This window comes from Accipiter gentilis, chromosome 5, assembly GCF_929443795.1.
Source record: "Accipiter gentilis chromosome 5, bAccGen1.1, whole genome shotgun sequence".
In the NCBI taxonomy this organism is placed as follows: domain Eukaryota; kingdom Metazoa; phylum Chordata; class Aves; order Accipitriformes; family Accipitridae; genus Astur; species Astur gentilis.
Window position 1 is genome coordinate 43035000 of NC_064884.1, and position 567990 is coordinate 43602989.

Consider the following 567990-nt stretch of genomic DNA (forward strand, 5'->3'; position numbering starts at 1 on the left):
TGAAGAAGGGATTCTACACGTGAGTAGAGGATAGGTCTGTCAGTTACTACTGAATAATACAATGATCTTAACGTAATGTGCAACTCAGGGAAACCCGTTAACTGGTTGTTGCTGCCAGAAGCAAGAACGGCAGATGGGTGAGAGATCATTGTGCGCTGTAGGATCTCTGCTTTTTGTAACTGTTGGTAGCTTTTGCTACTGGACATAAACAGGACAGTGGGATAGGCGTATGTGCAGAAGCCTGCCACAAAAACTGAAGTTGTCCTAAAGAGCCTTTATTTGTCAGCTATGTGTCCCTTAATGTGATAAAGGTCATTTGACTAAGTTTGATAATAACAACTCTAGTATTGCAGGATTGAAGCAATGAAGGCTTTGGGGTTTTGCTAATTAAAGCCAAAAAACTTATATGCTTCAATTTAAATGAGTGACACTTGGCAGGTCTGACTTATGCAGCTGGAGGAGCTCCAACACCATCGGACTCCTAGATATAGGCTAGTAATTGCCTCTGGTCTGAAACTATTTTCCACCAGGCAAAACACATAATTTGGTGATGTTTGTTATAAGCTATATTTTACTTTGAAAACCACAACAATCCTTTGTCCTCAGAGGAATGTGGACTTGCATTTGTGCCCTTTTTGATGGGGTTTTCTGTTTTAGCCTTTGTTCTTGGATTTGCTGTGCAGGTTAATGTCTACTTTGTAAGGATGGGTGCATCGTGGGTTGGCCCCAAGCACCAGACAGCCCATATTTGTGTAAGCCCTGTAGCAGATGAGGAATCCAGTTCAGACCTTCAGTCTGTCCTCTGGTTAAAGAAAAAATAGCCATGGTCAGTCCTCTGTAAAGTAGCTATTATGACTGGAAAACTGAAATGCAGAACCATGTCTACTTCTTACACCCTCGCTTGCCCTTGTAGGGGTCAGAAGTGAAGTAGAACTTCTTCAAAGGCTGTTTTCATCTCTTCACCATTTCCTATGGTGAAAATCATCAATGCAAAGAAATGCTGCTGCATAAGTCAGGACTTTATTACCTGGTGGCTATAGCGAGACTGCATTATAAATGTTGATGGTGCAAGCCCAAAGTGAACTTTCCCCCCACCCAAGTTCTCATGTTACAAATTACATATTCACAATGTATATTTGAATGGCCTTGTTACCCTGTTCTGATTGCTGGCAGATGCTGTACAGATAATGGTGTCATTTCTGTTACTACATCAGTTGTTAAGTGGGCCAGAAAACAGCCTTTAAGATTAAAGTTTAATCAATCCAAGTATTTTGAGAGTGAGCAAGTATAGACTTTATTCTTCTTGAGAATTACAGTGTACTTTTTGAAATCCCTGGCAGAGATAGAATGTTCTGTCAGAAAATGTCTCCAGTGAGAAATAGCAAGCAAAGAATATTTTCTGTGGGATGGCATGAGCAACCTTGTACTTTAAAGCTTGTATATTAATTGCTTGTTAATGGGCAGCTCTTGGCAGAATTTCTTTTTGGTATGGCCTCAAGAATTTTAATGGAGCATCAGTCAGTGAGGGGAGAAAATATACTTTAAGAACAATAAACAGAATATTCAGTGGTTGTGTCTGTGACATTGGCTGAATCAGTCATGTTCTAGTTTTGGTCAATTATAAACTCTGCATTAACTTCATTAAGAGCAGAAAGATGCATTACATTCCTCTAACCCCATTGCAATATGTTTTTCTGGATATTTTTTTTTCCCCACCTGACGTAAGTGTTTTCAGAAAGGTTATAAGGAGAGGCAAACAGAAACATTAAAACCCCTGTGGACACTAAGGAGTTCATTTTCTGTGTCTTGCTTACAGACCTCTAAAAGTGATTCCCAAAATGTTTTCAAGCTCACTTGGATGTTTTGTATGCAGTGTTTTCACAAGCAGAGGGGCTATTAAAAGCTTGAGTCTTATAGGTACACTAGTGCATATATGTAAATATACACAAAACATCCTTTTCTTTGGGGAAAAACCTCAAGTCTGTTTATCCTGTACTCATGGAAAAAACCCAGTGCTGCTGAGGGGATTGAGCCTCTCTGTTTTGATTCCTATGCTTTCCCTTCTTTTAGTGGTCATTGGTTGAAATTTCCCCAAAGTAGGGTATTCTTCCCAGAAGAGAAGGGAAGGATAGCTCTGTTTAACAACATGCCTTAAAACAAACAAAGGTAATGTGGAAAAAAAACCACAAAAACAACCCAAACAAAAACCAGGGGATACTGTAAAGTGCAGGAAAAGCCTTCAGCTTACATTGAGCATAGTCTGTCTCTTCAAAAAAAAGGAGTCCTCAGCACAAAAAGGCTTTTCTGTACCCAACCCTTTGCTGCATCACCTCTCTCTTGCGTTCTGGCCTCCTTGCTTGAGAGGAGGAAGGGGAATTCTGAATTGCCATGGCTTGAATGAGCTTTAAATTCTATCTGACAAATTGATGCATGTTTTGGCAATCTGATAACTCAAAGGCAAGAGCGTAGAGCAAGTTCTCCTTTCCCCTGATCTGGCACGTTCCCATTCCAGCTTGCTGAGCATCATTCCCACAAAAATGTCAGGAGTAACTCCCCCTGTAGAACAAAGGAGGACTGGTTCTTCATTTTCCTCACCTCTTGTAGCTTTGCACCTCATTCTGTTTCCAAGAAGTAGGTGCAGTAATAGCAATTCTGTGGGACACATGTTGTAACATAGGGACTGGCAGACTTTCCTGGGGGAAAGGAAGGGCTTGAGACTATCCCCCCCGGCCCCCCCCCCCCCCCCCCCCCCACCTCCCGATTAGATACTAAATGTGTTGGGAGAAATTTAGAGACCTCATCCTTCCGCGAGGGAAGATGGTACCAGTCACTGTACTGGTGATGTCTTGCTTTTTGTGAAAAGCAGGGTGTCCCTGTTGCTGTTATACTTAGAATTTGATGGCAGTCAGAAAACAGGAGCTATTGCCCTTCACAGATGCTTCTCTTGGGATGCTGCAGGTCTTGGGTCCGGGTCCTGGTCCTGCACTGGCTTTACTGTCTGCCATTCAGGGTCTATCTTTTGTGTTAATGCCAACAATTGCCAATCCTTTTTTCCCCATTAGTGCACATAGTTCCATAGTGTGTGATTAGTAGAAAAATATTGTGGAGCCTTTAGGACTGCTGTATACCTAACACAAAGTGATACCAGCAAGAAACCGGAGAGTTAAACTCCTTAACAGATCCTGCTTGTCACCTTTAAATACACACCTTATTGTATAAACTTAAGTACTGTACACACAGCATGCGCTGCAACCTTAATTCTGCTGTGTCTTTGTCCTTCTGTACCCACTGTTACTGCTAGATTGTATTTTCTTTAATGCCAGAAGCTCTGCGTGCTTAGCGCAAAAACTAGCTCTTGGAAGATCACAGTTTAACAAAGGTTTTTATGCAGAGTGGAGATAAGAGAAGGTTAACATCTTCAGGCAGCAAAGATAATGCTGTAGTCAAGGTCTTAATCTGTTGTAGGGATATCGTTCCCCATGAAGAGGATTTTAGGTATGGTCATCAATTGTGCATGTATCCCACTCACTCTGGGGGAGGGGCACCACCAGGTTAGTGAAGGTACCAAATTAATCATGCTTTTGCACAAGGAGGCCTCTGTTAACCAAGTCTGTCTATATAGCACAGAAGGTTTTATCCGGAATGTGGAAAAATACTTGAAAAAAACCCTTAGCATCTAGCTTTGCAGAATAAATCTACTTGATGCATTGTACCTGTTGAGGATCTTCCTCTCTATCTAGTTTTAATGCTTGGGAGATGTTCTTAAATAGTGAAGATTATGACAGCTGAGGCTAAATTTTAGCTTGAACCTAATCCCAACAGTTCCTTCAGAAACTACACAGAGAGCAGACAAAACCACATGGAAAATATGAAAGTTTGAAACTAATCCTGTAGGACTAGATGCATAAATTAAAATGTCTGTGCCACTGTTTTTATTTTGGAATACCATTTTATAGCACAGCTTTAAACTCTAGATTCCCTTAATTCAAAATTAAAAGCAAAGCATCTATCAAACGTGCCAGGGTTCACTTCACTTGGGCATGTTCTTTGTTTAAAATACCTTGTGTTGCTTTGTTCATCAGGTTCAGATTCTTGATCCATTCCAACTTCACTGAGGCGCTACTGAGCACTGTCTCCCTATGCATCTTCATAGCTCCTTTAGCTTCCTAAGTCAGAGCTCTATGTCCTGTACAGTTCATGATCCTTCTCTTCCTCTCTTTCTTTCTCCCTCCCTTCTCACTGTTGCTGGCTTTGTGTTTTTTCCTTTGTTCTAAGCCTTTCCATGTGCTTGGAATAGCTGTCCAAGCAGACTTCACAAAGACCCAGTTTTTCTAAAAATGGTTCCTAAGACTGAACCTATTTCTAGCCACTTTCCAACTCAAAACGCCATACATCATCCTGTGTATGTTTTGTGTTGATTTGTGTGCTCCTTTGGTGCTGTTAGACTAAATTTTTGGAGCTGACTCCTGTTTGTGCAGTACATTTTACCTAGTGCACATTGCTCTGCTCATCTAAAGCTTTATATAAATAATGAAAATGTACAGGGCTTGCTGGCACAAGTCGGTAGAGCGCTGCATTTCCTGAGGCTCTGCTTCAGAGCTCTCTGCTTTGTTTCCGGGAGCTCTGCTTTGTTTTTGAGACTGTTGTGCAAGTATTTTACATAAAGCTTCATGTGAGCTTCAGTTCGAGGCTCATCTGTTTTGCGCGTTATGTAAAGTACACACAGACCCCTGTTGCACCAGAGTATGCAGAATGCAAAAAAGGCTCAGGCAGCTTCCTTTCTACTCCCATCTCTTCCTCAAATGCAGAAATAAAATAACTGAGAACCCTGCCTAGAGCATGGGAGTGAATATTATTGTCCCGAAAGCATGCAGAGCTGTGTGAGGAAGCTGTGTCACCAACCCACAGAACAGCTGGTTTTGGCCAACAGGCAAGCTGTGTGAATGAGCTCTCAGGAAATACCTGCTTAGAGTCACTGTAGTTGTAACTTCAGGATATAAAGCAAATTTGGGTAAAAAAAGCGTGCATTGATTAAGGAACCCATTTGCCATACAGACGGTGTCTTAAGGCATGGTCAACAGCAGCAACCCTCCTGGAAGTTTGCCAAGTTGAGTTATTTTTGCATTGTAAAGTGCCTTCAGATAATTTTTCTGAAGGGTGCTATATAAATAAAACAACTGCCTGATTGATTTAAAGTGAATCTCTTGAATTTTGGCTCCCCCTTCTCCAAATTACATGTGTCTAAATTTCCCTGCTTCAAAAATTAAACTAGATATATCATGGGTGGAATGAGATTAATTTTATTACACACAATAGTTCATTAGTGAAGTAGGAGCAATTTCATGTATTTATGCATAGCCTGCCCAGAATTTTTTACTGCAGCTCTTTCAGATGTAAATAAAAATATAATGCTCACTGAATTGCTTATTAGACAGCATACAGTAATAGAAAGTGTTTATGGTATTGTGCTGTAGGTTACATTTCAAAATTCCGAGGGAACGTCAGGCTGAAATTGGCACTGGGGACCAAACCCACGATTGAGGGTTGACATTTTGGCCAGCAGTGTGGGCTGACCAGAATAACTACAGAGGCAAAAGGTTGAATCATTGCATCCTAGATCCAGGCTCTGCACTGTGCTGACAAATGGCTTGCACATGTCCTGTGGAAAGCAGAAGCTTGAGCTCGGGTCTAGAAGCCCAGGAATTCAAATAGGGGCTGAGCCTTTGCAGCCGCCGTCCTGACCGAGTCCTGTGAGGACTTCCAGAGCAAAAACCCAGGAGTCTCTATCTTTATCTTGTGCTAAGGAGGCAACATTTGTCACCGAGAGCTGCAGCAGACTGTGCACTGGATGCAGAGGAGAATGTGTTAGTGTTGCATAAATTCACGTGGAGTGGTAGCCATACATTTGTGGCTGCTCACCGAAGGTTCTCCCTATGTAAACTGCACGATGTTTATGTGCCTGCATCTGTTTTTGTTGAGTAGGTACCATATGTGAATCTGCTTTTTTTTTTTTTTTTTTTTTGACGCCACAAGTATCTTTGTAGCCCAGTTTATTCCTACGTACATAAGAGCAGCTGGCAGCTGGGTGAGACTAGCAGACCTGTTAATGTCAATCCTGAGTCAGTCAGCAGGATCAATGTTTTGAGGCAGTTCTTTTTCCCAAGTGGCTGATCACAGGAGCTGCACAGAGATTTCTGCTTCTGGAACTGAATTCTTTTTCATTATGCGGTAACATCATGTTGCAACACAATTAGAGGAGCTATTCCTAATCCTGCCTCCCTTTGCTATTATTTTCAGATCTCTATCTACTTGGTAATAGATATGCGTCCTCTTGAAAGACACACAAACGGTGACGATGAAATTGTATATTTTCAGCTAATTACAGAATAAACCTGTGCAGCTTTGTCTGGTGTAGTGCAGTTCTCATTCTTTTCTGCTCAGAACTGTTAAGGCTATGCAAGGTGACCTTCTGATATGAACCATTATGCTGAGGCCATCAGACTCACCTCATGTTGGGCGACAGAAGAAATTAATCTGTATCTTCAGATGTCATTCCTGGTCCTGCTAAACCCTTTGGACTCACTTGAGCACTTCTATAAAGCTTTTATAAATTTGGTTATTTCCCTTAAAAAAGATTTGTGTATTTTTACTTAAGCAATAAAGTGGACATTATCTTCCTAAAAGATACAGCTAGGGAATGGTTAAGTCTTTTAATATCCCTAGGTGGGAATTAGGGAACAAGAATGGATGCTTTGTAAGGAATTACTGGTTATTATTACAGACTTCTGAAAAACAGACATGAAATTAACAGTTGTGTGTCATTTCATTACTGCTTTGGCAGTCAGCTTTCTTTAAGGGTAAGATGGTTGCTAGGGCTTTGTAGTGAATAACCTTTTTGTGTTCAGCTCAAGGCAGAGTATAATTATTTTATAATTTTGGTTCATGGGGCCCTTTTAGACATTTTCAGGAAAAAAAGAACTCGGCTTCTGTTAACCCCCCTCATACTCAGTTGCCGGTGATGGGCATGTCACAGCAACAGGAGAAGCTCTGTGTCTGTCCTCATCATCTGCACTGGATATTTGCCTGAGGATCTGGCTATCACAGTGAGATGAAGGCAGACTTGACATTGTTACAAGCTGGCACTGATTGACTTTGAAAAGTGAAGTTCCCTGTCAAGGTATGTGTCTGGTTTAGCGGTACCATCACTGTGCAGAGGTGAGGTGGTGGACGGCAGCTGCTAGGAGTGAAGGAATTGCACATTGGGTTAAAGCTGATATCCTGCAAATCCACATAACTCTTTGGCTTCAAGGGGAAAACTTATTTCTAGGAGTCAACAAACTTACCCTTCCACGTGGTCGTAGTAAACTTCCCTCCATCAGACTGTTTTTTTTTTTAGGACGCAACAGGTTTTTAGTCAGATAGTCTGAATTAGCTGCGTTAGAACTGCGTACGGTGGGGCAGTGAGATAGCGTAAGGGTAGGATCTATCAGATCAAAAGCGGGTGTCGAACACGGGTATCTCCATCCGAGCTGCTTATCCTGGGCCACTCAGTAGTCCTGGAGAGCAAGTTCATGGTCGATCACCCAAAGGTGTGATTTACCCCACCTGACTGCAAGTCTTCCCTGCTTGGTCAGCTAAATCGTGCTTTAAACTCCAGACTAGGTGGGCTATCCTTCTGTGGGCTGAAATGGCGGCAGGGTAGGACGCCTGCGGGCAGACAGATCCCACGCTCTGCCCGGCCTGCAGTGGCACAGGTGAGCCCACACCTACCAGATAGAGCACCCTCCTCTTTCTGTCCTTTAACGCACTGTAGGAACGCGGCTACACGTCTGCTGTGCGTTGTACCTTATTGTTTGATGAACTGCTTGCAATCCAGTGCTGCAGACGTTATGTTTTGGGTTTTTTTTTCATTGCTAATTGCTTTGCTACATGTGCAAAGTCTCAAATGATGTGAATGCCAATAAAAAAACCCCGTAAGTTAGCCTTGCTGGGAGTTATTTAGAATTGCAGACTCTATGTATTTATGGGTTGGAAAGTGTTTAAAATGAGAGGAAACATATTCTTGCTTAAGGTGTGGCTTTAACTTGGGATCCATCACTTCTGCACGTTGCTGTAGCAACGCTGCAATGGCATGGGAGTTCCTTTTATGGCTGATTTCCGAGCGGAGCGTGGCTGGAGCTGGCAGGCTGTGTTACCAAGCAACCCGGTCCTGTGCTCCCGTAACTAGGAAATGCAGCCGGTGCTTTTTAATATTGCCCATGATTTTGATCATATGTTCCTTCTGTCAACATTTGTCTTTTTGGTGTGAAATAATTCCTATGGAGTACTACAGAAAGATCCCTGGTTTATGGGGATTTCCCTGCCCCCCCCGCCACCTTCCCTCACTTGAATGTTCAATGTGGGAACATTCATAGGAAGGCAAAGACAGCAGTCCATTTATTTAAAAAAAAAAAAAAAAAAGTTCTATTCAACACGTGATGCTGAAGAGTAATTAAAGTGATGCCATCTGCACCGTGTGAAAAGAGAGGCATCCTTAGCTTCCCAGGTTTGCAACTGATCAGATGTCATGTTTCAAGACAAGCCTCCCGAAACACAGGTGTTGAAATGCATTTTGAAAGTTTCTTCCAGTTCCTGCTCTGATACTGGTTCCTTTTGTGGTTTTATCTTCCCTGTATACTTCAGAGGGCTTTTGATAATAACCTGCTTTGTGGAGGAGGATGTGAATTAGTAAAGCTTAGGAGATCATGACGAAGATGGATGATGAAATTAAAATGTAAAGTTGTGTTAAATATTTATATTGTAGTCATAGCCTACCCCAGGTTGCCTGTCAGGTCCCCCCTGAGAGTCAAACAGATGCAACGGCACAGGCTCTATTGCCAAGAACAGTCAGTCACCTTGATTTGAACAAGAGGAAAGTTTATGCAAGGATTAACTTGAAGCACACAACCCCTCCTATTTAAGCTGATAGAACTACACATATGTTTAAAGTTAACTTCAACGACTGTTGTATTGGAGACCTCCCAAGGGTAGGTATGACAGACTGTCGATGGTGAGTGTCAAAGTAGGTGTTTCTTTCGAGACCGCCGACGTGTGTGTGGCAGAGGTGGGATCCTGGCGAGGTGTGGAGTTGCACACCCACGGATCGACGCGTGCAACATAGCGCCCATGTTCAAAGCGGCAGAATAGAGCTGAGATGAAATCACAGGCGAACACATTGATTTGCTGGTTTTGAACTGTGTTGTGGATTTCCTTGTATTTTATGGATCTTCTTAACACTGGCAGCTGGAGAGGAGGAAAGAACGTGGCATGTTATCCCCAGTGGCTGCAACCTGCCAGTGTCTTGTTTTGAGCCACCTCCTAAACATCCGCTTGCATGTTGATTGCATTGCTTTTTATGACCTTCTTTCACATGGAGTAACCCTTTTCTTCTAATTTCATGTGCAACCTGTAAGTGCATAGGACCTTGAAAACTGCAGGGGCCTATATGTCAGCCTCTCAGGTTATTAAGCATGTGATGTTCCAAGATGGTTGTTAATGACCTATTGTGGTGGCAATTCTTTCTGTCCTCTGAACAAGGAAAACTAGCAATGAGGACTTATTTGATACATTTGGTGTTGCAGAGAAATTGTGACTTTTTGTCTCTAGTAGTCTTCCTGTAGTGTGTTTCACAAGACAGCATGGACAAACATACAGAGGATATACTGCAGTTTGGATTGGTAGGTGCTGTTTGTCAAGGAGGTCAAAGGTAGTCTGGGAAGTACTGGGTTTGACATTCTGTCCATCATTTCTGGTTTGCTCTGGCACTGATCAGTGCTTTTAACTGGGGTAAAAAAAAAAAAAAAAAAAAAAGGAAAAGCAAACCAAACCTAAGGCATCTGTTTAATTTTTCAAGGGCAAACCACTAAACTTGGCTGTAGAATTCATATATCCCAAAGCCTGAGATTAATTTGTGCACATACTTCTTGAAACAGATGCAAACATTATTTTTGGTTGCACAGTGTTTATTGGGTTTGGTGGGTTTTTTAACAGCATGTAAGAATTCATTTGGATACAGCAAGACAGGTTCCTAGATTTAATTTGGTATCGCTCCACTGTCCTGAAATGGGCAGTACTAACTTGTTACACCAAGGGTAGACGTGGCCCTTCATATCTTGTATCAGTTTTCTTCTAAGTAACAATCATACCTGCCCACAGTGATATTTAACATTACTCAATCCTTGTAAAAATGACAAACTTAACATCAATGCTAAATTGACTGTGATTAGTCACATATGTCAGCATTAACAAATGATGACACCTAAAAATGCCCTGTGTGCTTTTATTTCAAATTTTCTGTTACATTGCGCTGTGCATTTACTGTTCCCCCAAGAATGCTCATTGTCAGGGGAAGGAACTTCACATCCCACCTATTTAGCAAATAGATTGTGAAAGTTGATCTTTGTTGTTTTGAGAGAATAATTTTTATTACCTTCAAAATAACTGACCGTCCTTATTTTAATCAGGTGCATGCGTCCCAGCCTTCACTGAAGCAGACCAAATTCTAAATCTTCATACCTTGTACAATTTCAATCCAGTCTGTTGTCAGCTGTAACTGGTTCTTTTAATCTTTTGTAGTAAATGTCAGGTAAGGAACTGACAGTTCTGAAGGTAACAATTTCCCATTTATCCACAGTCTGTGTAATACATGAGTGGATACTTACTGCCCGTGAATGACCATTGCTGTCAATCCAATTTAAAATCTGTTCTTTTCTATACTTCTGGAAGGATTCTGCCTGTATAATTTATCTGTAGGTTATGGAGTGGTAGTGAATTAAAGTCTACATTCAATTTATTAGTTGTATTTTAAATATTTGATCACAGTGAGGCTAAAGATTCAATACCAATGTGATAAGTTATGAATATGCATTACAAATGACCATAGTATTTGAAATGGATCAGACGACAAAAAATCCTTACATTTGTGAGAAAATTAGGTGTCTCTTCCTTCCCGGTGTGGTGTGTACTATAGGATGAGATGGCACATAACAAAGCTACTGTAGTACTGAAGATACAACTTTGGATTGCTCTTGTCATGTTTTTAACTCTTAAGCTGCCTTCAGCTCTCGTTCATAGAATGAAGCTTTTAATACTTGATTCCCTTTCTTGCACTCTGTTCTGTACATGCATGAAGAAACAAAGCTGAAATAAGGGTGTGAAAAGGCGTCCTGTATAAAGCAGGCACTCTGTTTATGCAATGAGCTTAATGCTGCTTCAGGTGGAATAAGGCCTTATATTTGTATGTACACATCTGCAGTGCTGTGTTGTCGTTCTTCTGCCTGTACTCCCATTGAATAGTAAGAACCAGATTCCAAAAAATAGGCCAAATATCTGGTAAAATTGGAACTCTACAAATTTATTTTGAAGTATTTGCTCATGAGTGTCACAGATTTGCTAGGTGGTGATCACTGTTGAAAACCTGTCGCTAATTTATTATGCAAATTATGCCATTAGGTTAAGTGGATCGACTTGCAAGTTAGCATGCTATCCAACGTGAGTTATGCTGGTAGAATCCATCCTGGTAAGACACACACATTTGAGTAAATTATATTTACATTCTCTGCTCTCTTTATGTGATGGTCACCCCCCATGTCTGTCACTTGAATGCGTTCTAGGTTATGTGGGAATGTCTTAGTGGCAAAATGTTAATTTCATTAATTTTCAGCAAGAGAAACACATCAAAAGCCAAGACACACAGGGAATAAGTGACTGGAAATGACAGTGCTTCATCTAAGGAAAAGGGAAAAAACCCAGGACAAATATTTATCTACTGTTTTGTTGAGGGATTCCTTTTCTTCTCAGACATGAAGAAATCGGTGCAAGACAAACATGCTAGCAGCTACCATCCGTGTTAGCTCTTTTTTGTGCTTGGTATGTCAAGAAAAGAAAAAAAATTATGACTCATTGTTTTCCAAGGATGCTGCTTCCTCTGCAGATATTTACAGGTTGTTTTTTAGGAAAACTTACAGTTTGCAAACTGCCCACTGAATTTCCATTTTTATTGCAGGGTCATATTATTACTGCATAATTCCTCATGTTATCACATAGGTTATGCATTTAATGCTTGATTAAGGAAAAAAAATGCATTAGCCACTCTTATAGTATTATGTCTTTTACCGTAGGTCTTTAAGATAACGTAGTGATACAACCTGTATCTCTGGGTAAGGCTGGTGTTCTTCAACCCCACTGCTCAGTTGAGACTGGAAGGTGTTGCCGTCCCCTCGTGTAAGCAGTCTTCTCTTTTCCATTCTAGAAACATGGCTGTTGGTCTGGAAGAGCTCTAGCTTCTTTGGAGCAGGAACCTGACATTTTGTACTGAAACAGCCTAAAAACAGCCTCAGGGTCATACTGTCACTTTAAAAATTAACGCATCCAACATTTAACACCTGGTAAGTACTGCAAGTGTTACTTTCAAAACTGAAAGTTATTTTCGTTTGGAAAGCGTTCCAAAGCTTGACAATGTTTCCCACATATTCGTACTGTCTTCCAACTGGAAAAATTTGGAAAATAGTAGTGAAGTATGTGCATATGTCAGGAGGGAAAGCTCACTCTACAAAAGCCTGCAAACATGCTTGGAAGCAATCTTTTTCCAAGTACAGCTGAAATTAAGTTAAATCTTATTTTTCTAATAAAAATATTTTTGTCAAAATTTTCTGACCTCTTCAAATTCTCCTACTGATGATGAAGCATGGAGGAGAGAATAAGAATTTGCTTTTCCTGTTTCTTCTAAACAACAAACCAAAGACTACAGAAAATGACATTAAACCAATGAAAATGGTGTGAGAATTGCAAAGCCAAGGATTTAAGCAATAGGAGATGAGGGAATTGAGGCTCCCATTTGATTTCATTCATCACTTATGCCTGAGCTGTCTTTGCCATGGGCCTCATTTTATTTTGCATCACCTATTGGGTTGTTATTAACACCAAGGCAAAGTATGCATAAAACACATAAACATTACTTCCTTAGAAATACTGTAAGTTGACTGCACAAGAATAAATAACTGCATAAAGCAGAGGGAACAATGAGCTGGACTTATGTCTTCCAGCTCTTATCTTTTCATTATACTTTTAGCTTGTTTGCCTGCAGTTGTTTGTTTACACTGTGCCGTCAAAAGCCCCAGCAGTGGAGCTGTGGTATTTTCAATGGAGCCGTGGCAGACGTAGCTAAATTACTGGTGTAAAGAACCTTTGGCTTTTTTACAGTACCGAATAGATTTGTCATGAACACTTAGCAAAAATAGCATCTGGAAGGCCAGTTGGAAGCAAGGAAAAAGGGGAGGACCTTTACTGCATATGAATAGTTAGCTGAAAGGCAAAAATCTCTTTAGATTGGCAGCTCCTACCCTCAACAACTGTCCGGACAGCTCAGCAACACTCATCTGCTCAGCTTCCTGTTCCAGAAACCAGGATTTTTAGTCCTGTTGTTGCTGATGAGGTTAATGTATGGCTTACAGTAATGGCAAGTGAGCAATTGAATATTCCCCAGAAGGCTCAGCATTTGTTTTCTAAATAGAGAAAAGAAACAAAAGGGAATCCTGCTAAAATTATCCCTGGTATTATAAACAAATGCAAATGGCTGTGGGAGCTCTGGCTGGTTTTGATGGCTGGTTGTAGCTTCAAAAGGGGGTTAATTTGCCCCACTCTCACCTATAGGTGTCACTGCCATGAATTAAACAAACTAGAAAATTTCAACAGCAACTGAATAAACAAGCTGCGTTGAAATAGTGTTGGCTGAATAAATGACTAGTTTAATGGCATCCACTGGAGAATGGTTTTGTCAATACCGCTAATACTCCAGTATCGTAAATAAGGAGGTTTGGGACTGTAGTATCAGCATTTGTCAGATTATGGATTTCTCCTATATTGAAAGGGAATATAAAAGAGCCAGAATCAATGTAGGACAGTTAAAGCATGGTTTGCATGGCTGGGGGGCACGAGATGAGGAGCGGGTTGCATGGTGTTGCCTTTATTGTGTGGCAAAGGCAAGGCCTATGTTGGGGAGACCTAGTGCCTAATCTCAGCCCGCATAATCTCTCTCCCTTCTCTGGGAAAACTACCTCTGGGTTTTTATGGCCAGTTGGAAATGCGTGTCTGAGAACTTACTTTGGAGAAATGTCCCTAATTTTTGAAGCTTGCCTGTAGGGAAAGAAATTAGCGTTTATTTTATTTAGCCACTATTAAGCCTATTTATAGGATGGCCATTCAATTATCCCTACCTGGTATACAGTAGATGCTCTGAAAGCTAATTAACTAAGTAACTGGAGCAAATCTGCTATTAGGTATGCAGGGAAGGTAATGCTGACAGAAACCAACAACAGGGGTGAACAATTAAGCAGATGGACACTTCTGCAAATGACTGTGGAATTTACAGTGGGAAATGTCTTTCGAAGGCAAGGGAGTTTTGCTATTTATTTGAATGGAGCCAGGATTTCACCTTGAGCTTTTGAGGCCAACAGGGACCATGGACATAGGTAGTGTGACCTCCTGAAAAGCCTGCGTACTACAGCGTAGAACGGCTTACCTGGGATGCAAAACCCCTGGAGAAAAGAGTTCATAGGATTCAAAAGCAAAAAAGATGGGGCTAAGGTGGTGTCAGATCAGGATCATCCAACCCTTGTTGTTGTGTGTTTTTTCTTGTTCCTGTCTGAGGGTGAGTAAAAGGTTATGCTGTGCCCTCAGTCCTAACATGGGCGAAGCTACATAAGCTGTGAGAAAGGTTAATTTGAACATAATCATTATTTTCTGCACTCTGTGATACAAATGGTTTTTAAAGCTTAAGTGCTTATTTTTGGGATTGACAATACGCAGCTCTCTATATTGGCCCACAAAAAAAGTAAAAATAGATCGATGGGGATTGTGCAGATGTATGTGAATAATTCTTGGCAAAACCTGTTATATATTCCTCAGATGCTAAATCTTAAGACATTTCACTCTTTCTCTCATTTCCAGTTACATGTTTTGCTGCATTTAATCTTTTTTTATATGAGATCATTCTCAAATATTGCAGTTTGTGAATGGTTTTCCTGGTGCTGGGCTTTTTTTTTTCTCTTTTTTTTTTTGCCTTCTCTTAAAGCTTCTTGAGTGTCATAAATACTATTTCTATAATTGAACATCAGATGGATTACTGGAATTAACAATGTCTGTGTCCTCAGTCATTTGCTGCTGTTGTGCTATGTCCTTACTGGTAGATTGTGCAAAGTGTGTTTGAAGAATGTTTTCCTCTTTAACTTGCTCAGATATTTTTCTGTTCATACACACAGGTTTCATAGCTGAAACTTTCAGCAAGTTTTGAAGGCAGCCAAGAAGGAACTTTAATGGCTCTCCTGGAAGTCGTTCAAAAACCGCTCCCATTGACTGCATCGGATATTGTATAAGGCCCCAAAAGCAATTTCCAGGGATGTATAAGGTAAGAGATGATAATTTGAATACTGAAGGCCTGTATTAAGAATGCTTTTGGAAGGTGACATTGAAACTTCTAAGGGTATCTTTTTGCCGTACAAAAAAATGTATCTAAATCTTTAAACTTCCTGGGTCAGTTCTTTTCTGTGTTAATTTGGGTCCAGCACATACTGTACCCTGCTCTGTGGCTTTCCAGAAATTCTGGTACCCAGCCATTAGTTTAGATAGTCCCTTTTCCCAGGGTGTAAGAATTATCTGCCTTATGCTCGAAAAAGTAATCATAGAAAAACTATTTCAAACTCCAGCACTCCCCAGCACTGCTTCTTAGTGAACCTCCTCTCCCCCATGAATCCAGCTTGGGCTCCCTGTAACTCCTGCCAGGGTCTCACTGTCCTCAACAAAAAAAATATCGTCTGCTGCCTCGTCAAATGACTGTTTCCCATCAGAGTCACTCAGACTCTGAGGTGTTTTTTCATGTGCTTGCTTTTCCTGTTCTAATAAATCCAGCCTTGATCAAATCATCTCACCAAGCTACAAGGAGTCTCTATTACCCATACGTAAGGAGCAAAGCAGAGATAATGCTCCACCAGGACACATGGAAATCACAGCTTATTCTCTATAGGAACATTCTAGTTCCTGCTCAAATCTGAGTTCTTAAGCACTATTTCAGGCTGCTTCTTTTTGGGACTACCTTAACTTTAAGCTCTTGAATGCTTTGATTTCAGGAATTGTTTGGGTTTTTTTTTGTTTGGTTTTTTTTTTCCCTCTCAAGTTAATTGTTCTCACCTCTGATTTAACTTTTCATCTTCTGCACCCAGACTTTTTCAGGACACAAGTCCTGAAGCTATTGTTCCAAAAGCTGGACTACAAGGTTACTTTTGCCTCCAAGGTCACACTCTTTTTGCAGGTCTATTAACAACATGACCTCAGGAACACTTGAAGAGTCAATCATTAACTCAATATTAGAATGTGAGCCACCTCTGCTAGAAATTACTGTCTGAGGGTAGACAGCCCAAGAGGTAGGATGGAGACAAACTTCAAGCACTGTCCATAGAAGAGCATTAGTGTTACAGTGGGCTTATACTCTCAGATCTCTAGATGTAAGGACTCATTGTGACCAATTCAGGGTGACCTTTGTCAGCCACCAGTCCAGTACACCTGCTGCTCTGGAGTAACAGGAGTCCTCAGCATTTCCCAGACATGGGTAGTTTATAAATTTCCTGTTTGACTTTGCCTTGGTCTTGCCTTTCCCCTTGTTCCAGACTCCACCTTTGAGGTGACTATATTATCGTAGTGTTCTTTGTTTTGGTACAGTCAACATTCCCCGTGCATCCTAATCATGAGTGCTTGTAGTAAAAAATCAGACAGATCGCCTCTCCTTCATACCAGTGGCCTGGCTGCTGTTTTTCATTCAGCAAAAGAGCGTGAATGATCTCCATCTCTTATAAAAGTGAGCATAATTTGGAGTGTGGGGAAAGTGAATCTTTCCCTAGGCTGGGTTTTTTACTGTCTTTCTTGTGATTCTGACTGCAACAAACTAGTCAGGCGTGTTTCTTGTCTGTTTGAGCTCCAGATGAAGAAATGACATTTATTTTCTCCTCGCACATCGCCTAGTCAAGGGAAGTGTCTTTATTCTGCAAGTGGCAAAGAAAAGATATTATCTTTTCATTTTGCATACAAGGAGGTTGCTTGGTGGAAGAATTGTTCCCTTGGATTTTTTTCATCTCTGCGTGCTTAAAACTCACTTTTACCATGTCTCATGCTCTGCCCAACTTTGTTGCCTCTGTGCTATACACTGTTGTTGCCTCACGTCCCTCACTGTGACTCTCAGTATTCAAGTCCAATTTGAAAGATACCTCCTAAATTTGAGAGACCAGAATCCTGTTGGACGAGCATTTTTGCACCTCTGGGAGAAGTGTCCTAGTGTCACACTGGCTTTAAAATCAAAGCAAACTCTTGATAATACTTTGTGCATGCAGTCTGTCTTTATAAACCTGTAGAACGTATGTGTGTTAGCCCTATCTTACAGATCTCTGTACCCTCCTGGTCTTCTGTCTACATTCTCAAGACTCGTTCTTACCTCTGGGGAAAAAAACCCAACTACATACTGTATTGACATTAGCTGAAAAGGTAAATACTGAGTACTTCTGAAAATGTTGGCTTCTCCTCTGCATCCGTGTGGTTCCTTATCCTTTGGGCTGTATTGCCTCCACTAGCTAATTCTTTCTTTCTTAAGTCTTTCTTCTTAGAAGATTTAAGCTGTCTCCCTAAATTTGCTCTTAAACTCTTTCTTAAATAGGAAGAATTATTCAACAGTACAAATTTATAAAAGAAACAAATGAATTCAGGCACGAAGTTGACCGATGTTTCTTGTGAGGGGCTGTTGTTGTTGAGCGTGGTATTTGCACCAAAAGAAGAAGTGGAAAAAATATGACCTTTTGCTATGGTCACTGAGTATAGAAACATTCTTAATTCCAAATTGAAGTGGATACAAACAGCAACTCCACTTGCAGAGCCTCCTCGAGGGAAGCAGTTTGCAGTATGCCCTTTCACAGGAGAGGAGGAAACCTGGCTGGCATTAATTCACGCTTTCTAGACACAGCAGCCAGTCTCTTTCCTTTCGCTTATGATGATATCTTTGGGCAAAGTCACTTACGCCACAGTGCATTAAAGGCCTTGTATAAAGGGTATTACATTACCATATTGTCATGAGTTTAGAGTGTTTTATTGCAGCAGAGAGATTATTAGGAAGTTCCTAGGGAAAAAACCAGCTTCAGCTGCATCAGGTCCAACTGATATAATAGCAGGTGTCCCCACGGCTAAGGCTATGGCTGTGGTGAGAGCTATTGAATCGTGTTGTCATTGTTTATGGTGTTTTAGGGTTTTTTCGCCACCTTTTTTTTTCTTTTGCCATCTTTTTTTTTTTTCTTCTTTCCTTTTTTCCCTTCATACTACCATCCTGGCTGTGCCAGAGTACTTGCTTTCAAATGCCTTCAGAACATCCAGTGTAGCAACGCTTGTCATAGGTACAGTGATCATCCTTGATCACAGCACTGTGTTGGAGCTATGTGGTTTTTTGTTGGGTTTTTACATGCTTGAAAATGGCATGCAGATTACCGGTGAATCACTCATGTTTTTATAACACGAATAAAGTAGTCACTTCAGTTCCTCACAGCACACAAGCATTATTGATGCTTAAGTTTCCTGAAGACCTTATTTCATTAGACAGAGTCTCCTCACACTCTATACCCATTCTGATTAGAACAGTGATTTTTGTACTCTTTATAAAGACTTCGGGAATGTTCCAGTGGTGATGCTGGTCCCTTGAGAAACACCATGGAAGTAGACTGCTGCATGGACTTGTCTGGTGCCTGTTATGGGCTTGCCAAATCCACTAGCTCGATAGTTGAGGCTGCTGCAGCTCCCTTTTCCCAGGTGCAGCCTGTAGCGCTGGGAGGAGCAGGTCTGGGTGCCCTCTTTCTCTGATTAGCTCCCAGGGAGGGGGGAGTAGATATGCAGAGCTTCTCTATGTAAAAGAAAACCACTCGCTTAGTTTATCTGCTGCAACACCTAGACGTCTGTGGTCACGATGGTGACGGTAAATGGTTGTAGGTTGAAAACACCAGACTGAGTTGCCAGAAAGAGTTACTAACCACCGGCCTTTCTCAGCTGTAGAAGTCATGCTATAACCTCCAATGGTTCTTGCTGCCTCTCTGGAGTTACTTGATTACTTTTAAAAGACTTTGTGGAAGAATAGTCAGGAGCTATATGTATATTTGCATATATACCTAAATATTTCAGTGTAAGAGTGCTGTGGAGGTTAGAGTACTGATAGCAGCACCCAGTGCCCAAAGCTGACCAAATGTTTTCTGTACTTTTCTTGCTGTGCTTTGCTTGAGTAATCAGGACAATTCTCTGTTAGGCATAAAATGAAAGTAAATGATTAGAATAAAGATGTGCTGAGCTACTTGACAAGACTTGAGTACAGGGTACGGAATCTGTGGGTGTTTGGCACAGCCCCAGCACTGCAGATATTTTAGCTCTTGCTTATTTTTGATTCTGTTCAAATATGACTTACCTTAAAAAAAAAAAAATTAACTGCAAAGCATCTGATGTTACACAACAGATATTCATAATGGAAAAAACGGTATGACAAAGCTATAGGCATGAGTTGTAGGGCTCAAGTAGTGTTCTGAATTACCCAGGCTTCAACTCATTCTGGAGCACTCAGGCAATAATTGGTTGCATACAGAGTGGTTTGTTCTATCAAATCACCCTCTTTCAGAGAAGAAACCCCCAGAAATGCTTCAGAGGCACAAGCCACAGAGCCACGCTGTCATTGATTCTGGTCACTTACAATCCTTTGTGGATTTCAGAAGCAACTAGGATGGGATGCTGAGGAAAGCAATAATACTCCCAGAGGGATTGACACATGGAAATCCTTCCTAGGGACAAAGCAGCAGACCACCTCTAGTACATCTCTTCCAGTTCAGTACCCAGCCTCCGAATTCCCTTTTCTCAGGATCCCTGTGAGACGACATGGTGATTTAGAAACTGTATTCCATATTTTTTTTTGCGTCCTAAGGGATACATTTACTTTAGGTGAACATTTCACTCACTCTGCTTCTGGCTAAAATAGTAGTGAAAGGGACTGAAAGTTGTGGCAGAGAGCCCTTCCCATCCTGCCCATCCCGGGGTGCATTTTAATGCAGATAACTTGGGGATATCCTGGGACCCTTTGCCAGGAGCCTGCACACAGCGAGTCCGGTGGTAGCAGAAGCAATCTGTAGCTCTCCAGGGTTGTCTAGTTAAGTTGTCAGTCCATTATCAAACTTTGTTTCTCAGGCTGCAGGCATCACATCTGGACCAAGAGGAAGAAATGAGTCTCTCATGTGTGGGCTGCTGTTAAATATCAGTGCAAAAACAAGAGATGAGAAAGACGCAAGGGTTTACGATAGTAACTGCTAGCAGACAGCTGGGATCAGCTGAAGTAAGGAAACCGTTAAAAAGGAATTGCAGCATCAAAGCATCATTTTTCACTTTGTAAATTCAGCTCCAGTATTCTACAGTGTCATTTGTCCTGAAGATTTGGATTCCTGTGCCACATCACAGAGTGCTAACGTCTCTAGCAGAGGGATCTGTCACTGAACTGCAGGCGTCTCTAGGGTGTAAAACAACAACAGCTTGACGGCACACAACAGCAGTTCAGGAAAAGTGTAAGAAAAAAGTTGCAGTAAAATAAGAGAGCAGTTGGGAAGGACCGTAGGAAGGGTGTACAAACAGAACACAGCATAATAGGCCAAGCAAGGTGCATCTTGGTCATGTTCTTACCTTTAACATATAGGATTCTAAAAAAAATTGCCGTAAGTACTGCACTGGGGTGAACACACAAGCTTTGCAGATCTTTATAGCTATCACCTGGTGACAGGAAGCTGTCAAATGAGAAATGCAGTAATAGTTACAGTAGACACTGAAGAGGAACAGTGAAAATGATGAACATTTTCATGAAAGGAAAGACCCACACCCCCTTTCATAATAAGAAAATCTTTTGAGTATAGCCCACACATGGTTTGGAGGCGGCTGCTTTGCTGATTATTGCAAGCCAAAATGTTATATCAGTACACACCTACTTAACAATACCAGTTGGGTTAATTAAGGGAAGGTTACTTTTTGGTTCATATGCCTTTTCAAAAGTGGAATAAACAACAATCTTTATTCCCTTGGGAGAAAAAAAAGTGCAAATTCTGCCAGCTGGTTTGTAATATGAGAGTGCTTTACATGGTGTATTTTCACAGCTGTCTTATCAGTTTCCTAAAATGAATCAGGGTGGAGCAAACAGTTTAGGAATGTCATGAAAAAAGGATTTGGAGCTTTGCTGTGGTTCATGATAATGATGCCCTCTTGGGATAGTGCATCAGAGATGGAAGATCCTACTGGAGATAGGAATAATGCTTTTAAAAACATTCTCACACAGAATTCAGTAGCTATTGTGCCTAAAGTCTGGATGGAGACATCCTCTTCACTCTTTATGGTGGCTTGACTTGGAGCAGTTTTCAGACGGGAGGCATTTCTACATCTCCTGCTGTGGGATTCACTTCTGCAAAGTGTGGCAGTTTCTGCCACTGTAACTTGTTTCAGTGGGAGCTGAGGAATCTCCAAACTTTCTGGACCTGGGTCCTTGCTAGATCTTAGTTGAGATAATCAGCTCCATCTAAACCAACCACTAAAGGTCAGGTCTTTCCCCCACTGAAGATGGTGGGAGAACCCTGACTCATTTCAGTAGGTTCAGTATTGTAAATTAAACCCCAGAAATACAGGGAAGGAAGCATTTCAGTGCTGTTATGTCCAGAAAAAGTTAATGTGCTGTTTCCCTTTCATCAGTGTTGCTGTTCAGTTAACAAAATAACCGCTCAGACTAGCGCTCGCACAGCGCTTTGGATTTTGGTGTAGGCAAGCAATATAAAAAAATCTATACTGATTTATTGTGTGAGTTGCACAGGAGACGTGCTCTGCTGGAAAAGAATCTGACATGTTCTGTTAGCACTGCTAGGGGTTAATGCAATACATGGGACTATTTTAGCAGTTTCACTAAATAGCATTTATTCCATCACCGCTAAGAGTTACAGTGTATTTGACAGAAACAAATTGAGTGAACCAAAGCTTTTTCCTTTCATAAAAATGATTATGACTAAAACTGTACTCTTTAAAATACAGCATATTAAATCAACTTATCAAACTTCTGACAGTTTTACTTTAAGTAGCCTTACTTATTTTGTTGGCTTATAAAATACTTATCACTGCTTTAGTACTGGTATTTTTCTGAAGATTTCCCAAGTCTGATTGTGAAGGTGAGCAATGTTATCTTCCTTACAGATACCTGAGGTGTCTGCTGCAAATTGTTTCAATGACCTACCAACACGTGCGCAAAAGAACATGTATGACTTACATCAACTTTATAGTGTCCTGAGTTAAATGTTTTAATGGTAAGATTCATGATCATCCGGGAGAAATTTTTAGAGTTAATAATTTTCCATGTACCTGAAAAGCTTAAGACATGGTAATCTAGAAAACAGTAATTTGCAGCAGGCCTTGTGTCTTACTTCATCCTGTGTGCAAAATACTGCTGCTCCAATTTGTAAGTTGCATCTATTTTCACAGGCCTGCTATGAATTTCACAAGGAATCTCCAAGTCATTAGCCCAGTGCCCAAAATCGGGCCCAACTGTATCTATTTTATTTATGACAAATGCTTACTGTTCTTATGGGTCTCCGTGGATGGTGGTATCACAGTCTTCACAGGCAGCCTATTTCAATGCTTAATCATCCTTGCAATTAGAAAATTGGTCCTAATTTCTAGTCAGAATTATCCTTGTTGCATTTTAAGCCTTTGTCCTCTGTGCTGCAGCCATGGAGAACAAACATTTTTTTTTTTTACGTATCCTGTTGACCTTATGCATGCATGAAGGTTGTTGTAGTCTTTTCTTTTAGGCTAAACATGCTAATTTGTTCATTCTCTCAGGGCATAAGAGGATAGGCGGGATAGGGAGAAAATAACACAGAAACTGGTCATCTTTTTCTGGTACTTCAGTTTGGACAAGATTTATTAGTAGAAGTAATGTCTTCTGATTGGAGTAATTAGAACTGTGAGGCAAGTTTTTGGGGTGCACAACCCCTTTAACAGCAAACTTTGAACTCTGCAGAAGTAGCGAAAATTTAAAAAAAAACAAACAAAAAAAAACCAAACAAAAAACCCCCAAACCCCACAACCCCCCACCCCCCAGAAATCTTTTCTAATTTTTCCAACTATACTAGTTGGTCTGCCAAGGAGTCTTGTCCTGCCTGTGTCTTGAGACCATCACAGCAAAGTACCAGTCCGTATATAGTATCCTTCCAGAATGCTGGAACATACATTACAAAGGATAATGTGCTGGAATTTTAATGAATGGACAGAGACAAACTGGAAATGTAGTTTTAGCTGCTCTCAGTCTATCTTTATCTTTATTCAGGACCATAAACATCACAAGTAATCCAAAATTGTTACAGTAGCCACTGAACACAGCCCATAAATAGCTGTGCCAAAGCCGTAGAAAATGGTGTGAAGCTTTTCCTACCCCAAATGAACATTAGTCTGATTGCCACCTGCAGTCATTAACAGTGATCTTGTGAACTCTTAAAAACTGAGTTAAGTTGGTCCTGGCATAATTCAATGGGGAAATACCAAAAGCTGGTATTCTAGTTTGGTCTAGCGTATATACAAATGCTGGTGTCTTTTGTCTACAAAGAGGATACTAATTCTGTAACATTAACAAAGCAGAAGGTACAATTGTGAAGATTTTTCTTTGTTTACAACTGAGTGCTCTCTGATAGGTGTACCCCAGTGTGCCAGAGGTGCATTATTTCAGTCAAGATGTTATCTTGATCACATGCAATCATGAAAGCTCCTGTAGTGCCTCTCAAGAGGAAAATGGTGAGATTGGTATTGTTGCCCAAATTATGAGCTGCATAAATACATCCTCTCTTTCAAAATTGCAATTATAGTTTGACATACAATGTTCTTCTTCTAATAATGGGTGTTTTCTGTTGAACGGACACAGAATTCTGGACTAAGGCATGTGCATTTGGTTGGTGGATTAAGGAATCTCACTCAGCTACCTATTTTCAAAAAGAAAACCTGAGAAAGCATCAAGCAGCGTTTGAAAAGTTTTAGGGTGGGAGGAAACACTGGCTAGAGAGGGGACTTGATCATCCTACTTAAAAGCAGTCTTTGCTTGCTGCTACCAAAACAACGCTCTAACATCTTGTCTAACGCTCTTCTTTCACAATGTCATTTGTTGCGCTATTGTTCTTGTTGAAAATTTCTTAAGGACAGTGGGCAAGACCTGCCGTGAAGGGTCTCTGATCACAGAGAGTAAAATCCTTCTGGAGGTCAGTAGTCTCCTGTTCTGACTGACTTTTGGTGCACAGCGCAAGCCTCATCATCTCTTGGACAAACACCTTTTCACTTCTTCTAAGACTCTGGCTTTTTTTCTGTGCTTCCATCTGCTGCAGGAGGGAAACGGGAACGGCTGGGAGTTGCTTTCTGTTACAGGCAGGACTGTTTGATGTAGGTTTGGTATGCTGTGGCATATGTCACCAGCTCTTTGTTTCCACGTAGCCTTTAACATTCCTTTTCTCAGTGTCAAAAGGAGTTTTGGGGTTTGGTTATACATATTTCTGAGGAGACAGAGCTCTGCAAGCAGAAAAAGTTTTGTCTGTGTTGGCTTCTATTAGTGAAAGAACTAGAACCTGGGTATTAATTCTGAGATTCCCAAAACGCAGTTCCTTTCATGTTGCCTGGTCATCTCACTCCAAAACAGGTGTATACAGGAAAGTAAAACTATTTTTACTCATCCTATTATTCTTTTTTTCTTCTCTGAAGCTCTGCTAGCAAGCCCCGATTTCAGCCATTACTCAAAGGGTAATGTTGGTGTTAAAATGCAACCCTGGTGGTGGAAGGGTCATAAAGCGCACATTTATTTAGCTTTAGACAAACCAGAGACAGTTATCCACAGCTCAAGGTGCTCTTGCCAAAAATTGCAAAAATTAAAATTAAACAGCCAGCAAAATGGAAATCTCCCTTTCCTTCTGCAAAAAACCAAAGCTATTTCAAAACTCCCCAGGCTGCACAAATAGATATGCCTTTTGTTAGTTACTGAAGGGATGGCAGACCCTGTGTTCTTTTAGTCTGCTGAAGTGTGAAGAAAAGCAGTGTCTCACATTTATGGGATTATACTAGAATATTTTCTCCACAGGCATATATTTCTTAGATAACAAATATTGTAAGCAGTATTTATTTTTATATGGTCACACTTAATAGAATGCATCTAGGAGATGGTCTGATGGTATATATGATTTAAAAGACTGGGTGTTTTTGTATCTTCCTGTAGGGATTCTGGCTATTTAAGAAACAACATCTTGTTTATTACAGCCAAATTTTTTCTTTGCTGTTGTGCAAACTTCATGGCAGCTTGCAGTACAAACACACAAAACATAAAGAGTTGATTGAGGTTTTATGTGAATTTCTTGGCTCCCTAGTTCACCAAAGAGATGTTTGAACAAGTGGTTCTAACGCTAAGGGGCTAGATGTAATAAGGTGTGGATGTGACCAAAATGGAACTTGGACTGGATTTCTGGACCAAAGTCAGGAATGGTGATCCTGAAAACTCTGCCCTCACCCCTTAGCTAATCCTTGAAGACTTTACATGCTATAGGTGATTTGTGTTGATATTCTTGAAATACCTATAGTTGTGTGTCTGCATAGGCACAGACCAATCCAGTCTTATAGGTCTGGGCAGTGTGGTGCTTTATTTATACCGAAGCCTGAACAGCCGAGATCCAGCAACTAAGCGTGCTTATGTGTCCCAGAAGGCATTTTCAGAGCAAACTCCCTACGTTCCAGCAGGATCTGGCTCCTTGCAAAATGCAGGGGAGGCTGTCATCGGTGGAAAACAAGGGTGCTTTCTTTTCAGTCCTCTCCTCTGCCTCAGGGACTTCAAACCCAAGTATTGACCTGAAGAAGTTGCTTGCCTACCTGGGTTCTCACTCAGAAGGCACCCAGCTTACGCTGGTACGCTGCACACACAGCCTGTGTAGTGTAAATACTTTGGAGTCACGTGTGCCTCAGGAGGTCCCAAAGCCACCAACGTTGTGGGCTGCCACAGGACTTGGGGGAACCTTTCTGTGTGCCCGCCCGTGCTGAAGCATCTGCTTTTGGCCATGGCCAAACAGGGTAGTGTGGGAAACGGACCCTGCGCTATGGCTCTGGTGTTCTCACACATGACTAACACAAGTGCTGGATTGGATGCAAATAACTAAATATTTAGTCACTGTGGCTCCTCTCTTCCCATTTGGAAGCTGGTCTTTTGCCGTTATCTCATTGCCTTTGACTTCTCAGCTCTGTATTGGAAGTGTCAGATCCTCCCTCTCTTTCACAAACCTGTGTCTTGAAATCTGTTTTCTTAGGAATGATATGGGTACATACAGAAAGCAGTTGACATCAGTTCTGAGAATATTTTCTTGTAGGTGGAACTATTATTCCTCCGTGGTACTGTAGCTGTGCACAGAGTCAGTGACTTGCTATGCTAATAAGTTGCTGAAGGAAAAATGGGAATTTTTCTGGCTATGTGTTCCCCTGTAGTATATGTGGTTTAAAAAGGCTAAAGGGCAACAGAAGATAAGCAATTACAGAAAGCACTTCTGCTGGAAGTGATGAAAGAGACAGGAGGCTACAGATTTAGATGAAAGTATTTCTGGAAGATTTCCTTACTGTTGTGGTTTTTGGTTTTTTTTTAAAGTGCTTGTTGCACTGTTTTATGTGATGCCACTCTCCTATGAAAGCAAACCCCAAGGACTGAAGTTGCAGATGATGTAGATGACACACAGTCACTCATTCTGATCCAAGCTTAATTCCAGAAACTGGGCATCTTGTTTATCAGCTCTGCTAACAAATACACATAAAAACCAATCGAGAGCGACCTCCGATTTTTATTAACACTTCTAGGTAGGATTCTTTCTATTGCAATTTATTTTTTGTACAAGTAATTTTCCTGACTCACAACCGAAGATTGCCCTGTTGCTTAATTTATTTGGTCACTAATTTGGCACTGTGGGCAGATGTGATGTAAAGCTCTTAACCATTCTGGGGTTAGACGAAGGCAAGTAATCTGCACCCAGAAGGTTTAACAAGGCATCCATCCCAAGGGAGTGTAGATACTTTTAATTAATTTAATTGAGGGGAACATTCTGTACTGGACTAAAAAGATTATTTTGTTGACTAAGACCTAAGTATTAGTTTTCTTAAAGGGAAATAACTAGATAAAACCCGAAATTGTTTACCGTGTACTTTTTTTGTGCAGAAATAATGTTGATTTTTAGTTTGATGAGAAAACCAAATTTCTGTCACTGCTATATTTCATTCAGAGCGGACCATTAAGCAATGCTGATATGTTGATTGGATCGCTAGTTGCAATGTGTATCTGGAGCTATTTAGGTAATTTAAATAAATGTTTATATTAACTTTAACAGGTAACGCAGCTTTTCTCTTCCTGCGTGTTCCTTTTGCCCCTGGTCTTCAGCTGTCTGTCCGATCTCTTGCAGGGGGAGCATGAGTGAAAGGTTTCAGTTTTCGGGTATCGTTCCCAGAAGTCTCCTTTTTTAAAGAAAAAAATTAGTGGAAGGCCGCGGGGGTGTTTTCACGGCACCGAGATGTGCCTGCACCCACGGCGGAGACCTGGAGCCGCTCCGCCTCGGCGGGGGGCGCAGGGGCCGGGCGCGGTGCTCGCGTTCCCATCGCCGGGTTTACGTCTCATCGCCTCCCCCCCCCCCCCCCCCCCAAAAAAAAATCCCTTCGCTCGGCCGCGGTCCCTTCCGAGCGGTACCTGCAGGAACAGGTTCAGCACTCGAACGCGGTTTTAACGCCTCGGCCCTGCTGGAGGCGCTGACAGATGCCGGAGCCGCTTGAGGTCTCGTTTCCCCGCAGCGCAGCTCCGGCCCACGGAGCCGCCTGCGCTCGGCTCCCTCCTTCTCGGCAGACCCTTCCCGCACCATCCGTCGCCCCGCAGCCTTCCGGGCCCTCAGCGAGGGGGCCCGGGCTCCCTCACAGCGAACGGTTCCCTCACGGCAGGAGCCCGCGCCCACCGCCTCCCCCTCACAGGGCAGCTCCGCGCCCACCCCCACCGCCTCCCCTCACGGAAGGAGCCCGCGCCGCCTCCGCCGCCTTCCCCCTCTTCCCTCACGGGGGGCGGTCGCGCCGCCACAAGCGCTCCCCCCTCAGCGGGACGAGACCCCCCCGCCCCGCCCCACACACACACACACACGGGCCCGGCGGCGGCGCCACAGCGCTCTCCCGCCCGCCTCCCGCTAAAGTTTCTCCCGCTCGCCGGGCGCGGGCGCTGCTCTGGCCAACGCCGGAGCCCTGCCGGCGCCCTCCCGCTCCGCTCTTATCACAGGCGGCGATCACGGATGTGATTAAGGCGCATCCCGCCGCCGCTCCTTCCCCCCCCCTCCCCCCCCGCCGCCTTCCCACCGCCGCCTTCCGCAGCGACCGCGCCAGGTACGAGCGGCGGGAGGGCGAGGAACGAGCCGCCCGGCCCCGTCCCGCCCTTCCCGGGGAGACCGCCCCCGGCGCAGGTTGCGCTCGGGCGGAGAGGAGGGGGTGGGGTGGGGCGCGCGTTTTGCATAACCACACCCCCCATACCTCATGAATAACCAAAGCAGCCCCGCCTCTCCCGCCTGCCTCACCTCCGAGCGCGGAGGGAGGGAGCCCGGGGGCGCGCGCGCGCCCGCTCGCCCAGCCCGCCGTTTCCCTTCCCCCTCCTTCCCTCCCGCCCCGCCCGCTCTCCTCCTTCTCCCCCCCTCTCCCCCCCCCGCGCGCGGCCGTCAGCTCGGTCGGCGGCGCGCGCGCCGGAGCTGAGCTGAGCGGGGGGCGAGAGGCTCGGGGGGGGCCGCCGCTCCCCGGGGGAGGGAGGCCGCGGCGGGCGGAGAGGAAGAGGGAGGGGAGCGCCGTGGCAGTTGGGCGGTGAGGGAGCCAGCGGAGCCGCCGCCGCCGCTGAGGAGGGGCGAGACCGGCCCTCCCCCCCCCCCCCCGGTCCCCTCCCCTTCGGGAGCGCGCTCACCCCGGCGGCGGCGGCGGCGGCGGCGGCTCCCGGCGCCGCGGCGATGTGGTGAGAGGGAGGCGCCCCGCGCTCGTCAGCCGCGGCCGCGGGCGGTGCGTCTGTGAGAGGGGGGGGGTCGCGCGGCCCGCCGGGGAGCCCCGCCACGCCGTCTCGTCAGGTAAGGGGCCAGCGGCCGCGGGGCGCCGTGTCCGTGTGTCTGTCCGTGGCCGCGTGTCTGTCCGTGGCCGCGTCCACCGCCCCCTGTGGCCACGGATTAAAGGGGGGGGGGGTGGCGGCCGTGAGGGGGGGGCGACGCCCGGCGACATGTCGGCGTGAGGCGGGGAAGGGGACGGGGGGTGGCGGGTAGCGGTGTCTGGGTGGAAATCGCGGCGAGACACCCCCCCCCCGCCACGCCCCTCCCCCCCTCCCTCCCCGCGCGGTGCCGCACACGGGTGGGGGCCGGGCTGAGCCCCGCACCGCGGCGGGGAGAGGGGGGGGGGGAGGTACAAACCCCCGCGACCGTGACAGCGGGGTGGGGGGTCGCCGGGCGTTGCTCCCCTCGGGCGGGCTGGGCGAGCCGGGTTCGGGGCTGAGCGGGTCACGGTGGGTTTGTTCTTCCTTAATAAAAGTTGGGGCAGCAGCGGGGAGCGTTGGGAGAGGCAGCGGCTGTGAAGGTGGGGTCGGTGGGAGCTTGGGCGCAGGTAGAGTTTGAGAAATTGCCATCTCTTCGATTAGAAATCGCCTGTTTGTAAGAGAGCGGCGCGCAGTCTTGAAAGGTAAGTGGTGAGTATTTGGTGGGCGCATCACGTGCTGCAGAATTCAGCTCCATCCCTTTAAACGTTAAGGGAGGGTATAAGAAGGGATTTTTTCCTGCAGAATGGCCCCTTATTTACAGGGGCTGTGCTGCAGGTAGCATGCACGTGAGACAAGCACACACCGCCCGCCGCTCCCTGCCTGCTGCTTCTGTAGGGCTGGAGAAAAACAAGGGTTAAACATCCTCCCTCTTATTCCTGCCATAGGGTGAGTAAGGAGTGTGGAGTCTAATGACACACAGTATCTTTCTATTACAGGCGTGGGTTGATTGTTGGGGGCTAAAATGTAAAAAAGAAATGAGAGATGATGAGGCAGGCAGCTTCTCCCAGATGTATGTTTTGCAAGGAAAGGACAGATTCTCATCCCCGTTTGTGTTGGTAAGTTCAGGAGCATATGTTAGACGGTAGGCTGGTTTAGAGAATGATGCATCGGTGTGGATTTTGGGCTTTTATACAGGTGAAAATAGCATAAGGAAAAATGAGATATCTGGAGAAATTAAATAAATTATGAAGGTTAATTAGCGCTGCTGGGGATTGTAGCATAGCTACAGTATACTGAATGAAGGCAAGTTAATGTTGAATTGGGAGAAGAACAAGAAGAAATACAGCAAACGTGCCATAGAGAACAACAGCATGGCCATGAAACCCTGCTTGCAGCATTTCTCAGGTTGGAGATTAGAATGATTTCTTGAAAATGCTAAAGGTTGGGTGTTGTCTATTTTTCTTACTTAATCCTCAAAACTTAAATACCAAACCTGCAGCAGAAAACATCCATTCCTAATAATGTGAATTAGAAAAAAGAAAAGAAGCTAATGAAATAAGTGCCTTTTGGCAAGAACATATTGAAGAGAATTTGCTAGCTACAGTCACATGAGGCGTTCTTATTGGAGAGGCACCTTAGATCGTGGATACTTTGTGTAGTGGTATGTTTATCTAGAAAATGTATGATGGACATGCAGTTGAATTATGCAAGTACAATGTATTGCAACTTGGCATAATCAAAATGCCATTTTTTGATTCTGCAAACAAACTATCCGGGGCGGGGGGAGGAGCAGTAGTGCTTAGGGAAAAAGACTATCTTAAACTGGTTGAAGTCTGTGGCCATTATGACTCTGGGGCTTCTAAAAAAATAAACTACTTAAGGAGTTGTGCTTATTTTTTGTAGGAACTCTTGCTAAGTGCATGATAAATGCAAAAGATTGTGCATACTCCGAACTTAGCAGCAATTTCATGTGAATGGAGGGGAGTGGTAGGGCTGTATCCTGTTTGAATCTAGACTGTGGTTATAGAATGTTGAAGCATACTTGCATGTAGATTTAGACTTGTAATTACAATGTGAATTACTGGTTACATATTCAGTGTAACTGGATGACTAATATAATTTTATAAAATAAACCCCTTATCAATATTGATTGCGTTGTAGCAATTCCTGTCTTGTTCTCATCTTTCTGTCTTTTCCATTGGTTTTCCCATGGTCCTGCGTGGGCTTGTGTTTTTTTTAAACTGAAATACGTATTCTGGACAAAAATATGTCTTCCGAGATACCTAACAATTACCTTTTAATATTTCAGGTTACATACCCTAAATTTAGTTTCAATTAAACCTTTAGAATACAAGTGATACATATGTTGATGTTGAGAAATCCATGAGCATACCTGTTGTGTTCAGTGAATTTTTGAAAGATTAATTTTTTTATGTAACGTTACAGACAAGGATGCCTAACTTTGTGCTTGTAAATTCTTATTTATTAATATTAATGCAAACTGTATAAGGCCCAGATGTGCGTCACATACAGTGTTACGCACTCTGTACACTAAGTTCTGCAGGTTTTGGGACATACATATATATATATATATATATATATTTCTCTCTCTCCAGAAGAACACTTGATCTGCAAGGCCTTCTTTGGTTTGCCCGTGACGCATTTGAGTTTCATTAGCATAGAATATTTGATTTTCTTCAATTTCGGGATGCTCGTTAAAATTGGTAATAGTATATCTTACTTTTTTATTAGGTAGCAAAAGGAAAACAATAAGAAGGCAGCCAGAAATCTCTAAAACAACCCCTTAGTACATTAAGAAAGAAAAAAGCAATCTGCAACCCTCCCAACTTTGTGCATGGTTTTTCTTGTTAAAAAAAAAAAAAAAAAAAAAAAGATTATATTCCTCCTTATGTTTTATCTAAGTTTACCTTTTCTAGAGGTGGTTAAACTTGTGATCAACTGAGGGGCTAGTAACACCTGTAATTCCACATTGTGAAATGCTAAAAAAACCCTTTTGCTTTAAAATTTTTTTCAAAAAGCCTGATTTTGTGGTTTTTTCATGTATAAAGCTGTGAGCATACATGTTGATTCTTTTTCTTCAAACTTTTGAGTATGAATTTTCTTTAGAGCAAGATGATATGGCGAGATGATTTCTTTTGACATCGAGAAAAGCAAATGGCTCTAAGGGTAGTTTCTTGATGAGATTAAGCTGATTTTTAAGCATTGGTGCAAAATCAGTGACCTCTTGTCCCTCCCTATTCTCCCACCCACAGTGGCGAGGCGTTGTAGCCCTCTCACTTGTACGAAGTTAAATGCTTGAGCAGCTGCTGGGGAATGACAACTATTTATTTTTGCAGAGTTCATTTCTAGCTGGATCAATAAACTGAACCTGCTCTGTTGAACGTGAGGGTGACAGGAGGAGGATGCAGGAGTGTGAAACAGAGTGGCTGGATCTGTCTGTCATGGCAGCTGTGAGCTCTTTGAATGGTTGATGCCAGTTGTGAACTCATGCCTGGGGTACTTGCATGAAGCCTTAAAATGGTACCTTTCGATGTACAGTGAGTGCCTTTTCCCGAGTGTGTGTTTTGCTTCTGCTTAGTAGTACACAAAGAATACTCACAGCCTTATTTACGCCATTGATTATAATCCTTGTGGTAGCTTGATCAGTAATTTCAGGTTGTCTTGCACTTTGCTTCCAACATAATAAACATGTGCCAACCTCCAGGAACATTTTTCAGCATCCGTAGAATGTGGAAAAGCTGCGTGCTCATACAGGACCTAGTGACGTTACCAGTAAGGTCCGTGGGAGGTTGCCACGGTCTTCAGTGAGAGCAGAACTGAGCCCAGTGGTTGTTTCTGACTCTTATAATTTGAAATCTTCATCTTGGAATAATGCGTTCATTTTAACTTCGAGGTAGAGAGTATGCCTGTTGCATTCACTGGAGATAAATTAGTGTTTAAAGCTCACTGCATCTGCAAATATTTGCAGCAGTGGAGTGAACTAGATCATTCATCTCTGGTTTATTTGCCAACTGGGTTTTATGAGCTTTAAAAAACAAATTCTAGTTAATGTTAGAATTATTTCAGACCCATTATTTTATGGGGCTAAAATGCAGTTGTTTGTTTTACGTTCATTTAAAAAGTAATTACTTTAAATACAAACCCTACATTAATTAGAGAAGATAGTGGCTTATTTTGTGTACTTATATTAAGAAGGGAGAAACTGGGAATTTAGAGCCCAGTCTTGAAATTGTCCCTTGTGAAGCTGCCCCATCTGATAGAGTTTCTTGAGGTTCTGCTTAAGTGGCCTGTGTTGAAAGGATCTAGTTTTGTGATGAGGATGATGGACATATTGGAGAGGAATTTAACTGGTTGTCCTAGCATGGAATTGGCTGTGGGATTCTGGTGGGAGAGCAGAAGTTACTATACTGGATTTTGAATAAAAATGCTGTATGTTTTGGGAGTTGTGGTAATGGGATGACGGTGCTTCAAATCTTCAGGAAGAGAAATCTTGAATAATACGTAGAGTTCCCTGAATAGTCTGGTCTTCTTCCAGGGCAGCATTTAGTACCGATCTTTCCAAAATGTGTCAAGTAAGTGAATTTATACTGTAGTGTGAGAAACTCCATCTTGAAAAATACTCTGTAAGAGAACATAAATTAGTAACGTTATAACGTAAAAAGTATAGTATGCTTATTTGACTCAAGTTTGGGTTTGTGCCACATTGCATTTTGATTTCAAAGGGGTCATTACTTATTCATGGTGTTTACAAAATACATGTAATAGATGGTTTTGTATGTATTCTGCATAAAGCAAAACTTGATGTAAACTTTGCTTCCTCAGTCACTTTTAAATTTTTTTGGTAAAGCTTTTTCTTGCTCTGAGTGGAGGGCTTATTTGCTAAAAATGCTGCTTTTTTTGAATTTAAAATTTGAGAGTGGTTGTTTGTTTGTTGGTTTTTTTTTTTTTTTCCCTCCCACCAACCCTGTTGCTTCGTAAAGATGAGAATTGTTGAGCTTTAACGAAGAAGTAACGTTAGGTAGTAATCCTTAAGAGCCAATTTGGCAAAGGCACACGTAGATACTTCAGGAACATGAAGAATCCTGGTGAGTTCATGTTACTATTCCTATGCAGGCAAGTCTCCACATGCTGCCGCCTTCTTGAGCTGGGGCCCTCATGCTGATGAGGAATGATGTTGTATGAGCTAATGGGTAGGGAAGTAATCTGTTAGAGTGGTGTTCTCTTTTGAACTGGCATAACTAATGAAGAGAGTGATGAATCATGTATGTTGACATTTCAGCTATTACCAGTATTTGTTATTTATTTGTCCTTTATGAAAAGAACATATTGGTGACTGAAGGAGTATCTTCCAGAGCAGACTGATAGCTCTGTGGTATGAAGGCTGGAGTTACTGCTAATTTTTCTGTTTGGCTGGGGAGTGATTTGTTGTTAGAGATCTTTCATACTCATAATCTCGAAGTCTTAGAGCAACTTGCAGCTCATTAGTTGTTCACTTGTAGTTAACGAGAAAGAATAAAGTGGTGTATGTCCAAAGTGGAGATCCTGGTTTGTATGAATTATCCTTTCTTGCACCACAAGCAGTTCCATTCATGTTGCTCCATTTCACGTAGGTTATTGAAAAGTCATCTGATGAGCCTTTCTGACCTTATTACCCTGATCAAAGCAGAGAAAGCTCAAAGCTTGGTTTGTTCCTGTTCTGAGCTGTAAGTAAGTGTACGCAAATAGCAAATGTGTATCTTCCATTATCCAAGCCTTTCCAAATCTTGCAAAGATGGAGACAAGCTTTCTTGCTTTTCTTTTCTCACATTTTTTAATCTGGAAGTTTGTGATCATTTCTTTTAGAGTAGGTTGCATGTAAGGCAGTGGAGGTTTGGTTGTCATGATGAGTTGTCTCTACATCCTGTTTTCTGTATCTTCTGTTTTTTGCCATTGAAATAGATGACTTGGTTTTCAGAGATCAATGACACTTTGTAGATTTCTGTTGTGCAATACTTAAAACCTGAAGCTTGTATAAATACATCACTAACGAAATTCAGCGGAATAGTTGAACAGCATCTTTTACCCTAATCTGTAGGGGATATTTTTAAGATTACGATATGGAATAGCTTGACAGAGCAGTTGAGGTAGAATTCCTAAATAACAGTGGATAGGGTAAATGTGTGTGTTTTTTCCAAATCCCTCACTTTAATGCTGAATATTCAACTGTCAAATTTTTACTTATGTCAGCTTTAATTGCTAATTATGGTTGAATTGTAGTGATCTGAAATTTGAGATTTGTAATGATCTCATTAATGAAAAAAGTATTTTGGATAGGTGATTTCTTATTTGCAATACAGGTCACACTGGGAATTTGTTATTAATTAGTCAGGGTGAGAAAAGAGATGGTTAATTTGTATTTTATGATAGGGGATCTTCCTGTTTACTTACTTTTAGATATTTTGGGTGTTGATTTCATTTTTCCCTTCACGCTTGTATGATTTCCAGGGCAGGTAGAATAATATTTTGGCAGATTGCTGCTATTTTTCTGTATTGAGATTATTTAAGTAAAATGTTTTTATAAAGCAGTCACTAGGAAACATCACTGCTGCAATTTATATTTTTTTAAGTGCCTTAACGAGGTGTGAATGGTTCCCCCTTTTTTATGTGTTCTTTTCAGCTGGCTGTCTTAAAATTTTGGGTTTCCTTCTTAACTTTGGTTGAGAGACCTGATGAATGTATTTAAAAAAGAGAAACAATCAGTACATATGAAAAGTATCAAAATTAAAGACTATGTAAAATATCTCTTCAGAATGGGAGTATGAATATTTATAGTGTTTTGTGTTCCCGAAAGCAGTTGTGCATTGATTTCAATTGCTGAAAAGTATTAACTGATACTCTTGAAAGAGTCTTCATATCCTTAACCTGGAAACAATTATGGTCTTTTCTGTTGACTGCCCGGCACCTTGATGGTAGTCTGAAGTTCCTCGCAGGTGAATTTTCCATCCTTGATTTGCAGAATATTAAGCTGATTGAGCTAGATCCTGTGGTCACCGTTTTAACGGTTGGCTTAAATATTGGTAAGCCGTATTTATGGGCTGTTATGTCATGCTTAGCATTTTCAGCGGGCTGCTTCTGTCTGAGTTTGTGAAATATTATTTCCAATGAAGTCGAAAAAAAATACAAGGAAAACCGGGAGAAGACTGCAAGGAGAAACAAATGTGAGTTGAGTAGCTTCCTGGTCATGTATCTAGAGGTATAAAAGTTAGAGCATTTAGATTCTTTCTGCAGTTGTTAAATGGAAACTGGTTTATTGGCTTTATTGTTTTAGGGAAACAAACAAACAAAGAAGGCTTATCTTTTATTGCTCTTTGAAGTTTACCTGTCTGTGCCGTCACCCAGCTGTTGATTTCTGCTATCTTCATCCCCCTGCTGAAAGCTGTCGGTCTCATAGCTGTGCTGAACCAGATGTCTGGGTGTAAGATAAAAAGAATAATCCCATTTTACTGCCTTCCTCCTGGCGTTCCTTCCCTGAAATTACTTGCTGGTCGTACTGATCAGGTCGAGTTAACAGTCCTGTTTTGTCCCACCAGTCTGGCACAGCAGATTCTGGGGATGTCTCTTTTCCATCAATAAAAAAGAGCTTCTGCCATCTTGTCTTCTTGGGTTGTGATCCCATAAAGTTAGTATTTTTAATGAAGAAGTATTATTGGAAAGTAAAGGAACAATATGCAACCAGAGTGCAATGAACAATGAAGTGTGCGTATTTCCTGTTGTTGGTCCTTTTATTTACCTCTTCAATAACAGATGATTTTCCCTTTTGCCTTTTCTCCCATTCTGTCCTGTGGGATTATTCTGTGTCGAGAAACTATTTTTGATAGTAGGGTGCTCTTAATGTTCCAGGTAACGGTTTGAAGAGGCCTAGTAACTAGAAGATAAAGGTACACAGCATTTTTGTAGAAATGAGGTACGTGTTTTTAATGTTGAGAGATGTCAATGGGAAAGCCTATGTGTTCTCTAGTTCACCAGGACTCGGGGAGTCACTAGGAGGATGGCAGCATGGTGCTTGTAACCTGAAAGAAGTTGGTCAAAATAATTACATCCTTTCAGGCCTAACTCCCTGTGTCCACTCCTCTTTCTCTAGGCTCCCTTAATAGTATGTAGATTTCTAGTTTCATGTCTTGGCTCTCTTCTCAGTAGTTAGTGTCTATCTGTGGACATAAGGGGTCAGTTGCTGAGTAGATAATTGGGATAGGCTTAGGCAGGCTGTTTCTTGTAAGTGCTGCAGAAGAAAGTCTTCAGCAAAGAGGAGATTAGTGGACAAACAGATAAACAACTCTCCATCCTTCAGAGATTTTATGGAATTAGAATATGGAACGGTTCTGAGAGAGGGAAAACCAAGTAAAATGCTGTGAGGATGGATTTTGGAAATATGTGATGCTTGGAGAAGGGAGCCAAAAGTAAGTGTGTGTGTCAAAGTTTTATGAGAGTTGTTAAACTGAGCCTGTGGAAGGGTGCAAATGTAAATGGGTATAGCGATTTGAATGATCCAAATAAGCGTTTGTGCTTGTGGATTTTGCTGGCTTGCCCCAAGCTTGCAGGCCACACTGTTCTTCATGTGACTTTATTTTTAAGGGTACTTGCAAAATAATATGGGTTCAGGCAGTTATTCTGTGCATATCGCTGTATGTTGCTTAATCTGTTACCTTCTGTAGTTGCTTAATTTGGGGTCTAATACTATCTTTTCTAGCAGCTTTTGCATTTCTAAATAATCTTAGTTTAATAGCTAATTTATATTTTATGAAGCAAGAAATCTCCCATTTGCTAATTTAATGGGGATTTCCCCCCCTTATTCAAGTAATTCTTTCCTATTTAATTTTCAATGTAAGATTTGGTTAGAGGACCCCAACTCAATTTTCTGCTGTTTCACACAGTTTTTAGTATGAGATACTCAGCTTCACATTTAGAACATTAGCATTTGCTTGAAATCTTTGTGAGCAGCTTTCCATTGGCACCAACCTTTGGTCAATACTTGGGCATGTGTCAAGGCATCCCTTGCCTTTTTTTTTGTCTTCAGGAGTGGGGATTTAGTGTAACAGGCACCATTAAAGAAAGGAATATTGTTCTTTGAAGGCTTAAGCTGTAATGGAGCTACATATGCCTGCCCGCTTTCTCTTTAGACTGGTAATATTATCTATGTCTCGATTTAAAAAAAAAAAAATAAAGAAAATGCAATGCTGACAGCAGGCAGTGCTCCTACACCTCCTCAGCAGAGGTGGAATATACCATCTGGCACTATGTGGGTAGTAGTTATCCCAAAAAGTAATAACAGTGGGAGTTCTTGCCAGTTACAAGTTGTGATCACAAGCCAAATGGTGTAGTTCTAAATTAACGTACGTTTCCAAAGAGAAGGAGATGCAAGTATTTATTTTTGCTAACTTGAGAAGTATTTTCAGTCACGGGGGTCTATGCTGAGGTTTTAGTTGCTAGCATTTGAAAGAAAGTGTGAGGGGAGTAAGTCAGGGGAATATGGGCTGTGGGGCCTGCTAGACCACCCTCTAGGCACTAAAAATGTTGGCTTTTTTTTTTTTTGTGTTATGTAAGCCTCAACTTGGTTAGTACATTCAAGGTTGAAACTGAGGAATTATTTTAGAAGAGTGAATAATGGAGTGGTCTATTGATTTGATTTTGACTTCGCTGAATGGGAATGGAAAAAGATCTTGGTTCTTCATCCTTTGGCACTACTGACTAGTCTTGAACAAATTGCTGCTACCAGCTGTAAGAAGATGAGAAAAACTTTGTAACTAGGTGAAAAATTACCTTTCTTGCTTTTAGTAACACTTTTGGTACGGTGGCCTGTGATATTTTTGTCTGAAAAGTTAGACATAGCATAATCAGGACTGCTGTAAAGTAGATGCGAAACTGGTTAGCAAGTTGCTTAGTAACCTGGAGGATAGAATTGAGAGTGTACTAATAAAACCTGTGGATGACATCAGCTTTCAAGGGGTTGTAGGGACAGGAAGAAAGGATTAGATTCAAAAGGATCTTGAAAAATTGGAAACTTAAAATATGAACAAATTAAATTCTCAGAGCTTATTCTGAATAAAAAGAATGGTCAATAGTATAAATACAGGAAAACAGGAACAGAGCAAAGGTCTGTAAAACATCCAAGATGAAAATTAAAAAAACCTCAATGTCATTTTTGTGCATGCTTGCATACGCACAGAGCAAGGGAAATTGAGGGAATTGTGAATTTGTGACTTTCTTCAGATCTGGGTTCTTACTGCAGACTTGTTCAGACCCTGAAAATACTGTGTATCAGTGTGGACAAAATTAATGAACAGACACAGATAGGTTTTCAAAGAGGGCTTTTGTTGTTCTTAAGTTATTTGGGTAGATGATGTAGCTGCTTTTATGTCAGCATACATTGTCTCTCTGCTAGGGGACTTTGCCAGTATCTTCCACCCCCACCCGGCCCTGGGCATAGCTATAACTACAGGCGTCCTTATGAAAGTACTTAAGCTTTGCATCAGATTCTTACTTCTTTGTGAATTTTTTTTACTGCTTCTGCTTCTTGTAAATGTCCATAAGACTACCTAACAAATCTAGTCAATAAAGACTTTGTCTAAGTCTACTGAACGCATTCATAGTCCTTGCACTGAATTAGTTTTCCATGTTGTGTTACTGTAGTTTTGATCTTTGGGAACGGAGGTCAGCAGTGAAGTTGGTGGATACATGCACAAATTTAATTTAAAGGGAGTTAGTGAATATTATTTAGTAAGCACCTGAATAATGGTTGTTTAATCTGTTTACCAAGCTGTTTCTATTCAGAAATATAGTTTGTCAGATAGATATGAAGTCACCGTAGATATGAAGTCACCGTATTTGAAATAGTTGCCTTGGTTAGGTATTGTTTGTGAGAAATTTCAGCATTCATGTAAACCAAATCCATTATATGGTTTTTATGTACCTGGTGTAACTGTATACTGTGTATTGTCTTATGTGTCTTGGTTACAATTAAAATTTTGCATTAAAGACAGCTGTTATGATTTAACTTCAAAGTCTTGCATTGCATTTGTCCTCATAGACAAACAGTTTTGCAGTCAGGAAAGCAGATAATGCTACAGGCTGCATTTACTGCTTTGCATGTGCTACGCTTTTTTTGTGTAGTCAAGATTTTTCACTCTAGCGTAAACACTGAAAATTATAGATGCAAATTAATGTTCTTCATAAATGGAGGCGAATGAAAAATCTCTCCAAGTTTGGATAAAACCGTCTTTAAAGAAAGATTAGATCATATGACATAAGATTATTTAGCTATTCATCATTATCCGGAAACTGAGCAACTGTAAAAATCTTCCAAGTGAGGAGTCTGTCTTTACAATACTGTGTTTTACATGAGTATGTTTTGGATTGGTTTTATTCAGTTAAAGAGTAATAGTATATGCAGAGTAAATCTTGTTGTATTAATTATTACCCATTTAGCTATGGATAGAGTAGAGCTGACTCTGGCATATGTAGGGGATTTACCCTACTCAGATGTCACATGCTACCACCTGTGTTCCTGCATCTGATGCATGTGAGTGCTTACTGAAATCTCCAGTTTTGGAATTTGGGCAGCTTAAATCTATACTTGTCAAGTGTCTGTACTATAAATCCCCAGATTTATATCTGGTGGCAGTTTGCTCATAGTCTAGACACTCGTGCTGAACTTCTGCGTGAAGCTAGTCCTGACTGCTTACATTCAAGAAGTTGTCTTTCTGTATTGTATTAAGAGCTTATCCATATGCTACAAGCTCTGAGTGCAGGAAGTCTGCTGGCAGCAGTCCCGCTATTCCATATTCCGATTTCAGGCTCTTTGTGGATCGTCAGGAAAAAAAAATATGGAAAAAACCCCTGCATAAAGCGTGATAAGTTGTTGGCTGACTGATTTCTAGATAAGTTTTGCAAGAGAATTTGAATAAATTAATGTTATGTGTAAGAAATGATGCTGCATGGCTGGTTCTGGTGTGAACTGCAGGATGTGATTAAAAATAAGATTGAGTGGTGCGTGGGGGTCAGTTTGGTGAAGAACAGTTTCCACGTTGAGCCTCTGTATCACTGCATTTTAGGAGCAGAAATAGTGGCTGTTAGTTGGAGCGGGTCAGAATGCTGTGAGAAACTATATGTATATTTCCTTTTGACAATAGAAGTACTTTGTCATTTGTCATTTATCGTCATAAGAAGGAACATCTGATTTTGCAATTAGTTGGGATCAAGCAATATTTTTGATACGTTGTCCTATTTTAGAACTTTGTAGGAACAATACATAAAGTAACATTTTTTAATAAAGATTCTAACATTTTTTTCTCCCAGACATCTCTCAGAGAAAACAATCATTTTGGTTTCACGTCAGTTGTATGAAGTGACTCTTGAGTTCTCTATGAGAAGCAAACCCCAAATCTCCTTGAAACTATGGCTGACAAAACTATGGCTGCAACGAAGTATTTGTTTCCTGACTGTCAAGGCTGGTTTTGTTTGCAGAATTTCCGAAACCTGGGCTAAATTTTCAAAGGTTTTTTTTTTTTCTGAAAATTTTTATTATGTTGTGACGCCAGCTTAAAATGGAAAACTGAGCTGAAATTTGTTCACTTGCGTTCATTTTCTTCTTCCTAATGTAACTGTTTTACAATGGTTTATTTGGGCACTTTGACACATAAAAATGCTTATAAATGCTAAAGCTATAACTTACCAATATTAAGCATTGATTAAAGTAATCCAAAGGAATATCCCCTATTTCATAAACAACAACAGAGAGAATAAATTCTGGAGCCTTTTCTAACTCAGTGCAAGGGCACAGAGTCTGGCTCCAGTGCTTCAGTGTATGGAATAATAGATGTGGCTAGACCAAGCTTAGAACGGTTCTAAAAAATAAGCCCATAGTAACATATATAATGTTATATGTAAAATAATCCTGGACGCATCTTCATTGTGTTTGGGGAGAAATAGCTTTTAGTTTGATGTAGTACGTGCTTGTATACATTAAGGCGAATAATATCATTTTCAAGTTTCTGGAGTACCTGTGTAGGAAGGGAAGTTCAGTCTCAGTCTGGAATTATTTCAAATAATTCAAAGGAACTATGCAATTGTTATGTAGGAGGATTTTTTTGTATTTTTAAGATGCTCTGTAACACATCATTAAAGTACAACTAAAAAGAGCCCAGTAGAAAGCACTTTGTGTCGGTGCTCTCTCTTGTAAAAGACTGAGTTTACATTCCTTCATGTTTATTCCTGGTGTCAGAGTTGTGGCATCTGAAATGCTTGTGCTAATGGGAGTTGATCTGGTTTTCTTTTTTTTGATAAAACACAAATAGGAAATGATTATTGAATTTATAAACACTTTGTAAAATTTAATTTTATGGTCTTCTTCCAAATAAGAAACGCTTGAAATATTAATCACTTTGTTTACATATTTGATGTGCCTAGTTTAATTGAAAGATTCAATATTTGTAGATGGTTGTTTTTGGGATAAAGGAAAGAAGTCTCCAGGTTTCTTATTGTGTTATTTGTATACCTCTGTGAATTCAGTGTTTTCCTTTAGGAAATTGCTTTTATCTGTCTGCAGCTTGCTAGCAGGGTTTTACTAAATAAATGTTTAGAAATACTGTAGGCAAAAACGTGAAGTACTCTGGAAATACTGTAGGAAAGCTAGAGAGAGAACCTGGTATTTTTTCAAATGTGTTTTGTTTGTTTTTCTACTTAGGGTTGTGTTTACCTCTGGTATAGATATCAGATGGTGAGCTTTTGCATATTACTCATTATAGGAACATCAGGTTGGTTTTCCTTCCTTTATTTGTGCTCTTCCTCTTCCTTCTCCCTCCCCCTTCTCATCCTGCTGTTGTTTTATCTTTGCAGCATTGTTGAATTTGAGTAGCAGGGCCAGGAATTGATCTCTTGTCCCTTGAATGTAGCATGAACTGTGTGCTGGTTTTCAGCAAAGGTTTGGGTAGGATCTGGTTCACAAACACCATTGATTTCTTTTCTGTTCACATGTGGTGAAATCTTCTGGAATGAAACCTTTTGTATGAAGTTAAGTCCCCCACCTTCCCATGCTTAGGTGATTTTTATGATACTTCCCATTAGTAATGGGAAGGATTTAAGTGTATGATCACACGTACAAACACACCTTCCCCGCTTCTCTTTTCCATTGATGTGGAAAGCTTGCTGGAAGCTTTTAAATCATTAACAAATGGGCAAAAGCAGCCATGAAAAAGTGTTTCTACCTGGTCTTGAGACAATTAGTAAGTGTATGGGAAGTTGTTCTTCTTCCAGAGAGGCACCAGTCTTTGCTGGTGTACAGGACTGGGAGGCCTTGAGCAGTGTGTTTGCTATTCTCAGTATGGTGTTGGAAAACAAATTTGGCCTCAACAAATCTGCGCTGATTGTCCTTTTTACTGTTAGCTGGAACAGTCATGGTCTCCCACAAAGATGTCTGGTTGGCATCCCCATTCCAAGGGGGGGATCTGTTTTCTGGGAGCTCTGACTTCTGCTCTGTGTGTTTCAGTTGGCTGAAAGGAAATCTTTCTCTAGGATGGCAATCTCTGTCTTTTTCCAGTGTCCATTGATAACCTTGCCTTATGAGATAGAGTGCGTGTCCTGATGAACCTGGATCTGCGTGTGTGCTGAGTGGTCAGCGTGTTGCCGGTATCTAAGAGCAATGTTACTTGCTTCTCCCTTGCTGTGAGTTACTGATGTAGGTGTAGATCATTAAATACAATTTTTGTGTTTCTCAGAACTGTCTTGTGAATTCTGAGGATGAAGGAAGATGTAAAAAGAAATTATTGGAGGAGAAACTAAATTAGTGAAGATGAAATTGAGAAACAAAACAGCAACAAGATGTTTCTGAATTTGTAAGTGTGCTTCCTGAATAGATAATTGCATGTAAGTAAATATGCAGATAAGCTGGTGGGAAGGTGATTGGAAAGGGGTGAACTTTGTAGCAATGTATTTTGAAAAGCTTGTATGAAAAAGGCTACCAATCTCATAATGAAGAGGTTAGAGATAACAAAGCTTATCTGAGGATTAAGACTGACTTGGTTGAGTGGTTTAAAAGTCAAACAGGATTTTGACACATTTGTACCTGTGCTACTACAAATGGCAGTCAACATCCTTTTGAATAGAATACAGTGACTGGTTGTCCAAAGATGGATGAGTGTGCAGCTGCTTTTTCTCCCTGGGTGCATATATATTACCCTTTCATGACAGCTTGGATTAAAAATTTTAATTTTTTTAATATTCAAGGAAATGTGAGGAAAAAATTTGAATATTATTTTAGTAAGCATTATGTATGTGGGGCAGTGGGTAAGGGGAGTAGGTATGTTAGTATGCTGCTAGGACTGAGTATGTCAGAGTTGTAAGGAATGTTTGTGTGTTTGTTTCAGATGAATATCAGCTGATAATACAGATGCATTTCTTTTATCTGTGAGGCAGACAAACTTGAGATTGAACTGGAATACGAAGCAGTGTTATTTCTCTAGGCATCCTGGTACTAAAGATTCTGTATGCCACATTTTGCTCTAAGCAATGTCTTTTCAGTGGATTTTCAGTGGTTTTTCACATATGTAATTATTAGCTCAGTATTTAGAACCTGGTAAATCTTCATGACTATCTTTCTTCGAGTTGTTTTGAATTTACCATATTGTTTGTGTATATCTGTGTTAAGATCTTTGGGACTCAGTGACTAGGTTGATTGCAAACTTTAATACAGAATTTTACATAATTTCCTTTTTCTAGCAAATTGATCTACTCTCTTTGTTTAAAATTTTGTTTATGTATATCTGTGTATGTATTTATAGCCATAATTTATATTTCACTGTAGACTTGGAAACAATGTAGCAAGGGCACTTGTAGAGAGGACTAAATAGCACTTCTTAGATGGCAGCATGGAATGTAGTAAATTGCTCTTCAATATTAGATATTAATCTGTCTAATTGCTGCCTGAGTTTTCTACAGATGTTTTGGAGCAAACTAATAAAATGTACCCTGACACAAATATTTTTATAAAAAGCAAATAAGAATTAGAAGGAAGGGGTATTGCTAATAGTATTGAGATTAGTTCCTTATCTTCCTTTGTTTTAATTACTTCAGTGGAGTAGTTATTTTAATTTTGCTTACATAAATGAAGTTAAGTGTTCAACTTTACTGCCAAGTATAGTATGAGTGCTTTAAACATGTGGAGTTTGTAGCAAAAACAACCTGTGAAGAAATATTTTCTGAACCTGCTGACAGATATTTGTTAGTTGATGCAATAGAGTCATATAATAGTAATTTTGTAGTAGTAATCACTTTCTAGAAGGGTTTCAAGTTATGGATCTAATTCTCTACTGTCAAATGACATAGAACTAACACTGAACCTGTTTTACTTTTTTGCATATTGATACATTATTCAAAACTGTGTAGGGAAGGTACACTTCTAGGTATGGTATATAGTAGTAGCTTGTGAACCCAGTCTACACAAATTTGATGTGAGCAGAAATAATTCAAAGGTTGTTTTTTTCTATTGGTTTTGATGCTATGGTCAGAGCTGTTGTATAAAAGAATCACTTCTTTGTTTTTTAGCCAGAGAGATAAAATGCACCTCCTCTATAGAAGTTTCGTTGTCTCCATCCCTGTACCGTTCCAAGTAATCTAATGTACTGTGCTATGCTGCTAATGAAACTTTTGCATCTTCTTGTGCACAAAGCTGGGCTGTTTCCAAGCTTATCTTATGCATGTCTGAAACCTCAAGCGTCTTGTATTACTCTTTTAAAGATGATACTCAACATTAAGAATGTGTATTCTAGGATTTGGTTAGGATTCACGTACTAATGTGATGACAAACTTCAGCTGCAGATGGATGGAAATGGTTTCATACAGATAGTTATGCCAGCTAACAGTTCACATTATATGTAAAGAGAAAGTGGCAACATTTAATTGCACCTTTAAAAACAGAGAGTGGGAAGAAGTTGTTATATTTTCTGGCAGTAACATTTCTGAAACAAGCAAGCCGGTTGAATCTGAAGAAAAGATATTCTTGACATGAAAGACATTTTTTTTTTTAAAACTCTCAGTGCATTCCATGAGAGCCTTTTAAAGCTGTTTTAAATGTTACTTTTCTTACACAGATGATGTCTGTGGGGATGGTTTTCAAGGGAGGGTCATCTAAGTGGACAGAATGGTATTGTGCTGTTGTATTTTAACCAGATAAAGTTTCATGGAAACCTAACCAATTTCACGTACTACAAGTCTCAGGAAGTACCTCATTTGCATGTCTCTATTAATCTTCAGCATCAGAAAGGGAAGATGTGCTCAGAAGTGGAAGTTAGAGAAACCATTGTAATTTTACATCTGAAATACTATTTGTTATGGTATTTCACTGTCATTTTAAAGGGCTGACTTCTAGGGTGTAGGAAATCAGAATGGTGGTGTTTGACATCATTATGTGTCTTTGAACCAGTTTTATTTTGGTTTGGCCATGATTTCATACTTGTCCTGTTAAATATTGCATTGGCCTTGCTATGGGCTTCCCAAAGAAAGGCTTAGATATGCTCTGAAAAAATTTAGAACTTGTTGAAAACATTTAGCCTCTTTGATAGCTTGAATAGTCCTGATACAGGCTCCAAAGGGAACAACTTTTACTACCTGTGGTGGAGGATTAAAGCAGAGACTTGGAGAGGAAGAGCAGTTGAAGAGAGAAATAGGGACCATAATGAAGCAGATAGAGGTGCTGTTGTTGAGGAAGGTTATTTAAATCACCCTCCCATATTACTTGTGTTTTCTCTTAAAACAAAAAAAGTTCACCTAAGAGTATGTTACCAGTGATAGTTAAACAATTGAATTGCAGAGGGAAAAAACCCAAAATGCTAGGATATTGTTCCAAAAGAAGATTAAGCTTAAAATTTATTTTTGTTGGTATGTACCATCATTTAAAAATGGAATACCAACTACCAATTCTGAATTTTTAATACCTTTTTTCTCAGATAGCCCATAGTTACAGAGATGAATGCTCAGTTACAACTTCAAATTCTAGCTTTTAGAATAATTCTGCTTTTTCAAATAATCACTTACCTGGTGTATTAATATATATTGTGCGTTTTTCTTTGCTAAGGATAGCTCTGGTACAATGGTGGTAGTTTTTACTTCTAATAAGAAAGTAGCTTCTTTACTGAATTTAAATCAAAACCAAACCCCTTCAACGAGTCAACTGGAATGACTCTGAACTTCCAGGGGAATTGGATATTTGCGTAAGAACTGACTGTCCTAAATTGGTATTTAGGAATATCTTCTGGCCTGTGCCTTAGCAACATTTTGGACTGTGGAAATGCTGATGTTTCAGCCATTTCATCTTTCACCTTGAAATAGGAAGTATATTTCAGGAAGCCTCTTAGTCTGATGCAAGCGAAATGATCCATATTTTTCTTGAAAGCTGAGCACAGAGGCTACCATGAAATCTTACTATTTGTGCCTATATGTATTAGTGTATTTGAAGTAATTATTGTACAAAAAGTCACTCATGAGTGGAGTAACCTTTTAACAGGAGGGACCTCAGCTTGAAACTTGAAAGAGTAATATTAGGTTCAGTGTTGACCCATTTGAGATTTTCTTTTTTTTTTTCTTTCTGTTTTTATTGCTGCTGTGTGAATATCTCCTGTGAGGAGTTGTGAAAACATCTGAGGAAATGGACTGACTATACCCGGAAAACCAAAAGCAAACACGGTGCAATCAGCTCTGTGAAATAAGCTAACTGCAAGAAGGAAGATTCTTCTTTCTGCAAGCTTTATTTCTGATAATCTTAACTACCTGGACTTTACAGAGCAGAGAAATGATTTCTTAGTTGGCAGTTTTCCTGTGTTTTCCCACCTTATTTTAATGGTTTCACCTTAAAGAAATTTTTAAGATATGTATCAGTTATTATGGAAGTATATTGTAGTAGCTCAGTGGTTTGGTTAATCTAAAATGACTTGATCTTATAAATAAATTAAAGCAAGAAATTTTCCTAAGAGTTACTTTTATGCCTTTTCAGTTATTTTGCGGGACTTTGTGACATGTTTACTTGATTTAGAAATATTCTGCATTTGTATTGTAAGTGAAACTTGGTGTGAAAGAGTTATATTTTTGTTGGTTTTCCTTTTGGAAAAAAAAAATCTCTCGCACACCCATCTGTGACACGTAAGAACCTTATTTCCATGTAGCACTGACTGCTACAAGCAGTATGTTGTCCCTCAAGGCATGGCAGACACCACCAAGGCTACACACTGTGTAAGCAAGGAGTAGCTTGCTTGTTTTAGATCTAAAGGAGAGAATATAATGCATTTACCAGGGTGGAGTAATGTTGTTGATGAAGATAAGTGAAGGAGCTCAATGTGAATACCTGAATGTCTCCTGATGGAGTTAAGGTTTTAAACTTCTTAATTGTTTTTTTTTTAATGAAGACCTAAATTACTGTAATCATAACAGGTGCTGAAATACCAGTTAAAATTGGCTTAAGTCATAATAATTCCATTGCTTTAACTTGACTCAGCATTGAAAATGGGAAGTTGGTTGAATTCTGCAAGTGTAATTGTTGTGAGCAGCCATTAGGACAGTGGATTCTGTGGACAGGATGTTGGGAAGATAACAGTTTTTTGGGCTCTTCATAGTCAGGTGTTAAACACCTTAAATTCGTTTGGATTTATTGGTTTCTTAACGGGGAAATGGCAAGTTATCTCAGCACATGCAAGCTGTTCGTCTGGCTTGTTGGCTTAGAAAGATGGAGGTTGCATTGTACTACCTTCACGTTTGTGTGTTGCTTCATCCTGCATGGAGTCATGCTTCATGCTACCTAGATGACAGCTGGATAAATTCAGGAAGAGTCACCATGGCTTTTGTAGAAGGAATTCCTGCTTTACGGACTGCGTGAAGTTCTGCTGAAAGGGCCAGCAGATCATGGAGGAGAGGATCCAGTTGATATAATCCACTTGGATTTTCAGAAGAGTTTTGTCAAAATTTTTCACCAAAGGCATTTTAGAAAACTGAGTTGGCACAGCATGAGAAAGAGTCCTTTCATGGAGAATAATGAGTTAAGAATAAAAATGGGGGTAGAAGTAAATGGTCAGCTGCCATAGCAGAGGCCTGTCACCTGTAGAATTCTGCATTAAGCATTATGGTGAGGATCATGCTAATTAATGGACTCAAACACAAAGTGGGCTGGACATAATCAGTCTCGCCACTGATACAGATTTAGTGCAGTAAAAGCAAGAGATGACTGAAGGGCCTTAAGTCTTTAATTACTGTTTAATAACAGCAGATGAAATGCAATGTAGGTAAATGCAAGTGTTGCATGTGCAGGAAAAACATATCCAAGTTATCATAGAAAATTATGGTTCTAAACTGACTGTTATTGCTCAGTAGAGAAACCTTGGGATTATGACTAGTAGAGCCATGAAAACATCAGCTCAGTGCTTGGCAGCTTTAAAATCAAGACAACAAAAAATCTTAATGCAAAATGTTAGGGATTAATAGGAAAGAAATAGTGAATAAAGCAAAGGCGGCATCATGGAGCCACTTTAGAGATTTGTGGAATGGCCGTGTCTTAAAGACTGAGGTTTGGTCTGCTCATTTTCTAGAAGAGCTGCAGGTGACTCTGAGCAGGGCAACAAAGATGATCAAAGATATGGAAGGACTTCTGCAGGAGAGGAGTGCTTGAGTAGACAGGAACTATCTAGTAGGGGAAAGAGATGCCTTTTAGGAACAGTTACTTGGAAAAGAGTAAATTAAGTGCAAAAATCAAGTGAAGTGTAGGCAAATGCCGTGTACATCTCAGAACACTTCTGCAGACACTCTTAAATCCTTGTTGGCAATACACCCTTTAAGTCATTGCTGAAAGTACAGTCTTGCCAGTTTTCTTCAATTGTTTATTATACCTGTCCATCTTCCTGATGTGACTACATTCCTGGGAGGTGTTATTGAGCCAGTGAGTTGCTTCACTCATGGGTTAATCAGGGATTTGTTCATGGGTCTTGTGATCTTTAAAGGCTAACATGTTAAGTGAACATATCGCATAACTGGGAAACTGGGATTATGAATATTGCTTTAATAGCAAGGTTCCAAAAGCCAACAGCAGCGTTCTTCCTCCTTTACTTTCCTTGTATGTGTTTATACAACATAAAAGAGCTTTCTGTGGTAGCTGAGGAAATATGCCTTTTTTTGGACTTGTGGTAAGAATGTTCTTAAGTAGTTTCTGCAGTATTGTTTGTATTATTTTGCTTTAAAAGCAGTAGACTTTAGAAAATGTGATATCCATACCCAATTTAGATTTAAGATAATCCAATCTAGCTACAACACCGTGAATGTTAAACTATTTTTCCTTTTCAGACTCATTCTTGTTAAAGAAAAAAGGCTTCCTGATATGGATGGTAAAACAACAGTAGAGATCACTGTATTTTCTGTAACGCATCTTGATGTCAGAAATGTTTTCCTGCAGAACTTGCCTGAGGAAATTTCAGACCATTGTTTCTTAATAGACATTGTTCCAGAATGTAATAAAGGTGAATCAGAGACGTTGGCTTTGTTGCGCTGCAGTGAGGGTGAGGATATGCTGCTTTTTAAGCCTAACATAAAAGAAGTGAGAGTGTATACCAAAAGGGAGGGGGTTCCTCAAGCCCTAAATTGTCCCAACTCTGGAATAACTGGGTGGAAGTGGAGTGTATGTATGAGAGGTGTATGTGTATATATGGATATAGTATGCAAGTACTGCTGTGGAATTTATCCCCATACAGAAATTTCTCTACGAAGAGAAGCTTTGGACCCCTGGTAACACTTCTCTTCTAATCCTCTTTCCAGGTACTTACTGCGAGGGTAGCATTGTGAGTAGTGATGGTGCTACAGCAGAAAGATGTAAGGGTAAGGCTTAGGTCTCCCTGCTCTCACCAGCAAATTGACCTAATGGCTGTAGAGAGAAAACAAGTTTGAGTAGGTATGTATTATTTCTTGACTGATCTTTTCAGTTCTTCAAGAAATATTCAGATGTGGATAGGCTTCAGAAGGAGAGCAAACCAGTTATTTTTGTTGTTTCTTCCTGTTTTCCTTAGTTGTGCACACTCTCCTCTGTAATGACAAGAGTTTTCATGTAGAAATGGATAGGATTTGGGATTTGCCTCAATGAATGATGACATAAATTGTTCTAGATCATACATGGTGATTGCAACCATTTACGTTCCAAACATAGGGAAAAACATACATCCTGTCTCTCTCTGTCTCCAGAAGGCATTTAGATTTCCTCCATGTGACAGACTATAGATAGTAGTTAAAAAAATCGAATTGTTTTTATAGTTATGCAACTTTATGAGGAAATCTCACTCTTCAGTGCTGAAGTTTTATTACAGCTAAATGGTGGAGGGGGTGGATACCTTGTCTAAAAATGAAACCAAACCAATACTGCTGTATTCAGCTCTGCTGCATTATCTTTAAGCTTTGATGCACAATTTTGATACTCTTGACTTTATCCATGAGTCATGGACAGAGCATTTCCTTTCCCAAAATGAAAGCAGTGTCCCCAAGCATTCCAGTACTAGAGGGACTCAGAAAAGCACCCGTACCGTAGCATTGTTACCACTCATCTTTACTTGGCTCGCTGTGAAACAGAATGAATGGACCAAGCAGAAAAGAAGGTAGAAGGGGTATATGATACACTCTGAGCAGACCGAAACAAATTTCAGGTCAGGTTTTTCAAATGCTTCTATACCAGTCTTCTGAAGTGACTTAAGTACACCTGAGCCAAATGCAATTGCTTCTGTGAGCTAACATGTTTTGTTTTGCAGTTGGGATAAGTTAAGAGGATAGTCAATATTCTCAGCTGACTTTTTAAGCCATGGTAATGTAGTAGATTTCAAGAGTCACACTGAAAGTAACTAAGTTGCGGGTTTGGGAAGTGCCCAGCTCACTTTGGTACTCTCATTATGACCATTTTCTGCCTGCTGCTGTTTAGTTCCTTGTGGCTTGCATTCTTTATGGACCCGTAACAGTTTGCTTTAGGTTAGCTGTTTTCTCCAGTTAAAAAAAAAAATTAAAAAAAATAATCTCACTGGGTTTTCAGCTCCCACTTGCATAAAGCTAAGGAGCCACAGTTCTTCATACCGGAACTGTAAGTCTTCATATCTACATTTTTGCTGCCCATTGCAGGATAAAATCAGAAACCTCTGTGTTGTTAGCTAACAAGAACAGTATGAAGCAGAGCTTGTATATACAACATTGAATTCTTTTGAAGCGTGCTATATGCTGTAATTTCAAGTGTGCTTATACAATGGCTTCATTTATAACTGCTTGTAGTTTAAACACATTGTTTTAAGTAGTCAGGCCTATTTTAAATATCACTTTTAAACTTCATAGAAGATAAAAGGTATATAAATATGCCCTTTTCTTCAAGTACTTACTCATATATTTGTTCCCTTGTTGGAAGGTTTGAAGTAGTGACTTAAAGTGGAATATCCACTTCTGCTAAGTCACAGTTTTCTTGCATGGAATATATTTAGCCAGCTACCAAAAAAATGAAAGCCAAGTGAAACAAACTATTACTTAAATCCCCTTTTCATTGCTATATTTCACTCAATCTAAAATACCATCTGTAGTGTTAGCAGATAAGAGCACAAAAAATGCTGTTCTTTTTAATGTAAGTATGGTTTCACGCATGAGACATCCTTTGTAATTTGTAAGGTATGTTTTTTCTTTCTTTCCATCTTTTCTCTTTTGTTTTAACTCAAAGCCCAAGTTTGTGTATGTTAAGCCTTAGTATTATTGATTATAACAAGTACAAGAAATGTTTGAAAAAGAAATGTGACTATACAATATGTTTGAATAATTGACTTTTTATAGGGACACGTACTTTTCACTAAGAAAACTGTCAGTAGGATATTACTTTTGTTTCATTTACCTGTAGGTGATTCTGTCCTCTGGCAATATAAAAACAAATGAATTCAAATATTCAAGCTACTTACTTGTAAAACTTTTGTTAAAAAAACAAGACTCAAATGCCTCATTCAGTGGTTTTATTGCTCTGTTTTCCCCCCCCACCCGCAGTTATCTGTGTTTCCTGACTGTCATGTTTCATGTCACTTGCTTACAGCTCATGAGGTTACAGACATTTTGTTAGTGCAGTCATGTACGTGCATTATGGTGAAAGCATCATCATGTTCCTTCTCTCAGTAGCTTTGTGTACTGAATTCAGGGCTCTAATTAGGTCAGCCGGCGCCGGTACCAACCGAGTCTGCTAGGTGTGATGCAGAAGTAGGTCTTAGTATCACCCGTGGTCACTGGCATGTGCAAATGCACATTTGTGTAGTGACTTCCCTTTTATTCTTGCAAGTTTTTACCTAGATTCTCTTATGAGAAGCTTTTTCTGGTCATGGTTATTTGTATTTTTTTGTCTTTTATCCTTCACTTTCACTTCTACCACTTACCTGTTTTTTTCCGTCTTATATTCTGTGACACATTTACCCTGTCTCTCCTTTAGAGATTCCATTCTCTTGTCCCCTACCCCCTGTTTAATTTTTCCAGTTTCTTCCCCCATCTGCACTTGCTGCTTTCTCCTTCTGGTAATTGTTTTCATCTTCACATTTTTACGCACCCATTTCCACATGGGTGTATGTACAAAAGGGGAAGCAGACTTGGAAGAAGAGTTGTGTTTCTGAGTACTTGAGTTCTGGTTGCATGCTTCTGAAGGAGCAGAGAAAATATTTTGACTTGCTTTCTTTGAAATTTGTTCTGTAGGACCTAGTTAAGGAAGTTTGGAGTGGTTATTTTATAGCCTCGATATCCAGGAGTCTTCTGAGATAAGGCAGCACAGCAGCAGGAGCTATTTAGGTGCCTTCTTAAGTTAAGAGCAACAGAAGAAGTTCCCCTGCTAGAGCAGGTCCTGTGCATGTGTCCTTTTCATGCTCCAGACAAAAGTGAAACAAGACAAAGCTGTGAAAATTGAGCACAGTTCTACCAGGAATTAAAATAAAACACAAAGAGAGCAGGAGGAGGAAGGAATCTTTAGAAGTACATTCTAGCAGCCATCTCCAAAAGGCACTGGCTGGTCCTTGTTGGTTCTCAGGCTGCTTTCTTACCAATAGTGTCTGAAGCAGCATTAGCAATGGTGGTGGTGGTGGGGTATGGACACAGGAATGTAAACGTGATCCTTGGGATAAAGCTATGCTGTAAATAAACACTCTTGGCATTTTAGTAATTTGATCCTTAAATTTGTTAGCAAAACAGACTTGAGCAGTGTTGTCAGAATTTTTTGTTAGGTTCTTATTGAAATCCCTGGCAAAACTTTCAGCAGCACTGAAAAGGTTGGAATAGGTTTGAGATGGTCAAAATGACTGCTGTGTTAGATGTCTTGTCAGTGTCATGATATCCATGGGCCATTAAGTCTCCTCTTCTGGTTATTTGCTGACATCCATTAAAATGTCAGATAATTACAATAAGTCTCCTAACCTTGGATTACTCTGGAAGGAAAATATTTTTCTTGATGCATACTTAACAATGACCCATCATTTTATGGTCTCATTGGCATGTGTATTACGAGTGCAGTACTTGAAACAACTAGTTAATAAGTAACGACCAATCTGGAGATAGAGCAGAGAGGGTGAACAAACAGGTTGTATTTAACATTATTAAACATGTTATGGTAATTAGCATCTGAAGGCATTAGAAAGATGAGGGCTTTGTAGCGCTAGTCCTTGTAACAACAGAACAGTGAGAGCTTCTGCCCCCAAAATACTGTGCTAGTAGATAAGTTTGTAAATTTAGACAAACATTATTAAGATGCTGAAAAGTGGGATACTCCATCAATAGCTTGGAACTATTTGTTTGTTAAGTAGGAAATAAAATGGAAGCTCTTTATAATTTTCATATAAACCCAGGAGTCTGAGGAGTTAAAATGGCAGAATGTAAATGTCATCTGTATTTAACACAGAGTGGTGTGGGGGTTTTTTATTGTTTGGTTGGGTTTTTTTGGTGTGTGGGTTTTTTTGTTTTGTTTTGTGTTGTTTTGGTGGTCTGGGTTTTTTTTTGGTTTGGTTTTGTGGGGTTTGGTTTTGTGTTGTTTTGTTGTTTTTTTTTTTTCTTTTTTAGGCACATGGGGTGAGCAGAAAAATCTTAATTTAAAGCATGAACAATTTTCTGAATTTTTTTTTCTCCATAATTCCATTGATATCTGGATGCTTTCCCATACTTATTTAGAGTGATAATCATGAAGAAACTGTTGCCAACTTAGAATATGGTAGAGTGGATGCTTGCTTAATACTGTTGAAAATCAGCCAAGACCTATCTAATTAGGGACTGAAGTGTTACGTTGTATGGTTTTATTTGTGGAATTCTTGATTTATCAATGATATATGTTCCTATGTAATGAACTTTGCAAGTACAGTAATTATGTATGGTAACGGATGATTCAAATCTTACTTTTAATTAGAGAATAAGAAGTTGAGAAGACAAAGTGTTTATCAAGATGGAAACATGAGACTTGTTTTCCAGATTAGTCCCTAATACAGTTAGGTCACCCATATTTACATTACTGTAATTTAAAGAGTATTGCCATTTTCCCAATCTTTGATTTGTTAGATGACAGCCATCATTAAAACACACATTTTGCTTAAACATGAATTGAGCTAGAACTGGAATCAAGACTATTTTTCTGTTTCCAACATGTATGTATATGCAAAGAATTTAAACTGTTATTTATTTATTTATTTGATTTTTAGAATACCATCCAAGCTTACTGAATTTATCAGATGAATACCAGCTGGTGCAACTGACAGCCAAAACTAGAAAAATAACCTCATTTAAAGATGGAAATCCCTATTCATGAGACCATTTCAGAGTTGTTTCTTTCTGGCAGGACTGGTTGAGCAACCCGTGCTGATCATTGGTGTAGTGTATGGTTTTCAAAGACAGATGGTCATTGTGTTTAATGTCTGTGTATTAATGTTCTGTTGATAAAAGTGTGAGTAAGTTGTTAATTTCTCTTGGGAAATAGAACTAAACTGTTGAGATCAGGGTACATGTGACCTATACTATGTTTGGTTTAGAGGCTTCAAATTCAATTAGCTTTGCAAAATTGCTGTGAATCTTTACCTGCTCAAACGCAACGTCTGCTTGCTTAGATTATGGGAAAAAAGATTTCTTTGTTTGCTCTAGGATGAATAGAAAACTGGTCTTATATTTTGTCCTGTTAAATGGAAGTTTGCTCAATACTGATGTCAAATACTTTCAAATACAGAATGGATGGTATTCCTCTCCAGATAGCTCAACAGACTTCTCAAGCTTGTTACTGTGAAATCAAACCTTGTAGTATCATTTCATACTATACTTCTTTACAGCTGTAGTCAAGTTGCTATGGAAGGCAGATTTTCTGTCTTTGTTTCTTAAATCTTAAAGCTTTTAAGTCTTCTTTCTGTTGTGGATTTTAGCTTGTCAGGAAAGCATTGCAGCTGGAATGTGCAGTGCTGTACCTGAAAGTATTCGTTCCTTTTGTAGGTACTTGTCTTCTGGGTTAGAACAATGGGAGGGTACTTAATTCTGTCAGCTAAAAGTGTTGACAATAGTGTGATTTTTTTTTTTTTTTTTTTCCATAAACTGTTCTTACCCATTTCAATAATTCTTAGCTTAACTAGTAGCCCTTCTTTAGGGTAGTCAATTTAGCAGCTAGCTTTTATTTTATGCCTTTTTTTGGTGCACTCATGCACTAGGGTGCATGTATTTAGAAATTGAGTTTAACTTGTGACCATATACTTATGTGTTTAACAGAAGATGAGAAAAGCTCATTTTAAGAAATCATCTGAAGCTAGATGTGAAGGATGTTAGAGGTATGGTGAATGTGTGTCTTTTTGCTGTTTTACACAGGCTGTTTTTAATGCATTCTTCTGCAGAAGAATTCAGTACAGTTATTACCTACACAGGTATAACGAAGAAATTATTTGGGACTGTAAAGCTGCAGATTGACTGCTTTGTGTCTGAATTGATTATCTCATCTACTGAGCATGCTAAACCTTAATTCTTGTATTTCCTAGCTTTTTGTTTACTTGGTGTTATGACATTATTACTAACTTGTAATTTTTAATAGCATTTCTTTGTTTTCTTATTTTGGAAATTGCATAATGTCCTTTCATTCACTAGTGTTTGAGCAGCTTTGTCTGCAATGTGTTCATTCAAAAATTGTCTGAATCGGTGAGAAGTTCCCATATGCAGAGAATTATCAAGAACTATTTAAAGGGGTTGATTTCTGTTACACCAGATGAAGTTGAATAAAGTGATGGATATACTGGAACAGTAAACATAGTATAGGAAGTGTATAGTTGAATTGATACTGCTCTGGGCTGATGGTTGTTCAAAGAAAAGAAATCAACAGTTGGATGCGGTGTTAGCAAATGCTGTTTTGTATCACAGAATGGCCTTCTGAGATTCTCAGTATTTCTTGTTTCTGTTTGTGTTGCTCCTGACAAATTACCTGATTCTGTTGACAAAAAGCGTTCCTTAGATTTTTTTTTTTTTTGGCACTGTGGAACTTAGGAACTTCCTATTCCCAGATCATGTTTTAAATTTGCAAACTTGGATGGCAGTTGCGAGTCGTTAGCTGGCTATTCCTAGTTGGCTTTTACGGGCAAAAATCCCAGTTGGCAGTAATTGGCTGCTTCAGTGATGGCCAAAGGCAGAATGAATGTGGAGATTGAACCACTTTTTGCAGTTGGTAGGACAGTGCTGGACAGTTGTTCTGTGACTGTGCCTGTGTTACCAATACCCCACCTTGTGCTTGTGGGGAGCAAACAATAGTCAATTATTTGTATTGGTTTGTGGAGATAAGTAAGGGTTAAGGAGTAGGACTATTACCTTCTCTCTGCCAAGTCCAAGAGAACTGTCTTGGAAAAACTATACTGATATATTTTTAAAAAATTACTCTTTTTTTTTTTTTTAATTATATTATTACTTGCAGCCATACCACAGGACAAAGGTTTTAAAACCCCAAACTCCTAGAATATCTGGAGAAATCCTGACTATGTGTTGCTTCTGATTTGAAACACAGCATAGTTGTGATTTATGTGTTCAATCAAGAGGGAATAATTCTAAAATTGACACCCCCCAAACTGTTTGTATATTAGTCTCTAATATATTTGTTATGATACAACATGTCAGAATTTATAACTTTTATACAGTTAAATAGTGGAATTTACAAATGTAATTAGAGGGTTAAAGGCATTTAAAGAATAAAAGCACTTTAATGACATTCAGTTTTTATTGACAACCCACTAATATCTGCTGGATTCACATAAAGATTTCTAATGTAATAATATGAGCAGATGAAAGCTCTGCTATTTAAAAGCTCAATGCAGAGCATATTCATCAAGTATGCTCTCTGAATACAGATGGAAAGTTATTGAGCAAATTATGGGTAGTCAGCACTCATCTACAGCTTACACCGCATAAGCCATATTCTATTCTTTGTTTTGCAGGGTATCATATTAAGAGAGATGTATTAAGAAGATAGATGGCAGCAAACTGAAATATTTATATGGAGTTATTTTTAGTTATTCTAAAACTCCCTGCATGTTTTCAGGTTTCAAAAAAATTGTAAGATTGCTGCTTTTGAAAGAAAAAAAGTCTCTTCACTCAGTCACCTACTGGAGGTGTTTGCAAGTACCTAGTTTTTGACCAGTTAAAAGAATTGTAGAGAATGCTAAATAAGTGTTTTAAGATCCTTTCTTCTTCTCTTTCTTTAGGATCTGAGGAGTATAGGGGTTTTTGTGAACTAATGCCCAATAAAAATCTTCCTTGATCTGAACATATTTGGGTTTGGTCTCCATATGGGCTCAGTTAAGTTTCGTAACTGTGGTCGGTTGCTGTATGTGGTTGGACGCTCATTCAGAAATTTTTAGCTGGGTCTTTGTAACAGTATAGTTTCTACAGCATGCAAATACTCAGGCAGTTGGATGATGTAGAGTGCAAGCAGAAGTTTGCAGAACCCAGCAAGGGAGTTTGAAGAAGGAAAAGTCATCTTGCAGAGTGGTGCGAGGCAGCCTGAGGTGCAGAGTCCAGGTTACGGCTATGCATGAGCTGAAGGAGACTCCAGCACAGGTCCTGTAGCCAGGGCGACATCGACCAAACAGACCCTTCCTCCGTGCTCTATCAAGAATCGCTTTTAGTGCTGTGGGATTAGAGCTGCGTTTGCATGTTTTCCTTGCTTGAATGGTGGAAACAGCCACGATCCTGGTGAGCGTCGTATGCTGGTTACTAGCTCTTTAGTTATTTTTCCACAGAGGTGAAAAATTGAAAGCAGGGAGGTAATTGGCAACCCTGAGAAATAAGATAGGATTGCTTCATGAATTTATGGAATGTCTTACAGTTTTATATACAAAATTATTCATATAAGACCATCTGAGAAGTTCCTGTTAAGGTTCTGGAGAGTAGTGTGAATTACAAGTTAAGCTGTCCGTTACTTTTCAGTATCCTCTTGCAGTAGAATAAAAAAACCCTCTACCGAAGTGGTTGAACATTATTCTACTTTGCTTTAAACTTGCAAATGGAAGGTGGTTTCAATTTACTTTTTGTTTGTTTGTTTGTTTGACAAATGAGATGTGTCTGTATTTCCTTCTGTTTGCTGTTTCTCAAATGAGACTTCTAAAAGAATAGATTGGTAAAGCCTGTAACACAATTATCGTCACCACAGACAAACACACATGCTGGTGCTAAAATAGGTGCTCTGGTCTTTTTCAATAAGTAGCAAGATACATTTCTTGTGGCTCTTTGTTGATGAACTTAGTGTAAGTATGTGATGACAGAGCAAAGGGCCAGGTACTGAACTCTTGATTTAGTTTTGAATTCCTTATGGGAGTTGCGTTTATGTAAGGATTGAGTTTTTAAAAAAACACTGAGGGGAGATTGCAGGCTTTTAACAGGAAAGCTTGCTGGGTTGAAGGAAAACACGTGGAAATAACATATTACTTTGTAAATAGTGTACTATATGATGTGTATCAAAGGGAATTGTTAACCTGCTTTTCTCCTCCTCCCATTTGAAAAGTGGTGAGAGGGAAGAGTCAAGTGACTGAAATTAGTATTGATTAACAGAGATGTAAAAACATGAGCATTAACTTTTTAATCATGATGTTAAAGGGTGGGGGCTGTCTGATAGCTTATACAGTATACTCTGGAAAAGTTGTGAGTTTATTCCTGGGATGAGATTACTTACAGTTCATGCGCGCAGCTAGACAAACGTGGGACACGGTAGTGTGTTGAGAAGATGCTACTAAATTCTGTTGTGTTGTTTTTTTTATGTCTTCCAGGACTTTCAGTGAATGGAAGAAGACACTTTTTACTAGAGATTTAACTTGTCTAAAGATATCAAGGTAGGAGAACTTTTTTCCCCACAGTCCCACATTCTCTTTGCAGTAGTTATTGTTTAAATAGAATTGAAGTTATCCTCTGTTTCTTTGTTAATCTGTGATTACCTAGAGTTGGAGCATGGGCACTGTCTTCCTATATCAGTTTTACCAATTTTTAACCTGATTATTTCTGTATTTAGAGAAAAAGGTGTAATAGCTTTCACGTATTAGTGTTTGATCATACTCTGTCTTTTCGTACTGGAGGTGATGAACAGACACTGATGTAAATAATACTTCTTTATGTAGAGTTCTACACTAGTTAATGAGTTCATTCTAACTGCTAATTAAAATATTTATACTTTTTTGTAAACAGAACGTGTAAGAGTGACATAGCATTCTATATAAATGTACTTTGGTGTTTTAACTTTTCCAGTTGTTTTTTGTAAAATCCAAAATCTTCTGTGTTCTGAGAAGATCTCCAGTGCTTGCCAATGGATTGAACTTCAGTTCCATATTGAATATTCTTGAGAGTTGAGTAGGTTTGCAGAACAGGCTTATAGCAGCTCCTTAATTAGGTCTGCATTTTAATATGTGGTTTTGATCAGTTAAAAAATAAAGAAAATAATTCCATGTTTCTTTTAATTTCTTAATGTAGTCAAGTGCTGTAAAATTTCCTGCCACTTCATACATTGCCTAGCCTTTTGTTTCCATTTTCTGTCATAACACTGGATCTTCAAAATTAACTTAAGATTGATAGGAGCCTCAAATAGAACATGCAGTATGTAGCTGGTGTTTTTTTGAGTGACGGATTTTTGGCTGCTCTATGTCATAGCTAAAAGTTGAAATGCAAGCAGTTTCTGATGGAGAAACTTGCTGCGCTTCAATCTTTTGGTGGTTTGGGGCAGAATGAGGATTGTTGATCCTGGCAGAAAGAGGCTTGTTGATTCCAGCTATAGAAAGTGCGCTAAAATTTCTTTCTAAGGCAGACAGTTTAACTAGACTCAACTTCTGCAGAACAGTGCCATGTTTTATTTCAAGCTTAAGTACTTAGTTCAAATGGTTGTTGATGGTGGCAGCTATTAATAATATTTAAAACCAAAGCAGTAATTTTTACTAAGGGCGACACAGAAGACACTAAAAGCACTGAAGAGGAGTTGATGAAAGTGAGGTGGTTGTATTCCTAACTTTTCTTCAGTTATCATTTTTCTCAGAGGCAGTATAATTGACTTTGTATATGGAGAAAGTAAGTGTCCCTCATGAATTCAGCCTGTATCATTAATCTAGAATTAGAAACCAGGTTATGCAAAATAATAAAGCCTTGTTCAAAATTAAATTTCCTTAATTTCAAGGTCACCACGTTTTCATATTCAAGAGAGAACTGGTTCTGACTTTTGACTTTCTTCAAGTGAGTGATTACATTCTTTCAGTAGTGTTTCTGATCTCATTTTAAATAGCTATTTAGTTTTTTTGGTGGTAAATCACCACACTTAAATAAAAAGTATTGTTGGAGAAATTTTTTTCCCAGGAGAATAAATTCAAACCTCGAGCCACAAGTTATGGTTGCAAAGTATATCTGTTAGTATTCTGTGATGAGCAAGCTTATCCTACCAGAATTGCTGCTGTTTGAGAATGGTAAGGTTATCTAGATTCAGAGTGATCATAAGCTGCCCATCAGTGGCATCTCTCTCTTCTAGCAGCTGTGCTTTTTATTCTTCATCTCTCTTAGTAGAAGTATGACTCTGTTCTAGACAAAATGAAAAACAAATGTCTCCTGTTAATGGAGGAGAGGGAACTCAAGCCTACACAGAGTACATCTGTGCTGAGTGATGAAGAATGGCACCTTTCTGGTGGTGTCCTCCTGCTGCTGCCTTACAGCTCCAGAAGCAAATAGCTGCTTCAGCCTGGCACTGTTGCCCAGCTAATTAGTCCTCTGGAAATGCTGTGTTCCAAACACAGTACAAAAATGAGCTGTTCCTCAGAGTAAGTTATATGGGTTTTCATGATAATACAGTACCCGTCTTATTCTTCTCAGGCTCTAACTGTATAAAAGTTACCTCTGAACATAAACACCGCAGACTTTAAGTGAACATAATCACCACAGACTCATCAAGAAATACGTTTGGCCATGTTTACCTTAGGGCTGTTGTTGGGAACTCCACGTACATGGGAATATTACCACGTTATGCTCTCAGAATTACTTTTCAACTGCAGCATTAAAGGCTGCTTTATTTTGCTAAAATAAAAGCAGAGATTGAAGCTGAGTTCCTGCTTCCTTGTGAAACATTGTCATGTTGACCTGCTGCGCGCTTGTGTGGTGTGAATGCTGTTATATGTTTTGCCATCAAGCGTACTTGGAAAAGCAAAGACGGTAGGGGCACATCTAGCTGCTTACAGGAGGAAAGGAGAGAGAACAAATGCAGGGGCTCTTGAGTTATGGGGCTTAGTGGCAGGATCTGTAGGAAAGGCAGTCAAGAGATCTCTAAAGTATTTTGATGAGGAGGGGCCAGAAGGGATGGACAGATAGACCTTCATGTCAGGCATCCTCCATCATAATGATTAGTGTTCAGGCTTTCATGAGGGAAATAATTTTTGTTCATACGCAGTTGATCTAAAGCCTATTAGAGAACTTTGTCTAATAAACCCTTAATTGCTTAAAAACCTGTAATTGGTAGGGTTTAGTCCTTTTAATTCCGTTTTTGTTTTCCTTTTTCCAAATAAGCCTAGAAGTTCTTGGCATTTTTGCTAGATTACAACAATGCTTTTTTCATCCCTAAAGTTCCTGGAAATACTTAATGTCTAATTTCTGCTACTGTGTTTTTAAATCTGCATCGACCAAGCTTATAAAGATACGTTTCCTTTGACTTCAGAGTTGTTGTAATCAGTTATTCACACTCATGTTGTGAGTCAGAGCTGTTATGTGAGGCAGAGAGTTTAATGAATTTGATAGTCATGAAGTTTGTGGAGCTTCTGACATATACTGACAATTACCAGTTACGACGTGTGACAGTCTAGTCTTCCTGTGAATGTCGGGAGTGCTGCTTAAATGTGCTCTTCTGGGCTACTAGTCCTCGTCATTAGGTTGTCTCTCAAAACATCCTCTTGAATTTCAGGGCAATTTAAAATTGGAGTGTAGGTTAGACTCTGAATAATTTATTTGAGGAGCATGAGAAGTTTCAGTCTAGCAGCTGTTACAAGCGAATGTGGAAGAGATTTCTGTGTACGATGTATGTTATACATGGAGTAAATGCTTGAAAGCCTAACTCGGTTTGTGTTGTGTGTCTTCCTTTCATTTTTCAATTTCTTTAATCTTGTGATAATTAGCTTTATGAATCTGTCAATTCTTTTAAAAAAAATCCTTGTTACCGATTCCTTTCTGAAGTTTGAATGCTCTTTGAAAACAGTTCATTAATTTCTGAAAGGTTAGAATTTTTGTTCAGAAAATGTTAATTTAGTCTTTACATGCTGTTAAATCCTGAAAACTAATATTCAGAAAGGTACCTTTTTTTGGCATCTTAATATGCACTACTTATTATACATAAATCTTAATTTCTAATGTAGTGAGTTCAGCTTCCTTCATGAAGAGAGATGATCTGGTGCTACCAGGAACTTTTAAAATAGAATATTTTATGAGTAACAAGCTTTTTTGTTATTTTGCATAACTGAGTGTGTATTTTCTGCCAGAGGACTTTTTTCTTTTTCAGTAAAACACATAAGGAATTCCCCTTTTAAAAAAATCTTCTTTCCATCATGCCTGTTGGGAATTAATGGAATATGTATTAAAGAAGTGTGATGGCTCAGGATCTTCTGAGATAGGCAGAAGCAAATAAATAAGGGAATAAGCAGCGAGATACGGACTAAGCATTTTTCCGATTGTCAGTACAGAATATTGTCATGGTTTTTTTCAGCAGTAAAAGTACAGAAATTAAGGCTTGTCTAATGAGTTTGTTTTTAAAACTTTATTTGTCGTATTCTTCTGTGTATACTCCATTGACTTGGTGCTGCCATGTCCTGATTCCGATTTACAAAGTTTTGTTTCATCTTCAGTGATAAAGTCTGATAGAAATGAAGTAGGAATGCCTGCCTGCCTTCTGCACTCAGTAATCAAAAGGGGTTTGTCACAGTGGGCTTTCAACGTTCCCGTTTGGGTAGGACTATGCCACTAAGCCGTATTATAATGCTCCCATCTACAGCTTGGCAAAACATTGCATGGAGGTAGGATGCTGCAAGATTTACACTTTTTAAGCTCTTCTGAATTTTGGAAGTGGTTTGTCACTGATGGATGTAGTGATTTCTCATTGAAAAATGTGTTATGGTGGAAGGTAGCAAATACTTCCTATTTGTATCTATGTATTTATAGATATAATGTTATAAGATTTTTTGACTAGATAGTGTTCATAAACTTCTGAATATTAGGAAGGTTCTGGGAGTAAATTCAGTCTTAATTTGCTACAGTGTGAGCTGCTGCCTGAACTGGGATCTCATGGTCTGGCACAGACGTGTTCTTATTTACAGGCTTTTATTTCACTTACTTTTAAACCACAAACTAATATACGAAGAGGTAGCTGACAGAATTGTTGAACCACCTCCAATTTGGAAGTATGGGCTTTTTTTTTTTTAGTTGTCCATTTCGCACATTCAGTTAAAGCTCTGTCATGGCTGTGCCCTGACTGTACTCATTAGTCTGCCGCTCTGAACTACTAAAATCTGTGAACATCACCGTCATGCACAGGCAGCCTAATTGGGCTTTCTCCTAACTGAGAATTCAAGGAGAATTGTGAATGTGTATAAGGAAATCTGTTTCTTTTAAAATGTTTGGAAGACCAAAATGTTGACAGTTATTTTACTTTCTAGAAACAACTTTAGAAATGTCTGTCCTTTTACATAGCTATTTTCACTATGGAGGCAAGGCAGAAATAAAATTCGTGAGAACTGTGCATTGCAGATACGACTTAGATTGTATTCCCTTAATACTGTTGTGGTTAGAAGCTTTTCATTATTGGAAAAACCATAGATTATAGTTCTACTCTGGAAAGTATGTCTTTAATAACATCTAATGCTAATTTGCACAAAACTTAACAGCAGTGGCCGAGTAATGTTTGTACGTCTCATTGGACATCAAACACTTTTTTTGAAAAAGAGCTTAGCTTTACTAATCAGCTTTATATAAAAAATAATTTTATTTTTAGTGAGGTGATCACAGAAGAGGAAAATACTGGGATCTAGCTGTTTTAGTGGTGGTATATGGGGCAAAAATAATTTGCTTTGATTTTGAAATTCTGTGTCTAACAGACAATGTCTTTCCCTAGGAAATCTCTAAAAAGAAGCAAAAATTACTTCTGTGGGCTCTAATAATGTGTAGCCACCCAAAACGTGAAGTAGTTTTCACAGCCTGTCTACAAATTCTGTCTTAAAATTAAGAAAACAAAGAAATAGGCCTTAGTCATCCAGGAGGATTTAATGAGATATTGCAGACTTGTTTAAGCTTAGCATTTGGTGTAAAGTTGCAGCTTGTAGCGTTCAGTCTGTCTCTACTCCCTTGGCTTTTTTTTTCCTTATTGTATTTGTACTACTGCTTTCTCATGCTCCAGAAACTGTTTTTGTTTGTGTATTTCATTGAAATCTAGCTTTGTTAAAAGGTAACATGTGACAGAGTCTGTCTATATCTAAACCAGAAAATACTTGAGCTGTTTTTTAAAAAAGCTACTTTTGTGAAGTGCCACTGATACTATGCAACAGAGTTCATCGAGATAGTGCCTTTTTATTGATCTGCTGATACTGTTTGGAGACTTTTGCTCGCATAATAACTTCATTAGATTTGGTAAAGTTACAAATGACAAGCTAAATGACAAAGTGTAGTAGCTCTTGGTTGCTGTATTTGATGATAGCAGTATCCCATGGCAGTGGGAGTGTAAAGGATCCCCATCAGCATACTGTGTTTTTAACTTCTGCCGACACAGCTGCTTGCGAGACTGGAGAATTAACCTGGACTGTAAGATGTATTGAGGAGTTCATTGGGAGTAAGAAAAAATGTCTGATCCGGCTCCTTCTAATACTGTAATACCATTTGCTATTTAATCCTTCTAATTCCATGAACTAATATGACCAACAGAATTCTTAATTTAGAGTACCTATTCTTAAATATTATTTCTGGCTTATTAGCTAAACAGAGGAGGACCTGTGACCACATTTGCTCAAAGCCACAAAATAAGGTGGCTGTGCATGTAAAAGAAAAACAGCAGTTGATTTTGGTGACCTGCTGATTCTGCTACTCTATATTGTGAAAACCTTAACTAATCAGGACATAAATTTACTGAATACTTACATTTGGAGTACTACAACATTGTAAGACACAGTGAGAAACTACGTCATGAGTTGATGCTAAACTAGGTCTATTACTAAAAGGCCTTTCTTTCCACCTCTCTCCTGTGCCGGTCACTAAAGATCTAGCAGTCCTCTGAGGCTTCTAGGTGAGCTCTGAGAATGTGGAATTAGTCCTTGAGACATCCCATAGCTGGTAACTCAGGGTCTTAATGCAAGACATCAGTTCTTTCTCTACTCCATGGTTCTTTGGAGCAAATTCATGGAGGCCCCATATATGGCCTATGCAGAGACTTAATTAAATCCCGGTAGCAGCACAGCAACTTCTGGCACAGTTTGCCACGTGAAGGCTAGAGGTAGGCATCATTAGCCAGTCATCCTCACCTTTGGCACTGTTCAGGCTCAGTCCAGTTGGCTCCTTCAGCATAATTAGTATTAATGAGGTTATACCTCAGCACTGATGGCACAGCTCCGCTTGGTTCTCTTCTCAGTGGAAGCTGATGAGGGGATCATCCCTAAACCTCCTTCTTAATTTGTAGGAACTTTGAAGTTTTGGGCTGTCCACTGACTACCATGAGAGTTTGATTGTGAGGAAGATGCCATTATAAAGATTGATTGTCCTTCCAGACTTAGATGGGACTCAAAATGGATACCTGAGAGCTGCTTTTTTAAAACAAACAAGAAAAGAAAAAGGAAAAATCCTATGCTTTTCTGTAGTGTTTTTTAGCAGGAGCTTTCTCCTCTACCCTAGTCTCACCAAATGCTGGAAGATTGTTACTTATTTACCTGTTTTTTTACCTAACTCTGAAATAGCAAGCTGAGTACTTTACAATCCCCTTTTGCCTTTCCACCTGCATTGGCTAACTAGTACACAATGCCACAGGTAAAAGATGAAAAATAGGACGTTATTCGTGGCTGGTGATAGTCAAAGTCTGATGTTACTCTGTCATCAGCAGTGGAGTTGATTCTGATTTACTTTAGCGTGAATAGAGAATCAAACTTAAAGTCTGCAGGTTACAAATGGTACCATTGCTTAACGCACCGGAGTTGCACGCTCCGAGTATGACTTCCCTGGGAACGCTTTCAAGGTCTTACTCAGACATGTGGCACTATAGTCACTGTGCTAGGTTAGTTAGGGCAGGAAAGTTAGGTTTGGGTAGAGGAGCTCAGTGCAGGCTGCATTTTCTGCCTACAGAGGGGATAAATTCTTAAATCAGTTAGCCACCCCTTTGCTCCGTGCTTCACCATTCCAGCTGCACTTCCAGAAGTACCTCTGCTTGTTGCAACACAGTTGTGTATTCTTGCAAGCACGATGCGTTAGTGTGAATTATTATTAACCCTGCTAGCTGGTGAAACTTTTTCTCCTTATTTTTACGTATTACTGTCACAGAGCAGAAAGAAACTACCTCTTCTTGTTTTGCCTGTCTTGGAAAAATGTTGCTAGGGGATAGTTATTTAAACTTTTAGGGAGAAATTAACTTCATTGTGGCTATGACACTTGGCTTAATATAAGAACCACTTGAGTCTGCTTTTTCTTAAATAAATAACTAGATCAATCAAATGTACACATTATGTTATCAGCATAGTGCTCAGTACCGTAGAGGAGGAAAAGATAAGTCACATTCAGACTCAAGCAGTTCTCCAAAGAGTAGCAGGAGGTGTTTACTGCCTTCTTGTTTTCTTGCTCAAAGCCTAGATAAATACATTTGGATTAGTGGGATGTTGGAGGGATTATAATATTACCATGCTCTAGAATAAATTACACTTTGAGTTTCGTTGCCTCCTCTTGCGTTTAATGTCTACTTCATATTTTCTCCTTCTGATGTTGCAAACGGTGTTGTATATGAAGAAGTTTATTAATAACAGATTGTAAGAGAGGAAGGATATGTAAACCCAGAAGTTTTCTTTCTATGCTGCAAGCTGGAACACAGCAGCCATCTAAAGAAACTAAATAAACAATTCAAATTTAAGACAATTGTGTTTGTGCCCAGATGGAAATTTTTTTGTAGTCATGTAACAGTAGGATGCTTCGAAGAGGGGTCTAAGCTTTGTTTAGGAGCCCTGGGAATAAACCTAAATACTAGCTCGTTGTGCTTTGATGCCATTATGCCAGGCCTCAGAAAGATGCCAGATGATACTCAAGCGATTCATAGATGCAAAGGAAATACTGGTACTGTATTTCTTGTTTAATATTCATGGATGCATGCATACATGCATGGAGACAAACATAGCCCCAAATCTGTTTGTGGAATCTAAGAAGTGAATGGGAACTCCTGAAAGTCAGGAAAGGCTAAAGTTAATGTCATTCGTGCATGCTTACTGGTGTTCGTTATGTGTGGGCTCTGAGTTACTGCCTTGGAATATTAGTATCTCTCAGTGAGTGAGTAAGTCACATTAAAAGGAGTTTCAGTGGCTTTAAATATGCATATAAAGCTCTTTGAACTAGGTATTATTGTATGAATGTACTTGAAAATATTAGATAAATGTGAAGAAACTCAAGATAGCATTTATTGAGCATCCTCCAAGAAGAACCTAATATTGTTGCAGGAAAAAATTTCATGATGTATTTGTATAAGATGAATGTGTTACCTTGTAACTATGGAATATTATGTGTACAATATAAGGAAAGTTGTGATTTATTATATGTCCTGATCAAAGACTCTTCACTATTCTTTTGGTCTAGTTAGGAGCTGCTTTTGTGGTTGCTGTTTTGATGGTTTACCTACTTTAGTAAGAGGATGTTCCACCAGAACAAGCTGTCAGTGTGTCTGGTGAACCCAGAAGCTCATTCTTTTATCTTCAACAGCACAGAGACAACTTTTTTTTTCCCCGGAGACATATAGAGCAAGGAAAATATATGGATAATGTTTCTGTTTGATTTTTGTGTCTGTTAACTCTGGGTTTGAGTGGCTTTCCTGCTCACGACAGTTTATTCAACTCACAGAAGAATTTGACAGTCAACTAGCCCAGGAGCTAAAGACAACAGCTTTTGTAGTCTGCGGGTTGTTGTCAGCAAGATTGACTTTTTCTGAGCAATGTGAAGGGTGGCAACTCTTTCTGATAGGTTTGGCTGTAATAGTAATGGGAAATGGAAGCAGAGTTTGCTAAATGCTGTGTCTTTCTCAGTTTAATGTGATAATAATTTGGTCAAATCATTTGACAAAATAGGTAGGTCATGCTAGCAGTGCTGGAATTGTGTTGTCCTGGAAATAGACTGGATGAATGAAAGCGAACAGAATGGTAGGCTTTATGTGGATGTTGATTTCTATTGTTAGGAAATGTATTGGCAAAATAGTTTTTCATCATTCTAAGCTTTTAATCTTGTTTTTAGCACTTTCTCACTGCTTCTCTGCAATGGTTTCCTGTTGACCAAATTGGAGTGTTGATTTTTTTACATCTGTTACTCTTTTGCTTTACACAGTTTTTGGGATACACAAAGTGGAACAGGATCGCCATGTTTCGAAACAGTCTCAAGATGCTTCTTACAGGAGGGAAGTCAAACCGCAAAAACAGGTCCAGTGGTAAGTAAATGTCAACTCCTCATGCATGTGTTTTATTTACAGTTTTTGAAAGTACTCCTTTTATGTGTGTTTCGGTCTTACTGGGTCTTTTTTCTTTTTAATGAATAGATGTACTCAGCTGATGATCTTGTAGACTCAAAACATCATCATAGGTCATTTTAATATTGTGCTGTGATTTAATATTTAAAAATATATGTATATTTATTTAAAAATGTATGTAAACCACAGTCTGTTTTTATTGGGGAAATAAGATGTAGGGACCAAATAATATTTATACATAATCCTGTAGTAAACTAACATTAAGGTTCATGTTTCAATTATGGAAATTAAGAAAATAAAAATTTTTCCTTGAAAATGACTGTGAGAACTTATGGTGGTAAAATCTTCATTACAGACAATACTTGTGATAGCAGTAGCAATTGTTTTTATTTTTTTACTTTTAAACAGGAGGGAGGGGAATGGGAAGAGATGGAATTAAGGAGAAATTGCCCAAATTTAGTCACCAGTTCTGTTAGTCTCCTCTTTCCGCCATCCCAGGAAAGTTTACAGTTAGCACTGGTTCATATGGCTTGGCCCGTTTGATCCATGAAGGAGGTTAGCAGAGATTGTAATTGTGAAGCAAAACATTATAAAAATATTGATATGCTTTAAAAACCTTCTTATTTAACTTCTGTTTTTATTTCCAAAATTGGAGTGCTGGCAGTGTAAGAGCTCTTAATTAGATCTTTCATTTTTCTTTTTAAAGCCATCTGGCAGCACATTTTGAATATTTTGGGATACAGTGTTTATTTGTGCTTGTGTGTCTGTGTAAATAGTGCATATGTATATTCCATGGGAAACCACAAGTGAAGATGCAGAAGTACAATGGTGATAAATGCAATGGAAAAATCAGGCTGTTTTCCCTTGGTTGAAACAAGTTAACTTGTTATTTCTCACAGTGCCAGAATTTCCCTCCTCCCCCACTTTTAATATCTTAGTACCCCGAGTTTTACGTGGGGTAGGGGAATTGTGTTTTTCAGCAGTACAGCTTCGCTGTGTCCTGAAGTTGCCTGCTAGCGGTGCTGACTTTGCTTTGGTCCTTAGACATCAGTAATCTGTTAGAGTCTGCTCTCTGATGAGAGTCCCAGTTTGTGTTGGTTGATCCTGAAGATATTTGTCATGAAAAGTTTAAGCGGTGTGTCATGGTGTTGACTTCCTTGAGTTAGTTATTGTAATTGGCATGAATCTCATATAGTGGGAAAAATGTCTATTTTGCAAAGACGCCCTAAGTAATTCCAGCCTGAGGTCGTGGTTGTCATTCACTGTTTTTATGAAGGAGATTTTCTTTTCTTATGAACTCCTTAGTCTTTTGTTGCAGGAGTGGTTAATCTGAGGGAGGTATCTGCATAAAAAGGCAGGTTTGGGAAAGACACGCGAGTAGATGGCTCTGTCTTCTTGTGATTTTGTATTTCTGTGAAGTATCACATTTATGACTGAAAGCTCAGGAAAGTACAGGTCCTCTGATGATACTCACAGTCTTTGGGAAAAATGGTAAATAGACAAATATCTTAAATTGTGGTTTCTGTATGAAGCCGTATCTTTGTCAGATGTTCTGTTATCAGTCCCTAGTATTCCTTTTGGCTTATCTCCCAAAGAAATATTAAGGATCTTGTATGTGCAGAGCTTTGCAAATACGTGTTTCTTATTTTATGAATGAAAAATGTAAGTTCTGAAATAATAAGATTTGATATGCTTGTACTTCTGTCTTTAAGCAAAATGGAAAAAGAGATGGGTCTTCTTAAAAACCAATATGGGAGCCTTTAATAGATGAGGTTTTCTCTAATGCCTAATGACCATACTGTATGTTTAATTTATTGCATTTCTGCCTTTGAAATAAGTTGCTTTATTGAGAAGTTCTGTTGGCATTCTTCAGGGGAGGAGAGGGAATAGAAAAAGGAGATGATAAAGTTTGTTATATTAACAGTGTCCAAATGGAAAACATCCCTCCACTGGAAAGTAATTTTTCCGATAAGTGTTAGTCTATCAAACTATAACATGGCATTAGATGAATTCATTGCTGCTTAGATTTCTTTTTTTTTAAATAAATATATTTAATTCTGTATTTCTTTGCAACACAGTAAGTAAAAAAAATCAGTAGCTCTTCCAGGTACATTTCTGTGTAGCCTACAGTATTATAAGCCCGAAATTTGCTTTATTTATTTGCTTTGCAATTCTGGCGAACTACAAATTTCATGCTTTAAAAGTCAATAAAAAAGGAGAGTGCTTATCTAATAATATACAAAAGGACTTTGTCACCCTGTCACTGCAGTGACAGAGCAGTCCTGCGCTGGTCTGAACAACCCAACTTGATACTCGTTATCGTACTTGTCTGCTTTGCTTACCCTAAACCTCCGTGCTCCCTTTTTCTTTGTCCTCCCTTCCTTCCTGGACTCTTGGTATGCGAAGGAAAGGATCTTGAGGAATCCTCCCACCCCTTTGGATAAATGCACATGTATAACTACAAGTCCAAGCATTCCATTCTCTAGAACGTTTTCACATGGTGAGCGTGTACCTTCAGGTCACCTACATCACTGTTGCCTTCACTGTTAAGATTTTGTGGGGGCATAGGTGGGACACTGGGGGTTCTGGATATTTTTCAGCCAAGTGCTTTAACAAGGTTAGGTATTTAATGCGTTTAAAAAAACGTATTTATCATTAATCATGATTTAGATTGCTAATTAGAGGTTGGAAATGAAGCTTCCCTGCTGGTTTTGGTGTTCTGACGTGCCTTGTGGCCGCAGAAGCTGTTACCTCATGGGGCAGTGTGGTCTGGAGGGTAGAGCCAGGGGAGAGGGAGGGTGAGCTGCCCTGGCAGCAGAGGCAGATGTTTCCAGAACAGCCCGTGTTCACAGGGAAACTGCAATGCAGAGCTACACCCATCTCTGGGAATTGGGAGCAAACTCAAAATCATAAGTTCTGTGTTGTGAAAGTAATCTATTAGAGGTTTCAGCTCTGCTGTTGATTCACCTTCCATGTAATGATTTTAAATTACATAGGTAGGTGACAGCCCACTCAGGTGTCTCTGGTGCGTGTGGGTTTGAATGAATTGCAGAGTGTGTATCTTAATTTCCTACACTCCAGTCATTTTGCATTCCAGTGCGGGAGTAAACCTTTGAAGGAGGGTTAAAGGTATTGTGGTTTTTTTTCTTGGGGAATCCAAGTGAGCACACTGGCCTTTGAAATTACTGCTCTTTGCAGTTTCTTTCATTTGCAGTAAAATAGTTAGCAAACGGGGTCAGTGAAGTCAAGCTAACAATCCCTAGATGTTGTGATGTGGTTTTGATAATTCTTCATGATTAAAAGAACACTGGTAGTGGTAACAGTAAAATGCCTTCTTATTATTCCTCCTTCAGAAACTGCTGAGCAACTTCTCTGAAGAACTGTGGTTAAAATTTATTTTGACTCAGCTGGGGTGTTGTTTTTTTTTTTTTTTGTAGGTACTCTTTATGGTATTGTGGTTCAGGAACACACAAAATATTTATAAAAGAAGAATACCAATTACATCTGTATGAATGTATAGTTACATGCAGTAATGCCAATTAAAACAAATGAATTTCTACTGCAACATCAGATTGTGTAATCTCCTGTGGTTAATTTTGTGTGTATGTACTTTCAAAACTCTACTGATAGGACTTTGTAGCAGCATACTGTATGCAGTATAACTCTGTGCATGTGTATTTGTGCACATATTTAATCTCTTGTCTTAACAAAAATTCTCTTGTGACTCAAGGGCGCTCAAGATATTTTACAGTAATGCCTTGAGGACGCATTATGACTGCAATAGTATTTTGATTAGGCTGTATTTTCATCTGTCATAAATGGATATTCCACAAAGCTACCAGACAACAGTGTCTGTGAAGCTGAAACGTGATCTGAATGTAGTTAAATATTACCTTTATTTTTCTATTCTAAATTAATTTACAGAGATATGCAGACATGTAAGTTTTCTGACTGCAGTGTGTATCCAGGATAAAATTTACTTAGGATATGTTTGTTTTAAAGTGTAAAAGGACTGCGCTTTGCTCCATCCTTTTATCCCATCTGGCTGAAGACCCGACCCGGCATGATTATTGTGGCCAGAAGCCCTATGGCTAGGGCAAGCAATTGCATTAAAACATGCAGGTAGGCACTCCTGCATGCTGCTGCTTGTCAGAAATTTTTGTGAGGCTTCTCTCCCTCTAATTCAGCCCTTCCAGGGCAATTCTGTTCTAGTCTCTGAGTCCAGAGACTATAAGGTATTCTATTGTTTTTATCTGTTTGTCAAGGACCTGTTTCATATTTATCTGCAGTTTGCTTGCTTATACTAAACATTCATTGGTCTGGGTGTGTATTTAATTAGTTTACATCAAATCAGTCTGCTAATACATTCATTCCAGTATCGCGTTAGTGAAATAAGTCTGTGTAACGGATCCAATCTTTCTACTTATTATAATTATCCTTGTTTCTTTTCCAAGCAGGTGGACTATTTCCTTCTTACATTATCGTGTCAAATTAATACTACTGTAAGAGTTCAGATTCCCTTTAGAACCTAGTAGAACTCAGCTGCAAAACTGCGCATTTTATTTGGTTTTGTATTTCTCCTCATTTTGTGAGGTGTAAGTCCAGGATTTGTGCCTTTTATTTCTGGCAGAGGCCGAGGTAGATTCTTAAAGTACTCTTGTCTTTTTTTGCATGTTAAATTTATCTGAGGCATGTAATCCTTTATAAACTAGCCCAAAGGCTCTGCTTTTTTCTTCTGAGTTGGCTAGGAATTGTATCTTACTTGTTCTTAACTGATCTAATGCACACCATTTTTATCTTGAGCTTACCAGCTAGGAGCCTGCCTGTCATTCATAATATTTTTGGTGTAGGGTTTTTAAAACCTGTTCTTCCCTTGTTCACAGGAGAGCCAATTACTTCTAACTTCCAATGTATTTATAGGGTCTTTTGGAACCTGCCACTTTATATTTTAATTCCAGGACTAAAAGAGCTCCTGTCAAATGTTCTTCTCTTTTGATTCTTGCCTTTCTAAGATAAAAGGCATTTTTGTGAAGGTCTCATCACTGCTTTGCCAGAACTCCATGCAGTTTCTTATCTATCTGATCTCTTTTGGAAGTCTAAGCATAATTTGTACCCCAAAAGAGTTTTAGAAGGTCACAATTGCTTTTTGGATTTCATTTCTGAAAGAAATTGCTGAGTGATGAGATCCAGCTGGTGGGTCCTATAGATATCGGGATAACTTAATTTAAGAAGGTATTAGAAGCGAGATATTAAAAACCTCTCAGACTTACAGAATGTGTTGTGGTACTGAATACCAAATGTATCCACATGTTCAAGGTACTCCATCCAAATAATAATTCAGACCATTTTCTTCCAAAATTTTGCTAGTTTTTCATAAATCCATTTTTTAAACAAATCTTGAGTATGTTGACAAATCCATAGCTCCTCTGACTGTGCTGAAGTCTTGTCCTTGAGTTTATTAAGAATGAACAGACCCTTCCTGAAAGTTTGTTTTTCATTTATGTAATTTAGTGTATTTCTTCTTAAGAAGGAATTGTATTGGCAAGTTATATGTGTAGACATGCACCCATTTTTCTTCTTAGTAAGGCCTGTTTACTTGGTCAGACTATGTCTTGTTAATATACCAGTCTCTCTTCCCAGACAAATAAAAGATGCATGGACAATAAAGCTTCTGCTTCTCTCCTGCACAGCTATCGTAGAGATAATTTTAGCAGCTCGTGCCCATATTATTCTAATACGTATTTCTTTACTTCTGATGATTTTTAATAACAGCACAGATGTTAACCTAACTTGCTTTATAGCTCATAAATAATTCTTTTTTGACAGGTCTGTTCAGTCCTTTACTGTGTTTATAATTTTTTATTAACTGACTCAACTGTTCCACTAGAGTTTATCAACCTGTATTGTTTTATGCTTCTGTGTGTGAGCATGTGGGGGGAGTGGGGGATAATCCAGCTCTGTCAGCCTAAGCCTTGCCAATATTTTCACAAATCTGACCATCACCAGCTGTAACAACAAGTGTGTTGACTAAGGCTGCCTCCATCCTGTTATGAGTAACAAGCAATGGATATCCTCACCCCACCTCTTGTGTTTCCAGAGCCCTAAAAGTGACTTTATTACCTGAAACACTGTTCAGTGAGTTTTGTTCCCACACCCTCTTTGTGGCTTTTTCCACCCTCTTGAGATTTAATTTATTGTTTTATTCTTTATGTTTTTTGCTTTCATCAAATACAGATGTAGATATATTAATCTTCTGGAAAGGGATTTTTTTAGTCCTGTCTCGGCGTTTCCTGATTGTCATCTCATGGTGCTATATGGTATTCTTAAATGAATTGATGTGCAAAGTTTTTTAGAGCCATATTTTAAGCCTTCCTCCTTGCTTCGACTCTCCTCTTCTAACTTCCCTTATTGTGGTACAGTTATAAAACTCCTTTTTTCTTTGCCCCTCTTTTCAAGCCTTGCAATATGACTTTCCTCCATTTTTCTCAACATTTCAGCTCACCAGATAACTGCATTTTGAGTGCATTATTTCTGGAATCTGGAATATTTCAACTTGTTATGTTTTCTTTCAGTTAAATGTTATTGAATACTCATAATCTTGTGGATCTTCTCAGTATTCCCAATTTTTAGGCTTTATTTTTTGTGGGGGAATTGAAAGAATGCCGTGTTTCTTAATGTCTGATTTTTATGATAGAGCAGAATCTCCCTGTCTTTGAAATGCTGTTATTTTGGGCTCTTTACTATGAGGCTTAAGTTTTGGCGACTTCTAAATCCTTTTTCCACACTTATGTTGACCTGTTCAATATGTTACATTGTTTGAAAGGCAGGCTCTGTGTATCAGCTGTATTTACGGTTTTGATACAGGTGCAGTTTTTATTTAGTTCCTCCCTTTTCATTAAAGTAGCCTGTATCAGAAATACTCCTCTTTTTCCTCTCCCAGGACAAAATGAATGAAAGAACCTTCAGATTCTGTCCCATTTGTTCAAAAATGTTAAACTGTAAAATTAGGTACATGGGTTTGGGGAAGCGAGAGAAAAATGTTTGATGTATTTCTTCTATGCTGGTTGCTCTATTTGTTTCAGATAGTTAAAAAAGAGAGGACAGCATGCCCTGGGTATTTGACAGGATTGCCTCCTTTGCGGCTGCTGGGAGCTAGTTCTTTTTCTTTGGCTTTTTTACCAATTTTTCATTTCTATCAGTGCATCTACAAGCACTCCTTTTTCCTCAGTCATCCACATTTTATTTTTCAGACGTATTCCTACTTGCTGGTTTTTATCCAAGATTTATCTCTAGGTCAGTGAGCCCATTCTCAAGTTCTTCCATATCAGCTTTAATCCCTCTCAAACCTTTCCCTTCATTAGCGATTCTACAGATCTGATTGCTGAGATTAATTCACCGAAGTCCCTTCTAATAGCGGGGGCTGATTTGTCCTCCTGCTCTGCTCTGAATGCTGCTTCCATTACGGCAGCCATCTCCCCTTCTGCTGTCCTCATGCGTTGTTCTGAGCTCTTTAACCTCCAGAGAGTTTCTTCTAGGGAAAAGAAAAAGGCTTTTTAAACCGGTCCTTTATGTGGGCAACCATTCTGCAAACAAGGGAATCGATTTTTGAAATTAAAGGGGTCAGGAGTGGTGATGTTTGCAGGTTGTGCCATTTCCCCTTCAGAGCTCTGCCCTTAGGCAGTGGTCGGCTCCACTGACACTGTGCCATCTACCACCTTTTCTCATTCTAGACTTATCTGAAAGCCTTCACTGTGCATGCTTGGGTTTGAGCTGTCAGAAACTACAGTAACAATCATTTGCCTTTGTGGGTTATATGTAATACTTTCCATTGAGTGTTGTACTGGCAGAATGCTGTATTTGACCAGAGCTCATGGAGTTCACTGGTCTTCTATATAAGCTTTGGTTTCATGCAGGAATGAGCAAGACAAGAAAGCAAGGGGTGCTGGTGATGGATGTCTGGGGCTGTGAGTACAGCTGTGGAAGCTGCTCTTGTTTCTTGCTGGAGAAGGAAGGTAGGAGGCTTGGAAGAAAAGAGGGAAACATGATGTTGGGAGTATCTGTCTTCCTCATTTTACATGGTATTTGTTTCTACTGCATTTGCCAACAGTTTAATGAGGCTGCATAGTGAATATTGTAACAGGTTTTAGAAATAATTTTTAAATTTCCTTGTAGCTACCCCCCCTTTTTTTTTTCAGAAGGGTATTTTTATAAACAGAACTGTTCAGTTGTGCAACATAGCTGCTTTAATCCCTGTTGAGTAACCGCTGAATGCTGCTTGAAGAACACAACTGGCTTTTTACTGTACTGATAACTGCTAATAAACCTTGAAAGAGCTTTGAACAGCCTCTTCACACAAAGAATATCAGTGTAGATAGTGTAGTATGAAATAAAGTTGTTATGAGTTGGAGCTCCCCAGTTATTCTCCAGGAAGGTGGAAGGTACGTGCCAAGAAGCCTGAGAAGGTCCCTGAAGACTAGGAAAAGGCAAGCGTTATACCCTTCTACGGGAAATAAGAGGGTCTGGGGAAATACAGGGTTGACAGCCCTAGCTTAGTCATGGGAAGATTATGAAGACTTCTTCAAAGCCATTTCCAGGCATGAAAGACATCAAGGTCTTTGGGAGAAGCCAACACAGAAAGATTCATCAAGTTCTTAATTGTGCTTGAGCAGCCTGATTGCCTTCAGAGATGAAGTGACTGGCTCTGCAGTTGGGAATGAGGTGGTAGAGACAGCTTGCCTTGACTGTAGCAAGGCTTTCAACACAGCCTAAGACCCTTGTGGCCAGCTGGAGGGTATGTGGATGGACTGCAGCCTGAGAGGAAAGTGTCAGGCTTGAAGGAGGGTGATCAAAAGTTCAAAGTCATAACTGGTGGTCAGTTATGAGGAACATTCCTTAGGGATTGATGCTGGCATCAGTAGTACATAGCATCTTTAGCAACAACCTGGACAAGGGATGGAAAGCATCCTCACCAGATCGGTGGATAAGACTGTCTTGGAGGCAGCAGCTGATACATTGGAGGGTGGGGAGTCCGAAGGATCCCGATAGACTGGAGGAACCTTACGGAGTTCAACAAGGACAAATGCGAAGTCATGCTCATGGGACAGGCACTTGTGTGCAGGGGGTGGATAATACTATGATCTTTTGGTTGGGTGCTCACAAAGAGGTGTGGTATCAGGGTTCCAGACCTTCTCCTGACAGGTATTTAGGTACTTAGTTGTTATGTGCACAGAAGTGGAAGCATATTGGTAAGTAAAGAAAGAGAGGAAGCAATTGCTGAATGTATGAAGAAGCAATGAATGGTCAGTGCTGTCAAATAGTGCTTCTTTAATGATTGAAGTAGAGTGCTAAAAATTAGCAATATTGTCCATAATCTGTGTGCCTTAGATTTATATTTGTAAAATGGGGACAATACCTCATCCCTTACCCTTGCATATGAGCAGTCCATTTTTGTATAACACTTGGGTATTTTGATGACAAGTACTGAAAAAGAGCTCACAGCTGGTACTGATTTTGTCAAAATCTTCTTACTGTGTACTAGGCGAGTCAATGTTGTTGAGCTTTATAATGCAATACTGCATAGGTGTTAAGCAAATCAGAAGCATCAATTCTATTATTAAATCTAGTAGAATTTTGGGGGCTGAGGAAAGAAATATATCAGTATACTATTACAGTCAGACTTTAGTGACACAGGGGTGGAAGGGGACAGAATAGAATACGTATATTCTGTGAAATTTTGGATACATCTGGGATTTCGTGGTGTTACTCACATAGCCACTAGTGGGTATATACTAGCCACCTATAGCTGCCTTACTCTTGCTGAACCAGTAGAGGGAGTAGAAGTTTTCTGACAAATCATGTCTCAAAAGCTGTGCTGAAATGCACCATGCTGACACGCAAAGGGGATAAAGTTACATTTTTCCATGTCAAATGACCTTGCCTTCTCTTACTTCTCAAAGAAAAAAGTTTTCTCATACACAATTCAAAAAGAATATGTACACTTGCTTCAAAAGAAAATACCATAATCAACTTGAGGGATTTGCGAAGCCAAACTGTTGGGAAAGTGGAATGTCCTTTCCAGGATCTCTGAGGAAACCTTAATAATTACTGTATCTATAATAGTTTTAAAAATACAAACAAGTCGATTAAGAACAAAGGTTTATATCTGTGAATTCAACTATTTCATCTGTAAAATCAGTAATGTCTAATGACTGATCTTTGTCTTTCTCTACTGGAACAAGACTAGCCCCAGTTCTTAGGTAAGCAACAGACTTGGATTCCTTAACTTAAAGGACTATTTAAATAACATGAATAATCTAATCTGTAAAAGTGGATTTCTTTTTTTTATACACGCAAACTAAAAGTAATGATATTCACAATTCTGGAAGGTTATTAAATATCAAATGTTGCTAAGTAAAGAAATTGTTTTAGAAATATCCAACACCTGCATGTTGATTTTTGTCATTTTACCTTAGTGTGTTGAATATATAATGTCTATTTTCTTGTAATCAGAACTTGATGTGGCACAAAAATAAGCAAACATCTTCATGTGCAGGAAAAATAATTAAAATGGAGAAAAGTTGAAGCTAAGTATCAGGCTTTGTATTTTTGGTCTTTTTGAACGTTGCAACTGTAATTTCTGTTTGCAGCGAAATTCTGCCTGCAAGGATTTCAAATTAATCGATGTTGATCATAGAAAGCCATAGGAAATCTCCTTTACTAATTAGCTTGTGAGTTTTCACATCACGTGACTTGGCACAATTTCAGTAAGATTTTCCAAGCAATAAATGGCATCGATAGATGAACCTGGTTGATCTCTTTCTCACTGTATAATGTGCAAGTGTGCAGTACTACAGCAGGAGCCTGTGACTCATGGAGGCAGGTGAGTTGAACTCATCTCTCAAGAGTAAATTCAGCTCTTTGGAAAACATTCTTTCAAGGTGGCTTTTCACAACTTCTGGTACTAAATTTAGCTTTTTTGGAGTCTGCGTTATGAAGAGATTTGTGAAAGGCTTATACTTCAATGTCTTTTCTCTGATTAACTTGTAGGAATGTGTTCGGTGGGACCATAAGAGAATAATCTTTTAACAACAATATATATTTTTTTTCTGCAGTGTAGGTAATACAAAGAATATAAAGCAGAAACTTTGAGTGGCAGAGCATGTGGCACAGATGCTACAATGCAAAAGTAATGTTTTTATATTAGTTTGGGGAGAGGGAAGGAAGGTTCTTCTAAGTATCCTTTGAATATTATAAAATACTGTGGAAGGAAGAAATATTAACTGCTGTGTGGGATAGAGGGAGTCTGTATTCCCAGTTCTATTGTAAAATATCAGAATGCAAAATAAGCCTCTCGTCTCATAATTTCATTTTGTGTTTAAGCTTCTAAATGTGGTGATAAAAGTCAAGATGAGACTGTAACTGGGTGGTGGAAGTCATTATTAGGTTGTTACTTTATTAAATTTCATTTTCAATGTGTTTGATTTTTCAACTGTCCAGTTATAAAATAAGCAGCAAAGAATATAGAAAAAGATGGATGAGGTGTGATGACAGTCAGCAGAAGTTGTAGTTACTGCTCTGAAAGAAGCATTAGAGTACCTCTGTATGTCAGAGACAGCTTTGGGTGGAGAGATTAATGTACTCTTTGGCTATAAGGCAAGCCAAAGTTATGTCCCAAGGTGGTTCTAGCTTGATAGGATCTGAAATGCTAACCTTGAAGAGTTGCTGTTGTGATAGGAGTTGAAGCAGCTTTAAGCAAAGGTATGACAGATGATCGCGAGGAAGTTTCTGGGATGTCAGAGTACTGCTGATTTTGGGGATGTTTGTTTTTTTTATTTTAATTTAATTTTGGTATTTAATCACAGTTAAGAAACAATCTGCAGTTTCATCACCTTTTGCAAGAAAGAAGGAGACTCATGGAACACGATTAGAGACTGCATGCTGATTCTGTGCTCCATGTGCAAAACATTTTTTGCATATCAGACACTTCTGTACTGGCTGGAAATGTTCTCTCTTACAGCGTGGTAGGAATATTCCTGAACAAAATGAAACAAAGCCTACTTCATGAATTATTTTTTATTTATTTGATGAATGAAAGGTGTATTGGACTCACATGGCAAGGTTTTGGTAGTGGGGGCTACAAGGGTGGCTTCTGTGAGAAGCTGCTAGAAGCTTCTCTTAAGTCTGGCAGAGCCAATGCCAGCTGGCTCCGAGACGGACCTGCTGCTGGCCAAAGCTGAGCCCGTCAGTGATGGTGGTAGTGCCTCTGGAATAACAGATTTAAGAAGGGGAAAAAGTTGCTGGGGCACAGAAACTGCAGCTGGAGGGAGGAGTGAGAACATGTGAGAAAAACAACTCTGCAAACACCCAGGTCAGTGAAGAAGGAGGGGAAGGAGATGCTCCAGGTGCCGGAGCAGAAGTTCCCCTGCAGCCCGTGGTGAAGACCATGGTGAGGCAGGCTGTCCCCCTGCAGCCCAGGGAGGTCCACAGTGGAGCAGATATCTGCCTGCAGCCCATGGAGGACCCCACGCCGGAGCAGGTTGGATGCCTGAAGGAGGCTGTGACCCCCTGGGAAGCCCACGCTGGAGCAGGCTCCTGGCAGGACCTGCAGATCCCTGGAGAGAGGAGCCCAGGCTGGAGCAGGTTTTCTGGCAGGACTTGTGACCCCGTGGGGGACCCACGCTGGAGCAGTCCGTGCCTGAAGGACTGCAGCCCGTGGAAGGGACCCACGCTGGAGCAGTTCGTGAAGAACTGCAGCCCATGGGAAGGACTCACATTGGAGAAGTTTGTGAAGGACTGTCTACCTTGGGAGGGACCCCACGCTGGAGCAGGGGAAGAGTGAGGAGTCCTGCCGCTGAGGAGGAAGGAGTGACAGAGACAAAGTGTGATGAACTGACCCCAACCCCCAGTCCCCGTCCCCCTCCAGCGCTGGGGGGGAGGAGGGAGAGAAAAAAGGGAGTGGAGTTGAACCTGGGAAGAAAGGAGGGGTGGGGGGAAGCTGTTTCAATATTTAGTTTTTATTTTCTCATTATCCTACTCTGATTTGATTGGTAATAAATTAAATTAGTTTCCTCAAGTCATCTATTTTGCCCATGATGGTAATTGGCAAGTGATCTCTCTCTGTCCTTATCTCTACCCACGAGCCTTTTGTTATATTTTCTCTCCCCTGTCCAGCTGAGGAGGGGAGTGATAGAGTGGCTTTGGGGGGCATCTGGTGTCCAGCCAGGGTCAGTCAACCCACCCCAAAGGTCGTGTCGCTAGATGCCGCAGGAGGTGCACGGAGGGCGGTGACTTATGGCTCACTGCTTCTGTTTGCCCAGGCTGTACTGTTACAAAGATGACTGAGCCACTTTGCTTGAACCACTGGTGGTTTTCTGTGTGCATACCCAGTTGCTGGATCCCTGGTGTCCTTTAGCTCTTTGGAGCATGACTAGAGGGCGAACTTTGCCTGTTCTTCTGGTCTGTGGTGGTTGTATTCTGAAGAGGTTGGTTTGTCTTCAGTGCTGTCTCCAGAGAGCTGAACCCTCTGGCCTTATGTGTCTGTTAACCAGATCCATTTTCATCACACTCTCCTCAGTATTATTAATCCTTATCAGTCAAAGCATGCCTTTACTTAAATTTCCACCAAAGATGTGGAATTTTTCCTTTTTTTTTTTTTTTTTCAGTTCCTTAAGGTAAATATTATTCAGTGTGACTTATCCATGGGAAGTGTTGATACAGATTCTTGCATTTGTTTATTATATTGACAGATGTTGAAACCATATTGCTCCATCCTAGATTTATATTCCAGGTATGATTGGCATTTTTATTTTTGAGAGATTTTTGTGCACTAAATATTGGCCAGCTTACATAAACCTACTATCTATAGTGAAGTGTTCTAACGTGTGACCATAGGGTGGTTTAGGTTGGAAGGGACCTTAAAGATCATCCAGTTCCAACCCCCCTGCCATGGGCAGGGTCACCTTCCGCTAGACCAGGTTGCTCAAAGCCCCGTCCAACCTGGCCTTGAACACTTCCAGGGATGGGGCTTTGGTGATGCATACAAATATGATCAAACACAATTCAGTGAAGGTTAAAATTGGCTCCCTTCTTCTGTATCCTCTTCCCAGCCTCCAGGGTTTTTCTATGGCTTTTCTAGGTGGCTTTTTTCATGTGGCTTTTGCAGCTCCCAGTTCAGCACTATGTATGTAAAGTGACTGGTTTTGCAAAGGCATATGCTTAACTTCATTCATATAAGCATCTCTTTGATGCATGAAGTACCTGTACTAAGTGTTGGCAAATCAATGTCTGTAATGTCATTATTAGATTCTATTATTGGAGTTGCACTTGCTCTTCCTTTTTTCTTTTTTCCTTAAGGAAGAGTAAGTATTTAGTACTTAATATTTTTAATGTAAAAATTCTCTTTTATTTATAAGAGAATTGATTTTTAAGTTATCACCTCTTTAGAATTTTCTCCGCTTTAGACTGTTTCTATTGCATGCGCAGAAACTTTTAGCCTCTCAACATTTGTATGAGGACTTTTTTTTAAAATATTGGATATATTTTTAGGTAACTCATGGATAATTTTTGCTAAAGCTTCCATTTTTAAATGACCTATTTGAGGGAATTGTGGAACTTTTTGCTACAATATCTTTCTGATGTGGAAGGATTTATTTTTCCTTTTATATCATCATTTCCTTTTTGAGGATGTGATAGGTATAGAAACCGACCCATACTCTCCTAGCGTACAAAAACCCCCCCAAAATATAAGCAAGTTAGGGACATGATTTTACAAGAAGCTTTGACAAGGTGTCCAGATCTTAGTAGAAGGTGTTCTGGGTCATTTAAGCAGGTTTGAAAATCAGCATCTTCTATTAGGTAAATTATGATAACGTGGTGCATGAAACCTTTTGTTATACTTCAGAATAGTTATCAACCACCAACTCTCCTCTAAGACCTCTGTTACTAATTGCTGATAGACAAAAAATAATCTGATGATCTGGACCTTTGGTCCGTTCTTAGAGTGAGAAATGAAGATCACAGACTACCTCATGATTGCAATATACTGATTTAAAAAAGAAGAATTTAATTTATATTTGAATTTTCTTTTGTTAAAATTTCAAGTGAAGTGTTAATTTATGGATTTACTTTTATACAGACTACAAATCAGTCTACTTTTAACTTACATTAAAACACTTTATTTCACTGATACCACAAGAATCAATAGTGCATTTTGATGATTTATTAGCTGTGTTGTTTTTGTCCAATTTAAACAATTGAGTCGTACACTTACACTTCTTTTTTTTAAAGTATTCCCTGAGGTTTTTCACAGTGAAATGTCTTACTCTGATCACTGAGTCTCGAACACTTTTTTATTAAAAGGAATAAAAAGCTATGGAAAGCATTCTTGGTGGTGTTTCTGCGTTTTTTTGTTTGTTTAGAAATTCAAGTTCAAAAATGTGTCTGTATTCTTAATTAGCACGTTACATGAAGAGAACTTGTTGGAAAGTTTACAACAATGCTGTGTTATTAAATACAGACATCTAGAAAGACTTCAGTAGATCAAGTTCTAAAGTAGAAGAAAAATTTGAATTCTAGGTGTCTAAACATCACAGCTGCCTTTTAGTACTGTCTGCTGATCCAAATAGCTGATAAATGATCCTTAACTGGGAAATGTTGCCCTGAAAGCTGAACTGCAAGATAAAAGCCCACTATAGAGCTTATAAAGTTTATAAGCTGAATATCCAGCTATTCTTTATCTTCCCTTTATTGACAACTAAACAAAGCAAGAACTTTTTGCTCACTGCATATGCGTGAGACATCCTTGCTTTTAAATGGAGACATTTGTCTGCTGGTTGTTCTTTGTACAACCAACAAAGTTTACCTCTTCTCTTGACATGCTCCGGAGAGAAGATCACCACTTTAAAATAGATGTGAAGTCATGAAAATAAAACTTCTTTGTTTATTTTCTGAAGCAGCTCAGGAGGGAGTGTACTGTTTGTTCCTACCTGTTCAGCATCGCACTTGGGAAAGGCTGAGACAGGGTAACTGCAGGAGCTGCACCTGAAAGCACTTCAGTAAAATTAGGGCACAGTGAGACAAATATCAAATGAAACAGAGGCTACTTCGTAAGTACATAATGACAGTGAAGCAGGCCTTGTCATAATAATTTGCTTATTAATTCAAGTCAGTTTTCTTAATTTTCTTCCTGTTTTCCTAAGTATTTCCCACACTGCATGTTGTAGCACTTCTAGTGTTACAGTTGCAAAAAAGTATTGTGTACTGACTTTGAGCTTTTTAGATTCTGTATTTTGTAAACCCATATTTTAACAAAATGGGGATGGCTGGTTTATTTACAGTGTGATGAGCTTAAACTGAAAGAGTAATTTTCATTTTACTAAACAAATTGATCCAATTTTTAATTGGGATAAATAAAGTCTTGGGACGTGTGGGCCATTTTAAAAAAAGTATTTATAACTTTACTTTGTCTGATTTTCCAGGAGTTCTTAAATATCGAATGAGGAGGAGTATGTAGGCTTCTCAGCCACTTGTGAAAATCCTGTTATGTGATTACCTGCATTTTTAAGTGACTAGATCAGATTAATTTGAAATCTGGTCTCCTACCTAGTCCCTTTTAAATTCAATAGGATAACAAAAAGGAAAAGCGTATTCCAGAAAACTAAAGAAACGTCTTTTTTCAGATTTATGCAAATTTAATGCATTCGTGTTGTAATATACTTGTTCCGTGTTTGTTTCTTGGTGGTTTTGTCAGTGGGTAAGTGCTTTGCCTACAGGTTCTTAGGCATGATGGTGCACAAGAGGTTAATGTCAACTTTGGATTTTTTCTTTCTTTTCAAGACAGAAAGTCTGTTAGTATTTCGTAACTGTAGTTGGCAACAGTAATGATTTATCACAGGGTGCATTTTCCAAATGTGTCTCTTCAGGACACTGTGCATGAAAGAAATCCGGGCGGCTGGCCTTCCTCCAGCTTCTCCAGCAGAGAGAATGAATAACGTAGCAGCTCAGGGCCAGGGAGCCCGATTAATCTCCTGTGAAAGGAAGAGGTCTTTCGGGCTTCGGAGGGGAGAAGCCAGGGAGAAAGGAGACTGGTAGATTCGCCTTGGCTATGTGCAAGGTTTCCTTCTGGCTTGTGCTGCTGCTGGCACCGTTGCCTTTGCCATGTGCTGTGGATAAAACAGTGTTGACAACGGAGAGGGTAGCTTGGCCATTAGTCTTGGCCAGTATAGCAAGAAGAGAACATTGTGAAAGAGCTCCTGCCTTCTACTTCCTTAATTGTAAAAGCCCCTTTCAGTGAGTGCAGATAAGCTTCCTTGAGTAAATACTGTGTACTGTCAAAGATGTCCATAGATCTTGGCTGCGGGTTTGATCAAGGATTAAAGAACTTCTTCACAGAGCACGGTTTCTTTGTGCTGATGCTTTACTTCCCCCGTATTTGCAGGTAAGTTGGGGAGTATCTTCTGAAGTCTGTCGGCTGAATCCTAGAGATGAGTGTCTTTGTAATAGGAGAATGGCTCCCTGTTTTCTCTGAACTGGAGGTATCTGAAGAAATCTGATTTTTTTAACTTTACAGGCAGCTGGTTTGCAAGCAGTTCTATGTAAGAATTGTAATTAAGATGACTGCGGACCTAAGTTAACTTGTTCTTCTATTGTGCATGTGAATTTCTTGTTAGGTATGAACAAAAAATTTCATAATTGTCAAGCAACCAGTACATTCTTGACGTAAAAGTTCCTTTTTACCTTGCCACCTTCTTTTCTTCTCCTTATGATGTAACTAGTGTGGATTCCTTGTTCACATAGTATTTAGCATATTTGTGAAGTTCCAACCAACTTAAAGTAGAATTGCAGAGTTCTCCAAAGTCTTTAACATTTAAAATGAATTTTAATGAATTTATCAGTATTCTGAGTTGAAGTTAAAACTAATTTTCAATTTTCAATGCATTTTCCAGCATTAGAAGTCAGTAATAATTTCATTATGTTACACATTTGTTTGTGCTCATCATGTGTTCTATTTGTAGTATAAATGCTCAGTCACATGAGCAGTTTTTTCAGGCTGGGAAGTGTTTTTCTAATCAGTGAGTGCTTTGTGCTGTGATACTTGGCTTTGGTTGGGCAGTAATGTAAAAATACATGTAAAATAATGACAACAAAGAGGTAAACACATAAAAATGATCCATTTTCATGACACAGATGATATCAATTCACCAAACATCCTCTCTGAAAATAAAATCAAAACCTCATCTCTTAATTCAGCCTGTACATTCCAGAAAACATTGGGATTTTCAGATACCGATGTGAGCTGTAAGACAGGAGTGAAGCCAAGAAACCTTTGCCAAGAGTGGTTTGCTGCCAGCTTGGTTGTACTCAAAGACCCCTTTTATTTAATGTCATGTAATACTGATGTTAAAATTGCAGCAGTTGCTTATGTGCATCAGTGATACTGGGAGTGTTCATAAATTGTAGAAGGGGACTTTTGCGGTAATTTAATGGAGTCTAAGTAAAGTGCAAGCTAAGATGCCTCTGCTGCTTTCTTCATACAGTGCCGCAGACCTCTGCAACTGTTGGGCAACTCTATAGCCTGTAGTTTGGGGAGTTCTGCTCAGCAAAACCGATAGAAAGAGAAGGTGGATAACTACTGTAAAAGTGAGATTTGAAAAAGTCCCTGAGCTTCCAGTGTGTGAAGTGCTTAATAATTGAGTATATGAGGAGCCATACCACTATGTTTATTTTTAAGTAGTAATTAAATCTCTGTAAATCTGCCTTATATGTAAAAATCTTAACTCAGTTATCTAGTTTTCTGTTGAATTTTGAAAATAAATGTTTCAAGTTAAAAATTACATATGCAAACTTACATTACAAACTTTAAAAGGGGTGGTTAAGATTAAACTTACTTTCTGAATTGGATGTGTAGGCTTCAGCAATAGGCATGGGTCTACGTGCTGCTGTTGTGGCAGTGCCACATACCAAACCAGAATACTGCTGAGGTGGTCACCAAGAAGTCCCCGAGCCTCCTCCTAGCACAGCGAGTGGTGATCCCCAGCTGTCTTACAGATGGGAGGAAGGGGGAAAGGATCTTTAAAAAGTGCATCGAACTGGATGCGTAGGTGTGAGAAGGATGTATAAGAGTCCTGATGCTGTTTAAAATGCTGTGTTGTCATCTTTGTTGTTTACAGTAAGCTATAAAAAGGAAAAATGTGGATAATAAAAAGGTACTTAAGATTAGCCACTCAGAATTTGTTCAAAATGTTTTTCTGTACAGAGAAACCTGTTCAGAAGTTTTCAGTGTCATTTTTCTAGACTTGGGGCAGTTTTAAACAGCAGTTACAGTGAAACCTGGTCATAAAATTTTTAGTATTGAGCCGTAGCTGAGGTGTATGGTGGGACAGCATAGTGATTAACCCACAAAGTAAATAATTGAGTTGAGTGATGATCAAAACTTAATTGTATATTACTAAACTCCAGTACAATACCTAGATACAATTTGTTTTAAATGGGGGTAATCACAATCAATAGGAAAGCTGATACCCACTTCAGTAAACAGATCTGTAACAGCTTTGTGATAATGTGCTGGCAAAGTGAGTGCCTGTCCCCGTTAGCTCGAACCTTGGCTAATTATTACATTGAATTGGTACAAAAGGTAACAGAACTCTACAAATTATTTTTCAGTCTGAAAAAGGTCAGGATAACTTCGTGTTTCATTCTCTTTAGTGCTATCTGTGACTTTCTTTTTGGCTTGAAACCAAAGGGGCGATACGTAATGAATGCAGAGTTAAAAGGAAATCAGAGCTTCAAAAAAGAAAGATCCTCTGTTGGGTGGTAATAAATGACTGGTGAGAACCTGAGTGACGGGAGACATCTAAGCAGGAAAGTCGGTGTTGCTCTGAAGGAAGAAAATTGCTTTTATCTTTCATGTGGAGACTTGTATGTAATAGGGGACAAAGGATTTTACCAAATGGCGTTTGTATGACGAACATATGTCAACTATATGTTGACATAAGTGACAATGCTTCTAACGAGCAAAAGCTGATTGGCAGATGGGCATGAAGTGAATGTCCTGCACCATCTCGCTCTCTCATAGCAGGTCCATAGATCATTGAGTTCAGAGGAGGCCAGCTCCTAAATTTCAGCATCAGGTGATCACTGGTACAGATACAGCCCCCAAAACATCATCAGACTGTGCTCCAGAGAGACCGGGCACCCTTGCTGAGCTGAGCTGTGGTGAAATAGATGACTGCTCTCAAAGCTGACGGCTGTTGCCCAGGTCCCAACACCTGCATCCCACTCCTGAAACCTCGACGGGCTGGGGGCGAGCAGAGGCGAGAAGGTTCTGAGCATCGCAGGTGTCGCTTACGGCTCATGGAAACACTGTTTAATGTTTCAGAAGTATGGAAGCCAGAGATTTTTATAACTTGGAAATGTTTTTAGTGGGAAATCAATAACAAAAGCTAAACTGTGCATTCGCTGTTACGAGTTCTTCAGCTAAGAAAAGCAGACAGAGGTGCCCACTGCTTAGTTTGGAGGGGATCGCTGAGTAGGAAGCACCCAGTGATAATGTTAATATCCTTGTTTGCAGAAACCTACAGGCTTGTTGATGGCACTTACTTTTCTCTAATGTGACGTGGGAAGCTCCTGTATGCCTCAGTTCCTGCATCCAGCTGTATAATCACTATAAATTTTAACTACATAGGTACGGTGTTTTTAAAATTCATGAATAAAATATGTTGTATAATTTCCAAATATTATTAGCAACATAATTTTTTACTCCAGGTATTCATCTTGTCATACAGTCACTTTCTCCCATTAAAAAAAAAAAAAGGGGGGGGGCAGGCAAAGAGTATAGTTTCTGATTAACATACACTTTATGCAGTACAGTTGTCTCTAGACAAAATAGTGATTTGTTATCGATAGAGAGAAATATGGGTGCCACTTCTTCCACATGAAATAGCCAAGATGAATTGTATCTCAAATTACATGTACCTGTTTCCTTCCGGTGACAGTGAAAGGGTTGAGATGATTAAGGTATAGATATCTCTGTCACTGATGCGTAAACTTATTTAGGATTCCTTCCGCTCCAAAGTAACCCAAATGTTGGTTTATATGATTTCTTAAGTGTAGGTACCTGTACATGCCAGGAAAGAAACCCCCACTTGTCCTTGTGTCTAAAATTCATGGGAAGTAATGCTGACAGTGTATCTGTAAGGAGTAGGACTTCAGCTAATAAATTTATTATGACAAGGGTTTTTTCTTACTGTGTTTTTGCACAAGCTGCCAACACAGTAGGACCCTAATTTCAATTCAGGCTTCCAAGCACTGCAGTAATAAAAATAAACACAAACATACTTGCACAGGAAAAGGGTTCTTTTTTAATTCTGCAGTTGCTCTTAGTAGCCTTGTGGCCCCTGGCTGTGTGGGTAGGGTTTTTTGTGGTTTTCTTCATAAACGATAAGCAATATGGATAGTTAATCTAGGTTATCTAACAAGCAGGCAATGTACCTTTACATTTTGAGGTACATTTGTGAAGTGCCTGTACTATCATTCACAGTTCCAGCAAGAGTCCATTCTGTGCTCCTAAAGAGATGAAGTTATTGCCATTAAAATGTAGTGGGGGGAAGAGGGAACCCAACTTTTCAAAAAGTGCTGAGGCATTTTAGCAGCACGGGCACTTGCTGGGTGATGCTTTGCTGGATCCGTGTTGCAGCTCCCTCAATAAACAAAACAAAGCCATAATTCATACTCTGCTTGAATGACCTTCCTTGACGAGAGAGGAACTTGTATGATAAATGGATGGACTTAAGTATGTTTATGAATTGCCAAAGCCTCTTAAGCCAAATTGCTATTTTTACTTCATTAATTAGAATGTTTCCATATTGCAAACAATGATGGTTTTACCCCAAAACAGATGGCTTGCTCTATAGGAAATCTAACATCGTGAAAATACCAAATGTGCTATTCGCTGATTGAAGTTTTACTTACGTTTTTACATTGAATGAGTTTGCATCTCTTTTCCATTATAAAACATGAAAAATTAGACCTTACATTTTAAATAATTTAGCGGCTAAGGCAAAGCACAAAAAGTAAAACATGTAATAAACTGCCTGAAATTATTTTGTATGGCAAGGTTTCCTAGCTGTATTTTGGGGGTTGGGGTTGTTTTTTGCTTTATTTTGGGGTTAGGGGTTGTTTTTTTGTGTTTAGTTGGTGGTGGTGGTGGTGGGTTTTGTTGTTGTTGTTTTTTTTTTTGTTTTTAAGTCATTTTCCACGTTGTTAACTGAAGAATTGCAAGTTGCTAGGGATGCAGGGATGGGAAGGTGGCACGTGTACAGCCTGTTGTGCCCGAGCGATGTGTTCTGTGGCAGAACCCAGATCTGTTCGAGGAGGGTCCCGGTGCCGACTGCGGCTGTGGGATTTGTGGCAGCGCCCAGGGCTGGCTGCGCTGGAGCTGCGGGTTGTGGTGCCCACCTGGCATCAGCTCCGGCATCTCCTGCTCTGCTGGCTGGAAGATGGTCAAAATGGTGCGGGAGGTTTTGAGTTCAGAAAGGAGTAACCTTCAGCGTAATTCAGAGGTGGGTTTGCATCACTGCGTGAGGGAGGAAACAACGAGGAGAGCTTAAGGGGTTAGTATTGCTTCGGGGAGCTTTTGTTTCCCTGCTTGCTTCAGGATGCAGTCAGAGGTGTTGGAACACAGATGTTTAAAATTTTTAAAAGCTATGTGGCCTTTTTCTGAGTTTAAAAGTACATGAAAATGTGCCTGCCTCTTGTGTTTGAATGTTTACAAAACGTCTTGTGGAAATGTTGATTTGCATGTAGAAAAGAGTTATCTTTTAAATGATTAGTTACGGCAATCAAATGTAAGAATCCCCCCCCCCCCCCCCCCCCCCCCTTAAAATGAAACATGCCCTGTATGTCTTTTCATCCTTTTTCCTCCTCCTCTTCTCCACCTTTTTAGTTTGTTAATTTGGTTTTGTGTGTATAATAATGCCAGAGAGTATTAACAGGGGAGTCTCAGATGTGGAGAATGATGGGAATGAACACTTCATATTTTATTGATAAGCATAGTACACTGTTTAGTTTGCACGGTGAATAACAAGGCTTTAAATTATTACCGGCTTTCTTTTTCAAATAAAATGCTTCGAAAAATATGTCACTGTGGACTGAGGAAGGAAGTAGGGATTGGGGTGGGGGATCATGCGACCCCAAGGCTTAGATGAAGCTGACTTTTTACATTACGGTGTGCTTACGTATGTATGTATTTTTAACTTTGTATTATTTAGATCATTAAGCAGTGGTAGTAATCATGTTGCTGTGAAACTTGATAACAACAAGTAAAAGTGTAATTCTGTTTTACAGCCTCTGTAGGTCTGTTCTTGTGTTGTATCATTACTAGCGAGAGCGTTGTTTGTTACGAATACACGTATTTCAAAGAAGATTTGGTATGTGGGGTGCTTGGACTAGTACCGTGCTGCTTCACGGGCTTCGGTCATGGGGTGCACTGAGCTGGTGGGGTATGGAGAAGGGGCTGAATTCCCTGGTACAGCTGGGATTGCCTTCAAAAGCTGAAATATGTCACTAGTGCAGTCAAAATCTACCTAGCTGTCACTTTAACCTGTAGTGCACTATCATTAGGGAAGAGAAGTTGCTGGATTTGACTTGTAAACTTTTTAGGCTTCTGATAAGGTGGCTTATCATCTTAAAACATATGAAAGTGCAATACCTACATAGCCAAAATGTAGGGGGAAATATGTATTTATTGTGAAAGTGCTCTTCTATTTAGGCTGTTAAACCTTGACTCTGGAGAGGGAAAGGAAGGAGGGCAGAGGGATTAATGTCATGAGAGTTTGTGTGAGTTCATGAACTTGAATAAATAGAAGGGTGTTTTGTGATGACAATGTTGACTTTTTAAGTTTGGCTAATGCTTGGACAGTTTTAATATGGTATTTAAGGAGGTTTTTTTATTTATAAATGGGTGATCACATGTTTCAATTTTTTTTTTTACTTACATTATTGAAGTATGATCGTCCATTTATTCAGTTTGTTCTGTTTGGTTCATTTATCGTGCATACCTGTTCCCCATCTCTTAGTTATTGCAGTGTAAACTATAGTTCAAGGAAGAAAGCCCTAGTTTGAATTTAATAATGCTCTGTAGTGCATATTTCTTGGTTCAATTAAATATTCTGAATAAAAAGAAAGGCATTCCTGCTTCCTCTTTTTTTTTGAGAATACACTTACTAGTAGCTCTGGCATAAAATTAGAGTGATGGGTCAGATCTATAGGTGCTAAAATAGTTTACAGTAACAGCAAGAGTACATCTGAAGGTATATTCTACGTATTTTTAGAAATCTGCTTTCCCTTATTCTTAGCCATTCCACGTCTCTTAGTTGTTATAAAACTGAGATTTGCAGATGAAACAAAAGAAGGTGAATTATCTCTATCACAAAGTATAGCAATAACAAGTTTATCTGTGTTCTCTTACAGCACTGTGAAGGAATAGTAACAGCAAGGCTATGATTTTACTAGTTATATTTAAGAACTAAAACGAAGTTTAATAGTAATAATGGCTTCAATTAGACATTTCCTTCAGACTGTTAAATCTTCTAGTTTCTTCTTATCTGAAATTATCCTGAAAATTTTCATCTTTGTCCTTAATGGTATCACTGCACAACCCTAGCATGCTCCGCAAGAACAGATTATACCAGACATATTCTCTGGGTTATATGGACAAAACAAAGATAATGGCTTGAAATATAGGAAAAAAAAAAAAAAAAAAGGTTTCAAGTTAATCTATTAAATGTGAAACAATCACAACTCCTTGAGATTTTTTTAAGTGTGGGCTGATGAAAAGCCTTGCAGCAAAGGCAGAGGCTCCTGAAAACAATTTTCACCATTAGTCTCAAACGTGTTTAAATTTGGCTTTAGAAATTTGTCATTTTGGACTTCAGTGACACTTCCTATGAGAACACTTGGTAATTGGCATTTGGACAGCAGGATGTTTCAGTCAAAACAGGTGATGGATTGTTCTCTGTCTGCTCCCTGTTGTGGACACCCTTGAAAAGAGGAGAATAGTGCCTGTTAGCCTTTACATCTTTATTATTCATGGTTAGATGGTCCAGTGAAATACAGCTGTAATGACTTGATCAAATGAGTGCCCTCTTTCCTTTCATTGAAAATATAAAAAGTACTAGCTGTACAGTGCAACTGCTTTATTCTGTTTGAAATCACGGTTGTTACAGCCCTCTTTTTAATAGTTAACTACTCGGGAAGTGTGAAAATAGCATAGGTACGTTAGTGATGGTGATTTAATAAGGGAAGAGAAATCATCTTGCTGAATCAAAGCCAGCAGTAGTGAATCGGAAGAATCGGGTAACGGTCCTATCTGTGCAAGTATATTTCCCATGGTACAAACCAGCCATTACTGCTATGTTCTGCTCCTTAGCTGATTTTTCTGAATTATCTGATATGCTAATAGAGAAGTAGGCTGGAGACAGCTGTTTCTTGGTGTTACACGCTGAAAACAAAATGGCTGGTATATATTAGCACTGCAAAATTGCAGATGAAGAGCTAGCTGCAATTAAGTTATTTTTATTGAATAGAAATTAAGTAAAATACAATGATTTTGACTGGTTGTTGGGCAGCTGTTATTGGGCTGGAAGAAAGGGAAACAGACTTAATTTAGTAAATTTGCAAACAAGTCTGCAGTTACTACTGAAAAATAAAAGTTTGTCTATTCAGAAATAGATCCTAGATGTGTTTTCAGCTACGCAATTATGGAATGTTATTTGTGTTCTTAAACTCATGTTCACTGAGGCTCAGAGCCTGGTGCTCTTGCAAAAAAAGATAGTGTATATGGTATGTGTAAGAAATGCTTCAATGTTGTCTGGTTTGTTTGTTTGTTGTTTAAAGTAGCTCTCCCTTCCAAAGTGAAGAACTGATTTCTCATCCATTGAAACTGAATGATTATCACTGGGTTGCAGTACTGAGAGTTGGGTGATTTGGGATTAATAATTTCACAGCAGCTTTAATTTTAGGCCCTGGTCTGGGTCCATCTCAGATGAATTTGATTTAAAATAAGTTTTAAAATAAACCATCTTGTTTGATAGCCATATATTGAGTGCTCAGCCAAAGTGGACTTTTTTGCAAACGCTACGTTTGTTGAGTATATAAATGCATTAGTATTTGCCCATGCTTTTATCCACAACCTGGTGACAAATGTCTTTTGATCTTGGTCTAAGGAAACATATATAGTTTCCTAAAGGAGAAATAGAAAAAGGTAAAAAAAAAAATCACAGGTATCGCCACTGTGAATTACTAACAGGTGGATGCTGTAGCTTTAAGGCTGAAGTGTTTCAAAACATGAATTGTGGTAAAATATTTTTCTTTCAAGTTTGTTTTGTGCAAAACTATGGGCAAAAAATTTATGGGACTGTGAAGTCCACAAGACTGATCGAGACTTTTGTAATAACATTTCCTATAATGGGCCCCGTAATGTAAACTGCGGAGGTTCTCACGGTGCCTTTGATATTTATCCCTTTTGATCTAAAAACTACAGGCTATATAAAGACTTTTAAATTTTAAATGTTTTAATATGGTATGCTCATAATACTGTAAACCTTAATTTATTTCAAAATACTCTTGAGGGCTGTGCATGTTTACAGGAGAAGCAGAGCCTGTTAGCAATAAGGTGTGCTGTAATTTTAGGTGAAATAATTTCTTAGGTGTGATTCTCACTGAATTGTGAGAACTATATGATATTTAGGGAAGTGAGGTACAGCTCCTAGTATTTACTGTGTACTATTTCCATACAGACTATCAGAACAGGGATTATGTCTTTACCATTGCTTTGAGGAGTTTATTTGCTGCTTTCCGCTGGTCCAATAATCACATTTTATATGGGCAATATTTTTTAATTGTAAGTAATAAAATAAAAACTAGAGACTTTTGAAAGACTTGTAACAGGCAGGGAAAAATTCCAACAGCTAGACTGCTTAGAAGGATGTTGTTACTTAATTTAAAAACACAATCCATGTATGTGTCATTGTAATGCTAGGTAAATATCCAATATGTTAAATAATTTTTAAGGTCTAGTAATAAAAGCCATTCTATAGGATCATTTTCTCTGGGAAATGTCAATTTAGTGGGATGTGAGGCAAGAAACTCAACTTTTAGGTTATAATAATGCAGTTGTAGGTATAAATCAAGCATGTGTGATTGAAAAATATTGCTGGATATACCCCAGTAAACATATTGTAAATAACAAGACGCCGGTGTTAGCTATTATATGTTTAAGTTTTTATTTAGTTAGATTCTGTCAGAATAGTGTAGAATATATTAATTTTAGAAATTAGTATTTTCAAGACTTCAGATTTACTTGAGAGAGAGAGAGAGAGAATGGGTATGTCTGCTTTCTTAGAAGTGCAAAGACTTTGATAACAGAAAAACTAAAAAGTTCAGGTATCTTTTCTGGAAGTTCTTCAACAGCTCTCTGGTCAGCAGTCTCTCTAATATTTATTATTTGATGTAAAGTTGGCAACATGTGGAATTAATCTCTGAAATGAAAAATGTAGCACATAATGTCACTATAATATGCCGAAATGTTATTGGGTAGCACGTGTTCTGTGGGAGCAAGGCTTTAACATTTTTTAAGTGTACAAGTTATGGATTAACCTTTAGCTGATTATTTCTTCATAATGGACAGTTAGTACTTACAATGACCTCAGCTCTTTTTCCTGTTTGGAAAAGTTCCTTCTTGTCTTGGTAGTGCCCACGTAGCCCTGACCTTTGGTGACACGAAGGTGTCTTCACCATGTGCTCCGACTTCTGCTATGAGAATACTTGCTGGAAGGACAGCTCGCCCACACTGCCGTAGTGCACGCAGACAAGGGATGGGCTGGATTTATTATGGAAATGTTCATTATTTGGTGTTTCTGTGATTATTACGATTTTATGGAAATGGCATCAAAGGATATGTTCATTAGACTGGATGCTTCTTTCTTAGCAATTAAAATGTGTTTTTAAAAAAAGCTTCTTTTGCATGCTTCCATTGTCTTCGTGACAATATCGTTTGGAGAGTTTTGTGGATGGCCAACATAACGTGCTGGGGTGGGAGGTGGGAATGTTTTGATAAAAATAAAACTTAATTTGCCCAGTGGCTAGTCAAGGATTGTAATTAGGATCAGCTGGGATTAAGAATAGTTTGGCATGTAACCCTTGTCACTCTGCCAGCTAACTCAGCAGGAGATTAGACCTCCTCATCCTTCCCTGAGATGTGGTGTGAGGGGCTGGGGGCAGAGACACGGAGGTACCGTCAGGGAAACCCAAGCAGAGCTCCCCTTGGAGATCTTTTGCAGAAGCTGCCCTGATTCCGTTTGGATCATCCAATACCAGTCAGTAAGACAGAAATCCAAAAGCCTTTCTTGGAAGGGCTGTCAAGGGACAAAGTATTACCTCTGATCAAAATGGGATCAGTGCATGTTTATGAGCATTACTGGAGAAGTGTATTTTTTATGTCTTGTGTTTCCTGGTTGTGAATTAATCGTCCAGATCAGAATCACAGGTTTTGCATGGCGCTGGTGGTGTGACTGTTCTCCCTTTCCTCATTTAGAGAGTTGTGCCTCAGCTTTGTGCCACAAACAGCTCCAGATTTTAGTGTGATTGCCCAAAAGCGTCCTTCAGATCATCTGCCTGACCAGTGCTAGCTATGAACTTTGCTTTGGGATCTTACTTTCTAGGGAGCTTATCCAGCGTGATGGTCTGTTACAGGTTTCAGGGCATGTGTGTGAGCTACGACTGCGTTTTTCTGATCTGATAAAGCTTTAGCTGAGGGATTTCCATCCCTGTCTTTCATTTTCTCTTTCCATATGGTCAATTTATGTATTTCAGCTGTTAGGGCTTCATGGCCGACCAAGACAACAGCCCATTTGCACTGCAGTACAGACTCTTGTCTGAACTGTACAGGTGTAGGGGTTTTCTCTCTCAGGAATGTTTTGGGAGTTGATATTTTGTTTCTCTGGTAGGATGATTGAATCTTTGCTGAGAACTCATTTTTATAGCAAATCTTAATGTATGATTTCATTTGATAACTCTGTGATCTTAGAAAAAAGCGCCTCAAACCCTGAAATCCAATATAGACAAAGGCTTTCTTTAAAAAAAAGTTGCTGAAATAAAGGAATGCCCCTCTGTTGTTCCCTAGTGGCTGCTATAAGCAAGAGGGCAGGCTTCTGCTACAGTAATAAACAAGCCTTTGGTTTAACCTTATGCAGTAAAAGTTCATATTTTCAGGGTATCGCAGTCCTAAATTACTGTTATCCTACATAGGGAGATCCTGTGTTTATTGCTAACTGTACATCGCCGAGATAACCAGCTACCCAGAAGGATGCCTTATCCCACCTACTTGTGCCCGTGGTGGTAAAGTTGGTGGTGTTATCCTAGCCCAGGTAATGCCTGTAGATAATTTTGAAGATCATGTTCTGTAACAGTTCATGGTCTCAGACTTCCACGTGTACCATGAGGATTGCGTTCAGGATGACCTGGGTCAGAAGAAAACGCACCTGAAGGACACGAGTGCGGCTTCCTTCCGCAAGGAGCCCAGCAATGCCACGTGCTGATAAGGTGATACTGTTGGTGAAGAGCTCAAAGGGAACTCTGGTCAAAGTCTAGACAAGAAATGCCCGAATAATCTGTCTCTGTTTTCCTTCGTTGGACTAGATAAACCACACTGATTTCTGGGAGGTTGTTGTGGAAGACGAGTAGGGACTCAGCATGGGTTTGCAGCAGAGCTGCACAACTAAACCACACTCCGTGGCAGAAAATAATACCCAGAAAAAACCTTCGCCACTGCAGCTTTTTTGCGTCGGGTGGTGTTGTTGCAGGGTTTTGCCTTTTACTATCTTTTGCTGAAAAGTTGATTTTCTTGGTTGAGTGGTAAAAAAATAATGGGGGCCCAAGGAACAGGTTTAGCTCATAAACTTACTCACAGGTTCCCATTTGGCTAGAAGATCCAGAAGCATGAGTATGCAGACTTTATTTTTAATATTGGAAGAGGAGGAAAAAAAAAAGAGGTGATTAGAAACATTTACACTTTATTAGGTGGGCGTGTGGAACAGCAATCCAGCTGGGAGAAGGTCAGTGGATGGAGGAGAATATGAAGGGGTAGTTTGGAGAAGCAGTGCTTCCTTCAGAAGAGATGTGAGGAAATACAGACAGAGTATGGGCAGTTATACTGGGGCCAGAAGGACAGTTTATTTTGCAAAGAAACAGACCAAACAAAAATGTGGTGAGTTGATAATGACAAAAAAATAAAAATCAACAACTCAGTAGAACTTATACATATTTTATCTGCCCTCCAGCGTAAGACTTCTTGCGTCAGTTGAATTTTTTTTCCCCAATAGCTTCAAGTCTTGCAACCATCTCTTTTCCCTTCAGAACACCAGCCATCCTAAATGATAAAAATCATAAAAAAGAAACAAAACCCAATCCATACCATGGCATTCTAATACTTAAGTTCTTAAAATTCACGTACATATTCTAGCAGGCAAGTCTGGGTCTTTCCTGCTGCGGAGCATTTCTCGCAGTGCAGATTTCTGTGCATACTATCATTACGATATATGATGGTCAATTATTCTTCTTTAAAAGAAACTCCCTGAAAGTAATTTTTTTCAGAAAAGCTGTCTGAGCACATAGTTTTGCTGCTACTTATGTAGATTCTCTTGCATGTACTCTGGGAAGTATAAATAGCATTTTTCTGGGGTGGTTGGGAGGGTGTGTGTGCAAAGGCACAACCACTGAAAAGCAGTAAATGGAAGTTTTGCTGTATTGCCTCTGCTTTTTCACATGTTCATAGCTCTCACCTTTTCAAGACTGATCAAATTTCAAAATCCATTTTTGGGGTGGGGGGAAAATATCCCCTTCATCTGTTGTGAAGTATTGTACTTCACTAAATGCCATGAGGTAATTAAAGTAATAAAACATTGCTGGTTTAACTAGAACATTGTATGTTTACATGGCACTATATAAACACACATGTGGTAGATACACAAACCAATTTTGCAGAATGCCAACATAACTTTTATATAGAAGTTACAGCACATATATTCAGTGTGCGCAGTGCTTCATGTGTATATAGCACTGAGTTAGTGAACTTGTATTTTGAATAAACCCCGGTATGTGCAATGTTTTGCAGTGGTTGTGCGGACAAATATAGCAGTGTGCATACAACTATTTTTTTTTCCTTTTCTTCTTGTGTGAGGTTCAGCTTAAGCATCTGGTAGCAACTTGAGGCTTTAATTTCTTCATTCTGGGATCATCCGGTGTTTCTCTCTTGGAGTGCTGTTGGTAACTCCACAGTTGTCTTTGGCACTATGTGCAGTTACCCTCTTTCTGTTGGGGGGAAAAAAAAAGTGATTCCTTGCTGAAAATGAAACTATTCGGGGGGATTCTTGGGGTTCTTACAAAGTAAATCCATTCTTTCTTCATTTTAATGTGGAGTTAATTTGAAAGGTCATGCTCTAGTGGGCATAGTGTGTATGCAGGACTTGCCTTTGACCTGTAAAGGTTTAAGAATAAACTAATTGAAGTACACGCTCTTGGGTTTTGCCACATTAAAACGAGTTACTAATTTGAATATAGACATTAAAAAAATTAATTGTAATTAGGCTATTTTATTGACAACGATTTACTCTAGTTGCTTACCTAGCCTGGACAAGTTGGAGGGGCTCAGACGTGACAGCCCAGGTCACTGAAGTGGGACCACTGCAATCCCTTGCCATGTCAACTGCTGCGTAAAAGGGTGCCTGCAGTAAGTTCTTCTGGCTCAGAAGCAATTTTAAAGCAAACAAAAGGACTAGTTAGGCATCTCCTTACTGAAGAACATGCTTTATTATGTTTTGTTCAGAATATTATATACATGAAGAAATCAGTTCAAAGATGATTCTCTGCCGATTAGCCCTTTAAAGTTCTAAAAAGATTTTTGTCTTTTCGAAAGGTAATCAAAATGTAGCTCAAGCTTTGAAACTTTTTTACAGCAAAACTGGTTCTCTCTTTTTTTTTTACAGGTGTAGCATGTGTTGGAGTGGGGCTGACACCTAGATTATGTCTGCTGACAGGCTGAAAGGTGTATTATTACCCTTTAAACTTGAGGCTGGTTATTGATGTGTGCTCCATTTACAATTAACAAGTATACTTGTCTGTATTCCTGCTGTTAGTCATTATGGGTGACACGTAGTTACATCATGGGAACCCAAACATTTCCTTTGAAATAAGAAGTTTTCTTAGAATATAGATGAGTCGTTTTTGGTGGAATGCAGCTCAGTTGCCTGAGGCTAACACACTTGGTAACTCGGGCACATTGCAGACTGTTTTCTTGCTATTGCTTCGATGCATTTGTGAAAGCCTTTATGTTTCTTTCTGCGGTATAGATTTACTTTTGGTATGTGTTTCCTTATTGACTTGATCCATAAAAAGATAAGGGGGAATGGCAGGTGCCTGAGAAACTCCATGGCTCTGTCTGGTTTAGTGCCTCTTAAGTTGATTTTGTTGCAGCCTCAGACATAGTTTGAAGCTTTCCTTTCAGCTTTGGATAAAAAGGAAGAAGGTGAGTCATGCAGGTAACTGTGCTTGCTCTGTGCAGTTTCTCATAAACATGTTACAGAAGGATCAAAATTATGAAGAGTAAAGCCCTAAGTGATCTGATCTAAATTGGTGTTGCTTTGAGTAGGAGGTGCTGGACCTGCTGAATGCCAGAGGTCCTGGCGTAGATTGCTCTGTGAGCCTCAGTTTCTGAGGCTGAGGACGCACAGTTCCAAAGCACTTTACTTAAAAGTAAAGACAAATAAAAAAACTTTAAGGTGAAAAAAACCGATGACATGCATTTCTAAATTCTCCTATGTGGGAGTCAAGAGAAGGTAAATGGAAATCTGTTCAAATAAAACTTTTTTTTTCTTTTTTTTTGCACCCTAAGTGTTTTATACTGTTTAAAGACTTAATTGGAGTTCTAGAAAAGGTTTCACATTGATTTGTTCTTGTTGTACTACCAGGAGTAGTAAGGAATCTGTAGACTGCACTATGCAGCCAGTCAGTATCCCTCTGTCCTTTAATGGAGATGAATAAATATAATTACTGGGCTGGTAATGCCTGATGTCAATTAAGAAGAAAGGATTGAGTTTGGTTGTGTAACATATTTGAGTGTTCTAGCTAACCTAAATACAAGATGTAGCTATTGGAAAGACTTAATTTTCATTAATTGCTCAAGCAGCTGTGTGACTTAAATGCAAGAAGAGTTAGGTATAAAGACGATGCTATTTTTATGTAAAAGCAGATCATACTAAAACTGAATGTGCACAAATTATTATTTTTCCCTGTTATCTCCTCCCCTGCAACCCCCCAAGGAACTGAACACATAGTAATATTATACTATGTGTAGAATTTAGGAATCGGATGGATTTTCTTAAACCACAGGGAAGGGATTCTTTTGTCCTGTGAAAGAAAAATATATTTTGAAGTGTGCTTTTAGCTGGATAGGGCAATTTGCATAGAGCTTAGATTGCTAAAAATATTCAGTTCCTATTGGATTGTGAATCGAACGTGTAGGACAGACATTTCTGGAGCCCTTTGGGTGGAAGTCCAGCAAAGCCCACTGCAAGAGCAGACTTCTGCACCTCGATGGGTATTTACAAAATCGGACTGTAATCTCCAAGAGCAAGAGTATGTCGGAAGAGAAGCAGTTGCCCAAATGCTGAGCCCGGGGTGATGCTGCACAGAGCGGTTATGGATGCAGCCAGTGGTGGTGGTCCTGTAGTCCACTGCCTTTAAACTTGAATCACGTGTCTCGACAGGATCTCAACCCTTGTACTGATAGTTCAGAAGACTGCCAAAATCGCTTTGATTCTTTGTTCGTAGCTAGCTTTAAGGGTAGTGGGTAATTTGCTTTAAAAGGCTGCGGCTGGTACCGTCTGCAACCGTGTTTCCTGCGTAGCAAGCAGTGATGCAAAGGAGGCAGGTATGTGTTCTGTGAAGTGCATGAGGTAATGGGTGTTATGCAAATAGCTCTACTTGCCAGACAACCCAGGGCTGCTGTTTTGTCCATAAATGTCGATGTAGGGATTAAGTGTGGGAGGTCTTATCTCCACAGAATTGAATTCTCCCAGGCAAGCAGTTGGACCATATCAGTACAGTGATGCAGTTGGATTACAGGGTATATTTACTGTATAAGCAGTTTAGTTCCATTAAAAGGATTGGGGTTTTTCTGTTGATCCTGGGAGAACAGCAACTGTATCGTTATTTGGGGCTATATTATTTACTTGAGATTTTGCCCAGCTTTTTGCCACTAACGTCCACAAAGATCATGGAGTGGGTGAGTTGACGTTTTAAGGACCGAAAGTGGCAGCATGCTCATGTTTTATAGTATGAACTACTTTAGTTTTGATTGTTCAATGCTATTTAAGTTCAGAAACGCCATTTCATGGCTATGAAAAAGGAAGGGGTTTATTTGTCAGCATCTGTGTTTAAAGCTTGTGTAAACAGATTAAATATGTGTATACTCTGTTAGAGTAAGACAGCACAGAGATACATAGATAACTCATTCTGCCCACCTCACACAGCTAATTGTGGCTAGTTGGGTGCTCACAAGCATTTACCAAGTCTCCCCCATTTGTTTTCCTTACGTACGGTTTTCCATTCAGCCTGTGTGCTGATTGAATATATGTGTTTACCTGCAAAGCAGCATGCGTGATGAGGGAAATGGGGGATGATGCTCTGCCTGCCTGCTTTTATTCATGTATACAGTTGCATTCAAATGATCAATGTAGTGCAAGTTGTTAACAGTTTACAGCTAAATTCTTTCACTTTTCTCCACTTCTAACTTTTGCACATTCCTTGTAAGTGCCAGACTCTGTCCTTAACGTGCTGCGATATGGGGTGCTGGGAGCCATAAGAAAAGTCAGTTCTGTAGCAGCCTCTGCCAGTTGCATAAAGCACCTGGACATAAAATGCCTCCGAAAGCAGATGGGTGCGTAGTTCTCCATAAATGCATGGGCTGTGGGTGTTTTGTCAGTGGCAGAGTCTTGGGCTTTAAGTTTTATTTAAAGAGATATTTCAAATTATCTTAGGTGAGCTGCAGTCTGAATTTAAACGGATCTGGAAGTCAGAATTAATGCAAAACCTGACTGATGGTCACATACAGTGTTTTTGCGGGGGTTGTGTACGGATTTGATTTTGATAAAACTCACAGTTCTGAAAGACTCGGAGCGCTGAGTGCAAGGGAGAGCGAGTTAGGTGCAGGAGGGGTGCAAACTATTTGATCATGCTGTCAGTGGGATAATTAATACTAGCTAATCAGATTTGAGGCTGTATACACAGGCACGCATGCACATACTTGCAAATGAGAAAATAATCTCTTGGACAGCAGTGGCGGCAAAAAGGTGGCGTTTCCAGTTTGATACTGTGACAGAAAGGGCTAATGAAGTATAGGAATACGTGTGCAAGCCATTCTTAAGTAGGATGAGAGAGAAGGTGATTTTTTTATGCAAGACATCGGTGAGGTCAGTACGCTGTGCTACAGTCAGTGCTGATGTCAGCATTTCAGAAAAGGAGTTGCAAAATTAGGGAAAATACAGAAAGCCACAGCAGGCTGCAGGGTGTAGGGAATGAAATGTCACACCCTGGAAGATGAGGAGTTCTGGATGTGAAGGTTATCAGGAAGGTGGGGAGCTGACTTAACTGTGCTGTACAATACTTTGATGAAAATAGGGGCACCATAAGGCCACTCTATCTACTACAGGGATGTATAACATGCAGCATATAGCACAAACCAAAATGAGAATTGGAAATGATGAAGAAAGTCACAGTGCTTTAACAGGATGAATAATCATTGACACTAACTGAATGGAAGTGATTTTTTGGCAGCAGAGGAGCAGATAGCTTCAGTCAAACATAAATGAATGAAAATATGTGGCTTCTGCTCTGCAGGAAGTCAGGCTGGGTCATCTAATGGGCTTTCCTGGATTTTAACATTAATCTTTTTTAAGAGAGAAATAATTCTCAAGTAGAAAACCAGCAATATGTGTCTATGCATATACATACACACACACACACACACAAAAATATCACTCAGTTGCCTATGAGGAAAATGTCTTGCCTGTTCTTAAAATGCTAGTTGCATGGGCTGGCTTCTTGCTGAAGACTCTTGTGTCCTCTGCTTCTGAGATGCTTGCAAATTGCCTCTTGGAAAACAAATATTTATTTGCATTAGCTTTGCAGTCCTCTATAGATCTGGGAAAATAAGGTGCAGTGTTTCCTAATGTTTCTATTAAAATGCGCAAAGCAGTTGAGTTGTTATGTGTTCTTTTTTTTTTAAAGAAGCTGGATCTGGGAAAGCCTGAAAAGAATTAGATAATCAGATGAATTTGTACCTGCCCATAAAGCTGAAATACTTTGACATATGATTTGGTCATTATGTATTCAGGTTAAGTTTCCCTTCTTTTGATTTCTGCTCCATCTTTGCTGGAAACCTTTTGAGTTTATTACTGCTGTATCAAATCTTGTTTCATCTTTATGACTAAGCCAAGCTTAAATGTGCATCAGCCCATCTTGAGGCATTTACATTTTTTTCTCTTGACCTTACAGCGTTGGCTGACAGCTTATAGCTCTGTGCTAATGGGTGATAATGCCCACAGCCCAGGGAGAAGCTGATACTGTCCTGCATTCAACACTGCCACCATGTATGGAGCTTTGCTTGGAGCATGAGAAATAAATCAGGACAGTTGGGTTTTTGTTGGGGTGGTTTTGGGGTTTGGTTGGTTTTTTTTTTTTCTTCTCCACTTGTGACCTACTGTGGATTTGGGAGTGGGGTACAAAAGTGAAAAACTACTCATTTCATCAAGGATGGTTTTTTGTGCGTTCCAAATTCACTTGCTCATTTAAATTTTCTGATAAGTCAAGCTCAAATATCATTAAATGTTCTCTTAGCTGAAATCTCTAGGTTACTTTAAGACAGGTCATAGTGTTAGGAATTCTGCAGAATTTTTCATCTGCATCTCCAAAGAAATAGTAATCTTTTTTTTTTTTTAAAGTCTGAATGCCACTTAAAATAATGGATGGTTTGAATTCTGCTTATAATTTCATGTTTGTGTAATATGCTGCACATCTTTCTGCATTTCTGGAGTTTTATACAATTAGTCTGTCTAGTTTTTTAATAGCTGCCTGCTCAAGGAAGCTAACATGAAAACTTAGTCATAATTTATTTAATCAGCAGAACAGCTGTTTCACTGCAAACTTTCATTAATAAACTTCAAAGTTTGTCTACATAAACAGAATAATTTTAGCACTAACAGGTTTCTCCATATCTTCTGTATAGCAGTAATTTTTAAAGTGTAATTATTTTACATAATGTAATGCTATGCAAAACTTGGCCTCATTAAATTAAATGCTCAACAGTCTCAGTTTTAAATTGCCAAGCAAAATAAAGATAAGTATAAACAATTTTTTTAGCAGATAATTTACACCTCATCCAGGTAGTGGGGCAGCATGAGGGAAACATAACAGCTAATTAAGTAGTGATAGCAAAGGCAGATGAAGTGAATGTAAAGGCAGCGCTGAGCCTGGTCACAGTCAAGATTACAAAACGTTTTTAACAATATGAATCAACGCACAAGTGAAATATACCTGCGCACGTGGTCTTGATTTAGTTTAAATCCTAAACTATTGATTCGGGTTATGTCGATACATTTTCAGGTGAAAACAGCTTGGTTTCACAGCAGTAAATGGAACGGTGCTGGCAAGCACCTCCGTACCTACTGAAGGGGAATATCTTCAGTAGGTTATCAGCAAAAATTACTCTGGTGAAAAATTACACCCTATAACCGATATAGTCATACTGAAAGAAAAGCTGGCGGGGCCTAGGGTGAAGACGAAAAAAAGTTAGGTAAAAAGTAAGATGGGGTTAAATGGTCCACGTGCAGCAGAGCAAGGCGAGAGGAGGGCGCGGGGGTCCTGTCTGCAGAGGGACCGCACTCCGGTGGGCTTCTGCTTCAAGGTTCAATCTCACTTCTGGCATTGGAAGTGCATTTTCTTGGCCAGGCTCAATCCTGTTTTGAAGTTGTTCTTGTGGCGTCACGCCGTGCCCGAGAGGTGCCCGGTTTGGTGGAGGGGGTGTTGGGGCTGTGCTGGGTCTTCGGAGGAGTCCCAGCTCTGCTTGTGGGCTGCAAGGGTTTTCCTCCAAGTCCCTCCCTGTACGTAAACGTATGGAGATCGCTTGGAGGAGAAAATGGAAATTACTCAGCCTAACAGAGTTCTCCCAGATGAAATCCTCGGGTTAACGCTCCTTTCCTTGCCGAGTCCTGCCTGTAACTGCGAACCCGGGTGTGAAGGAGCAGGAGGAGTTTCTGCAGCAGCCGCTGAGACACCCGGGCAGTTTTACCCACAGAAATGCATCTCCGGTTATGCGTGATGATCTTCTGTTATCAATGGGAATGTGAAGTCCCAGCTAACTTTAACTTTACTGTATGAAAGCAACAGTGTTATCAAGATTGAGGCCCGTGGAGGAAAATTTGTACGTTGCTGAAATGCTGTCGAGTGAGCCTCAGAGGACCCACCAGCCCCCGGGTGTTCAGGACCCACCAGCCCCCGGGTGTTCAGGCACTGGCTGGTAGATCATAACTTCACCTAAAAGACTCCTGTATGTCTGCCAGTTTTCTCTGTAGAAGCGTAGTGCTGTTCTCCAGAGCTTTCTGCATGCAGAGCTGTGGGAAGTTATTGGGGCGGCATTGTCTGCCTTTCTCCAGGGAGGGAGTAGGACATTTGTCTGGAAAAGAAGCAAACGCAGCAAAACGCCCCGTGGCTGATGGTTCTGGGTTGTCCTGTGCTAAGCCTTGTTTCTCATGTGAAAGATCAGGCTGTGTTTTGGCAATTTGATGGTTCTTCGCCATGTTCTTTAACAGGGTTAAGTAAGTTTTCCTCCTAAGTTTTCTGCAGAAGAAGGTTGTTCGTGATTCCTTACCCCGTTGCCTGCTGGAGTGGCAGCCCAGCTATGTGATTGCTTGCTCCTCCTGTCTTCTCCTTGCAAAGTTGCCTGACGTTGTGAGGTTTTAGCTAAGCTCTGACGAGGATTCTGGGTTTGAATTTTGTGCCATCTGCTCTCGTCAGATGCTTGCTTCCGTGGTGGTAAGATATAGGCAGAGCATGTGAAAACAAAGCATCAGACTTTTTTTTGCAATTTTTGTACCAATTTTTTAATGACTACCCACCCCCCCCCCCCCCCGGAAAAGTTCAGGGGTTTTGCCATAAGGCGATTATTTTTTGCTTTCAGTAATTCTAAAACAATTTGCAATTCCGCTGTTGATTATTTACCATATAAATAACTTCTTAATTGTTTCTGATTACATTTTCTATCTCTGTAAGAATCTTTTTGTAGTTTTTTTATCTTCTCTCTAATTAAAAAGGGATATATTTTTTTTGTTGCTATACACATCAATAGCATTATATGATCAGGGTAAACCTCCATTTCTGTTAGATGACAGGTTGGTTATTGATCGGTGGTCTATGACTTGCATTTCTTTGAGGAGTGGGTTTCTCACTCACAAAACGCTCTTTCAAATGGTTAGCTTGCATAGCAGAACTTACTGGAATATTGATGCAAGATAAGTTCTTTGTTTCTAAAATTGTTTTCTTTCACTCTAGCAGCTTTTTGCCCATGTCTGTGAATATTTCATCCTCCTTTCAAAATGATGGAGGAGAAGGGAATGTATTCTTACTTTGTAGGATGTGAGTAATCCACAACATCTTTTTAATTGGCAAAAAATGTTTATAAGCCATCACGCATAATGTGCTAGTACTAGATTGATTGTACCTCCTGGTTGATAAATCAAAAAAAAAACCCAAAAACCTATAAAGAGCTTCTGTAATTGTATTAATTAGAGAGATTTATGTCTGGTCTCTGCAAAGCAGTTTATGATACTGCGTACAACCCAGGAGCAGCTTGCTTAGGCTGGTGCTGCAGTGACAGACTGACATGGCATCCCTTGGCATCCGTAAACTCGTTCCTGGACAATCAGAGATGATGTACTAATGCTTTGCTATTCCTCCATTTCCTTTTTGTAGACCCTTTTGTATTGTTCCCAACTAAATTCAGCATTGTGCAATATTTGCGATGAGCCTTTCTTAGGGGTGCAGGGATTGCTATGCAACTTTAGACTCTGCGATGTTGTGAAGTGCCATCTAAAATTAATGTAGGAGTATCTAGAAATAGTTCAATGGATAGGCAATCTGGTACTGGTACAAAGTGATACTACATATCCAGGCATTGCTTTGCCTTATGTGTTTTATCTTTTGGGCAGAATTTCTTGAATACTTAATTTCTTTAAAGCCCTGTCTGTGTGTATTTGTAAATGTGTATGTATATGTATTACTACTACTGCTTGCGTAGTATCTGGAAAATAATTTTTAGAAATAATTACTCATTCTTCTAACTAAATAGAACTGTTAACCTCTCTTTATATTTTACTGTGTAATTGCTTTAAGTAGGAGATCGAGTGGTATTTATGATCAAAGGCCATAAATTGCGACTGCATACATCTGTGACGTTTTTTCTGTTGCAGTGTAGAGCCACAGGAGCTGTAAGAAAGACGATTCCTGAGGGTGTTTGGGTTGCATTATTCCTGCTTTAGTGTTTAAGCCTAACTTTAAAATTTAGTTATTTGGATTCCAGGAGGTAACAGACTGGAAGAACGATTTTGGTTGCTTTTGGTGGAAGTACCTTTGATAAAAAGTTGTAATGTATTTCTAAAAACATTGGCAGTGCATTCACTGGAAATGGAATGGAAGAATTAATTCAGCTGCAGTATGAGAGTGCAGAATACAACAAGAGCTGATGATGGAAAATAATACTCAGTGTTACATCTGTTTGAGAAAAAAATGTAATGCTAAGAAATGCATGGTTTTCAGATGAGATTTTTTGTTTTCTTTTCCCTTTTGTTTTTCCTTCGTTATCTTACTGTCATTTCACTAGCACATTCAGACTCAGACAGTATTTAAATGCCTTTCTTTGGTACTAAAAACCACTTCATTGTTTGGAGAGTGATAACAGTTTTCATACCAGCCTGTCCAAGTATGTTTAATTGTGACAATACCGCGGTGATTATCACATGCACACTTAAAGCTGGAAGACCTCCATTTCAAACTGCATGTTAATTGTGACAAATCCTAATACAACAGTGCTGGTACGCTCTGCCAAAAATCAATTTCCTGTAGTAAGTCATGGATGAATCAATACAGTTGACCAAGGTAATTAAATTAAGTACATCTGGGTAGGCAAAGCGTTGTAGTCCGCAGGTGAAAGCACGGACTCGCAGTCTGAACACCACCGCTGACTGTCATTGATTTACTTTGTGATCTTGGGAAGATCACTTCGAGGAGCATTAGCAACAGTGCCTCTTCATGCTTGTGTGGCAAAATTAAGATTTTGTTAGCTATGAAACTAATTAAAGGTGCAGGAAGGACGCATTGGCCACAGCAGCTCTCCCTACAAAATACGGTGTACTGCTGTTACACAAGGAAAAAAAGTTTTGAATTCTAAAACCAAGGTTAACTTAAGCTGTTGCAAGTACTTGAAGTATTTTGCTTGGGGTTTCGGAAGGCTGTGCTTGTGCTTTCCTAGGGAGGTAGGACAGCCGCTGAGCAGAGCATCTCGGAGGCAAGAGCAGGAGCTCAGCCTTGTCGTGTGAAGCATTGCCATGCCTGTGCCCCGGCATTTCGATTTCCATGGGTTTGGCCAAGGCCAAAATGATATTTTCAGTGTGTCAGTTATGGGTTTGGGGGATTTTGGAGCCTTTTTTGAATGTGATAGGGCTTTGAATCCGTAATAAGTCCCCTTCACTGTTCTCTTTCTGTCATCGTTCAGGGATCGCTGAGTGCTAGCAGCAGACTGCCTGTCATCAGAATAGCCTATTTTGAGCTTCAGTCACTTGCACCAATTTCTCAACTAATTTTAGGACAGATGACCACTAAGCTGTTCTAAAAACACGGATTGAACTTTTAATTAGAGGAACGCGCACAAATGCAAAGACAAAATTTGCCCTACAAAATAGGTAACTCTTGCTGTAGCTGTTAAGAAAAGCATATGTTGTGTATAGTGTTAATTGTTTTTAGTTAATTACATTTTAACATATTCAGTCAATTGGAATAATTAGTATATCTGTCATGCTTTTTATTTGAAGCCGAAAATGCTTGTGGTTGCTAAAGGTCCCAGACAGCCTTATTAGAGTATACAAGTATTTTATAATTTACAGATGGGGAGCGAAAGCGTGTTGAGCCAGTGATGACAAGGAGGGAATTTGGAAGTCAGTCATCGCTGATCCTCCTTCGCTCTTGTCCCCTTCCCTCCTCGCCAACATGCGTACGCTTCCCCACCAGATACCAAACGCTCTCACATACAGAACAAAGGGTTCTTCCACCTTGTAACGAGTTTTAAAAAAAAATGAATGTACTGTCTGTAGAGTTGTTCTTTGATCGCCTTTTGAAATACTCTGGTTATTGTTACGTTTTCCTGCACCCCCCCCCCCCCCCCCCCCAACACATTATTATTACGTCTATTCAGATTGGAAGTTGTAACAGTTCATAACTCGTTCTGCTTGTGTATGCTAACACCAGATTTAATTTTGTGGTACTTCAGCTTGAGAGTAAGACCTCCTTATCCCAAAATAGAGGAGACCACATCTTTCAAACGGCTAGAACGATATTTTGTTCTGCTGCAAGAAAAGAAACAATTTGTGCTCCGATGTAAATCAAAACATGTTTGTTTTCGTATTCTTCTGTTTAACTTTTAGCTCTAGATTATGCCTCACAGGAGCTGCTGGGCTACTGAATAAGGATAATTGAAGCTGTTTCCCCGCCGTGGGAGCTCCTCTGGGCGTTGTGTCTGAGGCACATTTTTGATGAGTCAGAGGAAGCCTGAGGCGTGTTTGGGCAGAGTGGGAGAGAGCCCACGTGCGTGTCGGAGCAGCTGGTGAGGTCCATGGGAGGTGGCAAGGCTTGGGGAGAAACTGCTGCTGGGAGGGTGAGAGCAGGGTGCCTGGGAGGGGTGTGCTTTCTGCTCCTCCAAGCAGTTATGAAGATGGGTTTCCATTTCACCGTGGTCGAAATAACATAGGGTCGTCACAGCAGTAAGTTTGAAGCTGTACTTTGGAGAGGGGAAGGGCAAAGGGATGGTCCTTATCTCTCATCTCTCTGCGCCAGAGCGGGGTGTTAGCTACTTCAGAGTGACTTCTCCAGCTGGCTGGTTCTTCCCAAATACTTAATTATGGGCATCTATAACAAAGGTTCTTGTAAGATAACGTTCAGTTACTCCAAGCTGCAAATTCTAGAATGTTAGTTCAAAAATGCCCTGCTATGGATCAAACAGCCTACTCCGTCAGTAGCAGCAGCAAGGAACAAGGCATGAGTGTTGACATCTTGGTTGAAACGGTTTCTTTCTGTACCAGTTTTCTAGCATGAGCTGTCTGTGCTGCAGATGTTGGAAATTTGGATTCCAAGGTGTGTTCCTCAGGTTGGAGTTACATTTCTGTTGTATGATATGAAGCTGATTTGCTAATGAAGAGCCCGTCATTTGTGAAAGAGAAATGCTTGGGAAAGCCCCCTTGGGTTCAGAGAAATTGCCCGGGTGGTGGTGGTGGTGGTGCAGTTTGCTTTTAAGAAAGAAAAATTCAGGGGAGAGAAGGTCCAGGCTAACAGTCTGTGGAGGCAACATACCTCATTTACCTGTTGACTTCATTCATCTTCTGGGTGTCACATGGTTTGTTAACAAAAGGTCTTCATCTGCTTGTCAGAACAAAAATAAAAGAAGCAAAACGCAAAATGATGCGGTAATAATATGTTGCTAGATGGTGCTCAGAGTGAGTTATCAGGTCTTCTGATTTAGATAGCGAAGCAGATACTTTGTCTGAAATAAATGTCTTATCATTGACCATGTTTTCCATCTCCTATGTATAAGGATAAATTTTAAATTTCTTCCAAAACAATTATCAAAATACTATTTTGAGTATTTGCTCACAAATTCTGAGAAAAACGTATTTTCTATCACGAAATCAATATTATGTCCAATTATTAAACCTATTTATTGTCTTGTCTTGTAAAATAGATAATGCTTACATTTAATCCCACATCAGTGAATTTACTTCTCACTCTGGTGGTTTGATCAGCTTTCTCCAAGCCATCCGTTGCGGTTCCTCAGATTTTATTGAGTGGGTGGATAAAATTCCATCTCTTGTATCTCTGTTTGTGTTTCCTTACAATGACTTCTGAAGAGGCAAGCGCTTCTTATTTTTCTCCTCTCTGAAAGTTGTAACCGTGGCTCTTTTATCTGCTCATCCTGGGTGATTCTGTATTGCCCCCATAGGAGCTTGAAACATAATTTCAGAAAAATAATTATAAGTTGATGCACGTAGATTGCTGCAAATTAGTACCTTTCTGATTCAGTGACAGTAAACATTACATTCAGCTGATTACTTCCTACACTGCCCCATTAACTTTTATGTAGTTTCCAAAAAGACCAGCTTTACATTTATTTAAATGATTAAAATAGTGAGCAAGTGAGGGTACTTCTCTCTCTTTTAGTAACTAGATTGAAAGATTGTTCATCAAAGCAGTTTGAGGGGCAAGTACGGAAAATGCGAACAGTAAATCTAAACAAAATTACTCAGCTAAAATGCAGTGAACTTAAATGGCTTATTTGGCTGAATTTTTAGAAGCACTGATACGACTTAACCCAAATCTCACTGACAGTGAATGGAACTTAAGGAGTCTGAACAAGTCCAATTCTTTTGAAAATTTACTTCGCTAATTTAATTTTATATGGAGTTTGCATGCTGTCATTTTTTCTTGGTCCTCTTTTTAAATGAATATGCTTTTTTTAAGGAGAATAACAACAGTATATACTTGATATAGGGATGACTACGTAAGAGAAATTAAGAGTCCTGGTGAATTTTAAGTTTCATTCTGTCGAAAAGATCATGGACGTTTCAGACTTTTTTTAATACAAAGGTTATGAATAAACATAAAAAGCATCAGCTGGAATCTTCAATGTGAAAATGCATGCTTCCAGTATACATTCTTGAGCAACAAATCCTGAGATTATGAATTGAGTGGAGGTAGACTGACTTCTGGGTGATGTTTTGTGTTCACCTTGGCTATTCCGAATCCCCATACGTCTGCTTTTGCTCTTTCTCACAGCCGTTTGGACAAATTAAAGAATGATGTTTTCCCTACAGATTGCTTTCTCCTCTTGAGATTGCTCCTTAATGAGCTCGGATACAACATAGGTACTGAGCGTAGCTGGTCTTTGTTTATAAATTTAGATAATGTACTTATTAATGCCATTTTAAAGTGTGCACATATTTTTATAGTTATGAATAAAATCTGTAATGTAATTTCATAAGCTTTAATGGAATAACCAAGCCAGCATGCGTACTTGTATTCTGGTCTTTAGGTGTATTAACAAAGTGGCAATAATACTAGGTTTCTGCATTCCATTGTGCCCTGTTACAGCCATGATTCCAGAAATAATTTGTTCATAATGTTGAACATTTTATGATAGTTAAGGTTATTTTCAAACCACGGACTGAGTGGTTTGCATGGAGTCAGTGCATACTTTATGTCAGTACTGACTCCTCATTTACTTACTGCTCCTGTGTCCAGTGGGACTATATTTAACATACAAGGAGGTAAAACCCCATATCTGTATTAAGTGTATATTCTTTTTCCACCTTAGCTAAAGTATTTCAAAACACAGCCTGGAATTTCAATTTTCTTAAATACTACTAGCATTTTGTTTGCAAAAAAGGAAGAAAGTCTTTTGATGGCCCATGGATTAACAATTACCAAGTGCATTATTATATTTATGAAAACATTGCTGTGACCTCCATCTCCCATTGCTTTGCATAATAAACTGCACACAGCTGAAAAGCTTTTATTGTTTTGTTTTGGTTTGTTTTTTTGTTTTTTTTAATCCCAGCAGTGATAAAATTGAGGTGGGCTTTTTCCTTTTTGACATTTTGAAATTTCACTGCTCGGCTTACCTCTGAAAAATACCTGCTTTTGGTGTGTGCTCTCAGTCACTGAATGAAGATCTGTTCATCTGGTGTGTGTAAAAGTCTAGGAATTAGGATTAGTTTAAATAACATTATCTTTAATATTTATTGCAGGAAAATAATTCTACATGGAAACAGTATGCCTTGTATGTCTTTTGTGATTTCTGTGAATTATCAGAGTTTTTTATAGAGAAGCAACATGTTGGAAAACGGTTGGAGCGCTTTTTTAATGATGTGACAACGAATAACCCAGGTCTGTCCTATAGTTCCATCAATAAAAATCTTCTACCCTCAACCCCCCCCTACCCCAGCACTCCCACTGGGGAGTTGTTTAGGTGGGGGTGGATGCTTTATTCTGCTAGTAAATCAATGCAGTTCTTAATAATTTTAATCACCATCATTTTTATAATAATACTAATTTTAGCACAGTAATAACTTTCACACTTGTTTTCTGAAGCAGAAGACCCCCTCACAAACTAAATAATCACGAGGAATTTTTGATTAAAATGACTCCGAAGTACCAGACTCCGTCCGCTCTCCCCGCGTGCTCCGTTTGGGTACGTTTCGCCTCTCTCCAGGCACAGATTTCCGCCCCCCCCCGCCTCCCCAGGAGAGCAGCAGGCGGTTGCGTTTGGCACATGTCCTTCCTCAGCCTGGCTGGAATCCATCGGGATTGCTGAGAGCAAAGATTTGCGACTGCCTCTCCTACGCCGGGCTGAGCCGCTGCGGGCTCCAGGGATGGGACCCAGAGCTCCCACCACCCGCGGCAGCCGTGCCGTGAGGTCCTGGGACCGCTCACGCTGCCGTCACCGCAGCCTTTGAGCCCGTGTGCTTTCGCTCCCTGTGGCAGTGTGATTTTTTCTTTCTTTTTTTTTTGCCTTTTTTTTTTTTTTTTGCCCGTGTCTGTGTTTTGGGAGAACGATGGCAGTTGGGAGCCACATCGCCTTACGTTATGCCGTGCACAAGGCAGACCTTTCCTTCCGCAGGGATGCCAGGCTGGGCTGGAATCGGATCGGTTTCTAACTGCTGGACTGGCTTTGTGTGAGTCTCCTGTGTTTTCCAAATACGATTTTGATACGGTGCAGATTTAAGCTATTGATTTATAAGCTATTATAGCGGAGTGCGCTCTGTCAGTTGCTATTAGAGCAACGGCACATCTAATGCAGTCGGTTCTTGCAGCAGATTTCCCAGCATGCGTAAAGCAGGCTGACCCACCCTTTTATTTTTCTGCGTTAAAAACTGCTTTGTCAGATAAAAGAACTCGGAAGATGTTTAGTCACGTTGTGCGTTTTAGACGCCGTTTTAATTAAACGGGGGGAACAGGCATATTGGGTTGCTGGCACTTTATTTAAAATGCTTTTTCTTTGCCTTGAACGTGAACACCTGGCAGCGAGGTGATGCTGAAGGTGCTGTGCTATTTGCTGACACCAGGTCGTGTTGTTGCAGATGCATCTTGCTCGTATTTGCAGACCCGTCTTGACTAACTGCGATGCGGTGCTTTGTGCAGTGGATTTATTTCGTAGGACTGCTGAAACCCGTGGGATTTTCTTTTCCCTTCAGGAGCGGTCCGTTCAAAGAACACAGTCATTCTGCATATTGGAGAGGATTTGTTGTGTCATTGGTTTTAAATGGGGAACTGGTAGAATGGGGGGTGAGGGGGGAGACAAGCAGGCGAGGAAGAATGGGCAGCAGGCGTTTCTCAGACCCATTTATAGTAGGAGAGACTGCTTTTCTGAAGCTGTTACTGAACATGATTATTGAGATTACTTAATCTCTTTGTAATTGAGAGAAAGAATTAATAGCTATTTGCTGTATGCTTGCCACATAATCAGCCACTCGGACGGCCCTCTTTGGATTTCTGACCCCTGTTTCTGTCCAGCATCCCAGTTGGAGGGATATTAGATGCTGAGGAGACAGCATCTTTCTGAAATTAAAATAACGTGTAAATCTTAATGGACTTTCTTAACACTGAGATAAAAACCAAAAAATCGCAAAAGTTTTCTTCCCTCTCATTGCTACTAGATACTGAGAAAATATGGATTACCGAGTCAATATTTCACGATATCATTTTCTTCCTTGTGGCATTTGCTAAAAATACCTATTTTCTGTTTCTCATGGCAACTTCTGTAGAAGCTACTTAACCAGGTTTATCTTCGTCTGTTCTGATCTTTATTTTAAATTAACACAGATAATCTATGTTTTCTAGCAATGATTTCACAACCGATTTACTTTTGGTGACCTCTTTTAGATGTTGCATCTGAGGCTTTGTCAATAACTGTGGTGTTTCACCATGTTGACAATCGTTAGAGCAACTGAGTTGATTGTGCTTCCACGAGTGATACTGTCTGCAAACTATTGTCCAGATAGTAGGTCATGCCTATAAATAATAGGTATTGCTAAAGCAAACACTAACAACTACCTAAGATCATGCATAAATAAAATAACTAACAGTATTGTTGGAATGACAGAGTCCTGATACGTACACAGAGGTGAACGCTATCAAGACTGTAAACTTGAGCACTCGGAAGTTGGAAAACGTGAGAATTAATGTTCCCTTAGCAACAGTAATTTGCCCCTTTTTTTGCACGTATATTAAGATAACTCTTTAATTATGTATGGTATTGTTCCCTAGTAACCTTGCTCCTCCACTGTGGGGAATGGAGTGTGCTCAAAATTTTGATTTGTAGCAAAGAGAGGAAAAAAAATAAACAGTTCAATCGTTCAACTCTTAACTGCGGGCTGTTGTTATCTTCCTGCAGTCCTCTGCCTTTTCACCATACCTTTTAAATTCTGCAGGTTCCAGCCCTCTCCACTACCTCACGTTGATTTATTTGTATTTTTTTATATTTTATTGTAAGTATTCATTTCGCAATTCCTGCTTGGGAAGGAGAAGGTGCCTGCTCTGCCCTGGAGGATCCATCCTGCCTGGATCTGCCTGCGGGAGACTCCGTGTTTCCTGCTACTTTTACTTGAATATACAGGGCACAGCAGATGGGAAGGGTCAGTGGTCCACAGGGTGGAGGGTAAAGGGCTTCCCAAAACAGCCCCTAGCCTGTCAGGCTGCCTTATGTTAATACAGTGAACCTGTAGATTTATTTATGCACATTAAGTGTGCACACACGTGCACTTCTGTACGTTCGTGAGAGGGACAGCTTTACGCCAGCTACGCTTGTTCTCAAAATACTCCTCGTTAAAAGCCACTGAATGGTTTTGAGAATGCCCGTTGGATTATGCTGTGTTTCAGGCAAGCTACAGCCTTTGCTGCAACTGCACCAAATGCAGCAGCAACGGGTGAGTGCAATTGCATGCCGACTAAAGACATAATATATGCTGACTCATCAGATTTCTTTTTTTCCTTTCCCACCCTCCTAAATTGCTTCGGGAAGTTAATTTACAGTGATCTTTTCTATCCCCCTTAATATATTGTGTAACTTGCAAACTACCTGAGAAATCTATACCGGACTCTGAATCCCGTGCAGCAGTTCCCGTGCTCAAACCTAATGACTTTGGCAATGAGTTGTCACCCTTCGGCATTGCGCTGTTGAGTGTTAAAAAGCATTAGAGAGCAGGACCGCCGGGTCTGCAGGCCATCGGCTCTGCTGCCTTGGTTAATGCTTCTTCTCAAAGCACGAGTACTGGTTTTCTTATGTCCAAGTGACTGTAGAGGAGAGGTCTTGTCCTTCCAAGTGATCTTAAATAAATTAATTCCTACTTAGGCATGAAGAATCCAACAGTCCTGGTGTTGGGGGGTTGGTATTGTATCTCTTTAAGCTCCCATCATTGTATTTCGTAAATGTACCACGCTCAGAAAATAGCTGCTTTGCTTAGATAGGGAAGCTGACTTCCCAGAGACCCAAACCTACTCATTTTGGGCTAAAAGCTAACGGGTTTTTTTCTGTCAAAAATAAAGAACGTGCTTGTCCCTTAGATTTATTCCATTGTAGAAAATCCAAGTAGGATTTAGGGTCCTGGTAAAGCTATTGGGTAAAAGTCTGTGTCTTCCAAACAGCAGCTTGCTTTTCCTCCGTACCAGAAATGGTGTCAAGGAAAAACCTTGTTGCTCCCGTTAATGGGGGAACCACATTTTGGAAGAGCTGCAAACCAGTTGTGATAAAATACAGGTTGATGCTTTGGTACTCTGGTTTCCCTGTCGAAGCTCATGCCACTAAAGCAAGAGACGCTTCCCTGTTCTCCATCTCCAGTCCAACACCGCGTGGTGGTGGCTGTTGTTGCTGAGAGCAGTTACAGGTCCCCAGAGAAAAATGTCTTATTTTTCACTAATCTTTTGAATGTGGGGGGTAGGGGAATGGTGCTGGATCGAGGTTGTCTGAAGCAGGTGGGAACGTAAGCCCAGCTGGCTGAGGAGGGAGGACCTCAGGAGATCTGCAGAAGCGGGAATGGGGCTGACCTAAAGCAAAACCATGCGGAGGATATGAGGGCAATGTGTTTTTAAAAGAGCCCAGTTACGTGGGGGGGGGGGGGGGGGAAAGTGGGATGAGCATGGGTTCGTACTTGGGCTGTTCCTTCATCTCCAGAATTCATCCCACCCAGCAACATTGACTGGAGAGGTCAGGTATCCCTTACTACGCTGTTAAGTTTTAAGCCCAATTTAGTCCTTAATGTCATGTCCGTCCGTCATGTCATGTTCCCCACACCCTCCCCAACTTCCAAAACTCTTCCATCCCTGTCAGGCATATATTAGAGTTTTGGGGTATTATGTAGCTCTTTGAGATGAATTAGAATAAGGACATTTTAAAGTTAATTTGGCACATCTGTTTATGATAGTGAAACTGTATTATTAACATAAAATATCAGCTCCCTTCGGTGTTCAAAGTATTTAACTGAAATGAGAGTTAAGCTGTTGTCTAAATCTTATTGCAAAGCACTATGGAAAAAGTTACTCTTTGAATTCAAGAAGAACTTGCAAACCAGGTTTGGGTCACCAAACATTTCTTCGTTTTCCTGCAGTTTTAAAAACAAAAATTGCATTAGATTTTGAAGTCTTATTTCAGAGGTTTTTTTAAATGTTATTTAACCCAACTGTGTTGTATCTTCCTGTCCACGGGGACCTCCTGGGTTATTCTCATGGCAGGACGGGGCCGTGTGGTCCGTCTCTGCCACGTAACTGGATCTTTGCACGTGCGATCTCCTGCGAGGTTGCGTCCTGCAGCATCTCCTCCATTAAGAGTCCATGTCCATCAAAACCAATCCATCCTCTTGCCAGCTCCATACTAGTGGAGAAAGGTTTGCCAGGACCCACCTGTAGATGAGTTGGATTGTCCTGGCAAGGTGTTCGTTTAGTGTCACTCACAATAACTATGCCAAAAAAACCCCAACTGAGTTTGTCTTTGATGATTATGTGGCTTTTGATAAATACAGGGGTTTACTCCTGATTTTAATACTTTGATTTTCTGTTTATAGCCCTCGTCTTTTGAAACTTTGAATCCTTATAATTATCTTGCATTGTGTATTTATGTTTTAAACTCAAAGGATTTTGTTTTCTTTGTAACTTAGGGGTTGTCCATGTGGACTCCTAGCCGGGGACCTTTAGCGGTGATGATTATATCTGTATGCAAAGCAGTGTTCAAAACCAATGTTGTGTATTACAAGTGAAAATACAGAGATAGTGATCTATTGATACTCTTTTATGCCAGCTGGACTGTAGGAAGGCTCAGTGCAACTAATCCCAAGAAGGCTAATACAAGCTCCTATGAATATGTCAAAATTGTAGTCATATTTGCAATGTCATATCCTTCTTGCAACCAGAATAGAAAAGTGAGGAGGAAAAATGTCATGGTCTTGACACCTGGCAGTTGTGACGGCTTATCGGGGCATGAGCAGTTGATTTAAAATAAGGGATTTCCAGGTTGCTTTAGCTGGCGTTAGGAGGCTGACCTTGATGTGCAGCTGTTGTATGAGCAGGGAAAAATGCAAAGGTGACAGAAAATTGCGTTGCTGGCACCCGTTCAAGTTGCCTGAACATGGCTTCAGGGAAACTGAGGACTGGAAAGTTTTACCAAGGGAAGAGGAAACAGAAAACCTCTCCGTGGCCGGGCTGTGGTCCTGCTTTTTGGGGGCTCGGGTAGACTTAAATTTTCGGTCACCTTACCAGTTCTGCTGTTGGGCTCCAATACACAACTTACCTTTCAAGCCAGACTAACAAATGGAACTCACACATAATAGGACTTTATCAAGTTGAGTTACTTAATGGCATAACAGGCCTGTCCAACAAATAACTGTGGGGATATATAGAGATATATATAGATAGATATAAACATAGCAGAGTGCAGCTGCTTTTAGTATAATCAAAAAGTATAAATGCTAAAATTGACTACTGGGGTTTTTAAACAGCTATTTAAGAATTCAGTTATTTCAAAACTATTTTTAAAGATTCTAAAAGCTTCCCCTTCCCCTGCCATAAGGTGTAGTAACTGCTGAAGTACATCCTGCATTTTAAATGCCTGTTTTTGCTTTTTCACAATCTGCACAGCTAGACTTCTTTTTGCTTTCAGCTGGCATAAACCCTGTGTACTCAAGCATCTATATTGATGTGCCTATCTATTGTTTCTAATCTGGTCAGTTGATCAATGAAGACCAGCATGTAATTAATTGTGTAATATTGTACACAATGTCCCACTCTACATTTATCCAGATGGATTTGTTTCTCGTTAACTACAGCTGCTTTCCTAAACAGTTTCAAGAGGATATAATGGTTTTGTTCTTCCCAGCCTTCCTGTTTTTTAGCTGACAAATAATTTTAAAGGGAAACAATTTCATAGAATATTCTTTTTTTTTCTGGATCTCTTTCTTCAAACACTTAGTATTTCTTATATTTTGATAAAACGGTCCAAAGTGAAGGAACTGACTGAAGATGCACAATTTGGTTACTGTTTCATTCAAATGTCTGTGGGGTCACTAGGAGAAATTAAAATCCTACTTCTATCCTGAGGACCTCACAGATTTCATTTGCAGTGAGCTGGGGAGAAACTGGAAGGAACAGCAAAGGAGTCAGTCAGCAGTTTGCCCCGTTTTCAGTCTGCAACAGGGACTTTTTGTTCTGCTGTGCCTACAAGATAGGTGATGGTACTCAAGGAAAAGTTGCATCTGCCTGACCTGTCCACTATGATGTTCTACTTCTGCTGTTTTGGTTCTCATGCAGATGGAGGGAACGAGGAGCCACCAGACCGAAGACAGGCAAGTGTAGACTCCCGTCAGAGCCGATCTGGGCAAGGTAAACATTAGTGTTGTTCTGCCTCAGTGACTCGTTTCTCATTTGTTCACCTTTTATATATACACATTTTGTGTTTTTCATAAGACTATGTAATCTGACGGAGTTTTGTAACCGTTGTTGTTATCCGCATAGCTACAAATTTACTAATATTCACAAAACAGCCTATCTTTGCGTAGTTTGAAGGAGTTGAGACTAACTCATGGCGCAGCACGGGCGTACCTGTAGAGCGTCTGGCATCTCCATTTTGCAGACGGAGGGACGGAGCTTTACGCAAGGGCGGTTGTTGGAGCTGGTGGTGTAAGAAGGCTTCAGCGTATACCAGCCCAAATCAACAGGCCATTCGGTGACCGCTTGCCTTCTCCCCCTGGTTGCAAAGGGGAGAACCCAGCAGGTTCTCAATAACCAGGTTATCCTTCCCCTCCCAAGCCCCATGATGTGATGGAGGGGGCACCTGTGTGTTCCTGACCTGGGGGCCGGAGAGCCGTGTGTTACGTCTTTTGCTTCGTTGTGTTTCATCCTACAGGAACGGGGCAAGAGGTCCCAGGAAAACCTAGTAAAAATAGGTTTTATATATTATTTAAATAATGATTCTACAACCTCTTTTGTTCAGGATCCATCATTCACAATAGGCTTGGTGGTTAAAACCACCGCTAGAGTTGTGTAATGGGGATTTCTGTCACTGACAGCAGCAGCTCTTAGATCTGTGCTGGCTTACGTGTCCTTTGAAGTAGCTTACTTAAAGTTTTAAGCATTTGCTCATTTGTGAGGGTTGTGAAAACGCTGGTATTTTCACACAGCTCTTGAGACTAAGAAGCATTTTTTGGAAGCATGGCTCTTGTAGGTGCTATGTGGATTGACTTATTTTCTCTTTGGGATTGCAGCAATAATTTTCCTTTCATTTAGGTTCACGTCTCTTGTTGTCATGGTGTCCTAATGACTTATTACGGAGACATTTTCTACGGAGCATTGTTCTTTTTTGGCAGTATTCCAGTGTTGCCCGGGCAAAATTATTGCAAGTGATTGAAGCCCGTGATCAGAATTAGGGGGATCGGAATTTAGAGTTAAAACCCTTGAAGCCCTGTGAAATGTCAACAGCTGAAACTGCTCTGTTAACATAGGGTCATTTTATTAGTATTTTAAAATTTACTGTTTAAAATTTTCTTATTTTAAAATAGAAGAGTTAAAATACAATTAGGAGGGAAGAAGGGAATGTATAACTGCACATACTCCGTGATAGCTCGCATACAAGTAGCCTTTCTGTGCTTCGAGAATACAGAATGAATGGTTGCTCTTTTCCAGACAGTGTTAGCTCAGATAAAGTTGCTGTTGTGTTACTTCTGCAGGCTGAGCCTTGGCCGCTCTCTCTGCCGTTAGTCCCTGCGATGTCCTTTCATTTGTGTGGGTTTTGTCCGTTGGTTTGTTGTTACAAGATACAGCAGCTCAGATGCAGCTGCTGATGGGAGTTGCCTGCTGGGTTTCCGTACGCTTGTTTCAGACATTCTGTTCGCTCAGGTTACGTTTCAGCCTATTTATTCAGCATCACGGCTGCTGTGGAAAAGTACCGGTTTTGGGCAGAGGACATGGGGCTTTTTTTTTGCAAATACTTACTTGCCAAAGAATGACCAATCTCTGTCTGTTTGCCTCAATGGGTATGACTCTAGGAATTGCAGTTAGCTAGCAAGAAGTTGCAGCATGAGAGGGAATAGACGGAGAAACAGGTAAAAAAAAATACTTCCAACTGCTTGGAGAAACAAGCTTCTGTGCTAAATATTCCCATTTGGATCAATGGATGCAATTGTAGACACAGGCTTTCTACAGTGTAGAAGAAGTCTCTTTGCTCTTTAGAAGTATTATATTTAACTTTGCCCTGGTCTGTGTCCGTAAGTTGCTATCTGCACGTGTTAACACGTATTTTTCATAATGATGGGTTAAGGGGTTTTATGATGCTCAGATAAACCAGCCAACTGAAATGAGGCAGTCGTCCTACTTGTGTTTAAAATTCCATGTTGCCGGGTGTGATGCCCAAGTATTGTAGCTGTCTGTAAAGCTTTATTATCTTGGAAAACTTGAAGAAATAGTTCATTAGTTCAAATATGCACTTTTCAGTAGCATTTTATTTAAATATACTTTATAGACAAACTGTCAAAGTTCCAGTTCAGCTGTGAATGGTCCCTAATTTGAGGGTTTGATAAACCCAATATTCTTTCTGACTGGAACAAATTTAAAACTGTTTCAATTACCTTGCTTGTGTTTTGTTTTTTTTTACTCCAGCAAGGATGAGAGAAATTTTGACATCTGTGGAATGAAAATAGTACCTTGTGGATATTTTGGGAGTTCACTGATTTTGTTCTGAAGCATTTGAATTTTAAGAGGGAAAACACTCCTGAAAACTTTGCAAAGATATAGTAACTTTTACTTCTATATAAGGTATTGCCCCCAATTGCCCTTAGTTTTAGGTAAAGATCGGCCAAAGATACTGGGAACTTACACCATGATAACCAGTGAAATGCACACAGACTTTACGTCTCACCCAGACCTCAAGTCCCAGACCTCACAGTTCCCTCAAACCCCAAAATCTGGCCTGAGGAAATCTGAACTTTGTTTTTAAGAATCAAAATCAATGATGGCAAATCTCTTTTTTTTGTGTCTGGCGCCAAATGTTTTTTGAAAAAACGCCGTAGCTTGTTTCTGTCGAAGCCAATGCCGATTTTGGCACTGATGCCGGTTTGCCTTTCCTGGCACTCGCAGGTGATTATGAATAGGCTTGCAGAGTCAGCAGAGGTGTTCAGCTTGCAGTAACCCTGGAAAAAGCAAGGCCCTCGATCAGCTTACGTCAAGTTAGCTATATATGGAGCCAATAATTGCAATTGGTGATGCACAGCTGGAAGAAGTCAATTTTTTTTTGCTGTATTAGCAGCATACTATCATATTATGCCCTCTTGGAAAAAATATGCCCAACTGCACTAACAGAGCCACTGCATCTTTTGGATGAGTAGTAGGAAAAACGTAGAAACAAGATCATCAAACTTGAGATTTTGAGCTCTGCTGAGCAGTAGCACTGTGCTGTGTGGGGGGGGTGGGTGTGTGTGTGTGTGCAAGACTTGGGCTTGCTCTTGAGAGCACGTGCGTTTCTCCAACATACCTTGTTTGTCCTGTCTGCCTGATGTGCTGCCTAATGTCCAATGGAAGGAGACCTGAGAAGTGGCAGTGTTCCTACCTCTGAAGCTGTGGTCGTTGTGTGTAGCTCAGACGTGTGTCAAGTGGGAGACCCCAGGATGGTGCTCGGCTGGCTGAACGCGGGTGGGTGCGGTGGAGCTGCCTGTTGCCCTCAACTGCCTTTGTAGCCCATGGAGAGGTCATGGATGGAGTCAGTGGAGTGTCCAGGCTGGGATTCTTCTCGTCCTGAACCAGAACCCTAAACCATGTCATTAGGTGAATCTTGTCCTAAACTCCCAGCCTTCTGGAAGCTCTTCTAAACAGCTTGCTTCGATGTAGACACCTCTTTTGTGGACACCAAAATTAGATGAGAGGAACGCGTTTTCAGCACACCGAAGTACTGCTGGTGTGCGTGATTGAAGAGGACTGATGACATGCTTTGGAGATGGGCATAAGCACGGACTTGATGTCTGTAACGAAGCGGTGCTGATGGTAGGTGGGTCACAGCGGCACATGGCAGCTTCACTTGGACGGGTCTTGGGTTGAGAAGCAAGACTGAGCTGCTGCTCACGTAGAAATGGTAGTAACTGCAGGGAAAAGGTGGTAAGGCAGTAATTCTAGTTTTCTCTGACTATAGCCAAATATTTTTTTTATATACACACACATATATATATTTACATGTGCATATCTATATAAAAGGCATGATATTGTCAGCAACAGCATCTTTCAATAAAAAAAAAATAGAATACAATGAACTGTTCCCCCTTAAAGGGAGGTACACCATTAGAGCATTTCTGTGCACACTTAATTAAAGCAGCGTGAAGTGAATAGAAAAACATCAGTGTCTGGCTCATAGTTTGTGGCAATAATGACATTCTCAGATGAATAAAACATATCGAACTGTAGCATACTTACTAGAGCATACTGAAGTTAAAAAAAATAATCACCTTTGTAAGGATTAGGTTTTGAATATGTGTTCAGTAAACTACTGCGAATGTGGCAAGTGTTCAGGAAGCAAGTGAGTAAAAGTTGTACCTTGAACTGTCAAAAATACTGTATGTGTAAAGTGTGTTAGTGTTTGGTTTCTTGTAAAGAATGATACAAAAATGCTGAGATATTCCTGAAAGTTGGCATCAGTAATAGATGGATTTTAGCCACAAATGATGCTGCTACTTAGCACGCTTCAGGAACTTGTCCAACATTTTTGACAGTTATTTCAATCTGGGTTTTTCCCCTGATCATAAACAATACGTTGGGTTGTTCCCATTGTTCTTTGGATGCCTGGAATAAAGTTAGTCCGTCGTCACCTCTGGACACTACAATATTTGAGCCATTTACCCTTTTGTCTTCTCCCCGCTTCTGTTTGTCTACCCTTCTGTCTAGCAGTTAAATTTGCTCTTTTAAACATGTTCTCACAAGCCATTGAGAGCAGCACAGCTATCCAAAGGAAATCAAATAATGAATGCCTCTATGGGGGAAAAACATCAGTAGGCACTAAAAACTAAAATCCATCTCTTAAAGGTGTGTCAAGTGTAGTCTTACATTATCTGTAATGAAATATTAATGCTAACGGTTTTAAGTTGGTTTTGCAGAAGAATTATTAGTTGTCTGTGTTAGGTTGTTAATCTTATTGACTAGAGGTGGAGAACCACGTGTTCTTGACCCAGAGGTTTTCATATTCTGCAGCTAATAGGAGGAACCTTATGGCTCCCAACTCTCATTAATATTTATTGCAACAATTAGCAATATGTGCCTTTATTGTTCTATCTCCACTTGTTGTCATGTTATTTGGTGTCTTCCATATGGATCTGCAGTGATGTGACCCCCATACAGGTTTTGTGCGTCTCTGGGTGCTTCTGTACCTTTTGTCGGGGGAGAGTTGAAAGTGGTGGCTGCTTTTGGAGGCTTTTGTTGTTCGGGTTTTTTGGGTGGTTTTTTTTAGGCTAAAGGTCATCGTGTTAAAATTTAATTCAACTGGCAGGTTTTTTATTAGAAATCTGCAAGCAAAACGCACAAGAAACTATCAGTAAAAGGATGATTGCTTTGTTTGAATTATATTTAAAACTGGTGACTCTAGGACTCTGAAAGTCAAATTAAAAAAAATGAAAATAAATTCCTCATGGTTATGCTGTTCATAATCTAAAGACGTGTGCTGAGATGCTGTTCCAGAAATACAGTTTCTCCAAGGGAAGTGTCAAGACCGTGCGAGATGAACAGGAGAAAGCAGCCGTCCCTGCTCCCTGCAGGGCTGAGAGCGGCGTGCAGCGAGGTGGCTCTGCGGCTGGGCTCACCCGAGCCAGACCGTTCTCTGTCTAGGAATGATAAAAGCAGGAGACTCCCTTGTATTCTAACCAGTTCCTTTTTATTTTTATATCCCCATCAGGCACCTCCACAGAGAACGACTGTGCTTTTGAACCAGACTACGCTATTCCGCCACTCCCAGTGACCGAAGGTATGCAGCACATTCGGATTATGGAGGGCATGTCCCGCTCCCTTCCATCCTCCCCCTTACTCACACATCAGTCTATCAGTGTTCGGCTCCAACCTGTGAAGAAGTTAACTGGTAAGGACTTTAAATAAAGTTCAGTGGGGCTTTTAAGGTCCGTTGGTGCAAAAATCTGTAAGAAAACGCTTTGAACAAGCTTCTGTGTACAAGTCATCATTTGTTTATTATAGCAGCCACTTTAGTGAACACCAGGAATGGATTGGATTTCATGCTGACAGAGAAATCTTTCTATTCTGAAAACGATGTTTCTGTTTTACAAATATTCTCTAGTTTTCTGAGAAAAGTCTAGCAGAGTGTATTTCGTTTCCACTTTGTATTGTGGTTTATGCACAGTGGAAGTGTTACAGTAATTTTAAAGAACTTTATGCTAAAATTTTGAATGCCGAGAGAATACATCAGAAAAATGATAAACTTATACAGCAAAGTGATTTTTTTCATAGTTCATGCATATTTTTAAACTGTTTTATCTAATCTGCTGGGATTGTGGTTTGAACACCTAGAGATTTTAAAGTAGTTGGATTTTCAAAAGCACTTGGAGTCTAACATCCATGTAAAAGCCTGACGACATATTTCTACTGGTAACAGTTTTGAGAAACTTGCTTCTTGCCTAAAATCTGACATCCCTCTGTGCCCATCTTTACAAATGATCAGCCAGCGTACTGCCTTTGTACTGAGAGAAACCTCCAAAGATAATTTTCACCTGATATTATCTGATCTATTGTAACAAAAGGGAGCTCTGATACACTTTGTACCTTTTGTTTTCCCTGCCCTCTGGTGAAATGAGAAATTGAAAAGGACAGGAGGAAGATTGCTGAATCGTGACAGAGTCACTTTGCAGGATCTCATGGTGGTCTGAGCCTGTCAGTAGCACTGGAGCTCAAGAGGTGCAAGAGAATCAGGTGGACGGAGTTTTAAAAGGACATGAAAATAGTTTAAAAGGGAAGTTTCAGTGCCTTACTCAGCTGTCTTCAACATGAGTTTCCCGTCACTAAGAACTTCTCAGCGTGGCTGACGTTCTGCCTTAAAATGTGAAGGCCTAAACCAACTTCTTAGTGGAAATGAGCACGGCTGTGTACTTCAGAGGCTGCTTCTTCAGGAGGGCCAATGCTGTGACACTTGGAGGATCTGTGGGGTTTTATGGTTTTGGGGGTTTTTTTGAAACGCTTTCCTTTTTAAGAGTATCCTTCAGTTTGCAGTCCTGAGTCAGGGCTGTGCAGCTGGATGTTCAGCGCTCCTTTCTGTTTGTCCTTCAGCATTTCCTTCTTTTTTGCAGAACAGCTAAGAATGGTACTTTACCAGAGTAGCTGCTAACACTAGATTTTTAAAAGTTCAGTTTCAACTTCTAGAATAATAAAATTCAGTAGTGGATCACAAAAGTAGTTTCAAAATGCAATCCATTTCAGCTTAGTCTCTCTAAAACCTTGTTATTCTTTTATTGTAGTTATCGGTACTTTCCTCCGGTACGAATACGTTGCTTGCAGCAGTTCGCGGGGTGGAAATTGTGTGTGTGCTTGGTTTGTTTTCTGGGTTTTGTTTTTCTTTTTTCTTGTCATGCCACACGATAATGGGTAGGTGTGGAATCCACAACCTTCCTGCCACAAAACGCATAGGTTATGAAAAATGACAAAGATAATGCAAGGCTATTTTTAATTCTCACAGTATGTCTGTACTTGTTTAATTTATTGAGTAATGTATAGCTAGTTTGTTCGTGCTTTTCCTGAGTTTTCTCCCATGATCCTCACATTCATCCAGTTTCCTCTTCCTTTAAATTTTTTATTTACGTGTAGTTTTCTTCTTTGTTTTGTGTGGCTTCCTTAGTAGAGGCAGGTAATATTAGCCAGTTCCATAGACCTGTTTTCAGTTAGGAAAGGATGAAAAGCATTGTATTTTACAAATAGTTTAGGCCTTTGTAGTATCTTTATCTTGTTCATTATCCTTCTGTCCCCTTCTTTTGACTATAATCCTTTGTGTTTATATGATCTGCTGTTGGAGCTCTGAGTAACGTTATATTCATGTATTTACTTGAACAGTTCATTACTCTTCTCTGAAATACTTGCAGAGGGTTTTTGCTGTACCCCATGGAAAGACCAATTTTTCTTATATCGCTGCAGCTCCATTTCTCTAACAACTTCCAGCTTGCTCAGCAAGCTGCCTTGGTGTAGATCTGCTGGATTTCTGGCTTGTCAACAGACATTAACCTCCTCCCACTTCTCAAATCACAACAGTTCATCCTAGCAGATTAAGCTCCATGTAGTCATAATTATCTTTTTCTGGGTGGAAACAGCTCAGACTCCCTTCAGCTCCAAACTTGGAAAGCTTTTGCTGGAGTTGGTGGGACTGCTGTTCGGAGTGTCCCACTTGTTCCTCCAAAGACCAGATATTGAAATCCCAGCAGTGGCTTTTGCAGGTAGTAATGCAAAGAAAAGGATCGTGATTCATACAGACTTCGGGGGTTTAGGCAGTTTGCTGACACATGTGCTCAAACACCAGTGAGGTGGTCTTGTAGAGCTGTGCTGTGGACATTCAGCTGGTGAAAATGCATACGCCTCTGTCGGTCTGGTCTGCAAACTATATGCGATGAAATCTAGACCTGAACAAGATGTGTACAAACCAGGAAGACATCAATAAAATGCTGATAATTGTTATTACACAAAAGTAAGAGAAGAAAAGCATAGGCTCCTGGTTTTGTTTGGAGGTCCATTTTGGGGCCACACACAAGAATCTGTTGGAAATTGATTGGGAAGATGACTACGTCTGTCTTCTACTTGCATTCTTTTCCTTTTCCATCTGTTTTAAATATCCTGTTCCGGCTAGGCTGAATCTGGTATAGCATGAAAACACATGATAATATTTTGCACGTACATGTCTTGATGACTCCAGTGCAGCTCCTGATGTACTTTGAATTCAAAGTGTGTTTCAGTGCGCTGGTGGATTAGCATGATTTTTAAAATTATTAGTTTAATTTACTGTAGATATTGTAAAAGGAAGGTGTTTATTTTACGTCCTCATGCAGTCATTGTAGGAATCTGTTTGCTTTCATTAAGGTAACCTGTAAAGGAACTGGGAAAGTAATGCTTTCCGCTCTTTGTTATTCACAGTACTTACCACGTTTCTTCAACTATTCCTTATCATCTGTCTCTCTCATTTACTACTGATCTGAGAGATGTAAAAGGCAAAAAAATCCCTCGGCAGCAGGAAGAGATGGCTGTTGAATGACTGACCGTTTACTGTATCGGCAAATAAAAAGTTGGCCGTTTTTAAAGACCCTCTTCATTTTTATTCATTAGTAAAACAGCATGATCTGTAAAATAAAGAAATTTTGGTTTTAATATTAGATTTGTGAAGACAAGTTCACAGCCTTACGCTATTTTTGGATGTGTTCCTTCCCAATTTTGACCAATATCCCCCTCCGATTTTACAAAAGTCTTGTAAGTGCCATCGTAGCATACTCAAAATCTGGTAGAATTGATAAGCAGCTTGGTTTAAAAAATCTTCGTGTGACTGTGGGAGCTTTCAGATAAAAATAAGCAGCCAGCAGTTTGACAGTAAATGCATGGAGACATTTCACAAAGTCTCACTGGCTGTGATGGTTTCCTCTTCTGCTTTGTCTCCTTGTGCTGTCCAGTTGTTAATCCTACACAATAACAGCAGTGATTCCTTTTGGAAAAGGGATGAGGGTGATTCTGGGAAACTGAAGTATTACAAAAAGAGGCTTTTGTCCGTCTGACAGTTGCCACATGGATTTTTCAAAGCGACCTTCAGAGCATAGAAAATTGTTGAGAAATTATCCAATTGTAGGGGCTTTTTCATGCTGTTAGCTTCTTACATACATTTGTGTGTGACTAACCCATTCATGTCATAATTTCCATATCTGCGGAGTAGTTGGATAGCGGAATAGTACTATCTGTTACATAAAAAACCTTTGTTGTCTTGTATGTTTTTTTTCCTTTTTACTAAAGATTTAATTCCTAAAACCATTTGCAACAAAACATGACTCCACCAACTTCGGCATTTATGCTTTCTGGAATTCTGCAGAGATGAAAATTTGAATACAAAAGACTTTTTAGGCTCTTCACAAGATGATTTTTCTCACGTTCGAGGGCTAAAGTATCTTGGGTCATTCTGGATCTGCATGCATCCATTCCAGTGTAGTAGGGTAGGTCTGTCAGCTCTGATAGGGAAAGCAGCTATTGAGATGGCCCTTTTTTATGGGCATCACGGTGCATCACGCTAATTTGGGGTTTATTTAACTTAGTCCTTGAGAAAGGAAAAGAAACCTGTATGGTGCAGAGAAACTTGCCCAGTAGAAACTGCGATGCTATCTATCTATTTATTTATTAATCTATTTATAATATAATCTTTTCAAGTTCTTAACCTGGCTGATTTGTAAACAAGTCAGCTTTTCATCCACAGAAAAGTTCAAATGTCCACTTTTGCTAAAAAGCAATAGGAACATGTTACACAGCACATTAAGTTTCTTTCCAGAGGAACTGAGGTCACTTGCTAGCCTGTTGATATCTGGGTTTTCTATGTATGGAGACTGGGCTGGATTCAGAGGTTGATAAATATTCAGTATGGTTGCAATTTTCACTCTGCTGAATAGTCTGGTGATTAAGAAAAACTAAGGTCATTGTGGCTCTAAAGGGTGAAGTAATAGTAAGCATAAGTAATCAGCTCTCCCTTTCCTGCCTGTATAACCTATTATTTAGCAGTGGCTAAGAACGTGTTTTAGATTAGCATGTTCAACCTCCATTTATGCTGTTTAATAATTTTTCTTTTAATAACAACAGTGGCTTTATTAGCAAGTGTAATGTGAAAAATACATAATAAAAAGAAAAAAAACAAAACAACCTATACCAGCCCAGGATAAGTACGTGCAGGACACCATTTTGATTTTTGTCTGGAATAAAATCAGCACTTGAAAGTTATCATGCTTACTGCACAAAGAGAACAACCGTTTTCAAAACCATTGGGTTAAATATTCTACTACACATCAAAAGTGTATCATTGATGACTCAAAGCCATGGCTGCAATGAAAATAATGATATAGCATTGTATACCTTCATTCAGGAAAGCACTGCTTTTCAGGAGGGTGCTTATAGAGATGAATGTATCTAAGTGCTTTCCTGAATCGATGCCAAAAATAGTAACCCAGCGTTGTATTAGGTTAAAAGATGAGATATTGGGCTGAAAGAGTCAGCTACCGATGCTTTATTCTATTACTGTGGAACCTACCATGTGCAAAGGGTTTGCACAAAGCCCAGTGCCGCACCTACCTCCTCCTCGGGAAAGATTTTTAATTTACATGCTGTAAATTCATATGCGCAGGGATAATTTTATTCATCACTGTACTTGGCTATTTCTATTTTTTTCTATCCAGTGACAGATTGCAAGCTTTAGGATTCTTTTAGAAAGAGCATGTGTGTGTGAATGCCCATACATAGAGGAAGAAGGGGAGAATATTGTCAAGAAATTTAGGAAGTAAATCATGTTTTTCTAAGAGTGGCCTAGATGTTTAGGTTTGGATTCTCAAAGGCCCCGTTCCTCCTGCATCCCGTGTGAATTAGATGCTTCAGCGTCTTTGAAGACACGGACCTGAGGAACTGGTTTCATTGCAAATCACCTGCTTTGAGAACATTCCTCCCCTCCGCTTTCAGAATCTGGGAACTTTCCCTAAGATTAAACTTCATAGAAACAAGTAGGAATGTTCCTAGGTGTGTTCAGGCATCTACTAGCATCCTCTTTCCCAGAGAAAACGTGTACTCTTCAACTAGGTCCTTCGAAGGTGGTGAGAGCAGAGCTAAGCAGGCTGGAGACTCGCTCTTCCCTGTGACACCAGTGGGGACCCACCACTGTGGTTCTCGACACTCTCCAGATCCAGCCGAGCTGGGGACACCCACGAGCAACGTCCCCTGTGCCACCATCACCCATGTCATTTGTAGTGCTGGGGTCTCGTCACCACCCCATCCTTCTGCAACCTCCTTTGTATTTCTTGGGAATAGCCACGGGGACTGTAATTTCTTCCTTCTCTGTATCTTCAGCAAATGGTTGAATATTCTTGATGCTAATTGTAATTGTGGGACTAAGCAAGCTGAGATCTCTTTACTTGAAAATGAATTGTTTCTTGTATAACGGTGACAAACCCAGATTAATAATCGCAGCCTTCTGGGACTACTTACTCTCTGGAAACCGTTGTACTAACTCAGCTGGGTGTGAACGTGAGAGATGGTGAGGCAGCTGCTTTAGGTGTGCGAGCGTTGGGCAGAAGCTGGCTGTGCGGTACATGTTCAAATAAAATAGAGTAATCAATGGAAAGGATTTCTAAAAGTTTCAATTTCGATCGCTGAGCAGAGACTTCAGAACTACAGTGGTGTATCGGCTTTTGGGGAAATAGTTGCAGTTCTCTTGGTCACGGTGTATTGTTTATTTGAGCAGGAGCTTTAGGTGAAAAGCATCTGATGATGAGTGTGTAAAATGATGTGGTTTTCCCCCTCTGTGTTACAGCATGGAATATAAACCCTGCTCTTATTTACAGCTCGCTATGGCAACTGTATATGAACTGGCTTTCACTGCGCTGCTTTACGTGGAGATGCTTTAGGGACACCGCCAGCCTCCGTTGCACAACAGCGACTGGCTCACAGGTTAATTTGGGGGATATTTTCCTGTCTCTTGGAGGAGTGGCTGGATCTCTGGTTGGTGGCAGTGCCGCTCAGGCAGTCAGCCGCCTGATGGTGCTGCAGTTTGGTTCATCTCAGGCTTGCTCCCATAAAGACAGAGCTTCTCACCTGCATGGAGCTACAGGATATCGGTGGGTCTCATTGGTACCCTTGTTTTTCACAGACGTTAGTTTGGATCATCGTTAGCAGCCTGCCATTTTCCTTACTTAATAATTTCAGTTATTGGAAAACGCTGCAAAATCATGTTGTTCTGTTGTGTTTTGGTCCAATGCTCCCAACGCAAACGCGTCTCGGATTGATGCAATTGTGCGTGTGATGATTTGTGCCGACTGCTTCAGTCTGAACAATGAAACCTGTCTCCAACCGAGAAGGGGATGCTGCAGCTTTAAAGCATCCAAGGGCTTACAGCCTTTTAGTATAAATTGTTCCCAGAATCCATGTCACAACTCCTTATATGGTGCTGCTTTTTTTCTCTTAGTTGCCTAGACAACAGCAGCACTGCACCATTCATCAGCTCTGGTCCTGGGCTGCATTGCTAGCCCTTCGGCTTACTCCAAAATGTTCAGGAGAGCATCAGTGAATCATTCACTCCGGTATACTGCGCCATTATTTACCTATTCTTCCAGCAGTTTGCTCTAACAAAAGAGCAAATTAAACTGCGCCATAGAAAGAAACTGTAAAAATACTTCATTTTTCCCCCCAAGGGAGGCGTATAGTCTACATTTGCTGCAGCATTCTGGAAGGAGAGGCTCTGTAATGCCGAGAGACTTAACGAGGAGAGAAAGCTCTGTGTCTGTAAGCTTCTCCGAAATCATCTTCGAGCCTGCTCCCTGGGGACAGAGAAGATGCAGAAGTGATGCTTGTTAGGGGCAGTAGGCACCGCAGGGAGGTGGTGGTTGTGCTTTTGGGAACGGAGCTTGACATCAGCAGCGGGAGGTGTCACCTGTAACATCATCCTGACGTTGTGAGCAGCAATATGGAGCTAGCGCTAGGGAGAGGTGTGGACCAGAGGAGGATCTTTGCTGAAGTGCTGCTCTCAAGGCATCGGCTCCCGTGAATTAACAGGCTTGCCGAGTTCCTGCTGCAAGATCGCACGCTCTCAGGTGATGGGGAGAGAAAACAAAGCCTTGTGAGTATTCGGACAATTTGTCTTGCGTGGACTTTGATTTAAATTGTGTTAGGCGTTCCTCGGCCTCCTTTAACTCTGCAGAAAATCCATGTAGAATAAGGGATTCTGATGCTCCTAGTTTACAAGGAAGCCATTATTAGAAGGTGTTTAGTATCGGTAAGGGTTATGCTGCTTGGGTTGTTTTTCTTTTAGTTGTTGTTGCAATACTTTTACATAATCTGAGTTTGTCACCTGCTTGCTAGGATGCGCGGAATTTCAAGTACAAAATACAAAATGAATGTGCAGTGAAAAAATTCCACTTTTCAGCACTGCTAAAATAGAACTACTGCGGGGTGAGTTGAAAAATAGTACAGATACCAAGAGTGTTTTGGTTTTAAAATTTTAGAACAATGGAGTTGAGATAAGGTTTTCCTTTTGTATTGCAAAATGACCACAAATTAGATTTCAGTGGATTATAAAACCCCTGTGTGCTGAGGGAGAGATGTACTTCCTTCTCACTAAAAGAGTGAGATTTTTAATTCAATGGTACTAGAAGAAATACAAATATATAAACAACCGGTTTTGAGGTATAATTTGAGGAAGGAGTATTCAAGTGCCTAGTGCTCATGTTGCAGCTAATTTTTGAGGGGTGTTGTGCTTAAAATTGTTGGTGTCAAGACAGACTTTCATCCTTTTTAGGGATTTTTATATCGCACTGTTTGCAGTATGCTTACATTTCTTTTTATTGCTTTCTTTAAGTGTCATACTGTCAGCATGACATTGATCTGAAATTCGTGTTTTTCATGTAGGAGTGGAGGCTGGATTGGAGGCCCACTCTTGCATTTCTGAACTGCACAGGAATGACAAGGACTGAGTTATCTGTAAAGTGCCATTAGACTGAGGGGTTTTTCAAGATGCGTGATGTATTTTTTTTTTCTGGGCATAATTAATATTCCATTTAATTTTCCCTGATGCATTGCAATCTGTGGCTATTCAGAGGTTTAACAAGTAGAAAACTTGAATTTTTCCAGAACTATTGAGTCGTCCCTTTTACAAAAATGATGTAAAACACATGCACGCACAAAAAAGCAACGTTTCATGGTGGTTTTGGCACCTGTGTTTATAGTCCTGCCTTGTACTCTTGTGTGGCAAACCCTAACATCTCCAGCAACGAAACCTGCTGGAGAAGGAGGATTCTCTTTCATCTGCAAAGATGTATGCTGAATATTTTTTTTTCTTCTTGTGTCAGTTCTTACTATTCGTTTTTGGGATGCTTCATCCATTATTTTTGGACTTGTGATTTGTTTTGACAGGCGTATACTTAAATGGAAACCAACTGGGCTTGCAGAAATAAAACAGGTGGATGAATGTGTCTCTGCGCGTACCCACATGTGTGTATTTATCTTTATTAAACAAACATAACTATTTATGTGAAATGGGTAAACTTCCCACTGAAGTTTTTTGGGGCTCCAAAACTGTCCCTGAAATTTGTAGAAATAAATAGTGCCTCTATTTATGACTTTTTGAATTAAACCAAATCCTGCGTTGAAGGCTTTTCTTTTGTTGGATACCTGTCAAACTCGTGACATTTCTGCCTTAGTTTCAGGATGGTTTGGATGTAACTTTTACTTTTTTAAATGGAGGGAAGGAAAAAACTGGCCTGTCGTATTTATTGGCTTTTAAAAGTCACTAACCAGTTTTAGCATGGATTTTCCTGAATGCTGCTTACAAGACGAACCCTATTTTGTCTTGTTTTGACACACAACTGCCTTCCATATTGACAGAAATCATAATAGAGATATGCAGAAAATCCCACATGCTTTCCCTTGATGTTTGTGTGTGAGATTGCCTGCCTGCCTACCAGGCCTGCAGAACCTTTATAATTTGCTCTTCCCCAGGATTTTTTTTTGCATTGAGGCTGTTGAGCTGCTCAGACTTGCAGATTCTGGGGTAAACATGTCATCACAGCATTATAGCTGGGAAAAGGTGATAATAGCTTTTCATTTCAGATATTTGTATAGATGCTTAAACAAAGGGAGGACCCCAAAGGTTTATGTTTAGTGCAGATAACATTAAAACGGCGAGCAGAATAGCCTTGAACCTCCATGGCTTTTCAGAAGCTCAGAGCTAGAAGTGTGTCCTTATTTCACACTGGTGCTGCACAAAATGGAGCATCTGTCACGATTACACTTCTGGTGTGTGAGAATTTTAATTTTTAGACGTAGCTAGGAGGTTTCTATAGCAAGAGAAGGTGGTGTAGGAAGCCTCCTGTGGAGTGAAATCAGGCCATTGCTCTTCCCTTCGCTACATCTTTCCTCCTGCTCCTAGAGAATGCCCTTAAAGGTGTTCTGTGCACTTGATCGTGCTGCTCCTTGTGAGCAGAGGGGTCTTCACAGGACACGCTTTTTTGGAATAAGGCCTTATCTCCAGTTGGGCTGCTTGCTTTCTAAGAAAAAGCCCTCATCTCCAACTGGGCTGCTTGTTTGCTAATCCTTTCCTTCTATACCAACGAGACAACCCGTTTTGGAAAGTCTTTTTCCTGTGTCCTGCGTGATGACACCGGGTTGTTGGGTTGGATTACTCGTCTGAAGAACCGACCATTACTTTTGCAAAAGTTAATTTCTGATGTGATCTGTAACTGCTTGCCGCTAATCATGTAGGAAGCTTTGGTTGGGCTCATCAAGACTCATGGTACTGCCAAGTTTGGAGTGATGCCACATATTAAAAGTTCCTGCGGCACGTGTACAGCATTATGGTGGGGTCACATATTGCAGAGCTTCATGCTGGGTTTTCGTCACAGATCCCTGACCAACGCCCAAACCAGCAAGCTGAGAATTGAGATGGGTCATTGGCTCTGGACCATTGCTTTGGCACGTGCTATCTCTTTCCTTGCTCCGTGGTGACCTGCCTTGAGTAGCTGTTGGTGCTGTGTAATTCCATTCCTGGATAGATTGCTGACTTAACAACATGCATATGATTTGGAGTCGTATCAAAGATGTCTTCGGCCCAACATTCAAGCTGTGTTCCCATATACCTGCATGCCTTCTGTTGCCAGAAACCTTTACCAGTGATTCTTACCCCAAAATATGTAATAGTGTAATCCGTCCCTTTTCCGTGCACTTCATTAAGAAATAACATATTGTTTGTTACCAAGATATGATTCTTGATTTACTTCCAAGTACATATTGTGCGTATACATTTCTGAATGAACTGCTTTCTTATGCCAGCATCAGCTTTTTTAATAGTTTAAATAATAGTCCTCCAAGTACCGAGTTTCTTGAACAACAGCTATAGCTGATAGGCCTGAGATTTTTATACTGCATGTGGAGATGGGCATTTTTTCTGTCAACAAAGAAGAAACATCCTACAGCTAAATGAAATGAGAAAACAAATTAACCCTAACTGTTTTGAAATGATAGTTTGGCCAAAGAAAAAAAATAATCCTCACTTCCAATATTTATTTGGTTCAGTACCTTTGTATTTATTAAAACAGATATCCAGGGTCCTGACATGTTGTCGTGGTTTAACCCCAGCTGGCAACTAAGCACCACGTAGCCACTTACTCACTCCCCCCACCCAGTGGGATGGGCGAGAGAATTAGAAAAAAATAGCAAAACTCGTGGGTTGAGGTAAAGATGGTTTAACAGGACAGAAAAGGAAGAAGACAAGAAAAAAAAAAAAAAGGGAATTGGAATGTACAAAACAAGTGATCTACAATACAGTTACCACTCGCCGACCGATGCCCAGTTAGTTCCCGAGCAGCGATCCACGCACCCCCCTAGCCCCCAGCCAGCTCCCCCCCAGTTTATATACTGGGCATGACGTCCCATGGTATGGAATACCCCTTTGGCCGGTTTGGGTCAGCTGTCCTGGCTGTGTCCCCTCCCAACTTCTTGTGCCCCTCCGGCCTTCTTGGTGGCTGGGCATGAGAAGCTGAAAAATCCTTGACTTTAGAATAAACACTACTTGCAACAACTGAAAACATCAGTGTTATCAGCATTATTCTCATACCGACCCCAAAACATAACACTCTACCAGCTACTGGAAAGAAAATTAACTCTATCCCAGCTGCAACCAGGACACATGTGCCATGTTGTAACTGAGTGCCACTTCTTTCATAGGACCCACAGGTCTTCGCGGTCCGAAACTGGCTGGAGCTTGTGGTGTGTGTCCGAGTGCCTCTTCCCTCAGGACTTTGTCCCATGCAGATGCTGAGACTTCTGATGAGTCGTGGGGAGCATCTTGGCTGAAGATTGCAACATAAATGCCTGGTTTCACAAGTGATTTTGAAAGGGTTCCTGTTGGCTTGTTTGAAGGAGCTCTGCGTGTAACAGCAATTGCAAATTGCTGTTCACCAGGTGCTGCTTTAGGTCTTGATAGTTGACTGTTCTTCAGGATTTTTTAGACACGTGATTATAATTTCTTTATCCTCTCCTTCCATCCCCCCGGTTAGAAAAGATGCTTTTGGAATCATGTTCTCAAATCAGCCTGGTTATACAGGCAAGAGGCAAGGCAATGGGAAATGAAAATTTTCTGAAATATTAGAGCATTTCTAAAAGCTTTTCTGTTTGTGTTTTGCACAACAGAAATGAATGATGTGGATCTGTACCTGTTGCTGGTACTGCTCTGGAAAATAGACAGATTCTGGCTGCCTACTTAATCTGAGGGCAGGTTGCATAAGTGGATAAGAATGAATAACTTCACATTGTCTTCTAGTAAAGGAATCACTGCTGCAGAACATATGGGCTTAGTTTTATCTTGTACCGTATTTGTTAAAAGTTTATTTTTGGGCAGAAGGCATTTATGCATGTATAAATACATTGGTGTGCTGAAACGTTCTTTTGGATTGCCAAATACCCAGCACTGCTATGCAATAACCATCTAAACATTGCACATTTGATTTGTTTATACACACAAGATTAAATTTCTGCTTTCATGTTTGCATCAAAGTAGTACTTAGTATATAGCATTGTGTTATAGTTTGATTTCAGAAATAAGGGATTTTGCACTATAAATACTTCATTATGTGATAATAACGCAGTTATAACTTAGCTTTGTGTCAGGCTTGTTCTAAAGCTGTAGTGCCCTTTGTTCTACAATGTCAGATACCATGAAATTTAAGCAGAGGAAGTGTATTGGTCAGCTATTGTAAATCTGGATTGGCAGATGCTAATTTAAACCTAACATTGTTCTCTCCCAGTGTTTTAAAATTTCGCCTCTTAAGAAAACAAAGACTTGTTTATGTACCTTTGTTTTCAGCAGGATATATTTGAGTATCACGTTAGTTCATGCAGAGGTGAAAGATGTGGACTGTTGCTTGCTCCTCTACATTCTTCTGGGTTTGCCTGTTATTCTTTTACAGTGTTTCTGTGATTTTTCTCCATAAATGTAACAGACAAATTTTTTGTATACGGATTCCTGTCTACCCTATTTCTTTAGGAAGCAAGACTTACTCTTTTCTTTCTGTTCAGTGGTAGAATCTTTCAGATCAAGATCTATTTAGACAAGTTGGTGGTTTAAGTTCTTTGTGTGGGGTTTTTTTTCCTATTAGAATGTCCAGTTTTCTATTTAATGAGTACATGGCTACAGAGAACGATTTCTCAGTTAATTTAAACAGCCCCTTAAACTTTAGCTTTTGTTGAAGGTTTGCATCTTCATTTCATTTAACAGCAACAACAAAAAAGACTAAGCACTTTGCTTTCTGCATTTTTTCCTAGGGCATCCTAGAAACAGTTTGAACAGGTGAATAAGCTTGTCCAGCACTTTGCTCATAAGAGCAACAGTAATATGAATCATGTAAATCCGAATGACTTATACCAAAATCCAGCCTCTTGCCAAGCTGAGCTTCTACTATAACCACATATTTACGAACAAACCAGGTACTTTTTAAAAAGAACTAAATGCAAAGAAAAATTAGCTTCAACAAAACCAATCAACTGTCCCCCTCCAAAAAAAAACCCCAACACGACCTTTAAATAAATTATGATGAGCACTGTAATTTTGTGTGTTCTAACTGTTAAATCATTATTATTGGCGATGGTGGGGAAGCTTTCACACTGTAATACCCAACCTGAAGACTTTTCCAGTGACAAATACAAAAACCACTGGGGAATTGCTGTAGATGTGCACCAGAACATTGCACCAGGTAGCGTTGATGTAGAGGAGGTTGGTACTGCAAGAGCTAAGGGCCAAGGCAGTGAAGCTGTCGGACTTAGTGGGATTTTTCCTGTTGTCTCAGCGGCATTCTTAGAGCTTTTGTATTGAATTTCTGTCTCTCTTTGTGTTTTCTGATTCCGCAAAGTATCAAACCTGTTTAGAGGGTTTGAAAGAGGGCTGTAAAGGCAGCTTGCCTGGCTTGCTTCTCCTGATCTGCTTTGGAGCCCTCGAAACGGGCAATAGGAGAGTGCGAGGTGAAGGCATCAGCGCTGCGAGGAGATGGGACAGCTATCAGATACTGTGAAAGCTGGACAAGGAGCAAGTGTAGATGGAAAAAATGATGCTTCAATTCAGAGGGGGAGAAAGAACACTCAATTTGACAAAAGATAAAGCGGAGAAGGGAAGATAAGGCGCTGAAGATGCAGCGAAAGAACCGAGGCAGGTGTGAGTTGGGATCCGGCAGCACTTCTGAGGCAGGCGACAAAACAAGTGTTTGTTCGGGGAGTTGCCTTTGTGGAAAATAGCACGCTCGGGAGCTTGCAGAGGAGCAAGGGTATCTTTCATCCTTTCATCGTGATGCCTGACTTTAGAATTTCTGGTACAGGTAGGAAGATCCTCAGCAGAGGAAGGAGGAGCAGCAGCCGTGCCCGCTGTTGCCAGTTCCTCAGCTGTCGGAGCTGGACCAGGCATCGCTCTTGCGCTACTGGATGATGTTTAATTTCTTCTTTCCCCCCACTGCTTTAACAAATCTGTACCTAACGGAGCTTGGTTCTTATCTCAGGCACAGATATGGCACCTATGGCTGTATTTTGTCAAATCAGCCAGCCACCATGGGTGTTTAGACCCAAGGATGGATGGTGTGTTGTGGAGGGAGTTGTGGTCCTGCGTGTCTGGGACGAAGAGTGCAGCTCCTTGGTTTGGTACCGTTTGCAGGTTGTGGAAAGGTGAAAATTGGAATTTCTACAAGGTTTTTCTCTGCAAAGGTGAAGCCAGACTTAGGAGAATGCAGGGTTTTGGGTTCCCCCCCCCCCCCCCCCCCCGTTATACTTTTCTTTTCCTTTTACCTTCTCAGTAATGGAAGTGAATAGGTGTAAGTGAGAAAATGTTTCTTGAAGGAAAGCCACCAGATTGGTGCGTTTCTTTCAAGAAATGGTGAGTGCTATGACTGTCACTTCTTCAGCTTAGAAATGGGCACTGAGAGCACTGCCTTCCCAGCAAAGTTAACATTATTTTTACTTAAAGGACTAGGCAGGACCCGGTCCTTTGTGGGACATCTTGCTGCTGTGGCGGGATGCACTTGCCACCAAAGCCTCGTAGAGATGGCTGGGTCTTAAATCCCATTACACTGAAAAACATTGCTCGCCTGTGTCTGCCTGTGTCATTGACAGAGGCAGGTCCAGTTGGTCTGCTTCTAACTGCCTGTGGTCACACAAATAATCACGTGTTCGTTAGATAATGTAGTTGAATCATTTAGGCATGCCATGTCTCCTTGTCCCTGTTCCTCTGTGGAAGGAAAGGCTGATGAGCAGTCATCGCTTCTTAAAACAGAACGTTCTAACAGCTCATTTACTTCTACAAGTAAATAAAGAATTTTAAAAGCAAAGAATAAACTACTGAAAACTAAAGGTGGCTGAATAGCAGCAATTTCCGTAGGTAAAAAAACACCTTGCAAACACAGCATAATACAGTTTGTCAAGCGTTAACAAACAAGTTCAGCTAATTCAGGCTTGTGTCTTGCAAGATAAGCAGCTTCTTTTTAAGGATATAATATTCTGTGAAGCTCCTACCAGCAAAGAAATATGGATCCTAAATACAGTTTCATATCAATTGAACAATTACGCATATGTGCCAGTGTAATTACAGGTCTGCCTTTATCAGCTAAACCAACTAAATTAGTTTTAGCATAGCAAAATTTGAAAGGCTGACACATAAATAGAGTCACCTTATCTATTCACATCTTTTGCCTTAATTTTAAATGCTGTTACCAGGTATTGAATTTATATTAGCTTGTACGCTATGTAGTCCTGGTCATAAACAATGGTCTTGTATGGTGAACAGGATCTAGTCTCATATGTGCTTTAACATGGGATTACGTGGGCTTTGAGTGGTAGGGTATTTTACAATTTAGCCTTCTCTTTTTTTCATGGTTACAGTATCTTGGCATGATCTTAAGGATACGGTGGGAGAATAAATAAGGTTTTGTTTACGTGCAACTTAGGCTTACTCCTGGCTTTGGCCACTGCCACTTCTGTTCAAATTTAATTTGACTATATAATTTGATGCCTACCTTTGATCGTTCTTGGCTGCTTGTAAAATACTTAAACAGCTTTCTTGCAGCAGTGTCTAGAGTGAATAATTCCTTTTAGTTGTTCTTTTTTCCAGATCCCTTCCAAGCCTAGTGCAGTTTTTAATTCTTTACTGCTATAATAACAGGGGAGCACTAGAATTCAGAACAGCCCAAGCTGACACGCAGCCGTAGCGGAGGCAGCGGGTACCAACCTCGTCGGTACAGACGCTGCAAAGAAAGAATGACAGAGAGGTGTGTCTGTCTCCGATGGCAGCAATGGTAGAGCAGGTTGTAAAAACAAACTGTGACAAAGCACGAGGAGGAGAAGGTGTTCAAGGATGCTGAATTACCGTCTTTGGTGGGTAACCCTCTCATTTATAACTTTCTTAACACCATGCGGCTGAAAGGTGGTTATTATGGCATCAAGTACCAAAAAGGGCTCTGAGGGAGCTCTGGGAAACTACAGACCTGTTGGCCTGAAGTCTGTATGGAGCAAGTTAATAGAAAGCCATCTGAAGGGCAGAGTTAGTGCTCACCTGAATAAACAGAATAGATTAGGAAAAAGTTAACATGAGTGTTGCCTAACCGTGTTAGGCTCCACCAGTCTGTCGGGATGTCTTTGGAAGAGTCATCGCCCGTGCGGAGGGGAATCCAAGTTTCCCCTGAGCTTTCAGAAATGAGGTCAGCAGTGCAAAACCGGGAAGTGGTTTTTCAAACTGTGTAGTTAATTTGCAGGAAGCCGTGCTGCAAGGTGTTGTAAATGCTGAAAATCTATCTCAAAAAGTGTCTGGTTATATTAAGGGAAGATGAATTTGTTGCGGGCTTTGGGGGATAACACCTCTGGCTCAAAGTCCCTGCGTTGCAATGTGAGAGAGACTGTACGGGGCTTTCATCATCCCCCTTTTCCATGCTCTTTCCTAGGTGTCTGGTGTTCTTGCTGAGCTCAATGAACCCGATACTCCCATTCTTACGGGAAGGACAGCAGTTCACAAAGGCAGACCATTTCCTGACTCTCCTGTAGCATCACAAGCAGTAGAAAAAATGTTGGTGTAATGGGGTAGGAGAACAGTGATTCTGAACACTTCCTAGTTTAATGCGGCTTCACAGCTACATGTTGCGATTCAGATTTTATTAGTCAAATCTTAGTGTAAACAAGAACAGAGAGAAGAGCTGTGCAAAAGAGGAAAACATAACGCTACCAGGAAGATCAGCCTGATTTTGGAAGTGGTTATATTACACTTGCTCTTTTCTTCTGTGGGAAGAATCTTCAGTTAAATTTATTTTCTTTTTTTCTGGTGGCTTGAGATAAATTAAGCTGTGTTAAAAGTTCAGACAGGTTTCTACAGCCTGACTTGTTCAACATGTACAATTTCAAAAAGCCCCATAAAACAAAAGCCGCTTGTTGGGACACTGCAGCAACCAGGCATTTTTTCTCCAAGGTTTGTCTTACAATCAGCTTCATATTGGGGAGGAAAATGTGCTTGCTTCAGTAGTTGTTTAATTAGTTTCTGATTTATCTCATGAATGTTTATCTTGAAATCAGAGCATTGTGTTTTAATGAGTCGGGCTTTATGTTTAGAAAACAGTGAATTGGTTTCTTTCTAAGCAGTGAATTAACAGGGTTACCTATAGTTGAATAAAGTGACAAAGCTCTTGGCTGCTTTCTTTGGAATAAATGCCGTGTATGGTATATCCAGGTCTTTTTTCGACAGTTTTTCTCATTTTTAGTGCCAGTGCAATATTTGAGTTACTGAATTGCTGAAAAAAGAACTCCAGGATAGCAGGAGATTGAATGAGAGTAACGCGATTCAACATTCATGTTTTGTTGCATTCTCCTCTCATCTGTTTCAAATTTAGCATTAATGAAATAAAACTGTTGGGAAAAGGGATGTGAGGGGTTGAGGAATGCTTTCCCCTCCAGCTCTGCCTTGTCCCGTTTCTGCCATTTGGGAAGATTCTTTGAGTATTTGAGCAGATCTTACGTAGGCTTAAAATTTGATGACATGATTTCATCCTGTAGTCCCAAGTCTTCATTTGCTCTATTTTTTTTAGTGTAACCAAAGTCTGAAACTTGAAAAGGAAAACTGACTGCATCAGAAATCTATGAAAAAAGTCAGTGGGTGAATTGCTTATTTTTGTAACATGATGACTTAGAAGGCTGGAGCAAGTGATGCTGACTTCCTTTCTCTTCTTTCATCCTCCTCCTCTTATACACAAGTTTCTACCTTGAGTCACACATGAAGAATTTCTACTAAGAGAAGCAATTTTAAAAGACTTTAGAAGATGCTGAAAAGAAGAATTTTAGATGGGAAATGACGTGGAGAAGTCTACTACTGTGACACAGCTCCGAGGAGTCAAAAACAATCTGACAAGTTTGAACGGAAAGATGAAAGTACCATATCCTCCTCCTGCCATGTCTATATGTTAATTAAATAACTTGCTTCTCCTCAAAGCTGTCTTCCCTACGGGGATAAAGACTCTTTGGCAGCCCACGTTGGAAATAAACTTATCTACAGGGAAAGAGAGAGCAGGGTTTTTTTCTTTCTGGGATCGTTAATAGGAGCAACTTTCTTCCTAAAGGCTTGCCAGAGTATTCCAGGCAACAGCTGCTCAACAGATTCATGCTGGGATGCTCCGACTGGTCTAACCTGAAACTAAAACATTTGGGCTGACCGAGAATAGGGCTGGTGTGCTGTCTGTTGTCTCCAGCAGTGATAAGTTTGATAACAAATTGTTATTCCATTTGCTCTAAATGACAGAAAATAGTTGCATAGTAATAAGCAAAAAGCAAATAGAGCTAAAATTCTTTCTGGAAGTGCAGATTGCATATGGGTTAGTATTTTAAGGCGAAATTATTTTCTTTCTGAATACGCAAATTTATTGCAAACGTCATTGTACTAGCCATTATTGAACGCTTCACACAGAAATCTGTATTATTTTATTCTGTATATATTTAAAATACATGCCAGCCTTTCAAAACCAAGTTATTTTCTCTCTTGAAAATTGGTTAGGAGTGCCTGTTCATACAGAATGCGATTTTGACCAATTGTTTGTTTGTATTTGGGAGAAGTTGTAATAACTTAAATAAGATGAGTTATAATTTGATTTAGCTAAAATATTTTGCAGAAGACTCATTCCTTTCTGATGTCACTGAACATCTTTTTGTAACATTAGTGCTACTGCTTGCTGTTATTTTCTGTGCCTTGAACAGAACTGTTCATCTGGAGAGAGACAGAGGGTGAAATAATTTTCCCGCAGGTCTCTGTGGTCCCACAGGATTGCAGAATCCACTGCTCTGGAGAAGGTTATTCCTCTTTTTTACAGAAAGCATTTTCAGAAGCAGTAATAGGCAGAACCTTCATGTTACAGACTTCTTATAGTTTAAAGATAAATTTTTTAATTAAGACAGGTTTTGATAGTTGCTTATTTTAACTCTCCCTTTCCCTTGCTGTTCTTCTATTACCAGCTCGCTGGACTCCCTTCCTCTTGGTTTGTTGTTTTTTTTTTTTTTCTTCTCTTTTCCTCTTTCCACTTTCATTTCCTTCAATTTTCTTGTTTCGGGACCTTATCTCCTAAACTAAATACATTTTCTGAAAGTTTTGGAACAAGTATGATGTTTCCAGACAACACATTGTTCTCACTACTTGTACGTTCTGCCCTGCCCATGATGCTGCGATAACCGGGTGATGAAAGGAGAGAGGCTTTAAAATGTAATTAAAAAAGCTTTTATACTCTCAAATGAAGGGAAAAAACTGTTACTGTTACACATTGGTTTCTGTAAAATAATGCTGGATTATCTAAAAAAGGATGTCAGCCTGTGATTTCACTAATTTTTTTTTTTTTTTTTTTAAATTTATACCTGGAAATCTTAATTACACATAGCTGGTATATTAGTGCCACAGCAAAAATAAACATGTGGTCTGTAATTTCGTCTTTTTACGACTCTTACCTCAGCAAAATAAAGAGTCATTTGGGATCAGAGGCAGCACTGAAAGCTACATCTCTCGTGTTTTGGGTGTAGTCCAGCTGTGTTGAATCTGACAGTTATTTGTTCCAGGAGCTCTGTGGATCAATAGCACTGCAGCACTTAAAACATTTTAGTACAAGGGAGACTTCAATAAAATCTACTTTCCGCAGCATTACGTAGCCATTGGGCAGCTTCCAGCACGTGAATCAGCCTTTGGCACGGCAGCCGTCATTATTAACTAAAGATGGGGAACGGATGATGCGCAAAGCGCCCACTTTTACTCTCTTTAAATACAAGTTTTCTGAAGTTTGCTCTTGAAACTGGTGCTCTGGCTCTTCCAATCGCAGCCTGACTTGGGCAGGTTTTTGTAAAACCTTGTACATTTGGGGATTGCATTCTCTCCATACAGAATTTATGTTATAATATTGTGCTTACAATATTTAAAAATACAATGTTTAAGTGCAAAAGTCAGCTTTTCTTCAGCCGAAGCAGTCACAAGAGATGAGCACGCAGTCAACACGGAGCGGTTCGCTCGTTTTCATCGTTGGTGGCACTCTTTCACCTCATTCTCTAGCCTGTGATAAAACCAGTATTCTTACACAAAGACAGCAAATTTCTTTAGTTCATCTTCTTCTGGCAGAGGCAGGCTCAAAGCATAGTTAAAATTCAGCTGTACTTGTGCATAAGGCAGGGAGAGGACAAAACTGGGGAGAAAAGCTGGTTTTGAGCTGATCTCCTTGGCCGGACCCTGCCCAGGACCTGCCCTGTTGGAGCGAGTTGAGAGAATTCAGGGATGCGGCCGCGCCGTGTTTGTATTTATAATGATGAAGCGTGCAAGTCTGTGTGATAGAAGGCTGTAGGCGTTTGCATTAACGCAGCTCAGGACACCATAATGTGCATTTCCATCATGCTTATAAGGAGCAGATAGAAGGAGAGGCTCCCAGGTGTCCTGGGATGGTCAGTCCATCGTTCGTGCTGTGGGAAGAGTCGCTGTTTCTTCCAGCATCTTCCTTGTCCGTAGATAGATTGGTTTCTTGTGTATCTTTGTGGTGTACGCACAAAGGTATGGGTCTATATATATTGTAGTCAAACCATGGAATGAATTCAAATCTACTGAAATAACTGCCTGAAAAAACCGCTTTGTTCAATCAGGTCATTAGATGTTAATAAACCTTTTTTAGTGAAACATTCCTTTCAGAGCTGAAACTGAATTTAGTAGATGAAGCCTTTTGCTAATCCATGGTAATTTCCTTTTATCAATGCCTTTTAATCTAAAGCAAACCTTTTTTTTAATTAAAATACTAACTCATCTATAAATTATGTGACAATGAAATGGTAACAGAAAATGCAATAGTAGTAGGAAGCTCAGTAGGCTGAACTAGAGCACAATGCTAATAGAGATAAAATGATTATTCACACGATAAACACATCCTGGTTTTTCTCTGGTTTATTTTTAATTGGTAGTAGATTAGATGCTTGGCGTTGATCACAAACAGCACCAGGATTGACCCCAATGCTCCATCAGCTCCTGATATTGGAAGTGTTTTCTGTGTCGGATGGGCTGTGCAGCTCTCCTGTACCGCTCGTTCAAGCCTCTGGAATGAGATCTTCAGGAATAAGTAGTGTGGGCGTACAAGTTTGAGGAATATTATGGATTGGGCTGATGGGTCCTGTTCCTCAGGTGGGCATACTTTCCAAATACTCCGAATCTCTGTTTTTAAAGAGGTGCTTAAGAAGCCAGTCTGCAGACTGCTTGACATCGTAGCTTCTAATAAAATACTTTCCGTAGTGTTAGTTCAAGGGGGCTTTATTGCAGTCTTGTCCATCTATTCTAAATACATGTTTGCTTATGTATGCTTTTTAATTCACACCTAGCTGTAGTGTTAGGTGACAAGGTTATTTCTCTTCTGTCATCAGAGGAAAGAAAACGGAGCGTCTCCCATCTCCGCTGATGAAGAAGCGTTGTTGGGGCTCAGCCGGTCTTTGGATTTTATTGATTGTATTTTCCACTGTATGGCGCTTCTAGTGTAAGAAGCTGCCTACGGGTTAATAATCAACAAGCAATTCTGAATCCCAGATAACAGAATTCTTCCTTTCTAGAAAGGCAGTTTCTCTCAAACATATACTTCTTCCAAAAAATATATTTTGTAGTTTTTAAACGGTTTTATATTCCTGTCTGTTATTAGTGATGGTATAGTACTTACAGTGTTCGTGTGGATATTAAGAATAATTAGCATGAAAACCAAGAAAGAAATAAATTACATCTTTGTCCCCACTGGAAGATAGACCACCTGCTGCAGAAAGTGTCATAAATGAGCCATCTAATTAAACTTTCTGAATGCCTGCCCTGGTAATTGTTTTGCATTATGTGGCTAATTCCTACCCTAGAATTAGCATCGCTTTCCTTGTGCAGGAAAAGTTGCTGTCAAAGTCAAATGAGAATTTTATTTGGACTGAAAACTGATTTTCAGTTTTGCTCTACTGGTTTGGATACCGATGGGGATTAATATTGCCAAGAACTGCAGGATCCAGCCCCAAAAATGTGCAGTATTTGTTTTAAATAACTTCTCTAGCTATTTAAATTGAAGTTCCTACATTAGTAGTAACAAGTCGGTTCTTGTATGACGCCAGTGTTGTGTTTGTCATCGAGCCCTTGGGAGCAGGACTGGCCGGGGGAGCGTACGTTGAGCGCGGGCTGCTGCCATCGGCTCTTGGGCCATCGTCCGTGAGCGGGCGGTGGGACCCAAGTGAAGGGGTCGTGACTTCAGGCTACCTGTAATCAGTACGTTTTTCTGAATTAAACGTGCATTTTGCAGTTCTAGAAAGATGGCGTTACTAACTACTGACCACTTAATTTGTGGTATAACAGCTTACAGAGCTCTTTTTTAGCTTACAGAGTTGTAACAAATGGATCAGTATAGAAGAAATACTGTTCTCTGCTCAAAAAATTGCAGTTGTGTAACAGGAGAGGCTATTTTGATGCTGTTTAATGCCTAGAGTCGGTCTGTTTCGTACAGAAGATCTTACAGAAATAAGAGGCCTAATGGACAGAGGCAGGTATAGAATACTTCAAATAATTTCTTCATGCTTTTGTTAGTTTTTATAGTACGTGCCAAATGCTTATCCTGTGACTTTGATCATAGGATTTGCCTGTGCTCATGGGAGGATGTTCAGGACCTAGGCAAACCGTTGTGCATGGAAAGTCACTTTTATAAAAAGATCAATATTATCCTTTAACATTTGGCTAAAAAATGGCAAAACAGATTTCTGAAGTCATGGCATTTCCATTTGTTATTTATTCCAGTAGAAGACTAATGCCCGAATATGAATCTGTCAGGATAATCTTCATTTGGACAGGAGTCAGGAGCGCTTAATTCTTTTACGTGAAAATCCTCCTTTCGTGTAATCGGGTTACATATGAGTTAGGAGAGCTTTTTGTCTTTTTCAGGTTCAGAATATCTGAAATAAAAGAAACTATTGCTCTGTGGCTTTTTCCCGATCTGCAGTTACGCTGAGAAGATTGTATTGACTTGAGCCATTTAAAATAAACTGTTGTCTTTAAGTCATGTTGACATAGCGTATCTTGTCTGGTGGTAACATGTGTTTTTAAGACTTAAGTCATGCTTTTTAGGGAACAAAAACATAACAGCCGTAAAATGATGCGTATGACTAAACTTGCAGTACGTTGAGAATTCACCACCTTGTTAATAAGAAGTTCTTAGTTGTCCTCAAAAAAAAAATTACTGGATCGGCTTGTTGAATCCACAACCTGATCACTTCTGCTGTTGTAGGTCAGTTGTTTGGAGAAGGCAGGAATTGATCGGGCGATGGGTCAGCTCCTCAGTGAGGAGTAAAGACAACCCAGAAGAGATGCAGAAATAAAACCCGTGCTGAAATGGGAGATTCCCGTATTCGTTCCTTAAGGCCGGGAGCTGACGTGTTAGGTGCTGATCTATCGAAATGTGCAGGTTCTGCATCTTCTGCAGACTTCTGACTCCGCACAGAAAGCGGCGTAGTCGGTATTGTCAGCCCTCTCTTTGTTTTCTGAATTTCTTCCTCTTTGGGTTAGTAAGTCAAATAATCTTTAGTGCATTATCTTCTGGTGACAATCCCATTGCAGTCGTTAACTTCTCTTGAACTATGAAAACCCTGTTTGTTCTGTATTTCAGAACAAAATGAGCATTGCCCAGTGTCGCGTTGGATGATTTCTGGTTCTAGTGTTAGCCAGAAATGATAAAGAAAGAAAAGATGAGCTATCTCTAATATATATTGTAAAAATGACCGTTACTGGGGCCATGGTAAAACATTTGAAATAAACATATTTGTTAAAACTGCAATTACAAATGAAATATTAGTAGATTGGCCTGTGCAGAATTATTATTCTACACGGTTTTCATGTCATAATAATAATAATCTTTTCAATATTTACGTGCTTTCTTTACATCTGGCACGAGATCATTGCTGCGAATAATTTTTTCACTGGTGTCGGCCAGTTTGCAAACTGATAGGGTGTGTGCACGTATGGGGTTTTGGGGGATTTTCTGTACAATTGACTACTGGCTTGCGGTGTTCAGCATCAGGTTGTACGTCCGAGCGGGGCGGCACATCCCTGAGCTTCCCGGTGCTACCCGGTGGGACGGCAGCGGGTCCGGGGGGAGAAGGGGGCTTCAGGCTGCCCTTATCTCCCGTCAGTCTCGCGCACATTCCTTTTGCCCGGCATGGCTCATGTTACACCGGCCCCTATAGACTCCGGAGGGGAATGTGCTGTAAATATATCTAATGTTCATCTAGGATTTTCTCGTGCAAAATGGTAGCGTGGTGCCTTTTTTTCCTCATCAGATCAGATCTCCTGGGATGGATCATGAGGAGAGACAGAGAGTCAGGAGGGTGTTTAACACCTATTTTATCCAGAAAGGGGGGTCTGATTCCTTGCCTATATTCAGCCTCACAAGGACTTTGTGTTGAAAAAACATACCCTAACCTTTATCTCAGTTTTTCCCCACCCCCCTTTTAAAAATTCCTGTGCTCGTTTATGCACCAGCTCAGCTAGCAAGAGCCAGCTAGTTGTGTGGAGTCTTTGTGGTTCCTCATCGTCGGAATTGCTAAGCCTTTTCCAACTGCAGGGCCAACCGTGTTGGCTGCGTGCAGGCTCCTTAAAAGCAAGAGATTTATTGCTGCCTCAGAGGTCATCATTTGACCTGTTGAGCTTTTGTTACAGGAGATGCATGAGAACAAACGTCCCCCCCATCTTTAGTTTCAGATCCCAAATTTAATTTGCAGGACAGAGAACTATAAATATAAATTATGTAAATTGAGGCTATTATGCTGGGAATCAGAGAGGCATGAAGCATGCCGACCCATGATACTGTCTGTAGAGTGGATTTTCAAATTAGTCTTTCACTTTAATGGGCATGTGAGTTTAACTTTGAAATGCAATACAATAATCTCTGCGTATAACTTACTCGCTAGTTCTATTTCTCTGGTCTGGCAGGAATATCTGTTTAAAAACTTATTAATAAAAGTGGTTTAGTAATTATTTTGTTACAGACAAATGTTGCATAGAACTTCATGTCCTTTAGAGTTCAGACTGTTAAAACTTGCAGAAAAATCCCATTTCTCTAGCACTAGTCGTCAATACTGCTTTGTTACAGACAGTTTTACCTTTTCCCTGTTCTTTATTTAAGTCTCTCGTATCTTTTCTGGATTTGCAAGGATAAAAGTGGAGTGCTTGTTTTTTTGTCTTGGACAGCATTAGCTTTACTCTGATCTTTTGTGTTGAACACCAGATCTGTTTGGTCAGACATTCAGAATGTTTTGGAATTGAAATTTTATGTCCAAAGGAAACAATTACTGAACACAGAATTTGTATATTCATTTTAGATATTTATAGTTAAATATCTTAAACCCTGATGGCCTCTGTGTACCTCTCTATGATCTTAGCTTTTGTACAGTTGCTGAATCCAGGCCGATTTGCTTCCTATAAAAAAAATAAAGTAGGAAAAAAGGAAGTGTTTAAGAGTATCAAGAATGTGCCTCAGTACTTGCACACTTTCAAGTAAGACTGTACAGTTTGAAAGCTTTAACAAGAGCCATCTCCTTGTAAAGAATGCAGATAATTTTTTTTTCTGGCGAAAAAAAAAAAAAGGGTAACCTGATATGAGTCTGACAGTGTCGTTTAGTTAAGTGCTTCCATCTGTTGCTTGCTATTTCCCTTACTCATGACCTCTCTTTCTCTCTCCCCCTCCTTCTCCTTAGCCCCTTTGAGGAAAGCAAAGTTTGTTGAGAGCCCTCGAATCCCAGAGTCTGAGCTTGGCTCACCAACACTTTCTTCAGCACAGAAACTGGACGTTGATGCATACTGCCCTGGTAAGCTGCATGCAAAGGCTCTGCGCTAAAAGAGGGAGAACAGGCAATTCCAGCCCAGACGTATTTTTAAATGTAGTACGGCTCCTTTTTATAGATGGTTGATTGGACCTTCCCTAGCCAAGTTTCATTGACTTGAAAGCTTGAATAAGTGTGAGTTTCTAATTGATACCCATTTATGTTTGTTACTTGCAATTTTGTGTGTGGCCGCTTTCCCCTCAGAATAATTTAGAAGATCTAGAGAGTTGCTTTTGAGAAGATAAAAATGATCCAATAAACATACTACTTTAAATTTAATTTGTAATGCTGGTCTTCAGAGAGGCTGGAATAAAACCACATTTCAGAAATATTAAATCAACTAATGCAAAACCATGGGATCTCGTTTACCTGCATCCAAGAATATTGCTTTATTGAATTTTTTTTTTATTTTTTTTTTAAGAAATAGCTTCTAATTTATGTATCCTGTACTAATTGATCTTAAAAGTATACATCTTGCTAGAGGCCTCTGGTTGAAACATAAATAGAAGTGGGTCGTGTCCCTCCCTGGCTTAACCCCGTATGTGTCTGACGGTTCGGGCAGGCAGTTGCATAAATACCTTCAAGCCCAGACAGACCTCATGCAGATGTGTGAGTGCTGTTAAATCTTTATATAGCTGCATCTTGCTGCCAGCTCGGTATCATTGCCCAGATTCTTCCTAACTTGGAAGTGGCAACCTGGGGAGGGCTGGATGCTGTGGTGGAGGTGCTGCCCTTGGAGGAGGCTGGGACCGGCGCCGTCTTAAAGCAGCAGCAAGTGTTTCAGTGGATTTTTTTGCCAAATTCTGCAGTTTTCTCCCCTGGCTTTCCCTAGTTTATGAACCAAAGGGACCCATATTCAGTGTAGGCTTTGGATGGGGTAAAAGGATGTCGAGTGTTTTGAAATGGCATGCAAATATGTGAGATCTGCCTCTTAAATCTATAGCTACAGTAGAAAAGGTCATATTAATAAATGATTCTGTGAAATCAGAGTATCGTTTATTTCTGTGGATGGTGAGCTTATGGAGTATTCACAATTGGAGGAATTAATTGAAAGCTGTCCAGAGTCCTCGTGCTTGGAAGTGCCTCCTTTGAGGCCATAGTTGCTGTGAAAAGTGCTCCTTCTTTTTCGATCACAATGAATTACAATTAAAATTTTGCTGTTGCAGCCCTTTCTTCTTCTAACTAAATAGCTTCTACTGTCATGTTTATAATTGTTAATAATTACAAACTTATTATGATTGCATCCACAGAGAATTATAATTGAATTGTAAATTTGGCTTAAAAAGCATAAATTCCACATTCCCGTGTCTTGCGTTACGTCCTGCAGGCATGCGTGCACGTGCGTCTCTTCCCCCCTGCCCCAGCTTTGCTTGCCAGGGTGTTTGGAAGGGCAGGACTCCTGCCAAGCCCAGGAGTGGGCTCTGACAATGGGATCTGTGATTTTTTTTTTATTTTTTATTTTCTTTTTGATCTCCTTCTCTTGCTGATAGTGTAGCGATCTGAAAGGAAAAGTGGAGTTTCCGACTGCCTTGAAGTCTTATTAAAGTAACATGAAGCATCATTAAGGAAGAGAAGAAAGTGAGAGCAAGAGAGTTGTCAGAGTACGTGCTAGTGAACAGCACTAACTTGGAGTAAAGGTAGAAACTTCAGATTAGGGGTCGCAGATTGCTTCAGACTGCCAAAATGCGCGTGCCAAGAGAGCTGCTGCTGGGGAGCCCCTCTCTCCACCGTGCCCCTGCATCCTTGGTGCCCAGGACCTCGTCTCGCTGGGAAGCCTGCGTTTGCCCAGGTCCAGGGACTGCAGCTCCTGAAGAGCCCGGCCAGGTTTTTGTTAGACAGGCAGGCGAAGAGGGGACGGAGGAATGGGTTGGGGAAGGGTTTCTGAAGCTGTTGGTAGCAGGAATTTTGTGGCGTGCGGTTTTCTTCTCGCAATGCTGCAGCTCCTCGCTTCTTCCCCCACGCCGAGAGGTACGTTGAGGCGCTGGCGAGCAGTCGCCCCGTGGGTCTTCACTCATTTTCTACGGTACAAATGGATCATGCTTTACTTGCCTGGATTTATGGTTCCTGCTGTGAAGATAGTGGTAATGTGAGGGCTGGAGATTTTGCTGGGCGAGAAGGCTGGATTCAAGGACCTCAAGAGATGAGACCTTGGAAAGAAGAAGGTGGCTGGGGAAGGATCCTTCTGTAAAGAAGAGAAGAAAGAACAAAGATCTGGACAACTCATAGGGATGAAAGGACTTTGGGTCTGGGCTCAGAGTCCAGCTCCTGATGGGAAGGTGGAGGAAGAGGGGCCGAGTCCTACTCTGGACTGCGGCACTGCCTGTAGTCAGCGTTCCAAGGAAATACAGCTAGTTTCTTCCGTGTTAAGCTTGTTTTAACCCTCTTCTGAAACGTATGCGTCCTGTGAAGGGTGTTAGCACACAGTGTTAAATCCCGAGTGTCTCCAGGAACGATGTTATGAGTTGAAAAAAGGAAAAAAATAAGGCCGAAGATATGCTAGAGCGTAGCAATTGAGTGGAGGTGGAGTGGTTTGTAAAGTGATCCCTGACAAGTAATGTAATTAATTATACACTTAAAGGCAGTTTAAAACACTAAATAGCAATGAGGAGAGAACATTATCTACTCTGCGTTTAGAAATGATTATTTCAATTTGAGATGCCTAGAGATGAAATTTTGCTCAATGCTAAAATGTTTATTTTAAGGCTTCAGGCAAATTTCAGCACATTCCAGGGAGGTGGTTTCCTGAGCAACCACCGTGCCACCGCTTGGCCTCTCGTGCTGCTGCGGGGAATTATTGCTTTTGACATCTTGCAGTGTGAATCAGTGTATGAGATGATGCGCTCTAGACGTTTTAACATTGAGGAAGGAAAAAGAAGAATATCAGGTGGCTAGTCTCTTTTGAGGGAAGTTTTAATAGGAAGGTTATAGTAAAGCTTTCAGCTTGATACGGTTTTTTTAATTATATTCTTTGCTTTGCCAGTGAAGGCCATTAAATTCTCTGAGATCAATTTAATGTATTTAAGTGAAAGCGGAAATTGGATCACATTTTATAGTTGTTGCATTTAAGATGATGACAAAAAAAAAGCTGTTCCGTGGCTTTGAGAAACCCATTTCTATCAGAATTACATTTCTGTAAAAGTTTTTGTGATTGCAGTGGTCATTTCGAGTTCAATCAAGCCCTTTTTGACTTGGAGTGTCTATGGCGGAGAAGTTGTTCTTGTTTCTTAAGCAGTGACTTTACAAGGAGGGTCTGAAAGGAGTTTAATCCATCCTCCCTCCCTGTCTCTGCTCCGATCCTACAGGCACTGTTTGGCAGAAGCGTTTGCATTTTCCTTCTTGTCAGACTTCCTAAGACAGTGGGACAGCTCGGGGGTGACACCTTGCACAGCCATTATCGCTCTTTAAGGGGAATAACATGGAAGACCAGGAGTTGACTTTCAAACCTCTGTTGTTCAACTGTTAAACCTTTTCTGTAATGGTCTGGTGATTCGCAATTTAATGTGTAATATTCCTCCCCCCAAATTTATCACACCTCACTCCTGCCTAGTGGCACTGCTTCTGTAGTGGATGGCGTCCTGGCTTCTTGATGCTGCTTAGTTGTGTATCATGAGGGCATCTTTCTTTGAACTGCTTTTTGTTTTTAGCATGGTAGCTAAAACAAGTTTTGACTTGTAAGTGCTCAGGAAACCTATTTGAAACAGGCTGAGATGGATAGTGCCTTCAGGTAATTGTCTTTTGTCTTAGATCAGTGTTTACAGTTGCATTTTGCGTGATTTATTACCTTGTCATTACGTTTCAAAGGCTAAGTATGTTATGACATTATCTTTTAATTTGATTAAATTCTTCTTCTGAAATTTTGGGACACAAATCTTAAATGTCTGGTCAGGGGATGTTTGCTTGTTCCACGTTATGCTGGCAGGCATCTGTTTCCATCCTTAATTAAGTTAGGTGCTGCAGCGGTGCCGCCGCCACGGACAGTGAAGGGTGATTTACCATCACAGCATCGTTTATGTTCATCTCATCACTCCTTTTTCTCTTTCTTCGGTTAAAGAATCGTTGAGGTTGACATCTGCTTGCTGCTGCTTCTTTCTTTTCATCATGTAAAATGCGTATTTTTCAATTTACACAAACCACACACTTCTCTTGAACACAACAAAACATTTCTCAGGTGTTAGAAAAAGGCCTTTAACAGGGAATGCATGAAACAGTGTTGTACTCTGATTTTTTCTTGGTGAAAATACAGGCAATGAGCCACAAAAACCCCCACAAAACCCCAGACGACTTCAGCCAGCAGGATCCTTGTCCAACCTCTGTCATACCGGACAGTGATGGATTGGGAGGAAGGCAAGGGAATAATCAAACCAACCATGGCTTGACAAATGGTTTTACTGTTGAATCTTGTGGTTGTCCCAGCATTATCAAGCCCACTGACCTGAAGGCAATGGGAAATCGTTGTGATCAGCCCTAATTGCAGAAGAGAGTCATGGCAATTCGGTGCGTCGGTTGCTATGGAAGCGATTGACTTATCTCGCGCTTCTCTTGGGAGGACAGTGCTGTTTTCTTCCGATGTATTGAGAGATGGAAACAGTTTCAGAATAAATTCCTGGATTAACCATCCAAAACTTAACCCCCTCCAACTAAAACAAAACAAATCGACCCCCACCCTCGTCTGAAATTCTGATTCTGAGCAAGGAATAACGAAGGCTGTTTTAGAGTTTCAGCTGTGCATCTGTTTGGGATTAGCCATAAGCAACTTGCTGTTGGGTACATACAGTTGGGTTTGCTGCAAACTGGAAGTTGCAGCTTGGAGAACAGCGGCTGGGTTTACAATTTAGAGTTTATCGAACCTTCTTGTCAAAGGGGAGATGCTCAAGAGAAGAACTGAAAATAATACGAATTCCATATACTATTGCCGTATGTTTTAACTGTTAAATAATTTCAGATAACATGGTATTCTTGAAGCTTCCTGATGTGATCTATTAACAACCAACTTCCCTTTACAACCTAGGTTTTGGTTTCATCTATCTGGGGGAAAAACAAAAAGGGGAAAAGGGGAGGAAAAAGGTGGGAAAAAGGCTGTAAGTGATCCAAATTCTGTTTAGGTAAAGAACTGTCCAACTTTGAAGTGTTGCGGCTACTGCCAAAACGTATAACCTCGATGGCCCCTGACGTGTATTTCACATCAGGTACTTTAGCAGCAGAATCTCTTGCAGCCTAGCACCTTTGGCTGCCCATCCGGATGGATCCCAGGGAGTCTAACAAGTTGTTTTGCCTTGTCAAACAGGAATACTTGCTTTCAGTTGGCCTGTTGGGAAACAGTAATTTTTTTGTGCTAATACTTCGGCTTATTGAATATTTATAGCTTTCTGTCTTGCCAGTGAGTAAATATGTACACAAGCAATCCAACCATGTTGATTTTGAAACTGTCGGTCGTGGGCCTGCAAGGATCAGTGTAAAGCCTCCTTTTCTTCCACATCTGAGCAGGTGGGACCAGGGACTTGATATGAGACTTTCTTGAATGGATGGAGCATTGGAGACCTTCCCTGTACTGTCTGCTTACCCTTTTCATTGCTGATGGACAACATCAGACAGGGTCAGTCTTCTCATTGAATGGGAGACACCCGGCACAGGAGTTTCCTCTTCTAGTATATTCTTTTTAAAAACAAAGGCAGCCTGCGCTGATGCTCCCAAATATCACGGCTCGGGCAGTATGGCTGCAAAAGCATGATGGTCTTTGAGGCAAGGTACTCTGAGTTTCGTGGATTAGTCAGGAATCGGTCACGTTGGGAAGCTGATTGGTAGGGTTTGTCTTCGTTACTGGCATAGGTTGCTGTTTTGCTCCAGGATTTTATTCCGATGATGACCATCCATGCAACTCAGCTGTCTTTGGGTGTAGAACATCGTGCTTTGGCTGCAGGCAAAACTGAGGATTAGGTAAGTTCAGGGGCTGTTCCAGTAGGCACTGTAATGCAGGTCTTGGAATGATTGCAGGTCTTGGACCCTCAGCCCAATGCAGACCTCCAACACTGTCCCAGTAGTCCTTGCGCGCTCAAATGCCCTCTTATCACCTCGTCTGCAGATGGCTTCATCTTCAACTTCTTGGTTGTCCTAACGCATCCGTCTGTAAAACAAAATCAACTATTAGGGATGGGACAAAGACGTGGCTAATAATGAAACATGTCGCTGTATCTTTCACCAGAGCCATTGGACCTTCTAATGACAGATAACTCACCTAGAATTTCAGTCTGAAGCAACTTCAGTTCTGACTTAGATGATAGGACATTGATGTATCTCTAACCTAAGGTATTTAGCAAAGGTACAAAGTATCCTGTCTCAGACCAAGAAATCATTCATATTGAAAAGTTGGAATGGATTTAGTAGGTAACAGGTAACAAATCTGTCTCTGTGCTTGTCTTCTGCTTAATTTCTTTTGGACTTATTTATTGTGCTTAGTCATCAAAGGCATCTACTGCTAGTATCATCCTATTGAAATCTTCAGCTGTTTCTCCACCTTCAGGATCTCAATTTATTGCTGACAGAATTGGTAAAATGTGCCTTTTGAACTCTCAGCAGTGTTGGTCACTTGTTGCTAGAGACTCTGGTGTTTCTCAGTGCCTTCATGAAGTGTCACAGGAGCACTAGTCTGCAGTCACGTTTTATAATTATAAATTCTAGCCAAATCTAAATCATCATTCCCAGATTTTCCTTTGGGAGAAAAGACTCTTCAATACTTCCAATTTGGCGAAGATACTACCTGTCAAATGATATTTGGGAAATCATTTCAACTTTGTTGATCTTGTGGTAATTCTGTTTCTACTCAGCATCTGTCAGGCTGAATTAGCCGTGCATCAGCACGTGTTCGGTGTTAGCTGCACAGGCAGCGTCGGAGGGTCCCAGGGCGATGGCAGCCCTGACCTGTCTGCGACAGCGCTGTCCTAGTTGTCTTTGGGCTCCTGCTTGCAATGCTGTTGATGTCTTTGCACAAACCTAATCTTCCATCTTAGCTCCTGCAGCTATTGATTTCTTTAGGCTGAGTTCAATCTGAAGTTAGCCTTCACCTTGCATTTATGCCTGTCATAAGTGGAAATACTGGGATGCTAAGCAAGGCAAAAAAGGAGGAGATGATGGTTGCTGGAGTTTTTCATCATGGTTGTGCCAGTTAGTCTTCCCTTTTTCCTTCTGGCTCAGATATTTTTTCCCAAATACTTTACAGTCTAGAGGAAGCGGTCAATAATTCTACTTCTTTTTTTCCTACAATGTTTTGAGATACTATTATTTTGTTGCAACACTTTATGGAGGCGAAACCCTCCATATTCATTTTGCCAGCTCTAACAATAGAAGGAGGGGTGGTTGCATTTGTAGAAAACCGCTCAATTCTTTTGTAAGCCTGGTTCCCATGTCTTAATGCGTACGTGAGGCCAATAGATGTCCTTTTTTTTTTTTTTTTTTTTTTGTGTCCTATGCAAAAAGTACTTTAACTTCAGTGATGCTATGGAGAGCTTCTCATAAACGAAAATATGCAGCGCTCTGAAAGCCACACCATTACTTCTGCACTCTTACCAGTTGCCTTGACTTCCTAACCCTCCTCAGGACTGCAGAACAAGTACTTCTTTATTCTTATCCAGCATGAATATCGTTCCCCTTGCTGTAATTTGTTTTGATCATCGTATTCCCCCCGTCCTGTCTGTTCCTTTTCTCTTGGGCAGCACAGCCGCACTTGTACACTGAAGAAAGGAGATCAATTTGCTCATAACCTCCTGCACCACAGTAGACTGTCTGCTTTATTAAGCAGAATTTTTGACATTTTATGTCACTAATTATTTGACTCCTAATCACTTGAAAAATAATTGCTTTGAATCCAAACATGAAAATTTTGGCCAGCTGCCAGTTTGAAAGTACAGCCTCGCGGGGAAGCATTGATTATACCACTGTATCTTCAAATTCCTCCAGTGGTTTGTAACTTACTGCGGGGTCCAAAATTGTTGTGTTTGGTCTGAGACTGTAGCAGCCTTCCTCTCAGACTCCTCTACTTGCTGTCTTCAGTTTTCTCTGAGTCAAGTCCCCGATGGCTCTTCTGTATGTTCCCGTGGGGAGTCCCCATTCCTCCGGGGAAGCGTTGTCCCACCACACGAGTTGGCGTCTGGACCAAGTCTCTTGTGCTGCTCTTCACTGCTGGCGGCCAGGAGAGCCTGCCTGGAGAAGCGTGTTGGGCACCGTGGCGTTCCTGGGCTCCCTGCTGTATTCCCGTCTCTTCTTGGCATCTGTTTTGCTTGCCCGGCAAGAGGAGATGTGATGATGTTTGTGGTTACCTGCATGGCTGTCACCTGCGCCTTCCCCCCTTCGGTAACTTCAGTGTTGTATTCCCACCCAAATTATATGGGTGAGGTTGCAGATCATATGCTGTGTAACTTAAACACACCGTGAAGACAGTGTGGTTGATTTTATTTTTGAGTGGTGTAAGATTTTCATTAGTAGTGTTTACGCTTTAGAGAAACAACATGTTTTAAATGGATTTCATCCAAATGGATAGTAGGGTTTTCCCCCTCTAATCATCGGAGGGATGCTAGTTAGCAACAGCCCTAGATATCGGCTCTGTTTGAAAACAGTACTGAAAGCATGGGAAATACTCTGTTACGTTTATGGTGGCTACTAGAATTGCCTATAGCAGTTTTAAAAAAGTCCGTGCGAGTACTGGAAGTGATGGAGTTACTGCATCTTAGCCCACTACTGGATTACCCAAGAATATTTCAGTTTGCAGTTGTACCACGTAACAGCGTGGCCAGTCCTTCAACTTCTGATGGTGTGAACATACCGTGTCTCAGCTTTGTGGGATTTTTTTTATATATATGAATTAATGTATAACATATAAAGTAAGAATCAACGAATAATCTTTTATGCTTGATATTCTAGTAAGTGGTAGCAGTAGCTTATTACATCTATGTAGTAGCTTTTATATCTGAACAGTACTTTTGAAATCTTATTTAGGTGTATAATGGCAGCAGGCTTTAGAGATTGTTGTCCGTGTTGTATATGCAAAGGTCATAATTTAGTCTGATTTGCTTTTAATAAAATTTATTCTGGGAATGTGCTAATATATCATGTATAGGAAAGACAAGGCTTTTATACTGTCGTGGTCTCTTCTTGCTCTGTTAAGCCTGCAACCTCCCATTTAACAGTGGTTAAAGGCTGAAGTGTCATAATTTGCCTTACTACAGTTATATCTCGTTACAAGCTAGTTGTGTTTTGACCTGGCAAAGCTATCTTGGGAGAAGAAAAGGTATTTGTAAAAATTTGTAAAAAATCCCCTTCTGCATATTTTTCTCCCACGAAGCTCAAATGCTGAAATTGTGGCTGGATACTACCTTGGGGGTATGATAAAAGGATTCACAGCAGCCTCTGCCACTGTTGTAGCTGCTGGGGATGGAAATGAGTAGGGTCTTTGCAGATGAAAACCTAAATTGATTTTGTACAATGATGGAAACATTACATACATACCTATATATAGAGATGTATATATTTCTGAAGGTCTCCTGCAACTTTATTTTTGCCACTGTTGGTTGAGCAGGGTTGGCTTGACCAGGAGCGAGGAGGGAGCAGGCTGCCCGCCGGGCAGGTTCGGTTGGACACCCCCTCTGCGGAGGGCTGCATGCCTTGCACAATTCCCACTGCAGCTAGCCTCGTCCCAAAACGGTCAGGAGGAGAGAGTTTTTCCAAGCTTCTGTTGAAGCTGTGCCGCCGTCTGGTTGACTGCGTTTGCACTGTGAGCTTAATTGTACACCATCACAAAAGTAAAACTTGGTACTAAAGTTGCCTCGTAGCAGAGATAAGCCAGCTGCTGCTTTTCATTTTCATCGCGGTTCGTAAGAGTCCTGATGCGTAACGTGTGTTTGTGAGATTGGTATCAGGTTTATGATGTGAAAAATGGTAAGAGGAGGGAATATGAGGGGTCTTGAAAAACTATTGCTGGTTTTTATTATTATTGAAAAAAATGGTTTGGGTGGATGCTATGCGACATGCCTAATACAGCAAAATGAATACTTAAACAGTATTTTGCACAGATTTTAGCAAACAAATAGTATTTGAAGGGAGTATTTGTTCTTTTTTTGGTTGTGAATCATATTAAAAAACCACTGCTAAGATACCATCCTCAAACCTGTCTGGAATAAAAGGTCAGTTCAAAGAGCTAAAAAATAAATACCAAACAACTTTATTTAAGAGTCAAGGCCTTTGATCAGTCAGTGTTTGCTGAGAGGTTGTATGTTTAAAGCCAGGAGCACAGACCTATTTTTATGATCAGGTGATGGTTTAGAGATAAAATGCCAAAACTGTAAAGAAAGAAATAATTGCATCCCTGCTTTCCGTCACTGGGGGACTTGCAGCCTTGGTCACGTTGTCCTTGATATGTTAAAGAGCTCAGGAACCTTTTCAGGGGTCTTAAGTGTAATCCCGCTTTTAGGAAATGTTCCGCATACCCAGGCTCATATTTATGATAACTGTGGCTTTTTTCTTTTTTTTTATGTATATATATGTTCAGTGATCAGTGCACTGAATGTCTCTCGTTTCCCCCATTCCCTTTTCTTTGGTACTTAAATGGGAGCTGAAATCCAGGAAAATTCATCCCCAAATGTGCATGCAGAGTGTTTGTTTTTTTTAAAATCTAGAACATGAAATGCGTTGAATTAGATTTTATGATAGCGTTGAAATTACATTTACTGCCTATCTCTGGCTCAGTATGGTTTCTGATTAAAAATAACTGTCTTTCTGACAATCTACTTGAAGGAATATCAGAGGACATCACCGGCAAAGGCAGGGGGAAGGACTGGTTAGGAAGCAGTATTTATGTGCAGTGCAGAGGAGAATTTCTTTTGTCTGAATTTCTTCTTAGATGAAATGTCTGTGAAACTCATGCAAGAGACTGACTTAGTGGAATTAGTGATGGGAATTTTTGCAGTTTCTTACAGAAATTGTTGGATAGAGCAGGAACAGCCCCTAAAGCCAGCAGAGCTGGAGCAGGACACAGTGGGCACAGATTGAGTCAGAGCCGCAATCTGAATACCTTCATAGTTCAGTGTTATTTTTTTGGCTAGCTAGAGGGCCTTGGTATCAGTAAACAAGGAGAATATATTTCCTTTGCCACTTGTCTGTGGTGTAATTGAAGTTGGTGGGGACTGTTTTCCATTCCTCTCACAGAACTATTAAGTACCTGAAGAGCAGCAGTACAAAAATAGACATTTAAAGCAATGTGTATGGGGTAGCCCTTCGTCTCTTACTGGTTAAATGAAAATAAAGGTCTTCTTGATGTAAACAAGACAAATGAAAAACCTTGCATTAATTCTGAGATTAGGGGGATATGCAGAAATGGTCAAGGGCGTTTTCCAAATATAGCTCAAGTGTATCCAGAATAATTTAAAGCAGATGTATATTATAACGGGACAGATTCAGGGCACATGGAGAGAGGGAAGTCGTTAGAGAAAACTCTACAGTTATGTAATTGAAGATCAAAATCATAAGTGGTATCATTTATTTCTGGCATTCCATAGGTGCTCACTCTCTGCATATAACTATGCTATTTTTTTCTTTGCTAATACAAGAATTTTTTATTTTTAAGACAAATCGGTTTCATATTCAGGTAAATTCTGTGATGGGTGCCACTAAGTGAACTGTTACCCAGTTCTTCTTGTTAGACACTCACTGAAATAGATTTCAGATGTAACTTAAATTATATTTGGAGTCTGGTTTTGGAAGTAAAAGTATAACCATTAAACCAAAAATATTCTCTGGAGTAAAGACGCATTGTTAGTGTCTCCCAGGGGCACTACCCTACATCATTTATCTGAAAGATTAGACAATGGTAGCTATCAAACAAGTCACAGAATTACAAAATAAATCATAAAGAAATTTCATTTGCTTGTAAGCAATTGTAGCTGAAATACGTGGCAGATTTCATTATAGGAACTGAAAGGACAGCATAGAAACAGTATTTTAAAATGATAACGTTCAAAAACATTGTACGTTTTGAATGCTTTCTTGAAAAGAGCAAACCTAATAACTGTGCTTATAAAATGATATATTTGATTCTCAAGGAAACGCTGTGAACATTTATGAGCACTTATGAACTCCCCCTGGGGAAAAAAAAGAAACACCAACCCAACAAACCCGCAACCAAACCACCCCCCCAGCCCACCGCTTTTCCCAGAAAGGCTTCCCCAGGTCATTTCTGGTCTGGTTAGCAGCAGGACCAGTTCTAAACGAAAATTTCAGTGTGGGAACAGTTGTTGTAAGGTTTGGGCCGTGCTTGCTCCCTGGGGGAGGCTGGGGAATGGCTCCGAGCTCAGTGATCTGTCTTTGCACCCTTCTCCGGAATACAGTGAAAGCTGCTGATTTTGGTAGGTATGATTTTTCTTATGCAACCAAGAGACCACCCTACTGCATATGACATTAACAGAGGTGCTCGAATTGACCCTTCAAAAATACTAAGGGTGTATGTAGGTAAGATATCTGAGAGCTGCCAGGATCCATCAAATTGCTCCTAAAGGGCCTAAATCAGGTAAATTCCAGGGTGAATTGCAGAGGCCTTCTGACGTATTTAAAGTGGGTTGAATTTTTTGAAGGGAGGAAGGATTAGAGGTTATTAGATTGCTTGACAAGCTCAGGTTATAATGTTTCCAATTTGCATTTTTGCAGTTCAGTAAAAAAAAATTGTCATTATCTTAAAAAGATGGCAAAAGTAGCTCGAAGTGCGGAGGTGTGCACTGCTGTGATCTGGTGCAACTCTGGAAGCTAAATTATTAAAAAAAAATCTGTATGCGTGTGCCTTATGTATCTACACGCTTTTGGAAGCGTCTAACTCATTGAGTGCTGGATTTAATTATTTATTATTACTAATTACTTAGGTGTAATGTTTGAAAATTGTTCTTGTGCTATCAGGTGGGTGAAGAGCTCTCTGGCAGGTTTGTGGCAGGGAAATGCTCGGTCTTCTCCTGCATCCTCCGCGTCTCTCCCCTTCACCCCCCACGGAGCCCCGGTGACCTTATTGCTCAGCTGCCGATCAGTCCCCGCTCTGCCCCGCTCCCCACCCCTCCTCCCAGTCGATTGATCGATCAATCGATCTCCTAACCCAGCACTTCAGCCTCTGCCTCAACAGGCTTTTCTATCCCACAGACCGCCCTGCCTTTGGCCACACAAGCTCTCCTAGGCAAAATGACCTCCTAGCTTTCCAGACCCCTGATCGAATTAACCTTCTGTTTGTCTCCCTGTCCATCCAATCCTCTTGTGGCATATATTCCAGTATAATTCAATCCAGAAGCAAAATAAATAAGTAAAAAATCACAGCGTGCTCCTCAAGGACTAGAGATGGAGAAATCACGTATTCTCGTTTTCTTGTTTCTTTTACTTTGTCTTCTGGTTTCACAGTAACTAAGTCACACTTATGTTGGATTTTTTTTTTTTTTTTTTTTTTTTCCCCATTACCATGAAGATTGGACTTCTCATAAAGGAGCAGTGGGTACAGGTACAGAAGTCTGAGTGGCCGGTGCTGGTTTGGGATTTCCTTTCTTCCCTGTGGCTCCATGCTGGGGAATGGGAAGCTCTTGCCCTGCTGATTTTTGCTTCTGTTTGTTCTGCTTCTGGATCGCTCTGTGCACGCAGCAGAGTTAAGACTGCAGGCTCTGATTTACTGTTCCCAGCATTCTTCTGCTCTGATAGATAAAAATGCCAGATAGCCTAAAAACCTGTAGTATTTTAATCTGAAAGGACAACCTGTTTCACATCTTCGTAGGAGCTTTTATTTATTTCTGTCATATAATGCTGCAGTTACCTGTCTCATCTGAAGATTAAGGATTCAAAGAAAGAAGTATCCTTTAGTATGGCTTTTTGGTGACTCTACCTAAAATTCAATTGCATATTTCATGTAGTCTTTTGAATATTATTCTTTTTCTTTCACTTTTTAGAAGATAACTTTAATTTATGTATAGCTCACTACAAAAGAATCTGAATGTCTTATTTTCAAGTTCATTTGTTTTTGCAAAATAAGGCTCGTTGCTTACATTTTTCTTACAGAAAAAAAAAAAAAATCTGTGTACTGCTTGGACAAATTACCTCTCCTTCCAACCAGGCTACAACTTTTGAGACTAATCTATCTTGGAGCTGTTCATGGATTTTTATTGATGTTATTAGAAATAAGCAATTCACTGCAATGTGTTTGTAGTCTGTGGGCTGTATCTGTGATGAAAGTCCTTGGACTAGTGGCAAACATCTAGTAAATCTCTTTTGGTTTTGACTCGGACTTCAGTACCTGAAATGCCATCTCCAGGTTTGGAGCACTTGCCTTGAAATTAAACACAACAAATTCCAAGTGGGGAAAAGTTTCTCTATTAAATTCTTTGGAAGTAATTTTTCCTAAGATTCGGAAAACGCATTTATCATGTGGGGATCAGTAAATGCCACGGTATGTGGAAAGACAATGTGATCAGAAGTAATTTCATCTCTGGCTAAAGCTGAATATAGGAGAGGTGAGCCTGGGCTCTGTTGGGGTATCCCATCAGTGCCAGGCAGGCTGGGTCACGCCGCGGTGGGTCTGGTATTCCCTCCATGGCCATTTCACTGCAACGGAGTTTATCATTAAAAAGCTCTCACTTAAAACCGAACAAGACATAAACAACTGAACCAGCTAACTAAAAATGTCGGCTGGCAAGTGAGTACAAGTTACGTGGCTGAGGGCCGCTGGGAAACGAGGAGGAGACCCGAGTGGGTGGGTGGGTGGGTAGGTATGGTTTATCTACCCAGCCCAGCAGCGCGCCAGCTCGCGAGAACCCTTTCCCTGCTATTGTTTTATGTGCCTATATATAAAAATACAAGCTTTCTGCTGAACGTAAAGGAACATGAAGTTACACAGTCTCTAGAACTCCTTGAAATACTCATCACGTGCAATGAGTCGGGGAGTTAAGTGGTGGGTTTTTTTTATTCTTGTTTAAAATTCCTGGCACTGAGCATTTTGATACGGCTTTTAATATTACTGAATGTTTATGCAGAAGCATATGAGCTGATCTAGCAAGAGCAGCAGCTTCAGACCGCAAACCGCGTTGGGATCTCTCCAATCCGCTGATTGACTTCAGGTTTGCATGTGCCTAGCTGGACAGTTTGTTACAGTTTATTGATATACTAGAGGTTGCTTATTTGAGTTGACTGTAGTATGTGTGTTTGAGCTGCCGTAGTTCGTTATAGCAGTAGTGTCAGAATACCTAAAAATATCTCAGGCCAGTTCTGTTATCAACTGTGCACTCAAATTTCCCTGGTGAGACTGGGGGAACCGAGTGTGCTGAAGTGTATGTAAAATTTGGCTGCAGCATCAACTGGATAGCACACGTGGCAAGGGAGAAAAAAACCAGTTATGCCCTTTCACTGAACTTAGAAAGAGAGTATTAGGTCTTACTGTCAACCTTGAAAGGCATGTTACAGCTTCTTTCTGTAATACCCATTCACAGGCATCTTGGAGCTGTTACGTCTCTTCTTTGACACTCAATTAAATGACTGCACTTATTTTTAAAGACCTAAAACCAAAAGAGGGAATAATCCAGTACAGTAGTGCTTTGCTTAAGTTCAAATTATCTGTACTTTGTAAGCCACGTTATAACAAAATAATTGATAGTTCTACGCTAAATGTGATGCTCTCGGAGCTCAGCTGCTTCAGTTGCAGCTGTTGGTACCTCGTGCCATAACCAGCGTCTTGCAGGTGAATTAGGGCTGTTAGCAAGGCAGACAATTATTATCCTCTGTATCGTCTGTGTTGTTAAGGAGCGACCTGGGATAAGCTTGTAATTTTCTTTACTCTACAGGTGAAAACAGCTTTGTGCTCCTTAGAGATATTGTAGGGGTAGTATAAAAGAGGGGAGGTCTAAGAACAAGGTTAAATCCAGCCTCCAGGGAGCAAGTTGTTCTGTTTGGTTTGGGAGCGGTTCTTAACACTGAGCCGAAGGAAACTTGCTCTGCCCAGCGCCCTGCAGCCTGCCCAGCGTAGTCTGGGCACTCTCCCTAAATCCAACCCTGCGTGGGCAATGCGGAGAGATCCGGCTTTGCCTTTCTGCTGAGATGTGTAAGTCAGCACGGTTGGAGTATTATTAATGTCACGTGTTCTGAAGACAGAATGGGGAATGCATAATAAACTTCTAATAATTGTGAACGGAGCCATATCCTAGATACAGATATCTAGGATAAATTCTAAAAGTCTGCTTTTTTAAAGAAAAAAATAACCTTGGAAATAAGTCTCTCTAATTTTCATTTTACGTAAATGTATCTGTTCTGGATTTGACTCCCAGAGATAGTAAATGCCCACAGATTGAATGTGGGTGGTCAGCAGTTCAGAAAATTGGGCCATCCATCTAAATTTGTCTCTCTCTTTAAATCTATCCCATTCACGTCAGTGTTGTTTAAAGCAGTACAATAGGGATTCAATAACTTAAAGACAGCTTCTATTATCATAGTACATAATCCATTTTCATAACAGCGAAGTCACCGTGTGCGGACTGCTCCAGATGCTCATTTCCCAAAGTTGACAGTGCTTATGAATGCAGACGCAGTTGCATGTGAGATGCTCCAGGGTTTTTAATTCGCAGTAGTGCAGGTGAGACACCGAAAAATTGCTCTAAGCTTCCGTGAGATGTACATTAAATGGGAATTTCTGGACGCAGCTGGCTTAAATTTTTTGAGGTCTCATACGTATCCCAGGTTCTGTGATTTGTGGTTTTCAGTTACAGTTATCAAAAAGCAATATTTAAAGTAACATCTTTTTACTGTAGCTTCAGGCAGAGTGCTGGTGCACCCCCGAGCCAGGATGGAGCTGGGAAATGGAGATGGGCTCTTCTCCAAATTGTACATTATCAGATGAATAATTAACTGTAGACTAATTGCAGATCCTAATTAGTCTCGTACAACTGCACTAAACACAGTATTGCTTCAGTGTAATGTGGAAAGAACTTGACCTTCAAGCTTTAATACTGCTGCTTGTGTGAGCAGGAGAGAACTTAACTTTCAGAACCCAACTTACCTTTGTGATACTACAAGTCAAAAACCTCCACGAATTTTTGTTGTAAAAATTAAAAAGATACAGAAATGCTAATATACGTGCCTGGCCTTTTTCCCAGTGTGCATTGCTAGCCAGAACCTTGTCTGTGCTGTTCTTCCTAGAGGTGGCAGAAAAAAAAAAATCAGGAAAAATTATCTGGAATGTTGGTTTTGGCCTATTTTATAGACTTGGCAGGAATTGGCAGGTGGACTTTGCTTTGTATCGTGGCCTATACTGTGACGGTACAAGGGGGTTTGGTGTCTGGAGGGCAGTGCTTTCTACGTAACCGTGAGCGTGTCGGAAACAGCAGATGACAGTGGAAGACGCACACGGGTTTTCTGTCCTGTTCTTTGCCCTTAACACTTGGTAGCGCAGGTTGGCTGCTCTACATCTCGTGGAATGCTTTCAAAATGGCCTGCGTAGCCTTGGTTTCTCTGTGAGTCACTTGGAGGTATTTTCTACGTGAGAGAGGAGAGAGAAGGCTCCCCCTTCTCCATCGTTGGTCCGGGAAATCTCGTTCCCCGGTGGCTTTGGTACTTCTGGTGCGGGGAAAGCAAGGTGGCTGTGTTTGCTTCCATGGGAGGTGCTGAGAATATAATGAGCAACGAGAGGAGAAATAACAGCTAACGTTAGAAAAAACATGTATTGACAGCTGGAGCAATGCATAACTTAAAATTAATGACCAGCATATAATGTTAAAACAGACCTGACTAACGTGAATAACCTGAAAACCCGGATACTGACGTTGCAGCATGAGAAGTTAGCGGTGTTTTGCTGGAAAAACACTGAGCAGTATCCAAGGTAAACAATTCCTTTCTGAATCTGTTTTTCTTCCTGTTTAGGTGATACTGAGCAGGAGCTGGGACCCCCTCCATCCGTAGATGAGGCAGCAAATACACTCATGACTCGCCTGGGCTTCCTCCTCGGAGAGAAAGTCACGGAGGTACAGCCAGGGCCCCAGTACAGCATGGAGGTGCAGGATGAGAACCAGGTACGACCCCTCCAAAATCCTTCCCGCTTGTACAGCAGTAGCTGCACGGGTTAGGATCCAAATACAGCATGTGAGAGAGTGGTTATTTTCTAATTATATGGCAGCTGAGTGTCTCATAACGGTGAAATAATTGTTACGAGGTAAAAGGTTGTATCTCCTCGTTAAACGGTGAATCATCGTTACAGTGCAGCAGTACGTGTTTCGGGGATCAGCTGCTACCATGTGGAACAGCTTCTGTTGTTTTTCTGTTTTTGCAAATGTTGTAGGAGTGGGTAGCATTTCTAATCAGATTATAGTGACCAAAATAATCTGTACTTCCATGGCATCTTACATGCAATATTTCAAAGGTACTTTAGCAATGTTACATAAAGGCTCACAGTTTCTCCAGGAAAGAGAGGTAAGTAGTAATAGCTTGATTTTACAGATGGTCACAGTTTTTGCTCACGTTTGCTGAACAAGGTGATTTCATGCTTGAAAATAGGTACAGAAAGCAAATCATAAAATCTTCATCGTGATGGAGTTTGTTACTTCCCCTCTGGCTGGCTGAAAAGCAAAATAGCAAAAAGCTCAGGGCTACAATGTAGGTTTTGTGGAAACTGCCTGAGTTTCTTCCTCCTCCTCAAGCCTGGACAATACACCCACTCCCAGCAGTGTTGGTGAGATGAGAATGAAACTAGTAGACAGTTTTGTTGTGGTTTTTTTTTAATGGGCAGACGGATAGTCCAGTAAGTAGCAGAAGAGCATGAAACTCGGAAGCCCGGTTCTAATTCTCTCTCCTTTTAACAAGGTCGTTGCATGACTCTCCAGAAGTCACTTAGATATTTAACGTAGGCACTATTCAGAGGACCTGACTTAAGGTCCTGAATTCCTTAAAAAAAAAAAAAAAAAAAAAAAAAAAGTCAATGAAAAGTGGCAGCCAAGAAGATGGTTTCTGTACATTCGAGCTGAATGCCCATCGTGGCCCTGGTGGCACATTTGAATCTTTCTCCCAACCTATTCCACTTGGAAGGAAACTTGGAAGGAGACAAGTTGCTCCACCAAGCCCAGGACCCCTCCTAGCCCAAAGCAGGGAGAGCAGGGTGGAGGGCAGCGTCCCGGGCTCTATCGGTCCCACACTGTAGACTGAACCAAAAGGTTTTTGATCGTCTGCACGGGCTAAAGTATGCTTGAGAGCCAGGCAATGTATTTTTGTAAAGTTTTTGCCTTTAACACATTCATTAAGCTTTTAACGCTTTCATTCAATATTTTACGCAAGTTGTGGTGGATTTGAAATGTACTTTACTATACATTGTGCTAGAAAATGTACTTTTAACAGGCACCTATTTGAACTGAATACTTCAAAGCCAAGCAGAGCTTTCTACTATAAATGGTTCCTTTTGTTGTTGCCTTTTGACAAAAATTAAAATCCCATCTTTTCTCTAAAGCAGAAGATGTCTTTGGAGAATAAATAAAAGAAAAATCTAAAGAGAAACAGCAGAGAGTTGTCCTCTAAAATAGATTGATATCTTGGGCTGTGTGCTAATTTTTGCATTAAAAAGTTTTACGGGGCCTTTGAATGCTATTCATGTGCTGGTGAAGATAAAGAGAGGCTGGTTCCTCAATTACCAAGTTAATTTTTTTTTTCTTTGTGAGCATCTCCTGCTGTCAGCACTTGCCTAGAATTGCAGCATGCTCGAGGTTGGCGATGACCTCTGGAGGTCATCTCATCTAGCGGGGCTAGCTTCAAAGTTGGACCAGGGCTTGTCCAGGCGAGTTTTGAAGATCTCCACGGATGGAGAATCAACAGTCTCTCTGGGCAGCCTGTTCGGGGCTTCACGACTCCCGTTGTGAGGGACTTTTTTCTTTTACCTGACAGAAAATGTCCTCGATACAACCTGTGACTGTAGTGTCTTGGCCTTTCCCTTTGCACTTTTGAGAAGAGCACGGTTGTTGTGTCTTCTCTACAATCCCCTGCAGACAGCGGAAGGCTGCAGCTATCCTGAGATGCAGTTTAGCTGTCTCTTCTCCAGGCTGAAGGAACCCTCTCCGTCAGCTTCTCATTCCACATCATAAGCTCCAGCCATCTAACAGTCTTCGTGGCCCTTCTCTGACTTTTGCTATCTGGCTGTCTCGGGACCGGAGCCGTGCACGAATCCTGTCCAAGCTGAAGTTGCTTCTGAATTGCAGCAAATCTTCTAAAAACCTCTCTAACTCTCCTTCCCAAATTGAATTTCTTCAGCTATCCTACTTAAAGCAGTGTTGAAAATCATGCAGTGAGACATTTGTGGGATTTGCAAAGATTAATTCTTCCATTAATCATTGATTAATTAAAATCTGATTGAGACTTTGACTACTAGTTTGCACTTGAATTTAAAAATGAGAACAATTTTCTAGGTTTTAATGCGTTAATTTACATGGCCTGGGCAAAGAAAAGGTTCTTTGTATCAAAAGCTGGGACTAGGCTGCTGCTTGTTATTCTAACCATGCTTTGCCTTCTCAAGCGAGAAAATAATTATTTGCAATCTCGCCAATGCTTGAGCTAAAGTGAAGATAAGGCATAGAGGTGTTTTCACTAAAACTGCCCCAATCTGTAAATCGGCACACTGCATTTTCATTCAATTGCCTTATTTTGAATATGTCAAAGGATGTATTCTCTAATCCAGATTGCTATGAAATTGCATGTTTTATGTGCTGTCTCTTTCTTAATCATGCTTTCCTTAATGAGACATCACAAATGCTGAAGAATAAATCCTCTTTCTCCTACTTTTTGGGAAACTATTTTTTAACTGCACTGGCTGCCAGAGAAGCACAAAGGACAATGAGACTATGACAGTACAGTGTAATTTTTCAAAGCTTAGTGAAAATGTGACAGATGAAACAGCAGCAATAATAATACAGAATGTTCTGTTAATGGAAATTTATATTTAAAACTTGCACGGAGGAACATTTTTCTATATCAATACAAAAATAAAACATGTCAATCAATGCCAAGTGATATACCGTGTTATTTAGTAATTTCCAGTTGCAAGTGGCTTGTTCTTAAGGAGCTGCATTGATAACACTACAAATAAAAGAACTTACAAGAATATCACTTTTGGCATTTTATGAAACAATAGTGTTATCAGCTGGAAGGAAGATGAGCGTACCATTCTTGCACTGAATTTTAATTTGCTTTAAAGTGTAATTTTTTTGGTGTGTTTTAAGGTTAGCAGGTATTATTTTGTTAGTACTGAAATTTCAGCAGGGATTTGTTTAAAATAACAGTTGAAACAAGGGCACAGAAAAACCTCACCGTAAAGAATTTATAATAGTAATAATGCTTCGCATTCTGAAAGATCCCACATGTGAGCTGATTAAATTTTTAGATGCTGCAGTATGAGGTTGGAAGGCGTCTCTGGAGATTGTTCAATCTAACCCGCCCGCTCGAAGCAGGGTCAGCTCAGAGCAGGTTGCTCAGGACCATCTCCCGTTGGGTTTTGAATATCTCCTTATCTCCTATGTCAGATGCTCCAGTCCTTCAGTCATCTCCATGGTCCTTAGCTGGACTCACTCCAGTGTCCTCGTCTGTGCTCCAGGTGTGCTCCCACCAGAGCTTAGCAGAGGAGAAGCATCACCTCCTTCACCCGCTGGCATCGCTCTTCCTCATGCAGCCCAGGATGCCCTTGGCCTTCTTTGTCCAAACCTCAAAAGTTGTATTACCTCAAACTTGGTGCAGTTCGTTGTACTGTCAGTGGGTTAAAGAAAATGAATATTGGAAAAAGCTAATTTGACAGCTCAGGTGTGCTGATGGAGTCTGTGATAAATCAGAAGAGACGGCCCCACTGTAGTGGGTGGCTCAGTGAAAACATCTGCTTGATACATAGCAGCAATGCAAAAAGAGCCCCGTGTTAGGTTATATTAAGATGAATAATAATAAACCCCAGCAATTTTAAGAGGAAAAAATAACGGAATATTTTCTTTGAATACTGACACACAAATAGTTTTTAATTTGGCCACTAGAATTAATGAGTTAGAAATAATTTTGCAAAATTAAAAACATTTCCAAAAATCGGTACAGGATTTGGACATCTGAAAACATTGCGGTATGAGAAGATGAAGAAGGTTCTTTGAGAGAGAAGCCGCATGAAAGGTGATGTAACAAATGTGTGAAACCAGAATATACAGGGAGCCAGAATTTATAGAGCAGTCAACTTGTCTGCAATTCCTAGAAGGCTACTGGGGAAAAAAAGAGAAGTATTTGTAAGTTCCTAGAACATAAAAGAATGGAAAATAACAATAGCAGTGATCCACTAGTGGCACCACAAATTAGATGGGGAGAGGAAAGCGTTGGTTTGCTTCTCCTGAGTGCTTCAAAAGACAAGGATGTGGTGGCAGGCGTCTCATTCACTGGTGGATATTTTATATGGATACCAGAGGGAGATCATAAATTATCATGGAAATATTCACACGGTTCATTTTCTGCTGTGTTGCAATCTCTCTGTTTAATATAAAAAACATGCCCGCGGAGCTGTCGCATTAGCACTCTGTCCCTGGTTTGTTGATGTGCTAATCCACGTTCGGGGTACTCTGTAATTAAGTTAAGATCGATGCAGTCGTGATGGCGTGAAAGCAAAGGCGTGGGGCGGTGGAGGGGGATGCCGGCCTCGGCACTGCCCCGTCCCACTGCTGCGGGGATGCTCTGTTTCGCCTCGGACACCGGGGTGGTTACATTCTGAGTAAGGATTTTTACAAGCCCCGTCGGGATACCTTGGACAAATTAGATCGCTTCCTGGTAGCTACGCACGGTATCTGCCTTCTAATTTAAAACCCAGTAAATCTTCCGCATGTTCTACTTACAAAAGTCTGTCCCCGGCGTTTTTTCAGCTTCAAGTATGAAATAGTGAGGAAGAAGAAAAACTAGATGTCAGACCTGTTTTGCAGTTTGTAAGCATGATGCTCTCCATGGTTACCTTGGGTTCAAATGACATGGAAAAGGGAATATAAATCCATGCAATTATTAGGGAAGTATGCACACAGAATAAAAGAAATCTCATTTAAATGAATTCCAAATGGGGACTTAACCTCTGCTGTTCTTTCCTTGGGACCAGTATAATTTTGCAATGACAAACCAAATACGATCCGCAGGAGTTAGCTACAGAAAACGGCAGCAGTGCAAGAGAGAGGTGACGGTGTTCTGCAGTGTGCCCTGAGCAAGGGGGAGATGGAGTCACCTCCCCTCTGCAGAGGCAGAAAGATAAATTTAAGGGAGAATCACCTGCTCAAAAGCCCGTTGTTTTTTTTTTTAATGCTTACTTTATGCATCCTCATCTACTCGAGGGGAGATAGACTGCTGGCCTGACCCACGGTGAGGGTGCCTGCTCCTCCGACACCCACACTGTGACTCGGACGCCTGGTCTGGGGCACGGCGGTCAGGTTTGTGGAAGGGAAGGGTTGAGGTAGCCCATTTTCAAGTTATTTCTCGATGATTGCTCTGAAGTCCAGTGGAAGGGTGATTAAGAGGCTGTGTTGGGTCAATAAAAGCATCTTCCCAGCGGTCGGTGAGGCATCTCCTGCCCTTGCTGTCCTCCGGGGACTCTGCACAGCAGTTTTTGTGGGCTGCAGATGCTCTAGGACGTATCTCCAGAGAGGAGGACCTCTTGCCAGGGAAGGCTGTGTATCCAGTAGCCTGTGGTTGAAACGAGGGCTCTGTCTTGTATTGCAGCTTGTCTCGAATTGAATTCAAGAATGATTTTGTTTTCTTAATAAACTAATCTCCGTGCACAGCTTCAGATGTATCAACTCTGGCAGGTTGCTTGCACACAGTATCTTATAGGGGCTTTCCAAAATAACTTTTAAAACACCATCTTTTTTGTGCTGCTGTATTTTTTTGTTTTATTTTGCCTTCGGAGAGCAACATTTTCCCTAGTACCTTTTTTTTTTTTTTTTTAAAGTTTATCTAGTGGGGAAAGCATGTCTGGGCAGGGAAGGGCTGTCTCGTATCTAGATAAGGGATTTCGAGCTTCCTCTTTGCGAGGGTGTAGAACCACTGTTGTTTTTCTTGAATGGAGGAAACATTTACAGACCAAAATAAAAATTGCAGCCCCATGGAGGTTTCTGAGCAGACGGAAATGGCCCAGAGGTCTTTGTAGGATTTCCTGTATGTGATGTTTCTTGCTGTAAGTAAAGGTGAGATCATGCTGTATACTTACCACCCTGGAGATCTCCACTTAAACAGAGGCACAGAATTTACCTCACTGTATCATAATCTTTGTTTATTTGTGCCCGTTGGGGTTTTTTTGTTTGCTTTTTTTACTTTCAGTTCAGTACTAACAAAACGATCAAAATTCCTGATCAAGTATGGAATCAGGCTTTTGGTAAATACCATTTTATTTATGTTTCCTGTGTTTCCTACTGAACGTGGAAGCTGTAATCTCTAAGGCGCAAAGTAGAAAGCAAGCCCGCTGCCTCTGCGTTTTCCACAGATGTGGGGTGGCACAGCGGACGTTCTCATTTTAACCAGTAAACCACTTTTCACCTTCACCGTACAACGCAAATCCTCAAGCGGGAGCTACAGAAAGACTTCCCCCCCCACCCCCACCCCACCCCACCCCTCGGTGACCGCCTGCGGTGAGTGATGTGTTCCCGGTTCCCGTTTTTCAGAGCTCGGCGGTGACGCAGCGCATCAGCCCCTGCTCCACGCTGACCAGCAGCACGGCCTCACCGCCCGCCAGCAGCCCCTGCTCCACCTTGCCGCCCGTCAGCACCAGCGTCACCGCCAAGGACTGCACCTACGGCGCCGTCACCAGCCCTACCTCCACGCTGGAGAGCAGAGACAGCGGCATCATCGGTGAGTGCCGGCACCCTTCGCCTTCACGCTCTACCGCTGAGCCATCGCAGTCATCGGCTGCGTTGGCTTAACAAGAGTTATTTTAGATAATACACCCGCGTTCGCTCGTTAACGGGATGGTTTTGCGTTACTCAAGTTAATACTGCAGTGACCAAGGTGAAGTGCACCCCCTCCGTCTTCCATTCGTCATGGGTGCAACTATATAAAGTTGGTGAAACTTGGGATGGATGAGGTTGATAAGTACGTTAATTGATGCAAAGTTTTGGAACTTGTTTAAATGGTGAAGGAGGAAGAATTTTATCTCCCTTCTTCTATTTTTGCGTCCCATCTTCACCTTTTTGCTTCTTGCAGTCTTTCTTCCCAACACGTTTTTGCCTCCTTTAATTCTAGAAACTTGGGACAGATGAGATTGATAAGTACATTAATTGATGCAAAGTTTTGGAACTTGTTTAAATGGTGAAAGAGGAAGAATTTTATCTCCCTTCTTCTATTTTTGCGTCCCATCTTCACCTTTTTGCTTCTTGCAGTCTTTCTTCCCAACATGTTTTTGCCTCCTTTAATTCTAGTGAGCTGGTTGGTTTTTTTCCTACCAAGTTTTTCTTTTGTTCTGTATCCTCTCCTTCAGCTGCTGTCCATGCCCATTTATGAATGTGGAGATGTTAATTTAGAGCGCCACACGCTTTTTGGTCCAATAAGGAAGATGGGATGGTCTCGGTGCCAGGCAATGGCTGTTATTCGGGGCTGCCATCCGCTCCTATTACCTCCAGTATAGAGGCATCTATTTTTCCAGAATTTTCCTTCCCTTAATGCCATTTAGTCCATAGCCACTGTTCTTTGATGTCAGAGGAAAGAGAATGGATGACGGCATCACGTTCATATTTCAAATACTGTGGGATTCTATTATTATAAATATAAGAGACTGATTACCTTCCGTGCCCCACGACTGTCACTGCCACCTTCTCGGTGACTCTGCCTTAAAAATGACTGCTTCTCTTAAGCTCAGCCTTGGGCAGGAAACAGATTGAATTAACACAAATTCCAGTGAATTTCTGTAGCTGCTGTAGCAGGTTTTTCATTTGAGTGATCTGTAGGTTGCAAGTGTAAAGGATCTTGAGAAAATAACATACACAGATTAATTTCTTTACGATAACTGTAAAGGCGCAGTGGGAGAAGAGTATTGTCTATGTAACATCAGGCAGGATGGTCCTCACTTGGTTGTCCTTGCACTGTGTTTTATGTTGAGTATTTCTCCAGCTAAGAAGATTTTACTTTGCCAACAGTGTATGTAGTGCTTTAAAAAAAAAAAAAAGGCTTGATAATTTAGGCAGGTTAGTTGTACTAGTGATTAATATTTTGCTTGGCTGATCAGGAAATCTGGGCTTAGTTCTGCTCCTGTATGCCACAGCAACCTCTGTAGCACTTCTGCCTGCATGATCTTAAAATGCAAATACGTAAGCTATTCTGAGCTGCATACCAAAGTAGGTTAATAAATTCTGGGAAAAGTCATTGCAGTATGACACACCCTTCGTTCTCTGCTCACACTGTCCCACGATCAGAGCTTCACCCTGTCCAACAGCAGCCCCTTGAAGCCTGGCTGGGCTGGAGGATCATGGTGAGTAAAAGTGGACGCTCGATTCCAGCTGGGTCTTGCCTCTGGCAGAGCTGTGAATCGGGTCTAAGACTTGATCGAAGCCTGAAGTGGAGCAGCAGAATAGGTAAAAAAGTGTGTGCTCCGCTTTTATGAGCTGCTTTTACTAATGACATCTGTCGGTGCGTGCTGCGCTATCGTGTTGGGCTCGTCTGGTCCTCGTGGTTCGTTGGCAGGTGACCGTCTGAAGGTGACGAAATTGTAAGTTGCTGCAGTTTGGTTTCATCTGGAGTTTCTTACCCACCTGAAAGCCAGAGGAGGTCTGGGTGGCCTTTGTGGTACACCTGTGTGTCAGAGAAGCATCAGTGTGATCCCGATTCCTGACGTGATAAGGTGTTGAATCTTTTTGCTCAGATTTTATACCCTGTCCTTTTTTCACTAGGTCTATAGTAATTAATTTTTAAGTCTGAAACAGGTTTTTTTGCCCCTCACAAGGAATATTCTTTCTTAGAGGTTCTTCTGTCAGGAATTTAGATTTTCCCATGGAAACTTTGGAAATAATAGAAGGTGGCTTATCCCAAGGCTATGTTAATTTATCCCAGATGGAAAAGTTGTGTAAAAATACGTTCGTGTGGAGTAGGGGAAGCACTTTCCAAGGCTTTCAAAAAGCAAGCCTTTCCTCTGCTAGTGTTCACACTCAAAGGAAGACAAGAGCCTCTTTCTCCCCTTATTTCCTCCCCCCCTTTATTTTTGACAATAACATTTTCAACACCACCTTATTCTGGCATTTGACAGAAGCTGAACAGCTGTAACAAATTGTGGGGAAAACAGTCTTCTCCAGTCCTACTTTCCAGCAGCGAAAAAAAATTGGGAGGTTTTCTTCTAAGTCTTTTTCTATACATCTTCTGCAAGTGTAAGGTCAGTTCAAGCAGGGGGGGGGATGTTTGCCCGCAGAGATGGATGCACAGTTTGGTCATTACCCTCCCGTTGGGATGGGAATTGGGTGTGCAACAATTTTGAAAGGTGCTCTCTGCATGACGGCAATTCGCTAGAATTATTTTCACTACAGAACAGAGCGGACAAATTGTCCACGTGTAGGAAGCAAAGCCCACCTCGTGCTTTGCTCTCCCCTTACGGAACACATCAGCTCCTTTGTTTCTGGAGGGTCAGGGATCGGGTTTCCCTTTTGGTTGCATTCCTCGATTATTGGATACAGATCTTCTTGTATGCATATCCCTTGCTTGTGTTTGTTCTCTGCAAGGATGACTGTAATGACATGGCTTTTGGTCTGAGCAGTTTCACGTGGTACCTCAAAAGTGTAAATGTGTCAGAGATTTTCTTGTCAAAACTACTTACGTTTTTGTGCCATTTTTATGTGTAGAAAAAGAGTAAACATTTCCCTAGGTATTTTATGTTTCCTGAGTCATGGTCCCTCCTGCTCCTCCCCAAGTAAGTGATTTAAAGTATTAGCTCATTAGCTCCAAGAAGGCATATTTTTAGAATAGGCTGTCCAATATATTTCTTATTCATCTTGATAAACATTATGGTTTTAGGAAGACCTCTTGATCTTTGCCACCTATCAGTCCTGAGCTGCAATGAGCATCACCTCCAAATCTCGCGATCGTGAATCGCCACCGAATGTTGTATTTTAAAAACGCAAAGGCTTTATTTAATCTGCGTCCCAGAAAGTTAACATGCTATTTGTAAGATATATGAGAATTAGCAAAGAACAGAAAACAGTTAATTGAGGTTGGAAGTCAGTCCTTACACCATTATGCATAATTGCTTCTCTCTATGTGATTTTGCTTAGCATAAAATGGTTTTTTACACGTTAAGCTGATTTTACATATCTGTATTGCTAGACACAGCGTTAATTTGTCAAAGTTAAATCAGAGTGTGGCTCTTTAGACTTCGAATTAACTGCATTAAGAGCATAACTGTCCACTAAGATGGGCATTTTGGTGTCCTAATCTGTATGTAAAGCCCAAATTTTAACCAGTCAGGTTTTCTCTGATGACTTGTCCTCTTGGAGTTATTCCTGTCCATTTGCATGTCACCTCTTATATAATTTCAATTATTAGAGAGCAAGCGTGTCGTATCTCTAATCTGCACAGCACAGGGACTATTTCATGGTTACCGATGACTTTAATAATGCATCACTTGGGTTAGAACAGACTTATTTTGAAATTTTAGATCCTCTACAGTAAAGGGAAGTTCAGTCTACGTATGTTGAAAGGGTAACAAAAAAATGTTACAAGGTCCAGATCTTCAAATTCAGACACTCTTATTTGTAAAAGAAAAGCAACGGGGAAGGGGGAGGAGGAGAGAGGAGGTGAGCCAAGAGGAGAGATAGGAGCGAGTCAGCCCTTTCTCCTGGAAGCCACTAAATCCTTTTTGTGTAAAACAGAATGGCTGGTGAAAATGCTGACCTGACTTTAACCTCTGAATAGCTTCCAGGATTTTTTTGGCTCTCACTATGTAAAAGCAGCCAACTGTTAATGTTCAAAATCTGCTACTGAAAAGAAAACTGGTCAAAGAATCACGTGCTGCTACGGGGAAACTTTGCACTTCACGTCCCCGCAGAAGTGGACTCTAAAGTTTTGCTGCTTGAATGCAGGAGAATGTAAGAAAATCTCCAGCAATCTTAGCAAGCCTGCAAAATAAAACAGAAAACATTTCTTGCTGGTATGTAAAGCTTACCCATGTGCTTGTGATGTTCAAGCAGCATTTTATGTCATTTAGCAGCAGTCTCCCAGGGGTATTAAAAGAACGGCTGTTTTCTGTGTTGAATCTTCCTGTAGAAGTGCTGTAATTTATTCCGATAGGAAATGGGGCCATGCTTTTTCTTCATGTAGAGTCCTGTGATGATCTACGCTGTGTTCCCCGCTTAACTGTTAGGGGGATCATCTTGAGCAGGGAAATAGGTACGATGTTAAAGCAGCTTAAAGGGAAAAACCAGTGAGCTGCATAAATCCTCTTGCACTGCTGCCGCAGTGATGTAGATAGGACTAATACCATGTGGACCAGTTGCCTTCACTTAGATTTTGTGGATTTTTACAATGAAGAACGACATGTAGAGGACCCCCATTCCCTCCTGGAGGTCCCTGGCATATAGCTTTTTTCAAGTTCTTTTTGTTTTGCTGTTTTTTCCTCTGACTCCTGGGCTTTTATCAAGTTGCTGCTTTCTACAGATTTATGTGTTTGTGGGTTAAAAATAGGTTTGTTAATAAATTCGTCTAGAGTGCGTGCTAAGCAGAATAGATGCTGCTGACAATAAAACAAGATAGATTTGTTTGCAAGTTTAACTGCTTGGAGAAGGGAACAAAGAGCAGCTCAAAAGGCACATCAAGATAAATTTAATTCAGGTTAAATATTTTTGTGATCTTACAGCTAAAGCATTTGAATTCTGACATTCTCATCAGTATTATGAAATGCTTTGTTAATAATGAATAAGATTCATAAGAATTACAGATCTTTTTTTAAATCTAGCCAGCTTCCATTTGGGCTTATTCCCCGAAGGAGGAGCTCCTTGAAAAATGTCTAATACTGATGAATAATTGTCTTTTGTTCACTAATGCATCTACATTTTGCAGGTGACGGGGATGACAGTTAGGAGGTGAAAAGGGAGGCTGTTTATCAGGCGTCTCATCAGCTCTTGAGCAAAATTAGTGGGGTCACAGAATCCCAACCACACAAAGTACAAAAGGACACCGTCTCTGAATCCTGGTTCAATTCTTTCTCCATTTCATTAAGAGGACAAATTAAGCAGAAAGCAAACGCGTGCGTGCACATTTGACATGATTCATGGTTGATGTCAGGGGTGAGAAACCATTAAGTCATGAAACAACAGTTCTGCCTTCCCCCAGTAAAGCCACTGAGGCATCAAGGGTTGGGTTTGACACCAAAATCTGGCCCTTAAATACTGGATAGGTAATGGGTCAGCTACAGGTGTTTGTTATGTTACTGGGGAAAAAAAAAGGAGAAGGAAGAGTGTTTAAAGCTGAAGGAAGTGGCACAGAACAGATGTTATACTCGAACTGTGAAATTTGCTTTGGTTTATGGTCCAGCCCAGTAGATGGAAAAAAAATTGAGTGAAAAATTGAAAGAAAGAATAAACTCAAAAGGCGGATCAGAAGACAGCTAGAGGAAAATTCAGTGTTGTCAGCTCCCACGGTGTTATTTTGGATACTGTGATAAATGACTTTTCTTTAATGTTTTAGCTGTTGATGGTGTGAGATTAGATGGGACTCTCAGCTTTTATTTTAAGAGCAGCAAGATTTTAACCTTCAGGGTTATATGAAAAGCTTCATAATCATCCAAGCTTGCCCAAAAAGTTAATGCCAAGTATACAAATAACTTCCCTCCCCTTGTGTGCACACTCCCACACATGCCTCCTTTCTGCTTTCTTGTTTAAGTCTTATAATTTTAAAACCAGTTTCAAGACTGTGGTGGGCTCAAAAGAAGAAAAATTGTCCTCGCTGATGCTAAAGTAGGAAAAAAAGTTGAACTGATGTTGACGAGACAGGCAAAGATAAAGAAGGATCCAAAATGGTAAAAGGTGGAAAATACAGAGAGGGCGCTGAATCAAGAAGGTGATTGGAGTTGATGTGGAGTTAAAGCGATGTGTACGTGCATTTTTTCTTCCGAAATTTTAACAGTCCCGCTGTTAAAATCCAGTGGCTACCTGTAGCTGACACATGCGGCGAGGTATAGGTTTGTGGAGGGGAAGCGCACAGCATATGGGGGCAAGGAAAAGAGCGTGCAGCTTCTGGCTGCTTCTGCAGTTCGGTAAGCCCTTGTCCATAATTCTAGTGCATCACTGTCGCAGAGATGTTACTCCAGATGTGCCTGTGTGGTTTTGTAAGAGGTCTGTGTTTAAATAATAGTACTTAGGAGCATGTTGGGGGGGGGGGGGGGGGGGTATGATGCTTTGGTAAATCAGCCATCAGCATTGTTACCTCTGTATTAGATTTGGAACCTTTTTAACAGATTTCTTTAATGTTTACAATAGGGGGCTGTGCTTAAAAACATTCATTACCTTGTTTCTGCAAGTGATAAACTGAAGTTTATAAACTAAAGCTTTGCTGATCTGTTCTGTCTCCCAAGCAGGGTATTTGCAGTGAGTTGTGCTCTGATGGTGGGAGTGTCTCGCTCTGTTGAAATGCTGTTTTACCCAGGCCTTACATTTCTAGTCTGAGTAGCAGACAGGTACGAGCCCTTCGAGGCATTCATACCATTCTTCATCCCGCTTGTCAGCCGGTGCATCAGGGAATTCAGATTTAGAACAGAAAGAATATAGGGTCAGCATGATGCTACTGCCAAGGTATTTTTCATTATGTTTCAGGACCTTTTGTGTGCTTACCGTGATTTATAATACCTTGAGGCTTGAAACAGAAATGGGTTTACCTGTTTAATCTCTGTCTTTTTACAGGATTGTTTATATGAATTAAGCCAGTGATTCCCCCCGCCCCCGCATTTGAGACCAGTGTTGTAAGAGAAGTTAAACATACGAAGAGCGATGTGGATTTTGACCTCAAGCCTTGAGCAGGGCACACTTAAAGGGTTTTGGGTTTTTTTTGCATGGAGAAGCCTTAAACTTACTGGCTGATGGTGTCCAGCAGAGAATAATGTTCTTCTAAAAGCACCGAGTGCTCCAGGGGTTTTGGGGCATGAGTTGCATGTGACCGCCCGAGGCTGCCGCCCTCCCTCGGGAAAGGTTTGGGCTTATGCTTTCTGCCTGCCAAACTTTTCTGTTTGGCAGCCAAGCTCCCTGGAGCGGTCTGGGGCGACACGGCTATATTTAGGTGTATCCTTCTGTGGCTGAGTTTATGAAGGCTTATGTAGATTAGGGTAAAAAATTTATTCTGCTCCTTGCCAAGTCGTACATGTTAGCTAGGACATCTCTAATGCGATAAGGCAAGTCATGTTGTACTATGTTACTGGAGACGAGTGAAATGAGGTTAACTTGCAGAGTTAACTTGCATGAGTGTTTTCAGTACCTAATTTCATATTTCAACATATGAAGCTTGCTACTTTGCTGCAGTTTTTTCTTTAAGGCAACAAAATCCTTATTTCCTCCCTGAGACATTATAAGTCTTTACATATAATTAATGTTGGTCATCATGGAGTGGTAACTGTAGAAAACTGCTTTCTCCTGCAGTTCTATCTGAAAGGTGAATATAAAGGTTGACGTTTTCCAGGCATGATCTGTGCCTCAAGGAGAATTGGATGGGATAGTAAAAATCCCTTCGCGTGCCTGACTCGAGACAAGTACAGTTGAAAGCCTCGTGCTCCAGGGCATAGGCCAGCTCGCAACTAAACGAGAAATAATATTTGCTGTCCTGTAAATACATGAAACTCTCGGAGAAGTGTAGTACTGGCTGCAGTGACATCTTCGGTGCTGTCTTGGATGAACTGCTGCTTTGATACGATTCTGTTTTTTTCCCAAAGAAACAAAATATTTTAAACCATGTTATTTGAAAAAAGTTCTAATCAAAATGTTTCACCAAGGGAAACGAGCCAAGTTTGAAAATGAAAGCTTGACATAGGCAAGTCCTCTGCCAAGGAAAAGGCAGGCATAAATCTTGAATACTAAAAGCAAGATAGGATTGTAAAATGAGTCCAGCATCTGGAGCATATCCCCTTCTGGCATCAAAGTCCACGTGTCTAAAAAGACACCCAGGCTGTGCTGCTCAAAGCTGATGCAGGTAGTGCTTTTACAGAGGGTGGTGTTGAAATCTTGTGGAAAGAGATGGGGCAAAGCCTCAGAGAAGGCCACGGAGGGGACTGCAAAGGGGCACCGCGCTGCCTGCATCGCATTTGAGGGTCTTTCTGTGTTATTATTCATTAATGTGTTTAACAGCACTCAGATGTTTTAGATGCCTCAAATTCTGTCTGTGTTCATATTAAATAGTGTGAGACTGCATGCCAGCTGAGACTGGAGATACATATATATATAAAAAATATATATATATACATATTTATACACACACATGTCTATATTTATATACATGTGGTATTACTTCAGTGCTATAGAGAACCTCAGATGTTTCTGCATGGCTGTCAGGTTTCGCATGTTCGGTGTGTGGCTCTCATGGCTTCCCCCGTCTTACTCTGTCCCCTGCAATAATCCTCCACGAGGCAGCGACGTCTCTTCTTGCTACCGACGACCGCCGGCACGCGCCGTGGTCTCTGTGATCGCAGCCCGCTGGCTCTCCCGTAGAGCAGGGCCCAGGCACTCCAACGTTCTGGGTTTTTTTCACCAGGGTTGTGCTTTCTGGCTGGATTCAGCAGCGAAAAGAGCCTCATGTAAATGCACGTTCTCTCGCGGCATCTCTGCAGCCCTTCTCGCACCCCGGCAGGTTCCTCTTGTGGAACCCCCAGCTGAACATGTCCCATCACGTAACCTGATGGACTGGGTAGGGACTCAGGGTTGAAAGATCTGCCTCTCAGCAGATGGCTTAAGGCAAAAATTCCTGCTCTTTGATGGATTTGAGGTCATCGGTTTATCTTTCCCAAATTTAGAGCATGCGATGTCTTAAGAGATTGCATTTTTTTGAGCTTTTGGTTAATTGGGTTTCCTTGGGTTTAAAAATCATAGAATCACAGAGTGGTTTGGGTTGGAAGGGTCCTTTAAAGATCATCTAGTTCCAACCCCCCTGCCATGGGCAGGGACACCTTCCACTAGACCAGGTTTGCTCAAAGCCCCATCCAACCTGGCCTTGGACACTTCCAGGGATGGGGCATCCACAGCCTCTCTGGGCAACCTGTTCCAGTGTCCCACCACCCTCATCATAAAAAAATTCATGGGACCCATAAGAAATTTTCTAGCAATGTCTGAAGAACCATTTGTTTCTTTTCTAAACCTTGCATTAAGAAAGTGTGTTAATTCTGGTATCTCCATCAGTGGGACAATTCCATTGCTGTTTTCCAGCTTCCAGTGGCAGGGATGCTGTGAGCCCCCTCGGGGACAGGGGTTGGGACACCTCTCCTCCCGCAAACCCCTAAATGTTCCTGCAAACTGAGAAGTGACAGTGGTGAAAACCTCAGATACCGGGTTTCTGGTGTGTGGGTTAAGCTGAGCCCGTGAGTGTTCCTGCAGCCCCTTTTAGCACTGACACAGTTCAAACAATGTAACGTATAATTGGGGTCTGTGGGGACTTTTCATCACTGGGACCTCCTTTCCGCAGGCCATCGGCTGGATTAGCCAGAGTCATGGTTATGAATTACAGAGCAAAGAGATGTCCAAGGATGAGCACAAAATATTTGTTTTGTGGTTTAGATGTTCAGTCTAACCAGAGTACTAATATCAGAAGCAATCTCAAATTGAGAGTCAATTTTTAGTATAATCTGGTATTCTGATGCTCTCCTTCTGTATTCTATGTATACAAAAATCTGCTTAACGATAGAAGCATGGACAGCAATGTCGTCATGTTAGTTTGTAGCTGCCGTTGCCTGTTTCAAACGGCTTCTCTGCATCTGGATTAAGGCCCAGAATATTTTTAACATGTAGGTATGGTTTAGGTACATTAATGATGCAACAGGAGTCCTGCTGTGACTGTGAGTAGGATTCATCCCGAGGGTGGGTCTTTGTTCCCCCTGCAACCCTCGAAAGAGATTATTGCTGTAAAGCACAGTTAATCCCCCGCAGGGGCCACCGCAGGAGATGATGGGGAGATGTACTCACACCCCCAAACCACAGGAGCACAGACCCTGGCTTAGAATACCCCCTGCAGTTCTGGAAAGTTTAGGGTATGGATATGGTAAACTTGCAGAAATCATGTTATTTTGAAGATTTCCATCTGGTTGCGGGGGTTCATGGGCTTGATCCTGTTGGGGACTGACATATGAAGTTCTTTCTGCCCAAGAAATGAAATGAAATGCAATAGGATACAGTAGAATTTTTTCAGTGGGAAGGGACCTCCAATGATCATCTAGTCCAGCTGCCTGACCACTTTGGGGCTGACGAAACCTTTGCACTTTGTATTTACCAACTTTTTACCCCTGAGTATCACCCTGCATCAACCTTAGTAGTTGCAGATAATGTGAATTTTTCTGAAATTAGACGTTGCTTTCTCAAATTTTGATTGTGAAGTTGTAATTTCTGAGCAGCTCTCTGGGTCGCGCCATTGGTAAGCTTTAGTTCCCCCGGGAGACGTGCTCTGCATGTCAGTTCATGTTGCTGGCTCATAGCTAACCTCACGCTTTTGCCTTTTAAATAAAGTCAAAATTGGTTTGGTTTAAAATAGCTCATAGAAGAGATTAAGTCCATAGAGCAATCGCTTCCAGCTTGTGTAGCAGTACTTATATCATCCAGGGCTGTTCACAAGGTAAATTAATCCACAGGGAACGATCCTAAATACCTGATTCAATGAAGAGTTTGCACATAAAACAGCTTTAGTGTAAAACAGTGAAAATTATGTTTAAAATGAACACAAATTGACAATTAGAAAAGGGGCCAGTAGGATTTATTAGCTCTTTACTTTTTTTGTTGCTTCATTTAGAGAAAACTTATTTTGACACATAGTTATTTTGTTTTTCCTCAGTTTGATGTATTGGAAGATGACTGATTTCAGGTGCTGATGTGTTTCTGCAAAGATTAATTAGGCTTATACGAGATAGGTTTTTAAAATGAATGGATTTTAATGGATCAATGGACTTTTTTTTTCTGTAAATAGACAACGTAGTATGCCTAGCGCTGCAGACCCAGACTTTGAAATGGAGATTTTCTAGAAAACCATTTCAAACCTATTTCTCAATATTAAACAGTTTGAGGCAGCAAGAAAATCTGTGAACATCTGTTTCTTGTTTTTATCTTATTTTCCTATGCTAAAGTATAAATGTGTTTACCTGACAGCAGACCTATGTTTAAATGCCAACAAACAAATACCGGTTCTTAGCAGTTGCATGTGTTGGTTTTAAATTTCAAAATATGTTACAAACAACTAAATGCTGGAACACTTGATGAGACATGAAGGTCTTGATCCCACTGCATTGACAAGAAACCCAATACTGAGAAATAAAATGATAGAAATAGGAGTAAAGGTTGAGGCTGCATGGAGTTTGTTGGGATGGATAAAGAGCAGGCACAGTAAGAATGACAGGGGTCATCTTTTTTTTTTATTAATGATGATTTTGTGACTTTAGATGTGAGCAGTTAATTCTGGTTCCTATTATAATGTCATTTAACGTGTATAATTAAGCCAGATTAGTCCTTGGTCATTGAAGTTCATGGTTTTGCATTGGGGATAGAGTCCAGCAGTCGGCTTGGCACCTCGGTAGGGAGAGCTGTCCAGAGCCCCTGGCTTGAAGTGTCATCACTTTTGTATTTTGACAGGTCTGTATGGGTATTTCTGAGAATTTAAATCAGATGCCTAACGTTAGGCAGCGAAATTATTCCTGTACTCAACATGTAAACAACTGGCTTAAATGTGTAGTTCTCTGCTTCTGGGTGCATATAGAAAAACAAACGAAATAACCCTTACCCATCTGCAGTTAAACTGCATCTTCCTGTAGGTGCTCTTTGGGTGGAACTTCTTTTCTAGGCTGCTTACTCTTTAAACTTGGCCTAGAAAAAGCTTTAGCCTAAAAGCATGGAGTAATTTAAGCATTTGGAGTAATTTACTGTTTGTGTTTATCGATATAAAAATTAATGTGGTGCTGTTTGTTAATGAGGCAGCATCTCCCTTGGTTCAGGAATGGGCTTTTGTGAAGGCAAGCAGGCTGCCCCTGAGGAGACATTACAGTGTGATTTGTGTTGCAGACAAGAAGCCATAGATCCATGCTGTTGTGTCCAGGGACAGATGGCACAGAAATTAGCAGAGAATTTGGACTGGGAAAGGTATTTACCACTGCTAAGTGAAAATGACGGATTTCAGTGGATTTAGCAAGTAGATCTACAAGCACAGGGCACGTCGGGGCTTCAGAAAACTCGGGGTCGAGTTGAATTTCAGGGGTTTGAATAGCAGTGGAAACGTGGGTGATTGGGATGATGAGAGGATAGTGAGCTCTGGGTTGTGAGCTCTTTTTATTTTTATTTTTTATTTATTTATTCTTTTGTTCCCCCCACCCCACCCCCCAAGTTAAGGAGCAGGCAAGTTTGACGCACTCAGAGAAGCTGGGACCTTCTCTCAATGACTAAAAGGTCTGATGATGACCTTGAACGAGTATATGGGAGGCTAAAGATGAAAGGATAGTCAACAGCCCGAAGGGAGTTACAGCCAGGGGATAACTGCATCAGAATCCAGAGGAGGAAATCCCAACGGGGAGAAGATGTTAGTGGTGTGGATCAGTATAGTATTGTCACTTCCCAATGTGAAAGTCAACGTAGCAACAATCCTGATCCGTAAAATGAAATAATATAAGGGGAAATGTGTGGATTACAGTTAAAGCTTCATAAAAACCTGCTGTCAGTCAAATGAGATATTGGGTTCAGTTTCTGAACCAAACTAATCCATAAGAGCTGGTTGTTCATGCAAGTCAGGTGGGGGCTTTCTGTGCCTACGGCTTTTCAGTGTCAGACAAGGTTATAAACTTCTGCAAACGTTTCCTGAAAAGGTGGTAACTATGATACAGTTTAAAAGATATGAGGATCGCTGATAATGTTCTTTCCTTAGTGATTTCTGCTGTTTTTGGAACTGTGTATTCAAATACAATGCTGCACATAATTTTTAATACTCTTTGTAATTACTAATGGCTTTTAATAGTATGAGCCAAAACATTACAGCCTAAATGTTCTTTTAGAAGTAGTAAGCAGAAACAGTATCGTTAAACTAAATTCCATAATCTCTGATTTATGTGAATGTGGAAAATATGATGAACATCATTTTTGGCTCTTGCATTGCACAACTCGGCATAGAGCAGTGTGTGTGCAAGCCATTCTTTCTTTGTTACTCATTTTGTTTATAATTTCTTCCTTCAAGCTACTTTGACAAGCTACTCAGAAAATGTGGAACGCACTAAATATGGAGGGGAAAGCAGTAAAGAACTTGGATCCGGAGGAAACCTGAAACCTTGGCAGTCCCAGAAATCCAGCATGGACTCCTGCTTATACCGTGTGGATGAGAACATGACGGCCTCCACCTACAGCCTGAATAAAATCCCAGAGAGGAACCTGGAGACGGTCTTGTCCCAGTCAGTCCAGTCTATTCCTCTTTACCTTATGCCACGGCCAAATTCAGTAGCAGGTAAGAAAGAAACATTTTTGCCTTTAGGTTAGAGCGAGACGCACACACAGTACATGCATGTCACAGCCTTTTTCGTGTTCTCGTTATCCAAAGAGAAATCTCCTTTCTGTAGTCATCATCATTAAGCGTGACAAAAATTGTCTTTTCGTTTGACTTACTGCTCCTAAATGGACAATTCCTGTGGGGAAAACTGGTTCTGATGATGTTGAATGGTTATTTCAGCAGTCTGTTGTCCTTTTTTTACAAAATTGTACAACTGTAAGATTATTGGAGAGCATGTTTACCAAAAAAAAGATTCTTTGCTGTCATTACGATGCAAATAATCTTGGCTTTAAAGTACCACATAATTCCAAGACATCATAGCCATTTCTGCTATTTCAAAGGATTCATTGCAAGTAAAATCAGGTGTCTGATCTTCTCTGAAGATCTTAAGAACTCGGGAGTTAAGAGAATTATGATACTTTCTGTCTACAGCCAAGTTGCTGTGGATCCCATCTCTCTTGGTGGACTTTGCCCTGAATGTCATAGCCCACACGTGCACGCACTGGTTTGGGTTTCGCGTTACCTGGGATTTGCTAATGACTGAATTTTTTTTGTCTTGGCATTATTTCGACGTTTTCTTCATTTAATTGCATGTCTGCTGTTTAAAAGATTCCTAAATGATGCTGTGAGATATCTTATTGATGTTTTTTAGCAACCTGCTAAGTTTCCCCCTCAAGTTGGTAACAGCAGGACGGAAACAAGAGATAGGATTAAAAATATTAAAGCTTTACTGAAAAGCTGCTTGCCTGGAATTATTATTCTCCTTTGCTGCTCCATATTTTTTTCTTGCTGGGTACCTTCTCTGGGGTTAAACATTCTGTTGAGGTGGTCTGTATGTCTGTCTGTATAGACTCATGGAGAAATACGGTCTTGGTTTGTAGAGTCCCTGCAGGATTCTCCCACTGGCCGGCAGCGTGAATGTTGCTCCAGAAAGTCCGGACTGCACAGAGCCTGGGATATTGTCTGTTAAAACAGCATCTCTTGGCAACCCAGGCTGCATTGCATAACTAGATTAGGTTTCCTTTTTAATCCCACTTTGGACAGTCACAGGCCTAAAAGCAATGTAGAAATGAGATTTTTATAGATGCTAAAATATGGGCACCCTAAGCATGGTGGTACAGCACCACGTGCTACTTAACGTCTGAAAGACTAAAAGCCTGGGATTTCAGAACGGAAAAAGGGGACAGGAAAAAAGTGGGAAACTCTGCTTGCGTAGCCTTGTTATTACTTTAGGGTCATTTCTTATAAATGACACCGCGTAAACACCTTCAAAAGAAAACAGGGTAGACGAGGTACCGTAAATTTAAATATGCATGTGTATTGGTTTAATTGACTTTGGAAGTCGGTGGCTTGTTTGAGGCATTTAGAGGCAGATACTGTTTCAAGAGAAAACTATCTAGCAAGGTTCAGGAGCACTTTTTCTTTCCGGATGGTTTTGTTTTGTGGGTTTTTTGCCGCTTTTAAGTAGTACGTCAGCTAACACAGTACATGTCCCGGGATAAATCATTGTGGTAGTAACTATGGACAAGAATACAAGATTTGGCTTAACCTTTTATCATCAAATGATCACATGTTATGTCCTGTAAGTTTGTGGCACCAGAAAATTATGTGTTCTAAGTAATAGATTTTTATGGGATTTTTCCCCAGACCGGTTAAACTCGTTATCTGTGTACTTGAATGATGGGAGAGGGAAACCAGATGTAGTTTCATGGTTGACTTAAGCCTATCTGCAAAATGTGCTATTGCCCAAAGAGTTAATCCCGCACTGTCTGCCAACTCCACATCCTTGCACCAGCACTACACATTGGGTAGTCATTTGATAAACCAGATTAGTAGACCAATCCAACTGAAAATTAACCCTCCAGAAAAAATGCATATTAATTTTGAGCCACAAGTTCATTAGGGTGGAGGCAAAGCATGGCTGGGAGTGGGGCAGAAAGCTGCCTTTCTTTTAGTGGTATTCCACATTTTAAGGTAATCGTGAAACCACAGCTTTGCTAAAACAGGCTGTTCTTGTCTTTTTTTTTTCTCCAAATGCAGCTGAATTTAGATACAAACAGTCTATTCTTGGGAACCAAAGCATGGCAGCACTTACACCTTGTGGCTCTTTTTTTCTTTTCTTTTTTTTTTTTTAAGGTTCTCCCTGAATATCTTCCAAAATGGCACAAAGGTGTTCTTTCTTACAGCTGGCTTACAAACAGCAATCACTGCCGTGTAATGCATCCCTTTATTCACCAAACAGCTTACAACTCTCCCCAACACGTATTGATTTCATCTTGCACTTCGCTGCGTAATATTTCTTCAGAAACAGTTAAAAGCATTTTTTTTTTTTTGGTAAATACTTTCTCTTGGAAGAAAAAACCAAAACAATGCAGGCTCTTGTGTACTGTGAAATGCCAAAGTGGGATGTTAGATTTGGTAGAGCGTGTCTGGGTCTTGGTAAATTGCTGAGATTCACGGGTTACCATATATGTGATAACGAGTTTTTTAAAAGCCCAGTTGTGAAAGCAGTGAGAGCACATCTTTCACATCAGCTCACTGGGAGCACGTATGGTGAGCAATACTGAGTGAGTTACTGCACGGAGTATAGAAGTTGTTAGGCAATTTTATGGTATTAAGTCAGAAGCAGCTGTGAAGGGCACTGCTGTTTGCCCAGGCAGCGAGCGTCGCAAAATCCTGACTTGGAAGAGAAAGGGGAACTGTGCTGCAGAAGGGTCGGAGCAAATTATCCCTCTTGCAGTGGCAGGAGAACTTAAAGGTCTCCGGGTCACACGTAACTTACGGACAGCAAATTGCTCACAGCTTGGCTGCAAGGTAAAGTACTGCTAATAAATTAGAAGAAAATTAAGCAAAATGTGAGCACAGTCTCTATGCACTAGTACCGTGTTTGAAGGGAAAAAAACTTAAGGAAATTCAGGGACCAGACCTGCTGTTTCTTTTCTCCTAATAGCCCACATTAACAGCTCTCATATTGAAATTAGTGCCACCCCACTTCAGAGCCAGCACCCCTTCAAAGTCAGTGGGGCAGCTGAGGCACTGAGTCCATTCCACCTTCAAATTTAATCAAGCCTTTTCAAAGCTAAAAATGCAGTTCAGCTCCTGAAATTGGTTTCGTGCACCATTCGCACTGTCTTTATAAATGCGGAGAGGAGCCCAGCCTGGCTCCTTATTGTCTTTTTTTTGTCTTTTGATATAGAAAAGGTATTTTTGATCTCCGTAGGGAATCTTTTAAAGATCTTATTGAGTTAGCATTTCTCTTGCACTTTTTTTCTCGCAGGTTGGTTGAGCTAAATATTCTTTCAGGGTTTTTTAGTTATGTCTCTCTGGAATTCCAAGGTTTTTTTACAATCTGAAGATTTTTTTTTATATCTTCTAGATTATACTATTTCTGCCATTTTACTTGTAAAATCCCTATCAATTCAAAAAGAGAAGTGGTTCCCTCAATGTATTCCTCTTATCTTTGGAGAGAATGCTTGTTTTCACAGCGCAGCCTGAGAAATTTAGCTTTTCATCAGCTAAATTGCATAAAACCAGCTGGAATGAAATGGTTGTATAGCTTTCATCTTGGAAACTGAAACGTATCCTGCTCCAGCTAGATGCAAGGAACAGTGGCCCTTCATGGATATTGGCATCGGTTTCTCATAATCTCTTGGAGTTGGAGAAGATTTACCTGGATTTACCAAAGATTTTTAATATCGTGCATTTAGTAGCTTATAATTTTAGCAAAGTTACACTGCTTGAATTCAGACTTTTAAGGTCAGAGGGCTGAATTTTCTGAAAAGCTTTAGAGTAACAGTTCAGCGACGTTGGACATGAAAAGGAAGGGGAAAACGCAGTGTTTTGCTGGAGGTAAATACCTGTACTCGCTGCAATTGAGAGGTCCCTCCAGCTTTCTCACTTGGGCACAGCTGGATTTCCTTGGTGTTAAACTGCTTTTGTTAAACCGCTCTTGAGGCTCTAAATTGGAGCAATTCTTGTGATGGTACTGACTTCAGTGGTCTGAGACAACTTCATTTACATGATGGTCATATTATTGGGGAAATTGTTGTAAAAATAAACTTTAGTCCTGGTAGCCATATACTTAACTTGAAAATTCACCGTATTTTGGTGAACTCCAGCCCTAACTACGTAAAATGTAAAGTATTATCGTGTTAGAACCAGCACTGGTTATAGATGAGAAAAAGTCACATTAGCATTTCAGTATTTTAAACTAGTATTTTAAATCGTTTGTGCACAGGGAAGTGATTATATTTTCTGTTAACCTCAAGTTATAACTCAAATCCTTTTTTCTTTTGTTTAGCCAATGCTACATTATACTGTATTAGCTTAATGTATGTGGGGAAACCCACAAAAAAGCAAATTAAAAATGTTCTTAGTTCTAATTAAGGAAATTCCCTTCCCTGCCTACGTAGTCAAGATGAGGAGTGTTGGGAGGTCTGTTACCTCTCCTGAACATGGTCTTTGCAGTACAAAGAAACGTTGCTTCATTCTTCCAGTGTTAGCAGCAATTTTTCTTGCTGTGTGGCATTCAGAAAGCATAACCCGGTAATCACCAGTTCTAACTGAAACCCTGAATCTCAAAGCTTTAAATAAAAAAAAAAGAAAAAAGAAAAGGCATTTGGGTGACAGTTTCAGAAAGACAGTCAGGAGTTGCTAGCAAAATTCTTTCCAAAAAAAACCCAAAAGTAAAAAAAGAAAAAAATGGTCTTTACTTCTGTGTGGTGCAGAACTTTTTACCTGTCAGGAGAGATAGTTCGTGCGCCAAAGTGAGAGGGGGCTGCAGTTTCGAGAGGTTATGATCCAAGAAGAAAAACCTGTAAAAGTAATCCCGGGTCTTCCAATAATTCTTTAAAACTCAGTTTTACAGTTCAGCCCCATATGAATCCATTTGCTTTGCTGTTTTATTGTTCCCAGAAACTGAAAGCTTCAACTGCATTTTCTTCCTACCCCATCCCAAGCAAATACGCACAATAATTAATTTTATATACTTCAACATTTTTCACACTAATCATCAGAAGACGCTTGGCATTGGAGCTGGGCATTGAGATTTTTGAATGAACACAAATTTCCTAGGAAGGTTTGCATTTTGTGTACACAATGAACGTCTCGTTCTATTCCCATTACCCATGAAATGAAACATGAAATCTTGTGTTATTTAGACCACATGCATGGTTTATGAGGTCTGTTTAAATGTTAATAGAGAATTTAAATGCCCTTATATAATACTAGCTCCTCTCTTTCCTCTTGGAGAATATAAAATAGCAGCAAATAGATTATTAGTTATCAACTTTAAATTCTTTATCCATTAGAAAAGTGTGTTGTTGAAGGTGAGAGCGCGGTTTGCATAAACGCCTATACATTATGTCTTTTTGAGAACACGGTGCGCGGTGGTTATCTCAGGGAGCAACCTGTATCCCGGTGTCTGGGAGCTGGTCCTCTAAGGATGTTTCTGGCAGAGATCTGAGCGTCTGGCAGCCCTGCCTACCTCTGCCTGCACCTCACCAGGCAAAAGCACAAGCTAATAGTAAAAGAAAGGTTATAAAAAGTGACTTGAAAAGTGTGACTTTCAGAAAAGCAAATGCGTCTCACTCTCAAGGTCAGAAAAATAGGAGGTCAGGCAGCGGTATTTAAGCAGGTGATGAAAGTGATTGGAAGAAACTCATCATAAAAATGGGTTTCTTACTGTTGAGTTATGTTCGTATTTTTCTCCATCCCGTGGTTTCCCTGGAGGAGTCCGGGAAAGGTCACGTAAACCGGGCGAGAGCGGTGATCCCGTCTGGAGTGACCAACCTGTGAGATGTGAAACCGCAGTAAGACCCGCTGAAGACCACAGGGGAGGAAGCAGAGCAGAAGCTTTTTAAGAATACCTTTAACTCTGCCCGAGGGAAAGCGAATTGATAGAAAAATAGCACAGAGAGAAATGTGGTGTTAAATGAAATGCACTGCAACAGGGGGAAAGGAAGCTCTAATTAGATCGGCCGTAGAGCACATGCTTTTTCGCAAGCCCTGGAATGGCAGCTGTGTTGCACTGTAACAAAAATTTGCACCTTTTTTTCTTTTTGTTACGGGGTATGGTTAAACTCTGAATTAGATGCAACTCTTCGTATGAATTATTCCAAGCAGAGAGAGGAAATGAAGATGCTTTGGGTAAACCCCAAAAACTTAGCATTGTCCTATTAGTGTTTGACCGTTTCTTGATAACTTCGACCAGATATCCAGCCAAAAATTGAGTCATTAAATCTGAAGCATATTTCTTAACACAGCTGTAAGGAATCTGAATTTGGGGTACATGGAGAATACCCTGTAATAACACAATCTGATCCGCGCATCAGTCATGGCAAGCTGAATCCATTGACTCAGATGAGAAGAGCAGCGACCCCCCCCCCCCGCCGCTTTTCCCCATCTCCCCCAGTCCCCAAAGTGCACCCCCTCCCTGGGCTGCCAAATACCAATTTCAGGTCAGGTTGGTTTGTGTTTGTTGTTCAAATAGTACATTGAAACTGAATTATCTTCCACTATTTGTTTGCTGTTTCTTTGGGAGAATTGCATCTGCAGTATGCAAATATTATTTTTGAGGAGGTACTTTTTTTCTCCCTTGTGTTTTATCTGCAGTCACTGTGTCTTATTAAATAGGATAAGGTTCAGAATTGAGGGGAAACTTTCAACAGTTTAATATTATATTTTCTAAGATAAATTTATCTTGCATAATTTTTGAAGTACTGAAGCATATTCTCAGGAAGAATTACTTCTAGTTCCTCTGGCCTTAGATCTCTTTAATTATTCCTCCGTTCTAAATCAGGAAGATAAATCTCATTTCATCAGCCTGAGAAATGGCAGGGTAGTTGTACTGACAATTGCAAAAATAACCCGTGGCAAAATGTGAAATGGATCTGGCAGCTCACGCTGACTGCAGTTCATCGAGTACAAGTCTCCTCGGTTGCGGCTGTAGAAGGTGATGACGATGGTGATGATGAAGGTGGGAAGAAAGCCTGACTTTGGGCTGCTAAGGAATAACTCCTCACCTCTTGTAGGACCAATAACAGATCAGGCCACTGGCCATTGTTGTGCTCTTCTCTGGCAGCGCGCAAAGTCCACCTCTACAAAACATCTGGGATTGCAGCTGGCTTCTCCCATCACAGACAGGACAAAGGTTGAAATGCAGGCTCTTTAAATAAATAAAATAAAAAATACTGGCAGGATTGCAGTTCTTACCAGGAAATGAAACAATTCTTCTTCCAGGAGGCTGCACGTGTATTGTAGGTACTCAAAAAACACTCAGTCGTTGTTTGCTGCAGAAATTCCTTTCTGCCTGTTGTGCAGCAATTAGTGCAATCGAGCCGCTGCCAGAACAGCTGGATCGTCGTGCCTTTGCCGTTTGCTGTTTTGGAGCAAGCAGAGTTGACGTTCTTTTCTTGATTTGTAATAAAAGACTGACTGCTGTCTTTCTGTAGACCTCAGTTATTGGGGGAGTGTGAAGAACAGCTCTCAGGCTTCGTTCCCTTGCTCACCAAAAGTCTTGATCGCCAAAATCCACATCCTAGAAGACGAATGCAATTTTGAGATTGTTGAGCCCTTTGCATTAGAAAAGCTTTTTAATCACACAGCTCAACAAGTGCTGTCAAAATTATGCTCCTCAGAAATCACAAAAGCCCCAACATTGCTAACCCTCCTTCTAGCTGCTAGCCGATGTGGACACAGTCTCGAAACCACTTTGTGAGGATGTCTCCAAAGTCTGGCTCTGCATTAACGGCCGTGGTGACCGATTGTCCATCATTAACACTCCAGAAATCTTGGCTTCATGTTGAAAACCTTTCCCTGTATCGTTAAGTAGGAAAATCCTGCAGCCCGTAAGTAGGCGGTAAGGAGAAGACAGGAATGATGTGTTAGAGGCACTCGGCTCTTTATCTGTTAACTGTGGCTTTTATGTAAGAGATGAAATATCACAGGATTCCATTCATCTTAAGCTATTCTAAAAGACAGTTTTGAAGACTTAAATGGGGGGGGGAAGGGAGGGGGGGTAGAAAAAAGACCACCAACCCTTTAAAAAGACCCCTTAAAAGCAGCCTTCTGGGAAGAAAAAAGTACAACTGCCAATATTGCAAAGTAAAGAATATACCCATGCTGGTTTTTAGCCTTTATTTTAAAGAAGGAGGTGTGCTGAGCAGGGAGATGCCATGCTTGATCAGACCAGCTGATAGAGTTTGAAAAACTGGGCTTCAAAACCTGGGGATACTCTCACAGCGAGTCTCTTCATCAGGTTTTCTCGCACAAAGTTTTAAAGCAGCACGATTAGTACTGATTTAAGAAAACTACAGACTAGTTGTGGAGCTGCCACTAGTTGATGCTTCTGAAATAATCAACTAAAACAAGTCACATCTGTTTTGAGAGGCAAATACGGTTTGGGCAGTAGAGGTCGTGTATGGCATATGATCAGTGCCTCTTAAGAATAACAGTTTGGCATTTTAAATCCTTTACAGTTAATGGGAGGCTCTGTACTGCCCTAGAGTATTGCAGGTCTTGCTTCTTGGCCGTGCAGTTTATAGTGCAGTATTTTCGTGGTGTGCACAGGATTGGCTTGTATGAGGGTGTTTTCCTGGAGACTGCAAGTCAAAAAAAATTTCCTAATAATCATATCGTAAAACTGATTCTCTATTCAAGGACTAATGTGAATTTTTGTTAAGAAAAGTTAATTTAATTTTCTGTTGATGAGTAATTAGGGAGGAAATATTTTTTTATTTTAACTGTTGTCACATAAATTGGAAAAATGAGCTTTTATCAGTTTGTTGCTACATTGACTGGTTGTGTATAAAGAAATTAAATTACCAGCGAGATTAAGGTTTCTGGTCATCCATGATGACTCTGTATGTTCTTGATAGAATTAAAATGGGACTGGAGCAGGACCAAATATAGAATTTAGAGGGAGGAAATGTTGTCCTTCAGCAGCTGATAGATATATATAGATAGATATATATACACACACTGTCTCATATATATATATATATACACACACACACATACATATATATTTAGCAGCAAGTCCGATATGGGGAGTTTTGTTTTCTTTCCTCTTTTTCAGAGAAGCAGAAGCAGCTTCAACAGGGTAACTTGAACTGAAGTCATGAGGGTATTTAACAGAATTCAGTAAAGAAAAAGCGTAGTGTCTTCACAAAGAAACAGTAGTTCTTTCAGCCGGCAAGTTTGTTTATTGTATGTGACGAAGCCTTGGCGCAGCAAAACTGCTGAGCTCTGTGTGTAACGCATTAATAACTCCCATTCAAGGGTAGAAGATATGCCTGGAAAGGATGATGATGCTTATCCTAATGTAATGGTCTGCATAAGCTTACTGCAGTGTCATTTACAAATATAAAAGAAAAGCATTCAGACTTTGATTTTTTTTTTTAATTATTTTTTTTTAAAGGCGGTCTCCTTTGCCTGAATATATTCCCTTTCTAAACTCTCCCAGGATCAATTAGGGCTGTTTCTGGTGTGGATTTTCAGCACATCCTAAATGCACTAGCCAGTGCTAGGCAGTCCTGTCTGGCTGCTTTTTATCTTGTTGCCTGACAATCAGCTGGGGTGAAGAGGGATTTTTATTTAACAAGAAATGATTATCTGTTAAGGTCCTACTTTTCATGAGAAAGTCGGCAGCCACGTGTGGGACTGTATCAAATGTATAGGCATGGTCCAGCTGACGCTGGCGTGGATGGTGGGACGGAGGCTGAAGTGGGAAGGACGGACCTGCCTGACATGGTACCAGGCTCCTGGGCAAGTTTTTGGTTTGTGTCCCTGGATAGATACCCCCGGGATGCTCTGGGTCTGCCTGCGATTGCTGCAGTAACATCTGCTCTGCCACTGGAGATCCTCCAACTGGGGTTACACAGCAAAAAGCGGACAGAAATTGCCCATGTTTTATGGAAAAGGCACATTTCATTGGCCTGTGCCACCATAGTATAAGTAAAACCTGAAGCTGAATGCTGGAGATGCTGGGAGCAGGCTGCGGTGGGTTTAGTGCGTACAGAAAATAACTTGCATCCACGCTAAAACCACATTTTTCTAATTGCAGCATTTCAGCTCTAATCTGCTCCTTCACAGTGAACATCTAATCAACTTTACAAGAGTAGAAGAGCATGAAGGACTTCTAAAAACAGACTTTGATGGTTTTATCTCCTCTCTTTTTTTCGTGCTGCTGTTGCTTACCTTTTGTCCTCTCTCTGTCTCTCTCTTTTTCTGAAAACTTATATAGAGAATTCAGGCAATGTGAAGAACAGCATTAAAAATCACTGCCGAATTTAAGCCTTGTCTCCCCACCCCTTGTTAGAGTCTCTCAATCTTGCTTAGTTTATGACTGCGACACAATCTGGTAAAGATTATTACGTGGCCGTTAGGCATTGTATGAAAAAGATGTTTCTCTTAGTTTTGAAATGTTCTGCCTTTCAGTTTTGTTGAATTGTTACATCTTGTGTTGGGTGGTAAGGAGGAAGGATTCAAAGTCCAGTGCTGTGAGCTACTCTGGAGAGCTATATCCAAATATTTACCCATTTCACAGTGAAGAATTAATGTCAGCTTCACAGGCAGTCTTTGAAGAAGTCATTTAATGAATTAGTTCAATTTAAAATAATAATCTTGTTATGGTAATTGACCAAAAACTAAAGAAAAAAAGCAGTTTTGGATACAGAGTACTGAGCAGCCCAATACTGAGCAGCATGATTTCCATTGGTAAATGTTTAATGTGAATTTTGGAAATGGTTATCAGAACAAGAACAGAGCTGGTGATCTGCAAAGGCTATTTTTAAGTTTTCTGTTTATAATTGGAAAGATTATTTCATGCAGTGGAGTTTTCATAACTTTGTTTTATAATATTCTGTAAATTACTTGGCTGAAAAGGGTTCTGACATGGCAGAATAGTGGGTAAATTCAGATGCAAGTGATCCAAATTTATTTTGTTTAAACCACATTTTCTCCTATGTTCTAATCATCACCAATAAGAAAAATAAATAATTGATTGCTGCAGCTTTGTGGCCAGTGTTAACTCTAGTCATTCCCCTCTGATATGTTCCGGAGGCATTTCCCACCTATCTGTGCAGCACCCATTATGAAATTCAATTTTAAAAATATTTGTAATCGTCAGGCAGCTGTGGAAAAAGCGTTGCTTAAAAACCGATTGCTGAAACGGTCGCTGTAAATGGCACATCTTGGTAGGAAATGCTCCGTGTGAGGTGATGCTTGAAGCCATGGGGTTTGGAGAGAAATACCTTCAAAATCAGGTGGTTGTACCCTTTGTGCTTCTTACCGATTTGCTGGTTTTTTCCTGTAATGCCGTGGGGATCACTGCTCGTAGCTTTGCCCCACAGAAGTAGCCCGGTCTTCTGCAGGTGTGCGCTCGGCGAGTGGTGGGATGGTCCATGTGCTTCAGTTGAAAAATGGAATAAAAAATAACTTGCACTGTATTATCTGCCAGCTTCCGAGAGAGAGATAAAGTTTCTAGCTGCAGTTTCCGCTCCAACCGTGCTTATTCGTGTAGTGATGGCACCTTCAGCAGAAACCGATAAATTATTCCTATTTGATCTAGCGTTGTAAAGAAAACTAAATTCTCCCATGAGCAAGTAACACTGGAATAGTAAAGTTATCTTCTTTCGTTCAGATAACATTTTTCTCATTTATTCATGTATTTTTGCTGGTCTGTTGAAAGTTTTAATTTTTCTGCCACAAATTCTGGCTCTATGAACAGATAAATGTTAATATCCAAACTAAGTAGCTCTAAAATAATTGAAGGGGAGATTGTGGGCTTCAGCATAAAATGCGGTATTGAGTTGTCTTACATAGTAGGAAATGTCAACTGCATCTGTCAAGCTTTGCACACACGCAATTGAGTGAGTTTTGTGATGGGGAGAACTTAGATCAGGTACAAGAGGCCCCATGCATCCATTTGCCGTGTGTTTTTTTATTTGTGAAAATTAACAGGATACCAAACTGACCAAATACCGATGGGTCATGAGAAGAAGTTACCCAACGCTTCTTTACTCCACGCTAGGGGAAATTAGACTTGGATCGTCTTAGCCGTGTTGACTCAACGTAGTTACAACTCTGCGTATTTTGTTTAAAAAAACCAAACCAACACCCCAATAACCAGAGTATTAGATCCAAAAAGCCAGGTTGTGATGTCGTCGTTTGCTTTCTCATGACAGCCACCAGCTCAGCCCACTTAGAAGATCTCGCTTACCTGGACGAGCAGCGACACACTCCCCTGCGGACATCCCTCCGAATGCCGCGGCAGAGCATGGCCGGAGCCCGCACGCAGCAGGACCTGCGAGGTAGGAACGTGCCGGGGGCTTCGGGGCTCGCGTTTCACGGGGCTCTCGGGGCTGGGAGCTCGTACTTTAGCCGCTTACGTCTACATCCTTATGAAAATCCTGGAGCAGGACTGTTTTACGGACAGGTATTAAGCGCTGCCTCTCCGTGAGGATGTGAACCGGTCTCCTTTATTTGCAGTGTCTGTGGTGGCATGGCCAGATGGGAGGGGAAAGAAAATAAATGAAGTGATGAAGTATTCCTGCCTTCTGCCTGGTGGTAGTTATCTGGATGGTGCCCCACTGCTCCGTGGTCGGTGAAGTGCCGTCAGTTTAACGTTTTGGGGTTGCTTTTCTGGGCTGACTTAAACGTCTGGTTTGCCAGAAGCGCACTGTACGTAGCCATGGTATAAAAATGGTTGTAGAGGAATTGTATTACCGAATTGGCCCAAAGTCTGAGCAGCCTCATTTTTCAGGAACGCAGATAGAAATCGGCAAATTGTACGTTAAAACCAGCGTGCGGCTTTGCAGCCCCCGCGCTGGCTTCCAGAGCCGCCCTGCGCCCCGAGGCGGGGTGATGGCCATCTCCTCCGTGTTCAGCTTGCCGAGGGTGCTGCCTTCCCTGAGCCCGGCAGCCACGTCCAGGGTGATGGGATGGGCTGTGTTTGCCTACGGACGGCCTGGGACTGAACCTGTACATCCACCCCTATATCACATAAGGGTATTCCTGCAAAAGATCCCCAAATTCCTCTCCCTGACTGCTCCCCTACCAGCCCTCTGTCAGTCTCTGAGCACTGCAGGGCTAATACTTTGATAGTTTCTAAAAAAAATGAGAAATTTTGATAAGCTACTCTTTTTTCTTCTTCTTTTTTGAAACAAAACCAAAGGATTACAGCCCCAGCTTTGCAGTTTGCAGCGTACCGGGAGGGAAGGAGCCAAGCACAGTGTGCGGGGCCACCATCCTGGCGCATCCCTCTTACAGGCACTCATAATGCCAGTATTCAGGCAGCCCTTTTTCTTCTGAAAGGCCTTTTGAGAGGGGAAATTTTTGTGGTTCGTCCTGGCAAATTGCACAAAAAAAGACGTTAGCAATGAGAAGAGGAGCCAGGGCTGACATTTTAGTGTTTCGTTTATTTCCAGGCAACTCCAGCTACAGTCACCTCACCTCCTTGGGGTTTCAGCCCACCCTACAAATTCCATCCCCCTTTTAATCTGGGCACGGTCTTTGGCTGCATCCACAAGTAATCACCGTGACAGCCCTGCATCTCAGCAGGTCGCCAAGTTAACGCTTCATCCCCATCGTTTGCCATTGCACAAATGAGTAAATGGCTGAGAAAGCTTGTTTGGGACTTTTTCTGGTCATTGCTGTGCCACAAGACTAGTTTGTTCTCCCCTGTACATAGGGAGAGGGGTTTCTGTTGGTGGTACATTAAACTTTTGTCTTATCTGGGGTTTTTTTTTTTGAGCTAGTGCCCACCGTCCTCAGGTAAGGAAATCAGGAGCCGGAGAGTGGCAGGTTGGGTTTTTGCTCAGCCCCGCAAGCACGACCTGTTACAGCCTGGTTGGGATTTCTACCAAATACATGAGCCCTCAACTGGAAGAAAAAAAGTGGGTTTGTGTCGCTTTGGATTGCAGTCTGTAATGAAATCATATTGGCTGGTGAGGCAGTTATAAAAATGTATTAGCAGGCAGTAAGTGAAGAAAGCAAAGTTTGACAGACAAAATTTCCATATGTTCGAACAGAGTAGCTTGCCAAGGCTTCGTAATTTGCAGTGATTGCATCCAAAACATTAAACTTTATTGTAGGAACAGAATCAAATTGTTTTCCAGACACACTTTTAAAAACCATGTAGCACTACATATTTTCTTTCTTCTTTTTGTTCTTTTTTTTTTTTTCCCCCCTTTTTTGTGAAGGTTGCATGAGAAAAGCAGTAGTGTTTCAATTTTTTGGAATTTGCTTCTGATCCTAATTGAGGTGCCATGCTATTTTTAAAAAGAGAGGGAGAAGATGATGTGAAAAAACCAAACCACCACTATTTGGAAATATCATTTCATTGAATACGTGAGGGGTTTTTTCCCCCCAAATACATACATGTTCCAGATATTACTGTGAAATTGCATTGATCTGGGCTGTTATAATCACCAACTCTTTGTTCCAACTGGAAATCCTAAACTCGGGTTTAACTTTAAATCTAGTCTTGGCACTGGGCTGAAATAGCAAAGCAATTCCTGGCCCTGTATCAGGGCGACACGTTACAGCCCACTGTTTTGTTCCCAGTGTTCAAGAATCCCAGTGCAGAGAAACTAAATGGGAGACTGTCCCTGCTATTTTTTATTAAATCAGTTATTTTAACCAGGGGAGTAATTCAGCAATCCCAACGGCTAAGAGCATGACAAGTATTCGTACCAACGGCAGGTTTTTAATAGGATGGCGAATGCAATTTTTGCTTTTACTATTTTCAGCCAGCGGGATTTGAAGCTGTTCAGGGTTGCTCTAACCCAAAGTACAAGATGATGGCTGTGATGTACCGTGGAGCAGGAGCCAGATGGCAACCAAATTATATGGTATTAGAACACCCCGACTGTTGCCATCATGACTTTTTTTTTTTTGCTCCAAAAAGCAAATGTCAGCGTTGATGCAGGGTGTGAAGAACCCTGGTGTTTAGGTGAGGTTTGGAGTGAAGAAGAGGATAGTTCAGACTCCATCAATATATTGTTTACCAATATAAGCAATATGGCAGTAGCATGTTTTCCTTAAACTGTCTTCTGTAATTTTCTAGGGTGTTTTTCCTCATGGTATGTGTTTAATACTGTCACGTTTTGGGTATGAGAGTTTCACGCACTTCTTAAAAATGCTGCAAAATAGTTTAGACTTTTTAGGCACACGGTCTATGAAAAATAGGCACTGGTTTCATCCTGATGGATGTATAGATTTAAGGTGACACTTGAAAGAAGTTGCAGTCTAAAGCTAGAAAAGGAAATAAACTCAGACGTTTGGCTAATTTATAGGTTCTTATTTAACAAAGGACACAGCAGATGGTGATTGATACTGTGTTATTCAGAACTGCATTTCATTGTAATAAATATTAAAGCGCTTCTCACCTGGGCTTCCTCTCAACATATTGGCAATATGCAGGCTATGCAGCTTAGCCCTGTAAGGGCTTTCTTTGGGCAGCAAGATGTATCTTCCACCAGGGGATACTAAAATGGCAACAAAACACATCTAGAACAAAATGTAAACCAACTAATGAGCTGTGGATGCTGATTGCCAGCGTAGCTGAGCAAAAAATTCCTGTTTGAAGAGAGGGGACTCTGTAAAGAAATGATTTCTGAACAGCCATTTTTAGAGTCTTTCAACAACTAAAATAACTAAAAATTCGCTTTATATGGCAGAGGGTGACCTATGTGGTAGAGCAGGACGGGCCTTTCTCTGACTTTGCTCCTGCTTGTTTTCAGTCCAATGGCTTTTTTGCAGTTGTGCACCTAATACAACCAGCTTTTGTTTGATTTAATTGAAGTTTTCAGCCACAAAGAAGAGCTAGGATGGGTATGGCAGGCAGTGTTTCAGCTTGGGATTTGAATTTATTGCTTGCGCTCTACAGAAGTTTGCACAGTATTTCATCAACTCTCATGAAAATTTTACGCTACCAGACCTCATTCTGTTCCACTCCACACACTGATTTCCAGGAAAAGTATGGGTTTAATTTATGTTAAGATATTATCAGAAGTTTGGGGTATTTCTGTGGTACTCTGGCTTAAGTTCTATAAAATGCTTCATTAAAAAGGAATATAAAACCCAGCAAGTGTTTGACAAAGTTTCAAGGATGGGAAGGCAGCTTAATCACATACTTTGATTTTCACAAGTACTAAAGTCAAGTGGCTAACAGGGTTCATCCAAAACGTGTGCACACATCCTCACCCGATACTTCTGAACCTTCTCATCCTCTTTTTCAGCGCCCTTTCCATTAGCTTATCCTTTAATTAATTTCTGCCCCAAACGTTGAAGCTCCGGTGCAGCCTTCCTTCTCTCTGGTTCTCTTTTTCCCTGAGGTGTGGGGTATTTTTTCAGCTCTTTGAGAAGAGTTGAAGAATCCCCCCAGGGCTTCGGGGTCTTCCCCTGGGTTTGTGCCTTGCCTGCCTGTGCGTGGGGACCAGTGGCTGCTGAGGGTTGTAAAATAAATAGTAACAGGGGAGGATTTTGGCGTGGTTCAGCAGACAGTATTGGGAATTAATGAGGATCTGGCACATGGCTTGCAATTAGTCAATGGCAGGCTTAAATTATTCATAAATGTTTTTGACAGTCCAGCTAGGAAAACGTTGATGCTGCATTTCTCTTCCAAAGACGGCGTGGTGAAATAAAATGTCTTCTGCCGACACATGGAGGTGATTTTGGTGGCTGGTGGGACAACAAGCGTGTTCTCAGCACTCGTGTCCGAAGCAATGCGGCACTGAGTGTTTTCTTAATGGCGAGATGCTTACCAGCATCCTCCGCCCGCTGGGAGCCCTGACGTTACAAAGCCTGAAGGCATTAAATGTCCCACCAGGCTGGCAGGAGAGGAGCTTTGCTTTGCTGTTGGCAGTGACTGGTGGTGTTGGGAGGTCTGGAGGGGCAGGAAGGTTGGATATAGGTAGGTAAGTGGGTATGTCTCTTCTCAGGGTTTTGTTAAGCCTTTTTTAGGACAGGGTATGCTGTTCCCAGGTTACAGCCAAGCTGCGTATATTCATGATTCATTCTTTAGCACTTGGATAAAGACCGACATTTAGGATATCCTTTTTCTGTTAGGGGTGTTGTGGTCAAAGGTGTAGGTGTCACACAGCCTCAAAGCTATCTGCACCTCTAAAAAGAAACCAAGATTTGAGTCCAGGTCTCCACTGTGTAAAGCAGGACCTTATTGGATCCCATAGCTTTTATATTCAATCAGTCTCGTCTCCGCATTAGCCCCCGAGACCATTTGGTACCTGTTAGACTTCTGGCTTTCAGAAGAGTGTTATTGTACATTTTCACTCACTAACACAACGTATCACGTATATACACGCACGCACAAGTAAAGCAAAGCTGTAGCTTATCAAGCACAAATCGTAGCTTGATGTTTTCCAAATGGAGTCTTTTGATTTTTAAAAAAATTCTTTTCATTTAATTTCCTATATATAGTATTGGCGGCATAACGCAAACAAAAATTTTCCCTCGTCAAACGCACTGCTGGAACGCTTAATTCGCATGCAGTCCAACCGCTCCAGCTGGTTATCTCTGCCACGTCCGTGTGCTATTGCTCCCGCAACATGCCATCGGCTGGTGGGAAGCCCATCGGTCCCACTGACGCCGGGAGCCAGACTGGTGCTGCCGCAGCCAGGAGCTGCGATGGAGACGTGGGGACGCGCGGCCCCCGGGGCTGCCTCGGCACCGCTGGCGGCGGCAGCAGCCTCGCTGCCTCGTCCCTTCCCACCGCCAGCGATTTTTGCTTCTCCAGCATCTTCCTGTGCCAGCGCATCCCGCTGCGCTCGCGTGACAGACCCCAGCAAGGGGAATCAAACGAGCTGCTTGTGAGCTCATGCAATTCAAAAGGCATCTCCACCCTAGGATAAATTTAAAGCACATTCATCATTTTCAAGTGGGAATAAAAATACAGCTTCTGTCTGCAGCATTTTCTGTATCAGTTTAAAAAAAAAAAAAAAAAAAAGGAAATTCAAAATACCTAACATTTTTAAATACAAGCTCTTTTCCTGAGGCATATCTGATGTAACATTAAATCCCAACCCCTTTAGTAGCTCTGGTTTAATGGATCGGCTCCCTGGTCACGTCTGCCAAGGATTTCAAGGTGATTTGAGCCACGGGCGTCAGTTCAGCGGTTCCCCGGGGAGGGTCCCAGTGCAGCGCTGGAGTCGGGGCACAGGGTGTACTGGGGCAGGGGGAGCAGGTCTGCTGCTGCTGGACTGGTTCAGAGGGAGGGAGGGTGGTTGGGGGGGACTGGGAGGGAGCGGGCACTGGTGGGGTTCGTCGCTTCCAGAGGGATTCACTGCACAGCCTGGGAGCGGAGCTCATCCCGGAGCGCAGAGCTTGACGCGGCACGCTGGTCCGTTCAAAAACCGCGTGTTTCTATTTACAGTGAGATCTTCAGGTTGGTAGCACGTCTATAACTTCTTCCCACGTAGATAAAGCATCCCCCTGTCGTTATTAGATAAACTATTTTCGATGAGTTCAGTGGTGCAGTAGCACGGTCCGTACCCCTCGGGCCGGGCCAGGCCAGGCCAGGAGTTGCTGAATGATGTTTGTACTTTTTTAAATGTCTGAGGGCTTTCAAAACTTCAAAGAAACCAAACCGTCTCCACTGGAAGCGGCTAATGTAAATGGTGGGAGTGTGATCGTGCCAAGAGATAACGCTGAGCAAACTGATAGGTTTTTTTTACTTAAATCCTTCTGCAGTCCCACTCGGGGAACTCCTCCTCTGCAGCTTCATGGGATTTTCTTTTAAAATACACCATTTTAAAATGGAGACATCTAGATTTTGTATGGTTGGTTTTGTCTGCAGCATGCCGTGTGATCTCAAAACAAATTGAACTCAACTTCTGTGATCCACAGCTCAAATTTTCCACATCTTACCACGTCAGCTTAAGTATCTGTGTTGAATGTGAAGTACAGTGCGTGTGTTGCAGTTGGAAGGTGTGTTCAGAGCTGCCAGGTCCAGGTCTGAAATCGTGTCCCGTGGATGTAGTTCTATCCACGTCACTTAGCCCTGACTGGAAGGAATTATGTTCTAAAACTCAAAGTTCGCAGCTAAAACGCACGGTGTGATGACTAACCTCCCCCTGAGTGGGAATCACCTGCTGTCTTTGCGGCCACCTTCTGAAAGTTTTTAATTAAGAAACCAATTTGGTGGTAAAGTGGGAAGATCCAGCAACTGTCTCTGTCAGTGCTTCCATCACTTTTAAAATTTTTTTTTATAGATTTATGCGTGTCATCTCCCAATTACAGATCTCATAGGCAGAATGCACCATATGACTTGATCTTTCTAATGGCATCTGTGCACCGGCTCTGGGCATAATTGTTACTCTTTTTAGGTGTGTGTTCCCTAGACAGCTTGTGCCAAATGGAAAGAATGGCAAATACCCTCTCCCTCCACCCCCAAACGTTCTTGAAAAGGTTTCAGCTGGTTTGGGTTTAGTTGTATGTTTTATTATAATCTAACGCATAAAGAAATGGGAAAAGTAACAGGATCAATATCCATGTTTTTAGGTGTTAGCGCTGCACCAGCATATGTGATCTGTTGGGGAGGTATTTCTTGCACTCTTTGTTAACTTTATGTTGCTTGCCACACCGCTTTTCCTTGTGAAAAGAGAAAATGTTTTGATTGCCATACAGGAAAATCCTATCAGCAATCTGGTTTTATTTATATACTTTGGAAGAGTTGAAATAACTTTGCTTAGATTGATTTAACACTTCTAAGTGCTAAGATTTTTTTTTTTTTGTGCTCAACAGACATATTATATATCTGTATATTGAACAGACATACAGTACTTTGTCACAGGGGTAGCTGCCTTGGAAAGCGTACCGTTCTGTCTGTGGCAGGGCCTTTGATTATGGTGACTTTAAGCAAGAAATTTCATTTCTCCAGCTACACTTTCCCTAGCTGTAAACTACTTCTTCCTGTAAAATTCTCTGAACTCCTTTGGTGGAAAATGCTATGGTGGAAAATAAGCCAGACCCTTTTGACAACAAACCTGTGGGTAATAAGTAAGCTTGTATTTTTTTTCACTTTTTGCAATGAAAAGGTTTCTAAGGAAGATTAAACAGCAATTTCCAAACTATAGTTTTACTGTTAGCATTGATGTTCATGTTCTTTCCCTGTGTTTCTTGTATATAGTACGCTTCGCTCCTTATAGACCTCCCGACATCTCTCTGAAACCGCTGCTTTTTGAGGTGCCCAGCATCACCACCGAGTCCGTCTTCGTTGGCCGGGACTGGGTGTTCCACGAGATAGATGCGCAGCTGCAGAGTTCAAACGCCAGCGTCAACCGAGGTGTAGTGATTGTTGGGAACATTGGGTTTGGAAAAACTGCCATCATCTCCAGACTGGTTGCGCTCAGCTGCCATGGCACACGTATGAGACAGATTGCTTCTGATAGCCCGCATGCCTCTCCGAAACGTAAGTACGACAGTACACAGATCTTAAAAAAACGGAGACTTTTTCCATCAGCTTTTGTAATGGTTTTGGCTGAAAAGATCCCATTCCTTTTCAGGCTCAAGAAATCAGCTTAGTCTTTGTTGCCAAGCAAAGGAAGCACCTGTCAGCAATATTTATACTGCTCCTATTCCAAGTCTACCTTTTGGAGAGTCAAAATAGTCTGTCTTTTATTTCTCTGATTCAGAAAAATCACAGATTTTCTCTGATTGGGAAGGCTCCAATTTTAATTGCCAGTATTTTGTTATTACAAATACATGCCAGTGCATTCTCATTTCTCTGAGATAAACTGTTTATCTCAGTTTATCATGGTATAAATGTTCAGGGTGGGTTGCAAGCCCATGTAGGCTCGGCACGCAGCATTGCTCTACCTCTTGCGGTCCCATCCAATTCACATCACTCTGTGCTGACATGTTTGCAGGTGGGGATGACAACATTTTAAAATCATTCAGCTCTCAGTTGAGTGAGTAAGACAGGACTAAAAATACTGGGTTAGGTACCTAAAGGTATCTTTAAGGATCTAGGTCACTGTATCTCAGTGAAACTGTAGTTAAATCTGTTTACTGGAACGCAGTACTGTTAGCCATGGCGAAATATCTGAAATGTCACCGAATGTTGGCATGTTGAATAGTGTCACTTGTCAGAGCTAAATGAACAATGCATAGTGAAAGGCAGGGCTTGTTTCTATATTTTAACTGCAGTGCACTAACTGTATGTCTCCCCAGTCTGCTTAGAGGGATTGTGGAGATTAAAGAGACTACTGTACTTAACTGTTTCTGGACTAAAAGCTTGGATATTTCAAATGAGAAGGTGCCCTGCATCTTTCATGCACAGAGGATGAAGATCCTTGGTCACACCTAACATGCTGTTGTTTAGTTCGCGCTCTGGTTTGTTCATGAAGTTGAAAGCTGAATGATTTCTTAGTGTTCGTTACTGGGATGGAGACCTTCAGAATCAATCAACTAATTTGACTTTATTTCCTAAAGAGATCACAAGTCCTAGTCTGACTATAGAAGATAATTATTATTCTGCAAGTTTCTTTGATTTATTTTTTTTAACATGCTGAAAAAGTATTATGCTTAGTAAAATCTATGTTTAATAATAAATGCTAATCAGGTCACCTGACTATACTACAGCAGTTGTGCTATCAGCATAAGTAAACTGGCATAAATAGAGCCTCATACTCTTAATTCCTGTCTCAGAAAAATAATACAGGTGGAGGTGTTGCTGCATGCTCAAAATCAAAATGTGCATCACTGCTAACACATTCAGGGTTTAATTATGTAGGCAGTAGTCATCCTCCCTTGTTGTTTGCCATTAAATGGGTCATTGTTTGCATTATGATTTCAAGTCAAGCTCAAGAATGCATTGCAGCAATCCATTCAGGAAAATCCTCTGCTAGTACAGACTGCACTTAAGAGGACTGTTGCTTTTAAAATGTTCCTAAAATAAAGAAATCAGTAATTGGGCATCATCAAATACAGCAAGTTTTAGCATCATTGAAAAATACTCTGTATGAGTACTGATGAGCAAAAATAAGAGTTGCTTGAAAATGTTACCCACAAAGGCCAGGTGAATGGACAGTTGTAACAATTCTGCCAGTAAAGCCAATTTCTGCTTTGCCGGGCAAAAGAAATGGCTAAAACGCAATAGAAAGCAGTTAAACTTGACAGAGATGACTCCAGTATTATTCATTATTTGCTTGCAAGCCTTTTCCAGATCCTGGTGCTCCTCCTGCTTCGTTCCCTCTGATTACATTAATGGGCTTCAGATGAATATGTTAGCTGTGGCTCTCCATTTATTTATGTTATAAAATCGGTACGTAATTCAGAAAAATTGGCTGTCTCCACTGAAGGACTCGGAACCAAATTAGCCAGCAGTAGTTCATAACGAGGGAAGATCTATTGGCGGAACTGCAGAGTAGGAGAGCACTGCACTAAAATGTACCAAACTCGAAGATAGAGCATAACTTTGAGAGCACACAATTCGCTCAATTATTGTGATTATTTTAAAGTCAATGAAATTACAGTGAAGAAGATGAATAAGACAAGCACAATGCTGTATCTTAGCGGTCCTTCCCAAAAGTGCTACTTCCAAAAGAAGTTTCTTGGGGAGCCTCTGGCCTGGCTGGACGGTGTCCCAATCCCCTGCCGCCTGAAATCCTAACCAGAGTATTTGTGGAAAGTATTTTAGCTGCCATGCATGACCTGCTAGAAAACAGCAGCTGCCTAGGCTGTAATAATAATGTCGGTCGTGCTTGTCCTGTAGCAATTCATAACCTCTTTCCTTGGGACAGATGTGGATGCGAACCGAGAGCTGCCCTTAACCCAGCCGCCTTCTGCTCACTCGTCAATCACCAGCGGGAGCTGCCCGGGGACTCCCGAAATGCGCCGGCGCCAGGAAGAGGCCATGCGGAGACTTGCTTCACAGGTACGGAAACATTTGTCTTGGGATTTTTTTTTGGTCCTTGGGAAGAATGTCAGTTTTAGTGGCACCGGTTGGAAGGTCTCCTGCCTTACATCACTTGGTGCACTGGAAAATGTGTGCATTCAAATGATTACTGGGAGAGAGTCTAGAGAAGAACTTCTGGAACAAGTTTTATTAGCTGACGAAAGTTATTTCTGTAAAATGAAATTCCCATTACATCAAATACACTCCCCTTCTACTCTGAGAGTTTACCTTTCCCAGCCATCGTACTTTATCCTTACAAATGTTATGATATGACATAGTTACGGGAATAGTTGTTAATTTTTCTTCAACAGTGAAAACAAAATTGCCAAGTGTTTGACCACTGTTTCATTTTGAAAAGAGCAGGTATCATACGGAGAGTAAAGGCACAGATTGTGAGTGTTACTGCGGCGTGTGTGCTTAGGTGTTTTTTGGAAAAGTCTACAAAACAGATCATAGCCTTTTGAGCAATACACAAATTGTTAATGGCAAGAGCGGATTGTATATAACATGGTCACTTACTCTAGGGGAGATTTACAGCTTGAATTTTATTGTATTACTGAGATTTAGCCCTACTTTTGTGGTGGTGGGAAGGTGCCATTATATTGCTTTGAAATCCGAGGAGCTTGCTCCTCCTACACCTTTTGAGAGGATGTGAGCAGTTAATGCTTTCCTGTTGCCTGCTCCCACTTTGGAGAGGAAGATGTCAAGCAAAGTCTTTGTTCTAAATTATTACCAGGACGTGTTTTGCTTGGCTTTTTGTGCCAGATACTGTCTTGTTCTATCTGCTTTTCTGCTGGACCCAGATGGCAAGGCAGAGAGCGTGCGGTATCAGTGTAAATAAATATAAAGACTTGTTATTCTCCTCTTCCGCGTGGAGTTCTTGAAAGGAATGCAGTGGCCAGGTCTGTTTTTGTTCAGGATACATGAGTCATCGTATTCCTTGCAAATCTTAAGCATTACAGACTACCAGAAAGCCAGTAAAGTGTGTACTATCTCTGCTTAAAATACCTCATCTATCTTGACTTTCTTCCCCTGGGTGCTTAAGTAATCCTGCTGGATACGTAACTGATAAATGGATACAGTTTTAGCTTCAGTTTCCTCCTGAAAAAGGTAAGGGATATGACTTTTTCAAACAGCGTGTCACATCCACTGCATAGATCATGCACTGAAGCTTTTTTTGCATCTCTGCTCACTGGAGAAAAGAGCAAGAAACAATCTTTATAGCCAAAAATAAGGTAAAAATAGGTTGTTATACCTTGGCTGCAGCCTCCTTTAGGACAGGGTTTTAAAGCTCTGCTCATCCCCTCGCCAAAGTTTTTTTGCAAAACAAATCCTGTGTTTTGCTCTTAGAACATTACAAATGAGTTAGGAAGATGTACTACCTCTTGTGCTACCAGCAGGATTACAGACTTTTAGTATGATTATTAATCTCCCAGTAAATCTCAACTACTGTAAATGTAGGCAGATTCCAGAAATAACCACCACCAGCTTCCAAACATTAGGCCTTCATGAAAAGATCAATGCCAAGGCTGATGAGTTGACCTTAGAGTACTTGGAATCGCTGCTTCTACCCGAATAGCTGACACAGCATGCAGAACTTCGGAAAAGCTTCATGGTGTTTAGCAAACAGTTCCTGGGATGAGTCAGAGCAGCAGCGGCACGGCTTGATTCAGCATTCGGAGACCTTGGGTCTATTCCCAGCTTTGCCGTTAGCCTTGTTGGGATCCTTGGAGACCGGCATCTCATCTGCCTGCCTCCATTTCCCTGCCTATTAAAAGAAAAGTGATCCATGCAGCTAATGGTCCTTTGATATCTGATGCTGGAAGGAATACGTAACTAGGTGTTACTTGGTTTTCTCAATTCGGAAGAGCAGTTGTCTTGCAGGTAGTGCTGCTGTGCGTGGCTGGATGAAGGCATGTGTTGAAATAAAGCACAAGCTTATATCCTGATTCAGAGCTTCATTTCCTAGCACAGAGGGAAATTTTTCTGAAAGTATAGGAGGTTTTTTGGTTGGGTTTTTTTTTTTAGCTCCATATTCCTGCTGATGATTCTCGATCATAAACAACAATTCTGGTTTTATTGCATCAGAGCCTTTTCCAGCACTGCTGCGCAGCATGCTACAAACAGTAAGTTTGATGGATTATCAAGCCTCAGGAAGGGAAATAAAGGCAAATAAAATGGTTTAGGATGTTTGTCAAATTGATAGCTGGAAGTCGTGTGCCTAGTGCACTCTTAGTAACCTCCTGAGTAGTACAACTCGGCCTCACCACTGATGAATACTTGCTGTCAACAGCAGATAAATTGATTTGCTTAGAAAGAACCATGCCGTATGATGTCCTCCTAGATAAAACAAACACTGACTATTCCACCCCAGCTGTGGTTTTTGAAGTCTCTGAGTGACACTGGGAGAAAAAGGATTACTGACCTGGCAACAGAATTGAAAATCCATTAAAATAACAGTGTTGAGCTCTTTGTTCTGTGTGCGATCGCCTCATTCAGAAACTCAATCACACACATCTAACTTGCCTTTGAGAGGTTGTGAGAATTTGTTGTTCATAAGAGGCTTTGAAGATGCTGAACTCCTAAAGAGAGCAAATACGCTGAATGTCTTGGTAGACAATAGTAAAAATAGCTGTTTAAAATAATTTAGCTGCCTATCTGAATGTCTGATGCCACGTTCTCCAACAGTCTTTCTTGGGGACAGTTTAGGAAAACTCTTCATACAGATAAGCTAAAGGCTCTCCAAACTCTAATCTAAAAAAGATAATAAGGAGAAAAAAAAAGCGGAATGTCCTTTGGTGCAGGAGGAAGGGAGAGAAGAGCAGCATATTCCTGTATCAGTAGTTGTGGAATAAAAAAAGGATTGCTGATGGCCTACTTAAAACAGTTTTTGTTCAACTGGCTGAAGAAAAAAGAGCCTGAGGAAGTGAAGGGAAGACTGACCCATCCGTAGGTTAGTCTGGTTGGAGAAGTATTTCCTGGACACGTGTGTTCTATAGTTGCATTCAGACTAGAGTCAGAATTGAAGTAGGGAAGAAAGTGTTGACAGTGATGGACAGCCACAATTGTCAGGGGTATTTTAGGAGATACATGAAATCTGTGTAAGGAGCTAGATAAATCTATGTGCAGATGTTCCACCTCTGCTTGCACAAAGCAGAGCAGGATGGTCTCAGGTTGTACTGTGGTCATTGTAGTAGAGAAATGCAGATCGTTATGAAAGCAATTAATAATATACTAACAGGCTTAACTAATGGTTGGCGCGGGCTCCAGAATGCTAGTGGGAAGCACGCCGTCCCTCTCACCCACTCCGTTCCTTCTGAAAATGTCACTTATCCCGAAACTCAGAAGTTGTGTGTTTATGATGACAGAAATGAAAGGTGAACAGTTGCTTTTCCTCCTCTGGATTATTCAGGGTTGTACTTTTCTGCTTGTTTTTCACGCACTAAGTTCTTGGGGGCAAGGGTTGCTTTTAGCTCTTGTTGTCAGAGATGAACAAATCATTAATTTTAAAAATAAGTAACCAAAGACTGCCTAGCAGGAGCTCCACTCAGTCTTGCCATGCTGGAAAAGAGCATTATTTTGTTGTATTCTTAGGGAGCAGTTTGAAGTCATCCATGATTTCTAGTTCAGTGTTCATCAGCAAATTAATGGAGAAGAAAAATGCTTAGAAATGAGGCAGTTCAGAAAACCAGTATAAGGTGTGATTTTTGTCCTCAAAAGCTGTGCCAGGAAAACTGTATCCAACTGATGCAGGAGTTATCTGAAGTTATCCTCACTGGTGGGTCCTAGGAGGAGAAAACCATCAAAAACAGAGGGCAAAATTCCCTTCCTCCCAAACCCTGGTGGGCAGCTGTTGAGGTTTCTCATGTCTCAGTCCATCTCTTTTGGTCAGAAATGGAGTCTTTTGCCATACGAGCACCGATCGTGGCAGGAAGGGTTGGATACTTTTCAGGGTTTGCAGTAGCTTCTCCTGAAAGAACGAGAGAAAACAAGGAGCTTAAAATGGACATTGCTCTGTTCGTTTTGTCATTTCTCTTCCCAACAGCTCATCTTACTCAGATTTTGGAAGTGGAAGCAGAGTGATTCTGCCTTGAGAGATTAGGGGAGAAAATACTGGAAGTATAATAATGCCCTTGTATAATTTACCCGGAGCATCACCCCAGTCTGCTCTGGCTGGCCTGTTCCAGCTCCTAGTGATCATTTTGGATATGTCAAGGGAGAATATTTTTAAAAGGGAAAGTTCAAAGTCTTGCTGTCACACCAGGGCTGTGTTCAAGGTTGTGGTTGGCATTGTGTAGACAGGGATGAAGCAGCATGCCAGGAAACTTGAGGTATCAAAAGGTAAATGCCTCGCCTTCCATTTCCTTGCAAGGAAAATATTAAGTATATGGCAACGTTAATAGCTTCTTAGCAGAGGTTTCTGTGAATCAATTTCCTAATTTTAAAGGTAACATTAATCCTTGCTGGGAACTGAGCTGGCACAATCCCCTTTTTTCCCTTTCACTCACGGGCTTCTCCTGCCTCCAAGGAGGAGCCGAGGCAGTGGCTCCTGCTGGACTTCCCGGTGGTCGTGGTGAGGAGCGTGGGGATGTGTGTCAGACCCCAGCTCTCAGCAGCGGACTTTGGAGCCGTCCTTGTTGGGGAGGTTTCTCTGCAACTTTTCCTCCGTCCCGTCTCGGTGGGGGTTTGTACCATGGCATGGAGTAGGGAGACTTGCAGGGAAGGAGGACAAGAGCGGTCGTCTTGCCAGATCTGGCAAACCCTCAGAAGTCATGAATAAAACTACTCACATTGCAACACCATTCTTGACACTTGCAAATAAAACATAAGCATTTCTGGCAAAACTGCTTGGTTAGTCTTTTGTTTTAATATATATGCATGTATTATGGAAATAAGTTTGTAGGATTGCTGAATTTATTTCAAGTCTGCCCTCCGACAATGAGCAGGCTGCCAGTTTTTCTGCAATGCCAACAAGTCAAGCTAGACTTGGCTCCTTCGCTGCGATAGATGCATACCAGCTTTCCTGGTGAGCTAGGCATGTATAGCTGAATACGTAGCTTCGTGTAACTGTAAACCCATCTACTGCGGTTTAGTGCTTATAAACATATTGCCTGATATCACGGAACGACTCTAAGGTGAAACTGGAAAGAAAAAAGTTGTGAATATAAACAGTAAGGTTTTTAAACCTAAGATCCATAAAAAGGCAGCACTGCACACCTCTCCCATGTTGCTTTTCCTGCCTTTTTACTGTTTAATCTTTTATCCACTAAAATATTTCTCGACTTCACTTCCTCTGGTCAGTGACCATCGCTACGTCACCACGTGGCTGTCCTTGCAGCGCTGCCTTTCTGGCTCCAAAGGATGCTAGGCAATGTATAACTTGGGCTGATGCAGCTCAGCTGGAGCATGACCTTAGAATCAGAGAATCATTTAGGTTGGGAAAGACCCTTAAGATCATTGAGTCCAACTGTAAACCTAACACTGCGAAGTCCACCACTAAACCGTGTACCCAAGCGCCATGTCTACACGTCTTTCAAATAACTTCAGGGATGGTGACTCAACCTGGCTTGTCTGGAGCTGGTCCTTCACCTCAGAGAAATGAAATGAGAAGCTTTCCCACCAGCCCTAGCCTGTGTTGAAAAATACTGACCCACAAATACGTGTCCTAGGTGACCTTTGCCTTTCAGCAAGGGGCACCGGCGATGTTCAGAGGAACGACAGCCCAAGGTGAGATCAGTTCAGCTCAAAGGAAGAAGCCTGAACTGTGTCCCCTCTGGTTAGGGTCACCTTCCCCCCTTTTTCCCTGAAGGTTTTATCCCTTACTCACAGAGGATTTTTAATGGATCGGCTACACGGTTTTAAATAACCCATTGAACAGCTATATTCTTTGGGTTTCTGGATGCTGTGTGGTTGCTTGTGGTAGCAGCACTTAAACAAATGGACCTGAAAGCCAGCTCTGCTGCGCTAATGGGTCGTACCCTATGTCGAGCAGCTGTACGTCCATTGCATTAGCGCACTCAGCTGATGCTGAGCACGGCTGGTGGCTTCAGAGGCTCTTCTCCCCATCCTCCAAGCCATAAGCCAAAGTGTCATTATCGTTGCTGCAGGCGTATAGAAAGAAAGGGAGTACTCCTACCTTACATAGAGGTGGAGGGATTCATTACTCCTGAGCCTTGATGCCCTGCGACACTAATGAGTTTCAGAGGGCATTTGCTGGCATTTTCGGCTATGTAAAAGTAATGAATGTTCCCAACAAACTGGGTCACCACATACATGCACAGTCATGTGCAATGGATAAAATACAGCAGTGCTGGTTTCCATTTGCATTATTACAGCCAACGTTACGCTTGGCAAATGGCATTTTGGCAGGTAAAAGCATTAAACTGAATTTATTTGAAGCTATTTTGTATGGGTCAAAAAAAGATAAATCTTATTAGGCGCAGAAATGCGGTTAAAATACAGTGTTGAAGCCCCTTAAAAGCACTGGAGGAACTGGGGTGTTGCTGTGAGCTCAGGTGTCTGTGAGGTTGGTCCTTTTAGGGGGGCTTGGAGAGTGGCCTCCTTGCATGACATGCTTACAGAAGGAAGCAGAGACAAATCACACCAGAGGCGTGATGCCAAAGGAATGCTGCTTAAATGGAGGATATTCTTTTTTGCAAATAGTGCCAGAGAACTGCTTAAAATTGGCCTGTCCTATTAAGTAAAAATAACTTATTTCCCTTGAGCCATCTTCAGCCCCTCTTTTCCCTTTGATGTTCACACTGTCCTTCCAGCCTTTCTCGTATTACTGTTATCTTTCGCCTCTCCTGACATGTCATTTTCTCCCCTTTCTCTCTTTTCTTTTCCCCCTTCACAGTTCAGTCTCTTCTTTCCCTCTGTACTTTATAGGTGATACACAATCTCTTTTGTGCCTCCTCTTTTTCCGCTCTCTGTGCCCTCTCCAGCCTCTCCTCCTCCTGCATTCATGCAACTTTTCCCCTCCTCTTCCACTGGCGTTTCCCGTTATCCTTGGAATAGCTGCTTTGCTTTTAACACACGAGTGTCTTCCTCCTTCTTCCAGCACCTGTTTTCCTAGGTCCTGACCTATATGAGGAAATCTCCCTTTTTTTTTTCCCCTGTTTTCATGGAATTCTTCCGTATCTGCTCCGCTGAGCCCAAGCCAGGTGAAATCAGTAGCTTGGCCTTGGCGATCTGGAGCGCAGTTTGCACGGCCGTGATTCAGAAAAGCATTTTGGTGTGGGGAGGAGAGCTGCAGGAAAGATGTACGGCGTCTGCATGTCAGGATGGGACACCGTTGGCGAGTCCTGCATCCAAGAAAGGGGTGGGTGAAGGAGTGAACCCGAGCAGAAGGACAGCAGAAGGGGTGGTAGGAAGGTGAAGGTTACGTGAGGCTGGATGAAGGGAGGAATGGGAAGTGGTTGTGGCAGAAAGGAGAGAGTAGGGTGGCTGGTATTGGAAGGGTTGGGAGAAGAGACTCCTGAAGACCTACTGGATTTGATACCTAAAGAGAATATGAATAGTATCTTTTCATAATTCTGCTGTAGCAGTTAGGAAGATGATGTTTGTGTCATTTCTGAGTAAATGAGAGTTTTGGTGCTCCCCGACCCCACTTCAGGAGAGAATGGGGTTGTGTTGAACGTTGGCCATGGTTTGTTAGAGGCAGCGCTCTGCCTTTGCTGTGTCTGGTGTTTCTCAAGCCTTATAACACATCATTAATGTTTAAAATTGGCTAGCAAAAAGCTCACGATAAATGCACTTCTTTGGTGTGTAGCCAGCTAGACTCTCCAAATCATTTTAGGAGAGGAGATAATCATTGGAAGTAAAATATGCATCATACAAGTGTGAATTACTTTGAAGCTCCCTTTCAAGCAAGAAAGGAAATTATACAAGTTTGTAACTTTTGGCATTTGATATTTAATGTAAACAACATAATGCCTTGGTTTCTCAGCGTGGAGTCACTCGACTTGTCGAAACTGCATTCTCAGCCCTTACAAAAATGACATAAACAGATATTTTAGAACAGTTCTCTTGATCTAGCTGTTGCTTTTCTCATCCTTCGATGTAATCCACTTCTCTTGCATTAGGGTTGCTTATAATACCTATAGGCATTGTATACTGAATGTTTGAAATCCAGTGATTTAAATTTAATCAAACTTTAGAGCAAGGAATTTTTCCGCTTCCAACTTTGTAAACTTCATTTAACAAACCTGATAGCTGAAATAAAAGTTTAAAAGTTTTGGAAGTCCAATTTAGAGTTTATAGTGTTTAGTGCTATGTGATGACAAAGTTCAAATTGAAATGATTAGAAAAATTATGCCTTAAATTGTATCAGACAAAAATAAATGTTTACCGGTCGCAACATCCAGTCATGCCCATACCTTTGGAAGAGTGATTTCATTTATTGTAAAACAGTTTCTAGTTAAAATTAAATGTTTAATTCAGGGATTTTGTTTATGATGAGAGATGGTTGGAACTTTTTCAAGAAGGTTTTTAAAGCAAAGTATTTCCGTTTATGGAAAATGAAGCTTTTATTGAGAGCACACCTTTTTCAATGAAAAGTTCATTTCCAGGCTGTACAAGTTGGTGGGTTTGTTTGGTGTTGTTTTTTTCCTTGGATGTATTTCTTGGCTTGTCCAGTCAAGCAAAAGGAGGAGAGACTAACAACACCTCAGAATTACAACTAGCTTATGGAGTGGTCGTTTCAGGTGCAGAACAAGGTCTAGACAGGGTCTCCCATGTCTTAGAAGAGAATCCTAAGCAGTGGAGATGGTAATCCAGCCCTCTTGCTGGATCCTTGAGCAGTTAATAAAGTATATAAAGTGAAATAATTGGAAAGAGACCTTCCCCAGAGCATTAGTGGCTGGGTGTTAAAGGCGTTCACCTAATTCAGGGGAGAAAGAACAGGGTTTGAACGTGTTTGGGGATGAGCCCCATCAACACCAACCCATTGCTTGTCCTGAAGTTTCTTTCATTCACTTTTCACATTAACCCTGGTCTCATTCCCAAGGGTGGAACAGGGAAATGCTTTGAAACCTTGAAAAGTTTTATAGGATGTGAAAACTGTTTCCCACCCAACTCTGGTTCTGCAAGTGAGGAGCCTGATTTCTAGCACCAGGCTCAGCTTGCAGCACTGGCTTTTGGCAGTCTCTCTTTGATTTGAAGACAGAGAAAATGTCACGGGGAATAAATAACATCAAGATGAAATTTTGGCGCAGTTGCATTTCTGAGAACATCATAATGCCTTTCCTGTAGTTGCCTTTCCAAAATCTTCATTGCTTACTGGTTTAGCTTCAGATACACCTATTAAACATTGCATTTATTCTACTGTTTAAGGCTTAATCAATACACTAGCAAATCCAGCACAAGGATCGAGAGTGTATGTGAAGGGGCTTAAATTAATTGAGTTGTAACTGTATGTAAGTCCACATATCTAGCAGTGACCACTCTCTTCATGGGTACTAGGTGGCTCCCCTTTTCCACAACGTGGCTTTTCAGATTCCTGGAAGAAGTTAATTGGCCACTCGTAAAAAGGAGACTTTATTTTTGTGTCTGCACACCTATTGTGTAGGAAATAAGAGCTCTGCATACAGTGATTTGGTTTCTGTTACTGGAAACCTGATATCAAGGGATGGCTGCCTAAGAACTTTGTACTGTGGAATCCACAAGTTATAATCCCGAAATAAATAGGATTGTTAAAAAGAAATCACTACCTTTATTATTGCTTTACCCAGTGCTGTTCTCTAAGGGAATACATTATATTTTAACTGGCTGGTAGGAAAACTTCTGTTAGGAATTTGGAGGTATCCATTAAAGCTTAAGCACATGTATTAGGTCTCGATGCTTGAAATAACAACCTGGCTTTATCATCACTGTATGCATCACACCTCGTTTTGACTGTGAAAGGAAATGATTGCATTATACCCCATTGGTAATTTCATAGATTACTATTTAAAATTAAAAGCCAGTGCTGAACCAGCAATGTGCGAGGACCCCACAGCCTCATGTTTTTATTTCTCGGTACCATCCTTGGCAGTGGCAGAGCTCAGAGCCTGGATGCACCACCCCGTCGGCCTTGGAGCCTGCTGCGAACCGAGCGCTGGTTATTGCAGGTGGAAAGCCAGAAAGCCTTAATCACGGCCAACAGCCGCAGGCCACGTTTCATCCGAGCTCACACGGCCTCCAGAGAGGCCACAGAAATCTCGTGTGCGCAGTGTCCTCAGTTATATTGTCCTTCCCACGTTCAGAAATGTGCTTTATTTTGCGATGTTTGTATTCTGTGCTACAGTGCTCCAGGGCAATGGTGGGTTTGGTGCAAAAGTGATCCTTCCTGCCTTGCTGGGATATTTTTGGATATGAACAGTGACATTTGAAAAGAAAACCCAGTGAATGGGAGCTGGAGAAAAGCTTTTTGACCTGGCAGAGGCTCACACCAAATGGCCAGGCGGTGCCACGAGGAGGCTGGTGCCAGTAAGGGAGCAGGAGGAGCTGGGCACTGGAGCGGTACTGGAGCAGCCTGCTGAGTGTTTTACAAGCAGAGAGAGATTTTTGTGGGCCTTTTTTATATTGCAAAAGAAAACAGGAAAGTTGGCAGATTGGACTGAGAAGATATCACTGGTTTTCTGCTTATTTTAATAAGTGGTCAGAATTTAGTGAGTTCTAGCAGAGTTTCAAGAGCTGGGAAGATCAGGTGACTTGGGAAAAGATGAAGTTTTTGGGGGTTTTGGTTTTGGTTTTGGTTTTTTTTTTAATTGAATTGATTTTCTGAATGAAGGGTGGGATCACAGTGAATGAGTAATGTATAGTAAGTCTGACATTCCCCCCCCCGTTCACGGGAATCTGTCGTTTGCAGATGCTACCTTGCTGTAAGGTACTCAGCCTGTGCTCTCTGCCTGCTTCTACAGAGCCTGACATTTGAAAATAGCAAATAAAAAATAAGTTCAAGAAAACAATCACAAGTTATTACTGACACCAAGTCCTTAAACAGAGCTTGGAGCACAATCCTATCACTCCCTGCTCAGCGCAGCACTTCAAATATGTCAGTTACTGTCACTGTCCATCTCTGTGAGCAGCTACAGCTTAATTTCATTTATTCCTCAAGTGGCAGGTCCAGTCATTTTTCAGGATCAGTGCCTGTTTTTACCAACTGATTTGTCTGGATTCTTGTCACAGGTAGTTAACACTCGGTACTCTTAAAGACTTCACCTGCCAGAATACATCAAACTCACCAAACGAAAAATGCTGCTTTTAACAACTCGCCCGACTCGCGTCTGACGAAGATGCGGTTTTTGTTCCTTTTCTCTTTGCTAGGTTGTCGCTTATCACTACTGCCAAGCTGATAATGCCTACACCTGCCTGGTGCCAGAGTTCGTGCACAACGTGGCCGCCCTGCTCTGCCGCTCGCCGCAGTTCGTTGCCTACAGGGAGCAGCTCCTGCGAGAGCCCCACCTGCAAAGCATGCTCAGCCTGAGGTCCTGCGTGCAAGACCCCATGGCCTCCTTCCGAAGGGGAGTCCTGGAGCCCTTGGAAAATCTGCACAAAGGTATTGTAACGGCGGTCCCTATGCTTTCCCTGAGCAACCACACCCTTTTTTTTTATTATTATTATTTTAAACGTGCTGCTCGGTTGCATCTGGGCGTTGAAACAAAGCCGTAGATTAATCCTTCTGCTTCGCGTCTCAAGAGCTGAAGGGAAGGGGAGAGATCTGGAGAAGCTGAGAATATGCCATTGCGCTTGTTTGGAAGTGAGGGGTTAACCACCCCTCTCCTCCTGGTGTGCGTTTCAGGGCCATCCATGAAATGCTAATGACAGCGTGCGTTTGGCTTTCTCTTTTCTTGCTTTCTTTCACATCCCAAATCTGGCCTCGCAGTTCTGATGGTGAAAACAAGCAACAATTTCCATGCACGGCTCTGCTTAGGGCAATGTATTCTGATTTAACGATTTAGGGGGTGAACGTTTTTCCCTTTCCCTGACGTTATTTAGTGGACTTCTGAGAATTTGAAGCTTTGACCAAAAGACCTGTTACCATAAAAAACTAGAGGTACTCTGTATAAAGCTTCAAGGGGAACTGGTAACAAGCCTTATCCTGATAATGGATTTCGGAGCTTTTTCTAATGCAGCATTGGTTTTGTCTCCTTTTCTTTCTTTCCCCTGCTAGATATAACCAATTCGTTGTGACAGTCGCTAGATTGAAGATCTTTGCTCGTTGCCATGAAAACTGTGAGAGCGTTGCAGAGTTCAGGACTCTGTTGTCCTGCAAAACGGTGTTTATTAAAATGGTGTGCTGCAAAAATAATTCAGATAATTTTCTGTTGCCACCCTACATAAGACAGTGCAGGAGCCAACGTGAAATAGATGCAGGTTCTACCAGATTCAAAGCCCTGTTGATCAAATCAGCAATTCAAAACGCAGTGTCCAAACTCTGAGCAGCAGCATCTGGGTCCAACATGCGTGGTTCCACCAGGCACAAAGCGCACGTAGAGCCAGCACAGCTCGACAGCAGTTGATTTTCCTGGCATGGAGAAATGTCACTGTAGGAGTAGCATGGCTAGTCTTTCTTACCAACACTCCTGGCAAAAAAAAAAAAAAAGATACATTTAGGAACTGCTGCTCTAAAGGAAAATAATATGTGGTTATTACAGTAACTCCTTGGGAGGTATTCCAGCTCTTGAATTCAGAGCATTTCGGAGGATGCTTATTTTTCTTGCCAAGCAGGTTGACCCCCATCTGGTCCTAAATTCTGGGGGATGGAAAAATTTAAATAAAAGATATTTTTTTTCTTCTTGGGCTCTGGACTTAACAGAGCTCCAATGGAGCCAATGATTAGGACTCCGATCTTTCAACCTTGCTGATCGAGAGCGCTGGCAAGCTAGTTTGCACCAAGTGTTTTGTAACAAAATGAACAGTGTCTGGAAATTGGTTTTAAAATATATAACATTTAAGACTCTGTAAATATATCAGCAGGTCTTTTACAAGGTGCTGTTAAAGCGCTAATGCTACTGGGACAAAATTATTGCGCAGCCGTTAATGGTGAATGTCACTGAGAAAGTTAGATTCATGTTTCTCAAATATATTTTTTTTACTCTGAAGGAATCTAAATAATATATAGGAGAACAAAGTTCTTATTCTTCCCCTACTCCCTGCTTTCTCCTCTCTCCCTCAGGCTTTATGAGAAACATGAGATGTGGGTATAAAACTCAGGCACTATATTCCCTCCAAGATTTCAGAGAGTCATAAAGTATATTTTCTAGTGTACCAAATAATCTTACCGAGAAGTTAACTGAAAAAGGATCGATGGTAATTTTAATGCAAAATATGTGGTTTTCATATGTATATTAACAGTATGTTAGGAAATAAATGCAACTTGGTAATGTAAGACAAGAACAAGATGGGATTTTGATGCTCAGCAGTACTGAATGCAAGGTGTTTACGCGTTTCTGTTCTCCCTGCAACACCACAGAGACGGCTCATGTCATCGATGAACATCTTGTGCTGGGTTTTTACAGAAGATTTCCTGATACAATTTAAAGTCAAAGAGAAAAGCTCACCTGCTATTGGGAATACTGAGCTTTTTGATAGCAGGATTTATCCATAGTACTTTACAAAGGAGACCAAACTTTATACAGATCAGAATCTGTAGTACATGTTACAAGCATATGCCAACAATAGACTCAGATGTCCCATTTCCCACCCGTTTTTGAGTTTATTAGGCAAGATTACCTTTGAGAAGATACCACTTGTACTTAAGATGCCAGTCCAGAAGAATCTATATTATTACTTATAAAGCTATACTCAGCTTTCAGCATCTGACATAGAAACACCGACTTCATTGTCTGCATCAGTTTAGTTACTGTATTCACCAGCAGCGGAAAAAAACAGTTTTGTGATTTGCTTTTTTTAGGATCTTTTTTATTCCCCCCGACTCGTTTATAAAAGAGGCTTTGGCTGCAGACTTGTGATCAAACTCCTTTACATTACTGGAAGTTCAGAGTCGTTTTGGACAGTCTGTGCTGAACAGAGGATGTAAACTCCAGAATGTTGAATGACCTTCCCCACACATGCAGACTGATGGTTTACTCTCGTCAGATAATTTTTCTTGCCTGTCAGTCAGGCTTGCTTTTGTTTCAAAACGCTTGCCTAAACATTAGTTGATCAAGAAGCCAGTGCCCAAAGTGCAGATGCCAGAATTGGAAGGATCTAGAGGTGTTGGGGAAGTGAATTTTTTGGTGACCCTTCATTTAGCAGTTTCAGAAATTAAGACAGGCTGACATCAGGGTGAGAGTTTAATACCAAAACTCTAAAGAACTGCTAATAATGTGTTTATTAAAACTTAGCAGAAAGATACTGATTCCCATCAAGTAACATTGGACTTTGTGGAAGAGGTAATATTTAAGAAGATGATTAGCTATTTTACCTGTGGGATATCACAGTTCTGTGTGTCTTAACTAAAATATGTATTTTAGAAGAATTGAGATTGCGTATGTGCGAGACTACCTCTGTGTATATGTGCAATTAATGTATCGCAAGAATGGTGCTGCTACTGTGTCTTTTTTGTTCTTTAGCAATATCTGATGATGCTTTAAAACACTGTAGTGACTTTGCAGTACATTATAGTCAGGTGTCTAGCCTTTCAAATAAATGCTTTTTCTCTTTCTCTCAGAGAGGAAGATCCCCGATGAAGATTTCATTATATTAATTGATGGTTTAAATGAGGCTGAATTTCACAAGCCAGATTATGGAGACACCATAGTATCATTCCTGAGCAAAATGATTGGAAAATTCCCTTCCTGGCTGAAGCTGGTAGTGACAGTCAGGACAAGTCTACAGGTATGTTGAGACCAAGAATTGTGATAAACTGTGTCATTGTCACAATGGTCTTTGATACAGAAGATCTTAGTGGCTATCTGGATTTGCTTAAGACCCTTTATTTCAGGTTATCCTTTTGGCTTTTTTGTACTTGGATTTACATTCATGTCCCCAAACTCACTCTACAGCTTTGAATGGATCTACTCCAGCATCGCTTATTCATGTCAATAAATGTTCATCAGCAAATAGTTTAGTTCATTTGAGTGAGACAGCTCACATGCCAACAGGCTACTTACTCACCAAGCATATCAGGAGGGTAGGACCTGACGTCTGTCAGCCTGTGCTGCTCAAGAGCATCCTCTCCTCCATGTGGAAGGGAAAGGAATTTGTATCTTCGCACCCCTTCTGCGTGACCCAGAGAGCGAGGCTGGGCTTGTTTCAGTCTGGAGGAGTCAATGTCAGGCCAAGACATTATTCAGCTCAGAGACAACTATCTCGAGTGCCGAAGCTCTAAGCTGAGTGTTGTTTGGGTTATTCTCAAGTATTTTTATTTTAGTTTGCAGCTGGGCAGGTTTTTACCTTCAGCCTGTCCTTAGCTACTCATCATCACTCTCTTGGCAGGAGGATTAAGCTGACCTTAGTTTGTTGGCTCAACTGCTCATCCGAATGAGCAAGCTGGGAAGCAAACACAATGACCCAGTTAGGGCAGATCTGCTCTTTCAACTATTTCACAGCAGAGCTGCTTGATTTGCAGCATCACTTGTGGGAACATTCACAGTGAGCGTCGGAGCCAGGAGCCCAGCGGAGACAGACATCAGGGGGACGGGACACGCGTTTGGGAGCCAGCTCCGAGCCGCTCTTCGCCTGGCCCAGCTGCTCCGGGCAGAAAGGCGTGTCTGCAGCTCCACGTTTCTCTTTTTTTCATTATTAGCCATTTTTTCATTAGCACAGAGCTGTGGAGTTCGTTTTTACCGAGCTCCATTAAGCAGTTTTACTGAGATTGGCTAATGTTTACTGAGATCCACAGGTTGATTTACTGTGGTCCTCCTGGCAGGGAGCTGAGTGCTGGTTCCAGCTCCATCAAGGCAGCCAGCTGCTGCACACTGCTTTTGGAGCTGGGAACGGCAGCTGCTCCCCGAGACACCAGGAGAGCACAGGCTATCTGCTGGTTTGTGCTGGAGTTCTTTTTTTGCTCAGTAACGGAGTAGATTAGACATCATTTGGAAGAAATCTTTTTGTAATTGTAGGTAAATTGCATCCCTATGACTTGAATTCCTCATGTAATTAGGGCTTTTGCAGCTTCACTGCAAGCTTTCGTTTTGCACTGTGCTCACCCTCTTTATTTTATTGGAGAGTTGATGGCTTCTCCTGAATCTGCCTTGTCCAGCTCCATTGCGTCATTCCTCCTCTCTTCGCAGTGACTGAGAGCCCGTGACGCACGAATTCCTTCGGAAGGGCCTTTCGTGATCATTCATTTATGTTGCATAAGCATCATCAGTGAGTTCAGCAGATGAGAGAATCTCTGGCCACAGTATCCTGCAGCAGATAGACCTATTTACTTTACACTGGAAAATACTTGCTATTATCTGTCCTGACGTTTCCATGCATTTCCCTGTTGATAGCAGCTGTGTTATACAGGAGCACGCTCCTGGGGAGATACTTAGGCTCAGCTTCAGCAAAATTTCTTCTGGCCTCAGATCTGTCATCTGGTTGTCTGTTCCCTCAGACATGGTAGCAGAAGGGATGGCGTGTTGATGCGTGGTTGGGATGGGGTAGGAATAACAAGGGCACTGCTCTTTGTGAGTTTTCTAGTCCTTTCCATGGATGCGGTATTAGGAACAGTGTCCTTCATTTCGATTTCAGTCATGTTTCACATGCAACCTACTTGATTATAGATGAGGTTCTGGGGTCCTGAGGGCACAAACTGCCATCTCGTGTGCTTGCCCTGATGGAAGAGGTCTTAAAGGAGTCTCAAAGGTGCTATTGTAACATGAATTGAGTTTACTTAATGAATAATAAACACTGCCAGCATGAGTACCTTTTTTTTTTCTTTCTTTCTCCTTTCTTTGTAGGAAATAATTAAGCTGTTGCCCTTCCACAGAATATTTTTGGATAGACTGGAAGAGAACGAAGCCATAGACCAGGACCTGCAGGCATATATCCTTCATCGGATACACAGCAGCTCGGAGATCCAGAACAACATCTCGCTTAACGGCAAAATGGACAACACTACGTTTGGGAAACTCAGTTCTCACCTCAAGACCTTGAGCCAAGGGTCCTATCTGTACCTAAAACTCACTTTTGATCTCATAGAGAAAGGATACCTAGTACTAAAAAGCTCCAGCTACAAAGTAGTCCCAGTGTCTCTGTCAGAAGTTTACCTGTTGCAGTGCAATATGAAGTTCCCAACGCAGTCTTCCTTTGATCGGGTTATGCCTCTCTTGAATGTGGCAGTGGCATCTCTGCACCCATTAACAGATGAACATATTTTTCAGGCCATTAATGCAGGTAACATTGAGGGCACTTTGGAGTGGGATGACTTTCAGCAGAGGATGGAGAACCTTTCTATGTTTCTTATCAAACGTAGAGATATGACGCGAATGTTTGTTCATCCCTCTTTCCGAGAATGGCTTATTTGGAGAGAAGAAGGTGAAAAGACCAAGTTTCTTTGTGATCCTAGGTAAGCAAACGCTCTGAGAAATCAGAGTTTACAAATGCGTTCATCTCGTACTGTTAATCTGAATCACTTCATTTTACAAGGCTGCACATGGATGCTGTTACCTGACTTTGGTCTGTCTACGTTGTAGGTCTCTACATCTGTACTAGTCACCTTAGGTCTTTATGTTATTCATGGAAAGAAATAATCCCCCCCTGGGTACACAACGGACCTGGAAAACCTAGTAATCCTCTTCAGAATGAGATCAGCTGTTCCTCAGAAGGCCCCAAGTTGACTAGCTCCCATACAGGCATCACCAGGGGTGTCTGCATTTTGGCAGATTACTCCTGCCAACTCAGTCTGGAGAAGGGGAATCATCCTTCCTTTCTCCAAAGGTATCGAAACCATGTGAAATAGAGGATAAGGACATGAAAGATGAAGAGTGTGGATGCTTCTTTTGCAATTGGCTTCTCTTTGACGTTGTTCCTCATAGTCCTACTAAATGTCTTTCTGCAAGCAAAATAAGGAAGAGACTCAGGCTCTAGCAATTTTGGACTGTAAATGCATACATAATCTCTGTCCTGACAGCAGCTGAGTTCCTGGCTTAGCTCACAGGGAACAGAATTTAATCATGGTTAGATTTATACTCTCTAAACCCAATGATCACTATTAACAACGTTATCTTTGGTTCTACTGAAGAGTGGAAACAGACACTCTGACTATAATTCTAGTAGTTTATCCCCATAAGCTTTGCTCCATTTGGCCTGCCCATTTCTTGAAATATGATTATAAAAACTGGGGAAACACTCGGATTCAAGGCCATGTCAGTGCATCTCCCAGACCCTATGGTCAGTCTGAAGAAAATATGATGCTATCTGCTGGAACCGAATAGCCACCCAGCTGATTAAAGCAGCTGTAGCTGTTAGCAGTGTCAGAGTAATTTACCATTTTAAATTTTGTGGTAAGCAGGCTGCAGCAGAAAAATACTATATAGCTCCTCCCAATGGACATCTTCCCTGTTTGAGTAGGTTCTGCACAACAGTCCTATCAAACGAACCCTTTGTAAAGCATCTCACAGCAGCAGGTGTCTTTATATCAATCAATGTTAGTTATTTAATAGCCTTCCTCGGAGTCATTAAGTGCTTGTCACTGCGTAATGCTTTTTCACACTGTTTGCAATGCCTGTGTGGTGCTTACACCTATGGAGCCGAGAGCTTTCTCCCTCCCAGTCACTGCCACCCAGCGCTACTGGTTCTGTCTGGCCCCTGTGGTTTTGGCTGGCCTGGCTGTAAGAGAGCTTGTTGTCAGCCGGGCAAGGGGACGGCAACCAGCATGCCCGGCAATTACCACTAATCACACAGCACTTGCCATAATGAACCATAACGAGAGCAACTCGGAAAAATCCCTACTTTCCTTATTTACCATGAAAATAAATTTAAGGTGCAGGATGCTTACCTGCTGGGTAAGGCACCTGCGTGTGTTGGGTGCTGCGTGTGGTAGCAAGGCATATACGGCCGGGTAACGTGGGAGCTTTGGTTCTCTGGGTCCAGAAATTTTCCTCTTCATTCTCACAGTAAGGATGCTCTCAGAATACCAAATTCAGAATGAAACTGAAACGGGCTGCATTTTAGGTGGTTTTTCACTGAAACCAGGCGTGGAGCCGTGTGTGATTTTTAGCACAAAGCACAAATCAGCCTGTATTCGCTCGACGAGTCACCAGCAATGTGATAAATCTCTGCGCAGGGTTCGGGTTTGGTGCCGTCTTTCATGAACCTCACAAACATGTTGCGCTGCCCTCAGGACCGTTCGGGAGACTTTCAGGTGTTACTTTCCGTTCCATATGTGCCGTTTCACGTGATAAATTAATGGTGACTTTAAAGTGTACGGGGAACGCTCATGCTCTTTGCAAGTAGGGAGTCCCTGCAGAGCTAACCCGACTCAGCTCCTTGCTGCTGGTGAAAAAGAAGTTACAGTGCATATAACGGGCTCCCACTGCCTTGAGTGTGAGTCCATACGTAGTGGAGGACTAATAAATATCTCTAATGTATAATGCGCACTAATTACATTATGCTCTGATGGTAGATAATGAAACAGGATACATTCCAGTGATTAATTGAGAGGAGCCCCTGAGATTCAGCTATTGTGCTCCTCAAAATCCTCCTGTCCAGCTCTTGGGGAAGAGCTAATATTAAGATGTTGAGCTCAGAGCATGGTAAACCCTTAGCGACAATTAAGATAAGTAATGATTTTTCATTTTATTTCTTCTAAAAGAAGCACAGCTTGCCACTGACGGAGCTCATAGGAGTAGCCTATGAAAATTTGCCTGCGTCGGGGTTGTTCACAGCCAGTTTGATTTCTTTCTGCGTGCTTGGGAATTGAGAAGACATGGCAACTGTATAGACCGCTCCTCGAGTTCATCGTCCAGCACTGCAGAAATGTGCCATTAATGTGAAGCTTTTTGACCTTGCCATGTCGATACGTAAAGAGTCGGGTTGCTGAGGCTGATTTTTCCCCAGGAGAAGAGCTTTGAAGTGAAATGTGGTTTTGTGAAGCTGCTCTTAATTGACTTACCCTGACAGAGTGTCCAGGTGTGAGGATGTTACGAAGGAAATTGGGATAATGGGCCTTGTGTCCGTGGCACTGCAGCTGGGGTAATCTTCCTCGTTTCATTAATGAGTGAGTTCCCATGTTCTCAGAAGTACGGAAAAGAGAGGAGAGGAGGAAGACAATGTCCAGAAATTATCGCATTTTTCTACACTTCTAAGATAAACAACAGATCTTCATCCTCCAGGTTTTTGTGTTAGCCTGTTGAGATGCTAACCCTCTTCTTTGAACGCTCACCGTGCATTTGCTGTCCAAAGCAAAGGCTAATTGGTATTGAAGGGGAACGCTATCGCTGCAGGCTCACCCGCAGGGGAACCCCCCCAGCATACACCGTTGTTTAATAACAGGGAACCAAAAAAGCTTTTGTCAGAGCGTTTAACCAGCATTGCAGTAATGACTTCTCCAGCCTGTCAGCGTAGCACTATTAACCAAGCGTCTTAGTTGACAAATAACATAAAACATTTTAGGGAAAGACCCAATCCTTTGTGACTGGTGCACAGAGAAAATGGTGATTATTGTACGTTCACTCTTACGCTTGTATTTCTTAACCTAAATTCTGCTATAGTGCTGTGCTGTTTTCTGCCTAGACTTAATCAGAAACTTCCATGCAATTATTTTCCATGCTTTTACAATGCTAATAAAATGTTTTATCCCTGTGCTGCTGATGAAGGGACTATGAGAGAGACAGAAGTGAAGTGATTTGCCCTGGCAAGGCAATAAGAGAGCTGTAGTCAGATATGGAGCCCAGAAGTGAAATTACTCTATCCAGATTTAAGTATCAACATCTGAGTTACTTGTCTAGACTTGCTTTATGGTCAAAGGAGAGAAATAAGAATGATTCATTTCATCATCAGCTAAAAGGCTAAAATAGGTCAGATGAAGAGTGCCTGGGAAGCATCTCCTCCTGTTGATTTATGAAGGGAGCTCGGGGTGACGGGCTCACCAGGAGGTGTCTCCGGTATTGACAAATAAAACTGGATGAAATGAATTCTGTCCAGGCTGCTCTTCTAACCAATACACAGGGCTTGGGGTAGATTCACAGATTTTCTGTTCTTGTAGAGGAAAGCTAAGAAAGGAAAAAAGATACTCTCTGTGCCGTTGCATGCATATGACTGTCTTAATTTGGGCTTTTGCTTCTCAGGGTGGCACTGGACCACCCAGCATTGTGGGTGCGGGTGCTATGTCCCCTGTTGTCGCTGCTCAGTCTGGAGCAAGGCGGAGATAGGCTCTTTGCACTGCTCAGGGAATTTGCCATCATCCGCGGGACCTTAGCAAAATGAAGCATTTAGATCTTCACCTCCAGTGCTTCACCTCTGGCTTGGCTTCATCTCCCCTAATTTTAGATGCTTGCAATCCGTGCATCTGTTCCTTAAGCAGTCGCTCTCATCTCCTTTAATGCTTGAAGCAATTTGTCTGGGCTGTTTTAGCTGTTGACTTGGATGAGCTGAATCCCATACCCGATCCCCTGCGCCAGGCTGGAACTGGGAGAAGATGGGAACGTGCAGAGGCGATGCCTTCGGTGCAGGCTTGCTCCTGTTGCTGAACTCTGAAAGCGCAACCCAAGGTGTTTCTTGCACCCGGAGCTGCGGTTTTGGATAGGCAGAGCAGCAGCTCTGCTAAACTGGGCTTTATTAAGGCCAGTCTGCCAGTACGCATAACGAAGAACGCTTTTTGTCTGCAGAAATTCAACTGTTCCTGAACATGACAAAGGCTCTGTTCTGCTTCTGGCTCCTTGCTGTTGCACAGATGTTTGGTTAACTGCACTGGCTCTGTGATTTAGCATATGATGGGTACAGCAGCTTTTTTCCTTCCATAAGAAGAGCAAGAGTGGTGAGGACAGCAGTCACCTGCATGATGATGGTGGAGAGTCTCCTGGTAGAGAACTTCGGAGGAAATATCTTGCTTTGTGCAGGATGTTTTCACTGCACGGAGATGCCAAGCTGTTCTCATGGATACTACAGGTGCGGTGTTAGTCTGAAATCCCAAATGTCTGTGGCCAGGTTTCCAGAAGAGCTGAATGCTCAGCTATGGAGAGAGACCAGCAGGCATTTGGCATCTCTCAAAATCAGGGTGGTGGTGCTTTGTCCAGCGATGGCACCGCTGGGCTGATCTGGCTTGGAAATACTGCACGAGGAATCGCTACTCTGCAATAGATGATCTCTTCAGTGCACCAAGACTTTATCAGGCAGCTCATGCTCATTGACTTTATTAGAAGCTATCTAATAATTTGGGAAATGACCAAAAAAAAAAAAAAAAATCAGTGAGAAGTACTGGTGGCTCCATTGTTGAGGTTGAGGGCATCTGCTCATCTCTTCCTTCCTTTTCCACATGGCACGAACCAAATCTGTCGCTGTCCCTGAAACCCCAAATAAAGGCACCCTGCATGGATTAGCGTGCAGCAGCGATTCAAACAGAAGTATGTGTCTCTAATCCAACACGCCGAGTTGCCATGGTTTCTAGCGGAGCTGTCTTTTAATACAATACAGTGTAGGTATTTTGCATTTTCCTTTTTCTCTTGGGAGGCATGCTGCAAGTGGAGAATTTTCCTACACAAAATTAATGTTTTTATATATTACCCAGCAAAATGATAGAGCTTATACATTAGAAAAAAATGAGGTGGGTTTTTTTCATTTTGATGGAATGCTTAATCTGACAAATAACAATCTTCAGTCAAAAGATAATTAATCTAGAAAGTTTGGAGGAAAAGAAGTCAGTGGAAGTTATATTTATGAAAATTCAGGGATACAACAAACAGCTTCAAATGGAGGATGGGTCCTTACATTATGCATAAGCTTCTTGAAAATTATCCACAGTTAGCTCCTCCATACATAGCTCACTTTGTCATTACGGTGCATGGATTAGTTGACTTTCTTCCTCTTTTATATTATAAGATTCTGAAAAGCTCTTAAAATACACTCTGCTTTATTGTTAGCTGAAATGATCGAGTGTTCACCAAAACTCAGGCTATGTCTTAAGTGTTTTCTCTGCATTCATGTGGGATGGATTTTACTCAGCAAAGCAAAGGTGCTATTTGAATTCAAGGCACTATTTGAATTCAAGGTGAGGCAAAATAATGGGTGTAGGATTTATCTGAATCCTTTATATACTTCTGTAGAAAATTAAGAATAATGCAGTGCCCGCTAGCACCTTGTGAGGATGGAGATGAAATAATCAGATTTTCACAAGCGGTCGGCAGTCAGCAGCAGCCCCAGCTCTCAAGGTGCAGCAGGGAGCTGAGTGCTGCTGCTTCCATTATTATTTAGCATTGCTTTACCATTGGAATTACCTCTCTTAATGTGTTTTTCATGGCTCCAGAGTGCCAGTCTTTTAGCTCTGCACGTATTGTAGCTCACACTGGGCTTTTCTGAGTGCCCCCAGATACAGGTACATGCCAGCACTTGGTGTGTCAACAGAACCAGGAGGGATGTGTTGTAATTTGTTGGTTTGCCATCTCCAGCTGTGGGCTGGATGCCACAGGCCACCGAAATACACGAGGTCAATTTTTTTCCTTGCCCAGCCTGCTGTCTGGTCATCTGCACTTGGGCAAGGCCTGTGCTGAGTTAGTATAATTAATTACCAAATCACCACGGGGTCTGGTGTTTTAAGATCATTTCCACTGCTCTAATTTTGGCAGAAGTGTGGAGCATGGTAGAAGTGGTGGCTTACCTGTGATTTGGGGTAGGGCTTCATCTATACCCATAGCATAAGAATGACAGTACAATGTTTCTTGCACTTTTATTTTACTCCTCAAGCAGAGCACAGCGAGTGCCATATTTTTGAATCACAAAGATGAATCCATCATAATGTCCTCCAGTTAAGCGGAGGGGCAAACGCAATCTGTTCACCAAGCGGTAGAGACCTGACGAAGTGCTGACTCTGAGAATACAACGTTCAGGCTTCCCATGTGACTTCAAGAATAAAGTTTTCTGATTCCATGACTGGTAACCTAGTACGTTTTGAAATGTAAAAAGAATGGGCAATAGCTCAACAAAATTAAGGTAGGAAACTTACTTTATGCAGGTATCCACATCACCAACATCTCTAGATGTTAACTAATCTCATGCAGAAATACAGAGCTAAAAAATAAATTATTAAAACCTGTGGTAGCAAGTTGGGCAGCTTAACGGGGACTGCTCTGAGCATCAGAAGCCAGTGTTTGTGTGTGACAGGGTTCAGGACAAGGTGCACGCAGAAGAGAAGGAAACTTGAGCTCCTTCATGCACTGGCTCTGTGTCTAGCGAAGCAGTGAAGTGGCTTAGCTGCAGGTTTTTCCTCTGAAATTTGGACAGGGCTGCAGCTGCAGTGTCAGTTGGAAGAGAAGAGGAGAAATGGGAGACAGATTATAAATCATGACAGATGAGATGGAGAGCAGATGTGATAGTTACCATCATAAAGGACATCAGTAGAGCAGCTTGTTTTAACTGGCTCATTAGACATGCAACCTAAGCATTTGGATGCAGAGGGGTTTTTGAATATATTTAGTGTCTTGAGTTACTGTCCTCATAAAATCTTTTCTTTTTCTTTTCTTCTGGACTGTAAACTTCTGTATCCTGTATCATTTTCACATCTAAATGGAAGAAAATACTCACGCAATAATCCATTCTGTGGCACTGAGCCACTGAGAAGAAAGAAGTGGCGTTCATCAGAGGCAATACCAATGCTGACTGAAGAAAGGAATGTTGCTTAATTTCTTCCTGTTATTTCATTCCTCAAATCTTAAGACCCACTTATGGAGCAAAGCTATCTTCCAACAGTTCAGGAGAGAGCGGCCCTGACTTTGTTCCATCTTGCTTCTCACATGGTCATTTACTCCTGCACTTCCAAATCACACTCCCCATTCTTCTGTAACCCCATATATTTTAAATTGCGTCAAGTCGAATGAGAACAGAAAGTGTATCACCGTTGGTCTTTTGAGATCTTCCCTGTATGTTGACTGTGTAGTCACTGGAGAGCTTACTGAAAGATGATGTTATTCATTTTACCCATCCAACATATTTATTAAATATGCCAGCAGTTTTTTCACACTGCTCTTGGACAGCACCGCTTTTCTCTGAATATAAAGTAATCTGTTCCTGGCAACCAGCAGATTTTCTGAAAAGCCTTGTGAACTGAACAGAGACAAGGGAATTGCATCTTTACTCCCTGGATCTGTTTTTTTTAAATCTCATTAAGTCAGGGCCTGTAAGCAGTTGGAAATGCTTTTTTCTGCACTTTATCCTTCCTTTTTTGTTCTGTATTTTTAAATCATTGTAAGTATCTTTTGTTACCTTAAATCTGAAGGGTGCCATCAGAGTTGTCTGCTTTTCCTCTTTGCTTCTTCTCTTGGCAGTTCCCAACGCCTGACTGCCGTTGTTTCATGTAGGGTAGAGGTTCTCCAGGATCAGCTCCTGACACGGATGCAGCTCCGTTATCCCGGATAAACTACAGACAAACTCATTCTCTATGATAGCCAAGGATGTACCATAATCCGAGGCATGCACTCCCCATCCTTGATAAACTATGGGTGCAGCACGGTTAGTACCTATGGAATCTTTAATAGAAAGCCTTGAGAAATAAAAATGAAACCGGTATTGCGAGCAGGTCTGCAGCATAGTCTGTTATAGCTGAGCTGCATCAGTGAGGTCATTGCTATTACATCTCTGAAAGTTACTTGAATAAACTTTCTACCTGAATGATACAGCTGTGGATGCTGTTAATACCATGTCAGAGGGGTAAGGAGCTTTCCAGCTCATTCAAAATTAGGAGTCATTAAGCACGAATGCTCGAAAGCATCTCTTAGTGCTGCAGATCTTGTTAACTACTGTTTGTTCCTCTCCTGGCTGCGTCTCACGCACGCGCGATCAGCCTCCCCTGCCTGCCTGCCTCGAGGACGTGGGGCAAGGCAACGCTGGCTGCATTTGGAGCTTGGGTTTCTTGAGGCTCCTGAGCTCTTGAGGCTCGTTCACGTCCCTCTAGATGTGAACAGGATTGTAGCTGTGCGGATGGTATTGGTTTTACTGGTGTTCAGTCACGCCCTGGCAAGGCAGAAACATCCAGTGAGCCTATTGATTTTACGAGATGTCAGAAACTTTAAAGTCCTCTATCACCAAGATGCTGTTACTTAAATTAAAATTGGTGTTAAGGATAAGCCAGATGCCGTTAAGTGATTCCATTTCTGCTTTTCAAATGCTCAGTGAGTGGTTTGTGTGATTCTTCAGCTCTCCTTTACAGAAATCGCAGTTTTGCTGCTTTTACCGCATAGATTACGCAAGGCTGTGGAGAATGGTAACAAAGCACTAAGAGTTAGGATGATGACTGGGTATGGATTTTTTGTGCAATGCTTTGTCTCCTGTAAACCAGAAATAGTCAGTCTAGCACTTCTGCTTGGTGGCAATAACATCGTGGTTGAAACACTAAATTATGATCAGATGTCTTTCTAAGAGACCTGCTGCAGTGAAACCGGGGTGCTGGGCTTGGTATGCAAGTGTACGGCTCGTGCACCTATCGACGCAGGGGTTGAGCCTTATCTGGACCGGACTTGGTGTGCCAGTCTAACCCATGCGTCTGTCGATGTATAGATTGAGCCTTATGATCTCTACTATAAAAAAGTAAGCTTAGATAATCATGTATAGCTCCTTTTAGCCTGGACATCTCATGTTTCTTACCCAGAATGATGGATTTCTAGTTTGTGGTTGAGGCCATTAGGTGTTCCTCTGTGTAATGAACAGTCGTGATTACAGTGTGAGTGGGTCAGTGCAAACAAGACAACTGCTGGGTGGAGAAAGCAAGCAGCAACGATGCTGCCGTAGGTTTCTTGTCCCACTCACTGGGAAGTGTCTCTGCAGTTTCCTAAAGCAGCTAGAACTGGTAGCACGGCGCTGCTGTGTCCTCAGTTACTTCTAGGCAGGGCGATGGGTTTTGATCAGATAGTCCATAGCTTGTCTTGCTGCAGTGAGATCTGACCCGAGGGATGGAAAGATTTCTCTTGCCTTTGAACTTGACTGTCCCAGTTAGCTCAGCAAATTAAACCAGTGTTTAATTCTGTAGGAAAGAATATCGCATGCTTAAGAGCATTCCCTGTTTTGTTTGAATTTTCCTGTATAATGTTAATTCCTTCCAAGTTAATTCGCAATTATAACATCAGAGGGAAACTATGTTCCAAAAATCAATAAATCAATTTTGGTGATTAAACGATCTTGCAAGAGGAGCTTACTTGAGCTGAGCTTGGCCTTTCTGCAGTCTGGACAGACATCCTTCTGAAAGCAAAGGAGGCTCCAGGCTTTATCAGAACAGACGTTATTCTCTGTGCCGAAGTTATAAAATGGAACTCTGCAGAGCTGAATAAAATATGAATACACGTCTCTTGGAAGACCAGATTCACTGGGGACAGTGTCAAATCTCTGGATTTTGGAATGGTTTCATGGGATTAGCTGGAAGAAGGGAGATGTGGGTGTCAGTCAGGGAGTTTGGAGTTTGGTAGGTTCAGATGTAAACGGGACCGATTCGCACTTAATTTTTTGCCTGTCCTTTACTCCAGTGGTGCAATACCTTAACTCTAGCATAATTTTACACCCTTCTAAATCTCTTTTACTTTGCCTGAGGGATAGGGTAGTATAGATGAAGCACAGATCGGGAGCTTTCAGTATTTTCTTTCGTGTTTCCCTATGCTCCATCACAGCTCTTTGGTCACGCTGGTGTTTTATTAGTGTCGCCTTGTCCCCTGCCATCTGTGGCAGGAGGGACGGGGGCATGAGGAGGGATGTGCTTGAGGTACCAACTCCCCAACACCTTGCGTTGCCTTGCTGTGTCCCCAGAGCTATATGTGCCTCAACTTCGGGTGTGTAAGGGAGCAGATGTGTAGGGACCGCTCTGCTGAATCCAGCATCTCCCCTTTTGTGCCCATCTATAGCCTTTGCTTACATTAGCCTTCCTTATAGCTGCTATATGTGTGCACCGGTTCGTGCTATGCAGGGGCTTGGAAGGACGAAGACTCATCTTTATGTCTTTATATACATGTATGTGCACATCCACGCAGGCACCCCTGGCCGTTACAGGAGCCGACACAGGCAGCCTGCAAGAGCCGACAAAGGCTGCCGGAGCTAGGCTGGCAGCGCTGCTAATTTTTCACAAAAAGAAATCTTACATTAAAAATAGAAAAATCTCTCATGATAAACTCTGCAGTGGTGAAATTCAAAGCAAATCATTTCACTGAGCTCCTTGATGTAGAAATCATTACTGCCATCCTCTGCTGTATTAAAGAAAAAAAAAAAGAAAAGAGAAAAAAGTAAAGAAGCCTGTGCTGTTGGAGTCTGGTTTAGCACGCAATTAACGTTGACAGAACAAGTGACTGCAAGTATTTATCAACAAGCCCAAAGCCAAGGTCTGGGAAGCATTGCAGAGGTAATGTATTACTCATGAATACTGTACTTTATTCTGGAAGAGTTCATACATGCCTTATTCATAACAGCCAAAGTCATGCATATAATTAAATTTAGGTAAATACGCTACCGGCTGCAGCTGAAAAGCAATTTAGGAACTGGGCTCGTGTGTCAGTCGGGAGCTGCACTTCATCTCTCGCTGCGAAGAAAAGGCACGTTAGAAGTTTCTGGATCTTCAATTCATGCTTAGGATTAATATAGTTACAGCCCCATTCAGAGCCTTCCCAGACATTTTCGAAGAGTTTTCCTTCAACAAGCAAACAACTGGTATTATTTCCTCTTCTGTGATGTGAAAAATAGAGGTCGAGAGGGGTGGCGGCGGGGTCCCTTTGTGCAGCCACGCTCGGATCTGGAGCAGAAAGCCGCGGTTCGTGATCGCCGGCCTGATGACTGTCCCCAGAAGGGAAATGAGCCGATGGCTCTGAATGAACTTGCACCACCAGCCTTTTAGTGGAGGTAAATGCATTGGCTCTTCTCCAAACAGTAAGCGCAGCATTGTGAATCTGATGAGCTATTGAGATGCATTGAGTGTATTAGGGTGATTATAGGTTTTCATAATCTGGCTGAACGGGGACGGATAAAATCTAGCAATTGCTGCGCTCCTTGACTTGCAGCTGTATCTAGCAACACTCAAGCCGTGTTTCATAGTCACTTGTTTCCTTCTGATCTGTTTCTCCTTTCCACGGGCATTCCTGGAGGTTAATCAGTATAATGAGCAAATGCATTTGTCTGTCTCCTTTAAAAGGCTGTGACCTGGTGTTCTCCTCCCGCTCCAAAGATGGGGAGCAAAGAGGGGAAGAGCGAAAGGAAGGCAAGGCAACAAGCTGTAGATAACTTGAGGTGCTACAACCATTTCCAGGGCCCTTCTGTTTTCCCAGCTTTTTACATTTTGTCCCTTCTGTTGGTGCTGTATGGAGAATTCTCACAGCACGGATGCGTGGAAATCAGGGGCGCTGCCCTGTGCACAAAGGCATCCTGCCTAATTTTAAGCACTCAGCTGAGGCATCTAAGCTACATCTTGAGGGCAGAGTCACCATCTGGAGGAGTTTCTCCTTCTCCAGTGATGGGAAGCGTGGAGCTGTGGGATCCCCATGTGGGCATCTCGCCATGTGCCAGGCCAGGGTGTGGAGAGGAGCTTGACAGGCAAAGCATGCAAAAAAAGAGGTTTTCTTCAGTGTCTTTTTAAGCTCAAGTTACCCTAAGAGCGAAGGGTACTATCAGTCAATAAAACGATTTCAGACAACAGTTTTATTATTTGAGTTGATGGTGCTTCTATAAATTTAATTGCAGTTTGGAGAGAGGTGCAACAGAATTACTCACCAGTGAAAGAGTTTAGTTTATTACATGTAAATGGGAAGCGGTGCTCTTTCACCTGTCAAGACCTGGGAATCAAGTCCTGCCTCGTAAGAAAAAGACATTTTGTTTTCCATCCCGCTCCTCCAGCGGGCACATCTCCACATCCTACCAGTACCACGAGGTCTGGCAAAGCGTCATCAGGCTCCACTCAAATGCATCCGCGTATTATCGGTCCAAAAGGAGGTTCATTGGCAGGGCACGGGGGAGACCTTGCCAAACACCTGGCCGTGGCATTACAAGCCTTTCACTTTTATTCCGAGTTTATTTTGAGACGGGGATAATCGTTATTCCTGGATGGAGATGCGCTGGTAAATCCCCACCGTCATGAAAACTTCTGTACTATTTACTTGCTGTTCGGCCACGCTGAAGCGCTTTTCTGCTTTACCAAGTAGCGATGAGCTAACAACATTCCCTGTCCTTAGAAGCCCTTTGAAAGCCACAGTTGATATCATATTTTATTTTCTTTGGCTGAAAGAGGTTTGATTGCTTTTATGTGTAGTCACATTTTTATTTAGTTCCAGACACAAAGCGGGTAAAAAGGACTCCCTTGGGAGTACCTAGGGGCTTAAAGAAAAATATTAATTTGTTGGCAAAACCAAGACGACTGCAAGTCCCCGGACCGCTGAGGTCCAAGCATGGAGCCTCGGTGGCCTCCTCCCCTGCCTGCTGGGTCCCCTACTGTTGCGTCCACGCGTGCCCAGTGGGGCAGGTGTTTGCCGATCTCATCCAGAACCGGTTTGCCATACTTCACCGTTTTGCGCCTCGCATGTTTTGTGCGTTTGCGGAGAATCGGCTTCTCGCGTCTTTGAGAAGACTCGGCCACGTTGAACCTTTGGTGTTATAAGCTGGAAGTTTGTACGTTTAAAAATGTCAGTAAAAATCACTGTTCGCGAAGAAAGTTACTGGCTCTTTTATTATGTTTTGCCTTAAACAGGGCTCTGTGTGTAGCTCAGTTAATTTGCTTTGGTTGTCAACCTGGTAGGTCATTGCCAGAAGCATCACCATTACTGGAAAAGCTGGAGAATGTGTTTAGAAGGAGTTTTACAAGGAAATAAAGTTGCTTCACTTTGCAGGACATGTCACAGAATGGGGAATGTAGTTGTCATTTAAAGGACTTCCCCTCCCCACCCCCCCCAACGTGTGGGTATTGTAAATATGTCATTTTCTAATGACTTCAGGATTGGGGGCATGCTTTCAAAGTACGGTTCTCTTCTGCAAAATGACTATAAAAGTAGCACTTCAGCTTTCACGAAATTGTCCCTCTGGTGTTTCCAAATTTACATCTGCTCATAGAAAATACATTGTTTTATTCTTGCTGTCCTCCAGTTTTTGGGGTTTTTTGAGCTATCAGTGATCACCAATAATAAAGGATGCAATTAGTGGTTTACAAGTGAGAATTAGTCCAGGTCTGTTTCCCAAAGCTGGACGAGGTTGAAGGCTTAGCAGGAGCAAAAATTGTCAAAAGTTGTTTTGTTGGTGTAACAAGCAAATCCTAACATACTCTTTCTTCTGATTTTAGGAGTGGCCACACATTACTTGCCTTCTGGTTTTCCCGTCAAGAAGGAAAACTAAATCGACAGCAAACTATTGAACTGGGACATCACATTCTCAAAGCACATATTTTTAAGGTAACAAAAATTAAAATGAAGACTTACGCCAACCTCATCCCCACTGTGTAAAATCTGCCAACACTGGCAGCATTCAGTCTCTTCTTGGTTTAGGGTTGCTGTAAGAAGTGTGATTGCTTCAGGCTGCTGAAACGTGTAGAAGTGAGCTTTAGAAAATTGGCAGTGGTATATAAGAAATCCTTGAAATTAAACCGTCCTTCAGACTGTAAATTCAGGAGATAGCCTCCTTCCCTAAAATTACTCTTCTACCGTAAGAGGTTTCTTCCCTTGTAAGATGAGTTCCTGTAACAACATCTAGAAAAAATAAATCTTTTAAAAGGAGTGGTTTTGAAGAATCCAACCCAAAATTTAGGTTCTAAAAGGGAAAGTTAGATCGTCATTAAAATCTGATGGTCGGTCCTTTTTGCTCTTCACACAGACATTTAAGGCCTGGGTTATTGAAAGGCAAACTTGGATGTGAGCATCAGTATAACCCATAAACTAAGTATCGCTCTTGTGCCTGGTGGCCCGTATACCAGAAGATGGAAATGAGAGGCTGGGTTCGTAAGGTCACAGAAAATACAGAATTTCTTAAAACTATTAGGATATGTGGGTGCTTAACAATGGTAAAAATGAGGCTGTACTTTCATCTGGTCTATATATGATTTTATAGACTTAAGAACTTCTGCACTCCTGTATTTCTAGAGCAAATAGGTAGTTGGTGTCTTGTGTCAGTCCTGTTGTATTTATTGAGTTCCCTGTGCTGAATTCACCATCAGGTATAGCAGCAAAGTCTGCTTATTTGGGAAAGTGATGGCTGGAGCCAAAGGGAAGAACCCCAGATTGGTGCATTACCCGATCAGTGTATAATTTTCAAATTTTGAGTTATGTTCTCAAGGCCAAATTCTGCCGTGAGTTTACTATTCAGCTGCCATTTACATCTAAATCTGGTTCCAGATCTTCTTCGTTTCACACTTCCACAGTAGAAACAAATAACAGGGTTTCAGGCTCTAAACAAATGACAGTTTTCGTTAAGTGGACAAGTTGCCTGTAGATTCCAGATTTAATTGAGCAATATTTACAATAGTAGAAAATGCCAATTAGCATATGAAAAATGTCAGTATAGCCTTCTGTTTCTAATCACTCGGCAAAATCCTTGGTTTTGCAACACTGCAGCAAGAATAGTATGTCTCGGTGACAGATAAGCATAACAGTATGTTATTTAGAAGTACTATGAAGTTTTGAAAGGGTTTGGATTAGCTGGATTAGAAACACTGTAAAACTTAGTCTTTCGCTTTTCCTTGAATAGGTTTATTTTTATTCCTTTTTTTAAACAAGTGTTTACTGAGGATTTGTGAGTGTTTACTGAGTGAAACAATAGCTGCATGAGTTTTTGAAGGAGGCATTGAGCTGGAATATTGCAGACCGTATTTAAGATCTCAAGCATTCTTTAAAGAAAATATTTCCAAGAGTACGTACACAGGCTCCTTTTCCTGTTGTTGCTGACTGTATTTGTTTCTGAACAAGCATTTTTTTCCATTCAAGCTTTTCATTCTGTCTGATCTTTTGCTGAAGCAGTTACCAGTATGGCATGGATTTTCTGCCAAGTAGGGAGCATGTCAGGTCATCAATTCAGTGTGTTTTTCCTGAAGTTATCATGTTATAGCAGCAGCTTTCCGCAGACACAAAGATCCTAATTTTGAAGGTATTTATGGAGGCCTGATGCCTTTGTAATTCTATTTTATTTACCCATCATGAAGCCAGGAGAGGATTAGATCAGGGCTAAAGCATTTTATCCAGCCAGGGAGTACTGAGAGCTGAGTATACAGACAGACTTTGATTAAACGGTGCAGAAAACTTACTTGTCCTTCCCCAATTCCTAGCAGTTCAAATCCACTGGTACCTTGTGCAAGGTGATGACGGGACACTTGGATAAGTGATGCACAGGTACAAGGTGATGACCTGACGCACGGGTGGTAAGAAGTTTTCACACTCTCTTCTTCACTTGATGGCTGAGATCGGCTGGTTTTCTCTTTTTAAACACAAACGTCCTCAAACAGTTTGGGGAAAAAAAAAAAAAGTACAAATATTTTAGTATCTTAAAGTAATTACCAGTCTTAACAGGAGCATATGGAAACCCAGCTTGGAAAGCCTGGCATGGAATGAAAGGGCAAGAAGAAAAATGTGCAGTAATGATACAAGAAGACCCAAACTCCGGGGTGATGTGTGTTTTGCAAATCAACCAAAGAGAAGTCTTTAGTTTCATCTTAAATTAGTTAGCTAAAACGTCAGTAATCCAGAAAAGGGTGTTCCTCATCCCCAGATTGAGAATGTAATGACAATTACAGGCAGAAACACTCGCTTTGACAGCTACAGGTATGTAAAGGTGTCTGATATTCCTTGAAAAACAGCCTTATAAAGAACTTGTGCTGAAGGTGCCAATGGCCAAATAGCAGAGGAAGCGATGAGTTAGAAATTAAGGATGCTGACAGCTGCATACAAGACTGCAGGACAAAAAAGGCAACCCTGTTTGAGAACTGGGGTTGTGTGGGGTTGGCAGAGGTACTCAAGTGAAATGTGCATGGTCAGGCCATGCCTTGGTCCTGGGTCAGATGGTCCTAGCGAAGTGGAAAACACTGATGGTATTTTGGTTTGATGTTGTATCAAATTGGGATTTGGTTTTGCTGAAGGATTCAACCTGCTCTACAGTTCTGGGTAGAAAAGGGAAACCAAAAAGGAAGATACGATCTGTAAAATGAGAAATAGTGCGGTTTTGTTTCAGCAACTGAATGATAATGGTGTTCGATTTTTTTTTTTTTTCTTTAAAGGATAAATGTCATCTTTTATGTCTTGCACTGATATCTAAGTATGTATGTTCTAATACAGCAGTTAAGATTTTTATAGCATATGTGATTATCTTCAGATGGCTATTCTGAAAATACATACTCTTTCCCTTGGTCCTGATGGAGACTCAAACAGCTTATTTATGGGTTTGATAGTATTATAACTATTTTTAAATTATTTCAAGCATTGATTATAAAATTGTTTTCTGTTTGTCCAATTAGACAGTACTGAGTTCACTGAAATTTAATATTGACCTCTAATGTCCTGTATTGTGTCATTTCAAAAGCAACGTTTAATGGTGGCCAAAATTCCTCAGCTCTTTTCTGCCTCTTAACACAAGCAAATATTTTTCTCTATTTAGCTCCCTGAATTTTGAAGGAAACAAGCGCATGGAGTTGTTATTTATAAGAGCTTGTCTAATCTGTTGCTTCTTTTTATGGTAAAACCGTTTCAAGTGACAAATCTGTTGATGGCTGGTGCGATGCTTCAGAATCTCTTTCACACGTAGGTATTAGAGGTCTGCAGCTGAGTCCAGCAGCAGGCTCGGTTGATGATTCCTGCACATCTTCCTTTAGAGGAAATGAATTCCACTTTTTGCTGCTGGTTTTCTTCCCACCACCCTACACCGTCCGTGTCAGTCTGTCATACAAAAAACTTACAAACTGAAATGTGATCCCGCTGCTTTGCACAGATAGAAATGACCACACGGCATGCGAGGAAGTAGAACTCAGGGTTTGCATATCAAAACAGAATTAAAGATGTCTGTACGGTTTCCATGGAAACAGCAGACTTTTAATGGTAAATCGATAGCAGAACAGCAACATATACGGCATACCCACATCACGCAACGGAGCACAACACACAGCAACGCTTGGTGCTGGAGTTGCAAACCCATTCCTCTCTCTTCGATCCAGCCATTTGCTCCCACGTGTTGGCTACAGAGCAGTTGTTGCTCCTTCAGTACGAGGGGGGGAAACTTGATTAACAGTTCTGTGCTCTGCCAATTAGTGTTGCTGGAAAAAGATGTCAGACCTTCTATATATTGTGTATAGCCTGATCAGGACGCCAGCCGGAAAGGTTGGAGACAGTCTGGGATGAGATATGGGAATACTGTTCTAGGCTGTGGTTGAGACCTCCTTAATTTATCTTCTTGTGAGCAGATATTGTCATCTAGTTTAACAGTGTGAATAATAAGGAAACTTTGTTAATCAGTTCTGCCAAAATTAATTACTTCATTAAAAAAGAAGTTGTGCTCCTTACCATGACATTTTCTGAGGGTGTTGAATGGATTCCAGTTCCTCACAGTTTAATCCTGCCTTTCCTAAACCTTGGAGATGGCTACAGTATCTTTGCAAGTTATTTCCTACAGGCTTCATAATTCACTCCTCGGATGTGGCAAATTTTCATGTTATCTTGTGTATAGCTATTAGTGTCTTGCAACACTTTGAAGTCCAAAGACCCAGGATGATCTGCCCAGTGTAACTGAGCATATTTGGAAGCTTGGATCTAAGTCACCTTTTCTTTTTTTAGGGGCTGAGTAAAAAAGTTGGGGTATCTTCCTCCATCCTGCAAGGGCTTTGGATCTCCTACAGTACCGAAGGTCTTTCGATGGCTTTGGCATCTCTGAGAAATCTCTACACCCCAAACATAAAGGTACTGGACCAGGAGGAGAGCTGGGGTGGTTCAGAGCTCGCACGAGAAGCTCCCAGCGATGCGCGGTACCGTTCGTAGAGCGTCGGCTGGAGCTGCTGCCCGTGGCACTGGTCCTACCCAGGCAGTGCTGAGCAGCTTGCGGGGCGTTCATCTTGAGCTGGGGAGACGCCGTCAGTTCAGTTGGGGTTTTGTTACCAGCCGGGATGATCCCCCAACTCTTCTACATTGACCAGGGATCTCCTTTTAATTGCAGAGAGAGTGAATAGTGAATTTGCACCCGCGCCAAATGGTTCGCTTGCATTTTTCCTCCCCAAAGATGTGGGATGCGACAACTGGTGTTGAAATTTGACAGCCCCATAAAGGGCTCTGGCTTAGACAGGCACTAACTGGGAGGTGACGCCAAACATGCTCACATGCCAGTTCAGGCACTTCATGCCCATTTGCTTGGGTAAGGATGAATGTGTTAGCTTAAGTGACTTATCTCTACAGCAGAAAGGATTTCAGACAGTGATACAGATTGCAGATTGTCCTTCACCTGGATGGATGTTTGCTCCAGCTCTTTCCCATAGAGGCAAAAATGCCTAAAATGGGACCATATATTTGGCAAGTGTTTTTATGGGGCATTTTATGTCCTTCACTATTTGCTTGGAAGCGTGCAGAGGGACCTGGTATAAATTCTTTTGTTGCTCTGAAAATAAACTAAAGCCTCTCCATAAGACTCACCTAACAGGACCTCTTCTTTTCCTGTGCAGGTCAGTCGGTTGCTGATTTTAGGAGGTGCAAACGTGAATTATCGGACCGAAGTTCTGAACAACGCCCCCATTTTGTGTGTCCAATCTCACCTGGGTTACACGGAGATGGTGGCTTTGCTCCTGGAGTTTGGGGCCAATGTAGATGCCGCTTCGGAAAGTGGCCTCACCCCCCTTGGCTACGCGGCTGCTGCGGGATTTCTAAGTATCGTTGTGCTGTTGTGCAAGAAACGGGCCAAGGTAAAGCGACCTCATTCCTCTAAAAGCCGATTTAAACTATTCCGTGTTTATGCAAGGCAGGGCGCAACTTGCAGGTAGGTTACGTATTGCTTGCTAAAGAATGTCCTCCAGCAGATGAAGCCAGGATGCTGCTGTGGAGGGTTGGCTTTTCTGCTAAAATGCAGTGGCTTTGAAAATCTTGTGTTGACACCGAACCTAAGTAACTCCTGAGAGTCTGTAATTAGTATTCTGGAGTTCAGTCTGAGGTAGGAACTGCCTAATCCCACTGCACCGATGGCCTGCTGAAGGACGTTCTGGAGAAGTCCTTGAACCTCGCGAGGTTAAAATGGCAACGTTGCTTTTGCAGCATGGAGCATTCTTTAAATATCTCCTTGAGACACATTTTCCAAAAACTTCTATCAGACTTGTCCTAGAAAAATACCCTTTGTTTAGCTTTGTGGTGAGTGTTTGGAGTTTTACTTGTATGTAATGAGTCAAGTTTAAATATTTTGGTGAAGAAGAAAATTATGCTGATTTTTGAAGTGGAGCCTCTGGAAACAATTTGTGGTTTCTCTATATGTTTAGCTTCAGTTCAAAAAGCAAAATATGGGTTTGTATAGTTTTGGTATGAAAGTTGGGATGACTGAGGTACCCATTTAGATTTTGCCGTGTCGGCTGTAATAATGTGAGGACAGTATGAAGGAAAAAAAGATTTGTGCTTTTGTTGGGATATTTTGAGAGAGTTGGGTGACTCCCTGTCACTTCTTGGTAAGAAACCACATTCTGTCTCTGAGAAGAGGAACATTTGGGCTATGTAGTGCAATGCAAAACTCCTGCCACTCACAGGTTTCCTTGAGTATCCCTGACTGTATTGAGGAAATACCCCCAAACCAGCTGCGTTTAGTTTGAAGGCTGAGATGTTTGATTCTGTCATAGAAAACTGCAACACTGTTTGCTGCCAACGTTGAGAAATGAGAAATATTAATATTAATGCATTATAATATGATAAATATTTCTCATAAGTATTCTGTATCTATAATCAATATTACTAGAATATATTACTATAATAATTATTTCTTACAATACGAGAAATGAGAAATAATATGTGGCAGAGCACTGAAGGGGTTAACCAGTTAGACGGTAGCTGATCTGCCTGTCCTGTTTTCTCCAAGTTACTGGTATTGGGATAGGACCTAGAAATCCCAGCTGATGCATTCAGGCATCGAGTGAAAACCATGCCCTGTCCTGAAAAGCCAACCAAATAAGTTCCTGCAGGGCTGCCAAGAGCGATCTCTGTTTCCTCTTGACTTCTGCCTGCACTGGCCTCTCGTTGTGCGTTTGACTGTAGGCTGAGGCACTTCTGTGTCTCTTGAAAGAAATTCTATCTGGAAAACAAGATGGTTTTCCTCTTGTGGATTTGGATAAAGGAGATGATAGCAGTGTGTATGATTTCAATCCGAAAGAAAACACCATTGCTGGACTTTGGGACACAAAGGGAAAAATGCTTTTGTAGCCTTTGAGTCTGAAGAAAGCTAAAAATAATGGAAACTTACCCAAAGCAAACATTTGTGGCCAAGAGGATGCCTAAGCCTGGGACAGTTGCTTTGGGAATGGTTGTTTCTTGGTCGTGGAAGGGATAGTTTACCAGAAAAGTGCACATATTGCACATGTGGCATTATTTTGAAACCGGGGCTGGAAACTCTGAAGAAACGAAGACATTTTGCCCGTGATTTGGCTTAACTGTATTTTGTCATTTCTTTTCAAGGTGGATCATTTGGACAAAAACGGTCAGTGCGCTCTGGTTCATGCTGCTCTCAGAGGACACTTGGAGGTGGTGAAGTTCTTGATCCAATGCGACTGGACCATGGCTGGGCAGCAGCAGGGAGTGTTTAAGAAGAGCCACGCCATCCAGCAGGCACTGATCGCTGCAGCCAGCATGGGTTACACCGAGGTAAGACCTACCAACCAGCACATCACTGCCTCTACGGGGCGGGAAACCAAGGGTTGACTATGTTTCCTAACCAAAACATGGAACAACGAGGGTCTTGGAGGAGGAGTCAGTACCTCTGTCCTACTCTTCCTCCCCTTCCCAGGCAGTGGGGTTCACAGATCCCTTAGCAATCCCTGTGGTCTGGGCAGGCGTCCAGGAGAGGAAGCGTTACAAGCCTTTAAGTTGTTGGAATAAACCTTTAAGCAAGTGTGGATAAACAGCGAGTTGCTTACACCGTTCCTCCGGTGGTGTTAGGGAAGCGCGAGACCACGTAGCTTTGGACCGTGTGTTGGTGGAGAGAAGAGCCAAAGAGCTTCCTCCTATCATACTGATAAAGATTTGTGATGTGGAAAATGATGTATGTTTTCCTACCAAGAAGCAGTCTTTGAGGATTTTTGCATTGGTTGATTTCTTTGCTAAATTGAGCTCCACTCATTTACTGGAGTTTTGAAATTGCTTTTGTTAAGCATAATCCATGAAAACATAGGCAATGTGCTCAGATCAGAGGAGCTAATTAAAGAAAGCTGGGAAATTTCTTATTAGCTAAGTGACTGTGAGTTGAACCGATTAGAAGCAGATGTGACTTCAAAACCCTAAAGATCTGCACGCCGAGGACATAATTTGTAACAGGGCACAGAACTTTTATCTGGGGGGAAATTCCCATTTAAATACTGATCACCTTTATAATGTATAGAAAAGAGGTTTGGAATTGTTTCATATTTCTGTTGTACTATGAAAGGTACATGGCTGCTTACAGAAAATACACCAAGTCCCTGTTTTGAGGTGCTTGCAGTCACAGGAGCTGCAAGCTGATGATATACTCCCTGTGCTGTTTTTCTCCAACTTTGGTGATAAAACAAATATTTACCATGTTTATAAAGTGATCTTAGTCACGGGTGGAGCCACACTGGAGTCCTTGCTGTGATTATACCCTAGTGTAACCATACCAGACTTAGCTTTACGCTTTAGTCACGCAACACAAGGTCCACTAACAGCACCCAGCTGGGAGGTCAGCCGAACGCTCGGGGGTTTGTTACACCAAGCTCACACTCTCCCATCGAGGCAGCGACATACACACAAGGCGTCTACAAGTACCATGGGCATCACTTCAACAGCATCTTCCACACAGGCACTCTCCTGGGTTTCTGGTTCCCGTGCCGCTGTCATTCCCACTGTCCCATTTAGCACTAGAGCATCACTGGCAGGACACGGGAAAACGGCACTCGTCACCGCAGTCCCTGCTCCCTGCGCTGGTGCCTCTCTCAGTCTGTGCCCACAGGCAGCGGAGGAGGCACGGCTTCTTCCAGGGACTCAGAAAATGCTGGTTATAGCCTAGACCCCAGCAGATAATTGTTTCTCCTAGAAGGAGAAAAATGTTTTTGTCCTTCGGTCACTGAAGTAAAATCTCCATTTTCTTCTTAGCCTCTTGTTTTCTCACATCGTGTGATCCAAACACTGAAATTTTCTGCCAGTTCTCAGTCAATTAAATCCTTTAATTTACCCTTTAAAGAAGTTAATTTTCTTCTCTGGGGTTTCACGCATCCACAGCTGGAAGGGAAACAGTAGAAATCTTTTGAACAGTCTGCTTAAAACCAGTATTTGCTAGAAAGGAGCTAACAGATTCTCGAAGTAACTTCACCTTGGCTGGAGCTTAAGATAATGAAGAGGCTAATGATTGTAACTGCACTGTCACATCACTTGTCTGTGACTCAGTTTCCCCAGCAGTAAAAGGGGATGATCACGCTACTGCACCCCACCAGGTGCGAGTCAATACAGATGGACACACCAGTGTTTCCTCGCTGGTTACGGCGGCTGTAGCTGCAGACGAAGGTGCATCCACTGCACACGCCAGGTCATCTCTAGCGGGCCAGACACAGTGATAAGGAACTGCTGCTACAAAAGCTCATCATGGGCGGTCGTATCAAGACACTTGGGGTGGTTTTTTGTTTGTGCAGGGCAGCAGGTTCAGTGATTCATCTCTGGAAGAATATTTACTTGAGCTTAGTGTGCCAGGCAGAGACTGTTCCTTTTCCTCTGTGTATTCAGAGCAGGTCGTGTTAAGATGTCAGCAGTTTATATATAACGCATGCAAGTTCGTGAGCTGACATGTCATTTTGTTTTAGATTGTCTCCTACCTGCTCGATCTTCCAGAAAAAGATGAAGAAGAGGTGGAGCGAGCACAAATCAACAGCTTTGACAGCCTTTGGGGAGAGACAGGTGATTTCTGTAGATGCTGTAGCTTCTTCTTGCATGTTTGTGTGCGTGTTTATGGGCTCCCCATCACCTGACGCATCTCCGATCCCTGGCATTGTTTTGATGAAGGGAAAAGGATCAGTTCCTCTGATTTGATCTCAGGTGATTTACAGGTGCCAGAGTGGAGCTTCCACTCAGCTTAAGTAAAACAGAGAAGTTTGGGGTTTGAAAATCCTGAGCTTCTGCAGCTCCTGGCACTTTTCAGGAGCATGCAGGCGTGCAGCGTCTCTGACAACCAGGCTACTAATTTCTCTGAAACATCTCACATTATGTGAGATGGACACAAAATTCTGCTCTTCCTCTCTCGATATTGGGCATATTTATCCAAAGCACCTCCCTGTTTCTCTCTTCCCTTCCCCATTACATGCTGCAGCACCATGACTCTTAAATTATCCATTGATTTTCTGAAAGTTTCTCATTGTTTAGCACCTGGTAATTAAACAAATATCCTTTTGTGCAGTACTATATTTTTGTATTGATGAGTATAATACATAAGCCCCGCTTCCCTAACTTCTACCAAAACAAAAACAGCCATTCACCCCTTCCACTCCACAGATATGAAGTGCGCTATCATCTCCATTTCTTGAGATATTCAAACTAGGAGTTGTTAGCTTTTAACTCCAATGACCTTATAAATATTATCTACTCTTTTGTACTCAACTCGCTAATCTACTTGCATCACTGGTAATGTTCCTGTCAAGTTAATACACCAAAGTAATGTTCGTGTCTGGGTAACGGAGCACTGATTTTGATTCTGTCAGCTTTGTTTAAAACTGACACGATCCAAGGGTACAGACAGTGGCTGGCGTGTGGCTTGGTCTTTGGTCAGGTTGTTTCTGGTTAAAAGCAGAGGGGGCAGGAAAAAGCTGGGTTACGTTTTGAGCTGATTCGTACGCTGTACATTTGAAAATGTAGGCTGATTAGAGCCTTGCGTTGAATGGAGTCTATCAGAAGGTATTGCCCCTGAGCTTTAAAGGACAAGGATGGAGGGATGAGTTGTCCTGGCAGGGAGCCTGATGGGTGGCCGGGCTGCTCTGGGCCACTCGTGGGCCATTAGGGAAGGAGTCAGCTCCTGCACCCACAGGGACATAACTGAGCAGAAAGGGCGCTGTGTCATTATTAGCAGAAATAAGGGCAACATATACAAATAAGCCATTTAAAAGTGCCCCTAGGGTGTCACGGGAGAAAAAAAAAATTGGATATGGAATTAGTCAAATGAGGTGACAGCATTGGTAATAGGACAACAGCTTTGCTGTCAGCGAGCTCACAGTTCACAGTGGTGATTGGGCCAGAGACAGCTCATCCAAAAAGTTCTCTGGTGTTCGGGTCTTCAGGGCTAACTTGTAAATAGGATGGTGATCCAGATGCCTTCAGAGGTTGATCAAAAGCCACTAAGATGTCTCCCTGCAATGTAACCTCATGGATGGCATCAGATACTACAGATATGCTCCTTGACTTAAAGATAGTCCTGGGTTGTCTGGATGAATCTGGCAAAGCCCGGTATAAGGCCATAGGTGTTCTCCGAACTGGTGTCTAACCCTGCCCATCCCTGGAGCTCTGCCTTCACAGGTCACACTGTCCTGCTCCCTCCTGCTCAGCCACGCTCTCCAGTCTGAACGCTGAGCACCGCAGTCTTCTCCCTGACAAAGCCCAGCTCTTTTCTTTCCTTTTGCCTTGTGTCCTGGGCGGCTCTGCCGTTCCCAGCCTGCCCGTTGCCTCGAGGACTCTTCAGCAGAAGTCTTTTCCATCTCTGTTGTCCCCTTTCCCATACCTCTCCCCCCGCAGCAGTGCCAAAAGCTGGACTCACACAGACATCTGGGAGTTTGTCTGAGAGGGGTTTCTGAGCAACTGGGATAGTTGGGAATGTGGAATTGTGATCTGCAAATCGCACACAACTGGAGGAGCCATCTCAAAGGAATACCCATGTATCCCATTAAAATTGGTGGTAGGTAAGATGGGAAAATGAGCAAAAACGAGCCAACTGCCAAATTCAGCAGTCTTTTGTCCTGTCACAGGCAGGACAAGTTTATATAGATCTCAAGACTCCCTTTCACATTGTTTTATTATTATTTTCCCAAAAGTAAATAGCAAGTTTAGATAAATTTGAGGAAAAATGCTGGTTTCCACCTAAAAATAGCAATCTGCTCTAAAAATCTGAATCATGTCTCGTCTGTTTTTTGATACTTGTTGCTTGTGCATCTAATCTTCCGCAGAGCAGAGCTGACTGCCTGGCTTAGTGCTATCAGCCTGATATCATCCAAATGGCAGTGCCAAGTTACCTCATAAGTTTAGGAATTGCTGACAGCACAGTATAGCCAACTCCAGATGGAATATTTCCCCCTGGGACGAGACTAATATCAAAACCCAGCACAAAAGTATCTGAGTCACTTGTAATAACTCCATCAAAGTTGGAGGTGCAAAGAACAACTCCATCAAACTGCATTTGTCTTGCTGCCAGGCTGTGAAACAGATACACGTGCGGTATAGGAGCAATTTAATGATTCCTTCTCCAGATAAAGTTGCTTTTTTTCTAAGAAAACACACATGCTCTGCACAACAGGAGAGACAGAATGTGCCCTTGCAGATCCCTGGTGATGGAGACTGTGGCTTGTCAGACGTTGCTTGCTGACAGAGAGGGGCACGTCCACACCTGAAACTTGTCTCAGGTTTTGTTTGAGCCAGGTTTTGAGAACTGTTTTATGGCGTTTATGCCAAGACTTTGTTATTGTATGGTGAGTTGTTCTCCTGGCACTACGACCTAATGGAAGAGCTGCAAAATGGAACATGCCTGTTTTCCAGCCCGGGATCCTGGTCGCTGCTCCTTGGCTGGGCTTGGTGGACTTGCCTTGTTCATGCTGGGCCATGGGAGCTCTCTGGCAGATAGTAAAACTTCAAACAAAACCATTTCCATTCCCCTCATTTCCTCTCATCACCTTTCCTTGGATTTTCCAGTCTCCTTTCAACACACAGGCACAGCCTTACCTTCTGTTGTGGGTTTTTTGGAGACTAATGGCTGTCGTAAGGCACATGGGTGATATCAGAAACAGGTTGATAAGTCCATCTAAAGGGTGCTAAAAGGCTTAAATAAGCACGTACTTCTAGAATTTTTCCTGAAGTAGTTTAATGGAGGTTTTGGGCTTGGACAGTTGGACGCCAGCCACAGGACAGTGCTCTGGGCTTGAGGTGACCAGCAGTGGAGCTGGAGCTTCTGGATGTCAAAAGCCGCTTTGATGAGAAGGCTTGGAGCTAGAGGAGGGAGGCACCTGTATTCAGAGCAGCAGCAGAGTGTCCAGCTCGTTGCAGGTGGAGGGACCCCAGGGGTTTTCTAGTCCCACCTTCTGTGCAAAGCAGAGGCACTGATGAAGTCTGGGTGTACCTTAGTGAGTTGGTCTCCGAGGGTCCAGCTGGACCGAGCTGCTTTCGCCCCTCGGAGGGTTTCTCCATTTCTGAGGATAGATGCCTAGGTATCTGTGCATTATACAAAATGAGTTTGGATAGGTTTCTCTCAGCAGCAGGCAGTAAATCCACGTCATCAGTGTGGAACCTTCCTGAAGCAGCAAGGTCTGACTTCTCAGGAGCGCAGAAGCTTTTGAGCTTCCCTTGAGTTGGAGCTGCAAAGGACAGGCTGGAGCTACGTACCCACCCCAGTTGCTTTGGCCCTGAGGAACAGAGTAGCAAAAAAGACATGTCAATCCAGGTAGAGAGGATTGCGAGGCAGAGTGGAGAAAGGTATGGCCATGGATCAAATTGTCCTGTTTCAGTAAAGTCTTTTCCAAAGAACGTTTCATGGTGAGCACCAAACACTTGTAGGTGATTTACAGTATTTTCATTGTTGCAAACATAAGTCATTTTGACATGAAATACCTCAAATTAACCTGCAGCATTTCAAGTACAGGCAGGTTTAGAAATAGAACCCAAAAGCCCTGCATACCGATCCCTCTGCCGTGCACATTACACACAGTCCTCCTTCTATATTTGTAGCTTACGTTTAAAACCCACATGGATCTGATTATAGATTTTGCAGTATGTTCTGCTTATGGCAGCGGCATGATTTTTCTTTTAACTCTTGGTGTCTCTCAACCCCAAGAGAAGAAAACTCAACCATAATGTGGAACAGAATAGAGAATTAATTAAATCCCCCAACATTAACAGTGTTGCAGTTGGAAACCCATCAACACCTCGTAATCAGCCATCCCACAGAAATGTACTTCAAAGAAAAAACAAGCTACGTCAGTTAGAAATAGACTCCCACCTTCTGCTCCAACTCCTACTAGAAGCAGCAGAGCATCGAGCCAGAGGAGCTGTGCTGAAGTGCACAGAAAGTTAAGGAGAGGAGGGAGGAACCGAAAAGTCTAAAATTAATACCAAAGACGAGTCAAAGGCAGGTCCTGCACTTGGAACTATTTTCAGATTGAATGTGTCTTTTCTAACCCAACCATACTTTCTGAGTTAACAGAGCACATTTTGTCAGGGAAAGAGCTGTCAGGTGTTACTTCTACCCACCTGTAATATTGTGAGCATCTGTAATACTGGAAATGAGAGATAATTTTGGTTTTGCACAAAGACCCTTGCTGGTAGGATCAGTCCTGACCAGAAACAAAGCCCAGAATTGGCATTTTTCTTGGAGAACCGGTGAAAGTATTCATACCATTTTTGCCTTCCAGTTGTTTCCCTGGTTTCAAAGATTTACAGGGTAAAGTGGGATATTAAAAATAAAAGTCCCCCATCTGAATAATGCTGCTCTGTGCTTGTTCAGACAGAGAAAAGCCACAAATCTGACGGGCATCCAGTGACTAGCAGTGATCTGTCAGTGCCTTCAGCCTGATCCCTCACTTGCTCTCTTGTAGTCATGGTGGAACGAGGCAAGGACAGATTGCAGAAGGTCTTGTCAAGACAGCATATACCTAAAGATCTGTATTTTCACTGGACATTGTGCCCGTACTAAGACACACTCAGTCTTGCAGCCTGTGGCTTTTGCAGTAGGAAAACCTACAGGAGGCACAGCGGGAAATGGGGAAGGTTTCATGTCACAAGGCTCTACGTTTCCTTGCAGCAACACCTTGAACCTGAGTCACACAGTCCTATAGATTATGTTATGCTTATGGTTCTCATCCTGTTTCACTGCGACTTGCGGAAAATAATAAAAGCTGATTGTCCCAGTCAGCCTCTTTCCATAATGTTACGAGATCTGTTCATGGAAGAGTTGACCTTTGAAATAAACTAAAGGACAAATAAGAGCTAGAACAGTACTGATCCAACTAATTTTCTTTGTCCATTTTGCCTGTCATGAGCTATGTTTGGCACTTCAGGCACCATGGCTTCGGTATCCAGCAGAAGGACCTATGTCTGGACAGGAAAAAAACTCCGCGGAGAGCGTGGCTCTTTCCCTTCACTGCTTTTCTCTCTCCTCCAGCTCTGACGGCAGCGGCCGGGCGTGGGAAGCTGGAGGTCTGCCGGCTCCTCCTGGAGCAGGGTGCCGCGGTGGCACAGCCCAACCGCCGCGGGGTCGTTCCGCTCTTCAGCGCCGTGAGACAGGGCCACTGGCAGGTGAGCGGGTTCTTCACGCCACCGGGATTGGCCTGAAACGTAGGGTCAGGCTGTCCCTTCCATCTTGCTGAAATATGGGTGGAGAAGACAAATCCCAACTCTTGTGGGGAATGATCCGAGTGAGAAAAAGTGACATTGATGCTTCAAATCCCCAAAGCTCTTGCTGGCTACAGACAGATTTTGCTTAAGTACTGCGTTATCTCACCATTTGGGAAGCAAATGGGATGCTCTTGACTTAAAAGGTCATTTTTCCTGTCCTTACATCTCAGTTGCTTCTGCAGCAGAATCCCAGAGGGTGCCAAATTTTGGGGGGGGGGTGAGGTTTCAGGACATGGCCACCGCTTTGCTCTTTCTTGGCTCTGGTTTCTTCCCAGCTGGATCTCTCCATACGATGTGTGTTCCCACCTGGGTCTCTACATATAACGTGTGTTCTCACTTTGTGTGTTGCAGATTGTAGATCTTCTGCTCACGCACGGTGCTGATGTAAACATGGCAGACAAGCAGGGGCGGACGCCGCTGATGATGGCTGCGTCTGAGGGACATCTGGGCACAGTGGAGTTTCTGCTCGCACAAGGTTAGAGAACGTGCTTGGAAGTGTGTTGGAGACCGGCCACGGCGAGTCCCACCGCACTGTCCCCTGTACGGCTGGAGTTTGTGAAGTCGGGGTGGGGATTGTCAGCCCGCTGCTGGATCGGGCGGTGGGAGAGGTTCTCGGCACCGTATCCAGTTTATTGGAGAACAAGACTAGAATAGTTAATCTTGGCTATCTGATTTGTTGTCTGTATTTGGTGCTCACAGCCTCAAAACCATGCGTTTTGAGTTAGAAAATAAAATAACGTTTCACAGGTACTTTGAGCATTGAGTTAAGAACGTGCCCTTGAACCATGCTTGGAGCTTTCCCCTTAGACAAAAACATCAACGAGCGATGTGATTGAACCGTCAGTGTCACCACGGAACAGGCAGGCAAAACTCGGCCACAGGACCAGAGTTTGGGACACATTTTAATATTTCTGGTTTTAGTGCTAGTATTGTTGGCCACGCTTTTGACACCAGCACCAGCAGGAGAGTAAGGCCCCGACACAGGCAAGGCTTTAGTGTATTTGTTGAAAATAAAATAGAATGGTTTTGAAGATAGTCTGCTCTTCAGCTTTGCACTCACAGATTCGCTTTGCTCCGTACTTTCAGTGTCTAATAACTCTCCTTCACTAGGAGTTACTCAGTCAACAGGAGCATGTTTCAGTTTTACTCATTTCTGCTGTACGTGTTCGAGGTGAGTCAGAGCAACACGCTGCCTGCAACCTGTGTGAACAGGATTATTTCTTATTTCTGTAGTTCCTTAGAGAGTTTTTGGTTTTGGTGGTGGTTTTTTTTTTACAAATAGCCAATGTTTGTTTGGTTTGTTTGGGTAATTTTCCATTATTTTTTGGCTAGAAATAGCATTTAATTCTTGTATTGTTATTTGATATTTTTATTTCAGGTAAGATCCCTCTTTGGGAAGGGATATTTTCTTCATATCGTAAGTGACTGTGTCTGACCTCTTAGCCAAAATGTGAGACACTTGTATATTTTACGTAGCAGTTGTAAGAACGTTTTTTTTCACTGTAAAATTGCCAGGCTTCCAAGAACAAGTTTCTCATTGCCTGTCTGTCCTGAGCCACAGGCCAGTGGGATATTTGCTGTTCAGTGCTGTAACCTGCACAGGGATGTGACAAAGATCAGTTTGAGGCATGAGTTTCTTATGAATTAATTCATTCTTTTCTGATGTTCTGGGGTTTTTTTAAATCTCAAATTAACACTCCGCATGTTTGAGTTGTAATGTGGCTCTTTTTGCAGCTTGACTTAACCTGTGTAAAAGGCTTGAAATAAGTGATTTTTTTTTTTTTTGCCAGACTTGAGAACTGTACATGTTGTTTAAGACTGACTGGTTCAGTGGAGGATGAAAATAGCACATAAACTGATCTTGGCTATGGGATCATCAGCAAATGCACATAATGTTTTCCTAGCTCTTTGGACACTGAGACCCCAAGAAGTCAAAAATATGAAAATAATTTTTACTTTAAAAAGGTCCATTCTTGTAAATAGCTTAATAAACTCCACCAAATATGCTATAACACATGGTCCTGAAAAGTTAGCTCAAGCCTGGGCAGAGTACAGTGATATATGGTGTATTTTAATTAAAATGGCTTTGACAATCCTGTTCAATGTTTCATTAAAATCAAAGTATGTGAATCATAAGCCATAAGCATTAATTAGTGTGTTGCAAGGCAAATCGCATTTGACTGTAGTTGATTAACACAGCGTTTGTAAACACTTTTTATTAACAGAGTTGCAGTCATCAATCAATTTGAAAGCCAAATTTTTAGAGTTACCTACTGCTCTTACTTAACACCCAGAAGTAATGGACGTCTGAACGGTGAATTAAACTTTCCTGGTAGCAGCTCTGCTAGAGCTAATATTTATACAGATCTGTGTGACACAAAGCAAAATAATTCTTGATGCTCGTTCCGTTTGGAGAGAGCTTAACTCTGAATCTCAAAAAATCAGTCCCTCGCTGTTTTTGCTACTTTGGGGTACGTGGTACGGGGGATGCCGCTCCTTGCTGCCTGTCTTGTGCCTCTGACACACAACGCTGAGCCTCGTCCCCGGGGCGCGTAACCCTTCCTGGGCACTGCAGCTTTGGATGCGTCCTCCGTACGGAAAGGATCCAGCCATCCTGGCCACTCCCTGCTTCTTTTTTGATGCTCCAAGTCTCACTCGTTTCTTTTTTTCTCTAGCTGGCTCATGTTTTGCGCCTGCTGGATAACGTACTCAATGATAAACTCTTGCATTTAGCCAGTTAATTTTTTTAGGCAAGGGGAAGGAGCAGTCCAACCCTTCTCAGAAGCAAGCTGGGTTTACCCAGACAAAATCTGTCCCACTGCAGCAGGCGTCGATCCCGTGGGGTCACCTTAAGCCCCTTGCCCTTGAAACCATCAGTTTGTTTCATGTCTGACTGCCTTAATGCCAAGTAGGTCAGAGATCCCCGAAGGAGCAAAAGATGCCTTCAGAGTCAAGCAGAGGTTCTGCCGGGAGCCACGGCTGCGTCGGGAGCTCGGCATTTCTGCGGAGGTCGTGCCCAGCCTGCCTCGGAGCAGCATTTTGGCATTTCCGAAGCGGTGCGCTTTGTCCGCTCGCTTAGATCTTCAGCTTGCATTGCTGCAGCGGTACCCTGAAGTCGGTGCCTGTCACCCTGTGGTATGGTGTGTCTTCCACTGGACTGGGAAAAGAGTGGGAAGGTTAAGCGATGATGTGGCTTTCCAGCCTTCCCGCTTATTGCAGGAGCTTTCTCACCTGCTCCAGAAGAGTCAGAGGGAAAACACGAGAGAAGACTTGGACGGTTTGATTGCAAGCGAGTAGCTGGTACAAATGAAAAAGGAATGAAATGAGGTTTTATCCTGCTTTGCTGAGCAAAAATTGTCCTTGAGTCACTTGAGGATCACCTGGAGGGCTTTCACAGAGCTTCAGAAGGGTTTCTGGGTGTGGTGTGGGCAACGTGAGAGAAGGCTGGCAAGAGTTTACGTTGTCATCCCTTAGCTTGTATATTGGAGCTGCCTTGCAGCCGGTGTCCCTCCTTGGCACACCAGATTGCCCCAGGCGACGTTTGCCACCTCCCTCGCTGGCGCTCCACGCCGCAGTTCGGAGGCACGCAGCGAGCGGGATGCCGCGGCTGTGCCGAGAGCTCTGGGCGGAGGTTTCTGAACATACCCCGAGCAAACGCTCACGTGTCGTGCTCCTCCGCAAACAAAAAGTCGTGCAAGCTGGAAGACCGATCGGTTTGCTGTCATCTGGGTGATGTGTGCTAACCGGGGGATACGTCAGCTGGGATGAACGGGAAGGTTCAGGAAATTCACATTACTCCCCCGCTTGCTGAGCTTTCTGGAGCCAGTGAAGATCTCATGCTGGGCGGTTTAGAGTTTACCTACAGGAGAAAAATACTGCAGCAGCAATTGATCCCAGCCGGCTGGCAGGAGCATTCCGCAGGTAGCCGCAATTCCTCGGAGGAGCAGAGCTGATACGCATCTCTTCTGCACGCTCGAGAGCCGGAGCCCTGCCTGTGCCATGGCAACAGGAGTTGTCTTCGTGCCACGAAGAGGAGTGTTCACTTAATGCTGCTGTTCAGATCTCATATGCGTATCCATATGCCATATGAAGCAATACTGACCCGTTGGTATGGCAGCGCGATTTCTTGATCCAAGAAAATGTCAAGTCCCTCTCTCCTTGGCTTGCAGTTGGCAGTAGTTTATCCCACAACGTTGTATTTATATTGGGTAAAGTTCAGGGAGAAATACTGCTGGAAATTGTGTTGATTTGGGTAAAGGGAAGGGGAGTGAAGAGGGAAAAATACGTGCTTTTTTAGAAGAACTGAGCTGAATTGACTTAGTTCCCCTTGGTACGCCATGACCTGCTGAAGCAGCAAAATGGTCTTCATCTCTGACTCACACAGCCTGGAATGGGTTTGATTTAAAAAAAAAAAAAAAAAAGTTAAAAAGAAAGATTGATGTCTCAGATGAGGGATGTCAAATCCACCCTGCTGCTCAGAAGATGTTTGCCAGAAAAGCCTACAGAGCTAGGTGCGAAAAAGTTTGCAGCTTGGTGTGAATAAACTCATTTGCCACAGTTCCTATCAGTGCATTTGAAGTTGCCATGGAGGGTGGGATCCGTGGTAGGAGAAATGTTAATAAAGTAATTAATAATTATGTACATAGCTCTCTAAAAATAAGCTGTCATCACTAAGCGGATGGTTCGTTGTATCATGGTGCTCAACAACAGAGAGCTCTTAAGTGAAGTGACCCTTGTTCTTTCAGGTGCCTCCATTTCTTTAATGGACAAGGAGGGCTTGACGGCCCTCAGCTGGGCTTGTCTGAAGGGACACCTCTCCGTGGTGCGTTCCCTGGTAGAGAACGGAGCTGCCACCGACCACGCGGATAAAAACGGACGCACTCCACTGGACCTGGCAGCTTTTTACGGCGATGCAGAGGTGGTGAGTGGCCTGTAATACATCCAGAAGAAAACAGGCAGTTGGTGTAGAAGGCTTAAAATAGTACCGCTTGGCTTGGTGTAGAGATAAGCATATAGAGTCCTGGCCCTCCATACATCCAGGCGCTTCTGCAGAGGACAAAGCATGAGCCTGATGTACTGTCAGACCCTAAAGAGGTGGTTTGAGCCCAAGCAGCAGAGCAGAGCAAGCCTTTGCTGGTTGTACATCCCTGCAGCGCACGAAGGGTCTCCCCCGGGAGCAGAACTGACTGTTGGGTTTCTCGTTGCAGGTTCAGTTTTTGGTGGACCATGGGGCCATGATCGAGCACGTCGACTACAGCGGGATGCGCCCACTCGACAGGGCAGTGGGGTGCCGCAACACCTCCGTTGTCGTCACTCTCCTGAAGAAAGGAGCAAAGATAGGTAGGGACAAGGGGACAATCCACCGTTGGCTCTGTGCTCAGGCAGGACTCCGAGCAGTGGGGCTGGCTTCCTAGAAAATACAAGCGTAATGCAGAGGCAGCCTCAGCCCCAGCTGCTGCTTCGTTCTCCGAAAGCAGCCAGCGAGTCATGACTGCCTTGTTCTCTTTATTAAAACGGGGAATATTTTTTAAATTTTTTTTGCTGTCGTGTTACTTAGCAAAGTTAATCAATAAACAACTGTTTCTTTGGCAAGGTCTTTCCTCTGGTAATGCTTTTTCTATCTTTACTAGTCTGAGTCGACAAACGTACTATGTCCATGCATTGCTGTGAGCTGCTGCATTCACTTGCTCTGTGTATGCTTTCAGATCTTAGTGTTACCTGCACTGCGCCACACAGCTGCTCACGTTACGTTTTCCTGTGAAAGGGGATTTTGCTGGTGCATTGGCTTCTTTGCTGCCTGCCTCTCACAGCTGCTTTTTTCCTTTCTTTTTTTTTTTTTTTCACCTTCATCCATTTTTTTTTTCCCCCTCTCTCCTACAACTTTTTGTTTTCTCCTTTCTTTGAAGGTTGTCAGACGTTACCGAGTCGCCCACGAGGTATATCTCATTGCTGTCAGCATCAGCTTCGATCTGATAGCTTTGTCAGCCTTGCTTTCTCCTGTTTGATTTAGCCTGCATGCGTCCCCAACACCTCTAATCTTTTAATTTACCTCACCTTCAAATAATTTTTTTAATGACTGTTGCAGAGAATAACTTGAACTCAAAAACTAACCTCCTTCCCCCAAAATGTACTGAATCTACTTATAGAATATTGTTGACTTATTCTTCACCCACACTAATGAGTTGTCCCCAAATTTTTGCCACCCCTTCCCTCCCAGTATTAGTCCTTGAGATAACAACTGGCTCTGCACGGGCGGACCCCTGCGCAGAGCCAGCGTATCCCCAGCCCAACGGATGGCTTCGGCACCGGCAGCACTTAGACACGATCTTTCCTTTGTCGTATTTTCCGCCTTAATGGATTTTCTACTCTAGTATTTCACATCTTGTGAAGTTGGAAATCACAATGCACTTAAACACAAAACGCCTGTCGACAGTCGAACTGCAGATTTCCTAGTACACTTCCAGAGATTTTAATTTAGAAATGCTTTTATGTAACCACTCTGATTTCTCCTTTTAAATATGTTTTGTTTCCCCCACCCCAGCTGGTTCCACAATCAGCACTGCCCTCTTGTGGAAATGGCTCCCGTCATTTCCCAGACCATCATGGTGGTGGTGATTAGGATTAGCCTTAATGACTGCAAAGGAAAACCATTGCAAAGTGGATGACGTTAATTTAAGTGCGAGAGGAACTGTCAGCTCGATCATTTGGAGCGCTCTGCCCTTTGACCATGCCAAGTTGTTCTCTCCAGCAGAAATTCCCACCCCAGGATATTTTTTCCACCCAGCTTCCTACCACCCTTGCATTGTATGAGTTTTTTACCCATCATGCATCCTGTACACTACAGGTCCAGCAACATGGGCGATGGCAACCTCCAAACCAGACATCATGATCATCCTGTTGAGCAAGCTGATGGAGGAGGGAGACATGTTTTATAAGGTGAGAAGCGTGTTTTTGACAAAATTGAACAGATGCAGCTTGCAGCACAACTTTGTATGAGGTTTTGAGTGAGCCATGTTGCTGCCTTAAACCATGGCAAGTAAAAGCTACTGCTGACAGCGTTCCTTGTGTTGCAAACTGTTTGGTTTTGGTTAGCGGAGTTGGGGAGGGGGGACTGATTGCCCAAATCTGTAATGAAGCTGAAGCAAAGCCAAGTCTCTCTGCATTCTGGATTTGAGCCAGCACTTCATTTCCTCTTTGAAAATACCAGAAACCAAGTGTTTTACAGAGGTTCAGAGTGCTGATGTCATTGCATCAGATCTGGCAACATTGTCATTACCTAGCAGGCTCACTGCTGCGGAACAAGGCAACGAGATAGTATATCCCAGAAAAACTCCTGGAACAAACTTTTTGCAGTGAAAACAGATTGTCAGGACACAGATGGCTTTGTCGTGTCCTTTAGCCCATGGGAGACATTCTGCCGTTACAGTTAGAGAGTCTTTTTTGCTCTGTGTTTATTTTAAGCCGATCTTTAAAACCTGGAGATTTGCACACACACACAAAATGTGCAAGTACAACAATGATTCACTGTTAGGCTCTAAGGGTGAAGCAGAAAATATGCAAAGCTGGCATTGTAACTGGAGTTATCTGCCAGAGATACATGATACAGCTGAGAAACCTGAGTCTACAAAGTTTTAAAGCTTACTATTTGTAGCTGCAAAATTTATGTCCTAGATCCCATTTTGCCCTCTTTCTTTCACCCTAGCTGCCATGGCTGCCCCTCTCCAGGGTGCAGATCATCCATCCCAAAAATAGGTGCCCAAAATAGCAAAGATGAGTCGCCCTTTGAAGGTGACTGTTGCGTCCCAATAACTATAAAAGGAACCTGGTTGACAGGCTTAGATGTAGACACCTAATTTTCAGACATCTAAAGTCCAGGGAGATGAATCTCAACTGGTTTGTCCGACTTCAGAGCCACATCGGTGCCATAACGTTTATCTTTGCTATTGCAGAGGCTTCTCTGAGCCCCAGGAACTCCACCCCAAGTCCCACACTTCGTATTCTTTACCATCCCTGGTCCTTACTAAGCTTTGGGTGTAAGGTGTTCTCCAGAAATGGGTTACTGATCACCCAGCTCAGAAGACCATCCATCCAGAAACCAGATGGAGTTGTATCATGTTAACAGAACACAAATTCTGCTGTGTTTCCCGCTGTAGCGTGACAACTCTGTACTAAGTGGGAGAGCTGAACTTGCACAAGACGTCTGCATTTCCAGATCAGATGCTCCCTTGATCAAATGTTCTGGCCTTCCTTTCTAGAAAAGAGCTAAATAGTGAAGTCAAGTTCCCTTAACCACCTAAAACATTCGTGGGGCTGGTGAGTGAGTTCTCTGCAGTGAAGTAAACTCAACCCAAGGATGTGCTTTGACATGTTCTCCTTCTATTAGAAAGGTAAAGTGAAAGAGGCTGCCCAGCGCTACCAGTATGCTCTGAAAAAATTCCCCAGGGAAGGGTTTGGAGAAGACCTGAAAACCTTCCGTGAGCTGAAGGTGTCGCTCCTTCTCAACCTCTCCCGGTGTCGAAGGAAAATGAACGTAAGTCTCCCCACTCTTCATGGCCTTAAGCGCAAGCTGCCAGCTTTCTGCCTGTGCACAGAGACATGTCCATCCTGTATTGGTGCTTTGACCTCTGAGATCTCTCCTCTGTGTAACCTGGTTGTCCTTCACAGAGTACTGACATATTATAATTCAAAAGAAGTAATGATTTAATATGCATTTCTGATGATTAAAAATTCATTGCTATGTTTATAGCTTTCTGAATTTTTTATTACTCCTTTTTGATGATGATGTGAATTGGGGGTGGAGGCATTTTCCAGATTTCTAGGGCAGCGGTGAGGGAGGAGCCAGGAGATGTGCTCCTTTGAATACTAATTAATTTAAAAAGAAGGAGCATATGCTTAGGGGGCTAGCACTTCCCCAGGGCAGTGACTCATCCAGAAACACCCCCACATACTCCCTCTCCTCCCAAAACTGCCAGATCACTGTCACTCTCTCCTCTCCAATCTAGCAGCATCTAGCGACCGACTCCTGCAGCGTGTCTGTTCTTCCAGCAGACAAGTGCCACCTCCCCCTTGCTCTGCGTGCAGAGGCTTTCACCCCAACAACTTAAAGTCTCTCTAGACTCGAAAAGTGAAATCTCCGCCAAGGCCGTGAGCCAGCGAAGATTACACTGGAGGGGAAAGGGTTTCTGTGACACCTTCATTTCTTTAAGCCGTGAGGGAGAAAGGTGAAAAGCAATGGAAGTAAAATCCGAATGCTGGTGAACAAACAGCACAGTTTGTAGAAAAAGTGTGAACCTTCTCTTTAAACAAGCCAACTCGCAGCTAAGCCTGCGCTTTAAGGACAAGATTTTGGGTTTATTGTTAACTGGGGAATCCTAGGTTTTGTGATAGAAAATTTCAGAGGGTTGTAATTGCTCCTGCAGTTTTTGCACTTACAGATGAGACCATAAAGGTACCTACCTCTTGACTGCATTCCCAGTTTAGTCTATTAGGCAGCAACTCTTCAGTAACTGCTACTGAAGGTACAAACAAAAGTATGAGCTTCCCCAGGCAGAGCATCCAGATAGCAAGCTCCAGGTAGCAAGAGTTTGCTTACCAAGTTTTTGAACAAATCAGGAGTACTCTTCAGTCCTTTCTCCCAGAACTGCCCAGGGTCATAGCCCACAGTCAGCAATGCAAAGCAATGTTTGGCTGTGAGATGAAAGCCCCTCCGCTGGGAAGAGGTCTCCTTCACAAGTGCTGAGCCTCAGCTGAGCTTGCTTGTTGGTGAAGCATTCAGGAGAAGGCAAGGGAGGACAGCCAGCAGGATTTGAACCATAGCCGACAGTCTGATCTCATGGCACTGCCACTCAAAAGCACCCAGAGCAGTCTCCATCCCATGCTGTCACCTTCTACCTTCCCCACTCCCAAACCAGTCTCCCAAGTGAGGTGTAGGGGAGAGGCAAGGAACAGTGGAACGGGGGGCACTGATAGGAGACCCTTGCCAGGCAAGTACTGTTTGTAGCTACTGAGATATCGTAGTCCCTTCCTTCATGTGCAGTTTTATTCAGCCCCTTCGAAGTATGTCAGTGTGTTGCAGAGGGGAAAGCAGAGGGCGTGGGAAAGGTTTCCTATTGCTTTCAACTATGGAAAAAAAAATCCTTCACGAGATTACATTCCACCCTCTGTGAGACCAGATGTTTCCTCAAGACTGTAGGTTGTTGGAGAGGGATTGCATGCACTTGTTGGGGACACAATCAATGAGAACGGAGCCAGTGGCGCGCTGGCCTCTGTGGGTGGTGACAGCATCCAGCATTACGAGAGGGCTTTGAGTCTTTAGATGTGCCATTGTAGCTCTCTGACTGTAAATGATGTTGAATCCATGTGAAACATTCCAGTACCATGAAGTTTTCCATGGTACATGCAAAAAAAAAACAAAACCAAAAAAACGTCCATATTAAGTTTGTTTTCTTCCCAAACTGTGTATATTTTTATTTCTATATCTATTCAATTACTTATCTGCACACCTATTGTAATGACAGGATTTTGGAATGGCGGAGGAATTTGCTACTAAAGCACTGGAGCTGAAACCGAAATCTTATGAAGCTTACTATGCAAGAGCAAGGGCCAAACGCAGCAGCAGGTGAGGAGAGAGAGAGAGAAAAGTGTGAGGGGCTGGTCTCTTCGAGCCTGGCCGCACTGATGTAGGCATCCACCGTGCAAAACCGTACCGGTGTCCCCATGGGAAGAAATGGCAAAGGAACATTCATGAATGAGATTACAAACCTCTCAAACTCCAGAGTAACACCCTCCCTCATTTGGTAATTTCTGGAGACAGCTGAATGCAAATGTTTTGAGAGGTTCATCTTAGTTGAACTTTGTCTGAACATCTTACTACACTGGAAACCTTTACACCAAAGTTGGGTATTCTTTTGAAAAATACATTTTAGTTCAACCACAACTTGAGACTCGAAGCAAAATATGACTCATGGAAGCCCTGTGGCCCGTGTTATGCAAGAGGGCAGACTCATTCATCACTACGATCTCTTCCGGCCCTAAAATCTGTGAATGTCTCTGTCCTACAGCACTTTTTGCAAGGCAGAAAGTGCTGACTAGCGGTGCAGTGACTGTGCAGGCAAGCGCCAGCCGGTGAGCTTTCAGGCATAGCTTGTGCTCAGAGCACTGCAACCAGCTTCTAGAGAGCTGCAGCACTGGGATCTCTCTGCATCTCAGATGGAGCCTGGAGGATTCACTTGTTAACCTCCCTGAAGGCTAAAAGACGTGAGATTAGATTAGTTTCAAAACCGATCAATGCCATTCCTAAATGAGCAGGAGGGGCTTGCTTTTGAGTCCTGTGCTGAAGGGCTGGGTGGGCTGTCATTGCACGCATCCTGGTTTTAAATGGCAGCCAAAATGCCTTGCATGGCAGGGCAGAGAACCACCGGTACCCGGAGGTATGTCAAGTCCACCTGCGCAAACTTCGTAGCTCAGCAGACACCACCACCATTTGACCTTCCATGCTCAAGGCGATGTGTGGAACCAGGTTCCTGGCCCAGGTGATGCTGCGCTGCCTGGTCCACCGGGTCTTGATGTGGGAGGTGAAGCCATGACGTTCTGTTCTGCAGAGAAGTCTTGCTAGCTGAGCCACACTGACCTAATGCCTTTCCTTCAATGGTTTTCCTCTCCATTGTTTCCAAAACACTTGTAAGAACGCATAAGAACCGGGTTCCTTTCCAGACGATATCAGCCTCCCCACATTTAAGCGTCCTTTTCTCCCCAGGTCTCTCCAGCAGAAACTTTGGCTTTTCTTCTCTATTTCCCAGTTTGTGCCCAGCAGCACCCCTGAGGTCAGCACAGTCTGGGGAACAGGAGGCTTTTCCTTCCTCCACCTGGTTTTCGATGGCTTGTGCAAAAGCTTAGGCCAGTGTTGGGAGGTGCTGGGGAGTTTTTCGGTGTGATCGCCCCCCCAGATGACAGTCGTGTTCAAACAGAAGGTTTTGCTCAAAAGCGAACAGTGTCCCTGTAAATGACAACCCCCTTCCCCGAACCCCCACCTCCCTTTTACTCCTCACAGGCTGGCCTTTCCCTTGCAAAGGCTTCCCCGGGGGCTCGCAGGCTCCCTACCGTTGCTCGATTCCTTCATTCTGAAGAAGTTAGCCAAATCCATTGCAAAATTGGAGAGACGAGCCTTGCCTAAAGCGCTGACCCATGGGAGCCCCTGAGCTCTGGAGCCAGCCGGGACACTGTGTGGTCTTGGCATCAGGCAGAAGTTAAATTTTCACTGGCGTAAGCGGTTGCAACTCCGTCAAAGCTGCGCTTGTTTACAGTAGTGGTGAGCTTGGCTCTTAGTTATTGATGCTTTGGTTTCCCGTTTGTTAACGCAGGGGCAGAGCTCCTGGCGGTGCTGTGAGGAGTAATTAATTAGCCTGTAACGCACACTGCAGAGGACAGGCGGTTTTGCTAGTCGGAGTTGTGCCATCTCAGGACTGTGTTCCCCTCTTCTCCAGAATGACTGGCAGTGTTTTCCTTCAGTTTGCATAAAATAAATCGGAGGGAGGCACATAAGGCAGAGTTTGAGAGACGCACCGAGTGGTAGCCATCACAGACATCTCCCTCAGTAACACGGACGAGCCACTTAAGCCTCAGGAGCCTCCGAGAACGGCTCCCTTCCAATCCAGAGTAATTTCAGTTCTCATTTCTGTCCCTTTGTCAAGCAGGCAGTTTTCAGCAGCCCTGGAGGACCTGAACGAGGCCATCAAGCTGTGTCCCAACAACCGTGAGATCCAGCGGCTGCTGATGCGGGTGGAAGAGGAGTGCAGGCAGGTGCAGCAACAGCAGCAGCAGCCGCCGCCGCTCCCGGTGGAGCCTGAACCCGAAGTCCAGCATGAAGAGCTGTATTCCGTGCAAGACATCTTTGAGGAGGAGTACCTTGAGCAGGACGTAGAAAACGTTTCCATTGGCTTGCAGACAGAGTCCAGGCCAAACCAAGGGCTGCCCATCATCCAGAGCCCACCCCCGTCCCCAGCTCACAGGGACTCAGCCTATATTTCTGGCTCACCGCTTGGCTCTCATCAGGTCTTTGATTTCAGGTCCAGTAGCTCCGTGGGTTCGCCAACCAGGCAAGGGTACCAGTCCACGTCTCCTGCTCTGTCTCCGACGCACCAAAACTCGCATTATAGACCCAGTCCTCCGCACACGTCCCCTGCTCACCAGGGCTCCTCTTACCGCTTCAGCCCACCTCCTGTCGGAAGTCAAGGGAAGGAATATCAAAGCCCACCACCTTCTCCTCTTCGTAGAGGTCCTCAGTATCGCGCCAGCCCCCCGGCAGAAAGCATGAGCGTTTATAGGTCCCAGTCTGGTTCCCCGGTTCGTTATCCGCAAGAACCTAGCGGAGTCAGCCAGCTCCCCGGTAGACCAAAGTCTCCGTTGTCCAAGATGACGCAGAGATCTTTCCAGATGCCCCAGCTCCCCGTGGCCGTGCCGCAGCAGGGGCTGAGGCTGCAGCCAGCCAAGGCGCAGATCGTGAGGAGCAACCAGCCCAGCTCAGCCGTCCATTCGAGTACCGTAATCCCAACTGGTGCTTACAGTCAGGTTGCCCACTCGATGGCCAGCAAGTACCAGTCAGCGTCAGGGGAAATGGGGGTTAGCCAGAGCAGGTTGGTCTACCAGGGCTCCATCGGGGGCATCGTCGGTGACAGCAGACCGGTGCAGCACGTTCAGGCGAGCCTCAGCGCGGGAGCGATCTGTCAGCACGGCGGGCTGGCTAAAGAAGACCTTCCGCAGAGACCGTCCTCGGCGTACAGGGGGGGTATGAGATACAGCCAGACCCCTCAGATCGGGCGAAGCCAGTCCGCTTCCTACTATCCGGTGTGTCACTCGAAGCTTGACCTGGAACGTTCTTCCCTCCCCGCCAGCCAGCTGGGCTCTCCAGATGTGTCTCATCTCATCAGAAGGCCCATCACAGTTAATCCCAGCGAAATCAAGCCTCACCCGCCGACTCCAAGGCCCCTGCTCCACTCTCAGAGCGTCGGCCTCCGCTTCTCTCCTTCCAGCAATAGCATCTCCTCCACCTCCAACCTGACTCCCAATTTCCGCCCTTCTGCTTCGATTCAACAAATGGAGATTCCTCTCAAGCCAGCTTACGACAGAGCGTGCGATGAGCTTTCTCCGGTCTCTCCCACGCAGGGGGGCTACCCCAGCGAGCCAGCCCGTTCCCGGACCACACCGTTCATGGGAATCATAGATAAAACGGCTCGGACTCAGCAGTACCCCCACCTCCATCAGCAGAACCGGACCTGGGCCGTGTCGTCAGTGGACACTGTCATTAGTCCGACGTCTCCTGGCAATCTCCCCCAGCCGGAATCATTTAGCCCGCCTTCTTCAATCAGCAACATTGCCTTTTATAACAAAACCAACAATGCACAGAATGGCCATTTGCTAGAGGAAGACTATTACAGCCCCCATGGGATGCTGGCCAATGGGTCCCGGGGAGACCTCCTGGAGAGAGTCACCCAAGCCTCCTCGTACCCCGACGTCAAGGTGGCAAGGACGCTGCCTGTGGCGCAGGCCTACCAGGACAACCTCTACAGGCAGCTCTCCAGGGACTCCAGGCAAGGGCAGACATCCCCAATCAAACCAAAGAGACCATTTGTGGAGTCTAATGTGTAAAAGACGCTTGTTGGAGTAAGACCCTCATGTTTTCAGCACACACTTCCAAGCTTGATTTCCATGCATATTATTATTATTATTATTATTATTTTTATTTCTCTTTGGTAGCTACATGACCAAGTTTCTCCGGTACTTTGTGTGGTGGTCAGACAGCCATGCACGCGCTCCAGCCCTTTCGTTCCCCAGCTGACCGTGAAGCCAACATCAGCCGAGCCAGTATCGTTTGCCCAATTCCAGCTAAGTTCCCAACCAGGATACCTTAGTACGTGGTGCGGGGTGGTCCAGAAATAGCCCCTACGCAGCAGGAGGTAACCAGCTCTTTTTCAAGAGACAATCGCGTTTGATTTAAATGGGTTTCTTTTTTGTCTCGATGAGCTCTTACGCAGTTCTGATAGGAATTCCTAGCGGGAGCAGAGCAGGGATCACAGGAGCCTTTCCCAAGGCTGCATCCGCAGGTCCCCGTGCCAGCAGGGTCGTTTGGCTCTTTGCCCCAAGGAGCAAATTACCCACAGCAAGCAAGGGCACGATGTGTTTTTATACCGAGTAGCTATGCACAGTAACCATCCTGCTTCATCCGGTTTATAGCAGTTTAATCCGAATTGGATTCCTTTGTTACTTAACCGCGTCATCAGCCCGAAGGGGTGGGAATCACGCGATGCTTTGCTGCTTTGCAAGCTGCCTGCCGGGTGCCCCGACACCGATTTGCTCTGGGGCATTTTACAAGCATTGAGAGATTAAAGTTGGCCCTTTGTATGCGTTTTAGTCAGCCAAGGGAATTGGCCAGAAACCTCTTGTGCGTGAACTGGGATTACAACAACTTCTTCTTCCACAGTTAGCGGATGACTGCACCTCACACGCAACACCGCGTTTTCACCGGGACGGTTTAATGTTGGGGGTTTCATTGGGTGGACTTTTTTTTTACTTGCAAGGGAAAACAGAAATCTGATTTGGAAAACGGTATTCAAGGAAGAAAATTGCGATTTAAAAATTTTTTTAGAATTCTTTCATGATGAGGGTGCATAACGTGGCACGATGGTTCCTGAGACAGGAGGGGTCCTTCAGCAACCCCAGCCCTGCAGCATCCCTTCCCTCCGGCTCGCTCCCACCCGGGGAGCTGGTGCTGTAGTGAGGGCCGTGCTCCTCTAAGATCCGTTTCCAAAATCTTGGAAAGCGATTGCCGTGTTCCATACCTGTAAATGGTAGAGACCATGTTTTGCTTTTTAAGGAGCTGTAGTTAAAACAGAGATATTTATAATTTATTTATGCGATCTATTTCAGGACATTTCTTGGTTTGGGTTGTTTTTTCTATTATTTTTTTTTTTAATCAAATGCAAATCACATCAAGACAGTGTGAAAAGCAGGGGACGGTTCCAAAATCCTTTTTATAGGATTTTCAATAATTTTTCAATTATTCTCTGAAATTTGGGGGGGAGGGTGGGGGGGTGGAGGAACTTTCTTTACAGATTCGTTTATTACTGGTGGGTTTGTAATCTGCCTTTTCAGTTACTGAGGGTGAAGGGTGGGATGAACAGGGGGGAGAGCGATAACCCTGTAGCTTGTTTTAAAGCAAAATAGTGCCTGTTGCCCAATGCCGAACCTCACTCATATCAACTCTTAAGAGCGATTTCAGTGCTGAGCAGGAGGAGCGATACCTTCGGTGTTTCCAAAGGGCTATACGAATAGATTGCAAGACTTCTTGAACCAAATCATGGGGTCCAGCCTCCGCTGGTGTAAAAGAGCATATCCCCAGCGCGACATCAGTGCAGCTACATCCATTTATACCAGCTAAGGACTTGGTCTGAAACTCTTAAGCAAACCCTGGCTTCGATGGGGCTTTCTTTTTTTATTCCTGTGTGTGGATCAGCACATCTCATTGCTGTTTCGTTGCCTAATTTGCTCAGAGCAGACTGGGACGTGCATACCTTGGGACGATGGAAGCTTGTGTCTCATAGACACGTTGAGAGTGTTCAGGGGGTGTTTCCTCCATGGGGTTTGGCGATTTTTGTGCTCTTTTGGGCTATTTGGTGTTTGCCCAAGCCAGTATTTGGATTGAGGTTGGTGTTTTCTTTCTCGAGGTGCAACCCAGTGCTGACTCTTTGCTTTATTACAGGACTCGGTAGACTGGGGGACCCTTCGGTAGGGTGGGCTCCCCGCGGCTGTGGGGACACTCGGCTTCATGCACTATTTCTCCCCTTGCAAAGGGGGTGTGATGATTTATTTTTTTTCTTCCTCTCTTTTTTTTGAAGCAACGTGTTCTGCTTTATAAGAAATAACCAATTTCTTCTCCGCATACAGTGCACCTATAGCTAGGACATGAGTATCTGTGGGTCTGGAGCAGCACCAGTCGCTTTGCTCAACGCCTCCCATCCAGCTTTCTGATCGAGTGAGTGGCTTCCTACCTTTAGTTGCTTCTTTGAAAGGAAAAAGTAACCAAATTCAGCCCCGTCCCTATTTTATACGGCCAAGCGAGATGTGCTGTGGCCGTGAGCCGTTTCTCTCCGCTGAGATGCAAACGGGACGGTCCGAGAGCAGCGATGCGAGAACTGCCCGTGCTTTGCTTTTGCTATTCACTGCCGTGTGCTCCCAGTACTGTCCTTCCGAAACATCCCCTCACAGCACTTCTGTGTATAACTTTTGGGTTTATGAAGACGTTTTAAGGGAAAAAGAAAACAGCTCACACTTTTAACACAAACACCAAGCTGAAAGAAGGCTTAAATACTGCGGCGTGCAGGTTTTTTCACGATACCACGTGTTACATTTTTCACAGGATTCTTGCACTAATGGTTTTCCATCTGTTCTCTCTGTAAATGGGTGCACTTTACTGTTTGAATTTGTTACTATGATAAATACTGGATATTTAAGCGTGAGTAGTGTCTTCATTAGAAAATAGCAAAACAGCTCTTGTCTCTTAGTGTATTTTTCAAAAAAAAAAGGAAAAAAGAAAAGAAACGAAGCAATGAATCATAACATTTATAGCACAAGAACTGACTCTTGTATATAAGCATCAACAGATTGAGTAATTTTTAAATACAAAATTATTTGCGGTGGTTTTAAAGCACTTCCCCAGCAATTCTCTTAGGGACAGTTGAGGCAGGATGGCTGCTGTCATCCCCGGGTGGGTGAGGAGCACACCGCTCCCTGGAAAAGCCGTTCTTTACACAGTGCCCTGTGTCCTCAAAAGTCACGATTCGGATTTGGCGTGGACGAAAAGCAGAGGTTGTTCCGTATTGTGCTGTCGTGCGTGGTCCTGTTGAGAAGCGCGCTGTTGTACACGTGGCTCGGTGGAGCACGAGGCTCGGATCTCGCCTGACGTCCCTTCGCCCTGTCATCTTCGATCTCGATCTGACAAGCCCAGGCTGCGTTGCGGAAGCACGCGCAGAGTTTCAGGGTCGGTGCCGTCTTGTCCGTCCATGCTACTTATTTAATTACTCTTTGAGTAATTAAGATGTGGGACAACGTTGCCAGCCAGCGCCTCCATCCCTTCCCCGGCTGCCGTGGCACCGCTGGCGAGCCCCCGTCCTGCGAGCGAGTAGGATTCTTAGGTGCACCGAGTACAGCAGGTTCTTGATGACGTTGAAGCCTCCGGGTTTGGTTCTTGGGGCGCGTTGGGTAGGCGATGCCAAAGCCGACCCCTGTATTTAGCTGACCTTCCCACCAGCTGTCTCTCGTCTTCTGCCCGCAGCCGCTCCGAGAGCTGCGTGTGCCGCCGCAAAGCCGAAATCTTCTCTCCCAGCTTGGGGTGTGGGTGTCTGCCGCATCCACAGGTGGGGATTCACTGGCTCTTGATTTATTTCCCAGGCTGGGAGGATGCTCTGGTCCCAGGGGAGGGGACACCCGCCTGGTGGGGGGCTTTGCAGCGGTCCCCTACCAGCCAGGCTGGGAATGGCATTGGAGGGCTTTGAAAATAGTCGTTAGTGCTTAGGAAAGGGAGTGTTTTACGAAGACGGATCCCTTGGGATCTGTCTCCAAAGGCGAAGGCGCCGCGCAGCCTGAGCCGCCTTCTCCGCACCGCTGCTTGGGAGAGCGCGGGCTGGCCAGCTCCCGACAAACCGAGGAGTGTGTATGTCTGTCTGTCCGTCTGCTGCCTGGCACCGGTGCCCGCAGGTGGGTCCGTCCGAGCACTGAACTTTTTGGTTTTTTTTTCTTTAACCTGGCTGTAAAGAAAACCGCTTGGCTAGTGTGAACATTTGTGTGTGCGTATGACAAACACCTAAGCCATACTTGGATTAGGTCCGGAACCAGGGTGGCTGCTAAATTTGGAGCGATTCAGTCCCCTTGTACAAAGGTTGCTGTATATTCAGGGTTATCCAGAAGAAGTCTAGCTAAAACCGAAGTGCCAGCTCCGCCTTATCTAGAGAAAAGCAAGCCGGTGTGCCTGCTCGTCCTCCGCCTTCCTTGCAAAGGGGGGTCCGCGGTGAGCTGTCGCGAGCTCTTTGGTGGTTGTACTTTGCTTTAGTCTTGGGAATTCAAGATAACTCTTCTACCGGGATTAACGGTGTTTGACCAAGGGCTTAGGGGAAGAGCTGTTGTACCCGCTGGGACCTCTGTGGATAAATGCCTTCACCCCATGCTGGTTGCTCTACGCAAAGTCTGGTGGGGTGCGTGTTGGACACAAAGCACAATGGTTGAAAGTTAATCTGCGTTTTTTCCAGATTTGTGTGAATAGTTGCTGGATTTTCATTCAATCAAACTCTTTTTTCTAATATAAACCACTAAGGGCTCAATTCTTTAGCAAGATGCGTTCATGTCCAACTCCTGACTATACAGCTGGATCTCACCGCAACTGTTACAGACCTACCCGAGAGAAAACACAGCTAGCGCGACCGTCACCGGGAAAGCCAACGGACACCAAACCCATCCGCCGTATCCTTTCCTCCTGCTCATTTTCTAGCTGTCACGGTACTGGCGAGTCAGCAGCCAGGTCCCGTCCAACAGGATCGCATCCGATAGTCGCGAAAGCAGAGGGCTGCTTTGCCAAAAGACTTTGTCCCTTCCAGGTGACGCCGTCCGAGGACGGCGGTGGGGCGGCGGGTTGTCTCCTCCGGCGGGTCGGGGTCGTGCTGGGTGGGTGGGAAAGCCTCACGCCCAGGGCATTGGGTCACTTCACCGTGGGTCTGCCTCGCTGTGCACTGATAAGCCAGCCGCTGAGAGCAGCACTGTGTGCTACGTAAAGTCCGTTTTGTTGCTACACCAATAACCCAGAGACTCGTGTGGACTCTGCCAGTACTGCCGGTGTCATCCCTGTCCAGCCTTTTCTTTCCCATAGCGTTGCATTCAGCGTTTCGTCTCCCTTCTGTCTTCACATCCGAGAGGATCTGAGTTTGGTACAAACACGTACAGTACACACACCTTGTGCTTGGTACAATTCCCTGGTTGCCATCCTCCGAGACACTTGCTGGGAAGATCTTTAAGACACTTAAATTTTCCTTTAGCTTTTCTATAATTCTGATGTAAAGGACTTTCTCTCTGTACAGTATATTATTCAATGCATGTTCTGTTCTCTCTACTGATATATTGAACACCACACAGTTGTGATATTGTGCAGTGGGAAGAGCAACCCCTGCCGACAGCGGAGGCCCTCGCCTCTCATGTATAAGGAAAGAAGAAAACATATTTTTTCCTTTGCTGTATTTGCTTGAGCAGAGTTTTCTTGTCTGTACATGTGAGCTGTGAGATAGATGTGAAAAGTTCAAAAGAATGCATTCCCCCCCCAATGTATACAGATTGTAATCTGTACAATGAAAACTGTATGTATGAAAAAATGTACTTATTTATAAATGGTTAACACTTGGAAACGGCGTCTGGCCTGGCGTTTTTCCCACGCTGCGGTGAGTGAAGGAGCGTGTTGCGGCTTCTCGGCATGGAAATAACCTGGGGATGTCAGGACGGCACAAGGGTCAGGTCTGGTTGTCGCTGTGTCGGGATGGGGACGGGGACCTGGCACCACCAGGAGCAGGAGGGGACGGAGGCAGCGCTGCTGCTGCTGTAAGGTAAGGGGCATTAATAAAATAGGGGAGGGAACAGCATCAGAGAGTTTTCTGGATTAAATTGTGGAAAGCACAGCTCGATGCTGTGGTCACCGGAGCCCTGCAGCTCCCGAGAACCCGTGTGCCTGCTCACTTCATCCCTGCCCAAACCCAGGGCTCAGTTTTGCAGCCGAACGCCCCTCGCAGCTGCGAGCATCCCTGCCTCCAGCCGCCGGACCGGACTGGATGGGCAGCGCTGGAAGGATGCGGCGCATCAGGGTTGCGGTGAGCGAAAACCCCCCCGGCTTGGGCTTGTGCCTTTGCCGGGGGCTGCATTTGCTTTGCGGCTCTGGGAGCTTCACCTGCACGGCTGCCTGTGCCGTAACCCAGAAGGAAGAGGGGATCCTTTCAGCAAAGGAGACGAGCCCGTGTGTCAGGGATGCACCTCCTCGTGGAGGTGGGTCTCCCCCACTTCCATAGGCACATCCAGTGTGTGGCCAGACCCTGGAGATGTCCCCGTGGGGTCTCTCACGCAGCCACCGGGTGCACGGCACGGGGCCCGGAGAGGACAATCCCACCCCAAACACCCACCCTGGCCTCCCCAGCCCCTCGGGCAGCACCTTTCCCGGCTGTCTACGGCACATGGGAGTGCAGGGGTACCCCAAAACAATGAGCTGGGGGAGCAGAGATGGGAGGAGGACAGGGTTAGCTGCAAACATTTATTGACATCAGGAACATCCACTGAACAGACGACACATGGCACGAGAGGTGAAAACAATTCGGACGTGAAGACGCTGAACCTGCACAGATGCCGGGTCGCTCCGAGCCCCCAGAGAGCCCTTTGGGGGGGGGGGGGGAGCAGCCCCCTACGGAGCCGCACTTGGAGGGCGATGGGCTGCCAGCGAGTGGGAAATCTGGGTGATGGCAAACATCCCCTCTGCCCGTCGGCACCGAGAACGGGCTTTTGGCTTCGGCCCCTCGCAGTGGGGAAACGTGGGCTCCCACCCCCCTGGTCCCCAGAGCAGGGCAGAGCCCAGGGACCCCCGTCCTTCGTGTCCCAGTGCCATTGCTGTCCCCACGGGGCTGAGGGCAGGCTCGGGGGGGTTACCGGGGGCTACGCAGGGCAGAGCTGGGAAAGATTAAGGCCAAGCGAGGCTGAACCCAACGGGCAGCGTTACACCAACAAGCATGTCCTTCCCCTGCTGTCCTCGTCACCCTGAGCCGGGCAGAGCCCCAAGACGCTGGGGACGGGGTACACGGGAACATCCCACGGACACCACAAGGAGTTCGTGCCGGGGACCGGGGAGCTGGGGACGTCACTGGCTGCCGCCACCGGGGCTCTCGCCCTCCGTCAGGGTCTTGAAGTCCATGGAGAGGGCCAGCTCCTCGGCCAGCGGCGGGCGCTTCCAGTCATCTCGCGTCAACACGTAGCCCACCACCAGCCCGAAGGCCACCAGCAACACTCCCAGGGTGTTGGCCAGGACACCCTCGGGCACAAACTGGCTGTAGGAGTCCCTGCGGAGGCGGAGGGTGACCCTTAAGCCTCGGGGTGTGGGTGGCCTGTCCCTACCCTGGCTGGGACCCCCTCCTCATCCTCATCTCCTGGGCACACGCCCTGGGAAAGGTCCCATTCCCCCGAATCAGAGCAAGAGGGGAGCACGCGGGTGCTGCTTGCTTTGGGGAGGGACGCTCTTGGTGACAGCAGAGAAAATTGGGGCCGTGGTCCTGTAGCGGGGCTATAGGCAGCCCAGCACCTTCCCTGCCAGATGTGCTCCCCCAGCCAGAGGGACGTGGCTCCTGGGGTACCCCATAACCGTGTCCCTGTGGGGCTGGGGTTTGGGGGAGGTGGACCCTGATGCGCTGCTGGGACCATCGCCGTGTCCTCCAGCTGCTGGGACGGAGGCCTCGGGGACGTGAGCGTCCCAGGAGGTTTCTGAAAATGCCTGGCTGCAGAGGGGCGAGGGTGGGTATTTTACCCCCATCCTCAAAGAGAGCCGTCGCAGGATCCAGCCCTTGTTAAACATCATCTGGGAAGTGACTCAGCAGGAGCAGAACTAAAGGCTTTGGGGGAGGCAGGGAAGAGGAGGGGGAGATTTAATAACCACAGAGCCACAGCCTGAGCAGGGGCCAGACTCTGTCCCACAGGGCTGAAGCAGCCCTTTGCTGGGGGTCAGGGAGGTCTGGGGGGGGCTACCACCAGCCCCCCAGCTCGGTCACCCACCTGATGTTGAAGAGAAGCATCTCAGTAATGCCCAGCAAGCAGGCGGCGATGGAGAGGGCAAAGAGGGCGATGCCAAAGAAGACGTGCTGGGGTTTGTACCGGCTCCGAAACGAGAAGGAGGCACCGGGGAGCAGGAAGAAACCGAAGCCCAGGAGCCACTGTGGGGGTGTGGGGATGTTACGGGGGGCTGCGGGGTCCCTTCCCCCCCCTCCCCCCCCAAGCCCTCACCTGCAGAAGGTAGAGCACGAAAGCAGCCATCCCGCACCAGCTGTGGAGGCTGTACATGTCGGGGATGCCCTTGGTCCGGTGGGACTCAAAGACGGCGACGATGCCTGCGGAGAGGAGCCCGTTACCACCAGGGCTGGATCAGGCCCCATCCGTCCATCCCGGCCGCCCCCGGTGCTCACCGACGAGGGCGACGACCAGCGCCAGGCCGTGGAGCAGAGCGTGCAGCGCCTTGGTGGAGCGCTTGGCTTCGTGCCTGAAGACCCGGTAAACCAGGAGAGCTGCCGGAGAGAGGGCAAGATGAGCATCCTTGGGGGTCCCAAAGCATCTTCCCGGTCTCATTCATCATCATGTTGTCCCCGTCATTCCCTGCCCAGCTGCAGCTCTGGGGACTTTGAAGGCCACAGCTGGGACAAAGCGTTCATCCTGCGATCCTGCTCACCGTCACCTTGGAGGAAAACCATGCCCAGCACCATGCAGAGGGGGTGGACGTTGAACTGGAGGAGGCTGTGCCAAGCCACGCCGCCCCGGTAGCGACCCAGCCAGGCTCCCGTGGTGGCCAGCAGCGTCAGGCCCAGCAGTTGCGACACGACCACGTACGCCGAAAGCCCGGCGGGGCTGGCGGGCGGCGGAGCACCGTCCATGCTGGCCTGAGGGGACAGAGAGGAGAGGGCAACGAAGCCACGGGTGGTCTCGTGTGGGAGCCGGGGGGGTCCCGGCCGGCCCCGGTGCCCCATCGGGCACCGCCGCTCCGCCCTCACCTGCCACGCAGCCGGAGGGAGCCGGACTCTTCCTGGTGCTGCCGGGGCCGCTGCGTCACCGGCACCCGGAGGTGGCTCCCAGCCACCGCGGCACGCCTGGTCCCGCGTTCCCGGCCCCGCCGGCCCGCTCCTGCCCCAACCCTGCCATCCTTCCATCCTTGTCCTTCCATCCCCATCCCTCCCACTCCATCCCCGTCCCAACCCTCGCCCCCTCCCCAGCTCACCCACCCCCACGACAAACCCCCCAAATCCTGCTAGAGGAAGGCAGTAGAGGGATGAACGAGGCTGCCTGGGACCCCCCCCCCCCCCCATAACAAAAGCGATGGCCCTTGGGCACATGGGGCTGAGCAAACCCCCCGTGCTGGGGGCAAGGCGGGGTGGGGGGGAATGGACACACGGTGGTACCCAACCACGCTGCAGCCATCCCGCAGAACTGTCCCACGGCTCCCCCCTGCCACCCACCTGCACCCACGTCGCGCTTCGTGCTGGGTTATCCCCCGATGCTCCTCGCTGGCCTGGGAATTGGAGCCGCCTCCACCAGCAGAGCCACTTCTCCTGCTTCTCCGTCAGCCAGGACCACCAAGTCCCAGTTCCAGGAGCCAACGTCCCACCTCTGCCCCGGCCCCGCTGCAGCTGCCTCTGGGAAGAAGCGCCTGGCCGGCTGCGACAGATGGACCCAAGGTACTGGTAAGACTTGGGGGTGGGGGCATTGGGGGGGGTTGGGGGTGCATTAAGACCACGCACACACTTTATTCCCAGCCACCTTTATTGGATCAGCCGGATAAGTGGGTTAAGGGAATTGGTTTATCCCATTAGGTTGCACTGCAAAGGCCGCCTGCCCGCATCCAGCCTCACCGCCCGGGGCCATGGGATGCTCTGTCGGATGTGCATGGGGACCAGGCTGGGGGTGGGGGGGGTGGGGGGGGCAGCGAGAGGCACCATCTCGTCCCTACATCACAACAGCCTCCCCCAAACCCTCGCCGCTGTCGCGGGGCTGCTGGCTCCAATGGGGGTCCCAAATGGGTGCCCCTGTGGTCCCATCCTGCTCCATGCAAACAACTGGCCCTGGTGGCATTCGCACAGGGGGCCAACCTGGTCCCCAACCGTGCTGAGGATGGAGGGACAGGGACCGACCCCCCCACCCCCCCCCCCCAACCATGGGGGGGGGCTCTGCGAATTGCCTATTAGCCCTAAAACTGTCCTAAAAACTGTCCTGTCCACTGGTCCCAGCCTGGGAGAACAGGAGATGGCCGGGCCCCTTTGCAAAGCCATCCCGTGGTGGGGACCTGCCTGTGTCCCCCCCCGCCCCCCACCAACCGCATCTCTGCCCCCCCCAAGCACAGCCCCAGATCCTCAGTCCCCCCCTCCCATGGCAAAATCAGCGCTCCCCACTTTTGGAAGGAGGGGGGGGGGATTCTCCAGTTAAACCCTCCCCATGTGCCCTGGGGAGGGGGTGGGAGATGGTGTGTGCACCTTGCACACCCTGGCAGCCCCTCCCCACAGCTTCTGGCTAAGAACACCACCCCCCCCCCCCAAAATCCATGGGGAGGCTTGGGGGGGGGGGGTCTTTGCTCTTGATGGGGGCTATAGGCTCTTACAGGGGAGGGGGCTCACTCCAGCTCAGAGCTGGAGGGGGCTGAGTGATGTATTGGGGGGTGGCAGACAGGTTGGAGGTGGCCACCCAGGCATCCCACCCTGTGCCCCCCCCCCCCCCCCAAAAAAAAAAACCCTACCTGTGGGTGCGGGGTATTGCTGCCTGCGCCAGGCCCAGCGGTGACAGTGTCTGAGCAGGGACAGGGCCACCGCGTTGGCAAGGCAACAGTGATGGCAAAGCGGGGGGGGCTGCAAAATTGAGGTGGGGGGGGGGAAATCACCATAAAGGGGGGGTCTGTGTATTGTGGGGACGGTCCCTGAGGGGGTGTCACTGGCAGCGTGTGTGACAACCCCCCCCCCCCCCCAAATTGTGCCACGCTCTGCCTGCACCCACCTGAGCCCCCCCACCCTGTGACACCCCAAACTAGGCCAGGACCCCCCCCCCCCCCACAACCTCGCTGGCTCAGCCCCCGGGGGGGGGGGGGTCTTGTCCCCTGTACAGGGCACAGCGGCTTTGTCACCATTTCATGGGTTTGGGGACAGCGCTAACGAGGGTCTCGCGTGGTTCTGGCTTAATGGGGGGGGGGGGTCCCACTAACCCCCCTGCACCCATCAGCAGCACTGGGGTGATGTGCTGGGAGCCAGCACCCCTTGGCCGGCCTTTTGGCTTGGAGGATGGCAGCTGGGTGACATGTCCCTGGGACACCACCCCCCCCCCCCCCCACCTCCAATTGCCCGTGTCCCCCCCACCATCACCCCCGCGAACCCCTCCAGCACCATCGGCCGCATCCTGCACTCCCCCATGGGATGGCCCTGAGGGAGAAAAACCCGGAGGAGAGAGATGATGGGGGGACATGATGGGGGGACATGATGGGGGGACATCATGATGGGGGGACATCATGATGGGGGGGTCCCCCCCTCCCTGCTCCTCCTGGCCGGGCTGAGGGCATCATCCCCCTCGGGGGATGCAGCGCTGGGCACCAGGGCGAGAAGCACCCCCGGATCGCCCCCCCCCCCCCCCCCCCCCCCCCCATGCCTGGGTGTCTGTCTGGGTGTCTGTCTGGGTGTTTGTGTCACACGATGCCACTAGGTGTCACCAGGAGCCCGCGGTGCGCAGCGCCCTGGGGAGGGACCTGGAGCATCCTCGGCCCGGGATCACCCGTGGGATGCAGAGTGAGCAGGTACGGACCGGGTGGGGACCGGCAGCATCCTTAAATCTGGATTTCCCCAAAGGGATCCGGAGCAATACCCAGAGGCAGATCACCCATGGGAACCAGCGCACCCTCACACCTGGAGCGGCTGGGGAGGGGGGGGGGGGGGGAGTGTCTGGAGCACCCTCAGCCTTGGACCACCCATGGGAGCCTGTGCACCCTGGGACGTGGGGTGGGTGATGGAATCCGGCTCTTCCCTGGTGCAGAAGATCAGGTGTAACCACCTCCACCGGGGCACAGGGTTTCCCCCCCCCCCCCCCAGCCCTTCCCCTTGGGCCCTCGGGGCTGCTCTCACCTGCCCCTCCACAGCAAACACACCCCAAAGACCCCCCTGAGGTTCCCCCCAACATCCCCATCACCTCTCCTCCCCCCCCCCCCCCCCCCCATCAGGGACATGTGCCTTGGGGCACAAACCCCAAAAGCTGGACCCCCCCCCCCCCCCCAGCGTGATTCAGCAGAGCTGAAATCCCGGTGCAGTCCCGGGACGTGATGGAGACCTGTCACACCAAGAGCAAAGTCCAAATCCCGCTGCAGCCCAGGGCAGAGTCCCAGGGCCACCACCCCGAGCCTTTTTCCACGGGGAACAATCCTGCCGCAGCGGGAGGCCGCGTACGGCGCTGTCGTAGGAGCCGCTGCCGCCTCCCAGCCTGCGGTCGGGCTTTATCGCTGTGGCGGTTCTTGGGAAATGGTTTACCAGAGTTAATCAGCTAAGTCATAAAAGTCACCATAAACTGCAAACCTTGAGCCACGGAGGCTGTGGCCCCGCTGGAAAGGGCCGGCCAGGTGTCTGGGCAGAGTGGAGGAAGGATTTCCCCCACCGTGGTCCAGCTGAGACCCTTGGAAAAGCCTCCAAGGGGATAAGATTTGGGGGTTTATCTTTTACGATACTCGGCAAGAAAAAAAGCTTCACCCTGTGCTGAGAACAGCACTGCTGTAATACAACACAAACCAGCTTTATAGATGTTTGTAGCCACATCCAGCTGAACTATCTCAACTTTCAGCAGCCAAAAAGACGTAGCAGCTCTCAGCCCTACGTGATTAAATGGGACGTGGTTGCTTGTCCCATCCACACAGCAGGGACAAACCCAAGGGTGGCACGTGGCAGCGTTTGCCGAGGGGTCCCTGTACCCCACGGCCACGTGGCAGCCGATCTGGGGACAAACGAGCCCCTTCAACGCTAGCCAGCACCCTCCTCTTCCTGGGAACAGTGGGCCATTTGTAACTAGCTCTTTAATTACATTGCTGGGGGCATAATGGCTTTATTAAATCTCCCTGAGCTTTCCCTGAGCTGGCAATAATGAAATCCTCCCTGCACTGCTGGCACGGTGATGTGCCGGTCAGGTAGCAGAGCCGGTGCTGGCACGGACCCATGGGGTTTGGGGATGTTTGGGGATGTTTGGGGATGCTCAGGGATGCTCAGGGATGCTCGGGGCTGCTATAGCTTCCTGCAGATCAGTGAGTTGAAGCGGCTCAGTGGATGCTGCTCTGGCTCCCCAGCTATCGGCCAAGCCCGGCACCCGCTCCAGGTTTTCCCTGGGCTGCCAAGCATCGGCGGAGCGATAGGAACATCATCAACTGATAATTCACGGTAAAACCAGCAGTTTCTGCCCTTTCCTGGCTGCTCACTCCCACACTGGTGTGGGCGGCTTCCCCTCCCTCTGCCAGAGATTATCAAATTACCATTTTGCTGATCTAACCTCTTTTGGGTTGGGTTTTTTTTTTTTCCCTTCCTAAATCAAGTTTTTATTGCTAAGAAATGCTAATTTGCAAGATGCCTCCCCGGAGGATTGCGATTCAAGAGCCCAGCTGCCTCGGAGGAACTGAGCTGCTGCCTGAACAACCCCAGCTGCTGCAGTTCGTTGTGAAACCCCAAACCTGGGGCGAAATTAACAGTTTTTCACTAACTATAAGAGGGGAGAAAAAAAAAAAAAAGGTCATGTTGGAAGGCTCTGTGGCTGCCAAGGGAGTGGCTGTGCGGTAGCTCACAATTAAGTACAAATTGTCCTGCTGGGTCCCATCGGGGGGTTGGTCCCCAATTCCTTGGGATCCTGTGAAGGCTGAAAAAAGGGTGATTCCCAGCTGGGACAAAGCTCTCCTGGAAACCCGGATCTCCTCCTGGCAGCAATTAAGCTGCCCTGTCCTCCTCCTCCCTGGGAACACAACTTTGCTGAGCCGGGCAGGCGATACAATCAGTGCAGCCAGTGCAAACACTTAATCTCTTTCAGAAGAGGCTGAAGGCGTGTTTATGGCGATTTTTTAATAGCAGCTTGGATAAACAGCCGCGATAACCCACACCGGGCTCACAGCAGATGATTAATGCTCCCAGAGCAGTCACGCTCGCTCGCCTCAGGCTGGGATTGTTTTCGGTTATTAAAGAAGGGGAAGAAAAAAAAACCGGGGGAAATAATGGACTTTGCCATGTTTTATTGGGCTGATGGGTGTGGAGGGAACACGTTGGCCTCTTCGCTCACCCCGTATCGGTGCCCAGCTCTGGCTGGCTGGTGAGGAAGGGGGGGACGGAGGGATGAAGGCTGAGAGATGAAGGAAGAGGGATGAAGGAGGAGGAATGAAGGAGGAGGGATGCTTTCTGGCCAGGCTTTTACTTCTTCCCCTGTGATGCTCCTGGCCACGTGCCTGGCACTGGGCACATCTCCTGCACTGTGACCGGGGGCTCCCCAGGGGCTGACTATCGGGCTTTTGGATTTATTTACGACCCTCCCAAAACGTGCACATCATTTAGGGGCCCGGAGCCGACGGCTGCCTTCAGCACGCTGCGTTTTCAGGGCCTTGCAATATCATAACGCACCCTCGGGCTGCTGGTGCTGGTCCCAACCCGGGGGATGGAGCCTGAAGAGATCCTACACTGGAAACCACATCTCCATCCCCTTTCCATCCAGCTCCAGCCCCACCGAGCCACCCAGTGCTGGGGGGAAACACACAGTCCCATGCACCCAGCCCGGCTCACATGTGTCCCCCACGTCCGCACGAGGACCAACCTCACCCGGGGCCATAAACCCTTGTCCTAGGGCAGGCACGTGCTGGGTAGCTTTTTTTGTGGGGCAGGGCAGAAATCGTGCCGATAAGGAGCATTTCTGCTGCCTTCAGCCTCTGGCAAGAGCTGAGTGTGCACTTGTGGTAATAAAGCAGCAATCACTGCTCCGGGACTGGGGTTGAGCTCCCTGCGGTCCATTGCACCCCGTCCCCATGCCCAGGGAACGCACCAGGCTTTAAATACATCTTTTATCCAGGGAAAAGCTGGAAACAGCCCTGTGGTGTTGCCAAAAACCCTCAGCAGAGATATTTCGCGGTCAGACAACAGGACCCGGGAGCGAGGACTCCTGGGTCCCTCTTGCCCATCCCAGTTCCCAAGCCCAGGTGACATCAGGGGGCTGCACTGGCCACAGCACTTACTCTAATGGTTCATAATTATTTCAGCAATCACAGGGCTGAAATAAATGGCAAAAAACCAGTTCCTTGGGGTGTTTCTTTTTTTTTTTTTTTTTTTTTTTAAGGATCAGAAAAAAGCTGTTTGTTTAGATGAAAAATTTTGGACTGGAGAGATGGTTTTTCTCTTCTCCCTCACGGCAGCGTCACTGCATCTAGGAAAGCAGCTTAGCGAATTATACACTATGATAATAGATTGAATTCGTCAGTAAATAAAGCAGGAGCCTTTAAACTCTGGGTCCGGAGAGGGAGGAAAAAAATTCTCCACACAGTGATGTGTACCAACCGGTGCAGCAGCCGTTGTGCCCACAAAACCACAGTCATCAGGAAAAGTAACACACAAGGCTGCACACCTGATAAAAAAAAAGCTCTTTTTGAGCTTTAAATCAGGAGGGAATCCTTTCTCTCCCCTCCAGAAGCTCCTTGGTTGCTCAAACAGAGGGATGGAACCGACAGGATTTCTGAAGCACCCTTGAAGGCTTTGAGAAATGGGGTGGGGAAGCCAAAAATGTTATTTACAATAAAAGAAGGGGAAAACGGGCTTGAGCATCCCCAGCCAGAGGCCATAGGGCTGGGATATAGGCCAAAAAATTACCAAATCTTCCCAGCCAGCACCAGGGCCATCCGTAAATATCCATTCCTTCACACAACCACCCCTGCTCGCCCTCTCCCATCACACTGCTATCACGGCTGATACTTTAGAGCTCCCCTAAGCAATATTTGCTGTCAAACTCCTCATTTCCTTATTTTGGGGACTCTGGGGGGGCTGCACCAGTGGATGCCCCAGCTGCAGACAGGGAGATATTTTTTTTTTTTTGCAGGTCTGGCAAGCCAAGGAGCTTATCCAAAATGCCGAGGGCAAGTCATGCTCCTTCGCAAGTGAGGTACCGCCACGGTCGCACCCCCCCAACGCGCTGCAGGGACGGTCCGGCCATTGCACACGTGTCCGCGCACACGCGCTCCGGGGAGGGGGAGGACAACGTCTCCATGCAGCTAGTGATGGCGATGCAAGCCGATGGGGAAGCATCCTCCCGGCCCAGGGCAGCCGCCGGGGACACCACATCTCGCCCAGCGTCCCCCGAGCCCCCGTCCCCGAGAGCGGTTCAGCATCCGTTTCCGTGGCAACGCATTTTTCCCACATCCTTCGATACATCCCGTCCCTCTGGTCTGTGGCGCTGGCAGCCCTGGGTACCCGGCATGTTGGGAGCAGGTGGGTGGCCATCACCCGCTCCGGTCCCCCTGGGAGGGGTGGGACAGTGGTGACTGGTCCCCCTGCTCTGCAGGGTGTCCCACGGGTGTCTCGGAGCACATCCCATAGGGCACAGCATGGATTTGGGGCAGCACAGAGGCGCCAACAGACATCTTCAACCTTGCAGGCATCTCACCTGCCTTCCTGGGCCAACAGCCACTTCGTTTGCCAGCACCCTCCCTCATGTAGGATGGTTTTTTTCTGCCTAATCCCAGCTGGAGCTTTATAGGATGGGATGCCACGGAGCCACGGGCATCCTTGGAGATGCAGCCATTGAGAGAACCTCTTGCCCAACACAAAGTCCTGCAGCAGCACCAGCCCCTCTTGCACCAGCCTTGGAAGATGCTCATGTGCAAAATGATGGAGAGCTGCCCTTCCCCTGCGGGGTCACCCATCAGAAACACCAACCTTGGAAAAGGCCTCCCTCACTGGGATTTCTGGATACCGGCACCATGCTGAGATTGCAGAGCCCATTTCGACCGCGCCGCTCACCCGAGGCCCCCACCAGTGTCAGAGGCTGCTCCGCAATGCCCCAAAACCGGGAAAACCCCTCCCCGGCACAGCTGGGAACAGAGGCTGGCGGGGCGCAGGAAATATCCATTCATCACCGCTTGGTCACCAGCCAAACTGGAGCCAAACCAACCATTTTTTTCCAACTTCCCAGTAAACTGGAGTTTCTGGAGACCTGTGGGTGGTGGGGAAAGAGGTCAGCAAGGGGGGGTTGCAGGCGGATGCCGGCTTTGCCCCCAGCTCCGCGATGCCCGGGCTCACTGGTGGTGCCGGTGCTGTTTGCATGCTCATACAGGCTTGGGGTCAGGGGGATGAAGGATTTTGGGGTGCCCACATCTGCCAGTGCAAGCTGGGGGGGGGGCAGGGTGGGAAGCTGTGATTTTTGGAGGGAGGTCTAATAGAGATCAGAGGGTTGCAGGCTCCTAAAGGCTTTTTTTTTTTTTTTTTTTTTTTTGGGGTGGGGTGGGGGAATGGCTCTGCACACCCTTTAGGGTCCCCAGCCCCAGCAGGAGGACTCATCCTTTATCAAGAGACCATGCTGTCCCCATGGGGTCACCCCGTGGGCTCACGCCGAGGGGCTGTGGCTGTGCTCAGCTGTTCTGCAGCACCCAGCGGGGCCAACAAGTCAAGGGGTTTCCCTCTGCCCCCTCCCAAAAAGCTGTCCCCTCCGTGGCAGGTGTCCGCTGTGTCCCCATGGGGTGGTGGCCCTGACGAGGGGTGATGGGCTCAACCAAGCCAGGGCCTAAGCTCAGCCTGGGAACGGCTCCCAGAGCCGGGGCCAAGCCTTGGGGGAAAGGGATTTAGTTAATTAAAAAGAACAAAATAAAAAAGAGAGGAGCTATCAAGCTCACCGGCACGGGTCTGGTTTTCATTCTGAAGGAACTTTTTGTTACTCATTTGTCATCAGCCTAAATCCTCCAAGTCCAAAACATTTGGTGCGATAGGATGGGATTTCCTTCACCAGCAGCAGAAATACTCCGTTTGTCTGGAAAACGAGGTTACGCTGGCGAAGGGGGTTCACTTTGGCAAGAAGCAGCAGGAGATGGACCTTGGCTGCCCCCCAAGCGAACGCTTTCCCTTCTGCGCTCACCCTCGTGTCCCGCGGCGGGTGGCTGGGGCGCTGCCGAGGGGCGTTCACCGCGTGATGCCGGCGTGGGGAGGGGATGTCCTGCCAAGCACCGTGGTCCGGTTGAGCTGTATCCCCCTGCACCGAGCCAGGAGGGGACCGGGACCCTGCAGGGATGGAACTACCTCCCACCTCCACCCCAGCCTTTCTCCTCCTTTCTCTTTTTTTTTTTTTTCCACCTTTCCCTCAATTCTCCTCCGTCTCCTTCCCCAGCCCCCTCCCAGCATGGCCATACGCCAAAGGGACTTTGCACCCCAAGGCAGCGCTCGCTTCCCCGCTCCTTCCCACAAGCCCGGGAGCTGCCGAAGGGAGAGCAAAATGCTCCGGTCTTATCTACGAGGGGAGGCAGGCTCGGTGGGCAGGGTTTGCGCGAAGGCTGCTTGCTTATAAGCAGCCGGCAGCGGAGGCAAAGCTATCTCGCAAGGCACCGAACGGGGCCCCCCCACTCCGTGCACGGCTCCTGCCGCGATGCCCCCGGCGCTGGGGCTGCTGCTGGGGCTGAGCCTGGTGGGTGCCCTTCAGCCCAGCCTCGAGCCCCTCCAGTATGAACCCACGGAGGAAGGGGCCATCCTCTTCGCCGACAGCTACAACAGCTCGGCTGAGGTCGTCCTCTTCAAGAGCGTTTCGGCCAGCTGGGATTATTACACCAACCTGACGGACAAAAACGCTGCTCTGCAGGTGGGTGGTGGGATGGGGGGTGATGTCACCGTGGGGGTGTCCCCAGCACCAGGGTTACTGGGGGGGGGGGGGGGGCTGGGGCACGGTGGGGACACTTGGTGTGGTCCCTTTCCTCCCTGCGGGAGCCTTTCTGGGCACCTCAGGATGGCAAACCAGGGCTGGGACTCGTAGTTCGGGAACCTCAGGGGTTTGCCCCAAATTGGCCCTCGGAGAGCTTCTGCACCGGAGTGACAGCCCTGATCCTGGGACAGACCCCAGGTTATTTTTAGAGGTGGTTGCCTCCTTCAAGTACCTTCTATTTTCCTTTCCCACTTTCCCAGACCGGGGTCAGGTGTCAAGCGTCCTTGTCCCTGCCCGGTGCCACCACATCCCGGTGCTGTGCTATGCCAGAGCCCTGCCAAGTCCCGGTGCCGTGGGCTTTTTGTTTGGGGCGGACCCCGGGAGCCCAAAGTGCGCACAAGCGACGGGGTGGCATCAGGACGGAGGCTGCCACCCTTTCATCCCTGTGTCCCCAGCCCAGGGGATGAAGCCAGCTTCGGGAAAGCGCTCCAGGCTATGGGGAATTAGCTATCAGCCCAGCTACGTGCCGGCAGAGTTCCAGCAGGGAGCAATGCTGTGTGCATCCCACAGGCATTTGCATGTTTTGCCTGGGATTTGCGTGTGTTTGGGCTGGATTTAGTGGGGCAGAGAGTTTGAGCAGCCCGGGAGCTGCTCTCGGTTGGGTGAGCTGCAGTACGGCCCCTGCCCGGCGTGGGCCAGGGAATCACGGTGCCTGGACAGGCTGCAGAGGTTTTCCCGGTTCTTGCTGTGCCTGGGGAACTGCTGGCTGCCCCAGTACCGGGGGCACGGCCCCAGTTCAGGGACCCCAACATCACCCCCGCACTCCAAAAGCTGCCATACAGCCCCAAACCCCTCCGGATCCCCCGGGGACTGGGGGGAGCACAGCGTGTCCCGCAGTAGGAAGGAAACGTGTCTTTCTGCGTAGGGGCAAGGTCATGGCCAGGTCTGGTAGCTGCCAACACGGCAGGAGACCCGAGAGCACCCAAATGCCACTTCAGCCTTTTTATTTTCGGTGAGCTGACACGATGTCTGGTTAGGCATCTGGTGTCTGCTACGGGTATTTCAGTGGGGCTGGGGACTTTAGGGCAGTGCAGGAACATCCCAGCCACGCTGAGTCCAAGGTTAGGGCCAGGAAAGCACCTTTCATGGACTTTTCTCAGGAAGCATTTCCAGGCCAGCCTTCACCCTTTCCTGTGTTAATAAATGCCCGAGGATCACGACCAGGTGCTCCCCGCGATGTCAAAGCTCCCGAGCCAGCCCAGGATGAGGAGGGGATCCAGCCCCTGAGATCAGCCCACTGATGGGGCAGCAGGGAGGTGTGCGGCGGGACGGGGAGGCGCTGACTCCTCATGGGTTAACAGCTGGCCGGCACAACCCAAAAGGCTGAATTTAGGAGATCCCCTGGGCCAGGAAAACCCCAGACACATCTATAACACCTAAGCCAGGCCACCATGGTGCGGGTTCCTCCAGGAGCTACGACGAAGCAGCAGCCCCCAGGACAGACAGAGGGATGCTGGAATGACAGACAGGGAGCTCGGCTGCCGGAGAAGGATATGTACCATCTCCTGCAAGCTGGGGCGTTGGGCAAGAGGATGGAGATGGTGTTTGGGGTTCTCATGGGTGCAGGACTTCTCTGGGTGCCTGGGCCAGAGCAGCCCCAGCACCGTGGGCCACATCCTGTGCTGTTGAATCTTTACTGTGCAACCAGGAGTGGGGAGGGACTGGCGTGGGGGGGCTTTGGAAGGGAGATTTGGGGGCTGTGGGCAGCCAGGGGCCTCTGAGCCCCCCCAGAGGGGCACCCCCCCCCCACTGAAAGAGCTCCCAGCTGTGGGGGCAAAGGGCCAGGGCTGGTGGGCATGGCCGTGGCGTGGGGGTCTTGGGCAGTGCCGCCAGCCTCGGCTCGCTCCACCGGAGCTGTCAGGAGAGTTTAGGGTACGATTTGCCTGACCAAACACAGGCGCCTGTTCAAAGAGAAGATGAAACACAGCTGGACTCTGCTTCCTACAGCTCCCCCGGCTCCCCAGCCGGTAAAGATATCCCCCGTTTAGTGGGGTGATGCAAGAGCATCTTGCTCCAGTGCAGGGTGTCTGTGGGGCTGGTGGGAGGATCAGGGCCAGCTGGTACCCAGAGTGATGCTTTGGGTGCTGGGATGTCCAAGGGAGGTGGTGGGTGCCCGGCGGTGGGCAACCAGAGGCACCCAGCACTTTCAGCATCCCTGCCCCTGGGTCACCTGGCCCGGGCAGCGGCTAACCCCGCCGCACCGTAACTCCCTTCCCTCCCTAGTGCCAGCCGAGGGAACATGAAGATTAAAATAAAACAAACCAGGCTTGTTGAAGCCAGGCTAAAAATGCCAGGAATAACAACTAATGAGCTCCATAAATCATGGTGGGACAGCACCCAGACAGCAAACAGGCGCTCTGCACCTTCTCACTCCATCCTGCGCATCGCCCAAGCCGGGACACTCTTGAAAGGTCAATGTTTCCCAAAAATACAGCTGACACTGACCACGCTGGGATGCGACTGCCCACAATACACCCCGTCCCAAAATCGTGGCCGCTGGCCACAGCTCCAGCTGCCTAAATAACCCCCCACGGTGCAGGCAGCTCCCGGCCATCCCACAGCCCTGGGAAGGGACGTCAGGGCTGGCAGGAGATGGGTAACAGGGAGAGACCCAAAACCAGGGTCTGGGTGCAAATGGGTGCCCCTCTGCAAGGTGAAACCCAGATGTGGCACTTCTAGGGCATGGGCTGCAGACAGCCAAAGGAGAAATGTATAGATCTAGCAAGGAGGTATAGGAAGGAGAAAAGTGAATGTGGCATCTTTCCTTTGGGCGTCTGCAAAGGTGAGAAACAGCGGGAATAGGAATAAAATGAAGCCAGGCTTCAGACCTCCTTCTGAAACTGGAGTCTGGCAGCTGCCAGAGCCAGCGTGGGAGCACCTGGACACCCTGCCCACACGCCGTGGACACCCCTGTCCCAGCATCCCCACCCCATCCAGGCCACGACACCCCAGAGCCGCCTCCAAAACTTCATCACCTTGGCGGGTGCTCGCCGGGAGCGCTGCAGGCGAGCGGGGACTGCAGACAGTGCCGCGTCGGCTGGAAGCTGATGTCTCTGTCTATGAATGTCACGGACTGGGGACAGCCCTGCTTGCCACCTCGTGTCCCGTCCCCTCTGGCTCCCACAAACCCTCGTGGGTCTGAATCCGGCCCTCCAAACCGTTGCCTGGGTGGTGGCACGTCCCAGGGCTGGTCCTGAGTCTCCATGTCCCCTCTTGCCATGCAGGTCCAGGCGTCGCTGGAGGAGCAAAACTTCATGGAGCTGTGGGGGAAGAAAGCCAAGGAGCTCTACGGCAGCATCTGGAGCAATTTCAGTGACCCGCAGCTGAGGAAAATCATTGGCTCCATCCAGACCCTGGGACCCTCCAACCTACCCCTGGAGAAGAGAGAACAGGTAGGCGAGGTGCCGGCGAAGCCCTGGGCATTGCTGGGGTGCTGTGAACCCCCTTAAAGGGATGTTTCCCAAGCCTCCAGACTTTGTTGCTGGCCCATTGCCTCTCCCTTGCATTTTGGATGGTCCCCCTGGCCTCTGCGGAGGGAAGACGATGATGGAGGGTGGAGATGGCGTGCTATCTCTGGGGAATGTGGGGTGCCTGCTTGCCCCGTTATCCAGCCCTAACCTCGTCTCAGAGCTATCCCAGTGGTAACTGGAGATTTCCTGCTTACACAGAGCAGTCCTGGGCGTCACCTGGAGACCAGCCAGGCTGTGTCCATGGCCGGGGGCCAGCTGGCTCAACCCCCCCACCCCGAGGTTCCTCCGGGATACTGAAAAGGAGGGCTCCTGCACTGCCACCTGGGTCCTGACCCCTCCCTGCGAGCCCAGAAATGCTGTGCCTTGGTGACACAGTTCCGTGCTGGGGACTTCAGGACATCCTGAGCGTTTCCCATCACAGTCCTGAGCTTTCAGGGTAGTTTACCTAAACGCGACATGATTTCAATTTCCACGCATGAAAATATTGCCCAGCCCAGGCTGACACTGGCAGCCACTTGCCTCCGCATGAGCGCGGGGACGCTGGCACTCCCATCCCCTCCATCCTGGCCCATGGCTCCCTGACAGCCCTCCCCACCAAAACCCTGGCAAAGCCCAGCGATACAACCCTTTCCAGAGAAGTGCTAGCCCTGGTTCCTTCCAGGAAACCCATCCCTGCCCTCTCCCAGATAACAGACATCACCACGTCTCCTCCCTGCACATCAGTCATTTCTCCCCTGTCCCCAGGCAGCTCCATCCCACAGCCACCACCGTCCCCTATCTCCATCCCCTCTTCCCAAGCCAGAGCAGAGGAATGGGAGCAGAGAGGGACAGAGAGGAGGAATTTCCTTCCCTGGGAATGGACTCCCCAGGCAGGTTCCAGGAAACCTCCTGTTGCTATTGTTTGCTGTTGTTGAAGTTCACAGAAATAAATCCCCCTCCTCCTCCTGCTTTTCTTATGGGTTTTTGTTTTGTTTTGTTTTGTTTTACCCGCTTAGATAAACAGGCCGTGCCGCAGCCCTGCTGACAAAGAGTTTTATAAATAGTCCCGCTCCGGGACACCGTGAGCCCTCACGCCACGTTTGAGGGGGGTTTGGCGAGCAGCTGTGCAGGGGTTGTCTATCCCAAAGAGCCTCCCTGCTCCCACCATGCAAAGAGTGTAAAACTCTGGGTGATAACATGCTTATCTCACCAAAAAACGTGCTGGGTAAACACACCGATGTTCCTCCATATCCGTCCAAACACACACACACATGCTCCGGAGCTGGGAATTCTGTAGATCCCTCCTGAAGGGCCATTCCCATCCCCTTCCAGCCCCAATGTCTTCTCCTTCCCTGCAGTACAACACCATCCTGAGCAACATGGACAAAATCTACTCCACGGCCAAGGTGTGCCTGCCCAACAGTACCTGCTGGGAGCTGGAGCCAGGTATAGTCCTTGTCCCTCCACACCTGAGGGGTGCTGAGCACCCCGTGGCCATGAGTTTGTCCTGGTCCCCACATTCCCAGCGGGTTGGGGTTGGCAGGTCCCATCCATGTTCATCAGGGTTGTCCTGGGGTGAGTATGGATCTGGCACAATGGTGGTGGCACCTCTGCAGAGCTGTGGTGGGATGTGACCTCCTCCTGCCCCTCTCTCATGCACTACTTGTCCCCTCTGTCCCAGACATCTCGGACATCATGGCCAACTCCCGCAGCTATAAGAAGCTGCTCTATGCCTGGGAGGGGTGGCATAACGCCGCGGGCAACCCGCTGCGCGCCAAGTACGAGGAGTTCGTGAAGCTGAGCAACGAGGCCTATCGGATGGATGGTATGAGCGGGATGGGGGGGATGCAGGGGGTGGTCAGGGATCAGGGGTGGGAACTGCGGCAATGGGGTGCCCTGCTGCTCTCCCCGTCCCGCATGCTGCTGGGCATCCAACTTCCATTTCCCCGGTGCCAACACTTTGGAGAAGGGGCAAAAACCCTACTGCTGTCCCAGGGTCCCAGCTCTTGGGGCTGGGTCAGGGGGAAGCCCCCGGGGGCCAGTGCTGGGCATCATCACTGCCTCCCTGGCAGGATTTGAGGACACGGGAAGCTACTGGCGTTCCTGGTACGACTCAGTCTCCTTCGAGGATGACCTGGAGCATCTCTACAACCAGCTGGAGCCACTCTACCTCAACCTGCACGCCTTCGTCCGGAGGAAGCTCTATGACTACTACGGCCCCAAATACATCAACCTGAAGGGTCCCATCCCCGCTCACCTCCTTGGTAAGAGGAGGGACCCTCCCAGCCTGTGCCCATGGGTGCTGGTGAGGACAGAGGGGCACACACAGGGCCATAGTGGGACAGGGAGGTCCCAGTTGTCACTGTGTTTCTTTTCCTCCCAACCTACCACCAGGTCTGCTCCAGCTGTTTTCTCTCCTCAGGCAACATGTGGGCTCAGCAGTGGAACAACATCTATGACCTGATGGTCCCCTACCCTGGAAAGCCCAACCTTGACGTCACGAGCACCATGGTGCAGCAGGTGATGGACTGAGGGACTCACTGGTGGCACCAAGGGGGACAAAAACAGGGGGTGCTGGCCAGGGCTTGCACATAACATTGACCCCATGTGAGTGGTTTCTCATACCTGCATAGGGGACAGCAGAAAAGCCATATCTGGGAGGGGAAGGGACAAAGCAATGACCCCATTCCCCCTCTGACGATGACCAAAGAGGCAGTGGGTGGGCAAAGAGGAAGGACAGTGTGGTGGGACTGGTGCCAGTCCCTGGGTTGGGGGCTGTGTCCACACCATCACACAGCTCCAAGCCTTCCTGGGGCATCAGCCCTGCTCCCCTATTCTGTCCACGCTGGGTGTCAGCACCACTGTTCAGTGGTTCTTAGGAATGTTCACCCCATTTCTGGTGCCAGGGGTCCCCATCAGAGTGAGAGGGGCAGGACCCTTAGAGGGACCCACCTCAACTCCTCGGTGCTGGGGGAGCATCAGAGGCAACGTCCAGGGCATTGTCAGCCCCTTCCACAGTCGTAACCTACTGCCTGCTGCCCACCAGGGCTGGAATGCCACGCACATGTTCCGGGTCTCAGAGGAGTTCTTCACCTCCCTGGGGCTGCTGGAGATGCCCCCCGAGTTTTGGGAGAAGTCCATGCTTGAGAAGCCAACGGATGGGCGGGAGGTTGTATGTCACGCTTCAGCCTGGGACTTCTACAACCGCAAGGACTTCAGGTGCGTGGGGACGTGCAGGGGCCCAGGACTACAGGGTGGCTAAGTCCGTCCTCCATCCCCCTTGGTGGTCACCATTTTGGGTCCCCCCAGCCTGGCCATGCAGACTAATCTGTCACCTTCTGGGGTAAGGTCTTGGGGCACCACGCTGCCCTGCCTTCCCCTCCACTGGGTCTTTTCCTTTCCCCATGGGGTGCTGCCACCCTCTCAGGGACTCCGGAGGGTCCTTCCCATCGAGGGTGTGCGCAGGCAGCCGGGGTCCCTCATCCAGCTCAGGCGATGCTCTGTTTCCACCCGGCAGGATCAAGCAGTGCACGACGGTGACCATGGAGCAGCTGTTCACGGTGCACCACGAGATGGGCCACGTCCAGTACTACCTGCAGTACAAGGACCAGCCCGTCTCCTTCCGCAGCGGGGCCAACCCTGGCTTCCATGAGGCCATCGGCGATGTCATGTCCCTGTCAGTCTCCACCCCCAGCCACCTCAAGAAAATTGGTCTCCTCAACAATGCCACTGAGGACAAAGGTATGGCAGCCACCCTGGGGAGCTGGGCGGCCTGGAGGGCTCAGGCACTGCCCATGCACCAGGAAGGGTTTGGGACATGCCAGGGTGGGCCACAGTCTGGCAACGCAGCCCAGAGCAGGCAAGACCCTCTGGGTGGTTGTGTGCCTTTCACCCGTGCTTGGTTCCATGCACAAACCCTTCTTGTCTCCATGGGTCCATGTAGGATCCATCTTGTCTCCATGGGTCCATGCATAACCCCTCCTTGGCTCCATGGGTCCATGTAGGACCCTTCATGGATCCATCCTCTTCACCCTCAAGGGCAGGAGGGATGCTCTCCAGAGCCTGTCTGTTCCCTTCCCTTCTCCATCAGAGCCCCAAACCTGAAAGCAGCATCTCTGTGCTTGATCGGCTTTGACCTTCCCAGTATTTCCCCTTCCCTCGCCAAGAAACATCCACCCCAGGAGCTCTCGATGTAGCTCTGCGGAGGAGGCACTGAGCGCTTACGTGCGCAGTCATGAGGACAGTCAGCGGGTGACGTGTCTGCCTGCCAGCCGGCACAGCGGAGGAGGACTTGTCGCCGCAGGGCACTGCCCGGCTTGGCAAGAGTCTCTCCCCCCGCCCAACGTCTCTCAGCCGACACGTCAAAGCAGACGGCGGCAGAGGAAACCAAGCATTTGCAGACTCCTGCCGCAGGCAGCTGCTTTGCGGAGGAGGGACGGTCCTGGGATCCTCCTGCCTTGTCATTAAATACGTTTCATGACAGGGAAGCCATCATCGCAGCAGCCAAGAGCACTGGGCCAACACTGCGTGAACACCACGGAGCAGATGGTCCCCGCCTCGAGGCATCGCTGCCCGACTAACCAGCCTTTGGCAGCCGTGCCACCATGGCGATGGCAGCCAGTAGACCCTCAGGGCAGCGCTGCCAACCCCTCTCTGACCCCACAGCTTCAGCTGGGTCTCCAGCGGGTCCTCCGCCGACCTTCTTTCCCTGGGTTTCCTCGAGGCAATGGGGAAAGGAGATGTCAGATGTCATCATCCCCTGTGCTCCCTGTCCTAGAGTTGACTCTGGTTCGGGGTCTAAACCACGAGATCCTTTGCAGTGGTGTGACAGCCCTGCAGATTAAATTCCCTTCACCCTGAGGCCCCAGGGTAATTAGAGCTACACTCATCAAAGACCTTCCTACTCTGAGAGCCAGGCTGAAAGTAAGGGGACGCTGTGCTTGTCGCTCCCATCGTCCCCACTCAGTAAAAAGGCAGATGTTGCCCCAAGTAGGAGCTGTATCTAGAGAAACTTTCTGTATCCTACACAGCCTTCTCTAGGGACCAAAATTACATATTGAAATGCTGTCCTCATTTCGCATCCAGATCTGCTCACTCTCTTGCCCACAAAAAGTCTAGTGGCCATAGTACTGTCCAGCCATACTCCTTCCCAACCTGGTTCAGGCTCTGTTTCATGCAGAGAGCAACATCAACTATCTGCTGAAGATGGCCTTGGAGAAGATTGCTTTCCTACCCTTCGGCTACCTCATCGACCAGTGGCGCTGGAACGTGTTCAATGGCCGCACGCCCCCAAACCGTTACAACTATGACTGGTGGTATCTGAGGTAGAGGACAGTCATCAAGGGTGGATGGGGGTGGGGAAGGTGGGGAAGAAAAGGAAGGCAGGAAAGAAGAAAGGAAGGAAAAAAAGGAAAAATTAGCCATGGAGATGGCTGGAGACCAATGGATAGATGGGTGGGTGGATGGATGGATGGAAATACATGGAAGCACACCCTAATTGTGCAGATTTCTTCAGCACTGTGCCTTCCTTTCCCATTCCCTGCCTTGATTCTTCTGATCCCTTATTTCCATGCTCATGCTTTTGTTCTCTGTTGTCTACAGAACCAAATACCAGGGTATCTGTGCTCCGATTTCAAGGAACGAAAGCAACTTTGACCCTGGAGCAAAGTACCACATCCCTGGGAATACCCCTTACATCAGGTAGAGGAAGTGCTGGCAAGGGGACGGAGGCTTGGGGACCAGAGAGAGTGGGAGCTCAGCTCTGTGGGCAGGGACTGGGACGCGTTGCTCCTGCTCAAGACACAGAGACCGTCCAATGCTTGGGACCACAAATGGTGGGAAGCTGACGTGCGGCTGGGTGCCTTCCCCCATGCCCTGGGACTTGTCTGCTTCCCTTTGTCCCCAGTGGTCACCTTTATAGTCTTCCTTGGCAGGTACTTTGTGAGCTTCATCCTCCAGTTCCAGTTTCACAAGGCGCTATGCCAGGCGGCCAACCACAGCGGTCCCCTGCACACCTGTGACATCTACATGTCCAAAGAGGCTGGAGCCAAACTCAGGTGGGAGCAGAGGAGGGTTGGGACAATCGCCACGGGCAGATGTGTGCGTGGAAGCTGATGGTGTGCAAAGGAAGGAAAGAAGAAAGGAAGGAAAAGTGGCTATGGAGGTGGTTGGAGAAATAGCTTTGCAGATGGATGGATGGAAATACATGGAAGCACTGGGGTGGGGTGGGTGGTCCTCACCAGAGTACTGCTATTGCCCGTGTGATGAGCTCCCACCCAGACAAGAGGTCACTAAAGCACATTTAGTTCCTATTGACTTCCTGGGTGTTAACAAATGCATGAGTATGTGATGGGGAGTCCTCAGTCCCCATACACAGGACAGATGGGGGCTTCAGAGGAAGTTTCCAGTTTCACGTCCCGCTCAGGAATAGCACCTTCAGCCCTTGTGATGCTGAGACACCACCACTGCTTTTCTCCCATCCGTCCCCTGGCCTCATGCTGGCTTTTGCTGACCCGCTCCTCTGTAGGGAAGCGTTGAAAGCTGGGTCTTCCAAGTCGTGGCAGGAAATCCTCTTCAACCTCACTGGCACGGATAAGATGGATGCTGGGGCCCTCCTGGAGTACTTCAGCCCTGTCACCAACTGGCTTCAGGAGCAGAACAACAAGACCAATGAGGTCCTGGGCTGGCCTGAATTTGACTGGCGTCCCCCCATCCCTGAAGGCTACCCTGAAGGCATTGGTAAGGCTGCAGCTCCATTCTGGGTCTGGGGAGGGGCAGGAAGAGGTGTCCCAAGGGACATCGCTAACCCCCAGGCAGGGCAGTGCTGAGGGAGGTCTCTGCTGTGGGTGGAGGAGGTCTCCATGCCAGGAAGGAGAAAGAACCAGCTCCATGTTGTGGAGGAAGCAACTGCCATTAGCCAACCCCTTGACATACCGTTGTCTGAAGCTGTGGCCCTGCCACTGTAGCAATGCCACCAGCCATGGTGTGACAGGGCATCTGTTTTCAGCTGCATCCTTTCTGCTCACATGGGAGGGTCTAGGGCATGCAGCTTGTCCTGTTATCCCATCCTCTGCCCAGTGGGACACCCCAGCAGTGCCCCTCTGCTCTCATTTCTTGGCTCAACCTGCTGCCAAGTTGTGGCATCCTTCGATGGACCTGCAGTTCTGGGAAAAGCTCAGCCATGGCTTCTCTATGGGGTTGTGCTCTTTCAAAGAGAAGGACTCTCCTGACCCACCCGCCCCCCCTTCCCCCATTTATCTACTCCTCTAGACAAAATAGCAGATGAAGCACAAGCTAAAGCGTTCTTGTCTGAGTACAACAGCACGGCCGAGGCAGTGTGGAACACCTACACCGAGGCATCCTGGGCCTACAACACCAACATCACCAACCACAACAAGGAGATCATGGTATGGGAACAGTCCTGGGGCTGTGTGGGCAGGCAGTTGGTACCCAGGGCATTTTTCAGATGAGCTCTGAAACCCAGGGCAGCCTCTGCCCCTAGCCAAAGGGTAATGTTCCCAACCAGGAGGTGCCTTTTCCATGAAAACCCTCGTCGTGCCATGAGGTACCCACAAGGGCAGCCAGAGGGAGGTTGTCAGTCATGGCATGCCAGGTGGTGTTTCTAGGGATGTCCTTGTGTCTCAGGGATGTCCTCAAAGTAACTCCTCTTCTGTCCCCCCCTGCCCTTGCAGCTGGACAAGAACTTGGCCATGTCTAAGCATACCCTTGAGTATGGCATGAGGGCCAGGCAGTTCGACCCCTCCGACTTCCAGGACCAAAGTGTCGCGCGCATCCTCAAGAAGCTGAGTGTCATTGAGAGGGCAGCCCTGCCCGAGAATGAGCTGAAGGAGGTGAGCTGCAAAGGGACAGAGCAGGATGGGGTGTCCCTTGCCACTACCCTGTGTGGAGACACAGGCTTCTCCCAAACTTTAGGAAATGCCACTGGGCAGCCACCCCCTGCCCTTGAACGAGGTGATAGTTTGGTACCTTCTACACAAAGCCAAGGTCCTTGTCTCCAGGGTTTCCCACCCAAAGGTTGCCTATCCCAGGCTGCAGTGGGACCTGGCTGCTTGGCACATTGCTTGTTCGCCCCAGTCCCTCCTGTATTAACTCCACTTTGTCTCCATTTGGGGGCCTCAGAAGGGACCAGAGGAAAACACCTGAGAACATCTCAATGGGCTGTGACATTCTCCAAGAGCAGGAGCAAGGATAACCAGCTTACATGATCTGATTTTCTTTGCAGTATAACACCCTCCTCTCAGATATGGAGACCACGTACAGTGTAGCCAAGGTCTGCAGAGAGAACAAAACCTGTCACCCACTGGATCCTGGTAAGATCTGGCAGGGTGTCCAGTAAGTCATCTGCCACAAGCCCAGAAAGGAGGGAATTTTTTAATATGGGCACGGAGAAAGGTCATGAAGGGGCCTTCCCCCCTTCTCTGTTATGGCCCCTGAGCAGCACGCTGGGTCTAGCACCATTGCATCAGTCCAGCCCATCCAACAGCATCACTTTGGCTTCATTGCTTTCTCTCCAGACCTCACAGATATCATGGCCACCTCACGGGACTATGATGAGCTCCTCTTTGCCTGGAAGGGCTGGCGGGATGCTTCTGGGAAGAAGATCAAGAACAACTACAAGCGATATGTGGAACTGAGCAACAAGGCAGCTGTGCTCAATGGTCAGTGCCCAGTCCCTTAGAGACCCACCACGGTCTTAAGCCCCTGTGAGCCGAGGATTGGGCTGATCGTCCAACTGAGGGTCAAAATCTTGAGGGTGTGGAGGTCCCACCAACTCCCAGGAGATCCACTGTCTCATAGATACGGAGGGACCTGGGGTGTCTGATCAGTAAGACTTGCCCAAGAAGGGCGGTGTCTGACAGCTTCTGCTCTTGCCCTACCACAGGCTACCCAGACAATGGGGCCTTCTGGAGATCCCTGTATGAGACACCCACCTTCGAGGAAGACCTGGAGAGGTTGTACCTGCAGCTGCAGCCCCTGTACCTCAACCTCCATGCCTACGTACGCCGAGCCCTATACAAAAAGTATGGTGCAGAGCACATAAACCTGAAGGGTCCCATCCCTGCTCATCTGCTAGGTAAGGGCTCTGCTCGAGCAGAGCTGCGTCTCCCACCAGGCATAGTTTGCTCCAAGTCATGTCAAGAGTTGAGGCTGGTCTCTGTTCAGCTCTGGCCAAAGGGGCCAAGGTCCCATGAGATGGGTCTGCAGAGGCCAGCCTGCCCCCGGGAAGGGCAACACACTCAGCGTGACTTGACCTCTCCTGCACAGACAGGCTACTGCTTGCATCACCCTTGTGCCGGCAGGGCAGGGACGAGACAGGGTGATCCACCCTGTGCAGGAGTTGGGAGTAGCTGGTTGCCTTTGTTCTTCTTTCCCTGTCTCCCTCCTGCCATACATTGTCCTCCTGTGCTTCCCAGGCAACATGTGGGCCCAGTCATGGTCCAATATTTTCGACCTGGTGATGCCTTACCCAGATGCCACCAAGGTGGATGCCACCCCGGCCATGAAACAACAGGTCAGTGCTTTTCCAGCCTGCTCTGGGCAAGCCCCTTGGGACCAGCACCCTTTGGCTGTTGTCACCAGTCATGTTCCCAAATGTTCTGGTGCTGCCAAAAAACCTCCATGCCTCATCTGTATTCTCTACCCACCTGGCTATGCCAAGGGCTGGATCCAGCTCTAGCTGCCCCCAAGAGATCTCCCCTGCCCAGAGGAATAAGGCTGTCCCTGGCCTCTCATCCTTCCTGCAGCCCCCAGCACCTCTAGCATCCCCCATTGCCCCTCACCAGGTCCTCTGTCTGCTCTCTCCCCAGGGCTGGACACCCAAGAAGATGTTTCAAGAGTCAGACCGTTTCTTTACCTCTCTGGGCCTCATCCCCATGCCGCAGGAGTTCTGGGACAAGTCCATGATCGAGAAGCCAGCAGATGGGCGGGAGGTGGTGTGTCACGCCTCAGCCTGGGACTTCTACAACCGCAAGGACTTCAGGTGCCCATGGGGAGCAAGTGGTGGCCCTAGCTGACGTGGTGCTGGGGCAGATAACAGTGACTTGGTAGAATATGGGCACGTGGCCTGATGCCACCGCAGTGTCTCTTGCCCTATGGCTGTGGCAGCCCCACTCTGGTATTGCCACTGGTGCCCAAGATGTGGGCATTACTAGCAGGAGGGCCCATGGTGGATGGAGAGCAATAAATGTCTTCCTTGCCATGCAGAATAGAAAAGCCAGTGAACAGGGATAGGGAATGGGTAGAGGCAGCAGGAGATGCCGGAGAAAATAGAGAGACCAACCCAATTGAGCAGGGCCAGCTCAGCCTGGCATCAGATGTGGGGTGGGGACATGTGGAAAGGGAGGCCAAAGGGAAAAAAGAGCTCAAGAGGGTGTGTGATTGTTCCTGGAGATTTTCACCCCAGCACTGCCCTCTCTTCTCCCCGGATCCCACATGTCCTGGTCCAGGATCAAGCAGTGCACCGTGGTGAACATGGACGACCTAATCACAGTGCACCACGAGATGGGCCACGTCCAGTACTTCCTGCAGTACATGGACCAGCCCATCTCGTTCCGCGATGGGGCCAACCCTGGCTTCCATGAAGCCGTCGGGGATGTCATGGCTTTGTCCGTCTCTACCCCCAAGCACCTTCACAGCATCAATCTGCTGGACAAAGTCACGGACAACAAAGGTGAGCTGGCAGGGGAGCACCACACGGCAAAGGGGGGGTGTTGCTGGGGGCAGCTGGAAATGCAGAGGGTCAGGATGGGCTGGGCAGGGTGGAAGGGACATGCGTGGTGGATTTGTATGCATAGAGGGGACAGGATCTGGTGAGGACACCCTGCTCTTGGGCAGAATGACCCATACAGGGTGGAGAGGTGGGTACAGCATTGCCTTGCTCACACCTTCCCACCTTGGGCAGAAAGTGACATTAACTACCTGATGAGCATTGCCCTGGACAAAATCGCCTTCCTGCCCTTCGGGTACCTCATGGACCAGTGGCGCTGGAAGGTGTTTGATGGGCGGATCAAGGAGGACGAGTACAACCAGCAGTGGTGGAACCTCAGGTGTGCTTGAATTCAGACCCCTCTTTGGTGCAAGGGCCTTGGCCATCATGCTGCTGGGTGTTTTCTCCCTGTGGTCCAGTTGGTTGCAATTGGACACAATGGGATACATAACCCCTCACACTGTCCTGACACCCTGCTGTGTCCCCTCCCAGCTTACCCCAGCTTCTCCTCCCCATGCTGGGCTAACTCTCCCTCTCTGGCCCAGGATGAAGTACCAGGGCTTGTGCCCACCAGCACCAAGGTCTGAAGATGACTTTGACCCTGGGGCAAAGTTTCACATCCCTGCCAACGTCCCCTACATCAGGTAAGCAAGCAGGACTGGGGCAGGAGGGACACCACTTGGACACAGAAGCAGGATCTCCAGTTCAGATGCCACTGATGGCACCTTGTTTCATGGCTGGTGGGATGCTTGGTGGTACCACCCTGAGGGTGCTGGGCAGCTCTGGGGACCATGACAGAACCTGGAGATGAAGGCTGGATTTGGGGGAATTTCTCCCTGTCTGAGGACGATGGGTTCATCCACCCAGGCAGCCATAAAACACATGTTAAAGGAGAAATGCCATCAGCGGATTGGACTGAGTTGATGCAGGTGGAGCTCCAAAGCCAGTGATGCTCCTCCAGACCAGGAGGGTGCAACCAGGGGATGAGGGAGGCCACATCCTCTCTTGCACAGCCACTAGAAGGGTCCATTCCAATGTCCTCACCCCTCTCCACCCCCCACCAGGTACTTTGTCAGCTTCGTGATCCAGTTCCAGTTCCACCAGGCTCTCTGTGCGGCAGCCAGGCACACGGGTCCCCTGCACAAGTGTGACATCTACCAGTCCAAGGAGGCTGGGAAGATCTTGGGGTAGGTGTGTGGGCAGGGCAAAGACAAGACATTGATGCCCCCAAAAACCTTAAAGCCAGCCCAACAAGACGGGGGGCAACGCAGGCCCTGGTCATCCTTCCCCTCCCTGCCCCAGCATGGGACGCTCTGCTCCCTGGTCCTGGGGTGGGGGCAGGGGGGACCCCAGCCAGGGGCACCTTGGGCTGGGTGCTGGGGCTGTGATTGCAAAAGCAGCCACTAGATGGTAGCTGGGACCCTGGCAGGTGGAAGTCTCCCTCTGTCCTCCTCCTCCTCCTCCTCCTCCTCTTCCTCCTCCTCCTCCTCCTCCTTCTCCTCCTCTTCCTCTGCAGCCCCCTGTTCCTTAGGGAAAACAACCTCTTGCTTCAAGAAAAGCACCTGCAAAGTTAACTCTTTCACCCAGGAACTGCTCTGCATCAGGCTGGATTCACTGGAGGGCTTTAATCCATGCAAACACCTCCCCCCCCCCCGCCTTCTGCCCCATGCAAAACCTCCTTCCCTGTGCCCTGGACTGGCAGTCCTGTGGTGCTGAGGGCACAGACTGTACCCAGGGCTGCTGATAGCAAGAGGCCCAAGCTCTGGGGAAAAAGGGAAGGGCTGGTGGCCAAGAGTGTGATGGGGAACCTACTGGGACTGGTGGCCGAGAGGATGATGGGGAACCCACTGGAGCTGTTTTCTCCTGCCACAGGGAGGCCCTGAAGCTGGGTTTCAGCAAGCCATGGCCCAAAGCCATGGAGGTCATTACTGGGCAGCCCAACATGTCAGCTGATGCCCTGATGAGCTACTTTGAGCCACTCATGACGTGGCTGGTGGAGGAGAACAAGAAGAACGGGGAGGTCCTGGGCTGGCCTGAGTACAGCTGGACTCCTTACACAGGTATGCAGGGCTCAGCCAAGCACAGCAGGTCCATGATGGGGCAGAGCTCAGCCCTCACCAGGGCCATGATGAGGCATGTGGAAGAGATGGAGTCGTCTTGGTGCCCCTTGGCCACTCCAAAAACCACAGGGTGTTTGGATGCTTTTCCCTGATTTCCCATGGAGCTGAGTCTAAATGGGACGGGGCATCCAAGATACCAGCAAAGGGAGAGCTGGTGACTCAACACACCCCAGCCCAGAGCCACCGGTACCAACCATGTCCCTCATTTCTCCATTTTCCAGCCACTCCAGCCCAAGCCAGCGCCAGCCAAACTGATTTCCTGGGCATGTCCCTGGCCAGCAATCAAGCCTCAGCAGGTGCCTGGGTCCTGCTCGCCCTGGCACTCGTCTTCCTAATCACCACCATCTTCTTGGGTGTCAAGTTCTTCTCAACCAGGAGAAAGGCCTTCAAATCCAGCTCAGAAATGGAACTGAAATAAGACAGCCATCAGCAGGGGAGCATGGACAGGGTGCAGGCATGGGCATTTGGCCAGGCTGGCAGCTATGCCATGGGCACATTTGCCAATGAAGCCATGGGTTTCCACAGCCCAGTACTCCTCTCTCCAATCAGGTCAGAGGTTTTTTTCCACTATGCAAGAGCCAAAGCAGAAAAGAGCTATTTATTTGTCAACGTCTGCATCAGGGGAAAGAGAAATTCGGGCACCGGCAGGCACGGAGCTGCCCCTGCGCCCAGGGCTAGGAGCTGGTCCAGTCTGGGCACTCACCAGCCATCTCCAACCCATGGGCAAAGCCACAGAGACTTCAAGTGACAGAGGGCAGTTTGGGGAGAGACAGAACACATTCCCACCCCCGGTTTGCCTCTTGCCAGGCTGTTCGCTTGCATGGATGAAAAATAAACCCATGTCTGGCCACCCTCAGAGAAGCAGCTCGGCTCCTTCTTGCAGGTGGGCTGGGATCTCAGTGGGACAGGGCTCTCAAGCAGGAGAGCTGCCACCCCAACCCAGTGCAAATACAGATCCCTGGGGACCAGCCTGGCTTTGGGGCAACACACCTGCAGCACCCAACCTCCCCATCATGAAAGCTCAGCATCCCCTTGCAGCATCTCCATCCTCCCCTAAACCATGGCTCCCATCGCAGCTGACAGCTCATGGGTTCACCATGGAGCACGTGCCTAAGGAAGGGGCTGAATCGGGGCCATAAATCCCCAAAGTCCAGGCCTGAACTGTTCAAAAGGTTGTGGGGTCACCAAGCCCAAGCTGGGACAGGGCTGGAGCTCGTGACTGCTGTGACTCCAGCACAGGAATGACATGCCTTTACATAAGAGCCGGGGGGGTCTCCGAGGTCAGTGATCACCTCCCACCCTCCAGCTCCTGATTATCTTGGGATCAGCCGCGCTTGAGGCTTCCTCCCCACACTCCCCCCTGCCTTGTCTTTCTTCTGCTTCTGTAAATAAAACTTCGTATTTGTTCTGCAGTGATTAGGTGCAAAACTAATCCCAGGCTGGGGATTATTGCAGCCTTAAAGAGCTGTGATCTGCTGCGGCCCGGAGCAGCAGGGGAAATGAGGGGATCTAGGATGATCCACCCATTCCCCTCCCATCTGATGGCCTCTGCCCTCGGTCATGACTTCCATGGGGAAACTGAGGCCCGGGAGAGGTTCACTGCGCCCGGGAGAGGAGCAGAAGGCAGGTGTCTGCCTGCCCACGCTCAGGTTTTTGTTTGCTTTCAGTCCTCCTCCGAGCACAGCATGCTCACGAGGAGGTGAAACCCCAACAGCTCCTCTTTCTGCCACGATCCTCAGACCCAGGGAGCAGCCGCCCCAGATGCCTGCACTCACCCTATGTCCTTCCCACGGCCACATCCTGATGCGTCTGTTTTATATCCCGGCACACCAGGCACCGTCCTCACCCCCCCTTCCCGGCAGTGCAATGCTTGCGGAGCAGAGACCTGGCACGGTGAGAGCTGGGTTTGGAGCCAAGTGTATTTTCAGCCTAGGAAAGCAGGCTGGTGCAGGTGTGCTCCATCCAGCTCAGCTCCTCACTGGTAATTTCGAGGCCCCTGGCTCCTTTCTGCCCCATTAGTGGAAGAAAAGAGGTCTCCAATATTATCAAGATCCTACACATTTCATGAAAATTGCTTTCTGGAGGGGAAAAAAAAAAAAAAAAAAAGAGCCACACCGAACACTCCCACTCAGGAACTGCAACACAAGCTCAGCCCTAATTATACATCAGAGAATCCACATAGGAGCTGACTCTGTCCTGGAATGGACAGTGGACAAGGGTTGGTGATGGGTGCGCTGAGCCGCGGCCTCCTGCTCAAGAGACAGAGAGACAACCCAAGCCCCCAGTCCATCCAGAAGACAGGGGTGGACACCAGGTCACCTTCAACACAGGTTCAAGGTCCACCCAGGAGATGGGGCTGGACACAAGGTTATGCCCAGCCCAGCCCAGGGGGAGGCTCAAGGTCCCAACTTGAGCTTAAATGAAGCTCCTAGGCCATGGGTGGGGGGGTCCAAGTGAAGTTTTTCAGGGCAATGAAGGGCTGCTGGTGCCCTGAGGGCTCTGCCAAGCCGGCAGCAATGTTTTACAAGATACCTTTAAACCGAGGATGATTTCCCTTCCCCGTTGCAATAACATCTGGAGAGATTTTGCTGCCTTCTGGCTCCCACATCATGCTTTCTGCTGAAATTAGGAGGCTTAGTGAAATTACTCCCTAAGGAGGGAAAAAAAAAAAAGAAAAAAACAAAAACGTAAAAGCAGAAAAAAGGAGATTCCCCCTCAATTCATATAACTCCTTGACGGGGAGCTCAGGAAGCAGCAGGTACCCCAGGCTTGCGGGGGGCTGCCCTGCACCACCCTGCCTGTGCACAAGGCTCTCAGAAAGGAGATTTGCTTTAAAATCACAGGAATTCAAAGCAAGAAACACCTTGGGTTCCCTTTGCCAGCTCGGGCACCCTTTGGGCACTGCAGAAACCCAATTTCCTTTTTTTTTAAGGTTCATTATCTGCTGCAGGAAGGTGGCTGGGGGGGGGGGGGTTCCCACACCCTGCGGCCCCTTGGTGCTGGCGGGGGCCCAGCCAAGCCAGGTCTATTCTTAGGCGGCGGGTGGCCGGGCAGGAGCAGGCAGGGTGCACGGGGCCGCGTTCCTCGCATTCCCCTTCTCTGGGGACAAGGAGCGCCTGGAAATATGCAGCCAGAGCTTGGCAGCATCCAGGGGCCATCAGCGGGGGCCACCCCGGGCAGGGGAGATGGGGGAAGGCAGTGTGGGGGTGTCCCAGGGGACAGCAGAAATGTCGCAGGGCTGTGGTGAGCCATGGTGGGGACTGGGGACTTCCACGGATTCAGCCCCCTGCGAGCTCTGGCTGGCACCATCCTTCCCTCCCTGCTGCTTGAGAAGGGCTGAGGGGGGTAAAGGTGAATTAGGGGGTGAGGGGCAAGTGGGGCACCTTAAAGTCATCCCCCCCAAGCAAGCTCAGACTCCCCCCAGCCCCATGGCTTAGCTAGAATTCCCTACCAAGGGGGACAGAGGCCAGGTCCAGCCCAGATGACACCCTTACCCTCCTGATGTCCTCCACGCTGGATGGAGGGGTGCCACCCACCCCTGTGGACGCATTACACCGGGCACCCACCTGGGTCCCACACTCACCAGGGGATGCACCCAGGGTTGCGAGCTGGGCTGACCCCCTCCCCAGCCCCGCAGAGACCCCAACCTGCACGGGCAGCATCCCCCCATCCCGCTTCCCCGGGATGCCTCAGCAACAGGATCCCAAAAGAGGTTCTGCCCATGTCCCCATGCTGGTGGGGACCATCCCCAGCCCTCAGGGGCTCCCACTCGAGCTGACACAGTCCTTGAGCCGACGCAGTCCTCAAGCCGAGGTCTCGCAGGCGGCGGGGAGAGAATTGCCGCAGACTGAAAGTGCTGCAGCCCCGAATGACGGGGGAGCGTGTGGCCAAGCCCTTGGCACTCGGCTCCTCTCCCCCCATGCCCAGGAGGGTTTCCAGCCAAACAGACCCGCTCCAGCCGCTGCCAGCACCCCCCTCCCGTGGCCGCATCCTGCCCTCCCCGGCCTTCCCTGCAGCATTGCCGTGAGTTATTGCAGCTGCCTGCTTGCCCCATCCATCCTCCCGGCCCCAAGGACTGCGGGTGAGTCACGAGCCTGCCCCGTGCCTCAGTTTCCCCTGCTGTGTGGCAAGGACGGGCAAGGTGCCGGTGTGGCTGCTGTGAACCAAGAACGCCACATCCCGGAGCAGAGTCCCCGGCGGCTTTTCCTGCCACTTCTGAGTGGGAAGTGGCTCTTGTCGGGAAACAACATCCGTGACTTGGTTTAATGTCACCGAGTCCTTCCCAGGTTTGCAGCCTCCTACCGGGCCTCCCCTGAGATGGCGTGGTGGAAAGCCCAGGCTGATGAGGGTTAATTTTGGCTGCACATTTAACCATTGTTTGTTTTGGGTGGTTGGGGTTTTTTTTTATATATATTTGGCAAAGAAACAGTGCAGCGGTGAAAGCCTGGAAAAATACGTCAGGATTTGGAGTGGTGGGGTGGAGGAGGGAGCCAGGACAAGGAGCATCCTTCCCCCTGAAAAATCCATTTACTGCCCAAATTCCTCCCTCCCCTGTCACATCCCTGGAGCATCTTCCAAAAGTGAAGGGCAAAGCAGGGGCATGAACCGTGCCAGGCAGCCAGGACACCTGAGCCTGTCTGGGGACGGCCCTGGTGGCTGCAAGAAGCTTTGGGGACCACGAAAGCCCCGTCTCTCCCTTCCCGGCTGTGTTTGCAGTGCGGCTCTAATTACAGAAATGTAGAGAAATGCCGTCTCTGGTTGGCAAACATTTCTCCTGGCAAGCGCCAGCCAGCAGCTGCCGTGCTGGGATTCGAGTGGGTGCCCGTCCCCTCCATCCCACACCTTCCACCCCAAATCCGCACCCCATTTCACAGCTGTACCCCCTCACCCAACGTGCCTGTGCCTGCCCGGGGCAGCCCCTTGCCAGGTGGGTGATAATTTCCTGCACAGATTATAATTCCCTGCACTCCCAGGTGGCTCCTTATGGACTTGTGCTGCAGGAGCGGGGAGGGGGAGGACACCCTTGGGAAGCACCCAGGTCTCCCTTGCCCTGGAAATCGGGTGGTTTCCCACTGATTTCCCAGGATGTGGGAAGGAAGGAAAGAAGGAGAAAGGAGCAAAACCTCAAAAACACTTGAGGAGGAGGAGAGGAAAGAACTGAGCGAGGGAGGAGGAGGAGAAGAGCAGGGCAGGGAGAGAGAGGATTACTGCTTGGTTGAATTAGAGGGAGCCCTTCAGCTGCCTTGAACAGCAGGAGAATTTGCCCAGAGACCCCAATTCTTCCTATTTGGGATAAAATGTAAGCACAGGATTAACTGCAAGCATATGCTTAAGACCCAGGGAATTGAAAGAAGTCTGGGCATAAAGTGCTCCAAGGAGGGCAGGGAGGCAGGTCATGGACCAGCAGCCTCATGGATGATCCGGCTCTGTCGGGTTGCACTGGAAAGACTGGGAGAACCGGGGGGGGATTGGAAGAGCCATGGGGGCACTGGGAGTCTCCTGGAGCTTAGTCAATAACAACGTGAAAGGGAATGACATGACCCAGCTCCATCAGCTAGGGCTGTATGGGTAGGAGAGGCTCTTCCATCAGCCATGTGATGGGATGAGACTCCCTGGCAAGAGAAAGGGGGATCAAAGTGGCCCCACTGCCATGCCTAGAGCAGGACAAGCCTTCCTGGGGTCACTCCACAGATCCAGCACTGGCAGAGGGGCTGGGGAGGCCGGGGCTCTGCCCTGCCCCATGCCCAAAGCCCCGCTGGTGCCCCTGCACTCCCCTCTGTGGACCTGCTCCCCATCGGGGAGGGCTGCGAGCCGACACGTGCCTTTATCATCAGACACATCCGTGTCCACGTGACGTGTCCATGAACATCCCGGACTGATTTATGGGATGAGAGGAGGGCAGGAGGCCAACCTTAAATCCTGACTGCCTGATGATTAATAATCATAATTATGATCATATTAGCTGTAGTAATAATAGTTTGCTTTCCCTTGCAGAACTGGTCATCCAGGAATCTCAGAGCGGTTTCACAAGGCCGAGTGACCAGCGTCCCTATTTTCTAGCGAGGAAATTGCGGCACAGAGCTGTCTCCCTCGAGTCACCCCGTATATCAACAAGAAAACAGAGAAGGCAGGAGCCTGGACTCCGTGTCCCTCTCCCTCCCCCATGCTATTAAGCTGCATCTGTGTAATATAGAGCAAAACATCCTCCACGACTCGCAGTAAATCACGGCGGAGGCAGTGTGCAGAGTGGATGGGGGGAGATAATGGGTTTTTCACCCTCTTCAACAATAGAACAAGTTTTTCTCCACTGGGGAAGACTGACTTCTATGAGAGACGGAGATAAAAGCACCACCAGGGCTCTCAAATGGCCCTGAAAGGGCACCTGCCTTTACTCACCCACTTGCATTGCTGGCCCAGGGACAGGAGGCAACTCCAGCAGGCAACGCAGCGGGTCAATTGCCCCATGGGCACGGCCTGGTCCCCATGGGTAGTGCTGAGGTGCACTGGAATATTAATTGAAAACCCCAGCAAAACACTCCGGCTGATGATAATGGACCATAATCCTCTTAGACCAATTTCATGCCTGAAAAATTGTGCATAACAAAATAATAATAGAAAGCCCCTCAGTGGACATTGTCCTTAGCAGTAGGCCCGGGAGAAGAGGGCTGGCCAGAAGGGATTTCTCGGGAAGGAAAGGGAGCTGGTCTCCTTGGCCTTCACCCCTGAGGAGCACAGAGAGGTGGGCAGAAGAAGACCTGAACTTGGGGCTAGGTCTGAACATCTGCTCTAGCAGGGCAGCATCGCCGTGGGACCCCTAAGTCCCCCCTAGACCTGGGTACCCACCAGGACCCCAGTACCCAAAGGACCCCTGGGACCTCCTGTGACCCCAGAACCCCAGGACCCTCCATGTCCCCCAGGGACCCTCCGTGCTCTCAGACCCCTCTGCCAGCTAACACCCCCCCTCCCATGCCAAGCCCCCCACCATACAAGCAGCCAGACCCCCCACCCCCCCCCTCACCCTCCCGCCCGGCCCTTCAGCACCGCCGCGAGTGGACAGCGCCGGGCGCGGGGCCCCGCCCGGCCCGCGGCACCCGACCCCCCCCGGCACCCCGGGACCCCCCCGGGAACACCCGGACCTCCTCCCCGCCACCCCGAGACCCCCCCCTCGGGAACACCCAGGCTTCCTCCTCGGCACCCCCCAGCACCCCGGCCCTGCACCCCCTCTTCCGTGCCCCTGCGCCCCATCTTCCTCCCCCGGCTCCCCTTACTCTGCTCCCCCCCCCCCCCCCCCCCGTGCCTACCGGCACCCTCTGCCCTGCTGCACCCCTGCACCCCCCCTCCGCACCCTGCACCCCTCAGCACCTTCTCCTTTGCTTCTGCACCCTTGCACCCACAGACACCCCCCCTCCTCCAACACCTCCACCCACCGGCACCCCCTCCTCTGCCTCTGCACCTCTGCACCCCCTCCTCCGCCCCCCCCTGCACCTTAGCACCACCTGCACGCCCCCCCCCCCCCCCCTCCACCCACCACCCCCTGCACCGCGGCATCCCCTCCTCTGCCACCCCCGGCACTCCAGCGCCCTCCATCACACCCTCCTCCACCACCCCCTGCACCCCATCCCCACCCTCCTTCGCCATCCCCAGCCACCCCCACCTCCCAGCCTCCCCCCCCAGCACCTCCTCCTCCAGCACCCCTCTCCAGCACCCCAGCACCCCATTCCTTCACCACCCCCTTCTCCAGCGCCCCAGCACCCTTCACCCCCACTCCCACCAACCCCCCCCCCCCCCCATCCCCAGCACATCCTCCTGTCCCAACACCCCAATCCTCCAGCACCCCCTGCCCCGGCCCCCCAAGGACCCCACCTCCACCCCCCCATCACCCCCTGCCCCAGGTCCCCAAGGACCTCACCTCCACCCCCCCCAAGAACCCCCAGACCCCAAGAACCCCACCTCCACCCCCATCACCCCCTGCCCCAGCCCCCCAAGGACCTCACCTCCACCCCCCCCAAGAACCCCCAGCCCCCCAAGAACCTCACCTCCACCCCCCCAAGAACCCTCAGCCCCAGCTCCCCAAGGACCTCACCTCCACCCCCCCAAGAACCCCCAGCCCCCCAAGGACCCCACCTCCAGCACCCCCAGCACCCACCTGCTCCCTCCCTCCCACCCCCCGCTCCGCCCCGGAGCACCCCCAGTCTGCGGGGCCGGTGCCAGGCGGTGCCGTGCCCGGTACCGGTACCGCGGGATGCCGGGGGGTACCGGGGAGACCCGGGGGGCTCCGGGGGGGGTCCCACCTCCCCGGCCGACAGCTGTTGCTGCTTCCAGCTCCCCCAGAGCCTCCGGCGGGCCGGGGCAGCGGTGACTAAGCACTTTGGGGATTTCTACTCTTATTATTTTCGTCTATTATTTTCTCCCCCTTTCAAGCGGGTCCACCCCCCCCACCCCCTACCCCCCCCTCCCTCCACACCCCCACCCCCCCTCTCCCTTCCCCACCCCTCCTCCTCCTCCTCCTCCTCCTCATCCTCATCCTCCCCGGCCGCCCCCGCCCGGAGCCGGGCGCGGCAGGGCGGGCGGAGGGGTTCCCCCTTCTGGCCACCGGGAGCATGGGAGCCCCGGACCGGCTCGGTTCCAGAGCTCCACCAACCCTGGGGGGAGAAGGAACGGGGTTGCGCCGTGCCGGGTGAAAGGACCCGAGAGCTCCCGGGATTGAATCGGTTTTTTCCCCACCGCCCCCGCCAGAAGAAGTTCTACCGCTCCCGGGAGCGCTCAGGACGGTGGAACCATGCCGGTACGCCGGGGCCATGTGGCCCCCCAAAACACCTACCTGGATACCATCATCCGCAAATTTGAAGGGCAAAGTGAGTACCGCACCCCCGGCCCTGCTCCCACACCCCCCTCCCCAAATTCCCCCCCCCCCCCCCACTGCGGCTGCGGGCGGCCCCCCAACTTCGGGGCATAGCGGGGAGCAGAGTTTTTTTTGGGGGGGGGGGAACACGGACAAGGGGGAGGGCAGAGTGGGACCACCCACAGGGTGTCCCCGGGGAAATGAAGGCCCCCCCTGTGACCTCCCGGGGGGTGAGGCGGGGGGGGGGGGGGGGGGGAGAGGGGTGGGCGACAGCCAAGCAGTGTCCCCGCGGGTATTTATAGACAGGGTGACACAAGGGGGACGAGCGGTCCCAGGCCGGTGGTCTCCCGGGGGCTGGAGACACCGCAGCCGCCCCCCCCCCCCCCCCCCCGCAGTCCCCGGGCTGGGAGGGGGGTCCCCGGGGTGACGGGGAGGGGGGTCTGGGTTGGCAGATTTGGGGGAGAGGGCTGGACGCCAGCACAGACGGGCTGGCTGCCTGTTTGCCTTCAACTCTGCGCTGCTCCGAGGCAGCCGTCCCTGGTGAAATGTTGCCATTTGCTGTTGCTCGGAGTAATCCCTTTATATGAATTTTTGGGGGCCGGTTTTCGTGTCAAATATAGCGAAGGGTTCGTGCGCATCGGGGAGCGCTGGGGTTTGCGGGCGGTGGGGTGGGGGCCGGGGGGGGGGGGGGGCGCTGCTGTCTGGGCACCCCGAGGGGCTGGGTCGTGTCCCCCCCCCCAGGGAGCTGTGGATGAGGGGAGGGGGGGACCCCAAAAGCTGTGTTCGGGGTTCTGCCGTGGGATACTGGGGCTGTGCACCTCCCACCGCCCCAGCTCGCTGTGGTTTTTCTCCAGTGTCTGAGTTTGCCAGGTGGGCAAACGTCCCTGGCGCTGCCACCCCTGCCAAATCTGCGCTGCCTGCCCCGGCAGTGAGTGACGTGACCCTGGGGATGGGAAGTGAGAAAAACTGTCCCTGGTTCCTATCAGTTCCCACTGAGAAGCGGCGGCTGGGGAGCAGCGGGGGCACACGACGAAGTGTGCCAGCGGAGAAGCAGCCAGGCCCCCTCGTCCCTGCCCGCTCCCTGCCTGCGCTCTGCCAGCCATGTCAGGCACCAGCTGGGCTCTGCCGAAACATCACCCCGCACTCCCCCGCGGCAGCTTCGTGATGTGACGGGTGTTGGGAGACACCAAACCAGCCCCCCTCCCCGGTCACATCGCTGCCACGGGTAGCGTGTCTTCCTCTGCTCATGGGTGCCTTCACCCCACCCCTGCAGCTCCCACGGGTGCAGCTGCGCCCGGTGAGTCCCCGCTGGAAAGGCCCAGCGCTTCCTTCCTAGGGCTGGTGCTGAGCCCTGGTACCGTGAGGGCAAGGGCAAATCTGCAGGTGAGGGCAGGGCAGAAAGCAAATCTGGGGTAAAAATACCCCCAGGGAGAGCTGGCTCTGCAGCTCCTTCCCATCCCGGCCTTGGTCACATCCCCTGTGCTCAGCACACAGCTTGTTTCGGCGCCCTGCCAGCCCCGTAAATCCTGTCCTGCACCAGCCCAGCCTGGATCCAGCCTGGATCTGGCCCACGGGGCTGGCGCTGGATGGGGAAACGTTCATCGCAGGTGGAGAGCGTGCTCCAGGAGCGGGGTTTGGGGGAAGGTCCCCTCCTTGTGCCACCTTCCAGGTGGCAGAGTGATTTAGATTAGAGAAGGATCGGGAAGAGGGAACTGGGAAACGTTTGGCTGTGGTGGTTTGTGCTGTTTGCAGCACCGGCGCCAGCCCTGCGTGGGAGAGGGAAAGGTGTCGGGGTGGGAGTCCCCCACAAAGGGCCACCAAGGGCTGTCACAGGGTGGGATGAAGCAGGAGAGCTCGGTACAGCATCCCTGGGGGCACTGGTTTTACTGGGAGGCATCCTCCAGAGCTGGGACTCTGCAGGTGACATTAAGGAGAGCCCCAATGTGCCGGGAAGGGGTCCCCCCCCACCCCGTTGAATCCCGGCGCTGGGTGCCGCAGCCGGGCGGACGTTTCTTCCCGCTTTTGGGTGAAATTCCCCACGAGGCTGGAGCGCAGCGGGGCTCTGGAGCGCGCAGGCTGCAGATGCCATTCCTGGGTAATCCAGGAGATTAATTGGGGTCTGGGCTGGGAGGCAGCCTCCAAACGGACCCTCCGCTCTGACCTGCCTCTGGCTCCAGTCCGGAGCCAGTGCCAAAAGCTGAGGGAGATGCTGCTGGGCGGGGCACGGCATCCATCACATCAGCATCCACAGCCCTCTGTCACATCCCAGCAAACCTGTCCCAGAGAGGGTCCTCCCCAGCCCAGCACCCCCCGATCTCCTTGGAAAAAAACCCCAAAACAAAACAAAAATCAAACCAAATCAAAGCTCTAGGCTGGGTCTCCCCCGGGATAAGGACGGAAGCGGTTCCATCTGGGCAGTGTTGCCGCACACCCCGGCACGACAGCGAGTCCGGCCCCAGCCCAGCCTGGGTGGCTGCAGCACCAGGAGGGGATGGGGAAGCACCACTCCCTGCCTCAGTTTCCCCTTTCCTCCACCTGAGCCCTTTTCTTCTCAAGCACAGGGGCCACGAAGCTCAGCGGGGTCTGGATTTCAGCTTTAGCCCGAAGGCACCATTATCCTATAAAACATTAGGAGATTCATTAGTGCGATGGGTTTCACCCAGCTTCCCACGAAGCCAAGCCTCACGCTCACTCCTCCTCTCGCCTCTTGCCTGACTTCAGTCAAATCTGAGCAAGGGTGGGAAGTCTCCGAGATAACTCAGGTCCCTGATAAGCTCCTGGGAAGGGATGGACGCTGCAGCTCTTCCCTCTGCCTGCAGTGCCGGTCAGGGACGGATTTCCCGTGTATGAGAAAGCAGCGAGTCCCCACACGCGAGCGGTGCGATGTCAAGGCTGCGTGGGTTGGCCCACCCCAGCAAAAACTGCCTTTACTGGGGACCCCTGCTTTGGATCCCCCTGTCCCCACGGTCACAGATTCACATGGAATTGGGGGAATTTTCTTTCTCTGAAGAGCAGGGCAGCACCCAGGGTGGTGTGGGCTGGAGCCACCCATCCTCCCCCCCAGACCTGTCATCGGTGTCCCCAGGGGGCCCATCCCTGCACAAACCCCATGGCAGGTGGCATCAAAAAGCCCAAGCACCCACCACCCACCCAGGCTGTCCCCCATCCCTGTGGGTCCCCCCCTAAGCCCCGTGCTCTCCTGCCTCCCCACAGACCGCAAGTTCCTCATTGCCAACGCCCAGATGGAGAACTGTGCCATCATCTACTGCAACGATGGCTTCTGCGAGATGTTCGGCTACTCCCGCGTGGAGGTGATGCAGCGACCCTGCACCTGCGACTTCCTCACCGGTCCCGACACCACCAAGAGCTCCATCGCGCAGCTCACCCAGGCGCTGCTCGGCTCCGAGGAATGCAAGCTCGAGATCCTCTACTACCGCAAAGACAGTAAGAGTCGCTTTTTGGGGTGATCCGGTGGTGGGAAGTGTCACCTGCCCGGGATTTGGGCTGTTGGAAGCCAGTGGTGGGAGGCGAAGGGAGTGTGATGCTACCAGGACATCGGGTTTGCACCCAGATCTGGGGCTTTGCCGAGGGTGAGTCCATCGTGGCTCCTGGCGGGATGGAGCTGTCTCTGCTGTCATGGGGCACTGGGGGCACTGGGACCTTGAATAATGGAAGTTGCTGCCAGATTATTTGGGAATCGGGTCATTTGTGAGACCTCGGTGATGCCTCAGAGCTCCCAGAGCAAGCGATGGCATCACTCATGGGATCCCTGCGTCATGAATAAGGATCCCATGGGAAGCCCATGGAGGAGCCGGGCTGGGACATGGGTCTCCTGGTCTGTGCTCTGAGAGGAGACGAGACAGACCCCCCCGGCTCTGCCAAAAGCGGGTGCAGGCGACGGCCTCAGAGCTGCCTTTCCAGTGAGCAGGATGCGGCTGTGCGTGCACAGATGGAATTACGTTAAGATGAAAATGAAGCTTTGATGGAAAATACTAGTGATTAGTTCTAATACTGCAGGAAGTTAAATAAATATTTAGTGCTTGATGCTGCAAACCAGCAATGGCCCGGGCTCCCAGGGGTGGGAGGAACGCAGATCGGGTGCTCGCTAGAGGTTAAAAACACTAAGTATTTCCTTTTTTCAACCTGTGGAGCTTTCCCATCGCTTTAGATTGCATTGATGGGGGCTTGGCCTGAGCAAGAGGCTGCACCCTGCTGCCGGCAGCTCCCGGGGCGGCGGGATGGAGGAGAAACAACTGAAAGTGAAGGGAAGGAGAAGGCAAGAGCCCTGGCTCCCAGCCCGGCACCCTATCTCCGGGGCTGGGACCTGGGTGTCCTGGCCTCCCTCCCAGACCCTATCTCCTGGGCTGGCATCCAGGTGCCAGCGTATCGGCCCCGGGAATTATCCGCTGGCAAGCACCCCTGCATGTTAACCCACACGGTTAACCCGGCGGGGCCGGACCCTGCGCGGTGGCAGGATCAGGCCGCTCACCATCCGCGTTTCCCGTATGATTTTCCTCCCATCCTTGCCAAGGGACCCGACCGAGTCTTTTCCCCGTTGGGCCAGTCCTGGGTGAAGCAGGGCTGGGAAGCGGTCCCAGGGTTGGGCTGCGAGCGTCCCCTCGGCCGCTGTGGTTTGCAGGGGGCTGGCTGGAGCCCAGCGCAGCCTGGGAGGCACGAGGAGAAGCGGGCACATGCCGTCCCCATGGTCCCATCCCAACGCCAACGCGTGGCCGTGGCAAGGACAGCGTGTGCAGCCCTGTTCGGCTCCCTCGGGATAGTTTCCCCATCCATCCCAGGGGACTGCTCAGCTGGGAGTCCAATCCAACATCATCCTCCCCGCTTTGAAGCGTTCCCGCCAGGCTCACGGGATGCTCGGTGCTCTCCTCGGAACCCTGCTCTTCCTCTAGGCCACGGGAAACTCTCAGCGCAGCTCTGAGCTGCTTTCTTCTCTTTTTTATTAAAAAAAAAAAAAAAACAGAAGGGGGAAAAAAAAAAAAAAAAAAGCCCAGAAGCAAGCCCTTCATGTCTATTTTTAAAACCCAGCCCCATCAGCAATATGCTTTCCAATTGTTTCCCCCCAGCACTCAGCCTGTGACCGCTCAGCCCATTATAAATGGGTCTTATCGGCAAAGAAAAGGCCTTCACATTATAGGGAGCTGCTGCTTAATTAGCCGGCGGAGGCTCCGAACCCGCCTGTCCTCCTTTTCATACCGGCAGCACCAATCTCCAGCCTCGACCTGCTGTTTATTACTGCGGTACTCCTGGCTCTGCAGCTCGCGGGGTTGTTTCCTCGCTTTTCTGGTTACCAGAGACAAATCTGCCTGTCAGAGCCCCCCCGGCAGGGCCAGGGTGGGATGGATGGAGGTAGGTGGGAAGGGGAGCACCCATGGGTGTCCGGGCAGGTGGCTCTACCCCTGCATAGGCAGGATGCTGTATGATGGGGTGATGCACGTCCCTGGGGACAGCCTTGCTGCTCAGTCCTCACCCCGATGCCCATGCTGTCATTAGCTAATTATAAAAGGAGCCACGGGTGCCGACGGCGAGCTCAGCTCTGGGTAGCCGAAATGGAGCCAAGAACCAAGTTCAGTTGGGGGAAGATGGGACTTGCCCAGCAAGGGCAGTTGTCCCTCCCTGCCACGGCAGCCCCAAAAAGGCCTTGGAAAGCGGGGAGTGCCCGGCCACGGCGCGTGCGGGCTCTAATCCCCCGCTCAAAGCCGGGAGATCAGTGAAAAGTTAATTTCCTTACAAGATGCTGCACAGCTGGGACTGCCCCAGCCAGGGGGGTCATTACGGGATCAGCTCCTGCCGGGACGAGGAGCAGCCACGGCCACCAGCCCCGGGGACACGCTACCCACGGTGTCCAGGGCTGAGCCGACCCCCCCTCCAGCATCCCCTGGAGACAGCACCGAGGGGCTGGCGGGGCTGAGCAGCCTCCAGGGTTGGTTTTTCTTTTCTCCCGGAGGGTGATGTGCTTTGCAGCGAAGCCACCGACGGAGAGCCTCCGGAGTCCCCGGAGCGGGACCGGTGGCCACAGGTGTTGGGCACCGCGGCGCTGGCATGGCCTGAGCGGCAGCAGCTGGCAGTGCCCGCCGAGCGCTTCGCCGTTAATCTGCATGAATGGGATGCTTATGAATATGGAAAGAGAGATGCGGGGCCGAAACAGCCGGAGCAGCTGGTGAGGCAGCCGCTGCCTGCAGCCCCAGCCCCTCCATCCCCATCCCCATCCCCTCCCCAGGCTGGTCCCCTCCAGCAAAAGCAGTTTGTGCTCGGTCCGCTGGGACTGGGGATTAGAGACCAGATCAGCCTGGCAAACTCATTACACCGGTGCTGTAAACTGGGATTTCCCCTGGGGGGCTCCAGGATGGGGGAGGTCACAGAGCGACTGGGGCACCCGGTGTCACCCAGGATGTCATCGTGTGTGTACCCCCCCGCGGCTCCCCGTGGGGTGCTTGAGCAGGCAACTGCAGGGCTGGCAGCTGGGCATGGGTCGTGGGGTGTCACTGCACCCAAAGGGGACAGAGGGACTCGTGGACATGTCCCCTCTGTCCCCAGCCCAGGGCAAATCCGTAGCACGGCAATCACCTCTCCGGCAGCTGCTGCCAGGCTGAGGCAGGCAGGGATGGATCCAGCCAAGGTTTCTCCGTACAGCTTTATAAACAGCAACCTGTGACGTGCCCGACGGGCTCGCTGGAAGCAGGAGGGCAAATCCCACCGGCAGCTGCTGGATCCTGGCACCGTCAGGGCTGGGGGGGCCGGTGCTGGAAGCCCCAGGGAACCTCTGCTGCTGCCCCCGTGGGTGGACAAGGCAGGACGGAGGGGACCTCCTGGGTGGCGGAGGAGCAGGGAGGCACAGCCAGCTGACAAAACCCCAACTCCAATTTGAGCTGTTTGCTTGTACAAAAACATGGGGTTTAAGCCAAGTTGCGGCCCTTTGCTTCGCGTTCCTTTAAGAGTCGGGCTCGGCAGAGCCGGGCTGTGACCTCGGGAAAGGGACAGACACCGTGGCCCAACTCCAGAAGGGGACTTATAAACATCCTGCCTCACAACGATAAATGCTCCGGTCCTGGAGATCCCGTGGTGTGGGGCCGATTCTGCCATCCCTGGCATGGCTGTGCCACAGCTCCGGCCACCCCCACTGCTCTGGCTCTGCCCCAGGGACAGCGCAATCGGGGCACAAAGCTGGAAAAGACACATTTTCCATCCTCTGCCGCTCCTTGGATGCTTTGTGCTTGGACCAGGTGTCCCATGAACAGAGGGACAGGCCTAGAGCATCCCCAGCACCCCCAGGGATGCTTCCCAGGAGGCTTTTTCCTGAAATCCCTGCCCCTGCAGAGTCCCCTATTCCCACCCCAAACCCTCCATCTCCATCCTCACCGGCTGTTGCATCCCTAGCGGGAGGTGGCCCCATGTGTCATGGGGACAGGGACCTTGGGATGGCCAGAGAGCCCCACGAAATGCTGTCAGCTCTGCAGCTTTGGCCACACAGCCCTGCACTAAGCTGGACTAATTCCTGTGGCCGGCGGGGATTTAGCAAGGGAAGGACCATGGGCCTGGATGCAGCCACTTGCTTCGCTTGCAGCAGAGGTTAAGCTGCATTTTGCCAACTCCCTGTATTGATCCGGGACCCTTTTTGGCTCCTGGGGATCAGAGCACCCCCAAAACATCCCGCTGGGCTTGGGGACATCCTTCTTGCAGCCGTGTTGTCTGTGGGTACCTTTGGTCTCCCGACTCTCCTGGCTTTCCCTTCTGCTGCTGGTTCTGACCAGCCAGCTCCCCGCTAAGTGCAGAAATCCCTGCTATTCGTCACCACCCAGGGGTAACCTCCATCCCGCCGCTGTTACTTAATAAGGTCATTTTAGCAGTTCAGGGGTTGCTGCAAGGAGCGTTTTTCCCAGTCTGGTGTCACAGCGGGTTTCAGTCTCCCGATGCCCCGTTTGGATGTGGAGAGAGGGGCCAGTGCAGACCTCGTGGTCCACATCCCCTCCCAGCGCAGGGCGATGCAGACGCAGGTGTGGGGGTTCCCCAGCACCCATCGCTCACCCCAGACCCCAAGGGACACCCATTCCCACTGGCTCAGGATAATTTTCCATCCCGCCTTGAGGATTTGCTTTAGTGCCTCCCAGCAACCTGCGCTTCCCTTTGAAGTTCCTACCGCACCGCGACGCTGATTTATCCCCAGACGGGACCAAGGCTCAGCCCTCCTGAGCATCAATCCAGGTGGGCCAGCCAGCCCCGGAGCACGGCTCCGTCCCCATCCCTGTCCCCTCCGTGCCCTTCCCAGCCCCTCTCCTCCGCTCCGTTATATAATACCACTATAGATTTAGCCACTCTGCCATGAGACCCTGCAGATTAAATCTCCCGGCCGGGGGGAGGGAAGGACTCGGTAAGAGCTCCGAGGACAGATTAATAGCTTGCTTTTTTAATATTCATAACAATACTGGTTTGTGTCCGGCTCTCGGAAACTCCCGTGTCCTGTTGATTAGTTTAATACTGATGATACCGACCAATGCATTAACCACTGGTGGCCGCGGAGGATAAGAGGGCCGGGGAGGGAGGGCCCCCGACGATGACATTTTTAATGTTATTAAGTGCTCGCTTTTATCAAGGTCAGAAGCCAAGATAGGTTAGAAAGCACAAACCTCCGAGCGCTCGGCTTGGGGGAGGTGGGCTGGGTGCTGGGAAGATCAAACCCAGCCCAGGGTTTTAGGGAATGAGCTGGTTTTCCAAGCCCACGCAAACCCATCGTATTGGGTGTGGGACCCTCCAAAACAGCATCCACGTCGCATCCCTCCTGCTGAGCCCTTTCCGCAGCCCCTGGGCTGGGTTTCGCCCCGGACGGGCTTGCAGTCAGCCCCACGGCAGCGGCCACGGAGCACAGGCAGGTTGCGAACGCCCCCGGGGCTCTTCCAAGAGATCATTTGGCGGCTGGATAAAATTAGATGGATGGAGACAGATTAGCTGAACAGCTGAAGGGAAGAGTCGGGCAGATGGATGGGGACAGTCGATCGAGGAACGAGGACGGGAGTGCAGGGCTGGGGTCCCTCCTGGGGCCGGCTCAGCCCACCAGCACCGCAGCAGGTCTGGGGTGCCTGGTTTTTGGGGGGAAGGCTCGGTTTTTGGCAGAGCCCAGGCTGGCTCGCCGCAGGGAAATCGAGTCAGGGCAGAGGGTGCCAGGGGTATCCCAGCTGCAGCCTCTTCCCAGAGCTGGCAGTACCCCAAATCACAGCTGCCCAGACACCCCAAATTCTGGGGGACTGCCTTGTCTTTGGGCCAGGCTTAAGGGAACCCGCTGCTCCCGCTCCTGGCCCCAACACTCCGTCATCCCCTTGACGCCATCCATGCTACGGGGTGCGGGTCTGAGCCGGGCACCGAGCTCCTGGCATGCAGGGCTGTGCCTGACAGGGGTGCTTTTGGGGTGATTCCCCTGGTTTTGGAGGGTCCCATACCCAATTAACTTTTGATCAGCCCTGAATCGGTCAGGCATTTGGACTAGATGAGCGTTGTAGGTCCCTTCCAACAGAAATCGTCTATTCTATTTCATTTAAGAAGGGATCAGCATGGGGGCTCGCAGCAGCATCGGCCAGGGCTGCTCAGGCTCAGCACCTCCCAGATTTGCAGGATCAAACCAGGCACCAGCTGCCTCCCAAACCCAGCCCCAACCACCTCCCAGCTGCTCCTTATATCCCTCCAACTGGATGTAACTGGGCCCAGTTTTCAGCTGTTCAGCATCGGCCATGGGATTAACCCTTTCCATGCCACATAGGGCCTGCCAGGATCCGGCTCCCATGAGAACAGCTCAGACGCCATTCCCTCCCACCACCACGGAGGAGCTTAAGAAGGAAAAGTGAAGCAGTGAAAGCGATGCAGCAGGGCAGAGCATGTGAGCCAGGATCAGGCCATCTGGATCAGGATTCCCGGTCCAGCGGGGAAGCATGGAACCAATGGCTGCCCATGCCAATGAACCCTGCTGGGCTGCGGGTCCCCGGGAAGTTAGTGATGCTTTGAAATCACCTGTGGGGAAAAAAACCCCTCATTTTATAACACACCAAAGGAGAAAGCATGTGGTGCCACCGGGCATCACATGCGCCCGTGAGCGGGCACACGCATGCATACCTTCAATGGCAGCACCGGCAGAGCCGTGGCATCGCAGGGATGGCACCGCATCATCCCACCAGGCACATGCCACCTTAGTATCACGCAGGACACCTCACTTACTCGGCATCACCTAAATAAAGAACACCGCTTGCCTTTTAGATCCCTAAAAATCCTGACAAAGGGAGGGAAAGACTCATTTCTTTCCGTCCCCACCGGCTCCACATGAGGGTAGCCCACAGCGTGCCCGTGCGTCCCTTTGAAACAACTTTATCTGCTGAAAATACCCCCCCGCCTCCTCCCCAGCTCACACATTTAAGTGGATTTCCTCTCCCTGTGGTGAACAACAATGAAATAAAGAAAGAAAGAAATAATCCTGGCTGCCGGGCCCTTTAAACGGATTTCACCGTATCCATTTCTTTCCCGTTCTTGTCTGTGTGTGTGTGTCTGTGTATGTGCACATCCCTGACGTCATGGCAGATTTTGAAGTTGCCCGATGCTGGCCATCTGCTCCTGATTACGGGAGGCCCTGAGCTCCTTAAAATTATACACAGAAAGGCTGACATCCCCCTCCCGGCCAGAGCTTGGCCATGGCAAGAGCAGGACAGCACTGGATCGGGCCGGCAGCACATCCCTGCCAGATCCGCTAATCCCTGGTAATCAGAGCACGGGTGAAAGGCAAGATCAGGGATCCGCACCCGGCAAAATCTGCCGTGGAAGGAGGTCGCTTTGCTCTGTACCGGCCGGGCAGTGGTACCTGGTTACTCCATCGTTTCTAGAAGGTTTGGGGTAGGAGCCCGGGGGGGTTCAGGGGTTTTTTTCAGAGGGGCTGCAGCAGCGGCTGCAGCTCGGGGTTTCCCACTCCCACTGGTGCCAAAGCAACAGGAGACAACTCAAGGAAGGGACCCACAGTGATTGTACCGTTAGGTAGGGTTTTTGGAGGATTTGGCAGAATAAAGTTGGCGAGGGAGGTGGGAAGCCCCCTGTATCCTCCACTTGCTGCTTTGGGAAAGGCCTCCAGGTATTTTTGGGTGCACCTAATTGCAAACTAGTGCCTGGCTACCAGCACAAGCAGAGCCACGGGGTCGGGCTGGCATCCAACAGGCAAATCCATACGGCCTCGTGCACTGTGGCCATGTTCAGGGTCCTCCGCACAGCCCCCTTCACTCCCAGGACACTGAGCCAGCCCTCGTGGCCGCCCCCCCCGTGCCTCAGTTTCCCCATGGAAGGAGTGAGACGAGGCTGTGCCTGACCACTCCATGCCAGTGCCTTTAGGGGATGTCCTTGGGGACCATCACACTGATCCCACCACATCCTGCTGCCCGGGGTTGGGACTTGGCACACGGTCGGTCTCAACCTCGTTGCCCACATCCAGGACACGAGACAGCTGAAGTCAGTCCCCAAAAACTGCCTGGCAATTGCAGGGCAATTAGCTACAGCATGATTACAAGCAGCATGCTTAATGAGGTTAAACCACTACCTGGGACTTTCTGAGCTCTTAATTACCTACTCTTTAGTTGCTGCTCTCAAGTATGTTAATATAAATGACTGCCTGGGACAAAAAAAAAAAAAAAAAAAAAAGGCAAGATGCGATCTGTGTGACCTGGGATGCTGCAACAATACGGCCCTTTCCCAGGGCTCAGATAGGCTTCCAAATCCTCCACTGCCCATCTGCAGAGATTACACCCATCAAAGTGCTTAAAAAAATACTTTTCTGCCAAAAGTGTTTAGTGCTGGGGGGCGGGGGAAAGGGGCAAATCGCCCTGTGCAGCCCCCCCTGAGCCTGTCTCTGCTCGGCAGCCTCGTGTTTCCGCTGCCTGGTGGACGTGGTGCCGGTGAAGAACGAGGACGGCGTCGTCATCATGTTCATCCTCAACTTCGAGGACCTGGCACAGCTGATCACCAAAAGCGCCAGCCGGAGCCTGCACCAGCGCCTGTCGCAGAGCTGGCGTGGAGGTGGGTGTCACCAGGGGTGGTGGGGACGGTGGGAGGGCAGCGCAGCATCCTTAGGGCTATCCCCATCCCATGGGTTTCTCGGAAGCTCGTGGGGGGCTGAAGGATACACCCATGGCAAGGCAGGATCCTGCATCGTGGGGCTGAATCCTGCAGAGTGCCCGGGAGCAGAGGTTTGTGTTTCTGCACAGCCGCAGGGACTGATCCAGGACTGATCCAGCCGACACTAACTGGGTGAAAAAAAGGCTCTTTGAGCCGGCTGTGCTCCCCGCGCAGCCCCTCACCTGCACACCAGCCCGCACGCACCTCCCGAAGCCCCAGGGACCTGGGGACAGGGGTGGGGATCGACCTCCCCGCATGGGAAGGTGCATTTTTAAGGACAGGGTGTCTCGCTGGGAGCCCCTCCGTGCAACCCCTGCTTTGCTGCGTCCTTTCCATATTTAACGCTGGGAGTTTTTTTTCCAGCAGCGCCTTGGGCCCCTCCTGCGTGCCTGCAGCATCATGCTGGCCGGGACAGGAGGTGCTGGTACGGGACAGGACCTGTGCCTGGGGTCACCGGGAGGGCCAGGGGACATTTGGTGTCACCGATGGCATGGCTGTGCTATGGGGACATCACCGCAGGAGAATGGCACAAGGATGGTTGTGCTGGGATGGCTCTGAGTCTGCCTTGGCTTTGGGCTGTTCCCACCGTTGCAGGCTCAGCCTGGGGTTTTGTGGGGCTTTTGGAGGCAGTGGAAAATCCAAACTCCCTTTTTTGGGAAGGCTGGATCAAGGGGGATCTCTGGTGAGGCTCTCAAGGGGATGCGGATACCCAGGGACACAGATGTTGGACCTGACCACGGGAAGGAGAACTGTAGCTTCTAAATACCCACCTGCTACACAGCTCTCGGTGCCAGTCACCTATATTTTAGCCAGGGAAATAATCCTCATCTTCATGCAAACGCTCCCTGGGCATGCGTGTCGCTATAGGGAAGCTTTGGGCAGGCCTCAAAGTAAAGCTGTGGGAGCAGCCCGGGTCCGTCCCCCCATGGCACGTGGGGTGACACAGAGGGACGGGACTTGAGACAGGGTCAGGGTCACATCAGGGGCTGGTGGGGACCCTTCACGCTGCCCCTTGTATCAGCATGGTAATGTGAGCTTTAACACATTCACACTCGGTGCATCTATACATCCCAGAGCCATTAAGGTGTTTGCGTGCGTGGCAGCAGGTACCAGCAGAGGAGCTCTGTGTGGTGATGGGTTTTATATATCCTCAGGCCAGACATACGCACACGGGACTTCTGGACATATGCGTGTGAATGTATATATAACCTGTGCATGTGTTCCTGTGTCTATGAAGTGATGGGATTTACATTTTTGGTGTATTGTTTTAATACCAGTTAGCCTCTATGCACAGACTGCTGAGGAAATCCTGAATTCCAGCACCAGTGTTGCTTTGCAGCCCCCTCAGCTCTCAGTACGTGTCGACATACGATGCATCCGTACCCCATTCCACCCCGAGACGTACCTTTGGCTGCAGAAGGCACCCAAATAAAGAGGGTACCTATTGCTTTCCTGCGTGTTGGAGGTTGTGCTGCACATCCTGAGGAGCATTGCTCAGGTTTCCCACTCCAGCGCTGGGGAGTGCGGAAAGGCCAGAGCTGCTGGCGCCAGCCCAGATCGGTCTCTCGTGCACGGGTTTTCTGACTCAGTCTTTAATTACACGTCCGCAGGCGGCTGCGTTGCTGGTCCCTGGCTCACTGGTATGCAGGGAAAGTTGGCTGCTTTGCTTCTTCCAGCTGGAAAGCTGCTTTGGGCAGTGGGGATGGGGTGAGCAGAGGGAGCCTGCGTGGTCCCCCCCATCAGCGGGGGCATTTTTGGGGAACTGGGTAGGTCGGGATCCTGTCCGAGCGGCTCAGCGGTGTGTCGGGGCTCGGTGAGGGAAGCAAATCCTGCCAAAACCAAACAGCTCCTCGATGTGCTGCTTTTTCCTAGAGGACAATGCCTTTGCAGAGCTCACGTCGCGTCCCACACGCCTTGGGCTTTAGGCCACTTTTGGTCCAGTTAGTGAGTACAACTGGTGCCGCTGGGGGTCAGATGAATCCCAGGGCTGACCTGGGCCCCGAGGCAGCAGGGGCTCACACTAACCCTGTAGTAGCAGGCAGCCACAGTCTCCTCCGTGGACCAGCACTAGAAGAGGACAAGCGACTTTGTACTGGGTGTCACAACCAGGGGCATTGGATCCCGCTGTGGGCACTGCCGGTTCCCCTCCACGTCTGGCCCCTTTCCTTCCTGAACCTCTTTTGCAGCTCCTTGCAGCCCTGGCTGCCCTTGTCCCAGTCCCAGTCTCCGGCAAGACAGTCTCCTGGTCCCCTGTGATGGCAGCAAGGGACCCCCTCTCTTTGGTCCAGCATCCCTCACCTAAAATCCAGAACAACTCCAGGAACGAAACTGCTGGAACTACTTTTTTAATGCCTTGCTAACTTACCATCTCTTTCATGTGGGTTTTTTTTTCCCCAAGTCCCACCAAGGAGATTTAGAGGCTCGATTTCCTCCAGTTCAAAATCCCTTAAGTGGCTTTAACCTCTTTAATTGGCTTAGGGATGCTCTGCACCTTTCCCGTCTTGCATCCACGGTTGTAGGGGACTCTCGTCCAGCCCAGCAGTGCTTTCTGCCAGGCCAGGCTCTGCCTTGAGCACACGGCGATGCGATGGCACGGGAATAGCGAGTATGTTGGAGGAGGAAGGGCCACGCAGCACATACGTCCCCAAAAGCCACCCAAAATTCTCCATAGCCTCTTCCCCTGCCACCGCGCCGCCCCATCTCGCTCCAGCCATCACATGCAGCTAGGTTACATCTGTCTCTCTTGTGTTTTGTTTTTCTTTCTAACAAGGTCAAGGTAGGAGGTTGAAGTTTAGTCTCCCGTCCCTGCGGCGACTCAAAATCCAGCGGAAATCTCTGCCCACCAGTGAGTTTGATGGAGTAGCCATTGACTATGGAAAGGTAACCGTAGCCTTTGTCTGATATAAGCCCATGCCTCAGGCCAGGTCCCAGCGCTCTTCCTCCGCTCTCCCCATCCCGCTCTCCCTCGGCTGCTGTGGCTCGGGCCGTATCCGGCGGTAGGGGCTCCGGCACTGGGTCGGTGCTGAGCACTGGTCCTGGCGAGGGCTGGTGGTGAGCGGCGGTGCTTTGGTGGCATGGGATAGAGCTAGTTGGTGCTGCTCCATGGCGCCAGCCCAGCACGGCGCATGCCGTGGCTCGCAGGGGGAGCGGGAGATGTGCCGAGCCGGCGGGCACCGCTGCCAAAGCTGGGAGGAAGGTCTGGCTCCGTAGTGCAAGTTGTCCAGGATGGTGGAGCTCCAGGGAGTTGTCCCCACCCCAAGGAGGGGACGTGCTGGTTACTGCAGGAGATTGGAGTAGGTCTGCTCTAAGCAGGGACTGGTAGGGACTTGCAGGCAAACCTCGAAAAGGCACTTTTCCCCACGTTTTCCTGGCAGGGGCCAGGCAGCTCTGGCTTAGTCCTTCAGCAGAGACCGTGCTTTGTGTGATGGAGGGTGACGCTGTCATTACTGACATGACGAGATTGGGAAAATGTTGGTGGGACCTCTTTAGAGATTGCTGTTCTTGGTGGCTTCTTGACTGTCAAAAGTGCTCAAGGCATCTCCGGGCAAAGACGTGTTGTTTTCTCAAATGCTGCAGCTTGAGGCACAGGGCTGTGGGCCGAAGGCTTTTGCTCTGCTAACGCATCCCCAGGCGCCAGGGGCTCGCTGTGCTGGGTGTATCCAGACAGCCTGGATAAAGCTGCTTCCCAAAATTACAGATTTGATGCCTGTCTTCTCAGAGATTGTGTTTACGGCAAGTGGAAGACACATGTAGCATCATCAGATGTTCTGGGTATGTCCGTCCTACAGACACCAGCACTGCTAAAGGCTCTGGGTACCCCCAATTTGAAGCTGCGTGGTGCACTGCAATGTTTCAGGTGTACACGCGTGGAAGATGTGCATTGAGGACAACCTGATGACCCACCACTTTGGTGGAGCCTGGTCCAAGTTGGGGCAGCCCAGCAGACGCAGGGGCAGTCAGCAGGCAGCCCTTCCTAAAACCTGCAATAAGGTCCTTAGGGATAGTGAGAAATGCCACAGGGTGCCTTGCGCATGCACGCAAAATCCCAGTCCCTCCCGTGAGTATGATGGGTACAGGCATAGGTTTCTGCCCCAGAAGATGGCTGCGTTGTGCATCCCATTGCAGAAGTTCCTAAAGGCTGGAAACTCTTTAGGTCTCCAGGGGAAAAGGTTTAGCAACGGCCAAGGGGTGCTGTAGGAAAGGGAAGACCACATATGGCCAAATTTGCAAGCCCAGCAGCTCCTCCAGTGCTTCCTGGTGCAGAATACATCCTCTCCCATAGACGCCAGCACAGGACCCCGGGCACCGACCCTCGGTGGTGGCCTGAGCTCTTGCAGCAGGTGAGGGAAGGGCAGGTCCAGTGGTGGGACGTAGGGACACCTCGGAAAAGCGCACGGCAAGGCAGGTACTCCAGGCAAGCCTATCCCTAGGGTCTCCTCTTCTTTTCTTGCTCTGGCCTGCTTCCCAGCTGTGCAGCATCGCCTTGCAAACCACCCCGCGGCCACCCAGCCTCCGGTAGGAGCTGGCAGGAGGTAGGAGCTGCCAAGTCCCCGAGGACTCGGTCGCCCCACCGCAAAGGAGGTCCTGGTCCCGGTTGGAGGTGACCTCAGGAACCGCAGCGCTTCCCAGCCCTCTGCCCCTCCTCTTACCTCCCCCATCTCCCCCTCTTTCCCCCCCCCCCAGCACGCGAGGACTCCTTCTAATAAAACGCTTTCTCCCGGCTGTCTTAAAGCCTGGTGGCGACTCCCTGATTTTGAGGGACTTGAAGACATCGTCCAAGGAGAACTGTGTGCAGTCAGAGACCGAATCCCTCCTGGAAAAGGAGCGGAGGCCGAGCCTGGAGGCCGACCCCACCCTACAACACTCGTCCCCGAAACAAGAGCCTCCCTTGCTGGGCCCACGAGGGTCGTACTCTGCGTGGGGTTTCTTTCGGTCTCGCCCCGGGGGCAGCTTCCACAGCCTCCGCAGGGTCTCCTCCTTGGACAACTTTGAGGCTGCGAGGTCTGAGTTCCAGAGAAAATTCAGGGAAAGGAGGGCAAACTCAGGTAGGGGAAAAACCCCGGAGCTGTCGGTCCTACTGCGGGAGCCACGGTCCCGGGCGATGGTCCCGGCACGTCTCGGGGGGGGAGGTCTCTTTTTTTCACTGCTTTTCCCTCTGCAAAGTGGAGATAAGCTGGGGTTTTCTCCCCAAAACCTGCTGGTCTCCATGTGATTCCCTGCGTCGGCAGGTCCTGCTTTTTTGGGTAGAGCCATCCATGGTGTTGCGCGTGAGACGTGAGACCGCGTGAGGTTGCGTTTGGCTGCTCCACGCGAGGGGCGTCCCGATGCCGTCCCACCTCCCTGGGAGGGAGGGAAAGGGTCTGCAGGCATGAGCAATGTGAGCTGTGTCCATGCGTTGGAGGTGGACGAGACACCGGGCGGGCCACTCAGTAGGAGGAAACGTACCTCCACCATGGTGTTCATGTCCAGACCTCTTGTTCTCGTGAGAGAGATGATGACAAATAAGATGGAGGTCAGGCAAGAGAAGCCTCAGTAACTGGGGATGGAGAGAGATCAGTCTGCGGTGTCTGGCTTGAGAAAACAGGGTGGGGGATCATGATACTCAAACACTCACAGGTTACGGACCCCCAGGAGGGGACACAACATAGAGGGAGGGAAGAGGAATGAACAGGGAGGAGAAGGGTTCCAGCAGGATGGCTGGTGCTAACTGGGCACCTTCACAATGTCTTCAGACACCTCGTGCCCATGACACCTCTTGGGTCAATGTCAGAGTGCAAGGGATAGAAGGGGTAGAAAACTGAAAATATAATGCTGTCCTGCCTGTAGGAGATAGAGAGGTTGGGACACACTGGTTACCATGCTTGGGGATGCTCCTGAAGCCCTGGGTGTGGGTACATGCTCCCTTCCACGACTACACGTTGCCACAAGCCTGACTATGAACCGATCACCTCTGGGGCTTCCTCCCTGGTCCTGCACTGGGGTGACCCAGAGAGGCAGATCCCCAGGGAAAACTGACAGGATCCAGCCCCACTACAGCTCTTCAAGAGAAAACCCCGACCTCCCTACCTGGAGCCTGGGGGTGGAGGATACATCTGAGTGGGGACATCATTCAGCTCCTGGCTCAGTTTGGTAGCCAAAATCCAAGGCAGGAGCTATGTTGGTCAGGCTGAAGCATGCAAGGGTGGAGAAGACCCACCTCCTCCTTCATCTGTTTTCATGCCAGTCTTGGCATCCCTCCCTGGTGGGTTTCCTTGGGGCTGGTCCCCAACCTGCCACAGTCTTCAGGGGTAGCAAAGGATATTAGGTGCCTCTGTATTTTGGCAGCTGGTCTGAGCCCCCTGAAGGAGATTTAATGGTGAAAAGATGGGTGATGTGTCTGAAAAGCAGCCCCCTCTCGGGCATCTCGGGTTGGGCATCCCAAGTCAGGAGCCACGCTGAAGAAGCCAAGCCTTTATGGCCAGGCAGACATTGGTACCTTCTGGTGGCACCTTGTGGTGGTCCCCAACTCCTGGATGTGCTGCACCGAGATCAGGGCTCCGCGGTCTGGCTTCTGCTCATACCAACCTCCTCAACGCTGCTTTCCATCCTCTTTCAGAGGCTTCCCACGTCAAACCCAACCCCCCGAACTCCACTTCGGACTCAGACCTCATGAAGTACCGGACCATCAGCCAGATCCCTCAGTTCACGCTCAACTTTGTGGAGTTCAACCTGGAGAAGCACCGCTCAGGCTCCACCACAGAGATTGAGATAATTGCTCCCCACAAGGTGATGGAGCGCACCCAGAACGTCACCGAGAAGGTCACACAGGTACGTGGGCGGTAGGATGCCACCGAGGCAGCGGTGGGGTGGTGGAGCTGCTGCTGGGGTACAGTAACAGCCATTCCTGTGGGTTTTGGAGGAGAGGAGCAGAGAGGAGAGTGATACCTGGAGTTTCCATCCTAGGCAAATGCCGATACCCCTGTGTTTGATTTTTACATCCTCCTCTGAATGGTTGAAATGCTCTTTTTCCCCCCTAAATCAGTATTTCTGGTAATCTGTGGCCAGGGGAACACAGGCATGAACTGCTCGTGGGGTGATGGTGGCCTTGAAGGGGACACACGCGTGTGCATGTTTGTGTGTGCATGCGGTTTCCTTCCTGGGGGAGGCTCTGGCCGCTTTTTCCTGCCCCCCAGTTCTGGGGATGGATCCCCTGGCGCACCGCTGGCCCCGAGGTGCTCGGCCAGGAACCCCCACGCCAGGAGCACGGGTGGCCACGCCGAGGACCACAGGATCCCCTGGGAGACAGCAGGTGGCACTGCACTGTCACCAACACGTGTGGCACTGCCCTGTCACTGCAGGGGACACTTGTGGCAGCGCGCTGTCACGGAAGGGGACACGCATGGCACCGTACTGTCACTGTAGGGGACATAGGGATGTCAGTGTGTGTAAAAGGTGCTGTTGCATCCTGCAATCCCGAGTAAGGAGCTCTTACCAGTGGGGAAACTGAGGCACGGGAGAGCCACGATGTACAAAATACATCGAAGGGCACCTCCCACCATCGCCAGCAGCAGCTGAGGGCCAATTTAATGAAAATACAGCCATCTGACCCCAGAAAAGCCTCCAGGCTTGAAGGTTTGCTCCATCAGAGCTGGGTGCTCTGTGGGATTTTCGTCCTGTCTCAGTCCTGGCAAACCTTTACCACTGTGGCCTCCAAGCATGGCAGGTGGGCCCCCCCTGGCATGGGGCAGTTTTTGGGCTTGTTGTCCTCCTGGCTTGTCCCCTTCATCCCGAAGTCCGCTTAGTCCCTCTCATCTGGGGGTGACCGCAGTGACCCGGGATCAGCCCCTGAACGCCCCGGTGAGACAGCGAGCAGCCTCCATGCCGCCGTCCCCATCACAAGGGACACCCACACATCGGGGACCGCTGCTGCGTGCTGGGGTGACGCTGGCACGGTGGCACCGGCCGCTCGATGCGGGGTCATTAGCTGGTTGCGGGGTGACGGGATCGGAGCTGACGGGTGGTGGCTGCAGGGCCCCGCAGTGCAGCCGTGCGGCACTCACAAAGGTCGATCTTCCCTTCGCCTTAAATCTCCAGATGGGATGGGATGGGACAGGATGGACCTCTCCTCCCCGCCGCATCTCCCCACGGCCTTGGGGGACCCAGGCATCCTGCCTGTCCTGACCCCGATGTCCCCCACATCTCCCACCAAGCCACGGCTCCCCGCTCTCGGCCACTAAATAATTCACGGGTGAGGCAGAGACGGCGGCGAGACGCCGCTAACAGCGTCTAAAAATACCGGCTGGCGGGCAGGGAGAGGCAGACATATTCCGGTCGGGGTGGTCCGGCCCCGCAGCGAGCAGGCAGGGAGGGCAGGTCACAAGTGCAATGAATGTGCCGGGCTCAGCCTGCCAGGGGCACGGCTGGAGGCACACGGGGACACCGTGGGGTCGGTGCCACCAGGCTGGGGTCCCATCTTGCGGGTGGCATCTCTCCCAGTCCCCCCGAACTTCCCCGCAGGCAGCGGGTGGTGGTGGAGCTGGGCAGGAGGGTTCTGGGGACAGGGATGGGGGGAGCTGAGTTATGTCAGGATACATGCTGGGAGGGACACTGGGTCAGTGCCTGCCTGCAGCCAGCATCGTGGGCCTGATCCTGCCCAGTCCCTTGTGCTTGAGGGTCTCCCGGTGACTCTAGTGTGCCCCCCCTCCCCTCCCCAGCTCGGTGTCCCCATCCTCATCCCCACGACGGGGCAAGGGAGGAGGAAGGCGCATGGCTGCTGGGCCCCGCAGGGCACGAGCAATGGCCTGGGTTAGCCAGGGCCATGGGAGCCTCCCCCCTTCGTCACCCACAGCCCACACACACCCTGCTCCCTCCTCCATCCCTCCTCCTCCTCCTCCTCCTCCCTCCTGCGGCTGCTTCGCTCCCTCGCTTGCCGCCTGGCACCCCGCTGCCAGCACCCAGCACCCCGCACCATGAGCCTGCAGCTGCAGCTGAAGCCGGTAAGTGCAGGGGGAAGGGGAAGAGGGAAGGGGCACCCAGCGGGATCGCCACGGGGGGCACCCAGCACTGCCACCCGTGGGGACACCCAAGGGTGCCACCCGCAGTCTTCCCCGTCCCCGAGGGGCAGAGAGGGACGAGGCTGCAGCTGCTCCCTGGCTCCGCGTTGGTTTCGATGCTCTTTTAGGGGTTGTTTCTTTTCCCTTTTCTGCTTCAAATCTTTGGGGTTGTGGGTTTTTATTAATTCCTGCCTGGAAAAGAACGGGGCTTGACCTGCTCTTGCTTCTGCCACAACAGCCAGGTGCCAGGAGCAGGGACGAGGGACAAGGCAGGTGTCCCAGCATGGGGAATAGAATTTGGGGGCCTGAATTCAGGACTAGCCCCACAGAGCTGCCTCCGGCCGGGCAGGATGGAGAGATTCAGCTGCTGAGGATGGGAGCGTTGCTGGTTTTCCCAGTCACAAGGTGTAGGAGCCCGTCTCAGGTCTGCTGGGCATGTCTTAGCTTTGGGACCAAGCGTTTTACCAGCATCACCTTGTCCCCTTCCCTGCTGTCCCCCCAGAAGCCGATCCCCAAGCCCAGCCGTTGCCTCATTCCCTTCCACAACGATTGCGTTTGGGTCACTTTTTCCAATCCCTCCCCTCTCCATCCGCCAGCGACGTCGGCGGCTCCTGCTGCCCCATTGGTGCTCTTGTCCCCACGGGGGCCGCAGCATCGATTGGGTTTGATTAATTCAGACCAGGCTCCTAAATGCCCTTCGCAGCTGCATGTCTCCCACCCGCCCAGCCGAATGCATGTGTGCCTGCGTGGGCGATGCCATGGCCCCGGTCCTGCACCCACCGTGCCGGTCGCTGCCTGGGCGTGCGGGGTTGGGGGGCTCCATGATGGACACCCGGACTTCGAGGGTCAGCTGCCGTCTGGGGCGCCGGGCAAGCTGCAGGCAGGTAGGAGCAGGGGGCACCCCCAGGGCATGGGACCCACAGACGTCCCGGGGTTGTGGGATGTGAGAGCGCGCTCGTCGTGGTAGAAAAGGGCTGCGGGGCTGGATCCACTCTGGGTCGTAGCACCAGGAGCCCTTGGGAAGCCCTTGAACCCTTGAACAAGATGGGTGGCAGCGCAGGAAGGATCAGGCCCTTCTTTCAAATCTGTTGCCAGAGTCATGGTGGTGCCCATCACCGTGGCCTCGGGGCACGTGGAGCCTCCCCTTTCCTCTCCTTCGCAGCCTGGCAAAAAGCACCTTTTTAGCAGGGGGCTCGGTGCCAGGAGAGAACATTGAGGTGCCCCTTGCCCTCCTCTGCAGGTGGTACTGGTGGCCAGCACCGTGGGGGGACACAGGGGACAACAGAGCAGCAGGGGCAGGCAGGGAGGATCCAGCTGCCCCCAGCTCCAAATAAGCCCCTTCATGCCACCGTCTCCCAGCACCCAAAGCAGCACAGCCCTAGCCCTCCTGGTCCCCAGCACCTTGAGTTGTGTCCTAAGAGTGGCTTCAGAGCCCATCGGGAGCTGGTGTTGGTCCAGGAGGGGGGAGCTGGGACAGGCCTGGGATGTGTGGGGACTCAACTGGTGCCGTAGGAGCGTGTCTCCATGAGGGCAGACAGACCTGGGGACGCATGACAATATGGGAGGATGCCTGTGCGCATGAGATGATGGTGTTTGCACATTAGTGGCTGCAGGTCACCCCATCCCTGGGGTGCTCAGATGGGAAATGGGCATTACCCGAGGCCAGGCTTTGCTGGGGGGGTGGCCCAACCTGTGCCCTTTCCTTGGGAGATGACTGTGCCAGAGGGACATCAAGGGGGAAGGTCCCTGCTGGGGCCGTGAAAGGCACCGTGCAAGGCTTGTGGGATGCCTAATGTGCCATCACCTTCAGGGCCAGGCCATGGCACAGCCGTGGGACTGCATCTCCAAGCTGCTCATCCCCACAGCCCCGTGCCAGGGATACCCAGCAGCTCCTGGCTGGTGGCACAGAGCTGAGGGTAGAAGGAGGCACGGCAGGAGGCACTTTCCTCTCTGCTGGCATGGTAGGGTCTGAAGGACATAAAGCAGGTAAACAGCTGCCCCAAGGGTGCTCTGGCCATCAGAGACAGACAAGGAGCCAGGCAGACCTTGGTGTCAGCCATAGTGGGCAACTCACCTTGTGGCCTCCTGGACAAACACATATGAAGGCAACGAAGGTGAAAAGGGTGTAGGAAACCCACTGCATGCTCCTCACTGTCCTACCAGCACGTGGAAGCCCCTTGCCTGGCTCCTGGCCTTACCCAACCTCTCTCCTGGTCTCCCATCCTTCTCACACCCATCTCCTGGCAGGTGCTATCCCTGGGTGCTGACGTCCTTCCCGAGTACAAGCTGCAGGCACCACGCATCCACCGATGGACCATCCTGCACTACAGTCCCTTCAAGGCCGTCTGGGACTGGCTCATCCTTCTGCTGGTCATCTACACAGCTGTCTTCACGCCCTACTCGGCCGCTTTCCTGCTCAATGAGGAGCAGGTAGAAGAGAAGCACTGGGACTGCAGCTACTCCTGTGACCCACTCAACATTATTGACCTCATCGTGGACATCATGTTCATTGTGGACATTGTCATCAACTTCCGTACCACCTACGTCAACGTCAACGATGAGGTGGTGAGCCACCCTGGCAAGATTGCCATCCACTACTTCAAGGGATGGTTCCTCATCGACATGGTTGCTGCCATTCCCTTTGACCTGCTCATCTTCCGCTCTGGCTCTGATGAGGTACAGGCAGGGCCTGGAGGTCCATCGGGACGGGAGGGGACTCATGCATGGATAGGGAGAGATGTATGGGAGAGAAAGAGATGGATGTGGATGGCTTAATGTAAGCGGTGGATGGCTAGATCTGCAAGGAGAGGGGTGGTGAGTCAGAGGGATGGACAAGGATGTCATTACATGTTTTATGAAGCAGCTGGGACTTGGAATTTTATTTAGTAGGGCCAGACAGCCACACAGACCCTACTGTAAGTGCTAAGATAGTGTCTAACTGGACCCAGCAGAGCAGGCTGCGAGCTCAGCTTAGGGACCGACCCCACACTCCAGCGAGGCCAAATTTTGGGCTGCATTGCCAGCCAGACTCAAAATGTTGGCAATGGGATGGCCCTGTGGTTACTGTGCTACCTGGAGACCTTGCCTCAGCTACGAGCCTGTGGGGTGGGGTGAAAGGCAGCTGTTTTGGGAGCAACAGTTGGCAAGGTGAGGACCCACCAGGAAACATGGAGCTGGCCTTGGCTCCTCTCACTCGCTCACCTGTAATCCCAGAGCTTGTTGCCTTTATGGTCAGCAGAGGGAAACTGCCCGTTCTGTGGCATGATTCATCTAACCTATTTCAGATGTCACCTCCAGGACAAGGTGATTCATGCTCTAACAAGGCATTTTTATCCTTCAAAGGGAGCACAGCTAGGCTGGAGACATGCCTTTAGCCAGATTTATCCCCTGCTTGTCCCTGAGTTTTCTCACCTTGCCCCTGCAGACCACCACCCTCATTGGCCTCCTGAAGACCGCCCGGTTGCTGCGCCTGGTCCGTGTTGCCCGCAAGCTGGACCGCTATTCTGAGTACGGAGCGGCCGTGCTCTTCCTGCTCATGTGCACCTTCGCCCTCATTGCCCACTGGCTGGCCTGCATCTGGTATGCCATCGGCAACGTGGAGCGGCCCTACATGGAGCACAAGATCGGCTGGCTGGACAACCTGGGTGACCAGATTGGCAAGCGCTACAATGACAGCGACCTCTCCTCAGGCCCATCCATCAAGGATAAATACGTCACTGCCCTCTACTTCACCTTCAGCAGCCTCACCAGCGTGGGGTTCGGCAACGTCTCACCCAACACCAACTCTGAGAAGATCTTCTCCATCTGTGTCATGCTTATTGGCTGTGAGTGCCTGCGCGTGTCCTGCTCTCCCCATCCCTGCTTTGGAGGTTGGAGGGGCTGCTCTGGGGAGAAACAGGGAGAGCATGTGGGATTTTAAGACAGCATCTGCCTGTGCCTCTTCTGCACAGACAAACGGATGGAGTGATAGATAGAAATATGGGTTTCGGAAACCCACTGGTTTCAGGTCCATGGTAGGTATGGGTTTTAGAAATCTGCTGGTTCCAGGTCCGATGTAGTTGGACATGCATCTCCCCATGTCCTGCTGAGTCCTGCCCTCTCGTTGCAGCTCTGATGTACGCCAGCATCTTTGGCAACGTCTCTGCTATCATCCAGCGCCTGTACTCGGGCACAGCCCGCTACCACACGCAGATGCTCCGGGTCAAGGAGTTCATCCGCTTCCACCAGATCCCCAACCCCCTGCGCCAGCGCCTGGAGGAGTATTTCCAGCATGCCTGGTCCTACACCAACGGCATCGACATGAATGCGGTGAGTAGGGGGTGGGGAGGCCCCATGTCCTCACGGCACCTTGTCCTGAACGACCTGGAGTCCAGCTCTGGGTCCACCCAAACATTTCCATCCTTTCGACCAGGGTGGAGAGGAGGCAGGAGAAGACTTGGGAGGCTGGAGACAGAGTCTGTCAACCCATTCGCCTCCTGCATCCCTCTTTCTCCTTCTCCCCTTCTGTCTGTCCATCCCTCCACATCTACCCAGAGGTTTTCCAGGGCCATGACGGCATTTCTTGGCCAGAGAGCGGGTTTGGTGCCAGCGCGCTGGCGAGGAGCTCAGAGCCCCCGTTGGCGCCGAGCTCTTTCAGGCCGGTGTCTGTTGGTGTCACAGAGCCGCGGAGCAGGTATCGATCCAGCTCCTCTCCACACCGCCGGTTGCTAAGCAAAGTGCATCCCGCTCTCAGAGGCAGGGAAAGGAGGGCATTTAAATAAACCTCAATCCATTTTAATTAGAGCCCAGAGAGGCAGCTGTTTGTTAGCAAAGGGGGGGATCAATGGCGGAGCCACGCTGGAGAGGCGGTGTGTCTCCGAGCCCGGCGGGGAGGCTTGTGCCGACGGCGCCGGGGCACCGCAGGGGTGAGGAGGGGGCTCAGCCAAGGAGTCCCGGGCTGGGGCCGGGGTGGTAGGACTTGGCTCATGGTCACAGGGTTCAGTGCACAAACGTGCTGGCTCAGCCAGCGGCAACGCAGAGAGAGGAATGAGAAAGGATGAGGCAAGAAGAGAGATGGAAGTTGGTACTCCCTGTCTCTTGGCCCTGGGCAGGTCATTAGTCATTAGCCCGCTCATTCCCAGTTCATGCTCCCTTTTTGCCTGAGACTTGACCCTCCTCCATCTCTGAGCATCACGAGGACGCAGATTTGCATGAATTCAACCTCTCCATCTTCAGCTGCTGCTGCCACATTAAACAACTGGGCAGGATTTGGGTGTTTGCTGCTGGGAGAGATTCAGGTTAAACCTCTCTCATGGAGGAGATGCCCTGGGCTGGACATCAGTGGCAATAACTAGAAGCAAAGCCGTGGCACCCTACCAAGCACAGGTTCTCCCGGCTTAGTGCAAACCCAGGTCACAAATCCCCTGCTACGAGCTGAGCTTGCGGATTGAACGTGCCGCTGCTCACACCAATTCCTGCTGGATGCTGCTGAGATGCAATACGATCTAATCAATCATCCCACGGCCTGATCAATTCACCCACCCCTGATTTCCCAGTAGGGAAACTAAGGCACTGCTGCCAGCCTGTGAGATCATGACAGAGCTGGGAATAAGCCACGCTCACTGGCCCCAGCCTGCTTGTCCCAGATTTGGCCACCAGTGGGATGTGAGAAGAGAGCAAGGGGGACCCTGGGGCCATATGCTGCTCTCCAAAAGAAACCCAGACCCAGGTGGATTTTACCTTGGCACCATCAGCTATCGGTGGCAGCAGCTTTCTCCATATTGCGAGTTTTACCTTGATTTCACCTTCACATTTAGCTTTTATTCAACGTGAGGTATTTGCCACGGGTATATTTAGCTGTTGCTGCACACAACTAGCCCGTGCTGCTTCTTGGCATTCAGGCAGGTGCTGTTTAATTAGGACAGCACCTCATTACCAGTTTGTACTCTCATTCAGCCAAGATTAGTGGGCATAAAGATGAAAAGGGGAATATGCCACCAGTGGGTATAAATAGATTGATCTGGTTATTATTATTTATTGCTCGGGAGTGCTCTCATCCGCGATGCATGCAGTACAAGCCAGGGACAGACAGGCAGGCATCTGCCAAGGGAAGATCAGAAGATGTCCTCGGCTTTGGCTTTCTGGGTTCCGGGGCTCCCCGTTTGGCCCCAGCATGTCAGGCTGTGTGCCACACAGCCTCCCGGGGCTGCCATGGCAGTCCTTCCTGGGGATGGCGGCATGATGGCATCTCTCCCTTGCTCTTTGCAGGTGCTGAAGGGTTTCCCCGACTGCCTGCAGGCAGACATCTGCCTCCACCTCAACCGCACGCTGCTCCAGAACTGCAAGGCTTTCCGAGGAGCCAGCAAAGGCTGCCTGCGTGCCCTGGCCATGAAGTTCAAGACGACCCACGCGCCACCCGGAGACACCCTGGTGCACTACGGAGATGTCCTCACCACACTGTACTTCATCTCCCGGGGCTCCATCGAGATCCTCCGGGAAGACATTGTGGTGGCCATCTTAGGTGGAAAAGTCCTTCCTTCTGGGAGGGCAAGGGATGACGGGCAAGAGGCAAAGGGTGATGGGTGAAGGGTGATGGGCGATGAGCAGTGGACAAAGGGTGGCGGGTGAGGGGCGAAGGGACTTCTCCATGTCCTGGAAAAGGGAAGGCTGTTGCTCAACATCTGGCTGGTCACCAGCCCAGTGGGCAGGGAATGAAGGATCCCTGGTAGATATCAGGGAGAGGCCACAAAGGAGTGAGCAGAGCAGGGCGTGGCTCAGTGGTCCTCAGCCATCACTGATGACCCACAGCCCTGGCTTTTACAGTGTAATCCCCAGCGTCCACAATCAGGGTCAGGGTTGCTGGGCATCCCCTTGTTCATGAGCCTCAAAATGAGGTCTGCTGGTCCAGTACATCTGGAGCTAGAGTGGGTGCCCACCTCCCCCTAATGAGCTGTCTCTTGGCACAGGGAAGAATGACATCTTTGGGGAGCCCATCAGCCTCTATGCCCGCCCAGGGAAGTCCAACGCCGACGTGAGGGCCCTGACCTACTGCGACTTGCACAAGATCCAGAGGGAGGACCTGCTGGAGGTCTTGGATATGTACCCAGCCTTCTCTGACAACTTCTGGAGCAACTTAGAGATAACCTTCAACCTGCGAGATGTGAGTGCCAGAATTGTCCCATGGAGGGATGTGGTCAATGCCTTAAATTTGGCAAGTGGGAGGGTTGAAGCAAGGATGTCAACAGGTGCTCCTCACTCAGTTTGGTGGTAGATTGGCCAGCAGCCACATTTCCCAAGGCACCCTCCATGGAGTTATGATTTCCCCCACAGCCCAGCAGGCACTTGCATATCACACATTCCTGAGAGCTCTTTGGAAAAGTTGGCCCCACAAGCCATGTTGGTAGTACTCTGCTCTGCAGCACTTGTAAATCATCTCCAGGCACTGCTCCAGCCTGGACAAGTGGGTCACACACGTTTGGAGGCTGCTGTAGTAAGAAATATTCTCATGCTTCATTGAGTTGGATACCAGCTTTTTCTGAAATTTCCTTTTTAAATAATCTGGTTTGCAATCTGTGAAAGGCTTGGAGCATTTTTCTCATTGCTCTTTGACTCTTAAACTTTATGACAGGACATTGTCCTTTCCTGACGTTTTTTTCAGAGACACTTGCCTGTAAGTTAGAAAAGAAAGTCAAATTCCCTCTATGTCCTCTCCCACCCTGGGATGTCCTGCCCCACCTCAGGGTGCTCCTTCCCTCCCCATGGCCCTGACACCCTCAACTCAGTCTCAGAGCAACGAGGCCAGCCTCTAGGATCCCTTGAGCCCTGCAACCAGTCCAGAAGTCACTGGGTGGGACAGGGCAGTGATGGAGAAGCAGAAGTAGCTGGAGACCAGCCCTAGGAGGATGCTGAATGGGCTGTAGCCCCCATGGCACTCAGGTCCATGGCACCCATGGATGAGATATGGCACCTATGGATGGGACATGGCATCCATGGATGGGCGTTGGTACCCCTGGATGGGACATGGCACCCTTTCCCTGGTGACCAGCCCCTCTCATCCCTCAGGCAGACAGCGTTCCCCGCTCACCACTCAGCGAGGAATATGACTGCACCTACCGACGGGCACGCCGACGCAAGCACTCCCTTTGCCAGCCCAACAAGCCTGGTGAGTCCCACAGCGTCAGCAGAGCTTGCCTTGCAGGGCTGGGGAGCAGGATCATTATTTAATTACTGCCTTGGCAGGCGCCCTGAAGCAGAGGTGACTGCCAGTGCCTCCGTCCCTGCAGACCAGCCTGTATGTCCCCATCCTGGGGGCATCGACGCTGCCTTCCCTCCCTCTCCTTAGGACACTCCAGCCCTACAGGCACCCTAGAGGGTATGGGGGCTGATTTTGCCATGTGTGGTACTCCCCAAACTAATCTGTTGTGCTGCCCCACAGACCCAGACACGGGCATCTCTGATGCAGAGCAGTATCACACCTACTCAGAGCTCACCAACCCACAGGACCCGCTGAGTAAGGACCAGTGGGACGACCTGGGGAGCAGCACCACTCCCTGCTCCCAGATCAGCGATGATGAGGTCAAGACTGGCAGCCCTACAAAAGCTGAGCCCTTCCCCACATCCAAAAAGGATGACTTTGCTCTGCCCACGCTCAGCCTCGTCACCACCAACGCCGGCAGGACAGAGGTCGGCAAGCAGGCGGCAGAGAGCAGCCAGTCCTACGCAGGTACCCATAGCTACAGCCAAAGCTGGCAGGAGGATGGTGAGAGATGCTCGGGCATGATGGCCTTGTCTTGGGGCAGAGCCAAGCAACTACATGAATTTGAGGGGAGCCACACTTGTGGCCAAGGGTCTTTGCTGCCTTTTGTCCCCAGTAGTATCTGCTCTGTCCCTCCTGTGCCCTGCAGTTTCTCCTAGCACCCACGGACCCCTTTGGGGTTGCCCCATGGGGCAATGCCTTCCATAGGCGTGTCGGGTGGCAGTGTGATGGACTGTCCATGAGCACCTGGGGTGCCAGGGTGATGGATCCCCATAAACACTTCAGGTGCTAGGGTGATGGACTCTGAATACCATGTATGTCAGAGTGATGGCTCTCCATGAATGTGTTGTGTGATGGACTCTGGAGCACCTCCATGCCAGTGGGCCTGAAGGATGCAAGACAGAAGTGCTGAGATGTGTCTTCTCCTTCCAGCCACCCCCCTGGACATCCCCAATATGTTCACCTTCTGGGAGGACCGAAGACCGAACGACCACCCAGAGCCTTTGCAACACATCTCCTTGGTACACAGCTCGCGGGACATCCCCCTGCACAGCGACTACAGACCAGGGCAGATCGAGTCCAGGCTGGAGCTCCTGCAGGCCCAGCTCAGCAGGTGGGCACATACCCAGGGCACAGGGTTGGAGAGTACCCAGGGTGGGCTCTGGGCCATCACGTTCTCCTGCTCTCTAGGGGTGGCCCCAGTGGGCTCTGTGTACAGCAGATGCCACCTCCTGATCTCCTAGGACGCTGCATTCCTTGGGGAGGTGGTGGGAGTGCTTTGCAAATGCAGCGGCTTCTCAAACTGCAAGTCCCGGCCCTGGCTGCAGCCCAGCACCTCGCCTGCTGCTGTGCCACCACCCCTGGGATCTGCTGCTTTGCCACTGCTTCCAGACTCGAAGCAATTGCAGACACGAAACCACCCACAGGCTCACAACCTGAGCCCTTTGCAGGCCTTCTCTTCCTGCTGCAAAGAGCTGCTAGCATCCTCTTGCTCAAGCAAATGAGCCTCATGCACATTGTTACCCTCTAAATAAGAAAAGATACATGATTTTTGAACAAGAAGGAAGAGGCCACACCAGAGACGCAGGTTTAAAGGGCCCAGCCAGCACCCACACAAGCGGCTTGCTCTCCCACCCATGGCTGCTGCCCATGTTAAGTTCACTTTACTGTAGTGCCCACACATGTATTTCAGTGTCTCACCAATGTGCCATCCCCAGCAGCAGGGGACAGGTCTCCTACCCACTCTGCAAGTGCTGCCAGGACTGTTGCCTGCAAGGGGGGCTGTGCCCGCTCCTGCTGGAGCTGCTCATTTCAGCCAAGGACAAGGCAGAAGGAAGACACTTATTCTACTTTTCCATTTCCTTCTATTCCTCAGATAAAATGGGTTGGCACCAACCTGCTCCCATCTGTCAGCACAGGCAGCTGGCCTGGAGAATTGATCCAGATTAAAACTAACCATTGCAATTTTTTCCCCCCTCCAGGGTAGTTTTAGCTTTGTTCAGTTCCCCACTCCAAATCCCAGTTTGGCTCCCCAAAAAATTGGGCAGGGGATGATTGGTTGTGGCAGGAGAGAGACAGCAGGACTGATCTCTCTGTGGCAGTGCTGGTCTGAAGCTCTCTAAAAAACTCACCAAGCAGCACCAGGCAAAGCATCATCACCCTCGGGCAGCTGAATCAGCACCTCCTCCCCAGTGCTTCCCCTGCCCGGCCGTGGGTCTGGCTCTTGTGGGATGCAGCGGGATGCACTGTGCTAATGCTGGGCCCCTCTGTCCCCAGGCTGGAGTCCAGGATGTCGTCAGACATTAATATAATCCTCCAGCTTCTGCAGCGCCAGCTGTCCCAAGTGCCACCCGCATACAGCCCCATCTCGCCGTCCTCCCACAACCTGGCCATGTACGGCATCCTCCCGCGGAGCCTGGAGCCGCTCACCCCCTGCGCACCCCTGGAAGACGAGGAGACGACAACCCCGGAGCAGGTAAGACCACCCCTCCTGGCTCAGCACCAGCCGAGCTTCCTTCTGCCCCAGAGCAGACGGGTCTTGGAGGGCCAGCGGTTCCCTTCAGCCTCCCTGCACGCAAAGCACAGCCAAGCACTCATGGGTCCTGGCACAGCCCAGGCGTCTTGAAATGGGAGTAGATCTACCTAGAGATGCTTCTGCCCAGTGCATCGCTGATTTTGGGGCACAGCCTGCCATCTCCAGCACTACCAGGTTGCCCCATCAGTAGGGAGGGGAGTGGATTCCTCTGCTCTGAGGCTTCCTCAGGCAAAAAATAATATTTTGGGGCTTGGGGCCTGATAGTGTGAGGAGAGAGCATGGCAGCTACTTTGTTTTGCTTTTGCCATAACCCACCTAATTCCTCCTTCCCACCAGAGCCCGAGCTACACAGAGGTAGAAAAGTTCCACTTGAAATCCAAGGACTCCTTGTCAAGCGGGACGCACCTCGCTGTGGCATCTGATGAAACTATGACGGTCCACTCCGAGCAGGAGCACCATTCCCCATCTCTCCCGAATCCAGAGCCTCCCCACCAAAGGGCACCAAATACCCAGGGACTCTTCCGGGGCTCTCGTTTCCCTTCCCTCCCTGAGCACTTGGAGGCATCTTCCGAGCACCAGGACATTCAGAGACACCTCTCCGACCCAGTGCTTCCTGGAAGTTAGAGATGTGGGGGCCGCGAAGCAAGTCAAGAGGAACCTCAACTGCGAGCTCGGTCAGTTGATGTTGATTTTGACTGCAAGGGTAAGACGGAGGACAATGCCATTGGCTCAGGGGTATAATTTGTAGCTGTATTCTGCCACCGTGAAAGGAAGCGTAGAGTGGCTGGCTTCCAAGGTCAACGTTTTCCAGCGGTTCCCATAGAGTAGGTTTCATTTGCACATTATAGTGAACCCAGAGCAGTTCTTTCTTACAGCCACCAACAAGCTGGCTAGGCCAAACGGTACCCACTCACTGCCTCTTCCTTGCCAAGGCTTCCTCTCAAGAACGGCACAAGCCAAGTGAGCCACAGCAACCGGAGGACAGCAAATCCATGGCTTTTAACTGCGAGGCCACTTTGCTGTCAGCTCTTTGGAGCAGGGACCATTGCATTGGTACTGGGCTTAGCCGAGCGGAGCCTGTGGGCATTACAGAAAGGGTAGTCACCAGAGGAGGAGGAGATCTCCACAGTGCAGTACTGGGGGGAGCTGCAGGTGGGAAGCCTAGGACAAGGACAGAGGACAGAAACTATCCTTGTCCTACTTGACTGCCACTGAGAAACTAAGGGCCAACAGCCCCTGCCACTTCAGCATGCTTCAGCACGAGTCCTAGGGCGCCGACTTCTCCAGCAAGGCTGATTGCGCCTTGCAAACCCCAACACACATCCCACAACTCCCCAGATAAACCCAGCTGGTCACTGGCCTGGGCATAAAGCACAAAACTCAAAAGCACAATCCTGGAAAGCCGAAAAGCCCCAGACACCTCATCTCCAGCCCTTCCTCCCAGCCTCTCTCTTTTGATAAAGGTTTGATAGATGCTTCCTCCTCCCCAGTCCTTTCCCTGGCAGACTCCCGCAGCACCCCCGTAGGAGAAGCCCACTTAGCACTGCCGCCTTGCCGTTCGGTTAGATGCTGTGACAGTCCTAGGCCGCCTGCTCAAGTAATGTATCGAGCTCCCTTTGAGAGTAGTAAAACTGTGAGCATCTCTTTCTCTGGAGTTTTAGTGTACACTTTGCTAATAAAGATGTTTTTGGCACCTAATGTGGGTCACAGCTCTGTTTGTTGGGACCACCAGTGAATTCATCCCTGGCAGTAAAAAGTGCAGGTGCTACTCTGCAAAGATCCCTGAAAAGGCTGTGGTCAACCCCCACTTGCTTCATCCAGGGAGTATGGGGCTGACAGAGCCCATGTGCAGGTCTGACAGGTGAAGGATGGGGCCTGGGGGGGGTCTTTGCTGAGCAATTCCTTCCCAATAGGATGCAGTTCAGGCTCAGTAGCAATTTGCAAAAGCTCTTCTACAAGACCAGCCTGCTGCTGTTCTCCTGCGTGTAAGAAATGACCCCACAAACACACCTCAGGCAAAGATTACACCAAGAGTCCTCGCAGCAAGTGGGACTTCAGATGAGCACAGCGATACCTAAAGCCCATCCTACATCCCTTGCTGAAGGGGACACACCTCCTGTCCAAATGGCACTGCTCCTTCAGGAGGGCTGGATCACCCATGACAAATCCCAAACGGACCCAAGAGGCGAGGACAGACCCCTTGTCCTCAGCAGGGGGTTAAACCTGCCTCTCATCAGCCGATCTCGCTCCGTGGGGCGACACCGGGGCTAGAACGAGCCGGCAGCCCCAGCCCAGGCCCCAGGCAGGCACAGTCTCACAAAGGGGCTATTTATAACCCGGACCAGCCCAGGTTTCAACTGACGGCAGCCAAGACAACTCCTCCTCCTCTCTTGCCTCAGCCTAGAGAACCAGGCGGCCTTGAGGCCTTCCCAGGACGTGCACAGCAGCTAGGGAAGCACCCACCCCTCCTGCCAGGGCCTGGGGCACCCACGAAGCCCAGCCGTGAGGGAGACGAGCTGCCCGCGGAGGGCCGAGCCAGGCGCAGGGCCTCAACCCGCCCCGCTCCAGGGCAGGAGTCCCCTGAGGAGCCGATGCCCACCTGGCAGCCCTTCCCCGAGTAAGGCGCCCGGCACACGCCGATGCTGCTGCGTGCTACCGAAAATAAAACCCCGTAATTAAGCTGCAGTTAATGAGTGAGAAGCCCTTCCCCGACCGCCACCGGGCGGAGGCGGGACTCGAACACCAGGCACCGCCGTGCGCCTGAAGTGCTCCCCCGCCCCCCCTGAGGCTGACGTGACTGACACCGCTTCCAGCCAATCGATCGTCAATAAGGGCTCAAGAGCCCGCCTCGCGTCACTGCGACCCCTGGTAGCCAGTAAGATGTCGAGAACGTGAACTCCCTCCCTCCGGGGCGGGGTCAAACTCAACGGTAGGTTATCCCAGCAAGAGGGTGAGCGTCCGTTTGGAATGAAGGACAAAGCGACCAATAGAAGACCGAAGAGGGCCCGAAAAGACGGGCGAATTACCCAATAGACGCCCGAGCTCCTAAGTGACAGGCAATATAACCAACCCGCACCCAGCGGGCGGGGCTCCCCGCGTGGCTTCCGTTCCCGTTGTGTGAGGGGCCGAATCCCAAACGGCCTCCGCGCTGCTCCTGCTGCCGCCGGGGTCTGGAGCCGGGCCTGGGGGCGCGGCGCCGTGCTGCGGCCTCCCCCGCTCCCCGCCACCTCTCCGGCCTCGCTGCACCCCGGCCGGCCGCCCTCCTCCTCTCCCCCGGCCCGCTTCGCCATCCCGCTCCCTTCAGTCGGGCCCATCGCTCCCCTCCGAGCCCAGCCCGGGTCTTCCCCCCCGCCTCAGCCAAGCCCGCTGCCTCCCCTCAGCCCCCCCGCTACCCGGGGTCCCCTCGGCCGAGCCATGTCGCTGCACGGGAAGCGGAAGGAGATCTACAAATATGAGGCTCCCTGGACCGTGTACGCCATGAACTGGAGCGTCCGGCCGGACAAGCGGTTCCGTCTGGCACTGGGCAGCTTCGTGGAGGAGTATAACAACAAGGTGGGGAGCGGCGGCGGCCAGGCCCGGCTCTACCGGCAGCGAGCGGTGGGGCCGGGGCGGAGTGAGGGGGAGGAGGGGCCCGATCCTCTTCATCCCAGCGGTTTAAGGGGCTCCCCAGTCCCGGGCACGGCCCCCGCGGTTGGTGTGGCCGGAGGGAGTCCTCCTGCCTTGCCCTCGGCACTGGGAGCTGTGTAGAGCTTTGGGATGTTCCCCTGAAGTGCAGGGTGTTGCCCTAGGTCGGGCTGGTTTCCTTCTTGTGAGTCCTCAGCTGTTGGGAGACTGAGGGACTGGGGGTGGGAAGAGCCATGGGGGATGCTGCTGGCTGCTCCTCAGCCAGGAAGGTCCTCTCGTTTGAGCATACCTGGCATTTTTTTCGGTATGGAAGAAAAAGTCTATGGCTAGGACTAAAGTTTGCGCATATACAGGGTGTTGGAGGCTGTGTTAGAAGTGTTGTGCAGTTCTCGTTATACTTTCCTGCTGTGGAGGGCTTCTCTGTGATAACTTTTTTCAGCGTATATAAACCACTTTCACTGATTCCTCAGTACCTTTACTTTTTTCTGAGAGCAAGGGTGTAATGAGGCATGAGATTGTATCTTCAGTGTTTCCTTGCCAAATATAAGTAGAGAACCTTACACTCTATTACAAGACTACATGTTCACCACTCCAAACACTTGCACAGTGATTTCTGAAAGACCTTAATGTGCTAGTCTGGTATAATGAATTCATATAAATAAAAGAGAGATGAGGAAATGCACCTAGCTATAGAGCATCTTGAAATTTGTGTGAAACTAAAGGTTTCATAAATACAGCTTTGTGTGTTTATAGCATGTGTGCTTTTTAGCTTTGTCAAGCTGTTCAGTGGAGGTTGTGGAGAATAATGTCAAAGTTGGTGTTGGGGATTGGGCTCTGTGCAAGGATGGAATGAGAGGCGGTGACAGTAAGGCAGGGGTGACATCTCTTAGAGTGGTTAAATTACTGCACTTGCAGCAGTCCCAGACGTGGTACTTCTACTGAGCACTTTGTGGTTCAGTCAGTATGAGTTGGCTGTGTATGAGTTGTCTCCTTATGCTGGTGAGAGCTGTTGTGGTTCTGGGAGTACTGCTGGGGAAAGGCAGGCCCCTGAGCTTGAAAACTTTTCATTTGTTTAAAGACCAACTTGAAAATGTTTTTGTAGTATGTACTCTGAGAAGCTAAAATAATGAACTTGCAAACAGTTTTTTGTTTAGGAGTGATAGAATTGGTTAATAAGGTGTCACGGTTTAACCCCAGCTGGTAACTAAACACCACACAGGTGCTCACTCACTGCCCCCCACCCAGTGGGATGGGGGAGAGAATTGGGGGGGGGGGGGGGGGAGGTAAAACTTGTGGGTTGAGATAAGAACAGTCTAGTAGAACAGAAAGAAAGAAACTAATAATGGTAACAACAATAACAACAAAATGACAGTAATAATAAAAGAATTGGAATATACAAAACAAGTGATGCACAATGCAGTTGCTCACCACCCACTGACTGGTGCCCAGTTGCTTCCTGAGCCCTGCCCCCAGGCCAACTCCCCCCAGTTTATATGCTGGGCATGGTGTGACATGGTATGGAATACCCCTTTGGCCAGTTTGGGTCAGCTGTCCTGGCTGTGTCCCCTCCCAACTTCTTGTGCCCCTCTGGCCTTCTTGCTGGCTGGGCATGAGAAGCTGAAAAATCCTTGACTTAGTCTAAACATTACTTGGCAACAACTGAAAACATCAGAGTGTTATCAACATTCTTTTCATACTGAACCCAAAACATAACACTATACCAGCTACTAGAAAGAAAATTAACCCTACACCAGCTGAAACCAGGACATAAGGGCATATGCGTTTATGTTGCCTTTACCTCCTCAAGTTTGGACCATTCCCTGGGGTTGCTCTTGATTACAGCATGATCAGGTCAGCTTTTCAGTTCAGGCTTCAAGTGTAAAACAGTTGAGTCAACCACTTTCTTTTCTAGCTTTTTCCCTCACAGTTGTTGCAGACAGAAATTGTGTAGGACTATGTAAATTACTGCTGTCTGTAAATATTCCCCAGGGCTTCTCTTGACCTCTGCTTCAGAAATAACTATTCTGTTGACTTCAGTCCATATAAGCACCACATGTTCAGAGGTCTATGTGGTGTACAGAGCTGGAAACTAACTGTATGAGAATGAGATGCCAGTCTGGATGCTGCTGATAAAGAAGTAAAGATGATATATGATTAAAAATTGAACTTGTACAATAAATGCAGCAAAACATAACCTTCACTTTGCTGAGACGTTTTGCTTGTCTCTGATATTTCAAAGAGTGATTTTTGTGTGTGTGTGTGTGTTTGTGCATGTGGTTTTCTTGTTTGGTGTTCTTTGTAGTGCTTTCAGTGCAGCCTTCCACTGTAGGAAGATAGCTAACAGAGCGCTGTCTTGGGTAATTGCAAGTGTTGTTATTGCTTAGAGCATTGATGTTGTCGTCTTTACTTTGGGGACCAGAACAAGCTTCGGAGTGGTGTTTCATCTGCACTGTCGTTATGGTGTCTGACTCTCACAGCTTCGCTGAATCTTTTAGAGGATACGGAAACATTCAGGAAACAGCTTCATGCTCTAGATTGGGAACTCTTGGACAGGTACCATAGAGGTGCACACTAGTTTTAAACTTCAGCTCCAGCACCTGCCCATGTAAATGATATAACTAAAGGAACAAAGGGAAAGAATTGAAGTTGCCCCGTTTAAGTAGTCCGTAACGTTGTACTGCAAAGAGTCTGCTTACCCTGACTTCTGGGGTAAGCAGAAATTTAAGATTTTTACAGGGCATGTGTGAAAGCTTTGTCCTCCTGCATAATTTGCCCTTCACAGTTGACTTGTTTTATATTGCCAGCTTCTGACATCAAAATACACTGATAGGTACAGTTGGCACTAATTAAAAGAATAATGAAAACTCATTTTCATTTCAACTTTCTCTTTGCACTCATAATCTTTAGAGGTTTTTGAAAGCTGCAAACAACAGATCTGTTCCTGGTGTTGCAATGGTTTGTTCCAAATAACTGGCTTTTTTCCTTACCCTTAATAAACTAAAAAAAAATAGTCTGGAATGGCAATTCTAGCTTGCTTAAAATCTAATCAAATAAGTGGATATACCTTTTCCTTATTACTCTTCTGGTTTAAGGGTTTCTTTTAAAATGGTGCTTTTAAAAAGACTTAATGCACCAAGTGTTTGCTGCAGCAGAAGTGCTCACTGAGGGAATTACAGTGAAAGAGGAGAGATTCTTGTCTGGTTTGTCTCTGTGATTTTTCTATTTCTGTAGTAATTATCCAAGCTTGAAGTACTTATGGGTTACATATATATAATAGCTGTTTACACCTCTGTTTCATGGGGAACTTAAATCTATTGACTGCTAAACCCTAATTTACTGCTATTCCCAATTCCCAAACTCTTCTAACCTCTGTCAACCCCCGCACTAACAGGCTGTATAGCATACCAGAAAGCCAGTTGCCAAGAACTGTTCGAACCCCAAAGGAGTTTTGTTTCAGCTTGTACGCCTTTGCTGATCAAATCAGTGGTACAAGAAGAGAGATGAGTTGCTCCAGTTGGAAGAACTAAAATTATTTAAGGTAGTGTTTCCTGAACTTCTTGGATTAGGAAACTACTGTCAGCCTTTATAATATCTTATGCCTCACTGGCCTAATGGAAGGAAACAGAGGTGTTCGTAAATATCACTGTTAACGCTGTTCCGCAGGCTCCTGACTATGGCTTCATGAATCAGGAACAATCTGTGGAAAATGTCAGGAAAGGCTGATTTTGGGATCTATCTGCAAGACAAAACTGGAGTCCACTTTAGAAAACCACAGAGGGTGGTGCTGTACACTGCTCACTTCCACCTCTGGAGCAGACTGACAGGTTATGCCCATGTGCTTTCCCAGGTTGCCACCTTCTCCAGAACAGTGCCTCGAATCAGAGACTGTTCAGGGTGCTTGTTTTACCAAAAGGTCATTTTTTCTGTAAGGTTTAGAGTTGCAAAGAAAAATTGATTGCATGTTGAAGATTAATTGGTGCAGTGAGATCTTTCTGAGTGTACATGACCCTAAAATAATTGTGAAATGTTGTTCTTGGTAGTTACTAATTAGATTAAAAGGATATAGTGTTAGGTTGTTTGTTTGGTTTTTTTTTTTTTAAAAAGTACTGTAAACTTAGTTCACTATTCCTCAAACCATGCAAGAAAAAGAAGTAAGCTGTTACCAAATTCTGCATTGTTTAGTTCTGTGTCTGATTCTTTTGGATCATGTTCGAGAGATGCAATTTTTTTAGAAGTTAAGGAATGCTGATTAAAGGCACTTCTTTACTCAGATGCACTGTTGCAATTAAGCTTTATGTTGACAAAGGCTTGGATTATGATAGGAAAATCCACATCCAATTTTAGCACATCTTGATGTATTGGAGAAACAAATAATTATTTAGCACTCCTACCTACTGTCATAGCATAATTGCAAAGCTGATGGAGACTGAACACACCGGTCCTTATTTTCCCACTGGAATGAGTTACAGGTAGATGAATGATGGTTCAAATTGCATCCAGACTGACAGTTACTTTACTGTTAGCATCACCTCAAGCATTACTTGGGCTGGACTTCAGGCAGTCCTTCATGCAGCAGCTGGCAGCAGCAAATCTTGCCTCATGTGCAGGAGGGAGAGACAGGCCTCTAATATAATCAGCATCCTGAAAATAATTCCATTGTTCCATCTCCTCTTGTTCAGCCTGGACAAGAGGATGAATAGAGGGATTCTGTAATCACTGTATGTGATCAAGTCTGAAGAGAAGAGTCATACTTTTGAATATGCTGAGCTAGGAAAGAAAAGAGCTTCTGGAGCAATATTTTCTGCTTCTGCTCCTTTCTCTGGGCAGACCGATGCCTCCTGCTCAGAGTTACCACAGGCTGCTGACAGATCTGACCATCAGTGTCAGACACCTGATCTTCAGCAGTTGCCAGGAGCTCTAGTGTTGCTAATGCAATTTTTGTTCTCTAACCTGGCCTGCACCTAAAAATGTCAGAGATCACGAACATGCTGGGTTGCTACACAGTCATTCCTTTTTCTTCAGATCCAAGGAGGGGTTAAACGTGAATATGTGGTGCAGGAATATATAAATTCACACCAATGAAAGTGGGTCCTCTGCTGTTTGAGATTTGCTTCTGGTTATGAGTATGTTGATTGCTTTGTATAGGCTTAATACACTCATATTGAGCTGAAAACAGTATAAGCGAAGGAGAAGAAATGATTAGAGGTCATTTGTCTTCTGATCCTGACCTTGCCACAAGATTTTCTATCACCAAGGACAATTTGCTTCCTTTGTGAAATCCGCTTAGTATTTCTGATCCCTAAAGGAGTTAGAAAGCTATTTGTCAATCACTTCAGAAGACTCGGAGATTCTTGACTGATTCATACTAGAGTGCAAAGTATAATGAGTAGCTGTAATAGAGTGCAAGGCAGACAAATACACAGTTTTTAGAAGCGTACTTGAATATGTCTTTTAGGGTTTGTTATGGGATGAAAAGAATGGATCTTCTCATTGTGGCAGGGAGCAAGGTATGCATTTATTAAGAGCATCTCTAAATGGGCTGATAAGTGCTAATGTTGTAGTTTAAGATCCACTGAACCATTTGTTGGTTTCTATTACATGGAAAAAAATGTGGTAGATTTCTGATCCTGGTTTAAGTGTGTAGATTATTAATCAAATTGCTTATCCCAGAATATTTAGGATTTTTCCAGATAAACATCTTAGAAAAAGTCAATTAAGCCACTGTTTCCAGAAGAAAGCTGCTGTGTGGAAAGTTCTAGGAAGTTCCTACCGTGAGCAGCTTACAAACTAATTGTTGTCAGTTGTCCCCTTAATGTTTGTGTTTGAACAGCATTTAGCACAGTGGGGCTTTCATCCTGTTTAGGTCTTGTAGTCATTCCTAGGTTAAACGTATCCTCCCAGCACCATATTGTTCTCTGAACACTTTCTGACATGTCAATATTTTTCTAATAACATAATGTCTGGGACTTCAAGTATTACTTCAGGTGTTGTCATGACCAAGCTATGTGGAGATAGTTTCTTGTTTGCTCTGTCTGGCATCACTCTCACAACTGGGCAAGTTAGCGCTTCCCACTGTCACATTACTGTGCAAAAAAACTAATTTGGAATTCGGTTACCTAGAGTCTTTCAGCAGACCTGCTTTCTTGGTTCTTTTCACACAAAACATTTGAATAATTATGTAAATATTTTAGCTTCCCAATTCTTTTTTTTTTTAAATTTCAGTTCTATTTTACTTTCTGGCTCTGTGATGTGATTAATCTGTATCTTAATTTTGTGCAGTTGTGACAGAACATTTTAGGTAATGTGATGCTGAAAACAGCTTGATAGCTAGCTGACATGATCTGTCACAATCTGCAGGGTTGTGGCCAAGAATTCCATGATACGGATTTTAATTGTGGGTGGTTGTCATGCAAACTACAGCTTGTCCTGCTCTCTGAAGACGACATTGTCAACATCAGTTCAGTTAAAGATGAGTTGGAATAATGTTTGTGCAGTTTAAGTCTGTGATTTAAACTAGGCTTTGCAATGTGGAAAAGAGAAGGGTGGTCTTTAAGCCTTTGGGATTGGATTTCGATTCATTTGAGATCATCTCTTCAAAGTAAAGCATGTTGGTGATTATGTGTATTTCACATTGCTTACATGCCCCAGCTAGGAAACAAAGCTTTAAATGATTTCTCATTCTATTGACATGATGGTCCTTTTATATTGTCCTTGGTGTTACAGAAGGTGTCCTTCTGAAACATGCTCAGTCTTAATGCTGTAATTATAAATTAGTATTTTGATAAAATGCTTTCTTTTAAAAATGGCTTCTTACAGGTGCAGCTTGTTGGTTTGGATGAAGAGAGCTCAGAATTCATTTGCAGGAATACCTTTGATCACCCCTACCCTACCACAAAGCTTATGTGGATCCCAGACACCAAGGGAGTATATCCAGACCTGTTGGCAACCAGTGGTGACTATCTGCGAGTGTGGAGAGTGAGTAAATTCTCCCTAGAAAAAGATGAACCATTATATTAATTATGCTGCATATTGATCTCATTTTCCCTCTAGACCAGATTTTTTGAAGTTAGTCGTTTTCCTTTCAGGGTGTTTTGCCCTTGCTACAGCGTGGAGGTTAAGACATAAAATCAAGTCAGAGCACTTAATTGCACTTAACTGCAATAATGGGACTTAATTGTGAAGATTACAGGAGAAGCAGAATTATCATGGTAGTTGCTGTTTAAATCACCTTATTGAAGATGGAGATGGTGACTGTTTTCTAGAGCTTTAGGATGTAAAGCTTAGAGGAAAGAAACCCAGGATTAACACCTTATGTTTTGGAAGTGCAAGTGGAACAAGTCGTGTGATGTTGCTATTCAAGTCAGATGTTTCACTTTTTCTAAAGGTGGGCGAAACAGAGACCCGTCTGGAGTGTTTGCTGAACAATAACAAGAACTCTGATTTCTGTGCTCCACTGACATCATTTGACTGGAATGAAGTGGATCCTTACCTTCTAGGTGAGACTGACAAAATGCTGCATTTTCAGCATGGAAAAGACATGCTTTTGAATTTAGTTTAGTGAAGTCCAGGCTGTGACTGACTGCTGTGTCATTGCACGTCCACTGGTTAATTTGGTAACTAACTAGTGGACAAACTTCTACATCTTAGAAACTGCCATTGTCTTAGGTTAAACATAAAAAAAAAAGAGCAGCTCGTGGAGACTTTTTTGTATTGAAAGGTGACCTGTCCGGTACAGAATGGGTCACTTAAGTCTAGGGATGTTCCCTATTTGCAGATAGGGAGTCTCAGTCTTCAGGGCTGGTGAGCTGTTGTTGTAGTGCTAAGTAATGATGTACGTGAACTCCTGTGACTTATTTCAGTGTGTTCTGGAGTGGATAGAAAACTATGTACCAAGATTTGTCTTTTGTGAAGCCATTTCAGCAGCAGGAGTAAAGCCAGGAGCCCTTAATTCAGTTGGAGGAGGGGGCTGAATGCTTAAGGTTTAATTATAGCCTACGGGACAAACTGTGAATCCAAGATGACTGATCCAGCAGAGGTTTGTTTCCCAGAAGAGTACAGCCATTTATGTCAGGGGGATTTGCCCAGAGATTAACAGTGATAATATGTCTTAGTAATTATTTACTACATGATTTATTTTTTGTGTTGCATCTCTCATCTCTTAAGAGCTTTACTGCTAGCCCCACCTTCAGTCCACAGAAACAGTCAATTAATAATAATATGCTATCGCAACACTATGATTGAATTTTGGTTTTGACATGCGCATGAGACTTGAAAGATAGGAAAGCTCATCTCAGAGTTGCATCAGGCTTCTGAATAGATTGAAGTAGACATGAGCTATTTACACTTTATTCCTGTGTGGAAGACTATTTCTGCAGCTAAAAGGTTTGGGTCATTTAAATGCATGGTAGACTGTTAGCTGTTTGACATTCTTGATTTTAATTGTATGCTGTTCTTGCAGCTATTTTGATCTGTAGATGTTGGAGGATATTACATGAATCCAGCAAGTGATTAAATAATTTGTGAGAATATTAATTTTGCTAACAGAAGTGTTTTTGTTTCAGGTACCTCTAGTATTGACACAACCTGCACTATTTGGGGTCTGGAGACAGGACAGGTTCTTGGAAGAGTAAATCTGGTCTCTGGCCACGTGAAGACCCAGCTTATTGCACATGACAAAGAGGTGATGGCTTTTTTTGATTGTTTACATTGCATGTTTTTTAAGCAGTAGAAAAGGAACGGAACTTTTCTGCTTTCCCCCTTGTTCTTGAAAAATCTAATGATCCAAAAAGATAACTTATCCAAGATTAAGATATATAGTTTTGAGTACCAAACTAAAACTACACTATTGGCTATCAAAACTGCTCTGTTTACTCATCATACAATCCCGACTTGAGACTATGCTTGTTTTACTAGATTATGCTCCGGAATATTTTAGAAAAATGAGGTAAAATATCAAACTGAAATTGAAATCAACTGCATATCGAAGGCAATAAGCAACCTGAAGATTCTTTCATTTTAACATAATATTACTTTTCAGCAATTAATATAAAAAATCTGAGTCTGGGAAATTGATATATTTAGTTTCAGTGAATGACCTTATAATGACATAACCCTTTTAAGTTTCGTTCTCTCCTTTTGGCAAGTGTAATAACTAAAAACTTGCTAGGAACATCAAGTATTTAGCAGAATATGTCACAACTGGATCTGCTATCCGTATGTAAAGTCCATTTTACTGCAAATTAGGAGGCAGCGTGCTCTCTAGATCTAAGGTTGTGTTTTTCTCTCTCCTGTTTCTGAGCAGGTGTATGACATAGCATTTAGCCGTGCAGGTGGTGGGAGAGATATGTTCGCTTCAGTTGGTGCAGATGGCTCAGTGAGGATGTTCGATCTCCGTCATCTGGAACACAGCACCATAATTTATGAGGACCCACAGCACCATCCACTGCTGCGTCTCTGCTGGAATAAGCAGGATCCTAACTATCTTGCTACAATGGCCATGGATGGCATGGAGGTAAGGCAGCAGCTCATCTTCTGTAGGTGCTAGGGGTTGTGATTTTTTGAGGAGGTGGCTTGGTACTAATTAGCAGTCAGTTCTTTAAAGTAAGGGGGCAGTGTCAGTATCTGAACTGGAGTATGATTAAGGACCAATTGTTAGGGCACTAACTTTAGTAGGAGTTAAAGTAGTAACTTTAGTAACTTGAAGATCTCTATGGCTCGTATGTATTTCACCTGGTTTATGAGAAGGGTCTGTGAGCCAGTTGGGCAATAGTTTTCACAAAATCTTAACTGCCAGTGTTTTAATCACCTTATTCTTTCTCAGTTCAGTATACAAGACAGCGTATCTTAGTTTGCCACTTGTGCCACTTCAGAGCAGGGTAATTTGTTTGCCCTTTTTGCATAACTCACAAGCCCTCCCTGTGGGGTCTGACTCCTTTTGGGAAACACTAACCAGCTAGAAGCTATTCTTTGAGAACAGTGTTTGCTTGCCAAAATATTTGGTTTCCTGGAGCAACAAAAAAATGCAAGTTATTAATTTAGTTGGTTTTTTGTTTCTGAAGGTTGTGATTCTAGATGTCAGAGTTCCCTGCACGCCTGTTGCTAGGTTAAACAACCACAGAGCATGTGTAAATGGAATTGCTTGGGCACCTCATTCTTCCTGCCACATTTGTACAGCAGGTAAGTGTGATCCATTCCTATCCAGCGGCATCGGTGAATCTGAGAGTCTTTCACTGCATTTCCAAAATCCTCTCTTGCCAAAAGCTTATGTGGATCTCTGCCTGCCTTTTGCTAAAGAATACCTGCAGTTTAGAAGCCCTTTACTAATAGACTTCCCTAAAATTTTTATGGAAATGGACACCTACTGGAGCTTATTGCGTGGAAGTAGCAAGCCCAGTGCCCAAACTGTGCATCTGCTTTGGCTAAGCTCTATTAGTTTAATGCTCCTTATTTCTTTGCAATCTACTGTTTAAATGTTTTCAGTTTCAATCTACTGATCATTTGGTTTTCAACTCTGTCCTGGATAATGTAGAATGATTCAAGCTTATTTTTTTGTAGCGTAATTGTATCATTGCATCTCTGGCTTGAATACCCATGAGGACTGCAACAGCCATATCCTATATAGCTTCTTGGACTATATGCCTGTTAGTAGTCATGTACAGACATCTCATTATACTTTGATTCTACTTCGATTTTTCTCTTCCATTTGCAGCGGATGACCATCAGGCTCTCATCTGGGATATCCAGCAAATGCCTCGTGCCATTGAGGACCCTATCTTGGCCTATACAGCAGAGGGAGAAATCAACAATGTACAGTGGGCATCAACTCAGCCAGACTGGATAGCTATCTGCTACAACAACTGCCTGGAGATTTTGAGAGTGTAACATTACTGCTTCATGCCACATTGAGGCAGGGCTGTATAATTTCCCCTCCCCTCTAAAGTAAGAACAACACAAGTCAAGTGGCCAGTATCTGTTGTTGCTTTGCATCTACTGTTACAAGAAACTGTTACAAGAATCAATGGCAGGTGTCACCTGTCTCTCCAAGACTCTAAAATGCAGAGACGTGCTGAGCCTCTTGGACCTTCTGGGTTCTGGTTTTCTTTTTTTTTCTCAGTTAAAGTTCTGTATATTTGTTTGTTAACTGTATTAATAAGCTTGCAGGCTTTTAAGTTGCTGCATATGTCCATGTGTTTGTCAGCCAGCTGAGGCAGCACATCAACTAGTTTAATAGATGCAGGTGCAAAACAAGGTGGGGGAAAAAGACATTGATGTTAACAGCCACCTTGGCAGGAATCTTTATCATTCCTGTTGTTGCTGCCTCTAAACTGTTTAAACATTTGTATGTTTTTTATATATTGGGCTAACTTTCTATTGAGTAAGGTTTTTCTCCCTAATTCTTACTTTTGATATGTGATCCACTTCCATATGCCCAAAGCAGGATCTATTCATTGATACAAATCACAATAACACTGCAGGCTCCCTGGCAGTAAAGGCCTGCCAATTAACTGTTGCCTTGGCTCTCTATACCTGGTTACCTGGGCAGAATTTTCTGGTGCTGTGAAGTACAAGTACTTGTTGCACAATTTCTTTACACTTTTCTGATGCTAGAGGCAGTTGTTACTGTGGTAGGCCTTATTTTTAAATTATAACTGAATTTGTGTGTATCCTGCAGTTGTGTTAGCTAACAGAATGGTAATAGGTTTCAGAAAGAAGATACGTGCATGACTTAAGCTCCCAGGAGGTAAACAACTCCTGAAAAAATGTGATTTGTAATGGACTTGGGATTGACACTTCCAATCAAATGATTTCCCCTCGGAAGACTTGCTATATAAACCAAAATAAAATGGTTTCACACTTTGTAGCTTGCTTGATTGGCAAATAATATGAGCAAGATTTTTGTGGTTAGCCTGTACATTGAAGCTTCTTTGTGTTTGGCCTGTGTTCCTGGGAGTTCTTGAAAGGAGTGCAAAGCGATCTTTTTTCCGACATGTATTTGCTTTGTACTGTCAGGTCTTGTTGAATGAGCGAGATGAGTTGGAAAGGCTGGTCTGCTATCCAAATGAAAGCTGTTTCTCTGAAAGAAATGATTCCCTAATGTAATGCACAATGATGGGTTTAAAAGGAAAGAAACTGTGCCATAGAGGCTAAGGTTTGGCACTTGTCATCCTCGTATCTATTGGGGATGTGCCCAAGGGCTTCTGTTTCTGTTTTGAATAGTGGATCGCTCTACAGTAATACTTTTCAATCAAAGCTGAGTGGATTAGGCAAGATAAAAATCTTTGTTGATAACATAGCTACTCGGATGAATGCTCTGCAGTACTCTCCCAATGAAGACATGACAACCATAGCTGGTCTGTAAGGGTAGACCAGCTGAGTTTTGATGTAAATGTCAGAAACTATCAAAATTGTCTTTCCACCTAATGAGTATTCACCTGCAACTGGAGGCAGCATTATAAATAGTAGGACACTGGAAAAGTTGAATCTTGTCAGTTTATGTAGGAAAGGCAAGTTGCGAAAAGCAATTGCTGTGAAACGGTGAAGCTGATGCTGAAAGCGCTGTCAAATACAGAACAGAATTTGAAAAGTTTTGTCATTCTGGACATACAGAAATACCCTTCTACAGGCTGCTTCTCAACATGGAGCTCAGAAAAGCACTGCCTTGTGAATTTGATAGGAATTCATTAGGGAGAGCTGTATTCCATCACCCCTTTTAATATTGGAGAACCAAGAGACTCTTAACACAGTTCAAGCTCATGTTTTGTCAATGATGTTCTGTGTTCAGTTGTGGGATATCTGACAGAAAGCTTGACTTGACTTGAAGGTCCGGTTTTCTTATTAGCAGCAGTGCTGAGAGTAGTGTGTTCCACAGACAGATTTGATCTAGATTTCAGAACAGCATTAGCCAAACAATTAGGTTATCACTTTTTACAATAGCACTTCATCTCAAAGTGGAAAATACTTATGCAGACTGAAGTGAAAATTCGGATTTTCTTGGCAGAAGCATATAATGGCATTCACAGCTTTAGATACTCATGTAAAATATGTATACAGGCTTGCCGTGTACTGTTTAATTACAAACGGTAGGCATAATATGCTGTGTTACTAAGAGGGAACTACCTGTAATATTAGTACTTTTTGTAGTCCCCTTTATGCTTCAAAGTCTCATGCTCGTATTGATGGCATGAGTAAAAGATGAAATGTGTCTGTTGCTTAACTTAAAAATGCAACTGTAGAATTGTGCTTTAAAAAAAGGCATAAGATAATTTAGTTGAAAGTGAAGTCGCTAGAAGACTCCATAGGCTATGCTAAATGGCAAATGCAATTTATTCCTAGAGGAATACGATCTGTTACACTAAGATGATAAGAGAGCATGTATAAAGGGGCTAATAGTCTGAATAGCCAGGTAGCTTTTGCTACTGTTGGAAAACAATTCTGTTGTGAATCTGAAGAGGATCCAGTGTCAGTCCTTCCATCCATAAAAGTGCTTGAAGTTAATTTGTGGAATTGCGTGCTCATTCCAAACTCGTCAAAGGCAAGTGAAGGAATCTTGTAGGCTCCGGTGGATTCTAAATAAAGCCTATATCCTGTCAGTTGGTCAGTTGGTGTACCTTCTGGGTCTACAACATACTGCTTTGGGCATAATCCATTGCCATTCTTCATATGAAATTACATTTGAAATCACTAGAGGCTGTTTTGGAACAGGGAAATGCTACTTAAAATAGCTTCTTTTCAAAGAAGTTGCTTTAAAGGTTAATGACTGAAAAGACATGAAAATCCTCATGGGTGAGATGTTCTGTAGTGCAAATGGCACTTCCATATAGAGAAGGAAGTGAGACACTTTGATGCCCTTTTGCCAGCACCTGCTGACACAGTGGCAGAGAGCTAACAGTCTACTTGCTGGTTCAAGTTTATTTGCAAGATAAAATAAAACCCTGAGACTTGTCACTGTAGCTTGTGAATCAGAAGATACAGTTTATCATATTTCACCTGCTTAACATTCAATTGTTGGGTGTAAAGCCCCCCTAAGCATTATTTTTTCCCAAAGTTTATGAAAAAAATACTTCAATATTCGACTTCAATAACATTGTGCTTACTGCACAAGCAGAGGATGCAGAGCAGCTGCTTTCAAATGCCTCATATCCCTTGAGTATAAAGTAACATTAAGGGAAAAGTGAGCATCAGTGAGGTTATCAAAGCAGAAAAGCACATGCTATTGTTGGTACAGGCAAGACTGATTCTGGGACAAAAATATTTTTCTCTGACTTAAGTAGTTCTGTATCACTTCTCCAGTCAATTAATTCAAGATACTAAGCTATTGTTTAGTTGTTACTTTCTGTTTAAACCAAGCTTTCCATAGATTCCTATGATTATGTGGACAACCTGTTGCTAGTATATTGGCTCTCAACCAGGAGATCTTGACGTGTAAAACTCATTAGCGAGGTGAAAATGTACAGAAAACAAGTTGGATGTTGGATTATCATGTAGTATGCCAGCTCTGTTAATTGTCTAAATGAAATGGGCTATGGTAGGTTGCATCTATGGGAATTGTACTTCTGCATGCAGGGATTTAAAAGGCAAGGATTTGAGTGCTTTGACAATCTATTTAGAAAGAAAACAGTGGTTTCAAAGAATGATACGAAAGGAGACTGATAATACAGGTTGTTCCTTATGGAACCTTGAAATGTACTTAACGGGGGAGGCATTGCCTCTCATAAGTCAAAGTTAATGATCCTTTCAAAACTTAGCTGTAATTACTCTCCTGAATGTTCTGGATAATAGTAAAAAGATCTATTTTTGCCTGGTGTTGCAATGAGAAAGCTGCATCAGTCTCAACTGTAGATCACTGCCTGCCAGAGACTAGGTGAGGGGAGGAGTCCAATATATTGGAATTTGCAGATGCTCTTGTGCTTGTTTTAAATGTAAATGAAGAAAGCTGAGTGTGTCTGTTTTGTTCTCTTGCAGATGGCACTTTAACAAGTATATTTTTGGTAAGATTAGGAGGATAGTCATCTCTTCCTCAGCCCTTTTATGGTAGGCGTTTGTCTATGTTTTGTATAAAATGTTAAATACAACAGTCACTGAAATCCTAAACTGGTTGTCAGTATCTAGTGGACCTTCATCTGTTTCTACTGAACATCAAAAATGTGAGCACTTGATAATACTGTTAATGTTAAACTGACGCTCTGTATTCTGAGACTGACACAATCTTGCAAAGCCAACCCAAGTAATGTAGTGTTGCTTGTCACCCGGAGTGTCCCCTTTGCTTAGGAACTTGGTGTTTGGGAATCTTCTTTTCCACCATCCGAACACGATAGCAGTAGTGGCAGGTTGGTTGTGTAAAGACGTAGCTGGATTCTTTGGATAACTTTTTTTTTGATTGGAAAAAATGCAGCTGCTGTCTGTAAATTCATACAACCTTAATTCTTGAACCTGTCAATTCCATATGTTAGTGGTGTTTTAACTCTTCCAGGACATACTGGAAAGGATGAATGGCAGCAAGGGTAAGCTCTCGGATCAATAGATTGCACAGTTACAGTTCCATCAAAGTACTGAAGGGTTTAGTCTTCCCACTGCTGGTTAGCAAAATGGTCCTACCACCTCAAATCCAGAGTGTGTTATCCTGTCAGTTAACACAAATTCTCTGATACATATTTTCTGCTTTCTGCTGTCAGACCAATATTCCAGAGCAGGCCTGTATTTATTGTAGAGTGGGCATCAAAATGAGGTGTCCGAAATTAGTTCTGGAATGGGCACAAAAGGTACTGTCAACTATGTCCCTGTTTCTCTTGATCTTTGCAGAGAATCCAGGGAATTAATTGTATGTGGCACTTAAAGAGCACTTTCTTATGCTTACTTAGAGATGCAGCTGTATTTCCCCCTGCTTACCCAAGAAGACTCAGAAATGTCTCATTCTCAAGGATATTGAGAGGAGTACAGCATGCCCCTGACTTTTTTTTTTTAGGAAGAGATCTCCAGAACTTCCGATCAGCACCTTTTACCAGCACTAAAAATCAGTTATTAAAAATGCAGCTAAATACCAGCCACTGAATGCTTATCTAGTGATTCATGGCAGACTCCAGAGGCAAAGGCAGTTGTGAGACTTGCTTGCTGCTGCCTGATGTCAGATGATAACTTTGTCTGCCAAGTATCTCAGTGGCCTGTCGTGCAGCCTCTGATACTCAGTACTAAGCTAGAATTTCCATAGTCATAGAAATAAAATAAAAATTATCTGTGTGGTTTCCGTCAAGTTTATTTCTTTTCAGAAAATCCAACAAAATTAAGAAATAAGCTATTTCCTGAAAAAATACTGTGGCCATGAGTAGCTGTAAGCCCATGTTCCAGCTCTCATCCCTTGGAGTTTGCTTTCCTGTTTGCAAGACGTGCAACTCGAGTCTCCTCTGTTAGAGATGAGGATTGGTCTGTCAAATCTGAAGAAAGACAGAAATGCAAGAACCAGTGAATGAAAGAGTCCTAGTACAGCTGAGAAGCGATGTGTTGCTTTTTTTTGACAACCTGGTAAATATGAAATCTACTATTTAAAAGGAACCTTTTTTTTTAAACTTGGGTTGCTAGCAATGTAAAATGTAATTTAAATCTGTTGCGCCGAAGCATTTTTGTTACCAATAGTCGAGTAGGAGATGTTTACTTTTATGTGTGTTTTCCCTTCTGCTCTTCCCATTCACAGTCCCGTTGTGGTTATTTCCTGAAGGTGTAATCTTTGTAGCATGATTGTACAAACATCCATATGAGATTCCTGACTTCTTGTTCCCACTAAAATATGTTAAAGCAATAGTAGTTTTACTTCTGTCCTTCTTTTCTCCACCTTCCGTATTGAGATTTGCAACTTCGCTACTATACTGTCCTAGAGGAATCCTAGTATCCTGCTATTCAACAGACATATGTTGTTGACATGGATAACTGCAGTGTCCCTATATTCCTTTATTTTTATGGAGAAAATACAAAAGGTTTTGTTACAATGGATTTTAACACCTAGTCATGGAACCATATTGTTGAAACTCTGTAAATTTTAAGGCAATTTTCTGAAATCGCTTGAAAGTGGAATGTTGCATCCTTTTATGCTATTTCCTGCTTCCTATGTAGTTTTATTCAGATTTTTTAACCTTCTTTCTAAGTTTCAGCCTCCTGTGTATTAGGTACAGTATTTTCTGCCTTTCATACTTTGTAATAAAAATGGAACATTTGTAGATTGACTGCAGTTCACTGTGTGGTGAGTTAAAAACTGGTACATGTGGGGGTGAGCAGGGAACTACTTCAATAGGCTTCATGTATCCTGCATGAAGTTTATTGCTGTAAAAGGGAGGGTGATTGCTTTACCTTGTCTCTGCAAAACTGGAGAAGTGTATTTGTCTCTCATCCTACCGATACCCAAACAAACTAGATAATATTGCCAGATAATTGTAGCAAATCTAAGTTGCAAGTTACTCCGAATAATTATTTTGTTAGGAACCTAGTCACAACAGAACTTGGTTAATATTTGAAGTACACCCGCATTTACTGTCTTAAAACAAACCTACTGTGTGGTCCCTGTATGCTAGTGGTGTTAGTGCTTGTTCCCTGCACAACAAATGGTAATTATCTGCCTGCATGTTTTGTTTTTGGTTTTTAAGATGAGGGGGAGAGGGATTTTTTTCTTTTTAGTTCAAATAATTGGCCTCTAAGGCTTTTTGAATACAGGCAAATTGAAGACAAAGCAATTAGGCACTTAGCTTCTAAGTCTCTCCTGTGTATGGGTGACCTCTGTTAAAGGGAGTTTTCTTTACAGGCTCTGTCGTTGGTGTCATTGTTGCTGGAACTAGGACCTAGAGGAGAGTAGGGGGGCAGAACTTAGAAATTTGGTTTTTACCTTAGACCTTGGTGAGCAAGACTGATGACTTCAGTATTTAGATCAACTAAACTGTTGTCTGACAACACTGCATTCCTCTCTTAATTCTTTGTCTACTGGCTTTGAAATAAAAGCTTATGAAGCTTCATGACCACAGTGGAAAGAGTTGCCTCTAAAGATGCTGGTGTTTTTAAGCTATATATGGACTTTGTTCTAGTAATCTATATTTGGAAAAGATGCTTTCCTTTTAAGAATTGTTTGTCTCTTACCCTAGAAATGTATTTACATCCTCCTAGATTTTTTTCCTTGGATCTGTGCTTTGGAATTCCCCAAAGAAGCTTTCTCGACTTCCACTCTGGTCAAAGCAAGCAAATTCTACAAATTGGAGCTGCTAGTGCAAAAAGTCAGGAACTGGTAGATGATATGAGAAATGGACTGCCTGTCAGTGTGGCAAAACATGTGCCTTAAGGTCCTGTAGAGCAATATGGGTAGAAAAAGAGACAAGGAGAGGTTCTCTGCCTTTTTCTAAGTATTAAGGAACAGCTGACATCTGGCAGGGCCGACTTGCTTGCTCTGCGACCCTGGGAAAGTTACTTCTTCTCTCATACCAGTTGTAAGTGAAAAGCACATAATTAATCACTGATCAGTAAGTGGCTTGAAAATACTTGAAAATGAAAGAAATCCTGCACTGTAACAGACGATACTACCCACAGGCGTAGAGAAAAAGTGATGTTTCCGATCATTTGAAGCCCTGACACAGTAACAAGCATTTAATCTTGTGCTTTTTCATTAGTACTGTTTTATAAACAGTCCAGACTACCAGCTCAGAAGGAAGTAATGATCTAAAAGCATATAATATTTTTCACATCCTTCCTCCTCTTCTTTCTCTTTAGTTTTGCCCACTCCACAAGCAGAATGGCTGCGATTTTTTTAACGAGACAGCTTCAGAGCCCCCTCTACTGGAATGCTGTCAGCAGTGGGACAGGCACAGCCCTCCTGCAGAACAGGACACCGCAGAATAGGACAGACAGGTATGCAGCTGCTCTTCAGGGACTGGGAATAGGTTGCTCCAGGCGTACTTTTAAGGAGTTTCACGTGGTTGATGTATTCTGCTGGAGGTGAGGTAAGGTTTGCCCAATATGTATTCTGCCACGCTGTCCTGAAGTTGGATAATGATGTTAGTCTTCCATTAACTTTGTTTTCAAAGCTGAGAACACAACAAGAAAGCGTTAGCAGAATCGGAACTGCCTGGAATCAGTGAGATTGCTCTTCTTTCAGATCTGCAGAAAAGAGTGCAGAACACTTTCATGCATCCTTTGAAGATTTACAGGGTTTCTCCTCCTCCGCCCCTTCAATTTTTATTTCTTCTCAGTGTTCCTGTTCAGTGTCTCTGGCTGGGCAGCCTGAAATGTAGAATAAGGAAGTTTTGGCATGGGACAAGGCTCAGCCTGGAGACTGCTCAGCTCCCCAGGAAGGATGTGTCTACCTAAACAAGAAGGGAAACAGGAAGAAAAGAAGAAATAGTACATCTGATAGCAAGGAGAAAAGGCTCTTTGAGTCAGACAGGTATGCTTCAGAACATGGAAATACTACCGAAATAGAAAATAAGATGATGGCATAGTGATTAAGAGACTGGGAAAAGATGCCAGGACTTAAATCCCAAAGGTCTACTCCAGACTTCCTGTGTAACTTTTAACAAGTCAGTGGCTCTCTGTGCAATGCCCTTTAATCCCTAAAATAGGGATTACATTTCCTTTTCTTACTTCATGCTGCGTGACAGCATTAAACAGTTAGGTCTCTATAAAGTTCCTTTAAAACAAATGGGCTAACTATAAACATAGTAGCTCCTGAAGAATCTCCGTGAATATCTTTACTGATGATTTTACATTAAATGACCTCAAACAATCTGAATAGCTTTAAGTTGAAGAATTAAGTATGTTTTGTTGTTGCTGTTTACAGGAATGAAGCTTCTTCTGGAAAGCCATAGCTTTGAAAGGATGTGGGCAATCTGGGTGGAAAACCACAGAATATCAGTTTGTACCATAGCGTTATTGGTAAAATAAATAACGTAATTCTTATGCACAAAACTAGCGTAGCGTTAAGTAAAGGTGAAGAAGGAATTACTTGTTTTTTCTCAAGTTATTCAAAAGCGGTGCTGATTTTGATAGAAACTTTGTTTCCAGTTCAGGAAGGGTGTACCAGCTTGCTGGGGCGGGGGGGGGTGGAGGGGGGCAAGGGAGGTCTACAGTGGTCAAAAAAAAGGCCTAATGGCACTTTCATATAGATAGTGTTGTGATAATGTCTGTAAAATGAGAATAGAACCACAAATTGGCACATAAAAATTGCTGGTTTAGACATTAGGCTTGATAGGTGGGTGAAGTGAGGAACTGTTAAGGACAAATCATTCTGTTTTCAATTTGACGGGGTGGGGGGTGGGGTGGGGGAAGCTTCAGTGAAATCCAGACATCCTGGGCAGTTGGAGATGGAAAGAACGAGTTTTACCAGGGTGGCTGCCTCCTACCATCTGCTGGGAACTCCTGGCTCGCTGTCACAAGCTGTGACTAGTTTGTCTAACATCTTTTGGACTTAAGTAAACCAAGTTTCTACATGAAGGACATGCATTTAGGTCTCATTTAACAGGACTTCTGTTAACTGAGAATCTTATGTGCAAACATGTAAGAACTGGAAGATAGACAAAAATACCAAATGGTAAGGTGGCAGTGGAGTGTTTTGACATCAGGGCTGGTGCGGTGGGGAATTAATACAGAATTTCTCCAGTTCTGGTCCCAAGAGTAATCTCACTAAAGCCTTTTTATAATGACCTTGGCACAAAAAGCGAGCATGATAATTAAATTTGGTGATGAACAAAAGTGGGAGGCTTCAATAATATGAGGGAACTAGAGAATCAATGACTTTGAAGAGTGAGAAATAGAGATGAGATGAAATGTAGCAGCAAAAACTGCAAGGCTGTTAATTTACAGAGGAGGAGAAATTTGTGAAGGATGCTATGAGGTTTTTTACTTCTTGGAAATTAGTGAGGAAAGGAAGTTGGGGTTTAGTATTTGATAAAGGATGGTGGTGAGCCACCACGAAGCTGTGAAAAAGCATGTAGAAAAATTGGTGCAAGAGCAATAATGATGCTGTCAAACAAGAGAGAGAAATTCAAATTGGAACAGGGGCAAAAAAGACTTACCAGGAAGGTACCACAAATACAAAGCTTGTATTATGAAGAGAGAGTGGCTCACTTGTCTGTTACAACGAAGCCTGAAAGGAGATATGATTATCTTCTTGATGTATTTAGAGAGGAAAAATACCAGGGAAGAGGAAAGGATTATTTAAGTAAAAGGATAATCTTGACATGAAAGCAAATGGCTGTAGGCTGGGCATGAAAATGGGGTAGAACAAACAGGAAAGCTAGAAACACTTTTCCAGCATCAGAGCGGTAAAACAGGAGGGACTAAAAAAGGGAAGTCTTAAATACTAACAGCATCAGTCTGGTTTTTAGATGGGAGCTTCAAAGTGGAATCTGTGGAAGTCATCTAGTCCAACCTTCTGCTGAAAGCAAGCCAGCTTCAAAGTTAGGTTATTGGCTTTGTCCACAGCTTCTTGCTCTAGAGAAGTCGGATCTGTTGATCTAAGCATTCCTTTACAGATTCGCATGTCTACCTAGTTAGACATAGTGAGATCTTTTTGTTATCCCATCTAGAGAGTTAAAAAAAAAAAAAAAAAGATAATGATACCACAGATATTACTGTCATGCTTTGGCTAAATCCTAAATTCCTCCTGGTGTGTGGGATTTAGGTTCCTGCACTTGCCCACCCTTTTGAGAAATTTCTCTCTCCAATCCAGTTTTCTTCTTTGTGTGGCTTATCCAGTTGATATAACCTCTTTGACATTGCTGCTGTGTTGCCTGCAAGCAAAACCACTTAAAAAACAATACACTTGCTGCTAGACATTTGCCAGATTGAAAAGCAGCTGCTAAAACATCTGCTTGAGGTGGGTTTCCCAGCAGCAGGGTGGCTATTGCTGTGCCAGGGAAGAAGGGCTGTACTTCTTAAAAAAATAAAAAAATAAAAAAAATAAAAAAAAAAAAAAACAAAACAAAAAAACCAAAACAAAAAAAACCCAAAACCCCAAACCTCTGCTGTTCCTTTTGTGGAAAAGACACTATAAAAATATCATCCTGCAGGTGGACTGGAAGCAGAAGGTGGGAAAGAGCAGCTGAAGCCTGGATGTCACTTTAAAAGGTACGATTTGATTTAATCTCACTTAATGAACTTTGAGTAGAATTCCTGGGTTAGATTGGACGATCACAGTAGCCCTCCTTTGCCCTAAAATCTGTGAAAATCTGTTGTGTAGTATGTTTGGTTGGTTTTCGGGCTTTTCCCCCTCAAAGGTATTTGTATTTAGTGACACTGGTGAGCTTTTTAGCATGAACGTATTCTGCTTATGGTCTGTGTGTTCAAGTTGGCTTGACAGAACTGCTAAATCTTGAAAAAATTGTCATCAGGTGTCTTAGTGAGTGAGTGAGGTCAGCAGTTCCACTTCTAACAACAAAAAAACTTTCCTCATTAAGATAAACTCCTAAATGAAAGGGGAGGAGATGCTGAACTTGAAATGCACTCGGCTAGAGTTCACTTCTGCAGAATAGATCCAGAACTTTACTTTCACGTTGGGTAACTTTAACAGATAGAGTATGTGATTACAGCACGTAGAAACATTGTGATTGTGGAGAAAATGAAATAGTGCGTTTGAAGGCTTAAAAAAGGGAAAGAGCGGTTTACTCTGTTCCTTTGATGTTTGTCACTTACTGCAGCCCCTGGGGAACTGGGGGGGGGACCTGTGATGGCCTGGGGACATAGTCCCGGTTTGATAGTAACAGGGTCTTTTATTAAAACAGCAACTAGAAGATAACATCTCTTGCCACAAATGGCCTGAGTGATGCCATGGGTAACTGTCTCTCGCTTTTCTTTGGAAACCAAAAGAATCCTGCTTTTTCAGCGTCTTTTGGACTTTTTAACGCTCTAGAACTGGATTTGGTTGGGGGGATTTTGCCCTCTTACAAAGGTGCTTTTAAAGCAACAATTAAACTAGTTGCTAAGCTCTACTTGCGAGGAGAGCAAAGCAACAGAGGGTCAACGTGCACAGGACACGTTCCCTCCGCCAGGCCGCTTTGACGTCCACCCAAAACCTGGATGTGGAGTCTGCGAGAGGCGGATGCTGGGGACCCGGTGCGGGGTCGGGTGGTCGATGGGGTGAGGCTGGATCCTGGGTGCCCGCAGCATGGGACGTGCTTTTTTGCAGCCGCGGCCGGGCTCTAGGACCCGGCCGCGCGCCCCGGCTCTAGAACCCGGCCGATGGGGCGGGGCCGAGGAGCCGTCCGTCACCCTGATTGGCAGCTCTCTCTGGGTGGGGCGTGCACTGCCCCCGCCTAGTGGCGGGAGGGGGGGCGGGGCTAGCGCGCGAGCGGAACGGGCCCCCGTGATGGGCAAGCCGGCGCGGCGGGCGGGCACGGCCGATCGCACGCCCATTGGCGAGCGGCGCCGTCGGGTGGGTGGCTCGGCGGCGCGGATTGGCGGGCGGCGGCGGGTCGGCCCCCTGTGATTGGCAGGCGGCGGCAGCGGGTGCGCGGCGGCCGCCGAGCGGTTTGTTTTGCTCGCGGCCCGGGCGCCCTGTGGTGGCGGCGGCGGCGGCGGGGACCGACCGGGACCGCCCGTCGTGTCCCGTCCCGTGTCCCCCCCTTCCCACCCCCGCCGCCGCGGCGGGATCCGGAGCGCAGCCGCCGGAAGGAGGAGGAGGCGGCGGCGGCGCGGGCCTGGGAATGTGGCGGCGGCTGTGAGCCCTCCCCCTCGGCCCGGCCGCCATGGAGCCGCGGCGGTGACAGCCCCGTACCTCAGCGCGCCGCCGCCCGCCGGGCGCGGGCCCCGCCGCCCGCCGAGATGGGTGAGAGCCGGGGGGGCGGGGTGGGAGAGCGGCTCGCTGCCCTCGGCGGGGCCCCGGGGCTGGCCTCACGGGCCTGCGGCGGAGGGGAGGAGGAAGGGGGGGGGGGGCGGGCGGGCCGCGGCGGGGGGCTCCCCGCCGCACCGGGGAAGGGGGGCAGCGGGCCCCTGGGCCGCCCCGCGGCGCGGCGGGCCTTCGGTAGGCGGTGAGCGGGGCGGGGGGGCCGCAGTCTGAGGGAGCTGAACTGCAAACCGGGGCCTCTCGGGGCTGGGGAGGCCGGGGGAGAGAGGGGGGTGTCGGGCCGCCGCCGGCGTCCCTCGGGCCGGCCGGGTGTGCGGCCACCGGAGGGTCGGTGCTGGACGGGGCCGGCTGCCCGGCGTGGGTTTCGGTCCCCCGGGGTGGTGACATGGGTCATCGGCTGAGCGGATAAGCGCCTGTTGTGCGCAACCAGCTTATTTCAAAGGATTTCTTTTAAATCTTGGAATAAACGTGTTGTACTAGAAAGCGCGGCGAGTCCCCCGGGGCAGTTCGGTAGCGCTGCCTGCCCCAGCCACACACAGACGCGCACCCGACCTCAGACTTTTACTAAAATTGGCCAGACAGAGTAACGGAGGATCAGTAGGTCAGGCTTCGGGGTTGAGGGAGTTTTTGCAGCCTCTAAGAATCGGGTTGTCTGGTTTTGGGACGGGAAATTATGTGCTTTAACTTAAAGGGGAAAATCTTTACTGTGGTATTAATTGTAGCTTGGGAGTCTATCAAAATAGCTTTTTCTCTGTGCAGCTTCCATTGAATTCTCGCTTGCCATACTTAAGCCAGACAGTAACACATTAAAAACAAGCAAAGGAGTTGGAGGAACTGTTTTTCAACGGTAAAAACTTGCTATCAGAAGTTGCCGTAACTGAATTGGAATGATTAATTCTTTTGGACTGTATGTCCTGTATAAAGAACTGCTTATGGGTTTGGGGTTTTCTTGTGTTAACCTAGCTCCCTTTTGAGTTTAAAGAGGAGTCTCATGTACTAGAACTAAAAAATTAATTTTTCTAAACCAGAACTTACTCATTTGCATATTGGCAAGGAAATTACTACTGCTGTCGTAAGTGCGGGGTTGCATTGCTTTGTGGACTACTATTTTAATGGTTCTTCCCTACACTCAAGTTTAGTTTTCTAAGACTGTCCTTCATTATTTAGTCTATATGCACAATTAGTTCTTACATTTATACTGTAAATTCATAAAGCATTGCAAATGTCGCTCAAAGCAAAAGTAAAGCAACTTCATTTCCTTTGTACTCTGCCTTGATTTTGTAAATACAACAAATACATGCAGATCCATCAGTAGACTTCTCTTTTTAAAAAGAGAGGCATAGTATTATTGGGTCTGTATCTTCTCTAAAGGAACCAGCCAGATGGTATATAAGCTTAAAATAGTTGAGAAGGAAGAAGTTGGATTTCCACAGACGTGTTTTCCAAGGGCAATTGGACACCTGCTTGTAAACATGTGAGTGCAAATGTACAATTTCATGGACCATTCCACCTTAGCATTGTACACTTGTGCTGGAGTAATCACGGTACAGCCACAGGCAGATCGCTCATGATAGGGAAGATCTTACCTAAATTCATTAGGCCGTTGTGAGCAAATCATCTAAAGGATGCTGGGTAACAGGCTAGATCGCACTCTACTTTTCTTCCATCTTGTTTTTCGTAAACTAATCTGAAAGATACGTGGGGTGGTTAGCAGTAAGAGCTTGGTATCGCCATTTCTCCTAACTCCTTTGGTGCAGATGACACTTACTGAGGATGACTCTCTGGCCCTTTACAGAAGGGGCTATGACTGAGGGTCACTTCCTTACAGAGAGCTCCTTGGCAGCGTTTAAAATAGAGATACTCGCTTCTAATACTGAAAAACGTGTATATATCTGGGAAACAGAGGGGAGAGCGGTGTTTGGGCTGGATGGTGTGTGGCAGGCCTAGACGAAATGCGCGCTGCAGGCCCAGCTGCAGTTGAGTCTTTCCCTCGATCTGCTCTTTTTTCCTGCCTGTGTCACTTCCTTCCCTTGGCTCACACACGCACCCATAGCAGAGCTCGGAGCTCCCGGCTTTAGCGGCAGTGACACCCCTGGTGTGCTGTGGGGGAGGGGAGCGGGGCTGAGCCTACAGGTTAGGACCAGCTTAAATCCCAACCTTTTTATTTAATTTGTGGGTGAGAAGAGGTACCCCAAATATATACCACATGAATCGGGTTCGTAGAGAAGCCCTGATTTTTCTTTTAAGTCTACAATCCAGGTCACTTGCAATTTCCTAAAAATTACGCAGAACAGCAGGGTTTTTTTATCACTGAGACTGTCGCAGAATACCCAGTGTTTCGTTTGATGGCATGTTGTGAAGGACTCAAAATTAAACTTTTTAAAAAAACTTTTTTCAGAACTTTAACGTAAACTCAGTTTGCCTGCCTCACTTGTGAAATTTACTCATTGCCCTCAGATCTGCTGATCATTTGTACAAGCAATCAGTTTTGCTGTTGTAGTGGTAGATAACAAACACACGCTTATTTGTTCACTTTTTTCTTTTTTAAACAAATGCGGCATCATGCCTTCTATTATCATGCTATATAAAATAGCATCCTGGTTTATAGGGGTTTACAGACTTCCTGTTTTTACCAATGTGCAGATGCTTTTACTGTGAACTTTGTGATTTTTTTCAAAACCGTTTCCATTTCTGCCACAGCAAATACACTGACTTGCTCAGACCTGTGTAATAAACCACATATTAGTTGAAGTAAATGCTTTATGCAGAGGAATAGCTTTCTCTGTGAGTAGCAGTTCCCTTTTATCGATGTTATAAAAATCCTTGAGTGTAGTTTTTAAAACATGAAAAGCATTTCCTGGACAACATCTTTCCCGCACAAAGCAGAACTGTGTTTCCCAGACCTACTGGAGACCTAGCAAAACAGGGTCTCTCAGTGCGCTTCAAAAATTGCTTAGTTTTCATTTGTAATAACTTTTGCATTGTGTGATTAATGTGATGCTGCTGCACGTGCTTCTTTAAAGTCAATCTATGGAAATCCTCTATTTTGATGGAAATAAAGAAGTATTCATGCTTCTCAACGTTAAATCCATCACAATGCTATCCTAACTGGAAACATTTTTTCCCTATGCAAACTCGGATCGATGTGTGACATTTATTTTGTTTTAAAAAGATAAATACTCCATCGTTTCCTACCTCACCAACATAGGGATGAATTACAGAATGTATGTTTTGGAACTAGGGAGCCAATAGCTCAGTGTAAGGCTGTTAAAACATGTATAATCACGCCAGATTCAAATTCACCTGAAGTTGTTCCATCAGTCTTTGATAGTACATTAAGTGTTCCTTTTTGCATGGATGCAAGTAAGGTTTCAGCATTAGCACTTGACTACAGAGGAAACTGAGTTTACAGTGAGTGAGATACAGGCCTTGCAGTGCACTAGCTGGGGTTTAGATGCTTGCCACATGCTGCTCTTAAGAGTTTCATGTCTTAGCATATTGTAAATTGACAAGTTGCCTTAACTAATAAACAAATTCACTATGTAGCTGAGCTACAATCTTTATTAAGAGATACGTAATTGGTTAGATGCCTGTCCTCTTTGCCCACTTCCTCATACAAATGAGATGCTGTAAACCAGCTGACTTTATACACAGCCTGGGCTTTGGGATCAAACACCTGTAGCTGATGGTTGCATTGTAATTGTTGATCCTTCTTTTCAAGGGATGTGTCATACTGTTTAGATGGGAGTTCTTATTTGTAAACATATTCTTTGATTGACTTGATTTCTTGTCATGAGTGCTTAGTTATAAACTGCTTTCATAGCTGTTTTGCTTCTTGCCCAAAGGAACTCTGCCAAGACAAGCTCTTCTTCATCCTCCTGGTATCTGGCCAAACCCAAACTGCACTGTAGTGGAAAACTTGTATCCCAGCTCTTCACAGCATGTTTTGGGTGGTAGGCGCTCCAGGGGTATGCCAGTCCATAATTTCTAATATTTTGTTGTGCAAAGTTATAGTCTTTGTCTGCCAGGTGACTCAAAGGCTGTGCTTAGTATCAAACAAGATGAAAGAATAAGAGTAAATTGGAGACACTCCAGTAAGGTAAAAGGTTAAACGTTCAAACGTAAAGTTGGAAACAATTTGGTGGTGGGGGAAGTTGTGCACTTAGTTAGCTACCTGGAACTTTAACTTCATTCACAACTGTTTTTTCAAATTTTCTTCCCACAAGGGGTTACTTAGTGCTGAGATGGATCCTAGCAATTATTTCCTTTGGCTGATGTGCTTTTCAAAAAAGCAACCTCTTGCTTTGGTTGTGTTACTTATACCCCTTGCTTCTTTTGCATGCAGTTGGAATTTCAAGGAGTACTCTCCCTTCTCCACTACCACAATGTAGTTATTGTCTCATTTGGCTTGTCTTGGACAGCAGAGATTTGGTGGGTTTTGATTTTGGTGGTTTTTTTTAAGTAACTTCATTTTCTTTGTTCTGCTTTCCTTTTTGAAGAGTTTTACTCTAATTAACACCTTCTGCAAATGCATCGGGACATTTCTTTCCATTCCCCCCTGTCGCTTGGCCTAGGCTTGATGTTTCTGTTAGTATATAGTGAAGACCATACTGGAAGTACCGCTGCTCTAGTGTTTAGTACTCAGAAAGCTGAAACAGACCTTCTGGGCAGAAACTATCAGTTGTACCATTAGTGTGACTGTTGTCCTGATGGGGACTTTTTTAGATGTTGCCCCCTTAAAAACAGGTATATTTTTCCCCCTTTTTGCTTGTAAATTTTGATAGTGTTCACACCCTGCATGCTTTAGAAGCTGTATGTGTCCTACAGCTGTCATCTTTTAAGCATTGCGAAAATCTAGGTTGTTACTCAGACATTGATTAATTATGAACCCAGTCTTCTGCATAAAACATAAGCTTCATTGAGAGACACTCATGAACAAATGCATAACATGAAATTGAAGAAACAAATAGTCCCAATGAATCCCCTTTACAGAGAAATACAGATGCAAGACGGTCCGTAATTTAATGTACAGCAATTGTTCCCAGGACAACGCTTCCAAATGGTAAGCCATTACCTATCCAAATCAGTCTCATAAGTCAGAAACAAATGTGTAGCTATGCTGGATTTTTAAAATCAAGTTTTAGTTATTCACAGATCAGCCTCAAAAATGCTCGTTTTGATTTAAGCATGTCAAACTGATATGTTTAAGGACTTTGGGAAGACAGAAGGACTCTAGCATATCAAGCACTGCACACCTGACACTGTCATACAAGTAGGGATGAGATAACCTTATCTATGGATTTACTGGTTCACATTGCTTCCAAAAGTTCCAGCTGTCAAAAAAAGAAAAAAAAATTTGCATCCAAACTGGTGGTCAAATCAAACCAGACTCATTCAGCAGATTCCTCTTCTGGGCATGTTCACAGCTGATCTAATCTCTGGTTCAAATTTCATGCCTAATTTATGCCTCAATATCAGGAAGGATTTAACTGGACATATTATTTGCCAAGGAAACAACGCTTTATCCCTAAAAACTCTGGAGTCTGGATATGTGAGGCAGCAGCCCAGCAATACAGTAGGTGTGAGTGTGGCAATAGCAGATCCTCTGAGTGACAGCATCTGATGCTGCTTTGTTACCTTGGTGGCACAGCGCCTAGGAGCAAAGCACAGTCCCATTTTGAACCAAACCTCATGTGTCATCATCTTCTACCATTTGCAGTATCGAGGAATTTAGAATTGTTACGCTTGCAAAAGCAAAGGATTCTTTTCAGTAGCTTTTAGACACCTTATTTTATGGTAGTGTCCATCACAGCCCAGCTACTATGCATTTCTGTCCTTTTTTGTCTTTATTTTTCTCTAGGCTTCGTACAAAATTCTGCTAAATATTGCTTCTTTCCGCAAAGCTAACAAGCAATGGAAGAACACTTTAAATTGATTACATCAAGAATCTTAGCTTCAGAAAGTAATTTTCAGTCAGTAGTAGGTACAAGAAGTATTTCAATGTGTGCTTTTTCTTTTCGGGCATTTGCAAGAAGCCTTGAATTGAACCTGCTGCATTATACTCTGCCAGCAGACAGTGTTCTTAATGCTGTGCGATTTGAATCTGTTCAGTAGATCTTGAAGCCTCATAAAATGGTTTGAACTTTGTTCCATCAGCTTGTTTTGGGGAAAGAGAGGAATGTGTTGGGGAAATCAGTGCCTTTGAATTCAGAGATATTCTAAGATGACTCTTTGTCCAGATTTTCATTTTTCTTTCTACTGGCTGTGGTTTGTTCCGCTAGCAAGCAAGAATTCTAAGTTAACAGGATATAAAATTGGAAAGAACAGATTCTTACTGGGTTTTCCTTGGCAGAAACACATCAGTTTGGCCTTTCTAAATGACCTATGATGATCTAGCAAATCTGTCCCAAGTTGTGCTGTTTGTTGTGAAGCAATTTGAACAGAACCAGGGGCTGGGGCTATTTATTCTGAACCTTACTGTGGCCAAATCATTCTGTGACATTGGACAATGACTTAAAATTTACCTGTCTATTTACTACTTCATAGTAGGTCGAGTTTGGGCTTTTTATGACTAAAAGAAATTACAGTGTATTTGCAAAGATCCTAAAAAGAATTGTCTTCCTATGAGCCAGCAAAAAAACAAGTGTAACACAGAAGTGTTACAGTTGAAATTCACCCAGGAAACTTACTACTAAAATTCTTGTGCATCGCAGATGAACAAGAGGCCTTGAAATCCATCATGAAGGACCTGGTAGCACTCCAGATGAGCCGACGCCACAGACTGACTGGATATGATACCATGAAGAATAAAGACACTGCTCACTCCAACAAACAGGTAATAGGCCATTTAGTGAGTACTTGAAATTGTTACCTGGAGGCGGAAGAGGCAGAGTAGGTTGACGTGGGTCTGCTGCCTCTCTGTTCTGTCTTGTGCTTCTGACTGCTGAAGCATCACAGATGGATTAGCTCCCTGTTCTTGCTTGGGCTGTGTTGCCAACATGGTAGCTTTTTTATTTACTTACCTTTATGGACTAGGGAGGATGCAGTTTTGATAATTTGCAACATTTTAGTATTCTACCTTCCTCCCACATGTGTTTTTGATGGGGTTTGGTGTGTAGATTAGCTAAAAAGTTTACCAAGTGGTTTTCTGGTTTCACAGTTGTGTTGCCTTTTTTTTTTTAAATGACTTTATTATTTTTAAAGAAAAAACACAATGCCAGCAGTCCACCCCTCTTGGGCAGCCCTGCAATAACAAACCAGTGTGCCTCTGCAGTGGAAGAAAAAAAAATTCCGGTAAGAAACCTGGCTTCCTATTCAATATTAGCAATTATAAATTAGGAGCATGTTTTAAAGTTGTGTGCGGTGACCTTTATAGAATTCATTTAAGCAGGTGTTGGAGGCCAGGAAAGCTTTTCTATACTGACTTTGTCATGGTGTAGCGGTATGATGCACTTTTCATTGTAGTGGAAAAAGTACTTAAAGCAGGGAACTAAGAAGCATAATGATGAAAAGGAAACAAGTATTTCCATTTCTGATGCAAAAGGAGGCCACTTCAGTTTAAAGCTGCATAAAGCAGTCTGTCAGATAATGAACTAATGCTGGTCTCACCTTCACATGATTCAGACTGCATATGAATACAGAGTGAAGATCCTGATAAAAGGTAGTCAAATTGAAGTCGATCCAAGAACAGTGAAGGGGATTGTCTGAAAGGACTGGTTTTAGTGAAACTGTAATAAACCTTGCTTCAGTGAAAAAGGAAACAGCTATTTGCAGGTGTCTGAATAGAGGCAACGTCCTTAGCGGGGAGTATTGTCTGGAGTTACCCAGTCCTACGTCACATGAAGATGGGAATGAAACTAACCTTCATTTGGGTATGGGGATGTGAAGTCCATTTTTCCAACAGAAATACTTTTCCCAAGGTAATAAAGTGTCAGGTTCATTCAGTATTGCTAGAGACTCTTTTTCATAGAGAAAACTACTGCATTGACTTCCTAGTAGAGAGAAAGGACAGAATAATATTGCTCTGTCAGTATATGCTGCATGTCATTTTAATGAAATACTTCAATGCAAAAGCAACAATTTCAGTGAAGAATTGTTTGTCCATTACTGTCTTAAAAAATTAAATCAAGTTGCTAGCAGTTAAACTAACATTAACAGGACAAGTTGCCTATATCAGTAAAATAACTCTTTCTGGTTATATTCCTATTACAGGCTTAAGCTTTTTGCAGCAGGCTTTAAAGTTCATGCCTGTCTCTTCCTTATGCTTTGTCTGCTCATAATCTACTTGTTCAGCTGGGATCTGGGATTTCCTCGAATGTGCTGACAAATCCGTAGATGGAGTAGTACGAAATCCTTTCCAGATCACTTTGAAACGTAAATTCAGGGATGTCTTAAACCAAAATCTGTAATCATTATTTATGATACTGCATCACAGAACTGGAACGCTAAAGTACTAAACTTGGATTTGATTTCTTACTCATCTCTTAGGACAGTTTATGCAAGTTGCTTTAAAAAGTGGTTTATATAGGTGATAGGTTTGCTGCTTTCAAAGGAAACAAAAACCACTAGATGTTTAACTCCTTTAGGTTCTTTCTGAAATCTAAACACCAAGATCACTTTGAATACGTTTTTTTGCATCTTTGAAAAATAGACACAAGTGGCCAGTGTTTGATCCTTTTGGAAAAGTCATCAGGAGGAGCCAAATTCCGCCCCCCCCCCCCCCGCCTTCCCTTTGTTACAAATTATAGGTTTGAATGCATGCAATGGAGTTGAGGAAGATACTGTAGTTTGCTTAGGTACCAGCAAGTTTAAGAAGGGTTTCCACAGAGCCCTGAAGATCTTTGCATTTTCTAATTTTAACTAACAAGAGCTTTGTCACTTAGCTGTTTCATGACCTAAAACACATCTTGAGGTCAGAAATTTAATGTGAAAAATTAAGTTCATCCAGACAGTCCTATTTGTTTCCCTTAGACTATTTAGGGCTATTTATAATAGTATAGCATAAAAAAAAATCCAGAGCCTTCCTTCCCTGAAAATCCTAATGTAAAAGAATCATTTCTCCATCCATTATGTCTAAGAAACAACTCTTTGATCAGTAGTTGGCTGGTGGACATCTTTTAAAGTTTATTATTCCTGTGCTGTTTGTTGCATTTTTCCTTTGCTGTTCAATTAAAATGAGCTCTCTAGAATTTGCTTCATTTGGTTTTTTTTCCTAGAGCAAGTTCTTTCTCTTCCCGCATCTGAGAAAATGCCTTTGGTAAAGTTACGTGTGAATTACTGACCTGCAGATGATCATTGCTCTGATTGGGAAGCTTATATGTCATGATCAATTCTGTACCTGCAGTATTGCTGCAGGAATACTATGTACTGGCAGTGATTGCATGGGTCCCTTTGAACTGCATTCTTGACCACTAGGCCTGCCAGATACTTCCTCTAGCTAAAGAGCATTTCCTGGCCACATTTTTTTGAAGTTCCTAGATGTATGATTGCCTATTGTCTAAGGCTTTCACAGATGGCTTAATCTATTCCAATCACATAAATTGTGCAGCAGAAATTATGGAGTCTTATCAGAGCAGATTTTTCCTTTTTATTTTTATCTTTGTGACCTAAATTGGGATTTGAACTTTGATCTCCAGAGTTGAAAGTTCAGCATGTTGACTCTTCCATGCCACATAACATCTTCTGAGTTTACAGTGAAATGCGCAGGTTGCGTGGTCAGTGCTTTCAACCATCTGCTAGATATGGATGATCCCTTTGCACTTCAAAAGATGACACATAGTTAACTGCTTTGTAATTTCATAGTTTGAGTTTCAGGGGCTGCATTTTTGCAAAAGTGGAGATTTAGTCTGTGTCTTAAGAATAAAGAATGTAGCATATTCCATGTATCTCTCTCTTTTTTGCCATAGAAGAAAACATGCTTGCTTTGAGAATGCACAAAGAAAATTAGCTTCAGTTCAGGCAAATATGCAGTTGGACTCAGTTTCAGATTTCTGCCATACAGTGTTAAAGATGGATTAATTTTCCTTAAGCTATATTTCAGTGTCCTCTGTTTAAGTGACACTTAATAAAAAATACAACTTAGTTTTTACCCCTTTCCTTAACTTTCTCCATGGAAGCTGAAGCAGCCTGTGGACAACAAGTGGCTGATGTGAACACAGCACCATGAGGAATGGAGAAGTTGCTGAAGGAGAAAGATATCAGACTTGTGTTCTGGTTAGCCTTTTGAGGAGTTGATGCCTGCTGCAATCACAAATTGACCTGCTTTGTGTTTGGGCCTTAAAATCATTATATGATCCATTTGTGTGCTTTTTATATATGCTGGATTTGCATTGTGAACTAACCTTTTGTTCTTTCTTCTGCAGAATGATGTAAGGATAAAATTTGAACATAACGGCGAAAGACGGTAAGTCTGTCTTCACTACTTTGATTCTTTGCTTAGTAGAATAACTTAGTCATTAGTAAATTAGTTTAAATATTGTGTTGGCTTCACTTTCCTTGTTCCTGAATGAAAAACACACAGTAAAGGCAACAGCAAACAGGTCATACACAACTTGGTTATTTTTAAAAATCAGTGTGGCTTATAACACTTTGCTTTATTTTCGTAGTATCTATTTGTAAGTGAATTGCAGTAATATTAAAAAGCCGCCAGCCTGAAACAAATTCAGCCTGATAGTCTTATTTCAGATATGTTCCCTATTTGTTTCATTTAACTGAAACCAAATGAAACTGATCAAATTAGTGTCATTCTTTTCTAGTTTCTCACTTCCTGATGACCTATCACTATCACTGTCCTGCTGTGACTGAGCAACAGATACAGCAAGGGAAGATTATTTTTTTCATTGGTCTAAAAGTTTCCTTGTAATTTCCTTTGATACTTAGTTTGAGACGCTTTCTTTTACAAAAAACAGAATTAACTGAATTAGCATTTTCAGTGTTTATAGTATTGTTTCTAATGGATAAAATTGCCTAGACATTTCAAAGTAGGTTTCAAAGCCCCTTACCTGCCATCAAGCAGGCGTTCTTTGCTGATAAAGCAGATGGCAGAGGATAATTTGTAAAGTCTTCCTCAAATATTGAGCTGTTTCATTCACCAAAGTACTACGTGGTGAATTCTGTCGCTAAAAATACTGACTTTTGAGCTTTGAGGAGAAAATTTAAAAGTAATCATAGCTGGTATCTACTGCTGCCTTTGTCAGCCAGATCTTCTCAGCACTCTACTGTGTCGCAGGCATTATGTGGACTACAACAGAGCCACTGTGCAACATGTCACAATTTCTTGTGATACCATGTCAGGACAAGGTAACTCAGAAGCAAAATCTTGTCACCACAGTCCTATCATCTTGCATGTCTTCTGCCTGAGTGCATTTAAGATGGCACAGAGCTCAGGGGAGAAGAAAGCTTTTTTTTTTTTTTCTGAAGTAACCTTAAAATGAAAAGGTTGATTGTGTGTTAGTCTAATTATGCAGTTACGCTTGCCTGAATTCCCCATTCCCAAAGTGGTATGCAGTTACAGACAGCAAGCTTGCACCGAGAATGTGTGTGTGTGTGCTTGGTTTCAGAGGAGCTGCCAGATCTAACCACAAATATTTAAGGTGGTCAGGCAGGAATGGGCTCCTTAAGCCCTGCAGTCCATGATTTTGTGTTAGAAGAGTGCACAGTTTTTAAACTAATAGAATTTGTGGCACCTGAGAACAGCTCTGCTTTTTAATGCATTGAGTGTAGAATGGAAGCCTTTATAAGGGACTTCAGCTCAACTGAGAGCTAAATTACGTTTGTATGGTGCCAGAGTACTGTAATTTCATGGATGGGTTTCTTAGTAATATGTAGAAAATGTTATTGTGGGCTGCTTTTTAACAAGGACAATTATTTCTAAATAGCTGAACGTTGTAGGTCTGGTAGCAAGATGAACCCTTCCTGGGAAGGGGCTAAAGAAGCCAACTAGCACTAGAGCTATTTAAAACAAAAGCTGCATATCGTGAAAGGATACCAAGTGCTGGTGAAGCAGCCTGGATGGACATTTTGGAAACTAAGTCCTCTATCCAAAGCACGGGTTCAGCACAAACTCATGTGAGTTTCCCCAGAGGTGATTCAGGGTTTCACTGAGCTCGGAGAGTTACCCCTGTAAGCAAGATAGGTCTTGATTTTCTGTGGTCCATTCAGGTCTTCCAATTTCTGCCTGATGGCAAAATTGTTAAGCGGTGCTAATAATCGTGCTTTTTGTGGCAGCTATGCCAAAGCAGAGTTATTTCAGATTGCTGTGGCGGGGTAAGCAGCTATCAAAGTGGTCTAATAGCTTGCAGAAGGATGGTGGCTGTCAGCTGTGTCCCAGAGCTGTTTGTTTAACTTGCCGGTACTGGAGACGCGGTGTGGTCTCGTGGCCCGTGGAAGCAGATGGCGAGAAGTCTGGTTGCAGGAGCCCGAAGGCAGGAACAACCAACCATCTGGGCCTTGTGCAGCAGAGAGATGAAAAGTGGGTTTCTGAGCAGTAGATGTCCTTGGTTTGCTAGAATAGTGGGTTGTAAACTATAGTCCACATTTGAATCCTCCAGTTCTTGACCCAAGATACTTTACTCCCTGATTTTTCTCAAGAGGGTGAAAAAGTCCTTTTCCACACCTATCAAGGTAGCGACTTTCTGAGTACTTGGCAACTTCCTACAGAAGAACATTCTAGCAAAATAAACAGTTTTAGATGCTTTGCTGGAACTTCATATGACTACTTTGCCTAAAACATTAGAGTTTCTATTCCAAGGTAGGCTAAACAGTAATAAAACCAAACAAAAGTATACTGTCATTTTCTGAAAAGCATGCATGTGCCACAGGATTCTGCAGGGTTCTCCTAGGATGGCCGTGCCTGTTGCCATTTTGGATTTCTTGAGGCCATTTGTCTACGTGAGCCTGAAACTCCTCCCGTTCAACTGACGAGGAGATGGCCGAGTGCTAGAACTGGGGGTTTAGTGTGTCACAAGGTCTGGGCTCAGGTAAAGTGATCAGAATAATTTACATCTGTGCATATTTTGTGTGTCAGTCAGTGAAGGTGCCCAGAGATGCATTAGATATGAAAAATACTTGTGAGGGAGGAAGCATGAGAGTGTGAGACTGACCTGTCTTATATGAATATCTGTCTTAGATATCTGCCTTCCGTGAATATTCTGAATTATTGCAGGTGAGGTCTGCCACTGCCATTGCAGCTGAAGACTATTTAAGTTTTGATCTATTTGGCCTCTGTAATTAAAAAAAAAAAAGCAAATTTTTTAAATAAAGCAAGCCGCGAGTGACAAACAGTTGCACAGTTACGGTTAGATTTGACTTCAACTCTTGAGAAAAAGCCCCTGCTGCGTTGCAGAGGATTTGAAGGATAACTGCGGAGACAGTGTAGTGAGTCTGTGATTCAGATGTTTGGAGATGTTCGAGTTGAGCATGCAGAGGGCTAACGTGGAGCTAACACAGACCACCTTTGGGAAAGGGGGTTTTAAGATTCCTTTGTGTCCTCCTGCTGATGCGTTCCCTCAGTTGTTCAGGGCTAACTTTGCTGTGGGAATGTTTGTTGAAACCTTTCAACTGGAACGCGTTTTGGAAATTTTTAGGGAGTGAGTTTTGACTTCAGATACTGGAGTACTTAAACCAAATACTTTTTTGTTCCTTGGGCCTTCTGCAGCTTTTAATTCAACTCTCACTGGATGTATTTGTTTGTATTTTGTGCCTGAGGCAGTATTCTTTAAGCCAAAGTGCATAGGAGACTTGTATCCTGTAATGTGAAAGACATTCATTCAGTAAAGGATACTTTTCTCTCCAGGGACAAAGGCATTCTATTTGAAATATTCATTGAATATTGCATTTTGACAAACCATTTGGAAATGGGGCAGAGATCAAGAATTCCTTGCTAAAATAATTAATATCAATTCAGATTAGAAAGGTTCACTACCTGCTTGAGAATGAAAGGAGAACATTCAAATGTGTTTTTAATGGTTCAGCCATCTCATTTGATTCCATTATCGAGTATATCTCTGAATTCAATCAGTGGTACTCTTTCATTCCAGAATTATCCCATTTGTCCGTCCCGTGCGCTATGAAGACGTGCAACAGAAAGTGAAAACAGCCTTTGGCCAACCACTGGACCTCCACTACATGAACAACGAGGTACAGAGCGTTGTTATCAGTCCTCTCTCTGGACAACGCTTTTTCCTATCCTGAATTCTGTACCCTTAAATTTAATTTTCAGTTTTTCCCTCCAATACGAACCATAGCTGAATCACTCTGCTCCAGAGGAAAACATGCTGATACTGACAAAACATCACACTGATGTGTGTATCGTACAAACATCAGCATCTTGCTTCCTTGTACTGGTATTGTTTGGGAGACTCTCTTGGGGAAGTAAAAAAAAGGTATTTGAAGTATTTTGACTGTTGAAAGCAACTATCGCAGGCCAATATATACATATATATATATATACACACACACACACACAGAGTCTGAGGACTGCAGGCAGTCCTAGTGTAATTTCTTCAGCTGCCCGATAGCAGAGTCAGTGTTGTTTGTGTTGTTTGACTGCTGACCAGCAGCAGCCATCCAGGCATTTGTAACACATTTACCTCCTGCTGGCCACAACACTTTCTGCTTATTGCCCAGCGATTAAGCAAACAAGGGGAGTTAGAGAACAGGGGAGGCTCTTTGGTATGCGATGCTGGGGGGGGGCTGTGGGCACTGTATTTGGTAAAAGAAAGTGACATGGAGAATAGCATTTGTCTCTGAGGAACTGGGTAGTCCACGTTAATAATCTAAAGTATTTTGTTGGCTTTCTCACTCTGGACACCATGGCTTTTCCTTGGGTTTTTTTGTTGCGGTGTTGCCCTCCCACCGTTCAGGACTGCATCCCTAATGAGAGAGATGCAAAACCCCATTCACCAGTACAAGTCAGACAAAAATGAAAGGGGTTCTTCAGTGTTAATAACATTCATGTTTTGAGATGTGAGTGGGCTGTAGAATAGAGGGTGTCTGAGCATAATTTCCTGGGGTCTTACTAGCAAGTTTTAAATTCTTCTTTGATTCCCTCTTTCAGAGTCTTAATCTTCTTCATATTAGTCTCTATCTGAAACTCAATTTTCACTTGATCGTTAGGTCTGGATTCATAAGCATTCTGAGACAGTGTTCTCATCAGGGAGTCAGGGACCTGTCTCTGACTTGTCCTTTGCAAACAACAAATTCAGGTAGCAATTAGTATTTTTGTGGATGGGGCCTTAGAGAAATTTACATAGGGTCAGCCATTTCTCTGATGGCATGGGAGAAAAACCTTGTTAAAAAGGACAGTAAGACACTGCTGTAATGAAGATTTGTGGAATAATTGAGCAATCCTAACTTGTATTCTGATTCTTTTTTTTCTTTTTTTTTAATGTTTGTTTAAATACCTATTGTGGAAGTACACTTATTTTTTCTGTCTTTTCTAATGATTATTTTTTTTCCTGTTCTTTATTTTGCAGCTATCTATTCCTTTGAAAAATCAAGATGACCTGGATAAAGCAGTAGATCTCTTAGACCGAAGCTCTAATGTGAAAAGCCTTAGAATATTATTGCTGTCTCAGGACAGAAACCATGTAGGTAACAACTTCTGTGACTGCAGCAAAATGAAGGTTTTTACCCTTAAGTCTCTGAAACATGATGGTAGCCTTATCTGAGAGTAACAGGGATTAGTAAAATCACTCTGCACAGACACTTTGCATTGGCTTAGCTATAGGTATCTCACTCTCTTTCTTTTTTTTTTTTTTTTTTTTTTTTTCTGGCTTCAGCAGCTGCTCAGGGACTAAAATATTGCAGCTTTTTAAGCTGTAATATGAAGGCCATTTTATATCAAGTACCCAATGACTGTATTCAGAAAACACTTAATGAGTTTGGTTTGCAGAGAACTTTTTTTACCTTTGATTAATAGCACAGTGTTGAAAGTGCATGTAATTATCTTGCCTTTAAAAAAGCACAGGTTGTCCTTGAAGACAAGCCATTAGCACATTTTTCCTGGGTGAGAAGCCTGAGGACAGCTCCCAGTGATTTTTCAGTTCTGTAGCCTAATGCATTGAATCCAGCCTTACCCTGTAGAAACTAAGTTGCTTTTAGCTAATAATGGTGTGTTCACACCTAAGGTGAATTTGATTGTGTCCTGGTTCACTTTCCTATACCACAGGTGGCTGTAGCAGTGAGCATCAATGTAGTTTGCACTTTTCAGCAGGAAAGATCATAACATGAGAAGCAAGTCTTTAAGTCAAGCTCCGAGAGCTGCCCGTTTTGGACAGTGAATTGAACTGCAAGCTGAAGAGGGCAAAAAGAGTCAGAAGTTTCCCTTATTCCTGATCTGTGACTGGAGAACTTTGCCACTCAACCGATGTCTTTTTTTCAGAATTAAGGTCATACAGCTTTTCAAGCCAAAGACCTTGATAGCTTAGATATTTTATTTGCAAATTACCAAATTCTCTTGAAGAGTGACAGAAAAAGCTGCTCTGTCTTGAAAGCTCTGTTGGTAGTAGCTTGTCAATCTTGAATGTTCATCGCTATTCAAGTTCTGCACGCTGTGAGCTCAAACTCTTGAAATAATCACACGTGTAATTCTTGGAACTGTCAGGAGAACATAAATATACTTCTCGCTATTTTTTAATTTGATAATCCATGTTAATAGAAATACAAAGACCTTCAGGAGTGTTAACAGCCCTTTCCCATGTGACTGGATGCCAAAAGCTGGAAAGGTATAGGAGGGGATGATGCTGTTCCTTGTCCTATGCCCTTTCCCTAAGCATTTGTTACTGGCTCTGAAGACAATACTTGGCAAGAAGGCCTTTGGTCTGACCTAGACTTTGGTCTGACTTTGTTCTGTGTTGTCAGGAAACAGTCTGTAAAAGGTGGCCTCAACTTTTGGTATAACACAGTAAAACAATCCTATTTTACAGCCCTCTATTAATTTCAGTGTCTTCGGACTGCAAACCAGATGTTAAATGATGCTATCTAAACTTTACATAAGCCACCTACAATAAACACTTAGTGAATCTCATCCCTACACCAGCCAGTAGCCAGTACTGTGCTGGTGTCCTTTTATTAGCTGTTTTTTCCTCTTTTGCTCAAAGCAGAAACAAACAGCGAAGTCTTCAGTAAGTGCCACTGTTTCCCCCCTCTCCTCCGACTTCCTCTTCAGCTCTGAGTTGCCTGACAGGAGAGCTCTACACGTGATAAAGCCAAAGCCCACAAGTCTGAAGGAGGTTTCTTGGCTGCATGATCTCATCCCACTGAGGGAGCGGGAAGCATTATTTTTCCTGAAGTACAGGATGCAGATTTTGTTTTGGTTGTGCTCTTTTCTTTTTCTGGGGATGGAAAGGTAATGCCATGGCTTTGGCACAAATATGTATATAGAACAAATTAACTTTACGGCAGTAGCTGTGTGACTAGTACTGAGAGCCTGTGTTTGTGAATAGTGTTTATATTAATTTTCTTGTGCCTCTTTGTGGCTCATTTGTGCTTTCTTTTATCAAGCAGCTCACTTCTCTCGTCAGTCCTTTCTTTCTGTTTAGAAACTAATGGGAAGAACTGGTTAAGTTGAACACCTGGAGTACCAAAGCCAGGCTATCCACATAAATGGTGTGACTATTGCACCCTTTATTGAACTGCCATGAATCTCTTCATGGCACAGTTTATGTAATATAAATCAGGCTCCCTCCTTACTCTGTGCAAGGGTAAGTGCTTATTAAATGAGCAACTATTGGATACAATACTTTTTGGATTGTGTGACCTCACACCTTGTTTGCCAGTCGTATTCAAATAGTTTTCAGAAGTCAGAATTAATTTCCTTGGGGTATCTTTGGTTCTGTTCATCTCAATAAAATAAGTTAACATTAGTTAAATTCTGTAACACACAAGAGGAGGGGAATATTACATCCTCATGTAAAACTAGGTACTTTGGGACAAGAAGATTAAAATTGAAAGTGTCCACTAGTATTGAGAACTTGGTTTGACAGGCATAGGATCTCATTTGCTTGGGGGAGGTTGGCAATTCACAGTATTTCAAACGTTCAGACCTTAGTGCACCATCCTCAGATAGCTGGTGGGCTGTTCAGTCCCCTGTTAAGAGCCCATGTTTCCTGTATCGTTCATGGAGAGAGCACAGAAGTTTCAGCTGCCTGGAGCTGCAGTCTAAATATTTCCAAGTGAGCACTCTCTGGAGTCTGAAGTGGCCTTGCAGTTTCTCATGGCAGAGCTGTGCATAACTGCTGCACAAGGAGGGCAACAGTTCCCCTGGAAGCATCCTACTGCCCTAAACTGCAAAACTACCCTGCAGTTCTTCTTCCTGTGAAGCATGCTGGAGTTACCCCTTCTATCTTTCTCAACAAACTGGGGAGAAGTCCTTTGATGTGTCTCCTTTCATTCCTCTTCCTGCTTTGAATGAGATGAAGGCACTGTGGAAAAATGATCTTTAATTAGATTGTGTCTATGTAAGTTCAGGGAAGGATGAATAAAAGCAACACAGCATTCATCTTGGCATCTCCAAACTCTTTGTGCTCTTAAACTCTAGGTTTATTTTCACTTAGTCTGAATTGCCAGTTTGCTTTTTGAAGATTGTGCGGAGTCAGGTTGCTCTCTTAACTGCTTCTGAAAGAGTGCAAGATTCATAATTTATCTTTGCTGGCCAAGGTGGCTGATAGAAAATGTAGATTCTTCCATGTTCTGGTCTCAGTGACTGATAGAAGCCCCTTCTTGTTGGTTTCATAGGTAGCTGCTAATAGAAGACAAACATTGAGACTTGCAACTCCTGTATTTGATTTGAGGCTGGAGGGTAGCATGGTCTAGTTGTTCGACTCCTGTTTTACACCATAATTGTAAAGCTTGCTCTTTTGCAGCCTTTATTGTTTGTGTTCTGTGAAGTTAATAAGATTTCAGGCTCTAGAACTGTTTCTCAGCTACTTTCTTGCTACTAAACATAATGATATTTTTTAAACTGTGGCCAGACTGCTTGAGCTCCTCAGTCTCATTTTTTTTCTTTTTTTATTTTTTGTTATTTTATTTTACCCAACAGACCAGTTCTTCACCCCATTCTGGACTGCCCAAACAAGTCAGGATTAAAACTTCCCAATCTGTGGGGGATGTGAGCACACCCTATCAGCAGCCAGAACCCAGAAGTAGGCATCTGTCTGTCAGTGAGTATTTTTGCCACTTCTGCTTGTCTTTGTTTTGTGAAATGTATCTTTTGGGCCCTAGTGTTTATGGTATAGTGTTTGTGAAAGCCATAAGAAATTGAAAGGTTATTCTAGGACAAGGCAGTTCATTTTCAAAAGCTCTTAATATGTTTACAATAGAATGTTTCAACTACTAAGTTGTTGAACAGCTGAGGAGCTGCTAAAGGGGATGTCCTAAAGCCAGATTCATTGAGGTTAGAAATTTGGAAAGTTTATGTGAGTCCATTAAGCTTTTTATTTAGATTGGCAATTTCAGTTCATGAAACCTAGATTTGATATTTTTTTTTTGTTGGGCTTTGGAATCTGTCCTCATTCTGGTAACCAAGCATTTTACTAGTAGCACAGGAATTGCCACTGCATATCCAACCAGTGCCCTACATACTGAGCTCCCTAACCTTTCACTCTCTTAATTACCAGATGAGTAGAGCACAAGGCTAATACCATAGATGACTGGCACAGCTGCACAAAAGATAATGAGAAAAGTCAGAGTGATATGTACCTTTTGTCTTGTTTCCTTTGTGTTTGTTAGCTTAGTGAACTCATATTTAGTGGAAAAGTCCATGTAAGATTCCTGTAATTTTTGACTTCTTTCTCTGGTAGATTTGTGTGAGTCATCCCAATTTCTGTGTTACAACCCCCTGTATAACTATGCAGTACTATTTAAATCTGTGGTCGAAGGATGCTCGAAGCTGTTAACTTTTTTATATAAAAAAACCCTAAAACATCTGAAACTGCTTCAAAGACTTATGGGCCCAAAACCAAAAAAAGTCTGTGGTTTAGAATCTGGCTCCTTGGTGTGAAACTCAGTGAGCAGTGGAAGAGCAGGAAGAAGGTGAGCAATAATAGGGATCTGCAGAATGAAGGCTAGAGCCTTAGATGGTGGTCTGTGTAAATGACTTTTGCTTTAGAAGTGAGAAGAGCTAAATTTTGCTGGAACAGAAGCAGGGGATGGCTGTGTTTGTTACAAAAGCTATTTTAGGGCTTGTCAGACCTAATGCTTCAGATGACAGGTGCTGCAAATCACAAGGGCAGTACTAGGAGCTGGGAATGTCAGAGTTGTTTTGTTTCCAAGTTCTAAACCAGCTCCCTCTGTGGAAGAGGAGTGCTTCAGTTTCACTAACTGTGTAAACTTGAGCCATAATCATTACAGAATTTTAGATCAGTATTTCCAAGGCAATCTTAGTGTCAAATAATAAATCCCATTAAACTAGAACAGACGGTCTCCATGTTGGGGGGGTTCTAAACCAGAGTCAGATCCACGCTGTTCTGACCAAAGGTAATTGGGAGAGTAAGCTCAGTAGAGAAGGACTTGAGATCTACACCAGTAGTTCTTAATACTAGACTTGTCTAGCAAACCTGCTTGTATCCTGTCTAGAGTCTGCTGATCCCCTTTTGTACAGTTTGCTTTTATGAAGTAGCAAACAAACAAAGAAGTGCTGAAAGCTTGTGAAGTACGTGACTGAAACTGGGACAAAAAGAGTTTTCCCATCCTTTCTAGTTTGAAGTTAATGTGCATAAAAAGAGCAACATTCCTTGGTCCTGTGCAGAAGGCAGCAGTATCCATGTATGTCTGAATACAACGTTTCTTTTTTCACAGACAAATTCAATGCCAAAAATATTTTATTTAAAAAATATATATCTTTCTCCTTTATTGGCATTCTAAGGTATCCAAATAATGATGCCAAAGCTAACAGACTGTACCGAGTGTCTGTCATGGGTAAACTGTATAGTAATAAGGGGGCCCTTCTGTATCCCAGTTGTACAGACTCTTTCCTCTTATCCCAGCTTATGGATGCTTTCTGATTAGCCTGTCATTCATCAATCAAGAAAGCATTGGTTTTATTTTCTGAACGTGTCAAAGTACCAGACTGTTACATTATTAAGAGGTCCAGAAGAGTTCCAGTTCTGTCAGAGGTCTGATAGTAATTTGGCAATAACTCAATCTTGAATCAATTTCTTCTTTCTCTTTTCCTATCTTTGATTTGGAAAAGGAATGTACCCCTGTTTTCTAGCATTTCAGGCACAGAGACTTTCCTATTCGTACTGTGTCGTGCAATGAAAGTCGAAAGCAGTGTTCACCAAAAGTTGTTTGCACGCAGGAGATGTATCCGTGTAGTTCCTGTCTTCTAAAGTGGACAGGCCTCAGGCCTGCTGTCACCAGTTCAGAGGTTTGGAAGTAAAGATAACTTTTATTTAAAAAAAAAAAAAAAAAAAAAGTTGCTAAGCATTCTGGCAGCACTTGTGTTTTTTCCACTCACTTCCTTTGATATACATTGATTTAGTGCCGACTTCCTTTTCCTGCCCAGTGATGGTGGCCTTTCCACAATAGCGGCTGGGTCGATGCCAGCAGGACTTGGGCTCCCTTTGGCTAGCCATGGCATTGTATCGGAAAGAGTGAAAGTGTGCTCCCGTGACTCAGTACAGCCCCAAAGCACGCTCGCTTGTTTATCTCCGCGCCAGTTGGCTTGTAATGTCACGTGAGCCCTGCAGAGCTACTTGGAAAATCAGGTGGTAGCTCTAAGCAATAGATTAATTTTTTTGCATGTAGTTAACCCCCCCCATGCACTTTTAAGCTATGCCAGCATTGGGGTTTTTTTTTTCCTTCTGCAGTCCTCTGAAAGGTGCGCGCACCGGTTTTCAGTTAGCTTCTGCTGATGTTTGCCTTCGCTCTTTATTAGAATAACTTCTGTAGAAAATATTTTCCTTGGGAGAGTATTTGCTGATCTTTACCCATCTTTCATAGCACCTGAGTACACACAGTTAATTAAAGACAGCATCGTAAAGAGCACAGCTTGAGAGCTGATCTTAAAACGTTGTCTCTGAATTCATGGGTGACCTTGAGTAGATTGGCCGGACCACAGCATTTCTTGGAGCTCACAGTGTGACTTGGTGGGAGCTGCAGGTGGATAGGTCACTGCAAAAAGGGATTTTGTATCTTCCTGTTTCTGAAGTATCATCTTCTTTGAGATCTGCAAGGAAAAAACAGAAATCCTAGGGGTGAAGTTTCTCTCAGTAGGTAGCACGACAGAAATTCTTTAGGTAGTACCATTAACAGATGAGTAAAATGTTTTTCTCATCCTTTGGCCCCTAAACGTACTCTCTGTCCATCTATCTATCTCATCTAATTAGAAATTGCAGAATTCACCTCCATGTGTTTTCACCCAAACTAGTCACAGTTTCATTTTTTACATAGTAAAATGGAAATTTTGGGGTTATTTACAAAGGTAACAGTACTCCCATGTGATACTGAAATTGCTCAGTGTTGGTATAATTAGCTCAGCTAACGATGACTAGCAGGGATTCATGCAAGGTGGATGATACTAGTTGAGGCAAACTTACAATCAAGACAGAAGATCAGTTGTCCTGACAAGTGTTTTGTTTAGTGGAGATTAGCAGTGAAGTGAAGTTCATGTATAAAAACCAGGGATTCCTGGAGTCGTCTGCCTTCCTTGAGGTACTGAAATTACACTTAGAAGATTGAGCAGAAGAGGTTAGAAATGGGTAACTGCTTTGTTAGGAGCTTCACCAATAATCCTGTAGTGTCTAAAATGACAGTACAGGTCTTCATTGAATGATTTACTTTTTGACATGGCACCTCCTGGTTCCATTCCTGTCCAGACTGCAAGGTTGACTCCAGAGTTGCTGTGATCATAGAGGTCTAGCATTAGAGGTGAATATTTGGATTTTGTGTACATGTATGTGCAGTCTCATTTCAGTAAGCATAAATATAAAAAATGTCCTTCTTTCTGGCCCAGGTTCCCAGAACACAGGCCGAAGTTCACCACCTCCTGGGTATGTTCCAGAGAGGCAACAGCGCATTGCTCGGCAGGGTTCCTACACCAGCATAAATAGCGAAGGCGAATTCATCCCAGAAACCAATGAACAGTGTGTAAGTACAAGCAGTAGGTGAAAAAAAAGTAAGTCCACCTGTTAAGGAACTCTGCTGCTCTCTGGGCTTTCTTTTTCACTCCAGAATATTCACTAGCTGTAGTTGCAGTGGCACCTACTAGTACTGCTTTGTTCATTTAAACTATGCTTCAAACTTGTTCATAGCTGTGTAAGTTCAAAGCCTTTGTTGGACTGCCAGAAGCAGTTACCATGCATATTGGGCATTCTCTCTCCACCTACAAATTAGTGATTTTGGTGCACGTTACACATGTGTGCTTAGGTTTCCTATTACCAGGTTCGTGTGACCCTCTTGCATTTGAAACTGATCTCTCCATTCAAAAAAGTAGGAAGTAAGGCCAAAGGGCGACTTGCAGGTGGAGGAGCGATGCAGTAGCACCAACAGAGACACTGTTCCTGAAGTCAGCTGGGATCAAAATGCAGCACAAGGGTGACTTAAACTTTCATTTTTCACAGCAGAGTCCTTTGACACCTAAAGCAACATCTCAGATTTGATATGTTCTCAACAGTTTCTGTGGGAGATAAAGGAAAAATGTACATTCTAAATAGCTTTAGACTCCCCTCTTCACCTGGATGTCCTCCAGGCAAGCAGTATTGGACTCTGATCCTCTTGCACAGCCTCTTTCAGGCATTAGACTGAACTGATGTTGCCATGTGATTTCTTCTGCATTGCAGATGCTGGACCCTTTAAGCAGTGCTGAAAACTCGGTGTCAGGAAGCTGTCAGTCCTTGGACAGGTCAGCAGACAGGTATAAATGTACAAGCTGGTAGGAACTTATGTGCTCAAATTGAAATGCCAGTTGTACTTATGCAAAAGTTTTCCATGTCATAAATTTTCTTGGAGAGAAAGAGGAACTTATTTCCTACCTATATCCCAATATATTTCTTCGAGAGAATTAACTATGTCTTAAGGCTGTTTTATTTTCTGGCAAAACCGTACACCAACAAACTGGTGCTTCAGTAGCTGTATGTTATAAATACAAAGTTCTAAAGCGTGCCATCTGTGTGGAGCGTAGACTCTAAGAACATCTGGCTGCAGGGTATTTAAATCTCTTTTAGACAAGGCTCTACTTGTTCATTTTAAAAAAAACCAAAACTATTCTAAGCTTACAGAAATATATCATTACACTAGTTTCCCATGTCCTGCAAGTTATAATATTAATTCCAAAGGTAAATAGAGGGGCTTTTCCTTTGGTGAAGATTTTGTCATAGTCTGATGCTCTAGATATTTTTCTTCCCTTTCTTTGCTGTTTGTGTTGCTTGAGGTGTTGGTGGGCACTCGTAGGTCCTATTAACTTGAATAGCAACTATGGCTTCCCAGCACCTGTAATATTGTGCTTCAGCATGTTTTTAAGATTCCAGCAAGCTGATTCCTCTATGCTTTTATGTCAAGCACTTGAGGCTTGGTTTTGTAGCCAGTCACTTCCTCTGGCTTTCACAAGGGAGTCACAAGGACGCACTTACCATTAACCTGTGTGAATGCATGCATTCCTTTGGGGGTGAGGATTGCTAATTTGTTACCTGTCCTCTCCCCTTTCCCTGTCCTAAGTGGAGGATGGGGTGGGGAAGCCTTCCCAGTTATTCCTTGTAGGAGTGGGCATCATCTGGGGAAGCTGTTGTTCTTTGTGTAGTAGGAAAGGAATCTCATTTGGGAGCCTGAAAGCTGTATCAGGCTCGCTCCATTTACACTGGTTAACAAAAAAAAAAAAAAAAAGGCAAATAACATGGCTTTGGCACAGATTGAGTTTGTGTAATCTCTTAAGAGAGATGTTAAAGGCCTTCTGCCAAACAAGGGGCCATACTTAGGCTTGCCGGAGGAGCCCTGCTTACTGGGGAGAAATGCAAGGGATCAGTGTTAAAAGCAATGTTCATGTTTATGCTCATCTGCTGCTGGTAAAGAGGAAAGTGCACAGAAGCTTTCATGAGAGGAACTCTTACCGCTCATGGTAAACTACTTGGGACAGGGGTCCCCATTCTCTACTGCCCTGTGAGCAACGTGCTGCAAGTGGTACCCAGTTCTGCTCTTCCTCTTAGCCTTGATTTTAACCTTCCACTTCACATGGCTGAAGGAAGCACACTGTCTCAAACCAGAGGCTGGGGAACCTCTGAATAAGTGCCACATGCTGAACAGAAAGGATGGCTGCCCACATTGGGAAATAGTTGGTTAGCTGGGACTTAGCCTGACTTCAGCTTTGTAGATGTAGCATGAAATTATTGCAGGAACATGGATTTGAGAATCACCATTACTGATGTATAAATACATTAGCTTGTATTTAAAGTCCTTGTAGGTTTCACTCCAGTAGATAGCAAAACTTACTCTTCCCTTCTTTCTTTAATAGTCCTTCTTTTCGGAAGTCACGGATGTCAAGGGCGCAAAGCTTTCCTGATAATAGACAGGAGTTCTCAGGTATGTCAGTGTCCAGTATAAAGATTATTTGATCCAGACATTTTCTGGTGTTTGCTGGCTACTCTCCATGTTTGCTGGGATTGTATAAATAGAAGAACTGGGGATACATTGATTGAAAAGTTATGAAGTTATTTATTACCTCTTCCTAAAACCCACTGTTTTTACAGGAAAATTCTGTCATTAGAATGTATACTTTTTGAAAGAGCCTCAGTTCTCTCTTTGCATCTCCTTCCAGACCGTGAGAATCAGATCTATGACAAAGCGGGGAAAGGTGGGACTTACCCTCGGCGCTACAATGTCTCCATGCAACACAAAGACTACAACGATGGTGAGTTGTTTTCAGACCTTCAATTCCAGGCTTGAAAAAGCAGGTGAGGCAATGGCAAACTCCATGGGTGAGCGTAACTCCTAGTTGAAGAGTCTGGAATTGCCCTGATCCTTGCAGTTAGTGCCGGAGTTAATCTACCATGCATGATGCCACATTTTCATAGCATCCCACGACAGCTGTTTAACTTTGTTTACTTTGTCCTTTTGGGGGACATCCAGGCTGATCAGTGACTGCTAGGGTTGAGCAGTGGACATAGTTATTAGCCTTGGTCATATATAGCGGGTTGCTACCTCAGGGTTTCATTACGCTTTGCTAATTCACAATGCAAACTTGCTTCTGGGTCTTCTAAATATACCAGTGACTTAAAGAATCACATCTCTGCTCATCAGGTGGCTTTATGCAAATTAATTTCTCAATGTTTCATAAGAGGTACAAGTTGTCATAATTTTGGTTTATGTTTTTTATTTGCAAGTCCAGGCACGTTATCTAGAAAGTCATTCTGTCTGTGTAGTTGTTAACAAGCCTCAGAGCTTGTGTGGTAGCCTACAAACCAGATTTTTGCTTTGGAAGGCAAGCTTAGATCTTGCACTACTGCACTGAGGGCATTGCAAAGTGTTCTCTCCCTTCTACTTTGGGAATGATCCAAAGCTGCGCTGAACTCAAGCAGCATCAGCCGTGAGCTGTTATATTTTTGCATCTTGTCTGCTTGGCAGTAGTCTACTCCATGGGAACAGACCAGAACACATTTTTTTTCTCTCCCTTCTCTTCATTGCTCAGCCTCCAGCCATTACCTTCCACTTGTAAGCATGTTATTTAAAATTTTACTTTTTTCTCCAGGCCGGAGGACATTTCCCCGGATACGGCGTCACCAAGGGAATCTTTTCACCTTGGTCCCTTCAAGTCGTTCCTTAAGCACAAACGGAGAAAACCTGGGCCTGGCATTGCAGTACCTGGACCCCCGGGGGCGCCTGCGGAGTGCTGACAGTGAAAATGCCCTTGGTGTGCAGGAGAGGAACATTCCCACCAAATGTGAGCAGTCACCCTGATGATTACTGGGGAAAAGCCTCCTGGGGTTATGGGCAAGAAAGGCTTTTAGAGATGAACTCCAGACCAAATATATTACCATAGCTTGATTTTAACAAGCCATTCAAAACCACATAATTACATGGCTGTGTTTTGAGACCAGTCTGTCTCACCTAAAAGAGAGGTCCTCTTTTTCTTTTAAGAATATGTAGGCTTGCACTGGGAGCTGGCCTTTCCTTTAGAAAGCATTGGAAATTCAGCTAAGAAGTAAAAAAACCTTTAAGCTGATTGGATCTAGATGATCTACAGGGTTCTTAAAACAGTCAGACAAGCTTGTTTATTTTCTTGATACATTCATGTTTGTAGTCAGGCTTGTGGATTACAGTTATTTCACTAGTTAAGGGCTATATATATATTTCACTTGCTCCTTAGAAGAAAGATTTACTTCTGTATTAATAGCATCCCTGAGTTGATTTTTGGGCAACTTTATATTATAAAAAAAAGAAATGGAACTTAAATCATTACTGATGAACTTCAGATGTCCCATACAGTAACCTAAGGATCAAAATGAAGGCATTAATGCAGCAGAGTAAGCAACACACTAAAACACTGACTGGCAGTAAATCTGATTAAATTAGACATGGCAAAGCTAATCTCTCAACTCTTCTGTATTTTCACACTGTCCAGATGGCTGGTTCCTGTCTTTGTTTTTAGAGTTTCTCGTTAGATACAACGTAATTGGATGCGCTGCACTCCATGAGTCTGGTAGTGTCGTTTTCAAAGTTAGAGCTAAAGCGCTGGTCTTTGAGTAATACGCTTTGGCATTAAGTGCACTCTGGAAAACTGGGCTCAGGTGTTAAATCTCTGGGTCAGGAGACTGCTACTTGTGCAATGTGCTCGCCAGTGCAGTAGAACAATGAGAACTCATAATTCCCTGCTGATGTAACCTCCTGCTGGGGTATTGGAGGTGGCTGCTTTAGCTGGTTCTCGTGTGTATTTTTATTAGAGCCTGATTGTTCAGCAGGTAAAGAAGATAACCGCACTGTGCTTATATTATTAGCCCTACCTTATCACTGTCTAGTAGGGAATTGATGACTTCTAATTTCTCTGCTGTAGAGATAGCCTTGCAGTGAAATCTTTCCCCCAGGAGAAGGAATCCCAAACTAAGCAATGGTTGGCAAAGAACTCAGAATTAATGTCCTTCAAGTTGCCCCAGAAGCTTAACAGTCATTCCTAGCTGGGTGGGATTGATTTAGCAAGGCTGATCCAGCTCTTCTTCATCTAATGCACATAGTAACTACAGATCAAGGGTTGGAAGATGCTGTTTAATTGCTACGCCATCTCTTAAGATAGCGATGTTGTAGAATCCACCCTACTGGTGGAATGAAATTTCATCAACCTCATCGAATAACTTGTCTGTAGTATATCTTTGCAAAATGTTTTCTGGTTTCATTTTAATGGGACACCAGTCAGCAGGGCCTGAGAGTCTGGTTGGATTCTGTTCAGAGAGCTGCCACTAACTCCCTTATACTGGGAGAGTGCTTCGTGTCTGTTTCTTCAACCGCAAGGTACCTGTTTCAATCCCAGTATGATGAAGACTTATCTTTGAAAAGATCACAATTGTCTTTAAATAGTATCATGAGAAGAGAAATTATTACTGTTCCTTTTTTAGCTCCGAGTGCTCCAATAAACTGGCGACGAGGAAAACTGCTGGGCCAGGGTGCCTTTGGTCGTGTGTATTTGTGCTATGATGTGGACACGGGCAGAGAGCTTGCAGCTAAGCAGGTCCAGTTTGATCCAGAGAGTCCTGAAACAAGCAAGGTAATTCTCATTGCAGCTTCTAAAATTCTGTAAGATCCTGTAAAGTGCCTGTATCTGTCCTTGAACGCTGGCATCTTATTTAGTTTGTACTAGGGTTTCCAGTCATGTGGAGAGGAATAGGAGTCATTTAAAAATTACTTTTCCGTATTATTAACTTCAGCCTGAAACTAAAATCCATTTTCTGGCTTCATTTTTGGCTCTCCTTTCTCAGCTTTTTGGTTTGTTGCCAGGTTACTTGAGGAATACTAGACTGCCCTGTGTTCCTGGTTAGACATGGATGTGAATGAAACTAAACCCAGAAAGAGTAGGACTTTTTTCTTCTTTAAACAAAAAAAGGTGCGTGCACTTGCAAAACCCACTTTCTGGGCTTATATAGTAGGCCCTGTATCAAGTATATTAATTACCGGTTTCCGCTTCTGAATTCTCCCTGTCGTCAAAATAAACCAACCTGTGGTGCGTAAATTAATCAAGAACAGTGATGTGACGACATGTTAGAAAGAGTGGAGATGGGAAGGGGCACCTTGAAATTATAGGATAGCAGAAGACTGCCTGCACAGTGGATACAGCTAGAATGGTTTTTAGGTTCTTTGCTAGTGTTTTAACAACGTACCAGTTTCCCAACGTTGAACAAATTCACTTTGAGCTGGAATAACTGATCTGTGAAGATTTAATTATTCTAATTTTATATGGGATATTGGTGCCAAGATATGCCCTAACTTGGTAAGTTCTAAGTTATACCATGTCTCTGCTGTAAATCAGACAGCTAACTCTGAGCCAAGGAAGAACAGGCTGGAACGTATTTTGAAGGCACTGAAACTCCAAGCCTTAAACTATCAGTTGGCCCCATTAAGCAACTTCCTCTGGTTCCATGCATCTCTGCAGCAGCCAGGTCCTTGCTCTTGAGGAGCTGCGTCCTTTCCCAGAGCAAGAGAAGTGAACCTGGCACCTTCCAGTGGCAGGAATGGAGAGAGTTAAGTGAAGACTAATTTGGGGGAAACCATCATTCCTTTTTCCATAAACCCTCGTGCTCCAGTACCTTTGATGTTCCTGCTGTTCATTCCCTGGATTCAGCAATAACCTGATACTTTTTGTGGGCAACAAACATCTCTGATTCAGTTTGAAATTGTTGGATAGCCTTTTTGTCTTTGCACTATGATACCCTGTTGTCTGTGGCAAGAATAAAGCAGAGAATCAGTTTCATGTGCATAGCTGCAGATTTTTTGAAGTAAATGAGAGGAAGCCATTTCTAAGGTTGATTAAAGTAAAATCATGAGCGTCAGTCATGAACAGGACTGGGTGACAAAAGAAGTTTAGGAACTCTTAGCCTCTGTAGTCCTGCTCTCTAGTGGGTTGAGGTTCCTACAGAAAGATTTCTAGCAATTCTGCAACTGCGTATTCAGAGCTTTTTCATAATTGAAATTAACACTCGCTACCCTCAACTTAATGGTGAGAAGTAAGGTTATATCTGTGTTGTGCGTGAAGAATGCTTTCAACCAACTTGGCTAAAGCCATTCAGCTGACAGAATCAAGGCAAGAAAAAGTTTTTCTGGTACTAAATCCATATATAATACTGCCTGTGTTCTATCAAAGCTTCTGCACCAATACTTACCTGCCTGTTAAACAGTAAGGACTAACATGAGGCATTGGTAATGTTTGCCTTTTCCAAGAAGTAGGTGAACCAATGCCACGGATTAGACTTCTTCAGTGTAGTAGTGGTCTCATCCTGCCAGTGATATGGACAAATTTATTAGGATGGAATATTTCCTGGAGCCGGAACCTTATTTTCTCCTTGAACATCCATAGGAAGTGAGTGCCCTGGAGTGTGAAATTCAGCTGCTGAAGAATCTCCAGCACGAACGTATTGTTCAGTATTATGGCTGCTTACGGGATCGAGCAGAGAAGACATTAACCATCTTCATGGAGTACATGCCAGGGGTAAGAGCTGACACAAGCAGCACAATCGCAGATCTTAAAGTGAGATGGGTGGTTTTGTTAGTTGGTTTATTAGTTGCTGTGATTACCCTAACTATGTAATCCACCTTATACTCTCTTTGGTGTGCGCCTTTCTCATACTGGGTTATAATGCCACCACTTTCTTTTAATTTATGCCCAAATCGCCTCTTTGGGGGGGGTTTCTTAAGTGTCTTGTACTTGAAATACATTTTCTTCATTAGTCACTAAAGCCAGTTCTTTTCTTCAGTCTAAATTTGTTCTGCCAAAGGACTTGGCCCAACTTGTAATTCAGGTTAACTGAATTAGCAGAGTCATATAGTACAGCAAATTAGGCTAAAACTGACCCTGCAAAAAGGGAGGCTTTTGACCCGGATCAGTCTACTGAACTATTTCATTGCTTGTCTTCACAAACAGTTGTACCAGCACAGCTCAAGGATGGAGGAAACAGACAGAACCTCCTTAAGCTATTTTTGCTGTAAAGCGTGTCCTTGCTTTTCTTAAAAGGGGCTTCTTTGGGCAAGATGTTCTGAGCGCCTCACAAAAAGCCTTTAGAAGAGGCAAGAATTCATTACTGTGCCGGCTGGGTGTATAAAACGGTCACAGCTCGTGGGAATTGAATGGAGACTGCAAGATTTGTGGTTTGTCATTTCTTTGCCAATCCCTTCTGTTTGCTTTCGGTGCAGGGGTCAGTGAAAGACCAGCTGAAGGCGTATGGTGCTCTCACGGAAAATGTAACCCGGAAATACACTCGCCAGATTCTCGAGGGAGTCTCGTACCTTCACAGCAACATGATTGTGCACAGGGACATAAAGGGTGAGATCAGCTGATGATTTATGTATATACCACTTGCTAAAGGAACTCTGAAAAAAGACAACAAGTGTTAAGAATTCAGCATCCTGGCTGGGGCTTTTGAACATTGCTTTGCTCAGTCATCCCTTTTTGGTCTTACATCCATGTGCAGGGCTTAGGGAAGGTCATGTTCTGGGCTGGGTATGGAAGTTGGGCTGTTCTCCCTACAGGACCCAAGAGCATGGCCGTTTGGTTATGGTAAGAAAGACTGGAAGCCTCTAATTCTTAGGAATACTCCTCTGTTACTCCTCATCTTTCTCTCACAGCCCAGCAAAATGAGGCTGAGTTGCCTCCTGACTTTCACTGCCCCAGAGGCATGCTCATTTCCCTGTGGATTCCCATCTGATTTCCTCTCTGCTTGGCCAAAGTAGTGTTTCTCAGGTGGTAGGCATACCAGTTGCCGTAAGAGCTTCATGCCTGCTCTTGACAGTCGTGCTTACCGCAGGTTCTTGTGACTGTCCTGCCTCCTCTGTGTAAGAAACCTCCAACTTCCATGTAGAGCCTCTGAATAGTCCTTAATCTTCCTCTTCCCAGTATAACCCCATGGAGCCAGCCAGCCTCCTTAAGAGTTAATGTCAACAGATGTGGCAGACACCGCACAAATTTTTCTGTGCTCTAGAGGGACCAGGAGGGTTGCTTGCTGCAGGAAAAATACTCTCTTGTTCCTGCCTATAAATCTTCATTGCATCCCCCCTAGGCTGGCAAAGGGAAATGAGCTGCTGATTCTTGAATAACACCTTGTATGCTGCTCATGTGGTGCTCTTTACCAAATGATTTCCTACCTGGTGAGTTATTCACTAGTTTGCACCCATCTAAGCCAAACTGTTAACTTGCCTCCAGGGTGCTGGATGGACAGACTTGTTACGCTGAGTTCAACTCTTCAGTGGGGAAGTGAAGGGATAAAGCTATGTCCCAACACAAGTGCATTTTATTTGAGGGCAGAAGGATTTCACATAAGCATGTACCAGATAATAGCAACACAGGTTTCTTAATCTTATTGCAGCTTTGAAGGAAGAGGTTTTTTGCTGTCTAAGCCTTAGTTTGTGTCCACATTCAAGCTAAGCTCTTAAGCTTTGCTTTTTTCCCTGGTGTTTCGTGTTCAGGACATCTGACCAAGTAAAGTGGAGATGGACTTGTTTATTGTAGGAGTTCAGAGTGGTTTAACTAGCTACATCTGTTACCCAGCTGACCAGAAAGCAATGGTTATACTCACCAAAGCAACATCCCAATAAAATCCTTTTCTACACAGCTATGTACTATCTAAGCCATTGGCCTGGGGGCCCTGCATAGGCTGAGCTGTTTACAGGCAGTGTAACAATGACGGTGCTGACTCAGCTCTCATTTCCCTTCCCCCTTCACTTCCTTGTGTTTTCCCCTGAAGTTTTTCCCATTTGCAGCCATTAGCAATTGGCTTGTCTACAGCCTGAATTAAAGAAATGATGTTTAGCAGGTCACCTGAGGCTTAATGGGGAAAAAGCCATACCATGAACATGGGTATTTCTGGGTTGGATATCAGCTCTGTAGGCTGCGGATCCAACAGCTGGACTGCATGAAAACAGCTGTCTCCATTCTTTGTTTTTTGTCCAGGAGCCAATATTCTCCGTGACTCTGCTGGGAATGTGAAGCTTGGGGACTTTGGGGCTAGCAAACGGCTGCAGACAATCTGTATGTCTGGAACAGGCATCCGCTCTGTCACTGGCACGCCATATTGGATGAGCCCAGAGGTGATCAGCGGAGAAGGCTATGGAAGAAAAGCGGACGTATGGTGAGGCTTTAACTTTCTGTCCGTAGATCAATTTACAGCTTTTCTGGAGCAAGATAAGACATATACATTCTGTCGTCCATATATCCAAAAGCAGATTTTGTCTGGATCAGAAGTTTAAGGCGAGCTGATGTAGTTGATTTGAACTCAAGACATGACCTGCTGCAGGCTGTGCTTTGCAATGTCAACACACAACGGCTCGTTTAGTTTTTCAGGAACAATTCCCACTCATTCCTCCCTCGAACTGATAGCTGTTTTTCCGTTTTCTGACTGGTGCGAGGTTTCCATCCTTCTAATATACCTTGTAAGAGAGACTGAAGGTTGTTTAGGGAAAGTCCATTCATTTGCTTATAAGATGAGAGGTATGCTTATAACACACTGGAAATGAAAGGAATAGAATTTGAGCTTTAAAGGAAGGATGCCCAAACCTGGAATAACACAAAAGATACAGGTCAGATCAGAGGTGATCTCAAGTATGCATGAATGGAAACTGTAGCCATGCTATTATTGGCATAGCCAAGAAACAGTCTCTATCAAATGGAAAGAGCAAAATGGTCCTGTGTCAAAATGTTGGTTTTGGAGGCTTTAAAAAGGTGAGATTATAAAACTAAAGTAAATGACAGCAACAAAAGGTATGTTTGTCTCTCCGCAGTAAAGCAAGGCCTATGCTATTTCCTGTACAAGCAGTGAGTGGAAACGTAGCTGAAACATGTCTCGTATGCAAAGAGTTAAGTTCTGCAGACTCTCCCAGTTGGGATGCTGGGGGAGAGAATGGAGCACGTGCCCTTCCCCCTGGGTTGATGCAGTTGTGGATTTCCTCTTGGTGCTGACATCGGTCCATTCCCATCAAAGAGACGCTGCTGTTGGCTGGGCTCCAGTTCCTACAATCCTGATCATTATTTAGGGGGGGGGTCAGAATTTTCCAGTGCAGCGTTAGTCCCAGGGTGGACGCGTATGGCCGAGAGGCTCAAAGACGTAACAAATCTATCCACCTGGCTTTCCGCCACTGCTGCAGGCCCCTCTCCAATTTTCTTTTTCCTAAATAGCAGAATATGTGAGCTATTTGTTATTGCTGGAGTGACTTGACATGAAAAACATTCCTGCTGTTTGCTGAATATCTTAAAGAAACCGGATCTGCTAAAACGGTATAAATCAGTCTAAACAATAATATATCCCTGCTTGCTCTTGAGCAAACCCCCAGCACTTCAGCACACATGGTTTGCATTTTCTGTACTCTTCTTCTAGTAAGTCTTAAATGGCTGGAAACCAGTGTAAAATTTTCACGTTGGATTTTAAACCTTGTCAAGAAGTCATTTCTTGCATATTCACTGGATTTAATTCCTTTCCTTCCTCATCTTGGCAATTGATGCAAGTCTGCCTCTGAAAATGTCTTTTCTTTGCTTTTCACTTCAAAAGAGGGTTTAGTTTAAAGGTAGAAGAGGCAGTTTTGCCTTTTTAATGGAACGATGTGATCAAAACACAGGACTTGATAGGAGAAGTTCACTAACTGCTTCTGCTTAATCTGTGGCCTGGAGGAAGCAATTAATCCTTTTTGAACAAAAACCAATCACTGCAGTACTAGAGAAACCCATCTTCCCTGTGAAAGTATTGGTGTCACGCTTGCTTCAGAAAGGTGGCTCAGCTGTGTCTGTCCCCATAATCACGTTCTTGCCTTGAAGTAGCCTGCAGAGCCCCATTAACTTTACTAGGAGTGTTTTGCCTTGACTTAATTGATGTATCTGCCCTACTGGCGTTTTAACTTACTGCCTTCTCAGTTTGGAGCTGTTAAGACTTTAATTATTTTTTGACTGTCTACGGTGCTTGGTTTCTTGCGAAGTGGAGATATTAGGGGTTTTTTTCCCACGTGGGCATTCTGAGGCTGTACACTGAAAAGGGATTTTGCTGAAATGGCTTCGTGGGGTCAACCAGCTCTGAGTCACTGGACCTTGGTTAAAAAGTATGTTTTCTACCTTGCAACTCAGCAAGTGCCTTTGAGATGTAACAGTAACAGCAGCACCCAAAATACCACTGAGGTCAAATGGTACCTTCAGGGACATCTCATGTGCACCTCTTGTCCCCTGTTGTTAATGCAGATGTTTACTGAGTAGAATTTGAGCTAAGGAGAGCCAGACAGATGACACTTCACAGTTTTTGGTGCAGTGAGAACCACAGTGGAAACCAGCCTCCCTGTCTCAGCACTTTACTGCTAGCCTGACAGTAGTAAAAGCAGCAACGTTGGCAGGTCTGGCTCAGAATCTGTGCACACATGGGGTTTGCTGAGCACAAAGCCATTTTATAGCTGTTTTCAGAGCAGAGCTGTACCTTGATGTTGGCTGCTTGGAAGTTCTCTCTGAACACTGTGCATTATTGTGTGAGTCAATTCTCACTTTTTTTTTCCTGTCTCCTTTTCCAGGAGCCTCGGGTGTACTGTTGTGGAAATGCTGACAGAGAAACCACCCTGGGCAGAGTACGAAGCCATGGCAGCCATTTTCAAAATCGCCACCCAACCAACCAACCCCCAGCTCCCCTCCCACATATCAGAACATTGCCGGGACTTTCTAAAGCAGATCTTTGTGGAAGCCAGGCACAGACCCTCTGCTGAAGAGCTGCTCAGACATCAGTTTGCACAGCTCCAGTACTGAATTACCTCCCTTGCTAGCAGCTCCTGCTGGGCTTTCGGTGCCCCGTCTGGTCTAGTTGCAACTGCCCATTGTGGTGCTGCATCTTCAAAATGCCAACTCAGCTGTCCTAGTCCTTTGGGAAAATTATGCCAAGGAACCTAGGGTCTGCTCTTGTGCCTGATACCTTTGTTTGCTGGACTAATGTTTATTCTACCGACAGCTGTCCAAACAGAGCTGCATTTTTTGCCCTAGTTACCTTGATGTGAAATTGCAGCTGGCTGCATGTTTTCTGTAGGCCCAAGAATGGGAATATAAGAAGTGTCTCCCTGAACATAGAAGAAATCTGAACCAAGGTGGGAACTGGAAGAGCTACACTCTTCAGAACAGAAACGTGCAACAGCCATCCAGACCAGCTCTCTACGTGCGGGTCACTGTTGTCCAGACTGCTAGGGCTTTAGAGGCATCTATAGTACATGAATCCAGCAAAAAGCCATGTGTCATTGAGCATGCGCTCGCTATATAATTATATATTTTTCTTCTTAAGTATTCAGCATCTGAAGGTGTTCAGAAAATATTGATTCAAAAGTATGTGAATAGTGTTATTTTATAATGAAACCATGGATTTTGGGATGGGGGTGAGGGAGGTCTTTCTAGCTAAATGTCAGGATAATCAGAAAAGTTTCAGCAGAATGCAATCACTCCAGGGCCTAAGATAAGGGCTCTCCCACTGATGTTAGAAAATCCAGAGCTTGATTTCCAAGGCTTGATCTGTCCTAGCATTAAGACAGTGTCGGTTAGATTGTGTCCTCAGTAGCCAACAAATCTGTGCTCCTGCTTCATCTCCCTGGGACTGCTGGGTCTAAACAAAACCCTTCTTGAAGGGAGTTCTGCAGAACAGCTTTCTGTTGCACCAATCTTTTTCGCTGGTAACTTTTTACCATCCTTTAAACCAAAGATGGTTCATCTGATGCCCAGGAATTTACTTCAGGAAAAGCTTATGTGTTTCTTTGAGGACATGGCCTAATGGAAAATCGAGTTTTTCATGGGGAGAATTTGCTGGACACTAGTTTTACTTGTGCACAGTAAGTTAGAATCAAGCTCAACCCTTCAGTGTGTGTGTTTTGTTTTACAGGTGTGCAAGTGTTCATTTAAGATTTCCATAAAATGTTATGGCCCTATTTAAATAAGCTTTTGTATGAGTTAAGTCAAACAGTGAACCAGAGAGAACATTTGTAATGCTAGCATATTTCTAAAATTAACTGGAGATTCCCCTGCAGGTACCAGCAAAATGCATCCAAGTGATTTTGCCTTTGAAAGGTACCACGTCTCTGAGAACTGAGTTCCTGATGGCTTACTGGCCTCAAATACTGTATGTTGATTGGGGCACTAATAGTCCTTACTTTACTCATAAAAGACTAGCAGTTTTTAAGTGCTGGGGATTCATGGAGTAATTATAAGTTATTTGTGTGAAATTAAACTAAGAAAAGCAAATGTATTATTAGCTAAAATACTGTTCTATAGAGCAACGCTAAAGTTGTTCTGCTCTTGTATTGGAAACTGTATTAAAGCTCCACATACCTCCACTCTTCTCCCCCATAAAAACTTGAAAATTGCTTTCATAATGCAGTAAAATTAACAGGTTTTAAGTGAATGCTAATAGCAGGATAAGGCAAGTTTTAATGAAACCAAGCTCCTTGAACACATGAGAAATAGTGTTGAATTAAAAGAGGAAAAAAAGAACCCTAAAAAAACCCAAACAACCAGAAGCCCTGAAAGGGTTTAACAATCTGAAGTTTTTTCTGTGCCAAACTCAGAGCAATGTGTAATCAGTGAAAGCAAGGTAATGGTTTCACTTTCAGGCTCTCCTGCACTACTACAAAGATGCACTGTTGAGGTTGCAGGCACTTAGGGGGATATCTTTTATGAAAGCCCTTGTTCCGTAATTTATTTAATTCTAGTGAGAGCACTTCTATTGATCTTTTCCAAACCTGGAACTTGACTCCAAGTTGTCAAGACACATGGCCTGATTTTTTGGCCTTCACTTCACTGTCGCTTGCACCGAAGGGAAGCGGGGGCATGACACTTCTACTCTGTTTTAGGGAGCATTTTACACCACTTTGCTGTCTGTGGTGTAAATGGCTGTGTATGCTGCAGAGGAATGTGAAATCATTCCTGTAGTCTTGATGACAGAAGTAGGGTGGTCAGCACTCCTGTGGGGCCTGGTAGCACTCTTCAAGCCTTGCAACTAGCACCTAAATATACCAAAGATTGGAATCTTCTATTCGTCACACTTTACCCTGCAGACGTACAGCCAGCAACCAAGAGTGCAGTGATCCTGTCTGCATAGATTTCTCTCTACCCTTGGCTTGTCCTCAACAAACTGAGACCTTTTTCCGCGGTCTTTCCTTGCTATCCCACACGTTGTGTTTTGGGAGAGAGTAGGGCATGAGGAAATGGTGTAACTCTTAATGTTTCAAAGCAACTAAATCCTCAGGATCTGTTGTGGCTTTTACCTCATATGTGTCATGGAAGGCTGTTCCAGAGCAGAGCAAAGAGCATCGTGGACTGATGGGCTCAGTCCTCTCCCCGCCAGAGCTTCTGGTCCTTCCCACCACCTATGCTGAAATGTGCCTACTCTGCGTATACACTTGTATTCCAGTCTGTATTAATGGAAGTAAATAGCAATTGTACAGTGACAGAGAACATGGGGTGCCATCTTGGACTTCTTGTATTCCAGTACCTGACCCAATGCCACCCGTTCGGCACAGGAACAAGCCAAAGCATTACTTGTATGTTTGGAGATGCACTTTTATGAATGTAGTTTATATCGCTCTTTTTTAGCTCTTTTTACATCATGTAAACGGTGATGCCTCATACTTTTTTTTTTATTTATATCGTAAAAGATCATATTTGGTGATTTTTATATATATCGACTCGACTGTTACGGGGTAGGGGGGAGTATGGGAAATAAATTTGACGCCTTTATGAATTTAAAAAGGAAAAAAAGCAGCTGGTTTTGCAGAGAATTTGCTGATGGTTTATAACGAGTAGAGCCAAGCCAAAATGCGTTCTTTGTTTCCTCACAGCCCTCTTGATTATGGAAAAGGAAGATCTGGATTCTTAAGTCCACTGCTGTGGTGATTAAGCCTGGGGCTGACACTTATACTACAGTCTCTTTAGCATGGCCCTGGCAGCAAAAAAACTTTCAAGTGGACATAAATGTAATTATACTTCTAAATTGAATTACATCTGGCCTCTTTATCCTGGCAGAATTGGAAAAAAATGGGAATAAACTCATTTAGGGGACAGTGGAGGAGGAGTGCCAGGCTAACAATAAGCTATTGTGTCCATTCCAAATGTCATGTTGTGTTTTCTGCTATTCCTTCCAGGGAGGGCTATATAGTGAGTATTGGGATCCTTGATGGAAGGTGCTGCAGAAATGGAGAATACTCTGTTTGAAGAAAAATATCTTGTAGGAGTCCCATTATTCTGAAACAGTTGAAGCTGAGCAGGAAAATGTCTGAGATTCCCATCAGAGAGGAACTTGGGGAAATGGGGAATTTGGCTGTCCCTGAGCTTGTTAGGAAACAAACTATTGGCATTTTGGTCTCGGTGTGACGATTCTGTGCATTCCAGGTTATTTGCTTGTTCTCCAGTAAATCTGATCTTTGCCTATTCTAGTGGTGATAGCTTGCAGCAATTTGGATTTTTTTTCATATTTTTTTGAGTAGTATTCCAATGGACTTGAAGATGCTCCAGATAGTTCCCTTTGCCATTAATTACCAAAACAAATTGACCAAGAGGGAAATTGGTACCTGCTCCGGTGACACATGTTATTTCCAAGTGCCCAGAAAGCCAGGATAACTTGTGAAACCTCAGTAAATATATATTCCTGCTGTATACACTTTCTCTAATAGGCAAAGGCCAGATATTTAGAGCTGTACAGGGGGGGCTGAATGAGATCCCAGTGATTGGTGCCTAGGTTAATAGCTGCTGGGTGGAAAGGCTTTATATATTTGAATATGTACGGTCCTGTGGCTGTCACCTTGGTACCTGCCCGTGGAGCTGGGAGCATTCAGTCTGTCTTTACTTTCCAGAATAAAATATATGTCCTCTGTGGTTTAATGGTGTTTGGGCTTCAGGTCTTTAAACCCCAGCCTTGTTTAGGAGCAAATCTGACTAAGAGCTCTGAATTTCCCAGTTAGAAAATGTAGATGTGCTTAGGGGGGCAGTTCAGAAATGAGGAAAAGGACTTTAATAACTATCAATACCTGTCTGACATAAACTGTGCAGAGCAGGGAGAAATTGCTTTAACCTGGATTGTGCAGAAGACCTTGAACCAGTAGTCTATATATACCGACCGGGGGCTTGCAGTGCAAAGCCAGGCCATTGTATCGTTTTATTTACAATAAAATTATCATTTATATGAAAGCCTTTTTGGTGGTTGTTTGCGATAGTGTCTCTTATTTCCTGTATGAGTGGTGCCTCAAGATAAGTGAGTAAGACTATTAACTAGTTTTCCTTCTAACCAAGGACCTTAACTGAAGGAGGAAATTTTTCCTTTCAGGAGTTTGTTCTGTAGGACAGGTGAGAAGCATCCAATTCGTGAAGCATTGCTTCTTGGATCAGGTAAGTGTGTGTCCTCCACAAGGCTGCCCCTGAGGAAGGTCATATTCATCCATTTTCACTCTTCAAAGAGAGAGGTAGAATGGCTCCTGTCTGTCTTGTTAGTGTGTAAAAATAGGAACATCTTCATTTCACCTTGCAGGAGAGTAGCTGTGACTGGTTTATTGGCGCTTCATGTGGAGATTGTACTGATGGAGAGCAGGAGCTGAGGTTTGCATTTGGATTCAGCTGTGGTGGTGAGTTCTTTACTCCAGGTCTCGGTCTGTAAATGTTCTTGATTCTTCAGTGTTTAGCAGGGTGGATTGTCATCAGGTGGGGAGAAGGCAGTTGGTAACAACACCAGGAGGAGATGGTTAGTATGATAATGTCTGATTCCCTGCTGTGTTTCGCTTCAGCTGGGAACTCTATAGGGAATATCCCAGAGTAGCTTGCTAAGTGGGGTATGCCAGGTCTAGCTTGTGAAGCTCAGGCTCCTTGAAAATACATTTATTCTCAATACCTGGAAAACAGTTAAAGGTTCCTGAACTGTTTCTCCTTTGAATGTGTTGTCCAGTCCTTTCAGAAAGCAGAAATTTGGAGAAGAAAGGCCTCTGGACTTCAGACAAATGTGAGATATCATGAGCTCCCTTCCAGAACTGAAGCCTCCCAGCAGAAGTGGAGGAAACCGGGTAGTCTTGCATTGAGCGTACTCGGGATTTGGGACAGGATAAGCTTCGCTGTCCCAGAGTACGCCAAGGGAATGGGTAACCGCATTTCCAAATATTTTCAGGCTTTTTTTTTTTTCCAGCATACTATCTTAGGAAAGGACAGAAATAGTGCTCCTATAAAATTCATCTACGCTACTTGCTGAAATGCTCATTTTTTCCTGGTACTGCTTGGTCTGTTTACGCAGCTCCTAGTCTTCAGTGTCACAGTCACTTAAGCAGTGGTTTGAATGCCACCATGGTCCCTTGAGATGCCGGCCTCCTCGGGCCCTAACCACAACCTTCCCTGTAATCACCTTTTCCCAGGCCATGGTATAGCTCGTTGCTATGTCAACCAGATACCAAAATATTTGTTAATGTAAAATATGAGCAAATAAGAATAAATGGGTTAACAAGCTGATGCAATAGAAACCACTGCACATGAAACAACTACATGCGTGGCGCTTGTGTGCTGTTCCAGAACAGATGAGAACCAGACAAGTGAAGTTGTCCCAGAACAAAAATGTCTTGTGGAACCAGAAATAACCACTCCCGCTATGTCCTGACACCCTCCTTGTGTGCATTAGAACCTGAAAATCCTGCCTTTGCTAAAGGAGGAACTTGGAAACTCTCAGTTACCTTTACTCCAGGAGGTCCTTCCCAAAGCTGATGCCTTCATCCTTTCCACTCGGTGTGTTCAGGGGTAACATTTGCGTTGTGAACATGAGATTCACATCTTACACTTTTATGATGGCATGTTTCCTCCTGGACTCCCCTCCTCCTCCTCCCTCCTCTCAAAAATAAGTAGCTCTATAGTAATTCTGCTTTCCATAAATACAGAGTGTGTTGTCCTGACTTGAATCCTCACCATGCCCGTCTGTAAGTGGTGGTTGAGCAGGGGCTGGGAGAGGAATATGGAGGCTTGGGTTGAAGGTTAGAAATGATCAACCACAAAACACTGACCAATGCACAAAAGAAATGCAGGTAAAAACCTCTATTGCCTTTTTTATTTCTGATAATTTGTGTTATATGCATAGTGTAGCTGAGGGGAGGGTGACTTAAGGTGTGTTTCCTCTCCAAGTCCAGTTCTGAAGGAAATGTAATTTAAAATCTCCAAAGAGGTTGGCTATACTACACTACTGTGGCTCTTTCTATTAGGGTAGTAAAGTCTAAACTAGGAACAATGTCTTCTGGATTTAATATTGCTTGGGTGTGGGTGTGTTGCATTATATTCAGGAAATGCTGGCACGGTTAGCTGTCATGTCACTTGTTCTGCTGTTGTTGATCTCTGCCTAGTGCTCTGTGTCTTGTCCAAAACTGGACATCTGGATGGTATGGATGTATATGGATTCTTGCTGATTTTTTCCCAAAAGAGTTTTTATTACGTGAATCTGTTGGCTTGAATTTTTAGGCTCCGTAAATGTCCTTTCTGGAGCTAAAAGGCAGGTTGGTAACAGAAGCCTCGTGCTTGCATGGAAATGCAAAAGAAAGTTGTGGTGTGTGTAATACAAAAAAAAAAAGGTTATTTGTTGCTCCTCAGTTGCATTGTTTCTTCGGTGGCAAGACCAGATCTCCGCTTTGGAGGAGAGGAAGCGCAGGTGGCAGTGTGCCATTTTCCGTGCTTCAAATTAAGGGCCAGTTGAAGTGTTGCAGCAGTCATCAACACACCCCGGGCCACTATTAAAGCGGTTGTTCTGCACCGCCTTGGAGCCCAAGAGAGCTGTAGCAGCCTCTGCTTTGGCTGCAACTTTTGCTGCTTCTCTGGCTTCTCTGCTGGGGATATTTTCCCATGGAGCTGCTGTGCTGGAGCACCAGAAAGAAGCCCCAAGAGGGACCAGGCCATGACTTAAAATGAACTTTTAAGTAGTTGATCTCAACTGAGTGCAACTCTGCAGCATCCTTGCGTAGGTTGCAGGCAGTATCGATCTCCCTAGCTCTTGCTTCACTTGCCAGATGCTGCAGGTTTCTCTCTGAACCCAGCTGTCTGGACAGCTTCTGTCTCCAGATCGCTCTGAACCTTCTTGGTCCCAGGCTGGCGTGGGGTGCCGCTCTGCGGTGCCGCTGTGCAGTGCTGCTCAGCCTCACCAGGGGGAGTGCAGGATGCTTCCCCCCACCGCTCAAAGTTGATGGCTGGCTTCTGGCCACTTCAAAATTTCAAATAAAAAGCTGTAATAATGATTGGCATATATATGCTGAGAGCCTGTGGTCCTGTCTTCTCTTCACGGTTATCTTACTCCTAACTGTGGGGTCTGAACATCCTGAACCCTGGTAACTCCATATGTACAGATTGCCGGTTTAGACTGCTGATCAAGGGAGGCTGCTGGCAGCTGGAATGAGAAAAGACAGCCCTTGTGCTTAAAGATGGAGATTTGAAGTGAGAGTGTTGCAGTAAGAAGTCACTGTGTCTGCTCAGAAACAGGATTTTTGCGCGAGTTGCCCAAAAGGTATATTAAGGGTATGGGTGATTCAGAAAGGAGGGTTCCAGTACCAGTGGCATGAAACTAGCTCTCATCATAAAATCAGCTGCATTTTAGCTAAACATTAGGGACAAAGAAACAATGTTTGGGGCTTTTCTTTTTTGTTTTTTTCTTTTTTATCTGTCTTACAGAAACTTCACAGTTGGAGATACTTTAAGCTGGGGTTTCTATAGTGCTGCTTCTTCTGGTACGCCCTGGGAAAGTGTGCACCGTCATTTGTGCAGGGCTGTGCACCTTTGAAATGTATCAGGCAGACAAGATAAGCTCAAAGTGTGTTACCACTAGGGTTTCCCTGTGTGCAGAGCCTGGCATGTTAATCAGGGAAGCAGGAGTTTGCCATTCTTTTTCTTTGTGTGCAGCAGCCATTCTGTGAAACGTAGCTGTATCGAACGTCTCTCTCCCCCTGCGTGAATCTGATACTGATCAGATTCGTTTCCCGCCCCCCCCCCCCCCCCCCCCCCCGAACTGTGGTGCCTGGGTCAGGTTGCTGCAGCCTGTTCAGTAATATATAGCCTGGTTGTTGGTTTCTGCTCTCAAAATCAGAAAACGATCGTGTAACAGGCTGGAGATCTCGCACCTCTTGTGCTCGCACATGCTCCCTCCGTTTCTGCTACATCCATGAGTTTCCTGTGCCCATATGAGAAGGGGGTAAGTAGAGAACGGTGAGTGCTACTGTCTTTAGACAAAATCCCAAATTTCAATTTTTGGGAGGGAAGGAGAGAAATGGAACATCATTGTTCTTCTTGCTTAATGTTCTCTTTTTAACTGAAAGCCCAACATTTAAAAGCTGGGGGGTTTTCTCCTTCCCCAACCCCAAAATCGTCTGATATAGTTAAAAAGGCTTCGTATCTGATTGCCCCGCTGTGCAGAAAAGAGCAGCAGCCTGCCGAGGTGAGGGAATCGGGAAGTGAAGCCAGCAAGAAACAGGAAGCAAAACCGAGGAGTCTGCTTTCATTTTCTAAGGCGACCTTAGGAAGGAAGGGGCCGCAACCCGAAGAGCATCACAAGACCCTCGCCGCAAAGCAGCGACTGCTTGGGTTTTGTTTTATGACAATGAATGCTGCAGGGCTGCTCAGGAAGCGGCTTTTGTTGTGGTGTCGATCTGCTGCCTTCGTGTTGGTGTGAGGAGTCGGCAGCACCTGCATGATGGGGACGGTTGAAGCACTCGGTGAGGCTGAAATTCGCTTGGAGCCTTGCCGGGGTCTCTGTCTGTATGGGGTCTCTGTATGCGGTCCCTGCTGTGCTGGCAGTGTAAATCTCCAGGCAGTCCCCACAGACCTGCCCTTTAAAAAGCCCTTAACTAAACAAGAGAAATAACTTGTCTGACAGGAGGGACATCAGGCTCCTGGGGTCATCCGACATGTATTTTCCCCGAGATCAGGTGTGACTGCAGCCAGCTTGGCCAGGGAAGGAGAGCTGTGGAGATGCTGCCTGGCTGTTGGTGCACACCCGGAGCCCCGAAGGACTTGTTTTGAGGGAGGAGGACCACAGCGACCTGCGTGAAAAACTCATCTCTTTATGTACCATCTGTCCTTCCTGGGACTCCTATGGACTATCCATACCCATCTTTTTCCCCCTCTTCAATCCTTAGCTCCTGTCTGCATGGCTGTGTCTGGATTCTCTCAGACAGGACATGCTCAGCGGGAGCTGATGTTATCAGTCAGTGATGGAATAGGGGCTCTTCTTGTTCATATCAAAGACTGTTGCTCTGATGTGTGGGCTCTGCTAGTTTCTGTGCCATGTGGGCTCTGAAAAGCCTAATTCCCGTAGCATTTGAAAGACGTGGGGTTCCTGAATGCTTACCCTTTCAAGCTAGTCTTACAACTTGTGTGTGGAGGAAGGAGGTAAATAATAATTAGACTCACCTGGTTTCACTACATTAGGCTCTCCAGCCTGCCAGGTCTTGTTGGGCTCATTCATTTGTACGGACTATGCTGTCCAAACATCACAGCTCAGCAGATGGGGGTTGATCCAAACCAGACCTTGTATTGCACCAGTGAGCCCAGCTCTGATGCCGGTCCTGCCCATTGCACCGGCTGCAGTGAACTGAGCCGGCATCTGCTTGCGGAGGCAGGGCATAATGTTTATTGATACGGAGGGGGAAGCGAGTAAGCCACAAAATGTATGCAGGGCAAAGGGATGGATCTAATTCATAGGACAGTGAATTCCCTTTGAGAGTGGTCTGGACTCCATGTGGAAGCTGGCGTGCGGTTAGAGCTGGCGTGTGTAGCTTACAGGGGAGTAATGCTGGCGTGCGATTTGAAATCCGGGGTTCAGTCCCCAAAGGACTGGTCCGCCTCAGTCGTAACATTACACACATGTATCCAGGAATACTTTCTTGATCCTACCTGGGCAGAAGCTCTTTCCACAGTAACTGGGCAGTAAAAGGCAGACCTGACCGCTACCCCCACCTCCCCAGAGCCCTGGGAACACAGGACAAGACAGCGAAGGCTCGGAAACCTTGTATTACAAAAATAAAAGAGCGCATGGCGCAGTGTCACGCATGAAGCTGCCGTGCCAGGCTCCAGCGCAGAACGTACCAATCAAAGGCAAATATAAAAAAGACAAACACTGTTAAACAGTCATAGGGCAACATCCTTAAGGCTGAACAATCCCAGCTGAACTGAGCTGATGTAAACCAAGGACCCTCTTTATTCAGAGTCCCAGCAAGGCAGGATTGGTGTGGCAGGAGCTGGGAGCTCTGCTGTGACTTATAGGCTGGGTTATAAAATCCAGATCATCTCCTTTTCCATGGTGGCAGGCCTGAAACGTATGACCGGGGCTGGGGTTCCCGTGGGGGCAAGTGCTTCTGGTCTGACCTCATCAGTAAGAGGGGCCAGCAGAGAGAGGGCTTCAGGTCTGGGGGCTATACCCCGGTCGCCTCTGCCCTGTCCTTATGGCCTGTAGGACCCCTCTAAACATCGTCCAGAGAGGACTGGGCTGCCTCCCTTCCCTTTCTGCCCACAGGCCCTTGGGTCCCCTTTGCTTTACATCAGCTCAGTTAGCCCCCGGCTCAGCACTGCTCTGTGCCCTCTCTGGTGGGCTCCAGGGAAGGGTGGGCTGGTCCCACTCACGCCGACTTGGTCCCGCTCTCCACCTCCTTGTGCACCCACAGCTCCTTGTGCTGCTTGCGCCCAAAGCCCTCGTCGTAGTTGCCTTTACTCTTGAAGAGCTGCTGGAAGTGGGGCTTGCAGTAGAATTCCCCGTGGAGTGCTGCGTAGCTGCCCAGGCTGGGGAAGGAGAGCAGGGTTAGCCGGGCACAGGGACTCGGCCACAGGTTGGGGGGGAGCGTGGGAAGTTTGGGGGCACCGGGATAAGGGAGGAAGTAGGAGGGAAATTGCAGGAGGGGGACCTTTAGGAAGGTCCAACTGCTCTCTTCGGCCAGCTCAGGTTGTTAGGGGCTGCTGAGGGGTCTGTAAAAAGGGGGGGGGGGGGCCTGCAGGGCAGCTCAGCCTTGGCTCTGGGTCACCTAGGAGGAAGCTCTGGCTCAGCTCCATGTTACCTTGGGGCTGCTCTCAAGGAGGGGAAAAACCTCTTCTTCCATACCACATGGGATTTAGCTGAGACTTGGGACCAGGTGGCCAAATATGCCCTTTTTTTTTTTTTCTTTTTTTTTTTTTTCTGTGACGAATGGGCTGGGGGTCTTTAGCTACCCGGCAAGAAGAAGGGCTGTGATGGGTGGGCGCATGGAAGGGCCATCCCCCACCCAGACTGGGCAGAGCCGCAGTGACACCCATCCACCTCGCTGTCAGCAAGCTCCGCAGCAGCCTCCCGGCCCGGCTCACCTGAGCTTGGTGTGGCAGTGCTTGCAGCAGAAGCAGGCGTTGTGGAAGACGAATTTATCCGCCACCAGCCGTTCCATGGGATAGACGGTTTTCTGGCAGGCAGTGCACATCTCCTTCACTTGTGCCTTCAGGCTGAAGGACTGGGCAAGGGGAGACCAAAGGGAGAGAGGATGAGGAAGAGGTTTGGGATATCCTATGCCTGGCTCCCACCACAGCCCTCTTCCCTAACATCCATGCTGCCATTTGCTGGAGCATCGGTTGGCGTGAAGCAGCCCCATCTCCCCTCGCCCTCCCTGTACTGCTCCAACTGATGCTGGGCTGGATTGGTGCTTGGGCCTCAGGCTTTCGGTCCTTCCCCCCTTGCCGTGAATCAGTAGGATGTGGTAAAATGGCAGGTACCTTGGAGCGCTGCACTGTGCTGCCTCCTGAGTTGTTCTTTGCCTCCTAAGAAGAGAAAGAGAAGCGAAATCAAAATGAGAGCCTGGACTGACAAACCTGGCGCTGAATTGCGCTTAAGGAGGAGCAGCGGAGGATTGGTACGGGCAGCTGAGCTGCAGGACCTTGGGGCACGCCAGCAGCCTCTGCCTGGCTGTCACAGGCACGTGGTGACCGTCTCTGAGCTCACTTGCCCAGAGGCCATGACCTCCATCCAGTCCTCCTGTGTGTTCCTTCCTGCACTGTGGTGCTTTTCCCAAAGAGAGGAGAAGGAAGAGAGGAAAATAGAAAAAGAGGAAAAACTGTTTACATATTGCAGAGGGAACTAGGCACTAGGAGGCTGTGGGACTTCTCTGGAGCCATGGGGGAAGAGCAGCCAGCTCTCATTGTGCTCACTGAGGCCACAATGTCTTGGACATAGGAGAATGTCATAGCTTTATTTGTTCGGTGGCCGAGGTATAGCTGACCTCTTTTGTGGTGGCAGCACCCAAGCACAGATCCAGGAGATGTCACAGCATAGGCATTGCAGAGCACAACCCCAGGGTGACAACTCTCCCTTGCTCCCAGCAAGCACTGATGAGTAGCTCTCACCATTTTCAGGCATCGACTACTGTCCTTGGCTACCCAGTGCAACCGCCGTGCTTGTCTCAGCCCACGGAGGGCTGGCACCAACCTCTCAGGAATAACAGCAGCAAAGCAGAGGAGCCCTGTTTCCACATCCCTGGGGGGCAGTTTTGGGCCTGCGGCGGGTGGAGAGGGGGAGAAAGAGCTTTGTAGAGCTGCTGCAGCACAAACCTCTGGCAAAACTCCCGCTGTCACCTTTTCTTATGCATCTACCAACAGCAGCTCCGCTTTGAGGCGAGATGCTGCTCCTGCTTCTTCTACCCAACGTTTACGGGGCTGGAGAGTGATAATTAACCCTTCTCTTGCTGGAGGTGCACAGGGCCTGTAGTTGGAGGGCGGTAGGCTACCAGTTCCCCCAGAGCATAACTGGGGTGCCCCTTGCTCCCATGGAGCATGTTGTGCTGGTTCGCCCTCAGTGGATGTTTTGTTTCTGAGCTCCTCTGCTAGCCCCATTACCAGCCCATCACGCAGGAAACGCCTGCGCCGTAGGCAAGACTGAAAATCCTTCTCGAGTCCCCCACAGGCTCTGTGTGTGTGTCTGGAGGGCAGGAGGGGCAGTGGGGCACGGTCAGAGCTGAAGACACGCTCCACGGCGTTCTGCAGCTTGGCAGGGGCACATTTTACTCAGACCCTGTGGCTGCGGGACGAGCAACAGGGCTGAGAGATCCAAATGCTGAGGTACCTGTACCTCTGCCCCCAGGATCTCGAAGCGGGGTCTCTGTACGCTTTCGCAGCTGCAGCTGCAACAAGTCATCTCCTCCCAAATCTCCTCCCCCTCGCTTGCCCCACGGTCCTGCACTGTCCCCAAGCTGGCTGTTTGCACAGGCACCAACTGGGTCCCAGTCAGCCTCCTGCAAAGTATTTTGCCTGCCTTCGTACTGATGAAAATGCCCCCTTCTGCTTTCAAACGGCCAGGATCAAAGGGGTAAACGTACTTTTCGCAAGCGTGGACCAGCTAGGACTGCTTTACAGCAGACTGGCTCGCCCTCTGCGCTGTTCGTTCCCAAAGCTGGGGCAGTGTGACCCCAGAGCATCACCCCGCTGCCTCCTTGTCCTTCTTCTTGCTGCTGGTTTGGCTCTGCTTGGCCAGCACTGCCCCTTGTCTCTTCTCCTACGCTCATCTTCCATCCCCATTCCTCCTGCTTTGCGCTCCCGCATCATTTCTCCTTTGTATTTTTGGAAACAGTTTGTCTAAGAGACGCGCAGGAAACTCTCACTTTGCTGAGCTGCCTCTTCAGACGTTTCCCAGCTGCTCTCATTGACTGAGGTCAGGGACGTGATTTTCCTCTCACTCCCACAAGGCTGGCCGAGTAAGCCAAAATCAACAGAGGGACATGGGCAGCGAGGAGACTCAGGCTGTGTAAAACCAGTTGCATCCCTCGGCCCTGGTAAAACAACCGCAGGTGCTCTCCTGGGGGTTAGGTTTTAATATACTGTTTCCAGGCTCAGCTGACCAGAGCTAAGGAAAACGCTGCCTCTTTGGAGCTGGAATACATCCGTTCCCAAGGCTACAGGCAATCCACCGTTGCTCGTCACTTCTCGGCAGCCTTCTGGCTCCGATCAGGCACACTATCTATTTCATATCTGATATATCCTCCCTCGGGGAAGGGCCATATCCTGTCCCAGCAGGAGATGTTCTTGAGCCTTTATGTTTTTCCATCTCCAATCACTCCAATCCTAAGCAGCTCGCATGCTCTCAATTGTGATCACAGAAAGCCATGGAAACACAAACAAACAGACAGCAACTCGAGACAAGAGCAGGGTGAGCAGCTCTGTACCGACCAGAGCCTGGATGCTGGCACTGCAATGTGCTCAGCAAACAGCACCTTCTGCTGGAACATTCCTGTCCCCGGTTTTGATGTCTGAGTAGCAGTGACCATGCCTTTGATCACCCTAAAATGTCAGTCCGGAATACAGCTTCTGTACACGCTCTCCATCCCTGAGAACCAAAACCCAGTTTGAAATTCCCATACAAACCACAGGGGATGTTACGTACATGAGTTGGGGGTGGGCTGGCGGGTCCTGTGGCCTGGAACATGGTTCCTTCCCCTCCTCCGTCTGTTTAAGCCTGAGCTTGAAGTTGGTGGGCTGATGTTCCCCGGGGAGGCTTCTAAGACAGACCTCTTGCAACACCTGGAAAGGAAATGTCAACAGGAGCGTGGCTAGTTTCATCACCCCAAACCCAGCAGCTGCGCAGCTCTGCAGGAGCTGGTGCGTAACAGCAGCATGCTCAAAGCTTCCTCCATGGGGTCAGCGCAGCCTCTTTGGTCTAGGGCTTTCTGGAGGGATCCGAGAGATTTAGGTACACCAGACTGGACTGGCAGACAGAAGATGCAGGTTTGGAATACTGCTCAGTTTTAGGAAGCCGGCAGGTGACCTGGGACACTGAGCTTTAGTCCTCTAGTCCCATACAAAGATATTGGGCTAGGATGGGAGAGGGCCGTTGGAAATGTGAGCAGAAGGTGATGTGATGGCTTCTGCTCCAAACCCACGCATGGAAGGCAATGGCCAAGCCGTTAGCTGCAAGGCTACAACTCCCAGCCAGAGCTGCCGAGGCAGCGAAACCAGCGTGTTTCACTAATATAGCCGCTGAAGAACTTGTGTTGCTGGAGCAAGGACTGTGATTTTAGTCTAATTTTAGCCCAGAAACGCCTTGCTGAACAGAGTGGATCACAGCTCAGCAGAGCGAGTGATGGGGATTTTGTCTTCTCTGGGGAGCCCATGTCGCCTTTAGGCTGAGACCTGTAATCTGTGACCTCTGTGTGATGTGCTGAGTGCCTAGGAGGGTGAGTTTGACAGGTCTCAGACCAGTTTTAATGCAGCACAGAAAAAAAACCACCAGCATTGCAAATCACCCCTTTTGGTAAAAAATTTTTAAAAACATTTTCAAAAAAAAAAAAAAGGCACTGACAGATCCTCAGGGGGTTTTCCCCATTGCACCTTACCTTCAAAACACCCATAAAAGATCAGGCTTGCTGAGCCCTGTTTTGAATATGCAAGAGAGATGTGGGGTTGAGCAAATGATGCCGAGGGAGGAGCCGAGCAGGGAATAGGAGGGTGAAGGGGTGGCTGTGCAGCTCTGCAATGATGGGGATGTGCTGGGGGCTGGCAAACCAGCACACCCCTCCCACTCCTGTCTGGGGCTGCTTTCCTCTCCTACTGAAACCTCTCGTCCTCATATTGTTACCCCAAAAACTTTCCTGGTGCCCAAGGTCTAGGGTAGACCCTGAGAAAGCCCCAAGGCAGAAGGCATGCCAGGGTGGAGGGCTTGGGGCAGGGGATATCACCCCAAAACCAATCTCACGGTGACATCTGCAAACATGCCCCGGGTTTGGGGGGGGTTCTTTGGCTGCCTAAAAAGTCCCAACACCCAGCAGCTGATACTAGGTTTGTGTTGTGCACAGCAAAGCACCCAAAGTTAGCGGCTGTTTTCGGAGTTGAGAGAGTTTTTCTCCAGGTCCCGAGCAGCGATGGGTGAGCTGGGCTCCCCCTCGCAGCCCTGGGGGGCTGGACGGCCCTCATCGTAAACATTTCACAGCCTCATCTGAGATACGGCTCCTATTTTACCTAAATCATTTCCCCTCTCCTCTGTGGTTTGCTTGTTATTTCCTGCTCGCCAAGCGGGGCGGACGGCAGCGTGCAGGCGGCTGCTGCCGTACCTGCCGTGTGCTGAGGGTTGGGGCAGAGCTGGCCGAGGAGCAGCCCCTGCGGCAGGGGCTCATGGCCCAAGACCACAGCCCCTCTCTGCCCCCCGTTCCCTGAGACAGGACCTTCCGTCTCATGTCTACGGGGTCTGTATGGTGCCTACAGCCCAGCACAGACCCCAGGGGGAACCTGAGGAACCCAGAAAACCTAGCGTCCCTACCCCACGCGTACTTATAATGCGGATGCACAACCCTCCCCCTTTTCACCTGCCTTTCACCTTCTCCCCTGCCTTTGCCACAAACATTTCTCCAGCCCCAGCTTCCCTTCCTCTTCCCTCACAGCTCATCTTCTTCTCCTACCCCAGCCACCTTTTTTCCCTCGGTTCAGTCTCTCCATCATCCCCCTCTTGCCCTTTCCCGTAAGCACACGCTCCCTGCCTCTTTCCACCTACTATTTGTTCCTTTGCTTCTCTTGCCCCCGAACCCTGTTCCCTTCAATGCCATCCCATTTATCCTACTCCATGGCTTGACGTTCTTCATCCAGCCCCATCCTCCAGGTCTCTTTCCTCTTAACATCCCTCTGCCTCCATTCCTCTGCCCGTCCGTGCACATACCCTGCTCGCAGCCCCGTGCCCACACTCTCCCAGCCTTCGTTCCAAACGCGAGGTCCCCCCGGTGTAGCTGCCCTACGGGCATGTGAGTAGAAGTTGCTAAACATCCTTCCTGCCAAAGGACAGGAAGCAAAAGTAGAAATCTCAAAGGGGAAGGGTGTGCTGAAGTGATAAAGGAAACAGAACAAGTTAGAAGCCACAGGAGGGTTTCTAGGAGGCTCTCAGCTGCTGTCATCACTCTTCCAAGGAGGCATTAGTCTGCACAGGATGGGATTTGAGCCCAAGGCAGTCAACACAAGCCTCCGTGAGCAGAGGAACCCCAGTGAGACAGGCTTTGCTGAAGAACATGCTGCCACACTGATGTTATGAAGCCTTCCCAATTGCTAGGGCAACCCTCCAGTGTGCAGCAGGGAGGGCTTGCTGAATTTTTGAGGAGTGCAGAGGGCATCTGTGACAAAGCAAGTGGTGACAAGCCAAGTCCAAGTCTCCACAGTGGAGACTGGCACCGTAACTGCTAGATCTGACTTCTCCAAACCTCTGTTCCCTGAGGCTCTTAGCCGTCTATGCAGTCCAGGAAGAGCAGGGCAGAGGATTGTCCTCTCCTGGTCATGCAGCCAGAAGTTTCAGGTATTTGGCCCAGGACAAGGTGAGAACCCCTTTGCCTTACAGCCTCCGTTCTTCCTGCCTCACCTGGGAGCATCTGATGTGGACAAAAAAAAACTTTCTCCAAGGAATCAGGGCTTGTGCTATCTACCCAGGGAGATGGAGCAGCTTTTGATGGCAGCACTGGTGGCCACAGCACGGCAGACACTGCTGGTGTGCTCCAAAGACGTGGCACCACAGCCAGCGGGATGCACTTAGTGCCCGAGCTGCCAGCTCTGCCTGCCCAGGTCATCACCGGCAGCTGCCGGTCCTGTTCTGGGTGTTTTTTTGGTGATCTCGGCAAGTTAGTGTTTGACTCAGGACCTTGGGTTTGGAGCTTGTCTGGCATCCGCAGGGGATGTGTGCCTGCTGCCGCATGAGAGCAGCTAGAGAGGTGCTGCGGCTCTTTTAGCACTGAACAGGGAGCGTTTTGGGGTAAGAAAGGCAACGTTCATCCCAGAAGCTCCTTGGTCTCAGAGCTTTTGCCTAGCAGCCTCTCCCCTTCCCCTCTCACCTTCCAGCCTGACCCTGGGGGCAGACGTAGGGAGATGAAGCATCTGGGGTGGTCCCTCAAGGAAATTCCCCAACCCTCCTGACGGGGACGTGCCTCTGAAGCATCAGGACGGGTGCAGGGAGCCTTTCTCCCCTTTTCCCCCTTCCCCTCACCGGCAGGGCCACCCGGGCTGCCCTCGCTGCCGAGCCAGCCTGCTCCCAGCGGGCCCCCAGCCCGGCGCTGGCTAATGGCCTCTCCGAAAGCCGATGGGTTTCCGGCACAGGAAAGCAGCGTGACTGCGGAGGGCGAGAGGCCCCTTTCTGCCATATGGTTCCCATTAGCAGCCCTGTGAAGTGTATGTTTACTGCTGGGATCACTGTACCATTGCAAGAGGCTTTCCCAAAGGCAAAGCATGGCGGGGGGGGGGGCGGGGGGAATCCAAGTCCTTTCCTCCTCCATCCCGGGAGGACGCGGAGTATCCCCAGCAGCGCAGAAAGGCACGGGCAGGGGCTCAACACCTCGGAGAGGCTGTCAGGCCTCTCCCCAGGGAAACTGTGGGCTAAGCCGATTGCTGTGGGGACTGATGTCCCCGACATCATGTGCAGGATTAGTGCAGCCTACACATATGGGACGGCCGCTGACCCTCCAGCTCCATGGCCTCTCTCAGCGGGACTGCGTGGGATGGAGATGAAGAGGAGCTGGAAGAGCCTGTCTCCCGAGCCTGGGAATCACGCAGCTCACTGGACCCCGTTTCAGCAGCCTTGAGCCTCATGGCCAATCCACACCACGAAACAAATCGTGGTGAGGAATTGGCGTCAAAGAGGCCAGCACCAGAACCGGGCACAGCACCGCCAGGGAAGGGGGCACGGCATCCCTGGTGCTGCTTCAGCTTCTCAAGCGTGGAAAGAGACAATGAGATGCAGTTTTGGGAGGATGAAGGAGCGAGCCCAGTGGTCACGGTTCCAGCTTTAGCCATGGAAGACCTTAATTCAGCTTCAGATCTTGGCTCCTTCTGTGGCTTTGAGCCAACCACTTGACCTCACCAGTATTTGGGACCCAGGGCAGGTCCTCGATGCAGGGTGAAGGACTCCGGGGAGGAGCAGCCGGGCCACTTCTGCGGACACCACTACCCTGTTCCTCAGGTTTCTGGAGAGAAGCCCCACCACACGGACCTGTCCCTGCCTGCACCCCACAACATGGAGCTACCTTCCACCAGCCTGCCCCACTAATCCGCTTTCCGTCCACGTTCTGCGCCCGGGCTGCCTCTTGAAAGGCTGCCAGTGGGCAGGAAATCTGCAGCCGAAATGCTGAAGGATGCTGACAAGGAATAGTTGTGGGGAGGAACAGGGCTGCCTTTGTCAGGGCAACAATGGAGGACCCGCAGAAGCGAGGAGGGAGCCCGAGGGAAGCCCCTGCCCACCCGCTCTGGTCTCCCACCTTTGTCCCTGCCTCGGCTTGCCTTCCCTGAGGAGGACGTGCACGGCCCTGGAAGGACCAGGGCCAAGCGGGACCGGGATGGTCCCCAGCCCCTGCCTCCCAGCAAAGAGGCAGACAGGGCAGGAGGATGCTGCTGGGATTCATCCGTTTTCCAGAAGTGGAAACCGAAGCACGGAGCAGCCCATTCCTGGGACCGCGGCCGTGTTTAATGGCATCCATTAAAAATCATGGTCTGAAGGGAGTCTCTGCTCCCTGGGATCTCTTATCTTGCCAGGAGCTCAGATAGAGCAGACAAATGCAGCAGAAAGCCTGCTGGGAGGATGAGAAGAGCCTCTTTTCCAGGCAGAGACAAATCCTCAGCAGTGCCAGATGACAGAGAAAGCGGCAATGGCCAAAAATTGCAGCTTTGAAGGTTCAGGCTGGACATTAGGCAAAACTGCTTCACTGGGAGACTTGGAAGCTCTGCATCGTGGTACTAATTAAGTACAAAATAAACGTAGTGCAAACAAGCACAATAGGCAAATAGCAGTTCATGCTCCTTCCCTCCCCTTTTCAGTTTTTCCGTAGTCTCTTCCATAAACCATGTTCCACCTGGAAACCTCACCTTCTGGTTTCCCACATAAATGTAGATCCATTTACCATTATACTGGCATTATGTTCCTAGTTCTTCTCCCACCATAATATTTGCCTCTCGGAGAGATTCATAAAGAGTAATCACATTCCTTATCAGTCTTTTTTTAGCAGGAGAATGCAATTCCTTTTAATTTGTTCTCATAAGGTAGGTTCTCTGTTCCTACAGCCACCTTGGTGGCCCACTGCAAGTAGGTGAGCTGGCCTGAATGCACCACACTGAAGGAGATCTCAGACCTTCGTATTCTGGTACAAATACTTCTCTGCCACCCCTGAAAACATCTGGCCTGATGTGCTCTTCCTCTGTCACCTCTGCCAGAAATCCTAGATGCTCTTTCTTCTTCAGTGCCTTCCACCTGCCGAGGTCCCTCCAGGCTACAGCAACTTCATGTTGCAACTCCCCAAGTGCCCGCTCTGGCACAACTCTCCTTTAGCCATTTCTAGAACTCCAGTCTCACCTTCCTGTTTGCTGATCTGTTTTTTCTCACCACGGGCAGATCTCCTGACTTCTAAAGGGACTGTTAACAAGTTCAGTCCCTAGATCTCTCCTTGTGGAAGGATCCAAGCGTCCTTCCATTTTACTGTCTCTTACCTATCCTCTTTCCTGTCTCCACTGAAAATAATAATTTCCTTGGGGCACTGTATCAAGTGCTTTCCTTAGATCCATGAGCCTCTGTTGTTTCAGAAGTCAGTTATCATACCCAAGGAAGATACTGAGCCGACTTGACATGATATGTGTTAAAACCACACTGCATTTTATTCTGCTTCCCAATACCATGTCTTTGATGAGTCTTCCAAAACCTATTCTAGAAAATCACCTTTTATTGTACTCCGATTAATGGACCTGTAATTGCCTGTAATTTCCTCTTTCTCCAAACGTAACCTGTAAATGTCATGTTGGCTAATTTCCTCTTGTGGAATATCACCTGTAAAAAACACCAGACTTTGGACTGGCATTTCCTATGTGGATTAGCCCATCTCCTGAGCTCTGAGAGAGTCCCTCCTGAGAGCTTCTGCTGTTTTACCATCTGCAGACACAGCAAGAGCAGGAGTTCTGTTCCAGGCACCCCAAAACACAGCACAACCACTTTCCGTGGTCCCTGCCTCCACACCACCCCTGCGCGAGCTGCTGTGTCCTCCTGCGTTTGCTGTCCAAATGCAGATTGTGTCAAAAAAAAAAAAGCCACCAAAATCATATTCATAGATTAACTCTCTCAAAACATCATTCTTATTGAGCTGCCCTGTCCATTTTCAGCCTTCACCTCCATCCTCCCTTTTAGGACCCAAGATGCCATACAGCCCAGTATAGGATCTGGTGCTCTGCAAGGCCACGGGATTTCAGCGGAGCAACGAGTGTGCTGGGAAAAGGAAGCCCTGGAGAGGCACATCAGAGGTTGCTGAGGCTCCGTGTGTCTGAAAACCCTTGAGCTGGCCATATGGAGAGGGTTATGGGCACACCAGAGGAGTGAGAAATATGTCTAAAGTGTGCTTAATATTGATTGCAATAATCCCTTCACCCAGATTTAATGTTTTCCATCCCAGAGCTTTTGCTAACAGCTAGGTAAGCTCTGCAACACCCCCAGATGGCAGATAAAAATGACTTAACTGGAAAGTGAAAGGCAGACACCTCTGGGGGAACATGGCAGCTGTCTGACAATGGACAACAACCATGCAAAAGCTGAGGATGGGCGAAAAGGAAAAGAAAAACTCCATCGCCATGTAGGACTGGAGGGGGTAGTAGTAGGCTCACAGGACTGACTCGCTGAAGGAAACCAGAAGAGGAACTCCCCTCCCTAATGAGATGTCTCGTGAGATTTTTGTTGACCAAAAAAGGTCAGGAACCTAGTTTTAAGCTGTATGAAAAAGAAGATGGATCCAGACACTTTGCAAAGCCCAAGAGGCTGTCTGACAGACCCTCACTTCTTAACTGGGCATTTGCTTCTTGCAGGGCTCACATTTAAAAAGGACGTTAATGCTGGAGCTGTTTCAGACTAGGCTTGATCGGTTGCCCTGCAATTATTTTGTGATCTACATTAATAATGCTGCAGATGTGCTACTCCTGGCTTTAAATACACAACAGCTCAGCCGGGGCACCAGATGTCTTCCCTGCGAGAGCCCTCACACGAAGTCTTTGGTGGACAAAGCCCATTTTCCAAGGCATGAGCCAGGCTACTGAATTATCATGTTCTTTCAAAACTAATGCCCACCTCATGAAAAAAAATCAGCAGAAAATCCATCAAAAATATGACCTACAAGGTAGCCTAGCTGGTCTCAAGTGATCCCAGGGGATTAGAAAGATCAGACTGGCTCAAAATATGGTAATTACAGCACCGGACTGGGACTTGGGAGACCTGAGCTTGATTCCCAGCTCTGCTGCTAATTTGGGGGTGACAGTGGACAAATAATTTCATTTTTTCAGTTCCTTTCCCCCCTTCCCCAATGAAAACAGAGCTGCTCTCCTTTGTGAAGCCCTAGGAGATCCCTGGCTGTTAAGGGTTATGTCAGAGCTCAGGGTATTTGTGTTGTTATTAAATCTCACAGTCATGCAACAGCCTCCCAAGGGAAGTGATGAAAGACCTGTCGCTGCAAAGGTTTAAAGCCAGGCTGGATGAGGCGGTAGGAGACACACCACTGGGAATTAGCAGGCATTAATGAAGGGGGATAAGGGAGTCGGGATCTAACAGGTTTTCTTCCATCTCTCTCTTTCTGATCAGCTTAATAAAATGGATCTGTCCAGCCCCCCTCCGGCATGTACTGCAGCACACAACAAAGACGGAATTACAGCCCAAACGGGCAGCGCGAGCCCTGAAACCCCGCACCCCAAGATGCAGCGGATCCGGCAAACACAGGCCTCCGCTCGCTCTTGTCCCCATCATCTGCTGGGTGCAAGCCCCTCGACCCCCAGCTCATTCTGGGCATGGGGTGCTCACCCCCCCCTGCTTCAGCAGCATCGCTCCCCAACAGGCTCCTGGAGCTCAGACAGCGTCTCCTTGCCCCTGCCTGACCCCGGCGAGGCCACCCAGGACTGAGAACAGACCCCCTTGTGTTTCCCCCCCCACCCTGAATTTGCTTCCCGCGACCGCCTCGGCCGAGCCTCCTCCCAAAGCAAAAAAAGTTCCCGGGGTATCTGGGTGGGACCTCCTCCCGGGGGGGCTGCGCAGGTGGGGGAGGATGAACCCCCCATTTGCTGGGTGGCTCCTGGCCAGCGGTGCTGCTTCCCGGGATTCTCCCTGTCTTTGCATTCCTCCCTCCTCTCCATCCCTTTCTCCCCAGGTCCCTGCCTCTCTTCTCCCTCCCCACTGCTCGGTCTTGCTTTCTCCCCCAGCTCTCCCACCACAGAGCAGAGCCGCAATCAGCAGCAATCCCCGGGATGGATGAACCCCCTCGCTCCCCGCATCTCGGGGACCATCATTGTCTCCCGCCGAGCCGCCCGCTGCCTCCCAGCCCTGTTGTTCTCCGCGATCGGAAGGCTCACCATATGCCTGGGCTCCTCACGGCGATGCCGAGCAGGAGGGTTTCACCGCGGTAGGGTGGGTCTGTCCAACGGTGGGTCTGTCCAGCCGTCCCCGATGGCAAGGGTGTTCTGGCTCCCTTTCTCCCCGCTGCAGAGGCCGGGGCTGTGGGAGCCGGAGTCGTTTCCTGCGAGCTCCCACGGCCGCCTCGCGAGCCCTTTTATCGCTGGGCTGCCACGGTGATTGGCTCTCGGCGTCGTACCGTCTTCCAGCCGCTTGCTCCTTTGTGTGAAGCCAACCTCTAACCCCAAACCTTCCCCAGCCCCTCTTTACCCGGGCTCCCTCTCCCCAGCAGCCCCCAGAGCCCCGCAGCCTCCCCGACCCCGCTGCCAACACCGCCGACCCTGAGAACTTTGCCTCCTCTTTCCTCCCCGCCGGCAGCGTGCGTGCAATTACCCCTCTGGCATAATTAGCTTTTGCCAAGCCTCTCCCCCCGTGTTCTGCGTGTGCAGATGGGCTTCGCTCAAGACTTTGGACGCGGCCTTGGGCTCTCTCAGCATGGCACTAACCCACTCGTGTAAGGTTTCCTGCAAGCATCCCTGAGGATCTGTCCCACCAGGGTCTGCAAAAGCCAAACTCGCCCCCACCCCCAGCCTCAGCAAACTGTTTGCAGAGGAAGGATCTTATCAGGCAGCGGCAGGAAAGGGGGATCCCTATGCCCCCAGCTCCTAACACCCCCCCAGGGGGGCAAAACTGACCCATCATGATTTCAGAAATCCAGGTTTTACTCCACAGAAAGTTGATGAGCCATGCGTGGGAGTGGTGCTGGTCCGTAGATCTCCCAGGGCAGGTTCTCACAGGGCGAGCAAAATCGCTGCCAGGGCGATAAAGGCAGCTCCACCCGCACTGTCTCTGGGGTTTGGGACCGGGTGGCTGAAGTTTGGAAGGCTGGGATTTCCCCAGGAACAGGGCAAAATGATAGGAATAAATAGGTTAAATATTAATAGTTAAAACCTGAAGGGAACTCAGAGGTGTTTTGAGACCAGCCAAGGAAGCTGGGATGGCCGTGAGCTGGCAGAAAAGCAGAGGGACCCTGTGGCTTTGAGGACTTTGCCTTAACCTCTCAAACCCTCCAGTGGGGGATAAATGGATGCAAAATATGAGATGGAGTGGTGGGAAGAGCTTTGATAGTGCTGATGCAGAAACATATATTCTCGTTTGGGCTCCTCAATGCAGCATGGTGCTGCTGGAAAGAGCACAATGCTGGCTGGAGATGGCCCCAAGTCTGAGGCCAGCGGCAAAGGCAGGTGATCTTTGTCTGCAGAGTTTGTCTGTAATTCCCCATACACAAAAAAAAAACCCCAAAACCCCAAACAATTAAGGAATTTATGGCGGTGTTTACTGGACAAGGAGACAGCAGTGATATGATTTACCACCTCTGTCACTCTGCATTGCCCAAATACCATCTGTGATGAAAAGGCTTGCTGCCACCGAGAGCAAATAAAAGAGGAATTTGACTCGATAGTAAAATTAGCTGTTGCCAAGCAGATCCAGACCCAGCAACGGGGATGGTCATACGTATCACGCAACAGGAGACTGGCAGGGCTTCAAAAGCCAGTGTCCATCTGGACATGGGGAAGAGCGGAAGAGCATCCAAGGCATCACCACGGCTGCCCCGAAACGAGGGCAGGCGTGTGGGAAGCCTCCAGCGAACAAGTCCTGGGCTCCGGGCGTAAATGCACTGGCAAATGGATCCCGTCTTCAGGCTTGGTCTGCCTCCCCTCCCCACGGCATGGGACGGGGTCTGGAGGAGGAGAGGGCTGGGGGCTCATCCTGGCACCCACCCGTGGGGGATGCAGGGTGGGTGCAGACCTGCGGCCTGAGCCCACGTCCCACGGGAGCTCCCCCCCAGCCCCGGCAGCAAAGTCCTTCTTGCAGCCCCTCTGCCTGCTGCCAGAAAAGCTGCACGTCCCCCCCTCATACGCGCGCAGGCACACGCGTGCACGAGCACACGTATTATGTGCACCCACACATGCCTGCACACCCAAAGCCACGCGAAACCACGCTAGCACGCTCACACGTGTGTGCGCACACACCCCCCCCCGTGCCCACACATCTATGCGCACACGCACACGGACACGCACGGACACGCGTGTTCACGCCCTCGTGCACACACTCAGGCCCTGCCATGGCGGGGGGTCCTCCGGCCTGCGCCCACCTCAGGGTGGGCCTCGCTGGGGGGTGCTGGGGCTCAGCTCCTTTTCCCGTTGCTATGGTGACGCGGAAGGCCCCAGAAGATGGAGGGGGAATGGGATTTAGGGGGGGGGGGGGGCCTCGCCCCTCACTCCAACTGCCCCGCTGCCGGGCTCAGAGGCCTGGGGCAGGAGCTGGGGGACCAGAGGGGTCGGCTTGGCCCGGGCCCGAGGTACTGGGGGGGGTCCAGGGAGTGCAGCGGGGAGCGGCCTAGGGGGGTCCCGAGGGGCTTCAGCAGACCGTCCCCCCCTCCCCCGGGCCCACCTCGAACCCCCTCCCCAGTTTCCTCCCCCCCCCCCCCCCGCCGGCAGGGGGCGCTCTCCCCCGGGGGCGCCGCTCTCTCCCCGGGGCCCCGCCCCTCCTCTCGGGGGCCCCCTCCCTAGTCCTCCTCTCCCACAGGGGGCGCTGCGCCGCGCTGGGGGGGGGGGAGGAAGCCTCCGGCGCCGCTCTAGCCGCCGAGAGCAGGGGTGGGCGGTGCAAGATGGCGGACGAAGGGACTGTTTGCAGCTTCGTTTTCAAGAAGCGGGGCCTGGCGGCGGGTAGGGGTCGGCGTAAGCGGCCCAGCAGCGATCAGGAGCAGGGTGAGGGCTTGGCGGGGGCTCGCGGAAGACCTCGAAAGGGCGCTGGGAGCCGGGCCGTTGCGATACCCTGGGGAGGCGAAGGAGGGCCTGGTGCCACCCCGGAGCGCTGCCCCCACACGGACGGGGCTCGCTGCCCTCCCCAGCCGTACCGATGTCCGTGTGGTGGAGGGGGTGAAGGGCTCTTCCCCGGCCGTGCCACCGCCTTCGGGGGCTCCGCCGGCCTCCTGCACCTTCCCGTGGGCTTCCCCAGCCCGCAGAGGAGGGAGGCTGCCAGCAGAGCCTGCGCTGGGGCCGAGGTCCTGCTCCCGGGTGCACCCTTACCCCTGGGCTTTACCTCTCAGAGAGCAGCGGTGAGGAGGGCAGCACGGTGGTGCGGAAGGAGCGGCGGCGGGAGACTCCCAACCCCATGATCCAGAAGGTAAGGGAGCCATAGCAGGGCACTGCTCCGTCTGAGGTGCATCTGCAGTGGCCTGCCAAGCTCAAGTTAGACACAGTGTTGGAGTCTTCTGTCCTTTCTACCTGCTGTCTTCTTGCTCCTCAGACCAGGAGGTGCACAAAGGAGAGGCCTGCCTACGCGCTGAGCAGCAGTGATGATGAGGATCCATCAAAGGAGATAGGAGTCACTTACAAATCGACAAGGTCGGCGGTAAGGACTAGGCAAGAATGTGGTTCTGGGGTGTGAGGTCAGGTGGGACTGGCAGATCTCACACTTGATAGAGACAATTTTCCTCTGTTGGATGTGGGATCGGCCATTCCTTCTTTTTTATCTACAGATACACTTCCTTGTCCCTTCCCTCTTCATAGACAAGCACCTTGCGCTGCATTTATTCTCCCGATAGTCGCTGCATCCCCAGGAGGCTGTCTAAGGTTGGCCTTTCCCTCTTAGAGGTGGGAATTAAAACCCCAAGATGCCACTGGACTTGCCCAACATCGCACAAAATTTTCAGGAGAGGGAGCACTTGAATCAGATTTGCTCTGCTGTTTGGTTCATGTTTTCAGTTTTAGACCATCTTCCTTCACAAAGAGTTCAAGGTGGCGTAGAAGGTGCTCCCGTCTTTATCCTTGTGACTAGTGATGGAGTAAGAGCTACAGAGGTCATTGTATTCTTGGGATTGATGGCTGAGGTGTCCTGGGTGTCCTGTTAACGTCTGGAGTGCAGAGAGATCAGCTGTGAAGGTTTGGGCACGGCTCAAATTGCTCTCCCTACTAGTTTTTTTCTCTTAATTTTCCTCCTGATCCAGTGAAGTTGTGCCCGTTAGGATGAGCCTGGGCAGGATATAAATAGGATTAAAAGCAGGTATCAACACATGTTGTCTCCAGACCTATTTCTTTATTGTCTGCACCTCTGTAAAAAATGGGAATAGAGCCTAACTGTCCCCAGTTAAAGCTGCAGGGTCAGACTGAGGTCTCCTTGTCACGTTATGGATTTGGTTTTAATTGAGGCTGGCTGTAATTATTCTTTGGTTTCTGTGCAGCTGTTCCTGAAGATCTGATAAAACCTAGGAATAGGTGTCTGTTCAGTCCATTAAAGAGGAATCTAAACCAGATCACTGTATTAAAACTGAATGTAAGCCACCTGCAGCTGGGTTAAAAGTTCAGACATAACATCCTGCGTGTAGGCGGGATGGTCTCATGATTGAAGTGTTGGACATGGGAGATCTGAGTTCAGCTTCCAGCTAAGCTGAGCCCTGAGCGTGAAGGAGTAAAGTAAGGACAAGCGTTTCCTGACACTGCAGGCTAAAATTTGAGAGCAATGGGTAATTAGCACTCTGGCCTCTGCAAGCACTAGGCTGAATCTGGCCCATGGGGGATTCTCCCTGGCAGGTGCTAAGGGACAGTAGAAACTGGTGGCAGGTAAAGCAGGCCATGTGCAATACTTGCTCTGTGACCAGTCCTTCAGGTAGCCAAGGAGCTCTTTGTCTTGTACAGGTTTTTCTCTTCACTGTTGTCACAAGTTTTTCTTGTTTTTCAGAAACCTGTTGGCCCAGAAGACATGGGAGCCACAGCAGTATATGAACTGGACACGGAGAAGGAGAAAGATGCCCAGGCCATCTTTGAGCGCAGCCAGAAAATCCAGGAGGTGAGTCAGCTTTGCTCTGTAAGAGGTGGTGCTCTATAGGAGGAGTACATGTGCTTTACTCATCCCCTGCTGCACACCAAGAAGAGTTTGAGCCTCTTCCTCCCTGGAAATTTGAGAAGCCAAGAGTGTAACCCTTGCAAATAGGAGAATTTTCTGGCTTTATCGGCATCTTGGTATTAAGGAAGGCGGGGCTGGGAAGGGAGACTGGTGTCAGAGTGGTGAAAGTTAACAGGCGTCATGAAACTTTCCTGATCCTTAATCACCTTTCTTTTTGCTTTCCTAGGAGCTGAGAGGAAAGGAAGATGATAAAATTTACCGTGGTATTAACAACTACCAGAAGTATGTGAAGCCTAAGGACACATCGATGGGAAATGCCTCTTCAGGAATGGTCAGGTGGGTTGGGATAAGCGTCAGAGGAGTGGGACCACAGAGGAGCTCAGGCACCATCCCCAAAGGCACCTGTTTGGGGCTTGAACTTTGCTGTTGCTGCCAGCTTCTTTCTGTCTAACGAGTCCGGTGTCTGGTTCTGACCAGGCCCCCAGGGGCCTTCTCCACTGCAGCTGAGCAGCCAGCCTGAGCCTTCTCCCACCCTTTCAGAAAAGGACCCATCCGTGCTCCGGAGCACTTGCGGGCCACGGTGCGATGGGACTACCAGCCTGATATCTGCAAGGACTACAAAGAAACTGGGTTCTGCGGCTTTGGAGGTGAGTGGATCTTGCCTGCAGGTGAACAGATACTGTGCCAGATCTGCAAAGGTATTCAGTCCAGCTTGTGATCCCTTATTTGTGGCGCTAAGATGAGCGCTTACTGATTTACAGGCACTTGTTTGCAGAGTTGGTGTGTGGTGCTGTTGCAAAGGTGTTTTATGCAGTGTTCTTGTCATTTGTGTTGGCCCTCCTGAAAGCTGATGGCCTCTAATCAGTGGTTATAAGAGTCCTGGGAGGGACCCCTGGGATGTTCTTGTGACCCACATTTCCACAGGTATTCTGGCCGCTAAGGCCATGTGAGGGATGGGATTTACTGTTCCTTATCCCGCTTCTCATGTGTATAAATGCTGGAACTGTCACTGTGGCACACAGAGCACGATCCTCATGGCCTGTCAACCCTGAGAGGGATCCTGTGCCTGCTCCAGGAGCTTAGTGCTGCCCTGGAGCACAGGCGGGCGGGAAGCAATCAGGTTTCACCTTCTGCTGGGCAAAGCTCAGGCTGCCCCTGAATGACATGTCCTGCTAACACTCTACCCCACATAGCCTAGCTGTTAATTCCTCTTTCTTTGCCTGGCTCAGACAGCTGCAAATTCCTCCACGACCGCTCGGACTACAAACACGGCTGGCAGATCGAACGGGAACTGGATGAAGGCCGGTATGGAGTCAATGGTACGGCACCACCCCTTTGCTCTCCCTGTCCCTAAGCTAACGGTGGATGAGACTACCAGGTCCTGACTTCTATCATGCCCTAATGTGAACATGACTTAGGGATATTGGATCACTAAGAATGAAATGGATCCTTTGCTGTCTCAAACTGCATGGGCTATGAGTTGAATTAATATTAGACGGAAAGGACTCTTTATTCCAAAGCTGTGGAACTCCCTGCTCCAGATAACCTTAGGGCCAGTAACCACTGACAGCGCTGAGCAAATCTGCTGCTTTCAGATAACCACTGACTGCCACCAGAGAGAATTATTTCCTCTGGTTCTCTATAAAAGGACAGCACTACTGTTGTATGGGTCCCAGCAGTGAGCTGTGACCATCTCCTGCCCCCCAGATACCCAGGAGGTGGGATGCTTTCATGCTGTGTCACATCATTATTTCTCACTCAGTGTCCGTAGCTGCAGCCCAAGGCTCATGTGTTTTGCTCATGAACTGCTGTGCAGTTGTGGGGAAGAGGGTGTTCTCTGTTCAGTTGGAGCCAGAGTTTGGTGGCAGCTGGTTTGGAAGAAAATCTAAGAAAGAGGAGGGGGCTGGAGGATATGTCTCTTTATAGCAGTGAGTGGGTGAGGTAGAAAAGAATTTGCTCTTGTGAGATGAGCAACAGGCACACTGGCTCATTAGACCTAATTATATCTCAGTCCCACATGTGTTACTGACATCAGCAACACCCAGATGCCAGAGCTCTATTGTTTGCAGCAAAGATTTAATCCCACCTGCTGTGCTCTCTCCATATTTAATATTTCATGCCCCACGCATGGGCTGGTCTGGCTGCCTCTGCTCTTGCTTCAGTCTGGTTAACTTTCTCTTCTGCAGATGAGGAAAACTATGAGGTGAGCAGCGATGAGGAGGATATGCCTTTCAAATGCTTCATCTGCAGAAGTTCCTTCAAGAACCCTGTGGTCACCAAGTAAGTGGTTTTTTGGCCTGAGGAGCCAAGTGTCTGCTGTCGATCCAGTTCACTAGTCATTCACTGTTGAGGCAAATCCAAACACTGCCCACAGGTCTGTGGGTGGAACCTGCTTCTTGTCTGCTGTGGCTTTCTGGTGGGTGGGGAAATCCTCTGGTAACCAGGGAGTCTCATAACTGCATCTGGAGCATCTCCTCGGAAGGGATCTCAAGCTTTGTTGTCCAGGCACCTTCTGGATTTCCACAGACACTGCCTCATTACATTATCTTTCCCCTTAACCTTGAGATTTTGTTTTCAATCCTTCCTTCCTCCTGGACACTGAATGGCATGCTGCATTGCGTGAGCAAAGAAACAGAAGCGTGGGGAAGCCAAGAGCTTGGCAAGGATGAGGAGTAAGCTGAGGGGCAGCAGGGACATCATGCACTGCCAGCCCTCTCCCACAGTGCTGGCTGTCTTGCTGGGTACCTGGTGTCTGGAAGAGCTCACTGGTGGCTCTGTGCCATTGCTCCACATCAGTTAAGTGATGCTGAAACACCTTTCATGAGGACAACGATGCAGAGAAAGCTCTGCATGCAGCTCACTTTTGCATCCCTCAGGGACCAGTAGTCAGTAATTTCTAACTCCTGGACACAGTGATTGTATCTGGTGACTTGCAGTGGCATCTATGTCTCCGTACAGGTGTAGACACTACTTCTGTGAGAGTTGTGCCCTCCAACACTATCGCAAATCCCAGCGCTGCTATGTCTGTGACAAGCAAACCAATGGAGTCTTCAACCCAGCAAAAGGTAAAAACGGGCACCTGTGGGAGAGAGGGCTTTCAGTGGGAGCGGCTGGAGCAGCAAAGGCAGCAGCTCCTGAGGTATCTTCTTGGTGTCGGGCCTGGCCCTGAGCTGGAACTCACAGCTCTTGGCTGCCAGCAGAGCTTCCTTTAGTGCCAGGAGATACTAAATCATGGCCTGGGCAGCTCTGTAGGTGCAAAATGAGCATCTGTGCTTGCCCAGATGGGGAACTAGGGGAGTGTGACTTCTGGTGAGAGTAGGGAGGACGTGCTGCGGGAGCGGAGGCAGCAGCTTGTCTGATGTTCTAGTTGGCAGGTAACACACTGCTGGATTCTATGACTGTAACATCTGATGGCCTGGACTCAGCAAACGGTGGTAGCTCCTAGCTGAGCCTTTGTGTAGGCAAGTGATTTTTGGTAGCTGCCCTGGTTCCTGCAGGGATGGGTGTTTACAGGACCTGGGCACCTGGCTTTGCTGTGGGACAGCCCCCACACATGGAGTCTCATCCTGCCTATTCTTGTTTTACAGAGCTCATGGCAAAATTGGAAAAACACAAAGGGGAGGAAGAGGAGGAACAGCAGCATTCAGACCATGCAGAGGATCCACAATAGCAGAGCACCCTGTTTTGTATCTAGCTGAATAAAGCTTTCATGGGAGAAAAAAAAAAAAAAAGCTCACAGCGGTTGCCTTGGGGCCAGCAGCTGTAGCCAGGCATTGTGTATCCAACCAGCAGCTACTAAAACAGTGTCCTGACTGTGCCGGACTCCTTGTTTGCTGCCCTGTGAAGGCATAAGGCAGAACAGGTAAGGTCAGACTCAAGAGTCATGGCTGAGTACAGCCTTCTCCTACCACCATGCTGCCAGCAGGACCACAACAGTTGCCTCTGAGTGCAGCAGTGCGCCTGGGGAAGGAGGTGTTGAAGACTACGTTCAGTTACTTCATAACTTCTTTTTTTGACCAAGGCGCTGCTGTTTCACTTCTAACTTTGCACTGATTCTGCTTGCTTCCTGTTGCTGTGTAAGCATAAAACTATCATCTCTAAGTTAATTTATGTCCATAATATTTGAGCATGTTGCAAGCTGAAAGCATGGACAGGGATGAGAAATATTAGCTTGTGTTAAGTTCATCCTTCACCCTAAAAATGCTAACTCAGGGGAAGGCAGGCTAAAGCACTGCAGTTATTTGTGATTTATTACAGCTCAGTGTATGCCCTCCTGTGTTTTCTGCCTGCCTCTTGGTTCCTAGAAGAATTGGAGAGAGGCTTAGAACTTCAGTGGGCAACACCTGTTGAATTATCCCTCTTCTGTGAGGAAACCCATCTCCTCCAAATCATCACTCACTCAGTCCCAGAGGTTTTATGCTGAGTGAGTACTGTGTTTTTTCTTGCTCTAAGTACCAGCAGACTTTTTAAGACCACGTTCAGGCTTGTGGGAGAGGGTTAAGGATTTTTGCAAGCTGCAGAACATCATGACAAGCTAGGAAATAAAGATCTACTTACTATAATAAAATTAAACCAGGAGCCAAACCTGATCCTAGGACAAGGCCACTTCTGCTTCCTGTCTCTCTCTTGTATCCTGCCCTTACAAACACCCCTGCTCTGGGAGCATGAGTGCATTCTACTGAAACTTTCAGGAAAGAACAAGAGCAGTTGTTTGCAGCTTCTTGCTTTAGTTGAAATAAGTTTTTCAAACATGAAGGCAGTTGCAACTAACAGTGCTGCAGACTGCAGTGGTGAGCTGTTCAACAGCAACTGCCTTCATCAGGTGTGTTCTGTCTAATGCCACCCAGCCCTTGCCAGCTGAGGTGTAAACAGCAGCCTTTTAAGTAAGGAAACGAGAAGAGAGTAAGCATGCACAGCCAGCCTGTGTCATCATTCATGACCCACTCCATCATCTTGCAGAAACAGCAGACTTAAAAAAAACTTCAGAAATATTTTATTTGTTTTGGCAAAAAACTAGAGTAACAAACTTTATCTGGGTTCAAGTACAGTTTATAAACACAAGAAGGACCTGTTGCCAGCACCACTACTCCCATCAACCACACCTACAGGACTGGATTCTCAGTGCTTCATTATAGAGTAGAAAGACATCCAGCACCGATGGTCCTTGGAAGGGTCAAACTAAAAGCCTTAAATACACCTCCAAAGAACAAATACAGAATGGGGGAGAGCTGCCACAGCAGCAGGGCAGAGTCACATGGCCATGAATTGAGGGGAGCCACAGGAGAAGCAAGCTTTTACCTGTCATTCAGTCAGGGAAGGCAGAACAGCAACAGTAATGGAAGGCTTAAAATCAATTCTGTACGTGATGTTCAAAGAGTCACAAGCAAGAGGATTTAGCATGAAAGTCAACTATTGTCCCCCCCCCATGCCAGGGCAAGTCACTGAGAACAGGCTGGTACGAGTTACATGCTGTGAAACCAGCCCAGCTAACACGAGGCTCAATTAGATGGGCTGTGGGGGATAAAAAAGCTGGTAGATTGCACAGGCATACACACTGGGTTTGGTGATCCCAGGCAGCCATGAGAGGGGAGGCTGGAATGCCCTGTCTGACCTGGAGTTCAGAGTGCTCAGCATCAAGTGAGAGGAGTCTCTTCAAAAACTCTCCAGAACTGGAAGAGAAGAATCCAGTGCTGCAGAGGAGTGCCCGATGCAGTGAGCGTGCCTGGAATGGAATCGGGTTGCCTTTGATCTCCCGTTTTCCATCACAAAGCAGTGACCAAATTTAAGAACATAATCCCTTTTTCCCCCCCACCTTCAGAAGTTACCCTGTGACAACACAGTAACTAATCTGGCTAGCTCTAAGAGAATGCCCAAAACTAAGAGCTGCCTGCCTCCCCTTAACTCTAAGGCACCCTTAAAAGAGAAAGAACCAAAGAGGGTAGGGACTTGCAGCCTTCAACTGTGATACGAGGAAGCCAGTGATTTTTAGAAAAACATAAATAGAGACTAAGCAGACTCACTCAACCCATTCAAGTGATCTGCCAGTGCTCAGCTGCAAGAACTGGGGCTCTGGGCACTGCACCATCTGGAATATGCCACAGTTCCTTGGGGTTGATCCTTTTCTAGCTCAGCTCTGTCCATTTGTTTCCAGGCTACTTCTTAAGTAAACAGGCAGCTTAAGTTCCTTCCCAAGGACCTGCAGACTCTTCTATGCGTAACATTCATTACTTTTTACAAACAGGACCAATAAATTACAATGTCCAGAAAGCTCCTCCAGAACCAGGTCTAGTGTCTGTTTTTCTAGAATTCCCAGTCATCCACATCCAGCTGCTCCAGGTCTGACACCAGCCCAAAAATGCCACTAGGATCCTGGGGCCGCGTTCCTTCAAAATTGGTGATTGGGGTGACAGGGCGCAGGAGTTCAGGGAGTGCTTCAGAAGCGCGACGCTTGATCTGCACAGGAATAAGAACTCAGCTGCTGAAATGCTTCGTCAGTTGCGCATCACAGACGGAGCAGAACAACGTGCGGTTACAGGCAGAAAGTAAGAACACAGCATTATCTTTCTGCCAGCTCCAAGACGCACAGAGCTTTCACAGTGCACCTTGTATCAAGAAACTGCTTTGCATGCAGTCTTTTCAGCAGCACTTCAATGCTACGGTCCTGATGCTCCCCTCAGTGAAGCACCACCCTAACCCTCAGCTCAGAGCAAGCCAGACAAATAATTTCAGGGGTAGGAGACCCCCTGCCTCTTCCCATGCCAGAGCTGGAGCTCACCAACCTGCCACAGAGCTGTAAGCAACACATGTCACCTCAGTTTGGTCTCAGTAAGGACCAGGTTAAGGACTGCCTTGCCCCAGTACTCAATAGTGTCTGTGGGTGAAAAACTGGCATACAGGACTGGCAGATTACATCCTCTGTTTAGATAAAGAAGAGATGCATTGAGAAAAGCAAGTCCACCTCCCAGGAGAATGTCAGGATCACCAAGCTGTACTACAATTAGTCACCAAACTAACTTAATCCTTTCAGATCACAGAAAATTCAGCAACTCAACATTCCCACCCTCAGGTTCAGTGACACAGCACGACAACAACTACAGAAAAGCCACTGTTCTTTGTCCACAGATTAACTGAGTTCCTTACCTGCTTGAAGAAAGGATGATTAAGCAGAGTGCCTGCGCTTGGCCTGTGGAAGGGAGTTAGAATAAAGTAAGTACACAAGAAAATGCATCAGTGTTTAAAGTCAGGTAGTGACAGAAAGAAAAGACCAGGGTCCTTCCTGCCTCTCTCATTTCTCAGCTATAGGATATCTCCCTTTTGTAACCGGTAGCACTGTGTATTATGATCACATGATGTTTTATGCAAGCAGTCCAACCTTCTTCTGCGCAAGTTACCTACTTGCGCACCCCAACATTTGGTCAAGGAAGAGTTTCTGAACAGTGTGGTATGCTAAGGCAGTTTGTCATGCCTAAAGATGACTTTACACTCACTACAGAGGAAAATACAGTTCTTGATCATTTCCCTTTATTAGTCTCTGCTGGCTGAACAGCAGACATTCGCAGTGATGGAAACTGGGTAAAGTGTCTCACAGGGACCAGAAATTCAAGTTGTACTGTTTATTTTCCTGACATGTAGCACCACTCTACCCCCCAAAGAAGGCTGCAAAGTAATTCTTCAGGCTGTGTTATAGAAAGTGCTCAAGGTGTTAACACTACTCTTGTTTTACATACTTGGACTGCTCTTCTCAATATATGGAGCACATCCTCACTCCACTATGCTTTTGGAAAGAAAATTTCAAACCACCTCTGCTGGGTCTCATGGTTTAATCAGCCCTAGCAGCTTTCACCTGGCTTTACCTGAAATCAGGGTTCCGCTGGAGGCACTGCTCTACAAAGTTATGGAAGTAAGTGGAGAAGGTCCGAAGATAAGGGTGCAGGGTTGGCTCTCCATTGGCCGCTCTCACGTTGCTAATAGCCATGCTCTCGCCCATCCCGTAGTTAGCACTTGAACGGGAGGTCTTCATAGTCAGCTCATCAGCAGGAATTGTGGTGGTGTCTAGCAGGCAGGGAACAGTTCCATTCAGCTTTTCCAAGAGCATCTGGAAGAGAAGGGGCATAAGCAACATCACACACAGTAAGACTAGACAGTTAAGATTTCCCATTCAGGTCAGCATGGCACCCTTCTGTCTTCACATTCCAGTGCAGCAAAGCAGTTCCATGTGCCAGGATGAAGGATAAGAAAAGAGCCTTTAAACCTTACCTGAGTAGAAGGCATGTCTTTAAATGGTACGTGTCCATTTGCCAGCTCACAGGCTGTTATCCCTACGCTGTAAATGTCAGATTTCGCATCGTAACCCTGGAGATTCTAGATGAAAAGGAAAAGAAAAAATCAGCCTTGTGGACTTACATGCGATTGCATGGGCAATACCCATGATTTGATATGCAGAAGAGCAAACCCAAATGACTGGAGCAGAAATAGTACAACCCACATATAGGCTGGTTTATTGTGGTGGTGGTTTTTTTTGTTTGTTAAAACAAACAGTTAAGGGCAACATTTATTTAACTGAAATCAGCTATCTAGTAGAGATGACATCCACCTTAGGGTAACTGGCATCTAATGTAACACTTTGCTAATGGGAGACTCTGTAGAGGTACCTACAGGAAAACTAGTCAAATAGATCCAATCAAATTCTACCCACTTGCCCTGCACCTGTCCCAAATCTGTTTCCTCTAGCCTCCCCCCTTCCTTTTCCTTACATTTGCACACCTTCCTCTGAAGGGAAAGAAAAGACAATGTTGTAACATGGGCTTCTCAGCAGTTGCCCTTTTTGACAGGAATACAGGTTTCCCCTTGCTAGGGGTCACTGGTTTTAAGGTTAAAAGGATAGGAAAAAAGGGTAGAGTTCATCATGAGAAAAAGTAACCCTGTGGCTTTTGTTTTGTTTCGCCCTGCCCCCAAACATGCCGTAAGAACTCAGAAAGTTATACAGAGATACCATATATCACTAAAAACTAGCAGGTTTCTTTAAACACACCTGCTGCAAGACTTCAGGACTGAGCCAAGGCAGGACTTTGATGCTGTATTTGGGAAAGTCATGAACAACTTTGAGTCGCTGCCCATGGTTGATCATACTTAAATTACTTCGCAGGCCAGAGAGGTACACCTTCCCATCCACAGAGATCAGGATATGGCTGGCTTTAACACTCCTGAAAAAAAGTAAAAATAGTCAGGTTCCCTGGCTTCAAAGGAGTTAGTTCCTTATAGCTTTCCCAGGAAGACTTAGTGCAGAAGGGCACTACAAAGGATTTAAGGCAGGCATAGATAAGCTGAATTTCTTTTACAGTACATACAATAAAAGTAATAACCACTAATAACCTAGAACTTTCAGCATCTGAAATTTACTCTCACAACAGAGGAACGTGTCAGAGAAGAGGACAAATATGCTGAAGGGTGGAGACAGCAATTTAGAAAGAGATTAAGAAAAGTTGTAGTACTAAACAGAAATTCATCCTTAGTGAGCACCTACGGAAATGCTAAAAGCCTACTTTACTGGACAGCTCAACGCACAGGACAATACTTGATCAGCCTCAGGAGACACTCAGGAAGCTGAGATTCCTAACGACCATCCTGAATGCTATGCAAAACCACCTCTACACACATTAACAGGACTCTACACACCCGCTACGCAGGTTCCCAAAGAATGTTTCTGTGGCAAGGAGAAATACAGGACTAAAGGTTACAGACCCAGGGTTTTCAACAGTAACAGGGAAAATTCCGCCCCCGTCAGCATCAGCCTCAATTTGGAGACTATCACCAGTATCTGAACAGAGCCTTAACAAGTCAGCATGTCAACATGAGCTGCAGTTGTGATTTTAGATACACAGTGGTCTTTGGGATAAGTTTGTTCCACAGTGACACTTTCACACAGTTTAGGAAGATCAATGATGTAATTCCCTGTAAGTATCAAACTGACTTGATCTAACAGCAAAGTAATACAAAACTTGATAATGTGTTCCACATCACTTGAACTATCTACTCTATTCTAATGATGGGCAGTATTTCTGAGAACTTCCAACATAGGGAAAATGGATCGCCTTTTTTTTTTTTTTTTTTAAAATACCTATGTACGTAGCCCATATGGTGGATGTAGTCAAGTGCTTTCAATACGCCTTGGAGGATATATGCAATAGCCAGTTCACTCATCCCATCCATAAAATGGGTACAGATTAAATCTTTTGCAGAACCTAAAAAGAAACAAACCACCTCTTAATTGGTCAGAAAAAAACCCAAGGATACTTCACCTCTTAAATTTCATTTCACAGAACATGATGGTCAGACTAAGGTATTCCCTCTCCACCTACCGTACGCCATGAAAGATGTCACTACCCATAACTCATTGTCGGCTATGAAAGTTGCTTTGTATGGCACAATGTTAGGGTGGTTGAAGAGCTTGGAAACATGAAGTTCCCCCTAAAATAAAAAAAAGATATTTTGATTCAATTTAGTAAATGCAGAAATATGAATACAGTATTGATAAGCACTGCTCTTGCTGTCTGTCCTCTCCTAAACTTGCATTATGGTATTAGTGGATTCATGTTACCTGCAAGAATGTGACCATTTCGTTTGTACAGGCCTCCAAGTTCACTCTTCTGACTGTGACATACTCTCCTGTGGGTTTATACCTGGCCAGGTTCACAACCATCAAGTCTTCAAAGCCTCTGCCTGAAAGAAAAGGCATTAAAGCTTCAGCAGTACTTCTGGAGAACTCCTCCAGTCCTTGACCCTTAAATAATCTTTACGCTCATTTACTGAAACTATTTTTGGCCTTGTGAAAAAGAGTAATCATTCCATCAGATACCACCTTCCTTGGCATGTATTCCATCGAGAGAAGTCCTCCTAGCCAGTAATATTATCCTGTCTTTCAAGTTCAGAACTGAGGTAGAAATAATATGATAAGGCCACAGCCCCAACAAGGACAGGGACAGGTTTCAGGCTGCTTCTTCTGACTTTGTACTTCACACTCAGTATCATTAACCCACCACATGCCTCTTTCAGTTCAAAGCCTTTAGGACTGGCATCTCATTTTCTATTAAAGTGATTTTAAAATCAAAGAGGACAGGCATTTAATTCAAAAATAAGAAACCAATCAAGAAAAGGCCAAAAAATCTGCAGAAGTTATTTTCTTTGCAAAACAGACTTTCAATCCTCCAGCCCGCTAGTATTATTACCTATAATCGTGAGCAACTCATAACAGCTGCTGTCTGGTAGGAAGTTGCTCATGGTGTCCCTTTTAGGGGAAGAAGCTATCGACTCGGAGCTCGCCTCATTTGTCTGGGGGGGGGGAAAAAAGTCAAGTCAAAAGAAGTAAAGATCACGTGCTAGAAAAATATCATCTGCTCCTTATATTATCATACACCTCAAAATAATATGACAGTACTGAATATAGAAGAGAGAATTTAATTGCTGTTAAAATAATTTTAAATAGTTATTTATCAATTGAAATCCAGGAGATGCCTCATTTCAGAAGATCCAGACATCTGTGTTTCAAAACATGTAACCATAACAGGTAGGTTCTTAATTACTGTAAGCTAGAATTTCTTTACAAATATTTGGATAAAGCCAATTACTAATTCCCCAGGACACCTTAAGCACTGCTTTATAGTAACTACCTTTCTCCCATTATTTACAAACTTCTGTGCCACCATCCTGTTGCCTGAGCAAAGGCCAAAGGAAAGCTTGTTTATAGCACTTGTCTGCACTGTGGCAGTCACCATTCCTGTCTGATGCTAGGGCTTCTTGTTTTCAGCTGCTCATTTATGATAAGACAAGCACAGCTGAAGCTGCTTAGCTGAATGGTAGAAGTGATGAATCAACTTAGCCCAAGATATGAAGATCAGACACACATGAAAAGAGAAGCTCCAAATGAAAGCAAAAACTTAACTGCAAAGCATTACTGCTTACAGGAAGAAGAAAAAAAAACCAACCAAAAAACAAAAACCACACCACACAGGGAAGCAGCACTCCCAAGCCTGTCAGCTTTTCTTCACTACATCTGACATAAAGCTGCTCTATTTACATACACATAACCTTTCAAAACAGGATTTTGCAGAAGACAAACTTCAATGTTCTTGCAAGTTCCATTACACCTTCCAACTCCCTCAAATTTTCAAAGTCACAAGGAGAGCATCCTAATGGGGAACCAAATTTATTTGGTGTCTAAGATAAGATTTAGTTATCTCAAATTTCCAGCACATTAACTCCTCCTGACATTTGGAACTCCAGCTCATTTTTTCCACCTCATTCTTCTCCAACTGCAAATGCCCTTTATCAGACCTTTTCTCATGGTACATGAAGCAGAAAATGCTTGTGCATTTTCCTAGAGTGACAGCAAATACTCTTTTTCCATCACTGAAAGATGGAAACAACACAGTGACAGCTGAAAAACAAGGAACTTGCTGTTCTACACTCAGTCCAGGGTAAATGTAGTGCAATGAGCACAGATGTGAATTTGCCGTAAATTACCTTTGTGTCCCTGACTATACTTTGGGAGTAAGCTAATAGTCAGGCTTCCCAAGTTCTACTTTTTCAAACGACTCTGAACAGCACACATTTTACCTCTCTCTGCCTACCTTTAAAATAGGTATGTTTTTCAGTTAAGGAAAAAGGCAAATTTTAAGGTTTGTGAACAGTGCTATGGTATAATTTCAGCTCAAACAACTCTAGCACAGCAGCTCAGTCATGTTTCAGGATAGCTAACCCCTGAGATCTCAGCAATCCCAAATCCTTTTTGTCTAGTCCTACTAGCACACTACACAGTGCTGTTCCTTGGCTGAGAACAGGCAGCAACATTCCATTCATGATTTCAAACTTCTGTTAAAGATGCCTCTCAATTCTGATCTCAATTGTATCATTCATTACTTCTTCCAGCAATTTCACACAGTCCTGTCAACAGCAAGCTTGCCAGGAGAGACACACAGGCAGATGGAAACCTCTGAAGCAGAAAGGCACCACCAAGGAAATGAAAGCAGGAGGCTCTGATAAAGCAGCGTTATGGAGCAATGACAGCTGGTGAAACACTGAGCAATATGTAAGTGGTTTGCTTTATTAAAGTCCACTCCAGATATAGCATAAGCCAACAAAACAGATGCAAAAAATTAAATTTAATCTTATTAATGGTGTAGGCTGTTTCAACAGTAATGGAAAAATACTGTAAATTCCCTTTTTAAAAGTCTTCCAGTACATCAGAGGTCTTCACTCACCTCTCTTCATGTTAGCAGTGACCGATAACTGAGAGTTAATGCAAAAGGAGCTCTACCAGAAATTTATCAACATCATACAAGAGTTTAAAACAAAAAAAGTTAAACTGAAATGTCATTTATGAAATACTGCAAAAAAGCTCCTCAGTGGTTTCACACAGGACAACTTTTGGTGTATGGTCAAAAGCAAAAGCAGCTGCAAAATGAAGTCACATATGACTCGCTTTATGGCATGACATTCATTAAGAGGTAGCTTTCCAGCTGGTTGGTCTGATTTTAATTTGAGATAGATTTAAGGAAATTAATCTTTGAAAGGCAACTACTGTTATAAATGCCATAAGAAAATCAGTTATGTGATGCTAGCAAGGATCTGCATTTGCCAAATGACATTCATCCGAGTCAGGAAGAGGGAACGTAATTTTTGTTCTGCTGCCTTCCTCTCCACCTCCTCATTCCCTCACTCACTTTCAGCATGAGCAACAAAAATTTTCCTCCCGTCCCTCTCCCCAGATTATTTACCTTTTTCTATAGCCCTGCTGGAAGAAGTAAGCTTTTATTTAGAAGTAAAAATCAAAACGAGAGTCAGCAATACCACTGCAAAAGTGTTCAAACCCCAAGTGAATACTTTAACAAAAACAAAACAGATGCTAATCTCAATTTGCTTCCAATTCAGCATATGTGTAACACTCAGCAATTTAAAAAAAGGTGTGAATTTGCTTGACTTTATACAAAACATTCCATATACATCTCAGATTTTCAGCATTGTTTGTGCCAGTAAATTACAGACACTAGCACAAAAATCAATTATAAGCAGCTTGAACTGACACAGTTACTATAATCAAATCATACTTAATTCACATTTGTAATTAGCTTAAACTAGAGCAACACCTGCACACAGAAGTGTTTCAATATGGTATATTAAAGGTAGGTGGGAAATCATTTAGACAAATACATGCTATCATAAGTTGTGTTATTCTATGAGCATTGCTCATTATGAACAGATAGTGTGCAATCAGGGCCTACAGAACAAAAAGCATCAAGGTAAAGTTCTCAACTGCCACATTTTGGCTGTACATTTTTGAACAGACATGCCATGTTTGCTAGTGATTTTAGTTTTTAAGAGGCAAAGCTCTCTAAGCATGCATGGAATTGGCTCCAAGGACAACCAGACAACAGGAGGTAAAGTGACCTCAAACTGAAAATTACATGATGTTTGGTTTTGATGTTGGAGCCTCTCTTGTGGCTGCTCTACAGGGAAGAGAAAGGAAATCAGAATCGATGTGTTCAGAAGGGAACACTGGTTAGAATAGCTAGCATAAAATTTTTTGGGCCTAGTTTTCAGAAGTCCCATAAACTTGTTTTAAGAGATTAGCATCTCTGAAGAATCAGATCTAAATCATCTCAAAAAAAGAGACCCTTGTGAGACTGGGGGGAGGGGGAACGATGACACAAATACAAATCCAAGAGATTACGTCTGAAGTTTTGACTTGTCACATATAGTTTGAAAACCACACACCAAAATCTCCACTCCAGGGTGAAACCTGTTTCCACACTTGTAGAGCTAAATATAGAGATGAAATATATAACTAAGATAAAAAGAAAAATCAAACTTCCACAAGGAATAATCTCCATGCAATGAACCACAGCACCACAGCCTGCAAAAGTCACTTACTTTTCTCCGAGAGTCACCCGGAGGCTGCTCTGGAGTAAAGAAATTAATTGTTCACCATGTTGTGTTCAACAGATACCCATTAAAAATATAGTTGGAAAACTGAGTAAAGTACCCTGTGTGATACTTTCTGATACCAAATATATACAATTATTTTTTTTTTAGACAAAGACACTTAATTTACACATAAGGTTGTAGCACTAAAAATAATCAAATTCTAGTACAAGTATGGAATTAAAGAGATTCAAATAGTGCTACTGTTCATATATTCAACATAAATGTAAAGTGATGAATTTTTTTATTATACTTCCAAACACGTTAAAAAAAATTATTTATCTACTTTGCTTAAATACAGAAGAAACTATCTAAAATTTATTTAAAATAATGAAAATTCTTCCAATCCACCTGGAAGCTCAAGATCTAGACATCTTTCCTATGCTCTGATTGCTTTACATGTCACTGACGAGGAATTCTGCATCCTAGTGGGCAATTTTGTTCGTTATGCACAAAGGAGAACAGAAACCAGTCAGCTCTCCTGCAGGCACACTGGGGAGCTGTCATCAGTTTCAAAATCCATTTTTACTTGGAAAATTGTAATTAACCTTCCCAAACCCCAAATCTATCTTTTGCATAGGAAAAAAGTGGTTATGCTAAGAAATACAGAACACAGGGTCTGAAAATAGTACTGCCATCAACATGAAATTGATTTCCAAATAACTTGCTAGATCTTGGGCACTTCCATATTAACTTTATATGGTTAGCGAGCTTGAATAACCACATCCGGTGCTACAACCAGATTTATTCATCTCTTTTACTGTTAAGATACATATTTGCAACCAAATTAACAAACCTTGCAGCTAAAATAAAACATTTCTAACAACGTCATCTAACGAGCGGAAAACTTACCTCCAAACAGTTCAAACTCCCTTAAGCCTTCAACAATGAATTTTTCAGACACCCACCGCTGAAAGAAGAAAAAAAAATCCCCCAGATAATTAGTTATTCCATCTAGAGAAATTTCTTTTCCCCCTTCCCCAGAAAATACATAGAAGAATGGTAACACTTCAAGGATTCTGCTATGGTCTGAAACTGATTAGCTGCAACATCAGAGATACATCCTTACTTTAGATAGAAGGATATTCTCTTCTTGTGCCACTAAGATGGCATACACCCAGCAACCACACAGGTGCTACTGCTTTTCCTGACCAGCATGCACTTGCAATACAGTTAACATAATTTTAGATCATTCAGACATGAACCTTTACACATGCACATACTGCAAAGTTAATAAACATGCTAAAACTCCCTTATACAGGCAAATAAAAGTTGGGTTTTGGGTGTAACAGGTGTAAACAAAAAACTTCAACTATTTACAATGAGGTGACATCCTAGAGAACTTAAATATTTTGGCTACATATCTATTGACTGAATGCAGAATTAGAACATAGATATTTTAAAGCTATTGTTCTCTTCCAGAATTCATGCTTAAAGTTCACAGCAAGCATTAGCTTGTGCAGAGAAATGTTTATACCACTCTATTCGACTCTGTAATTCAAAGAAAGATACATACACGCACGCGTAACACACAATAGAATATGCAATTATAGGCTTGCAGAGTGTTGATCATGAAGTTAACATTAGATAAACACAAACGCTCCCACATTAGAATTTGTCTACTTGGTAAAATAACTAAAAAAATAGCTCATGTTGTTTAGTGCAAGGGAAGGCAGTCCTAGAAAGCACCAACGAGTCTTTAGGTGACAATGACTCAAAACTCGTATGTAACAATACCGTTTTAAGGTATTAAAAGTAGTTTTCTCACATGAAACTTCCTCACTTAAAAATGCAGAACCAAACAAAGCTGTTGTGTTTAGCTTTCCAAGAAAGTTAAGTTTAGAAATAACCTGTCAGTGGTGTGACAGAGGCGAGGCAGCAACGTCGTAAAGAAAGGTAGAAAAAAGTCATCATTAGCACGCTTTTTCTTAATTGCAACGCCCATTACAAGCCCCTCGCACCGTACACACACGAGATACAGGTGTGCAAGCAATAAATACTTCAGCGCAGGGTTTGGGTTTTTTTTCCACGAGCGCCTAGCTTGCACACCGATACCCTGCCCTATAATTAGCCCGTTTTAACGTGACTTTGAAGTGCTTTCCAGGAGGCCGGCCCCGCCGCCGCTCCTCTGCACAAGCGCAAGGCTGGCTCTACCGACACGCCGGCGTCTGAGGGAAGCTGGAAGGTGTTCAACACTCACCCTAATCCGTTCGGGTTTACTTACAAGAAAAGACATGGAATCCGCGTTTGTGTTACCTCACGCAGCTCGTTAAAGGACCGGCAACCTGCAGGCACAAGAGCGGGTCACCCCCTCACGCCTCACCCCGGGACCGAGCGCCGCCGCCGGGCAGCCTCAGGCCGGCAGGACCCTACCGGAGCTCGGCCGGCCGGTAAGCACCGCCGAGGGCCCGCGGCGGCCCCCGCAAGGCAGCGACCTCCCCTCCCGCCCCGCCGGGCCCCTCACCCGTTCTCTCAGGCTGCGGCCGCCGCTTACCGGCAGGAGACGCTGCGCGTGTGACGCCAGCACGCCGCCACGTGATGCGGGCGCTGGCATGACGTCACCCCCGAGGCTCCCGCGCCTTACCAGCGGCGGGAAGCAGCCGGCGCCATGTTGGTTCCCTCTGAAAGCGGTCGAGGCTTCGTTCCAGCGGCGCCCCCCCCAGCCGCTCCTCGGGCACCGGGGGAAAGGCGCCCTGCCCGCCCTCGGTGCTGCTGCAGTGCCTGCGCGGCCCCGTCCCTTAAAGGCAGGGGGCAAATCCTCCATCCCCACCCACCCTAGCCTGCACGGTGGGGGAGAGACACCGTCCTCTGGCTCCAGGCCCTCTGCCCCAGCACCCACCGCCCTCACAGAGAGCAGCTCCCGAGGGGAAAGAATCATTTCATCATAACAGAGATAACGTCTGTCCCTCTGTGTTGAAAAACCTACCCGGGACAAGCGAGGCTGTGAGATTCTACCGGATGAAAGGAACACAGAGTCCAGCCAAGTAAAGTAGGCAGGTGGAGTGTTTCAATTATATTTTACTCTTCATTAGATTGTTCAGTTGAATGTTCATATTACAAAATTAGCTGCCATGGCCCACAAACGTATGGGACTTCAGGAAAGCTGTCCGCTTACTCAAAAGAGCACAAACTAGTATTTCCTTTCAAAGAACTTTGTGAAACAATACCGTATCAATCTTTAAAGCTAAATACTGCTAAAATTTCACATAATCGACATTAGTTTTGGTTTTAAATAATTTTACCAACCATTATAAAATTAAAGTATTTGCATCTATCAGGTTACAGACATTTGCATTTAAATCAGTGTGAAGTATCCCATGCTGGAACAAGAAGTTTAAGCAATTGCTGTTTCAACAGCAGCTCATTCTTATTGCCTCAGAACCAAGTTTGCACAAAATATCAAACAAGAAAATGCAAGACATTTTTCCCCCCAAAACTGTTAAAAGCAACAATAAAATTCCTTCTAGACAGGAAGCATTTATAAAATGCAGAGCTCTCTCAGTTAGCGAAGTGCTTGCACAAGGGCATTCACTTCATTCTCCCCATTTATATTCAAAAACCTGAAATGATCATTTACCAGATGAAGAGGATATGTGTCCTCTGAAACGTTTTTACTTGCTTGGGGAAATTGGCAATTGCAGATACTTCACTGAATCTAGCTTCTGGCTGAAGTGAACTAGGCAGCAGCTGCTGAGATCAAGAGAAAAGTTTGCGGCTAACTTGTACAGTTAAAAATATTCAAGGAAGGCTAGTTGAAGCTGTTAACTCACCATGCGCTCACTCCTGAAGGAACACCACACTGACATTACAAACTTCACATTGTATTAAGCTTGCAGCATTCAAAACCACAAGTAGGAAACTGTTCATGTATTCCATTCCCTCGTATCTAACCCATCTATATGTTTCATACATATGCCAATCGCCCACAGGTGACATAATACTGTTTCAGTCCCTTGTTTGTAAAAAAAGAAAATAAAAATCACTTCTATTCTACTGGGCTTAAATCCCTGAAGAATCCATACTGTGTATGGAAGGCTCTAAGTTTTGTGCCTTTACAAGCTTGATGCAAATAAATGCACAGTAAATGATTATTGTGCAGTTTTCCTCCCCTTAAATTTTTCTCCCCTCCCAATAACTAAAACCAAAGTTTAAAACCAAAGCATGAATATGTTGCCAGCACACGTGGACAGGTTTACAATCTTCTGGTTTTAAAGAACAAATGACAAAGAGCATTCAAGAATATTGCAATTTTTTTTTAAACAGACAAGTAGCAAAAATTTATACCACCTGGAATAAAACTGCCGAGACAAAGCTCTCTACATACACCTGTATGTTGCTGTAATACTTAAATAGTAACACCAATGCAAGGAACATTTCTCTTAATGGCTACTAGTGTTCAAAGAAGCATAGGATTATGGAGTTAAGTAGGTCTTTGTACCCTGTGAATTATAATTCTGCAGGTGGCACTGAGATGCTTCTCACAACGGAGTCACATAGCTTTCACTTTGATTTGCTTCATCTTCATCTGCTTCTTCTCAAGTTTCTTCTGCTCACGCCGCAAAGCAGCTTCCTGTAGGCAGGGACAGAGATCTGAATATTGATGATGTCTTCAAAGAGCAAAATGATCATTTTAAAAGAGCCAAACAAAAACCACCTCCAGTACTTGGGTTCACATCTCTAACCACATGAGGTGGCTCCACACTGGGAGCCTTCGCATGTTTCAGAAAGCAACAACATATACCCTGAAAGTTGTCTGCCTTCCAGCAAATAAGAAATCAAAGTCAGCCATTGCTGATGTACCTACAGGCAGCCCTGGCGATATCATAGGAGAAATTTGCCGGTAGCTTGTAACAATCTGAAAATCCATCTCACCTCCAGCCGACGCTGTTTTTCAGGATCCTCTTCGTTCATGATTCGCTCTTTCTCTGCCCGTTTTTTCTCTTCTCGACGGGACTGGGCAGCCTCCTGCCTTTGCACGTGAGTCAATTTAAGGAAGTTCTCTTCCACACGAGCCCTGTTCTTGTCAGCTTTTTGTTTACCCTTTTCACAGAGAAAAGCAAACGCAGTTAATACAGATTTCCCCATGAGCAGGATGCAGTATCTCTGGTAGTCATATTGGAAACATAAGGCTCCCAATTGTAAGATTAATGGTTGCAATTTCATACAACATTCAGAAGACAGAAAAATACACACTACTTACTTCTCTGTTCAGACGGAACTTCTTTGCTTTGTCAATAGAGTAGATAACCATGCTCATCAGAGGGAGCAAAGACTCCATGTCCTTTGGGGAAGTGTTGCCTGAACCAGGCACTGAAATAAAGAGTTTCTTGTTAATTCAGAGAGGTTGGCAGGATTTTTCTACTTGCTGTAACCCTCCTTCCTTATTGCTCACACCATTCATGAAAGAAAGATGTTATTATCGTCCTCTTCAGGACAGTGACAGGCACATTTCCCCCACACAATCCTTCTTAGTTTTATTAATACAGAACACAAACATAAGGGCTGAATTCAGGCTCTGACATTAGCTTCACTTGGAGCTACGGCCTTGAATTTTGAAGAGAACTATGGGCCTTTTCTAGAATAGCCTCCCAACAGGCTGTTTTTATTTCAAACCAGGGTTAACCAAGTAACTCTGCAAGCCTAAACTGCAAGGCATGTCACTTAAAAACTAGCCATCTTCCAATGACGAACTAATACAACCACCAGTAGACATATGAGTATGAACTAAGATCAACAATAGCAAGATTGAGTATCCTATTATTATGACGATATGCTGCTCAGTCCCCGGTGTTAGTACTGCCTTCTGTTCACTGGTTAACCAATCAATGATCCTGTTACATGCACTGAAGTAATTCCTCATATATTGTCTTCCATAGGTGACAGAACTTGAGCATGTGACTTGCACAAATAAAACACAACACTCCCACAGATACACATACGCACGCGTACACCAGTTCTCCTACCGTTAAATGTAAACAAAAGTGTCTTTTTAGTTTCGGGCAGTTTTGTAAGCTGACCCTCCCTGGTAGGAAAGAAAAAAGTGGCCGGAATGAGTGAAGAAAAATACGGGCATACAAAATACCTAACATTGTTAGGGAAAACCTCGTCAAGAACCAAGAGACACTTGCAAACTACTTGAATAAAATAAACAAGATTAAAAGCCTGGCTGTAACCCAAATTTAACGTTTAAAATTTTTCAGATTCCTGAAGTGTTTTACTCAAAAGCATGCAGCAAAAAGGCATTAATGGAAAAACATACTAACAGCACCATCTAATCTGATTGTCAGAAGTCATCTGAGCCCTAAGAAGGCTGGTGTATTTTTAATGACATTCCATTTTACATATGCCCTGCTGTTTATACTACTACAGATCTTCTATAAATACTAGTTAGGAAAAACAAAACAAAACACAAAACTAAAACCCAAAACATTTTCTAAAGAATTCCAGTCTTTGCTGCCCCAAACCCCACGGTATTCTAATGTAAGAAAGTCAGACCTACATTTCACAGATCCTCCAAAGCCTAGCAATTTCAGTACAAAGGTACATATACTGCTGTCTTATAATTAAATCAAAGTATGTTCTTTTTTGGAGGACAGTTTCAAGTTCTGATACGGATCATTTATTTATATGCCTGTGAGCATAATACACCCTTGCAAAAACCTACATGGTAATTCAGATAAGATAAATCACCCACCACTTGCAGTTCTGAAGCAGCAGCTAAAAGCACCTCAAGACTAGGAGGCTTAGAGAAACAGAAGAGGTACTGCATCTGTGTATTTCTGAAGCACAGCTGAGAATCAACCTGAACAAAAGTACCCAGGCGATGGATTCAACAACAGAAGGTTTAGACATATCAGCTAGGGAAGGGCAAGCAGCCTTGATTTTTATTTATTTTTTTTTTTTTTACACTGCAGACTTTGCTTAAACCTAGTTCTTAAAGCATCCAAATAGCATCTGAGTTAATGTTTTGAGTTCTCCTCCTGCAGTGTTATTTCTTGGCCCTTAAACTCTAACATGCCCTATACCTTTAGTGGGATTACTCGGTTGCTTTCCATGCAGCCGTGTACACTAGCTGCCAGATGTTATCTGAAATTTGTAGCTGCCCAAACTACAGCATAACCAGCACACAAAAATAAATATTAAGGCAATACAGCACCTTGATCTTCTAAACTAATGCAGCATTTGGAAGCATTGGGAGTGTATGTATTCACCTGTTTTACCTTAGCTCCCAATTTCTCTTTGTGTACATTCCAGCAGGCTTCACACTGCAAACAAGTTTGTCAGCCTCTATTTTGCTTAGTGTTACAATAGCTACTGGGAAGAGAGATCTAGCTTTATACGTACTCTTGCATAAGTTTTGGACCGGAGAACTGGTCCGAGAATTGGACGGACTCAATCTTGTCAGCATAGTGTGTGAGGAAATGTATCATCTAAAAGAGAAACTGTGGTTAGTTTTTCCCAACACCGATCCATCTGCAGCCTACCCACTCCATATGGGTTTGCCAAAGAGTCCATATATCACTTAGAAAATTGCTGTGCTCAGCTTGCCACAATGACTCTGTAATTTAAACTGTCAAATTTTTTTTAGCTTTTGATAGAATGGGCTTCAATGCATGGAATTAATGTGAGCAACTCAGATACTATATAACTCTCATTTGGGATTTTCCAGTTCATTTGATAACATGTTAACCCTGAGGACCTGCAGACATACCATCAACACCCTCCTTCGAACTGGCCATTGAAGCTAACTTCCAGGCTCTGAAAGGCAGTTTTAAGTCTGCAGTTCATGTTAGACTAACAGTTGCTATGTAAAAGGAATAAACGTGAGAATAACATCCTTCTTCCAGCCCTTACGCTTCCTTAGGGTGTTGACTTCTCTAGATCTCACTAGGGCTATTTGGCTCTCCTGTTGTGATATTTACAGGAGATAAAGATTAGAACTTTTTTGCATAGGCTGCAGGTGCCAGGGTTACCAAGGAAGATTTGTACTAATTCATTCAATATTACCTTAGCGTCCATCATTCCCTCTGTGACCTCCCCCATCTCTGACAAGATAGCCAGCGAATCTGGAAGCCCGTATTTTGCACCAGACTTAGGCTTATCACTGCAGAACTCACTCTGTTTCAAAGAGAACAAAGGGAAAGAAATAAAAACAGAGGCTTCTAAGTATCTTATCAGACTGAACTGATACAGCACAGTGGTACCCCTAAAAGTACCTGAAAAGAAACAATAAAAAATACACTCGGTCACCCAGTCTGGCTGGGGACATTCAGTATCAATAGTCTTTAAGTTAGTATTTCCCTTCAATAGTCAGTACTTTAAGGAAAAAGATAAAATGGTTCTAATACATCCATGCTGGAATGCTCAAAGTGGATTAAGGCATTTTGCTTGCATTGTTTCATAACAGAAAAAAAACAACTGGCATCCTACCAACCTACACTTCAGACCTGTTACTTGAGACAAGTTATGAGAGAAAAGATTTGCAAACCACTGCTTGTTATCACTGGATTCTTTCTAAGCTTCAGGGCTTGAATATATGGAAAGTTTTAACTTTGGATCACATAAAAGCAGAGGACTTAGACCCAAACTTTCCACGTCACATATCACTAATTAAGTTTACTTTTCAATCCTTGAAAAAGTCATTAGTACAAATTAAATGAGGTGAAGTGACACTGGTGTGTATCCTGACAATATACTTCAGCCTTCTCTTAAATGAGCTATACACCAAAAGGAAGATATAAGCTGCCTTCAATTGTCTCTTTTCTTGCAGTTCTGACAGCAGCTGGCTAGAACTTCAGATGTTTGATGGCATTAGACTTTCATCCATCAGACAAAAATGTCTTTTTCCCACACACTAATTCCAACAGGTCAGTCACAAGTTTTCAGCTGTTCCCAAGAAAATAAGCAATCTACAGACTAGAGGTTCTTATATGCTATTATTTATCATGTTAGTATTCCCAGCGTGAACATACATACCAAGTCCTGCATCTCCTTCTGAAGTCGCACCAGTGCTTTTCTCGTTCCAACAGCAAACACATAAGTGTCCATATCTTCATCATTCATTGTTACTTTTATTTGCTGTGGGACAGAATGTTATTAGCCCTCATCAGATGTATACGATGTACTCTGCCTTCAGACTACTGACCAAATATGACTTCAATGTTTGTCTGACACTTTGATTCATAAGAAGAAAGACTAATCGAGGCTATACACAGCTAAGATAAAGGTTATTGATTTAAAGCTTCTCAGTGTGTCTTAAGGTAAGGTAGCTTTTTAATTATATTGAGTACTCAATTCAGTATTCTGGTATAATGCTATAGTGTAATGACGGTGACTAGAACAGAGTTGTAAGACTCACTTGCACTGCAGCTATCCATTGCTTACGAGCAACTGCCCACATCTAAATTAAATATTTTTAATAGATACAAGTAAATACAATTATAGATACATGGAAAGAGTATTCACTGTGCACACAGCCACTGTTCTTCCAAAGGTAGCCTCTCTTAGTATTTATGCAGTTAGAGATTACCCTCATATCTAAGAGCAAGGGGCAAGGCAAAAAAGTAACATTACAAGATACAATATCCAGGCCAGCATACACAGTAAGCAGCTCTGTTCAGCCTGCCTGAACAGACTGAAGAACAATCATTAAGGATTTCAGATTGTAAAACCACTTTTTATCAAGATGAGGTCTTGAAGCATGACAGACTGTTCACAAAACCACTCAAACAATAAAACCCATAGATAAAACAATTTCCAGTTATCAGCAGTGTACGTTTCACAGGCAGAAAAGAAATACGAATTATTCTTTCAGATTGTTTCAACAGTTACTGAACTGGAAGATAGGGAATACTATAGAAAGACTCCTGGCAGTTCACTCGTGTGTCATGAGAACAATCAAAAGCAGCAGAGCAGAACCGAAGGAATGCAACAATTTATCACAGCTAATCTAAAGGGCTGAGTACATACCACTTGGTCAGAAGCTGGCCTCATCATACGCGCAAGAACGTTCAGTAGGTCTTGTCTCTTGAGAAACTAAAAACACAAGTTTGTAAACAAAGATAGCTGAATATACCTAGAATGCAGTACTTCATTGGCAGATAGCAGTGGGGCTTAAGGAAAAACAGGACAGTTATAAGTAGAAGTTTTTCAGAGAATAATTTAACTTTGAAGGGCCCTTTGGAAGTCACCTATGCTGCTCAAAAGCAGACCTGCTTTCTGCATTAGATGAGTTTCTCAGGGCCTTGTTCCCTCAAGTTAGGAGCTGAACCAGCGTGTGGGGCTGTCCCATCCCACGTGCAGGACTTTGTATTTGTCTTTGTTGTACTTCCTTGGAATCCTCTTGGTTCATTCCTCCAATAAGCTAAAGTCCCTCTAAATGGCAGATGGGCTCTTCAGCCTACAGTTACCTCTGTTTACACTATACTTCTGGTTTCTATACTCTTTCTGTAAGCGTTCACTCTCACCTACTTGGGTGGGCAGAATACAGGCCTGTACGGATCTTTAGTCCGACCAGTCTTCCCTTCATGCGTGCACATTCAGTACCCTGTATCTGAATGTGGGCAAAAAAGTCAAGCTGAGACTCCCTGTTGCTCGCACTGGAATGGAAAAGCCTCTAGAACCTGAAAACTGGTGACAGTAAACAGTACTACAAACTGCCTCTTCCTTACCTTTAGCTGGATGAGCATTCCTTCACAGCACACCCTTCCAGAGCACCACAAGTTATATATGTGTTCATTTTCTTGATTTAGTTTCCCAGTGCTTGTAGCTTCTTTATTAGTACCATCATCCCCTGAAGGAAACAACAGTGAAAGAGAACTACAATCTAAAAATCACAAGTTTAAACACCGAAGTTCAGCAGTAGGCTTAGAACTCAGTTGTTGCTGGATTACTTCAGTATCACCATGATGTTTCTGAATAATTTATATAACACCACTATAACCTAATTTCAGCACTGTGAGACTGGCACACTAATTGTCTACACACACAGCCGTCATTAGTACTACCAGGCATCTGCATAGAAAAGGTTACTCTTCTCTATAGCCTACATACCAGTTTAAAACCCACATTATTCAAATAAACTAACAATGGATCCTAGTCATTATGGAACTCACCAACAAGAGCAAAGTTACTTTCTAGCAGCTCCCTGTGAGTATTGAACCATGCATGAGCCAGACGGTTGTTTTTGTTCTTCCCAATGATGTAATTCATGATGTAAGCAAGAAGACCCGTTACCATCAGGATCTCCATGTAGTAACTCTCCCAGCTGTTTTGAAGGTGAGCAGGGACCTATGGTAAGTGAATGGAGACTGTCCTTTACATATTGAATGAACACATTCCATATACACAAACAATTTGGAAAACACAGAGTACTGGAGAAGCTTCACAAAGGCGACAGGACAGAGCTAAGCCTACATAATGCTTTTGGCTCTACTGGGACATGGTAATCATGCAGGAAACAACTGATAATAGCATTGCCAAAATACATGGCTAATACAAACAAAATACTTCTCTCTTCCAAGTGAGCCTGTGCTAGCATGTATCCCTCAAGAGTAGTCAACAGCCCAGCATTGCAGCCACTGATTATTTGAGCTCGATGCCCTGCCCATCACAGCATTATCAGCTAGATTGCAACAGAAGTTACATGATAAAGCAATACCCAATGTCCAGGAGCATTTTCAGGATGCCACCAAGAGCCACAGGCTGCATGGGGGAACAGGGAAGCCATCTTTAGAGATTAACTAGCCATTCTGCTATGGGGTATCACCCTTGAGTAATAAAAGTCCCCAAACCTTAATTTTCACTACCCAGGTCAGCCATAATACTTAAAAAGAGATCTTGGGGTGTCCTGGTTTCAGCTGGGATAGAGTTAACTGTCTTCCTAGTAGCTGGTACAGTGCTATGTTTTGAGTTCAGTATGCGAAGAATGTTGATAACACTGATGTTTTCAGTTGTTGCTCAGTAGTGTTTACACTAAAGTCAAGGATTTTTCAGCTTCTCATGCCCAGGCAGTGAGAAAGCTGGAGGGGCACAAGAAGTTGGCACAGGACACAGCCAGGGCACCTGACCCAAAATGGCCAACGGTGTATTCCATACCATGGGATGTCACATCTAGTATAGGAACTGGGAAGTGGTGGCAGGGAATCGCCGCTCGGGGACTAGCTGGGTGTCGGTCGGCGGGTGGTGAGCAATTGCCCTGCGCATCATTTGTACATTCCAATCTTTTTATTACTATTGTTGTCATTTTATTAGTGTTATCATTATTAGTTTCTTCTTTTCTGTTCTATTAAACCATTCTTATCTCAACCCACGAGTTTTACTTTTTTTTTCCCAATTTTCCACCCCCATCCCACTGGATGGGGGTAGTGAGTGAGCAGCTGCGTGGTGCTTAGTTGCTGGCTGGGGTTAAACCACAACATAGGGATAATAAAAATGCAGGCCTCAAGCACATGATCATTCTGTAAAAGACTCTCTTGGGAGGCAACAAGAAGGTGATACAGGGTGGACAGAAAGACTGGCTTCAAAAACAATCAGAGGAGTCAATTTCTAATCTGAAAGTTTAGCCATAGACAAAAATACATTATGTTTATTGTAAGCATACTGTCATTGCAACCTCTTCTTTATGTGTTGACAAAGCACCCAGACATTCTGGGATGTATGTTTTTTTTCTCTCGATTAAATGAAGGTCATCACTCTAGCTCCTCTACTTCTCCCCCATAGTCATATGGGTAAAAGAAGCTAAGTCATAAAATGCTTTGGTCAAAACTAAGTTTCAAAAGGACTGTTTTAATGAAGAATGTCCTGATCTATACTCCAATCCCAATTCTCAGTTTGAATACAGAATACAGCATTGATCCAAGGATGGGAGTCCTAGCAGCTTAAAATAAGAGATCAACAGACCAAAGGCACCTGCCCTGGAAGTTTTACTTCAAGACTTGCTATTTAGAGTAGCAAACACCAATGCAGAAGAGCATGGAATTGGGACCTGGCACACCTGGATCGTATTCTGCTGCTATCCTGTTGCGTTATTTCAGGTATTTCTCGTCTCCACACTTCGTCACATTTCTGCACCGTCTCTTGTTAATTCAAATACCAAATTCTTTAGGACAGATTCTCTTTTATGTATACTTTTTTACACTAATGACATTATTGGCATACCACCTTAAAAAAATAAAGTGATGAAACACCAAGTAGAAAGCAGATCAACATTTATACCTACATTAACTATTGTTATGGGGTCTTTGTTTTTGCTATGAGATGCATCAGGTTTCTCTTCATAGCCTTCAAACTCCTCATCATCATACGGTTCACTCTCGGTATCACCTTCCTAAAGGACAGAATCACAAACAGCATGAAAATCCAAAGCCTGGTGAGCAAAATCCAAAAAAGATTGGATCCAAAATCCAAAAAAGATAAGGTGAGAAAGAAAGGTGTAGAGATACTATTAGGAAACACATAGAGAAAGGAGATGAGGCATTACCTGTGCATCTGCATCATCAAAGTCTTCCTGGTTCTCATCCTGACCTTCAAGCTCTATAGTGGCTTCTTCTTCGTCGTCTTCTGTAGTGATGATCCTCTGAGGAGACTCCGTGACTGCATCTTCATTAACATCTTCAAATTCAGCAAAGTCATTATCATCATATTCCATAATGTCATCTCCATCCTCAAATTCATCATACTTTGCCAAAGAAAAACCCCACGGGATGAACAGGACAGCAATAAAAATATACAAATTCTTCATTTTCACTAAAAAAAAAAAACCAAAAATCAAACATTGAAAAAAATCCTTATCGATTCTGTTACATCACACCTCCAGGAATGCCCAACTTCCATAAACAATTTAAAAATCCTATCAGGGTCAGACCAGAGAGAGAAATAAACCTCTGCCTGATCTTGCCATTTCTGTATAAAGAAAGTGAATACTCTTACAAGAAAAAATAACTTTGAAGGTAAAGTTCTAGACTTTCTTGCTTGTAGCAGGAGCAGCTGACGCAGCAGCAAGTTCACATCTGGCCAAGGTGTTCAAATGAGCAAGTTCTGCAAGCAGAGATGTTCCACTATAAAACTGACTCTCCAATAGCATCTCTCAGTCAGTCAGGACTGCCAGCTCATTTCAAAGACCACACACTGTGCCTACAGTTGTTATTAATTAGCAATTAGACACAGTCAGATCAATGAATGTGTAACAACGACAGGAAATCTTAAAATGCACTTAATTCATTTACTTTAAACAGCAATGCTCTGATACCCTCTGCTAGTTTAAAAGTGCTCATCTTTGATTTTCTAGACTGCATGCTTGGAATCAGGTCCCACAGCAGCCCAGCACCATTTCTGTTTAAAGATAGAGACCTTTTGTTGTAACCGCTACCAAAAAAAGCGGGAAGAGGACAGATATTGCACTAGTCCCCAAAACAACAAAGTAAACTGGGGCTCATGAGACCAAAGCTCTCTCCCCAGATCTCCCAGAAACCTGCAGAGAGTTTTTCAGTTCCCCTTTTTTTTCCCCCCTCAGCTTCCTACATCTTTTCAGCTTCATCTCGGAACAGTCCCAGTCTCCCACTCAGATTGCGGGGACCATCAGCAAGGTCCAAACTAAGAGCCTGAAAAGGCAGTAATAAACCTAACGGCTGCGTTTCACAGACAGCTACAGAGGAATGCCTGCATCAGACTTGGCAGTAAGACTCATTTTACTCCTTCCCGCAACCAGATCTGAGTGAGAATTTGAATGTTAATGAGACTGTTCTCTTAAAAACTTGAAATAGAAACGATTTGTTTCTAAATTAGACCAGCGCTCCTCTGAGTACCACATGCAGGGAACCCGCTGCTACGAATGACAAGGACAGCTAAAATAAACGCCTTTGTCAAACACTTCTCATTCTAGCAAAAACCCGAACAGAACATGTTCACAGGAACATTAACCCAGATGGAAAGTACAGCAAAACAGCGCCCAGGAATTTCGCACGTTGTTTGGGTACGTTACAACTTTATGTGAATTTAAACAGAAAAACAAAATGCTATTTACATATGACACAATTTGCATTGAGGTTAAAAGCACCAGGACAACGGAACCACCTGCTCAACCACACCCCAACAGTTTCACAATAACAATTTTGAGATTATTCGAGTATATCCACTTTCAAAACACCCCACAACTCTCACAAAGCCTCACGCCAAATAAACTTCTGCAGCTGATGCCAAAGAAACAGCTGAACTAGAGACGGGTGAAAACCAGAACACGCTCCTAACCCGGCCGTCTCCGTCACAAGACGGAACGGGTTCTAAGTACAAACGACTCCACCAAGCAGAATAGGCTTTGGCAGGCCCTCCACGATCCACATGCCGCCGACTTTCCCTTGCAAGAGGAGCCGGTTTCCTCCACCGCTCTCCGTACAGGCGAGAGGGAACGGAGCGGGCGCCCCCGCCGTCACACCCCCCCCCCCCCCCACACACCATCCCCACCAACAGCCTAAAGCACGGACGCCCACCGCAGGTGCTGCTCGGCGGCCGTACCACGGATCCCCTGGCTCCTTGCAGGGACACAAGTCAAGGTTAGCGAGGCTAAAATTAGCTCCGTGTGGTCCCACCACCACCACCACGGCCCCGGCCCGGGGGGTCCTTCCCCTCCCCCGGGCCGACTCCCCACAGCCCTGCCCCACACGCCCGGCTCCCCCTTCCCACTCTCACCCCCAGAAGGGTCCCATACCCCCCCGGCCCGACTCCCAGCTTCTCCCGCCCCCGCGGGACACAGCACAGACCCCCTCCACGCCCGGTGACCTCGGGGCCAGGCCGCCCCTCCCGGGGGCGCTACGGGGCCGAGGGCGGCCGGCAACGGAGGGTGGGAAAGGGGAGAGGGCGAGGTTTTCCCGGACGGACGGACAGCCGGCCCCCGGGGGAGGCGGGAGAGGGGTGCCCCATCCCCGGCAGGGCGCGGGGCAGCCGTCGCGGGGGAACGTGGGGAGCAGAGACCCGGCCCGGGGCCGCGTTACCTGAGTCACGCGGCGGCGGTGCCGCTTAAGGCCCGGCCCTCGGCCTCCGTTCAGCGCCCGCCGCGGCCGCAAACGGCGCAGCCTGCGTGCTTTGCGTAGCGGGGAGCATGCGCACTGCGGGCTGCCCGCCGCGGCCGCCCGGGCTGCGTGGGCGCAGGTGTGCGTGGGTATACACGCGTGAGCGGTGGGAAGGAGAACCCGCAAGCCTCGCCGCTGAGGGAGAAGCCGGGTCCCAGCAACCCCCCTGCGCGGTCCCGGGGTTTGCCGGCGAGGGCGGCCCGGGACGCTCACGCCTCGCCCGGTTCCGTCGCCCTCCTCCCGCGGCTTCACCCGCTACCAGCGCGCATGCTCCGCGGGGCGTGCTGACCTCAGCGCGTCACGCACGTACGCACGTAGTGCGTAGGTACGTCGCGTCTCCACCCTCCCCCCGCTCCCCCGCCCCGGTAACCGGGGAAGCGGCGGCCGGCGCCTGCGGTGCCCGAGGGGTGAGTGAGGGGGCGCGGGGCCGGGCCGGGCCGGGCGGGACGGTGACGGCGGCTCTTCTTCCCCAACCGACCGGCGGGAGGGAGCTGGAGGGATCCGCGGCCTAGCGCGGGCAGGGACGGCCTCGGCCTGGCCCGCACAAAGGGCCCGCCCCCGTGCCGGGGCCCCGCGGGCGGGAAGGGCCGTGAGGGGCCCCGTGCAGGGCCCGGTGTGCCGGGATTGCGCACCGCGGTGAGGGCGAGCTGCGGCTTCCTCCGGCTGCGCCTGCCCTGGGGCAGGGGGGGTTCTTCGTGGCGCCGGGACCCCTGCGTGGTGGGCTCGGGGAGGGGCGGGCGGGCTGGGGGGGGGGGTGGGAATCCTCCTCTCTTCAGCCAGAAACGGGAGCAGCTAAGACATATTGCTGCGTTTCTCTCTGAGGCAGGGAATCCGTAGAAAGGGTCCGTGCCTTCGCGTTTTCTCCTTCGGAACGGCGTTAGCCTACGGTCTCACCCTGCGTTTCGTCACTGTCCTGCAGGAACCCTCTCGGTGTTCGCTCACTAGTGGGCTCCGTGGGCAAACAGAGCGAATTTTGTACTTTTGCAGCTGCGTGATAGGACAAAAGAATGATCCGGTTTGTTTTCTGAGGTGGTGGGAGGAAAAAAAAGTCAACACGTACAGTGAGGAAGAATCTTTAAAATCAGATGTTACAGCTTAAAAGATTGTCTGCTGTGCTGCCAGTAGCAGAAGTGCAAAGTTACACCTTTCATCCGTTCGTTGTACATTTTGATCTCTTATGTGCCGCGCATCAGTGGGTGTGAAAGCTGTAAGGTGTGTGCCAGTGCAGGTGGGAGAACAGGACACCGGACTCAGCTGCTACCGTGGAGAACTGAACAGCAGAGTTTTCCCCAAAGTCTCCTAGTGAGATGTGGTCTAGACTTGAGGTTTATTGAGCAAGTCCCAAGCTAGTAAATGTTCTGCACAGGGAGCAGTAGCAATGTGTACTCTCAGATTATTTTGAAGTTGTTTCTCTTGCCAGTAAATTCTGATCTCATTGGAGGATCCTCACTGAATTCGAGGATTTGTTTAATAAGACTTCTAGCCTTTGGGCCATCTAATTATAATGCACTTGAAAGCAATGGGTGTTATACTGTCTTTGGCTGCCTTAAAGGTATGACTTACTTGACCATGCAGATGAAATAATTAAATTACTTGGAATGGGAAGTGTAAATCTTAGTATATCAGTTCAGCCTTCTCTTCATCTAACTTAGAAAACCAAGAACTGGGCAGGCATCTTATGTGGAGTATTTAAAATGTGGTTTGAAAAATGTACGTTGGAGAGCATATATATAGCTAAAGATGCTTTCTTAAGGAGAAGAGGGAGTTGACTTTTTGGCAGAAGAGTGCCTTGTCCCATAACGGAGCGGTGTGCTGCTTTGGGCCCGCTTTTCTAGAGATGTCTGGATTGCAGTAGTACAGTATTTACAAAGCCATGAAACACTCAAGGATGGGACTGTATGGACATGCAAAATATGCATTGAGTTGATTTTTCATCTCTTGTTCCTCCTGATGTTCAGAGTTCTGACCTTGGGTTGGTTTGTGTTGGATTACAAAACAGACAAGACAGGCAACGTCTTAAATGCATTTAAGTAGTCCCTGACGGATGTGATCTGTTTTGGAAGACAACCACTTTGTTTTATTCTTTTTTCGAATTGTGGATACGTTCAGACTTGCAAGAAAAGAACAAAGCCCAGATCTTTTTTGGGAAACAGATCAAACTCTTGTCAGTCACATTTCCAAGTCTCTTTATCATGACTGAAGTAATCCACTTACAAGAAAAATTGTGGCAATTATATATAAACTGCCTAAAGCAGAAAGAGCATTAATTTGTCTTTTGTGATTTTAACAGATATATTGAGGACATCATGAATTGGAATAAAGGTGGACCTGGTACTAAGAGAGGCTTTGGTTTTGGTGGATTTGCCATAACACCTGGAAAAAAAGAGGAGCCTAAGCTCTCTCAACAGTCTCATAGTGCTTTTGGAACAGCCGGTTCTTCTGCTGCATTTGCGAAATCGGGACCTCCTCAGCTGCCTTCTTTCTACAAAATTGGGTCAAAGCGAGCAAATTTTGATGAAGAGAATGCGTAAGTAGAGTTATTTCTTGTGTTTATCCAGCTCTAGATTTTAGTGTTTCAGAGTTGCCAAGGTCACGGGAAGTATCTGTGACACTTATGAGGTTTGGTTATTTACAAAAGCCTGTTCAAGGATAAATACCGTAACACTGCATTATGGTGTAACAGAACCCCGGTAGCTTTACAGCAATAGTATCAAGAAAAACTGAGCTAGTCGCCTGCAGGTACTCCAATCGTTGCTTTGCAGCAGACTTTTGGTGTTGCCTTGGACCGATTATTTACCCTTTCTGTGGGTGTCAGCCCATCGTCTGTAAAATGAGAATGATAATACATCCTTGCCTTTAAATATATTTAAGACTGAGATATGACAGCAGCCCATGGAGAGCTCTCCTCCTCTAGCTTTCCCCTCCCTAAGAACATATCTCAGCTGAGCCTCGGTCAAGCCAGTCTCATTCATGTTGTGGTCTGAACAAGACTTTGCCTGAGGTGGTATGTTCAGAATTGGAGCCAAGTAGGATAAATTTGGGTGTCCTTTGCACAGGGAAACATTCAACTCCACATTTCTTTACTAACCCTTCTTATTAGCTGCACAAATGCCTTAATAGATGGGAGGTCGGAAAAGCATCCTATATTAATCAGCCTGGGAGAGCCACTCAAGAAGATCAGTTTCATAACATCTATTTGCCCTATCACCATTTTTAGCTTACAGCATGAACAATTGTAAATACATAAATAAATCTCAATATCTTTTCCTGTGTACATACTGACTTTTATTATCCACCTCTGCGTGGAAAACTTGACTCGACTCAGAAACTGTGAAAGACAGCATGGTGCTGAAGACTGTGTGCTGACTGGGCCGTTGTTTGTTTCTTTTCAGGTACTTTGAGGATGAAGAGGAAGATTCCAGCAATGTTGAGTTGCCATACATTCCCGCAGAAAATTCCCCCACTCGCCAGCAGTTTCATTCCAAATCAGCAGACTCTGACAGCGATGATGATCCTCTGGAAGCATTCATGGCTGAAGTGGAGGCAAGATCTGGCTCGTGAAATGTTTATTAATTTATGTGGCCATACTTCTCTCCAGTCAGGAGCAGCAAATGTCACGCACGGCTTTGGCAGCTGTATTCAGAATGTCACTTAGCTTTTGTTTTTTATGTAAGATGCTATGTTAATTAGAACTCAAAGGTGGATTAGATGGGGAGAGGGCACATATGATTTACAGTAGCTTAACTATTTAACTGTTTTGAGCATGTCAAGGCAATACAGCAAAGAGCTTTGTGTGTCTCTGAATATGAAATTAAGGTTTTGTGCATTTTACACTACCTGAATTGAAATTATTTGTATTTATCATGAGCTGTTCCTTAGCTACAGTTCTGTTATTAGCTGGATTCTATGATGGTGTTTTCAGGAGGAATGCAGATAATGTATTTTTTCAACAACATTGCTGCAAAGTTACAGTATATAAATTTCAAATGTACTAGTAGGAGAATTTATTTAGCGTAATAGCATATGGAACAAGAGAAAGCTTAGTCCAGAAAGTGTTGTCTCTGTGCCATGAGGGTCTAGTTATGTAGGAACATTTTCCCCTTCCATGTTTTATCATCTTGAGGTTTTTAACATGTCATAATTTTATGACCTGTTAGGATCAAGCTGCTCGAGACATGAAGAGACTTGAAGATAAAGACAAAGAAAAAAAGAATGTTAAGTAAGTTCTCTTTTATCCATGCCTTGCCTGTGTCTTGTATGGTGCGAAGAGAATTCCAATGCATTTTGTTGATGATGATTGTTCTGTAGACAATATAATATATACATAGTAAACATCATTAACCAGCACATGGTATACTCCATGGGTAAAGTTCTGTGCAATAAAAATTGAATAATAGGAGGGAAGAATCCATGGCATCATCCTGTGGGAAAATGTCACAACACTGAGAGTTATCTCACGCAAGAAGCCTTTTTAGGCCACGCAAATTGAGGCAGCACATTGTACTACTACCACCTTCCAGATCAGCCTGAATAGTTTTTCTTCTTTCCCCATTCTTGCAGTGATCAGGGTGGTTTAGTTTAAAATTACGTTTATGTGAGCAAAATAACTCAGTGCTGCTGTACCTGCAGTACTGGAGATTCTTCCAAACTTGAACTAGGTTTTAAGACATTCCCTGTAAAGCTGATATATTAGGTAGCATGTGACAGTTGGGATACTAAATTTGGAGTTTAAAAACAGTTTACGTTTTTGAAGCTTGTCTATCTGTTTTGACCAAGGAAAATAATTATGTTGTTGATTCTTGATATAAATGTCAGATACATTGGTAGTACTTGCATTGCATGGGGTTGATCAGATTATACATGGTCCTGAAACAGAACACCGGATCCAAATCATCACCTGGGGAAGCTCTGAACTGGATTTGCACTTCCTGGCTCATATTCCTCTTCAGTTATGGGACTTCCGTAGCATCGAGAGCTTAGACCAGGATGATCTTTGATGTGGCTTCTACTGGGAAGACAGAGTCCTAATCTTTCAGTCTCATTAATAGAAGTAAAAAGAAGTCTTTGCAGGGTCGCTGTTATGGTTGGCACCAAATACAAAAACTCCATGGGTTGGGATTATACGTGTTACTGAGTTGTTAGTGTTGTGTCTTCCACGAAATATGGAGCTCAGCACTAATCAAATGAAAGTATGGAGCTGAGTATGTGGAACACTTGCAGGGAAGTTTTTTTTCTCCGCTTGTTTTTCCAGGGGTATTCGAGATGACATTGAAGAGGAAGATGACCAAGTGAGTTCCTATGCAGTCTTTCTATCTTCTTTTTTGTTGTTGTTTTTTTTTTTTTTTTACCTTCCCTCCCCAAATATATAACTACTAGGTACAAACAAAACTCCAGTGTCATGCGCAGTATCTGGACAATTCAGCAGGAAGCTCTAGTGGTTACCCTGCTGTCTCTACCCTTCTAGGTGTTTCACTAAAAAAAGAAGAATATTAGGAGACAATTTCATTCTTTTTGACTCCATTTAAGAAGATATTTTTTGGTCAGTTTGAACTGTAGCTTCCGGTATAGGTTTTTCAGTATTTGAGAGTCTCATTAAATTTGAAATTAGCAGAAGCAACTAACATGAAGCACCAGTGAGAGGCTGTTAAACTGTGGAGGCTATTTGCAGTGAAATTTCGTGTCTGTTAAGGGCAAGAATCAGGCTTTTTGCTCTTTATTTTCAGAGGAGCTCCAGTTCTGATAGAGAATTATTATAAGCATCACTGTAACAGAAATAATAAACTTCATTTCAAAATGTACCTTACTAGTAAGTTGTAATTAATAACTATTGTGTTACTGGTAGTAATGCAGAGCATGGAAGGGTTGTCTGGCCTCTAGGTCTTTGCTTCCAATTTGGTGAGTGTAGCTGTGCTAAAGTTTGAGCAAAGGTGACTTACACTTGGAGACAGCTGTTGTTCAAGTGTATTGTATGTATATCTATGTGACTGAGTGGTAATTGGCCATGGAAATGAAAAAGTCAGATGAGTATATACATTTACTTGCAATTGAACCTTGCTTTAAAAATCTGGTCTTAAGTACTTGCTTGAAAGTCAAGTGAGACTAGTGTTTTCTCCATGAGAATGTCTTGGTCTGCTAGTGAGATTGTGAGAGACACATACATATTTGTGAGCTGAAAGGATGACGTGACAGTGACTTCTAACTTCGGCTTGTGTTGAAGGCACTCTTCTGAAATAGTTTCTTTCTGCTTGCTGTTGACTCTCTCAATGAAAAATAGATATATTTTCATTTCTTAGAGTCTAGTTAGGGGAAGTGGAGAAACTGTCTTTGGCATAATGTGTTTAAAAAAATGTAAAAATGTGCTTAGTAACATTATGTTCTCTGTTTAAAAACCTGCAGCATTTGTACTTTGTTCGTGTGGAAATAAGAATAGATTCTTCTATTGTTAAAGCATAACAAGTCTTGGTAGAAGGAGTTGTTAAGCAGACATGTAAGAGAAGTTTGGTTTTTAAATGCATTTTGTGGTCTAATTGACACTATAGTTGTTTTCTTCATTTGTACTTAGTGTCCTTCTTCTGGACATAACTGATGGTATTTGTTAGAAAAATCAGTTCTAGTGAACATGTTGGGTTTTTTTCCTCAATGATGGGTGTGAAAGCAAACAGCCATCTAGCATATACGTCATTTAAACAAATGTAGTAGTATTTTTGTGTCCTATTGTATGTGATTTTACTGATATGTTTTGCTGCAGGAAGCTTACTTTCGCTACATGGCTGAAAACCCCACTGCTGGTGTGGTCCAAGAAGAGGAAGAGGATAACCTGGAGTATGATAGTGATGGGAATCCGATTGCACCGTCCAAAAAAATCATTGATCCTCTTCCACCTATAGACCATTCAGAGGTAGGAAGGAAGTTTATTCCATTCCGTTCTATCTGAGGTATTCTAGAAAGCAGGAGCTAAGAAACAGAATGAAATATGCTTCCGTCCCTGTAATATTTCAGTGCTGTGCTGTATAAGTCGTACTAAAGATCCTTGAAATGGCTTCATACTAAATGAATGTTCTTGCAGACAGTTAAGAACTTTTGAGTAAAAGGACTCTTCCCCTCCAAAACTAAGTGTACAAAGAGAGAATCTTGAGTCCTGGACTAACTGAGTAATTACCCTTGCAGATTGAATATCCTCCATTTGAGAAAAATTTCTATGATGAGCATGAGGAGATCACCAGTCTCACCCCGCAGCAAGTGGTGGAGTTACGTCATAAGTTAAATCTCCGGGTAAGCTGGTCACAGAACTATCCTACTAGGATCTTTTTATTCCCTTTTTTTTTGGTCTGTCTTGGTAGTTTTAATGAAGATTGTCACAGGAAACTTGGGCTTTTGAATACCAAGCCTCTCGGACACCTTCAATGACTTTGATTTAAGGGAGCTTGATTCTTCCTTAGCACTTCTTGAAAGTATTCTCTGGATTTGTCAAAGTGGGCACTGAAGATTGCATGGTTGCACTTGGACTAAAGAACTCTGGAGCTAGGAATTGAAACTGGAAATATTATATGCAAGAATTAGTTCTTTGCCATTTGTGACATGTTAGTATGGTGACTTTCTATGAAGGGAATTATTTGGGGAATAAGAACAATTATACAAGGAGGTAGTTATTATGTTTAGTAGCTTAATGTTGATTGACAATTTATCTAGATTTTTATACCTGAAAGTCCTATTTACTCAACACATCTGGAATTTGCACCTAAACTTACATCCATTCAGAAAGTAAAAAGCCAATTTCAGAGGCAGAGAGACCCTTTTTTTTTTTTTTTTTTTTTTTCATTTTTTTACAGATAGCTCTTTGTTTTTCTCTTACTGTTTGTGAACAAAGATATGTTTCTGTTTCTAAGGTCTCTGGTGCTGCTCCTCCAAGGCCTGGCAGTAGTTTTGCTCATTTTGGGTTTGATGAGCAACTTATGCATCAAATCAGGAAATCTGAGTATACCCAGCCCACTCCTATACAGTGTCAGGTGAGTGTTGTTACTTCTCTAACATCTAAAGGGAACTAGTAGAACACATGCAAAGGTCCCTAGTCCATATGAGGATGTATACAATTCTAGTTTCCTATATAGAGCTGTCAGGAAGAAGAATAATTTATGTTTTTCTAGGAAAATAGTTTTGATGTTTTTTAAATAGAAGTTTACCCACTTTTTTTCTTGTTCTGTAAATATATCCATATTCTTTTCTTCATTTGTCTCTTGGTGAAGAGTGAGGAACATTCAAGTGACATCTCTTGCTTATAGAAATGTATGAAAGGTTGGTTGGTTGGGATTTTTTTAGAAATTGTATAAAAAATAACCATAGCAGTAGCTGAGTAGAGCCATACATGAACAACTTTATTTCTTTAAACAGCTTATATTGAATGTCTTGTAACTAGAAGGGTTGTATGCAACAAGGCATTTTTTTAATTTCTTTTGGCAGTTAGAATACATGCCCTATGAGCTGGACCATTTAACTGGTCATTCCTTGGAGAGCCGTGCAAGCAAAAGGGATTCTACTGCATATGTAGACTGATTACCATAACTAATTAAGGTTATCAGTAATGTGATTACAACCACACCACTTCAGATGCTTTTCCTGAAGTATAAAAATGATGTGGTGCTCTGTCCAAGTGACAAGTATTAGGACCTTAGTCCATACTATTTGTAAAAAAACTGTGGTTGAGAGGCCCTTATAGCAACAGTAGGGATGCACTGAGAACTTCAGTGCTCAGAATGGTTACATAAAGAATAAGCTCAGAGAATTTGGTTTTAGTGTTCTTACAGCTGGACAAGATGCATTTGCGTGCATGTAAATATATTCTTGGGCTGGTGTACTGTGCCCAGACGTTGATTTAATATAGGAAACCAGTAGTTGTAACACAGTAACTGCTTCCAGCCCTTAAACCAAACAGTTTCGGATCTGAACTTGGCAATAATAAAACTGTGTAAGCATCGACGTGTGTTGCTCTAAGTCCTCTGTAATGTGCTTTCCTCATGTTGTCTGAGTTTTCATGTAGTATCTAGCACAAGAATATGCTAAGGTAGGCATAATATGGGTTTAGAATCTCTTTATTTTTAGGGTGTTCCGGTTGCACTAAGTGGCAGAGATATGATTGGGATAGCTAAGACTGGAAGTGGAAAAACAGCAGCCTTCATCTGGCCAATGTTGATTCACATCATGGATCAAAAGGAGCTTGAACCAGGGGATGGTCCCATTGCAGTGATCGTCTGTCCGACCAGAGAGCTTTGCCAACAAGTAGGTGTATAGTAAGCATATATGTGCCATACAGTGTTCTTACAGAAGACGACAAAATTCTGGGCAGAAATTATCAGAGAACCTCAGTGAACTATTTGAAAAAACTGTACATTAGTAGCATGCCTCCAGTGTAAGCTCACAATTATTTCCTACACTTCTTTTTGTTAAAAAATCATGACAAATCTGAAATTGTAAATTTTTGCACAGTGCTCCCATATTATTTCTAAGTATTAAGAATACTGTGGATGTATTGCCACAAGTTGTATGTGTAAAAGATAGAGCCTTCAGGTTAAATTATGGTTGGATGCCTAAATAGGTTTCTCACATTATTGGAAATTATCCACAAGTATTGAAGTCTTTAGCACTGAGGATTTCTGAATGATTTCATTAAGTTACTAGCTGAAAAGTAGATTTCAGTAGCTGGACCATATTTCCAAGGTAGGCATATTTTCTCAGATCTGTCTAACGTGAACTGTGATGTGCTTTGTTTAAAATTCTCAGATCCATTCTGAATGTAAGCGCTTTGGTAAGGCATATAATCTGCGCTCTGTAGCTGTATATGGAGGAGGAAGCATGTGGGAGCAAGCCAAAGCCCTCCAGGAGGGGGCAGAGATAGTTGTCTGCACACCAGTAAGTACTTGTATGCACACAGTACCATTTTCTGTTGCTTAACCGAAGCTGAGACAGATTTTTAATACCATTGGTGATGGAGAATTTTTCTCTGATCACTGAAATCTAGGTTCTTCACAGGTTATCATCAGATGTTGAGAGCAAATATGCTGGGATTATTCTTCTCCCAAGAGAAATTGAAAGAGATTAGGTATGATCTCTAATAGAAGACAGGGTAGCAAGATCTGCTTGAATCACTGTCAGTTGTGCGCAATACCACCTTCTGATTACTGAGCCTTAAATTCACGAAGAAAATTCCCAGAATGTCATGAACTTGAGTGCTGTCTTCCTGAATCAGCATAGAGCCTGTGGCAGTAATACTCAATGGTTGAAACATTGATTCAGAATGGGTATTGATGCTGAACCAGTGATTTAAATGAGGACCATTGTCGACTGGCTTTGCTTATTGCAAAAACTGGTTACCAACTTGGGCAAAAATGAGCACCTAATGGTTGGAGGAAGTTTTATTGTGGCTATTTATTGGGGTACTAGGCAAGACAACAAAATATGAAGAACTCCCTTGCCAAAAATTGTGGGATTAAGTAGCCAGTTCACATTTTAATTTTATTTCTAATGAAGAATGGGGTATTTCAGGCTCTCAGCACTGTTAAGCTTGAAAAAACAGTCCTAAAATTCAGCTTGTAAACCATAGTTGATGAGAGTTTTAGGAATCTGTTTCTATGACTTGAATATTGACACTTAACTTCTAGACTGAAGCCTTGAGATGTCTTATTCTAAGTCTCTGGTAAGTGAGGATAAACAGTTAAGTGCTTGAAGGTTGCATATATTAACATTTTTTTAAAATATGTGTTAAAAACTTGGCTTTTTTTTTTTTTAATAGGGTCGCTTGATTGATCATGTGAAAAAGAAAGCTACAAACCTTCAAAGAGTCACTTACCTTGTGTTTGATGAAGCTGACAGAATGTTTGATATGGGTTTTGGTATGTAATGAACAAAGGTCACTGTTTGAAAGCAGTGGTGTCCAGTTCCCAGCTTATTAGGACTGTTTATAACCCCTGTAGCTTCATATACTTGAAAATACATTAAGCAAATACTTTATAGACAAAATTCATATTTAAAGGTCTAATATCTGTTGCCATAAAGAGATCAGTGAAGTGCTGTTGATGTTGAAGTCCAAAACCCCTAATTTTTATCTTCAGAGTTGCTGAATAACTTTTGAGCAAGTCACTTCAGTGGTTTGGTTCTGTGTGTACAAACTAGTGGTGTTTAAAGAACTTTCTACTTTATTGGAAGAGGTTTGGTCATTCAGATCTGAATGATTTTGTGTTCAAGAGTCATGGGACGTAGCAAAGATTTGATAGTACTAGAATAGTGCAGAGGCAGGGGGACAGGGTATGCAGAGATTCAGCTAGGATCTTTGGTTACAGAACTTTTTGCTGAAGGAACTGCCAAAAGTTTCTCTGTACAGCAAAGGAACTTCCATTGTGCAATGAAGAGCACCTGGAAGTCACAGTAGAATTAAATACTGAGTGAAAAGCACTCATTCACTCTATGGTTATTTGTTAAATAAAGCAATATTGTTATATTTTGACTTATTCTACTAAATAATGAGCATACAACGTTGATTAGAACATTTTCTATCTCCTTTCCAGAATATCAGGTCAGATCAATCGCAAGCCACGTACGTCCTGACAGACAGAGTAAGTATAAGCGTGTTTCAAGATAAACTCCTGAGAGTCAAAGGAGACAGTATGGTGGGCTACCAGTTAAGAAGCTGGAAGAGAGCTTGGATTTGCTGTTCTTGACACAGCCACACAATGAGACTTTTGCAAAAGTCCTCCAGTGTTACCCTCAGTGTAGGCTGTTGGGAAGGGAGCACTTGTGAAGTGTGGGTACTTTACCACACTGTCATCAGTCTATAATCCCTTCATAGACTTTACTCAGAGAAAAGATGATTAGCTGAATTAATGTTCATATGCTTTGAGATCCTGTGTTCTAAGCTGCCATGTAAGAAAGTTCACAGCAGTGCCACATATTATCAACATCTTATTTCAGATGCCATGAAATGTGTTTCCACTTGGAGGTATTCTAATAGTGTGATTGATAATTTTCATTCGAACCCGTAAAACAGACCACAGCTTCAGACCACTGGCATCTGGTACAGTCATACAGGTCCTCATTCACAGGATCTGTGCAGTGTTTTCACAGTTCTGAAAGAAAGTTTATTTTCCAAGGAGTTCAAATACTGTTTTTCTTTTAGCCCTCTTGTTCAGTGCCACTTTCCGTAAGAAGATTGAGAAATTGGCTCGAGATATTCTGATCGACCCAATTCGAGTTGTGCAGGGAGACATTGGAGAGGTAATTCTACGTTACTCCTGAGACAATCAGAAAAACTATTCTGTTTCTGTTGTCTGAAATTTAAGTTAAACAGCATAGTCATAATTTATATTTAAGAGGAAATATGTTGTGCTTAACAAAAAATAGTAAGGGTTTGGTTCTGTTTTTTATTTTATTGAGCTTTCTTTCTCCCAACAAATATTGTTTTGATGGAAGGTTTCATTAAGGAGTGATGAACATTAATGCAGATTGACTTTTTTTTTTTGATTAGGCTAAATCAATGGGTATATCCTTTTGTCTCAAAACTATAAAAAAATTCCAACTTTTTCAATGAAGGATTTGAAACAGACTGTAGTATCTTTCAGCTGGTTTATGTGGGAACGTTGATCCTGTACTTGCTTGACAGTAGCAGCTGAACTATTAGCAGACTAGGGATTTGGTGATAAGTCAGTGAAGTGGGCAGATTACATTTGCTGTGAAGAAGCTTTGCTTATAATATATGAAAACTGTTGAGAAGTTTTACATGATGCCTTCAGAACATTCTTCTTTTAACCATTTCTCTGCATTTTTTATTTTTTTCTATCAGGAATGTAAGGTATATCTTTATAACAAAAAATTAATGGCCACCTGAAGCCCCTTCGTTGTGGGAAAATGTTTTTCCTAAACATCGCTTAAGAAAAGAAGCAGGTTTCCTAGCTCAATCACATGGTTCCTTTTCTTTGATCTAAATAATTACTCTGAGAGCATCATCCTTGAAATAATTAATATTTAAATGTCTAAAAGTTAAATCTTTCAGAGAAGCTTCCAGATAGTGCTGTGAGCTCTACTGCACTTTTATTATTTGCAATACAGTGTATAGGGAGTCTGTTTATACCTCCCCTCTTCCTGACTCCAGGGACAAGTCACAGCTCACAGGAGTACTTTCCCTGATCGCCATACGAATAACTTTTACTGATGAGCATCCTCTCTGTCTCAGACCCTGCTCTTGCACAGTCTATTTTAGATGTTAATAGCATCTGTTGCAAGAGCATCTAAATTGCAAGTACCCATCTTAGATCGGTAGGGTGCTAAACTGCCTTATGTCAAAGACTGCACTTTGCCTCTCAGGTTTAGTAAAGAGTGGCTCATTTAACCCCTGCCTTTTCTGCACTGTGAAAATGAAGTGGTCAACAGTTAGACAAGAACTGAAACCTCTTTTAAAGGAGAATTTTTGTCCCCTGCTTCTCTGCTTTTTGTTCTCACACCTAGTTCAAATTCCTTGTTTTATTCTGCCATCTGTGTTTGCCATCCTGTCCTTGTCATCCTGTCCTTTCTGTCCTGCTTTATTGCTTGTCTTATTTCTCCCCTTAGGCAAATGAAGATGTTACTCAAATTGTGGAGATTTTCCCCTCTGGCCCTAGCAAATGGAACTGGCTGACTCGACGCCTTGTGGAGTTCACATCTTCTGGGAGCGTTCTCCTGTTTGTCACCAAGAAGGCAAATGCAGAAGAGCTGGCCAATAACCTCAAGCAGGAGGATCATAATCTGGGGCTGCTTCATGGTGACATGGACCAGAGTGAGAGGAATAAAGTAATTTCAGAATTTAAGAAAAAGGGGATCCCAATACTGGTAGCTACTGATGTGGCAGGTATGTGACATTCTAAGAAACAGCAGCTCGTACAAATTGTGGATATTAGTAAAAAGGCTAACACATTTTAGTGGAAAGCAACAAGGTTGGCTTCTGTGCTTGCTGGGCACTGTGTTCCTGACGTTTTTCAGAAGTACACAGTGTTAGCAAGGGGTTTTATTTTTAAAGTCTTCTAATGATGTTTAAATTACAGTCTGACAGATACTTTTTAATATACAAAAAGAAAATAAGCTGTTTCTTAAGGAAGTAACTGCTATTCATTAATCAGCTGACACATTATGCATGCTTAAATGAAGAGGAGATGGGCACACTTGAAGCCTTCTTTAGAACAGCTTTTGTAACCAGATGCTTAGCTGAACAAAGAGTGAATTTCAGTGTCCTTTAATAAAGGCCTCTCTCTTCCCTGGAGAAGCAGTCATTTAAAGAGACCTCTTCCATCTCCAATCCTGTGAACTTGGGGATTGGTGTAACTTATAGTACTGTTAGAGATGATATTGCTACTCTTTAAAAGAGTTTTAGCCTATGAAGGGTGTCTTAACTGGAGTGTGTTCCTGTGGAAACTCCTTTTGTATGCTGGAGCAGAATGAAGCGATAAGCTGGTATGAATGGGATTGCTTTGAGTTAGTTTGGGATAATCACACTTACTGCTATGTTGCTCTTTATTACAGCTCGTGGGTTAGATATTCCTTCCATTAAGACTGTCATCAATTATGATGTGGCTCGGGACATAGATACGCACACCCATAGAATTGGTCGTACTGGCAGAGCAGGCGAGAAGGGAGTTGCCTACACTCTGCTGACTCCCAAAGACAGTAACTTCGCTGGTGATCTTGTCAGAAATCTGGAAGGCGCTAATCAACATGTTTCCAAAGAGCTGTTGGATCTAGCAATGCAGGTACAAACAAGCAGAAATCCTTGAGTAGAGGAAGGTTCCTTCCATGATTAGCACAAAATCAGGAGCCTCAGTGACTTGTTTCTGGCTCCATCATGTGTTAGCAGTGACCTTTTGCAATCTATACTATTTTTAAGGAGGCTTTCTAGTGTTTTTAATGGCCTTTGAAAGAATCCATGAAGAGATGAAGATTTTGGAACACTGTATGTAATCTATTTTGGGGTCAGGCACTGCCTAGGAAATGAGGAGCTGTAATCTGGCTGATGCCAGCAAAGCACTCCAGCTCCACTATCTCATTACAATCAGATTTTCAATATGCATTTATGGCAGGCACCTGGGAAATGCAGCTTAGTTAAAAGCTAAACTAGAAAATAATTACAAGGACATTTACTCTGTGAAGCGGTTGTTCGTTTATCATTATACCTGCTTGGCAGTGCTGTCTGGCAGGCTTGCTATATATAGGTATGACGGATAGCTGAAGCAATTGTGCTTCCGCCACCGTACTCATCAGGTCTTTAAGTTCTTGTCTTTTGCTGCCCATGTAGCTGCGAGAAAGAAAAGGCATTTTGGTAATTCCCAAATTCAGAGATGGATTAGCGTGCTTGTAGCTTCATTGCCAAGCAGCTTGGACACTCGCTGCTAGAACTAAGTGTTTTTTCTGAGGTACAGAGGCAGCATTTTCACAAGGGACAGAATTTGTGAGGCAGAGCACCACAGGCTGCCTTTGAGAGGAGAATATAGAAGCTGAATGGCTTGGCTTACTGGCTTCTTCAGATTTGAAGAAACTATAGGGCATAAAAGAGGTGCAGCCAACCACTATTTAATAACCTGGTAACAGGAGGTCTGGTTCGTCTATCCTTTCCTGGCCACTGCTTGTTGTAGGAAGTTTTGCTGACAGAACCTCATTTCTCCTTAGCCAGGCTGTGGGCTAAATCAATAAAACCCAAGTATGAGCAAGTGCAGAGCTCCCAAGTGAATGGCATCAGCAATTGCACTTATTCCTGGCTTTATTAGAATGCAAACCCCTAAAAGTTTAACATGGATGAAAGTTCAGGACATAAAATTAGTTTTCGTAAAAAACATTTGTAAGAAAAAGCTTCAGACCCACATGACAGAACTCTCTACAGCTTACTTTCAAAGTGCTGTAATCTGTCACATCCCATCCCCTTGCAACAGCTGTGTTGTGGAATGGGAAACAGTGTATTTGTATTTTTCTTTTGAAATGCTCAAAATTCTTCTTTTCTCAGCCTCATTACATGCATTTATGAATCTTCTTATTCCCTGTGTTGAGAAGCACTTGTCCTTCTTTTGTACAGAATCCGTGGTTCCGGAAATCACGTTTCAAAGGAGGAAAAGGCAAGAAGCTGAACATTGGTGGTGGTGGCTTAGGATACCGTGAACGTCCTGGTCTGGGATCAGAAAATTCTGTAAGTAGAGATGCTAAAGAAGTTGTTTACAGATTCTTGGAACTTTTAAACATAGTATTGACTCCTTTTTAATTTTAAAAAATCTTCTTAGTACTGGAGTATAGCCTCTACTTTCAAAGATTTTCATAGCTCAGAATCTTTCAGAGTTAGTATCAGAAATATCTCAAGTGAAGCTGTCCTGTGCCATTACCCTCTTGTCAAGAGCTGCCCTATTTAGGGCAAGAGTGATCCAGAAGGTTCAGAGATTCTTCCTGAAATAGACTGTCAATGCAAAATAAGTGCTAATAAATTACTTGAAAAGCCATTTCCACACTGATTCTTGGCAGCAAAAAATCTTGCAGCATTGGGAAGACTTACTAAGGTATGACCATGCTAGGAAAACAGCTCATTGACATGTGTATGGGGACAGAATTTAACTGTATGCATGTTGAAAACACATCATGTTCAGCATCTTTCCAAAAGTCACAGCTAAGGTCTTGTTTACACTTTGTCTTGGCTATGACCACTGTGAAAATCTCCATTTGACTGTGTTCCGCTTTTGCTTGTACTGTAAGGAGCTGGGAAATGTGGTTATACTGTTGACTAGTGAGTTACTAAGACTTCATGCATCTTTACTTCTCTGTCATCCTCAAGGGCAAACTGTTCTGCTCAGTGGTCTCCAGAAGTTTGTCATCCTTAGTAGATATATTTCCTGAGTGCAGGGTCAAGATAAATTCTAAGAAAGGTTGACTTGAAAGTGTCTGTGTGGGATAAATCTCTCCAGTTGTCCTTTGTCTTTCTGCTTAGGACCGTGGAAACAACAACAGTGTGATGAGTAACTATGAGGCGTACAAGCCATCCACTGGGGCAATGGGAGACAGACTTACAGCAATGAAAGCAGCTTTTCAGGTTGGTTCAATCACTTATACTCCAAGTTATAACTCAAGAGGAAAGGACATAACATGGAAAAATTATTTTACTACTGATGATTTAAGACAATTTCTTTTTTCTCCCCTGAAAATGCAGAAACCCTGTTGATTTCAGTGAAGTTGAGGTTGATAGTGGTGGCCATGTCTCATCCACTTGGAGTATGCACTCAGCATTGCAGTCCAAACTGGTAGAATTAGTATGCAGGCTGGACTGAACATGTTTGCACAAAGTTAATTTGCCAGACTTATTTTGTTTTCTGCTGCCTCTTTGCTCTCTTTCCCTTCCGGATTCTGCTCCTAGGCTTGATCCTATTTAGGTTGCTTAGCAGCAATGGTGTAATTGCAATCAAAAGAAACAGGGCACAGAGAAACCCTTTCTCTTCAGTGTAAAAATTAACCCCACAATATAGGAGTTCCCTTGTTTCTGTGGTCTGGTAGCAGATGTCCGTTACTAATTCTGTGTTCGTAAGCACAGCAGGAATGTAATCACTGCAAGACTGACTTTTTATAGGAACTCTTTTTCCTAGGGGCTCCCAGAATTCAAGACAGACTTGTGTATGCATGATGACTGCATGTTTTGTGGTGCACTGTAGAAGCAAACATGCTCTCTTTTTTCTTTCTGTCTCTTTCTGGCAGTCCCAGTATAAGAGCCACTTTGTTGCTGCAAGCTTAAATAATCAAAAGACTGGTAGCTCTGCTGCTGGTGCTAGTGGCTGGACCAGCGCTGGGAGCTTGAACTCAGTACCGACGAGTTCAGCACAGCAAAATGCTGCAAATCCTGACAGCCCAATTGCAGCCGCCGCAGCAGCAAAGGGTGTTCCAGGTTTCACCAGCACAGGGAATTTGAGTAGCGTTCCCACCTTTCCAAGTGTCGGAGTACAGGGCTTCAACAACACAAATGCCAGCACCAACAATCGAGAAGGCAGCAGCAGCACCGGTGTTGCCACTGCTGGCAGCGGTGGTGGCGGCAGCAGCAGCGGAGGTGGTGGTGGCGGTGGTGGTGGCGGCATTGTCAGAGAACGATACAACGACAACCGGAACAGTCGCCACAATGAGGTCCCACGCCGTGGAGAGGGTGGTGGTCGCTACAATGATGTGCAACGCCATGGAGAAGGAGGCGGTCGCCACAGTGACGTTTACCGCCACGGAGAGGGCCGACATGGCGACAACCATCGCCACGGTGAAAGCCGGCACTTCGCTGATGTGGGCAGTGGCAATCGCAATAACGGTGATAGCAGGAATAGCAACGAAGGTAGGAACAACGAGAACAGGAATGGTGAGAACAGGAAGGATGCCAACAGCCGAGACAACAAGACAGATGGTTTTGCTGTCCCAGAGCCCCCAAAACGTAAGAAGAGCCGGTGGGACAGTTAAAAGCTGGTGTTTCACAGCCTGGAATCTCTGCAGGTAGTGTTGTCTTTTTCCAGAGGATTTCTTGGGGTTTTTGGTAACTGGTTGTTGAGCAGCTGGGGGAGGAGAAGGAAACCATGAAAACTCCCCATTGCAAGTCTGGGCTGGTACATCTGCAGACAGATTCACTTTAATGATGTGTACACACCATGCTTAGTCAAAGAGGAATCATTTTGATAAAGCTCCCTGGGTTCTGCTTTTAAACATTCAGTGCTAAAGTGACTCTCTGCTGGATTTAAAGAGATCTTCTTGACAAGAAAGAAGCTGTTTCACATCCTTGGAACGTTAAGAAACTGTTGTCCATAGAAGTATAAATTAGTCTTTTCTTAACCAGCGTTCACATTTAAAAAGACAGTCCATCTAGAGATGCTCAGGACCCACCTGTTAAACATTAATCTTTCAGCAATTTGTTCAGTATGGTGAGTTCTTCCCTAATCTCTTCTTTTCACATATTCTGTTATCCACAAATAATTTGGCCTCCAGGTTGCCCCGTACATCTCTCCCCATCCACCAAGAATGTATCAATTTGCATTGTGGACGGTGGGATGAAGCAAGTTGATTTTTCTTTCCTTTTTTTTTTTAATTTTATTTTTTATGAAGCTGTTCCAAGGGATTCTTCTCCAGCCCACTAACCACAAATTCACATGTAGTGTAGGAGGGACTCCCTGGCTTGTTTGGGGTCAGTACATCAATCCCAATCCCATTGCCCAGGTATTTTTTCTTTTAAAGAACCTCTTCTTTCCTAATAACCTTCATTTTGGTGGAAGCCTGCATAGCAAACTTGTTTCTCTGCTGTGCCTATGCACCCTCTGTTATGAGAGGGTTGAGTGCTTTCTTAGAATTAAAAACAAAAAAGGGAAAAAATGTAGATACGCCACAACAATCAGAGGCTGGTGTCCCCCATGAAGCGTAGCTAAACGAAGAGGCTTCATTCACAAATTCAGGGACCTGCTGCTCAGAAGCCTTTAGGGAGAACCTGAAAAGCAATTGATGAAGTGGAACAGCTCAAATATTGCCCCATATTGGACACATGTAGTTAAAACTGTAAAATGTTGCTTGACTGTTTTTAACTCGTGTGTACTATCCGTTTTTTAACTTTTTTTTTTTTTGCGCCATAAAGGTAAGGAAGAACTCTTTTGTTGAAACATGTCAGCACCCACCTCTGTCTTGTTTCTACTGAAAGAAGTATCAGAAACTGTCAGGTTTTTGTGACATTGTGATGTTTTCTTTATCAGCTGTGCATTTACTTTCTGCTTGCTCTAGTAAATGTTTTATTACTGGGACAAAAATATCTAGCATGTGCTTTTTATTCTCCACTTCTTCCTTTGGCTCTTCTGGCATTTGGATGGAGATTTGACTGACTGGAGATTTGACTGCGTCCTGTTTTTTCACCAGAAGTTGTGGATTGTAGTTGATAAAAGACTTCCTGTGGTTTTTATTGGTATCTTTCACCTCAAACTGTTTTGCAAACCCTATTTTAGCTTGAAAGCCTCCTGGGGAATAGATTTTTCTCTGTTTTACAAGTGGGAAGGATACAGCTCAGGACAAATTGCTCATCCCAGCCTTTCCATGGGGTCATTGGTTCACCTGGAAAGAGAATTCAGCAACAGTCTTGTGATCTGACTTGCATATGTACTGGTTTCAGTTAAGACACAAACTTGATTATTTGGGCCCCCTCACTAACTGGCTCTAATCTGTTTTGTTTTTTCAAAAATAGCTTCCCCTTGAACACTCTCATCACAGTCTGTGCAGAAACCTCACTGCACTGGTTTGAGCTGCATTTTTAGTATTAAGACAAGTATGTTCCAGGGCAGATGTGGCAGGGGTTTAGAAGCTGTTGCATTCCCCTTTCGTTATCATGCTTAAGGCTTATCACTCTGCACAATTAAAGATTTGAGTTTCAAAACACAGAAAAATAAAAATAGCTCCATAGTCTAAAGCTGCCCTCTGCTCCCTCCCTTCCTGGATCTCAGCTGGCTGCCACTGGGAACTGGCCCTGTCTGTGGCATATGCCTGGGTCTCTTCTGTTCTTTTTAACACATCCCTCTGCTGTTTGATAGGATTACTGAAATTCCTCACCCCTCTCTTAGCTACCAGGAGCCTCTTGAGACTTGATGAGTAAATATTGATCACTGACAGAGGGCTGTAAATGTCAGTTCACAGGTCCATGTTAGGTACATAAGAGGGTTGGTTCCATCTCCGCAGAACAAGGTAGCAGTGTGAGCAGCATGCCAACTACCCTGAAAGAGAGAATCTCTCTCCTTGCAGTGGCATGCTGTGCTGCTTTCTTCTAAAGAGACCAGCACACAACTCGCAGCTGAGCAAACCGATTACAGGAAGCTCAGGTTTGTTTGTAAAGGGCAATCCTCAGATTCTGCTCCTGCCTCTGTGCCTGTGCATCAGTCACCCCCTCTGCCTCTTGTCCCCCAGAGCAGGGCAAACGCTGCCACCACCCAGCTGTGCCTCTTCCACATCGTACAGCACTTGTTTCCTTGGGTGGGAGGTGGTGCAGATGTGCCTGACTCTGCACTATCTTCTGGACCATTTAAAGACTATGAATTCTGGAGCCTTTCCCTTCCCTAATGCACCTCCTGGCCTTTTGGCTGGCTGTTCCTCCAGTGCTTCCTAATCCTTGTGATTCCCTTTAGCTTTTCACCGGAAGATCTGTGAATGCACAGAATTATATACATGTTTGCTGTCACTGTCTTTGTCATGAAATTACTGCCTTGAGGGACTGTGTCTCCTTAGAGCAGGTAGGAAAAAAAAATCTCCATGCTACCACCAACATGCTGTTTAGTTTTAACTGGCATACATACCCCCTCTCCCAACGACATAGTAATTCTCCACTCCCCTCCCCTGTGGTCTGGCTGAATTGTCTGGGCTGGGCATCGCAAGCTCCTCAGGAATGTCTTTTCCCATCAGGGTGATGAGCTTTCCCAGGCAATGCACATGTAGCAGAGTAGGCAGGGGGAAGCTGGGGCTGCCTTGTCCCGAACAGCGAGAGCAGAGTGGCTGGGTTTCCAGCCCTTCACACCCTCTGCTACCCACCAGCGACCGATCGCTGTGCATAATGCCACTGAGTCCGTAAGGGAGTTCATCGATGGAAGCAAGCCATACAGACTCTCTCTTTATTCACTTTTTAGCCTGCAAAAAGATTACAGGGCCAAGATTCTTGCATGCAATGGCCTGTGCGTTTATGGACAACCGTGCTGTAGAGCGTGGAGGACCCAGGCATTTCACTGCGCCTTGCCCAGGCTGTAAAGCTTGGCCTGCCTCCCTGAGCCCATCTTATCCCAGTGACTCATGCTCCCCGTTTGTAGCTGAGCATTGCGTGTTGGGCTTCACGGTATCTGTAAGCTGCACAAGGATGGAAATAAGGGCAGGGCGAGCTGCAGCAGAGCTCCACGGGCACTATGCACGCTGCCGGCCCTGGGCTGTACAACGCAGGAATTGGTGCTAGAGTAGTCAGACTTCAGAACGTGGGCTTGCTGAATTGCCTTTATACACACTGGAGCTGAAGTCACTTTCCAGACTGTCAAGGTAAGACTGAGCATGGGGGATTGTTTCCTGCTGATGATTCAAGGCTTTGCATGCACAGACATCACTTACATCAATCACTTGCACGTGGAAGGAAATTAGGTTTTGAACTGGCTGCTTGGTTTTAGGCCAGATAGGTAGAAGGAGCAAGAGCACATGGTCCCTTTGCACGCTGGCTGTGAGCGAAAGGGAACTGTGTTGTTCCAGCTGCTATCCCCTACCCCGGGTCTCCATGCAAGCGTAAAAGGAGCCCAAAGCGTGAGGAACAGCACCTTTCCAGGCACAGCTGGATGTCCAGATGGAAAACACACCATTCACTTCACAGCATCGTCTCCAGCTCTTTGTTTACGTGGGGGTGATGCTGACTTAGGTCTGCTAAGTCCACTATGTTTTCCCCACAGGCTTTCTGGCTCATCTCCTGGGTCGGACAGGGCAAAAAGTTATCCGAGGCAAAAGAGCTGGGGATGTAGCCCGGCAGGCTGCCACGGGCAGGGACCAGCAGCCCGTGCTGCTGCGTGCTCCCTGCCCCTCGCCCCGCGAGGCTCACGCTGAAGCTCGTGGTGGCGTGGGAGGCCAGCCCGCCGTAGCAGCAGCTCCCCGCCACGCTGGTGGCACGCGCCTTCTGCTTGAAGTCCAGCGCCAGGCTTCTCCGAAAATGGGCTTTCTTAATCTCTGCCTGCACCTGAGGGAGAGGTCAGAGATGGCTGCTGGTGCCCAGAGACAGCAAAACAGACATCCCTTCCCCATGGTTTTTATTCCTAGTGATTTTTTTTTTTTTTTCCCCCTTCCAAATCCTGCTGAGAGGGATGGATCTGAGTTTTTTCCTCTGGTTATCCCAGCCTGGGGGCTGTGGGTTAACTTCCCCAAACCTAAAGTAGCTAGAACAGGGAGCTCAGCTGCTCACACTTCTAACTTACCTCCCCATTGCAAAAGCAGTAGATAAAAGCCACAAAGAAACCCTGCCAAAAGAGACAGAGGTAGAGTTTGAGTCCTGAGCCAGGATGCTGTACGTGTGCCTCCCCCCTCCCTGGACAAGCATCACGCGGTGTTTGGAGCAGGTAGGCAGCCCCATGTCGATGTACCTGAGAGGAGTTAAAGAGCATCTCGTAATGCATCTGGATCTGCCACAGGACCCCAGAGACTTCAGTGTAGGGCATGGCCATGAACACCACGTAATGGACGCCAAAAAGTGGCATTAGCACCAGCGTGGACTTCAGCAGCTTCCTGAGAGGAGAAATGCTCTGAGCCGTTAGCCGGGACCTGTCAGCCAGCCTGCAGCCCCCTTGCAGACATTGGTAAGCATCCTAGCAGAGGGCAGTCGCTTTAGCTTCTGCTGCTGCCGCGGCTGGTTTGTGCGTAGCTGCTGCACAGTGCCCAGCTTGGAGAAGAGAGCAGGCAAAGCTTGAAGTCCTGACCCTCCTGTTTCAATCAAACTGAGCTGCCAGAAGCACTGGCTGCCGTCGTCCTGCCACCCTCCCTCGCTCCTGCAGCCATTCCTGCGCCTCTGCTCTTCGTTCATAACCCTTTGGGGAGCCGACTCGGCTAAACAGGCAGAAAATGAGCCAAACCAGGGCCAGGACATGGTTTTGCTGCTGCCAGCACTTGCCTGTACTGCTGCCGGGGGTCCAGCTTCCCCGTGTTCGTCTCCCAGAGCTTGGAGGCCAGCACCCGGACGATGTTGAGGAAGAGGAAGAAGTTCACCTGCCGACATGAGAGTGGTGCTGTGGTCAGAGCAGGGAGGGACCGGTGCCCCCGGATCCCTCTGCATCACAAGGGCCCTCCCTGGGTGCCGCGGTGGCTGGGGACACAACCCCAGTGAGCACAAGCAAATGGCTCTGGGTCTCTTATCAATCCCCTTTCCCCAAAAGGGACTGGGAGATTCAGCCACGGGATTCTTACCACGATGGCGGCCAAGATGGGAACCTGATAAATCCACTTCATGTTCCCCGCACTGAGGTCCCAGCACCTGAAGACACCAGTAAGGAAACACCTTGGAGAAACCTGAAATCACTGGTAAGGAAAATTGCCAGCTGACGGCTCCCTGTACCCCCCCACCCGACATCCCCATCCTCCCACCCTTCACTCCCTTTGTGGAGTTTGTGTAAATCTCAACCCAACAGCAGCCGTGCTACAAGCATTCATAACCATCATGGTGTTGCAAATGAGTTTAAACTAGCATTAATGTTTCTGAGGGCTCCTTGGCCAACTCATCTAAAACTCCTGTTGTACGTTTGGTAGCCTTTCTCCTTTGAAAATGCTTAACTTTGGAACATGCCCTTTAGCATTCATTTTTGCACTGTTTATTGATCAATTTATGGTGTAAACCAGCACCCATCTTCCTCCCAAATGCAGAATAAAACCACTATCGCTCTGGATTACTGGCAATTTTATGAACAAGACTTGTACATGTGTTCACTCCTCTTGTTCTTTTTGGAAAATTTTCATTTTCAAAAGTTCTGGTGCCCACAGGTTTTTTGCTAGCATTTGCAACAAGTCTTTCCCTCCCAAAAGGACTGCTGCAGAAGGTGGATCTACGTACTGTGTATCCGCCAGGGAGGCCCTGACGCTGGCCCAGACAGACACAAACACAGCGGGGAGACCTGGAGGGGCAGGAACCAGAGTGAGGAGCACGGATGAAGCATCATGTTTGCAGGCCGACCCGGTTCCTGGCAGCTGGTTTACATTCTGCTGCCCTTCTCTGGGCACTCAGTGCCACTCAGCCATGGCTGATGCCACAGCTCCCGCCTGGTCTCAGCAGCCACAGCATTGGGTCAGGGTCCATGCTTACCCCAGCCGATGATGATGAGGACCCACAAGTAGTTCTTGTTGGAGAGGAAGGCCATGAAGATCAGGCTGTGCAGGTAGAGACCTTCCACCAGGATCCAGTAGTGGTTGGTGGCCAGAAAATAGAGGAAGAGAGTCACCACCACCTTGCAGCCAACCTGTGGACATATAGTCAGAGAAGTGCCCATATCAAGAAAGCAAAACCTGGTGGCTTTTGCTCTCTGGCCAGCAAGACCCAGGCTGTGCCCCATGCATGGCTCACATTCCTCCTCTTGCAGGGAGCTACGTCTCCCCTGGGATATTGCGACATCAGATGTAGAGCAGGTGCTTTAGGTCTTTCCTACAGCAGAGGTTATTCCCCGCACCAGGGCACTCTGAGCTCAGCCAGGCTGCAGGACCGATGTCCTCTGCAGCTCTGATCTCTGCTGTGGCACCAGGGCAGGCAGAAGCTGGGCAGAGCTGTAGGCAGCCCTTCATCCCTCCCCAGCTGCATCGCCCCTGAGCAGCACAGCCCCTATCTGGGAGGGTCCCAAGCGCATCCCCTTGCTCCAGGGCTCCTAAATCCCCTTTTTCCCTGGTCCTGCCTCCGGTCTCGGTGTGCCACTTGCCAGGTGGCTCCGTTGTCCTGGCGAGGGACCCATTTCTGCCTTGAAGTCATCCTCCCGCATCTTCTCCGCCTCGCTGACCAGTGTGCCCGAGTAGAGCACCATGTCCTTCACGAAGATGCTCACTGCCCGGCAGATGAAGGAGGTGAAGAGGTGGACGTGGATGTAGTTGCGTGTGCAGTGCAGGCGCCTACAGAGAAGGGATGTGACACGAGCCCAGCCCCAGCTGCCCAACAAGCTCATCACACGTGGGCTCAGGCAACGAGGGGTCCCAGAGAAGGTGAGCTCCAAGGTGTCAGCCCTCCCATGGGCACAGAAGCCAGATCTGAGGGCAAGTGGGGTGTCAACACCTTCAAGAGCAGGGTGGAGTGGACAGGGAGCTGGTCATACTGGGGGTGTTTTGGGCTTTGGGAAATTGTCTGATGTTTGTGCTGGGGTTTGGGGCCAGTTCCTGTTCCCTTAGGGGCTGCTTCACCTCAGAGGGTCGTGTGTGCGGGCAATGGGAGAGGACAGTTCTTCCCCACACGGGGATGGGACTTTGGCTTCTGCTTACTTGAAGTATGAGAGGATGCAGACGGCGACGATAAGGCAGGCCAGGGAGATGGAGTAGCCGATGGTGTACATCAGGTGCAGGCGGTCAAACACCTCCTGGAAGAGAAGGGCTGAGCTCCACAACCCCTCCGCAGACCAGGCCCACCGCCCCGGCCTCTGGGCTGAGAGCATGGGGGGAGCAGGGCTTGTTTGGGTAATCAGGGGGGAAGAGCACCCTGCTCCCAGCAATTCCCCTGGCCTTTGCTGCACAATTCCCTGGTCGCCATCCCAACCCCTTTTCCCAGCACCTCTGACAAGCAAGGTCACCTTCTCGCGGCTCCGGCTGTCGGAGGAGAAAAGCAGAGCACATTCGGTGTAATTGGCCCAGGTCTTGTTGGTGCTGATAGCCATGGCCCAGGTCCCATAGGCACTGCAGTACCTGTAGGCATGACCTGGGAACGGCGACGGGTACTGTGACAGCGGAAGGACCCACGGGAAGCCCAGACACATCCCTGCTCCGTTGAGGATTGTCACCGAGGTGAGGTCGCTCCCTGCCCAGGTGGAAGCACTTACCTTTATGGTTGAAGTCATAGATGTAGTCGGGGCAGGGCACCGACACCTCCTGGCTGGGGGAGCCCTTTGGCCAGCAGATAATCCCATCCCACTCTGGAAGGCAGCTGGTATCTGGCCAAAGAGCAAAGACACATCTCACGTCTCCAAACAGGGCGACGGCGTACCTCCAGCTTCCCCAAGCGTGCGCTGGACCAGAGCGAGGAAAACGCGCTGCCACGCAATCAGCCCTGGTCTGCAGAGCAGGGGGAGCTGCAGGGGGGGCCAAGTCCCAAGGAGGGGGACACATCCCATCACATCCCACCTCTTCCAGGGGGGGCCAAGGCCCTCCATAGCTCTCGTTTGCGGTGTGCATGGGGCAGTCTGGAATATGGTGCAGCCAGCGCTGGCTAATCAGGGTGATGATTTAATTAGCACCTAATTGCGCCCAGAGCAACAAGAGTGCCGGGAGCTCCACAAACCCTTAGGAGCCATGTGTCCCTGGCCCCATCCCGCTCCCATTGGGAGGGGACAGCATTTCCCACAATGTAGCCAGCTCCACTGGGGCTGGCTGACCCACGTGCAGGGGAGGGACACTACCTTTGATCTTCTCTAGTTGGTCTTTTATGTCTCTCTGACATTTCTCCTTAGCTTCCACCAGGAGATAGATCTGCTCTTCTTTTGTGAGAACATCATCAGGGTCGACCTGCCAAGACGAAACCAAAGTGATGACACTGTCGCCTCTGCATGACTTGGCTCTGGCCAACAGTGTCAGAGAGCAGCTCAGCTCAGGTCTCTTCTTCGTGCTCACAATTTAGAGATTAATCCTCCCTGGGACACCTCAACCCACCCTGGTGATCTCCATGTCCCCGGAGAGCTGCCACCGCCTGCTCGGTGACGTGAGCCACCCACGGCCGGGATCCAGGATCTGGGAGTGAAGCTGCCCTGTCCCAGCAGCACCCCGAAGGTGGCTGATGAGACACCCACAAACGCTTCCTGACTCGGGGCAGGAACCCATGTCGCTTCTGCTGCCACAAAACACCCCGGTGCTCCCTGCCACCAGCCCTTGAAGCCACCCAGCTAATTAACACCAAGTCCAAAATCACAAGGGGCTCGAGGGCCATTACGGGAACATCATCTCGTGACATGGAAACAACGCTTTGCTGAACCCCAGCATTGTAGCATCAAGCAGGACCATCCTGGGGGCAAGAAATGAGAGTCAAAGCCAGTGTGAGAGGGAAGACAGGAGCCCACATAGAAAATGGATGTGCTGGTATGCAAAGGTAATGGAGCAGCCATGGCATGGCCGTGCTTCCCAGGCGAGTCAGGTTTGTGTGGCTTTGGGTATAGATGCAAACGACACAGGGAAGAGAAAAGTGCTGCCCGCCTTCCTGCTCTTGTTTTTTCCCTCTTGCAAGGCTGAGGCTGACCAAGACCCCCCCTTCCACCCTGTCCGTGGTCCATGGAGAAATGTTCATGTTTCTGTGCTGGAAATCAGTGGCACGTTGGGCTTTTGCCCTGGCTCCTTCTCACCCACCCCACCAGTGGCACTGGATGTCCCTGTTGCCCAAAATGAGCCCTTCAGAGCCAGGTTTGGCAGCCCCTGGTTGAAGTGGCCGGCTGGGGCTCTGCAAACAAGCGGGTGCCCAGCACCGGGAGCAGCGCGATGCACATGGGTGCAGCCTGCGGCGTCTGCAGCCTCCCGGTTGCACCACACGTGCAAATGTGTTTTGAGACATTTTGGGCTGAGATGCTCGAAGGAATTTGGAGCCGGGATGAGGAAACAGTTTTGGAAGTGAAAAGAAGCCGGGATGCGGGAGGTTCGCTTTGGCTCCTGGACTGCCCACAGGTAAGCACGGCCAAATCCTACCCCAGAGAGGAGACCCTGAACTCCCATTCACACTCTTCCCAAAAACAGCTGTCTAGGTGTGTGGACGGGATGGGGTCTGGTGAGGGGCGTAGGGCAGGAGTGAGGGTCCTGAGGGTGCATCAGCAGGGTGGGGGCCCAGCTCTGCCCTCACCACATCCCTCCAGCCTCGCCTGCGCTGACCATAAATTGCCCCACTCTTTCTGTTCCCCCGATGCTTCTGAGGCAGCAAACCCTGCCCTGGATGCGTCCAAGAAATGGAAAAAAACATCAGGTCGCGGTGTCTCTGTGGCTGCTAGAAAGCTTTTAGCGGGAGCAGAGAGGCTCTCTCATCCCACCCAGCTCCTGCCCGGCAGCTCTGCGGAGCAGGACGTGCAGCCGGTGGGCACACGGGCACCAACCACATCGGGTTGCACAATTAGCAATATTTAAGGGCAGGAGAGGGACTGGAGAAGCCCACGGGGCCACGCAAACTTACCAGCGCCCATGCAGAGCTCAGGAGGCAGCAGCAGAGGAGAGCCACTGTGATACTTCCCATGGGGATGGATGCCTCCATGGTCCCACCCTGTCACTTGGATGGGGACCTCAGGGACGGTGAGCCGGAGAAAGCAAAGCCTTTGCCGGGGGACAGACGTCTGGGCAGCCCGAATCGCTGCCAGCCCGAGGCCACGGGTGACGGAGAGGGCTGGCGTTTTCGGCAGGACAGAGCATCTTCTGGGAGCACCTTCCCGGCTGCTGTTCCCTGTCGAGGCGAGGTGGTGGCGAGGACACAGCTGGTGCCTGCGAGCTCAGGGCTGGGGGAGCACCCTGGGACGAGACCCCTGTCCCGGAGGGCACTGCCCTGGCACTCCTATAGGGATCTGCTCGCAGGCTTACCAGGTAGGGGGGTTTCTCCCCCCACCATGCTCGCTCCTATTCACTCTCTGCATCTCGCCTGCTTTAAGCAGCTCCTGGAGCATGTGCAAACAATTCCCGTTCGGATAGGGATGGCAGAGGTTTATTGGCTTAGCCCTAGGTGCTAAAATCCTCTTCATTCAAGGCAGATTCCTCTTCTCTTTTCAGAAATTTCTCTCACTGCCTGGTGGCTCATTTTTCAGCTGTCACAGCATCCCCCCACTGCCCCCACGCTGCTCAGTCCCCTCCAGCCCCAGCCTGGTCCCAAGGAACCAAAGGACAGCGGGGAAAATCCCAGCGATGTGGCTGGAGGTAGTGAGGCAGAGGGTGCAAGCACGCGAGCGTCACCTCGGCACTGATGCTCCTGAGATGGGATGGATTTCAGGCAGACACCAGTTTAACCCTTTTCATTCTCTCAGGTTTGGGGTGTGTTTGGAGGAGATGTGCTGGGATCAGTCCGGCTCCCCACTTAGGACAAGCACCCCGCTGCCTTTGTGCGTTTGTTTTGCAAAAGGACCTCACTGCACAACTGCATTTAGCCTTCTGCGAGGGGGGCTGATGGCTAAATCAGCGCTGCTCCAGGCAGGAGCAGGCAGGGCAGACGAACAGTCCTGGCAGCAGAGAGTTTCCACGCTGATGGGTGTCTCGTGCAGTCCGGGAATGAGATGAGCCGAACCGGCAGGGCCGGGAGGTCCTTGGGCATCAGGTCAGAGCTGGTCCCACTGCAGCTGGCACCGTCCCCATCAGAGCGGTCCCTTGTCACCTGCATCCCCTCGGGGAGGCCCCAGGGTTGTCCCCTGCATTTTGGGATCATGCAGATGCCCGGCTTGTTCCCACCACCCTGCCAGCTCAAACACCTTGTGTCCCCCCAGCAGCCCGAGTGTCCCCCTGGGGAAACGGGGGCACAAAGCGGGGAGTCCTTGTTCCCCAAGCAGGTCATCATTACTGGGGCGAGGCTGAAATTCAAAAGCCCAGTGCCAAACCCCGGGAAAAGCAGGTTCCTAGCCCAGGGCCTCTCCCCTGGCCCATATAGTCCATGGCTGGGCACAGCTATTGCTGCCTCCATAAGTGCCAAAATCCTGCACAGAGCAGAGCCCCCCTCCGGGTTATCCTGGCTGCTTGGAGGAGGGTCAGACTTTTGCTCGGCTCCTGCAGCGAGGGAAGGCGGATCAGCCGGCTGAGAGGGCAAAGCAAATCCGAATGACAGCACTCAGGAGGTGCTGCTGCTCCCTCTGATTAAATCGGACAGCAAAACAAGCCTCCCGGTTGCTTTCCCTGCCACAGCAATCAGCTGTAAATCAAGGAGGGATTAGGGGCATCTTCCGCAGCTGCCGGTCTTCCTGGCCCAATTTAGCCACCACCTCGGACCATCATGTGGGTGCTGACACCAGCCCGGCGGCATCGCTCTGCCGAGCGGCACCGCAGCTCCCGCGCTTGCTGCATGGGCACGTAGGGCAAGAGAAGGGCTAAGCAGTTAAATTGCAGGATTAATGTTTTCTGAAGGCTCTTCTGGGTACTGATTTCTGACCCAGAAGCTGCTGGGGAGTGAGGACAGAGTTAAGGTGAGGTTATTTTAGAATCGGATGGATGTGCGTATGGATGGATGATGGCTGAGGGGGAGGCAGCAACACTCAAGGGCAATTTGATTCCCACTGCAGGCGAAATCTGACCCAGCTCCGAGTTTGCAGTTAGCAAAACATGTTGGTGGGGTGGGTTTTTTTTTTGCTAAATTACTTGCTATATTATAGAGAGAACTGGAAAGCAATCATTGCAAATGACACCCACCCAGCCCCATCATCCAGCCCCCTCAGCTCCCCGAATCCACGCTAGCAATCGTGAGATGATAGCAGACAGCAAATTTCCCAGCAGTTTGTGGCTGCTCCCTCCTCCTGAAAAACCCCCATAACCCGGCTGGCGATGGCTCAGCCTCTGGCTTGAGCAGCATTTCAGCAAGAAAGAGGCTGGGGGGGAGCTCTGAGCACAGGGCTGAGCTGGTGACACCCCCCATTCCCATCACTCCTAGCCCTCCAGCAGCTCCAAAACAGCAGGATTAGACCTACCCGGTCATGCCAAGCCTGAGCCGTTGTGATACAACATGACCTGAACCAGCCTGACTTAACCACCTGAAAATACAAGTATAACTGCATTTTCTATATCTGTGTATAAACAAAACTTAAATACGTATATAATGTGTGCATATATGCGTATGTACAAATATATAGGCTCAGACTCCAACCAGCACCAAGACCTCGTAGCTCTTACACCAGGACTAACAGCATCTCGCAGGATCCTGTTCCACCCAGTGGCTTGCAACCGTCCCTGCAGCCCAATTAAGCAAGCGCTGGCCGGACAAATGAGGCTGTGCAGCATCTCCACAGCAGAGAAGATGCTCTCATCTGTTGTAAATAATTTTTTGTCCATTTATTTCTGTTACCAAAATACTCGCTCTCGGACCCCAATGCAAACTAGGGATGGATTCTCCTCCTGTGCTCTGTTGCAATCTGGCTATACTTCAGTTGATGGTTTAGGATGTCTCAGTGTAACCCTTGAGCCCCATTTTGTGGGATGCTGAACCTCGATGACTTCTTCTGCCTCTTCTGCAGTTCTTCCAACAGTTGGGAGAGGAGGGTGAGAGCAAGAGCATCTCCCACCAGAGCCTGCCCATCGCCTGGACAAGAGCTGAAAGGAGACCCCATCACCCGCTCTGCCCCACAGGTTTTGGGGATCCATGGGACAAGTGGTACGGGGCTATGAAAGATCCTGAGCTGATGAATTAAATGCCTGGCTTTAGTCCTCATTTGCATTATCCTCATTAACCATTCTGACGGAGGTGAGCACGGCTTCCCGCCTGCAGCGTGGCCTTTTCCAAGGCACAAGCTCAGCCCTGGGGAGAGATTGGGGCAAACCAGACCCTGAGCACAAAGCTGGGGGGATCGTTCAGAGAGGACTGAGCTCCTTTGAAGCAGCACTTCATAAATCCCAGTCTTCAAAAGGGCTCTGCAGTGTTTGCCCTTGCAGGCCTGCCTAAAAACAGACACGCTTTTCCCGTGGGTATCGCAGCAGGTTTATCAGCCATCGTGTTGCTATTTTCTTGCCAGGCACCCAGAGCCATTCGCGTTTAGGTTTTCAGTGATCATTTAGCAAGCAGCCCCCATGCAGCCCACCCGGTGCAGGTGCTGGAGGGGGAGACGTCCCCCCTTTTGTGGCTGGAGGGGGGGGGCGGCTGGTGGCTTCGCCTTGCCGGGAGCTGATGACAATGGGCAATTGTCAAGTTGGGGCCCCTCTCGTTTGAGTTTTCTTCCTTTTATAGTAAGTAGCAGTTGCTCCAGCAGCTGGCCTGCCCCTCCGGGGTGAGGACAGGGCTCTGTATATAAGGGAAGGAGCAGACTTTGCCTTTCATCCCTCCGTTCGGTTGCTTTGCTGGGCGGCAGGACTCATTCCTGCACCTTTGCACCGACACAGTGCAATGCCGCTCAAGAAATCCGACCCGAAGAAGGAAGCAGCCAAACTGGGTCCAGCCCCAGAGCCACCCAGAGAGCCTGCCTTCGATCCCAAGAGTGTGAAGGTGAGTGAGGAGTGAAGACGTCACCGTCTTTCTTCGTGCCTGTCATCTGCCAGGCACGGGCGATGCAACGCGCCAACGCGAACGACGTTAGCCAGGCTGAGAGCCAGGGTTGGGAGGGGAAAATTCTCAGATTGCATTGATGCAGTGGGCTGGGAGTGATGTTCTCCTCGCTGGGGGAATGTTTCAATTTTGCCCCGTCCAGCCGTGCACAGCACTGGCCCAGGGAAACTGCTTTGCACTCGCACTGGGACGCTGCTGCCCAGAGCTCCGGCTGCGGAGTCAAACAGCCCACAGCCCCCGGCTGAGACACTGTGTCGGGGCCCTGGCAGCATGAAAAAGCTTTTCTGCCATCCGCTGTCTCCATCCTGAAGTATTTTGCCGCCTGCGTTGTCTTCTCCACGTGAAAGCATCTTTTATCCAAGTGTCTACAACAGGAGCTCACTTTTTCTGCGATTCCCTGTGATATAGTTACATTTTTAAGCCAGAGCTGTGGCAGGAGAGTTGTTAATAGCAGGCTCAGCACGGGCACTATTTAATCACTTGAACTAGAGCTCAAGCCTTGAAATAACATCCTTTCCACCCAAAACAGCCGTGACTGTGGTCCGAGCATCCCCACTGCCCGCCCACCCTTTGCCTGCTGCACTGCTTCTGGCTGCGCTTCCCGCAGGGATCTTGGCTCCGCAGCAAGGGCAGGAGCGCTCCTGGGCATGGCACAGCCGGACTCGGCATGGATACAGCCCCCCCATCCCGAGCAGCCTGCGGAGCCTGGGGAGGGAGATGTTCAAATGCAGGGGAGAGCCCCTTCGTTACCCCAGCAGTAACGCAGCCCTCATGCCTGGCTCTGTTCTCTTCTCCCGACAGATTGAATTCACTGCAGAGCAGATCGAAGGTAAGTGCAGACTTCACCTTCTCCCAGAGATGGCATTAGAAATGGGGAGTCATTTTTCCAGGTAGTTTTTCACAGCTGACATGAAAGCCGAGGCTCCACACATCAAATCCACTCCTGGGGGCAAGCCCAGCAGGGTCTAGGTACCCCATTCCCCCCAGTACGCTGCTCATCCTCCACGGTGGCCTCGAAGGGATTCCTAGCAGGTAGAAGGGACGTATGAAAGCAGAAAGTCATGTCCCCAACCAGCATCGGGCCGGTAAAGAGATGGAGAAGAGCGCTGGTGGGAAGGGAAGAGGCATGAGCTGGAGACGGGAGCAATGCTGGAGGTGAGTGGGAGCCAGTGCAGGGATTTAGCTGGGACTGCAGCACAGGGCTGTCGGGAGCAATGAATGGATCCTGGCTCCTTGCTCTGCTCTGGGAGTCCCAGCGAAGAGGATAATCCCGGCTTCAGAGCCTGGCAGGGAAAAGGTATTTTTCCATTCATGGTGAGAGATGCAGCCTGGTTCAAAGTCTGGGATTCGCGTGGGAGGAGCAGCCTCTGGCGATGCAGGGACAGCCCCATGCCGAGGGGCTGAGCCGGGATTAGGATTTCTCATCTCTCCACGGGCAGTTTTAATGCCTGTGTACAGACTAGGGAAAGGACAAGATCTGAGGGCAGATCCTGGTAGGAATCCTGGGAGGAGAAGACCCAGTATCCTGCAGGCGCGACCCCCAAACCAGCTTTTGAAAGGAGAAAAGAGAGCCAGTGGAAATGACAGCAAGTTAAAATGTGACGTTATTTGGATTTAACCTGCAGCGACGTCCCAGAGCATGGGATGTCCTCCTGGGGCGCCAGGTAGTCAGGAGTGAATATCACTGAGCACTCTCATAGCGGTGCCTCTTGACCCAGCGACTCACAGGTGGTGATGTCCCTCCCTGGATCCTTCCAGAGCCAGATGGAGGGATTTCACCTGCGGAGACGGAGCCATTGTGAAGTCAAGCAGGATGACAGCAGCACCACAACAGTGTTGGGGGGGACTGTGGACAGGACTACAAGGACACGGCATGAACGTTGTGGGGACAGGTCCATGGGATGGTGAGGTTCAGCAGAGGATGTAAAGATGCCAAATAGAAAATGGAGCAAATCCAAAGCCCAAGGGTTTCCCACCAAACCCAAAGCAATGCCTACCAGACCATGACGTCTCCATCGCCGCATGAAGACTGTGATCGTCTCCTCCCACCCAACAGCAGGAGGAGCAGAGGCTCTGCTTTGAGTGAACTGTTGCTGGACATCATGAAGAAGATGGACCAGAACATGGAATTCATTAGAGCCATGGACAAGAAACTCACAGCTCTAAGTGCTCACGTGGACAGGCGGGAAAGGCTGATTACCTGCTTGGGCCAGTCAACTGCTCAGGTGGACTCGCTGGCCTGGAGGCAGCAGGATGAAATCCAGAAGTGTGTGGAGCATCTGCTGCAGGAAAACCACCATCTCACTGCCCACAGGGAGCAGCAGAAGAGGCAGGTGCCAGCCACCAGCCTCGGTGTCCTTGGCTTCCCTGCAGAGGAGGAGGGTAAGGACTTGGGGGGGGTGGGGGGAATATTTCCTTGAGAACTGGTTTCCCACATTTTGTACCTCGACACCAGTGAGGAGCCTGTTGTAGTGAAGAAGATCTTCTGGGTTGAAACAAGAGGCAGAGACCAGGCTCTGATCAGCAGAGGTGCATGGTTGTCCATGTAGCCAACATTGGGATTAATGAGAGAATCCGGCAGCAGGTCAGGAAGCTGAAAAGCGTCGTACACAGAAGGAAAGCAAACCTTAATTGTTCCTAATTTAGGACTCCTTCCTCCAGGTAAAACGTAACACTCAGTGGCATGATAATTTATGGGGATGAGCTTGGAAATGAATCTCCCGTGTCCTTCCACGCAGGGCTGGCATGACGTGTGGGCTGCAAGGCTGGGGTGGACATGGTCACCCTTGCCCAAACACAAGCAACGCCATGCTGTGTCTGCCTGGCTGGGGCTGGGGGGATGCCAGCAGAGCAGATGGGGTGTTGCAGGAGTCATGGGGGTGCAGTGAGAGGGTCATGGGGTCCCCAGGAAATCCGAGTCGAAAAGGGGAAGAGCAAAGGGGATGTTCTGCAGCAGAGACAGCAGCCTGCACCTGCAGCCGGCGCTGCCAGCGCAAGGTGGTGCAGGAATCCCAGCAGGTCATCCAGCCAGCTCCGCGGGGGTGGGAGAACCTGCTCAAGAAGCTGAGCAACTCGTTGAAGGAGTCTGGCAAGCTTCAGCAGCTCATTGCTCAAGCTAGCATAGGGCTGCCTGCGCTGGGCAGCAGTGAGGGGTGGAGAGGGCACCCGCCATGCACGTGTCCATCCCTTCCCTGCCTGCCAGGCAGGACTTGCTTCAGTGAGGTGGGAAATGGGGTCAGCATGGCAAGGGACGTCTGAGCTTTTCTTCCCCGCAGAGTTCAAAGAAGCCTTCAGCCTGTTTGACCGCACGCCCACGGGAGCCATGCAGATCACCTACGCGCAGTGTGGGGATGTCCTACGGGCGCTTGGTCACAACCCCACCAATGCAGAGGTCCTGAAAGTGCTGGGCAAGCCCAAACCAGAAGGTGACAGCAAACTGGGGCAGCAGGAACAGGGTGGGACAAGCAATCGCTGTGCTCCCTGCACAGCAAGTGAAGGATTATATCCCCTGTAGGAAAAGCCCTGCAAGATGAAGAAATTGGGAATGAAATGACACAGAGAGGTTTCATTCCTGCAAAATGCCTTCACTCCCCCTCCCTGTACCATGGCTGATGTAAGGGATAGGCTGTCCTCAGCTGGGGATGGTGGCAAGTGATACTTAGCAGACCGTATCCTGAGCTGGTGCAAACTGGTGTAACCTGACCAGTCCCAGTGCAGCCACATTGCCCTGGTGACAGACGACCTACCTGCTGGTTTTAATTTTTGGCGGATATCAGCAGTCTGTGTGCAGTCCCCAGATGTTAATACTTTACTCCTCGTATGGATCTTCCCATCTCAAGTATAATATACTAATAGTCACACCACCTTTTGGGGTTTCTCCCCTGTACTCAGATGGAAATGAGACCAGGAAGGTTAGGTAGGAGGTCCTCAGAGGCTGACTTCAGCCCAATGAAGTTGATCTCTGAGCCCAACTCCTTGTCCCCTTCCAGAAATGAACACAAAGATGCTGGAGCTCGAGAGTTTCCTCCCCATCCTGCAGCACTTCACCCGCAACAAGGAGCAGGGCACCTTCGAGGACTTTGTGGAAGGGCTGCGTGTCTTTGACAAGGAGGGCAACGGCATGGTGATGGGGGCTGAGCTGCGCCATGTGCTGGTCACACTGGGTACGGACTGGACCTGGGGGTGGGAGCAGGACACAGGTCACCCCCTAAACTCTTTCTGGCCAAATGGCTTGGGTTAGTTTGCAGGTCTCACACATCAGAGAGATCCTTTGTATTCTGCTGCTCGTAGGCCTTAGTAGGAGTGAATGGCTCCTGAATATGTGGCCTTTTCCATCTTATGCCACAGCTTCATGCATGGTCCAGGTGAGATGGAGTGTCCATAAAATCATTATCAATTTCCTGGGCATTGTCTGATAATTGGCCATTACCAATTATCAGACAACCATCGCAGATTGGTCCTCTCTCCACAATCTCCCACCAGCATTCCCCAGTCTTTAGTGGCGCACAGCTCCTTTTTAATCCCCTTTTCCTTCCTCTGGTGGCTTTGGCTCTCTGGAAGGACAGGAGGGTCCTGGTGGGCTGAGAACCTTTCCTCTCACCTCTCCGTCCTCCTCCTCCAGGGGAGAAGATGACAGAAAGCGAGGTGGAGCAGCTCATGGCAGGGCAAGAAGATGCCAATGGCTGTATCAACTATGAAGGTAGGAGCAAGAGATGTTCATCAGGGCCATCCCAGACATGGTCATCTTGTCTTAGGGTGCAAAATGTGTCCTCTGTGAGGACACTGGTGATCACTGAGATGGAGGTGTGGACCACCCTCCAAACCCTCTCAAAGGGCAGCTGTTAGACATGTCAGCTGGGGTGGGAACAAGGCGGTTGTGCCAGTGGTTTCCAGTAAAAGCAGCTGAAGACAGCATGTTTCCAAGGGTTTCAGGACTGTTTTATCCCCAGTTTTGGCACTGTTTTGTTGTAAGCTATCAAAAACAAACAAAGCCAGCATCTTTCACAGCAGAGGCTAATTGGGAACATTTGGAGACCCAGATCGCTAGCGGCTCCGAGAGGGTGAAAATCTGGCATAGGGGGTGGTTAAATCTGAGAACGCCTAAAATTGGAAAGCATTGAGGAAAAGAGGGTACCCATTACCCTTGGCCTCAGAAAACTGGCTCGTCTCCAAGAGGGGTTTGGTATCACTCTAACCAGGTTTGGGATGGCATGGGAAAGGTGGGAACAGAAGGAGAAATCTCAGTCCTGGCAGAGCACATCCCCTTCATCCCTGGGGTGCCCCAGGCTGGGGGTACACCCTGCTGCCTCTCTGCTTGCCCCACCACAGTTCACAGCATGCTTTAACCTCTCATGCTCTCATTTCCTCCTCAGCTTTTGTCAAGCACATCATGTCTGGCTGAAAGAAGAAAGAGCAGGTGAGTTTATCAGGGTCTCCCCTTGCTTCCTCTGAAATTGGAAATCCTGCATATAACAGCCAGGGGCAGAAGAACCAAAACCCAGACCCCATAAGCAACCCTGCAGTGGACTAACGCCACAGGAATAATCCCAGCTCTGGAAGCATAAAAAGCTGCGTTCATGATAACGAACCTCATTTGTAACTCGCTCCATTTAAAATTTATCGGGACAGCATCAACCCCATGACTGTCAGTTGTGGTCTGGTTAATTGTGTCGATTCTCTGCTCTGAAAGAAAGAGGATGGTGTGGTTTATGGTGATACATTTTCTAACCCACCAGGAGCTAAGGTGGTCATCAAACAGTAGCTGGTGGAAATAAATTTTTTAAAACCTGCAGCCATGAATGACTTGATGCTAAGAAAATACTAACTACTTAGTGAGGAAATTTCTGAACTAAGAAATATCAACATTCCCATTAACATTAGAAAGAATATGGAAAATGTACCATTGATGCTTGTTAAGCTTTTTTGCATTCCTCTAAGTCTGCCTGAGGAAAACAGAGAAACAGGTTTCTTTTAGGGTGAACTATCCCTCTGAAATCCATTAAATTTAAAAGAAAATCCAAATTACTAAGAGCTCGCCCCTATCTACCCTGCCAGTTTCTTATGGTTTTGTTATCTCACTTACTTTTCTTAAATGTTTCTCCTCTCCTCAGCTGTGTGAGAGGCAGCAGGAAAAAAAAAAAGGGGGGACCTTCAGATGCTGCTAAATACACAAACATTTAAAAATCTCTTCTCCCCCCTCTACAAATCTCTTGAAACATCAGAAGGTTAAAATGGAGATAGATAGAAGTCTGAACTTTGAATGTTCAGCATCCTTTTTATCTTGTTTTTAATCCATTTTTCTCCGGTTCCTCTTCATCAGCTCAGCAATGTAGGTGGATAGGTGGCAAACACTGCCAGGGAGATTTAATTCTACACAAAACTATTTGCGTGTAACACTATGTTTTTAATGGTGTGGAATTACAGCTATTGACATTTTGGGTTCATCTGAGAAGGAGCACTCTCGTCTCAAAGATTCATTGCATTAAGCCCTCTCATGCTTGTCTCCCAGGCTCTCGGAAATGTTTGAACCCACCTGAGCCCCATGAACAGCAAGATTCCTCCATCCACCCTTCCTCCCTGAATGTCGTACACCTGCAGAGATGTTTCACATGAGCCACCATCAAGAGTTGTCCTTCCTCCACATGTGTGTGCCTAAGCCTGGGTATACAATGAGATATCTGTAACGTGGTTTTTAACCTTAAGTTATTCTTTTCAGGTTTTTCCTGTGACATTTCGCTCATTAAATTTCATTCATTTCTCCCTTTAACAGTATCTGTGCTTTGGCTTTGGACTACTCATTGAAGCAGTAGATGGAGGAGACCCCTTGGTCTCCACCAGCTATCAGAGCTAGCAGGTTTGTCCCACGGAGAGGGGAAAAAGGCAGGTTTTATGACCACTAGATGTAAGGGAGGAGTTCAGACTTGGGGCTGAGGGTCTTTGTTCATCACCCCACCCTCAGCGCGGGGCCAGGAGCTGGGCTGCACTCTTGGCCACTTCTTCGTGATGGAGGTAGGTAGGCCTGGAGCAAAGTGAGCATGAGGGACAGGTTGCATCAAAGAGACCCCATGTTCTTGGAGGTTTTTCACCTCTTCTCTGCCCTAAAGCCAGCCCTTTTTCAGACCTGTAGCCCATCCACCCTATCACATGCCACCCCATGAGCATTCCCTCCAGGTCCAGGCTGAACTGTACCATGGAGCAAAGAGGGACCTGCTTGGCCCTGCCACTGTCCCTGTCACAGGAGAGACCAGCAGGCACCTCTCCATCAATGCGCTGCCTGTCCCAGCCAGAAAAGGCCAGAGGCCCTCTAAAAAACCAAAAACATCAGAGAAAACATTAAAAACATTCTTTTTTCTATATCATTGACAGGTCCAAAAGTCTAGTTTTGAAGGTTGATTTCCAGGAAGTTGAATCCTGATGAAACAGCAAGGGGGAAGGAAAACAGGGAAGCGATGGGTACTTCTGGGCCAGGTCCCACCTCCACCCTCATGGCACGGGATGGCGGGTGTCTGGGGTGCAGGTCGTGTCCTGCCTGGGATGGAGCCCAGCCAGGACAGGGCTCCCTGGATGGTTCCTCTCCAGGCAGACAGCGTGTTAGCAGCCAGAAGCTGTCTGGGGGCTGTGCAATGCAAGCTGGTGGCTCTCTCCCTCTTCCTACCTGCAAAAAAAATCATCATAGCACCGCTAGAAGTGGTGAATAATTCATGACAGATAACTCTGTCCTCCCATCAGCAGAACACCTGGGAGCAGAAAACACTTTTCTTTGATTTGTTCCTTATTCCGACGTCCTCGCTCCGTGACTTTGACTAGAAACTGAAGGCGTTTTGCTCCGATGTGGTTGACTTCAGCTGCCACTTGCTCGTTTCTGTGCAGTGACTGAGTAACAGCTGCTTTCAATTCCCACTGCTTGATTCAAATGCTCATAAAAAGCAACATAAGCTGTTTATAGATGTAAGATTAGATTTTAGCTTCTGTCTGTGGTATTTCCACAGCTTCCATTAGGGAGAATCTGGGCATCTCGCCTCTTTAATGTACTATCTGTGTTTTAACCTGTTAAAGGACCATGGTGACAGGGTGAGAAAGGATGCTTCTTGCTGCACACTCACTCCAGGGTCACGTTTGCCCTTGCCACCACCACAAGTGGCATTGACTCCTGCAGAGGAACGTGCTGTTGCAGAGAAGAACCGAGCAGAGGAGAGGCAGGGGACCTGCCTGAACTTGCAGAGGAAATCCATAGCAGAGACTGGGGACCCTCCTAGCTGTGATATTCCTGCCCCGGCAAGCCAAGAGGCTGTACTCTTGCTCCTATATAAGAATACATGCCTTGTATATGAGCCTCCAGCTTCAGCAGACAGGAATGACACTGTAAATTAAAACCAAAGAGATTCCTGCAAAGAGACAGACAGAAAGAGAGCAGTGGAAAATGACAGAGAGAACTAGAGAAAAACATGAGGACTGTGAAATCCAGCCTTTGAAGCACCCTCGGGTTAACAGCCAGCCATGCTTTACTTTGGGGACCTGTTCTGTCTCTTTAGGATAAAGCAGAGATGACTTGTACCAAAGCAGGTTGGAATGATGCACTCAAACAGGTGCAGTACGTACCTCCATGCCCTGCCTCCTCCTCTGGAAAAAGATGAGATCCCAAGGAGACAGTGGTTTTACTCCCACGGGCATTCATAAAAAGCATCTGTGGACACCAGTGAGTGACTCCACAGACAGACCTGCACTTCAGGACTGGAGGAGTCTCTATAAATCAATATGTCCCAAGACAATAGTCAACACTCTGTCCTTTTATAGTTTGGATGCTTTACTTGAAGTCCAGGGGACCCTGAGGAGAGGTAAAAATAACCCCCCACTCTAAGGAGAGCCTACGGCTGTATCTCCTCAGGCTGTGATAAAACAGAGACTCATACCAAAGATGGTCTGGATGTCAGGAGAGTTAGCGCTGTGCCCTGTGAAATGGAAGAGACAGATGGAGCCAGCTTTCATCCTGAGGAGTTATCAGCAGCACACAGCAGGGCAGCAAGATCAGGATGAGGATGATGAGTACGGACTGTGCTCCTTGAAAGGCTCCCTCAGACCTACGTATGGACACGTCACCATCATCACCGTTGGTGTGTGAGGCCAAAGGCCTTTAGGGAAGGCAGATACTTCACTGTATCATGTTGTTCGCATCCTTCGTGTTCGTCAAAATGACTCGGGTTGACCTGATAGCAAGCCAGGTATCCATCCTGGGGGAAAGCGCTGCTCTGTGACCCATTTTGTTATTTGTCTCATGTCAGGGATTGAAGAAAGCTTTGCCTTTCCATGCCAACCTGCTCACACCCTGAAAGCAAACACCTGCAGATTTACTGGAGTGATAACAAACTTGTAAATACGTTTTTCAGAAACCCAGAGAAAGACATGTAAAGAGAGCGGGGAAGCAGGCAGGCCAGGCCCTCTTGCTCTACGTGCAACTTTTCAACATAAGCACCAGGCATGCAGCTTTTATTCTCACATAAAGATGCAGCCCCCTGCTCTCACATGTGCTCAGCAGCACATCAGGCAATGCCAGGATCCATCTTTCAGGCAGCTGAGTGCAAGTGTGAAAGGTACTGGAAAGAGCAGGTTATAGTCTGCGTGCATAGGTGTGCGCGCACACGTTGGGGGTGGTGTTATACAGTGGTGGTTGTATTACAGGAAGCCTGCAGAGGGGTCTGGAGAAGGAAGGGCTCTGGTAGTTGCAGGTGGCTATTGATAGGTCAGTATTTTTAATAAATTGAAATTTAGTTGTGCATCTTTATTCCATCCTTTTGGAAAAGGAAGAGAGCGCTCCCTGTGCCAGGAGATGCGGCGCCTTCAGATTCAAATTGTAAATTACCCACCTTGCCCCAGCACCCCAGTCTGCCCATATTACTCCTGGCTACCTTGGCTTCACCCACCTGTGGAGAGCCGCCAGCACAGGACACTCCTCAGGACTGCCCTGCCAATGATGGGGACAGCACCTGGGCCGTGCTGGCCCCCAACACTGGGAGCAGAAACAAGGAAACCACCGGCCAAAGCCCAGCACCAGCAAGCCTCCGGTTATGGCGGGAAGGAGACCGGGGGCTAGCACCGTGAGGGATGCCGGGAGGGGGCTCCCAACAGGCCCCCACAGCACCCAAGACACCCCAGAACCCCGTTTTTTGGTACAAAGTGCAAGTTTCTACCCCTTGCGTGGGTGCAAAGGCGCTCTGAGGGACGAGCCGCAGGCCCCGCAGGGGGGTTCCACCGTCCCCCCTCACGCCGGGTGCCAGCGCGGAGGGCCTGAGGCGGCGGCGGCAGACGCCGCCCTCCCCGCCGTGAGGGACAGAACCGCGTGCCTCCGTATTCCTCCCCCCTTCCCCGCCCCAGCCGGCCTGTGTGGGCAGCGTGCTGCCCCGGCTTCTGTACCGGTGCTCAGGGGCACCGGGGGCGGCGGCAGACCCGAGCGGGCCGCTGCCCTTCCCCGCCGCCGTCGGGCCCGCTCCGCTCTCGCCCCGCTCGGCTATCTCCGTCCCCGCTCGGGCGGCTCCGTCAGCCGAGGCTCTTCCGCCTGTCTGACAAGAGGGGCTTTCCCAGCTTGTTTTCCGTCGGCGTTCGGCTCTTTCCGCCTGAGGCTTCGGGTATTTCCGGCAGACGGTTCGGGTATTTCCGCCACCAGCTTCGGGCGGACTCGGCGGCTGGCCGGCCTCGTTCCTTCCCTCCCCGCCGCCTGCCCCGGTAACGGTCGCTGGGAGTTTAAATGAGCAGGGGCCGGGCCGCGCCGCGCCGTCGCCGGGACACGCACTGAGGCGGGGCCGGGGCCGCCCCGCTCCGGGCTCGGCGAGGAGGAGGAGGCGGAGGCCGGGGAAAGCAGGATGACGGTGCTGCAGGAACCCGTCCAGGTACCGACCCCTGGGCGGCACGGGCTCGGGCTCGCCGCCGCGCTCAGGCCCCAAGGCCCGGCCCGGCCTGGCCTGGCTTGGCCTGGTGGGGGGAGCCGGACCCACCGCACCGCCCGCTCCCCGGGGAAGGCCTCCCCGCCGCCGGGCCTTCTCTCTGTGGCGGGGGGGGGTGGCCCTGCTCCGCTCGGGCCGCTCCCGAGGTGTGTGTGTGGGGCTGCGGGCCCCGGGTGTCCCCTCCGCCGGTGGGAACGGGCCCGGCCCGCAGGGCAATCGGGCCGTTCTCCTCCGCCCTCTGGGCTTGTGAGCCCGTGGGGCTTTAGGGCTTCCTCACTCCTTCGTGGTTCCCCTCTCCATCCTCTGCGCCTCTGGGACGAGCTGCCCTCGCCCTTTTGCCCCTCTCGGGCCCCCGCCCGGGGGGCAGCCGGCCTCCCCCGCAGGAGGTGTGGGTCTCCCGCTGCACCGCAGCTGAGTCGGCTTCCAGAAAAGGCCCTTTCGGCTCCCCCCGTAGATCCCCTGGGAGACCTGTTGATACCTCTCTCCTCATCTCGCTTACCTTTCTGCATTTGCTGCTATTTCATTTTTAAACGCTCACGGCGTGCTCGGCTCTGTACGTGTCCTGCAAATGAAGGACGTTCCTCCTTCCCAAGGCCCCCCCTACCTTCAGACTGATGGGGGACCTAGGAGAGAAAATAATGTAAATTTTGTTTTTCTACCATGTTTTAGTCTCACTGTAGTTACCCTGGTGGGCTTCCTGCTCTTGTTCTCGGTCTTCCCATCCAAAAGGCACGATTCACAGAATTAAGAGTTGCTTCTTATTTCCACCTTTCCTCTATGCCCGTTACTCCAACTATTCTCTAATCTTCATTAATGAGTCTTCTTATTCATGTTCCCTTTTTTTTTTTTATTTTTAGCTTTTTAACAGAGTGGGGGGGGTTCTAGTTATGCAAGGAACCTCTTGCTGTAAGTGTCGTGGCAGTACATGATTGTGTTCTGTAATGAACATAGTGAAAATTCTTGCTTTTGGCTCTCCTCTCTCCTTTTAATGAAAAGGTGGGAGGGGAAGAAAAACTTCTACCATGGAAGGACCACCATGCTGGCGTGACCCTATCTGTGCAAGATGGTGACAGTGGTGGTGCTCTTGTAGACCAGGGGTTTGTATCCTTGATGCCACTGTTCTGCTCGTCCAGTCTGAGAGCAAGGGTCAATGTGGTGCTGGAAATGCTTTTGGCCCACCCGGTCCCTTTTCTGCAGTGGTCGTACTTACACCGTTGCTGTTACCCTTGGAGCTGGACTGGTCTTTTGCACCAGTTAGGTATTCTAGGAAAACATGGGATTACAATAGAAAAGGAAGCAAGAATGCATTGCAGAGTGAATGGCAGGAAACAATATTTAATTTTTCCGGTGCTGTGTTAATTAGACTAATCAAGTGGAAAATATTTGCTATTCTGAGAGTTCCCTCATAGAAATGTGCGGCCTTGTTTTCCTTTTTCAGAAACGTAAAGACCTCTCTAATGTCATTCTCCATTCTGAAGCTCTAATCAGCTTGGATGTTTTGATGAGGCTTTGCTACATTGAATATATCTAGTTAGATTCTGCCTGCTTTCAAATGCCAAATAATTCCTTTATCAGTGGTTCTGCTACTGTTAGCTTTGCTGCTATTCCTTGCTTACAGCAACACTGGTAAGTTCAGGATTTGTTATTTGTTGTGGCCTTGGTCATACTGTTGCTTTTAATGGTAAGCAAGCCACCACTGCACCATCCAAAACGAGGTCAACGTTGGAGTTCTGCCTGGATCTGCTGTTGTAGCTGTAGTCCTCTTTGTGCCATGCCTACGAGCAGTGGTGTAGAGATTGGACTGCTGTGCTACAGGACCTTTCCAAACCAGCTCATGCTTGTTTTCTCACTAGTGTAACGCGTCCAGTGAGTGGTCTCCGTTTTGCAGTATGCATCTGGGTGAAGTTGATTGCTTTTCTGAATTCCCATTTTAGCTGGAGTCCATGTACTTATCTCTGTTTTTCTGATTATTTTTTTAACGATATGGTTGGAAATGCTTACACTACTTCTCATTTTTGTCATTGCAGAGATTTTTTCCTGTCTATTTGTCTGTGTTCTCTCAACCTTTCAGATGTCTACAGGGCTTAGCATTCCAGGAAAAAAACCTGTCATCTTTGCCGTTGTGTTATACAAAGCATGATAGATAAAGAACAGTGTCTCTGGGTGTATGTTGCCTTATAAATGTTGGGTTTTAATTACATGAAATTAATGTCCCAAAAGGCGTCCTAATCACTGGTTAGATTTTTACTGACTTTTAAAATCCCTTAAGATGAACAAAAGTGCCAGAGTTTACATAGACAACGGGCCTCTACTGTACTTCTGATGTGGTCAACTTTAAAATTCTTCAGCTCAAACATAAAGCCTTGTATCCCATGTGCTGAGAAGCAGGCTGGCTGCCTTCCAAATATTTCTGAAAAACCTCTTGGAAAAGAACACTTTCCTTGAAAATTAGCTGTTAAAGGTGATCATCTTCTGTGACCCACTTGAATGGTGCTTGAACTCCAAGGCTACTATCATGGCTGAAAACATGCAATACCAATGTTGGCCTACTTAATGGGCAGAGTTTGCATAACTAGTAAATGCAGCACAGCTTGTCACAGAAAACTCCTCCCCTCTGCCCACCCTGAAGAAGTCTTAAATCATGATAGAAACTGTTTAGTATGTCGGTAGGCTATAAAGCTTTGAAAATCGTTTCCAAGGCTATATAACTGTCAGAAGAGAACACCTACCTTTTAAGAGCTCTCTGGCTTAGATATGAAGTGACACTTGGACAATGCACAGGATTTTCTGGGTAGAAGATAGACCTGTCTGAATCTGCTTTTATTTTCTTGCTCTCCTCTCTGAGGAAGCTTTGCTGCAGAGCTGTGGCTTGTGTGGTAGTTTTGGAATTCCCTGTTCACTTTGTATTTGCAAATTAATATGTATTTAAAATGAGTGACTAGGACCTGGAGGTTTATCTGGTCTGCAAGCGTGCTTAAATAAAACTTTGAAACACTTCAAGCTTCCCTGCTATCCATGTTTGTAGCCCTGAGAACAGACATTGCAACCGAAGTATCTCAACTGCTTTGCACGCTCTTGACCAGGCTGCTGCTTTGGGTTTCTGTTGACAGGTTCCATGTAAAATTCGATAACTACCACAGGGAGGAAATTAAGACTGCATTTGGATTGTATTTGTGGTTGTGGTGTGTTGGTGTGTTGTCCTGCTCTGAAGTCTTTTGGGATTAAATAGTTTTTACTGGATAAACGCCCCCGAAGTTTTTTTTTTTTGCTTCAGACCACTCTCCTGGTGTGGTTTAGCAACTGTCATGTGCCGCTAAGGCTGTGTAAATGCATTGAAATTCTGCTAGAACAAACTAAATTATTAATCTATAAATGATGTTCCTGTCCAAAATTTGCTTCCTAAAAGGTGCACGAGAAATTTTCAGTAGTTTGAGATACAGTCGTTGTTCAGACCTCTATTCCAATAGAAAATTGTTATTGCATAGGTATGGCTGATTCCCTGCCACCTTCCTTTCCTTTTCCTGTTATTTTAGGAGAGTGTGTGCGAGGATTCAGTCTTCAGCATTTGTCTGTTGAAGGCATGAGTCCAACTTGGACTTTTTGGGTTGCAAAATGATAATTATTATGTAACGGGGATACTACCAGCTGACTTCTTGCCCTCGCTGGGACTCTGCTCAGCAACGATTATTCTTTGAGTCAGTATGTAGCGTAACTTTTATAATATGGCTGTGATAGAGCAAAAAATCACTTGTGCCCCCTCTTAGCCTTTGGCAAGATTGTTTCTGGCAACTTGTTTCTGTTTGAGAAGTCAAATGACATTGATTTCACACACCACACCCCCCCCCCCCCCCCATACCTTTGTTTTGTAAGCATGCTGAATTACATCCCTGTAAAGACAGTATTTTTAATCTGAAGATGGCACAACTTGGATAGATTAATGTAAATCTCACTGGTGACTTGGTAAAGGAAGAGCTGCTTTTGAGAGCAATAGGAAAAGGAGACCTTAGGCTGCTCTAACTTGGGTATAGTGTGAAAAATTTTAACACCCTCCTTCTGTCTTGTACTTTTTCTACTGTGCTGTCCACGGTGCACAGAACAATATACAGCCTTGGAGCTTTTCAAGGTAAAAGGGAGTAATCACTTCAGGCAGACTCTGTGGCTGAAGTTATCTAAGTGTGGAATACAGCCAGAGAGAAATAATAAGGTGTCTGTATTATAATAATCAAACTGAGAGAATTAATTTTTAAATACTTTCACAGAAGCTTAAAAGTACCTGTTGGCTTTTTAAGTATATTGTTGGGACCTACTGGTAGAAGCAAATAGTACCTCTGTATAGATTTTTATGTATAATATTCTATATAGTAATTGGAAACTCTGGTGTGTACTGTTCACGAAGGCTGTGTAGGCTTCCCGTGAAGAGAACTTGCACATTTTTCACACCCTGTGTTTGTCAAGTTTGTGTTGGAAGGAGTAGCATATGGTACATGTAACTCTACGTAATGTTTGAATTTTTTTAGATTAAGTTGGCGCTTGCCTTTCCTACTGGGAATAGCATTACAGGGCACTATTCCTTTAGCTCTGGAAGATTTCTTTTGGTCTTGGAGTGCCTGATAGGTATCAGAAGCTAATTCTGTTTGTCATCGGTTGCTGATGAATATTGGAGAAATACTAGACCATAGTACCTTGTGTTCATAAGTTCAGATCTTGTTTGGATCATTAGTAACAAAACTACTGCAGAATGGCTGTTTATGGGAAACTGCTTTGGAACTTGAGCAAGACTGCCAGATGGGAAGGAACTGCAGTCCTGATACTGTGCTAACCTCAGAACACAAACCCTGATAAGTGTGCACACCACCACTTGGAGTAGGTGGGGAGGAAAGGCTGACTAGATCTTAAAAGGAATTATTTTTCACATCCCACCCCTCCTTTACAGATAACAAGGCTTTTAATCTGATCTGAAGAAAATTGCCTGAGTAGTGTTTGTCGTGAAACCTGTGTACCCCAGCCCTATTCTTTTGCTGGACAGCTCTTGCTTATAGTTCAGCTAATGGCGACAGCAGTGCGAGTAATTATGACACTACTTTAATGGTGTACAGAGTTTGTACACCTGTATGTATGTTTGATTTGTGTTTCACTGGACTAGTGCCATCTTTAGAGTGCACAAATATTGACAGTCCCAAACTCTTGAGCTTGGTGTTCGTGAAAAAAGAAGATAGTACCCTTAAGTAGGTAGCTGGTTTTGACCAAGTATGAGTCTATGAGCAAAATGTAGAAGTTGATTATTGCCTTCATATATGTCTGTATATATCAATTTGTCCATCTCATTTGCATTGCATTCATTCTTGCGTGATACCTTGCAATTCTAATTAGTGGCAGTAAAGAGGTGGCTGATGAGCAAAGACCCAAACAATACACTGCAACAAAAGTGGTGGATTGCGTTCATCTTGGTTCTTAAGGGAACGCTGATATCTCTTCAAGGAAAATGCCGTATACATAACACAATCAACAGCAGTCTTATACTGACAACCTCAGACACTGACATGATTTCTAGTCCTGTTAGTTTTTGGTTTGGCATGTCTCGAGGAGATAGTTTAAATGGGTTCATGCATAATGCCATTAAAATGGATTGGGCACTCTAGATTTTTCCCACCTCCCCTGCCCCTCCTTGGACCCAGCTAAGAGCAGAATGGAATACCTCTGGTAAGCCGTTGAGGAGTGGTTTTTATTCTTGCCTTTACTTAATGTCTTATTGTTCAGTGGTGGTTTGCAATAACTCATGCTCAGTTATGCAGCAGGCTAAAACTCAGTAACAAGTAGAAGTACTCACTTGGTGCATGTTGGCTGAGGTTTATAGATGGTTGTGTATGGTATCTAGTGAGCAACATTCTTAGATTGGTTCATGACTTCAGTGCTAAATTTGTTGTTTTGGTTTTTTTAAATCTCTTTACTGATAGTTGAAACAACTAAAACTTGGCCTGTGTGTTTACCCTTCTCCATTCTTCTTAGGACTCCAGAAAAACAAAATTGAACTTTGCCTTTTGACAGTAAAGGCTAATGAGTTTTGCGTTTTCAAAGGTTCTCTCTAAATTTAGATTATTTTCTTGTCTTACAGGCTGCTATATGGCAAGCACTTAACCACTATGCTTACCGCGATGCAGTGTTCCTTGCAGAAAGATTATATGCAGAAGGTATGTACTTTGCAAATACAAAGTTGATGCTTCTTTCCATTTTGATTTAGGATTTTTGAGCCTCTGGTCCTGCTTCGTTTGACTGCTGTTGTTGTGATAATGAAGTTCAACTTTCTGCTTGGGGAAGGCGGAAGAATGCCTTGCAATTAGGTTGGAAAATCAAATCATGTAACAGCAGCAATGTTACTTTACAGTAAAACCTCCTTAAAAAGAATTAAACTAGGAGTTGTGTGTTTAAATAAAATGTTTACAGTGATCTGTTGTGTGGTATCAAATGGGAGAGAGTGGGGGTTTTTTAATAACCTTAAGCATGGCATGTCTTCTAAGGGGTCTTGAGGATAGATGCAGTACACAAATTCTACAAATTGTCTTGATATTGAAAGCTGTCTTTGCTAATAATGCTGTTCAGTTATGTTGATTGGTATGTTAGCTGAAAGAGGTAATTATGTGTTGATGAGAGGATAGCATAGTGAAGTTGAGACAATGAGAATCAGAACATATGGAACAGGTATCTCCTGTTGAATTTTCGTTAATTGTTACTTCATTGTAATGCTGTCAGATCTAGGATGCCTTGGATACTGAGCAGGCAGCAGTAACACAAATCTGTACTTTTCCTGGGTCCTTCAAAGACTGCTTCTTTCTTGTGTTCTAGTCCCTCTTCTTCCTTAACCTTTCCTCCATGACCTCAGATAAGCTTTTTGTTCTTCTCTACTTTGTTTTCTCCTTGATACTGGTGTTAAGCTTTTTGTCTCTATTTTGAAAGGTATTGTCTCTTAATCACCAATATAAAAAAAACAACCCAACCCTTAAGGTAAAATATAAGCATAATAGAATTTCTCATGCTAAACAAATTAAGCTTATAATGTGAATTAAACAGTATAACCTGTTTCATGCTCCGTGTTTTGTAACGAAATGCTTTGCTTTCAGTGTTTTGCCTGACATGCCCACAATGCAGTTCTTAACAATGAAAGCACAAACCTAATGTTTGATAAATAAAGAAATAAAGACTTCTTTTTTTTTTTTTTTTTTTTTTCTTCCCCTCATGTCAAGGTTACTCATGAAATGTGGGGTCTTCCACCTGGTGGTTAAATGAGAAGTGCTGTGTAGAGTATTAGGAAACCTTATAATCTAGGTGTGCATAAAGGAAATAGTGTTTTGGGAATGACATACCTTCCCTGAACACAGCACATTGCGAGATGCAGGGAGGTGCTAGATTGAAGGTAATTGCCAAGGATGTAGAAACAAAGAGAATCCACTTTCTGCAGCAGCCAAGAGAAAAATATGTGACTTGATACTGACACTATCTTTGCAGAATAATACTCTGCAAGAGTACTTCAAACAGCTTTTTTCGGTGACCAACAGTGCTGAGAGAGAACAGCATGCATGCTGTCACTTGGTTCAAGCAATTAACTGCTAACAAAACATCTGGCTTCTGGTTAAAATAAGTAGTTATACTGCAGAGTAGAAGCTGCTGAACTTCAATACAGTGACTCCATACTGGCAGTAGTGGTTTTACCCTGAGAAGAACTTCTTTTAACTCTACCTGCAATTGCTGTTCTTGTGAGGACATCTGTGGCTTGGTAGTTTCCCAGAACTCTCAAAGTGTGTTAAATTAGTGGATAAAAGAATTGATTTAACTTTAATTTTCAGAAAGATCTTGTGGTGTTTTTAGTATAAGGCTTATAAAATGTCCTCTCTTTGGGTCTTCAGTTTCCATTGTCACTGTCTGGGTGATGACACAAACTTGAAATAGTCAGTTTTCAGTGTAGCAAAGGATTTGAGCACGTTGCCCAAAGATGTTTTAGTACAATGCTTGTATTGATTTTTCTGAAGAGTTCCATATAGGTAGATGAGCAAACATCAAAATTGTTTATTTTAATGCTGAATTCCATTTGCATGGTGGTGTGTTCTGGAAAGTATAAAGTAATGTGCGTTTCTTAATTACTTGGAGATTTCGGTTGCTTGCCTTTATAGGCAGCCTTTCTGTGATTTAAAATACATCATTGCCTAAGGGTGATTTGAGGGTAACATTTGGGGAAGTACGAAGAATAGGGTAAGACACCATGGCTGTACATAATCTGTGAGTGTATCTGGTTATCTCTTTTTGCTTAAAACCCAGAAAACGGGGTTAAAATGAAGTCATACAGATATTTCACACAATCGTAGCTTAGTGTTTGAATTAACACCACAGCATGGCAATGCTCACCGTTGCCTCACAAAAGTGCCTTCTCTGGTGTTTTAAATTTTCAGCTGTAAGGTTTTAAAGTTACTTCAGGCGTTATCACTCTGTCCTTTATGCTGTAATCACAAGTAAAATCAGCAAGTCTGACCTCAGTCTTAAATCTGGATGCCAAGTTCAGCTTTTTGAATAGAACGTTCCTGGTGCAGTGCATAATTCATCTCTGTGGTGGAAGAAGAGTTGAAGCAGGCATCAAATCTAAAGACCTCCAGTTTCTGCCATAGATAAATGTTTCTGTCTTGATTGCTCTTGTTCTCTGTTTAGATAGAGATGATTTTGCCTGAAGTTTGACTCCTTCATTCAAAATTTAGAAATAGCTGAGAACTCAGTTTGGGAAGAGAATTTGTAGGAGAGCTTGTACCTATCGCTACTTCTTAACATAAAATAAATAAAGGATTGGAATGGTAATCTTAAACCATGTTCCCAATGAAATAATGAGTGTAGGCAGCAAAAAGGACAAGGCTTAATGTTGGGGTAGAGGTCACTGGTAATTGTCCAACTTTAATAGTCATTAAAATCGGCAAATCTGCTCCACTAAGTCACGTGAAGATACAGCATCAACAGTTTTAGAAAAATAACAGAAGGAAAATTGCAAACAGGAAAAGACCACTTGAAATTAGGATTAAAACTGTTAATTAGGCTATTTAGGCTGAAATAGATCTTCCTTCTGAAAGTTCTTGTACTTCCTCACAGCCATTGTTGTGCTAGTGTTTATGCACTGCTTAAGCTAATGCAAAGTGTTATTAGCAGGTGTGATAATACTCTGAGCCAAGTCTTTGTGTGGCCAATGAGTTGTTAAAGTAGTTCTGTTGTACTAGGAATGACTGCTTTGCTTGTCTTGCTGTTATTTTAATAACAAGCTGGCTAATCACTTATTTAGATTAGGTAGCCAGAAGGATCAAAGTTCTCTTACAACAGTAGATGTTAAGAGCTGGTCTGACTATACGAGAAGATGGCATATGGAGATCTGTTATATGCTGACGAATAAAGAAATGCACTTCATTCGGTAATGAATTTGTCCAATACCAATACTCGTTTCCTTGTATCTTGTTCCTAGCTGGCTTTTACTCCCTGCCCCCAAATTCCTTGTATCAAAATGGTAAGCAACCAACTGATGATTTTTTTATTATTATTTTTTTAGTACATTCTGAAGAAGCACTGTTTTTACTGGCGACATGTTACTACCGCTCAGGAAAGGCCTATAAAGCATACAGGCTCCTAAAGGGACACAGCTGTACTACCCCACAATGTAAATACCTGCTTGCAAAATGTTGTGTTGACCTCAGCAAGTAAGTAAATCCTTTGTTTTGTCCAGGGTTACAAATGCATTTTTTTGTTGGATTTCTCTTTGAAAGCTGTCATATTGCATAAACTAGAAATTCATTGGTCCTTCAGCTCTAAAGATTATTATAAGTTCAATTAATTTTGCTTTCAGATATGGACCCTACTGCAGAAACCTCTAAAAGGTATTGAATAACTTACAAAGGAGTTGTGAAGCTGTGTAGGGGGAGAAAATATTGATTGCTGAGATGGCTCAAGGAGACCACTCTGGGAAGTGTTTGGTTTAGTTTTGTGTTTCTCTGATACTTTGCTTATTTCACTAAGTGTTTCCGGTATGTATTTAATGGATAGGCCATTTCCCTAAAACAGTAAGCTTGCTCCTCTCACCCAGTTACTGCTAACTGGGTGGGTAAGAGAAAAGATGGCAGACAGAAATCTGTTTTTGAAAACCCACAACAAACACGGCTTGAATCCACATTCAAGAATGCTGTATTCAACATAAAAATTAACCTTGACAGGGACATAGTAGTGTCAAGGTACCTTGCTGGTTTTCTGGAGTCTAACAGCAAGAGTATATAATGAAATTGCTCAAGCTATGGGCCCTAATGCCCTTAGAGTTTGTTGATGTGGGTATTTCATTTCTGTGTAGACCCTTCAGCTCAAATGTAGGAGACAACGTCTGGTTGAAGTTGAGAATGAAGATGATGAGGCACCAAGAAAGGCAAAAACTTTCGTTCAAAAAAACTTTAAATACTGTGGGGGTTCTTTACAGAAGCTTATATGTCTCTTGACAAAACAGCTTGTGGTTGTGTGTTGTGGCTTTTTTGGCTTGGTTTTTTTGAGTGGCCCTCTTTCAATGACAAAAAGAAATTTTAATTTCTTTAGAACAGGTAATGTGATGTTTGGTGTTTCACACATTATGATGTGATTGTTTTGCAGGATTTGTGATCCTGCTCACAACATGTAACCAAATTGCAGGTCTTTCCAGAGGCAGCAGGGGAAGCTCCTTAGTCTTCAATACTCTCTTTAATAGGCGAGTCCTTTGACATCTTTAGAGTAGCAAACATGTCTTAGCTTGTTGTTTCTTTTGACACTCTTTTAACACTTTTGGAGCTATTATGATTCAGATTTCTTTGCATCTCCTGTTGAAAGGGAAATCATGTTAATACTCCACTTGGAAAGGTCCCAGTGGAATAAATTTGAAGCTGATCATTCCCTCCTTTGCTTTTACAGAGTCTTGTGTGTGCATATAATATATCAGCTTCTGAACTGATTTCAGTTAAATAGGTGGGATTTCTTAAATGTATTCTTTAGAATTTGTTAAATTTAACTGTTTTTGCTGTTACAGTTATATGAGCTCATTTATACAGATCTACCTTATGTTCTTGAGGGAATGGTCTATACTGATAGAAGCATCTACCTATAAGTATAATTTCAAGTGGAGGCAAGAAGAGATGATTTGTTTGTGCAGTTGTTGGTCTCAAATGCTGGAAGAATGCCTCCCATCCCCAGAAGTTGTATAACGTAATTTTCAGGCCTAATAGTGAGTGGCCCATTCCATGTGAGTGGTACTGCTTGCTGCAGGTGTAGTAGATGCAAACTGAGCCTTTGTTCCCCTTTGGGGCCACTCTTACAAGAAAGCAAGGCATTAAAACCCAAAGTCTGTGCCATATCCCAGTATTGGATGTTAATGAAGTGTGTGGAGCCTTATAGATTGTATTTCTTAGTTGGGAAACAAAGCCAAACTACGTGTTGTCTTAGCTTGTTACTACCTAAAGTACTTTCAAAAATGAAGTGTCTAGAAGACTTTCTTGTCCTTCGCTTAGTATTCTAAGATTAGTCACTTCTGGAAAAGTCATGTTGTATTATGTGTCTCGGTTTTGGAGTGGTGTGGGGTTTTGTGTTTGTTTTGTTTTTCTTCCCTCCCAGTAGAGATGTTCAGCTTCAGAGTACTGCATACCTTCATGTTGCTAGAGGTATCCATCAATTATTTAAAATTCATTTGCAGGAACTAGTTTGTATGCGGTTTGAAACTTGTGAACACTGACAGTGGATTTCTGTTTTTGTTTGCAGCAGGGTGAAAACACTGGACTACCAATACTGTGAGCCTTGTAACCCCTTTAAACCTCTTGTTTTTTAAAAAGGCTTGCAGAAGGAGAGCAGATCTTATCTGGTGGAGTGTTGAATAAACAGAAAAGCCATGATGACATTGTTATGGAGTTTGGTGACTCTGCATGCTTTACACTCTCCTTACTGGGACATGTCTACTGGTAATGTTGCTTTTTTAGTTTGTTAATAAAGCTTGGTTGTTGTTTTTTGGGGGTTTAGTTTGTTTGTTTGTTTATTTAGTTGACCAAGGCCAACTTTAGTCAGGTACATTTTTAGTCACCGCAGGGTACACTTGTTTCTGGGTTATATGGCCTGCACAGTTTTGGAGTATGATAGATGCAGGTAGATAGTTGTGGAAACTATCTAACCTGGGAATGCAAGAATGGTTCGTCTTTCACCTAGAGCTTCTGACTGACTGAAAACACAAATTCCTCTTTTCCAGGTTAAACATGCAATCCAAGAGTCTTTTTTTTTTTTTTTTATACCTTTGGGTTCATTCTGTTTTCTTATCTGAGAGAAACTCTCAAGGCCTGTTTCTCAGTGTTGCCATCTTAATTTTTCTATATCTGTTTTACAGATGTATAGCTATAACCTTCAAATGAAAATTTTGAGGATTTCCAGTCAGAATAGCTTAACAGTTTTAAGTGGTTTGCTTTTGCCTAGATACGAGAAAGGTTTCAGTAAATGTGAACAAATCGAATAGGAATAGTGGGGTTCCTGGATTCTTCCCTAGTATACCTGTTCTCAAAAAATTTGTTTTGGAAGAAGCTGTCTTTGTAGCCAGATACTTAAGTGTTCAGTTTAGCCCCTAATTTATATGGAAAAATATTATCCATAGGTATTTAAAATGGCTGGAAGGCTAGCAATCATGTTGCTGTTTGCAAAAAAGAAAAAAGCTGTTGCAAAGAACAGCATCTTTCTAAAATGAAAATTCTCAGGCTATACTAGTGCTTATGTAACTTTTTTTGAGGACTGTGTCTAAGGAACTTTCATCTGTGTCTAAATATGTCAAATAACTTCAAAAGAACTCAGTATTGCTCTGTGGCTTGAAAAATGAGGTATGTTGCTTTGACTCTTAACACGTTTTTGTTTTTCATCTCCTCTTCTGGAAAGCTATCTTGAACAAAAGTGCTATTCTTAAGTTTATAGGGAAACTGTTACATTCTTTTTGCAGCAAGACAGACCGGCTTGCCAAAGGATCAGAATGTTACCAAAAGAGCCTTAGTTTAAATCCTTTCCTCTGGTCCCCTTTTGAATCGTTATGTGAAATAGGTAAGTCTGCAGAACTGTTTTACTAGTGAAGATGTTTTCTACGTTTCTGGTTATGTCAAGCTTTCCGATTTGCCATTGCCATGTGGCAAGGTTTATTTTACCCCTTGTCCAGAACTAGTAAGGAAAATGCCAGCAGAATTCTTTGGGAGTGGTTTTGTGAGCAATAAGGCATTTAAAATACTTTGGCTGTGTTTCGAGCTTTTGTCTTGTTTTCTTTCATTTTCACAACTTGCACATTCTTGGATTTAACAATACTGTAAGGTTTCTAACCTACAGTTAGTAGACCCTTAGAAACTATGCTTCTGAGAATAACTTAAAAAAGCAAATCTATTTTTTAATAAAACTGATTGTCTAGGGTTTTGTACTGGAAGAACACTTCTGCCTTAATGTAAGGGGTTTTAAATCAATGAAATAAGAACACAACCTTTCTGAAATACTTTGTCCCCTGTCCTCCTTGTTTCAGACTGAATATTCAGCATACAGACTCAGGAATAACTCTTTTAAAAATCTCCTTCCAATCCTACAGGTGAAAAACCAGACCCTGACCAAACATTTAAATTAACATCTTTACAGAACTTCAGCAGCTGTCTGCCTAACACTTGCACAACATTGGTATCTAATCACAATATATCCCATAGACAGCCTGAGACTGTCCTTATGGAAACGCCGCAAGACACAATTGTGAGTTGTGCTAAAATCATTGTATTTAAAGCAGTCTTTCCAGCTTAACTGAAAAAATGCTAATTAGAAACTACACAGTCTGAATATCTAACAGCTGCCTTCCATTTTTCAGGAGTTGAACAGAATCAACCTAGAATCCTCCAATTCAAAATATTCCTCCTTGAACACAGATTCTTCTATGTCGTACATTGACTCGGCTGTAATTTCACCAGATGCTGTCCCTCTTGGGTCAGGAACTGCCATATTGTCTAAACAGGCTCAAAATAAACCAAAAACTGGGCGGAGTTTACTGGGAGGACCTGCAGCTTTGAGCCCACTAACTCCGAGGTAAGTCCTCAAGATAGACACTTTCTGTCTACAACGGTGCTGTTGATAATGTTTGTGATTTGAAACAGGAAAGATGTCTGGTGCTGCAAAGCATACTTCAACAGGCGTGTTGATAGTGTATTATAAATAATGCTGCAGGTGCAAAAGCTAAATGACTTCAGTAACTGCTCTTGGTCCTAGTGTTCATCTCTTCTGTTTTTTAAACAAGCAGTTGGTATTTTTGATTAGAAGAGAGGAACTCTTGATTCGGTATATTGCTTATCACGGTGTTTGCACTGGAAAAGTCTTTAAAGGAGTATGTTTCTGCTCTGAAATAAACCCTTTAAGAGCATTCCTTGAAGAATAGCTCTTTCCTAGAGAGCGTGTAAATATGTGCTCTGTCCTGTGTGCCATCTTATTTAAACAGCATTTAAAATGTTACAAGCCATTAACACTTGGATGGTCTGTGTCTTAAGTTATGCAGGCAGGCAAAGAAAGTTCTGTATCTTTTGATTTCAGGAATATTTTCTATTAAAGTGTCTTTTATAGATGAGGATACTAAGATATTAGAGGGTTAATATAAATCAATGAAGTAGTTCTGAAATAAAGTTGATCATCTGGATCTCTGTTTTAACTGCAGAATCAGGCCAGCTCTTATGGTCTAACATTCAGACATTGACCCTTCCTCTTCATTTTATTCTCAGCTTTGGAATTTTGCCACTAGAAACCCCAAGCCCTGGAGATGGATCATATTTGCAAAACTACACGAACTCTTCTTCTGTAATTGATGTGCCATCCACAGGAGCACCTTCAAAGAAGGTATCTTGCATTCTGGAATATGATTGCTGTTCTATGAGTTTGACATTGCAATGTACTTGAAAGAAGAATCTATAATGCAAAAAACATAGCATGTGAGCTGAATTGTGCTGACAGTGGGGAGAACCCAACTTACCCACTGTTTTCAAAATTTGTTTTGAAGAACAATTTGTCTGAGTGTGGAACTAATTGAAGCCACCTTTAGTTGTGGAAATGGTTTGGGTTAATTAAGTGAGAATTAAATTTATGTATAATTTGTCTACAAAGTACTTGTGTGTGTGTGTGTGTGTGTGTGTAAAAACCAACCAAAAAAACCCACCAAAACCAACCAAAAACCTGCTCTTACTAACAACTGTTTAATGCAGCAAAATAAAATGTTGTTCACCAGCCTATGTATATTTGTAGGCTAGTGAAGTTGGGGGTGCAGGGAGCAGTTTATTTTTAATTTGACTGCAACTGGTCAGGTATTTCCCTGACAAAACTTTTTAGACTTTTCTGAAGTGTTAGTTAAAATCAAATCCATTGTAGAATAGTCTGTTACACTGAAATAACTGCTAAAGCCCCAATGGTTTTTTTTATTTTGAAAATCTCCTCTTCAGCTAAGCAAATGAGGCAGCAAGAAAAAAAATACACCCCATCACAAGTAAAGATGTCTGTGTTGTAAATATTTTCAGCTTTATAATGTCACTTCCTTTGGCTAGCAAGACAGATTTTTCTCTCCCCCCCCCCCCCCCCCCCCCTATAATGATAAGCAATAGTCTTTTATTTCTCATTAAAACAAGCCTTTTTTCCTCCACCCAAAATGCACAGGCATGTGCAGACTGCTTAACTGGTGTTGCTAGAGGCAACCTGAGGAAGGTGCTGTATCTTCTGTCCACCAGTCATCAGAGAGGAATGTGCAAACACTAATGATTCTGAACAATGAAGGATTCATAATGTTTCAGTGTGCAATGTGGAGTCTGAAGACAGACCAAACTTGGAGTTTTCACTTAAATTTTTTTTTAATTATTATATTTTCAGGGATGACTTAAAATAATTTGGGAAGCCTCAAGTGAGCTGAAGCTACTGCTTTCTTGCAAGCAGTTCTTGAATTCTAGTTTACAGACCAGAGTAATCAAAATACTGTTGGTGGTCAGTGGAGGGCTGACTGATGGAATGGTGCAGTTTCACTCGGCTGTCTTGTGTAGAGGAAACTAAAAATTGTCTGTTTCTCTGTAAGAAACTGCTATAGTTGCCATAGTGATAAATGAGAGGTGGAATGTTGGTGACAGTTGAAGAACCACTTGTTCCTTTCTAAAAACAAAAAAACCTGAGGATTTTTCACTGTATTTTTAGTAAATCTAGAAGTTGCATGAGCGATGCTAGTGTTTTATAGGTGTCCAACCCTTTTTAAAGTGAAAACTCAGTGCAAGTAATAGTATTGAATTCCTCAAAGTAGAACTTGAATTTCCACATTTGATGCTTTGGACAAATGAGTTGGTGCTCATCTTGCTGTGCTGTTCTGTAAGTGAAATTTGGGAGATGTTAGAAACTGTTTGCCTTCTCTCATTGGCTCAGTACTTAAAAGAATAAAAGCCAGTAAGCAGATAACTTTTTTTTTCTCCTTTGGATGGTGTTTTGAAGCCTGTGACTGGGAACTCTGGAATGTCATTGCACGAGCCATTATGGTATCCTGTTTCTAGACATCTTATTACTGCAACACTTTCTATCAGTTCTTAGTCCTGCCTTCTTGTTTGGTTTTTTTGGTTGGTTGTTTTTTTTTTGTTTTTGCATTTGTTCTGTTGGGGTTGGACTATGATAAAACAGTCTGCTAGAAGTATGCTTTGTATGGCTGATCCAATTCCCATCTTGTAGTTGCTGAGGACCAACCAATTTTCCACAGTACAGTTAAAAACACTGGCTTGTGGTGGATTGTACATACATAGGAAGGTAAATTTTCATGAGTCTGAAAAATTGAAATAGTTAGCAAAATGCAGCTCTTCAGTGTAGTACTCATCTGCATTTAATCTCATGTGTAGTGCTACATGATAGATGAAAAGCTTTGTGGAATCAAGTCATATTTGTTGCATTTTTGTTGCTTTGCTAGGTATGGCACAACAGCACCAAGGTGTAAATTTCACTAATCCATGCATATGCTTTCTGCCCAGATGCTTCTGTGCTACTACTTAAACACAAATATTTAATACACTTTAATAAATAGCTTAGAATTCTGGCATGCTTTGTCCAATGCAAATAATTACTTGGCCAGTTTCACTTCTGCTCTTCAAATTACTGAGTTAGAAAAGGTTTAGTGTAGCTGTGGCTAGAATGTGCATGGCTTAACGGAGGCAGTTTCCTAGGAAACACTTACGTAAATGAATGAAACATTAGGATGAATCCAAAGGCTTCCTATCTGAGTGGGCAAGCATGTTTGCTGCCTGCCTAAACTGTCCTCTGATAACAAAGAAATTGAGAAGGGAAGGACAAAACATTAGAAGTTGGGATAATGCATAAACTGGTGTTGCTTATGCTGTCATTGATCCCACTTGCCTATTTCTGGTGTCTTAAAGAACATCTCTTCCGAACAGCCGTCACAGAGTTGAATGTTGGTGTCCCTGGAGTGGGCAGAAAGATAGGGTTTAAGGTTTCTTTAAAAGGTAGGGAGGGGAGGGCCTGTTCTAAATCCTTTATAGGAAGTCTACACATCAGACAATGAATTTCTATCTAAACTTGTTCCTTAGGTCTCAAATTCACAGTCAAGTTATCACAGCTCTAAGTTCCCACACCTTGGCTGTGTCAGGGGAGGCATCAAAGTGCACATTTTAGTTCTGTGAAGATACGAGACAGTGTTTTGGTGCTTGTAACCTGTGGCAAATAAAAGCTACCAAAAATGTGCGTGTGCACACAAAGCACTGCTCAACTGACATGCAGTAACTTGCTGCTCTGTGTTAACTTGACTGTAGGTATTCTTCCATTAACTTTCTATGCTGCATTGCAGGTCCCTTTTTGATGAAGCAGTTTATTTCTGTATCTGCTCCAAAGGCTCATGTAGTAATGATTTAATTTGTGAAATACTGGTTTATGCTATGAACAGATATGCTAAACAGGAGCAGCAGGCTCAGATGTTGTACAGCAAGCACCTCAATGAGGTGTTAATGGTGAATGGCTTCTGGATGTAATTGTAATACAATAATTCAAAAAAATCTTTTTCTTTCCATGGTTCGTATTTTGTACAACTTTCTGTGGAGGAGGAACTTTAAATATGCCATCTTTCATTCTTGCACAAACATCTTAACATATAGTTTCTTGCCACTAGATGGAGATTTTATATCTTTCAAATAATGTGCATGAAGTTGGTAAACTAGGTGTTACTGGCATTTTAACAGGTAGAAAGAGAAATGCTTTTGATGGGTTCTCTGTGGAGGGGGACCCTCACCCTTTATTGAAAGAATCTATATTTATCCTGTATTTATCCTCCTTTTGTGCAGTGTTTGATAGACAGAATGGATTTGGTTTGATGTAGCAGAGACTGAGACGACTTAGTGACATAATAACAAACCTGTAGAAACTTTGTGTTATGCAGACTGTCAGCAGGATAAGCCAAGCTGGAACAAAATCTGTCTTCTCACAGAGCGGAAATAGCCGGGAAGTCACTCCAATTCTTGTTGCACAAACACAGAGCTCTGGTCCACAGACAAGGTATGGGGCGGGGGGGACACCAAAAAAATCATCTTGGTATTACTTTTTGCATCTCCTTTCTTGAAGGAATTTGTCTCTTTATTTTCCCAACCTGTGTGGATGTTCCTGTAGAATTCCTCTTTGGATGAGGATGGAAGTGTATTTTTTGCTAAGTAAAACAACTTCAGTGGATAAGTAGGAAGGTCATGTGTGGTGGTAGGTCTGTTTGTTTTAAATAGCCTTTGCAGTTAGACCGTTTCATCAATAAATGAAAAAGTAGCTGGAAGGAAATTCTGCTCATGTTCTTGATGTGCAACAGGTAGATTTTTTTTTTTTTCATACCTTGAAATGGGAATATCTGTGCTGCAGTACTTGAGCATTTTTGTTTAAAACAAAGATAAAAGCTGTTTTTATTAAAAATGCAGCGAAGAACTTTAGGTTTTTAATGTGCTGTTTGTTTTCAGTACAACACCTCAGGTATTGAGCCCAACAATTGCTGCTCCACCAAACGCACTGCCTCGAAGAAGCTCTCGCCTATTTACTAGTGATAGCTCTACAACAAAGGTAACAAACTTCATGTGTTTTGCAACCTTGTGGGACACCACGCTTTGGGAACACCAAAGCACAAATCTTTATGGACTGTAGTTAGGCAATTTGAATGTTTGCTGTTTAAAAATGAACTACTAAAGATACTCAAGTTATTGAGCGTGTGTATGCTTAAGTTTAAAAGTTAAACGGCTGGGTGTCATTGTTAAGGCTGCAAAGAGGCATAAATATTTTACATAATTCACTTTCATGTTTAGTTATCTGAATTTAAAAGATTTTTATGTATGTAACTCTTACTCTTCTTACTTGCAGGAAAATAGCAAAAAATTAAAAATGAAGTTTCCACCTAAGATTCCAAACAGAAAAACAAAGAGTAAAACAAATAAGGGAGGAATAACTCAACCAAACTTAAATGACAGTTTGGAAATTACCAAACTGGACTCTTCCATCATTTCAGAAGGGAAAATTTCCACTGTTGCGCCACAGATCCAGGCTTTTACACTACAGAAGGCAGCAGCAGGTCTGTTTACTGCAGTCCAATAGTGTTCAGAGTAAAGCTTCATATGTCTGTATTTTAAGGTTGAATGAAAAAAAAGTTTCACTCCAGTGTTTTTGTTTCTTGTTTCAGTTAGCCTGCAGCTATCACCTCTCTAAAATTATAAAGACACTGAATTCAGAATCTTCTAGTTAACTTACAAAGAACATGTGAAGAAGTAGTAAAAAGTGGCCAGTTGTAAGCAGATGTATCTTGCAGACTATGGTCCTTATTAGTGATGATAATATTTTTAGGCAAGATCCTTGGAAACTAATTCACAGGAGCTATGAGTAACCCAGTTATCTTCCCTCAGAACTGGGTTTATGTAGTCTGTTCTCCCTTGATATTTCCCATTTGTTTAAAAACAAGTCTTTATTCAGATTGTCAGAAAATCCTAGACAAACTGCTGAATTCCTCTCTTTTGGCTCGATAGTGTTTCCAGGCAGTGAGAAGATGTATCCATGGATACCAGACGTGGAAACTGTGTTCAAACCTAACAAAATGTTTGAATAGCTGCTGTAAATGCAAAACTCCAGTTGCCCTGAACTTCAGAGTTTCTCTGTTCCTCAGCATTTTATTGCTGGCTTAAGAAGTTGTTACTATCTGACTTCCATTACAAAGGTTGATGTTTAGAATATTATGCCTAAGTTAAGAGCACATAAGCCTATGTTTGGGAACTCCTGAAAGATTTTCATAAGCAAATTCAGGAGCAGTGCCTGCCACAATGAAGAGCTTATGGGATTAGCAGTTTCAAATAAATAAGTCTCAGCTGTCTTTTTTTTTCCCATTTTTATTTATTGTACTTTTCTCCTAGAAGGTTTGATGAGCCTTCTTCGTGACATGGGGAAAGGTTATTTAGCCTTGTGTTCATACAACTGTAAAGAAGCGATAAATATTTTAAGCCATTTACCATCCCACCACTACAACACTGGCTGGGTGCTGTGCCAAATTGGGAGAGCTTACTTCGAACTTGCAGAATATATGCAGGTAGGAATTGTGTGGGTTGGGTCTTACTCAGCTTTCCTGAAGAAGCTGAATTACACTTTAGATTTCTTTTAAATTATTTCCTCTTGCATGCAACCATTGGAGTCTCCTCCTTGCCTCTCCCCAACTTCACCCACAGCTGTGCTGATGTAATTGTTTGTACTGCAATGTTGTAAATTAGATCACTTGAAATAATTTTGAGTTCTAAAACTAAAAACTTCTCTTGCCCTTTTTAGTTAATGCAGATCACATCAATGACCTAGTTTCCATTGCAGCCTCAGAAATGACAGTATTGGCACAGCTGAGGTGATGTCAAACTGCTTCAGAAACAGAAGCGAGCAGTTAAGGGTAATCCAGCAGTTTAACTCTCCTTGTCGCTGTTGTCCTGATAGCTGATGTACCTGTTTCCTCAGAAGTTTTCAAAACACTTTTTGACAGACAGTGTGCAGGAGACAAATGCAGTAGGTTTCAGAAGTGGTTTTTAAACTGTATACACAGTCTGATTAGACATAGAGCACACTGTGCTTCTTAATAGTTTATTTTGAAAACTGAGGCTACAGACCCTGATGGTTTCCTAAAGCTAGGCTTCTTCCCTTGTTGTTGCTTTGAGTGTTGTAACCTGGAACTTAAGTTTATGAAATAGATATCTACGTCAGAAAGACATCATTAGCCAACTGCTGATAAGAAGCATTAACTGTCTCAAATGACAGTAGAGCACATATACATGTTGTCACATGCTTATGCATGCCCTCCGTCCCTGCATCAGCCGTGTTTACTGCAGGGATTGTCATGTTGCCTTTTTCCTCATAATTATTATGTATGATATCTGGAGGTGTGTAGCCCTCAGTATGAATGCGATGCCTGTCATCTGTTAGAATGGCTAATAATCATAACTGGCCAACAAAAGTATGCTATGCTTTTTCTGATTTTTGTGGGTGACTTTTTTTGCCTTGCTTGTGCACTGTGATAGAAACAGTAATGTAATCTCAGTCAGCAGTAGGGAGGGCTGGCTGCATTTCCGCCAGCATAACTGTGTCGGGATATAGTAATTTCTTTTGCTTCAAGGGGAAGTCGCAGGACTTGTAGCTCTGCGTAGCACACTTGAAAAGCAAAGAGGATGCTTAGTCTGGACATAGGAGGCTTCTCACCTTGACTTATATGCTCTGCTTTGGTGGGTGGAATTTTGTTTTAAGTTTAATTTCTGTTCTTAGGCTGAGAGAATATTTTCAGAAGTAAGGAGGATTGAAAACTACAGAGTAGAAGGCATGGAGATCTATTCGACTACACTGTGGCATCTGCAGAAAGATGTTGCCCTTTCAGTTCTTTCAAAGGATTTGACGGACATGGATAAAAATTCACCAGAGGTATGAATTGCTGTTGTCTTGAATGAGAAGAGCATGAATGTATGTGGCAAAATGAATGATTTGGAACAAAGCTCTGAGCTCTAATCTAGTTCAAGTGTATTTTTCTGTGAGAACTGCATGGCAAAACTGGAGAGGGAGGTGGCAGGATTGTCTCTTGAGCTGATGATGCCTGAAATGGCTTCTTAGAATTAGAATATCAGCTTACATGGAACAGGTTGAAACCTTTTATCTATTAATGGTTATTTAAATTTGCATTGGCACCATTCATCCGGGAAGATCACGGGTTAGTTAGTCAGTCACTCATACTGCTGCCAGTATGCAAAGATAAGGAATATCTTTTTCCTGTACCACCTTTAAATTGCTGTAGTTAATTCACTGGCACTTAAAACATACGTGCTCTAGAATTTATTTTCAGACATAATGTTGCATATTTTTATGCCAAAGTCCATTAAACTGTAGTGTATGGTAATATAAAGTCATGATACACAAAAAGTCAGGCATCTTTTAATGGGTGCCACAGTAAAAGTAATAAATGTATGCGTTTTTTAAATGGGTTCTTAACAGAGTTGAGAAAACTGTAGATTATATTGGGATTTTTTTTGTTGTTGGAGGAGAATCCTGTTCATGTTGTCCTGTTAGCTTGTCTAATAGTGGAAAATATCAAAACCCATGAAGCAGTTGCTAGTGGTAGTAAGATACTCTGGAGAGAAGAAAATGCAGGTTCTAATACAAGGAGTAGAGAACAGTTATGTGATATGGCAGTGATGCTAACAATGTGGGAAAGCAAGGGACCCTGGGCTGTGGAGCTTTACAATCTCGATGCTGGTTGCTGGGCAGGAGGGAAAGAGAAGGTTGCTGCTAAAATTATTGCTCTGCAGATATCTAGATTTGTCAGTTGGAGGGAGCTGAAGAGTGAAAGTGAATGTACTGTTTCCTCCTTCATTGTTCTTAAATATCTAAGATGTTTTATTTCTAGCCTTTTCAACAGCCTCAAAAGCTTTAGTCATTGAAGTATCTAATTGGCACAAACTTGTTGGGTGTCCTTACATTCTAAATTTCTGTATTTCAGCTTGTCAAGCTATAAGGTGTGTTTAGGCCTATCTGCCTCTCAGGAATGAGACTTAACTGTTTTGTTGTTGTTGTTATTTTTTTTTTAATCTAGGAGGAAGTTATATATAATTATGTAAATCAGTATGGAAAAATCTGTTCAGCTCGAACTTAGTCACTCTGAGTTGTAAAAAGTGTGCTGATTTTGCAATGCTGTCTTTACTAGGCATGGTGTGCTGCAGGAAACTGTTTCAGCTTGCAACGAGAGCATGACATTGCAATCAAGTTCTTCCAGAGAGCCATTCAAGTTGATCCAAACTATGCTTATGCCTACACCCTGTTGGGGCATGAATTTGTGTTAACAGAAGAACTAGACAAAGCATTAGCTTGTTTTAGAAATGCAATCAGAGTCAATCCTAGACACTATAATGCATGGTAAGTTTTCTTTCATCCTCTTCCTATTGCACATGGTACAGAACTTTTGGAGAAGTATCCTCTGTATGCTGCCACTGCTATTGTTTCCCTACCACTCTTCTCTCTGAGAAAAAAACTATTTCTGCAGAAGATGTGGGCCTCATCTGTTTATTAAACAGTTACTTCCACAAGGAGGGCAAAAAATTGAAGCATTTTTGGCTTCCACAGATCTTGGCTGTATTACCCCAGCTATTTTGTTCTTCTGTGCAGCACTCCTTATGCATCTAGTTGATTGTTCTTCAATTGCAGTTGGAGAGATGAGAGATCTGCCCCTTTATACTTTAGGATACAGTTTCTTACAGCTTTTTCTGTGGAAAAAATATATAAAGCAGTAAAAGTTAGGTCTCCCAGTGTAAGTCAGTCTTGAGAAACTTTTGTATGCTTTTTACTTTGTAGCTGTTTAGCCAGTCTTCTTGCCTATTGCATGTCAATTCTTCAAATTACCCAACTGAGCAAAAAAAACCAAGGTAGTTTTACATATACCTTTTCCCCCCCAAGAAATCATTTCCCACCTTCGATGGGGTTGGCAAGTCTATAGACCATTTCTGCCAGGTCATATTCACTGACAAAGACTAGTTTGCTTAGAATACAGTCTTACTTAACAGAACTGTTTTTCTGCTTGCAGGTATGGGTTGGGAATGATTTATTACAAACAGGAAAAATTCAGTCTAGCAGAAATGCATTTCCAGAAAGCACTTGATATCAATCCTCAGAGCTCAGTCTTATTGTGTCACATTGGAGTAGTAAGTAGATTGCACTTAACTCTATCTTTGTGTTTTAATCTGCTTCTGTACTTTGTTAGCAGTAGAAAAATCATTCTGAACATTCTTAGCAAAAAATCCCAACAAATTCAGAGTACCTGCTGGAGGATCTTAAGTGCCATATGAATGAATAACCACAGGATTAATGTGTCAGAAAAGAAACCCTCCTCTCTCTCCAAACTACTTTTAGTCAGTAATGAAATTATACTATCAGGTCATGTTTGTGAGTCAGCCAGAATAGCAGTGATATGAATATCAAGACTATGTACAGATACTGATGTGAACAGAGTACTTATAGGAGTTTTTTCCTACTTGATGCATAAGAAAATAAGTGGGTTTTAACTGCTATTGCATGCACTTGGACCAGCACTTCCAGTTCTGTAAAATGCGAAGGCACCCGTCTCACCTTTCAGAGTGCAATATTTTTGCCCTGGCTGTATGTCCACATTGCCTTCATTCCAGTCACTTGTAGATGTGACAACTTACTACTTAAACTTCACTTGGCATAAAGTGGCTTAAGTAGCAGGCAAGTACTTCAGCCACCATCCCTTCAATTAAATTGACAGGGCTATTTGAAAAGTTGGTCGTTTATCCATCTGGTACTGCAGTCCTTGGAAAACAGTAGCCTTGCTCTAACAAATGCTTGCTTACAAAGTTGGGAAGCAGTTCTCAGATATTTGTGATGGTGACTTAAGGCTGTGTAAGTGTGATGGATGGTTACCTGCTGGCATTGGTTTGCCTTCTATGTGGCAGCAAAGTTGTGTCAAATTCTACAGGTTTAGTGACTGCTTCTCACTTGTATATGGAGAAAGGCATTGAGTTCACTCCTGGCCAAAGGTTAAATGATTTCTGTAAGCCATTGGGTGGGGAGAATATTTTGAGGTGGAGATTAGGTGAGGTGAAGTTTTCTTCCTGTAAGAAAGCTTGTTAAGACTTGGCCTAGAATTGGACAAATATTTTTTTAAAGGAACAGATTATAAGTGTAAAAAAAAAAAAAAAAAAAAAAAAAATTTGTCCTTGTCTAGCAAATGAGCTGTTATTTTCCCTTTTTAAATTGTTCTCCCTTTCTGTAATAGGTCCAGCATGCACTGAAAAAATCTGAAAAGGCTTTGGATACTTTAAACAAAGCTATTAACATTGACCCCAAGAACCCGCTATGCAAATTCCATAGAGCTTCTGTATTATTTGCAAATGAAAAATACAAGGTAAGATTTGGTACATGCAGACAACCTAGGTTATCTTTAAATTGTTGTAGCTAGGAATGGGGATGCACTGGAAACTAAATGTTTACAGATTAGCACTGGGCAGCATCAGGGCTTGCAGCAAGAGCCTGGCACATTGACCTATCTTGTAGAGGCTAATGAGAAGCATTTGCTTTGACAAGTGCCACCTTTGAGGGGGAAGCTATGTTAAATTTTTTGATTGTTAAAATCTGGGGCCAACAGGTGATGCTTTTTACATTATTTTAGTCTGATCCTGGAGAAAGGAAAGAAGGGGAAGCTATTGCAGCTGTCTCTGACATGTGGCTGTATTATCATGACTTTATACTAAATTACTAAAAAAAGGCTCAGTAAATTTCAAAGACTGTGGTATCAAGTGTAAAATAAGCAGCTAAGCAATTTTGGTCTGATCCCCTGCTGAACTGTACCCTGTTTAGAATGAGTGAAGATGTTCCCACAGTGTCTTTCTAGTGACTGTTGTCCTCTGGCCTGGTATTTTTGGCCACAGAAGACAAGCTGCAGTCTGGTTTTTGAAACCTTGCTTCAGAAATGTGTGTGCACATGTAAAGGGAAAACTTTACTTAGAACTTTTTTTTAAAATTCATAACTGAACCAAATGTAGTAAGATTAAGGACTTAATGAAGTGCCCATTTGTAGATTATTTCCAAAATTTAAAAGCAGAGGATAAATACAAGATGAAAAAATAAACCTAGTAGTCCGCTATCTTATTGCCCCTGCACTAGTTAAGGAACTTGTTGACCATGCTGAAGTGATGTTTTAGGAAATAAAACATTTGGACTCTTTTCTTTAGCAGGCTGAGACTTGTAAGACTAAAGTTGCACTGTTTACATAAAACTTAATGAAAAGTTTTGGTTTTTAGCACTAGTACGAAGACAATTTTGATAGTGTGATGAATTTGTCTAGTGTTAGGTAAATAAATGTAGGTTTACACTTCCATTTATGTAACAAGACCTAACTTGAAATTGTCTTTATGTGAGTAAGTTCTAGAGGGCTGGATTGAACTTCTTAAACTAAATACAATGTTTATTTCTAACTGCAGACTAAATGTTTTTAGGCAGGATTTCTTAACAATGCCAGGTTGCTGTCACAGCAGAATAAATTGCTCCAGTGTCAACAAATTAGTTTAAAAGTAAAGTACAAGTTTCACTAAATATTTTGGACTTCAAATGCCTAGTATAAACACAGTCATCACTTCTAGAAGTCCACAGATACATATCTAAACCCAGGAAATTTCAAAAGCATGGATTTGAGAGCAGTACATCCAGCACAAAATAACATCAATCTTCTTACTTTTTCAGAAGTTCAGTATACTAAAGGAAGTCCCCACTGTAAATACAGTCAGCTTCTTGTCTTCTACCCTATTATGCCTTGTTGGGCATGACTAGGGCAATTTATATCACAATTGTTAGATGTGTTAGAGACCAAAGCCCAATAAACTTGCTTTAGTTCTGTAATAATGGGGCTATAATATGCTGCGATCTTTAAATGAGAAACTAAGGTAAAAGGAATTTTAGATGCTTCTCGTGAGACTGTACTATTGTTCTTGATGGAATATTCTGTATGTTAAATGCCAGGATTTTTTTTTTTTCCCACATTGGTGCTAAGTCATAGTTTAGTGATGTCATAACTGGTTGTAGACTGCTAGCTTGTACTTACTAAGCTCTTTTTTCTTCCTTTTCAGTCTGCTTTACAAGAACTTGAAGAACTGAAACAGATTGTTCCCAAAGAGTCTCTTGTTTACTTTTTAATAGGAAAGGTAGGTAAAACTTAACTGTGATCATAAGTTCTTTTGGTTTCCTTTGTTGCAGAAATGTATGCTTAATGAGAAAATTTGATGCCTGTCACTAAGCTGCTTCTCTTTGGAGCAGTATTCTAAAAATTCCTAAAGCTTTAAATAAGGCTTACTGCTCACAGCTTTGTTATGTATCAGCTTTTAAATGCAAAAGACAGTTATTACTGGAGCAGCCTTCAGCTCTCTTTGAAACAAACCACAAAAAAATAACCCAAGCCAGTGTTATTCTTTGCCTGCTTTGATTTCACCACTGTCAGTTTGAAAGATAATTAATTTTAAAAAGCAAGAAATTGATCCTGATAAAGATTCTTCACTGAAAAGAGATACAGTGGTTATGCACACAGCCATATATCTTTCCCTGAAGATGGAACTCTATCTAAAGACTTGATTCAATATGATAGCAATGATGTGATCAGTGGAAATCCTTAAAATTTTGAGGGATAGTCCATCCATCAGTCAGCAGTGTTGGTTATTTGCACGTGTAGCCATTAAAATGTTGAATCACATTCTAATGCGTTGTATCAGAAATGCTGAACAAGGAGTAATTGTAGAATACTCCTAAGTCTCCATCAATAGCCCCAATGTACTTTTCAGCTGACAGCCTCCCTAAAAGAGTTGTAGAAGGTTATCAGTTTGAAAGTGTAGAAGAGTCTTTAACGAGGCTAATAGGGTAGGGTAGCACAGGAGAAGGTATTACTAGTTTGTCAGCTGTGTTTGCATTCCAACCTTCTTTGTGTTTAATGCCAGAGAAAAGAAATCTGGTAATAGAAATCCTCCTTCCTCACCGTCTTCTCTGCTAATATGCTTTAAATAAGTTCTGCAGCTTTCTTCTTCTGTTCACTAGGAAGCAACAAAACAAACTTACCTCTAGCACAGTACTGGATAACTCTTAATCAGCAAGATTTCTTTTTTTTTTCTTTTACCTCTCTCCAGTTAAAAAAAAAAAAAAAAAAATTGTGCTGAAATTTGTTGACTGGTATTTGTCCAGGAGTAGCTGGACCTCTAAATTGACGTTAGAGTTGCCATGTCTTGACAAACTTAAGTTCTTTTGCTGTTGAAATGCTTAACACAGATAAATTACTTGGTCATCTGTCCTTAATGATAAGAAGTGCTTCAGTGCAAGTTACAGTGACAAAGAAGGTAAAATATGGGCTGGATTCTGCAGCACAGTGTTGCCTTGAAAACATTGCCATTCAGTTTAGCAGGAAAAGCTAGGTGTCACTTAATGTCCCATTATTTTCTCCACCTGCCAATGGCACTTAAAATGCCACTTGAGGATGTAAGAACGACTGTACTGAGTCAGATCAAAAATCTGTGTAACCGTGTATCCTGCCTTTGCTAGCCCTCAATATGAGAGCTGTAGGGAAGAATGTAAGATTAATGTGTGCACATGGCGATACTATCCCAGACTATTCTCTGGGCCTCTGACATTAGAAATCTGAGACTTTGGACTTTTCCTGAGCCACAAGTAGATTTGGGGTTACAATGACTCAAGAAATTGAAAGAGTGGTGAGAGGTAAGACCAAAAAACCCATGTACACTAATAGCTTTTACACCACCCTGCTGCAGAGTTCCAAAGCTGAAATATATATCTGAAGATCCACCTCCTTATGTTTTTAATCTGTAAGCTGCTAGTTTAATTTTTTTGGAGTCTTAAATAGAAACACTTGCTCATTCTTTCTACACGTATTTGCTGTTTCCCTTCGGACTCGCATAATAAATCTTTCATATCTACCCTCTGTTGCTTTTCATAAAATATCAATTAACTGTGGCTTGGTATGTTTGTTGTCCAAACCTTCAAGTAGCAACTTCATGTAAATGTAGCCTTTTATGCTTTTTATTTTAGGTTTATAAAAAACTGGGTCAAACACATTTGGCCCTAATGAATTTCTCATGGGCAATGGACTTAGATCCCAAAGGAGCCAATAACCAGATTAAAGAGGCCATTGATAAACGTTACCTTCCAGATGATGAAGAACCAATAACTCAAGAAGAGCAAATCAGTGAATGTTACCCCTATGAATCAGGTCTGTATTTCCAACCCTTTGTCATTCAAGGTGTCGTTAGGTGGTAGGAACATTCCCAGGTTTAATAAGTGAAACATACTGTTCAACCTCGCTGCTCAGCAAGTAAGAACTCCAGAGACTCTTCATTCAGAAGAATCTATATGTGCTTCCTAGAGTAAGCATGAAATAAAGGATTGTGACATTTCTTTAGAATCTGTAGATGGAATAGAACAGAGATAATGCTACTGTAAATGCATACAAATCATGGTTGGCTAATAGTATCCTAGGAGAGCAAGATGTTCTAGAGCCACAAATCTTCCCTCACAGAAGCATGAAATCATTTCAAGGTAACTGAATGGCAACTGAAATTGTCTGTAGAGGCTTTGTCAAAAGTTGAACAAACTGGATGTTGGGTAACTATTTGGTCTGCTAAACATAAAAGGTGGCTTTTGAAAACAGTCATGGAAGCAGTTTCATTTGAACCAAGAGAAAATAAAGCATTCCCATTATACTACTTGGGAATAGTCCACAAAAAGGAATGGCCTGGGATTCTCTTCTCTCTAACTTTTTATTATGAGCTTAAACTCCATGAAGCGTGGGTAGCTCTGTGAAGCATGGATAGTCATAAACATTGACCTCTTTGATGCAGACTGAAATAGTGATAGAAAATAAATACTAATAAGCAATTTATTTTCCTCCAAAGAAGAAAATACAGCAGGTCTTGGACTCCTGTTGATAGATAATATGCTACATTCTGCAGTTCTAAATCTTCAACTGAAAAAGTTGTCATGTTTGCCTACTGTATATCATGTTGATTTTTGTTGATCCTATCTACAGTGTGCTTTTTAATACTGGAAACTTACCTTCCATTCCACTGCTTGAAGCATCGAGTTTTTCTTTCCCTGCTATTGTAGTTGGGCTAACTTTGAACACTGGCTCACTGTGGGCTGAGCCCGTTTCTGACCAGAAGATGGAGACAGAGTACTTGAACTGTTGAGCGACACCTAAGCAGTAAAAAAGAAAAAAACACCCCACGCCTCAAAAAAACAACCACAAAAGCACCACACACACACACAAAAAAAAACAAAACCAAGAAACAAATAAACAAAAAAATGAAAAGAAGAAAACCCAACACCTTAATCTGCCCAATAAACATAAACAAAATAAAACAGTGTTAGGCTGGGTGTAAGTAATTCAGTTTCCCTGGCTGTGCAGATAAAGTATGGAAGAGTTTCACAATCTCAGCTGAGTAACTCTTTCAGGATACATGAGACAAGCTAAAGGAAATTAAGGTAGTACGGGGAGCAGGGGGAGGGGAATGTTTTTAATATATTGGTTAGTGTAAGCCATTTTGTGCATTGAATTGCCTAGCATGGGACTGGCTGTGTCCATTGTACAGAAACCTATAAAGTGTTTGCAGTAAAGCAGTAAAAGACATCTGCCTTTCTCCATGTGAAACAACTTTGGTATTTGGGAATTTACAATCAATATGCTCACTTGTACTGGTGGGAAACAGACTCAAGTCTCATTCCTGTGTGTGAAAAACAACCATCATTAGATATTTATCTTTGTTCTAATTTTAACAAGTATAGAAGTTAAATATTAAGGGTAGCCTCTCAGCATGTACACATTTATCTCGTATGCTGCGCACAGCATGCTGTCTTTATTCAAATAACAGTAGGAATCTAGTTTTCCTGGAAGCTCTAAGCTAGCCATCATCTGAGCTGGGTGAGCACAGTAATTCAGCATCAGAAATGTCTGCATGCAGTTACTCAGAGCAGTTCTCTTGCCACGTATCTTATGCAGCATTCTTTGTCATAGAAGCAGGGAGCAGGTAGAGGCTGCCTAACACTACTGACTGAATGTTATTTGATTGCAAATCGAGTGATCACAATGTACTAATACAGTGGGTAACTAATGTGAGCATTTCAGGCAGCTGGTGTGTTTTGAAGGAGCAGGAAGGTTAAATTGCTCGTAAGGCCATTTTGGAATCCTCCGTACCTAACTAGGTGTCACAGAGATTTCACGTTTTTAACAGAAGATGGCTAAGGCAGCATGTTTTGTTAATATGTATTTTGTGTTAATTCCTTTCTATATGCATCTATTTAGACTTCATTAAGCTGGTGTAGGGGTCAGTGTATTAGAAGAAAAAAGGGAAAAGCCATATGGCTCTGAAGCGTTTTGAGGGGAAGCCCAAACCCATTGCTGCTGTGCTTTTGGCATGATGGAGTTGATTGTGTGGGAATCTTTTTGTAGTGAAGCAGCACAGTAGCGTTTGACTACTTTCTGTTTCTTTTTCTTTAAAGTTGGCACAGACGAATCCCAAGAGAGCAGCATGACGGATGCAGATGACACACAGCTCCACGCAGTTGAAAGTGATGAATTTTAACCTCCAAAAGCCAGTATCTGAGCTTGAGTGTGTGACTGGTACTGTTGTGTTCTCCCCTTCCTTCGCATCCTGGGTCTTCACATCACTGAGCCAGCATTGTCATTATTCTCCACTGACACCATGAGTACACCACTCAGACTTAAACTGTACACAGAGTTAATGGCAGTGCAATATTCAGCTGCTACTGAGTCTGACTAGTTGGCTCTTACATGTTTATGAAAGTGACTGAGGAGGAAATGCTATTTTTGGACTCCCCTTTGCTGGAAAAATATCATGGAAGAAAGACTTGTGGTTTGCTGTAACGAAGCCAGTAGATGCGGGGATAGTACTAATGAAGCAGTGTCTTGTTCTTTTTCCAGAAATGTGTCTTAGTTTGGTTCTTTCTTGGTAAGCAGAGTGCTGAACCTCATTTCCAAGTTCAAGGACAGTGTTGATAAATGCAGGCTGTTAAAGAATTTTGCATATTGTAGTGTAACTTAAATGCCAGGGAATGTAAATGACCTTAAAGCTGCAGTGTCTCCAGTGAACAAACACAATGCACATGCTCAGGACTGGGAGTGTGTCAGACTATGTAAAATATCCAGTGTCCCTACTTAGAGTGCAAACTTGGAGGAGTGAAAACGGGAGAATCGCATTACAGAATCAAAGCTTTCCTGAAATGCTTTCATGTTCTAACCAGGAATTAATTTATTCACCTAGTTTCTGAAAGGTCAGTGTTTACTTTGTACTTCAGAGAAACAAGTCAGCAACACGTTGCTTCATTTTTCATACACCCCTTGACTTGTTCTTCCCCTTTTAAGAATACAAATTAATAAAGGGCAAAATCAAGAGAGAAACGTAGGTACAACTGTATTGTGAAAACATGAAACCCTTAATCCAGAGCGACTGCGTGTTTCTGAGCAGATAGACTGGGAAGACCGTGGAAGCCTTAATACAATCAGAACATTAGTTGAACACATCAAATAATTGTCTAAGATTAGTATTGTTTTTAAAACTGTTTTGTAAAGTGTGGTTCAAGCAGGATGCAAAAATGTGCAATTAATTTGTCTTTTCTCCCTTTTTTTGTTTTTTTTAAAGCTGTTCTTTAAGATTCTCACTCTAGGAACGCTTTCTTCTTTTACCGAGGCTGCTTCTGTGAGAAGCAAGCTACTCCATGTTAATGAGTCCAAAATGATCTTTCTCTGTAGCCTTCTGCGGCAACAATTGGTGCCCTTTATGCAGTGATGGTAAAGAAAATGTATGATATAAGCAGTTTTAAAGAGCAATTTGTGCATAATAAATTGGGAATGATATAAATTTCATAGCAACATATTTGTTGTGATCAGTCTTAATCTTTGGGGTTTTTTTTTTAATGTATTGGGTTTTAGGGGTCTTCTAGTTACCTTTAGAACTTCAATTGTTTAAATTCTGTCCTTATCTTACACTAGGCCCATCTTCTGTCACAGCTCCTCTCTGGTCATGAGCCACACAGACACCTTTGTCATTTGAAAAAAATAATCCTCAACTCCTGAGCAAAAGTACAATTCTCTGATTCTTTTATTATTATTATTATTGGGGTTTGGGGTTTTTTTTTGAAGTAGGAAGATAAGCAGTGAAAAATAGGCTTAAACTCCCCTAACAGTGTGAAAAGGAATTTCTAAAATCTGAGGAACGATCATATATTAAAGGAGCATTGTGCCTGTGCCACGTTCTTCTGATCAGCTTGTGTCTGGAAGGTTGAATGACTGACTGGCAAATCATGACATGTCTCAGCTGGCTTGAGCGTACTGAATCTTGCACTGCTTTTTGTGGCGATAGATATTCTGGGCCGATTCCCTTTCCTGATGAGTTGTCCCTGAGGAAGAGACGGGGTTCAAGTTTTCCCGAGAGCTGACCTGCATCTACGGTAGAGCTCACGCACAGCGCTCTTGAGTTACCCGTGTCTGTCCTCGCCTGGTTTTCCTATCCAGCCCCAGCATATGCAGCTTCCCAGTGCATCCCTCGCAAGGAGGAGTTTCTAAGCAGCACCTCAGCCTAAGGTCTGGAGGCAGCACTTGTGTGAATGCCACCAATTCATGTGTTAATTGGCTTCCATTTGGTTCCTGTCCTATTTTCTAAGCAAAAAAACAGGAGTAAGCAGGTGCAACTCTCAAGACTTTTCCATAACAAATGCTGTTGTTTAAATGGGGACCATAGATCTAGGAAGTTAGGTGGCTTTTTCCTTTTTCTTTTGTTCTCTAAAAATTGTGAACAACACCCTGGAAAGAGCTCTTAATTCAGCTGGGATGTTAAAAGGATGTTCATGCTACCTGGAAGATTTAATACTTAAAGCTCTTCCTTGCTTTATATGTACATCATACCTTAAAGTGATTTTTCTTTTATCCCAAGAATCTCAAGTAACATTTAGACCATGCTGCTATTTTACCTTCTAAATAGATACACCAAATTAGTATTTAAACAATAAAATTTTCCTCTCTTTGAAGAGGGGCAGGGAGAAGGACGGTGAGCATGAAGGCACTCTGGCAGCCAGGTTACAGCAAGTGTGTTCACTGAAAAGAATTGGGGAACTGTCATTTTCTTACAACAAAACTATGGAAAAATGCAAAGTGTGGGTGTGGTGTGTACTATTTGCATTGAAACAATGTAATTTGTCTTTTTCTTTTTTTTTTTTGCTTTTCCTGACTTTTTATTTCAAAAATTGTACAGTCTTAGAAAAAAAAAGTCTTTTCTGTTAATATATTTGCGATTCATTAAAGGATGTGGAAAATCCAAATAAACTACTTTTAAAAGCAGGCTTATCCCTAGGTCCTTTGGGTCAGTGTTGGGAATCATTCTTCAGGAGGTGGGCAAGTGCAGCAGAGCTGGAGAGAGGCTTAAGGACACACCTCGGGGTTCGTGGGGGCTGTTTTCTGTCCTGCGGGTGATCCTGGTGTCACCTGTGAGTCTGCTGCAGGCTTCCAGTGAAGTGGACTGCAAATGTATCTTCCTGGGCTGGAATTTTGGGTGAGGTGTGGGGTGCTAGACCTGATGTTAGGGCCATGCAGTGAGGTTTTGAAAAATGTGTGTGTCTGTCATCAGCTTACATCCTGCAGCTCGATGAGATTCAATAAGCCCCCAGGTATGGAGCAGATTTTTTTTATTATTTTTTATTCTGACTTCCATAACAGTTTATAACATTGCTTGTGGCTGCAACTGTTGTCAGCTCAGCAGAGAAATTATTACAGACTTTGCTATACTTTCAGACCTGGAGGAAAAGCTTGCCAGGAACGCTGAGGCTCATAGCTGTGTAGGAATTCCTCTTGCTGCATATAGTCATCTTGGATTAAAGCTTTTAGTACTTATTTTTGTCCACTCTATTAGCCTAATCCAGTAATTTTTCTGAGAGCCAAGTTTGGCTGTAAAAGTGACACTGAACTCAACCCTTTCCTACAGTCAGTTGCCTCCCCCCTTTTTCTTCCCCATGTTTCTTTTAATCCTGGACGTTATGATTGTGTGTACAAATGCAGTCCTGTAGTCGAATTCTCTGCTCTGTAGCCGACTTCCCGCCCTGCTTTATGCACGGCAGCGAGAGCCGAGTTATTCTTCCTGTGTCTCGGTTGCAGTTTCTCTGTGTTGGCTCAAATATGGGTGATTTGGGCTGTATGCTTCCTAGCGGTGAGACGAAGCTTTGTTAATGGTAGGCTGAGCTTTAGAGGTCTCCAGAGAAAGGGAAAGCATTAATGAAGTTTGACTTGTAAGCTGCAATACTTGGTTCTGTGTCTGAATCACAGCAATGCAGCGAACATGAGGAGTTGTTGGTATCTCAGGATTTCCAGCTTGGGAATGTTTCTGGCACCTGGTCTTCATGAGCACCTACAGCTGCTTACTGGTGCATCACGCATCATTGTGTTGCTCGTCAGTAACTTTGCTGCTGCATCATTTCCCTATTTTCTGTCCTTCTGTCAAAGTTAGTGACTTTGAGTGAGACCTGATCCAGGAGCAGGCTCTGGTTAATTTTTTTTTTAAATGGAGCAGGAGAACAGGGTTTCTAAGGCAGGAAGCCCTATATTCCTGATCCTCAGAGGAGCAGGGTTTAAAATTATATTAACACAGAGAATAAGACTTCCTCTGCTTCTTTTGCCTATCTGCTTTTCAAACCGTGGAGCACCTGATTTCTCAGTTAGTTCCAGTCCAGCTGCTATATAAACTCTGGGAGATGCTCCTTGCTTTGAAATCCCACAGCAGCAGGCAGTCAGCTGAGCAGTGACAGTAGGGGACCCGGTCCTTTCCCTGGGGTCACAGCACCAGACCCAGACAGCAAATGCCTCTCCAGCCTCTGTGTTTTCGCATCCAGCTGGGCAGAGTCACTGAGCAAAGCCACAGACCGGGAATGTCAGACCCAGACCAGCCCATGGAGGTGGAAATGGGACAGATGAGGATGAAGGAGACCGAGGAGCCGCTGTGGCAGCTGCAACAGAGATGTGAGACTGATGAGAAATGGGGGAGCGGGCATGGTGGGGTGACATGTGGGACTCGGGCTGAGTGATTGTCTCCTCTCTAGAACCAACTGTCACGTTCACCCAGGATTGGGCTGATTTGGGGCTTTTCTGGGTTTCTCAGCCCTTCAGCAGGAGTGATGCTCAGCAGGGCCACCCCCTGTGCCTCTGCAGCTTTATGGCACAGGTGAACACGGACACTGGTGGCTCCTGCATCCACTGGTGCCTGTACATCTCAGCCGTGGCTTTGGTTGCATTTCTGGTCCATCCATCAGGGGTTGGGGGTCCTGGCCCCCCCTTCATGTGATGCTCCAACCCATTCTCATCTTGGACCTGTTCTCCTGGCGCAGACTATTTTATTCATCCTTAAAGGATGGGAAGGATTTCAAATATCCTAATGGTACCCATAAAGGAGGTATCAGAAACACCTTCCAGATCAGAAACAAAAAACACTTTCAAAGGTCAATTCCATCAAAAATATCCCAGAAAACCACATCCAGAAAGGAGCTGTAAGTTCCTTTCTGACAATGCTTACATTCAGACATTTTATCGGTTAAAAATCTCCTCCTGTTCCAAAATCCAGCAGTTCATATCCACGTATGTGCGGAACAACAGAAATTCTTTTTTGTCAAGACATTTGGAAAGCGAGCTTAAGAAGACAAGAGGATTAGTTTGCTGCTTTCTGCCTCTTTAGGTTTCTCGTGTGTCTCAACAGGTTTGAAAAAGGCACTTTCTGGCAGGTGTTTCTCTCTCAGACCCATTGCGCTGGGTGAGCGGCACATCTACTGCACCCGCTTTTAAGCACTTTGTTAAGGCAATCTGCTGCGTCACCGGCCATCGCCTCCAGAATGTGGTTGTGTTCTGGATTTTCCTGGATAACCAGGAAAAACAGCCTGGTTGCAACTGCCATATGAAAACCACTTTCCCTGGGGAAGCAGAGGATGGTATCTGCATGGGAGGCGGTGAATGTGGCTGATCTGTGTATGTTGTCTATGAACTTTAATTAAAATATAGAGGAGTTTGGCTGCTACATTGAGTAGGGCCAGAAGTGTCTTTGGTCCTAAAACTGAAAATACCTGCTGAAAAGACTGCCAGTACCTAATAGCACGTGTGTGGTAATCCTCTGACAGAGAAAGAAGTCTCCTGCGTCCCCACGCTGGATGAGTTACCAATGTTCAACTAATCCCACGTAAAGCCTCTGGGTGTAGCGGAGTCTCTCCCACCATCGGCATCGTCTGGTGGATGAACCTACCTGGACTTTGGGGAGGTGCACGGGCAAGAAACGACAGCTAAAACCCAACACACCTTGGTTTGCCCAAGGAGCCAGAAATGGGAAATTCCTCCTTTGATCCATCCTAGCAGAACTCACCTTTATTCAGATGTTTGGGATATTTGACGACGGTACAAAACATCCCGGGGATTCCTGGGGGAGCAGGGCATCAAGGATCAGGATGTCATCTATGATGTTGACATGTTTGGAGCACCTCAAACATCCACTCCACAGCTCCTCTGTCCCAAAGGGAAACAGCCACTCTTGTCACACGGAAGGACCATCAGCGAAAAGCGAAGGAGCGTGTCTCATTCTCAGCCTGTGGGACATGGAGTCGTGCCTTTTATTTGAATTAAACTCAGCCCCGTCACTGGGATAGAAGCTAAAAGACAAAAAAAACCCAAAAAAACAACAGTGGAAGCAACCGAATGAAGACCCCCACCGTTGCATCCCCCCAACGTGAGCAGGCAGAAGGAGAAGCCAGCGGAAGGAAGGGTTTTCCTTGTCTGGGAGAAGGTGGTGACGCTGAAGAGGACCCCGAGACCAGCGGCGTGTGGCTGACGAGGGGACACGAGGGACCTGCTGCTGGGTCACCTCGGTCGGCCGGACCCACGGGAGCCACAACGCGGCCCAGGCACGGCCACGCTGCCGGGCCTCCTGCAGCCCCGGTGTCACCCATGGGGCGGGGGCTTGTGTCAAGCGGGGGACAGGACCCCGCTGTCACCCGTGGGACGCAAACCTGGTGTCACTCGTGGGGCAGGAGCCCTCGTCGCCTGTGGGACGTAGGCCCGGAGTCACCTACGGGACACGGGCCCCGGTGTCACCTGTGGGATACGGGCCTGCTGTCACCCGTGGGACAGGAGCCCGGTGTCCCCTGTGTGCCAGGGCTGCCTCCATACCTGTGGGACGTGAGCCCCCGTGTCACCCGTGGGTCACGAGTGGCCTTGTGGCCCGCGGGACGCCCCATGGGTCACGATCGGGTGCTACCTGCTGGTCAGCCGTGCCCTGTCACCCGCCGGACACCCCTCCGAGTCCCCGACTTTCCCCCCCCCCCTCCCTTCCTCCGCCGCCCCCCACCCGCCGCGCCGGTCCCGCGTGGACCCGTGGCTGCCCCGGGAGGCGGCCCAGCGCCCCGGGGCCTCCCGGCCGGGCCGGGCCGGGCCTGCGGGGGGTCAACGCGGGAGGGAGCGGGGGGGTGGGAGGGAAGCACCGGGCGGGGGGTCCCGGGGACGAGCGGGGCGTGTGTGTGTGGGGGCGCGTGGGTGGGTAGGGGGTGCGGGGGGGTGCCGGGCAGGGGGGAGGGGGGGGGGCGAGCCGCGGTACCGCATCAATCACCCCCCTCCGCCCCGCCCCTCCGGCGCTGACTGACGCGTCGGCGGCCAATGGGGCGGGCCCATGCCCCGCGCTCAACCAATGGGGGCGGGGGAGGGCGGAAGGTCCCCACTTCAAGGCTGGTTGAGCGGCGCAGGTAGGTGCGGGGCGAGGCGCTGCCGGTGCGGGGCGGCTGCTTGGGGGGGGGGGCGGGGGGGGCGAAGCCCTCTCCCCGCAACCGGGGAGGGGGGACCTCGGGGTGGGCTGGCACGGAACGGAGCCCGCTGACCCCCTTCCCTCACCACCCGCGGCCAGCGTCAGGCCAAGTCGTGCGCCCCCCCCCCCCCCCCCCCCCTCGCCGCCGTCCCGCAACTTGGCTGCGGGGGCCGGGCCGCGGTCGGGGCTGTGAGGGGGGGGCGGGCGGTTCCTCCCGTGGCCGCCCGGGGAGTTGAGGGTCGGGGCTCGCCGCGGGGCGGGAAGGAGGAGGTTGGGGGGACGACGACGACGGGGGACGGGCCGGCCGCAGGGCCCGGGGCGTCGGGGAGAGCTCCGCCCCGCCGCGCTGCCCGGGGGGGGGCCGGGCCGGGCCGGCTCCGTGAGGAGAGGGGACCCCCCCCACACACACACCCCCTCCCCGCCCCTCTTCTCCCGCCCTGGGCCTCCATTTTAGCCCGGGGAAGAGAGGCCCGGCCCCGGGGGGCTTCTAGAAGGATCTGGGGGTAGAAGCCCCCCCGGCCCCCCGAACCTCCCGGCCCGGCCTGCGGGTGCTGCTGGGCCCCGTCCCTGCCGGCCGGCCCGGGGTGGGATGGAGGTAAAAGGAAGGGGGGGGTACGGGAGAACGGGGGTCGTGTGTGTTGTGCCAGCTGTGCCCTCCCCTCCCCCCTTTGGTGACAGCCTTTTCTTTCCTCAGGTCCTGGATTTTTTCCACCTCCTCGAATAAATAAAGAAGAAACTTGCATACCTACCAGGCGTCGGCGGAGGCTGGAAGGATCCGGAGGCCCTCCCTGCGCCGCCGGCTGACCACCTGGACCACAGGTGGCGAGGATGGGCCTGGCCAAGATGCCCAGCGAGGTACGGTCTCCCCCGCTTCCCACCTGGCGAGGCTAAGCTTTGGGGTTTGCAAACCGCCGGGGTGGCCAGGCTGAGCTGCGTTCGCAGGCGGTTTTTTTTTGTTTCTGAGGGTGCGGGATGAGCCTGGAGCCCCTGCACGTAGTTTCTTGGTGAATGCGTAACTTTAAAATGGAGGTTCGGGAATACGGCTGAAAATGTGGATTCATCCCGTGTGTGTGCAGGGTGTTTCTCTCCCCAAAACCCGTGCCGATGCCCGTTCGTAGCGAAGAGACGTGTAGCCTCTTCTTGGGAGTGCGTGTATGTATTTCCTGGTATTACCCGTCCTTGCATGCAACAGCATCGAGACATCAAGGTATGACTTGCCCAGAAAAAGAAAGATCTCTTATTTCCCTCCCCCCCCCCCCTTATTGCATGCATCCTTAAACCCAGGTTTACATCAATCAGGTCCCTTTTACATGCTGATATAATCTGGCTTATACATCTACTTATAATATCAAGAGAGTTTTGCGTGTACCTGTCAGAGCGGTCTCGGCTTTGTCCCGTGAAAACCAAAGGTTTTCATGCTCATGTTTCTGTGCCTCTGGCTTCCCCACATGCGAAGCGGCCATAGTGCTTCTGGGTCTGGAGTGGAGGGCGATGAGGGTTTGCTGATACTTGTTTTGAAAAGTCACCTCTTGCCTTGCTAATGTTATTACAGGTAAAGAATTGTGTCCTAAGCACTTAAGTACAGCAATCAAGTTCTGTGAAGCTGAATAAAACATAAAGGGAAGCGCTAAAGGGGAAGGGTATTTCCTTCTTTTCATAAATCTTCAAGCCAAAGCAGCCTGACTTTAGGCCAATTATGGAGGCTGAATTTAGACAAATTCCCTTGTAATGGGAAAACCAAAAATCTTTACTCAATCCTTTCACACTGACCTTAGACAAATCTGCTCTGGTATCTGATCTCCAGTTGGCTAACACAACAGTAAAGGCTCTTATCCTTTGTACACATAATAACAGTAAGTTGTTATGTGGGCTTTAAAAAAGGAATTAAAACTCCCTGTTACAGGTTTTGGAGGTTATCACCAAATTTCTTGCAAGTCTCTGTTCCTACAGTTCCTGCTGAAACTGGTAGGAAGTCAGCAGATAGCTCCTCTGGAAACTGGTCCTTATTTCCAGTGTGCCGCACGCTGATGTATTGGCTAAATGGGGGTTTAGCATGTGGCTGTGTGGAGCTCGTCACCCGTGTGGGTACTTGTGTAGCCATAAGGTGTTGTCAGCCCTGCGATTTCAGTGTGTGTGCCAACTAACGAGGGTCTACAGCAGTCAACAGTGATGTTGCTCTGTCTGACAAACTGTTCTGATTCCAAATGAGAGCTTGTTAGCCTCATGCTTCAGTCTGGAAAACTTGGAGGAGTAAAAAGGTAAAATTTAAGAGTGCTCAAGCCATTGTGAAACAGAGAGACAGTGTCATCTTCCTGTTGATGGCTGGGAAAGCTGCAGGTAGTGCCCGCGCTGTGCAGCCTGGCTGGTGGAGAGAGAACCCCGGCTTTGGATTTGGGAGGGCACAGAAGGCACCCGCTCGCTCCAACGGAGCGGGTCAGGGATGGGCACGTGGGAGGATAACTCCAGGTCCTTTCTGCTTCCCACAAGCTGGCAGGAGCCGAGAGGAATGAGGCGCGCCTGTGGCAGCCTGTCACACGTAAGTCTGCTGGAGGGTGTACCGAGGAGGATGTGCAGACTGTCGTCGTGTCGGGCCGTCACGTCCGCTCGGCGTTTTTGCTTAGAGGCATTCACTTCTTGTGGTGAGGATCTAGTTGGACCTTGTTTTTTTGAGTGTATGAGTGTGTCATCTGTTCCTATGCCAATTGCTTTAAGCCTCTGATTAGTACCTATTTGAGTGCTTTTGAGTCCTGTATCCCTGACTTGCGCTCAAACTCTAGCGCCTAATACTATCGTCACAGTTTGCAATGCTTTTTCATCATAGAAGAGAGCAACTCCATTATAGCCCTTAAATTTTATAAATCTCTTTACCTGCAGCTCCTCAAAGGGGAGGGAGGGTTCCTCAGAGCAGAGGAGCAGGAAGGTCTGCCTGGTTCTTCACATCTAATGGGCACAGGAAAAAAATCTGCAGACTGTGCTGCTCCAAAGGTCTCTGAGCTGTGTTGGTGGTCGCAGAAACGGGAGACTCGCTACCTTATTCCTCTCGTTGCCATTTCCCTGTGGTCGTCTGGGCACCGATTCCTCTAAGCTAGACTTGTCATAGAAAGTATCGTTAATAAGGAAAGCGCGTAGGGACTTGACTTTTTCCACCTATGATCTCTGATGTCTGCCTGCATTGCCGAGGGTTTGAAGGCAGGTGAATTTGGCTGGGACTGAGGCATTTGTGTGAAGCCCTGAAGCTGGGGGCTCAGAGGCTTGCAGATTGTGTTATCTCTGGAACAGAAGCTCTCGGAGCACAGCTCTGATCTCAAGATGCTAGGTGACTCCTGAGCGTGACCAAAAGAGTAAATAATCTAATATCCTGGTTATCGGCTATGTTTCAGTCTGGTTAAACTGCTGCTCCGGTTTAGGATTAAACTGAATTATGAGCAGCTACCAATAGAGTGGTAATTTTTTCCCCGAGTCTGGAAATCCAAACAGCAGTAGAATTGTTCTGAGTGCCCCACAGCAGAAATAGAAACTAATTCTTCTGTTAGTGGATCTGAGGAAAGCCATGTGAAAAAGAAGGCTATAACATGAATTAACAGAGACTCTTAAAACTAGCGTTCATCCTGCTTGTGGCAGAGGGAGAGCTTTTGCATCCCAGTGTCAGCAGTGACCGGAGGCTGGCCTTGGACAGTCTCAGGTTTGCTGTTGACTCATGAGGGGAAATGTGAGGTGCAAGATTTGGTGCAAGTAGAAACTATGAAGGCATTCTATGAGCCTTAGCCGTGGCTCATGGATGAAGGAAAGTACATCAAAACTTTCCAACTGGAAGACGGAGGGAGGGCTGAGTTATGCAGCAGGTATTAGTCTGGTCTCCCTCTCAGCCCTGTACTGCTGGTAGCATACCCCTGCTTGTTACCAGTTGGTGGGTTCTGAACTAATTCTTTTATTTATGTGAAACTCCTTAACCTGTTTGTCTGTCATACAATGGAATGGAACATTACCCATAGCAGTGGGAACAGAAGTGTGACATGTCTGTGCTGTAACTATACAGAACCCCTAAGGTGTATTTCAGTGTTGAAATTTGAAAGGGTTGTCCCCTAAAACTCAATTAGCCTATGTCTCATGGTTTTATGACAAGGGCTTTTCCATGGTTAGTGGAGGATCACATTTCCCTCTCCTTTCCTTTTTTTTTTTTTTTTTTCTTTTTCTTTTTACATTCCCACCCCTCCCCCCCAACATAACTACCTATAACCTGACATGGATGGAATGCAACTTTTAAAAAGTGTCCTATCACCTTACTTATTCTGCTATTCATTTGTATTTTATTTTACTGCTCGCATCATTAAATGTCTGGGATCATACAGCGTACTCTGCACAAAACATACTGATTTCTGTAAAGAAGTATTGCCTTAATTGCTGTCATCATGGTGTTTCTTAAGCAAATACACAAGAAAGCTGATGGGATCTGAGGCTTACCCTTGCACCTCTTACGCAGTTTCATACACGTGTTTTGGATAGATCTAAGACAACATGATAATATTGTTGGCAGTTCATGGGGACCTACATGATATGGGGTTACAATTAAATGTAGGTTTGGATGCTTTACCCTCAGCAAGTTGATAAAACCTAGCTATTGGTCCCCAGCTGGACTAACAGCTTAAAAATTCAGGGTGCTTTATTGTGAGTACTCAGCCTGCCCTTCTTCTTCAGAAAGTATTTGACTGTATTCCCCAAACTGGTACAAATAGAAGTTCCCATGAGGACTTCGTGAAGTCAGGCTCTTCTGTACAACGTGCGTCGGTCCGATGCAACAGTGTGGAGTATTCGAGTACTTTTGGGCATGATGAGACCGATGTCTTTGGCAGGGACTCAAAAATACAGTGGTGAAGTTTGTTTGTTACCTTTGTTAAATAGTGTTACGTTCCCAGCCTCTCATCCCTATGGAAACCATAGAAATACATTTTGCAGTTGAAACCATAATTGATTCAAAATAGCTTATTGCTGTGTCATAATAACAAATGCCCCTTAACTTCACAGAAGATTAAAATAATTTCCCCCTCTAGCCTGGGTAACAATAGAGCTGTGACCTTGAGAGGTATGGATGTTCTATAAATTAGACTCTCCAACATGAGAACAAGCAACGTGTGTTGTCCTTGAAATTATGAATGTCTGTATCAAATGACGGTCTAAATCATCAAGGGGGTTTTCAGACAAGCAGTGTTACTTCTTATGTGGATCACTTGGCTTTTTTTAGCGAGTAGTGTATAAATTTCCTGTTTATATCAAGCAAACTAAAACTTAATCCATCGATCTAGAAGTCCCCAGGGAAGATCCAGGTTTGTAGCTCGACCTCAGGATTTGTTAGTAGAATAGAGACCTCGCTGATCAGGGAGGTATCGGGGTTGCTTAGCTCTACCAGCCTCTGCACTATTTACCATCGTGTGGCTCTACTCTGTGTTTAAGGGCTTTGCTCTTTTTCTTTCCTTTCTAGTGAACATTTTCAGAATAGCTGTCTGGGATGTGCTGTGCCCGTCACAGCTAAGGACTACCTTTCTTAATGTCACTGGACACTTTAACGTTGAAGAAGAATATCAGAAGAACAATGATCACTGCAAAGGTCTCTTGTTGTTGCTACAACTTATCTATATTTAGCTTTAAACCAGACAAGTTTGGCGTATTCTGAAGCCTCTGTGGCCACTGACATTTCAGTTGGCTCCTTTTTGTTAGGATGTCTAATGAGGTTGCAAATGAAGATGCAGAAGTTGTGGTTGTGTCTGTAGGGAGTCTCATTGCTGTGTTCTTTGGTGGCTATTGCCTTCTCTACCTTCAGGATGTTTTTCAAACTGATCTAGCATCTTTGCAGGCTCAAAAGTCTCCCTTTGTGTGTCCTAGCATATTTGTTAATGTAACTATATGTACAACTATGCATATACTTATTTTATAGAGACTGTTACATTTCCGAGGCAGGTACAATCAAAGCAAGTCATGAGGATTAATAAGTAGAGGCAATGAACCTCTGTGGGAAAGATGAGGTAATGGTCAGGTATGCGCGGTTGAGGACATAACACTCAACCATATATTGAACCCTGTGGTTTGTGTGTTTTTGATGCTTTGCGGAAGAGGGCGACTTCAAAGAAAGACTTAAAGGATGGTGCTGTAAAAATTTGGATTCGCTGGGGAGACCTCCTCTTGTTCATGTGGGGCATCTCAACAGTAGTAACGAAGCTGTGCCAGGGACTCATGGGCCAAGGTAGCTGATACAGGAGTAGTGAGGTGACCTGGAGGAGATGTTGCAGCACTATTTTGAATGGAAAATGGAGACTGGAAGGGCTATAAAAAGGTATGTGTCAGAGGCCAAAGTTGTATTATTTTAGACTGCACAGCAATTTTTGCTACATCATCTCCAGATCAGGTTGACTGATGAAAGCTGTAGATACATCTGTGCTGCAGGAAGATCCAGATCTGTACCGGACTGTCAAGCTAGAGATCTCAGCTCTTGGTTAGTCTCGCCTCAATTACCAGAAAATTCTGCAGTGCAGAAGGAACAAAAGATTAGAAACTTTATTGCACAGGAATTCTTTTTTTTTTTTTTTAACTTGTCCACAACAGACTGCCCTCCCTCTTCTGTTCCAGTATATAAATGCATGTGTTGCTACTTCTGCTTTTTAGCTGAACTGAATTCTAGGTATTAAAAAAAAATTATTCAGAGGTATGTATGCTATCGTAGGGTCCTGTGTCCTGGCTTCCTAAAGAGCTGTCCAAGTGTGTTGAGGAGAAACAGATCAGGAGAAGGCACGAAGCTGGTGTCTGAGTTCACCATGCGACCATCTTTCAGAAACACTATTTCTGTTACCCTTAAGAATAGAATATATTCTCTGTGTGACCCCGTTCTGTGCTGGATATGGGGTTTCTGATAACACGCTGTCCTGATGTCCTCCTTGGCACTGCTTCCTCATTGACTTAAAGCCCAGTTCAAGGTCCTTAGACTCGTTTTTCAAGGTTCTGCAGGAAATTGCTGAGACTGGGTAGCTGGAGCGTTGGGATGGGGAATGGCCATCTAGGAGCGGAGGACTGTGACTGCAAGGGACAGCATGCACAGGAGCAGAGCTGGTGGTCTGCAACTCCCTGCTAGGGCATGAAAAACAGCATCGGTCTCTCTGCTGTCCTTTGCAGGACACTTTTCTTGAAAAACACTTAAGTATGAGCTGAGTTTTGAGCTTTTGTGTTGGTCAGCAGAAATACAGTTGGTAGCTGGCCTCCGGGGTAGTTTTGGCTGCGAATGTAGGTGG

General features: G+C 45.0%; 15 protein-coding genes across 62 annotated transcripts in view; 10 read left to right on the forward strand and 5 right to left on the reverse strand.

Moving 5' to 3' along the window:
* The first annotated feature begins 12283 nt into the window (after positions 1 to 12283).
* TANC2 (tetratricopeptide repeat, ankyrin repeat and coiled-coil containing 2) lies at positions 12284 to 283749 on the forward strand. Of its 12 annotated transcripts, none has more exons than XM_049800633.1 (30): positions 12284 to 12425; positions 15297 to 15442; positions 60448 to 60510; positions 70226 to 70325; positions 123579 to 123650; positions 129190 to 129369; positions 155763 to 155873; positions 173790 to 173938; positions 180557 to 180743; positions 194253 to 194516; positions 206744 to 206869; positions 214705 to 214986; positions 217319 to 217452; positions 228781 to 229012; positions 232130 to 232296; positions 234348 to 234955; positions 248828 to 248936; positions 253290 to 253412; positions 254165 to 254401; positions 256146 to 256331; positions 258494 to 258587; positions 264037 to 264170; positions 264621 to 264744; positions 269015 to 269190; positions 269477 to 269609; positions 270176 to 270205; positions 271114 to 271205; positions 272653 to 272799; positions 274787 to 274887; positions 276962 to 283749. In XM_049800633.1, the coding sequence occupies exons 4-30, from the start codon at positions 70259 to 70261 to the stop codon at positions 278910 to 278912; spliced, it is 6216 nt and encodes a 2071-aa protein (XP_049656590.1). In that variant the 5' UTR covers positions 12284 to 12425; positions 15297 to 15442; positions 60448 to 60510; positions 70226 to 70258; the 3' UTR covers positions 278913 to 283749. The 12 variants fall into 12 exon arrangements, with proteins under 12 accessions (XP_049656590.1, XP_049656594.1, XP_049656592.1 ...); XM_049800637.1 differs by having other exon boundaries at positions 129190 to 129258; XM_049800635.1 differs by lacking the exon at positions 270176 to 270205.
* A 1997-nt stretch (positions 283750 to 285746) lies between these two features.
* On the reverse strand, positions 285747 to 288029 carry LOC126038424 (transmembrane ascorbate-dependent reductase CYB561). 2 transcript variants are annotated; one of them, XM_049800147.1, is made up of 5 exons: positions 287773 to 288029; positions 287507 to 287605; positions 287328 to 287431; positions 287100 to 287257; positions 285747 to 286393 (listed from the first exon to the last, which is right to left on the reverse strand). In XM_049800147.1, exons 1-5 carry the CDS (start codon positions 287966 to 287968, stop codon positions 286195 to 286197), a joined length of 756 nt encoding a protein of 251 aa, XP_049656104.1. In that variant the 5' UTR covers positions 287969 to 288029; the 3' UTR covers positions 285747 to 286194. The 2 variants fall into 2 exon arrangements, with proteins under 2 accessions (XP_049656104.1, XP_049656103.1); XM_049800146.1 differs by having other exon boundaries at positions 287767 to 288029.
* A 9590-nt stretch (positions 288030 to 297619) lies between these two features.
* ACE (angiotensin I converting enzyme) lies at positions 297620 to 315676 on the forward strand. Its single transcript, XM_049800809.1, has 25 exons — positions 297620 to 297896; positions 301241 to 301408; positions 302824 to 302911; positions 303147 to 303290; positions 303538 to 303729; positions 303888 to 303985; positions 304512 to 304684; positions 304983 to 305206; positions 306645 to 306789; positions 307067 to 307165; positions 307399 to 307521; positions 307992 to 308203; positions 308735 to 308871; positions 309157 to 309315; positions 309708 to 309795; positions 310000 to 310143; positions 310368 to 310559; positions 310900 to 310997; positions 311293 to 311465; positions 311932 to 312155; positions 312387 to 312531; positions 312737 to 312835; positions 313256 to 313378; positions 314064 to 314251; positions 314533 to 315676. The coding sequence occupies exons 1-25, from the start codon at positions 297687 to 297689 to the stop codon at positions 314727 to 314729; spliced, it is 3843 nt and encodes a 1280-aa protein (XP_049656766.1). The 5' UTR covers positions 297620 to 297686; the 3' UTR covers positions 314730 to 315676.
* Positions 315677 to 322855: 7179 nt separating this feature from the next.
* KCNH6 (potassium voltage-gated channel subfamily H member 6) lies at positions 322856 to 356787 on the forward strand. Of its 3 annotated transcripts, XM_049800818.1 has the most exons (16): positions 322856 to 323166; positions 326367 to 326597; positions 335046 to 335201; positions 338071 to 338180; positions 340033 to 340345; positions 341896 to 342107; positions 346580 to 347008; positions 347757 to 348156; positions 348441 to 348640; positions 350579 to 350831; positions 351277 to 351470; positions 352373 to 352472; positions 352746 to 353033; positions 353499 to 353679; positions 354843 to 355041; positions 355438 to 356787. In XM_049800818.1, exons 1-16 carry the CDS (start codon positions 323091 to 323093, stop codon positions 355723 to 355725), a joined length of 3630 nt encoding a protein of 1209 aa, XP_049656775.1. In that variant the 5' UTR covers positions 322856 to 323090; the 3' UTR covers positions 355726 to 356787. The 3 variants fall into 3 exon arrangements, with proteins under 3 accessions (XP_049656775.1, XP_049656777.1, XP_049656778.1); XM_049800820.1 differs by lacking the exons at positions 338071 to 338180; positions 340033 to 340345; XM_049800821.1 differs by lacking the exons at positions 322856 to 323166; positions 326367 to 326597; positions 335046 to 335201; ... (1 more) ...; positions 340033 to 340345; positions 341896 to 342107 and adding an exon at positions 344388 to 345216.
* Positions 356788 to 358202: 1415 nt separating this feature from the next.
* DCAF7 (DDB1 and CUL4 associated factor 7) lies at positions 358203 to 389273 on the forward strand. Of its 3 annotated transcripts, XR_007506066.1 has the most exons (11): positions 358203 to 358653; positions 365542 to 365700; positions 366110 to 366221; positions 367287 to 367405; positions 368027 to 368236; positions 368784 to 368901; positions 369434 to 369663; positions 377461 to 378133; positions 378527 to 378621; positions 380757 to 380814; positions 389242 to 389273. XR_007506066.1 is itself a non-coding variant. In XM_049800892.1 (7 exons), the coding sequence occupies exons 1-7, from the start codon at positions 358516 to 358518 to the stop codon at positions 369604 to 369606; spliced, it is 1029 nt and encodes a 342-aa protein (XP_049656849.1). In that variant the 5' UTR covers positions 358203 to 358515; the 3' UTR covers positions 369607 to 375935. The 3 variants fall into 3 exon arrangements, 1 of the variants encoding a protein (XP_049656849.1); XR_007506067.1 differs by lacking the exons at positions 377461 to 378133; positions 378527 to 378621; positions 380757 to 380814; positions 389242 to 389273 and adding an exon at positions 373687 to 375935; XM_049800892.1 differs by lacking the exons at positions 377461 to 378133; positions 378527 to 378621; positions 380757 to 380814; positions 389242 to 389273 and having other exon boundaries at positions 369434 to 375935.
* On the forward strand, positions 382190 to 426639 carry MAP3K3 (mitogen-activated protein kinase kinase kinase 3). Of its 2 annotated transcripts, none has more exons than XM_049800873.1 (17): positions 382190 to 382510; positions 389242 to 389363; positions 389732 to 389821; positions 392890 to 392930; positions 396565 to 396664; positions 398002 to 398115; positions 401568 to 401688; positions 405483 to 405616; positions 406309 to 406382; positions 407973 to 408040; positions 408276 to 408368; positions 409206 to 409397; positions 411064 to 411212; positions 413016 to 413147; positions 413849 to 413978; positions 415602 to 415779; positions 418190 to 426639. In XM_049800873.1, the coding sequence occupies exons 1-17, from the start codon at positions 382507 to 382509 to the stop codon at positions 418416 to 418418; spliced, it is 1971 nt and encodes a 656-aa protein (XP_049656830.1). In that variant the 5' UTR covers positions 382190 to 382506; the 3' UTR covers positions 418419 to 426639. The 2 variants fall into 2 exon arrangements, with proteins under 2 accessions (XP_049656830.1, XP_049656831.1); XM_049800874.1 differs by having other exon boundaries at positions 406309 to 406370.
* Positions 426640 to 428629: 1990 nt separating this feature from the next.
* On the reverse strand, positions 428630 to 442271 carry LIMD2 (LIM domain containing 2). Of its 2 annotated transcripts, none has more exons than XM_049800902.1 (5): positions 441960 to 442271; positions 433024 to 433160; positions 430368 to 430412; positions 429969 to 430108; positions 428630 to 429413 (listed from the first exon to the last, which is right to left on the reverse strand). In XM_049800902.1, the coding sequence occupies exons 2-5, from the start codon at positions 433063 to 433065 to the stop codon at positions 429254 to 429256; spliced, it is 387 nt and encodes a 128-aa protein (XP_049656859.1). In that variant the 5' UTR covers positions 433066 to 433160; positions 441960 to 442271; the 3' UTR covers positions 428630 to 429253. The 2 variants fall into 2 exon arrangements, with proteins under 2 accessions (XP_049656859.1, XP_049656860.1); XM_049800903.1 differs by lacking the exon at positions 441960 to 442271 and adding an exon at positions 435286 to 436521.
* Positions 442272 to 444648: 2377 nt separating this feature from the next.
* On the forward strand, positions 444649 to 461823 carry RNF113A (ring finger protein 113A). Of its 8 annotated transcripts, none has more exons than XR_007506071.1 (12): positions 444649 to 444770; positions 445112 to 445188; positions 445312 to 445416; positions 446743 to 446850; positions 447134 to 447243; positions 447448 to 447554; positions 448137 to 448226; positions 449094 to 449187; positions 449866 to 449972; positions 450495 to 451330; positions 458412 to 458470; positions 459832 to 461823. XR_007506071.1 is itself a non-coding variant. In XM_049800895.1 (10 exons), the coding sequence occupies exons 1-10, from the start codon at positions 444671 to 444673 to the stop codon at positions 450575 to 450577; spliced, it is 981 nt and encodes a 326-aa protein (XP_049656852.1). In that variant the 5' UTR covers positions 444649 to 444670; the 3' UTR covers positions 450578 to 451781. The 8 variants fall into 8 exon arrangements, 1 of the variants encoding a protein (XP_049656852.1); XR_007506069.1 differs by lacking the exons at positions 458412 to 458470; positions 459832 to 461823 and adding an exon at positions 454030 to 454114 and having other exon boundaries at positions 450495 to 450769; positions 451165 to 451330; XR_007506070.1 differs by having other exon boundaries at positions 458412 to 461823.
* STRADA (STE20 related adaptor alpha) lies at positions 451884 to 465547 on the reverse strand. 6 transcript variants are annotated; one of them, XM_049800884.1, is made up of 13 exons: positions 465461 to 465547; positions 464108 to 464168; positions 462736 to 462793; positions 461833 to 461861; positions 458133 to 458235; positions 457505 to 457626; positions 457266 to 457374; positions 457025 to 457148; positions 455939 to 456110; positions 455164 to 455268; positions 454761 to 455002; positions 454048 to 454090; positions 451884 to 453360 (listed from the first exon to the last, which is right to left on the reverse strand). In XM_049800884.1, the coding sequence occupies exons 2-13, from the start codon at positions 464117 to 464119 to the stop codon at positions 453208 to 453210; spliced, it is 1272 nt and encodes a 423-aa protein (XP_049656841.1). In that variant the 5' UTR covers positions 464120 to 464168; positions 465461 to 465547; the 3' UTR covers positions 451884 to 453207. The 6 variants fall into 6 exon arrangements, with proteins under 6 accessions (XP_049656841.1, XP_049656839.1, XP_049656840.1 ...); XM_049800882.1 differs by having other exon boundaries at positions 464084 to 464168; XM_049800883.1 differs by lacking the exon at positions 465461 to 465547 and adding an exon at positions 464348 to 464776.
* Positions 464869 to 477988, reverse strand: CCDC47 (coiled-coil domain containing 47). Of its 7 annotated transcripts, none has more exons than XR_007506065.1 (14): positions 477870 to 477988; positions 475364 to 475629; positions 475103 to 475210; positions 472998 to 473172; positions 472554 to 472675; positions 471853 to 471918; positions 470860 to 470961; positions 469891 to 470001; positions 469228 to 469313; positions 467847 to 467905; positions 467084 to 467193; positions 466756 to 466923; positions 466322 to 466453; positions 464869 to 465570 (listed from the first exon to the last, which is right to left on the reverse strand). XR_007506065.1 is itself a non-coding variant. In XM_049800876.1 (13 exons), the coding sequence occupies exons 2-13, from the start codon at positions 475622 to 475624 to the stop codon at positions 466373 to 466375; spliced, it is 1449 nt and encodes a 482-aa protein (XP_049656833.1). In that variant the 5' UTR covers positions 475625 to 475629; positions 477870 to 477988; the 3' UTR covers positions 464869 to 466372. The 7 variants fall into 7 exon arrangements, 2 of the variants coding, with proteins under 2 accessions (XP_049656833.1, XP_049656834.1); XR_007506064.1 differs by having other exon boundaries at positions 464869 to 465573; XR_007506061.1 differs by having other exon boundaries at positions 464869 to 465835.
* A 286-nt stretch (positions 477989 to 478274) lies between these two features.
* Positions 478275 to 497721, forward strand: DDX42 (DEAD-box helicase 42). Of its 2 annotated transcripts, XM_049800828.1 has the most exons (18): positions 478275 to 478354; positions 480238 to 480474; positions 481340 to 481490; positions 482105 to 482166; positions 483199 to 483235; positions 484696 to 484845; positions 485115 to 485219; positions 485834 to 485953; positions 487044 to 487220; positions 487722 to 487850; positions 488731 to 488830; positions 489503 to 489550; positions 490111 to 490208; positions 491538 to 491814; positions 492483 to 492709; positions 494023 to 494133; positions 494920 to 495021; positions 495678 to 497721. In XM_049800828.1, exons 2-18 carry the CDS (start codon positions 480254 to 480256, stop codon positions 496413 to 496415), a joined length of 2853 nt encoding a protein of 950 aa, XP_049656785.1. In that variant the 5' UTR covers positions 478275 to 478354; positions 480238 to 480253; the 3' UTR covers positions 496416 to 497721. The 2 variants fall into 2 exon arrangements, with proteins under 2 accessions (XP_049656785.1, XP_049656786.1); XM_049800829.1 differs by lacking the exons at positions 478275 to 478354; positions 480238 to 480474; positions 481340 to 481490; positions 483199 to 483235 and having other exon boundaries at positions 482103 to 482166; positions 495678 to 497720.
* Positions 497722 to 500296: 2575 nt separating this feature from the next.
* Positions 500297 to 506880, reverse strand: LOC126038724 (parathyroid hormone/parathyroid hormone-related peptide receptor-like). The gene is made up of 13 exons (XM_049800875.1): positions 506803 to 506880; positions 505058 to 505163; positions 504482 to 504592; positions 504236 to 504360; positions 503931 to 504025; positions 503381 to 503567; positions 502777 to 502930; positions 502528 to 502588; positions 501888 to 501954; positions 501591 to 501689; positions 501071 to 501208; positions 500906 to 500947; positions 500297 to 500670 (listed from the first exon to the last, which is right to left on the reverse strand). The coding sequence occupies exons 1-13, from the start codon at positions 506878 to 506880 to the stop codon at positions 500308 to 500310; spliced, it is 1626 nt and encodes a 541-aa protein (XP_049656832.1). The 3' UTR covers positions 500297 to 500307.
* LOC126038734 (myosin light chain, embryonic) lies at positions 506100 to 517533 on the forward strand. 5 transcript variants are annotated; one of them, XM_049800899.1, is made up of 8 exons: positions 506100 to 506306; positions 509822 to 510783; positions 511645 to 511672; positions 514119 to 514268; positions 514833 to 515006; positions 515465 to 515542; positions 516216 to 516259; positions 517352 to 517533. In XM_049800899.1, exons 2-7 carry the CDS (start codon positions 510685 to 510687, stop codon positions 516242 to 516244), a joined length of 558 nt encoding a protein of 185 aa, XP_049656856.1. In that variant the 5' UTR covers positions 506100 to 506306; positions 509822 to 510684; the 3' UTR covers positions 516245 to 516259; positions 517352 to 517533. The 5 variants fall into 5 exon arrangements, with proteins under 5 accessions (XP_049656856.1, XP_049656857.1, XP_049656854.1 ...); XM_049800900.1 differs by lacking the exon at positions 506100 to 506306 and adding an exon at positions 507484 to 508780; XM_049800897.1 differs by lacking the exon at positions 506100 to 506306 and having other exon boundaries at positions 510712 to 510783; positions 511645 to 513225.
* A 3960-nt stretch (positions 517534 to 521493) lies between these two features.
* CDC27 (cell division cycle 27) lies at positions 521494 to 554515 on the forward strand. Of its 7 annotated transcripts, none has more exons than XM_049800830.1 (19): positions 521494 to 521723; positions 527890 to 527965; positions 531346 to 531493; positions 533630 to 533755; positions 534769 to 534866; positions 535393 to 535547; positions 535660 to 535874; positions 536558 to 536672; positions 540214 to 540347; positions 540791 to 540890; positions 541185 to 541392; positions 542222 to 542394; positions 543603 to 543755; positions 545029 to 545237; positions 545902 to 546019; positions 547114 to 547242; positions 548960 to 549034; positions 550917 to 551097; positions 553383 to 554515. In XM_049800830.1, exons 1-19 carry the CDS (start codon positions 521697 to 521699, stop codon positions 553463 to 553465), a joined length of 2523 nt encoding a protein of 840 aa, XP_049656787.1. In that variant the 5' UTR covers positions 521494 to 521696; the 3' UTR covers positions 553466 to 554515. The 7 variants fall into 7 exon arrangements, with proteins under 7 accessions (XP_049656787.1, XP_049656788.1, XP_049656789.1 ...); XM_049800831.1 differs by having other exon boundaries at positions 542225 to 542394; XM_049800832.1 differs by having other exon boundaries at positions 540232 to 540347.
* A 6824-nt stretch (positions 554516 to 561339) lies between these two features.
* Positions 561340 to 567990, forward strand: part of KANSL1 (KAT8 regulatory NSL complex subunit 1) — a 101551-nt gene continuing 94900 nt past the window's right edge. Inside the window, exon 1 of the mRNA XM_049800823.1 lies at positions 561340 to 561571. The gene's annotated coding sequence lies outside the window, so the exon portion shown is untranslated. The remainder of the gene's footprint in view (positions 561572 to 567990) is intronic.

Bases quoted from the DNA above. Each gene is read 5' to 3' on its own strand.
- TANC2 (XM_049800633.1), top strand. From the start codon at position 70,259: ATGTTTCGAAACAGTCTCAAGATGCTTCTTACAGGAGGGAAGTCAAAC. The intron at 129,370-155,762 runs GTAAGGACTTTA...CCTTCTCCTTAG, and splicing joins ACCTGTGAAGAAGTTAACTG to CCCCTTTGAGGAAAGCAAAG. The intron at 194,517-206,743 runs GTAAGAAAGAAA...TTCTCATGACAG, and splicing joins ACGGCCAAATTCAGTAGCAG to CCACCAGCTCAGCCCACTTA.
- LOC126038424 (XM_049800146.1), bottom strand. From the start codon at position 287,968: ATGGACGGTGCTCCGCCGCCCGCCAGCCCCGCCGGGCTTTCGGCGTAC. The intron at 287,606-287,766 runs GTGAGCAGGATC...TCTCTCCGGCAG, and splicing joins GGTTTTCCTCCAAGGTGACG to CTCTCCTGGTTTACCGGGTC. The intron at 287,258-287,327 runs GTGAGGGCTTGG...ACACCCCCACAG, and splicing joins TCGTGCTCTACCTTCTGCAG to TGGCTCCTGGGCTTCGGTTT.
- ACE (XM_049800809.1), top strand. From the start codon at position 297,687: ATGCCCCCGGCGCTGGGGCTGCTGCTGGGGCTGAGCCTGGTGGGTGCC. The intron at 301,409-302,823 runs GTAGGCGAGGTG...CCTTCCCTGCAG, and splicing joins CCCTGGAGAAGAGAGAACAG to TACAACACCATCCTGAGCAA. The intron at 314,252-314,532 runs GTATGCAGGGCT...TCCATTTTCCAG, and splicing joins CAGCTGGACTCCTTACACAG to CCACTCCAGCCCAAGCCAGC.
- KCNH6 (XM_049800818.1), top strand. From the start codon at position 323,091: ATGCCGGTACGCCGGGGCCATGTGGCCCCCCAAAACACCTACCTGGAT. The intron at 323,167-326,366 runs GTGAGTACCGCA...GCCTCCCCACAG, and splicing joins CCGCAAATTTGAAGGGCAAA to ACCGCAAGTTCCTCATTGCC. The intron at 335,202-338,070 runs GTGGGTGTCACC...CTTTCTAACAAG, and splicing joins GTCGCAGAGCTGGCGTGGAG to GTCAAGGTAGGAGGTTGAAG.
- DCAF7 (XM_049800892.1), top strand. From the start codon at position 358,516: ATGTCGCTGCACGGGAAGCGGAAGGAGATCTACAAATATGAGGCTCCC. The intron at 366,222-367,286 runs GTGAGACTGACA...TTTTTGTTTCAG, and splicing joins AGTGGATCCTTACCTTCTAG to GTACCTCTAGTATTGACACA. The intron at 368,902-369,433 runs GTAAGTGTGATC...TTCCATTTGCAG, and splicing joins CTGCCACATTTGTACAGCAG to CGGATGACCATCAGGCTCTC.
- MAP3K3 (XM_049800873.1), top strand. The intron at 405,617-406,308 runs GTAAGTACAAGC...TCTGCATTGCAG, and splicing joins CAGAAACCAATGAACAGTGT to ATGCTGGACCCTTTAAGCAG. The intron at 409,398-411,063 runs GTGAGCAGTCAC...TTCCTTTTTTAG, and splicing joins GAGGAACATTCCCACCAAAT to CTCCGAGTGCTCCAATAAAC.
- LIMD2 (XM_049800902.1), bottom strand. From the start codon at position 433,065: ATGTTCCAGGCCACAGGACCCGCCAGCCCACCCCCAACTCAT. The intron at 430,109-430,367 runs GTACCTGCCATT...CCCCTTGCCCAG, and splicing joins GCACAGTGCAGCGCTCCAAG to TCCTTCAGCCTGAAGGCACA. The intron at 429,414-429,968 runs GTGAGCCGGGCC...CTCCTTCCCCAG, and splicing joins CACTGCCACACCAAGCTCAG to CCTGGGCAGCTACGCAGCAC.
- RNF113A (XM_049800895.1), top strand. From the start codon at position 444,671: ATGGCGGACGAAGGGACTGTTTGCAGCTTCGTTTTCAAGAAGCGGGGC. The intron at 445,417-446,742 runs GTAAGGACTAGG...CTTGTTTTTCAG, and splicing joins ACAAATCGACAAGGTCGGCG to AAACCTGTTGGCCCAGAAGA. The intron at 446,851-447,133 runs GTGAGTCAGCTT...TTGCTTTCCTAG, and splicing joins GCAGCCAGAAAATCCAGGAG to GAGCTGAGAGGAAAGGAAGA.
- STRADA (XM_049800882.1), bottom strand. From the start codon at position 464,119: ATGTCTTTTCTTGTAAGTAAACCCGAACGGATTAGG. The intron at 461,862-462,735 runs GTAAGTTTTCCG...TCTTTACTCCAG, and splicing joins GGAGTTTGAACTGTTTGGAG to AGCAGCCTCCGGGTGACTCT. The intron at 457,375-457,504 runs GTAACATGAATC...TTTTTATTTTAG, and splicing joins AAATGGTCACATTCTTGCAG to GGGGAACTTCATGTTTCCAA.
- CCDC47 (XM_049800876.1), bottom strand. From the start codon at position 475,624: ATGAAGAATTTGTATATTTTTATTGCTGTCCTGTTCATCCCGTGGGGT. The intron at 473,173-475,102 runs GTAGGTATAAAT...CACTTACCATAG, and splicing joins ACCCCATAACAATAGTTAAT to GTCCCTGCTCACCTTCAAAA. The intron at 467,906-469,227 runs GTACGTATAAAG...CTTTCCTACCAG, and splicing joins GGTCCAAAACTTATGCAAGA to GGAGGGTCAGCTTACAAAAC.
- DDX42 (XM_049800828.1), top strand. From the start codon at position 480,254: ATGAATTGGAATAAAGGTGGACCTGGTACTAAGAGAGGCTTTGGTTTT. The intron at 484,846-485,114 runs GTAGGAAGGAAG...TTACCCTTGCAG, and splicing joins CACCTATAGACCATTCAGAG to ATTGAATATCCTCCATTTGA. The intron at 487,851-488,730 runs GTAAGTACTTGT...TTTTTTTAATAG, and splicing joins AGATAGTTGTCTGCACACCA to GGTCGCTTGATTGATCATGT.
- LOC126038724 (XM_049800875.1), bottom strand. From the start codon at position 506,880: ATGGAGGCATCCATCCCCATGGGAAGTATCACAGTGGCTCTCCTCTGC. The intron at 505,164-506,802 runs GTAAGTTTGCGT...TCGTCTTGGCAG, and splicing joins TGAGCTCTGCATGGGCGCTG to GTCGACCCTGATGATGTTCT. The intron at 501,955-502,527 runs GTACGTAGATCC...TGGTGTCTTCAG, and splicing joins GCCTCCCTGGCGGATACACA to GTGCTGGGACCTCAGTGCGG.
- LOC126038734 (XM_049800897.1), top strand. From the start codon at position 512,787: ATGGAGCAAATCCAAAGCCCAAGGGTTTCCCACCAAACCCAAAGCAAT. The intron at 515,007-515,464 runs GTACGGACTGGA...CTCCTCCTCCAG, and splicing joins CCATGTGCTGGTCACACTGG to GGGAGAAGATGACAGAAAGC. The intron at 515,543-516,215 runs GTAGGAGCAAGA...TTTCCTCCTCAG, and splicing joins TGGCTGTATCAACTATGAAG to CTTTTGTCAAGCACATCATG.
- CDC27 (XM_049800830.1), top strand. From the start codon at position 521,697: ATGACGGTGCTGCAGGAACCCGTCCAG. The intron at 540,348-540,790 runs GTATGGGGCGGG...GTTTGTTTTCAG, and splicing joins AGCTCTGGTCCACAGACAAG to TACAACACCTCAGGTATTGA. The intron at 551,098-553,382 runs GTCTGTATTTCC...TTTTCTTTAAAG, and splicing joins ATGTTACCCCTATGAATCAG to TTGGCACAGACGAATCCCAA.